A 495,410-nucleotide genomic window follows, 5' to 3' on the forward strand; every position below is an offset into this window, starting at 1 on the left:
TTACTGCCCCGAGAGCAAGCTGTGCTGAGTTGTGCTGCTGATCTTTATAAGATGATGACCCCCTTATTTGTGGTTCTAGTTGTCTCATCCTAGGTAAGAGAAGTAGGAGATGTTGGCCCACAACCATTCAGACTTTTTCCTAAGTTTCTGATGAGTACAGAAGTACAAGATGAATTTAAGTATTTAAGTACTTGAAGATAAATAAGTACATCCAATTTGCTACCCTATTGTGAGAGAGAACCTTATCTTTTCCTGCCTTTTTTTTTCCCCAGAGGCTTTCTCTCTCTCTTGTTCTTTTTTAAGCTCTCTGAAGTCATTGTATTTGTCTTCAAAGTCTGTGATTATGACTACTTCCAAGGAAAAGGCTCAAGGAAGGCAGAGGTTCTTTAATCTTTGCAGATGCTCAGCTGCTTGTCACTAGTGGGCTTGTAGTGTTGATACTGGTATTTTGTACTTGTCATGAAAGCTTAGTTTAGGATCTATGACTTTCTGGTTGGACAATTTAGAAGTAATGAAATACTGCTGCAGTACAACATAGAGTTTTAAGCTGTATAAAATTTAATGTGTGTATAAAACTATGTCACAATTCTATACTGCTGCTTCTGCATTGGTGCTTTTATGATATAATAAATTGCGAAATCAGAGCCATTATTCAGGTGAAATAAATAAGATAGGAATCTTTTTTGGAGATAGTGACTTAATACTGCTGCCACATGTTAAATTAACTATTTGCTAACTTGCCCCAGGGTGCCTGCTTCAGGTTTTCAAGTGACAAAAAGAAAGTGGAGATTATCTCAACCTGTGTTTTCATGGCCATGTACATGACTTAATCAGCTGAATCGAAATGTAGAAGAAAGGAGTTAAAGATGTCACTACCATATTTTGGAGTTTTTAACCTACTTCACATAACATCTGGTAGTGACATGCTCTAACTCCTTTATTCTACATTTTTCTCAGCTGAATAACAGTTGTGTACATGGCCATGAAAACATGTGAGAAGGAACAGGTTTTTTTAGGCCGCTCTGGAGAGTAATAGATTTCCCTGAAATAGGTTAAAAAGACCCAAACTTCTTAGTCTGACTTCTTGCCCAATGAGAGAAGCCTAAAAAATTTTTCTTTTCTCAGTTTATGATAATTGTACATGGGAACTATACAGCAGTTACTTGTTTGAAATTTACATTTTTGTGAAAGCCAAGAGGTATTAGAAACATAGTGTCTAATCTGCCAGTATCTGAACAAAACAAGCATAGCAAATTTTCAAAACTTCTGGCCTTGGTAAAGCCATGGTGTTCTAGTGTGGTAGAATGAATCTGATACGACAGGCACAGAGATACCAGTGAAAACAGACATGATTTGGTCAAGTATCTTATCCTACGGTCTCCTGATGTCATAGCTCATGAAGCTGTTTCTTGGCTTCTCATTGACCCTGGTCATATATGAAGGTGCAGGTTTCAGTAGTAATTTTTTTTTCTAATCAGGCAGTCATTGCTTTCTGGAGACAGAGACTGTGAACTTGGCAGCCTCTCTCTGGGTGGCTGTTACGAGGTGTGCGATTCTCTGTTTATTGGTGGTTTCAGCATGTCCCTTCTATCTACTTCTTTCTCTTCTTTCACAGGCTTCCCTTGTCTTTTCTGCATTTAACTATATATGCTTTTCTGTATTTTCTGGGTGATATAAAGTATGTAGATGTGTGATGAAATGAACTAATAGTGGGTTGTGTGAGAATTTTCATTTCATTCTTGAGTACCTCTTTCACATGAACCTAAAAGCTTACTTGCTGTAAGAATTAAAAGGTGAAGTTACAGTAAAACATCCTAGATGCTGAGTTAGGGTCTTTAATGTTCTGTGTATCAGAGTTAAATAATGTACAAACATTTCTCTAGACATCTAGGTTTCCCCAAGACAGAGTTAAAGTATCAAATAATACGTAACTTAACCTTCTCACAGGAATAAATTCAATGAGCAGCCTCAACAATTTCGGGATTATTTGAGAAATATTGTGAGGCTCATTAAGACTGAGTCCTCTACATAGCTCTTTGTAGTAGACTGCAGTTCTCGTACGGAGAACTGTTTATAATTTACGGATGCCAGCTAAGGCAGAAGGTGATAATGGACCCGGTGAATGGGCCTGCACAGCCACTGCCTCATGTATGTATCATGTATGTATCATGTATTCTGGCCTGTGAAACTAAGGAGTTTTGGGGTCCTGTGAGAGCAAATCTAATACATGCACACAGAGTTACTGTTGAACAAGGGATGATATCTTTGTAATTTTCTGACCCTTGAATAGTTTGCATCCTAAGCTATCATTTTATGTAACTTTGGCATAGGAAAATGCCTTTTTTCACATAGAAAAGTTAAGACACATGAATCATGTAATGTGAAATGATTCATGAGATGACAGCAGTATTCCACACTGAGTAGTACGTGAATTCTGTGAGAGAGATGCCCTTGCATTATGTAAGGCACAAATCCATTTCTTAACTATAATGCTGAACAGCTGTGAGACACACTTGTTTGTCTGCCAGTTTCTAGGGAGAAGTTTTGCCTGACCGAGTAATGCAGGACTCAGCCTAGAATCACTGCCAGAGTGTAGAACACAAAGAACAGATGTAAAATTCCAATCTTCGTGGTCTTATACTGTCTTCTCAGATTTTGTAAACCTCGAGGAAAAACTTACTATAAGTGTATTGAATTTTTCTACTGCCTCTTGTTTTGGTTACAGATTTTTCCGTGTAAAATTGTTAAATCTACTTGTCGTCATTCTAAAAGCTGGGCAACAAAGATGCACGTGCTCCAGGGTGGAAAACTACTTAGTCGCTTAATGTATTTTTTTCCCCTTTCTCAATCAGAAACTGTATTATGTTCTGATAGTGAATGTGTTTATTTAAAGAAAATCCAATATTGACTCATATTAAATGGTAACACTTAAAACAAACTCTAAGCAAAGTCATTAAATGAATCAACATAATAAGAACCATGAGCACTCTTCCAGATGGACAAATCCTTCAGGTTAATTTAAAAAAACCCCACTCTTCCAATGTCAGATGATACTGGTGTCCTTTTTAATTCGTTATCTCAGTGAAGTCTTTCAAAGCCTCACTGAGATAGACACCATAAGGGATCTCACTTCAAGTTTAAAAAATTAGATTAATTTCTGGGCTGAAAACTTTATAATTTTCTTTCTGAATGCAAAACATTTCTACTAAACCTGGAATGTATTTTCTAAAACAAAGAATATGGCTAATCATTGGGGTGGCTCTCACTGTTGGAAGTATTACAGTTTATGCACTACTTAAAAGACGTTGCAAAACTCACTTTATTGAATGTAAGTTACAGTTCTCTCTTTAGTTGCAAGAAAACTTCAATAATTATATTTCATGTGATTTCAGTCCTCCTTCTGTGGATAATGATATCTGGGATTTTTGTCTGGGATATTCACAAGGGACTTCCTTTAGCGGATTTCTCATTTTCCTTGTATCTGAAAGCAAGTAGTTATATAAATCTGCAGATCAGAGTTCAAACAGACTGCTTGGAAAATACGCTGACTCAGTTTCTTTTAAATTCTTGATTTGTCTTTTTACGTGCCTGGAAAAATAATTCGGATGCAAAATCTGCTTCCCTTGAGGGATGGTTTTTTTTTTTGCTTGGTTTTTAAGTGAAGTGGGTGAAGTAGGAAGGCAGAAAGTGACAGTTGTGCACTCATGCAAGTCAGTAACTCATTGCAGATTGACATTGTGTTTTTTCTTAAGCATTAGAAAAATGCAGTTTTCTGGAAGACATGCTTTTGTTTGCCTAAAAGTTATGGATTGGATATGAGAATCATCTGGAGAAACTCTGTAGTCCTCATTCTGTTCAGCAGGCCCTTTCTTACTTAGGCCCTTTCTGGCATCAAAGTCTGAATTTTTATTGCTGTGAAGAGGATTAAATCTTTCAACAGGGAAACCAAAATCTCAAAAGAAGAAATACTGATATATCAATTTAAAATAACTTCTAGGTATTTCTTTTGAAGCTCTATATAGTAGAGCATAAAGAATGTCATTAACCATGGTATATTGCCATTAGCAAATGGAAATAGTTCTGCAGTAGCACAGTAATAGAGAAGTAATAGGAGTTAATGTGGATGAGGAAATGAGATTAGTCCTCCTAGAAGAGTAAGGAAAAAAATGGATCCATTCAAAGCTGTGAAGGGGATATGGAAAAGTACTGTGTTTCACCTGATGTGGTACTCCTGGAGAAAGAGAAAAGTCTCTCAAAAGAAGTGCATGTTTGACATAACTCGTTAGACCTCTCTGACTCACAGAATTGAGGCACCCCCATTCTTGTATAGCTCAGCAAATCTCTGTTTGTGTATGCAAGTCTGAAGCCATGAAATAGTTGGATAAAATTCACCTTAATATCAGTTAATATCAGTAAGTGGCAATGAAAGAGCCACCCAAGAACTCTAACAAAAGAATTAAGCTCTGGATCTAAATTTGGAGAATGGCTTACTTTTTTCAATGGAGAAATAAGCATTAAGTGCCAAATTCCCTTGAACTTCAGGGAAGTTCAAATCTTTTTCTCCTTTAAGTCATGCAGTTGTAAAATTTCATGAGTAATAATATAAGAAAGAAGAATAGTACAAGAGTATGGAGCTTACAAGAATGATAAAAATTATTCTTGCCTCTTAGAGTCTGCAATCCAAATTAAACTGACACAAGTCATTGATAATGCATCCAGTCTAGGCTTGGGCACAGAAGTGGTTGGTGGAGGTGTGTGCATTTGTTGGTTTGGGGTTTTATTTTTTTGGTTTTGTGATTTTTTTTTTTTTTTTTTTTTTTTAGTGTTTTGTTTTTAAACAGCTGGGGGAAAAGTGAAGGTAAAAAGGATGAAGGGAAAAACACTCTAGACTCATCAATTTAGTAAGTGGTTCAGAAAATAAGCCCAGCCCTGGGTATTTTGACAGGATGACTTCCATGTACTTCCCTTTCTATCTAATGCTCATGCTGTAGAGATGCTGCATTATGATGATATAGATGCCACCATAAACCTAGAAGGACCCACCTGTCAGTGCTGGTGAATTGTTAGCTTAGAGTGGAAAGACTGAAATATCTTTTGCAGCTACTCCTTCAGCCACTTCTCCTTCCACTCTGATACAGTTCTGAGCTAAAGCTCTGTATTGGTGAATAAATTTAATGTCTGTTGTACTGCTGAAATTACAAAGCTCTCTAACATCTCCTTTAATGACTAATCTTATTCTTTCACACCAGCTGTACGGTACACTTGAAAGAAGAATTGCAACTGTGCATCCTTGTAATGGTCCTCTAGCAGCTGTGGAGGGGATAGTTAGTTGCCACCTTACTTTCCTGGGTTTTAGCAAGGCAGAGCCTGTGCATTCCATGAATTTTCTTCCCAGTGTTCCAGGTAGCAAATAAAAAATCTGCAGTGGCTTGTATTTCTGGGTTTTAGAGGACAAGAATTCCTCTTTTGGTGTTCCTACCCTTGACCTTTGAACTAAGAACTCAGTAATTCCTCTCTCCCTCTTTTTTTTTTTTTTTCTTTTTTTTGGGGGAGGGATGTGTGGGGAGGCAAGCTGTGATCTTTTTGGGAAGGAAAAAAGTGAGGAGCAGATCATAGAATCATAGAATCATTGAGGTTGGAAAAGACCTCTAAGATCATCAGGTCCAACCGTCCCCGATGTATCAAGGAGAAAGATTGTTGGCTTACCACAGGGAAAAAGGTAAGTGCTCTGGAAACAGTTAAAAATATAACATCTATACTTCAGCTTATTAGAAAAATGGACCTCTTAATAAAAAATTCCACATGGGGGAAAAAAAAAGTGAATTGGACTTCCTGTGCATCTTTGCTGCTCGGCTCTAACTGTCTAGCATTAATTTTGATTTAGAATATTTCTAATGTTTGGAGGGGTGATTATAAGAGGGACTTGAAGTTAAAATCCTAGGTGTAATATTTTCAGTGCTAAAATCAATAAATGACCATTTGCAGTTCTCATTCTTTTCAGAACTGTAGCAGGTTATTCAGGTAATTCTGTATTAAAAGTATGTAAAATGTCTAAGAATAAGGGTAGGTATTACTGTGCAGTGAAGGCAGACAGATGGAAGACTGACAAAGCAGATGTCCGGCAGAACAGGTTGATTGGTCTCTCTTTGTTCCCCGCCTCCCCCAGCTTTGAGATAGTGCTGACTCTCTTTCTAAATCACAGATTAAGTGGCACACATTTCCCTAGAATACATAAAAACTCAATTGAGTAACAAAAGTGACATGGTTACAGTAATGGTGACAAGAATTATAGCTCTGTACAGCTAGCCAAATAAATGAAATATTTCATAGTGAAGAGTATTGGTAATGGTAGTTGATCTATGCTTGAAGAACTACAGTTGTTTCCATACATTTTCTGCTTACAAAATTTGACATCTATGGAACTTTTTTCTTGTGTATGCCCTTGTGTTTTGTATTGCTGGGGAATCTTTGTAAAAGGAAAACCTGCATTTCTGAATCAATGTCTTCCTTTTCCCTTTGAAATCCTTAATCTTTTGTTATAGAGTAATTTGAAGTGATTAAAAAATTATTTCAGATAGAAATATAACAGCCCAATGACTCAATGGTATCCCTTTCTTTTAATTCAGTGAGGCAGACTCTTCATCATGCAGAACAGCATCTCAGATTATTTCTGAAAGAACATACCCTTTGTAGGCCACTGTTCAGAGCATAGCTTAAAATGTTTTAGTTAATGTGTGCAGATACCACACAAAGTCTTATACAGACAAGACATACTGCTTTAATTTTGTACTCATATTCTTGTTTCAGAGACTACTGAGGAGCTTGTATTTTTCTTTCCTTTTAATTTAATTTTATATGAGAAGCTTTTAGAGCCGATATGGTGGCAAGAGTCTAAGTTTCTCTTTGCTGTTTTATAAATACAAACTTTCACGATTGAAATATGCTTAGTAATAGTCAAATAGTTCTTCCTCTTAGGAATTAGTTGTCAAATTGACTCTTGACTATTGACTCTTCAAACAGTAATGCTTGTGTTTAGTTGCAAACATAGTGAAGCTAAAATAATCCTGGAATCAATTACATTCTTTTTCTTTACCCAACTATTTCATTGCTTATGTGCTTTAGTCTCATTGGTTTTAGGAAGTTTATGTTTGTCACTGCTTTTATTAACAGTAGTATCTCATATCTGAGTTTTCTTCAGCATCAGACTGGACAAATACTTTGTGATGAATTCCACAGTCAGCAGGAAAGTGTGTTGGTTTGGTTTTTTTTTTTTTCTTCACGTGAATGATCCAACAGAGGGAAATCGAGTAACTTTGCATCTGTCCATCAGATGGGGATCAGGCCAGTACCATTGACTCATGTTATCAGTCTGTCTTGTTAGTGTCTGGAGAACATTGTGCTTTGTACTTACCATTCACATAAAATAAGTCATATATTTTTGGTCTGAAAAACATTGTTTGGAATAAGGGATACAAATAGGAAATGAAATAGGGAAAAATATATTCAGGTTCCATGAGAGAAGTTGGTGACCGTTATTCACTCTGGCAGGAATCTTGAAATAAACTCTTCAACTGGTGAGCCCTATTGCTGGTAAAAGGATGGACTTGTAATCTTTTAAAAATACAGCTCAAAGCATATGCTTAGAATTCTATACATCACAGAAACTTCTCTAAACAGATCAGAATTCCTGAATAGGCTGTAGTTTACTAGGATGCTTTTAGATGCCACTATCTAAAGGTTAATTTTGCATGAGACATATGATGAAAACGCCACTCTCCTGTTATACTTAAAGATAGAGGTAGCCTTAATTAAATAAGAACACGCATTCAGTGCCTTCAGCTTTCCACTGTCATCTTTCATTGAGGATTGGGATTTAAGGAGCAGAACATGCTTTCAAACTTCAAGTGAATATGCTTTCATTTTTTAAAAGAATGCTCTGCTTTTCTGAGCTTTACTAGAGCTGTTTTTCAACTTCTGCGTCAAAGAGCTGAGGATTGTGAGGCCATTAGTATAAGCCAGCCCAGTTTAACTCCTTGTGAGAGTGTGCAAAGAGTAATTAAGCACAAAGAGGAAGAACGTAAGGGATTATCATCTTTCTTTTCAGTTTGATTGACAGTGTAGATACTGAGACCTGACTTTGCTCAGTTTCCCATTGAGAGATCGTCAGAAAACTCTGAAAAAGCAACACCAGCAGAGTTTTTGCTCCAAGCAGCTAGGAGATTGGTTTTGTCTGATGTGAGAATGTAAAAAGGAAGGGGGAAAAAAAAAAGCTGCTTCATCTCTCCCCATCCTCTTTTCTTTCACTAGTTTCTAAATAATGCGTGTAGTATAGTCTCTCAGTCATTTGAAAAAGGCGCAGACTGAATTTTGCTGAAAGTGAATGGGTCCAAAGCTCCGGCTTATTAGTTTCCCAATGACATCTAGGTGTGACTGACTTAGTCCTTAGATTTTAGTGCTGCCATAGGGGTTTTCATTTTTTATGTTGGCTATGGCCAATTCAACTGGTCTGTTGCTGTTCTGAATTTGACAGTATATTCAGGGGAGCAAATGATGCTCCCCCTATCAGCAGCTACGGGTTTTTTTAAGTGAGTAAAAATAAAAACTGCTAAAGATAGTGTTAAACTTGAGACTTTTCTCCATGGAGCCTGTTTCTGCAATGGTGTAAGCCTACCAAATAGATCTAAATTACAAAGCAAGGCTCAAGTGAGGCAGGCTGGAATATGGCATATGTATTTCATTAAATATTTGAAGGTGCCTTAGAAAAAAACCAAGACTTTCAGAATTCTGTGTCAAACAGAACGCTGACTCTTTATAGATAACTGGTTCTTTGATCTCATTTTGTCTAGAAATGCTATGCTAAAGCTGAAATACTTTGTGTATAATATTTTTCTTTAAATCAGAGCTTTTAGAAACATTAAGGTTCTTCTGAAGCAATTTTATTTGAGTGTGTCTGTTTGTGGGGTGGGAGGCTAGGGAAAATGTCCTTGAATGCCTTTGAGCAGCTGTAGATCGACCCCTGTAAACTACTTATCCCTGAATCCTGATGCCCTGACTAGGAATAACTGGTCTGTCGAATCTGCAGCTCTCCTGACATACAGAAAGAAGAGGAAATAAATATATTAAATGAATGAGAGTTCTTTTCACAGTTGTTGAGAAGATAACAGGAAAATAGTAATTGTGAATAGTTTATAACACCTCTAAAACCACACATCTTTTAGAATGTAAGTATAAGCAATTTTGTTTTCTTGGTTATTTTCCGAGTTCAGTTAAGTGTATGTTGGTATTTGCAAAGACAGCATACATCCTTCTCACTTCATCTCTTACCTTTGCAATGTCATGCACTTAAATAAAATCCAGTTCAGTCATGATCTTCCAGGCACCTGTGTATATGGCTGGTGCTTTGGATCCCATTTGAAGAGTTAGAAGAAAGGAGAAGACGGCGGGTTCTCAAGAACAAGAACTCCAACTCCTGTTTTTCTACCAAAAATGAAGCCTACACTCACCTTTTACCTCAAGGTTTTCTATTTACCATTTAACTTGAAGGAGTTAAATTTTCACACACTTGTAAGCTCTGTATGCAGTCCAACTGACTTGCTGGCACACCTAGTTGTAGCTAGGAAAGAAGCTATGAGGTGAACCTGCAACAGTCAAAGTTTTTTATAACACGGGGCCCTACCTGATAGGGGGAAAAGTCTTTCGTAATTTCTTTATACACAAACAGTCTGAATCAGCATTTTATGGCTGGAGCACTTCCTACATTTTTTATTCTTGCACTGGAGTATTATTCTTGCTTTAGTAGTATTGGGGTTTTTTGCAGGTTTTGTTAATGATTAGATATAATTTTGTAAGTCCAATTCAGTCCAATTCTGCAGTCAAAGACAGTAGAAACTGATGTGGAATGAGCTCTGAGAAAACAAATGCTCAGCCTGTAGGTTAAAGTAGAAAAAGTGAAGATTAGATTAGTTTGGGGGCTTGTTTTGTGGGTGGTTTTTTGTTTTTGTTCTTTTTTTTAAAGCGAGACATTCAGAATGCGTGAAAAGTGCAACTAAGAGACTGACTGACTTTGACTTTTTTACAATTTCTTTCCCCTCCTAATGCTTATTTTAAAAGAATGTCAAGATTGTATCATATAGTAATACAGTACTTAGTAAAAATAGCACCTCTTATCAAAGTAACAGGATAGTAGTCAGGTCAGAATGAGGAAATGAAATATATAAAAATGTGGGGCAAAACCACATGGATCAAAAAGCTTGTTATAGTCTTTTCTCTCCCTTCCAGCTGTGACATGAAGGTTTTTCTGATCCATCTCTATTATAGCTTCAGTAATGACATGTACCGTGGTGTTTGTTATTGATAACTATACAGAGAAAGATTGTTGCTAGGTGCATTTTCAAAAGCACACATGTGATCTATCCTTTCTTAATTTCATGTTTTATAAGTCTAGCAAGAAAACGTAATTAAATATGCATCACGATACCAATCAGAGCTAAGAAAAATGAATTGTAAATACTATGGGAAGAATTTGGGGTCTGCTTTTTTTTTTTCATTAATCTGAACCACAGAGTTGGTGTGGTCCAATACGCTGCAAAAGTTAGAATGAGAAGACGGTAGTTCTAGGGGAGGAAGGATATGGGCTCATGCATTGGTATGTGCTCACTAATTTGATGGGCAGCGTGACAGGAGCTAGAAGTTAATATACTGCATATGTCAGATACGCTCAGGTCCTTGGGTGTAAAACTATGGAGGATGTGCAAAGATGTGCTGTCTGAGGAGTTGTGCTCTGTTTTCTCTACTATTGGTTGTCCCATTTGTGGGATAGCTTTCTCTGTCTCTGAAATGAACATAATGTTTCACAAGGGTAACAACTATTTAGATTAATTTTGGAAAGTCTTAAAATAGTGCTAAATATTATTAATATTTTATTTTTCTTGTTTTAGTACGCTGAATGTAGGCTGGTATTTCCCAAGTTCGTCAGTATCCTTTCTCTGACTACCCTGCATGGCATTTCCGAACAGATTACTATTCTGCATATTTAACAGCAACCAAAAAATACTGGAATGACTTTACTGCACTTAAATCAATGGAAAGGAACTGCTGCTAGATAGCACTTGGAATATTCTATAAGAGCATTTGATACCTATACTTAGAAGCTTCCTTGGTAGTAATACACACTTAAAATCAAATATAGTGGGAATTCAAATGAATGAAGGCAACAGTTGAAAATGAGATCTAGTTCAACATGAGCATGTTCTTCTCTAACTTGAAAGTGTTTTAATAGAAATACTAGGAGAGGAAAATCCTGTGTCGGATGTCGAATATTTATTTATTAAGATTCAGTTCTGTTAAAGACAGTTGTCAGGATCACGAAAAAAACATAGTTTCACTACATATATGTAAGTATGTGTGTATATGTAAGTGTGTGTGTGTATATATAATATAGTGTAAGCTTTTTGGAGTAGTACGTTTATGTTGGGGAAGAGCATGCTATTAAAAAAAAAAAATTTGAATTGAATTTTTGTCTCCTGTGTCTTGCCAAAAGTTCAGTTTATGATTTCCTCTGTAGAGATCTTCACCCTCTGTACAATATAGAGAAGAACATACCCAAGTGCACTGAGATGATCTTTTTGTTGATAAGGTCGTCATCTCCAATGGGAAGTAGCTGACTGGACAGAGATATAGTTGAGGAGAAAGAATCTGCATGTAGGTCAGCTTACTCTGGGGTGCTTCAGAATTGCAATTCAATTCAAAGGGAAAGCAGGGTCAACTTGACACATGGAAGTCCTGAGGGGGCCGAGAAAATGCTGTTGCTGTGTAGACAACCTTCCATTTTAATGTGCCCTGAATTTGGAGGATCTACAATGTCAGAATTTTTGTACTTAACAAATAGAATTAAAAAAAAAACAAAACAAAAACAAAAACCACACACTCCTAAAATGTCACATTAGTTCAAATACGTTTTTGAGCTGTGGTGGCAAACTTTAGGCTAATTGTGTTGATATCTGCATTGAGTTAAGTGAATAACTCCCTGCAGAATTGAGTTATCCTCTCTTTAGATTGGCATATAACTGGGATTAGATGCCCTTTTCTTCTCCAACAGTGTTGTTTGCCCCTGGGTCCCCTACCTATAACTGCAAGTTGTTGGGCCCAGCTGTCACAGTGATGGATCGGTACATGGAACTGATTTCTCAGAACCCTTGTCTATTCAGCTTATATGAGAAATCGGGTTAATTAATGATACATCAGCACTACAGACCTGAGGGCTTGTATCAGGCACTGACAAGAAGCATCCATGCGTGTGCTCAGCACGTCCTGGGAACTAACTTAATGTGTGAAATCTCAGTTTATGTAGTGGAGATCACTATTATGATTTTTGGGGTGATGTTTATTTGGGACACATCAAACTTAACTTATACTGATCTGAATAGTGCTCTTGCATGTGATTGTGACTAATTTAGTTTTGTTTTATATTTCCAAAGGGATGGCAAGAGTCCTTGCAAGGTCAAAAAGCTGCCCCAGACGTGATCTGAGAGGTTTAAATTATAATTTCCTCAGGCTGAAAGAGAGGAAAATTAAACTGTCAATGAAACTGAGATCCATTACTTGTTTATTTTTTAGAGTGAAACTCTGGACGGATTATATCATTGTCTTTTATATCTGGTCTTTTCTTGCACTATGCAGAGTTAATAAAGGAAAAACTATTCTTGAGCTATGGGCTACCGCAAAGTCCTCATGAATGGTGTTCATTGGTTCACATGTAGTCACTTAACTAGTTTTCTTGACTCCCTTGCTGTATCTGCTTCTCTCTGTTGATGGGGGAAGGGTAATTCATTTCCCTCTAAGGTGTGCTTCTAAAATAAAGTGGGTGGGTTCCCCTCTAGAAGTGCACGTAGAAAGCTAAGTGAGGTGATTAATGTCCTGTTTATAAATTGTTAATTGTTAAAATACACATTGTTTGCATCTTGGTCAGTGAACATTTTCTTCTTGTTAGACATAGCTGTCAATTGCAGTGTTTTGTTTTTCTTCACTGGAAGCATTATCAACTCAATATAAGTAAGTGTCCAGATCTCTACTGCTTTTAGTGAATCTTATATTTATATATAAGCACAAAAGCCATATATTCTTAAGAGCTTAGTTTTATTTATTGGAAAATAGAGGCAGATACATCAATATGTCTATCTATATATTCGATACTTTAAGGACTTTTTTGAGGGTCTTCATCTGTTTGGATTTGTATCATATTCCTCTTCTAATATTTATATATTGAGCAAATAAGCAGTGCCAACTATTCTAGACGGAAGTAATGCTCCCTGGATCTAGCAAATACCTTATCTGAACAAATACATTTTTAAACTAAGAAGATTCTTTACCAGAAAAACAACAGGGGTGCTTTCTTCCCTACTACTGCAGTGTCAAAAACTGTTGTAAACTGTAGCTCATATTTTAAGGTCAAGAGTAACTGTTACGATTTATTGCAGGAGCACATGTGCCCATCTTTCTCCAAGTAATTGCATTGTACGCTGAGGTCCCTGTAAGCTGTGGTCAAAATGTTTACTTAATTAAACGTAGTTATTTCATTTTCAGTTCTTGGAAAGCTTTCATTAGACACTACGTATTTCTGGGCTAACAGCATCTCAATGAAACCTTGAAAAAGATTTTAAAGGATATTTTAGGTGTAGGATTATAATCTACTGTGATAAATATGAGGATTTCTATTTGGAGATTAGAGACTGTTCTCTATGAGCCGGCTGACACTGAAATCTTGCAGTCATAAGCAGCTAGACTCTTGCCTACTCTCTAACTCTGACTCTTCCACAAGGAGCTGACTTCGTACTTTAATTTATTGGGATTTTTTTTTTGTTTGGTTGGGGTTTTTTTTTGTTTTGTTTTGGGGTTGGTGTGGGGTTTTTTTGTTTTGTTTTGTTTTTTAATCTGAAAGAGGGTCTGTCCAGGCATGAGGGTCTGTCCAGGCATGAATAAGGAAGAGGCCCAGCAGTGTAATTTGTCACATGGAAACTTAGCATTATATTTTCATTGTGAATATCTACGTCTTCATCAGTGTTTTCCAGTCATCCTCTCAGCAACATAGAAGGGATCCCACGGAACCCCCATATCCTGGAGCTCTCTGAGATTTGTTAGTTGTGATGAGAAAAAATTGGATTTTAGTTGTAATGTGAACAAGGCAAAAGAATCACAAATGTAGGCATGGGGTAGAATAAAGTTTACTCTTTCTAAAAGACAACAGTGGCCACTGATTTGTCTGATTTCCCCAATCAGTGTGGCACTGATTGTCCCATTATTTGATGGCTATGTCATGGAAGTTGAAGCTAGATGACTTTTTATGATGCTTCAGGGTAAAATAAAGCATCTTGGGAATGGTGTCATTATTCTCCCCTCTCTCATGCTGCTGAAGCTCTAGTAGGACTATAACAACTGAACCTTGATTGAAGATTTTGACAGGCCCAACACCTGTAAGAGGAAAATGGACACACTTTAAATTCTGACAGTATAATAAAACTGCCAACTTAAGTAATGAAGAGGGTCATGCCTTGTCAATATTGCAATAGCATTCATATTCTGTGGCAGTCAAATCAATGTCTATGGTAGTTTAGATACAGTTTTCTTACAGAGCTATGTGTTTTTGTTATTTAATTTTATGACACTTAAAGGGAAATGAGGCAGGTCAGAAGGTCTTTCTGTATATAAGAAGTGGAGATAGTCTTACCTTGATTTTTCCTGGGCCAATGCCTACTCTCCTGGAAGCTGCACTGAGGTAAAGAGCACAAAACATCTATAACCTATGTATCCCCTTATAGATATAGCTGGGAAGGAAACGGCCTTCCCATTTCAGGAGAGAAAAATGAGGCTTTTTTTTCCTTTTCTTTTCTTTTTTGTTTTTTCCTTTAAACAGTGACAAAATGCTGAAAGCTTGAAAATTCACAGCTGAAATCCACAATTTTTTCTCAAAATTGAAAGGCTTTTTTGTTAATAATTTCTATCAGACGCTATAAGCTGTACTGAGCTCAGCACCAAGAGACAGAAGCCACTATAGGTCACATCTGTTTTGTACCTCCTTATCTCTGAATACCAGTGAAATGAATGAGCCGATTCTTGTTATGGGTAGGTTAAAACTGGACTTTCTTTATTACTGTTATTCAGAAAAGGGCAACCACAGAAAACTGTCTGTTTTCAGTCTTTGATACAAGGGTATCCACAGTTGATGCCTCTGACTGGGGAAAGTTTTAGGAAATAAGAAACTTCTCTCAGCCCCTTGCCTCTGAAATGTAGTTAATTCCATAGTTTCTCGGGTTTTTTGTCTAAGGCTCTTGCAGTATTATAAACTAATAAACCCCAAAAAATCCCTGGAGCCTTACAGAGTGCCCTGTTTCCATCATGCATAATGCAGAGGGTTATGCTGTGAAGTCACAATGACTGCATTGGGCTGTACACTTCATACACTTTCTGTATTCTATATATTTTGGTTTTGATTGCAGTATTGGTTGCCATCTGATCAGAGCCTCAGTCACACTATTAGTTAACCCCATCACCACTGAAACAGTAAATTAAACAGAAAATCTGCCAACTGCTTACAAAAGCCTGTTAACGCTCTTGTTAAGAAGTGTACCTAAATGTGGAGCTAAATTTATCTGTTTATAGCATGTATTGAATTTGCATGTGTCATTTGCTACATACTCTTAGTCTATTCAAAGATGAGGAATATTTTCCCCAAGTGGGTGCGAGGATATGGTTTTTAGTTTAATCTTTATGGAGTGTGGTTAGGCTTGTTTGTAAGAAGGAAGGGAGTGTCAGGAAAATTTGGTGACGGGGTCTATTTGATTTTTATCTGTTTCTGAAATTAACATAGAAAATAATCTTCAGTGAATTGCACCAAACGTAATGTTGCTCTGTACATTTGTCTGAAACGGAATTTTGTCAAGGGACTGATGAAAGATGAAAATGGGGAAGAGGGAAGAGTAACTGGCATGGCTGATCAAAGTGTATCAATTCATGAATAAGGAGCGTAGCAGGTTCTGAAGATCTGAGGTTGTAGCTCAAACCCCTGGGAAGACTGGGCTGCAATGATTGGCACAACATCTCAGATAATAAGCCAGCATGGTAAAGACCCTGTTTTATGACAAATGAAATACTCCATACGACCCTGTAGCAGAATTAACTTCTGTATTTTTGGGACTTCATTTCAAAAGATGCATTATATGTCATTTGTCTCTGCCTATCAGCTCTCTGCCATACATTCAGGTTCTCATTGTTTTCCCCTCTTCTAATACAGAAAGGCAGATTTGGAAGAAAATTCTGTACTGAATCACAGTGATGAGCTGTAAGTTTTAGGTTGTGTATTTGTGTGTGTGTATGTATTTTTTGTTGTTGTTAATGCAAGAGTAGAGATGTTATGTCAAACTGCTAAGGCTACCAGGCAGCTAGTAATATTCTTCCTAAAAACTACTGAGTGTTGGAAAAATTTGCTTTCTTCTCTTCCAGTGTTTGCACACCTGATTTAAATCTCCTGCCTAATTGTGGGAGCAGGGACACTGGATTAAAAGGCAATAGTTAACAAACCCAGTCTGTTGATCTGATGTCCCTGTGTTGTTTATAAAGACCTGTCACCCCAACTTTTTATTCATTGTGCTTTGGAGTCCTTTTCTTTAAGTGGTATTGATAGGATTAAAGAAGGATAGTTTGCAACAAGAATGTTTTAAAATTACCTCAGTAAGTATGGATTTTTTAAAAACTTACTCTCAGCATTTATCCAGAGGAGCCTTTTATTTGCTTTAAGACGCACAGCAACAGAAAAGGAAATGGTGGTGAGCAGTTATGAAGGCAAGGCTCTTACCATTCTATACATGTAATGCCTGCCTTGGGTTTTAGAGTATAGTGGTAGTTTATTTCATTTTTACAGATGTCAAAGCATTTCAGTGCTGCCATGCGACACAGAAACAGAGCTAGGTTTGAACAACACGCCACAAGAATAAGTGAAACTTGTTTTTGTGATGTCCTTATAGAGTAAGCTAACCTGCATGGTGTTGTGTACACTGTTTCTTTTAATGTAGATCAGACTCGAATGTCATACCCTTTTTTCCCATGTTTTTCTCTAACCATGTGTGTTAAAATTCTATCTTTGTCACCAGAATGGGTTCATAGGTTTTCCATTAGTCATTAAGCATGGAGATTCAGAATTGGGGGGTTTTGGTTTGGGTTGGGTTGGATTGTTTTTTGTTTTGGTTTTGTTTTCTTGGTATTAATGGCTTGTGTTTTGTTCTTTCAAATAAAATACAAAGAGTGTATTATTTTTAGGGGCTTAACGTCTAAGAACGAAATGGTTGCTCTTCTCTGAACACTGGTAGAGTGCTAAAATATGAAGATGTTGAATACAGAAAATAAGAGGTTTAACATAATATTGATTCAGCTAGTGTATTTCAAAGAGTTCAGGAGGTGAGCAGGAAGGATGAAGAGAAGGGCTGCATCTCTTAGCATTTTAGCAAATTGTAACTGAGTGTCCTAAATGGGCCATATATTTCTTTAAAAGCTGTGGTTAAAATTTTCAGTAATCACTAATGACTTAAGATTTTCTTTTGAAAATGGGTCACTTTGATTTCCAGGTTCAGGGTAGGTTGTAAATCCTGAAGTTAAAACTTCAGGGAAGTCTGCTCCTACCTGATTGAGTATGCAGGAAACTTGGAATGATGGTCTGTAACAGCCTGGTGCAGACTGTCTTGCCTTTCCCTCTAAAACAAGGTAGTTTTCACCATTGGAGGTGGCGTAGACAGTTACTAGTATTTCTCTTAGTTTTATGGTTCTTAAAAAGAAACAATTTCAGAGCCTTAACTTCACTTACGTCAAGAAAGAGCTACTGAAGAGAAGGCTTCGTCAACTTGCAGTTTATCTGTCAGACTTCTGGAGCTGTTTAAAATGGTGCGTAACCCCACCCAGTAGCATTCTGTAGATACTGATTAGTGCTTGCTGAAGTGGCACAGATTTCTGCACGACTCTTCAAAGTCAGTGTTAATTTAGAGCACAGAATCATCCTGAATAGTAACTTTCCATTAAGATCAGTTTTCTACTGATTTCTGTATGAAGGTCCAAAGTTCAAACGGTTCTTTTCTCATTTCCTAAAGACTATGCATGACTTACTTAATTCAGCTATAGGATTTTGCAGTTCATCAGAAAGAATAGTTGAATTGCCTTCAACTGAAGATCAAACAAAAATTCTCTTGAAAGATTATGAGGATTCTTCCTTTATATTTTAGTATTCTATAGAAAGTTCTTGTCTTCCACTGGAGTTCTTGTCAACATTGGAGATATTTGAGTGCCCTAATACTGATCTCATCTCTATGTGTGCTTTTCAGAATCTTTATCGCTTTCTGTGTAAAAAATTTTTACTTCTCAAGTTTTGATGTAGAAGTATGGCTGTGTTGTGGTTTAACCCAGCAGGCAGCCAAACACCACACAGCTGCTTGCTCGCTCACTCCCTGCCCCCCGCAGTGGGATGGCAGGGAGAATCAAAGAAAAAAAAAAGGGTTTAATAGAACAGAAAAGGAAGGGAAAAGAATAATAATAATAATAACAACGATGATAGAATATGCAAAATGAGTGATGCACAATTCAATTGCTCACCACCCACCGACCAATGCCCAGCCAGTTCCTGAGCAGCGATCGCTACTTCCCAGACCATGCCTCCTAATTTATATAGGAGCATGATGTCATATGGTATAGAATACCCCATTGGCCAGTTGGGTCAGCTGTCCTGGCTGTGCTCCCTCCCAGCTTCTTGTGCATCTGCCAGAGCATGGGAAGCTGAAAAGTCCTTGACTATGTAAACACTACTTAGCAACAGCTAAAACATCAGTGTGTTATCAACATTATTCTTGTACTAAATCCAAAACACAGCACTGCACCAGCTACTAGGAAGACAATTAATTCTACCCCAGCTGAAACCAGGACAGATGGTAATGTAAACATTAACAAGACAGGCTGGCCTGTAGCATGTAGAGTATCTTGATTATTAATTGACAATGAAAACTATTAATCGGCAAAATTCCTCGAATGAGCATTATGAAGCTTTGCTTAGGGATTACATAGCCACTGGTATGAAATCGGAGTCTGAGAATAACAGACTCTCTTCAGGTGCTAAGAATAAAAGGGGACAGATGAGTTTTATGTGTCAGTAGCAAAAACATTCCTGTAAGTTTTCTAAAACATGTTTCAGTAACTTTGCATTCTTCACACTTCATAGGCTGATGCACAATCCAAAATGTAATTATCAACTAGAAGTCTTCTAATGTTCAGTACTTTCTAGAATCTGTGTTTAGTAGATAGAAAAAAAAAGATTTCTGTTTTTTTTTTTTTCTTCTTCATGTACTTGTTCATTCCGAGCTGGAAGAGGTTCGTTGCTGTGCCATGCATCTATATCTCCCACTTAAACAGAGGTGGAATTGATTAGGGGCTCACAGAAAGGTGATGAATATTTTAATTTGCTATCCAGGCAATCTGCAGCACTGAACAGGGACAAATTATTGTTGGATTCTGAAATAGATGAGGAAAGCAATAGATTTTGCTTTGTATTCAAAGGTATTTCTAAATCTGAACTCTAAAGTTTGCGCCTTGAGTATTTTGCATCCACTATATTGAGCCACCTGGGATTGTTCAAAATGGCGGTCTCCCATCTGTGCCATGTCGCAAACAGCAGCACTAACTTCACAAACAGATTATGTATCATTTGAACTAATTAAGATTCAAGAGGAAGGGAAATTTTGTGGCTGTCTGGAGTTCAGACTGAGTCTGATTTTTGTTCTCTCTCACAGACTTAATGAGTGACCTTGGGCAAGTTATTTCCCCAATCTGTGCTTTGTTTGGTTGTTGGTTTGTTTGGTTGTTGGTTTGTTTTCTTGTTTTTTTTGGTTGGGTGTTTGTCGAGCTGATAATCGTCAGCCTGACAGGTATATTGGAGATTAGGTCATTGTAGTTTGTAGAGGAAAGGGAAGTCTTCCAGTAGAAAGCACCACAGGAGCACAGAACTGGATCCTCAAATTCAATGTTGCAGGTCAGGGACCCTGAGTTTTTATCATCATTACTTGACGGTTTTTTCCTGAGGGCCTGGTACTTATAGCCGTACACAGAATATAAGTAGTAATTTTTCCTAAACTGGGAGTCATGCACTGTTATCTTCTCAACTTCCTAGAAGGTGCTTCTCTCTCCTTTCGTAAGTTATCAAAAAGAAAATGAAGCTACTAGCCAGAAAAAAAAGAAATGCTAAAGAAAAGCAATGTGTTTACTCTGAATATCAAACTGTTTCTTATCACAGGTAGACTCAGTGCTATCTGTACAACTGTTTGTACCCATCAAAAGTCAAGTTCTTTTGCGACACACACTGGCAGATACCAAATTGCTTGCTTTTGCTGCTGTAAAAAATACTCTTTCCACAGATCATGTTGGATGCCAAAGGCTTCATAGCTGAACAAGGAAGGAGGAACTGGTGTTTTGCAGCTGTTCAAGGGTCCATGAGATTCTCAAGACCTGTAGTTTAGAAGTCATGGTCCTTGTACAGTTTGCATTATTGCTATTAAATCGTCTTCCAAGAGTATAATATAATGCATTTCCCTTGATACCATTCCAGCATGTTTATTTGTTTAACTTTAGTGCTCCTTGGATGAAGAAAGCTTTTCCCACAGGTTTTTTTTTTCTTCTTTCCCTTTTTTCCTTCCGTCTTTAAATATACAGTCTCCATCCATGTAGCTTAGAATTTGTGTTTCAAAATCATTTATAAAAAAGAATTTTCAAATTCTTTTGTTGCACCTGTACCTTTCTTAAATTCTTTGAGGACACTTCTTGGAATAAATTGTGAAAATACACAACAGGAACACAGGGAAGCAAGCTGATACCTTCATAACTTAGAGCGTTGTATGGAGGGTGACTGTCTTCAAGTGCATGTTTTTTCCTTTTTGGACTTCTGTCAGCCTCCCTTCTGAGTGTTTCTCACTTAAGAATAGTAAAGCTGTATTTACATCTTGCTTTAATACCAAAAGCAAGTAAAGGCCATTCCTAGCCTGCCCTGTTCAGATCCTATTAATTTAGGGAATGGATTGCATAGGAAATCCATCATAAACTTTCAGGTATGAACACAGTAGTTTAAAAAAAAAAAAAAAAAGAAGGGGGGGAGAACTATTTATTAAAAGAGTAAATTGGAAGGGAATAGGCTATTTGTTTTGTTCCATGTCTCAGATAAAAATAATTGGCTCATTAATCACAATATCAGCTTGGTCATTTTGGGAAGGTCAGGCTGAAGAATGAATAGAAACAAGGCACATCATTTTAAAATTTAAAAAGCAGACATTAAGGATGTCAGTGAAAGAAACTTCAGTAAAAAGCCCTTGGCATCTTGTTACTTTACATAAGCAAAGTTTTAGGATTAAATGTATTTAACCCTTTTTTTTCCTTCTCCCCGCTCATTCAGAAATACACATTGAAAACATATATGTATGCGTATATATATATATAGACATATACATTGAGTCAATATCATGAAAATTAATATTGATTTCTTATCTTCAAATTTTTCTGGATGAGTATATGTTCTTTTGGCTTTGCTACCTTTCCATGCATCCACTATTTCTTTCCCAAGCTATCTTCTATTACCTTTGAATGCAAGTAGCTGTTGCTAAAGCATGGAGAAGGCATAACAGAAACCCTGAAAGCTTCTTTCCACTCTGTAGGTTTCCCTTAATGTTTCAGATGTCATAATTTCCTGTGGTAAGAAAGGTTTTGTTTCAGTCTCAGCTCTGAAATATCAAACTTTCATAAGAATATTGTCTTATTTATTATTTTTATATTTATTATTAAATAATAAAAAAAAATACTTTGGAAAATCTCATCTGAATATATAGAAGCCAGAGAATTTATACAAGCGAATAGCTTTTCATATCATGTTTAAATCTAATGTCGTGATTTAGAAAGCTTTCAGATGGGGATGGCAGTATCATCTGTTTGTCTCTCCTTTACTGGGTCTAATCTATCTGTATGTTCTCCCCTGAATCTACGCCACAATATTATTCTCTGATATCATAGTCTCTAGAGCAACATAAACCCCAGAGCTGCAGCACCACAGATTTCTAACTCTACAGCATATGTCATGGTTGCTCATTTTAGCTTACTGCTGTTTGGGTAAGCTCAATACCTTTCTATTCAGTGGCGTTTAATTTCAAAGGATGACTATAGACATACACCATATACTAGCATGCAATAAGCCAGTATAATGGATGCCAGGATGGTATCTTAGTTCTGCTATAGCCAGTAGGATTTTTGGCAGACAGAATTTCCCAATTGATCAGTACACAGTGGAAGAGGTTTTTTCCTTTTGTAATAACTTAAGACACCCTGGAAACACCTGTGCCACAACCAAATGTTGTCTTGAGGTATAGACAGAAAAGGAGGCTTCTCTTAAATTACTGCACATGTGCAATCATCTGTCATGAGAACAGATATATATGATTAAAAACCTACAATTTTGACATTCATTGGATTATGAGTGCTTCTGAAAGGTTCTGAAACCAGCTCAATGAAATCATCATTTGTTTCTTCTTAAGCTATGTGTAGCTTCATGGATGAAGTCCTAACCCTGATTTTTATCTGCATAAAAGATTATTAACTAATGTTTTAAGGCTAGGTAATTCTGAGACCCCAATGGATGCATGCTTAAATACATTGTCTAACTTTCAATGAGGTACACCAGAGTGTGTGTGTTAAGTCCTATACATACTGATATATTCACAACTTCTACCAGATTGAGAAAGAGCGCTATCTAAATTGGCTTTTTTTTAATAGAGATTCCCTGAAAGAAAGGCATGAGATTTCAAAGATGGAGAGAGGAGTTGTATTTTGTTTATGGAGCAGCAAAATTAAAAAAATAGTGTTCCTTAAGATTCCCCTAGCAAAATCTAAATTAAGTCTGAGGTTATCCTATTTGATATACTCCTTTTAAATTGCTCATTTATAGGGGAAAAAACTACAAAAAAGCTATGTATGCTCTATATGAAATAGTGTTGTTCAGAGATGTTCATCTTTGATCCCTTTTAGTCAGGGAGTTTGATGGCTAGTCTTTAACTGTATTTGTTTTTATATAGCTCAGCAAGTCAAGACTTTGTTTGGCTACTGCAAATACATCTACAGGAGATATTATTTAAGTAAAACTTGTATTCCACTTTCAAGTGTGTGTTTGCCTAAATATACTGTTGGTTTCTTTTCTTCAGAGTTAGTAGTTCGACTGTGTATCTTCAGATTCTGTTCTGTCTCCCTTTATTCCTGCAACTACCATTCCTAAGCAAAACAAGAGATGTCTAATGCCAAATTATTCACTATACAAATTTGAGAGGGGAAGCTTGCTCTCCCACCTTTGTTTATTTAATTTGGAATCCCTTTTGGCTGAACTGTGTTAGCAGGACAATTCTGTTAAGTGGGCATGGTCCAACACGCTGAGCTTGCTCTGTGAGCTTCTGTTCTGGCATCGCCCATGGATCCATGCTAAAGAAACTCCCGGGTGACAATCTCCATTTGTGCCCTACTGACAAGCTAATAGTTCTTGAGCTGTTGGAAGCTGGAGAAAGAAACCAGATGGAGTTCTCAAAGTTGCTATTTATGCTTTGTGCTCCTTACTGTTACTTACCTCTTTTAGCTGGCAGATCTTGGAATGGACTTATTCCCTATTCTTTGTTTTGATTGCTTGCTTGTTTAGCATAGTGAACCATTGGAAATACTTACGATTATTTACTCTATTATGTTGTATTATGCCTAGAGGTCAAATTGGAACACTACTGTTCTAGGTGCTTATAGCTTAACAAGACATCACAGATGGAGGAGGCATTTTGGCAGCACATGGAGGTGGGAGTAGCAGGATGTTTAAGTGCTGGACAAAGTTGTTTATGAACAGTCTTAGATTAAAACAAGACAATTCCCTCATGTCACATCTATAAATTATACATACTGTTTTCTTTGGGGGTTTGTAATGCTTTACAGGTTTGCGTTAAGTCTTTGTTGTTGACACTTGTCCTAGTTAGGATTGCATTGAGTTACAAAACTTGAGTTCTTCAGGGGAGGAAGAGACCTTCGGCTTATTTTCTGAGTCCAGGGAGCTGTGAAAAGGTGCAGTTCAAGGATCAATAACTCTAATTATGAATGAGATTCCCATTTCCCTCAACAGCGTAGGGCGGCAAGAGTAAATCATTTCTTTGTAAAAAGTTCCTTGTAAATCCAGACAGACCAACTTGGGTTTGAATAGACTGAGTCAGACTGACAAGTGCTGATAACGGTGATTCTTTGAAGTCTTTAGATTTTACAGATAGAGGGGAATGTGTATTTCTACACATAAAAAGAACATTTTGAAGAAGCCAGTAGTGGTGATAACTGAAAAATCATGCTACTTGGGAGATGGCACACACAGCAGAAGACAGAATTAATTCCACAGGGAGATTGTCATCATCCCATAACAATGAATTAAAAAATCAGACAGACAGTGTACATTCACTATCAATTTTTCTGTCCCTGCCTTATTTATGTTCCTCTGCAGTTACTAGCCAGAATAAAGCATAAGAACTGCAGTTTGTACTGATATATAGGGTTCGGTCATGGATTATGGACCTATTAAAGATCCTAGCAATAGAAAATGTCCTTTAATTCAGTCAGTAAACTGGCATTCTGTTCTGAAGGTCCCCTTTTTAATCCCTGGAGGTGTTCAAAACAGTGGTGATCAGTCATCCCCTAATCTTAAATGAATTTAAATGAATTAATTTTCAAACACCATGAGCGAAATCTTTTTAATCTCTCTTTTTAAGATGTGGGAACTGAGGATAAGATAAGCCATGTACGTTGCTTGAGGTCACATATAGTCTTTGGCAGAAATTTTGGTGAGATATTTTCTCGTGCTCTTGGCATAGGATGGCAACTGTACCACTACTGTAGCAGTAAAGCACACTAGGCACACTCTAGGGTTTTGTTATGGTGGGGTATAAGCAATACAATGTTTTGGCAAAAATCTATTAACATTCTTGCCTATGTTAGACCAGGCTGAGAAATGACTGAATTTTCCGTTTATTTCTCCATACTCTCCCTTCCATCTTCTAATGGTACCCATTTCTGATCCCAGAGGGCTTGGCAGACTTTTCCAAAAGGAAACGCAAAGGCAATTGACTGCCAATACAGTTTTAATGTGGAATCCCTATCTTGTAGCTGGTTCGTGGCTGTGCAGAATAGCATAACAAATAAGAATGCATGGTACTTCTGCTTCTCTGACTTCCTGAGGTAGGCAACAAACAGAAAACATGAAAAAGAATATCGGAAGCCATTTTAGCTCTGTATTTTCTACTTATTAGTGCTGGGATTTGACGTTTAGCTTATGGAAATTAAACTGCATGAAAACTGTTTTTTATAACAGAGTTCAGACTATACACCCCACTCAGTGTTATCTGAAACAACTAGGGAAACAAAATCCACCAGGAAAAATTCAATGTGTTGTTTGTACTAATTCTCATTGGACTCCTAATGATATTGTATGATTTCAGGAAAATTGTGGGTTTATGTTTTTATCTCAGCAGACATTTGATGATGCCTAGGATATTGTATTATGCCATGCTACATTTATGTGTCAGAACATACTGTTGCTTGGTTGTAGCTGATACGCTCTGCATGTTTTATTACTTAGGATGATAACAAGCAACTGCCTTCATGACACAGTGAAGTAGAACATTTAAGATTGTGGACCAGTAGGTTTTCAAATTCTGTATGTTTGGTTTTTTTGATAGTGACTTATTAAGAAACCATACATATGGGAAAGTAAGGATGAGTGGACTATGGCACTCTAGTTATGTTTTATTTTTCCTTTCGGTCCTATCATATCTTTGTGTGTCAGTGATTGTGTACAGCCAAAAAAATCAGTCAGGTATTTCTTTTTGCTTGGGAAGCATCAAGTTCTCTATTCCAGCTCTCAGAACTGTACAAAGGGGTATAAACTAGACTTTGAGCTATATTTTTTAGTTAATTATTTTCTTGTTTATAATGTTCCCTGTACCCAGGACACCCATTCTCTCCCTCAGAACCTTGGTTTTTTTCACACAGGTCAATACCCTCAGCTCTCTTCTTTCACTGTTTTCTGTGTCTGATCCCTCACCTTGTCCTTCTGCCTAGCTTGTTGGAACAAACAATGCATGTGTTCCTGTAGTTGCTCCACCGCTTTACTTTCTCTTCACTCGCCTCCAGCTCCCGTCCCTTTTCTTTGTATTTTGTCAATTTATTTTCTGCATTCTTGGCCAGTATTTTTCAAATTAGGTGTGCTATTCTTCAGCTGATTTGTGAGCCCAATACAAGTGCAAGTAGATGAATTGGGGTCAGAAACACAGAATTGGGGTAGTCTTGGGGCAAGTTTGGGATTTTTTGTACTTGAAGAAACTTGAAGGCATGTATTTAACCAGAGGGAATTCATTAGAATTCAATTAGAATCAGTGGCATCTCATCAGTTACTCTTCTTTTAAACAAAACAAAATGCCAAAAACCAACAACAAAAACAGTCTGGAACTAGTGAATTTTCTTCCACTGTCTTTCAGCTTTTTATTCCACTGTCTTTCTCCTGTACCCCTAGAGACCAAAGAACTTTAATCTAAGTTCTCTTTCACCTCATCTTCTGTCCTGTCATCCTATTTCAGCAGGTATAAATAACCTTTTCTTCAAAGGGTTTTCCCTGAGCAATAGCATTTCCTCTAGATCGTGTAGGTGCCTGAATTGCTTATCCTGGTTTAATGCTGGGTAGTGGCTTTGTATTTGAGCCTAGGTTTCTCAGAATAAAGGTTCGTGCATTACAAATACTTCTAGACTCTGTCAGGCTGGTGCTGTCAGCTTTTTCTCTGCTAGTCCTGCTTGCATTCAGTAGAACCACTACTGTTTTCTTTTTGATACAGATCTTGACAGGGTACTATGGTCATCATTTGCTTTCTTTCGAACCTGAAACATCTTCCCAAAGGTTCATATGCTATTTGTGTCTTTTACCATCGTGGTTGGATGTACTCTTGTTTTTATTTCATTGCCCAAGTGATAACACTTGTTTAGAAATGTAAGTGCAGGGATGGTTTGTGCCTGTATGTATATGCCTGCCTGCATGCCAAGAACACCTGAGACTGCACATACCAGCCAGCGCCCTTCATCCTTTGTGCATGTGGTATTCTTTCCCTCTGCTTTTATCAGTCTTTCAAACTGTAAGTTCTTCAGAGCAAGGATGGTGACTCCTTACGTACTTGTAGAGCAGTGGGCATTCTGTAAGTGCCATCGCAATAATATATATTAGAAGCATTAAACTGAATGCCCCGAGAGGAGGCAATTCAATCAATAATGCACTATTTGTCATCCCTGGAAAGTACCAGAACTCTCTAGTTCTGGATTTCTTGCTGAAATACCACGGGCAGCCCTTTCCCAACAGGCCTGTGCAGTCAGTTATATGCAGTTGCTCTGTGACAAAGCAGCACTGGCTTATAGTCCCGTAAATGCAGCAGATGAGTATACGAGCTTCACAGGATTCGAGCTGTCTACAATAAAAATCCAGTACAAGTTTCCATGCACTTCCTATGTAATCATAAGAGCTTTAATCTATGGCTCCAGGGAGAGGACAAAAAAGAAATTTAAACTGCCATACAAGAAATACATAGCCATGTAACTTTGTATCGTTCTTCTTTCTAACCCCCCACTCCTAAGCCTGTCCCCCCACCCCCCCAAAAAAAGGTGTAAAATTGCAGCTGCCTCCTGATGTGACAGGGGTGAGAAACTATTGCTTTTTTCCCCCTGTGTTTATTTTCAAAGTCACTTACAAGTTTAAGGTATATATTTCTATGTTCTCAAGGAGGAACTTGCCAAATTTTAATGCTGTACTCCTGTCTGATTCTAATTCCCATTAATAGTGAAGTATGTACTGCTTCACTTACTTTTTTTCCAATGAAATATATTTGCATGAGCTTGTCTCTCTCTTATCCTAGCAAAGTGTAATTTTACTTATATTTCTATCTGCATAATGCAGCATGCATGTATTTCAGTAGTCAGATGCATTACCTGACAAGTTTTTTCTTAAACTTATGGTTCGCTGCTCGTAGATGAAACTCAGCATCTATGTGTTTGGAGGGAATATTAAAACATTAGAGTAGGGTCTTTATGGTGATGTAACTTAACATATACATCAAAAATCATGGTCTACTCGTTTCTTACTCTGGATTAGTTCATAGATTGCTGAATGGTCTGGACAAAGTACTTAACTTCTCTGTGCCTCATTTTACTCATTGTACAGTAGAGATAAATTAGTTAGCTATTTCATGGGGATGTTATAAAGACTAATAAATTATTTAGGCAGCACTTTAAAGCATTGGTATAAGTAGGTGATGAGTATTAATGATGAAGATATTCAGATGCACAAATGGCATTTGGACACTTAAGAGCCATTTCTGCCTCTGAAAATTTTCCCCTGGCTACTGGTGGTAGTGATTTGCATGTGACCTGGGGGAAGCCTCTTAACTTCTCTGCCAAATGGGAAGACTAATGATGTACCTCAAAGGCATTTAATCTGCAGAGAGTTTTGAAATCCTCAGATGAGAGGGGCACTATCAGTGAGCTTACTGGAGTTGTTGTAAGTCATGTGATATTTCTTGAAAATGTTTCAGCCTGTGCTTCATCTTCCATGATAAGGATGCTTTCTATCCAAATATCAATTTTATTAATTAATCAACATATCCTATGCTATACTCTGAAGTTACCTGGCAGAGAACTGGACATATGCTGAGGATATGATCCACGTTTGTCTTAGAAGTGACATTGATTTATTCTTCGCATTGTTCTTATGTGACAGCTACTGCACTATATGGTGAAGAAACTGCAATTCAAACATTCTGGTACCATTGTTTCAAGACGCTCAGATGAGAAAATCAAGCCAAACATCTTATTGGAATGGGAAGGAAAAAGAATTTATTAAATGCTCATTTAACATGCATCTTACACACAACATATTAGCTGCTCAAATGTTGACTGGCTGCCAGCCATGACTAAAGTTAAATACGATGGTTGACAAACACTGTGAGGTCAGTTGTTCAAAATGCCTTAGAAGATGTCCAGATGATCAGAATTGAAAACACTTGGAGTCAATAGAAAGGGGCCAAATTAGCAGCAGTGTAACTAAGAGGAGAACTTCCCTCAGCATGGATTTTTGTTTTTCTGGCCAAAATTATACTTTGAAAAAAGATGATTGGAGAACTTTCCACATCTCTAGCACAGCGCTCCACCTGCTGGCTCCACAGCATGAATTAGCTAGCAGTGTTATTCACAGAATATCAATAAAGTTGATGAACAGATGTTTTGGCACAGTAACAATAGGAACATGCTGCCAGTATTCTTAAAAAGTAGGTCCCCGGAAACCTTTGGCTCGTGATAAAGTGCTGCACCAAACATCTGTGGGTTAGCAGAGATGGTGGCAGCAGTAGCTTTAATTTTTCTTTATGAAGTATGGTTCTACTGCAATAACTTAGAAACAGCGTGATAAAATACACTGAAGAGGAGAAAACCCTTGCAAGACTGCTTTAAAAAGGTGTCGTTAGGAAAGTCACTCCTCTGAAAGTTGGGGAAAATGGGCTTTTATTCCTCCAGAAAGAAGGCTATTTAATATAACTGCCACTTCAGTGTGAATGGTCTTAACTGCTGATAAAAAGGGAAAACAGCTGCATCTTCTCCTCCAGCTATTTTTGAGTAGTGACTATACCTTTATGAGGGTTCAGAGAACATACCCAGTCACATCTTCAGGAATTACATCCCATAGTCCTGTACCTAATAAATTTTTGGTGAAGCTGGAGTTTGAAAAAGGAACCAGGTGCAGCAGAGACATTTTTCTTTTTAGAAAGATGAGCATATACTAAGCAAAACCTGGGTTAGGGCAGGATTCAGTGTTTAATCAACTATTTACTGAAATTAAGCACTTTATTTCCTTTGAACTAGATCAAAATTTTCTTTTCCTAATGTTTCAACGTAAATTTTCACTGAGTTTTTCTTTACAAATTTCCTTTAAAGTCCTTGTAGACTGACAATTTCCACATACCAAAACCTGCAAGTGTTCTAAGTTTGGTTTCACAGAAAGCCTGCAAAGCAAAGTTGGCCAATAGACCACAGTGACTAAAATGTCAATGAGAAAATGTTTTGCTCGCGCTTCAGCAGCTATATGTGCCAAGGTCTTAGAAGGAATTCAGAACAATGAAGCTTGATATTCACATGTAGTTTGATTTTTTTTTTTTTAATTTATTTATTTATTTTTAAACTGTGAGGCCTGTTTAGTACTTCTCCAGAAATGTTTTAAACCATGTAATGTCATGTAATACTGCTGTTTATCAACAGTCTGAATTTTGGAAAAAAAGATAAAAAGCTTTTCTTTTTTTTATTTTCTTTTTTTTTTCCTGACTAATTATATCCAGTCTCTTGACTCCAAGGTTGAAACTGCTGTGTGTCCTTTCTATTGTTTAATCTATGGTAAGTGTAAGTACTTCATTATAATAATATAAAATTAAGTTCAGTATTTCTGTGGATTGCTGCTGTACCAACATGGTCAGCAATTACAAGGTATCATTTCTGAAAAGGTAAATGATTGCTAAGTTCAAATAGCTATAGTGCTTGGTCTTATAATTATATAACATCATTAGAGACATAATTATGTAACATCGTTAGAGACTGAATCATCATCTCTGTCCTGGGTTCTTGCCCAATCTGTCTTTAGGAAAACTCTGAATGACTGTTAGTGTATTGCTTATTTACAAAAATGTGGTGTTCTGATTCAATACGAAATAACTGGAATTAGGTATGTTGACTTAATTGGTCTGAATGCATCACTACAGAGGAGTATTTAGAAGCAGATAATTTCGGGTGTTTACGAGATACAGCTTACAGAAGAGCATTTATGAAGTGCTCTTGATGTAGAAGGCAGTAGCATAAGTAATCTGGCCTGTCAATGCACATTGGACAGCATACAACTGAATAGAAGCAAGCTAAGGAACCTTTTATTAGATTATCAGTGTCCATTAGATTGGCTGCTGGGAAAAGGGGTTTGTAGAAAACAATAGTTCATACATATTGTATTGCTGTCTCTTCAAATGCATTTGCAAATGCTTCCCTGTATACAGCAATTGCTAATTGCTATATGTAAGCACATATAGTGATAAGATATAATACATCCCATAAAACAATTCCTTGGGATAATTTGGTGGGGAGTTTCTCCCAGAGGAAGTCACACTTGAATGCATAGGCTGGGTTAAATTACCAGTTTGCAGAATACATGAAAAAACTAACATGGTATTCTCTTCTGTTGCATAAGAAATGACAGCACTGTTGTGAAGTTGGCCGAGTACCTGCAGGAGTGAGGAGAGCAGGGCTGGCCCTGAATCACCAAGTGTCAGAATGGTTATTTGCAGAACTGTGATGTTAGCTGCTTCTAGTAACAGCTGTAAAAACCAACTGGATCCCCACTGGGTATGGCTAGCGGCTGTGGTGCTTGCAGTTTCTGAGGGACAGGGAATTACTTGTTTTCTAAGGTGCTATGAGTAGACAGAGTGCAGCACTAAAAAGAATCTGCAAGATAATTACAGATAATTGCCTTTGGAACTTCAAACGAAATAATAAATAACCAGAAGGCTGTGCTTGCTAGTTTTCTTAGTGACCAGCTATTAAACATGTTATATTTTTCCAAGACTTTGCAAAAATCTGTGTGCAGCCCTTCTCTCCACCGTACATGTACCCACATATTGGAAGTTTTTTAGTCACCTTAAAGTGGCCTTCATATCCTATGCACTTTGTATCCACTGCTTACACCTAACCCTTCACCCTCAGCACTCTGCCTTATGTGTGGCACAGCCTCTGGTAGGCAAGGGGTAAGGCTGAACAATTTGAGAATCCCTCCCACCATTAAGAACTGTGAATCATTTTGTGGTTTGTGATCTATGAAGCTGTGACTCCATGTTTCTCCTGCAAGACGTTGCACTTCAGAGAACAGATTTGTAACCCCTGTGTGTCTCACACCCTTTGCCAACAAACCTGCTTCTCTTCTCAGCTCACTCTCTCTAACCCTTTCTAAGTAGGAGGAGTGAGTGTTTGCAGCCATAATTGTATGTGATTTTCCCTTCCTGGTCTGTAGCAACTGTTTCAGGCCAAACCAGCTGCTGTGGTAACATTCCCTGGTCGTGTAGAGTGGATTGGGAATAACTGAATCTCTGAAAAGTGCAGTCTTCAAAAGTGACAACAAAGCAAAATTCAGCCCCTGCCTCCTTTTTATAGTCTGGTGGATAAATAGATAAAGGAAAATATTTTATCTCTGTGATGGTCAGTGTCACCTTGTGCTGTTACTGATCACTGGAACTTATGTAGAAGACAAAAATGGACTCAAGCTACCTGTGAAGTACAAGCAATGTTTTCCTACCAACAGCTGATGGATGTTATTTCTGTCTCAGTAGAGCCAAATTTCATCTGCTGAAAAATTCTTGGGTTTTATGTATATATGTGGGCTGGAAGTTGGAGAACCATATACCAGGACCTAAGGTATTAATTAGAATTGTTATTTTTCTGAACAGCAAAAGGCCACCCCCTTTTTACTCTTGCAGATCTAAAATACATGCTCAAGCGTAACAGCTTTAAAAGAATTCACCTCTTTACAAAGGTCTACTTAGCAATAATAAAGATATTGTTAGTCTGCGGACAAAAAAGAAATTGTATTCCTTACTACAATTGCAGTTAAAAGCAGTTGTTATGGCAACTATTGCAGTATCTTTATCGGTATTCTACTGTACTGTCTGGAAGAGGCAAAAATCTCTTTTGCTCAACTGCATGTGACTGATACAATGGGAGACCAAGATGCTCCCCGTTGCCAAGTAGTAAGATGAGGATTCTGGTAATGCCTTTGAAGTTAACCTCCCCCTTCCCTAGGGGATAGGGAAGCAAGGGCTGCCCATAAATGCAGACAGATCGCACACAGATAGACATAGGATCAAAACACTATTTCCAAATCTCTCGGTACCCTGAAATTACAGCCAGATGGTTTCACATGTCAGTCTTGGTAGCCAAATCTCTGTGTGGTTCTCCCAGGGAGGTGTGATGTGTGTCATTTATTGAGTGTCTAGAGGTCCTATCCAAATATCTGAGAAGAGTCGGATAGAAACTGTTGCCTGTGCGCTTAATAAGTAATTTAAGAATACTCTGCAGCAATGTTTGTATTACCTCTGTGGGTAGTCCCTCAAGTGTGGTACCTTCCAGTTGTGAAATTGGGTTTGCATTTGGACGTTTGTCTGCAGTTTACCTGCAAACTTGTGTGTGCTTGTTTGGCTTCAAGGTTTGACTTGGACTGTTTTTTTTCCTCAATTTTTCTTTCAGTTAGTTTCCTTTTATAGTTTTCAACTTTGCTTTACACTATTTTTGTGGTGGTTATTACTGTAACAGCAGAGCACCTGGAGAGGTCAGAAAAGTATAAACCATTGTTGTTTCGCAGGCAACTGTTGGCACATATCATGCCCGAGGGATTTCTGCTCAGTTTTTGAAAAGCAAGGGTAACACAGGTGCTATTTCTGAGTGAAACACTGGACACCTATAAGGTCAATGTGGAAAACCAGCCAGGGTCAGCATCTGCATTGTGATGGATTTCTAGCTTTAGCACCTGATGATGGAGGAAGGACAGGAAATGCGTAAGTTGCAGAGGTTCAACAGCTATATGAATATCAGCACGTGCCTGTCTCGCCATACATGGCTTTGTGCTGTCTTCTATGTCAGGAAATGAACTAACTTTAGGCAAGTGTAAGCTGTCTGATCAGCCTTTTCTTCCTCTTCTTTTCCATGTTGTTTTTCTGCACCTTCGTTCTAACTGGGTAACTGCCTCTCTGCTAGGATAAATATTAAGTCATCAATATCTACAATTGTGCTTTGCTGCTTCAGCTGTGAGCTCCAAGGGACATTTGTGATAGCAGAAGAAAGTATTCTTGTTTGTTCCCTGACTTCCAAGTCTTATATTCTGTTTTTACGTAGATGAAAAGTTCTAGACCACTTCAGAGACACATCCATCATGTTAGTACCACTTTTATAAAGATGAGAAAACATTGACTATGTGTTTCTTTTGCCATATGCTCTATCCTGTGCAAACTTTTCTGTTGGATCAAAGAACTAGAGAGCAGTCTCTGATAATATACACTAGTTTGGGAGCTAAATGCAAAGTTTTTCACAAATTAGCACTCCTGAAACCCATTTCCTTGAATGTTTTAGAAGGCAAAAGTGAGCTCTGAACTGCAAGCAAGCCTCCTTGTTCATCCCATGGTAATAACATCTCTTTAATGCAAAGGAGAAAAGCTATGGCCAGATACACAGAATCCATAAGTAATGTACTGAAGAAGCTAGAGAACTTAAAACACTCCCTCATCTACACGGTGACTTCTTGGGCATAGTGGGGAAAAAAGCAAAGTGCATTCTGAGCTGTAAAGTTTGGCTTTATGAGCAGGCTATAATTTTGAGCAGACTTTAATTCTCTTTTTCTTCTTGAATAAAAATAACTATTAAGCACAAACTGATATTCCTTTAGCACAAAAGGCAGGACACAATTAAGGCTAGCATGCTTTTATTTTGATCTGGAAAGATCAATTGATAAAGAAAATTGGAGAGCAAAATGTGTAGCATTATGTAATCAAGCAAGGAAGAAACTGTAGTTGCATCCAGGGATTCCTAGGAGTTGCACCATGGAGCAACTGAAGTCTGTGTCCCCATACCCTGTCCTATTCCCTCTTCATGCAGGATACAGAGGGAATTGCTGGCAGATTACGCTGCTGCAGCTTCCTTCCAGCAGTCTCGCTATCAAAAGGGGAAATTAGCAGCCATTATTTTAAAAGACTATTGAACCTCTGACACAGCTGATCATTTTAAAAATCTTCAGTGATATATATGTATCAGAGAGTGCTCTGTGGGGAAGTGTGAGGGGTGACTTGTCAGCAAATCTGCTGGAAAATTCAATTTTCCTGCACCTCTGACTCATGTAGTAATCTTTAATAGTCTGTTGATTCTACAGTGCCCTTAACAGTGCCAGACATTGTATTGAGATAAAAGAAAGGTATGGATCAATAGGCCATAATTCAATTAATAATCAAGAGTCAGGTTTTAAGAACCATGTTCCACCTGGAAAGCATGTGACTCTTCAAGTGATCCCACAGAAATTAACGTACAAAAAAAGATGATAGCTCTCCAGCTACTTGATTATCTGATAACATTAATCTCTCATGAAAGGGCATGAGAATGTTTTTCATAAAGTAGATGATAGCTTCTCCAATCTAAAGTCTGAGTGAATAGACAGGCTTCTGAAACTACATCAGTAAACCTTGACTTGTGTGAGCTTATGTTACACAATGTTCTTTTCAGATCTTTTCAGATGATGAAAGCTCCATGTGATTTAATCTCTCCCAGGAAACTTCAGTCAAGGATTTAATACCTGAAAGCATCACTTTTAAGAAGCAGAATTATTTAAATTTGCCATCCCTGACAGCAATTCTTGATTGTGAGGCCAAGCAGACAAAGTCATGCTATGGAACAATACAGTGGTTTAAATACGAACTAGTTTAAGTCTGAAGTGTCATCTTGAATATTTCTGTCTCTATGCTATCAAATTTGAGAGTAGAGAGGCTTTTTCTTTAACTTTGTTGACTACTAAATACACAGAAATCATACAGTAAGATGACCCCATTTGCCTAGGCACAATATACACAGATTGGATAAATAGAGGTGGCATGCATTGCATTTAGCTGCAGGCAGAAGGGTTACATATCTAATATACAGCCATCCAATGTGGCTTCAAAGTAATTCAGTTTAAGTTTGGACTCTACTTTTTTAGAATACGAAAGTAAGACAGATTAGAAAAGTGACCCCTGCCAGAAATTTAAAGTTACGACTGATACTGGTTTTGTGGTTTGGTTTTTTTTTCCCTTGTGTGATGCATACCCAGGTAAAATGTGCTCAATAGCAAAACATGTGAGGAACAGTAAAAATCCAGGTGATTCACTTATCTAGCATGATGATGATCCTTCTTCATTTCTTAATAAAACAAGCCCTCTCCAAATGGCTGTCAAATCTGACTAGGTATGCTCAGCATAAATACTTGGAGCACAAGATCTGTCTTGGAAAGTTGCTGCCCATAGGATAACTTTCAATTCTTGTCTTTGCAGTGCTTGCGTTGTACTTTTTCAGCTGTTTAGAAAGGTATTCTCAGCATCCTATTTGGCTGGTAGGATCATTTTTTGTATAGGTTTAGAGTGCATGTGTGAGTCCTAAACAGTACTTACACACATGTATAAATAGGGGTTATTTGTGGAGTTCAACATGAGTCTTTGGGGATCCAGGCTAATTCCTCATAATATGGAATTGATGCTGTTCCTCAAAGTCAGTGTATGTGTGCTAACTTATACTAGTTGAGGATTCATGCCTGTTACTAGCAGGTATTGGCACAGCAGGTTGCACAGGATTTTAGTATTCTCATGCTAATCTTTGGCTCTGGATTTGAGGAAGAACTGCTCAGTGATCTTCAGACTGTGGGAAGCGGCAGGAGCTTTCCATTTGTGATTTGTCACAAATTTTTCAAGATGATCTGTGGACGTATTTGGGACAGAAGTTTGGGACATATTTTTAGTATCTCCTTTTTAATTGTGAGCCTTTCCAGAGCATTTGGAACTCAAGTGGTAAAAGACTTACTCTTTGCTATATAGCTGAACAACGTCTAGGAGAATATAGAAAATGATAAAATAACGGTAAATAATAAAAAATATGATACACAGAAAACACTTAGTAACAGAGGCTGAAGATAAGAATGTAGCCTTTGGTGGTTTCTTTGAATTGAAATGTCATCTGCAGCAAAACACTCACAACTGGTATGAGAATCACTGTCACATACGGGCACTTTAAATACAGGTATTTCATTCGCTATCTGTGTTGTTCAGAAAATGAACAGATCTTCCTGACGTTAACTGTTAGTATGCCAGTTCTAGAGCAAGCAAAGATGTGGAGATAAGACACTGAGATACAAGTGATATTAACAATGAGAGAAGTTAAGGGAACTATATTAGCCAAAATGACAAGCTGAGGCTTATGGTATCCTTTGTGTGTGCCGACGAGCTTTCTCTTCATTCTCTGGCCTGGCTGAGAGGTGGCAAACCTCTGCAGCCAGTGTGCTCTATGCTGTGCTTGAGGTTTGGGAACCAGATTTACTCTACTGTGGATTTACCAAGTTGCTGCCTTTGGCCAAGGAGATGCCTTTTCCTGTCCCCAAAAGCTGAGGTGTGAATAGCCCCTGGATTCAGCTGGACAGTCTGACTTCCCTTTTGTTGATAAATGAGTGAGCAAGAGATTGCTGGATAGCTGTGGACTTGGGTTATGGGACACCCAAGTTTAGCTGCCGGAAGAGGTAGGATTTTGTAGAGCTTTCTAGTAGTAAGAAAGCGTCAGTATTTTAAAAATTTTGTGTGCTATTTATAAAAAATCCATACCACCCACACAGAGGACCACTGACCAAGGATGTCAGCAGAGTTTAAAGGATGGACTTAACCTCTTAATGCTTTCTTTTAGATCTGAGCAGTTGTCACCTTCTCAACGGTGGTTCAGAGTTGCCTTAGAATGATTCTTCCTTTTAAAAGCTGAATGAAAATTGCATTTACCTCTGGCCTTTTGCAAGTAATATATATTTGTTGTTTTCATATTGTAAGATGAAATATTTATATTCCTTTAATTGGAAAATTCTGTCCTATCATATATGCACTTCAAATGAGGCTGCTTCACTGGAAATAATATATTATGATGAAAAGTATATTTCTGTGGTGTTACAAGAAGTTTTCAGATGCCTTATCACACAGATCCCCTTCTGAGACTATGCATAACAAGACTGAATTCAGGTAAAATAGTCACTTCCACCTGACAATGCAAAGATAGTTTTAGTCAATAAACAAAAATACATTGCTTTGCTGTTTCAGAATATAGCTGTGACTGACATTCCTGAGCATCATGTTCTGCACTTTTAAGTATTTTCATGATAAAAGTGAAGTGTGTGTCAGGGGAATTTAAGAAACACTACAGCAAATCAGTAGAGAATACACTGTTGTTCAAAAGCCTTAATGATTGCCTACTGAGCTTCTGTATTAGCACAACCATTTTGTATTCCAGTTTTGAGAAGTTATGCTGACTTAACCCTGTGGAAAACCTTTAACGGTTCTTTGAAGAAAAATTTAAATATGATGAAGTTATATTCTGGTTTTTTGTCTGTGTTAAAAACAGAAGTAGTTTGAAGGTATTCTGGATAGTACAGTGATAAAATTGTGATCCAAACCTTTCATTTCGGTGTCTTCTTTCCATGTCTTTAAGACTGTGGTTGGATGAAGTGCACTTTAAAGGGATTTTTTTTTTTTTCCAGGAAAGCAGTCAGTATGTGCATGTGTACATGCATGCTTATATTTTTTATATATAAATTTATATATATGTATATATATATTTGGTGGTGTAGGGATATATATATATACACACACACACACAATTTAGGTTGTAAACAAAATTGTGGTGCATTCTATTGATGTGTGACCTTGAAATCTCAATGTTTCCTTTCTCTGTATCTTCAGCTGAGCATTCACTGCTACGCAGTATAGAATGACATGTGACAGCTACTTGCTTAATTATCATTTTGCAACTGCCTTTTGATCAATATATATAAAAAAGGCTTAATGACGGGTGTTGACTGATTAATTTCTTTTTAGCAAAGACACAGAAGGTAGTACAACTCAGGCCTGATGTTGGTGGATTAAATGCCTCGGATTAAATTTTGGTCTTTCAAAAAAGAGAAAACCAAAAATAGTTGCCTCTTCCATAGCAAAAGAGGACAATGCTAAGCCCTATTCTGCACAGTCACTCCCAACAGATGTTAGCAAGCCTGGAAAGACCAGGCAGGTGAAGGCACTCTTGAATTCTCTGGTCAGAGTTCTAGCTGGGAAGAAATAGGTATGGTCTGTACTCCATGCTCCTGAATACCTCTAGCTTTGTAAAAACAAATATGTAGAACGTGGATCTCTTCTGAAGACTGTACAGCCCAGCTCCAGAAATATACCTATGGATCTCTGATAGAAGCCAAGCCCTAGTATCTTCTCCCCAAGGACGCGAAAGTGTTCTTTTCTGCATGTTGTGCTCATGTTGTCAGCACGGCTCCTTTTCTCCTTGTTGCTGGTGCCTTGCCCCACATGCAGAAGGTAGGAGAAGACATGGTGGAATTCTTACAGCCTTGAGAAACCACTGTAGATGATATCCTGGTATGAACAATTTGGTTGAATGATCAAACTGAGGAGATAGAGGAAAATAAGTATATGTTATCCATAAATATTTGAAGAAATACAGTAGGAGGAGGGCTTAGGGTTGCTTGAAGTTGTTTTTCGTTTAATTGTCAGGATATCCTTATCAGCTAGTAGATACACTGTTGTTACTTGTCAAGAAAACCTCATCAAAATATATCGGGAGCAGTTCTATAGCAGCAGGAGGAAGAGGGAGCTGACTGGATCTTTCTGGTCTTCCTCATCCCTGACCATACTCAGGTGAGGAGATATATGACTTCTGGAACAGTGCCCTTTTTTTGCCCTTAAGTGTTAGCTTTCCCTCTTTAAAACAATTTAAAAACAAAACCAAAACCAGCTATTGGTAAAGCAGATTTAGGAATGGTTTTGAGGCAACTGATGATTGAACAATATTCTATAATGTTCCAGAAAGTGAAGACGAGTTTTATTTTTCACTTAGTATGGTGATTATTTGTCTTTTACAGTGTGAGGCACTGCTGCTGTATCTATGTAATTCCTGTGTATCCGAAAAGGAAAGTGGCAATGAGGCAGTTAATGGCTAAAAGTGAGCACGTCTAGCAAAAGATAGCTATGTCCTTCAGTTATGCTTGTTTTGCTCTGTTTTCCTCTCTTTTCCAAGACAACGGGCATGTAAAAGAAAATCCGTTCTGAGACCTTAGGGTCTCAGAAAGTGCACAATAATGGTGCTGCTTATGTACATTCATAATTTCTACTATGCCATTTTAGTAGGCTTAGCCAGAGATTTAAACCCATTTCCCTTTTTCAATAAGTTATCATATAAAAACGTTTACTCCAGGATACAAAACAAAGGTAAAAACCTATTATAATGCATGTATTTTACATATAGCTGAATTGCTGTAATATAAAGTAATGTTTCAAGTCTGGATTTATGTGTTTCCTTCCCTGCTCCGCTCCCATTTTTGGTAATTCCACTGTAGTTCCTAGAATTGCACTGGGATCAAATTTAAACCCAGACTTACCACTGAGGGATTCCCAGTAATGTTCTGTTTTAGAGAAGCTGAAGGAAACTGTTCCTCAGTGCAGGCCCCATGGGAATCAAGGGGAGCAGCAGCTTTAGAACTGGTGGGTGGTGGGGAGGAACGGCTGGATAGCACCAAACATGCTTGGTGAGACTACATGGCTCACTTAAGGGTTTTGTTTTGGGTTTTGTTTTGTTTTGTTTTTTCACTTAACAGCGAACATGAGCACACTGCTGCAATGTGATCAGGAATAACCACAGTTTTCTTTGGGCAAATGTTTTTATTTTGGTATGAAATGACATAGTTCAGAGCTCAGCTCCTTCCTTTCACTTTTGTCAAGTCTTTGTCAGTTATCTCCCTCTAGTGCTCATAAACCTCCCCCCCAGAAAGTGACTGCTCAGTGCAGCAGACCTGTAAGAATTGGAGAGGACTGATTTGATCCATACTACTTGTTTTTCCCTTATGGCTGCATCTCCATGCACTGAAGTCTTGGTATCTTTGCTGAAAAGAAGCGTAGTTTCTCCCCCACTACTCTGTAAGAGTTCTGTGCTTTTTCTCTGTCTGAACGTGCAGTTTCCTCCTCATTCACCTGGAATGCCTGTGAAAAGTAAGTCCAGTTGGTCAGCGGTGGAACTTGGGAACGCTCAAAATGGCTCTGCATGCCGTGCACTGAGCCCTCTCCCATCGGGACCTGCACATGCTCCAGGGCGCAGGAGGATTGGCTCGCAACCTCCTGTTTTCTCTACAGGGTGAAATTAAAGCTGCTTTATCTTGTCCAGCTGTGGTACCCTGACACTCAGGTTATTGTTGTTCTTTCAGGGTTCTAATTTTAATGGGAGTTTTCACTCTAACAGGCCTGAGGGGCCTCTGAAGTTGGTCAAAGTGCAGGTGTTAAGCCTGTCTTTATTGGCTGTTACTGTTTTCCTGTTGTTGGCTCAGCATTTTCTTCTTTGAGAAGCAGATGTGTAGTAACTATATATAGCAGAAGGTTGAACACGTATAATTTACATGCCACATGACTTATTAAACAATCATGAGGAACAATACTGCTAGCTGGTCCTGAATGCGAAGCCAGTCTGTAAAAGACAGTTTGGCACACAACCAGCTCCAAAAGAGGTTATGACTGTTAAGGTAACAAACAACAGAATAAAAAGAACAAATAGAGTAATAAAAGAGAGGGAATTTACATACAAATAAAAGCAGCTGAAAATAAAGAGGCCAGTTATCCTAGTGTTCTGGTTTATCTCATCAGACTGTTTCTTCCTCTCCTCATCCCAGTCTTGGCTGAGATGAAGTGATAGGGCATTGCATTCACACCTCCTTAAAGGTGGAGAGAAAGGCAGAGTAAATTCATACTTTTGCTGCTGCTCTTGGATGGAGCCATTTTTATCCAAGTTTGTGGGAGCCAGGGAACAGCGCATTTTAAAAAAAAAAAAAAAAAAAAAAAAAGAAAAAAGACGTAACAACTACAAACAATTGGAAAGGAAGTGCAGTTGCAGTCATTGAAACAGAGCCCAACCTGTTGAGGAATGTCAGAGGTTTGGGGGTTTTTTATTTTTCTTCCAGTAGCTGCCGCTTTTCTCTTGTAGCTTTTTTTCTTCTTTTTAATTAATTCTCTTCCCTGCCTCAATAGAGCCCTGGGGTTCTCTCTGTGGTTTTATTTAGTAGTACTGATGAGGAAAAGCATGTGGGTGCATATTATACACCTCCACACCCCCCACCCCCGTGTTTGCACGCTAGCAGCTACAGTGCTCTAGACAGGCCTCCCTAGAGGGAGAAAGGAGAAAAACCCTCCCTCACTGTAGCTACTAGTGTGCAGGTAGGACTCTCTACCACAAGTCTAGAGAATACTGATTCTCAGCAGTTACTTGCCGAGATCAGGCTTGGGTTTCATGTTTCTCATGAAAACAATGAGACCACCACTTAACTTCCAAACTGATTTCCATGGAGACAGCTAGACAGTAATAGTGTTTGGACTTTTTTATTCAATAAAAGTTTGAGTTATAAATATTCTCCATTTGTTTCCTATTTACAGTTGTAAAATATTTTAGGATAGCCTACCCATCACCTGTCATTCAATGTCTCTATAAATGCCATGAAAACATCATTGTGAAATAAAAACGTCTTATTTTCAGCCCACAAACCCAATTTCCACACACTCACAAAATAAAATCAAAGGGACAAAAAAGAGGAGAGAAGGAACCGGGGAGAGTGGGGGGCGAGAGGAATACAGTACAGCAGGCAACAATGCAGTATTTGCTACACAGTAGCAAAAGAAATGGGTAAAAAATTTAGTCTGCTATGACGACAAGCTTTTTAGGACATTTGTTATAGACCAGCGTTGTCCAGTGCATTTCTGAAGGACGAGTTGAAATCCAAATTCATTTTCATTGTTTTCCTGCAATTCCAGGCAACGCTTGGATTTTCGGTTCTGGATTGGACCTCCCTTTAAATATGGGGAAAAAAAAGAAGTGTTTGGATTAAACATTGTGAACTTACTGCATTGCTACTGTGTGATAAAATAGCTTAGAGAACATTCCAATGTCCATCTACTAAAGTCCACTGCTACTGTGAAAAACGTTTCCGTTACAGACAAGATACGCACTACGTTGGATTTGGAGCGAAGGTTCCTTTTGTCACAGGCTGGTTGAATCTGTGATGTGGTTTAGAATAGCCTCAATTGCCTGGTTACCATTTCAGCAAATGGGGTTTCTAGAATCGAGCTGTGTTTCTAGCCATGCTTTTTAACCATGAGCCAAAAGGTTTCCTGTCTGCTTCAGTTACCTAGCTTAGTGGCTCTGCTGCACCTCTGAAACACCAGTGGTGTTTCAATAAAAGGCAAAAGAGGACCAGTGCCCTGGCCAGGGGTGCCTGTATGTAGGATAAAATGCAAAAAATGGTTTATTCTTTGAATTCTGAAATGACCTGTCTTTTATAATCTTAGGTTGCTAATCCTCAGTATTGACTCTCTGTTCCAAAGTCTCAGCTTAATACTGCCATATTAAAGCCCTATCTTCACTGTTGAGTTGCAGCAAATCTTAAATCACTGGGGCTATAACAGAGTTAACTATAGACCTAAATTACAATTAAATCATATGTAGATGACTTAAATTACATTTTTTTTTTTCCCCCCTTAATTCTGGTTTCAGTTGGTTCTTTCACGCTCTCTCCTGTCTAATAGAGATAATAGATAACTCGTACACATTAGTGTCTGGGAAGTGTCTTCCAAGATATACTGAGTAGAGTAATTTGCACGTAAGTCTGAAAATCTGTCTTTCTCTAGAGTATGTTGGACTTGTGTAGTAGAGAATTACTGGCTTAATCTGCAAATGAAAGAACAACGTGTAAGTCAGTACAGGTTAGTACAGCTGAAGTATAGAAAGAGCAGCCACTTTTAAATTACTTATTTGTACAATGGGGAAAAAAAACAGTTGCTATTAAAAAAACAAAAAACAAAAACCACAACACAACACTAAAAAAACAACCACCCAACCCCATACAAAAAAAACCTCACCTCATCAGTTTTGTTCAAGTCTGTTATACCTTGCATTAGAAAGTCATAACTGTGATAGATTTCTGTTATAATCACAAGGATATTGGCATAAATCCCATAGAAATGCTGAGTTTGCTTTTTCAGAGAAGCTTGTTCCTCAGGCAAGGGTAGCTCGTGCCATTCAGTATAGGTTCTGATTCATTCAGACAGGTGACTGTGGGGTCTCCTCTCCTCCTCTCCTACCAGTAATACTTAATATGTGCTTTCTCTGAGAAGTGACTTCTAAAAACATTTTTGGGACTGGCTAATGAAATGCAGAATTAGGTTTGAAAGCTCTAAGTTTTAAATATGGCTTTGGGTAAGAAGGAGATCATTTCTAGAATAATCCACAAAATTCAAAACATGAGGCTCCCGTAAATCCTCCTTGGTAGGCCTATGTGCAGTCTAGATACAATTTTCACTGATTACTTCACTAGACAGACAGGCATACAGTAGGCATTTTAATATACCTCCATGATGAAATGCTGAGTGAATGTATTTTCCCACTGCTGTATAACTATTATTGACATTCATAAAGGTAGTTAAATTTGGGTGTCTGGTGGGACCATAAACTCTAAGCTACCTATAAGCAATAAAACTGCTTGACATACAAGAAATCTGAAGAAACTAGGATGGGCAATTAGTCAAAGCTTATTATATGCTATTTGTTCCCTTATCCTAAATCCACCTCCCCGCCCCCAAGTTACTGTGGCCTTCTAAAGCTCACTGTGGTGAGATTTTTTTTTTTTTCCCCCAAATGAATTCCATGAGCTTTGAATTTGGTCCTTCAGATATAAAACTCTAAGGTAATAGATATTTTCTCATTGCCAAAAGAAACAGTTGTGTTGGTTTGTGTTGTTTTTTTTTCCTTTCTTTTTTCTTTTAGCAAAACATACTGTTTCTATTCTTAATGAAAACCGTTGATTATGGTTTTTCCTCTGCATAGATTCAATGTTGCATGGCACCCAGGGTCAGCTCCCTGTGTTCGAATTGGGAATTTGGAATTGCAGTTTACCACAAGTGTTTCTGCCTAAACCCAAAATTGAGATCAACTTCCTTGTGCTTCCAACTGATGCTGGAGGTGCTTGTGTTGCTGTCATTTAAGTTAACTAGTTCTGTATCTTTCATTTATCAGTTAGTCCTTGTCTCATTTTTGGTGTCTAAGCCATCCTCAGCTCAGATCTTGTACTAAGGAAGCAGGACAAGGTAGTTGTCCCACTTTCTGTCTTGTCAGAAAACTGACCAATTATGGAAGACTAGTTCAGCTCCTTTACTTGCCTGATTTTTGGACCTGGGAAATGAATCTGGGTATGGTACTCTTAGACCTCTCCTGTCATTTCTAACTTATTAGCATAAGTGAAGGAACAAAATTAATTCTCTCCTTTTTATGTAAAGCATGACAGCTAAAATGCAAGTGTTGCCCTGGTACAACTCTTCTTGCCCAGACTCTGTGAAATGAAGTCTGTGGTGTCCATCCTGGGAAGAGCTTTTATGCTTAGGAAGAGGAATGAGCTAGGATGCTCAGGTCTAGCTGGCTTCAGCAGCCGGGCTGGGGAAACACCTCGTTTGTTGGCTGCACTTTGTGAATCCCATTCTTTGGTACTTATTTTTTTCTCCCCGAGGACTGCGTATGGGGCCTAGCCACCTAACTTAGAGCTCTGTTAGGTAGAGGAAGCCACAGCACTAAGGCTTAAATACTGCCATGCTGAGCTGCAGTTTCTTTCTGCCTAACTCCCATTTGTTTCAGTGGTCAAGGGTTTCTTTCACTTGAATGTCCCAAGTGCTTTCTATTCCCATTGAGGATTTCGGGGTAGAGGAAGGAGGATGCTCACAGTGGAGACAATGTTTTTCCTCTATTCTAAATCACGTAGAGCACACATGGATGTTACAGTAAATGTATTCATGCGAAATACTTTAATACAGGCAGCTACATAAACAAAGTGTAAACCACTCCTAAGGAAAAACAAAACAAGGAAGCAACGAAAAAAACCCACAAAAAACTTCCCCCCCCCCCCCTTTTCCTGATGTGTCCTCTAGTGAAATCCAGCTCCTATTTAACAAAAACAAGTGTTGGGGGAGATAAAAAGCCGAGGAAGCTCTTTGTGATGTGCTGCAAAGCACTCTGCAGTGGCTACTGAAAATCACCCTGCTGAGTACACGGGAGTTGCTTTATGGAACATAAGAGACCAAAGTTAAGTAGTGGCTAATAGGTGTGAATTGAGTGTTGTAGAGAGCATGGATGCTTTTAACAGGATGACTTTTTTCCCCACAAAAGAGGAACGTAAAGGCTCAAGTCCTGTTAGAAACAGAACAACTCTCAGATGTGAGGTCTGTGCAGAACCACGGCTTAATCCCTCAGCGAGGATGCAGTCTACACAGCTTTGGTTCCTTTCAGTGAGCATATAAATGACAGAATTGCTCTGAAGTACAGGGAGAAGGGTTTGTGTAGTGCTTACTTAAAATTTCCTGTTGTTAGCCTACTTAATTGTGTTCATTTTTTTTCCCCTTCATATGGCTAATGGAAGCCTGCGACAGTGGTATTGGTCTGTTATCTCTAGGGTGATGGCAGTGCACCCACTATATGTTGCAAGGCCTGAACTAGCGAGATGTGTAATCATTAAAGCACAGGAACGGAGTAACTCCACTGAGAGAAGCAAGCAAGCAGGACGGATGCACTGAAGGCTAACGCTACATTTTGCTACTCTGACTGGCTTAGCCTCCAAATTACAGTATTCCTGAATGGTTTCTGCAGTCTGTCATCATCATTTGGAACCCTAAAGCCAAATGCAGACAAAGGTGTCCTTTTAGTTAATTCTTTTTTATAACCGTTTAGTAAAACTTGTATAAAACGCCGACAGTCATGTTTACCGCTCGTTCAGCAAAATAGTTTCTTGTAATACTATACTTCAGGCTAACTGGAAGACAAGTTGCCTATCTGGTTCCCTTCCCCCATCCTAGGTAAGATCTCTACTTTCCAATTTAAAGTCAAAAAAATTGATGGCCCAGGGTAACGTCTTTAACGACATGATACATAAAATGTAATTCTATAGGCCGAAACAAGTTAAAGAGGAATTCTGCCCGGTTGAACAGAATTAGGATTAAGATCATTGATGATGACAAGCAGCTCAATGGCAGCAGAAGTCTCAAGAGGATAAATAAATATCCAGGTCAACTATTTTATAAAAAATAGACTGAACGTGACAGCGCTAACAAGTTTGACTGAAAACTTGATGGGTTTTGCATCACAAATTGAAGCAATTCCTGTGAGAAGCACAAACACTGTCAACTCCTGCTGGTAGCCTTAGACACATGTAAAACTTACTGAGTGCTTCATAAGCGTACTTTTAATGCGAACACTATCTCAAGTCACGCATCCTGTTATGACCAATAGCTATTGGAAAGTGAAATAACACACATAGCGGAAAACAATACTTTTGACTTCCTTTAGAATTATTGTACTTTCTGCATATCTGCCATATGTAAGAGGTTTCCTTTCAAGTCTTTCACTAAAGTAGAATTTATCCAGTAATATGGCATCTAAGAATACCATTTGATGTGCCTGCAAACAATTGCAGACAAGGGTGGTCCAACATGCTTGGTAGGCAGTGCCATGTGAGTCTGTCGTACATATAAACCAACTTGGTTTTAGAAAGAACAGCGTGTTGCAAGTAAATACTTATATATTCTAGGTTAGAGCTGGAGTGCTAATAAGCTATACAAAGTAATTAGTCTTTACTGAACTGTTCTATGGTTTTTGTTTTGGTTTATTGCGGGGTGATGGATGCACAGTTCCCAAACCTCCCCCTTCCCGTATTTGTTCCGCAGGGCAGTAAAGTGGAATGGGTCCTCTCTGGAATATTGGTCCTTGCAGAACCAGGCTTAGTTGAAAACTGTCATAAAGTTTCTCTAATGTCTAGAAGGCCTCCTATCCAGAGGGCTACAAATGGGACAGAGCATCGGTACAGCTCTCTTTGCAATACCAGAGATGTTAAATAATTTTTTTTTTTTTTGTTCCATGTAACCTGGAATTCCTGCCCCTCCATACCATTGCTACTGCAGAACTGGGGTTATATACCATGTTATGCAACTCAGATAAACTCCTTTCAAAACAAAGCATGTTCTGACTTCATGACAAAAGAGGCATTAAGAAGTTTCTGTAAACATATACCTAGCCAAAAAGTTCTGAACAGCTCATGGGTTTTCTTGCCAAAAACCTCACCTTACGGTTACTTATCTTTTGTGCTGAATGACAGGCCTTTTAATCAGATGACATTTTACTGGTTGCAGTGTAAAATCTTTTTTTATTTCTGGCTCTATTTAATAGAAATGTACCATTATATTTACTCTGTAGTTTTCTTCAATAAGAATTCTCTTCAGCAAGAACCAAATAATTTTCTGTTCTTTGTTACTCTGAAGTCAGATTGCCAAAGTTGTGTTTTGATATATGAACAAAAAAGCACTTGGCAGGAAAAGAACAGAGATGCTACTTCACATAGTTTAGGTATTTTAAAAGAAGGCTTCAAATGCGGATATGTGGCATCGTTAAAGCTGAATAAATAATTCACAACATCTAATTGACTTGATCAATTTAGTCATTGTTTGTACTCGGCACATCTGCTAGATGTGATCCTTGATGTTCCAGTCATTTAGGTAGGTGTGATGGGTTCTGTGAGCTGCAAGTTGTTGTACTAGGTTTCCAAATTTCCCAGAAAAAGCAATGTAGAAAGGGAAAATGGGGAAGTGAGGTTGTTGCTTTAGACTGAACCAGGGCTTCATAAGCTAGTAAAAGCTCCTGGGCATGAAACTTAAGATCAAATGGGGTTTGATCACTTGTAAAAACGAGGGATATTAAATGAACGCTGGAGGTTGCCAGCATTACTGAAAATCAGACTGATAGCTCTTTTTAACAAGTTATGATAAAGCGTACACTTCTGTTATAGAGTTTAAACCTACTTTTTGCTCATCACATTAAAGCTCATGTTATTCTACCTAAAAGAGAAAAAAAGAAGTACTCTCACCAGCTTGCCGAACCATGGCTATTTCAGAAAAAGGTCTTGCAAGGTTAATAAGTGTATCCAGTCTCGCATCATATATGCTATATAGATCGTTACATTCACTAGTCTATAATTTTCTATTTGCACCTCAATCAGTGACCTCAAATATTTACATGTTCACTCTACCTTTGAGGCAGAAACTCTAATATTCACTATTGCTTTGATGCATTTGAATCAAAGAATTACGCTAAGGTATATATAACATAGATAATTTCCACTCCAAACAGAATGCATGATCTTCTCATTCATTTCCCCAGAATACTGGGGTAAATTTTCAGTGACTGTTAGTACACCAAATTTATTCCTAAAAAAAATTACTCCGTTTTTACAAGTCATTTTGTCTTCTGTGTGGTCACTTCTGTATGGATGTTGCTGCAGTGAGAAAGTGTTCATAGGAAAAAGTGAATAATTTATGCCATACAGTAATTTGTGTATTTTCAGTATTGCCCATTGCTTGGAAATATTGGATGATGTTATTGAGTTTAGAATTTCTGCTTTATAGTTGTATAAAGGATATAGGTATATATAATGGTATGTATAGGTAATTGATTAATTCCTTCTCAAATCTAAAGCAGTATGACAAGTTTTCCAACTCTTTGGCGAACAGGTGCTCTGTAAGTAAAGCAGACTCTGTAACATACTCTTTGTTGTTCAAATCTTTCAAAAATTAATTTTAACTATTTAAATTGAAATATGCCTCAGTGAAGTATATTGTTAGCTGTTGCTCTTCTTCAAAGGCACTTGGTTCCTAGTATATTTGATATGACTATTGGGAAAATAAGGTGCATTTAACTGCTATTCTGTGTGTGAAATATTATATACAGCAGTGTTATATATTAAAAAGGTGTTGTTTGTCAGCTATTTAGATCACTATTTACAGTTAGACAGGCAAATGAGAATCTTTACCAGACACTTTTTAAATGTGAATTTATTTTTCCAATACTAACCAAAACTAATTGCTGTGTACAATATAAACTCAGGTGGAGTTATAATAGGGATCAGCCAAACTGTTTCTTAAGGAAAAAATAAAATAATTTTTTTTCCTCCTCCTCGCCTCTCCTCCTGCACTCAAGTTTTGTTGTCAGGTAGCCATCCAAGCACTGGATTTACATCCACTCACTGGTACCCAATTAGTAAATGAAACATCCTCTGACAATGGAATTGGACGCATCATTCAACAGTTAAAACAATTTAATGTCTACATCATGCGTTGTCTCATTCCAGTCACTCCACTACCAAGACTTCTGAGTGAGTGTTCAGATTTTACATAATCATAAATGCTAAATTTTTGTATTTCTGCAACAAATTTTTAATACTGCAGCTGTGACAAATCAAATGATGCAGCCTTATCTGTATGTCCAAACTAGGTTTTAGTAGCTAGTGGACTGTGCAATCATTTTCTGTTTTGTTTAGTCTAGGTTGGCTACAATGTAGAGCAGTCTAGGTTCCGAGCACAGCCCTCTAAAGGTGTAATAGTTAAATCTTCAGGATGTGGAAATACATGATACTGTTAATTGAAGTTTTTAACTAAAAGCAATTAAACCTGGTAAAGGAAATGCAGTTTCATACAGAGAATGTAATTGGAATAGAAAACAAATTACAGAGAAACAGCATAAAAATCAGAAATGGAATGTATGGATTTATACCTATCAGTAATATTTTCCACATGTATATAAAATTTTATCACAGACTTGTAACAGATGACAAAGGCCCATTGTTAATAGCAAGATTAAGAAAATAGTACCTTGCAAAGAAATAAATTCAAGCCTTCACTGAAATACAGAGAAGCTCTTCAGGATATGACAGCTGAAAGCGCATTTTACTACAGAAAATGGTGATGAAACTAAGAAAATTGAAGCAGGCTTTGGAGTAGAATACGTTAGCCAGACTAGAAAGATCATTAGGGATTTTTCAGAAAGTAAACACAAATCATTACTGTATCAGCAGTGGCCAGGAAATCCTTCTGACATACTATTAGAAAAAACATCTGCAGAAACAAATATTCTAGGTATACAGTATGATTTTTTTTACATTAATTATTGAACACTGTTTCTGGGGTGGAGGGGGAAGTGGGAAGTAGTTTTAAAAGGGAATCTTTTATCCACACATAGCCTTGATAATTATGGCTAAATGCAGAATTTACAGCTGAACATAGTTTTGTTTTGTCAACAAATCCAGAAGATGATGTATGATGTTCATCTTCTGACAGCTAGGCTTACCTAATTAGTTCTTTGTAGAAAAGGAAAAACTATTTTTATGCTATGCAGCTGATAATGATGTGCATGACTTTTCTGACTACAGCTGCTGTCCTGAGTAACAAGTTAACAGGATAATTTGTTTAGAAATAAATTGAATGCCTTTTTAAGAATTGACAGTCATAAAAGAGTAAGCTCCAGAAATGCATGTTGGTGAGACATCACAGGTTGACATGTTCTGAAATTTTTTGCTTACTATTAAAGGGGATGATATTTTTAAGTGTCTCCCCTGTGTCCTCCTTTTGCCATATACTGCCTCCTGTCCTGCTTGGTGGCATTCAGAAAACTGTAAATGCAGAACCCGCCATACTGAGTAGTCGCTGGCTACTTAGTGCTCTAACTTCGATGCTCTAAAGTTCTGAATTAGAACTTAAGGTGTGTTTCTACACTATATAAGTTAACAACAAATGCTACATTTTATACATCCTTCTACTAGCAGGAGTGTTAGATATAGGTAAATCCTGTGTTTCTAAACATCTCGGGTGTCTTGAGTGAGACCTGGCCTACAGAAAGGAATCCAAAGTTAATGCTCTGCACCAATGCTTTCTGCAGGGTAATTTTGCTCTAATTGAGAAACAGAAATTTTTTTCTTGTACAATCGTTCTTTTTATGGATTGTGCCATACAGTAGGTGCCTGTGTAGAGAAACAATATTATGATATAACTAGGAAAAAAAGAAGGGAGTGCTGGATGCATTGGCTTTATTTGCATGTTTTACAAATACATTTTGTGAAAAGCTTAGAGAAGTTACCTTTTTCTCTTTCGTTCTGAGACTACATATAAATGACTTCTGCAAACAAGTGAGGTTTGATTTATCTGCCTTGATCTAGGCTTGCTTCAAGATGTCTAAAGTAGAAGACAGGCAACAAAGATGCTTTGAAGTGTGATGGATATTCAAATGGTGGGGAATTACAAAATATACTAAAATGAAATAAAAATAGGACTTTGCTTAAGCTGTAAATGAAAATTAGTGGGATCTAACTTCAGTGATCAAAAGTATGAATACCTGTGAATACCAGTGTGAGACTGGTAAATGAACTTTCTAAAGAAAAAAAGGATTGTTAGAGTTAGAAATTTGCAACAACTACTGTGATTTATGTGGGTATAGGAAACCTGTTGAATTCGCTGTTGCAGACATCAATGTTCAGTGACTGACTAGATGTTTTTAGGGGGCTGGGTTAATTTTAAGAGCGCTGATAAAGCAACTTTTTATAGGCATGCTGAGATGATCATTCAGACAAATCAAATCTCGGTCTTCATGAAGAGAGCACATGAAGGGTCAAGAAGGGAATCCTCCTCCTGGTGTTACAGTGAACTGCTGGCTCAGAACAGAGCTCATTTCTGTGAAACAGCAAACATTGACCATTGCCTGAGGCAGTCTTCTAGATGAGGTAATTAATCTAGTTAATTAATTTTCTGATCTGTGGTGTGGCAAATTGTGTATTCCTAGGTTTTGCCTTTTTGTTTGGTTTTGAAGCAATCATCGCTTCTGTATATGTTGCTTTCTAAGGCTTGTTCTGCATTGCTTCTCTGCGCAGAACTCCTGTTAGCATGTCTTCCCTCCCCGCTTTTGAGTGTGCACAAGAGGCAATACTAGTTTGCTAATGAAAATCCATTCACAGCATGCACCTGAAGATCATGCCTAAGAGCACCTTACTGCCTTATTCTTTCTCTTTTTCTCCTTATGGATGAAAATATTGCTCTAACATAGCATATCTAGAAAACTAATGTAAAGAAGAAAAGTTCACATTATTATTTACCAATCTTAGCATAAGGGATACCGAGTTATTCATCTTCAGCCAGACAAGAAAAGCACAATTAGAAAACGCAAGATTTTTATATTTTCCCTAGGAAAGACGAGACGTTTTCCCTAGACATCTTAAGATTCCCAAAGATTTATGGGTTTTAGATGAGAGAAAATGAGCATTCCTATTTCTTTGAGATGTAACTCTTACTAAAATGTAACTCCTTTGGAAAACAAAAATACTGAATGACAACTTTATTTCTTTTGTGTGTGTGTGTGTGGTGTATTCGATTAGTCTAGGTTTTCTAATCTGAGTGCTCAATATGAAGGCTTCCTAACTCATTTTAACCCAGAAACTGAACTGCTTGCATTGTCATTATATGCTTATGATTAAACCAATCTCTAGAGACCAAGAAATAAATTGAGTGCCAACTGAAGAAAATTAAGAAATGAATTTGCACTAGTATTTCAATTGATCTGCATATTCTAACATGGGAATTTAGGTTGGGCTCTTTGGGACTTTGGTCACAGTATCAGGTTATTGAAAATGGCTTTTTCCCTAGTAACCACACAAATCTGTTAGCTGATTATAACTGATATTGGGAAAGGAATGTCCTTGCAGCTGCAGCACAAACCTTGCACAGTTTACTCAGACAATAATGAAAATAATCTATTTTTTTGTCTGCTATACTGGGTATCGTCACTGTCAGGTTCAGAATATCAGACTTGATGGCCTAATCACCCCACTAAATAACAAATCCTCTTTTCTTTTCATATATATCATTATTGCATCCTGATTTAATTGCCTTCCAAGTCAACATTTTTCTCAAATATTTGCCTCTTGGATTGTAGGGTGTTACTTGGTAGCCAAACCTTGCTTACATACATATTATTCTTGTCTCCATTGGAATTAAAGATGCAACTTCTACTGACTTGATCAGGACAGAGTTTTGTTTTCATTTGGGAAGTTAGAAATAGTAAAAGATGTATGCTAAAGGTAAAAATACTTCCATCCATCTTGCAGCTGAGGAATGCAGAACCCAAGAAGTAATTGGTCCAGTAATGCAAAGGAGGGACCAAGAACAGAGCTCAGATCTCCTGAAACCCAGCCACTTCATTTGGTAAGTGTTGGTTATCAGTCAAGTTATAGAAAACATTCTGGATTTGGCCATTCTCTTGCATGTCTGCCATTATAATGCCATGCCATAGTACCTTGTCAGCAGCAGCTGTCATCTGTGATTTTTGGATGGAGCCTATTCGGACATCTGAAATTAGGAAAAACCGGGTGGAACTAGAACAAATAATTTATTTGTAAATAAATGTAGTGTTTAAAATTATATGCTAAAATATGCAAATAGGGTATCTGTTTTGAAGGAAAAACATGGGTATGTGTTAACTTCCTTCTAAATTAATTCAGTACAAGTGTCTTTGGAGCTTAAATGTAGTCCTCAGGAGAGCAAATACTGCATAATGTGATATGCTGGAAAAGGCTTGAAATACACCCACTAAAAGCTCATTTTACTGCTGTATTCAGACACAAACTTTCTAGGTGGCAAGTTCTACACCTAATTTGCAAAGAGTAAAACTTGCTACTAGAAAATTACTCCAAACAGAAGACTAAACTTATACAGGGAAATTTTGATTACCACTAACTACAGCAGTATCTGCAAGCAAATTTAACACCAGTTGCTAAAACACAGTATTATATAGTAATATTTGCATTTAATATTTTTTCTGCATGTGTTTTGCATATACATTTTTGTATTTAAGTTGAAGTCAAGTGTTCAAAATGGAGAAAGACTGAATGCTTTCAGATTTTTGTACTTCTAAACAATTGCATTTTGCATAAATGGGACTAAAGAGTTTGTAGGCTTATATTAAAATATAGTTCAACGAGTATAAAAAACAAATACTCTAATACACCTGTTTTTAAAAAGTGTTTAATATGACAAGGATATTGGTTAAGTTGCACATGAATTAGGGACAAATTTACTAGCGCAAAAAGAAAATTAAAACATTAACTATCACTTTCTCATGTCTAAGCAGAAAAATGGTTCAGGCGCCTTGTTCTCCAGCTGTAACACCTTGTAGTTATCCAGGCAGTTAAAATACTAAATACAGGCAAGCTAGGGTAATATTTTATCGAAGATGGGCAAAGAGTAGCTAAGTATAGAAAAAAAATGCTGCTGATGTACTGGACCCATACACCAACACTGCACTGGGGCCCCTGGGGCTTGTGGAAGTGCTCTTTTGTGGTAGAGGTTTAAAACTGAACACTTGGCAGCACTGGTTATTTAAAAAATCAGATAGCCTCACTAAAAATACAGGGCTTAACCTAGTCTGTTGGCTCAATTAATTGAATAGTTAGGTTCTGTTTTTCTTTATATTTCTCCTGCAGGATCAAAATCTGTATTTCTCTTAACAGTATCACAATCACTTTCTGTTCTGAGCTGCCGGGCAGATAGCACTGCATAATTATATAGCTGTATGGCATGTCTTATACTGCAAATACATATTGAGTGTATTTGCATCCTTTGGGGTTAGAAGTACAGCATAAATTCAAATTCTTGATAAATTAATGATGCTCTTTTTCTACCGCGTGGCTCTCATAATGGAAGAATCTGAAGCAGTTCATGGGGACGGTTCTTCCCTTAGACACAGCTCTGCTGAAATTAATCCCTCTTGTACACCAATGTCCTTAACTAATGTATGGGTTGAAAACTGGGAGTGGACATTAGAAGGAAACTGCTGTTTAATGGTGTTAGCCTCCACTTCTGCACTGTGTTTGCTCAGCAAGGGGGCATATGAAATTGTTACAGAGATTCTCGTGCTTGCTTCCCAGGCCTCCAGTTTAATCCTGCCACGCAGTCTGCACTCTGCTTTCCCTTACTTGTTAGGGATGTAGTTGTGGGTAATGGTTCTCACTAGCAGTAGTATTGCACATCCTTTAATTTTGTAAGATAAAGGCAGGTAAGAATAATTCAGAATGACTGACTGTCTGGCAAAGGCCAAAATCTGTAGGAGGAACAAGATGTAAATGCTTTCAGTAATTTTAAGGTCTATTCTTTCTTTATATAGCTACATAGAATATCTATTTCATCTATCTATTATCTAATACCTACTTAAATGAGATCTGAATCATCATGTTTATCTGTGGAATACCATAACAACTAATTCATTTGCTCTAGTCTGTCTTCCCTTTTCCTTCTAAAGCAATTCCTTTTATGATATGTATTTAGGAAATTATACATACGGTAACTACAGTTGTCAGCAACAAATTTTATTTATAGCTTCTCAGGATAGCATAAACCACCCCCTCTGAACAGTTCTGCACTGGAAGATTTCCTGTGGAAAACCTCCAGCGCTGACTAGAATCACAATTCTCCCTAACATGTAAAAGCAATGTTAGCATCGCAGGCAGATGCGCCTGCTAGTGGATATGGGTACACAACAGTGCTGAGCATAGGCTCTACACAGCCTCTCCCTCCCACGAGGTCTGCGATGAGTGTCCATCCCTATAGGTGCATACTCTTCTTACCTTTCTATGGCAACCACACTGGAAGTTGAATTAAATTAATAGAGCTTGCTGTACTGAAAAGCATTCAACATGGAACAGCTTTAAAAGGATTAATCTCTTCGGTTTTTAGCTCTGCCTCGTGTCCTTTCTTATACCTCTTTTTACACAGAGTCCTCACCTGTCACATTTCTCACAATAGCAAATAGTGACAGCGTAGCTAGTCTGGTTAGAAGCATAAGAAACAGTCACATCCCTATCTGACTAAATATAAACATGAAGACACTTCAAGATAAAGAGTAATTACAGAAAAACGTCCTCCTTTTGCCTTTGTTATGCTGCTGAAGGAGTCCTAACATGCTGTAAGTATACTTTCTAGGTGACCTGCTATCACCCAGGTCACGTATGTAGAGATGAATTTCACTCGCAGGGCAGGCGTTATGTCACGACTGGCTTTTTATCAGCAATAAACCTGAGAAATCAGACTGGAAACGGAGAAACTTCTTAAAAAACCAAACCAATACACCCCCTCCAAAAAAACTGACTGTAGCATTTAGAATGTGCTATTTCTTAGTACACAGAACAAAGTTAATCATATCAGATAGTCAGTTCAGAAGAGCGTGGTTTTGGCCATAAGCAGTTTCTACTGAAAGATGTCCCAAGGAGTTACCTGTCCAGGTGCACTGGCCTCCATCTCCTGTATCTCAGAGCCCCTTCTCCGTCACACAACAGACCATGTAAGACAATCGCCATAGCAGTCCCAAGGACAGCAGCTTTACTGAGCATGTGGACCGTGACTGTCATGCACATGTGCTGCTGACCTGATGCATCCTGCAAGCATTCGGTTACGCTGGGCAGCAGACGGCTGCTGCCAGCACACTGCATGGGCACCTGCTCCTTGCCTTAAAGAGCTCACAGCGTGCGAGCGGGATTCATTGTTTAGTACTAAGTAAGGGGAACTCAGTGGCAACTGAGGTTAGTTTTTGCTTTCCTAAGGTTCACTATGCCAGAGCAGCTTCCTTAATATCATGTTTAAATTAGCATTTTAGTAAAATTCTGATCATTTTACTGCCATGTAATTCTTGTAATGCTATCTTCTCTGCCTTGTGTAATTTCTGGTGATTACTTACTATTTTTGTATAAGGTCAATTTTATTCTGATTAAATGAAAAAGTGGTGAGACAGACTGAACTAGGTGAACTGTCAAACACCTAGAAGACTTTTCAGCATAAAAGTATTCCCAAAATAAGCATTTCTATAAGAGAAGACTTGACAAACAACCTGAACAATGAAAATCTTGAACGCTACCCAATTGACAGGAGTCTTTTCAAGGCTAATTTACATAATTTGCCATAATTACAGTTACAAACACTTGAAGAAGCCTTGGAAGGAAGAGTGTCACTGAAGTCTATGTCTTACTGGGTCTTGTTGCATTTGGCAGCTGTACAAAACTGTGGAGCATAGAAATTTGCTCAGATGGATCCTGATTACACAAACGGGCTTTGAATGCTCAGTGCAAGTTTGCCCTGTACAGAAAGATACCACAAAGTCTCCCAAGGCCTCTGTCCGTCAGCCAGCATGATGCATAATGAAAACAGTTTGAGTACTGGTGGTGGGTCCCTCCATATGAATGTCCATTAAACCACTCTTCTGTCCACAAGGTAGCACTGGACATCTCAGTGTCTGACTCCAGCTGCCTACAATCGAAGGTAGCCACATAACTTAAAATTCTAAATCCAAAGTAAAAGATAATTTTAGAAAAAGAAATCAAGTTTGATTATATACACACACACATATATATGTGTATACACACACACTTCTAATCAAAGATGCAAATTAAGAATTAAATAATTCTGTAATAGATCTACAGAAGCAAGACCATTAGCTGAGGATGACCCCTATTTTCTACTTTTGTTATAAGGATTTCTGTCATCATTACACTTCAGCAATGCAAGGGAGGACAAAAATGTTATCTGAAGAATCCTTTTTCCAAAAAGCTGTACCGTCTTCTGTCAACCAGACCGAAGTCCATGTCCCACCACAGACTGTCATGGTGCCTCTCAGAATATAGTGTGTTTTGCAGGAAAATGAGAAAGTTTCCTCATTCAAATTTTAAGATACACGTCTGGAATGCAGGGCAAATACTGATTTCTGTGCTGGTCAGGGAAATCTAGTTCAATTGGTTTATTCAATTTGGTTGGTAAGTCTGGTTGCCATTCCCTTTCTGAGACTATTCTCTACTTGCACTGCTGTATTTTTAATTCCCTGTATCATCAGACATTCTTGTTGAATGGCTAGAGAATCCAGAGAAGTCAAAGCATTCTTGCAGCCAAAGGAAGGTGCTATAAAATGCTATGGCCCGCATCTTAATTAATATTTCACAAACTTCAAGACTACATAAGCATCAATACTTACCGTCCTGCTTATTTTCAGTAGTTCTGCTCACTGCATAATTTGGAAAATAAATACCAGAGCTTTAAAAACGTAATAAAAAAGACTCTTTTCAGATAGACAGCTTCCAGTGTATTCACAGAAACACATCCTTTCACCAGACTAAATGGGAGCATTTCAAACGGATTTCATCAGTTGATCTTGGCAAGCCTTGATTACTCTCATTAGCTTTCTTCTAGCTTACAGAACATATAAGGACTGTGCACCATGCTGAATATTGAGAAATAATGGCATTTTAATTGCATTGGGTATTAACAAAATCCTTTTTGAACAGCAAGCTTTTAATTATTTAATTTGTCTCTTAATTTATCATAAGGGAACAACTAATTAGCTTTCACTTCTCCTGGGCAGAAGTTTCTTTATAGAAGACCTAAGTACAGTCCATAGAGACTAGTTTAACAGCACCGCACCTTCATTGGGAGATTGTATTTGGAACATGGAATGGAAATACAGACAGAAAACAAACCTAAATAGTTAAATACCATTTTTTGAAGCTTTCAATAGTTAAATTATCAATGCATTCTACTGTTGCACCCCAAATCAGATCAACATAATTAGTATTACAAAATAGCAGCAGTATTCTGGAGTAGAAACCATTACTTGTCACCAAAGGGTTGGGTTATACAGAGCAATCACTGAATAGGTGGACAGTACTAAAATTTAACTGAAATACTTTCAATAAGTAAGTTAATTATACTTTTTAAAAATGGTACCAAAAATCAAGTGCAGAGATGGCCACAGTGAGGCCCCCTCACGACGAGATTATTGTTACAATTTGAGAGAAGACATAATTAAAACTCTGCACTTGAGGAGACTGGAAGTGAAAGCTGGGATATCTTCCCAGGTTAGGGATTTAAGATCTGCTGCTGGAGAGCTACCCTTTAAAGACAAAGATCTGGACTGCTTTCAAGTATAAATACAAATTATGTTAATAGTATGCTTTACTGATTACTCTCTGCACTAAGGTAGTTGCTAAACTATATTACCAATGTCCTAAAATATACTGACCATGGCTGTTGTAGTCAAAGAAAACAAAACTAATGAATTGGCAGAAAACATATTTGCAAACCCACATGGATGTTACAGAAAAATTAAATGCAGAAATAAAATTACCTTAATGGTGAGCCTTAGCCCATGGGCTGGAGTGCACAACTAGATTTGTAACCTCAAAACTGCAGAAGAGCAACTGTGACCAGTCAAACTCACACTAGCTATTAAATTTTTCACAGAAGCTAAAGCAGGTACTTGTTTTAGAAAGTATTGTAATCTCATTTTATTTATCCTAAGGAACTATATGTCAGTACCTGACATGGTAAACTTCCAAAGTCTTAATTCTTACCTTAGGTAAAATTCCAATGTCTTAATTCCTACCTTAGGAAAATCTTACCTTCCTTTGAAAGACCAAATTTGACTATCTTTAGCTTCCAACCATTGGAACCTGTTTTGTCTTCAGAATAACCTACGTCCCTCTGTGGAAACACTGATATTCTCTGAGTCACCCTGCCACTTTCTCTTAGCTAAACTGAACAGAGTGATCTCCATAAGCATTCTATTGCAGAGTGTGTTTTTCAGCCCCAGGACTTTTGTGGCTTCTGTAGTAGTTCTCCCTTGTATTTTTAAATCAGTTATGAAGAGTGGACACCAGGCCTGGACTCAGTGTCCTATCAACATTCTCATCACTGTGAAATCACTTCTCAGCCTTTACTTGCACTTCTTTTTATCTCTCTCTCTCACACACACACAAAAGCATTTGCCTTTTTAAGTAAGGACCTGCAAAAGTAGCTCATGATGAGGCTGTTATTATCAATGACCCACTACCCGCTTTTCTGAGTTGCTACTTCCAAAAAAACCAAACAACAACAAAAAAACTTTCTGTTTCTTGTTCCTAAATCGGTTACTTTGCATTTGACTCTACCAAAATAACTTTTTTTTTTCTGATTGAGATACTTCTGTAGCGGTCACTCTGCGTTAGAAACAAATAATTTATTGTGAACTCAGAAAATATAACACAAGTTTTATAACCTCCTGAGGTAGCTGACATCAGAATCAAATGTAAACATAAATTCCTGGCTCCGTGCAAAGAAAGCAAGGATAAATCTGGTTCTGTTCTGTTAGTGAACAGATTACTCACACTTTGGATACAGAAACAGAGCTTTTGAAGTTTCCAAAATGTCTGCTGAGTAAGAATTACCTGAGTAAACTGCCAGTAAAGCTTCATTCTCTTGGCTTTGGCATAATTGCATTCAATGAGCCTGGGCCTGCTGTTCACATCCACCAGGCATCTGTTGTCATCATCGTCGATAGTGGGACTCAGAACACCCACATGGAGCTGCTGATTGCTTGTGTAATAAACATTCTGCAACAGGAAGCACAAACAAGATTTGTGGCCTCTAGACAGAAGCAGCACTTTTACCAAAAAGCTAATGGCAAAGATAAATACGCTGAATAGCAGTAGGCTGACCCCATAGTGGCTTTTAAATTATTTCCTTTCATGCAGGAGGCAACACAACATTTTAAAAGTTGTTCTAAATTAACAAATAATTGTTAATTGTTACCAACAAGTAAATGTTGGTTAACTACTTAATAGGAAATACGCAAACAAAACTGACTGTTGTCTCATCGTGTGCCTTTTTACTTCTGTTTCCTATGTCCTGCATCGTGGGTCTTCAAAGAGCCAGATGTACTCCCTCTAGCAGGAAGTGGGGTTAGTTTGAGTATTGCCATCAACGCTGATTGGACTATTTCATCTGAGGATAATACCTAACTGGAGAGGTAAGAAAGCGAACAGCACCACAGCAGTTCAGCGGGAAGGATCTCAATCTTTTATATGACAGATAGACAGATACATGAAGTTTTTCTACAAACAAATGCTAAAAAACCAATTCGAGGCAGCTAACCAGAATCTAGTATATACAATAAAAAGTTATTAGCAGTTGGTGACAGATACATGGCAGGAGAGAGAACAGAATGGCCATGTTTCAGGCAATTTGTTCTCATTTTATTTTGTGTATGTCAATATATGCAGACACAAGAGTCTGGAAAAAAGGACCAGACACTGGCTGCTCTGGATTTGTAGCAAAGGAGTGCTCTCATAGGCCTCAGAGATTACACTTATGACCGAAGGCATAAAACTGTTATATTACACAAATTCTTTCCACTGTGTTTGACTACAAACAGATAACGTGGGAGGTTTCACTAGAAGAAAGAAAAAGAAGGGGAAGGAAGGTGAGCTTGCCAGACAGAGTCGATAATGTGTCCCCTTGAAGATAACAGGTTACATAAAAACCTAGAAAGGTAACACAGGACTATGTTGAGATTGTCTGTTTGCTAATCACAAACAGAATTTATTTTGCTAAAATCAGACCTTTTTCTTGAGAGGACCAGAGAAAGATGAAATGGCAACATCATGCTTTAAGCAGCCTTACCCGATAAAGGTAGGTGTAAGGCTTTGACAACTCTAGTGGTATCAGAGTCACAACAGACAAGATCTGGACAGAAGCAACAAATTAATGTCCCTGTGATCTTACTGTACCCATTCTATGTGTCTGTAACAAAAGGGGAGCTGGAAATTATGCTCTGTGTGTATTTGGGAATCTTTTCTGTTCCCGGAGGTTGATGGTACTATCTCCTGGTATCTGTTCATTGTTGATGTTGTAGCTTGTTTTATATGTGCATATTCTTATTTGTGAAAACTTGATAAAATATTAATTGCAAATAGGAGGGAAAGCAGAGAGACAGAACAAACCGGGACTGAGGAGAGATTTGGGAGCTTAATGTAAAAAAACAACTTCGAATGCTGAAATCAGTCAATGCAGGGATTAAATACAGATCAAAACAAATACAGATCTTTCTGTGCAAGACTATGTCCTCTGTTTACCCTGCTGGAACACTTCGGGGGCAGATCCGCAGCAAATGTAAACTGACATAGTTGCATAAAAGTTAATGAAGTTGCCATTAATGGTTTACACTAATCAAAGGTTTGACCCCGTTCATCAAGTTTCATTCTTTTCACCCCACAGAAATGATAACAGAAATCTGAGCTGGCTGAACAGAGGTGAGTCTACGTTTTAAGAGTCTGAATAGAGAAGTTGAATAGTTCAAGTCATGCCTTACAGGAGAAGAGAAGGGTAAACAAAAGGACCTAGCAGAGCACATTTCCAAAACGGTTGGTTATTACTGATTGAAGTCAACTGCAAGAACTGCAGAAGAACTAACAAGACCACACCCCACCAGACTCTGTCCGTAAGTTAGATAATTAACATTCCTGCAAAGAAAACTGATGCTTTAGAAGAGCAATAAACATTTAGAATGCACTTTCTAGACAGACCAACAGCAACTATTTTAGATACGTGTAAGATCTATCCAGATGCTTTTTTTGGAGAGAGATCGAGGTAGTGATATTGCAAGGCTGTAAGATCAAGATGATCTTCAGAGGGAATTGTTAGGACACATTGGCTCTACAGATGAGCATTGCATTGCAGCTTGTTTGCCTCTTACCTAAAATTACTACTAGAAAAATGAGAGGGAAATTGTCGGTTATTTGCATTTTTTACTAATAGGAAGTGATTTGTTATTTCCGTTTTTTTTTCAGCACATTGTCACCACAGAAAACATGGTAGGAGAAAATCAAGGGGGTTGCATTTTTTTCTTTTCTTTTCTTAAAGATACACATCAGTCACTGAAAACAAATGGCAGGCTTGTCTGTAACTCTGAGAAGTCCACACTATAGCTTAGGTTGCTTGCGCACAAAAAAAGTGGTATACCTGCAAACCCTCAGGGCTGAGCTGTTTTTATTAGCTCAGTCTCCTCAGCCTTTCACAGAGTGGCCTGAAGGTAATAATTTCATCTTCCTGGATAAAGCAAGCCCAATTCATAGTGCAACTCCACCAGCTTTTTTTGATGTCAAATCAGCAGTGGTTCAGTCTGAGCATCTTTCTGGGCAGAAGCAGAATGATGGCTCTGGCTGGGGGAATTACCCAATTCTGTTTGTTGGCAAAACGGTACAGAAATAGAACAATCAAATGCAATTATGCTTAATAGAGATAATTAGCAGGTTGTTGCTCACCCTACCTGCTAGTATCACTTCATTTTTCATTGTGGACCAGTTTAGAAAAAGAGGTGTGAAATCTTGTATTCTCACCTAGTATTGGGAAAGACACCTTTCAGCTCTTAAGTGGCATGGAAAAATAAGCTCAAACTGAAGCAGACTGTGGTATGGTGGCAGTTAGTCCTTCTAACTAGGCTCTCTCAGGATGTTACTTTGCTCATCCAGTAATATGGATATTCTATTGATTCTATTGATTATTCTATATATTAATTATTATAAATATTTTAGTATCTTATCCAATAATACCATATCTTATTTCAGAATAGAAAACATCGCACAACCTGGTAATTTGACTACTATCTTTTTCTGATGGAGGGATCACATCAAAAGCACATACCCTCTACAAATTCTACTTGAGCAGCACGGTAGCGAACAGCGAGGTATTGGTTTGTGTTGCACTTGGCCAGAAACATTTTCTTAAAACTATGGTCAGTCCCTAACTCCCTTCCCCAGTCTGAGAATCAAACAGTCCCTGCACTGAGACAGCATAATAGTAACTATGTCAGGATGAAGGGTGAAACAGTATTGACACTACTGATTAAACTCAAAATGCTCTTCTAGTCTGCAACCTAAAGCTATTAAACATAAAACCATGGTAAAGCCTCCCTTTAAATAATTTCATATGTTAAGAAAAATATTTTAATTGCTTTCACACTATATCTCCCTGTTTCCATTTGATTATTTTAATTTTCCAAAATACTTTTTGGGTTTCTTTTTTTGTTTGTGTGGTTGGTGGGTTGGGGTTTTTTGTGGTTTAGTTTGGGGTTTTTTTAGTTTAAAGATGGTACACAAATTACCTTTCTGGAGTGGGCAGTAGGAGATTAATCAGCTGAGTTACATGAACTGAATTTCCATCTCGTAATGTACTCGTTAGGTATGCACATATATGACTTTTTATTGATCATATTTGAATTGATCTGCAGGTAAAATACACTCTTACGGATTACAACCATGCTCACATTTTATCATCTTATGTGTAGCCCTATAAAAAACAGTTTGTACTTCTGATTTAGATCAGTTGTTAAATAGATAAATGCCCACAGCAGTACTTCTTCAAGAGGATGCTTTTAACAAGTATCAACAAGTGCGCCAGTTTTGCAGTCCACTTCAGCACAAAATGGACAACTGAGGCACTTCTGTTTAAAACACTTCAGAAGATACAGGCAAAACACATTTTACCAGCCCATCTGTTCCTACAGTATTGCAACATCACTATTAACTAACACAGCAAGATAGAAATTTTGCAGTAATTTAGGAAAGTAATTTTTGAACAGTCACTCCAGTACTTTCTTGAAGTCCAAATGACTGAATATTGAATATGGACTATAAAGTCATCAGGGTAACTTTGAAGATTTTACTGAGAACTTTGACCTTTCATTTCTGCTACAACAGCAAATGACACAGCAGTCCTTGTTCAAGGGACGGGACACTGAATAGCCAAACATTTGCTTAGTTCCACTGAAGTCAAGACAATTGCTGGATGCTGACTTACAGCATTCATTCAAAGTTCCTTTGCACTTTCACTGAAGACGCAGCCTCAGCAAAACACAACCACACATTTTCACATCACCATCACATACATACGCCCTGAGGAGCTACTGAATTTCCATAGAAAAAATCTTGCTTGGATGTTGGTACCAAAGCACATGATTAAAAAAAAACAACTCCTTATTCTGTAACAAAATAAGCCTCCTTACATTTCATGAGTCTGTTCTAGCCCACAGCACTTTACCATCTATATCTTTCACAGTATTGATGTACAACTATGTCTCCTGGGCAACTGGAAGGGAGCACCTTTGTTCAGGAAATCAGTAAGGCACTTACCGTCTCAAAAAATGGAATTATAAGGATTCAGCATTACTGGCAGTTAGAAACTCTGTAAAAATGTAGGCAAGATTTGTGATCTGCAAAGTGTCAGAGTCAACATGGGGCCTGTGCCTTAGGCACTTCCACATCTCCTCCAACCACACTCCCACCAGGTGCTTTTCAAGGGTGGATGAGTGCCGTTCACACCCTGACAGGCCGGCTCTGGAGGCTGCCACTTGCTGCCTGCGTTCCCTGCCCTCACTGCAGATCTAGCTGCATTCAGTGTCCTCAAGAAATTTCCTCTGGAAGCCTGGGGCTCGCAGCAGATTGAAGTGATGCAAAAGAAGTTGATCAAACGAAACCTGGTGTTACTAATCTGAAGGTTTACAGCAAGCAAGTGATTAACAAAAGCTTCATACCTGGGTCTAAAGAAAAGCGTATCAGTTGCCTTCAAAGCTTGACATAGGTCTCTGCCACAAGGCTTCTGTTTCAGTCTCTCGTGTTCTCGCAGAACAGCCTCATAACTAATCACTTTCATAACTAATCTTCCCCTGGACTGTAAAAGGTGGGATTTTTTTACATCTGCTGAGAAACTTGGCCTGCAAGTATCCTTGTGTCTGTAAAACATCATCTACCACTAAAGGACCAATAATTTCGTAGCTTTCTTGAATTTATGTTCCTAGAAGTGTTCTATCTAAGGCCATTGCTTAATTTCCTGCTTGCTCCACCTAATAATCTCTCTGATTATTCACATTAAGACAAAATATAAGATAAGCAAACTGAGATTGGTATCACATTAATAAAACTAATAAAATGGTTCCCAAAATCTTCGTAAGGTGAAAGAGTGAGCTTTAGGATCATGGAATGGTTTGGGTTGGAAGGGACCTTAAAGATCATCTAGTTCCAACCCCATTGCCATGAGCAGGGACACCTTTCAGTAGATCAGGTTGCTCAAAGCCCCATCCAACCTGACCTTGAATGTTTCCAGGGATGGGGCATCCACAACTTCTCTGGGCAACCTGTGCCAGTGTCTCACCACCCTCACAGTAAAGAATTTCTTCCCAATATCTAATCTAAATCTACCCTCTTTCAGTTTAAAGCCATTACCCGTTGTCCTATCACTACACTCCCTGATAAACAGTCCCTCTCCATCTTTCCTGTAGGCCCCCTTTAAGTACTGGAAGGCTGCTATAAGGTCTCCCTGGAGCCTTCTCTTCTCCAGGCTAAACAACCCCAACTCTCCCAGCCTCTCCTAATAGGGGAGGTGCTCCAACCCCCTGATCATTTAGTCAAGGCATACTTGTTATTTTTTCTAAACTTTTTTTTTTTAGAACAAAATTTATTTGTCCTAAAGAGACAGCTAAAAGATGAAGACACAAATGAGTGGTAGTTGAGAGCTTCACAACCTACGATTCTTAAGAAATCTTCATAATGACTAGGAACTATTAGAGAAAAATTGGTGCCCTAAATATTTTCCCCACCTGCATTTCAGGTGAACTGATTTGCTGTATGTTACTTTTTCTATTTAACATTCTAAACCCAACTTTTTCTGAAAATTTGCTTGAATATCATAAAAACTTACAATACAATATTGCAATGAAAACAAAAGCTGTATACAGTACTGCTACTCAGACGAACTCCAGAATAAAGGAGAAGCAGCTTCACCCTTTGTTTGCCATTGGACCAAGCCATACCCTTGCTCATTTTTGGGGAATGCAGGGAGTGCCCCTCCCTCTTGATGCAATCTCACATAGCAGATCAGCATGGAAGAGAAAAAGGAGTCAGAGTCTCTCCTAAATCTCAATCGTTACATTCAGAACAAAGGGTCCTTTTGCCCTTCTATTCCACCTATCTCCTCCTAGACAAATTCTGCTTTCAGCTGTAATCTTGAAATACCACTTTGCAGCCAGCCACCTAACTGCCAAAGAGCTCATCCTCTGCTAAGCTAGTGCTCACTGGGAAAAACACATGTGCAGCACTTGCAAGCGCCAGAGGCATAAAGTGGGCATAGCAAAAAGCAGATCTGTGTAAGAATGCTCAAAATCGGGGGGGGGGGGGGGATTGTGGTTTATAGAAGGTTAGAGCTGAGATAATGCATGCTGAATCTAGCATGTACATGTAGCAGGTACTTCTTTCCTGGTGTTCGAGGTCATCTGACAAGATTTGGCCACCTTTGTTTACATGGGGGGAATCATGCACAATTCCCAAAACCCCCAGTTAGTACTCAGTTCCTTCTTAACCGCAGCGAGGCTCAGCCTAGCCAGATGGAGCAGAAAGCTGTCCCAAAAGCTTGGGACAGACTTCACTGGTACAGATCAGCCAGTCAGTCAGGGCCTGGCAAACTGAAAGGCATTGCTGTTCTTTCTAGAAAATTATCAACTGGATTGCCGTGGCAGGTTTCCTGTAGGGCTAGAACATGATTTTGGTGGGATACTTGCATCTTAGGTGCTGTGTTGCAGTGGTGCAGTACAGAACACATCCTAAATCTGCCACGAGAGCAATGAAGGACCAGGTAATTCAGCCTACTTTTTTGCCCAGTGAAAATATTTCAAACACCTACACAAAATAGAATCTGCACAAAAAACCCATGATGCTATGGAGTACAAGGGAGGGTAAATGAGCTTACTTGGACAGAAATACATGGCTTTGTCCTCACAATGATGTGATGCAGAGTTTCTGTTCATGAGAAGTTTGCCCTAAAAGGTCAAAATGTGATTCCTGTTGCAATTAACATTGAAATTCCGCTGACTTTAAGTGCAATGAGATTTTTGGCTCCAAATTTATTATTAAACTTTGAAAAGCCACCAGAGTTGATAAAGACTTCAGAGCTAAAGTAGGTTGCCAGTTGCAGTAAATTATTCATAGGAGCTGGTTTATCATGTAGCAAAAAGTTACAGTAAGATGTTCAACTTAACACAAGATGATTATCTGAAGGATAAATTGCCAACTCCCCACTGGAAGTTTAAAGCAATATACACCAATTTTCAGGCTGAAAGCCATTTGTAATCCTTATGGCAATGTTCCCAGATGAAATCACACTGGAGACTGGTACATGAGACGCATTTATAATGAGCATTTATAATGAGCAAACTTAATGCTCAGCACCAACAGTATTTATTTGCTACCCTGCTTTTGGCATAATAACTACGAGGGATAAGAAGCCTAATTCACCACTACTTTATTCCATCTTTGCACCGTATTGTTCTCCAAATGAGTCCATGAAGTAACTTATTGTCAGGAGTAATATATTAACATATTAGGTCCAAGGTCTCACAACAGATTCATACTTGACTACAACTCCAGCTGAAAAGCATCTGGTGGATGCTCTTCCAGTAAATCCAGATTTAGCTAACATTGCTGTTACTTGGCTATTTATATTGTTCCTGCCTTTTATTCCAGCATTTCTTGTTACATAAACACATCTGAACAAAAGACCTTTCCAACCCTGGTAAGAAACTCTCAACAAAATCCAAGTTCATTATGAAAAACACAAATATATCAGTAAGATAAAAATCGATTGTTTTCCCATTTACTGTTCATGTAGGAAGTAACAAGAGAGAGAGGCTGTGCTTCCCGTAGCCACAATCAGCAGCATCGCTGCGTCTTGTGCTGCCCTGAAAGACTTACTGCTGAAGAACTACAAGCATAGGGACACAGGCTGAGAATTACAGAAAGTTACCCCTAAGCCACAGGTCAACCTTTAGAAGATTCATGTTATTTTTCTGAGGTAGGTTTTCAGCTGGTGCAGCTGATGATACAACTTTAAAACAATTATAACCATATGTTATCCATCTTGAGGATCTATTCACTATGAAACTTGTCTTACTGATGAGCTGACAAACAGCTAGCATACCAAGCCTAGCGACACCATAATTTCGACTTAAATTATAAAGCATGTAAGAAGGAAACTACTATTTCACTTCAGTGTTTAGATTTGTATTTACTGAATTAACCCACCAGCATACTGATTATCTGACTGACTTGCTCTTCTTCGCACCCTGTGCACTAATCAACTTCTGAACTCTCAGCAACAATCAATATTTGATAGCAATAAAGCCAAGGTGCTCAGAAACTTTAAGTAATATAGTGTGATGCTATAAATACAGGCTTAAAGACACAAAAATATTAACAATATTTTAATAGAAAACAAACAGGAACTCAATGCCAGACTTTTTAATTAAAATTCATGAACCTATATTGCAGTGGAATACCTAATTCTGCTATTGCCTACTTTAGTATTCTCCTTTGGTTTTATTTAAAACAAGCAAATAAAAATCCTCTTACTTAAGCTCCACTTTTTAAATTGAATAGACCAGTCAATTGTCGTTTTTTTATATGCTTTCAGGGCTTATTTCCATCGTTTTCCTAATGCTGGTAACTACAGAATTAACAAGACCAGGATAAATTAAAATTTTATTTGATTCACTTCCTAAAGCTTCTCTTGGTTTTAGTTTTATCTCTGCACAAGATCTCTACAAGTCTTCCATGGGAAAAAAATAAAAGGCAGTTGAAAAAACATCAGAACCATTCTAGCATAGACAACTGTGTCCTCTTTTAAAAAAGCATGCTGTCTTACAGCTCCTGTGACTTTGTCCTATCTGAATTTTCTTTTTTCCTCTCCCACGAATCTCTCTTTACCCTTCACAGTTTTCTCTGTCGATCCCTACAGAATCCCTTGTCTTTCTTGCCCTGTTTTCTTCTTCTTCAACACATACTCGTCTGCAAACAAACTCAGCCATCGTCCCCATATGCTGATGCACTGGGCCATACTTTACACCAGAGTTGACTCCTTCTGGCCAAATTAAAATCTGAGCTAGTTCATTGCAATCTATGTATAAGCATTTGGTAGCTCAGCATCAACAGGTTTAAAAGCAGATTTTTACCCTTTCACAGCTACACCCAAATGCTTCACATTACTATGGGCATAGTCACATGCAGGTGATGACGCATTTATATAACGCACATCTTCATTCTTGAACATCTTCCTAAGTCATCAAATCTTGTTATACAGCCTTTTTTTCCTGCAAAACATCTCTAAAATACAGCTTTTCCACTCAAATTTGACCCTTGCTGGCTTCCCTCACTGATGTCAACACTCATGCCCTCTTCAAATCCATCCTGAATGCTTCTGAAAACTTGTTTCAGGTTGCCCTTCAGGAAGGCAATATACTTCCTCTTGTTCTGTTTTCCATGCTGCACAAACTACTTGTCTTCATTTTCAAAGCCCTTCTCAACCCTTCCTCTTTTTACTTATCAGCGTAGCAAGTATCAATAGCAATAGATTATCTTCCAACTCCTAATTAGATCAGGACACTTGCCTTCATTGGTCACATTTTTCAAGCAAATATTCCTGGAAGCTAGGAGAAGGAACGCTGGCATCCTCCAAGGAACTTATCTTCCTCTGCACATTCCACAGAATTTCCCTTTTGCGCAGATGTCTCAAAAAAAAATTGAACGATAATTTGGTGATGTACCAAAAGCATTACCCAAGAAATGCTATGTCAGTACCTCATAGCATTCCCTTCTCCTCTCTGCCACAATCTCCTGTTCCTAATATTCTATTTGTAGACTTCAGCTCTTCAAGTCAAGGGCGTACTTTTTATTATGAGGCTGTAGAGCACTTAATAGATTTCTGGGTCATTATTGGGATGCCTAGAACTACAATAATAAGCATAACAATAAAAAAATGTAGTGCCAAGGATGAGTCAGGTAGCTTACCATTTCTCAGAATAAATGTATGTGTTTTTCCTAGTGGTATAACCTTCTGAATGTTTGTTAAAATAAACTGTGTTACTTCTACTATTACTACCTTTTTCTAAACTGAACTTGATAAAATTTTGTGTCTGCAACTAGTAAGTCAAGTCAGCCAAATTACAAGCAAGTGCTACAGCTTCTCAATTAAGATATCGTATCAACATCTTGATCTTGAGGGTTTGGGGGTTCTTTTTTATTTGGGTATTTTTTAATCCAGTCCTGTTGCCTTTAATCCTGTATGGTAGTGAGCAATGACTATAGATACAGAGGACCTTGATACCTCTTGGCTTCCACAAGTGCTGTGAACTTCTGGCATTTTGTGAAAGGGACAAAGTAAGGTAGTTACATGTACAACTTTGAGAAGAATTCCCAGCTCCCTACAGATATTACTTAACCCCTATGCCTACTGGCTCTCCTGGCTCCGCTGAAAGCCATCACAAATCTGTTTCTAATTTCAGATGAGCCAGATCTCATCCATTCCTCTTAGGATCATGCGTACATTTGATTTAAGGTTTCCAGAGGTACCACACTGACAGGAACATATGCAAGTAAAAGAAAAATTGTCTAAAAATTACTTATTTTGGTGCTGAAGACAGCAAAATACAGACATTAAAACGTCTACATGAAAGTGAGGCATTATGTACAGAAAAGGAAAATAAAAAGGCAGCACATTTCAACCTAAGCTGGTTAGTGAAAGTCTGGTTATCTTTTGTTTGTTTGTTTGTTTAGGCTATCAGCAGGGACATACTTATTTTTCCCCACAAAACAAAACACCCACAAGAGTTCATCAGTCAAACTTAAGTTTGTAAAGTGACCTTCTTGCAAGCACCATTGAGAGAAGAACAAATTGAAATGTAAAAGCAACTGTTCTTAAGATCTTAAAAAGTCTCAGCAAACGTAGTAGTTTTTAAGTCTGCTGCTACAACATGCAAAGGAGTAAATCCCATAGCAAGAATGGGGCTCGATTCATTCACAGCAAACCTAAAATAAGTCTGACATAATTCCACTGAAATCAAATGAACTGTCAGGATCCAAGAGAGTCTTTCCCCCTCTTCCTTTGCATGTGATAAAGTTTACAGATGATATATAACAAGCAGCATCAATACACTGACCTAAATGAAAACATATGCTGATTTTACTCTACAAAGGCTGCAGTCAGAACACAAGTGGAACATCTTGTCGAGACTGAGGGGAAGCTGGAACCTAAAGATCCTGTAGGACTCGGAGAATGTAAAACAGTGAAAGGTGCTTCATACTGAGATTTTTAAAATCACCCCAGATTTCATGGGAAGGTGGGCTACCTGTCATTCCATTTCGTCTAGGCTAGCAGAGCAGCTGAAGTCAAGCTGTAAAGAACCCAGTTAGAGACTTAAGTTACAATGGACTGAATACGCTGAAATTAATGTGAAAATTAAAGTTGAAGTAATAGCCTAGGACATCCCACGGTCCATCATGGCTCTCTGACAAAAGGGAAGCTCTGAAGGTTTCACCTAGTCCAATTAGCAGTGTCTCCTTCAGCAGCAGTTTTAACCTCCCACTTGACCTCCTAACCTCTCAGTGCTTGGTGTTAAATAATTATACTCTAAAGGTCTTATTATGGGCATTATTAAACTCGTGAATTAGTTAGGAACACAATACGGCAACCCATGAGATGAGAAGCACTAGCTGTCTGGAGTACTATCAATGTTCTAACACAGTGACTAGTTAGAAAAACCTCTGCAGTGCAGCAGAAGACCCCAAAAACCCCAAAACAAGGAAAAGAATTTTACTTTGTTTAAACACAGAAATGCGAGAGAAACTCAGCACAGATGTACAGCACTCGCATAGACAATTTTCTTCAGTTTTTAGTCTCTCACGTGGCTTCAGGAATTGTCATACGGCTGAGATTGTGACATATTGCCATCTGGGAGCTCCATCTTAAAGGGTTATTACTTGCAGGCGTATTGTGCATTTCCATATACAGAACATTTAGTGCTGCAGTTTCGGGGGTAAGCAGTTCTCTTACCACGCTCTACCACTTGAGCGGCTCAGTGGATACTTCTGTAGTCCTTTCCCAGGTTAGAAGGTTACGTTTTTCACAGTAAAACCCTGACACTATTAAAGTTTGCAGAAGTTTTGCCTCAGGTTTTCATGTCATATACAGTCTATAATTACAGAACAGGCAAATACTATGTATGGCCTACTTTCATGCTCAGTAGCATTATTTTTAATAAATTACTCTATATCAAATGAAATCTCTGCCAGGTTTAGTAGCCGTACATTTAGTATTTAAAAACACCAGTGGCACTTTGTCATAATATGAATAAAATTTCAGACATCTGATGTCTATGACGTGATTTCCTTTTCTTTAAATGACTTGTGACTTAACAGCCAAGTTCACAACAGTATATTAATGGAGGACGAGTTAGTTTGAACACTGACGATGCAGACATGACTGATCACCGCCAAAGGAAACAAAGAGCAGAGAGCACCTGCACCGGTTTTTGTTGGTCATTTCTGTCATCGACAGTTGAGTTCTTTTTATAAAAGGTCAAAGTGTCATTTACATTTCACTTTAAGTTTGCGCTAATTGCTTTAACAGATAAGCGCCTCTGGCGTGGTTATTCAGTGGATAGGGGTGAGAGGTGCAGATTGCTGCAGCTCTTGGTCCTGTGGAGAGCAAAGGAAAGTTACTCTGTTCCCACCCTGGCAAGTTCGGTATTTCCCCTCTTAAACCAAGTTAAGCCCATTAAGCTGAAGAAAAGAATTTCTGATATTTTAAATGCACAGCATCAAAATCAAAGCAAATCCTTAAATACACTAGCCTACAAAAAATAAAAACATTATTCCTTAGTTGTAGAGGATGTATTTCAAGCAACAAAGTCTATGATTTCAACTGATTTGTTTCAATCTTTATTGTTGGTCTCTCTGTAGAGACTGACAGAAGCTCATGAAATTTTATCCAACCCAATTGTATCCTAAAAGAAACTTTCTTTCCTGAAACATTTTTAAGCTTTTCAAGGCAAGTGGAGAAATATATGTACCTTAATAGAAATGGCACTTTTCCTGCCCACCAAATGTCTTGAAGTAGTGGCTCCACTGTTTGCACGGTGACAGCAAATCACACTCAGAGCAAGAAGTCAGCATCTAGAATTTAAATGAAGAGTCTGTATACTATGACCTCCTGCAAAAACTGTAGCTTCGATCCTGCCTGTGTTCATGAATAAATTGCAAAGTTCACAAAGCTCTGCAAAGAAAATTGAAACGTGTCTCAAGCTGGAATATTGTGTTCCTCCTTTCTTCTGGTCCCCAAGCAAAGGGCAAAGAAAAAGCATCACCTGATACATTTTCATCACTGAATCTACTTTTAGTGCTAATGACATTTTTTAAAGGAAAGGTGGAAATGAGGAAGGATATTAGAAGTAACCATACACAAAGATTTCTTACCATGAGTACTTAAGTTTTAAAAAGCCTTTCTAGACTAGGAACAAATAAATAAATAAAGCTGTTTAAAAAGCGGAAAATTGCTTTCATGTCAAGCAGGACATGAATGCCAATCCAGCTGTCCTAGCTGTGTGAGAAGCCTTACTGTGCTTGGCCGGGTGAGCTTCATTTCTCCTATGGCCAAGAACACTGCCAACTTCGTATTGTGCCCCTTGCACAAATCAGGCTGTAAACCTTGGCAAGAAATGAAACGCTAAATACTGTGATATTCAAAGGTACGTTGCTTAATTGTGCAAATAGTATGATACCTCCCCCCTGTTTTCATTCATTAGGGCTTGATTTCTGGGGCCTTCAATCACACTGCGAAAGCTCACATGTAGACTTAGGACTTACAGGTAGAAGAGGCTCAGCTTTTCTGAGTAACAGCTTATCAGGTGGATGAGGCAGCAAAATAAAACCAACAACTCTAAAACCAGGTTGTTTAAATGACCTTCAAGTACAACAGTAAATAGCTAAAATAGCTACACTAAGCTTCAGGCGAGGTATCACTAGGCTGTGAGGCTAAGCCACCTTCATCACGAAGGGTGGATTATGTCACAGTTTTTCCCCTGCATTTTCTGCCTGTCTTAGGAGCCTTTATTATCTGAAGTAGAGCCCTCTGTCTTGCTGTTTAGAATTAATATGAAAACTAGGCACATCAGTCACTCATAATTAAAAGTCATTGAATATTCGCAATATAAATAATACAGTTCTTTTAGGACTCTAAAGTAAATTCATTTACACAACATCCTTTTGATTGTTCTAAACCAACAATAATTACTACTGTCAGCAGCCTCCTAATTTGCATATGAATAAAAACACTAAGAAGGATTATTACATTGCACAATAAACTATTTAGTGATACGTACAATTTTGCACTGCTGATTCTCCCCGAAGTGCAAATCTGTGTCCCCACATGGGCCCTTAGGTCCAGATCCTCCCTAGGAGTGCAGGGGTGACAGGGACACGCACGGGAGAAACAGTGGTTTGGGAATTAACCTCTCCTCCCTGCTCCTCCCCTCCTTCCCAGGGGACGATGGCCCACGCCCATGACAGAGGAAATGCCGTGCTAAGGCACTGCCAAGGGGAGACACACGCTGCAGTCCTGATCCATGCACCCACGCCCAACTGTCAGGAAGGAGAGCAGTGACCCTCCCAGTTCCTAGACACTCGGCTCCAAGGCCCAGGTAGCCTTTGCAGAAGCTTATGAGAGAGACGATTCAATACTCGCATCTGTCCTCTCCACAACTGGGTTGTTGTGACCACAAAGCTAGTGTAATCCACTGAACCAGCAGCTACATACTGAGTTTTGTCGGTACCCCAATGGAGCAGGTGACTGCAGATCGTGGGGTCTGCAATCTCCTGCTGTGGGTTTTGGAAACCTTACCATTCTGTGGTAGACACATCCTGTGGTAGACACATGTGGTAGACACAGGCCAGAGGTAGCTGGCCTCCCACTGCTTCAAGTCTCTTGGATTTCTCAGCAAAAGGGAGATTTCTCCCACGCTGAACCTCTGCTTACAATAAGATTACTACATGGGAAAACCTGTTTCACTGAGTGGGTTTCTCTGTATTGTACATATTATGTTGGTCTGTGACATGAATTAAGTGTAGCAAAACCACAAAAAAGCATTTGCAGAGCTAAATTTAACTCAAAGCCACATTAATTGTACTTAGCTTTCCCCCCAAACAAAAACTGACTGGAGTAAAATGTTAGATTTTCAGTCAACAAACTGCTGGTCCAGATCCTTCCTTAGTATGCATCTGGAGGACAGAACTACAACTACCTACATGTTATTTCCTTCAGCATGCTCCTTTCAAAAAACACTGTTGTTATCCTCGTAAGCAGAATCACAGGGGAGCAATTTGTCAGAAAATCTCCAGTACAACTCACTCTGTGACTTATACTTGTCAGACTCACAGTAGGAAAGAAACTTGGAGAGTTAAAAATTACACTACCAACTTCTTGGAAATTCCAGATGAAATCTCATGGTCTGCTTCAAGCCAACAGAGCCCTTTCCTTGTGAACTAAACCGCATCGGCCCTAAAAGCAGGTACCAGAAAATTTTATTCCTGCAACATTCAAAGAACAACTTGGAAGATGAATGGGAAAGCTGAGGCGACAGGCTACATCGTCATCTGAGACGCTGAATCAGACTAACGTACCTGATCCCGATACGGTGTTGAGCACAATCTGACCTGTTAAGATCTTACTGTAGAGATTTATTATAATTTTGTGCTTGTAGTCACTGAAGGGAAGAAAAACGTTTTGAAGACAGGGCAGAAAAACAATCTGAGTCCACGTGGACCCATCTGTTTTCGCATCAGAGAAGTGAAAGCAATGTGTTCCCCTCACTGATCCAGCCTTCCAGCTTTTAGTTTACAAACCTGGAGAAAAAGTTCTTCCATTTTGTAAGATTATAACTTCTTGCATGCACAACTTCCCCTAAGCAAGCCTTTTCATATATGTTAATGTAGGTTTTTCACTTAGCTGTTCTACCTGTGAGTAGGAGAGGTCAAATTCTGATGTCTCTCCCAAGTTGAGCTGGGTGTCATCTGCTTTGTACAAACAGAATAGGAAAAGGAAGTGTCATGCGATGGTAATTTGCTTTAGCTGACCCTGCTTAAGCAGGGGGGTTGGACTAGATGATCTCCAGAGGTGCCTTCCCACCTCAACCATTCTGTGATTCTGGGAAGTAGTCTCCCATAAGCACAAGACTGCAAACAGTTGGGGAGCAACAAAATTGGAGGGACAGGAAGAATCATAAGAGGTAATGTTTGTCTGATTAACAAAAAAGTTAATCGGCATTGATTTTTAGAAGTTTGAAGAGTGCCAAGGAAGTCAAACAAAAAATAAAGATCAAACCTGCCACAGTTCTTGTAGGTGTTGCTTTTTTCCTCTTAGTGACCATAACTACAGAGTTATCATCTATCTCAGGTAGTATTTCTAAGATTACAATATTCTTTCAAATTATTTATGTGCAGTTATGAATGGAGTCTACAGTGGGCAGATTTTACTTTATTGAAAACAAGCTACATAGGGTATTAAAAATATATTTGGAAGCCAGAAATGGGCATTCTGCAGCAAACAGTTAATCCATAATTATTCAGCATGGCTCCTGCTGAAAGCAGAAAGTTAACCATGTACATCACACCTCTGGCAGAATAACATTTAGCTCACTTGACAGTTCATATTTAAATTTGCCTTGAGTGCTCAAGAAGGTCCCAGTTCTCTCAGTCCATCATTACGCCAACAGTTACAATTACTCCTGTTACTTAGAATCATAGAATCACAGAATCATTAAGGTTGGAAAAGACCTCTAAGATCACCGAGTCCAACCATCAACCCAACACCACCATGCCCACTACACCATGTCCCTAAGCACCACATCTATGTGTCTTTTAAATACTTCCAGGGATGGTGACTCAACCACTTCCCTGGGCAGCCTGTTCCAAGGCCTGACCACTCTTTCAGTAAAGAAATTTCTCCTTACACATTGAATTAAAAAATGCAATCTGGGAAAGAAGCAATCTGATTGCTTCAGAAATTCTTAAAAATAGTTACTAACAAGAAATAGTATAATCTTGAAGAGATGTTTAAATCAATCCAATAGGTGAAAGGACTTAGTGTCGTGACTACATTGGACACAAATAAATAAAAACATGATTAGTCAGTCATTGTCATAATTCTACCTAGCAACACTAAGTAATTATATGATGCTTACGTAACGCTGACATCACACAACATTTTGAAGTCAGTTGGTACCCAGTATATGCCTATATCATGAAAACACTGTGCAGGCACGTTGTAACAAAGGAAACCTTTTTATCACATTGTGCTACACTAATGCAATGGTATTTGATAATTTCTATTTGAACAATGGGAGATTTCCTCATTTGAACACATTTGAGGACAAATGAAAAATTTAAGGATTTGGTTCTGTGTTAATGTAAAATAGCAGATCTGACTAAAACCCAAAACAGCTCTGATTTACCATCATTGGCATGATCTCCTTCTTACATACTGAGCTCTGTCCCTGCCCTTTGGTCACAGACCTCCATACTAAATGCAAAGCAGCATGGTCTATAGAAGTTCCAGGTTTAATGTGGTAACCTATCTCAATTTTCTTCATTTTTTTATTTAAACTTCATGTTATTTTAACAAAACTTGTGAGTTCGTAAGCTGTACTGATATTTTTTCCTTCCCAAACTGATGCCGTTAGTGAGTCAGTCAATGCAGACCTCACAATTTTAAGGCTAATTTCAGAGTTTGAAAGCACTAAAAATAAATGCTGAATGGAATATGCATGCTGAATAAATCACTACATCTTTAACACAGCAAGAGCAACAAAGCTCCAATGTTCGCCATCAGTGCAGCTCCCTCCTAAACAAATACACAGTTAATATTGTAGTAACATCTGAATAACTTAAATGCATTCATCAGCTTTTTCACTTGATTGCTCTAAGCCTTTACGGACAGCCAGCTGAACAGATAGGCTTGCCATAGCAGAGCTGTCCCTGTATAATGTTTAATCACACTTTAAGTGAAAAGAAAAGAAAAAAAAAAAAGGAAAATGGTTCAAGAAATTTAGAACTATTTTTAAAGCTAGAAGGTTCTTTCCCTTACAAAAACACATTAAAAAACCCCAATTTCCTTAAAGGCATACCATTGTTCTCCTACTGTAACAATCAGTGTTATTTCTGTACATTCTAAATTGAATCAAAATTCAAAGAAGTACTAGTTGTGATTGCCACTTAGTTGACATGTTAGTGGATTTAAGAGCCGAAAAGGACCATTGGCTTCTTTACTTTGATCTTCCATATGCCACGGGCTATACACTTCCACTTGCTTACCTCTAAGTCCAATAACTTGTATCGCATTAAATTATAGTTTCCAGAATTGTATCAGCTTTGATGACTTCAGCAGTTACTGTCACTGCTTCTTATGATGGCTAGTCATCTGCTCTGATATGAATATGCACCTTATTCCTAATTTGTATCCAACTGGTTTTAATTTCTGGCCACTGGTTCTTGAAACAATGCTAAATTAAAGTCTCTAGTATCCCATATTTTCTGTTGGGGAAAATACTTCTACTCTGTAAATATAATCAGTTTTAGATTGAACTCAACTCTTGACAAGACCTAGTTTGATTGCTGATTTCAAATAAATTATCTGACAAACATAGCTCTTTTCTTGGCTTACAAATCAATGCAGATTTTTTTCAGTTACTTACAAATATTCAATCAAGATTTTATGTGAACAAATGATTTCTGATATTCTCTCTGCTTCCTGATTGGACAAATGATGGTTAATGAACAGGAGAAAAAAATCCCCTGTTCACAGAAACACACTGTGGATACAATCATTCCATAAACATTTCTGCAAAAAGCCTACTCTGCAAATGGGGAACAATACTAGAGAGAAACTGAGCTAAAACTGAACTGCTGATCAGAATTTGAATGAATTCTGTGAAGGTAATATGGCTCGTGTAATTACAGAGGGAGTTAAATATGCTTTCATGGGGACTGAATTTGGTCCATGAATTCTAAATGAGCCAGTGTATGACTTCAATTAATGGAATGACATAATAAAATTATCAATAAAACTAAATAAATTATAAAGTGAATCTTCCTTCTAATGGTATTAACTACCTTCTCTAACAGTTATTCACATACTGTTGAGAATTTGAGAAACAAAAATCTGACCTTCAGAACTTTAACTCTGATAAAGTAACAAATGAGATAGTATCAAAAGAATGTTTAAATTGACAACCATCCGACAATTACTACATCATCAATCCCCAAGTTCTGTACATGTGTTCCAATAACTATGTTGGTTTTATGCTGAATTTATATTGTAAGCGACAATTGGTTTTAAAAACAGCTGATTGAAATGCCAATTTGCAATGAGGAGAGACATCTTAAAATATGGATAACTCTAGTAATTGCTACATAATATGCAACTCTGATCTATTTCAAATGAACGCACTTAGAAAATGTGAAATACTCAAATAGTATTAGATTATGAGACACTGCAGGTACCCAATACAGCTATTTTATTTCTCCAAAAGCATTAATTAAAAACATTTTCAACTTAGCAAAGGAAAGCCCTGTCCTCCTTTTTTGATTGTACTATCTATTTTTGAGATGCAAATCAACTGAACTACAGAAATTTTTACACCTATTCCACTTGGCAGAGAAAGATTGTCAATAGAAAATGGGAAGTTAATTTCACTATTAAAAATATTTCAACTCAACACTAAAGTAGCTGTGGAATACGAGGGTACTGTGAATATGTGGCCTCAGGATAGCCACTTAATACATTTTTGTTAGGAGAAAAAAAATAAACAGACACTTGTGAAGTACCACTGAAATGATTAAGATATAACTGAAAAAGATGGAGCACACTTTTCACCAGTCACATCACGTTCAAGGCCAGTGACAGGTACCGCTTTCACGTGTGGACAGGAGGTATGGCTTCTAGCAGTTCTCAACTGCTGTGCTGTTGACAGCAATGCTCTAGCACAAAGAAGACCTAAGAGGAGTCGTTCTGTCCGGACATCAAAAGCATCCCTCTAGGTGGGGCAAAGCTGGCTCCACCTTGGGGAAGGCAGAGCGTACCGTCCCGATGGCCCCTTAGTGAGCTCCCAGCGGTGGGGTGTTCCGCAGGGCCTCGCTGGGTGCGAGCACCACGCAGTGTAGCTCAGGTGTGCTGACCCAAGGCCTGCACTTCTCTGTTGAAGAGATCATGAGGTGTTCACAGCCTTCGTAGCAACATGACTGATGGCCTCAAGCCAGTGAATACCACTTCACTGATGCTGAGCTACAAGCCATATTCCTTTCTGAAGATACTTGGTCCTTTATGACTTTCAGCGGGTCTAGTACCCATGGTGAGGAACACCACTCACCACTCCGTACTAGTAGTGCTCATTTGCAAATTACTTGAGTGAGATCTCTGAGTGGGCCAACTTTAGGCTCCTAGATCAGTATATTAGCCAACCATTGCAAAAGTCAGCAGCAGCTTCAAAAACACAACAGCCAGTATATTTTGGGGGTGTTAGCTCCAAAGCCCTTTGGCATCAGCTCACTGGGTCTATGTGATAGGCTATTGTAAGCCTATATCCCTGAACTGAACCAAATATGAAAGGCAGTGTTACCTTTAATCCTCTTAGCGTCCAACATAAAAAGCACAGAATCTGAATTCAAAATCCAGTGCCAGGTTTATCATCTAGAAGCTCAGCAGTATTTCACTGTCATGTTTTCAAATATTTTGATGTTTTAACTTGTTGAAATCCTTTTGGCCAAAACTATCCATACGAAAAATTACATACTATAACATAAGAAAAAAGATTGTCTGAAAATGTATGTACATTTATATTTCCCAAATGAGAACAGTTTTGAACTATTGTATAATATTCATGCTAACAACTCTAATCTCTTCTAAATTAAAACACTACATGAGAGCTTGAAATGCTCTCATAATTTTAATTTCTTAGGCACTGCACTTGCTCACAACAGTTTGTTTCAATGACATTTTCAATCCAGTTTTTTTACTACAGATATTCTGGGCAAATTGCCTTAAAAATGTGAACTAGGGAGGCAAATTCTTACAGTGACCATCACAAGCTCAGTAACCATGATCTGAATCTTATAAAATGCGAAGAAATCAAAAGACGACATTAACTTTAAATAGCCTGAAAACCAACTCCTTGGATATTCCACTTACCCTCTTTTCCTGCATCAGCCTCACCTATTTAACAAAATGCTGAATAAATAGTTTCCAGCCAAACTATAGAGACAGCAGATATATGTCCCTCTGCTCCTATATAAATAACAGACATACCAATAGTGGACAAGATAACCAAGAAAGATGATAATGATGCTAAAGCAGGATTTAGTCATACAGAGAGGCAACAGAATTCAAGATGAAGAGGATAACCCAAGGGCTGAGAGGCAAGTACAAAAATTAAAGCAATGCAGAAAACGTGCAAGGTAATGATAACATGACACACAAAACATGAAGTGGAAATACTTCATAAATTATTAAAAAAAAATTCTGTGAAGAACTTTCTGTAACACAGCAATATCAACTAACCAGTTTTTCTTTTTTTAAAAAAAAAAAAAAACAAAACCCCAAACCAAAAAAAGCCCCAAAAACAAACCTGAAAAAGCCCCAGACCCATGAGCTGTATGGTACAACAGAGAACAGAGGTGTTAATTTATTAATCCTATTGTTTCTGTGCACGAGCATTCTTTGTGGTCCCCAGTGTACTTCTCTGTGCACTCCACAAGTTTGCTTACTACTATTTTTTGCTGACATGATGCATTATTCTTTTCTGCAGTAATGTGATGAAAGCTAAGTTTATCAAGTCTAGGTAAATTACATCAGAATTTTTGCCAGTTGAAGTTTCTATTATCTCTATGGAAATCCTGCTTTACTAGGCAAAAGCTTTCTAACTGAGCATCTTTGATAGCACTTTCTGAGTACCCTTCTGACGTTACTTCTGATCAGCATTTGCAATCTTTCTGCCCATTAAAGGTCAGCTTATGCTTCTGTATTTTTTCAGCACGTCTTGTAATGTATATAAAATTGCAGCAGTACCTCTACTGTAAAATACTAAATAGTCTTATCCATTCTCTGAGATGAGCATTTCCCTTTTATTTAGAAGAATGGATGATTGAACAGATACGGTATATTACAGACCACTGCTTTCATTCCTGTTATATTTTGTGGTTAGGGGGTTTATTTGCTTTTTCAAACAGACGTCATCTGTGGCACTGGCCAAGTTACCTTTGACTCTTCTGCTGCATCTACCTGTTTAAAACGAGCACTCATTTCTTAGTCAGAAAAATGCTTATTGATTAGCCAATATTAATTTTAAAAGACCTTTGTTTTCTTAGAGCCTTCTTGGCTCTAAGTTTTCAAGTAATTCAAGTTCTTAATGTTCTTCCTTCTGGATCTAAATATTCATAACACTCAAAAGAATTGAAATACTTTTTTAATTCTTGCTTTTTAACTTCAACTCAGGTCCTGGAACCTGAATGTCAAGATTACTGCTTTAGCGAGATCACTGGTGTCAGTTTATAGTAGCATTTTCCTTTTTCATTATTCACACTCACCTTCAGCAGTGATCCTGTACACTAGGCAAGGATATAGATTTCAAAAGCATCTAAGACATTTGTAAGTCTTTTAATTCTAGGCCATCCTATTGAAACAAAGAAAAAATTTCTTTGAAACAAAACCATTTCTCCAAGAGTACATAAATGCTATACGCTCCCAAATGAGAAAATCAATGTTACTCTTAGGAAAAAAAATGATTGCTTTTCAACTATTTCATTTCACTATGGTTGCAGTTTCAATTCCAAGTGATCAGTTCTCTCAATTCTCACAGGCATACACAATGTTTTTACACTACATAGTTTCAAACACAAAAATAAATAAGCAGCAATATCCATTCCATTATTTTCAAATTGAGGGATGTAGAAGATGTCCTCTGATCCAGAATAATGCAGTTCTACAGCTTTTTTTCTTTGCTTTTGTTTTTAATCAGTGAAGTGGAACACACAAAAGACTATCCTAGGTCTGAAACCTGAAGAAGGACCTCTTGTGCTCATTCTTTTGAATTCAAGTGTCTTCTACCCTGTGAACAGGGAATGACGTTCATTATGTCTGATACTTCCATAAAATGAAGAGACAGGTTAGTCTCTGGTTCTACTATCATGAAGACCTATTGTCAGTTGCAAAATACAGGCTACAAATAACTCACCAGTCTATGCTCAGACAATGGACCTAGTGGTCAGATCCATACTTGTACTTGACAAGCTAGTAAGTCAATACCACTGATCTTCACCTGCGAATGAACAACTCTCTTCAGTTTAAGAGAATCTCTCCCACCAGGCAATAGATATTGAATTGGAATGAGGTAAGCAATACAAAAGACTGGGTAACGGTCATATTATCTATATCAACAGAAAGCCTCTTAAATCAAACCACAGCAAGAACAGAAATAATTTACTCGTGGCAAATGGTTCGGTACAAAATTTGCTCCAAAACTAGAAATCAGATTAACAGATTCTCTCTCTGAAACTTTGCTTTACTGAAGTAAATAATGAGAATTTGGCCAGGATGAAACTTAAGGAAAAAGATTAAAAAAAGAAAATAATATACAATGTGAAATGATATATTACAGTCTTCATCCACAACACGTCCCCAAGAAGAAAGTGTCATACTGCCTGTGCTAGGCCAAGGAAGAACTGGTTGGTTTTGGAAACCTTTGAAACATCTTTGTACCTCCCTTATGCACCTGTCATATATTCTAAAGAGGCTGCAGCTTTGAAAAAGCGTTTGCTGGATTTAGCTTCTCGGGCGTACATCAGAAAAACTCTCTACTTTGAAAGGGATTGCAAAAAACTAACACCAGATTTTGCTTCCATTGCAAACAAGGTCACAGTTTCTAACAACTTTACTATGATAAAAATAATGATTTATGCACTGAAAGAAATTAACAGAAAAATAAATAGCCTCAATAAACTACTCAGCAGGAATGTCTTATATAAGACATTAATTGCCATAGCAAGCAGGCCCTTTACAGAACATGTTTAAAATAAAAATTAGAATTCGTTAATGCTTATAACCATCCTTGCTAGGCAGTGTCACTAACTCTGTAACTTTATCTTCTATTACTTGGACCTTTACTGAACTGAGCAACCTAGATTAAAAAAATATAGCTATTCTAGTTCCAGAAGCATTTACTGCAGAAATACCCTTGTTCCCAGAAAGCATGGTGTATGTACATAAAATTCGTGTTCGGCCCAGTGCTTAGATCATTCCACAAGACTTAGTGAAAAAGGCAAAGGAAAACAATGTGCTCTGTCAGACGCAGCCTCTGGCAGAATGTGAAGAGAAGCACAGACCCCTCTGGAGGGACACTTGATCTGCAGTGTCTGCAGAGAGATACTGCGAGGAGAACTGCTGCACCGCTGACAGAATCTCAGGCAGCCACCCTACAAACCATACAGGGCTTAACGCGGCACCCAGCACAGTCTGAACTGCTCGCCAAAGCCAGGGACCGATTGATGTCTGCTCTCCTGTAAGAATCAGGCTGACCAGCTAAGCTGCCACTCTTGATGCAGCTGCTTCACGTTGTATGAATAACAACGTACTCACTTCGGCTGTACAAAGAGAGGAATGACTACTCTGCCTACTGCACGGTGAGACTTTTCACTGCGAAGTATCTGGGCCAAGATGTAACTGAATGTTTTGTACAGTTCATTTTCTGTATAGCACTATGTATAATAAAATAATTATCATAAACCCAGTAATGGCTGACTTCAGACTAATGCGTTAGCAAGTCCTTAGAAAGAGATGGTACTATACAGAGCAGGTGTCAGATCAGACTGTCTTATAACAAAGACGTTGAACGTGTCTAACATTTATCTTGAAGACAAACATGAACATCAACCCTGAGTTTGCCTGTGACTGACAGCTGTTAAAACAGCTGCTGTGCTTCTTTTTATTGCTTAAAAAAGACTCCCTGAAAATGTTTATTGTATACATCTCATCTTCAGGGCAGTGATTTTTCAAGTTTCAAGGGTCAATCATTGATCCACATCAGCAGGTTTTGTTCTGTTCTTCCTTATTCCCTGACAACCTCTGAAACGTGCTAGTATCAGCGGCTGCTAGACGTGGGGCCTTCTGTTTAACTATTTTCTTGCACAGAGCCTCGGTTTGCAATGCTTATGTGTTTTACACACACACTTAAAAACAGGGTCCTTCTTCTAAATAACAAAAGACCTCTTGTTTTCTGAAATGTACATATTCCATAGTAGTTTCTTAGAATGCTGTATTTTTGGCCTAGAATAATTACAATTTCACTCTAAGTTTAATTTTCAGCTCTAGGAGAAAAAGAATACGTATTCATCCATAAGCCAGGCTCAGGATCTGAGTCACCACAGCTATACGCTGTTCTTAAACTTCAGAAACTCCTTTACCTAAAACTTTTCAGGACAGCAATATTGTGGTGCTCTGTTGGCAGCAGAATCAAGACTTCAAGGAAAAGCAGCTGCAGCATTCAGTATTTGCATGATTTTTTTTTTTTAAGCAAATGGAAAGCTGTCAAGGAAAGCCTGACCTATATATAAAGGATATAATCACATACTATCTGTTAATTTCTCCTTATAAAATGGTGTATAATGCTTCTTGGTCAGCATACTTCACATGCACAGAAAGCCACTCATAAGGGGGCTACTGTTTGTGCTTCCAAATTCCCCTAACGCTCCTTCTGACAAAGCACGTGGTTCTTCTCCCAGATTTCCTGGCAGTGACGGTTGTCTGATATGATGTGAATTTCATTAGGCAAAGGAATCTAAAGAAAATTTTTAACACTGGAACAGACTTATTAAAATTAAGGCTCTATTAAAACTCAATTTTGAGATATTTATATTTGTAATGTCTCAATACCCTGAAGATCAAACTAACTTTGCTCTAGAGATGTCTAAATTATTCATTTAAAATAAACTGACAAATTTCTTTTTTTTTTTTTTAAATTATTTGCAAAGCTATTTTAATGCTTTTGATAATTATTTGCTGAACATCTATGAATTGTCCCCTCTCCTAGGTTTTAGAGTTTTAGGTTTTATACAGTGTTTGTGATCAACCCTCTACTTTTTTACTGGAATATAAATGCCTTCAGTGATAGCAATTTTTACTCTCATATATTCTTGTTTACAAGTAAACAAATATCTGTATATGAACAACCACCATGCTACGAAATTACATTGAAGAAAAAGTAGTATAGAAAATATACATGAATAACATTTAAAAAGGAGCACTCATGAATCATACAAAGAGGTTTTAGAAGTTCATGGGAGTTCTTGTAACTGCTGTTTCCAGTACTTCACACACTGTGCTTAGAATACAACATAAAGCTTTCAGGTCAGAGTCTCATACAGTGTAAACTGGCGTAGCTCTACTTGTTGGCATGACTTCCTTTCATTGCCTTCAGCGGAGATGCAATAATTCATCCCAGATAGGGCTGCAGTCATTGGTTTCTGAGTGTCAGTTCTGCAATCTCTTGCAAGAATATGAAAGGATATGAACGGGTGTTCCTTCTCACCTGCATTTCTTTTCTAGTAATTTTCCCAATCTAGTCTTCTGACCCTCAACTTGAATTCCTCAAAATCTAACTGGTTTGTATCGACTTTCACATCCCTGGATCAGCTTCATGGTTTAACTGCTTATAAATTGAGAAATATATGAGCCAGAAGCTATTGAACAAGGGAACACAGAACTGCCCATTATCCCCTCAATCACAAGCACTTTTCAAGGTAAATCTGTATTTAAAGTATCACTTCATTGACTGATGGTACTTGTTTATTATACAATAGTTATAAAGTCTCTAATAATGTGGTGTTTCATTCTCAGCGAAGAATCTTCCAAATTATCACTCAGGAGTAGTTTTAATGCAAGTGACACGCTGTCATCAGTCTGCCTTCAAGATTACAGGCCTGGTTAAACAGCAGTCTTAAACAACACCAAACATTCAGGCTCAGGCTGTTCCCAGAATTAGGAAGCGAACTCAGTCAGGCCTGGGGCATGTACTTACTGCAACGACAAGCAACCATCTTTTCCATTGAAAGTGGGGGCACTGCTGGGAATGAACCTTTTAAGGCCTAAACGTATGACTGAATTGTAGCTTTGCTTCAACAAGTTCAAGAATTAAAACAGTACCTTTATCCTTTTCTGCATGAACCACTTTAAAAAAAACCAGCAAAAAATGCACACCTCACATGAACTTTATGTTTTGTACTGTTTTACCACTACTATTCTTCTGTCTTCCCTTCTTTCCTTTACATTTCTCTCCCCTCACTTTCTCCTTTACTGCCAGTCCACCACATCCCCCAATTTGCCTGTTTCCCTCTGTCATCACACTGAAGGGGGGCTGCTTTCTCACATCCCCCAGCTGTCTCCAGTCTCTTTGGCCAAGAACAACTGTGGGCTGTTGTGCTTTGCCTCTGAGCTGCTTTCATGCAACTAAAACAACATGAGTTCTACTACCACTGAACAGTGTAGTAGGAACCTATTTTAACTACTGTTGTTAATTGTTTTACCGTTTTGCATTTGTTATGTGAGCTATTTTAGTAGTTTCAGAAGTCAATTTTGTTCAGCTGTTCTAAGAAGCAGCAGTGCTGCACAGCAGAAGAGGCTTGATATGACAGACTAAGACATACACTAAATGGCCCTTCCAAACGGTTGACCATCAGCACACTAAAGGTACCAAAACCACCTTACGGCCTTGCATCACGCACATCTAATAGCTGCCCGGTACCCGTGGTGGCTACGAGAAGTAATAGCAGATGCCCAAGTGTGATAGTAATGTTCTTGCTGATGCGTCTGGGCAGTTATGCCAAGATACCGTATGTTGCTGTACAGATGGGAGTACTAATGACAGTGTTGATTTTGGACAGATAGTGACTAAAGGCAGAAATGGAAGGATGTGATGCTTAGGAAGCAAAACACTCCAGCAGCAGAATCGGGGGATGATGAGCAACTTAGAAAGTTATGCTGTTCAGATGCTACCACTTATAAAGACAAAGAAGTTCTCAACAGAATCTATAATTATCCGGGCAACGTTTTGTAATGAAATCATTCTTACTAAAGATAAAGTAATAGCAATTCTTCCCTTAAATTCATGAGAACGCATTGCAGGATCGCCACACATTTTATTTTTTTCACTGGTTGAACATGCAAGTTGCTCTACTCAGTGGATGGTATCGTAACTCCTGAAGTGTCCAGGCTCCTGGGGACCCGGGCAAAATGCAGCTACCCTGGGAAGCACTCTCTGAAGACAGAATGAAGGTACAAAACGTACCTAGTCGCGGATTCTAGTTTTTCAAGTGCCCTCTGTCTTTTCAGGCCAAGCCAAATACCCTGCTGTGAGAAATTCTTTCTCATTGGCAGTATCAGAAGACTAAAGAAACAGACAGATTATGTTCTGATTTTTCCATTCCATTCCTACTATTTAATCATATGTAAGATTTGCATCAGTTTCTCTATTTGTAGAACAGTACTACAAAATAAACACAGTTATAAAGCGCTCTAAGATACTTGCAGGAATGAACTATGAATATGCTAATGTTAGTTACAGCAGACATATGGTGTGGATTGCTGAAGGTTGGAGAATCTGAATCAAAGAAGTCTTACCATCACTAATTCTGATGTCTACTTAAAAGGAAACTGAAGCAATGCAGGGAAAATTATTTCTGATCTTTTCATTGCAATATTTGAGGGTATTTCCTTGCCATTTTCTACTGCTTTTAATTATGAAGCTACACATGATATTCTCGATATTGTCTGCAAAAAATGGAGCATGGATTTTTAATGTCAGGTACGCAGTTCCCTTTCTGTTGACTTCAATGATTTCTTTCTTGTATAAAACATACTAAAAGAAAACAGTAACTGTACGTACAATTCCGAAACTATTACTTGATGTCAAACACCTCATCTAAGCCATTTCCCATGCAAAAAGATGAAAATCCAAAAACATGTGAAAGAGGTTAGTGGGGGAAAAAAAAAGTCAGTCACCTGATTTAGAAGAGAGGCTATAGCAGTTAACTAAGAACAGCAACTTGAACTGTGTATGAGACAGTGGTTCCTGGCAGCCAGATATATTAAGGCACATCTAGATGCAATTGTGCAAATCCCTTCATGGTGGCAGCTCTAAAACCGTAAATGGTGTAGCTGCAACAGTAAAACTTTGCACCAGAGCTAAGAACGACATCACCAAAACCCTCAGTCATACAAGCAGTCCTGAATCAGGGGACTAATCTTTTTGACTAATTTATTTTGATAAGGACTGCCAGTCCTTAAAACCCCTTTATATAGCATTTCACCACTACTAGAATAAAATTAGCATCTCGCCAGTATCTTTTGTGATTACTGGCAAGTTCACTAAGATTAAAAGGAATATTTATTCAAATATTTCCAATATGCTAGAGGAAATGTAAATGGCTACAGCTTTGCTTAAGCAAGGGATGCAATATGTGCAATGGAAATCTCGCAGAAGTATATGCCAAATAATTGTTAGTGCTTTCCCTCTTAATACCATAATCCCTCACATAGAGGAAGTCTACTCCTCTTTTAAAGAAAGTTCTCGCTCATTACCGGGATCTTGCTCATATAGACCTTTTTGGGGGTTGTTTTTAACATCATTAGTTACAAAATTAACTACACAGTAATGAGAAGGAGACACAACATTGTAATTATGAAAGAGGCAGAATCTTGTCAAGAAGAGTTTCCCTTGCCTCTCTTCCCTCTGTCACTTATTTGCTGCTATCTCATTTATGCAGAACTTCAGCTGACATTCAAAGGTAGTTCTTGATCTGGTGAATACTAAACTGTGCTAATTGAAGTGACTTTTTTGTTGTTGTTGTTTGTCTCTTAACTATAATTAAAATTTCTAATTGGAATTTACAGTCGTGCCTGTAGTGTGCTGATATCACAGATGATATGCCAGAAGAGAGTTATGGCGCCCTGCCAGAAGATCAAGAATAATGGCTCTGGCTCACGGGTGAATTACACAGTTCCTTAGCAAACACGGAGGACTAACTTAAAAACCTCCTGGAGGCAAACAGTGGTTACCACGTAATTATGTGACAAATAAGCCACAGCCCATGCAGTGAGCGAGTCTGATGGATGGGATTTTCAGATATTTTTGTCTTTGTCATTCATAATTTACTCAAGCATGATGCCACTAGTGATCAATATTAAAGGCCCTTAGCAAAGCCAGCCAGCACAGAACACAGTTGCAGCATGTGTAACTTGGCAAGGAAGGACGGAATCATATCTGCATTTCACCAAACTCATGCTTCCAGCTCACTATGAGATCCAGGTACAGAGGACAAGACTACCTTGTTGCTCTGTGTTTATTTCTGAGACAGTAGGAGGATTCATTTGCTCTATAGTCAAATCACGTAACTGACAATTCCATGAGTAAAACCACATTCCATAACTTAAATGGAGCGTAATAGGGTCCTTTTGGAGAAAACAAATACAAAAGGTAGTCAGAGAAAAAGATGATTCAAACTGGAGGGATTTTTCATTTTCTCCAGTCACTCCCACAAATACATCCCTTTCCTTTATGTCATTTTTGCTTATGTTACTTTTCAGAGTTAGATAATTTGCACATCTGTCTTTGACAAGCATGTTCTAGACCGTGTAATACTATTTTTACTGTCAAGATTTGCCTAGAAACGCTTTCACTTATGCCCATACTTAGCCACTTGGGGACATGCAGTGTCTTAACCCTCTTGTTTGCCAAGTTAATAAATCCAGCTGTTGTTTAAGAAAATGGAAAGGTTTTGGTAATTTGAATCTTTGGCATATACTAGAGTAACAGGACAACAGCAGAGAAAGAAAAAAAGGAGCTTTAGAAGAAGGGCTTTCACAAGAACAGGGTTTGGAATTTGACACAGCTGTATGGTGTGAAGAAGGTGGCTGTTCATTTCAGATTTGTGAAAATGAGACGGTAAATATATCAAGTAAAAAAGATGTCGCTTCAGATAATGTATAAATAAACTGTGAGTATACATATGTATGTATGCAAAATGTTTTAAAATGCATTGTTTCATTTATATGACATGCACAGTTAAAGATCAAAAATGAAAGCTTTTATCAACAAATCTGGGTCAGTGCTGACTCGTGTTCCTTAAATTCTTTCAAAATGAATAAACAAACTTTACTGTCAAAGCGCTAATATCCCAGTGATTCTCAGTTTACGGCAGAAATAACGTTCTAGCTTTCTATAAAAGAGCTACTAAACACCTTATGGAGGTATTGTTGCAGGAAAACAATGACAGGTACAAGATGGTTCCTCCTACACAGTTTCTACTAAGAGCAGCAGCAATATCAGAGATCATTAGCAAACTAACCTGTGGTGTCATTCCATGGCAGATATACATGATTGGGATATTCTCCGTGTCTGGCCCTTGATCAAGGCACAAATCACTTTTCAGGGAATTCTGCAGCTAAAATAAACAGAAAGAAAAAGAAATCAAGCAAGTCTTACACGAGAAAAAGATGGTGCAATTTCTTTCTTTGCAAAAAAATCAGAGGTAGTTGAGCAAGGAAACATGCAAAATTAAAAATACTTGTTGCAGTGATGATATTGAAGAAAAAGCATTTAGATGAAATTCTTCCTTGTAGATAATCTAACACTACTGATTTCAATAATATTGCACAAGGTTTCAGGGGAGGTAGATTTTAAAAAGCCTTCAGAGATAGCAATAATTTTCGATATATGTTTTTAAAATATTAAGTCTAATGAGTCTCTGATACACACTATATATGAAAGACAAATTTTTTACCAGTGCGGCTAGCTGAGCAGTATGGATGGAGTTTCAAACATAGGAGAAAGCCCTGTAATTAAACAGCTTTTCAGAATCGCTCAGGAGAGTCTTCTGATTTCTGAAAGTAATTCAAAAATCTGACCAATTGGTATGCACTGGCTCTTCTTTGCATTACGCTGGGCTAATCCACGCGCAGCAATCTAGCTATGAAGAGGCTGCAAAGTTCTTGGCCCTGTTCATCACAAAGCCCTACGTACTACCTGCGCAATGCTGAGACAGAATTTTCTGAAAGTGAAGTGCTAAATTAATGAAGACAGATAGCTGGAAGGTCTTTTTAGAGTGTGAGGCCAAAGATGTGGATTGCATACCCATGGGCATGTACAAAGGTGTTCAGTGGTATAAGATCAGTTCAGAGAACATGAGAAAATTGTCTGATGGAGGGAGTGAAGAGGTGATGTGGTTTGCAACCATCTGTGATTAACTGAGCAGTCCTGTCAGTTGTGTACAGGGGCCTCCTTTGAGGAAAACAAATTGATATGCTTAAAAAGGAAGTCTAGAAGTGAACTAGTATGTAAGAAGTGTGGACAAGCCAGAGACTGAAGCCAGGCAGTGAATAAAATCAAAACCATGACCTCGTCTCTACAAGACTTCCAACTCCAAACCTATTTCTAAATTCAATAATAGACAGGACAAATCTCAACATTAAAGAGAAAATATGCATTAGGTATCAATACTGGCCTTATTCTTAGCTGCAAGCCTCGAGAATTAAATAAAGCTTCTTTCTTAGCTGATGAAGCTACTCTCATACTGCAGACAAAAGACTGCATTATGTGCATTATTACGCAGTACCTAAATATGCACGTTCTGCTGACCAGTGAGTTCACTATTTCTGTAACAAACTTTTCTGATTCTTTTTGTTTTGTATATTGCCAGCAAGAAACCTTCAAAGGCTGATGAGAAAGTCTCAGCAGAATATAAAATCATAGGGTGCCTGTTCGTTGATGTTCATTTTGACTTATGTGATGCAGAGTTAATCCTGAGACTACGCAACAAGTACCTTAGCTATTCCACTGGTCTTCCTTTTTTTATCTAGTATCACTTCTACCTGCAATCAAAGATTTTTTAGCCAGAGGTACCCACAAGCAGAACCATGCACCTATTAGCTGCTATGCCTCCTGCTCCTCAGGAAACTCCACACCTGATTAGATCATGGCATCGCTGAGGGCAATTCCACACAGCCTATGGAAGAGGCTCCTTGCACACAGGCGTGATTTTGGCATTGTTCTGAACTATTTTGGAAGGAAACCATTATCTCATGCGTTTAACAACAACCTAAACCTTTGTGGGAACTGTTTTTCTTCTCTTTTTTGATTGTATGAAAAGCCAGCATGATAATTTTACTTAATCATCAAAAGGGTTGTGGAACTTTGTGGTGCGTACAATCACTTCATTTGCCAAAACAGAGTGGCTGCTCTATGGCACCCTCAAGGGTCTTCTCAGAGCCATCCTGGCAAACTGCACAACTCAGACTTACTTTGAGGAGGAATGTCTCAAACCAAATCTTTCACTTGTGCGATCTGCTCTTACTAGTTATGTTTCCTAATTGGGACGTGCATGCAAAAAGGCAAATTTAATTCACAGCAATCAATTTTTGTGACTATGACACTGGATAGAGAATGTGAAAAGGACATCCTAGCTCTACTAGCTTATTATGGGCCTGTATTAACTTACTATGCTCATCCTCCATGTCATGCACACCCACCCTCTCTGTTTAGACTGCTGATTTTCTACGGGCAAGAATTGTTTCTGCTTTAATTAGCACAGTACAACTCAAGCATGATTTCAACATAGACAAGGGTACTACTGTCACACAAGTAATGATGATGATGATCCCAAAATACAGGCATTTGAGGTTCTAAATTAAGATCTGCCTATAATATTAAGAAGCTTGCAGTTGAAATCCTGAGCCTATTGTGTTAATTCACCTGCTGCCACAAACCTTCCAACTGACAGCTCTCATGTGTCTAAAAAACACATGAGAGTATCTCTGAGTGGAATGCAAGCCACGAAACAAACAAACAAACAAAAAATCAGGGAGGAAGATAACGTTCAGAATATCTCAGCATAAACTACAGCAGAACAGCTGTCTCTGTCAACTAACCAGTCTAAAAAACTATTTAACTAGTGACTTCAAGTTTATCTGATTCTTCTACTTAGAGCCCGGCATTGTCTTCATTAATTACTTCCATTATTACACCTTTCTCTCCCACCTTTTTAGAATGGGAAATGTAAACAAGATCCTTACCACCCCATAAGCGACAGTATCTGAATACATTCTCATTTCTGGATACACGCTGACAAGATACCACCTAAAGGTCTTGCACTGGAGCTTTTTCCTCAAGGCCTTCCTCTCAGAAATATCACCAATATCAATTCCGGAGTCCTGCACATAAAACAAAGGACAGAAAAAGCAGAAAAGACATCAGTGATACACTTCTGTGTAAACTAATCATCCAGAGTCTCCCTCATTGCAAAGATGATTATGACCTGTGATAATTATCAGCTTCTGGTTGCGAAGGGAGTCTGTTACCCACACACACTCCATAAGTGCCCCAATTAAATATGATACAGGTCACCATGGCGGGGTCTCTTTCCAAGTCTGCTTTGGTCAATGGGACCACCCCTATTGGCTTCAGAGGGGTTTAGATCTAGCTTCCAAGGAATATCACTGTTGTTCTCTAATTTCCTGGCACTTTCCAAATGCAAAAGTAATTGGCAGGAAGCAGCAAGTTGCCCTAGAAACAACCTTCTTGCGGTGTCCCAGTGTGGCCTAATCATTAGTACATGACACTTTCTGGCAATTTCTGAAGTCTGGGTTTACTGCTTCACTGCAAAGAGCAGAAGCTCTGCTCACCTTTCTGAAATACCACTTCTTAAATTTCTCTTGTAATGTAAAAAGAGAAGTTGCTATTTTTGTTAAAAGCAATTGCAGAATATTCTGTCCCCTAATTTTCATTCTCTTTTACCTTTCTGGCTAACCTAATTTCTACTTATCATAAGAGCAGATCATAAAGCGTGAGTTTCATAAAGTCCCTGTATATAAAAATCAATAATTTATTACATTAAAATCACGCAGTGAAAATTTTTAGAGAGGGATTTATGTGCAAATCCATGCCTACTATTTGACAGGAAGTAAAATGAGACATTTTGCTCCACACTGTGCTCTACCACTTCTACCTCAGAACAAAACACAGGATAAATAACTTTTCATAGGGAAATCCTATAATCTATCTACTTAACAACAGCCTTTACTGGGCCATAAATGCCCCAAAGATTTCTTCAGCCACCAGATATGATTTAAAAATAACATTGGAAGCATTGAATTTTCCTAGTTACACATCAAAAAGGTATCTTTGTAAGTATCTAGGCTTCTGAGCTGCTGAAGCAATGACTGCTTCTTACATCCCAAAGCACTGAATTAACGTTAATCTGGAACAAGTATATTTTATTATGGAAGCATTTTCTAACTAAAGTAAAATGGACTTCCACATTACCAAAGTATACTAAAAAGTAGGAAACTGAGGTCTGGCATAAACAGGCATAACTCAAGTTAATCCTTAAAAATGATGACTCCCCTCCCCTCAAGCCCTACATAATTCGTAAAACTTTATGTGGAACTACTCCTTAAGCGATCATTTTTTCTTGACTTTTCTAGCAAGTGACTAGATAGAGGAACATGCTGCAGGCTGTTGTAAGACAACCAACTGATCCCATGGACAAATCCTGCTCATGGTCCGCTCTGGCTGCACTTGCCAGCGTATCTGCCACTTGTGTGAAGGAAAAGGAGGCTGCCAGCACACAGACATTCGACTTCCAGCACTAACGAGGCTTCCTGGGATCAGGTACTGAACTGGTCCAGTGCATCCCAACTCCTTTCTCATGCAACCCTGCAAGCACCAACACTTGTTTCCTCACAGTTTATTGTATAAGGTAAGGAAGAGCATCTGGGCCCTCAGTCACATCCTCCCATGCAGCTGGAGAAGGAAAATAGATCACATGTAGCACACTGGCTTTATCGCCAGCAACAACTCAGTGTGTTCCCCAAAGCTGAGAATATGATGGGAGGAAAAAAGGAAAAAAAACAAACCCAAAAACATAGGGGAGGACACATGGAGAGCACAGCTCTTGCTTCCAGGACTTGAAAAAATCTTTCCTTTGGGTTTTAAGTACTTTTCTGAATCTATTTATCGAAGTAGTTACGACACAGAAATCACCATGGTATCTGAGATCCCCATCTGAAGCCCTTCAGAGCCACCCACAGAGATCCCAAGAGGGCAGTCACAGCACACTGCCAAATGAGTCTAACTACTTTTTATTATTATTAGCTCTCAAAGACTAAAACCTTTGGAAACATCTGACTATGGGGCTTCTCGGAGATCTGGGAATTCTTCCATGGAAAAAACAGGTCCTGTGGTTAACATTTTGGAATAACATATTTCATGGAAAGTCCCAACTGTTATAACTGAATACATTTCTATTACCTACACAGTCCATTACCAGTGCACTATTTCATCAGCTTCCAGATAGAGAATTACTCCTGTAGTTATCCACTTGTGTAACAGTATTTGGCCATGCTATCTGTCTGTCCTCTCTGCATGTCCCTCACAATGATGTCTCGACATTTTTTTGCCTAAGCTGAAGCTAGGTTTGATTTGAAAATTGTCCCTCTTTAGTATTTCACCTTTAATTTAATCTTGAGGTAAGCAAAGATGAAACAGGAATATTGCCATCCAGTCTGATATCTAAATTTGACCTAATCCATCCCCAGCCTTTCTCATCCACCATCTCTTTGCCCCCTGCCTACTGGAAGTCTGTATTACAAGTGTCCCACAAGCTTTAAGTTATTTTTTAGGTTGCTTCTTTACACTGAATACTCCCTCTTTTTACTGATATTTCTATACTAACCAGAGACTGCATGGCTCCTATGTATAAAAGAGGACTCTCACTGATGATGCAGGTTTTCTTTATACTAACTGATTCAATTACAGTGCTTGGGAGTGTAATTTTGTACTGTATTTTCCTCTTCCCCTTAAGAGGCCAGCAGCATTCCTTAAACAGGTACTTGTTTCCTACTGCTCTAGAATCAGTTCAGTACTCACAAAGTTTAGCATGGGAAAGAAAAAGGAAGTCCCAGGCCTTCAGAGCTCTTGCCCTGATTCTTGACACCAGGCCCCGCACAATGAACACAAAGATGCTTAGAACAGCTTCAAATTACACAACTGATTTGGGATACTTGCGCATATCTCAAGCTGTCAGAATGAAACACAGCCCCAACACTCTTCTAAGACCTTCCCTATTTTCCACATGGCAAAAGCTGGAAGCTGGCTGAACAACATTTGAATGTACCCAGCTGTAAGCCACAGAGCCCACCTTCTGATGGTCACAAAGGTGCCATACTGTCTCTGAACATCCTGTAGCAATTACTAGGTAACGAGTAGATTCAGGCTTTATAGGCTTGTTACAACTGTGAAAACTAAGCTGTTTCCCACTATATTTTAAATAAGTACGTGGGCACGTGTGTGTGTGTTTGGTTTTCTACAGCGGTGAGAAATACAAATGAGGGTTCTTTGCGCTACAGGTTCCGTACATACACATAGTAATAGATTTCTCCCCACAACAGAGGCATCTCATTACATGCAGAAGAGGCTACCACTATTAAAAGCCGATTTAGCGCTTGCCATTTCCAGCTTTTAAGTCTGCACTACGGTTTGACAGCAGTAGCCTTTGTGAAGATGAAGAGAGAATATAATCTGCATTGCAATTTATTCAAGCGGTTCAGTGCAATGATTAGTACATTTCTGGTGGGAAAATGACTGGAGATTGAAGCAGTAAGAAAACTTGTTATTCCTCTTCAAAACTAGGAATAAAATCCGTTTTGGCAGTACAAGACCTACCATGCAAACACCTTGATGCACTTTGTAACCTGAAGAAATCAGTTCAATCCACACACTGCATTTATTTTTCCTTTGTTTATTAAAATATATTTATTTTGGGTGTATCAAGAGTGATACACCCACACTTGAATCGATAGATGTTAACACCCCTTGCCCCTTTGCAGAACTCCCCTCACAAATCTGGCAGACATATAGCTCTCTGTGATGGTAAATAAGCTTAAATTCAAAATAAGATGTGTAATATAGATTTGATGCTTCTTTTTTCCACATTTCTGCAGCTACTAGATTAAAATCTCCATGAAGAGTCATCAGTGAGGATGACGAACTTGACAAGAAATTAATTTTTAAGGAACCTGAAGACAAAGAAATTATTCTAGAATAAGACACAACTACATGTATATTTTTATAGATAAGTGTGAATGTATAGGCATATCTTATGCCTATATGTAAGACATAAATACATACATACGTGTATACAAATAACAAAATCCTAGCAGAAAAATAAAAATTCAGAGTAGGAACCAAACCCCAAAGGATCTAAAGCCAAAGCTTGCAAACACCGGTCTTTGTGACTCACCTCTTGGGGTATGTTCCATGCCATATAGACATGGCTTTTAAATTCATCCATCCAGACTTCAGCCACCCTTAGTGCATTTCTCCGGACATGAGCAGTTAGGTCTTCTGTGTATGGTTTATGTGCTCTTTCAATGTGGGCAATCCTGGAGCAAGGTAGAACCTCAACACTTCCTCCACACTGCCATACCTAGGAGGAAAAAAACCATTCTGCTAGTGAGAGCTCCCTACACCACTGCTGTCCTTTAGTAAATACACGGAAATGATTTTATTTCTATGCTTGTCATCATTACAAAGGAGGTAGCTACTCAAGACTTATTTGACTATACAGAGGTTTTTCTTAGACAGTTGTGAGAGGAGTTATTACCTTGCCATAACATGAATTATTACCACTACTTAACCTTACTACAGAATTATTACATTACCAGTAGCCTCTCATCACAATCTTCCTGGATCAATTTAGCTATTCTCAAGATTATTAATAAAATTATTTATACGGAATCTAAAACAATAGCATCTGGGTTCAAGTTTTAATGCCTTGCAGGCATTTCTCCAAGATTGTGCACAGTCCATGTCAATGCATACCTGCATTATTCAGAATCTCGAACTAGGCAGCCTTACATAAAAGGGAAACTAAGCCAATCAGCTTCTAAAGATCACTAAAGTTACAGGTTCTAGGAAGACTAGAAATATAAATGCATCTCATGCTTTGTTTTAAATATAGCTCAGAAAGGATCAGGTTTATTTCTTTTGAGGAGGAGTGACAAAGACTGCCTAGTGAAAATGTTTTATGAACAATTTCAACACACACTACTCTTATAAATTATAATACTTTTATAATGTAGGTTACTGTACCTGCTCAAGGGTGTTTCAGTTTTGCCCACTACCGCAGTTGAGCTAATGTCCATAATGTTAATCATAACTATTGCATTTATTTCTGATTTTCTCTCTTTCTGCTTTCAACAAAAGAGAAAACCACTTTGGCAACCTTAACAGTCAGTGAAGTACTTGAATTATTTTACATAGAAGCTCTTTTTCTGTGTATCTTGTATTATGTAAACTTCCTAACAAGATCAAGGCAGCCCATTCATAATGGTTGAGTGGATGCTGCTCAGGTGAAAACCCAGATGTAGTCAAACTGTTTGAACCTGCTGAACAAGTACCTCAGTGTCCCAGAGGCAGGCGTATTCACTGAGAAGTGACAAAGTTTGCCTTATGATACTGCTAGCAGAGGTTCCTGAGGCTTGGTATCCCATACCCAGAGAGCAGAAAATGAGAGCGAGGGTGCTCCCTTCCTCGTACAGCTCATCCAGGAGAGAGCATATTCTGGTATCCCTCCTAGTGGCCAGGGATGTGGGTTGGCAGAACATCATGTTCTGGAGCTGATCTCAGACCCCTCAGGTCTGTCCGTCCTATAGGCATATGCTGTACTAAGGAGGCACTTTGTTCAGTCATTCATTTTATATATTTAGACATCTGGCTTGAATACAGCATTTAGGCATTTGGCAGCTCCTGAGACCAGAAAATGTGGCATGGATTCAGAATGTTTACAAAGCCTTTTCTGAACTGGTGCCTAATTGCATTCAGCGTATGCTGGGAGAAGAGATAGAGCCTTGGTTTTCAGAGCTCTCTGGAAGATGAGCTATCCCATGAACCTACTGTACAGTCAAGAAGGGAGCTGAAAAGACTTCAGCATGTCTCTGTGTCCAGAACTTGGAAAACCGTAAGAGTAAATAAACATAACCATTACCAACATCAGGGCAAAACTGAGATTATCATAAATATTTAAAAATAAATGAGCAATTGACCTGGCACAAGAATAAATAATCTGGAAACAGCATTGGTGTCCTGTCTTTCTAAATATCATATAAAGTGGGCAATCCAGTTTAATGATCTAACAAAAATAATAGTTTGTCAAACGTTTAATTCTAAATGGTTCAGCTACATTTCCTAATAAAGATTAAATGTGAACTATCATCAGGCTTTGCTCACACAATGCCTGCTTTCAATCCAAACCATTTCTCAGTACGACATTGACATCCAGCTATAAATTGTTTCAGAGTTACTCACTGTACACTGTTTAAATTAGTATCATAAAAGACAAGGGAGATGTAGAGATGGTCATAACTTAGCCTAGGACAAGACAATTCATATACTGCATGCACTGCCTCCTCTGTCTAGCCTTTGCTCATTTTAACTAGGGATGGCCTCGATCCAAGTCCAGCATGTGAACACCAAATCTTTTGTGGGATTTTCAGAGTTAGGTCTGAATGCCATCTCAACAACAAGCTGAGCCAAAAATTCACGGTCTATAATAAGCTGAATTTCCAAGTAAATTTCTAGGACCTGAAAATGTGAAGAGCGGATTCATCTATAATTTTAGTACTGATTCAGTAATCAGTAAAATCTAATTTGACTTTATAATGAAGTCATATGTGTTTTCAAAAAACATCCTGAGATGACAAAGTCTTTAATAGAGTTTGCAAATAACAATTACCCACTACCTGAATAAACACCAATTAATCAAATCTGGTGGCCACTCCTTTCTTTCAGACACTGCCAGTCTTTGTTCTATTTCCAAAGACTAATTAATTATTCTGCAAGAACCATGGATTCACTTAAAAACTTAATGCTATGAGGGAGCTGTCAATACAGATGCTGACAGAACAGGCGGGTTGTATTAAACAGCTTCAAAAACAAATCCTATTATTTCTAAGCAAAAATATCCCGCAATCCGTGAAAATGTGATTAGCATGCACCAAAACTGGACTAGAGATATATGCTAATAGTTTCCATATATAAAAACGAATAAAAGTCCTTTAATTAATTACTTTTTAAGGAGGAAGACATGAGAAACACATGTGATCTGCAGATACAGAAATTGTAAGTTACAGTGTATGCAGAGCTCGCAGTTATACCACTAAACAAGTAGCACTACCCCAGTTGAAGGCTGCGAAGCCTTGCAGAGCGCTCATAGAGTGAAAGCAGATGCAATACTTTATAAGGGCAGAAAGCACAATCCTGATTTGCTCAGATGGTCACATCTACAACAAGCCATAGTACTTTTCTCTCCCACAAGCGTGCTTTGTCCATGGGATTACAGTACGGTGAGAAAGCTCTTTTCTCCAACATTTCATTGCACTTAGGGAGAGGCCAGCTGCAAGGAAAGAAAATGTAGGGAGGCATTAAAGTGGGATTTTCAAATGGCATGAAACTCTCCTGGAATCTCAAGGGATTCTGGATTCCCAATTCCCCAAAACACGTGCAAAATCTGCAGCCAAGGAATGAAGGGCTTTGCTAGTCATATGCTAAATATTAAACACTACACTGAACAGGATATATGATTACTGAACAATATAACATGATTAACTGACTGCTACAGAAAGGGTTAGGTTTTTTTCATTCTTCCCTGATTATATTTGAAATAAGGGAATTTCTTGCAGCTAGGTCAAGAACACCCATCCATTTTTTCTTTCTTTCCTTAGACCAACTCTCCACTTGAATCTGACCACTCCTAGCTCCTCCCACCTCCTTTACTCCTGTAAACAAATCCATGGTACTCCAACTGTTGTGTTGGAGCCATTGTGAATGGTTGGATGGTTTTTCAAGACATCTTGAAAAGGTATAAATTTCACATCAAAAGTGCATAGGAGAAACTCATTAATTACTCTGAACTAACACCTTTTGGTCAAAGACAATTTTTAAGGTTTTTTAAATTAATATTTTAATAGTAAGAAATATATTTTCTTAAAGACTCAATGTAGAGGGAAGTTGCGAAGCCTTTTATAGTGGTCTGTTCTTCATCTAATAAAACCCCTGTGGGCAAGAGATTGTCTTTATGGTTAAGAAATAGGAATAGCAATTGAGGGGTCAATTCCTCACAACTTCACACGTTTCCCCTGTGAATTTCACAGCTTTTTTTTTGCTGTCATTAGTAATCTTTATTCAGGCTTCATCCATATTGAATAGCACCTTTCTAGTTCTCCAGCACTGTTATTTTATGTGATGGCTATAAATAAATACAAAGGTTTAAAATCAATGAAGCTTTTCCAAATTATCACCCATGACTTTAATAGGAAGTCTAAAGATAAAAGAGCTTCAAAGACTTTTTTTAACCACATGGAATGATTTGAAGTAAAATGCTATATCTCTGAGCATACTGTCGCTGCAATCAGTAATACTTAATGACAAACCTGCTCATACAGATTGCAAGGAAGAAACTTGATGAATTTCCTAAACTATGGTTAAAAGGAAATACAGCACCTTTTCCTGTTGCCCATGAAGATGTTTTACCTATGGTAGCAAGAGGTGGAAATTGTAGCAAGAGTCTCAATTTCCTGCCAAATCCCTAAACATACATATACATTTGTCAAAAATAACATATGCTTCCATCATTGTGATACAATATATAGCAATTCACATTTCATTCTGTAAAAGCATCAATTGCCAAACTGTACCATTGGGTCTCAGGCTTTGCCTTAAGGCAAAAACCTTAGAAAGTTTTCAAGTGTGAGGGACTGCATATCTTTGGGAGTACTTAGTATGATTGCTGGAGCCCTAAAAGAAAGAAAGAAAGAGAGAAAGAAAAGTTTGCTTTCCTTTGGAGGAATTTCTTCAGGTTCTGGTCCTGCTGGTTCACTTTGCGCAAACAGTCTTTTAGAAAAAGAACAGCAAGTGGAGTTTCCCTTCCAAAGAGCTCTCAGAATCCACTTCAGTGTGTTTTGAGTGCTCCCTTCCAAAAGTACCTTAGAAAGGGCTTTTTATTCTTGAATTTCCTGAGGAGGTTCATATATTTGGTATAGCCCCAAGAAGGGCTTTAGAGAGCTTCATCCTCTTGAAAGGGTTCCTTCATCACTAGTAAAAGGTAGTAAAATTCCGTTAAAAAATTTGAGCTGTAAAGGGACAGTAGTAGTGCCAAGGCGACTTCTAACATTTACAAATCTGAAATACTAAGCAAAGCCTATGACCTAAACTAAGCAAAGCAAGTGGGAGATGAGAGGAACATTAAATGAATACAGAGAATCTATTTGGGGAAAAAAAAAGGGGGGGGGGGAATCTTTCTCCCAGTTGTTATGACTTATGTGGGGAATTTGTCCAAGCTCTAACCACTTCTTACTGTTAATTTACTGAAGGTACATTTACATGTAAGCTGTAATTGAGGCCCTACATCTGTGTGAATTTATGTTCACCAAGGTTAAAGTAGCCCCACCGAGCAAATAGAAAACGTGTTCTTCGCATTGGAAGAGCCAGGAAAGCAGAGGACACATAAACCCGCAGAGAGAACACTGATGGTGGCACAACAGATCAGCTGCAACTTCCACTCTGTTGAACGAGTAAAGGACCAAGGTACTGGGCAGTCCAGTGGGAGGGCACCAGCGGAGCTGCTACAGAAGCAGTAATACACCAAATGGCTTAACCCCTAATACTGCTATGCTATCATCCCTCACTCGTTCCCACCAAAACGAGGGCAGTAGTGACAGCGTTTGCACAGCCTTCAGTGTGCAGCAGAGATGGCTGACACACACCCCCTTCAAAATGTCTAAATCAATCTCATCATAATTTTTTTTAGAGCAAATTCCATTCACATCTGGAAAATCTGTTTCACTAGACAAAGGGTGTACATTTCTATTCAGTTTTATTTTTAAATCCACATCCTTTAGTAAATCCTTTTCAATTGCATTTAAACATATTTGAATTTGCATATTTAATCAAAACAATTACAATTCTGAAGCTGATCCCTCTTCTCAAATATTTAATTTATACATCATTATAAAATGATATAAGACTTCATTAAAAGTGTTTCTTTTTATCTCTTTAATCACTGAGTGTTCTTTTCATGTTTTGGAAGCTTGATCGAACAAAAAAATAAACCCTACATGATGCTGAACAGTTTATGAGCATGTACTGCATTCATTAAATTTACACACATCATGCAGTTTCTCCAAGAACTGATGTGACCTTGTTTGAAACCATGATTTCATTTGGACTGCAAACAAAACTTCTTAATAATTAAGTGATTCTCAAAAAGCTGAAGCAATTTCTAGCTTCTGTGAAGTCTGCAAATGACAAAATTAGAAGAACTCATTAAAGATGCCCAGAAGATAAAAAAAATAGTCAGTGTGAATTAATTACTACCGTGGATACAAACAAATAGTCACCAATATCTTTAAAATATATTTTGCGGAACAATTTAATGCAAAAAAGATTTGTGAATCTTGTTAACCTTTATCATTACTAATAATTGTTTACTGATAACCAATAACGAGCTCGATGCTTTACAGGCAAGTATGAATAAACTATTTCTATTCAATACCATGAGCTAAGTCTGTGATCATTTTTGGTCTGCATTTTTATTTTGGTATCTTGACAGGTGACTGCAAAAAGGATAGGGAGAACGGTCAGATACAAAGATCACCGAAATCAACATTCACGTTTCCAGTAGCAATCAGTGGGTTTGGATCGCATCCTGAAAGTTTCTGGATTGTCATGTACATTGGGGTATCTGTCTCTGTAAACCTAGAAACTATGCTCACTGGATGAAATACGTTAATCTTTATTTAGATCATATCTCCACTGAAGTCAGATAATCTTCACTAAATAACTGCAGTAGAGACAGTAAGTACTGATACATTTGGCTAACTTTCCCCAAATTCAGCAAGAAACCATGCACAGCTTTGCTTATTCCACTGGTCTCAGAGAGTTTCCTCTCATTGAAGAAGTCTGCCCAAACAGTAGAATTAAACACAGAATCCTGGCCTGAGTCACATAAACTCAGGATTAGAAAAATCAGAATATAGGTAGACAGGAAGAGAAAGAAAATACACTGTTTACTGAAGCTATGATTCTGGTTTACTCCCTGCTTCTAGATGCTGAACGGGGTGGCAAAGAGAATCACGTCATTGGCATGTACCTCTGCAGAGGGGGCAATTAGGATATAACTTAATTTCAAGAGGTGACTGCCTATAGCCATAGCTCAGAATAGTATGCATAGAGAAATCAGAGACTGAAGGGAGAGATTTTTAAAATTACTTCATCTGTTTTACTGAAGCCCTGTGAGGTTTTTGTAAACTATTCTACTTCTCATTATCTTACAAGCCTGTCATACTTTCAGGTAAACTTATCTATTTGTGTATGAGAATAGCTTTTTTCCATAACCCAGCTGATAATCTTAATGTGAACCTGTAAGCAATCTACAAAAACACACTCCCACAACCTAAAAGACTTTTTAAAAGGAAATAAAAGGCTTTAACATAAATAGAGCTGCTCTCAATTTTTAAAATGTAAATTATCCCTTAAATCTTACTTTTGAAGTCATCATTAATTGCCTTTTAGGCCTCATTTTACATTAATTGTGCCTTTATAAAACATCCTCATTGAAAAAGTAATACATGTAAAGATTCTTCCCATATTAAATTGTCAGTAGTTTTCTTCCTCTTTTAGCTAATTGCTTCATTATGTACTTTTTAAATTGTTTTGTTCTACAGGGATTAATTTTGCACATATCTTCATGAGCTGTGAAACTTTTACAATGTATTGTTAAACTACGTACGTTGTGTTGCTGGTTTACAATTGCAGGAACTACTCTATGCCTTGTGTTACTAGGAGATAACATGCTTCAAGGGTCACTGAAGGCATACGGCTTCATTCAATTCTTTTTTAAATGTGTCTATCTCATTGCTAGGCACAGCAAATAACTGACACATAAATCACTTCATTGCCAAGTTTAAGTCATGAACAGGAAGTGAAAGAAATCACTTTTCATCTTAAAAGGCAAAAAAGCAGCAAACTGAATAACCAGATCACCACTTCTTTAGTATTCATGGAGCAACTTACTGCACTGCCCATCTTTTATGTTTTTATATTTCTCTCCCTTACCACAGCTACCACAGCTGTACTTAGCTTGATCAGTCTTGTTAATCTTGCACTAATCCTAAAGACTCGATCAGTACCAGAATACCAAGCTAAGAATAGAATAGAATAGAACAGAACAGAACAGAATAGAATAGAACGTTCATTTGGAAGGGTCCTACAACATTCATCTAGTCCAACTGCCTGACCAATTCGGGGCTGACCATAAGTTAAAGCATGGTATTAAGGGCATTGTCCAGATGCCTCTTAAACGCTGACAGGCCTGGGGTATCAATCACCTCTCTAGGAAGCCTGCTGCAGTGTTTGACCACCCCCTCAGTAAAGAAATGCTTCCTAATGTCCAGTCTGAACCTCCCTTGATGCAGCTTTGAACCATTCCCACACATCCTGTCACTGGATCAGCACCTCCCTCTCCACGTCCCCTCCTCAGGAAGCTGTAGAGAGCAATGAGGTCGCCCCTCAGCCTCCTTTTCTCCAAACTAGACAAGCCCAAAGTCCTTGGCCGCTCCTCATAGGACATTCCTTCCAGCCCTTTCACCAGCTTTGTTGCCCTCCTCTGGACACATTCAAGGACCTTTACATCCTTCTTAAATTCTGGGGCCCAGAATTGCACACAGCACTCAAGGTGAGGCCAAACCAACGTTGAATACAGCGGGATAGTCACCTCTTTTGACCGGCTGGTTATACTGTTTAACGCACCCCAGGATGCAGGTTGCCCTCTTGGCTACCAGGGCACGCTGCTGGCTCATGTTGAGCCTGCTGTCAGCCAGCACCCCCAGATCCCTTTCTGCAGGGCGGCTCTCCAGCCACTCCTCTCCCAATTTATATTTGTGCCTGGCATTACTCTGTCCTAGGTGCAGGATCCGGTATTTGGACTTGTTAAATTTCATCCCATTAATCATTGCCCAAGGCTCCAATCTATCTAGATCCCTCGGCAAGGGATCTTGTCCCTCAAGACAGTCAACAGCACCTCCCAGTTTGGTACCATCAGCAAGCTTGCTAACAGTACAGTCAACCCCTACATCCAGATCATTGATAAATATATTGAACAGAACTGGCCCTAGAATTGAACCCTGAGGAACACCGCTGGTGACCGGTCACCAGCCAGATGTAGCCCCATTCACTACAACTCTTAGAGCCCTGCCCTTCAGCCCGTTCTTCACCCAGCACACCATCAACCCGCTCATCCCACAGTTGGACAACTTGTCCAGAGGATGCTGTGAGGGACAGTATCAAAAGCCTTACTAAAATCCAGAAAAACTACATCCACTGCCTTCCCTTCATCCACTAGGCAGGTGACCTTATCCTAGAAGGATATGAAATTAGTTAAACAGGACTTTCCCTTTGTGAACCCATGTTAACTGTGCCTGATGATTGCATTATTCTTTAAATGCCTTTCAACACTACCCAGTATAATCTTCTCCATAATTTTTCCAGGAACTGAGGTTAGACTAACAGGTCTAACCATCAACCTAATACTGTTGAACAGCAGCTGTGATCATACACTAAGGATTTTTTCTGGACAGCAAATCATTCCCTAGTGGGAAGGGCTATGGCCTATTTACTAAAATCATTTAAAAACATGGCTTTAAGACCACAGCAAGTGGCGGTAGCTGAAAGTGCAAGAATGGGGGACATCTAGATTCATTTTCCTGAAGGGAATTTAGGGAAGATACACATTGCTCAGTGGAGTGCCACGAAAGGGGACCCGGCAGCAAGGACAAAAAGGAACGCTATGCGCACACGACACATCCCACTGCTCACTCTCTGTGCAAACAGTTCCACAATACAGCAGCTCGGTGAAAAATCCCCTCGCTTTCTTTGTTCCCTCCCAGTCATTTCTACCTCTTGGCACACCAGCCTCTCAATTTTCCTAACACAACAGTTTGTGAGGCAGCATGGTAAATCACAAACTGATTAATATTAAAAGAACACTCTTGCAAGGGCATATTATGAGAAAGAGATCTCAGGTGAGAAACAATCGGGATACACAAACACTTTGGATTGGTAATGACTGGACACGTAAGCCAGCAATAGGCTTCTATGCACCATATGAGACATGGTTAACTAGTCAGCAATGAAGAATCATGATTCCAGAAGCTGGGGTGGATTCTTAACAAAGAAAAAAAAGATAGATAGATAGAGCCAAAAGCACCTTCAAAAAAACCCCCAAAGAACACTGGGACTATTTTCTGGTCAAATAACTAATCTCTGTATCTCTGTTCATAAACTGCATTGCTCTAGTTCTCCTGCAACAGAAAAAGCATCAGCTTCATGTGAGTTCTATAGACAAACCGCCAGACTAAGTTATTTTATTGCAAATACAACTAATTTCACTATGGCAATATACTGTATAAAAGTAGTGCGCCATACTCAGTCTGAACTATAAATGCAATTTTCCTCCTGGGTCAGCTGATGTTAAGTCTTGATATATCGTTTAGTGGGAGCAAGATCCATTCCTTTTCCCTTAAAGAGCTATTACCTTCCAACAAAATTTCCTCTTACCCATTTAACAGGGCCATTATATCCCTGTGAACACGAATTCATCTGCAAGCACAAAGTCTTTGTGACATAGATAATTACTCTAAGTCAAAGCCTGGCTTACATTCCCTTGACTCTGATGATGACTTAGTCTGTGACCTGAGGCAAATCACTGAATATTTGTTCAGGCATCCCTAAAAGTGGTACAAACAACTTTGTTGTAACATATTTGGAAGCTTTATCAAACACGTAGGCTGTTTTAAAAGACAAAATGATTGCTAAAGGCTTGCTTTTGATAGAAAATCTTCTGCTGACTTCAGCAGGAATTAGAATAGGCCCTTAAGAAGCCTACTGAAAACTAGACTTGAACCATCTAATGCAGGACCTAATTGATTGCAATGGATTTGTAGGGGCTTCCGTAACTACAAGTACTGCTTGTACAAGCACAACCCAGAAGCAGAGCCCAAATAACAGTGAGAAACACTCACATTTTGTTTCCTCTATAAGGCAGTTACCCACACAGTTCCTATTTGGTCTCTTAGATAAGCAATGTGATTCCAGTTTGCCCTCCAAATGCAACCTGGTCCCTTAAAAGCACACTTAAGTCCATTCAATTGGGAATGATTGAACATAAATCAAAAAGAAGCATTACTCATCCTAACATGAATTTAAGAATATGATTCTGGGGCACTGTAAATGAATCTTTCAAAAATCCCAGATAAAGTGACCAAGCTGCTCAAAAAGGATGCTGTCAAATCTTGCATCAATCAGCCTGCCTTTATTTTCTTATGGGGCAAATAAATAGCTTTGCAAGAAAATATTTGCTTGAGGAGAAAATACAGCATTGCTTCTAAGATTCAAAATGCATTCATATTTTGAACTCATCTGTCAGCTTCTAGCTCAAGGCAACAGAACTCTATTAATATTTATTTAATAATATATGTTTAATATTTCCACAAATGTTATTACAAAGGCACAGACAAGGGTAAAATTCTTAGAAGTTAAAATAATACACCAAATTAGAGATGAATAGAGTAGAGAAACTAATTCATCAGTCAAGAGAATAATCCTCCAATCAAAGACCTGTTTTATGTGGCTTGTTACAGTTTACCAACAACGGATGCTTCAGACACAGTTTCCAATAGTTGGGGGTTTTCTTGCACTCATGTAACACAAATAACTAGATATTTGTGCAGATGATGAGGTGACAAAAATACCTCCTGAGAGAAGATACTGGGATAAATCTCCATTTTGTCAGGGTCTAATTCCTCTTCCTGCACAGTGAAAACCCCATCAGTTCAGCTGAAAACAAACCATTCCAATATTTTAGAAGACATAGTAATGGTTTCTTCTTTATAATGAAAAGAAATCCTGAATAGGTAGACTTTGCTTCTCAGAAGCATCTCAGCTGGGAGATTAAATCTTATCTCCCATCACTGAAGATGCAGCTGCTAACAAAGCAAATGGAGAATAAGGCTTTGACTCTGTGCATAGGCACAGAGATAGTGATTTACCCAGCCCTGTCATGACTTGATGCTGCAGCTGGTCTGCGTATGAGTTTGGCTCACAGTAGTTTTACATCCTCTGGAATAAAATTAGCAATATAAGGACACGGGACCATGTTCTACTTAGCGTTTTTAAGATAAACAGGTAGCTCAAATGATCCTAACTCTTGCTGCTATTTCTGTAATTGAAAGTAACCTCTCCTGTTCCTGTAGATGTTTGCTCTTACATGCTTATGCATAAAATTTCCCAATGAGAGACTTGACTTCCAGTGCCTAAATACTGCAAGGAATGGGAACAGGCTATGTGAAATTTGCTTAGAAACTCAAGCCATGAAAAAATTAAGGAAATTTCACTAGATATCAAGTCCATCATATCAGAGAATGTGATACACAACATCATACTTCTTGGCTGGCCTGTTTGGGCACACGGTGTCTGTTTATTGATACCCCTACCCCTACATAATAATGCACATCACACAACAGAATACTAGATGAAGCTAGATACTTCTTAAAAAAGGAAAATGGCAATGAAAGACGAAGCAAAGTGAGCAATCTGTAGTCATGGATTAGAGAGCATAATTTTAAAATGGAAGCATTATTTATTGCACTGATACTGTAATTATAACGTAGTTTTTGCAGAACAATTACTGTCTTTATTAAGTCGTTCATCATAGGCCTTGCAGTTGAAAGCAACACAAGTAATCTAGAGATGACTATTTGGTGCTGCAGAGATGAAAATGTAGTTCAGCAGCAGAAGCAGACCATCTGGCCTGAAATCACCTGCTGACTACAGTTTTCCACATACCCCTATCTAAAGGAAATGAAAAGCAGCCCCTGGGAGATGCACCTCTGGGGACAAGTGCTTAGGATGCACCTGAATGACATGGCTGCTGACCACAATATAAGAGCGCATTTGAAGCTGCTACCTGTATTTTGCCAAGACACAGCGTATGGCCCCAGCTCTGCGCCAGAGGCAGGCAGCTGAGGGGAAAGAGCTTGCTTTTCAAGCTTAACGTCTGTAGAAATAATACTGCGCTTCCCAGAAGCTCTAATATTGCACTGTACATTTATATTCATCCTGGTATTATCTGGGATACGCTGAGAATTGTGAGAAGAGTTGGTAATAAATAAAAAAAATTACAGCTCAGTAATTTTTTTTGATATAGCCAGGAACACAGGATGAAGTTAGATGAGGCAGCATACATTATGCTACCTTGCACACCACAATCTGTTGCAGATGAAAGTATTTTATGTAGGTCAGGCACTGCTTCCCTGGAGACAGACAAAAAGCCATAAGGAAATCAGAGCAGTGTTGGGCCTTATTCCAGTGATCCAGTCTACTCCAAAGTTTCAATTATGCAGAGATTTGTTTCTCTCTGGTCTTGCCTATCAAAGCACTCTTCCCAATCAACTTCTGCAAGGCTAAGTATAGCGGACTGGACAGCATATATCTCATGATGCAAAACTAGGTAAAACTCCTCACATTCACAAGGAGACAATAGTTTTGTCAGTTGAAAAAAGAAAAGAAAAATCAAGGTGACGCTAATTTTCAACTCATTGCAACACTGAGCTGCAAAATCAGGTTTCGGGAACAGAAGGCGGCTCTCCGGCCCTCACAGTGAGGAGAATGGTGTTATTAAAAGAAGCAGTCTTGCATTTCTCTCTCCCTTTCCTTAAAACTGTGCTCTAATGTAACCGAGAGGGGACCTGCGCTTCAGTCTTGCTGCAGTAACACTTCATCTCTGACAGGTTGGAGAGAAAGAATTTCAGGAACCCAGAAGTAAAAATGAGTATTTTTTGTTATATCTCACAGTCTCAGCAGAGAATTCTATAGTTTTTAAATAAATTCCTTTTTTTGCTATTGTATAACAGTATGGTTTTATTCTGGCAACTAAAAAGCACAAAATACAAGCTTCCACTAACATTTCACAGCAGAGTTCAGAATTTAATTTTATAACACACATCATACCATTTTTCATTACCATCTATCTATCTAAGAATTTCTCTTGTATCAAAAACCTGAAAGATTCTCAAACAGAACAGCACTGTACTTTCAGAATGGTATTTAGCTGTGAAGAGATATAGAAAGAAGTACACAAATCACACACAATACTGGGTATTTTAGGTTGGATATTAGGAAAAATTTCTTCACCGAAAGGGTTGTCAAGCATTGGAACAGGCTGCCCAGGGCAGTGGTTGAGTCACCATCCCTGGGGGTATTTAAAAGATGCGTAGATGTGGTGCTTAGGGACATGGTGTAGTGGTGGACTTGGCAGTGTAGGTTAACGGTTGGACTCGATGATCTTAAAAGTCTTTTCCAACCTAAATGATTCTATGATTCTACGACACTAAACAGATGAAGAGTGTATGATGGATCAAGAGGAAAATATGCACTTTATGAATATCTTAATTCCCCTCCAGATGGAAGGCAGCATAAACGCCTACATATTCCAGTTTGCCCCATAGTGATTTTCCTAATTTAAATAAACCAAGTAATCTAGAAAGGCTTTTCCCATTACACTTGTGAGAAACTATCCTCCTTACTGAGTCTGGGATCACAGGTAAGCAGGGAGTTTTAGGTATCATCTCTGCTGAATTCTAGCATTGTTACTTGAACAAAAGAATAATACCAAATTCTGTATTTCTATCCTTGTCACAGATAAGTTCTTTAAAAAGATACAGGAGCTTTTGCTCCCTCCCCCCCAACAATTTATACTACTACAGAGCTGTGGATCTCCTGTGCATGCCATCATCCATACATTTTTGACTGTTTTTCTCCCACGCAATAAGAAGCAAGCTGTATCTTAAATGTAAGCCACCAGTGTTGGTTGGTTATGTTCCTTACCCTGATTCCGAGCTCCACATTCTCTCCTCCGTATACTTCCATGCCTTCATCCAGTAAGCCAATCTCTTGGAAATATTCTCTATCTACTATGAAGCATCCAATCAATGCAGGACTTCTGGAAGAATAAACCAGCAGCAACCAAAATTAGCAGATAGAATATGAACAATTTTGTTATTCAGAAATAGATAATACTTATAATTGCTGGGTCAAATGGTGCGTCAAGACAGACTCTTAGGGAGGTGTTTCTCAGATTTTTTCAGCTTTGTCTTCTAACGTTCTTGATTCTATGGTGAAGTAAACACCACTGAAGGAAAATAGACTCAAAATTATTGGACATACATATTCACCAGAACAGGTAGGATTTCAGTGCTAACAATACTAGATTCAGGAGCCCCAACTTTGTTTCTGAGGCACCAGCCATTCTAGTCTCTCCTAAATCCTCAGGTTTCTTGTCTGTGATAATTAACAAGGATACCCAATGATGCATAGTTTTGTGTGTTTAACCAGAAGCTAGATTCATCTACAGCTAAGAAAATGTGTGTAAGCTTATGTAAAAGAAATTATTTCTTGAATAGGAACATCCAGATAAGGTTTTGCAATACAGAATCAAGAAATGTCTGCCCCTACCAGCATACTGTAACATTAGTCCATTGTCCTGAGCCAAATTTAAACAAGTCCCATATCTTTACCGAATCAGTAAGCTCTATTTATGTCATGACCTGAATTAACCAACTTTTACTATGCAGAGCCAATCTTAAGAAGGTAAGAGTTCAGGCACAGAGAGTACAATTTTACCTTTATGAGATGCAGTGGAGGAGAATACAGAGTAATTTAGCCTTTTCATTTTTCTCCTACCTTATAATCCACAATGGCAAGAAATAAAAATGTCTTTTCTGATTATTATGCTGGTAGCAGGAACTCTGGTAACAACAGGGTATTAATTAGCAGTACAGGGGAAATCATCCTGCATTTACTGGGAACATTCATGCTGCAATAAGTGCAGACATCTGCTTTCAAACAGATTATAGGATGTCTTAATCACAAACTGTACAATTGTACAGAAATCTATGCATTTATGCCTTTAACTTGAAGTGCTATAGTACCCACTTTATAACAATGAAAGACTGTTTCTGATGTATTTATTAATGAAGAAAATAGCAGTTAACATCACTTCAAAAATTATGCTTCTTTTATGACAATGTACTCTTTCTTTTGGTGTGGTTTTTAAAGTATTTTTCAGAGTACCTGCCTTCCCTTTGTTATAATTCTAGAAGCATATTGGAGGCATGATAGAAGTCATCAATCAATATATGTAGCTTTTTTTGTTTGTTTTAATTATCCAGCACACACATGCAGTGTATTGCACTGAATAAAAGGCACCAGGGAAAGAGCTAGGGAACAAACCTAGACATCCAATATTCATAAAGGACATTCACTCCATAATCCTCACATACAACAGAGTTTTATGGGGTAAAATGGAAAAGTAGATTTGTTCTTTATTCTGAGTTTAAATACTTTTAATTTAAAAAGTCACCGTAATTAATATAGAAGGCTTGTCTCTCCAGGACTTAATAGAATATTTCAAAGCATATTCACAATGTTAACAGAGTTCATTAACACTGATAAACATTTCTAATGATGTAGAAATTACCACTCCTAGTTATGTATGTCTGTGGCAAACCTGTGAATTTTTATCTCCTATTTTCCAATTCTGAGTCCTGTTCTGGATGAAAGATACCCCTTACACTGTCTGCGTAGAAACTGATTTGTAGTGATGACCCCCTCACGCTGTCACTGCTATTTAAGGTTCTGCTTTGCAGCTGGTGAAAACAGTCTTCACACTTACTTTCTGCAGAGAGCTAGAGTATAGGTACCAGTGACCTCCTTGGTATGAACGCATAGCCAGAAGAAAGGCCTGGAATCTCAGCAGAGCTGCTGAGAGGATTCAGAGGCACCTACTCCTCTCCTGGAGGTAAGGGTATTGTTCTGTACCAGCCTAACAATACTCTAGCCATGATAAGAAAGTACAGAGCTAGATTGTACCAAAGCAAGGATCTAATGCAGTCTTTCCTCACACACTATCAGTGGACCAGCGTTAACTCCTAGGACATAACACAGCTGTAAAGCTATGTGACAATATAATAAAGAATACAACTGTCAGATCAGTTCTGTTTATATAATGCATTTGTAAAGAAAAATCTGTTTCTGGCCCATGATGACTAAATTAGCAGACAAGACATTTGGAGAAAGCAGTGCTGCTGAGCATTCAATATTACCATTTCACTTTGGCTATGCGTTTTGCCCCATGCTAATAACAAGGAAACCTATTTAAAAAGATCTGAAAACAACAGCTTTCTTGATGACTGTATAGGGGTCAAGGATGAAAGCTGAAGAGGACATCTCAAGTACATTTAACTAATTTAACATCTAATTTAACGTTACAGTCAGTAAAACCTATTACATAGCTGAGACCACTCACCATCTGTCATATCTAAATGAGCACTGCCAGTGACACACTGATCTAGGTCACAGTTGCATGTTACCTTATTGGAGCAGTTGTGTTCTCCAGTTTCCACCATGACTTAGGAGGGTTCAGATATCTGCACCACAGCTCCCAGTCAAACCCCTGCGCTGAGAGGGGATACTCCTCTATTTCAAAATTATCATACTTAATGTTATCAAATGATGGAGAAATGACTCTTTTTCTGTTTTCTTTTATCCTAGTGAGCACTGGTTCAGCCCTAAAAAAAGAAAAAAAAAAAACATTATGACTACGTCAGTAGAAGCATAGCACTGATGGAAATAGCAGCTTATGCTGTATATTTCAGAAAGGGCAAAGTCTATAGCTGTTACCCATTCAGAGCTCCCCTTGCTTTGAGATGGCGTTTTGACAGAGCAAGATCTGCCCCAAAATAACACACTGCAATATTTTATCTAGGATGCCCTATTATTAACCTTGATGTTAGCTGGTGAATGGAAGAAATGAGTATCTACATATCATAGAGCATTTACACCCTCATTACCAAATAACAATAACTTCAGGCTCTCAATATTACTAAAAACATCAAGATCAGAGTTAATAATAGATCTGTCCTAGGGACAGAAGCTCCTGCCTTTTTACCATCTCTTTTACTCAAGAAGCAACAGAGATATTAAATCCAGACTGAACAAGTTAAAATACATGGTTTTAGTTATGTGCTATTTTTGCACAGAGCGGCAACCTCGGTGCCAAAATGACACTTCTTTGTTTACAGTGTAGAACATAATATTTTTAATTAAAAGAAGATAAATTTGCCCCTATGGGCAAAGGGCTACATTATTGGAGGATGTTTTTAACATGCAGTTTTCCAGTACAGTTTAAATACATTATGTTACACAGCACAAATACATTTTTCATGCTTGTGTCCATCATTGTGTCTGAATCTTCATTAAAAAGATCAGAAGGCTAATTTAGCCTCTATAGAAACACCATTCAATAATTTATAAACAGTGCTTGGAAAAGGTCCCTTGATCAGAGAAATTCGAGACACATACCATCCCACATTGAATTCCACATGGGCATCAAAAAGAGCGACTACTGGTGCTGTGGCTACTCTCCATCCACTAACTCGAGATCGAATCAGCCCCTCTTGTTTGCTATGTCGAACAACCTTGATGAAACCAGGCTTACGGGCATTCACTTCATCAACATACTTCTTTAGTTTCTCCTTGAGTTCTTCTGTGGAAAGGAAGGAATTAGATGTTAACAAGAAGTATCAACTCGACAAGATGTAAAAACCTCTTCTTTCAGCAAAACAGGAGTCTTCACACATGGAAATACTCCCTTTTGATTTACCTACTAAAAATTCTCAAATAGTCAAGTCTAAAAGGAGGCAAACAAAAAGCAGAAGGACCATAAATTATATAGTAATAAAAAATTCCAAGTGTGACTATTTAGCCTACATGACTGACGTCAGAATCCCGCCACTGTTTAACATTAACATGCCACAAAATAAAGCACTCAAACATAAAGTACCATAGCTACATAAGTGCATATTATCTTACTGTAGCAACAAACAAGATAACTATCTTATATTTCCAGAAAAATATGCCCAAGCATTGTCCATGAACTTTCTTTACCAATATTTCAAGAAAAAAAGTAAGAATAAAATAAATTATTTATCCTTTTTCCGTTTTTCTTTCTAAACTTCGACAACTCTTTTCTATCTCTACTAAAAAGTTCCATGACTTCTGCTCTTTTCTCAGGAGAACATAGACCAGTAAAAGTACTGGAAGAGAATAATTCCTAATTAAAATATGGTAACTTTTTAATCAACAGCTATCATATCTCTGGTTTAAAGACCATTGCATGAGAAAATCCAATAGGTAGAACTGAAATATGCTGTTCACTATTATTATTAATTGAAAACACTGTTCACTACTATTCCTTATTAGCACTGCTATGTTCTATTTATGTTATGGTACCACTCAGAATTCCCTTGGTGTTATTAAGTTCCCATTCTTCCAAATCTCTCCACAAATCCAGAAAATGTCTTTGCTGTGATGCAGAACAATGCTCCTGTGGTTACGATGCTAAACTGATTATCATAAAATCCGTATTAAAAGCTCAATGCTGCCTAGCCCTTTCTGAAATCTTGAGCAAGCCACTCAGCTTCTCCATAATCCATTCCCCATCTGCAAAATGGGATCACCACACTTATTTCTTCTTTTCAGTCTATTTAGACTTTAAACTCTAGAGAACAGCAGTTTTCTCCTTCTCTGCGTTTGGCCAGTACCTGCAGCCCTGGGGCACTGAGCTGAGGGGAGGCTGCATCAGACAAGGGGTGGCACCAGAGCCCAGCAGAGGAAGGAGCAGCACCCCGTAGTCAGCAGTGTGGGAGGGAGTACAACTTCCGTCATGTTGGCTGGCCCAAATTGTTTCCCAATAAAATACCACAGGTTTTTCTTTGAAACCTAACCAATGAGACTTTCTCTTCTATTGTTTTGCTGGCATTAGCGGTGCAATCTGCTCCTAGCTACACGCCAGGGGGACATTTCTGCATTGAGCCCAGGTAGATTCTCAACACGACAAGCCAACCACTCTGGGAACTGGTTGCCTCAAACAGATCTGGACAATATGCACACTACAATGGTTAATGCAACAGAAAATTAAAAGCAAGCACACTTTATTAGGCACATTAAATGTTCATCCTTGGAAAGGAGGCGGATGTGTCCTCTGTTAGACCGAGAAAGAGGAACAGAGCTGTTTCATAAGGGGTCCTCTAACCTAAAGACTGTTACAACCCATATGACCTTAGTGGACCTACTTCTCTGAGGATATGGAGGAAAGGACAAGACAGTCAAGTACAAAGACTCCTTAAATTCACCTCTCCTTGTAAAGACTCTCAGCCACCAGGCATGATGCTCTTACAGCTGGTTCCACTGGCATTGCAGGACTGTGCATGCCCTTTGCGTAAATGAACTCTCTGCGTGGAAGCGAGAGAATACCAAATAAAAGTTCTGATACTTACAGTTTTTCACAAAGAACAAAATTAAAAAGAAATTATCTGATGACCATGTCCATCACAGTACTTAAAATGCAGGTATATTTTAGGAATGGACTCAATATATTCCTAGAATTTTCCAATATCTATTCAAATAGAATTGCCAATATCTATTCAAATTGTTTATCTATGACTGCATCACCTTGAATAAACAATATGAGGCATTAACACACATAGCATAGAGCACTATTTTACTTTGTATTAGATTTGCTCCGTATTGATCAATACACTTTTTTTTTCCATTATAAAGTCAAAAGATCATATTCAGGTTTTCTATCATGCTTGTGCAAAGCCACATGTTCTTATTGTTCATCCCCTAACACACAGAGATTTATAGCAAGCACAAAACTATCAAACCAATCACTAGCTAACAGCACTTTAAATTCAAAAGAAGGCATTTATGTTACTGAAATTGTGCCCATCTAAAAATAGTGCAAAACAGTCCTCTATTCCCAAAATATAACATTGTGGAGGGTGAATATCAAAACATGAAGATCAAAGCTTTGCTCTCGGTGTAAGTAGCTGTTCATAGCTTTGCAATACCAGGAAGCTTTATTTGCCACAACAATGCAGCATCACTGAGTATAAAATATATAAAAGGAAAGCAGGCTCTAATCAAGGACTTGAAAATCAGTACCCTTGATAAAGTCACTGTTCTCTCAATCACGTTCGTTTTTAGCAAGTGGGCTATTCTTACTCCTGTCATATACTTTTCCTAATGTGGACTGACTTTATAAGCTTGAGTAAACACAAAATCTTTTTCATAGCTAGGTGTAGTACGGAAATAAATGGAAATGGAACAGAACCCAAATCTTGGCTTGCCACCAGCATGACTTCAGCTGCACATTACAGCTGTGACATTTACTAGGCAGTACACACTTCTAATTTTCTGGTTACACTGCAGCTTTTTGCAAATGAAATGAATGGCCTGAGAGAGTCTCAGGGGACCTTGGTCAGGCAGTATGGAGGAATCCTTCCCTGGACTTCAGTATCAGCCTCAGGATGTGAGGAAAGTGCTGCATTTTACTAATCTTCAATACTGGCCCACAAGCAGTGACTTACTCTAGCATGTCCACAGGAGACAAAGCAATATTTTGCAGTCAGGCATTTTCTGGCCATGTTATTGAAAACAGATTAGCCTTGCTTTGCAAAGGCAGAGTGCTGAGCAGAGCATTTTGTGCACCCTTTGTCTTACAAAACCTATCAGGCAGACTCTCCTAGAAGAAAAGGTAAGTCTACTAAAAAGATATAATTTTTACTCAGCCACAGGACACAGCAGACATGTAAATTAAGCTAAAAAAGTCACTATGTTGGGAAGAACATTAAAGATGCCCTAGCAGGATACTTAAGTCAGGTTTTTTTATGCATTCCATGTTTTCCTGAGTTTTACATAAGAAATCTCAGTTCAATTTTAGAACACCCTGCCCAACCGGACTGAATGATGGGACTCTCCCCCTAGAACTGATCATACTCTTTGTGATGGCACTGATGGTCTTCAGCAATATATTTTTAACCCATGCTCTGTTTTTTTTCCACTTCTGATATGTTGCCTGAATAATAAACAGTCTTTTTCATTAATTATTGTGCTTCACTGCTTTATGCCACCATAGGGAGAAGAAAGGGAATGAGCATATGTGTCATCTTCAGTACACTGTTGACTCGGTTTCTAATTATGGAAACAAACAGGCTTATAAAGATAGACGCGTTTGCCTTTCAGCACAGAATCTCTCAAATAAGGACTCCATTTGACTAAGCTGAATGAATATCTGCAATTGGAGAGAAAGAAAAGCCATATACGGAATGGGAAAATGGTGCCGATCTGGCACTTGGAAATGTTGCACTCTACCACCTGTCTCTATTTGGTACAGATGTCTGGAAAGCACAGCACAACTCTCCTCATAAATGTAAAAAACATAATTAATGTGCCATAATTATGTTTAATATTAACATAATTAAGTTCTAATACTTCTAAGAAGTTGTTTATTTTTAACAAATCCACAAAGATTTTGTTTGTCAAGTTTCCCTATTCAGCACGACAAAGCAGTGCTAAAGAATTCATGCAACTTTGCCTTCTTAGGAAGGGCAGAAGCAGGGCAGGATGGAGGCAGGGAGCATAAGGCGTCAGAAGACGTCAGCCATCCCACAGCTACAGAGATTGTATACGAAGGGATCATTTAGTTCATGAAAATCCCTTCACAAGCCATCTTCCTTTCAGGATATGGTCTGAGAAAATGGTGGGCTTGAGAGAGGCCCTGGCAATGCAACTCCTCTCCGTGCAATACTGCACCTTGCTTGGCTTGTGCGAGTGGCCAGTCCTAGCTCAGAGGGGCGATCTGGACCACAGTCCTGCCTCCTCCTCGAACACTGGCTGGTTGTGGCAGGCCATACAATATGGAAAAGATTTCTCACATATGCCCCAGGGATTTTCTCAGAAGGAAAACCATCTACAGATCATGCTCTTCATCCAGTTGCATGCAAGTGGCCTACGTTTTGTATGACTCTACCTTCCCTAAACTGGGAAGTTACCAGGCTAGATGCTCAATGATGTAAGGTGCCTTAGCCCCGTGGGACTCCAGTATCCTACAAGAGCTGTGGATTGGTTCCCAGACTTCAAATTTTAAAGTTATTGATACAGTGTTGACATAAATAATAAATTACTGCTTCACATTCATAGAGAAGTAGCTTAAAGAACAGTCAATTAAGCCTCACTTTCAATACCTTTCAGGCTTTAATGAACTCCCATTCTGAGTGCTTAAATAAGTCCTCACATCTCTCAGAACAATTACATTTGTAAAGTCTGACACTCATGCTTTGCTGAGACAGATGCATTTTACTGACTTTTAAAAACTTTTCTTCTTAGCTGTAAGTTTGCCAACAGAGCTAAAATAATAAATAAATAAATAAATAAATAAAAGCGCTCTCATAACTTTATGCATTTTCTAAAGCCTAAAAGTCCCTGATGACTTTCGTGCAGCAGAATGCACACTGGATGTTATTGCCATCTCCGCAAGCCTTGTGGTTTTACCTTTAAGGAAAAATTTATTTCCATGTCAAAGGCCCAGGAATTACCATGTCCCTCTTTAACCTTAGCACTTGGCACAAACATGTTTTTTACTGTGAAGGGAAAGAAATTATTCTTCAATACAGAATGGGGTTTAATGTAACAATTGTCCTCCCTGTGCCAGAAGGTGTGGATTGACACATTATATGAACGGGGCAAAATCCTGCCAATTCATTATTTTTATGCTCTAGCTTTGTGTGCCATTGAGCTGCCTGGAAGGCACACTCTGGTCCCCAGGTAAAGAACCATGTTGGATATTTTCTTGGATCCTAAAGGACCCTTTTAAAGGCAAATCATTACAGCAGCTGCAGGAATACAGTGGAGCTACTGCCTGTCTCAGACTCAAGAGACCACTGATCAGTTTGCTCCTGGGCAAGGATCCCAGAGCTTTCCAGAACGCCCTGTGCAGTAGGTCAGAATGGGATCCACTGCCTTGCACCAAGGCAAAATAGCCAACTGGCAGAGCACAAGAAGTCATGAGAGCTGTTGCCATACTATCTCACCAGATACATCTTGCTTCTGCATGAAAGGCAAGTAAATTGGCAAAAAGACAGAATTTGCACAAATGAATTAATTTTAAACCAAGATTTTTCCATCTTCTTTATCTGATTATTTGTGGCACAAAGTCTTAGGAACAGGAAGAGCTGCTTTTTCACTCTTCCAATAACGATTTCATAGCCTTTAGAAAAACAGAATGTATTAACATAGTTAACTTTCTTTCTGGCAAATAAAGAAAGCCTGTTATACGAGGTTTGCTGCAAAAAAACCACCCTCTTCCCTCTCAGTCACTCTGTAGGCATACGACCTGAATTCATGTAATAACTTGAATTCATGGCAGCAGCTAGGCATGTAAGAAAAACTGTTTGCTGCACTTTATCTAATAGGCTTGTACATTGGATTATTTCACTTATTTCATATGCAGCTCAGTGCTTCATAATTTTTATTTTCCTTTCCTCTGGCCCCTTATCTTTCATGCTCAAGTGATCACCTCTCATCTCTGTAGCAGAAGCAGATAATTCCAAATGGAAAATATTTATAACCAGATAGAGGCATGTCATTTGTAATGCACATGTGTATATAGAATGTTTGCAACAGAGGGCAACAATGCACAAACAGATAACGAGGGCCTGCTGTGCAAACGTATTTAATAACCTCATGTTATCTGGTAATAGATAAACCAACCAAGGGAAATTACCAATGTGATGCAAGGAATCGATTTGGACAGACCTCAAAAACAAAAAAGCAGTATAGTCCTTTTCCTCCATTACTATACCTAACTTGTATTGCTGACAGAGATGCATAATCTAATCTCAGAAGTTCAGGCTATCCACATGTAAAGCCAGATAGCGTAATGAACTTTCACAGTCACAACCTTTGCATTCAGCAATCCGAAGTCTCAGCTGCTGTCAAACCTCCCCAGGTCTATTAAGCTAAATAAGGCCTACAACAATTCATTCCAGCTCACACCTCGGAATAAAAGCCAAGGACTTCTTGAGTCTAGCCCGTGAACAGCACCCTTCTCCCACAATAAAGGCAGAAAAAAATACACATTTCCCCTCTCAGCCCCTACACACAAACATACAATCTTTCAATTGCCCAGAAGAATCTAGTACAGAGGAGTGGGAAGCACACGTTGCTGTTAAAGGGTTTGATGGAGGCTGTTTTGATCCGTTCTCAGGTCCTCTCACAAACATCATGTCTATGCATGGAAAGATCTTAAGTGGACACTTCACTGAATCCTCTTGCTAGTTGTAAGGTCCTGGGAATCTGACAGCATGAGAACCACGTACCAGCAAACAATTCCACTTCAAAACAGTAATCAGTAAACTAGCACACCCCCCAACACAAAACAGGCTTTGCAGAACAGACCTGTGCCAGCAGCTATTCCTTCAGTGATATAACAGACACGTTCACTACTTGTGTTCATTTTGGTTTTTTTCTAAATGATGCATAGTTTCAATCCCAGCCACGAAAGTGGGATACCACCCTCCAGATCATTAAGTCTTATCTAGAAATATTGCTGCATCTTAATAAATCCCAATAATATGGGAAGAACAATGAAAATCATCTTTTGGAAACTGTGGCAGCTGAACACCATCTTATGGAGGAGGGGGATACTGGAGAAAGAAATATTACATCTGTTATTTTTTGTTAGTACTATTCTCTTGTAGTAATGTCTTTATAATAAGGGCTGTAAATCCCTTTTATTTCCCTTTTATTATTTATTGAGTACTGTGCAAAGACAATACTCAATTCCTGTCCTAAGGTACATTCTGTCCTAAGTATCACCGAGCTCCCATTCTAGCAGCAGAGTGTCTTGCAACACTTTGCAAGACAGAGAGATAAATTGAGATGCCAGATGAATCTGCAAGGTCACACCAGAAGTTGCAGTGGCGGAGGAATAGGACCTGGGTCTCCCAAATCCCAGGGCAGCACATTAACACTGCATGATTTCCCTGAGGCTATGATTCTGCAGTTTGAGCCATGGCCCATACGGAGCCCAGAGAACTCTGTGCAGATGCAAGAGCTCATCCACATCACTTGGTCAGGATTAAGAGGCAGCTCATATCCGTAGCTCTTGTTAATGTCAATAGAAATTCATTGCAACAAAGGAATTAAACATGGCCCTTCCGTTCCCCTATCAATAGGAGAGACTCACATGCTTACCTCTGAGTACAGAGTAGAGCTTACTAAAGGTAAGTGTTAGCATCAAGAGAGGAAAAGAAAATAAATCTGCTCTCAGGTGAACATTCCTTCCAGCTCTTCAATAAATTTAAGTGTATGCGGCAAGGCAGGACTAATAAAAAAAGCACAAAGCATCTTTTCCTAGATTATAAAATTCCCAAATTAGAAAGTTCACACTGCCAATAAAAGCCAGTTGGGCATGTGTGTGCTTATAGCAGCAAAGATGCAAACACAAACTAAAAGTAGAACGGGGACTTTCCAAACACTGCCAATAGTTACCAACTGCCATACAAACAACAAAGCAAGGGTACAGAGGGTGCTACATATCTCTCCATGGCAATACCCGTTTAAATCTTCAAAATATCTTTAAGCACAGACCTGAAATTACATAATCTTAATTGTTCCACTCAACTTACTGATTGCTAGATGCTTGAATTAATCTCAGCAGGAACACTATTCCACTTCGGTTTACTGTGTATGACTGCTTCCCATTTAGGGACTGTTACTGGATGTATTATGGCTACAATAATATGATCACAACAATGGTTAAACCTGGTCAGGAACAAGCACTATGACTGAAATCAGATGTTCATATCATATCTGATGCAAGAATGACTTCTGATGTTTATTTGGATACAATAGTTTTAGAAAGGGGCCATAAAGTGAGAAGTACACAAGCACCAAGATCATGCATTAGAGGTGACACAGTGAATACAATACACTGCTGAAATAACCACTGCTAAAATTCTGAGTTCGTAATTTCATTTCTTGGTGTTCCTGGATTCATTTGTAAAATGACCTTTAAATGTTAAAGAGAAGTGCCTGAGAAATGCATTCTATTCCCAGCTGGATAGCAGCTGTTTCCAGTAATCTAAGTGGCTTTTTTTCCCCAATATACAGTATTTAATTCTAATCTATTTTTTGGACGTGTATGGAACAGAAAAATCACTATTCAGAAAAAGAAACTAAATGCCTGAACAGAGCCAGAGCAGACTCTATAAATCTAGAAAAATACAATCTGAAGAGCACATTAGAAATACTCTGTACTTCTATAACCATAAGACGCAGCAAGCCGCTTGCTGTACTGTAAACTTGATAAATAATCATGACTCCAAGAAACAGCGTGGCAATTCATGTAATGATAACAGATTCATAAGGAAAAGGAAACTGCCAATTAAAACACTATAGTCCAAGTGTAACTACTTTATTTCTGGCGTGGATTCAGAGGAAATCAGTCACATAAGTTGCATTAAAAATGGAATATGCAAATATGCCATTAGAAATGTATGGAACAGAGCTGCTTATATTCCTCTCTGGATCAAATCTCTCTCTAACAGCAAGGAAGTTGCGAACAGGACTATAAAAGGAAGATGAAACAGAAAGTAATCACAGAACACTTCTAGTTAGAAGGGACATCTGCAATCCAAGACCTGACTCAAAGTGGCTCCAATTAAATGATATTAAATATATCACTCACTATTAAAGAGTTATTTAAAAGAATGTCAGAGAGCATTAAAAGATGGGGTTTGGGTTTGCTTTTAATAAATGGGACTTAGCCTTGCACGCCACATTGGTTTTTATGAAAATCTTACTTTTATCAGAAATTAGAATCCATCTTTATACCCATTGCATAGAATTACTTCCCTGGGACCAAAACAGCTAGCATGCACCAAACCTGATGATACTGTGAGAGCATCCTTGAGAGTCCGGACAGCAATAACACCATTTCTCCTTTTGAGATGTCTCTCTATAAATCAAACTGCAGTTAAGAAAAGGAAAAAAAAAATCAACCTTCTGTGGTGTGTTTTTTTTAACCTGGTCCAAATGTAGAGTTGCCAGCTCTTCCTTTGAATGAATGACTCTACCAGACAACTCTTACACATCAGATGCAAAATGTTCTGTCCATATTCCAGGTCAGAAAGATTGATTTCTTGCTACCTGTGATCATGTTGTGTGATCTGCTACTATCTTCTCCTTTCAAAGGTGAACTGCCACTTGCAGAAGAATGCAATTCATCAAAGCAATAGCAATACAGCACCCAGTACACTAAGAAGAAATACAGCCTGTCTGGGCAGGAGGACTCTTTTTGACAGATGGGATTAGTTCCCAAAAAGGACTTGTTTTTAAATCAGCAGAGCTGCATTCACACAAGATGTTTCTGTCAACAGACAGAAGAAAAAAAAAAAAGGCAAATTATACCAATATGAGCAATTTTTGTTCATTATTCTAATGGCTAATATGTTACTGGCAATGCAAACAAGAATAGATCAGATAATACCACTTACAAGTAAAAATTTTACTGAAAATACTGGTATCACTGAGGTCAGTGAGAACTTTTCAGAAAAAAATGTTGTATGTCCAGGCCCTGAATGCAACATCACACATCACAGCAAGTGCAAGTTACAGTTAGCCCTTGTAAAAGCCAGCTCTCACATGCCCTCATATTACACCATAATAATCTTGAAAAATTCTGACGAACACAATGTATTACATGGCACATCCATCAGAGTCTGCCAACCTCGCATAAAAAGAAGGAGTAGGACCTATCCCATCACCTACCAAGCAAGCAAAGAAGAGCCTTCAGCGTGCACTTCCACTACAATCCTAGGAGGAATGTCATCTCACAGACCACTGCCGAGTTCATTTGGGACAACCTGGTAGGTATTTACTGTGCTGTTTAAGTCATGGGTTTTAATTCACAGCATTTGAGTAACTTGGAAGTTACCACTTCTCCTTTTTGAAACTTCCTAAAAATAAGGACAAAATCCAAATAGTTCTTACTCCTGTAAAGCACCCATTCAAATCAGAAATAAGTTGGTTTGAATACCATACAAACTGCAGGATTTGTTTCTATCTAAAGACAGAAACTGTTTTTTTGGAACAATCCATGATGTACATTTTCACATTAAAGCATTTTCAAATTCTGGCTTGCTTCTTTCCCAGCATATTTGATTACTCCTCAGAAGTAACACAGTGCTGGGACAGTGCCATTTGGTAGCTGTGGAAAACCTCTAAATCCAGCATATATGATCTCCAAGTAAAGGACTGCTTATTATAATAGTGTATCATCCACTGCTTCCTAAAGATCCCAAACTAACCAAGTATTAAAAGAACACAATAGCATACAAGTTGTATCTTTAGATGAAATATATCAGCATGCAACAAATTATTCCAAGCATTTCATCAGCTATTATAGAAAATTTCTCCGTAGGCATCTAATAACAATCTATCCATTAGTTTTAATGAAATGTTTGGGTTTTAATTGTTATATTACAATTCATGTCTTGCCTTTTTGCATCAGAAACACGTGAGGGACAGTAGCAGCAACCCTTCCATTTTCCAAAAAAAAAGGCGAGGCATTAAAAATAACCCAGGTTATAACTTGAAACTAAAATTCATAATACCTTTTCAATTCACAATACAGGAACAGCATTGTTAATAGCATCCTGCTGAAGTCTGGGAAAGATTTGGTTAAATCCTACTTAATTGGGAGTACGTTATTTTAAAACTAAAGTATGTTAATCTGGCTATTAGTATGCATCCCAGCAGGGTGGAAGCCTTGCTTGCATAAAACGTGCACATAGAGGAACACACACCAGCTTTGCCTTTCCTGCTCCCCAGAAACAACCGGCAGTAGTGTCAACATTTTTTGACATTATAAGCAGTAAAAGTGTCTTTTCACTGTGCTGAGATATGACAGAATTCCACCGACTCCAGCACTCCCTCCTGGAATTACACCCGAGCGAGCAGCCAGAGGCTCAGGGGTGTGGGCTGCTCCAGGTTTCTGCTTTACACTGCAGATGGCTGGAACTGCCAGGGAAGGACAGGACCTGCTCCAGACTACAGGAAGCAGTCTGGGCTACCAGTCTGGGCTACGCAGTTCATGCCTCTCATCTTGTCAGCAAAAGCAGAGCTGGTTGGCGCCGGCTGAGAAGCACACGAGGAAACACACGGCACTTCTGGACCTGCTGCCTGGGATTCAGCAGGTAGCAGTCCTCTCTGACTCGGTCACGCATCAACAGCCGACACTGCCGAGAGATGCTAAGGATAACAGTCACAGAAAATGGACTGAAATCAAAAGCACAAACTGGATGCTGAAATGACTTAGATCTTGGGAGATCCCACTAAAGAAAATTTCCATAGGTGAAGACAGTGCCTAAATTTAACAAAAATGTTTAAATAGCTTCTAACTTAAATTGTTTTCATTGAGTATTAGGCAAACAAGAATCCAGGAGAATATTCTTGAATTACAGTTTCTCTGACTAATATTTAGATATATTACAACAGGTTTGTTCAATGTTTGTGTTCTGGTAAAGATTACATTAATTTTAGTTTGTTTCCTTTCTCATTATTTTTTGTTATTTAATTTTAGCTCTTTACTTCAAAATTTACCTTCTAAAACAATGCTCTAACACCTGTGGTCAAAGCAGAGACTCTCGGGACCCATCAGCCACTGCCCAGTAAGTACAACTCAGCACGTTCATGTGGAAAACTACACACACAGGCATTTGTATCCAGGCCCTCCCCTACCACATTTTTCAGATAGCTTCATTTTCTCAATAAATGCAGCAAATTTAAGTGACTTCATGAAGACCTCCCAGCGTTAATTGTTACTGGCATTATTATTCCTTATACACATTATACTTCTGAATCCTGCCATCTATATAAAATATTGCTTGGGAATTTTAAGGTCTTTTCCAGGAGATCTTTTTACAAAGGGCTGTTAGCAGTAAGTACTGTCTGTATCTCACTTAGCTAGCGTGATGTGGTTTGTAGCACCGTAAACCTACCAGACTCCATTTATTATAGAGACTCAAAGGCTTGAAACTATCACCTCCTATCCAATTCTTCCAGTTTGACCTTTCATTGTGAATAATGATTTTGCACAGATACGGGCTAATTTCCTTGGACTGGATTTTGATTTGCGATGATTTGCAATTTGATTTGCAGTATATCCACATTTTTCAGAATAGTTACTGTCAGATTTAAACCTTTCAGCATCTTCAAAAGAATGCTTCTTGCACAGCTAAATTTCATAATGAAACTCCATGATTGAATTCTCTCCAACTACAAGCATTAAATTTCTACCTTGTCTTCATATTGCAATATGTTGTATTGAAAACCACTTGACGACTTCAGATTGGGTAATGATCTCATTTTCCTATATGGCATTCATCTTAGTTAACCTTAGAGGGTTATTATACAGCTATATTCTTATTATTATGTGGCAGGAGGAGTTTGTTCCAGAAGGTAGTAAACTCAGAGTTATAATTAATATCCAAAGTTTTAAAATTCTGAGCAGCATTTACTCCACAGAAATTTTGGTCATCTTTCCAAAGCTCAAAAAGCCTCAGACATAGGTGTCTCAGAAAGCTGAATAGTGAAAAGCTCCTCGAGGCATGTGACTCTTCCATCTTCAAGGGCCTCACATCACCCCCCTTTCTAAGTCTGCCCTGATATGAGAAGTTACAAATGTGTAAATTGTACTCTACATAGCAAACATGGCCGTGCTACCTACGTTGGAAAGAGTTAAGCGGCCTAAACAAACTGCAAGTTAACACAAAACTTCTGTGATGTTTTGTGAGTCAGACTAATAAATGTATATGAACATCACCACAGCCAGCCAGCCTGATGCATTTTCCCAAGTTCTCACTCTCTGTCACCAACGCTGAAGATTACAATTACAGCCTCCATACCACACTGGGAGAAGGCAAGATAGACCAAAATAATATGGACTCCACCTTGATCCCAAGATTGTCACCTCATCCATGACATGAACCAGCAGGTTGCATTTCATCTGACCAAACCAAAGGAGAGTGCTGCCTTGATGTTCACTGCCCTACTAGCACTCGCTAGCTGCTACTTCAACCTATAAAGCACAAAAAAAGTCTATGTAACACCACATCTGCTTACTAAAGTTGGAGTATAATTACACCTAATTTATTGTCATGCAAATCTTTGCCATTGGATAGCAAAGTGGCCCAGTTTTATACAGTCCTTGACCACCTGCATTCTGCACATTTCCACTGAAGAAGTTTATATGCTCATCAGAAGAGCTATTTGCAAAGCTGTTGTCAAAGGAACTGGCAGGGTTTGCTACCAGAGCTACATTAGCAGCTCCCATGAAGAACAGGAACCTGAACCACATGCTGCAATTCCAATTAGGGAACTCGAACGAGGAAAATAAGAAATGTCATAAACATAGAAAGACAAAATGCCTGAAGAGGTAAACAAGAAGTGGTCACAGTTCAAATACTGCAAACTGGAGACTAATCAATGTTCCTGCCTTTCACCACAGACAAATCAGGGCGATTAAAACAATTAAAACACAGAGAGCTAGTAGGTTTCATCTCTTTTAAAACATCGGCAGACCTTTCTTTTCCACTGTTAGACCATCCAGAAGAACAAAAAACCACAAACCTACTACACAGCAAAAGCAAATAACCTTCTGAAACCCAAGACGACCACCAACTCGCAAGAAGTTACTCTCAGTCTTTTTGCTAAGCTGCACGTGAAAACTTATGTCACTTCCTTTTTCTATTTGCTATGTGAGTGAATCTTCTCCATAGCTAAAAAGTGAACACTGTGGGTGTTAATTGGAAGCATTTGTGAAAACTGATTAAAATTGCTGTGCTGCAATCATGCTTCAGAAAAGGTTTTTTGTTTCAAATCCTAATAAAGATTTGTCTTGTACATGCTTTGTTTAATCTCTTCAGGTAGATAAACAAAGAACATATCAGTCATACCTTAACAAAGAGAGGGAGTAGCAACTCTCTTCTAATCAGAGGACTTTCTTTACAATTAAATCTAAAACCATTAATTAGGGGGCTTGGTACAAGTTATCCTCAGATACATACAATTCTTAAACAAAGAGATGTCAAGATAAGCATTGGGAAAGCATATTCTTGGGGAAGGACAGTCATGCAACACCACTTTTGGAAAGGTATTGGTGCGTGCCAGAAGCCGCACGAGTAGGTTGGTTACTTTGTGATCAGCTGCCTTGAACATAGCTGGCAAGTTCTGAAATACTCCACTGATGTAAACTTTTGCTCCTCATCTCAAAACAAATCTGTTTTGTGTATTCTTCCAATACTAACCTATGTGACCACTGCTTCCATGCAATCATTCCCTAGTGAACTAGTCTTCCCTGTCCTTTTGCTCTTATCAAGACTACCCTTCCCTAATGATGTGAAACGGACCTGATATTTGATATATACTCTCTATATAGCACTCACAAACCCCTCTGAAATTAGCTGGCATCAAACCAGCTGTGTAAAATTTATGAGAAGTTGGATGAGCTATGTCTCCGTTTCCTCTTGTCTGTATCTACACATAATGTCTATACTCATCAAACAATGCCTTATTTTTCTCCATCCTTCTGCTACTTTTGTTTTGGAACTCATTGATCTCTTTGGTTTGATTTACAGTGTACCGAACAAAATGAGCAGCAGTACCAGGGCATGCCTCTTAAAGGTTCTTCATTATTCTCTTTACTAAAATCCAGTCATTTCCTTCTCTTCATAAACACTTTGTATTTCACCACTACGTGACCAATCAGCATTAAAACCTCCTTGTTTGAAAGCCTAAAATATCCACCAGCAGAGTATTATCAAGTATGCATGATTGGGATTTACCACTCAGCAAGTAAAGACCCTGTCCTATAAGGACAGGACACCATGGCATCCAAGAACACAGCTATACTGTGCAGTTCACAGCACACACAGCCACCTGAGCTAGCACTAATGAATTGCAATGTCTGCATTCGGAGCGCCATGCAGATGTACCACCTCCAGGTCTGGAAGCGGCTTGACTGATTTACTTGCAAGACTGAGCCTACAGTACAGGACTGGGAGGAGAGTTTGTAGATGTTTAATGTTTAAGGTGGCAATGACAAAGAAATGGTCTTTCCAGTATAAGAGAACGGTAAGATTTGTAATAGCAGCAGTTCACAGGTAAGTCCACCCTTACAGGTTTTGAGTGCATTTCCCTTGGAAGATTGTACTCCAGCCAGACACGTGTTAGAGCTCTGGAATGCCAGAGGAAAGGACCTGTCTTCCGCCTGGAATGCTGAACAAATACTTAGCTATCCTGGACCAAGGCCACTCAGTATACCTTACAGATAAAAGCTGAGACCTTAGATGCACTTCAAATTGTTAAAAGAAGCTCATGCAGAGCATGGGACGGGCTGCCACGTGCAGTATAACATAGCTCTGTGGCTGAGGAAACATGCTGCAGCACTCTGAATTAGTGGCCGTTCCCTTAGATGCCACCCCTGCCTGTCTCACACTACAGCTGTGCAGCCAAGAAGTCACTGACAGCGTTCGTGCCTGTGGCTGGGCATACCCTTCGGGCTGACTTGACTTACCTAGACCTGAGTTGGTTCACACACAGCTATCTCGGGTCCATTTCCTCAACAAGTGCAGTATCATTTTAATTTTTCATGCCAATATGCCATTCTTAAAATACTGCTAACCATTCTCTTTGAATCTGTATTTTTAATAACAACACCAACATTTTAGTCATATGAGACGTTGCTCTGAAGCTCTATCCTTTTAATTGTTGAAGGGAAGGCACTTTTACAACTCCTTAGCATCTGGCCATCAGAAATACTTCTGTGAATTAAGATGACAAGAGCAGCTTTGGTGAGTACTATCCAGTGTCTGAAATAAGCAAATACAGGCTCAGCTGGGCTCGTAGATCGAAAGAGGTTACGTCCACATGCAAAAATGCAGTCATATTTTTTTATGTTTTAACTTCGTATTTCTGGCTTAAATTTCCAGTCACTTTAAATCTTTTTTACTAATGTTACAAAGATATTACTGATGTTGGAGATTTTGAAAACCTAACTGGACATTGTCTTGGGCAACTTGCTCTAGCTGACTCAGCTTCGAGCAGAGGGGTGGGACTAGATGATCTTCAGAGGTCGCTTCGTACCTCAGCCATCCTGTGACTTTGCGATAGAGTTCACATCTGCCTTGGAGAGAATGCATTAATCTCTTCTGATGCACACCTATCTTCTGATAAAATAAACAAGCAGCCATAGAACAAATGACAACACTGAGTAGAAAATCTGAGAGCAATACAGGAATTGGTATGCATGTCATTTAGCCTTTGAACGCTTCTGTGAGCTAGCAACGTCCAGTCATAATGTCACCAAACCTGATTTTAATAATTATATATTTTCAATTTCATAGACAAAGTAAAACCTTGCCAAGAAACTAAGTGCATGTTTCTGAAGTTGTACGGTCAAGGTTTTACAAACAGATATCTGAAGCTTGACTCCTAAGCCCATGTTTAGGTGAGTAAATAGAAGTTTTCTGATTTTCATAGATCTGCACAGAGAGTAAACACTACAGCATTCAGCTGAATGAATAAGTTCACCAGTAGTGAGATAACAGGAGTCAGTCTGTTTCACTAATGTTTATGCAACTCTGCGTATCAGTGACTAAGTATAATTATAAAACACCTCCACTTTAAAACTATATACATCAGTTAATAAATACAAATCAAGCTGAAGTTGTTCTGTGTCACAATCTTCCAACAGCAACAGTTTGCTAAAGAAATTGACCTTTACAATTACTTGTTTGAAGATGGTAAATGAGAAAGCATTAATGCAGAGGAATATGGTGGTCTTATGCACCATAGGCTATTATGCAAAGAACAAGCTGTGAACCCTTTTATGTATATTCCCCACATACAATTCAAATGGATTGCAGAGTCTGCCTGATTGTTTTTCTTTCATATGCAATGATCTCTGTTTAAAAGCACGTCTCAGAAAAATTCAATAGTGTGGACACAGTCAATGTTTACCAACTATTTTGAATATTACAACAGAAGAGATACTAAAGATACCTCTAGTTCTGCCTATTGGCACAGCAACACTGACAGGACTGTTAAGGGCTTTCATTTTTCCGTATTTGTCTAAGCCTCACAAAATTTTGAGGTCAGAAATTATTTATAGAAGAATAAAAATAAATCCACCAAATACAGAGAGAACTTTCTACTACTGGTTGCAACTTTTCCACCTTCCCTTCAACAGGAAGAACAATTCCCGAGGTATTTTCATGATGGTCAGAAACTGTAACAGCCTTGTTAGAATATGAAATCCCTGCCCTGAAAATCCACATACTGACTAATCACTGAGCGTTTATAAACTGCACCTTAGAGCTTTTCTGTTTAAAGACCAAAAATAGTTTGACAAATAGAGAACCAAAGACGGTAGCACTGAACGGACTTGGAGAGATCGTCTGGCCCTTCTTCTTGCCCCGACACAGAGGAAACTATGTTTCAATTAATCCTCACAGAAGCTTGTCTCATCTCTTTTTAGGTTTACTCAGCAAATATTGTCCCATGCTCTTTATACGTGGATGAAATGAAGCATACAATAAAGACGTATATATTAACAGTACACATTAGTTTGTTGTCTGGCACAGTTAAAAATCACAGTATCCCAAACCTACACTGATTAATCTAGATATTTGCATTTGAAGCCATAAAAATAACTTGCTTCAGACTAACTGCTCACAAGAACCATGAGCCATAAAAGAAAAGAACTGCAATAAAAGATCTAAAACTCTTTCTGCAACTCTCCACTGACAAGAATATTTTTTCCTCATAAATCTGAAGATGAAGCGGAACTCTTGAGTAACAAGCACTTTTGAACATTCATAAATATTAACATATTTCAGATGGAAAATTCATTGTAGCAACTTCGCTTTTAGAGTTGGTATTTCAGGATCACCCTTTGATGGGGAAATGGAATGACAGATAGCAGTATCTCCCATCGCCAAGGTGGAGGATCTTTTTTTGAACGGAAGTTCACTGGAAAATGCAGTACCCTCCCACGAGCAATACTGAATAGTCATACCAGCAGCCTGTGGGGGATGATAGATTTAACAATTTGGCAAGACGGATAGCTGGCTCTAAACACTACACAGTCATCAGTAACATTTAAAAAACAGCTTTTACACAGAACACAGAAAACCTGTCCAAATTTGCTCACTGCCAAATCACTTGAATATCTATAAAAAAAAAAAGCAAAGAACTAGTTTGAGAAAAAACACTTCAAATACTAAACTGCAGGAGAAATACAGGGATGGTGTTAAGCTATAAAACTATCAATTTCAATAAAAGGAGAAAAAACCCCAATCTTTTAAGACTTAAAAGTTAAACCAGAAAAAAATCAAATACATCAAATCATACCATGGAATAACTGATCCAGGGAAAAGTATTTTACAGCCCGTAAAAAAATCAACTGAATCAATCAGCTACTACAATCAGCTGACTAAGAATGAAACCTATCCACTGTCTCAGACAAAGAGTCTACAGCTGTTTTGTGATTTGCATTGATTTCCCTTTCAGATAAAAAATAATTTGATTATTTCAATTACTCTCAATTATGTTAAAAGGAATAGCGTGACAAGAATCTGTAGCTTGTCTAATAAATATTGCAGGCAGTTGTCACAGTACTTACAGTCCCTTGGATTTTTTTTTTTTCATGTATATACCAAATCTGTGGTAAACTAGCACTGTGTTTATGGAAGCCAAGACATTGATGCTCCTATTCATGACTTACGGTACCACATGATATAAGTATTTTCATTGAATGTAATGGCATTCAGGAGGATGGGATCCATTATGAGTTGAACTGCTAAACAGCACCTTAACCAAGGAGTACCTCACTGTTTCCATGTGATATCTCACAAAATAATATAAACCATGCAATTAAATCAGGCTTACAATCTATTATAAATATGCACAATTGCCTGTGAGCAATTAGTTAGGCTTTATGATTAGGGTGACACAGTATTCAGTCCCTAATGAACAAAACAGGACAGTTAAAAGGGTTAGATACTTTTCAAAAGGGGACTGAATTTTAAGTGAGATTGTCTTGAGCAGATTTGTTCCCATTTTTGCATCTGTGCCAGGAACAGCACAATAGCAAATGAGTTTACTGACAGAAATGCCAAATAAACACATTGAGGAGCCTGGAACCTGACCCAGGGACAGACCTGAGCAAGCAGTATAATTCCTCAAGCCTTCTTCAGAGGAACGGTGATTTGGCTTGCATTGGAGAGGCATTTATTTCCTAGGGAGAAAGGAAGGAATATCCTGCATGGCCACAACAGCCATCTGTCATCACTCCTCCCTGCCCTGGGAAGGCTCACCTATTCCAAGCAGCGTGCGCAGTGTAGATCCCTCCCCTAGCACTCCTGGCCCTCCTGCTCTGGAAGCATGTCCTGCGTACTCCTGTGCACTCACTTCACTCACTAGGCAGTTCACCCACAGAAACAACGTAAATTTTTGTCTCTTGGGGGAGATGAACGGTTGGAACCAGAAATGTATAAAAGTAGGTGTTGCAGAATATTTACAGAGAAATCTGACTAAATTTTTCCAAAAGAATACCAGACAGAGCATAGGTGGTGCCTCATACTACCAAAGAAACACAGAACTATTAGGCAGCTATGCAGGTACTCTCAGGATTAATGTACAGTACCTACATCGGCATTTTTAGAAATGAAGAACTACCAGGCCAAGAAATCTGTTCAACACTCTCTTCAAAACTGGTTATTTATTCTACATAATTTGTGTATTTCTCAGCTGTCACTAGTCAAGCCCTTTTTGGGATGCTACTGAGCCCTTGGGCTGAAGCTCATGTCAACAAGGGTTCTGCTGTTAACAGGATAATGCAGGCAGAGTCTACCCCTCAATTTCAACAATATCTTTAAGCAAATTATCCAAAACTCACAAAGAATGCCCTTCCATTTCTAAAAGAATCCCTTAAAAAATAGTAACGTATTTATTTTATACTTACTGATGTTTTTATGGGCCTTTTTAAGTCAGGAAACTACTGATAATCAGATAACTGATTACACAGGTAACTACATGATACTGAAAGTTGTATCAAACTTTATAATACAAAAGCAGAGAAAACACTTTTCCCCTATCACAGCCAGTTATATAAATCACAGGAATTTCTACTGTAATGAGTACATATGGCACAGACAGAAATGCAGTTTTCACACTGATAGGAACCTTTAAAAATTGCCAGAATCAGAAATCCACTTAGTTCAAGTGGAGATGGGTAGGTAGGGGAAGTCAAGCTAGCAGAAAACTTGGCTCTGATAACCAAAGTAACCTGCTGAGGTTAAAAGTTTTTGAGTTGAAACTTACTTGAAATAAAATCCATCTCCAGCATACAGATTTGCTAACTCAAGCTATAACTGGTATAAATTAAGTGATCGTTCTTCTGGATTGAATGAATCACTCCCATTACTGCTCTAATACAAAGAGGAAAGTCACCCAGAGTAGCAGCGTAGCAGAGAAGTCCACCCAGAGAGCTTTGCATTTTTCCAGAAAATACCCTGTATGATCTCTGAACCAAGGGGTATATACAACACTGTGCCGCACCACGAAAAATAATGCAATCTGTAGAATATGTTTTGTCATATATCAGGGCTAAGTCACAGCACGTAATATCCTGTGTGAGAGAGAGAAATCACTCACTGCTGTTTTTCATGTTACTTCAATAACTTTGATAATCCAATCCCAGGAAGTCAAGTGAACTATTGAAGATACATCTTTTTTTACAGTTCTACTAAATAATTCCTCTACTTACTTTCTTCCTGACCTAAAGCTGATTGAGCTATTGTGCAGTAATCCACAGTTGATTAAACTCAGTTTGATATATTCTGATGCAACAGGCATATTTTTCTAGGGCACTTTCCATTATAAGGAAAGTTGATTAGACCCTTTTTTCCATTTTACTGTAACTAAGTCATCTCTCTCAGTGTTCCTAGTTTAGGGCCATAAAATGAAAGTTAGTTTAACAGACCATTTTATTAACTCACCTCCCCTGAGGTTTTTCTTTTTAGATACTTTAAAAGACCCCTGACTTCCCAATTTTTGTGTCTTATTAAACGAGTGCTAAAAAGAACAAATATTGGAAATGGCTAACCTATGCTGAGCATGCAGGCAGAACTATGTATCTCTGAAAGTAACTGAGGCTTAATTTTGCATTCATCTTCCTGGTAGTCTCTGTAGGCCAGTTCCTCAGACAAGAGCTCCAAGGAGCTGAAACTTCTGATAAGAACTGACAGGATCACAGAGGCTCCAGCTACATCCATTTGGGAAGACAATTCTTTCTTCTGATGACGAACCATTTCTAATTTGAGGAAGTGGGATACATGAGCTTCTATACTGATCTAACATCGCTGAAGGATTGGATTTCCTTCATTTTGTGGTAACACTCTCTGGACTAGTTATACGACTTTATGGATAATATTTTTCTATGTCACAAGAATGAACCTACATCCCACTGTAGAACGCAAACTTTTAATGAAAAAGGAAGTCCTAGGAGGCAGTCAATACCTTTCAAGATCAGCCCTTAAACTAAAAACAAAACCCAAAAGCTTTAGACATTTGGCAAAGATGTAGTGCTGACATAATCAAAGGGTAAAAAAGCTCTTCCTATAGGGGAAAAAAAAAAAGGTAAAACAAATCCCAAAACCTTTTAAGTAAGGGAATATCCTCTTTTTTCCCCTTCCATTTTTAAGAATAATTTTCAACTGAGAGTTTTCATGTATCTAATCTGGTTCTTTAGATCTGATATCATGCCTAGTTTAATCTTAGCATCATTTTGAGAAAGGCAGCACATCACAACTTAAAAAGAGCTGTTTGTGATGAAAGCTTGAACACTACAATTATTATACCATTCTCACCTCAGGGACTATGAATGTACATCTGTTGGCAAAACCAACAGAAAATCCAATTCTACAGTGTGCAGTAAAATGGTAATACAGGCTGTTGTAGGACCATCTAAGAGAGAAACACAGAGTACTTCACATGCTCAATGTATTTTCAAGGGTATGAACTACCAATATTTCCTGCTATCAAACTCTTTCCAGAGCTCCTACTGGGGCATACAATAATAGAGCCACTTATTCAGACTTCATATGTGAAGTCAAGAGAAGAATGGGTCTGTGAAAGTGTAGTCAGAGTTGCATAAAATACTGCCACATTTCAGAGTCAACTGAGTATCAGGCAACCTGTAAAGTACTGCTTTATCACTGTATAACAACTGATCTTTCCAGGCTTGTAGGAGAAAACTAAAGTACAAATTCTCTTATTTCATCTGACACGCTTCTCTTCCTATGATCTATGTGATCATTCTCCTGGAACACCATCTATGTCCACATGTGATGATGCTCTTTTTACCAAGCCACTGAGGTTTTCTGTAACTTCATTATTTTCTGCTGCTGTTCTCCTCTGGAAGACATAATTGCTGAAGCAAAGAGACAGACTAGATGAAAATTTCAAAAGTCACCCACTACTTACTTCATTCAGATAGCTTTAGCAATGTGCAGATCTAAGGGGAAAAAAAAAGCAAAATGACAGTGTTTTTCTTGCCCTTACATAGTCTTTGGGCTCTCCTGGAGAAGGGAATTCTGGACAAGGCATTGTTCCTCAGTCATAAAATCTCCCTTTCTTTTACACAGCCTACCTTTTTTCTTGGCTATACTATAGCTAAATCTTTCCCCTCTGATATGAAAGCATGTTGCATTGCTTCTGCCCACTGCCTTCTTCCTTGTCTCTCTCAATCTCTCCAGTTTGCTAGAGATGCTGGCAAACAACTATGAATTTCTAACCTCTGCTCAATTTCTGGTGAAAAAGCTTTCCTCAAATCTCTTTTCTAACATCGGACTAATGCTCTAAGTTGAGCTGCCATAGGATTTATTCCTACCTGAATGGGAACCTTGAGGGTCTAGCAGTTCTCCAGCTTCCCACATCTTGGAGGCAGTGTTCCCAGAGATGACAATTTAACGGACTTAGCAAGAATCCGTCTTGGACACAAGGCAAATCCTCATTCAGTTCTTGCTGTGCAGCACAAATAGCAGTAACAAAAATCAATGCTACTTGTGGAATATGTTTTGTCTTATATCAGGGCTAGTGTCAGTACATAAGATCCTGCGTGTAAGATGTAAACCATACAGAGAGTCACGCAACTTTTGCCACAGTATTTCTTAAGCTTTATCTATTTGTATGTGTGGGAAATGGGTAAAGAGAAAAATCATTCCTTTGGAAACTGAGAGATATCTGATGAGAGAATGCAAAACCAGACCCAGTGCTACACAATTTCACTTGCATGTTCAAAACTGATTGTCAAAGGCACAAAGAAGTTTCAAGGGCACAAATATCACTAAAAAGTAATCCTAGACATTTCATATAAGAAGCAGGCTACAGGGAAATGTTTTAAACTAGTTGCTCGTACAGTAATAATACTACTACAAGGCAGGGAGACATAGTCACTTATTTGACATGGGCATGTAAGTACATATTTCAGGTACTGACATCATTGTTTACTTGCTGGCACAGGAGTTGTCAACTTGTTTATTTGCTGGCAAATGAGTTGTCAACTTGTTTTCCATTTTAGAAGACCTTATTGTTCTCTTTCCACTTTGTGCACATGAGCAAGGATTGAGATTAGGGGCAATAGGTCAGGAGGAATAATCATTCCACAGCATGTAAAACTGACAGACCACGTATTTAGCCATAGAAATATCTTTAAGCTTCCTAAAACTTCACCATAATTCGATTTGGTATACGGTTTTTTTTCAGCTTCATAAAGCATTAATGCTGTTTGCATCTCATTTTCTTGTTGTTTTTGTTTGGTTTTTTGTTTGGTTTTTTTTTTTTTGTTTGTTTGTTTTTAAATATTTTTTACTTTATTTTTCAATTATTTCTACTGTATGCAAATCTGCTGGTATTTGTACTGCCTGAAAAGACTGCCTCAAATAGAAGATGGCAGCTTTTGAAACATTAAACAATGATTAGACAGGCATTGGGCCAAAGGAGTGTGTCAGGAGCAAAGGAACAATGCAGCAGACGACAGTAAGCTATCTTGAGAGAACTGAGAGCACTTAGCAATTCCATCAAGATTTTCTCTGCTGCCAAAGGAAAACAACAATGATTCATGCTGCCATATTATTTAGCATTCATCGTGATTCTAAATCATTTATTGGAGAGTTTGCTCTGCAGTACAGACAAACCCTGTCAATTTTAATGAAAGGCAAATTGTCCTTTGAGTTGGCATCAAAAACATCTGTGAGAAAACTTCGGAGCATCTACCATTCCTCTCAGATTACACTTGAAGGGAAAATAATATTTAAAAAAAAAAAAAGCATTAGTTTATTTGCAAATTCCGCTGCAAAATACCATAGAGACGTGGCAGGAGACTAAGGGGGAATACAGCTCCACGCAGGTCCCCAGTCAGAAGTCTTCGTCAGATCGCCAGGAGAGCAAGATTTGCCCTGTCCTGTATGAAGTAGGTTGCAGAACTTACTCAAAAAACTAACAGACTTCCAGACATTTGTGAAGATCATAAAGAACATGAAGAGTGAGTTTTTAGTATGTAACCTGTATCTCCTTCCACATGGACTCACATCTATATTCCCCTCTACCCAGACTCCCAAAACCAGACTTCCAGTAAGTGGTGTTAACAAGGACTCTGGTTATGGAGGCCCAAGAAAAAAACCCACATATTTTCCAAATAAACTGGGTGAGGGAAAACAAGCAGAAATTTTCACTCTCTCACAGCCTAACCTCTAAGTCTTCATTTTTCCCATGTTAACTCCATCATCATAAATGGAAATTTTAGCTTTTATGTCTAGTTTCATCACAGTTTCCATAAAGTTTTAAATAGAGCTTCCCCAAAGCTTCCCAGGCTGCTACTTGAAGCATACTACTTAAAATATGTTACTTTTCCAGTGCAAAGGGAAAGAACACCATTTGAGTAATGACCCTACAAATAACTAACAGTGAACGAGTGAAGTCACGTAATTTAAAGTTTGGTCATCCAATGTATTTGCAGAACACTTTCAAAAATTAAATGCCAAGCATATCTACAGAAAAAGTATGCCAAAAGAAAAGTCAACATGAATTGATTTCTTTATTCACAACAAGAATTCAAATATCCTTTGATAAAAGGTTCTGTACTTGAACTTTAGACTTCAAAATATCTAACAATGCCTATACATGTGCCTTTGTGTATGCCTATTAGGTGAACGTAGAACAGTCTGTAATTTATTCACATATTTTTGCTAACTGATTTTTATAATTTGGTGATACAGTCAAACATCCTTAAATACTTCCTTAGGCAAATTTCTTATCATGTCTTGGACCCTTCAGTATATTAAGAATTTTCAGATTCTATCACAAAGAAGTTGAAGTGTTTGAAATTATCAGTTCTGGCAGGAAGTTTTACCACCAGTTTAAATTAAGAACTCAGCATTAATTTTATGAAAGTTATCTTTTTATTCATTTTTCTTTTTTTTAAAAAAGTATACTTGGGTTAGGAAGAAAAGGTGAATTTTAATAAAGTTCATTGAAAAGGCAATTTGTATTTCTTACTTTATACAGAACACAATCTTTTAACTCCTTTGCCTAACACTACAGAGTATTCTCCCCACTCTCTGTCAAACTCTTGCAATTTTAAGTACCATTCTCTTGATAAGGAAAGAGAAAGAAATCATTTAAAAAGTCATTCAGGCTCTTAACAGCTTACATTACCAGAATATCTCAAATACAAATTCTATTAGATGCAAGGAGATCTCTGGATACTTTATGGGAAAATATGTCAAAAGGAAATCATCTCTGATCAAACCAGAGTTACCTTACTGACCTCAACAGATATCGGCACTTTGCTCAAGTTCTACATGACCGTCACTGCACCGGATCTATACATATGGCTGCTACTTAAAATCAGTGAGATGTGTTTGAGAACGTTATCAATGGAAACCGTTCAAGCATTCTTGAAGGCAACGTTATCCCACAAATGTGAGAGAGGGAAAAAAATGGGGAAAAAAAAAGTTTTTTCAATCAATCAATTTCTCAGAGATCTCTAGTAATTAATTTTAAGGTTAAAATCACAGTGATGGTACTGAGAAGTGGACCAAGGCAGCATTTATATGCTGGCATTCTCACAGTCAGGATGCCACCAGCCCATAGCACTTCCAATGCACATGGGGTGAACTCCTCATTGCTACCAGAAGAGCTTAAAACTAGCCTGTTCTTACTGAATTTGACTGCAGTCTTTAGCAGTGTGGGCCACATACAGTTTCTGAATCACACCTGACAAAGGCGATGATATTTCCTGTAAGTTAAACCAAATAATTCTTCCAAAAGATTCCAAAGTGCCAATGTGCAGCTATTTATCACCACATAGAAACTTCAGCTGTATTGTCCATACTGGGCTTTGATATGACCAGTAAACTGAGAGCGCATATGACTGTGCTCACGCTAAGGATTGTGTCATCAGAGGATGGCAGAACAGACGCGGGGATGAACAACAACGTGCATTGCTTTACTTGACATACATAGGGACACAGCATATGTGAAACAGATACGTAGTATGAATTAGTATAGTGGGACACAAGCTGAAACAAAACCACAATGAAAAAATGCCAGTATAGATTTCAGTTTCATTTGCTATAGGAAAAAAAGAGAAGATATGAGAAAGCCACAAAACTGCAGCTGAAATCATCCCTGTATTTTGTTTCCTAGCTCCAGTTTTTCAGCATTTCCTACATTGTAGTTCAGATACTCTGCTTTATTACCTTCCATTAGGATTAAATACAGCATATAGATACCTCTGAGATGACACTTAAATTAGTTCCTCCCACGCTGAAATCAGATACATTGTTATTCCAATCTCAAAGCTTAGTTTAATGGCAATGGGCTTGTCTTATTAGAAAAAAAAAAGAATTATCTAGTGATAAATGTTTGGAGTTGCATAAAATAGCTTTTTCTCTATTCTGCTGCCTACATTAAACTGCAAGTACAGAAAATGCCGGTTTTAGAAGCAGCTGCTCTGTCCTCTTAGACTTGCTGAATCTGACATAGAAAAAGATTACTTATTAGACTGCAACACTGCAAGCGTATTAGGACTGAATGAGTTAAATTACCTCGTGGGTGGAATAAAAGATAAGATGACCATATATTAACTTTCAACAACTGCTGGCTAGGGAAGATTCAGTTCATAGTACTATATGAACATTTGAATCAAAAACTCTTGATGTCAGGAGACTGCAATAAAAGCTCTGCTGCCTGCTGATGACCCCTGATGTGGACAGAGGTTATGCTATCAGCTTGCACACACATTGAAATTTTGCTTTTCCGACCATACAGACTGAACTATACTATATTGCAGATTATTAAAATAACTGTTCTTTTGAAAGGCCACTTCGTCAGTGCAAACACCTGGTGAGCACACACTCCTACAGAGGCAAATGGTCCAGCAGATGTGTGGGTTCTCCGGGATGCACCAGAAGAGCCACGGGTAGCTGCAGTGGTCCTGAGCCCCACCTCACTCTCACAGCACTGGAGCTTTCCTAACCTTCCAGAAAATGAAGACCAAAGACCTTCCACATAAAGAATGGAGAATGTGACAGTTGCCATTATAAAACAAAGCAAATTGCATGCCAGTTATCAAACAGCTTTCATACAACTATAATTACAATGCTACAGAAATCAGGGTCTTGCCTCCAGCAAGGGATGCTGTCCCCGCCCCCACGTGTGACTGAATGCAAGTCAACATTGGAGTCTGACGCAGTATGGAGTTCAGATATGGGAGAGTTAGAAACACTGATCTAAAAGAATATAACATAATTATTTTCAAATGAAAGCAAAAGAAAATGGAAAAACATGTCAGAAAAGGAGGTGTCAGAGAGAAAAAGGAGGAAAATGGGAGAATGATAAAAATATGCCACGAAGGAAGGAGCAGGATACTGCTGGGGGGAGGAGGAAGGGAGGGAGGGAGGGATGAGTCAGGCAGGAGTTTAATTAATGTGGCTAAAGGCAAGAGGGAGCTGCATGATGAGACAGGAAAAATGGAGGAGTGCAGTTTGTGAGAAAGAGCAGCAAATACTGGGGTGGAGGAGACAGGGAGAAGATAAGAGGAGTGGGTAACTGTAATTTGAGAACATGGAAAATGGAGACCCCAACTGAAGGACACAAGCTCATATAAAGAAGGATGAGGTGTATGGAATGGGTGTGAGGAAATGAACATCCGAAAAGAGCAGACTGCCAGGGTGGCATGAGGGAAAGGAAAGTGGACTGAGGTAATAAAGACCAAGCATATAGACCACCTCTGGATGAAAAAAGAAGGAATGAACACAGGAGGAGAAAAAGGTGTGAAGAGTGATAAATCAAAGCAAAAGAGGGGCAAGAATAGTTGGGACAGATAGCCACCTTCTTCAGCAGTGTTCCTCTCTTTTCTGCTCTGTTGCTCACTTAATTTTGATATCCTACTCCACAACCTCTTCCCTTTCAAGCAGGAATCAAATACAATGTCACAAGGACTGAGAAGAGGAGAGAGCAGTCTGCAGCCACTCTAGGACATCACCTTCAGGACCTACTGTCCTTATAAAAATCTCACAGTCCACTTATATTAGTGGTTCTTAATTTTTTCCACAAGAGTTTTGAGCTGCATGGCCAGTCATCACTGGGACATGAACCAAAGTGTTCACATACTCCACTCTCTCACACTTCCAAATAAGAACAACATTCTCAGTCTGCTAACTTCTGCTGACTGCTGAAACAGATGGCCAGTGGATTATATTTTGCTTCCAGTTATTTTCTTCTTACATATTTTCAGATGCATCTACAGTAGCTGGCACACAAGCCAAGACACACCTCATTGCAGTCCTAGCATCAGCACAGAACATGTAGCAGTAAACATATGCTCAAAGAATTCTCTTCATTTATTCAAGTTTCAGTACTAAATGTTACTATGCAAGTGAAATGCAGTTTGTAACAACAGCTAACATTGTTCTCAAATCTACAACAGAGACAGATCTCCTGGTCTACACGTAAGACATATGCTTTTTAGCATCTGATTCCTAACTAGCATTACACAGCCCTCTTTCATGTAAATCCCTGCCAACACTACTGAAAGTTTGCTTGTGTAAAGACTGTGCAATAATAAGGACTTTAGCATCAAGACCTTTAACTAATGGGGGGGAATGAATCTAGGCAGATAAAGCAAAGCCTTCACAATGCATAAACCATGGCCCAAAAGTGAATGCAGGTTTGAATAAAGTTTCCTTCTTTTTAAATGTTTTTATTTGCCTTTGAATTTTGCTGGCATTGAGGTAACAGAAGAACGAGAAGCCAAACAGAAGGACAGCAAGTCCTAAAGTTTTCCCTAGGAGATTGTTATTAACAGGTTTTTAAAATCAACATTCATAGTTGTCTGGTCTACAAGTAAGCCATCTTCAAATTATGCTGTAATACGAAATCTAGCATGCATTTGAACAGCACTTTTGAGGTTTATTCATCACTGCTTTTGTAAAGAAAAAAAAAAACCCAGACAATCTTCTATTCCCAAATACCTCTTAAAAATAACCAAAGACTAAATACATCTTCCTAATGAAAAGGTCTGGATGCTTTTTGAAAAGCTGCTTTTTATTCAGTGTTTTGAGGACAATGTTGCAAATCTCTCAACGGTAATACAGTTGCATCTGACCCACTTTCTACCACTCTGCGCTAATTCTCTTCGACACTGCAAGTCATAAAATTAGCATCCTATGATATCCAGCACTATTACTGCAATTCAATAGCTGTATTCATGGAAATCTCAGGACAAAATGAGAATCCTTAAACTGAACATGTTAGAATATTTCATTCATAAGTAATGATCCAAATAAAAAGGAAGAAACCTTATGAAATTTGAGCCTCTATTGCAACATTTATTATTAACTTTAGTATGAAAAAATGTCATAGAGGATGATAATTATTGCTATTAATGTAAAATTTTGTAAGGCATACTCTGGCCAGATTAATGCATACTGCCTCCCCATGAAGCTGAATACATCATGGCTCACAATGAGTTTTTTAGAGAGATTTCAAATCATCTCAAAATATCTTCAAGAGGTGCTTCATAATGCAGCGGGGTTGAATGCCAGCAAAAAGACTCAAAAGCCGAGACAGGACTCCAGTGGCACAGAGGGTCACCACCCTGTCCCCAGAGGGCAGGATGCAACAAGCCAGAGTGTGAATAAAACACTATTCCAGCAGTCTCCAGCTCAGGCAATGCTTTTTCTAAACATTTCTGAGGTCTAATTAACTGTCAGCAGTCATGGGCACAGTCACTTAAAAGTTTTTTTAAAGCCTCTTCTCTGCAAATCCCTCTCCTCAATTGCATCAAGTCAGCTGGAAAACTCTGCTACTCCTGAAGGCAAAAATGAATAATTACTTTATTGCCAAGTTATAAACTAATGAGTATATTACCTCTGAAAAACAAACAGCATTCCAGAGGAGGATGGGAAAGATTCTGATCTGACAGACAGCACTTAAAACTACAGTAAACCAGCTGTAATCAGTGCAGTAGCTCTATTTCACACAAATGCGAATGAGGCCTAAATGAACAACACTGATATTTGATTTGTTTTTTTTTTTTTAATAAATCTTTTGTTCTCGTTATATAGCACACAGGCAGTCACTGAAATGCACTTTTTTTTAACCTTAAATTAAATTAAATTTTAATACTTGTGTACCTAACAGCACATATTAAACATTTCAGCGTTATGCATATCAGAATTCCACTGGAAAAGACGGTATGGTGAAATACACACATTAAGCCATGCAAACAGCTTTATTAAAATAAAGGATCAAAATTTTGGGACCTGTTAAATCTATCTTCTGCTTTTAAATTGCACACACTGGCATTTTCACAGTTTCCTAACTTGAAACATTTATTTAAAAAAGGGGAAACTTCAAAAAGAGATTAATTGAGGTCTCCTGAAACATAATTGGGAACTTGAAAAACTCTACTGAGGTTTAGAGAAAGTCATAGATAATTTGCTTGACATACCCTGAAGTGCATGAAATAAAATACTATAGCTTATATTGTTCAAGACAAATGTACAGAGTTTGGCCGTACACTTGGTTTCTGAAATCAGCCTTCTGGGATTTTAAAAAGCAACTAGTTCTTCCACTGCTCTTTTCTGAAACAGAGATCTACTGAAATTAGGGATGAATTCAGCTGTTCATTACTACATTCAGAATTTGGCCCACAGCAAGAATTTATACCAGTTTACCAGTATATTGCTTTCACTCAGAAGCAGGAAATTTTGATGTCCTCCTCTAGTGCCGATCATCGTATCTGCTTTTATTTTAAACCACTATGCTATGTGAATCTTGCGCAGGAGACTCAAAATAAAAAATGTGTACATTTACACTCTGCCTGATCTCTGTTCTCACTTTTTCTTTCTAGTCACTTCCCATAGTGCGATGTTTCTTGCCTGTGAAATCCATGGCTGTGGCATCACAAAAAAAAAAAAAAAATCTTACATCGAGTTATAAAAGTTGCCATCCCCGGTGAAAGCCTGAGAGTAAACATACCACTTATAATTAGGATCCTGACAGGTCTCTGCGAGAAGCAAGCTTTTGCCCCCTCAGGTAACATTACAGGGAAACCCAGAGTAACCCACTTATCTTACAAGCAGCAACACTTGCAAGCTAAAGAGCTACTAACAAAAACATAGAATGACACTAAATATAAAGGATTAGTTTCAGCAGTGCTAGAAGGGAGAAAAAAATTGAAAATAGAATATTGTAAAAGCAAAAGTAAATTGTAAAATAAATATTTTAGGATTTAAACTAATAATAGAAAAGCCCATAAATCATCTTTACAATCGCTCCCTTTCCTACCAAACATCCATCCTCTCCAAATGGATGCCTATTACCAGGTCTTCAGCATACATTATGGGATAAAGAGGACTGTAGGAATCTAATTTACTACTGCAGGGAAGAGATGCCAGAGAAAGGGTTAGAGGAGTAGCAGAAAATCCTGGAGAGAGTTGAATTTTTCTAGGAGACTAAGTATCACTCTGCACAGTGTGATTTTGTATAGAATGACAGGTAACACCAACCCAAGACAGCCAAACCAAAGGCTACCTTCCTCTCATTTCTGTCCTCCTGTTTGGGGCCAGGAACCCAAGGATTTAAGGCACTGGAGGGTAAGAAAGGCAAGCCTGAATAAAAGGCACAGCCAACTATAAAAATATGATACTGTACAGTACCAATACTGGTACTAACACAAAATGTGGCTGAACAGGTCTTCCTGAAAGATTAAGTGGTTCCTGTGATTTCCTATCTATTTCAGGTAAGAAATAATGAAAAATTTTGACAAGCCCACAGAGCAGAGTGCAAAGTGTATTTGTTAGTGAGCTCATCACAGTGATGACAGGCTCTCAGAAACACTGATGTTTCTGACATTGCTCTGCAACGTGCCCACTGGAATAATTGCCTGTAAATTATAGAAAATCAGACTCAAACACCAGAAACCTCTTTTTTCAGCCAGATTATTTTTCTTCTTCTATGACTGCCTTGTGGCTGGTTCCTCTGTGTCCAGAGGGCTCAGGCGCTGCAGCACCAATAGCCATTCAGATTCATCAAGCTCCTGGCATCACATTAACTGTCCTGTTTGAAAGATGCAGGAATGAATTTCTACAAACACATTCCAGAGCCCAAATCCACCAATCAAAGTTGTATTTTAATTTTTTTTTTCCTATCAAACTGCCATGTATTGCATGAGGGAGTGGGCAAAAATTAAGGCCAGCAAGATTGCATCAGTAAAACCATGTCAAATGACTGAACTACATGCTGAAGCAAATCAAAAGTCTACCTCAGTTCACAAGATGTTTCTGAATCACGTGTATGTGTGTGTGTATGTGTGTGCATGCATGTTGATTTTGGCGGGGGGGGGGTTGGTGTGGTTTTTTTTTTTTCCACTTTGCTCAGAGTTTACTGTTTCATGTGATTTTTCATTTACTTCGTCACATTGCTACATCATAAATTGTGCCATAAACTAAGAATAACAACTCAAAATCCTGCAAGCCAATTTACCCACACTGTTCCATGAGTAGGTGTTTCAAGAAACGCTTGGTCAGCCTTAGGTAACTCTAAACATAGTATTACACAGTGGAACTGGAATTAGATTTGACATAAGCCTACATCAAGTTATTGGGTTTTGTGCGTACTTTAAAGAGTCAGGATTTTACTTTTTCCTTCATTGATAGTCAGCAGAAGAGGAGATGATGAAGTGCATAGCTTGGGGTGGGGAACTTATTTACTTGTTTCCCAGTAAGTTTCTTTTCTGTACAAATCTGAGATATATTTATGATCAGCAGTGAGTCACAGGATGTAGCTACAGGGATCATGTAACAGCTGTAATGATGGCAAGAGTAAGAGAAGCCTTTTGTTGAGCATTTTCCTTCGACAGGATAAATTCAGATTTGCCTTGTATTTTAGGAGTTCAGAATTAACTCCCCAGCAGAGCAAAATTTTTCTTTAAGTTCAGCATCCTGTGCTTATTAAAATTTCATTGCGAAAGTTGCCAGAAAATAAGACTTGTAAACAATGCCCAGCATGGCCTCGTTGACAAACACTTCGCAAGCACAGAGCAATCAGACATGGGCCTTCCAGGCCTTCAGATGATGGAGAGCAAAATCTGAGTACATACAGTAGAAAAGCAGCAAGGTAAACGCTGCCAATAAGGAGAAGAGAGGAGAGGAGAGGAGAACTGGAAATCTAAAAGAGATGTCTAAGCAACACAGAAAGATGTTTTATACAAAAAAGAAAGTGACTACGCACATGCAATCATACAACTGAAACAGGAAAAGCACAAGAAAGTATATAATCTTGATAGCACTCTAAAGTAAGAGTAAAACTTCTTAGGTCTCTCATCTATCGTTACACTCAAACTTCTGCTTACCAGACACCTTAAACATACAGAAACAGCATCCTATCTTTGTACATATTCTTTTTAACATGCCCCACTTGTGCATATTTGAAGACAGCCCAGAAAGACTGTGGAATGAAGAAGGGAAAAAATACACTGACAACATTTGAAATGCCAATGGGATGAGCAGGAGCCAGAATTCAAGGATTCTCATGTATGATCCAATCTCTATGGGGGGAGGGGGAAGGGAGGTGGGGAAGAACCAAAACCTCTTACCATTATTACTGTTATCATCAACTAAAATAATCTCTTTGAGCAGGTGAGCAGGAGTCCGGTCAATGGCTGAATGAATGGAGCGCAGAATCACTGAGAGAGCTTCATTAACAAATATGAATACAATGCTGACCTCCGGAAGCCTGTCAGGAAATGTAAGGTTTCTGCACCTGAAGAAAAAGGTAAAAAAAAAAAAAAAAAAAGTAAACTGTTGGAAGTCACAATGTCAACACAAACTGTTTCAGAGACATCTATGCCCAGCCATAAGAATGATAAGAGAGCTTTTGTAGGCATGGATCAGAAGGTCCCCATAACTGTTCAGAGCACACATAGGCAAGAACCAGATGAATTACTATCTAAAAAAAGGAATCCCTGAAAACAATCCCCTGAATCTGCCTGTGCAACCAAGGCCTAAGTGAGCTTACTTTTCCACCCAAGGCCCAAAACAATGAAAATTAGTTCGCAAACCAAATGCAAACTCTTGTTTAAATGCAGCTTCCAACAGCAGTTGTTCACAATGTCTTTCTGGACAGTGCAGACAGAAATAAACAGAGTTAGCCCCTTACTTTAAAAAACATCTTCTTAATAGCCACGTTAATTATTTTTGCTACAGAATCTACTATCTATCTCAGTCAAAATCAGGGGCTTCTTTCTCAACTCAATAATAACCCAGTGAAAGATCCAGCTCCAAAGAACATCCTGCTACAAAAGCTAAGACAGACAGTGTAACCAGAAAAACAGGTACAAGGATGGAAAACTTATCTGTAAGCTCAGTCAAGAGGTTTAATCAGAATGAGTAATACTCTTACAACCTGGTGGATTTTCCTGTGCTTTTTTAAAAATATATGTTTTAGCCACATTCCAATTTGCTTATGCAAAGAGCAGTATGGAAATGTTGTCCACAACTTCGAAGTTCCTTAATGTTTTATTGGTTTTTTCCCTCCTTCATTTCAAAAAGGATTCAAATTTTGTAATTTTATGAAGACTAGAAAGCCCTTTTACCAATTTCTATCTTTTAAGCCATCAGCAAAATGTTTGCTTTTTTAATAAAGCCACAAGTTAATTAAGTAAAAGTAATTAACTACTTTTCTCTGAAACTTTTAGTATTTTAATGCAATGTTTCTGAATAACAGTTAATTCTAACTTTTTCTCAGATCTGAAACTATTTACTAGGATGAAATTAGGCCACAAGCTGACCCAGGCATCATTTCTAGATAAGCTCTGTAGATGGAAATGATTGATATTAATGCTCTTCTCTGCCTCCTGACAACACTGAAGTGGCTGTCTCCTCTCAACATGCCTAGATTCACTACATCCAGGAACTCCTGGAAGCTGTGGAAAGCATTACTAACAGCCGATGTTTAGCACACAGAAAGCATGGATGGATTCAGAATTTTTAAATCGTGCTTCAATATGACTCCTTAACTAAATTTGTTCTTCAGTTCAAAGAGAAAGCATAGCACTTTTTTTGATTTTGTATTTTAACCTGTATAGTCAACAAATACAGAGAAGTATCACAAAAACATTCCTCTACACATGCTGGATGTTGCACAAAAATTAAGTTCAATCAAGATGATGAATTTACATGTATGTTTTTAAAGCTTCTGAAAAGAGTCAGTGCACAGGACACATGACATCCAAAACCACTGAGATACACATAATATTCAAAATTCAGCTGGTCAACCAATTTTCTCAATTCAGTCATTAGTTTGAAATTGATGGAAATCACATTAAAGAAGTTATTTAATATTTTAGGTACTTTTCTCTCTGTCACCATGTGAAAGAATTATATACACATGTAAAATAGAAACCACAATCTTGAAAAAGTAATAACAGTTTTAGTCTTAGAGGGTGTACACTACATTTTTTAATAAGCTGGCTCATTCATCTTTCAGAAACAAATAAGAAAGCTGTTCACAGAGATCCACAGGTTTTTGTTCCATGGCATCAATACAAGAGAGAAACAATTAAAATGGTGTTTGGATTTACCGATTGCCACTTGTAGCTTGATCTTTTGGCAGCATAACAAATCAAAACTTGCTTTCCAAAATCAGTTTGTATTTCTACTGGTACGTTAGTCCCCTATCTTCACTGGTAAGAGAGCTTTCAGCCTTAAGCATCAGACTGAAAAATTTTCTTTGAAGCTTTCAGGAGAGCTAAAAGCATGTAACTTTTTTTTTTGAGTACAACTGGACAGCAGATCAAATGTAACAACAGCTTGTGAAAATGTCATTGTGTCATTTATAATCAATTGCCCCCGTCTCTTTTTTTTTTTCCTTTAAAGTGAATGCCAGTTCATTAAAGATGACTTGTAATAAAATTTCACTACTCTCTGAAAATCAGATTCTCATAAAGCCTTACATTTGGACATCTTCTATACCTGGCCTTTAAAAGCAGGTGCAGTCATGATTCTTACTGGTTTCAGGGAGTTTTGCTGGCAGTCAAGATTTTGTAAGAAGGACTTATCAATAGATTCATAAAGGAATCAATAGATTCATAAAGATGATTTAGAATCAATAGATTTAGAATCAATAGATTCTAAATACATACAGGTCACTCTGCTGACAGATGCAGTAACCTGTAAATACAGAAGCACACATACAAGACAGGAAAGGAGCTGCTCAGAAGCACACACACAAGACAGGAAAGGAGAAGTTTTCTCCATGAAGCACTGTGCGCCCTCTGAATTAATCAGAGCCACAGGTCCTTTCCTAGAGAGAAGAACCTGAGTGCTTTTTATTCAAAATAAAACACTACAAGAGGCAGAGGGAACTACCTTTTCTTCCAGAGACAACTAGTGCAAGGCAGCACTGGTTTTCTCTTTTAGCCAGTAGTTCAGGAGTTAAAACCTTCAACCAGGACAGCAGCAGTTCAATCTTCTCTGATCTCCCCAGAGAGCTATCTAACCACTTGCCAGCTCGGTGTGATTATTTTCAGTCCCCCTTTTCAGAGCGATTCCACTTTCTGTGGAGCAATTAAATGTACGCTAAATTGTAGTGATACCAAGTCTCTCTAGTCTTGTGTTTAGGGCAAATTCCTTGGAAGAATGACCTGCATTTGCAGTAACCCACTCCAATGGATGTTCATGCGTTTTAAACCGTGGACTTCACTCTTTATGGCTGTGTCCAATCTTCTAGATTATAATCACAGTAACTCTTTTTTCTTTCTTTTGCAAGATGATATTTATTGTTTTCATTTAAGAAGTGCTGCTTTGGCTGAAGGAATAAAGGCACCTTCACAGAGCCTGCAAATCAGGTGTCAGGGCACTTTATTGGGAAACAATACAGAATCAGAGAATGGTTGAGGTTGGAATGGACCTCTGGAGGTCATCCTGTCCAACCCCCTGATCAAACAGGGTCACCTAAAGCCAGCTGCTCAGGACCCTATCCTAGGTATCTCCAAGGACGGAGACTCTACAACCTCCCTGGGCAACCGGTGCCAGTGCTTGGTCACCCTCACAGTAAAAAAAATGTTTCAGTTACCTCTGGTCCTGTCACTGGGCACCACTGAAAAGAGCCTGGCTCTACCCTCTTTGCAGCCTCCCTTCAGATATTTATATACATTGATGACATCCCCCCTGAGCTGCTGCTTCTCTAGGCTAAACAGTCCCAACTCTCTATACACACATACGGTGTCAAATCTTCTTAAGGAGAAAAGATAGTTCTCCACACCTGCCCCCTGTACCCTAGAGTATTCTAATCTTTGAAATCATTCATTAAAGAAAGGTCATCTTCTGTGGTGAACCATCTCTTAAAGCACTGCTTAAAAACACTGCATAGATGACTGAGTAGGTGAAACACGCACAAATTGACTTGGGCTCTGCACTGTCAAATCTGAGGTGAATCTTTGGCAAATGTGAATTTTAGGTCCACCAGGGTTAAGTGGCATCTCAAAATAGGATTTTCAAGGTGTATATTTCAGGCTCAAAGTGTCTGGGAGGCCCCTGTACTTATGATCACACTACGATTTTTAAATACTAACCCTCACAGTTTTCCAAAAGATGCTAAGACCATTACAGATCTAGCTCCTTGAAGAACAGACCTGTTCATGGCACACGGTGTGTGTGCATGTGCATGCCATCCTGCATTGACAAAAAAAAAATCCATATGCAATCTGGATACTATTACTTTGTGGATGTCATCTCTTATAAGCAAGTTAGATGTAAAAATTTGCATGGGCATAATGAGAAATTACTAACAAAATTCTAGTCTCTTGTACACCTTTATAAAGCTAGCACATTTCTATTTGATGTAGTAATTGAAATTTCATTCAAGTTTTGAAAATTGGGCTTCAAACAGACTATGAGCTAGTTAACAGGCTTAAATATACTGAAATAATTTTCAGTATTAGCCTGTAAAGAATCTACAAAGCCTGTTATTTTAGTGATTCGCTTGCAGCCAAAATGCATAGAGATAAAAATTATATAAAAAATGCATAGAGATAAAATAGTTCAGTAAACAAAGCTACAGCCAATCTATTTTTTAGCTGTCTAGCTTAGGCATAGTAATATTTGTTATACTCAACCATACCAATGTACAAAGAAGACAAAAACAAAACTCTAGCAAAAATGCTAAGATATGTCACCTATCAGATAAAGAGCAACACAGTGATTTTGGAAAAATATTTTAAATGGTAATGAAAATACACTGAAAATAGTTAAAAGAAGTTGCTCCCTTAAAAACTGTTTTTTTTTCTCCTCTGTTAATTAAACTAAGGTTGAGATATATGTAAAATATACTTTTGTAAGAAATTAGTGACAAACTATATTCCTAAAATGTTCCAGATGACAAAACCAGCCCCCAAAACACTGCTGCCCTTCCATAAATCCATGCATAAACTGAAACGTTCAAACAAAACTTCTGCTTCTGACAAGTCTTCCATCCGTTTAAAGGAAATTATTTGCACTGTTTTTCCTACCTGCATTCATTTACATCTTTTCAAATTAGGTCACACTGGACAAGATCTTCCATTGTCTGGCACCTTGTACAAGACAAGAGCAAAGTGTTTAATGCTGAGAATGTCATTTGACTCCCTCTTTGCTCCACCATATATTAAAAGATAACTACATACAATACAAAAGAATAGAATTAGGCTCCCATTGTGTCTAATTTCTTTAGTCTTTTCTCACGGATTCTTTTTCAATGAGGGTACATTCCTAAATTGAGTTCATGTTTTAGTTTTTCCATTCAGACTCATTTATCATCTTTACTTCCAGCTTGAATTCACTTCTTTTTCAATGTGTGTGGAGTTTTTAAAAAATGCATTTTCCTGCATACGTTGTTTTTCATATCAGATGATGACAATAAAAATTACCTACTTTTTTTTTTATTTAAACAAATCAGAATTAAACCCACACACCTCAGATCATGCCCAGAATTCAGAGCACTTGCACAGTTTCACAAGTATGTCTGTCTTCCTCTTTGTGCCAAGTTTTATGAGGAATAAAATTCCATAATTCTAGGAATGAACAAGAAATAGCTACAGAGAAAGGGTGTGTGTATATGTGTATAAAACATATGCTGAAGGGGCAAAAAGGGAGGAAATTGTATGGATCAAAATCTTAGATCCATTAAGCCCTAAAAATTGAATGGTTGTGTGGCAACCAGCAACATACGTGTTTCAATGACAGCTCTGCCTCAGACTCATCCAAGGGCATCAGACAAGACCCCTAACCTGCCCCTCTGCAAAGCAAGGCTCTCGCTAAAAAAACAAATCCACAAAGTACAGAGCATATTTCAGTATTATGACTAAGTGATTTTTAAATATAAATTCTGAATATTATTTAGAATTACAATAATGAGTATCATCCCAATGTAGCTAAAAAATTACCTCTAGCAACCTACTCCGCTAAATTACATTGGGCTAATAACACTAAAGTAACAGTTGTCATGGTGACCAGAAATTTAAAGAAACTCTTGGTGTTCTATTTTCAAGCACAACTCTGGTAAATGGGGGACAGAATACATTATGAATCTTCTTTCAAATATTTGTCCACAAGAAAATTATATTCCTCTAGAATATATGCATTGTGTAAGACAATTTAGCCAGTCGCGTTAAAATTCGTTTAGCATAACTATGCAGTAAGAACAACAAAGCAAGAATGATTTCCTGTATTAATAACTTATCTCTGAGACATTCTACAAATATGTACATAAATTATGAAAAAGAATTATTTTCTGCAATTTTTGAGAACTTTTCACCAAGAGTTACATGGATATTGCAGCCAACAATGGCAACAGAACACGTTTTTGTTTTAATCACTAAATTATGTCATCTATTGCATGTCTTTTTTAAAATACAGGATGCAATAAAGCGTATTACTAAAACATTTGGGGTTAAGGTATTGTTTTAAGAACATATGTGGGAGGGAGCTTCAGTTCCAACAGAATAATAATTTCTCAGAAGCACAAGCAGAAACATAATTGTACTTTCTTCAAGAGCTGGTAACATTTTGTCATCAGCCAAAATGGCAAATGGAAGTTCAAGATGTATGGGAGGAAAAAAAATCCCGTTCTGGCATAAATGAAATAAATAGGACTAAAACTCTTGCAAAAGAACTGAGTCTTGTAAGAATTCCAGCCCAACTCTTTATGTTTATAATTTCATTTTGTGATCATTCTTCGTTTTTCCTTTCACTATTATCAGTATTTTAAGTGTTAACTGAACTTTGCTAACAAGGCTGGCATTGAACAACATATAAAAAGGGCTTTTTTCCTGATCTCTGAAGATTACAATCAATTATTAAGAACTACAGCCAGCAAGACAGCACTACTTCGGCAAATCTAGAAATCTTTGTTTGTGGTCATCATCTTCTATTACACGAGAGCAAAGGCAGGCATACATTTGTGTGAGGAATTTTAATATAAAGTTACCATATAACTATAAGCAAACATGGCTAACATTTTTTTTTCTCCTGGCATCAATCCCTAAAAACAAACAAAAAATTTGTAATAAGGAAAGATTAGATAACAGGCAGGGAACTTGATAAATATGCAGATAAGTTCCAAGATTGTAACACAAGAGTTCTTGGTCTCCTAAGCATCTTACAGCATAGATTTAATTGTAACAGATTGATTCCCCACTCCTTTTAATAAAAGCTATTCATGTCAATAAGATTATACAATAAAGGTCCATTTTCTTCTTGGTACTTAAAACCAAGACCTTCCTCTGAATAAAGCAATAAGAACAGTAGGCTGGGAGTTGATGATCTCAATAAAGCTCATTTTTGGATGAACATGAGAAGAATTCTGTATAGATATTTGGCCAAAAATTGTTAGCCTCTCACAGTACTATGAAGGATTATTCTGAGTATGTTTTAGTGTAAATGTATGGCAAGTGAAAGAACATTCACATGTTATGACACATTAATAAGAGACAGAGAGAGAAAACAAGAGAGAGCACGCAGATTACCGCATCGCATCTTCTTTCAGTTAAAGGAGACAATGGGGAAGATCAAAATCAACAAGCGTACATTATTATTAACTTGGGTTATTATAGCAGCTTGGAGACTGCAGATGATTTGATATCATTGCTAGTGATATTAAATACTTCTAGAGCAGCCATTTGAGGAGATACATTCAAACAGGACAAACTGAAGCACAGATTGGTATCACAAAGGGTGGCCACGCAGGTAGTACACACCACTGCTATGAGTCAGTTTGATGGCAGGCAAAAGTGAGACAAGAAAAAGAAGAATCAAAGGTAGAGAGATGAGTAAAAGAGAGCGGGAAATATGAGAGAATTAAACATTAGGTATTTAACAAGAATGCTGAATAGTTTGGAAATTTTAGGACTTCTGTCCAAAACAATACAGTAAGTAAAGTACCAGGTTTTGTGCTTTTTTAAAGGATTCCTTTGAAACATCAAATACAATGTGCAATATTTTATTCTATCTTTCATGAGTAGAAACAAAAGAACTCGGCCATAGCCGTAACTAACACAAGCCCAGCAAAACAGAACTCTTTCACAGACACACGTGGAAGCAAACACTTATGGAATGCAAGTCTGTAGGAGCTGGCTTTTGGGGAGAAGCAGAGCTAACATGCAAATGCCCAGCCTGAACCTCACAACTTGAGATCACATGTTTTTCTTACATCAGTTTTAATAAAGGAAAACCTACAGGTTTATAGAAGTCTGACGTCTTGCATGCTACATCCAGGCCTGCATATACCACCATAACACTGATGGACATTTTGGACAGATGTACATACATAAACAGCTTTTCTCCTAAAACACATCACTCTCCTCAACCAGCCAATGCTTAATTTTTCTCCCTTGTAGTTATATTTGCATTCAGTGGATATCCTGCCTGCTCTATTTGTGCCCACTTTATCACAAACCTAATTCTGCTGCTCTTCAAGGCTTCTACCATTGTTCTTTGCTGAATTGAGCCTCAAAGTAACACAATTTGGGACTGGTGAACTGTTTGAAACAAGAAGTACTTACAAAATGGCCAAAGCCTTTCTCTGCACAGGAAACAGGACATCTCTGCACTTGTCTAGATGCCAAACAGCACTGACTCAGCTAGGAAAAGGGCAAACCTGCTGCAAGTCAAATGCTATACCATACCATTTAGCAATCTCCAAAGAAGAAAAAAACATCTGAGCTTTAAATGCTTCTCTTCCACCTCTACCGTTCCTGTCTGTGCTTCTTCACACAAATACTGTTTTTACCAACGCAAAAGAAGTTTGGCTGACCGCAGTTAGACGGACTGAAAAAGTTGCTTTATGCCTACCGGTCAGCTCCCTCATATCATATGAGCTGTGCAAAACTCTGGAGAACAGTTAGTCTGCTGGGGTCCTGCTGCACATCTCTTTTTCCACCACCCCTCACTCTCTCATCACATAAGCAAAGAAGAATGTTACCTTTCTTTCCCACGTGTGCTTCAGCACACTGGATCAGGCAACAAAAAATTTACAAGCTAACAAAGCAGAATTCTAAGTGCATCCACTCAAAAGGAGATTTGTTACACAGCTTTGGGATCCCTAAACAACCTAAGTTTTAATAATGTCTTTTTGTGTGAGCTTGTTCAACATTTCACTCACGACAAGCTTTGTGGCTACTGCCTGCCCTACTTAAAGTAATGAGCACAACAGAATTATAACTAACACAGAAGTATTATCCTGTGCTGCACACAGTAAGGGCAATATTGCCTTCCTCAATGCTTCCAAGCTCATTAGAGCCAGTAGTTATTTGTTAGTCTGCGATGTAGATATGTTACAGGCTAACAGATGCACATAAGGATGGTGAACCGCAGAGCACCCAATTTCAGCAGCAGAAAATAAATGGAGGCCTGGGAAGAGACAGTATAAGCAATACTCCACAATACTGCTTGTACTATCTACTAAGTACTGCAAAAACCTACTTCAGGATGTGATGATTACTTCAGGAGGCTGGGATATCCAGGGGAGTTATTTATTATAATCTGTATTATAACATACTATTTTGGACTGTGCTGGGGACTCCACTGTGCTAGCGCAAATATTCACAGTGAAAAGTAATCAAATTCTGAATGTTTTATCATGAGAACATGAGACTCATGACTGTTCAAAGGGTTAGAAACCACTCTACAGTACCTAAAACACGAGAAGGTCCCACTGCAAGGTGTGACAACTGCCACAGCCTGACTCAACTGCAATCTGCTGGATGTCTCCATCTGACTGATGGTCATTTTTTCTCCAGAGAAGCCAGAGTTCAGAGGCTTGGGCAGAGTGCACTGCCCTAAGTACTAAATGTGGTCTCCCATCTCTGCATGCCACACACATTGGAGGACCGGGCAAGGCCGAATATTTGCCCTCTCCTCCACATGTGTTGTGGCTCAGCAATCTCTAGTTGTCCTCTGGTTTTCTCACGGCATTAAATGTTGACAATATCAACCCTAGAAAATCCTCTATGCTATAATATGGGGTTATTACATATGTGGAGTGGCCCTTCTCACTGCAGAACCTTGCAAAGAAATGCTGAGCTCCTCTGCTAAGTTATTTTGATGTGAATTCTCAGAGCACTGCAGGCAGAAAGAAGGTCAAGGCGAGTCATACCAGTATGATATAAAAGGGGCTACTAACACCACACACTCTTGGTAGATCACTTAATTCTCCCAGTCTCAACCGGGGCCAACCATATATGAATTATATTACACTTCAGTTATACGTATATTTCTGTTGTCTTTCCAACATCTTATACTTCATATGATAGGTTATGAACACAGATGACAGACCACAGCTGAGCCCAGACATACCTGTATGACCTCCATTCCTTTAGCTACCTGCCCACAAGCCTTTGCTGGGATTCAATGTCACGCTGACTCTTGCAGAACCACTGCTAAATTCAGGTTAATGAGCTTGGTTAGACCTACGCTAACGTCCAGAGCTATTGAGGCACTTCTGTCATATCTGTGCTTTCATGCATTTCTAGTCAGAACTGGAATACCACAACCGACTAAGGTCCAGCAAAGTTGATTAATGCGGTCTCCGTGCCACTTGCTGTGTGCTCTCTTCAGACCAAGTGTCCTTGGCTTTCATGCTGTGCTACTTAAGCCTAGTATCTGTCCATGGATAATTTAAATACATCTATATAGACTCTGGAAGCGACTAATGCGATTGGCTTTAAAAATAGGTGCTACAAATCCTAAAAATTGATTATTATAGTGGAAAACATACTCTTGCAAGGTAGGGTTTTTTCCCACAATAGCCATACGTGTGCTCTCACACAAATAAGAATTTGCATATCAGGAATGGGAATTCTTTTTTCAGCAACATGATTTTCAGAATACCCTGTAACTCTGTACTCCACAGGGTGCCATATAGACAGTAAACAGTGTACATACTACCTGACAACACTCTTAATTTCCCTCAGTATCAGAAATTACTACATTTCAGTGTCAGATTACCTACTTGCTCCTGAACCATGATAAGGGATGGAGGGGTGGTGTGGTGTGGAATCTTCCTGAGCTACCATTATTTTGTATGCATACATCCATAAACATATTGTAATGTCTAACATGTTTCTGGCAGATAGTTAAACTAAGGATCAAAAATTTCACAGAAATCAGGATCATGATTCGTTTCTAACTGGAGTTTCTTTTAAAATCCCAACCCTAATTTATTTCTTTCAGCTACTTAACATTCATTTTCTCTGTCTTTTTAATTTTTAAAACCCATAGTTATAAAAAATTTAGATTGAAATCATTCAGGAGAGTCATTTCAAAAGAGACAGAAGAACAGACACATTTCTGCCATTGATGTCGTCATAGTTACAGAAGATTTATTCTTCCTCTAAATTAGTTTACAATTAAAAAAAAAGATTGTCCGTACAGACAGTGCTAAACTGATTTAACCAAATTACAAATATAATTGTATGGACCTTGATTTCCTTAAAGTCATTATTTCGGCAAATCCACAACATATATATTTCTAAAATGTGATATATAATAACATATAGCATAAATATATTTTAAATTGCTAAACTTTTGCCTGGAATGGTGTTCATACCTTTTCATTAATATCAGACAACCTAATACAGGGTAAAATGTACTGCTTACTGCTTTAGTTATTAAAACATTTGGTTAAAGTAAGTGAATAAAATCACATCTGGATTGCTTTTGGAATTGGCAAGGAACTAAGAAGCCTTTCACATCTTGGTTGCTGGTTCAATTCAGTAAGTACCCATCATGTTTATTTTAAAGATTTATTTTTTCTAACGAGCTGCAAGAAAGCAGTTCTGCCTCCACCCACTTCCCCATCCCCAGAGCTCCTGTTTGTTGAAAGGATCAGATGTATCACCAAGGCTGAAAGAAAGTTGAGCATTAACTGTCTCTGTGAATGGTCCTACCAGAACAGGTCTCAAATGCACTAAAAGGAAGATTGTCCCTTGGTCCCATTTGTCTCACCAAGCCATTGCGGAATAACAGTGGACGTATTTACCCTGCCTGACATGCACGTTTCCCAGCAGAGAACAGCCCAGTAAAGGAGGGTCCATGGGCTTTTGGCTGGTACACACTGCTTGCCTAAATTGAGTATTTCACCACTAGAGCTCAACAATTTCATCTACTTACTGATCTTTATCAGATGGTTCTGAGCTTTCAAAAAGAGCAGTTCTTATTTTCTTCCTATCTTAGCCAGATCTTATGATAAAACTGAAATTTAACATAAAACGGTTATTCTTTTAGCAGTAAAACACTTGCTATCTGATGTAAATTGTAGGTGAGATTAAGGTTCCAAAGGATCTTGGGGAACTTTTAATGGATACTTAGTGGGATTTTAATAGGACTTAATTTGGGCACTCCGGTGTTTCAGGAGACATTTGAAACTTCCAACCTTCATATATTTGATAGAAATTACTCATTCTGGCCATCGTATGTAACCTACCTTCTATGGGCTCACACAACACAAGACTTCCAGGTGAGAAAGAGCTCACAGACTCTACAACTCAGGACCTACAATGCTAGGTTGAACTACAGCACTTACCCGTTAGGCCTAAGGTCAGGCAGGGGCCTGTCCAGTGGCAAGCGATCGCTCAGGTAAGCATTGTAGCCGTAATACTGGAATTGTTTAAGTGCGATACGTCTGTTTTCAGGACTGAGATCCTGGCCCCAGTGAGCAAAGAGAGATGAGTCGGTGAATGCTTCAGCAGGATTTTCTTCCAGTTTTGGTGGAGCTTCTGCAAAAGACAAAGACAAAAAGAAACAATTTTAGACCTTCATTCCAACAGGCTCTAGGGTACGTTACTTTAAGAAGCGTAACTTTAGGGAGAACACCACACAGAACAACACATGCTGCCGGCTTACAGCAGCCTGTACATCTTCACGTAACATGCCCTCAATACCTCTTGTGGCAGTGTAACTATTAGCACCTAAGGCTCAAAATTCAATATTCAAAACACAGTTAGTTAAAACCAATTATTTTTCAACACAATCAAACTAAAGGCCCGGACTAATAAATCTAAATGAATTAAATTTCAAAAGGATTCTTATCAGACAACAAGAATGTTTTTTTTTTTTGATACACAAAGATGAACTATTTAATTTCAGCCTGAACTATCTTACTAGAAAAAGATTAAAGTTTTGCAGCGGGAAAACAAAGACAAAGGAAGAGAAGAGAGAGTCTGTACAGAACACACAAAATGGCTGCTAAAGTCTGTGTGTAAAATAAGTTCTTTGAAACTACAGATTCAACAGAGAAAAAAAATTCACTGCACTTGGCATCCATGTTTAAATAGCAAACCAGTTTCAGTCACACAATAATTTTATGTTCCAGTTTACCAATCCAGCCTATTTGAATTTGTAGTCCATATTTAGGTGTGTGCAATGATGCTACTGTCACTTTGTCATATTTGTGTCATTATAAAATGCTTTTGTTCCACGAGGCCACATCTCTGGCTGCTATAACAAATACAGAAGGTAGGAAATGATATACTCAGAACTTAATTTAAGAAGAGTACCAGTACAATGAAATCACAGCATTCATTCTCAATATTTAGTTGCTCAAGAAGTCTGTTCAAGGTAGCTTGTAAGGCTCTCCGTAACAGCACGATCTCACCCCTCCAACCAGCCCTTCAGCCTTTACCCAGGTGACCACACAATCTAACCCAGAGAGCCTCCTCTCTCTGTAAACACTTTGTGATATACAGTACACTAATAAAGAAAGATCAAATGCCTTACTTGACCCTGATTTGTCATAATAAACTAGTGACTCACAAAGAAAAAAGCCTAAGTCCTAATTATTTACAAACGGTCTCCATAGCCATTAACAACTAACCAACTAAATAAAAATTCTCATTTCTGAAGATCTGTACTCACAAACGGTAACTGTTTGGTCACACAGCGACTTATGAAAATAAAAGCAGATCTTTGGAAAGTCTTCAAATGGCAAGAAACTTCAACTGTGTCCAAAGCCCTCCTCAGTGCCCACAGAGTCACCTACAGACCTGACAGCTGGCTTAAGCTAGCTGCACGGAAACACCTAACGAGAACAGTTTATGTGCTAGTACTACATACCACCAGAATCGCGACTCCCAAAGAATGCCAGGAAGCACATTCTTTGATCTCTTACTAAAAAGAACCCAAAATGCAAAAACATAAATTGAGAAGATTAAGTTGTTTGATTTGTTCAAGATGTTTTCCTTCTTCCCCTGACAATACTGACAGGAAACTAATGACACTTGCTTCCCTGCATTACATTCCAACCTCTGTAAATATGTAATGTTTCTTTACTTGTCGAAGCACTGCCTCCCAGCCTGAATCTCGGAATCTGCTCCAGTTCTTCAAAGATGAAAGACATGCTAAACCCTCAGTCAAACGAGGAAACTACTCTGACAGGCCCTGCTACCACACAGACAAATGTGACAGAGTGGAGCTTGTGAGTTGGCATACAACTCTGCAATGGAAATTAAGCAAGCTTGATAAATTCAGATCATTTTAGATGGTTCTAACTTGAGAAAGGCAGAATAGTTTTTAAATACCAGTCCAAAAATCACAGCAATGGGGAAAGTCACAGGTATCTCTCTCTGTTGTTTGATAACTATGTGATCGCCACAAAAAACAATTTGTATTTACGCAAAGAATCTCACAAACTATCTTCACATCATAAGAGATATTTAGATCAGGTACATTCTGATGCTGGCCAGTAGAAATTAATGTTGCTTGGGACTTTTCAAGAAGATGTACATTCATGTTAATCAAGAAAAGTATGCAACTATTTGTTCAACCTGTTGTGTGTTACATTAATCTGGATTTCTCCAAATGAAGCACACTTTCCCTGAAGGTTTTATCTTTTATATTTATTATTACACTTATGGCAGAAGACTGTAGGATCCACTCACATGCAAACAGCCCACCAATGCATGAAGACATCTGAATAAAAATAAGACTCACAGTAAGAATAGTGCATGCATATGTATTTGAAACTATGGGCATTTCCAAGAATAATTTTCCATGGATGAAGAGCCATCTCAGAAACAACTGCCTTCACAGAATCACACTCACACAGGCATCTATTGAATTTTATCTAATGATTTTGTGGGCAAGAGTATTTCCTAAAGTGATCTATGAATCTCTTGCTGTTTTCTGATTGAAAAAGCACTCAGTAATCCAGGTTGTATCGGCCAGACTAAGATTTTCCAGCAATGGATATCTGTGAATTTAGTTTACAAGCTCTAATAAACCACTTGTCAAACGCAGCCACTTTTTGATACTAAGCAAACATGTTATTTCAATACGTTGTTCTACAGGAAAAAAGCATTAGCGAGAACTTTCAATTACAATTCCAATCAATGGAATTAAGCACACATCTCTGATGACAAAGTCTTTTTCCCCTTTATTTGGCTGAAAACCCTTGGGGGAAGCGACTTTATTCAGGCAGTCTCTCACAAGAAATAAAAACAATTATTACAAGACCATCAGTTGCCTTTCGACTAGTCAACAAGCGTATTTGATGCCTTACTCTCTGAAAACAGATCTTTGCCTGAAGTCTCACAGCCAGTTCTTCTTACCGCTTGCTTCTACACGCGCAGAATGACCATGGGAAGCTAAGGCTCAAAGGTGAGCCAGTAAGTAGTACTGCCTGAAGCAATACTAAGGTAGGCACATTTATCTGCTCAGTTATTACTGAAAAAGAAAGATCAGTTCCATTTTTCCTGTGGGAAGAAAGCTTACTACCCGCAGCACATTGCTGCAAATGTTAACACGGGGTCTCCTCTACATTAACTTTTCACACCATGCAAAGAGCAGCACTGTACACAGACATGAGGCTGGTATGAACCCTTGGCAGACTGACACTTTGACATTAAATCAATTGGTACTAGAGATAAATCACACAGATGTCAGCTGGCTGTACACCTGGGCTGAGGAAGTCTCCTTCCAGAAGCCTGGCTGCATCATGGCATCAGCATGGTGTTTACCTGAGTCAAAAAACCTCACGGCTTGTTTTCCATAAGCATCTGTGTGTCTTTAGCTCATACTTTCTGAAGCATGTTTACTAGTTATGCAATTAATATTAATATAAAATCTATCACTTCATCCGATCTCACTGACTGCAGCCTCCAAGATGGAAATTCACTCTCCTCTTTCTATTGCTCATTATATAGAGTAAGTCAGAGACACCAAATCAGAAGACATCGCTGAAATTCAGATTGTACATAACATGAAATCAATTCTCTTCTAGTAATAAAAGATATTTTTATTAGTAATTGAAGCTTGAATGAACTTGCATTAACACTGCCCTTGTAATGAAATGCACGCACAGAGGTTTCAATAGTGTATTGGGTACAAATAGCAAGGTTTGGGTAGCAGAGGGACTGCAGGAGTGGCCTCTGTGGGAGAATGTCAGGTGCTGCCCTGTGCCAGACACAGCCACTTCCCCTACAGACTCACTGCTGGCCAAAGCTGAGCCCATTGGTGAAATTGGTGGCTGAATTTCTGTGAAAAAATATTTAGAAAAGGGCAGCAAATGACAAGGAAGAGGGAACAAGGGTACAAGGGAGCAGCAAAGAGAACAACAGAGGAAACAAGGAAGTGAAAGAAGACCAAGATCAGGAGAGTAGGAGGTGCCCCATGTTGTCTTCGTTTCCTAATACCCAAGTTAGTAATTAAATATTTGTGCTGATTGGTAATAAATTAAATACCTGCTTTCTTCAGAGGGTGTACAACCAAGCAGCAAACAAACAGACAACAAAACGTCTATCCCTTATTATTAGGAAGGAACTGCAGACAAGCAATGTGTTAGAAGCAACAAGAAAAGACAGACCCTATTCCATCAAAAGTTACGCATTTCCTTTTACTGACCTCAACTGCTGTAGTGTACCAGTGTATCCCTTTCCTTCCTCTCCCTTCCTTCATTTGTTATCTATTTATAACCGATGCTTACTTTGTTAGTTTTTCTCAATACACATTTGTCTCTGCCAGCTTTTGTAAGGCAACTCATACAACTGGTACTCAAAGAATAATATGATAAAAAAATTGATCAGGCAGTAAGGAATTCAGGAAAGGATTTTGTTGATTACCACCAAGCATATTTATAGCATCATTTCATAACAGCTAATAATGGCACAGGAATTGTTCTGCCCATCATGAAAATGCAATTATTTCCAGGGTAGTATAGGACAACCACTTAATTTACAACAGCATTCTTAAGTTGTGAAAGGAAGGAAATGAAGACTACTATATCCAACTGTAATTGTAGTAGTCTTCAAGTATCTTAGCAAAATATAATTATTTAATTACCTTTTGCATAATGTAATTATTTAATTACATGGGGATATTTCCTACCCAACAAATGCATACCTCTGTTTCAGAACCACGAATGGCACCTCTAACAGCACTGATGCATTGGCTATGCAAAGGTTTAGCAGTGATCTTTCTTGAAAGACTGTCTTCAATTTTGTCACCAGTATAATTTTATGTTGCATCATCCTATTTCTTGCATATCTGCCGTGCAAGTGCTGACCCTGCCCATTCATACTTCCTCATCAAGATTTAAGAAAGACCATGAGAACATCAGTGGCTGCTTCAAGTTTCCAATGGCCTTAACTAACAAGTTCATGAACTCATGTAATAACATTAAGAGCTGACATTTAGCAGATTAAATGGGTAAGGAATATTGCCATATTTAATCTGATTTCAGTGGTACCTAAGGCACAATGATACTAAAGCAACTATAAGGAATAATTTTTAAAGCAATTTAGCATCTAAATCTATAATTGGCACTGTGGCTGTTTGTATTGTATCACGATCCAGCTGTGGAAGCCTTTAAGCTTTAAAATAAATCAGTTGTCCTCTCTTCCAATATGCATCTGTGGTTAACAACTACTTAGTTTACAGAAGAGGTCCTAAAGACAGCCCTGAACAGTAAGAGTTCAGCACTTCACAAGTCAGTACACTGCACGTGCTTTATCCTCCTCTGGGCTGCTTAATCTGGACCATCAACTGCTGCCAGTAATATAATTTTTTCCCCTCTTCTATTTTTTCTCTTATTTATTTTCCCAAGCTGTACATTGCATAACTTTTCTCCAATTTATGACTGATGCTAAATTGACTCTGTTGTGATGTTTTTCATTATTTCTCATGCCTGTCTCTCCTTGAAGTTTCATCATATAAGAACAGCCTCCTTAGCTATTATTAACCATTTCTACAAACAGTACTGCAAGGCCTTGAAGTAAAGAATCCGGATCAAAATATGCAACAGAAAATGGCAGCAGAAAGGCCCATCCCTAATGACAACTGGGAAATTCTGGTAACCCAGTTACACTATGGTAAATAAATGAATATGGTTCTGCATAACAAACTAGTAAGCTTTGTAAACAAACTCACTCACATGTGTATTGCATACCTCAAAAAGGAAACTCTCTTCAGACCAACACTGCTGAGAACGATGGGACTAACAAAACAGCCAGTTTCAACAGAAAAGCACACTGACATCATTAGCTCTATGTCCATAAAAACCTTTCAAGCTCAGTAAGAAATATTCCTTTTTTTTTCAGCTTCATTCAGATTTCAACTTTTCTTCCTAAGAAAGATTACCATGAACAGGTTTACAATTAAGAGAAAGGATCAAGCCAGAAAAGGGCTGCAAAAACAGTTGCAGAGACAGATTCAGACATGTTGCTTGTTGTTAATAGTCCATAAGATTTGTTTTGGTTCTACCCCTCATTTGACTGCAGGCCTACTCACAGAAGCAGCAGTGTTTCATATCAAAGCTTTACCATTGTGAAGATGGGTTCCATGGTATCAGAAGTGCTTTACAAAATCTGCAGTGTAACCTTACATCCTGATTTCAGTAAGTGCCAGTAACAAGAAGGGATAGACAGTAAGTCAGCAAAAATATCCTATCTGCAAAAATATCTGTATATCAGCTAAAGACATGCAGAAAGCATCAATAATTGAGCAAAACTAGACACACTGAGGTTAACAGGTTGCTCACAAAAGACAAGTGAGTGAGAAATGATGCCAGGATGTAGGCAGAAAGAGCACATGCTCTTCTGAGTTCTCCAGTGCTTGAGGTTTACCAGCCTAGAAAGGAAGGAGCATGCAATGATTAAAGAGGTAATGCAGTATCCATGCCTTACCTAACAAGGAGGACTCATGATATGAATCTAAGTAGACTATCATTAAAGACAAAATAAACCTCAGCTCTCTTTGATGTTCAGCAGCCAGATTTTTGGGAAGTCAGGGTAAACTAGCAAATGCTTTTATGAAAGAGTACCATAGTTTGAAGAAACTGAAGGAACTGAGTTTCTCACACAACCTCAGCAGCCTTCAGATTCTTGAGACAATCATGACGAAGCTCACAGCAACTTTATGTTTTAGATTGTCTCTGCTGGAACTTTGAGAATTGTTTCAGGATTTTAAGTACCGACTTTTTCATAGGCCTAATGGCCTCAGACTCTGACACCCAGCACTCAAAAAAATCTATATTCGACTTCCTGCAGGCAGTAGCATTTCAGCTTTCTGTGGAAGGAAGAATCCTTTCACCCTTTTCCTTGATATAGTTTTTAGAAGCATGAACACTTTATCTACATTTTGTCACACAGGAAGATACACAGAAGAAGATCCCACTTTCAAAGTCTAGTGTAATTAATGCAAACATGTTATCAACATCCTAAATAACTAGAGTCTGACAATTCCTGCCTTGGAAGGCTGATCCCATGCAGGACACTGCTATAAATCCTCTATCAGATGAATGAACCTCTGAAATGAAAACATTACCTCCTTGTTTGTACAGCATGATGAAACACCGACAAGCAATGGCAGAAGCAGCTCACCAAGATGCAACACTGCATCAGCCATGGAGAAAAGTATACTCAGAAGACAAAAATCTAAAGTTACAGTAACAGCGACAGAGCTTCCCTCAGAAAGGTTATTTTACGTATTCTCTCACCCCCAAAAAATCACAATACTGCTGACAAGGTGTCAACATTAACGTTGTTTTGTGCTGAAAAGTGAATTTTACTGTTTTGAATATTCAAATTAAGTTAATTCCCCTTGTCAGAGTCTAGTTTTGTTCCCAAAGAACTGACTTTAACGGAAGCGCACCTAAGAAAAAATGAAATATCTAGGTGGGATAAATTCTGTTACCACTGCTTACTTACAGCTCAGCAACTCATACTGAAGTTGCCAGGGTTCCTCAAAGAGACTGACAGAGCCTGTCAGAGTCTGTCTGTACAGAGTTCGAAGAGCAGCAAAGCCCTAATCTTAAAACAAGAAAAAAAAAAAATCTGATTCCAACTACATACAAAACACACAACCACCCTGAGAGGATTCAACTCAATATCCATTCTGTGCATATTCCAGTACTCTGTAGTTAGTGTCAACACTGGACAGATCACACAGACAGGGAATGGGAAAAAAACAACCCCAAAAAAAGGTGATCCTTTCCTGAAAAGCTAACTGTCAAGAAGCCATGATAATACTACAAATAGTATACAATCAGTACAAAACTTCAAAGATTAAACTGTTTATGACAGCACATATAGAAGGAAATGCCAAAAACTCTCTCAATAAATTTTTTACATTTTTGAGAACTTGAAACACAATTTATTATTATTAATTGATATGTTACCACTACTGCATTTTAGTGCAGCCTATACACAAACATAATGGTAACCTACTAGAGCGCTGCTAACATTTATTTTCATTTATTTCTAAAAAACCAAAATCTCTTGGAGAAATTTGATTTTTTTCTGAGAAATAATCCCATGCTTATAGTGCGTATTAAGGTTGAAATTCAGTCTGGTTCTGCTGCTTAACAGAAGCCCTTTCTCTCCCTGAAGTCACTTAAAGTTCTAGAAACAAACATCAGACTGTATTTTCCCTGTATGAATGACACAAGTAGATAAAAACCAAGAGCCAGAGAGAGCTGTTTAGAATCTTTACCCAGATTCACACCCACACCGAAGTGCTCTGTGTTGGTTTTCCTCTTTCATTTTTGGCCAAATAGGCCATCCTGGAACCCTGCACCCTCCGGAAGCCTGGAACAGATCCAGCTGGGTCTCCCCCAGAGCCACACTGACACCAGCGCACACGAACACTAGGCAGAGAGCCTGAACGGCTCCCCAGGGCAGGGTGCCACGTGTCTCCACAGCATTCTCCCCTGTGTTCATATTACCTAGATTTTCCCATTAACTGTCCACTAGACAAGACTGTGGGGGACTGTGGGGAGCTAACTATTTATCAAATACATGCTCGTAAAGGGATTAAGTTAATTGTGCCACACATTCTCAAAAGCGTACTGATTTGTCATTTCCTTTCAGGGACTTCTTATTGGAAATATCAGGGTATATTAGATGTTTGGTGATAGAAAGATCCATGAGATCTTTGAATTCAAATTAAGAAGTTCATATTACCAAGTCTTCTCAGATCTGAAATAATGGAATGAGTTAATATATTGCAAGAGACTGAAAAAGGGATGCTAATATGTACTTACAGAAAGCCAATGACAGTAATTCAAGTTCTTACACTGCAAATGGATAGCGTGGGTACAGCAAGTTTGGTTTTCAAGTAATGCAGGTAGAGCAGCAACAGAATGTGAGTCGTTGCAGTGACGATCCAACTCACGAAAAAGAAGGCAGCTCACTTCTGCTAAAAGTCACCTAAGACTCGGCTTTACTTTGCTCAGGATCAAGGCACTTACAAATGTGAGAGATCCGGATGCTTCTCCCAAGGAGACACAGGGGAAGCCACCGGTCCCAGAAGGCTGCAGGTCACTGGTACAGAATACTGCAAGACCTTCTACTTACTTGGGCTATGCGTCCTGAACTTCATTTTATTTGATTGTTGATTGGTGGAGATGTCAGGCTACAACATAGGCAGCTTTCAGGTTTTGACAACTGGATGTTTGTCTCATTTGTACAAAACTCTGCCTGTTCTACATAATATATATTTGAGTATGTCCACCCAAAAAGGGCAGACATTCATGTAGAGAAGTTGGACGTTTCCTGCCTTGGCAGGTTTTGATAACCTAACAGTTCCTAAAAAGTCATTGCACAAAAGTTACTTTACACTGAAGAAAGACGTTTGAAGATGATTCTCAAAATGTGCTCAGCGCTAGAGGGCAGCGTAAGAAACAGGAAAATTTGTCTTCTAAGAAAAATCTGAAGTTTTTAAGACTTCTTAAGAACTTGTTAAAGAGCTCTCAGAACTGCAAGTAACAAACTTATAAACTGCTAATTAACCAGCAAATTCTATTACAGTGGTTATTTCCTAAGGGTAAGAAAATATATAGGAAAAAAATAAAATTATTATTATGTCATCAAGCAAATGCTAAACTATATTGTGTGGGTGCATGTAAACAACACTTTATAGGAACAAGGTCTTGGTAAGGGCTCTATATTTCTCCTGTATAGACTAGACTTAGCCTATTCCGATCTGAAAACACTATAAATCCTGGCCATTGTTGTTTCTACTAGATATCTTCTCACTACTAGCCTATTAAATTCTCCCCTAGCCATAACTGTTCCACGGATATGAATCAGGCTAGACAGGTCCCTGCACATTCTGGCAAAGTTAACATAAAGTTACTACAAGCCTGGACAACCTGCAACTAGGGTAAAAGCTTTTAACTTACTGGAAAGGGATTATCAAAGGAAATACCTATTTCCAAGTACAATCAATTTCCTCTGATAATATTTACCAGATGAAGACATAAAGCTCTCTGACAGATACCAATATTGCACTTTGAAGACTTTCTGTATCCCTTTACACCAACATTTTGACAGAGACCAATTTTGTCTTCTCAACTGGGTAAAAGGCTGATTTTCAAAAAATACACTATAAGGATATTGAAGACTAAAGAGTACAAAGCCTTCAGACTTTCTAAAACACATTTTTAAGATTGTCCAAAGCAATACCTCTCTGCATTCCTCATGATTTTAAAAAAGCATCAATTCATTTAAAGTGACACGATTGCTTAACTACAGGCCTTCAAAATAAGGGGTGGTCAGAAGAATTATTTATTGACTGTCACTTAAAGGACTACTGTTGTTTTCATTACAAGAAATAAATTTTAAACTGCAAAATTATTTTTCTCATTTCAAAAAATTCTGTACTTAAAGCACTAACTTAAACTCAACCTGCAGGCAAACATGCAACAACTTTTGGAATAATAGTCTAATGAAACAATAATAATCTGCCAAAAACTGCCTGAAAATTAATTTGGCAACCTTATTTCAGTTTGTGATACATAGATCTCAACATTACAAACTGCAGTGCGACTGCTACGAGCTGGTAGTGGTACCCGTAAAGGAAACGGAGAAATGAGATAGACACAATTGCCAATCTAATTTTTCAGATAAGCAGCATGATAGTCTCGTTCCAAGTCATGGTTCTGGTTAGCAGAATAAACACCCCTGCAATGCTGATTAGATGAGACTGTCAACTAAAGCGCTAAACCAGTTTAAGCTCATCATCTCTGGTGTCTGCCCTTTTGTGAGAGTTATGGCACTGGCCTCACTGGCCTAACATGTTTCCTGTCTTGGATCAAAAAGACAGCGTGCTATTGCACATATGGCCACTTTTTAGTTATTTGTGATAATATTTTGCAAAATTCCCATCAAATTTTATTATAGGGAGCACTGTACAAACAAAAAGAAAAGAATGTACAAATTAAATCCTAATTCAACGGGAAAGCCAAACGTTCAGTAATTTCACACAGAAGAAGCTCCGCTGACTTTGGCGCCTTCAGGAGGACTTGAACAAACGACTTCCCTCCGTACAACCTCATGCTTGCCTAACAGTTTGTCATTAGGTAAGTTGGTTACACTGCATGTTTTTTCCAGGCAAGAGTGGAAGACAACAAAAATTCACAGATGAGAGACCAGTTTGCATCCAGGAAACAGAGAGGTGCCAGAAATAGAGACTGGTTCTACTTGCTGCTCAGTAACAAAGCTGAATTTCTAAAAACTACTTTCCTCACTTCCTTATTACCATGGAAGAAATAAGTGGAAACACAGGAAATCACTTATGGAAGGCCTAGTATTATGCAATTACACTACTGCATTTACAAGCATTTTTTATTTGTAAATGGATGTAAACCAATTGAATTATTGTGGAACTTTGCTTTGGGTTTTTTTAAATTCAGAGATTTACCTCAGTTTAAACTGGAGTCAGATACGATTAATCAAACATTCTTGAGTAACACCAGTAACTAAGCAGTGGTCATTTGATTAAAGCTATAAAGATTTTTGCTCAAAATGCACAACATTTTTGCCACTGGATGGAATGGGATTTCTCACGCAGTACTGAGGCAGGGGTTTCACATCCTTACTCCTCTGCAATCGCCGTTCTCACAGAAGACGGTGGAAACATCATCACTGACCACTGCAGGATGAGTGAGCAGTGGACACAGAGTCCTCTAAAAATCTCATTTCAAAGGTGATATTCAGATTCTGTGGATATCTCACATTTAATATACACAACTATTTCTTCTGGGTCAAATGATCAATGTTGAGGCCTGCTATATTATTTAGAACTTTCATACCCATGCCCGTTAAAATCCATACCTCCTCCTTTTATTCTTTGTTGAGCAGGTGACATGTAATGCCTGGAGCAAATTCCAACACAACAAAAACTCGCCATGCCAAAAGTCCTCCTGCAACTGGCACTGAATGCCATTTCATGTTTTCCCAACTTGCTTTGTTCCGTTCTTGCACATTGTGGAACTTTTGTTCCACCGAACAAAATAATTGCATTTTACCAATAGGGAATTTTATTATTACTGGTAGAATGATTAACAACTGTAAAGATTGTTTTAAAATCCAGCTTACTTTGTATTTAGAACTAACATAAAGTTTAGATGATAAACAAATAACTTTGGGGTTTGGTGTTTTTTTTTTTTGTTTAATTACCGTGGTTTAAGGACAGCTTAACTTGTTAAACAGAGTGGATAGCTGCCCAGGGTGGCAGACCACCTGCTTCGCCTATTCAAAAGGAAGGGGATGACTTTCTCCACCGATGGCCCACTGCGTGGTGACAGGCTACTGCAATTATTGCTCCTGCCCAAAACTCTCCTCTAGCTTCCTGACCCGACCCCGTCCTGGCCCCTTCTTCTCCCTTCCTCTTCCCAGCAAGCCAAAAGGGTGAGGAGAGGTTCTCTGAGAGAAAGGAGAAGGAGAACAGTGGATTTTGAAAAGGAGGAAGAGAAGCAGTAGCAAGCCCATGGACCCTCCAGCTGGACTCCCAGGACTGAGTGGGCAGGGAGGCAGGGAAAGAAGTAGCCATTCCAGGCTGACTTCCAGCCTCCTCCTGTCTCCTCCCTCCCACTAGCACCCAACCAATTCCTCCCAGCACAGCCACTAAAATAATGAACATACTTGTTCATTACATCCTCCTGTCATCACAGTTGAATAAATACTTGAATGTACCAGGTACTAGCATTCCTCAGTTCTTAGCAAGTATGGAAAGGTTTGCAAAGCAAGCTTGAAAGGTACAGATGTACAGTATATAAAATCTACATATAAAGAGCACTCTGCAAAGGCAACAGAATAAACTAGGTTTCACAGTAAGGCTTAACATCAGAGACCTCTCAAAGACACAGCACAGTGAGTTCCAGTGCAGGAAAGGAAATAAAAAGATTCAGAATATTCCACTGATTGTAACTGCACATGTTCCTAAATTTAGGCATCTGCTTATGTGCTTACTAAAAAAGGAATCTCATTTTTCATTGGGATTAGTGGAGTTTGCATCTGTGCAGCTGAGAGGATTTAAAAGCTCAGTGTGTTTTATATCATAAACCCAAATCTATGTCACCTGAAGTAAACACGAAAGCACTTAACTATTTTGAAAACTTTATTTTGCCAAGAGCTGTCAGGCTGTGGTGCTAATTTGTCATAACATACAGCTTTTACTTTTATACAAAACTTAGTGACACCAAAAGTAAAGTTCACATGAGTAAACAGAAACTAGCTCTCTTCTACACTCACCCAACTCAAAGCACCAAAAATAGGCTTCCTCTTTCAGTAATCACATAAAACAAGATTTTCTCTGCTTACCAGGCTGTGCTGACCTTCCTCAGATTAGTTTTCCTTCACCAATGTCCATTCAGTCCTCTGAGGAATTTTGTTCTGGCCCCTTCTTCACAAACACAAAAATTTTAGAGAGCAGCAGCTCCCTCGCTCAAGACAGCCTTTTCACTTTTCATAAATGTTTCAACATTATGATAAACGTTGTAAGTTGTTTCACCACTTCCACCAAAGTGTATCACTGGCATCTCAGTAAACAGCCATTTTGATAAGTGGGTCTGCATTTGACAGGGCTCCTATTTCAAACGTACTTTTCAAACACTTGCAGATGTAATTGTACATGGTTGGAGCTAGTTCACACTTTCAAGATTTTTCCTAAGCTACCCCAAGAGACAGAGATGAGCGTCGGTCTTAAATGAAACCTGAAGAAATCTGAAGAACAACAGGGCAGTTTTGAAGAAGAGCCCGCGTGCACTTCTGTAAAAGCATCTTCCATTCCCATTTGCCATTAGCTTTTTTCATACTTAAAGCACTAGACATACACAAATGCAGTAGCAGGGAGTAAGTACATTTTAAAGTTTTGCAAACTACACTGCAATAGAAAAAGAAAACTAAGCATAATAAAGACTAAGCTTTTCCTCTTTGCAGAAAAACGTGAATGACAGATTAAAAGCCCTCTCCCATGTTTGATACCAAGTAGATGATTTGTCCTAATGTTAATAGCAATAATAAACTGAGACTGTCAAGATGTCATGAATTATCCTTGAAATAGTAAGAAAAAGTAAAGAAAATGCAATCAAATAAAGTCCTCGGATTTAATAGGTATTTGGTAAATGCTGTAAGAGTATACTTATCTTTAATTTAGTTTTGGAGAAAGGATAGTAAGTCAAAAACATGCTAAAAGAAAACAACAAGTAGTGTAGACAACCAGCAGTCTGCATAAACAGAAGGCAAAAAGGATTTTCTAGATTATACCTAGCAAATACTTTGGTTTGTTTACTGTTCTTAGCTGTATACACTGTCTATCCTACAACTAGGAACTTTAAGAAATATCTACTACCTGAGTTTTTTTCCTCTTCTGTGTTATTTTAAGAACTGTAGATAAAATGGCTCTAAAACTTACAACATTCTGCATTTCCTTTGCAACTTTAAAAACCAGAGTAACTTAAAAATATTTTTTATTTGAAGCTGCATTAACTCTATTCTTCCTCTGCTTCAGTCGTGTGAAGAATGGAAGCGTCTGACCGACGTCAGCTCTGCAGGGTTCTGCTCCATTAGCAAGATTGTAGTTTTTGCTGAGTTTACACAAATATTTCCGAAATTTGATAAATACATTAAAAAAAACCACTATGGAAGAGAATATCTCCCCAGTGTTCTCCACTCTCAAGGTCATGAGACTCTTCTAAAGATTGGACTGTAACGAAGAAAGAACAGGAGTGGAAAACTCCATAAGCACTGTTATTCCTCAAAACAAGAGGAAAAAGATGCATTCAGTTCTCACCAAAGCATACGATTGCCCATGGACTTTGATGACCACTACATGAGGCAGGAACTGGACACAAGAGTATGATCTTCAGATGAAAGGAATACAGACATAGTTTTTAAAAGCCCTATCTTTGTATCTACAATTGGGTCACTCTTTGGAAAATAAGGCAACAAAATTAGTAAAACCTGCAGAACAGCAAGGCTCAATTATTTAATATTTTTTAAGCAGTTTGAAGAGATAAAATTGTACCTGTTTTATACCGCTCTTTACAACAAACCAGGTTGATTCCTCAGAACAGATATTGTGCAGTTTTATGGATAGCGGAGTTACGAAGCCATGAATGATCATTACGGGCCGGGGGGAAAAGGTGCAGTGACATGACCATTACTGTTGAAAGAGATCTAAAAGCTTAGAACATACGAGGCACTTCTTAAACACGTGCTGACTGCTACAAAATGACAGACAAATTCCACTATCATATACACTAGAAATTAAAAACATACGGAGGTGGTTGGGGTTTTTCTGTGTGTGTGTGTGTGTGTGTGTGTGTGTGTTTGATTGGTTTTTTTTAAAAAGTTGTCAAGACTCTCTGATAAGAATTGGTCCAGTCCTTTTAATGGTGCTCACCAGTACTGCACCCGAATTTAAGCCAGGGCAAAGGAGTACTGTGCCCACTGCACAGCACCTCCAAAAATGTCAACATCTGACTGAGAAATACTGTTACTTACTGAGTTAGCCACAATACTTCTGCAGTACTTCTGAACAACAGAAGTTCAAGTTATGCTTATCACCAATATGGTCCAAACCCACTTACTGTAGAAACACTGACAAAAATCACAGCTGGACATGTTATTGAAGAAACAAACCTTTTTTATGATTACTGTAACTTAAATAAATCATGACTGTAACTTAAATAAATCATGTTTGCAATATGCTTTAAAGAGGCTTCTCCTCTTTTGCACCCAGCAGCAAATGCATTTTTACTTTCATGTTGTTGCTTCTCTGGAAACTCTTTTGAGTGCTTTGATAAACATCATTACATTTCACATTCTCTTGTGTTTTCCAGCAAAAAAACCCATACAGCAGAAAATAGCCTGGAAAGGTGTTACTAATAGTGACTGTGAAATACCTTAACTTCTAGGCACTTAATGATCTTACCACACTCAAACCCTTCAGGTGGGACACAAGTGACACTCAATGTCAGCATGCCCATTATGAAGCCACTCAGGCAGGCAAGAGGAAATGTAAAGGGCAGAGAGCCTTGCCTTGCATCCTGCCTCCCACAATGACTCACGCTTCCTGCTGCAAGGAAGTGCCTTCTTTCACTTGCGATTCACAGCTCCGAACACTCTCCTGGATTTACGTGTCCACACTTTCTCTTTAAAACAGCCCCCTAGCCCTGACCTTCCTCTCTAAACAATTCGGAAAAAGGTCTTCCTCTTTACCCAATATTATGCAGTAAGAGCATCTCTGCAGGATACGAACCATTCAGGTTTACTTCTGTCTCCTGTGTAAAGTGATTTGTATGTACATCAAGGCTGTACTGGGACCCATGACAAAGCTGCTTAAATGAATGACAGCACGAGTGCTGCTACTGATTTGCACCAGATAAAGACCTAGAAGAACATTTTAAATAGTCTATTATAGGATAAATTCTCATCTCAGCTATACTAAAACGGACAGGAGTAGAATTTGCTTAAATCCAAAAAGCTGCCGTAGGATACCACAGTTACATTTCATGTAATTGCACGGAAGTATTTTCTATCAATTCTTCTGTTCCACTGTAAAAGACAGCAGAATCAGACCCGGATCCTACAGTCTGTGCATTAAATAAAGGAGTGCATTTATTCCCAGATAGGTGGTTACTAATCCTAGCTGTTCTAAATAGAAACAGAATTATCCAGGAGTTTTATCAAACGTCAGCAAAATGCCTAAAAAACTAGGTAATGAAAACAGACTTTCACCAATTTTGTAGAATACCTTTAATAATAGAGGACCAGAGACTTTATTATTATATTATTTATTATCATTACTTTTAGCAGAGACTATTAGGATAGATAGCAGAAGAATATAGTCCGATAAAACACCAGAGAATTGTGAGACATTCAGTTTTAAATTTACATAATGCTTTTAGGAATTGTTATGCATGATAACAGATTTCATTAATCCTGAGGTTATGTCCAAAATGAAACACAGTGGTTTTTTCATTTGCTCCACCTGCCCAGCAGGTGTCTGAAATCTGCAGGGCTTGCAAGTTAATTACTGATGAGTCACTAGGGTGGGATGGGCTAATTAAACTCTATATGAAAAAGAAAAGAATGAACAAATCATTTTACCAAGAGTTAGGATATTAGCTGCAGAGTAGTAGTGCAGGAAGAAATTCTAGAAGCAGCCAGCTCTGAAGAGAAGACTTGAGAGGAGATGATGTTACTTCGGAATAGCTATTCATCAATGAAACCAAAGATTTTCTACATCCACAGTGGAAGTAATTTTCTCTAAGAGCAAATGAAGATTCTTAACAGTTTGTTTTCAATTAATCTTCACTCCTGGAGAAAAGCTGCCCTTTAATACTTTGAGGCTTAAACACAGTTGGCATAGATTGACAAAAATCAGTAAAGGCTCCAGGAATTTTGTAAACAAATCCTAGCTCGAGGCAATGCCAGAGAATTAAATTTCTTACCTGGAAAATGGAACCTGGGATATTTTAATCCAATGGTTTGTTTTACCTGAGTTGTTTTCTAAATGCAATCTCTAAAAAAGGAATAATTATGAGATAAATTGAAGCCAATTAGAAAGCAGGAGGTAATTTCCCTGGCAGGAGAACTAAAGCTCATTGCATTAGTCCTAATCATCATCTCCAAACCTTAGCCAGAAAAGTTTCCTAAAGAAGCCCCACACAGTGTTTCATTGAGTCACTGAGGAAGGGCGATTCGGAAGCCTGCTGAGGAGGCATGGCTTTCTCCATGAGCAGAGCCACCGTTTGGCTGGGAACATTGTAATGAATCTGCTTCTCTTTCCATCTGACTAAAACACGCACGTGGAATCCATCTTTCCATACTATTGACCCAGACTTCCTCAATGTGATCTTGAGATCAAGAGTTATGCCAAGGTTGTCCCATACTGATGTCTAGTCAATGGTCATTGCCTAGAAGAGGTCAGCAGGTGCACAAGGGAGCTGGAGATTTAACTCCAAGGTCGCTTTTGCATTTTAAGGTAATCTTGCATTTAAGGTATTTTACCAGAAAGATATATGTCTCCTTTTTAGAGCTTAATGCTCCGGGGAGCAAGTTTTTGGTATGTTACCATGGCCAGTAAGCTTGCCAATGCTTACCCAAACACTGCTGAAAAGAAGTAGAAACCGATAGCAAGAAAACTCCTACACTAGTTTCACTCCATCCTAGTTTCAGAATAGTGGCCTGCTAAAACGTTCAGCGAAGGAGTGCTTCTGACTGTATTTGCGTCTCTCTGCAGCTGTACCTATGCCAATGCAGGAGTTTAAAAATACATGCAAGGAAATACTGATGAGACCTTTCTCACCTCATATAATTTACATGAGTGTAGGTTAATCAGATTCAGAGAACTGAGCACAATCTTGTATGGTTTCTTCTCCAGTGAATTTTGTTATAGAGGGTTCTGTCCCTTCAGACATTTGCTCTGATAACACTTTCTTGTTTATGTACTTTCCTGCCAAAGACCTAGCAAGTTGTGGAAGAACAGGTGTCTGTTTTTCCATCACCACTTTCTTGGCTTCATCTACCACCAGGTTCTCCAGTTCCCCAATGCTCTCAGAAATGGAACCACAGGTACCAGATTTCCACTTACTTAGGTCCTCAGCCTCACTTTGCCATTGTTATTCTCCCGAATACTCTCCAGTCTAATTTTACATGGTTTTCATAAGCAGAACTTTCTATCTGCGCTCATGATGCATTCTCGGTATTTTTCGTCTGTTCCTCCTGACATCTCTACTTCCTGACTTTGGCCTGTTTTCAAACTGCTGCGAAGAGTAACAACCTATGGGCACATGGAGTGTGCAAAGCTGAGTACCACTGGGTAAGTTACTTGGATACCAAAACATCTCCACCTTAAAAAAGTGCCTAGCCTTCAATGCAGAGAGCTATTCCCAAGACAGCCTATTGCCTCAGACCAGAAGAAAATGCTGAAACTTAAAAGCCAAACTGTCCACAACCGCAGCACATCCTTTGGCCTCCTGTGGAGGATGATGATTGCACTGGGAACATACACTGAGGGTAATTTTCTCCTGTTGCTGCTCATAGTATCTTTCAACAGTGGAAAAGGAAAAAGAGGATTTAATTTTCTGCCTAAAATAATTCCTTAATTATCTTTGTACAACTGAGCACTTACAGAAAAGCCAGAATGTTCTCCCCATGGATCTCATCTTGCCATTGTAAAATAGGAATAGCACTGGTTCCCCTGCCTTGCAGGAGTATTAAAATAATGCTACACTTCTGAGCTACTCAGTACCAGCCATCACTGAAATGCCTATAAAACAATAAAAATCCTCTTTCCTCTCATTAGCAAAGATGTTAAGAGCAGCCATTTTTCACGAATTCCTCTGCATAAGCAGTCTGCATCACCACCAATCTTCAATTACTTGTTGTCCCTGTCTCACAAGAAGTTAATACTGAAGATGTGGGTTTCACTGTTTCCAAGCCACCTGCCTCTAACACTCTCTGTATTACAAGGAGCAGATGTTTACTACAATTACGCTTCCTTAACTAGTAACAGCGGATTTGTTTTGTGCATAAGGAGATTAACTAGATTTTCAAACCTCTTTGGAGTTTGGATTGTGAGGAATATTTAATATTTCAGTAGAACTATCTTCCCCACAAAAAGTCACATGGACTCAGATATTCATTGTCTTACAGCCTGATAAAAATTTGGTTCTATGAACAACAAATGTTAAATTGTTACCAAGAGGTTATCCATTCCCAACTGACCTAATCATACAGTGTGTAAAGAAGCAAAAATGCTAATTTTCAAGTTAGAATATATTGCACTCAAATGATTTTGTTCAAAATCCCTTCTTTAAATTATACCTTTTAGCCCTAACAAAATGTGCACTTCTTTGCTTAATTATACAGCCTGCTTTACCACTCTCTTTTCCCATTCCCCCGTTTTGTTTTCTCTTGCTCAGAGGTATGCAAACCATCTGTGCAGCTAACATGGTCTAATAACTATCTGCAAATCTGTTTCCCTGAAAGTGACATTACCAAAGCTGGAAGGCCAAATAGTACCAGCTGCTTGCAGGAGCGCAGGCTTGCACATCACAAGGTCTCTTCAATTTGCTCGCTCCCTGGCCTTCTACGTGGACAATACATGAAAATATCTTAAGACTCCACGGGTTCCATACTTCTGCTTGGGTCAAACATACCTGCACATTTTTTTATTTTATAATATGAGAGCATAGTATTTAAGTTTAAATATCAATATTTCAAACAGTTATCTAAGTTTCACATCTGTCATTTCTTTGAGAGACAATGTCCGGTAGACATCGGACCCATATCGAGAGAACCTCTGAAGAACAGTTTTTTCTGTTCCGTCTATTAACTGACTTTAATAAAATCTGTTTTAAATAGAAATATTGGCATTTACTCTCAACATACTGCCCAGTACATGTATTTTCCACACATGCTGCACTTTGCTAATATCTGATTTTTTTCTAACTCTTTTTCTTTATTGACAAAGGGAAAAATCTTCATCTCAAAAAGGCTAATAAAAGTGTTATGACTTGTTCTTATAATACTAGACCATTAAAAACTTTTCTGAACTTTTACTGAAAAGATACTTAAATTTTATTCTCATGACATTTGCATAATATAGAAACATATGCTTATTTTTATCACTTTTTTGTAAGATTTAAGTGTTTGGGATAATTAAAGAAACTCCAGGGGATTTAAATTCTCCATCTCTGAATTTTTGACCCTGGATTCCAGGCCTACAAAAAACCAAAAGCATGTTTATACAGCCTCTGAAAGTGTCTGTCTTCATTTAAATTTTTTACACTGTTTTCTCTTAGATTATATTTTGGGAATCTGGTTTAGAGATTTACATGAAATACTTCATGTTAGTTTTTAAATTAAATTAGTAAATGTACAAATGATATACCTGAAGTGAGATGTTACTTACACAGTCATACCATCAGCCAGAACATCTCTTTAGTAAACAAGACTATTTTTACTACAAGAGAAACACTAACATAATCTTACTTTGAATACTACTGGTGTAAAGAAGACTTGCAGCTTTACAACAAAGTACAAGTGTTGCAACTGGAGCAAAGACATACTTTTGACCAAAGCTAAAACCTGTCTCATAAAAAGAGCCCTTTTTTCCATGTTTTGGGGGAAAAAAGAAATCTAATTTAAGTACACTTAACAGACTCAGAGGAGCTTCTTATTAAAGGTATTTTCTTCTGGTAGCACTCACACAATTAATGCTCACAACTTCCAACTCTTAAGAAAAGCCATGTTCTATAAAACATGATGGTAATTTCTTTTGAACTTGCATTTCCTATTAATAGCATTAATCTCAGCTTAACCTTAAGTATTTGGATATCTGTTAATATATCTCTTACAATATACTGCTGCCAGTGTAAGGAATGGTAGAAGCAGAGGTCAGGTAAGAACAAGAAGAGAAAGCGCTTTCATTACATTCCCTCCAATATACTAACCAGCAAAGCACAGCTACTGCATGGAAAGTAGTAAATTATGCAGGGGAAAAAAGTCAATATAAATTTGTTTTCTCTTGGAGTAAAAGTACACTCTACATGCCACAGCGTTGTTCCTTCTCGAGTTTTTAGCAATGACTACTCAGATCCTTCTACTGTGGACCAGCTCAGCCCCTGCTAATTTTTAACTTACGTAAGTACTAATTTCTAAACCACACCTTTGAGGCAAACAGTCCTTAATAGAAAGATAAAACATAAAGGGATATTGGAACAGTAATTCCTACATTGTTTTAACATTTAAGGAAAAGGAGTTATTCTTTCATGAATATCAGTTAAATGAACAGCTCTACATAAAGCATATTCAGAGTATAAGGCTTACAAAAAGATACAATATATCTTTCTAAGTGGTAATAAGACATACTGACAGAAGAAAATAGTGCTGGAAACTATGCTATAACCCAAAACTTTGTTTCACTTGTGACTGACTGATGGATGACCGTGCCTTCCCAATACTTAACTGCATTTCCAAGGTCTACCTTTTAACATGATCAGCTGTTTGTCTTCTAGTCTTACTTGACAAATAAAATTAAGTTGTTTGGATTTATGCTAGCTTCTTCACAGTATGTCCATTTATAAACACAGAATTCAAATTTCTTATTTAATATTTCTCATTAGAAAAGAGCAGGAGAATGAGGAATGAGATTTTTGCCGTATTTGTCATATAATTCTATTTGATGTCATTCCTGTTTCAGTGATTTCTATCTGCATAATTTAATAGTTCATTATCATATTACAGCCACTAAATCTCAAATAGCTGGTAACGATCATATTTCAGAACCTGTTAGCATCCACTTGCTACGGTCCTGTTCCTCCCATCTTCCATCTGAGCCACTTCCAGATGGTCAGTGGAGGGAAGAAGTATTAATAAAGTATTAATAAAGTATTACAATAGCAGGGTAGAAAACTTGCATCATATCACCCAACATCCCAAACGTTCAGGTGGATGTTTCCAACCATCCTAAAAAGGTTTCTGTGCAGTTTTTAGCAATACTTTTTATTAGACTCCATGTGCATTATTTAAAAAAAACAAACCAAAACCAAGGTTAAGTTGTTGGGGCTTCTTTCTTTTCATCTTTTCAAATAGTTAAAAGAATGCCTTTCCCTGTAAGGGAATTAGCTCTATATTTGATTCTAAGATCATTAGTGTTTCTTTTATCTCAGATGCTGCCCAAATCGTACTCTGAATAAAACCAGTCTCTATCGAAAGTCAAGAGTATAAGCACAGTTAATTGAGCATGAAAACAAATATGGATTCCCCGGCCAGGCAACCAAGCTGGATTTTCTGCCCCCCATCTCTTTTTTTCCCTTCTTCTTCCTCAGAGTAGCTTCCATACGAGTCACTGTAATCAGCTGAAATATGTCTCCTGTGCTACTTTGTGGAAAACTACCTCCGGAAGACTGAAAGCCCCACAAGGACGTTTGCAATTGCATCGTAATTGGTGTTGATTCTCCATGATAAATCCAAGCAAACTCAGGATTCCTTCCAGGGTCAGGGAGGCCAGTCTGCTTTATTATTAAAGATTAATGCATATTTACACAAAGTCGTATCTATGAATTTATTCCCTCAGATCAAGAAAGCTAATGACTCTGTAAGCTGGTGGTCTCCAGTTTCCATTCAGACAAATATTCTTTCATACCCAAACTTACCCTTTTCACAGCTTATTTTATACTCAGTATTTAATGCAAAATTGACTTGGATATGTTTTCCTACTGCAGTCCTAGAGTAAATTTTTTTGTTAAAAACTAATTCATAGAATCATAGACTATCTCGAGTTGGAAGGGACCCATAAGGATCATAGAGTCCAACTCCCTGCTCCTCACAGGACCACCTAACACTAAACCATATGACTAAAAGCATCATCCAGATGCTCCTTGAACTCTGACAGGCTTGGTGCCATGACCACTTCCCTGGGGACCCTGTTCCAGTGACCGACCATACCTATGTTCACCTTATAGAAAGTGACTTTGCAAAAACGCAACTTGTAATTCTACATATATCTGAATCTGAAATATGTAGAAAAATGTGACTATCAGGTTGTCTTTACCACGTCCTACAGACTGCCAGGACCTACAACCTTGCTGAATGTCAGTTTCTTGGTGATGTATGTTTCCATCAACATTGAAATGCAGCTACTTCTGAACGTGTGAAAAAAGGGGACATCAGGTAGAAAGAGATCAGAGAGCTTGTTCTAAGCAAAGAAAGTACTGTAACCAAAGACACTGAGAAAAAAAAAATTGGATGAGAGCCACAAGAAAATATCGGCTTTTATTACTAAAAAAAAAATGCTCCATTTTTAAAGCTACATATATAGGAGGTCTATTATATATGTAATTTAAATACATATTAATTTATGCTTGACTGATTAGGTATAACATAATCCATTATGATATTCTAATATTTAAGAAAGTTTTGTTATCTACATTTTAAAAACATAATTTGGAATAGTAGAGGGTAGGTATAACTGGAACATTCCTACAATTTCTACAACGAAAACATTTTTCTAATGAGTTTAAATTCACTGAAGCAAATATATTCATGCAAGTGTTTAGCTTATGCATAGATGGGATTATTATTTGGATGAAAATTCAAAAATTTTTAGAAAGATCATTACTCTTTCTGTGAAATGAAATATCAGATTGTTCTCTTAATAAATGGAAGCCTTCATGAAAAGCCAATGAGAAACTATTGAATGAGAATTTAGATTAGGTTTGAGAATTCTGTCTTCAAGTTAGGAAAGCCATTTGCATTCCTAACAGCCACCAGCACTATCAAGCTCCTTACTTAACGAGGGCAGTCTAGCCAGTAAAACCAACTGCCAACTCAGAAGAAATAGCTTTTAAGTCAAGAATGCTCTCTGGTGACTAACTACTGATGATGATTTTTATGTCAATGGCTACGAGAGATGCAAAACATGCAAAAGCCAGAGATTTTATCTGCAAGGTCGGACTATCAGATGTAGAGAGTACTCCCCAGAATACAAAGGAAAAGATTACTTGATTTTAGTAGTTATCGAGTGCAATTATCTATTGTGTACCTTGCAAAAATTAAAGTGATCTATAAAAAAAAAAAAGTATTAAAAGCATTTTCCATGAGTTTGATGATGCTATTTATGCCTCTTTTTAAAAGCTCATAAAGCAACTTGTGAAACTATGGTCTCCCATACTGAGCAACTTGGTGATGATGCTGACGCATCAGCTTACTAATTAGCACATACTCTGCAACTGCAATTATGCTTTGCTTCTTTTTAAATGTCTTTGTACAATGGAAATATCTCTATAGCTCTGTGATGTTCTCCATATGCAGTTAAAACCTTTATCATATTTATTAACTATCCCAAAGACAATTTGTGACTACAGTCTTTCCAAAGGGTATTACTGTTAACTTATATTACTCAAGCCCAACTCTGACTTGAAAATTTTACTTGATGGACGTTACATTTGGAAAGTTGATACCCATTAGAGAAAAATTTCATACCGTTTTAAAGGTTTGACATGGAAATAAGTAAGTAAGGCTCCACTAAACAAGGTGTGTTGGGGCTTCCCTGTAAAACTGGAAACAGGTAAGTTTCCCTCCCAAAAGTAGAAAAGCTGCTTTTATTGTCCTTCAGACATTTCAATGAAAAGTTCTCCCTTTTTCTCCCCAGCTCTGAATACATTACTAGGATGCCTACTCTTCCAAATGCACTATTGAACCATCATCCCACCGTTCTCCCAGCTACTCTTCAGTTTGCAGATATACTTTACAGTCACAATATTTGTTCATCAACTTCCTTATCCTCTCACTTAAACTTCTGTCCTCCATCTGAAGCTTACCTCTTCACAAATACTGCTCTCTGCAATAGCCTCCTCTGGTGCACATACCATCGGTTAGGCTGGCTTTCTCACGGTTCTTTTCTCTTTTAGGCTCCTTCCCCTAAAGGAACCATCAGAGAAAACAGCTCTGTTGTTTTTTTTTTTTTTCAGCGCTTGTGCAGATTCCTGCCACCTGCAGCTCCTCCTTTCATGAACACATGTGCCTTAATTTCCACTGTACCATGTGGACACGGACAGGTACAATGTAATACCAGAATACCAGTTCTGTCCAACTTGCCAGAACATCTTGTCTTCACACATGGGCAGAACTTTCAGGGTATCATTCTGAACACTCAGTGCAGCTTGTTAAAATACCCTAGCAAATCCCACAAGACATGCTGAGAAGACCCATTACTGAATAAAAAGTAGTATTAAGAGCACTGGGATACCTTTTATAGGATCAGCTATCGATTGTGCTTACTTGCAAAGAGTTATTTAATTTATTACTTCTACTGATTAAGAAGATGGTTAATGATTCATGTTTTATTATCTGCTTAAATTTTTGCATAGCCATCACTCTTGCTAGCAAAGAAAACCTGTAATAATTAGCTTTCAAGAAGTTACTGGCCAACTAAAAAAGACTGACAACCTGAGAAATAGTGACAGCAGAATGAAGTTATCTTCCACAAGATACAACTGGCTTGTGAAGCTGTGCCACAAATACACATCGATTTGGCAGGTGGGTAGAAGCAGCAGCTGATGCAGACAGGTAACCTATTAACTCTTCCAAAGCATCTTGAAGGTCAACCAAATACCCACAGTGATTTTGAGGTGTTTTGATAGCTAGGTAACCCTCCTGCAGGGAGCAACAGCAGTGACCACATAAGCATCAGGTCTTGATGCAAGCATTTAACAAGTAACCTTGTTTTCAGAGGAGAACACTGATTGACATGAGTGCAACTTGTGTAAGTCAAATGTGCTGGGTTGGATTCAGTTTTGATCCTTTCAACTCACAATCCATCCATAATAATAAATACAAGTTTAGTGCTATACCAAAACATTTCCACTTCCACACACAAACCTGAATTCATTCATTAACTGTAGCATTATTAAATCCTCACTGTTCAGTGACTTGATTAAGAATGCATTTTGGCAAATGCTCTAAAGAACAACAGATTCCAATGCTCTCTTATAGTCTCAAGTATCAGGAGAGACGCTCTTAGTTTCTCTTCATCAAACATACAGGCTAGCTACCTCTATACAGCTCAGCTGTACTTGTGCTCCTAATGACACCCACTGGGAGCTGGAAACGCACAGCCTCATCCAGTATTCCCTACAGCAAAACAAAGACATTGATTTTCCAGTTCAAGCAATAGCAGCAGGTTGCCTCAGCTTCCTGCCCAGTTTCATCTTCAGCAAAATGTTTGCAACTTTACAGCTATTAACTTCATCACTCCATGACATTAAATACTGCTTTAATTTCCTTCTTAATAAAAAGCTCTGTATTTCTCTAATACTTAGCTTGTTGTTCTTTAGAGGTAAAATATCATCTATCAGTTGCTCAGGTAAAGAAGAGAGCTCTTCTGTTCAAGATCTATTTTCTAAAATTACAGGTATGTTTGGCATGTGATTCACATATTCTAAGTGATCAAAACACAGAAATGTTTTCAGCCTCAAGGGGTAGATAAAGCCTTCCAAAAACGAAGCCTGCAGTTGCTGCTGAACTGACTAATAATTAGCACGTGGTATTGGCATTGATAAGGCAGTAAATTTAAACACTTAAATAATGTCTTTAATATGGTCTAGAAGAGGGATTTTTCTAATTTAGCTTTTCTTGCTCTTGATATTTATGTTGAAAAACTCACCTGGGACCAGAAAAAGAGAAGAAATGCTGAAAGAGTAAATGAGATACAGCAACTGAAATGAAAGAGCCTCAAGCATAATGCAGCTGTACTTACCTAACAGCTCTCTTCTCAATCTGTTGGACTCTGCAAGGCTGTCAAATCAGAATTTAGCATCTTCTAAGAAAAATCCAAGAGTTCCCTCCATCCTTGGAAACCAAATTTTTAGCTGAGCCGATATGCGTATTTATAAATTTTTTGTAAATGTTAGGTTTGTTTAAAGCATTGTCATCTGCAGTTTTCAGAAGATCAAACAGAATAACAAAAAACTCAAGAAAGATTACCATCAGCCCAGAGAGTTTACAAAACGGAAAGCAAGTTGTGAGTAGAGGAGGTTATAAATTATACAGTGTTTTTTTTATTTCACACACTGAAGAATAACCTCAATCAGATTCCTTGCCTGCCAGGAATAGAAACTCTGGCTCTGCTTCTTGACAGCCACAGATGGTAATGGACAGCCTCATCTCAGCAAGCCTTTCTACAAATGGATTCCTCTACTATTGACCATGGCCCAGCCATGGCATCTGCCAGCTCCATTCTGTCCCAAATTCCCTTACCTCAACCAGCAAATGCTGAACTAGGTCCTAGACCACTGAAAATCTATACTAAATCAGCTTCACAGAGACAGCACAGTGCTGTTTGATAGACTGAAGTGGGATTCCAATCCTACTGACAGCATAACTCTGTACTCCCAATTCTCACTTCTTAAAATACCTTCCTAGTTACTATATACACATTTTTTTAAACTTTTCAGTATCTAAAGCATAACCCTTGAGAACAAAGTAACTTCCCATCCCCAGGAATACACACAGAATTTTCTGCCGTGTTCTTTTTAGACTATTTAGTGGCAGTAGTGCTTTAAGCACACTTCAAACAAGGCAGTTTTGCTTAATAAAGAACACACAACATAGATAGCCTTGTATTCTACTCCAGCTGTGCTTTACCCATACCTCTCTCATCAAGAAAACATCTGTGAAACATGACAGATTTAAGATACACCGCCTCCCAAACCAGTAGATCATCAAAACAGATCAACAGTCCATAGTAACGGATGGAGGACTAAGCTTGCAGAAATGCCTCTGAAAGCTGAGCAGCTCAGAGTGGGCTTCCATTCTCTCCCGCACCTGTCTTTTGGTTTTGGGGCATTTTTTTGTTTTTTTAACAACAATTAACAACTCCAAACAGGTTGACAACTTACTGAAAATGGTTCTTCTTCAGAAAAGTAAGTCAGTCACTTACTGTATACCATCTTTATTACATTGGTACTGACATTTAATACCAATAAATCTGCAGCCCTTCTGTGGAGCTCTGCCTTACAGTTAAACTCAGACTTCTCCTTTTGTTGAGGTTTTCCAGGGACCAGGAGTTGGTTCCATATCTGGCACTTAATTATCATGCAAGCCACTTGCATACACTTCTTCCTGCTGGCAAGATGGATCAAGAAGAAAGGGTGAAAAAACAAATTGTCCTAAGCATCATTCACAAAATTTCACAGCTGTTTTTCTCTCAACACACAAAATCAAATTGCGTGTCATTCCATTCAGCTGCAGTTTGTAACTTTCCCAACAACAGTCATTGCGAAGTGAGTGAAGAAGACTGACAGCTCTCCCAGCTAGACCTTCTGGTGCAAATTCATCATGAGAGCCGATGGGGAAGGGTCAGGGGACACTGCTGATTGATGGCTGTCTCTCTCGAAATGGGGTGATGTAATAACTTCTCAGGTAAGAATTCCTGCACAGAAGCAACCCTGTGAGGCGAGGAAGGCAGCGCACCAATGCATAATGGCTAGGAGGGTTCTGAGAGAGAGGACTTTTACACTCCAACTCAGAATCCTTTACCTTAGGGGAAATGTTTAGATGACTTTAAACTGGCAGCAGAACTCCCTGAAGCAGAGCATTACACAGGGATTTGTAGCAGGACTCAGTGGTAAGCACTTTGAATTCATTAGTTGTCTCACTTAAGCTGGGAGCACACAAATGATTCCAGAAGACTTTTTATTCAACACCTAATTAAGGTATTGATAACTGTCAACAGAATTAAGGAATTAAGCCACAGAGGCAATTTCCTTTAATGTATTTTCATTTTCTTCTAGATGTCAAAAATCAGTTACATCTAGTTAATTTGATCTACAGCAGGTTTTCAGAGAAGCCAAAAGCATAGGTGCCTGAAACAGAGGGTCTGGCCCCTTCAGAGGGTTGTTAAACCATCCCATCTCAACAGATACCCTTTGTTAAGACAGATATACAAAAGGTCAGCAGACAGAGCGGTGGTGGAAGCTGTCTACTGTACCTCACAGAGCACAAAGCAGGAGGATTCTCATTAGTTTACAGAGGACCATGCTGGAACAGAACATGAGCCCACTGGAGGCTGAGCAAGGGGAGCGGCTCAAGGATTACTTCCTACACAGCTTTCAGATTTGGAACGGGTGGCAAGCCACAGAGAGCAGAGGTTAACAGTGTCAAACCTGGGATCTCCAGTCCTAGAACAATGACCAAAAGAAAGCTCCAACAAGAAAGAGAATTGTACTTAAAAAAATAAAAAAAAAGCCAGTTGTGTAATCAGAGGAGGACAAGGAGTCAGCTTCCTCAAAGATGTGTGTGATGGTGAGTGATTAGAAGTAACAGAAGTGTGTTGATAGCCTGCAGGGTCAAGTGGGCTGGATGACACCGTATCACAGTGCCCAGTCATTACTGAATGATATAGGAGAAGGGATCCTAACTCTTCAGTTTCTTTGATTAAACAATATGGAGACTTCTTTAATAGACGTTCTGCTGCTGATTCTGAACTGATAGCTTGTTTTCAAGAAGCTTCAACCTTTCATCTTCTCTGTCAGTTACAAACTGGAAAACAACACTTCTAGATTCTCAGCTGTTGGAAATTGGCACTGCTCCAGCACCAGAAACAGCCCAATTCCCGCTAAGACTACAGATGACACGATCCCTTCACACAGAGGACGACAACGAATGAAGAGTGAAATGTGACAGTCGATGTATTCCTTGGGGTTAGCTTCCATTCCAAGTCAGAAATGAAGCATATGCAGTACTTCACACGCATGCAAGGTATGACACATAGGAAAACCAACTCTTGTTGTTTTATTGTGGGCTTTCTATTCCTTAGTAATGTTTCTTTTAGCCATGAACACTTAAATTCATGACAACTGCAGCTCTCCTTATGAAAAGAAAATTTCTAGCACTCTGCAAAGTAAATCTGCAAGTCCTAAAATGTGTAACAGAGAGAGCTCACAAATTAAAATGCATCGTGGAAACTCAATATTTTAAATTCATACCTTTTTCGGTCAATCTTGTGATTCAGGTATTTGACTTAAAAAAGCTTAAGTTGATAATGCTATACTTATTAATCACAATATTTCATTTCAGCATACAACATGCTTACACTTTAACACCAAATTTTACTCTAGGTTGTAAAGAAATTAAATCTAACTATACTCCCTCCAGAAGCCATTTTTAGCTTTTAGTACAGTACACAGCATTAATATGCCATTACTGAGATGCGAAGCAGTCACTTTCTTCCTCGGAGAGACTCTGTAATTCATTTTCTGAAACAAGAGCATGAACTAACAGAGAAGTTTCGCATACGGGTAAGTTGTCATCTTGACTATTCATTTGCCCATGCCAGATTCCCTTCATATAAAGGTTGCCAACTTTAGTATGTCTCCATAATTGCACCATTTTTCCCTGCTCCCACTGCAGCAGTACCTTGCTGTCTCTGCTCTCACCCAGTCTCTCTTTAGCCATACCTCTTACCTCAGGACAAACACTGAGGACATCCTGTGCCAAGATCAAGACTATTGCAGTCTTTTTGTTCTCGCTGCCAGTCACCATCTCGTTTTTGTCAATACCTATCTGTGCAGTTCACAAAACATTTGGCAAGAACGCAGTGATTTTCTGCCTGGTTCTTTGTAATTTATGGTGCAGTAGGACAAGCAGTTCTTCATACATAGCTAAAGCCATTTCAAAATGTCTCTCGGGAGAGGGCTCATAACCTAACCCTACCCCATGTAGCAATCATTGTGGGAAGGTGTTCAAGAGACCTGATTACTTGCTCATATGACAAGCCTTCTACCTGTCTCAGCTTACTCTGCCACGGCAAGCACTCAGTCCTGTTTACATTTAAAATTGTATTTGCCCCAACAGGCCCAAAGGTGGATTCACTGGCTGTTTCACCATCTTTGTGTTGCTGCTTCAAATGCATTCTTTCATTTCATTCTATTCAATTGCATAACCTCCTTGTAAACACAGTTGTATTACCATTGCATTTAGCAACACTTAAAATACAGAGATCATCTGTCTAATATATAAGGAATATGATTATGATATGATTTACAGAACTGTGTAAAAGAAAAAAATGCTACTGTGTCATGCCACAATCATCAGCAAATTCATCAAATAAATCCTTCTCAAATTTTCAGTCAGAAAAAGCACTTTACAAAGAAAATGATCTGAAAGTTGTGAGGCCTGCTCTATTTGTAGTAATTCTGTCCTGTGCTAATAATTACTTTGTCCTGCACTTTTTGTAACAATCATCTGCATCACGCAGTATAAACCAGATATCTGCCTGGCTCTGTACCCCTGCTTTCCAGTGGTATAGATAGCAAAATAATAGGTCAACTAAGTATCAGTGCCAATAACTATTTTATAATAAACATAACTGTTCCTGATTAAAACAGAAGGATAGACTGTCTTTAAGGAGAGAACACATTCTGCTGGTGGCTCATACAATATCTTGGCAAGTAAAGCAAAGATATCATACCTAATTTTAGCTTTGAGCCTGATTCTCCACAGCTTTCTGGTTTAAACAGGTATTTGCACTCGTGTCATGTCTTGTGATATACTGTCACCAGTGGCCACGACTGAAGAATACTAGCCTGGTGGCCTTTTATACCAACTTCACAAATTCAAATGGCTGCTTTGGATGTAAAGCAAAAAAATAGCAGGCCATTTCATAGTATTCCAATCCGAACAATGTGAACAAGTAAGCACTTGGCCCAAGATGTAGAACGCAACATTAAAGCCTTTAATAATGTATTTTTGATAGCTGTACTAAAAGTATTCCACTAGGGACACCAAGTCTGTAGACAATACCACATTTCACCTTGCACTTTTTGTTATTCATATTCATGTGCACACTCAATGCCTTAAGATTTTTCTCTAGGTTTCTACTCTATATGCTTTTATTCTGGAATAGATACACTGGAAAAACAAAGTGGTCATTGCATAAGTCATTCAGAATCATCTACCATTACACAACTTCAAACACGTAGCACAAGACACAATAAAATGCCAGCACTTTGCTCATTTTGTAAGACAGAACTGACCCTAAAACACAAGAGAAGATACTAAACTAGTATAACGGCATCCTATTAAAAAAGTGAAGTATTTATTTTAATTATCTTTAATTCCACCTTATAAAAGAAATAATCTGCAGATATATCTTTCAGCAAGACAAAATAATTTTTCATTAAAAAAAACTTACATGGATTAGGTTTTTTTTCAGTACACATAACACAGGCATTGTGCTAGATTTTTACTTTGAAGCATGCTAATAATGGAGATGAAGCATACAAATGGATTCTTATTGACGCATATTCCTCTTGGATAATAACACTACCTATTTTACTGATTCATCTTGCTATCATTGAAGTAGATTTCTTAATGCTAAAATCCAGCATTTTATTGGATAGTGGGTATGTTCAGGTAATCAAAAAGCTTCCCCACAGAAGTCCAGCACTGGAGTTTCAGCTACATACCTAGGCAGTCCAGATTTCATTTTAGCTCAATTTTGATGCCCTCTACAGGATCATAGCCAAGTGCTGAATTTCATACTGCACACCCAGTTTCCAAGGCAGACTCTGTATGGAAATGCAGAATTCCTCTATTTTTTAATTTTATAAATTGTTACAGACTATACAGTTTGGATTGATTTTTCTGATTTGGCTATCTTCCCCAGGGACTACACAAATGAAACAAACCTTCGGGCTACATATATGTTGCTACTGTTTTCTTTTTCTAAATGCCAAGTCTTTGATGAATTTGATTCTAATTATCACACAGAAACTGGAGCTCATCCAAAACGTGAACATGAAACACAAAGACTGTTTCATCCACCACAAAAAAAAAAAATAATATTAAAACTAATCCATTAATATTCCTAAAGTGAAAGCCACATCTATGGAGTTTCTTTTTTCATTAAATATTTAAAGCAGTCTAACAAATATATAAGTTGCTATTTTACCTGTAAGTATAGCCCATCATAAAATTTTCAACAAAATATTTGTTGTAAGACAATAATGAAGCACCAGAAAGAACTAAAACTTTTGCTAAAATATATTCAGTCATGATACTCCATCAAGAATGACTTCTGAGCTCTAGAAGCTAAATTTTCATCAACGGCAAAAAAATGTTTAAACCCTAAACTGAAAGAAGAAAAAAAGAAAGATCAGAGATTCAAAATCACATCCTACATGACCACCATGACTACTGGTTGGTTACTACCTGAAGAATCAACCTTTCTCAAACTCCTTTTTAATGATAAACGGCAAAAACTTTTGAAAGTCATTAAATGAAAATTTCTGCAATCCCTGAAAGCTTCTGGTAATGACAAAATTTATTTCTTCTAGCTCTACTCATACAGGGAGAAATATTAAGAGGGAGGCATGCTAGCAGGTGCCTCCATATCCTTTTTAAAATAATGTTGAACTCAGTGAAATAAATCTCTTCTTAATCAGCAATGCTTTAAAAGCTAAATTACAGCTAAAGTATGTAAAATGAAGAGATAAAACTCTCTGAATAAGAATCAAAATTAATATAAAGAAATTAAGTTATAATTGCTTGAGGAGAGGGAACTATCTAACTTTATGAGATAGTTACAAAAGGCAAATTGCAGTAGTTTCACAAAACTCTTGTTCAGAGCCTGCTTTTCTTCTAATCCCAAAATTTATGAGGACTCAAAGCAGAATTTGTGTAAATTTTAGGACAACACAAAAAATCTGATCCCACCAGATCAGATTTGATAAAATGTCTTAATTTTGAAATGATTACATACTTTCCAAAGCATTGAAAACACTACTACACAGTACGCATGAGGAGCATAAATTAATTTAGGAAGTCTGTTAAACAACAGCATCTTTCCTATTACCCAGGAGAAGCAGCAATGCCTTGTACTTTTATGTATGTTATTTTAAAGATCCAACTTACCTATTTTACGGATTTTTCAAGTTAATGAAGCTCAAAGAAAATTATCCTTTTTATTAACCAAATGTGTCTGCTTTTCATAAATGCAACCAACTGCTAAAGAAATAAATAGAACAAGATATGCAAAATGGATATGAATCTTGAGACATGGACGTCATATATTTCTCAGTTGCTGAGAGAACACTAATGCCACATCCTCTGGTTCAAATTAAATCATGAACTCTCACACATAAGAGCCGTAATGGAAAAGCAATTTGCAAATTTTCAGCTTACTACTGGGTGGCAGGCCAGCATCTGCCAACTGGTGTTAGCATCAGACTCTGCATATGCAATACAGAATTTATTAATTATATAATTTGAAATACATACTCCTCCTTGAAAGGTATACAAACATTCATCTAGGCATACTACTACAGGTTTATTCTTTCTCTGTAATACAACTCTAAAGATGATGTATTTCCATGGATGACTTTGTTCAAAATGTGTATTGGATATGTACCGTTTTAGTCCTTTCTCTTACTAAAAGGTTGCAGATGTCAGAAAGTCCATGATCTGAACATCATTGCACTGAATCAAAGAGAATGACTGGATGCAAATCCCACTGACAGTAACAGAAAAATTCTTAGGAGGTGTTGAGTACTGAGAGCAATGCAAGATGTGAAAGCTTAAGCTCTCTGAAAATAAATACCCACCAGGTGGAGCAACCACTGAAGCTACGTAGCATCTTTCGATGCTCTGAATTACCAGCTAACATCTTGTTGACACTTCAAGGCAGAATGAACTGAACTTATTATCACAGACATGCCCTACAAAGCGAGGCTCCTCTGGCAAATTTTGAGTTGCAGCTTGCAGTCCAACTGAGAACCAGCACCCTGAAATACAAGATTCCATTCAACGTTGGCTTTATTTCATTCTTGAGAAACGCATTACCATTCAGGCAGCCCCACTGCTGCTTTTATTGACTGGCTTCATGCAACAGCTCTTCTTCCGCTTTATGAATGTACAGACTCTTTTTCTTCCAGCAACTTCACAGTTATATGATCAAAGAAATTAACCTAGACCATGTTGCCATTATTCAGAGCCACAATGAGTACAGTCTTCTTAACGATAGGGCAATATTTCAATCATAACCATGATCACAAGAGATTTTCTCTCACCCGATACACCATTTTACCAAAGCAAAATTCAACTGCACAGGGTTATATACCAAACCCATAGTCTGCAGTCTGATAGAGTATCTCCAGACAGAACAAAAATTAATCTTCTAGAGAACAGCAGCTAGGGAAGAACTAACGGAATTTCACTCTCAGAAACTTATACAGACTGTGCTGTATCACGGGAACTAGGGGGACCTTAAATCCTCGCTAGCAAGATGGAAGAAAAGGAAGAAACTTATACTGAAGGTTCAAGTGAATCGAATGCCTGCATTCAGTTCTTCTGATATTTGACTGTTTTCCTTCAAAGGGATCTGTAACCTCAGGAAATCACAACAGAAAGTAGTTCTTAAAATCTTTCAGACAAAAAAAAATCTCATTTTCTTTCAGTCACTGTGAACACTACCGATACATTCGTATGGATTAAGCTGAAAGTATCTATAGAACAAGAAAAGGGGGAACAGATTTTCAAAACACTGCTTCTGTGATAAAGTAGCTATTTCTGGAGAGACAACTATTTTCATAAGTTAATTTCTTTTCTATAGCTTTTGTTTCTCTGCAAAACCAAATACCTCTTTCATTAGTGTTTTTTCTTTTCTCATATTGCATCCTTGTTCTCTCTTCTCCTCCCAAAATGTCTAGACCAGAGCTTTCAAGACAAAAAGGGAGAGCACTCTCTCACGTTTGAAAGAGACGATATTGGAATAAATCCCTAACAACATAAATTAAACTTTTAGATTTTCTTCAACAGTTTTCCAGATAAAATGTTAAAAAGCAAGAGAAAAGTATCTGTGAGCTGAAACAGAAGGAAAACACTAGAACTAAAATAAAATGAAAACATAGTTACTTCGTTTTCTGAGCAGAATAACCTGAGCAGATAATTGATATTACCAAGTGAAAAGCTTGAAATTCTTCTTTATTGCTGCAGTAATTCAATAGAAGGAGTCTGCCTAATTTTAAACAACACATATGAAGTTTTGCCTTGTTTTTGTTTTCTGCAAGGAATTGGGAATATCTATTTAAGTAGCCTGAGGTCTCTGTAAAGCTCTCTTTTTGTGACTCTGTCCATTCACCTGGAATGACAGGGGAGCGAGACATCAGTAGTGTTGGGATTACAGATCAGAAACTGCTATTTAATTTCATGAGTACAGGGACAGGACAACAGAAAGGACAGAATTTAGGGCTCAATTTTAGGGCCAGTGCTCTTTAATGTTTTTATAAATTATCTGGATGCAGGAATTGAACATACATTAATTAAGTTGCCAATGATACTAAACTAGGAGGAGCTGTGGACTCCCTCGAGGGCAGAGAGGCCTTACAGAGAGATCTGGAGAGCTGCACAATCGCCAACAAGACCAAGTGCAGGATTCTGCACCTGGGATGGGATAATCCTGGTTATACGTACAAATTGCGGGACGAGAGGCAGGAGAGCAGCCCTGCAGAAAGAGACTTGGGAGTTCGGCTTGATGGTAAGTTGACTATGAGTCAACAGTGTGCCCTGGCAGCCAAAAGGGCCAACCGTGTCCTGAGTGGCATCAAGCACAGCATAGCTAGCCAGTCGAGGGAGGTGATTGTCCCCTACACTGCAGCGGTGCAGCCCCACCTCAAGTACTGTGTGCAGTTTTAGGCGCCACAATATAAGGACATCAAACTATTACAGTGTGCCCAGAGGAGGGCAACCAAGATGGTGAAAGGTCTCAAGGGCAAGACTTACAAGGAATGGATGAGGTCACTTGGTTTGTTCAGTTTGGAGAAGAGAAGGCAGAGGGGTGCCCTCGTCGCAGCATACAACTTCCTCATGGGGGGCAGTGGAGGTGGACGTGCTGATCTCCTCTTTCTGGTACCAGCGATAGCACGTGAGGAAATGGAATAAGGCTGCATCAGGGGAAGTTCAGATTGGACATTAGGAAAAGGTTCTTCACTGAGAGGGTGGTTGGTCACTGGAACAGGCTCCCCAGGGAAGCGGTCATGGCACCAAGCCTGTGAGAGTTCAAGGAGTGTCTGGATGACACTCTTAGTCACATGATTCAGTTTTAGGTAGTCCCTGCGAGCAGCAGGGAGTTGGACCCGATGACCCTTATGGGTCCCTTCCAACTTGAGATAGTCTATGATTCTAAGATTCTTATAAACAGAACAAAAACATGTCTCACAATACTTATTCATCAAACTTAATGGTGAAATTCATACTTTTTTCTCTTTTAGGTGATATTCTGATTCCTTTTCACATAACTATTTCTGCCCACCATCTAGCTCCATTTGAGAAAGATCATAAGGTACTGTAATGGCTAGCATGCATGTCACATGCAAATACACCTACTAGTTACTTGGTGCAGTATGACAGTTAGTCTACAGTAAAGCTTATTTATTTGTATTTCAAAATTAAAATGCAAAATTTGGCAAGTATGAGAAATTTTCCAAACTTTCTTTCCTTTTTTCTCTGTAATTTTGAAGAAATTAACAGGTGTGAGCTTAAGATTCTTCATGATATTGATTAAAATATTGCATGGGATATAAAGTATATGATGAAAGTATGATATGATAACACTGCCCTGTGGGGTCATTCTATATAGAAACAGGTGTGCCTGCTTCACCTATTTATTGCTACTTTAGCAATAATATTGCGCACTTAACTGTGTCAGTACTAGAAGAGTGTAACAGCTCATTATCACAGGCTGTTTTAGACAAATAGTACAATTCACAAGCAGAACAGATACTTTCAGGTTCACTGAGTGGTTATTTTCATTGTGTGTGGTATCTACCTCGGCAATTCCCTGAAGTAGTAATTGCTGAAAACTGGAAGAATATTCCAGGAAAACTACCACAACACATTTTTTCTTTCCTCCATATGCATTGGCTGCTGCCAGAGACAGGGCAAGAGACTAGAAAAACCTTCGTATGATTAGCTTTATATTCATTATACAATGCATTATGCACTATACAACGCAGTGCTCATTACACAATGCATACCTTATATAACACACTGACAATTTCAGAAGCAAGTAACAATGTAACTTATCACCCAAAATCCATGCAGCAAATTCTGATCCTGTGAAATACATATGATTAGGCATTTTAAAAAAGTAACGGAGTAAAAAGAAAATTGGGAATAGGAGCTTGATCTGCTTCTGCTTGGTAATCAACATTTTTTTGACACCAAGCGTCAGATATGCAAAAGCTGTAGCTGAAGTCCCAGAACTGTATTTTCATCAGGAGAAGATCTGGCCAGAGAAACTCAAGCCCCTTCGTTTCTCATGCAATGCTGGTCATGCACAAACTAAATGCATGTAACACCTCAGTTGTAGGTATTTACAAAGACTTAATTCAGAAAAATAACATTCTAGTCCTGTGTACTGGCCTGAAAGAGGCTAAATAAAAATGCATATGCTTTCACTTACCTTAAATGGGAGAGCTATTAGTGTTTTGTTACAGCAGTGAGGTATAATTTTGTTGTATTTCTGTTACTCTGCACTTCAGTGGGAGGGAAGGTATTAACCATTCGTAATAGTGAGGTATTCATTAATGAGAGCCTTAGTAACGAAGCAAAATAAGCAGAACACCACATGAACTCTTTCCAGTTTTCAACAAGACATCCTTTTGAATCTCTGTACTGTACTTTCTTAGTGAGGCTGTGCCAAAAAGTCAAAGCATGACAGGTATTAAAGAGGGTAATTAATACGACGCTTGGTTGTGCCTTACATTCTTTATAAGGTAAAACGTAAGGCCATGTCAGAAAAAGAGGTCAGCTGTAATCAGCGAGTGAGGAGCTAATCTGCAGTATGTGCTGTGGTGTTTCAGATCAACACAGATTACATTAATCTGTGTGACCTGCCTGCAGTGACTCCTACCACGTGACACAGATAACAGTCAGCACTCAGAGTCCAAGAAAGAGTCTTCAAGTTCCTGCAGATTAATGCTTTCACAGGAGGCGGGGGGAGAGGCACTCAGCACAACTCATCACCTCATAAGAAGTGGAACTGACAGCATAAATAAGATAGATTTCCAAGCAAAGTACATCTTACTGAATTTATATGTCACTTGGGTATGCTTGTATTCAAACGCAAGCCAACAGCGACTTGCTTTTATGCCTTTCTGCGTATGACATTCTGTGGTTCTAAAGACAAGCTTAGTAACAACCTCTTCAGGATGCAAATGTAAAACACCTCTCGTTTTCACAGGGAACTCTCACCTCCTTCTTGAATAGAGGCCCACAGAAGGACTTTCATGAATAAATTTCACTGTGGAAATCCCAAGGCATCACTGAATGAACAACAAGCACCTTTCAGAGGTGGCGTGTCAGTAAACCTTTCCTTGTCTCCATGAACAAAGAAATACACACAGCCAAAAAGCTGCAAGGGGGGCAGTCACACACACAAGTGTGCTATTTAATTTGTATAAATAGCTTTCCATTAAGTGCCATTAAAAAGAGTCATAAAAAAGTTTATATTCCCACAATGGGTTTCAATTACCAGTTTAAGCTTGGTTTATATATAAAAGATTTTTTGCTCTTAGGCAAACAGAGAAGATGACTATCAGTCCCTTCACGGAACTCCACATGCCAAACTCTTTATAATCCAGGGACTTTATTACATGCATCTTCATGCCAGAATGTGAAATTATTAATCTGAGCTTTCATTTTTTCTGCACTTGCCAACCTCTATCTGAAACAGATCCAACCATACAACGCTCTTCCATATTCAGTTTTTTCTAGGATCCAAGTTCCTTGGATCCCATGTTCCAGCTGGGATTTATTTTTAGTCCAGATGACATCTGTTCCAAGAGTCACAATATGCAAAGAGACCTGGATCTAGTGTTTACTACAGTTAGTAGAGCTAACTATAAGGAATACGCTTGGTACAGGACCATTTCTGTGGACAATGTAGGATTACTTCAGAAACAAAGGCACAGCATTTATCAGCCATCAACAAAACCTGGATTTCTTCATTGTATTAAGCCTTAACAGTGTTTTCATGAAACTACATATTGAGAATACAATAATTATATTAATTTGTGAGAACAGATACCTGATGAACCACTAGAGTTAAAAGGGTTGGAATTCATGCCTATTCCATTCAGGTTCAAACCTTCAATTTCCACACTTTCCAGCAAAACAGCGTAGTTGAAACTTTCCTGCTAGCCTAGTTTCCCATGATTATAATTTTCAAAACTCACTCTTTATCTCTCACTGCACAGACAACCAGAAAGTTTTCTTCTGTGAAAAACAATAATGACTTCCCTTCTTCAAAATATAAAGCAACTGTAAAATAGAAGATGTAAATTGATAGAACTGTCAGCTTCAAAAGACAGATGAATCCTAATTGCCCTGAGGAAGACTATTTGGGGCCAAGACTCAGGCGATTTCCCTTTAAAATATTCTTATGTCTGAATGAGTCTTTGAAAACATTTTGATAAGCAGAGCAGGGTGAGGATACAACAGATAAATTTCCTCTCCTGGGTTACGAGGGGTTGTCTTACCTGCTGACATCTCGAAGAAAGAACTTTTCAGCCCTAATTACAGAGTAAAGTAGCTCAGGTGAGCACAAGGCAAACTTGCCTGACGGCTTCCAAAGCAGACAAAATCTTTTATTCCATTAGAAATAGCTAAAAACAAGTTTGTCCTGGTGTTGCCACACAAACTGCAAGACATTATAAGATATACCCATAATTCAGAGAAAGGCATCAAGGTCTGGAAAGTCCCAAGAATTTATTCAATAAACTGGATTATTTAAGAGCTGCTTATATTTCAACATACCATTTCTCCGCAAGCATCGCAGAAGACAAGGTCAGTTTTCATCAGTGCTCTCAGAGGCTGGGATTCCTCAGGAAAAAACCCTTCTCTTTGAAGCGTGTGACTGCTACACTGCTATGTGTCTAGATTCATAGCTGGCATAAAGCAGAATCATTCCACCTAATTCTGTAAAACTACACAGAAAGCCTGATGAGAACCTACGAACCTACTCTGTCTAAATAAGTAGTAAATAACTTGCTGTGTAGTACAGTATAAAGGTTTTACATGTATTCAAAGTGAGCTTTGTAACTGACTCTTGCTTCATAAATTCACAAAGTGAGTAGCGCACTCAACAAAAATACGTATACGTTAACATTTTTCTTGAGAAATGTTTATGCTGTTGTGCTGGTTTTGGCTGGGATAGAGTTAATTTTCTTCATAGAAGCTAGTATGGGGCTATGTTTTGTATTTATGCTGGAAACAGTGTTGATAACACAGGGATGTTTTCGTTTCTGCTGAGCAGGGCTTACACAGAGTCAAGGCCTTTTCTGCTCCCAGCGAGTAGGCTGGGGGGGGGCACAAGAAGCTGGGAGGGGACACAGCCAGGACAGCTGACCCCAACTGACCAAAGGGATATTCCATACCATATGACGTCATACTCAGCATGTAAAGCTGGGGAAGAAGAAGGAAGGGGGGGACGTTCGGAGTGGTGGCGTTTGTCTTCCCAAGAAACTGTTACGCGTGATGGAGCCCTGCTGTCCTGGAGATGGCTGAACACCTGCCTGCCGATGGGAAGGAGTGAATTAATTCCTTGGTTTGCTTTGCTTGTGTGCGTGGCTTTTGCTTCACCTATTAAACTGTCTTTATCTGAACCCATGAGTTTTCTCACTTTTACTGTTCTGATTCTCTCCCCCTTCTCACCGGGGGGGGGAGTTAGCAAGTGGCTGTGTGGGGCTGAGTTGCCGGCTGGGGTTAAACCACACAAAAATCTATGTGAAAATAGCAACATATACTGGATAAAACAATTAGAAACAATACTGGTTGATTAGATTGCTATCTTTATCTATGCAAGTTAAGGATTTTTATATCATCCATTTTACTACAGTCATCTGGATTTAACAAAGCCGTGTTACAAGAGTTAAAATATCTTTCTCTCACCTTTTGCAGAAAATGTTTTATTAATAAAGCAGACTTATGCATAAAAAGAGTATCCATGGAATAAAGTCTTTTGCATCTATGAAACTGTCCTGTGGCCACCTGTTCAGAACACTGATTTTGGTTTAGAAAAAAAATAGCCAATAAACTCCTATCTTTTTCAATCCAAGCCTATATTAATTCTTCTCCTTAAAGAATACAAAGAAACCAGGGCGAACATTTTGTGTCCAAACCAAGTAGGTTGGATAAGTAGTGGGTTTTATCCAACTAAATGATAAAGGAAACGATGCATGAACAAGAAAATTGTAATGCAGCCATGGATCACTTCTGACACTTTCAATTAAGGTTTTGTTTAGTTAAGCACTTACAGATTTTAATGAACCATTTTGCAAAAAAAAATTAATTAAAAGATTTCCAGTTTTCTTAAATTGTCTGACTTCTCCATTAAAATGTGTTGTATTTGTATTTTATTGTTTTCACACATTTCACTCCCAGGTAAATGTACTCAAGAGCAGTACTAAATTTTGATGCTGAATGCTTTGCAAACTAAGTGCTCTACACAGAGTTTGCTCTTCTTTTCATTAGAGACATTTGCACTTCAAGATTCTTAAATTAAAAACCATAATGAATTTGCATTATTAACACAGTCATTTTTTAATAATTCTATTTCAAGAAGACAGGATTATACCATCTACATAAATATATCTAGTAAGAATTGAAAAGCAACTTTACAACTGAAAATCTCTCCATAATTAAAGAAGAACCTAAGTAAATGCCTACTGTGAACTTTAGCATAATAGTTTCACCTGGCAATGCTCTCCTTCCTGGTATTTACTGAGAATGTGTGTCACTATGATGTAGGAAAAATCTTCATGGTATTTGCTCATCATCATTTTACAGTAGTACTTGTAAAAACACTACATCTCTCAATGTGCTATTTTGAAAACTTCTGTTCTGTCTTTCCTTCCAAAATAATTTTCATTCCAGCTACTCTTGAATTTGTCAATTACCTTCAGAATGAAAACCCAGCTGTTGAGGGGAGGGGGTGGAGAGGCAAAATGCGATTTTATTTTTATTTATTCTTGGATGCATCAGACATGTAGAATGCTTTCCCAGTCACAGGCTGGTTTGATGGCTGATAATGAGATCCACCAGGAATGAGAATCAGCACAAAACACATGGCTTGAGATAACTTTGTTTCAGAAAGGGAAAACGAAACAAACGAAGAAAATCCTACAAACAGCAGGCCTGACAATTCAATTCATACTGCAGCATCTCACACTGCATTTCCTTGTTCTGGAACTAACACAGCAGAACCAAAAGGAATCCACACTTCACGGACCACATTAAAACTATGACTACTCTGACAACAGACATATAAAAACACATACTTTCTTATTACAGTAGTAGTTTATGATCTCCTGAAGATGCATGCACCTGATAACTAAACCTCTCTAAAACACTGAGGGCACTAGCATTATGCTAGCAGAATAGGAGGTAACGCTGTAAGATACTGGATGACACTGAAAAGCCACTCTCTCTCCAGTAGCATATAATCCCCTTGAGCTTTTCCTAGATCTCAGTTTAAAGACTCAAAATTAATGGAGTTACAAGCCTCAAATTAATTAGTATGTTCTGAAAACTCACATCAAGATAAAACTCTCATGGTATGAAAGTCGCTACACTGACAGATTAAATTCTCAGTCTTACAATGTCATTAATGATATCTAGATACAATATCAAGTGTATAGCTCTTATGATCAGCTTTAAGTGCCTCGGATGCACAAAGCCTCATCCCAGAGATTTTTACACCTTGCTGTAAGTCCTTAGCACCATGTGTTGTCATTTAATTCCGCCTGAGGAGATTGAATTATATGCACTAAGCCCATTAGAAAGTATCTGCAGCATTAGCTAAAATACAGGACTAACTCTATAATTAAAAATGTGCAATTATTATATTTCAATGGCAATTTTTTACTTGAAAGACAACACCACAAATCACAGACATTCACTCCTAGGGCATTTCACAATTTCAACGTTTACAAACATAATTTCTTTCAACAAGGCTTAATGTCCCTCTTGAAGTTCTTCAGGAAATTTGCCCAGGTTTCATTCATTGAAAACACAGGGGATTTGAGTCATAGCATAAATATTCCAACAGTTTTGCATTTCCTATTAAACAGCAATACATTTCTGTGCCATCCAAAACAAGAATAACAGAGTATCTATTCTCATCAAAATGGAGTATGTTCTTAAAAAGACGATGACTTCGCTTTTATTCATTTCAATATAAACTTTAAAATAGCTTAATTAAATAGTGACCTACATTATCATAGTCTCAAATTTACCTTTTTCTCAATATTTCTCAGACACGGCCTGAAGAGTATGCTTGTTAAAAAAGCAGGAATGTGTAATTTGTGGGTTAAATCCCATTGATAAATCACAGTCAAAGAGGAGCGCTAAATTACTTTGCAAAATCGGAGGTGTTGTTATCTATAGGGCAATTCATTCGATTTCCAAAGAAGCATGTTCCCTGACTAAATTCATGTGCATTTATGGGATATCAGACACTATCCTGATCTATCCCCTAAATCACAATTAAATACAATAGGTAAGATCCAAGGCAAAAAATGTCCTCTCCCTGTTTAATAGCTTGATGCTATCAGCGGCATTGCATCTATTATAGAACCAACAGCATGTTTCATATTTCAGAATCTCTGTGTATATTTAGTGGAAGAGAGACAGAATTGGTATCAGGAGGTACACAGCTGGGGGGGGTCATGAGCAGTGACCAGCTTTGGGCACTCTCCATGCCGTGTCCCAACTTGGTTAAACTGCAGTTGCTTTGCAAGGTGAGCGGGTAACGTTTTCTACATGCAGTATTATGTGGCCATGTTACCAGGCACATCGTTAGTTACTTCCATTTAAAATACTGCATGCCTCAACAGACTAAGGATGGGCCAAAGGCCAGCTGCATGAATTGCTGGTGCTATACTTCAATCAAAGGCAGTGGAGGACATGGAGGTCTCTCACTTTACACAAGGGATTTTAAAAAAACAAAACCAAACAAAGAAGGAAAAAAAAAACACAATCAAAAGATACCCGCAGCTTTCGTTTGGAAAATAAAAACTTTTCACAGGAGATAGATTTGGGCCACTTTCTCTCGTTATTATTTTCTCTCTCAGGAGCACTAATATACTATACAAATATTACAGAAGTAATTCTACCAGTAACTTTAAGCCTCCTGCTTCCAGCAAGGTTGATTATGAAAAGATATTTGTGCTTGCTTGGAAAGCAGTCAGACACAGTAGAAATGGGCTTTTAAGTCTACAGAAATTTCACAACCATATCCAAGAAATTGCACAGTTTGGCACTCTCTTTATAAAGCAGCCTTCCAAATCCACCAGCAATATAAAACCCCCCAAATTGAAAACTTCTTCTTACCTTTGTGCTGTTTAGAGAATTATTTAACCTCTGTAATAATAATTCACTTAGCTTTGAAAGATGATTAATGAAGGCAGCTAGTACAACACCACCCTCAGAAATACCATTAAAGCATACCTATACATTTATTCATGCATAAGGTTGACATTGCAACTCTTATTACTACAGTGTGCTGTTTTGCTAGTCAAAATTTTTTACAAATATTTAAAAACATACTTGCTTAACAGCTGCCTACAGAAAGAGTCCACAATAATTTTTTAGTCACTTCTCACTAAAGTCCAAAATTCTAACTACATGGTATCATTTTGTGCTCTTTTTTAACCATCTAAGAGAGGTTCCCCATCTGAAATACCTATCTTAGCTTATTTTCTATTTCTGGGATGTATATTTTAAATAACTTATTCACTACCAGTGCCAACATGCTGACATATCACAGTATTTTTTGCATGAAAGCAGTACTTTGTCCCTTGTGTTTATGCAATTAAGCAAGTTTTTTTGTTAAGCAGAGTTTTTTTTCCTTCCTATTTCTCAAGCAAATCTATTATAAAAGTTACCCAGCACAGCAATTCTATTTTAATTGATGCTACTCAAATAGAGACCACCAGACTAAGCAATGCCAGGCTGTGGGCAGCTGAAGAATAGCTAACACTAGCAGTACAGACTGAATGCCTTGTAGACTGAATAATACACTGCTTTTTAAAAACTTTATAGGCATAAATACAGCCACACCTTAATAATCTCCACTGCGGTTAAATATAATTCCTAATTATCTCTATAAGTGTTTCTTACATCCATTTATGCTTGCTGAAATCAACAGAGTCTTTAAGTACCTAGTATATCCACAATGACATCAAGCTATACTTTGAGTAAGCTGGACTGCTGTTCATACCTGAAGACTGTTACTGGCTGACCATCAGAGATCAGTTTTCTTTGAAATGATCACTGGGGTAAGACATCTGAGCCACAGCTTCAAAGTCAGCTGAGCTCATCTCCCAATTATCCCAGGGTGTTGTCTGTCATGACTGACTTTCTGATAGAGATTCAGCTATGCTTCTTCCCTTAATCCTGAGCCACTGTAATCGCATTACTGAGATGGAGTGCCTAATTAGTTCTGGAAATGGTACAGAACTCCAGGAAGAGTAGGTTAGCTTGCAATGCCCAAGACAGACTTCATCAGAAATAGGTATTCTCTGAGTATAAGCTGTCTCATTGAACTAAGGAACTCAAAAACAGTCTACAGAAATTAATGGTCTGACACCCCTAAGCTGTTTTCAGATTTGCAACAGCTGTTCCATAACAGCTGAATTGCCATCCTGGAATCACTCGGTTGCAAGCGACCTCAACAGTGCCCATCCCACACAGATTTTGTAGGAATTTGAATCGTACTGGCAAACAGGACAGCAAGGCTCTGCAACTGCCTGGCTGCTGGAAACAGGAGCCTCGTTTAGCCCCTTCTTCACCCTCTTGGAGAAACACAGGCATTTGCTTTGGAAGATGTCCCACAGAAGTCATCAACACAGCTGACATGCTCAGTGTCTACCTTTTTTGTGTTTTCTTCCTTTTTTCTCATAAAAGTGACAAGAACTGCACCTGGAGAAAAAAGCCTGAAGCTGAAATGGGACAAACAGTTGCTTGTAATTGCAAAAATATTAAAAGAAAGTTAGTCTACTCAACCAACTCTAAGTTGCATATGGGTTCTGGGCTGATATAAATGGCAGATGGGAAATAGCTGCCATTTGTTAATGACTTAAATCATCACTGTAAACTGACACGGCTCTCACACAAGTGTCAAGACTATTATTCAATATTATAAACAAAGTCCAAAGGAGTTACCGTATCAGACAAGATTTTTGGTCAATCAGCCGCCAGCAATAGCAAAGAAACTTATGCTTTGGAAGAAAACCAACTTTTGTCTGCAATGTACGTAATCAACCTTCAGTTGAATTGCCACTCACTACTCTCTGTGCTGACTTCTTTCCACAAACAGACCCTCATTACACTGGGAAAACTCTGCAATTAGAAAACTCCGTATATTGGAAGAGGACTATAGTACAGGAACATACAGTCTTTCCTCAGTCCAGGGACTGTGGTCCTTCTGCACGCTGTGGATGGGGCAGATTAACTCCAAAATAAGAGGAAAGTGGCCAATGTAAATTTTATTGCTAAGAAGCTAGAAGTGCATTCAGATAAACAGTATTTGGAACAAAGCTCATCAATCGGCTCTTCTCAGACAAAACTTACATATTTATTTCAATTCAGCTCAACAAGCACTGGCTGACATGAAAAGTGAAGTAAGCATTGCCCAACTATGAGAAAAGTATCAGTACCCTCACTAACTGTGGAAAAGAAGATACGACTTTCTAAAAATTATTTATTTTCTTTTTAAATAAGGAATCAATTGAAGAAAGACTTTACAAACAGTTTGATTAAAAGCATTCACTAGCTTTCTCTAAAACACAGACTTGGGCAAAACTTATCTTCCCATTTATTAGACCAACCAAGTTTTAAGTACTTGTTACATACATTAGATTATGTCTAATCTCCTCCCTCAACTAGTCTAGCTCAAGACGTCTTTGAGGTCTACCCTCTAGAACATAATCTTCTATACTACCGTAAAATAAGCATGTAACAATCAACAGCTTTAATCTGTGACCGATGTAATGTACGATTCTGGCACTGTCCTTTGGTCCTAGCAAGATTTTCACTACCCAGCACACAGGGTGGCATAAGCTGAGTGGCTGAACGAATCAGCAGGGGCTTTCACTTCATCAGCTTCACCTGGCCCAGGAAATGGCAGGTAACACTACAGCTTTGCCTGTGCTGCACACATCTAGTTCCTCAGATACTGGGCCCTGGTAGCAATGCATACATTTAACAGCATTGGGAAACCTTGTTTGACACAGGCAATATAGCAAACACCAAGAGAAATCTGGACAGAGATATATTCACAAAAATATTTTGTTCCAGTAGCTTTTTGATTAAGCAATAATGCAAAAATACACCCATCAAATATGAATTAAGGCCTGCTGCAGTTAAGAGGATGATATATTTAGACAGCAATTCGTAATTTCGCTCTTCTAGCTATGCCCAGACAGACGCGGCTGGCTGTACCTTGCAAAGCTGAATTAGGTAGATAATCTAAAAGAGGGGAAATTAAAATTGGCCAGCAGGGTTGCTTCTGATTATTCCACCTCAATTAGACATAATTATTCCAGACCCTAGCACCACAGTTTGAAGATACAGATCTCAACTAAGTGATTCCCAACAGCTCACCAGTTTGCTCTTGTGTTTTATGAGGCATGCATGCTCTATGCACGAATATTTGGGTGTCTTAAGAAAAGCTTCTCTTGCAATGTGCTGGCTGCGGGAAGCTGGCTTCTACCCATGGATGGCAGATGGCATCATCAAAGCAGCACAGCTGTACTGTAAGTAACTCCTCCACTAAATTACTGCCTCTGCTATTGGGAATCACTCTGTCTCAGAAATGAAAACAACAGAATCCAAAGGAAGTGGAAAGGCAACTGGGCAGCAGTGGGGGGGACTGGACTACCTTATCCTCTCCGTTGCACATCCCTGGTAAATCTGCCAAATGGTAAGCGTCCCCAGACTGAGAAGACTCTCACACTACCAGCTGGAGGAGGCACGGTGTTCAGTCACTTTTTGAGCCCGTGGACTGGAAGTCCTAAGCTGTCCAGTGCTACTGTATTTTTCTAGCAACAGAGATGACACTAACAACAGAAAAACACTATGTCACTGCTAATATAGGATGGGATCCTCGTTCTCAAATTTTATTACGTAATACCTATCAAGAATTTTCTTAACCACTGCTCAAAACGGTGTTCTACTGCTGGTCTGCTCTCAGATACAAAGGATCAGCCTGGTCACTACAGCAGCCATCTGAGTGCTGCCCAGTGTGCTCTGCCAGCTACATCCCTAATAACCTGTCCTGCCTCCTGACTTACCTTCCAGGCAGAACAGCCAACATTGGGCATATACAAATCTCTCTGCTGGCAGGTTTAAAGAGGCTCTGATGTTTCCAGTACATGACAGAGAACCTTCTGCACACCAGCATCAAAATCCAGTTTGTGTTCCATGGAGGACAGGTACAAAGCCAACACAGTCCGCAAGATAAAACAGCAATGCCATACTACCCATGTACAGTATTTTGTAGCACCAAAACAGTCAGCCTATTTGACACAGAGGAGAAGATTCCCCCAAGTCACCTATTCCAATGACCAAATGGAAACACATAGGGAAATTTCTGTGTACTTTTGCCTGTAAAATAACAATGATGCTGTCAGGCATATAAGCTATACCTGGTTAGAACTGGTACAATACATTTACAAATGAAAAGGCTAAAAGCAAGTTACTAGTATAACAGAAAGAAATGCAAGCTTTTATTTTACACCACAAAATATATTTTAGTATATCAGAGAAGCAAAGCTGCATCAGTACATTTTCAGAAATTATTAGGTCTGCTGTTTTCATGGTAAATAAATATTATTTAGCATTGCAAAATATCACCAGTTTATTAAGTGGTTCACAGACCATGAACAGGATGAGCTTCACTGTGGTCATGCCATGATTTCGAAGCCCCAGACAACTCCTGGAACAAACTGGAAGAAAAACTACTATGCAAATGTCAGCATTTCAAAATGAAAAAGAAACAAAACAAACTAAAAAAGCAAAAAAAACCTCAACCTTGCTTAAAGGACACCTTGTGCCAGGTCAAGGCTGAATGCAGTATATTATTTTCACAGAACATCAGCCAGGAAGCCAGCAAACAAACCTCCTTATTCTGTGCACCAAGAAGATAGCTGGACTATGGAATAAACAGAACCACTAAACTCCCACTTTTTGCACGGCTGCAGAAGCCGGTCAACAGAAGAGTTTGGAAGGGAAAAAAATGAGCTACTGAACGCATTGGTAATGAATGGTGAAATTATCAACCTTACTAGAGGATTCTGATTGACTTGCACTCTTTTTCAAAGGAAGTTGGTCAGTGTGAGAGGCTGGGGGTAGGTACATACACAAATACATCAGACAAGTCCAGCCACAGGTTCTCAGCACGCTACACTAAGCCAACAAAAACTCAGACCAACAAAGCACAACAGAGAAAGCAAGAGCTTGCCATAGACTGTTTGCTCCACCTTCTATTGAAAAAAAAAAAAAGCTATAGAAGGATTCCATGTATTGCAAAGGGGGAAGACCTGCATCTCACTGTTCCCTTCTATTGCCTAAACATGTCTTACTGTGGGTTTTCAATCCCAAAATAGTTTCAAATTTATAAACCCAAACAGATCATATAGAATTCCCTCTCCCCAGCACAAACCAATTTTTTCACTATTTTGTTAAAGTTAAAATCACTTAAGAAATGCATCTCCTCTTTCTCCATGACCTCTCTATATTGTCTACACACCAAATAAATAAGCATTTACTTTGTTTACATCTGTATCAGGAAAAAAGGTTGTCCTAAGTTTTTAAGTAGTGTGGTTTTAAATGTGACTGCTGACTGGAGAGAAAACACCATGTTAAGTGGCTCACAGACTTTATGATTATAGATTTACATTGTTTACATAAAAAGCTATTTTTGCATGGAAGAGGATAGAAGTTGTCCTTTGTCAGGAGTAAGCAGAACTCCTTTAACTTGATGTCCATATACAACGCTGCCCACCATCTGAAATCTGGTTACAGTGATAGTTAATGACCTTGCATATAATATTGTGACCGACCAAAACTGATCAAAACGGACTGCCACCTTTAAGATTTTTTTTAAAAGTCTTTTCATTCATCTGATTCATTACATGGAAATATTACAGTTATTAGAGGAAATACTGTAAGTTTGCCTAGTAGGAGAAACAAGATAGAAATACAACTTGCGCATCTAAGAAAATAGAAATGTTCCATTTTTTCAATGCTATCATATTGAAAATCTCTCTGTATTGACAGAAGCAAGAAAAAATGATCGCTAAAAAGAGATCTTAACCTATGAAAACAACCCTTTCTCCAATTCTCAGACCTGTAAGAGTGGTGGTTGTTTGGTTTTGCTGTTAACGCATCTGATCTATATCTGAATTTGCACGTTACACCTATTAATTAGCTACTTCAGAATATACCTGGATTATTTTAACGCTGCTCTTACGTTACAATTTCACCCAAGTCACAATATTTTCAAACATTAACTTGGACAGAATCTTGAAAATGCATTCTATTCTTGGCACGTCTTAAGAATACTAGATGCTAAAACATCTCCTTTATGAATTTACAAAGATTTAAACTTGACATATTGGCTCATTAGAAGATGAATTGCCCTTTCAACTCTGGGAATAACATACTTTCTCCAAAGTTAAACTACCATGCATATATTCTTATTAATTGTAATATTATGTTCCTCCTGGAAATGAAATGCTGAAGACTTTTAAGTAGACTCGTCAAGAAATTAACTAGTTTCTAAACCTCCATAATCATAATTGCCGAAAGTCTTAATATATAAAAACCTTAATATAGTCAAGAACACCTTTGAATTGAGGTATTTATATAGCTTATAAAATACATGAAAATATAAATTCTGTAGAACGTGAACTAAAGGAATTATATCTTGAGATGTTTCCCACCAAAGTCAACTGAACAGGCACAGAAATATACCTAACAGAGAAACGGGACAGGCAGAAAACTTTTAGAAAACGGAACAGAAATTGTTCAAACTCCTCCCTCTCACTGCTCATCTCACAGAAAGGAACTTGGATTCAGTAAAGATATGAAAGTATCTATAATAATGTGGTTTCACAAACTAATATAAACCCAGAGTTACTTTGTCAGTGTTGTGAGTTAATATGAATTACTATTACTGCGGCTGGGATCAGAATCTATCCTCTAGCTGACAAAGAAGGTAAGCAAGTATTCAGCACTTATAGTGCTAAAAAAAAGGAAAGCAGTGCTTCTTGGCTTTGTTCTTCCCAGCTGCCTGACAGAGCACAGGTAATCCATCAGTCTAGACTGGTGGAGGTCACAATTTAGATACAGATTCTCAGGCAAAGTCAAGGACACCCCTGAAAAACATAAAAGATACAAAGTATCTGGCGTCATACCAACCCTTGCCTAAGACAACAAACATTGATGGTTCTCTCTTTGCTGATACAAAAGACTGCTTCACAGTCTCTCCATGAGATAGAGTAAATCCCCCAAGGCCAACTGCCACACATTAGGCAAATATCCTTGAAATCCTGCAGTCTTTTTTTTTTTTCTTCCTAATTTACATTACATTTCTATGTAGCTTTCCCCTTTTTTATGTCAAAAAACATTAAACTCATTAAGTACTTAATAATGTTCAAACAAGAGCAAGAACAGATCAAAGAACTCGCTGCAGTAATTTGAAAATCTTGCATTCATCTCAAATGCCAGCAGATCAGCAAATGCCCCTAGCCCAGCACTGCTAGACACATGGCACTATTCAGAAGAAGGTACAAACCGCAGACTTGAAAGAAAGGTGGTACATAAGCTTCTTGCACTCAGTCCCACACTTCTCCCTAGGACACAAACCTGGGCAAACCTGCAGAAAAGTTAGCATAGCAAAAGTTAGGTCTGCCCATGATATATGAGGGAACCATGACATACTCTAATAAACACGTTAATGAACCAAAAGAACTGTATCAAGATGCTAAACAGAATTGCTTTCATTTTGTTTCCCAACACCAATGGCCTGAGCAAGAAAACCCACTGAAAGTCTGCTACTATCCTGAAAAACAGAATAGGCCTAGAAACAGAGAATTGGCTGAAGAGCTTTACTACACATACTGCAGCGTGGTGATCATTTATATCTCCTTGTGCATCTCACAGGAAGCTGGTGTCTCATAAGGCACTCCTATGGCTGCCCTGTATAAATGTTATTTCAGCAATGGATTTGCATACATCTTTCTACAATTCTCTACGTGCCCAGATTTTATACAGGGAGAGACCATTTAATTTTCCAGCTCCACAGAGAATGGAAATGTCTCAAATAAAATTAAAAGTTTAAAGTCATCAGATACATGGTTAACACTCCTTACACTCCAATTTCTATGTGTGCATGAAACTAATTAATACACTTAACTCTTTCCTTGGATTTCACCTCCAAATTGGAAGGCCTCTTTCCCATGTACACTGAAGAGTAGATTAGGGAAATGCATATACATATTCATATACATTCATATAGCACATTCATATAAATATTACAGCAGGCAACACATAAATGGGTGGCTGGCATGTGGAGTGGGGAAATTCTCCACACTAACCTCTACTGTCTATTACCCATTCTTGTTTGTTCTTATAATATCCGTGATTCCCTGCAGCAAACTCTGAATTTGCCGCTATAAGGAATACAAAGCACGTGCTAACAGCATACAGAGCAAGATAAGATGCAGGTCACGAGAATGCAAAAACTGGAAAAAAATCATAATGCACAAGCTCTTTTTGGTCTTACGTTCCATAATCAGTCATTTTTCAGGTGCAGTGTATGACACATTCCTATCTACATCATCCAATTCCCCTGGAATATCTTACACTGCAGCAGGGAACAATCAAACCCTAAAAATCAGATCCTAAAAGTCCTCTAAGAGCAACATACCTGTTTGCTTAGAGACACTTAAGCACAACTAATTTATTTGCCCTCCTCTCCCCCAACTTCTTAGATTAAATAGTAGCTCTGTGAAAAATGAAGGATAGCTGTGACTCTGGACACCAGAGTTGTTTAAGATTGACAGATAACTGTAGAAGCAGTACCCAGCCAGATCCCGCTCACTTATGCTGTCATCCAAGAGAACTTAGGACCCATGATCAACCAAGATTTTCTTTGTCAGCTGAGGTGACAGGATAATTTTTGAATACCGTAGATGGTGAATGTTCTAGGCACCCCATCTTCCAACGGCACTTAACATGTCACTTGTCTGGATAATCTTCTCCCAAAAAGAGAGAAAATAAATAATTCTACTTCAGTGAGTGAAATTCAGTGGGTAAGAAGAAAGCTGGGAGAACCCTGAGCATGTGGGAAAAGTAGCATGGAAAAACAAAGGGAAAACACAAGAAGGTGGTTAAGAGAAATGAGACATAAATCATATTGCAGAAAGGAAAATGAGGGCACATAGGAGAAAAAGAATTTGGAGATGACCTCAGGCATTGACCTGAGGAACATCTTTTGCAACTATAGCTCACTGCACCCAGTTCTATAAAATAGTATGTGCTACCTTTGCCCCATGTCACCGCCTGCAGTGGGGATAAAGCCAGTAACAATTCTGATGCCTTCAAGAATGACAAGAGTGGGGCCCTTCAGCTAATTTAGCAGGTCATTGTCTTCTCCTTTATCCACAGTTCTCCATTTTATTCTAAATTTTAATTACAATTCAAATGCAACTTCAAGCAGAGAATGGCTCTTACTTATCCTCCCCACCCCTTTTCTTTTTATTGTTATATGTTCAAAAAAGAAGAGGAGAAGGAAAAAAAAAATCTTTCAGGACACCGTTCCCCCCTCCCCCAAACTGGAACATTCTGGCAACAATAACACTACAAACACTATCATCACTGTATTTACAGCAATGCTCCAGAGGGTGAGGGCATGGAGACTGCATCAAGAAATTCCCAGTTTACAAGTCTGAACTTCTACTGTCCAAGACAAGAAACGTCTTTTTGCACAGTCTGTGCTTCTGTATGTCTCCTCATCAAAAAGTTTGGGTTAATGTATGCTTATCCAGTCTCTATCACCCTTGTATAAAACACTGAGGTTTCCAGCACTTCACAAATTAAGAGATATCATTAACTTCACTTACAGACTGAGAAACTGAGGAAGGTAGTGAGGCAGAAACAGGCAGTGGCTGGTACAGAGTTATGCAGTAAAACAAAGCATGGCTGGTTCCCATTTCTCCTCTCCAAAAGCCAGAAAAGTCTGCCTCTATTTCCTTGGTCTTCTTTTATGTTTTAGATTTTTCCTCTCTTATATATACACCACCAAAAAGACTCACACATCTGTTCTTAGGTAAAACGATCTGGAGCTAGAAAATGGTGCTTCAGATGTGTTATCAACAGCTGCTACTGCTCTGACTGGACGAACACTCATTTTCAGTTTGCTGGATTCCAGAGAGAAAGAAAATTATTGCAGGAGTAACTAACAGGCTGGCTTAATTTTGTTGGATATAAAAAAAAAAAAAAGCACAGCTGGATGCAAAGGCATACATCTCAAAAAACCATTATGTCTTCTGTAATTTGCTTAAAGGTTTTTGTTTGTATAAACTATTTACTTCGCAAGACTATTATGATCTACCACAGTGACAGCACTAGAGCCATTCTGATGGCTAGGTAGACGTTAAATTCACCACAGGTAACGATTCACTCAGCTGCTTCATGGCAAGGACAACAAAAACAATGCCTTTAATTTATGACATTGTTTTAACATTTAACTCATTTGGAACAATGTAACCTATGTCCTTATACTGACCCAAGAACCCCTATACCTGCAAAACATTATACTGCAATTTCATGCACAGGAATTTTATAGGGGTTCTTTATATTTATAGGCTAAGGCCAGAAAGCCCCACTGCTCATTAAGTTCTACCTCCTGCATAGCAGCTCTCTAATCTCACCCAGGTTTGCACTGACCCCAGTAACTTGCAGTGTACCTTCAACAGTCTTTCCAAAGCTTAATCCAGAACAGGTTTTACTCTGTAGATTCTGCATCGAACTCAATGTTTCAACTATGGCAGTCTTTACTGAAGGACAAAAAAGCATTAAGGACTAAAGTTACATTTAAAAAATACTCCTGTCATTTTCTTCGATAATTAAAAATTAGTCTCTAATCCAAATTTACTTAGTCTAAGGTTCAAACCTTTGCGTCTTGCTGTGCTTTTTTATCTAATGAACATACAATTACCCCTCACTCATTTACACACTCTGATAATGGATGATAAGGTCATCCTTTAACCTGTTTTTTAATTTAAAAAGAGACTTAACCTCAAGCCTCTGACTTTAAAGAAACATTGCTAGTCATGGTGTCTAGGCCTTTGGTAATCTGTAACATCAAGACAGCAAACAATAACACTTGACAAAAATCAACCTTGATATCATAGCTTCACCCTGAAGAAAAAAGCTTCATAAACAATACCTTGCATAGCAAATACCTGGCTATTCTTATTCCACAGGCCTGACAGTGTGTATTAAGAGAAAACAAGAATAGATGAAAGTCTGACTTTGATTTATTTTTCCTTGGTAGCACTCCAAAGCCAATGCCAGTTTTGGAAAGAAAAAACAAACTGAATTCCCCACTGACCAATATTTCTTCAACAAAATTGTTAACTAGATTTTGATCGCTGAGCATTTACACTGGGGGACACACAAGCCAGAAATAAACAACCACCTTGGCAAATCAGATTGTTGGCTTTGTACAATATTGACTGTTACAACAAACTGCATCTCACACTTCTGAAGCCTACACATTTGGGTCTGGAAGTGCTTGGGACAGATGGGGGAGAAAAGAAAAAGAAAAAAAGAAAAGAAAAAAAAAGGAAAAATGGATTTACATGACGCATTCTTTGGTTTTTATTCCAGAAAATTCCAGATGCAGATATAGCCACAGCGGATGGCTTCCTTCTCCCCTCAGGTACATAGGCAAAGGCTGTTGCACAAGCACTGGCTGAAAAAGAGGCTGTGCCAGATGCATAGAGCCACACAACTTGATCACAAATACTTGTTTGGGCTACTGGACCAGACTGTATGTCTCTGTAACAGTCTGCAGTTTCAAAGAACTCCTGCGTATGCAGTTTCTGCTTCAAAACCAGCAGAAGTCACTGAAGCATGAAGTCACCCTTTTGCAGGGCTGTGGGTGTTCTGCCAGAGTGTGCACAGTATGGACAACCTGACACACTGACTTGCCGATTCTGTAAGGAAAGAACTAAGGTTTGGCAGAGATAGCTTAGTCTGCTGTCAGTGCATTGCTTATCAAGTCATTTGCTCTTTTCCATGTTAAAAAACCCTCAGACCTCTGTTTTCTCACCATTAGAAGAAACCTTTGCAGGACCTGTATTGCAGATAAAACACTTGGATATGCTGAGGCCTGCTAAGGTTCTGTGGTTCAAAACTGTAATTCATAACTGAGGGTAAGCAAACACCCACTTATAAGTATCGGATTTATCATTACATTAAAAAATCACTACATTAGGAAAAGTAGTAACTACCAGCTTTCAGGCTCCTCTTTGGTATTTCATGGCATAGTAAACAAGAAACCCCAAGATTTTTACTCAAGTACTTTATAATCACACACACACTCAAGTTATCTGCTGCTCAAAAGATTTCCTGCAGTCAGATGCTATGCAATTGTTACCAGAGGACTTTTCCAATAGCCACGTGCTAATTTTAGTTAAAGACATCAGTGTTAAGAACTGATGCTTTCTCTTCCTACAAGAAGAAACAATTTGCAACATGTGCAAAGATATTAATCCAATACTTGTTTTCAAGTCATAGATGTAATAATGCAGAAATAACTAGAGGAAAATAAAAAAGCATCCTAATATCACTAGTTTGCTTTTCAGTTTGCATGAATATGGGTATTATCACAAAAAGCAGCTTCACTTACACTGTAAAGCTGTCTAAGACCGGCAATGAGACACATCAAAATCACTTCCTACAATTCAAAAATGTTCCACTTTGCTTTTAGCATTTCTCATTCTAAGTATGAGAAAACTAAAATCAAAACCAAGGGAAGGAGAGTAAAAATGTTGATTTGCTGCTGTTGTATTTAATGCAACCTTGGAAACAAACTATTTGTTCCTGCTCCTTAGGTTTGACTTTGCATATCTTATTTTCACATAGTTTCCTTACTAGCAATTTTTCTTTCTGTTTAGTAAGCAACCAAACAGTGACGACAAACTTTTCTACAGCTTCTGATGTTTCTTAAATGCCATGTTTATAAATGTAACTGCAGATACAAATTACTCTTGCCACCTGTCCCTTAAAATGCAAGGCTGCCCTTTAAATGTTTATTTTACCTGAAGTTCATCCATGTTCTGGAAGTTAATGAGCCCCCTGAAACTCCTTCATAAATATTTCCCTTTCTGCAGCATTTCTTTTTTATGGAAAGTGTCTGGGGAACCTCTATAAAGATCAGTCATATGTAGTAAGAGCCATAACCTTTTATCAATTTGTGCGTCTTAAAAATAGAGTGAGATTCTTTGTAGCAGTTGCATACAAGGTGAGATAGCACACAGACTAATTGTGAAGGGCCATTTCTTTCCCATATTCAAAATACAAACAATAATAAGAACGTAGAAGGGAGTTCCCTTTATTTCCAGGACATCTGTCTGTTGGCAGCAACCCAGGCTTGTACTCTACGGCCTACTGAAGACGTACATTCAAAAGCAATTCAGCAATGTCCCTGCTCCCATTTAGATCTCACAAACAAACAAATAAAAAAAACCAAGGTGGAAACTATACTAATTGTTCTCAGTGGGAACAGCTTAGAGATGTTTGTTTCGTATTTGTTGTCAAACATTCTTTAAAAATAAAAAGACCTAAATTTTTAGGTCTCTAAATTTTTTTAATGTCTACCTTCTCTACAGGCAGCATTCATTAGTACAAATGAGAATTGTAACTGTAAACTATGCACAAATCCATGGTGGTCTCATGCATGTCAAATAGTTGGAAATGACCCAGGTTGTAGCTCAGGTCCGTGCTATATCTATGTGCGTGTCTTTCTCCTGGGAGAAGGAAGATGTTGTTTGTGAACTAATAATTACACTTCATGAAGTCCTGTACAATCGTCTTTATTTTAACTATCAGAGATGCCTTCAAAGCAGAAAAATAATTCAATCACTGTTTTCTATAGCTCCTCCTTCACACACCCAAGATCATTTGGCAGTAGTACCATGAGTCTTGTGGTAGGAGGTCACTCCATTAAAAGGAGTAAGAGTTACTAGTACTTAAAATCTGACGCATCTTGAAAGGCTGTCCATCTCACTGCCATCATCTTAGGACTTTACTTATTGAGCATGAGGGTGGAGGGGCAAAGAACAGCCCTAGGAGCTCTCAGGAGCAAACCTTAAGAATTCATCTGCTCATTAGTTGCTGCTGTAAATGAATTGGGTTTCAGAACTGTTTTGCAACAGGAAAGAAGATGAGCATCACAAACCAGATTCAGACTGTATATAAACCCTTTTTAAGTCAACTAAATTGCCCTCACTTTCCTCAGTTCTGGACCAAAAACGTGGAGACAAATTTTGCTTTTAAGTTTTATCTGTGCAGTCATATTCCTTTCCATGGTATCACATGGGAATAATTACACCAGAATTTGGTTCAGTGCATAGGAATCTCAGGATAATGTTTTTCATGTGAAGAGCCATTAAGGGAAACAAATTTTAAAGAACTATTTTGATAACATGCTTTTAATGGGAATAATGTTATGATTTTAGACTTCTTTTTTTTCCCATTCCAATCTTGACAGACATGTTTCCGGACTGTAGGCCACTTGAGAATATGCGCATAATGCTCATCATGTGAGTAACCCCACTGATACCAGAAACTTCAAAGACAAGCACATGACTAAGCCACTGAAAGGAGCGCTAATTAGCAACATGTCTTTTGGAAAGCAAAATGAGAAGAGGATATAAGCTCAAGAAAAGCTCTAGCATTTTGACGTAAGTTTTGAAATAAATATGAGTGTAACTTTAAGGGTCAATACAACTATTATGGTTAGACTGCATATCACAAAAATAATGATTATAATGCACCTTCCCCTAGACATACCTAGTTGTCATATAACAAAGTAGGTTTTCTGTTAGAGACCTCATTCATATAGCACTGCTGAGACGATACCTGTAATCCTACATACCAAATTGAACGTCTCAGCTACAGAGCTGACAACAGTTTACTGAGAACACAAAACAATGTAATAAAATCAGAAAGTCAATTTCTTCCCCTCTGTAAAGTACAAAAGGAAGCAAACAGATTTGCTAAAGACAACGTACAAATAACCCAGAGGAACAGGAGAGTTATATACCCGCCAGTGACGGGACTTTCTATTGACTTTATAAAGGCCATTTGATACTAGCTTAAATCCAAAGTTGACAGTCTGTACAAGAGCAGTAGAGACTCCATTGCAGCCCCTATACGATTTAATTCTGTCATACACAGAAAATGAAAGAGAGTGTGTGTATGAACGCGAGTGTGTGAAACCAGGAAAAAAAAATGCAGATGGCTTGACCTGCCAGATGTCATCACTATCTATTTTTAAGAGTATGTATGGAAGGGCAATTGAGAGTTCAATATTAAATGAGTAAACTTAGCTATGCATGTTAAATTCATCAGCCCTGCATGTACAATGGTAACTCTTGTATGTACTCAGCACAACCTAAATCCAAGACTGTTTACAATTTATTAGAGAAGAGACTAATTGAAAGAATCACAAAAAAAAGTGAGGAGACTTGCTGAAGAACAGTTTATTAAAATCTTTAGTAATACAATCTCAGGTCCTTTGCCCTCTATAAACTCCTACCTGCATATTATTCTCCAGGAGACCTGTTCTCTCTCTAGGCTGCTGTAGTGCTGCTAGTGAAGATGTGCTTTTGAAGGGCAGTTCACAGAAAGGCATGCTTGTTTCATGCTAAGAGCCAAAAATAAAACACGAACGTGACACGCTAAACAACACGCTTAATCCATATGCCAAATCTAAGGTACCGGTTCCCTCTTCACTACTCTCCTGGAAATTGGGCACATTTAAAAGAAATTCAACTTGGTCTCAGCAATTCAGAAGATAAGTCAAATAAAGGGCAAAAAGGATTAAAAGGTAGCATAAATAAGTGAGTCTGTAATGACCAGAACTAATGACACCTAGTTTCCCACCACCTTCTGTTTGGTATTTCGATTCTTTACAAGATAGAAGTTCTAGCTAAGCCTGCTTGTCAGCTAAGGCACTGGTAGAGTGTATGTGTGTTCAAACTCTTGTTCTCGGTGCGAGCTGACACTGCAATGCTTTCTGCAACAGGACAACAACAGGAGGCCATTCTACACCTGGCCAACTATTTTCCAAAAAGCAGTAAGAACCGAGCACCTTTGAGATCTCCCCTTTGTAAAGTTTAGCCCAAAATCAACCAGCCAGGTTCAAAAGTTTCTGCATACGAACACATGTTCTTACACCCATAGGCAACCTTATTGCTTCAGGACATTAAACTGCACTTTATCTACTTTTCCATAATGGTGAAAAATAGAAAACTCTCCATTTTTTTTCTTTTTTTTTTTAAATCCTCATTCCCATCAGATCATGTGTTTTGCAATTACAGCAATATCATCTTTACAGACTGACTTCAGGAAAACAGCTAAGACTAAACACTGGTGGAAGATGTGGTGGTTGGAGGCCGTCTTGGGCTTAGCGACCATGAAATGATAGAATTCTCGATACTTGGTGAAGTAAGAAAGGGGGCCAGCAAAACCGCTACCATGGACTTCCACAGAGCGGACTTTGGCCTACTCAGGACACTGGTCGAGAGGGTCTCTTGGGAGGCAGTCTTGAAGGGCAAAGGGGTCCAGGAAGGCTGGATGTTCTTCAGGAAGGAAGTCTTAAAGGCGCAGGAGTGGGCTGTCCCCATGTGCTGTAAGAAGAACGGGGAAGACAACTGGTCTAGCTGAACAGGGAGCTCTGGCTGGGACTCAGGAAAAAAAGGAGAGTTTACCACCTTTGAAAGAAGGGGCAGGCAACTTAAGAAGAGTACAGGGATCTCATTAGGTCATGCAGAGTGGAAATTAGAAAGGCAAAAGCCCAGCTAGAACTCAACCTGGCCACTGTCGTGAGAGACAGCAAAAAATGTTTTTACAAGTATATTAATGACAAAAAGAGAGCCAAGGAGAATCTCCATCCTCTATTGGATGCGAGGGGGGAACGTTGCCACCGAGAAGGCAACGAAGCTGGTGAAGGGCCTGAAGCACAAGTCTTATGAGGAGCGGCTGAGGGAACTGGGGTTGTTTAGTCTGGAGAAGAGGAGGCTGAGGGGAGACCTCATCGCGCTCTACAACTACCTGAAAGGAGGTTGTAGTGAGGTGGGGGTTGGTCTCTTCTCCCAAGTAACTAGCAACAGGACGAGAGGAAATGGCCTCAAGTTGCACCAAGGGAGGTTTAGATTGGACATTAGGAGAAATTTCTTTACTGAAAGAGTGGTCAGGCCTTGGAACAGGCTGCCCAGGGAAGTGGTTGAGTCACCGACCCTGGAAGTATTTAAAAGACGTGTAGATGAAGCGCTTAGGGACATGGTTTAGTGCGCATGGTGGTGTTCAGTTGACAGTTGGACTCAATGATCTTAGAGGTCTTTTCCAACCTTAATGATTCTATGATTCTATAAGATTGTCTGCACCTCTTAAACTTTGAAGTATAAGTCATGTCAAAGAAGGGGAAAATATGTCTGTCCTCTACTTACCTATTAAGCAGCATTCTTGAAATGGGAAACCTTAATGTACTTGGTAATTGAATTTGAAGAAGTGAAGAAGAGCTGAAGGTTAAGTAAATGTCTTGTCTTCTCTCCCACACCCCCTATCAGCTACACCAATAACACCAATGTCATTTCCCTCGTGTATAGAGCTGGTTAAGAAAGGGATAAAAAGGTGTTGAAACAAAGGTGAGAACAAGTCAAACCTGAAGGGAAAAAAACCAGCCCATAAGCTTGTCATTTACAGTTAAACCTGCAGAAAATAACGAGCCATTCCACAGAGAGATCTGATTCATGTTCAGACATCTTAAGTGTTTTAAGTAACAAGTTGTCCATGCGTTGCTGGCTCTCATTTCCAGGCTTCTCACCACTGGCAACACAGGCATTGAACACTGCAGAAACAACTGTTGGAAACTCAAGACTGTCAACTGTGAACATAACAGACTGCAAAACACGGCAAGCTCCTGAACATTTAGCCTTCCAGTCTGAAAGCATGTAGCCCACATATTTTATCATCCTCTGACTATATTCTGTCAAGCAAACAGAAAACAGATTCTAAAGAAAAGATGATCTGCAATCAAAAATGCAGAACAAATCAGCTTTCTCCAAAGAAAAAAACAAATGAAAGCAAATGCTAAAAACGTAAAGACATCAAGTTTCTGTAACTGAAGACAGGCAACATGTTCAGCTGCAACAATAAGAAACACCTCAGTAAGTTTATAGTCTCATAGTATGCTTTTTAGTATTTCTAGTGCTTTGGTGCTCCAGATCAACGATGCATTTTGTACACAGGAGTGATAGGAAATACCTTTTGATCTTTCTAAATTAACAACAAAAGTATTGCAATAGCACTAATGCTGCATTATTATTAAATTCTTCCAAGAAGGGCAAAAGCTATTTAAAAAGCGTCAAGGACATGGATTGGTGTGTGCCGGAGGAACTTACTGGCTCTCCAGCAGCCTGACTAACTCTCTGCTCAGCAGCCGAGCTGGTCTCCACATGCCTGCACCACCAAGCTCTGTGTAAAATGGCTGAGAGAGGGGTAAGAGACACAGAAGGGCTGGGGGCTATGCTGAGGCACAGCATCATAGATTTATTGGTACTGCAGCAGCAGTACTGTGTATCACTGATACCATGTCATTGCCCACATCAGAAGGCACAGTACTATCATAATAGCAGTATCACTAACGCACGCCTGCTATCTCTCTGCCTCCAAGAGCCTACAAGTCACATAGAATGGAGCAGGACTTTATACCACATACCTGTAGAAGCTGGCTCTGGAATTACTGTAGCTGCCTCAGAGACAACCAGTTCCTCTGCTAAATGTGTGACTCCCTAGCAACTTTGAAACAAAAGCATAGTGTAGCAAGAGAAACAGTTTTTAGCCCAGAAACAATTTCTAGTGCAACAAACTGCCCCTACAGTTTGGCCCACAGCAATATTTTGGAGCCAACGAGAGATCAGCCCTCAAACAGATCTAAATTAAATATGGGACTAACCCTTTTCAGAGAGTGCTAAGCAAAGACAAAGAGTGGAAAAGCAATATTTAACCCACCATTAGTCAGCCTTTGCTTTAGCTAACATACACTTTACTCAAACACGGCTTTCATTGCAAATGATTTAATGACCCTACTCTACCCATTGCATACCAAGTTCAGTGCAGTTCACGAGGCAACCTTCAGGAAGTAGCTTTACCAGAAGACATTCAAATATGACTGTGGTTTTAAAAATTATTCTCAATTATTATACACATAGGGTTTTTTAAATCACTTATGAATAAAAGTAATAAGCAGCAAGAAACCTCAATCAGTTGGCTGATTGGTTACAATATTAATTTTAGCCTCAAACTCTAAGAGGTTGACTAATTGCCTCTGCACATGTTGTCTCAATCCAAGCAAGACAGGAAAGGCTGCCTGGTTAAAGTCACAAGGTCATTGTTTCTACCTACCAGAGCTTCTCCTAAAAAATAATAAAAGAAACCAACATAGAACACGCAAATTGCCTTTTCTGTATCATTAATGTACTAATTTAAATATTCCCACAATACTGCTACAGTTGCATTAGTAGTCTGACTTGCCATGCCACTGCTAGATCATCACTTGACTCTGAATTTCAACTCCTATTTATCTTTGTCCTATTTGTCTCTGTACCACAGTCCACCATGAAATATCATTACAACATTTTATGCCTTACTTGCCAACTTTGGTAAGAAAGGTATCTTCATGCAGGGGTACATCAGTAACTGCTAATCACAGCAGAGTACCTCCTGGACATGCAACATATCCAGGGAACTGCAAGTGAATTCCTACCAACAAGATGTGATGCTATCCACTTACAAGTTTTTAGATTATTAGTAGCTGGTCACCTGAGGTAACCAAGGTGCTATCCTTAGTAACGACTGAATTTTCTATATTTGTAAGAGATGCTGAATGTGAGTAGAAAACTCAGTTAACAGATGCTTTTTAACTTTGATGTTTTTGCTCCCTGAACACCTCCAAACACATTCTCTTAGTACTTCCATAAATCTCTTCTTTTGCCTTTTCTCATGATGTCCTCTATATTCAGAGCATGTGCTTACCACTTGTCCAGAAATCATCCTTCTTCCCTGCATCTTCCTAGCACCATTTTTTCATAAATCCTTCTTAGAGTGCTGACATTTAGTACTGGTCTGCTCTCAGCCTGCCCAACATATCGTTCCTATCTTTGTTGGCCTTAACATATCTTACAGCAACACTAAGACACTTCAGTAAGGATTTGGGTCCTTTTCATGCTAATACATCTTCCTTCATTTCTTCCAACAGGTCTCACGTAAACTGCTGCAGGAAGGTACCAACTAACACTCCCAGAGAAAAGCAATCAACAGGTCACAATTTGTCATCTAACAAAATGAACAGAAGCCCAAAACCAGATTGTGATCCAACAGAGTATTCTGTTAATTGTCAACATTTGACATTTCAGAAAAGGAACAAGGAGAAAAAGTGTACATTCAAGCTACACAAAAATCACTCTTCCTCATAACACTTTGGCTAATTTTTTCTTGGTCCTTGAAAGTAGTTTAATCCTTATTTTACTCTAGATCCTGGATATAAACAGTTAACACTAACAGAGAAATGATGCACTCTGCTCTTTCATAATCTAAAAATAAGGTATACTGTAAAAGGCTTCATAAATAAATCCTGAAGACCCTCTTAGGTCCCCACTCAAGTATATTTTCTAGGACCTTAATAAGGGCATGATGCAGAAACAATCTAGTCCGTCAGCTTCTGCCGTGAATAACAACACTTGAGTACTCTACCTTCTACAATTTTTGAGCATCTTACAGGGACTCATCCACTCCAGCATGTCTTCCTCACATACCTCAGATGACTTGCTAATGATCTGTCCACTCTGTTTCTCTGTTTGCATTTCATGCAATATGTTAAACAAGAAAAGTAACAAAAATTTGGAATATAAAAGAAAAAAATAATAAAAAGGGGTATTTTGAGTAGGCACTTTATGTAACAAGCTGCTTTTGCTTAGTGAAAATTATTCTTCATTAGCTGATTTTTCCACTTATTATGGTAACACTGCTGCCAAATCACTGACAAGGAATAGCAGGAAAGGATAACTAAACACATGGCCAGAAAAAGAAGACAGGCATATCTTGAAATCATACCAGGTCTTACGTTATTTCTTTTGGCTTCACAGATTCAAGACAGATTTCAACAAAGAAAAGTAGCACGCGGTATTGTGCACACTGATGCAATTAGCATTGTTCAGAAAATTTGTTCATAATGCTATACCTCTTTAAAATAGGGGGAATAAGGCGCGAAGCCAACTACATACTGCATGAGGGCACATTAGCAAGACCAAACAGTGGTAGTTACCCAGCTGTATGCTATTTGTTTGTTGTCTTCCAGGCCTCAGTCCAAAAATCCCTTTCAATAGCAGCCTAACTTCACAGCTACTCATACACTTAAGGTCAGCAAAAGCACTCAGATATCTCAAAATGGAAATCATCAAATATTTTACTGGATCAAGGCAGGCCTAAATCAACAAATAATTATTCAAACACCTTTATTTCCATCATCTATAACGAGTTACTTTCTGCAGCATTGCTACCATAGGTTACATAGACAATCCTGGGAAAAGAGTTGCAGTTTTTGTTTAGAAGCATGTTTGAAGGTGTTCAAAATGTGGTTTTGTATGTTTTCCAACATTTAATTTATCTCATCGGAGGTATCAAATGACAAATCAGAATGCCACAATAATGTGTGCTTTTTCAAAGAACTGTGACATCCTTTCCTCTCAAGCTCACAAATCTACAGATCAACAGTTAGAATCCTTCACAGATTCCCATACTTAATAAAAATGGATCCCCAATACACAGGATGAGAGAAAAAATGGCATTGCAAAAAGAGCAGTGAGGCACTATCTCTGAATGCAAAGCCTGCACTGCAACCTATCGGCTCCAGAATTACACATTCAGTGCATTGAGGCTTCTACATTTCTTCCAGGAATGAAGGGCAGCACCTGATTAATAACAGCCCAAGGCAAACAGAATGGTATCACCAGCATTCTCCTGCAGACATCATTGGCTTTTATCACACTACTACTTACTTATGCTTTTTTTGCTATCTGTTGTAAAATTTAGTGTACATCTAGATAAAATATGTACGAGGGCATTACACAGCAAAACCTCAAGCGTGCTGTGTTTCTGTGCAAGCGTTCATCTTCTCTACATGAAACCTTTTAGGTGTATACAGCCTTATCTTCTCATCTGTAGTGAAATCTCACAAAAAAAAACCAGTTTTGTTAGTTTTCTGACTGATCTTCTTTTTAGCAGATGTATTTTCATCCTTTGTGGCAGAGAGCAGGTTATATGAAAAGAATACGTGAAGAAATGCAATTTTGCGAAACAAAGAATAACAAAAATCAAAGCCATAAAAAAGCCATTTGAAATAAAAGCCTAACAACATCTAGGAGAGATTGCAGCTTAACTTCATTTACTCTTCACTCCTAAGCTTTAGAGATATTTGAGACACACAGTTCTGACTGAGAAAAATTCAGAGTATCTAGTGATGTATATTCAAGAGTCACTGAGACAGTAATGTAATTTTTATGTAATATAAAGCATAATCAAGAAAGCCACACTGAAGAGTGAGTCACCCTCTTTTACATGCCATCCCTAGCTGTCAATGCTAGTCTTAGCTATATAAAGAAAGATGTAATATTAAAAAATTCATTTAAATTAGAGTTTCTTTGAGCAAAATGTGAATAGGCACAGGTCAGATTTACATGACATAGTGATGGAACACTGACCAAAAAAACCCAAACAAAATTATCACTACCTTAGATATTTTCACAAATTAATGTGAACAAGATCAGTGAAGGGCATTTTTATTGTCTGTTAGCCAGACTATCAAATTTGTGTAAAATATCACTAATTCCAAAAAAAAGACCTGGCAGAAGAAATGTTATGCTATAGCTTAGCTTTGGAGGTGATTGTCCAGTATGGTAAGGAGCAGAAGTTTACACAGATCGAAGGAGAGGTTGGACAAGTTCAGGGCGTGGAAAACCACAAGTAGTTATTAAACACAGAAACCACACTTATCTCAGTAAATCCATGAGCTGAAAGTGGTTCAAGTCTCAGTAGGAAATGGAAGGCATTATCATGCAGGCTTGCCCTGTTCTTGTTTTTATTGTTGCTTATAGCTGCTGCTCAGGACAGGACATCTTTTGCCTGATCCAGTGCGGCCTTTCTTAGGTAATGAAAAGTGGTGTAACAGGAAAACAGATTGGATAGAAACAGTACAAAGAGCACCATACCAAAAAGATACAAAAGATACTGTCCAGATGGAAGTCTCCAAAATTTCCCAGAATCTGTCACTAAACAACATTTGATTCAAAATCGCCTTCAAATCTAATGAAAGTTGGTGGCAATCTGACAAAGCTCAACTGGCCTCAGCCTGTCACCATCTGAAGAGACATGTAAGGTGGCCTTCTGTGGGCTAACACAATTGTTGAAAGGAACTGTGCACATAGCAAGGTCAATAATAAAGTACCCTCTAATCTTGTCTGCATTCTTTTCTGTCCTCTCACCCATCCACTTGCTTGTTTCATTTGCATACTATGATTTGTTTGTTGCAGTGTAAATTGTTCAGGGCAGGAACTGTCACTAATATTTGTAGAGGGCTTCACATAGCAGGTAGCATTCACTGGAAGCCTCTGGCCTCTACCAAAACAGGAATGATAGAAAATAAGACGGGATAGCAGCTGAGGGTAATGGCATGTTGGTATTCTTAATTCTCGGAAAGCAGCATTAGACGTAAAGTGAGCAGCAGAGAGACTAGTAATGCAGAAACTAGCTTAGCTACTTGACAACAACTTTGTTGTTGATGCAACATCTCTACTTGTTCTGGTGATATTCTTAGAAAGTCAGAGATGTTGTTAATCTGCTTAAATTCTCATATACCAGTGCAGAAATTACGGACTCATGTAATTTCATCCATCTCTGTGAGGTTACACCAATTCACATTAGCTCTAAATTTGGCTTACCACTGAACACTGCTCTCTCATATAGCTCTCAGATTTCTCAACAGCTTTTCTTACAAATATTTTCAAAATTTCATGAAGTTTCTGGGCCTTATTATTCTTCAAATCCCATCTGTACCGTATCACTTACATGTTACCAAATAGAAGTAGATTCCAACAGCTTTATATTAATGTAACATCACAAAACGTTCTTGAAATTAGTGTTACCCTATTCTCTATGTAAAATCAAACAAGAGTTGCATAGCAGAGAGGAATTAAGCTCTCAATCTCAGTTCAACAAAAAACAAATCACCTCCCCCCCTCCCCTTCCTAAACCGAGATTTGTGTACACGTAATCTTTTGGAGAAGATCCCTCAGAAAACCATTCTCAAATCCTCTGGCATACAAGGTCTGAAAATAACATGGCTAAAGAAAACTTTTCTGATCTGTCTCCCAAACACAACGTGCTATTGTTTTTCTTCACTCCTACTCTAGTTTCATACAAAGCTTTTTCTTTCCAGTGGTATAAAAGTTAGCATATCTTCTTGTCATACACAGCATTTTTAGCATACTTTTAAATAATAAAGTGAGCAGAAAGGGGAATATTACATGGCCTGTTAGTTATTAGCAGTTTTTAACTCTCCCTCTATCCCTATTCTGAAGATCATCCATACACCTCTCTGAAGTAAGTGCAAGCAACCACAGAAGTAAAAAATTTGATCCTCTTCAGATCTCAAGTCTTTATCTCTGCTATACAGTCTTTTTGTAACACTTTAAAGAAAAAACCACATATTTAAAAAATAAAAGGAGTTATTGTTTGCCTTTGGAAAGCAATTAGACAGCAAGAAAAAGCCACACGGTCAAACTAAGCAACATTAGTTTATGAACAACTAACTGGCTAATAGAACGAGAAGACTTGGTTGCCACATGAACAGAATGACAAAGATAAAGCTTTCAGAGCAATCCTACTAAAGCTCTAGAATACTTCATGCTATGACAGGGAAAGGAGAAGCTTAAAAACAAAAAAGAGGACTGGATTATAGTTAACACTGACAACTTGAAGGCTATCAATATTTCTAAATTAAAATGTATTGTCTCACTTGACTTAGTAACACCCATGACCAAAAGTAGTAAACAAATAAATGAAACTCTGCGCTAAGCTTTCGTTATTCCTCTCTCACCCTCCCTTTTTACAAATGCAGAGCTCTGGCTCCCTCCCCAAGTTTGCCAAAGTGGTAACTGAAATTGATTTCTGAAGCCTCAGGCAAAACACTCGCATGGATTTGTTTCCTTATGGTGGCAGAAGCTTGGGATGGATGCCCTAAGTGAGCACAGACTGCCAGACCAGCGAACAGCTATGGAATTTGCACCTCTATTTCACTGAGCAGTCTGGGGAAGCTTAGCTGACAATACAGCTTGTCTTGTCTGCCAGGGGCGTGGGAACAATAGGCACCATCTGTCCTGTCTCATTCAGAAGTGCAAGCATCTGAGATGAAGGATCCCGTCAGAGCAACAGAAAACGATTGCAGCGCGGAGCTGAATCCATACTGATCAGCATAGTATTACGGTTCACCTCACTAAGGTACTTACTATGGGCCTGAGCTGAGAGAGAGTTTCTATTTCAGACCAGTGATTTCTGCTGTCCTCATGCCATGATGCACTAATGATGAGTAATGAAAAGTTTAATAACTATAATGCACTGCTTGTCAAACGCTATATAGCTGGTCTGTCACCAGTCACAAGAATCCAGTATCTGATCGGATGTCATACTCTTGACAAAAATACATACAGAGAAATAAAAAAAACCTCTTGGCACTTATACATCACTCAAGTAACACAAAGCACTTTTACATACAGGAACTGTACTAATTTTATGGAGTTGCAAATTTACAAACAGAACCCATTTGCCGTATGGGTGAATATATTGAGAAAAGAGTGCATTTTACATAGCCCTTATGATAACACAGAAGTCAAGAATTAATCCAGAGCATAAGAAAGCCACAAGAAAATTCAAAGATAACATTAACTGCATTTACTTCTAACAGCTGCTGCCAAGCTCCTCAGCTTAAAATTAAAAACGGATAATAAGAAATTATTATAAAACTCAGGAAGGAAAATATTTATGTTAAAATAAGGTAATTTTAAGACTTGTCTGTTGCCCACAGCATATTCTCAAGCAATGTTATTCAACATATTTTGTAATTAGAAAATATTAGAAGATAGTAACTTTCCTTAGCCTCCCATTTCATCATCAAGATCTCCTACTGTAGTCCAGATGTTTGTGTTGTAGCTTCTCCAAGGCAAAAAATGCATATGGCCAAAGTATTCGGTCTTTGGACATGGATCTAACTGTATCTCAGCTACTAATGTTTCTGTCTCCAGCTGACTGCTGCTAAGGAATGAAACATCAGACCTTATAGAGAACCCTAAAGATATTTTCAAACACAGGGCTACCTCTGCAGGTTTTTTTGCATCCCCATAGCAAGTTTTTTTTATTTTATCTGCATATGGGCAGTCAGTACCCTTACTGAGATGAAGCAATGCAGTAATTAGGACGCACTTATCCAACCAAAGGAAGGTAATTTGCTTTCATTTTTTGTAAGGGGAGAGGGGTAGTAGGTGAGGAAAGAAGTGAATATTGACCCTGCCAGAAATTTTTTTCCAAAGCAATGAAAAAAACATTCTTCCAGAAAAATATGGGGTTGAGCCAGCAAATTTAGCATTTGCATAATAAAGTCCCAGCAGATTACACACTACAGAGAAAATTACTATAGCGAAATACTCCATATATAGGATAATTTTCCTTGAATACTCTCTACAGAACAACTCAAGAGTGAAGATACATAAAAGATGTCATTATTCATATAAATTATGTATATATATCCATAGATGAAAAGAAATGTGAGGAAATACATGACACAAACTTACATTATATAGAAAAACATATTATATGTCTATATGAATATTAATATTAAATACATACTGTGATATACATGTAATATATCATATGTATTATAAGTATATGTATATATTTATATATACATTATATATGTTATATATATTAAATATATACAAAATGTGTGTGTAACATTAAGAAAAGTGATGCAAAATTGCAGTGCAACAAGCAGTCATTTTCTAGGCAAAAGCCCAGCAGGTAAAAGACATTAAAGCCCCAAGAAATCTTAAAGAAAAGCTCCAGTGTATTTTTTCACACCATCACATTAGATTAGCAGTGTGAACAACTGCAAATAGAGAAAAGGTTGAATGTGGAAATCAATATTCTTAGCCAAAACAATAAGGAGAGACTATCAGGCTTATGGAATACAGCTGCAGGTCTGTATATTAATTCAGACATGCTGCTGTCAGTGTCCAGTGACACTGAAAACAAGGATTGACTTGTTTTCCTCGGCACTGTCAAAGACTGGCTGTATTTTACCCACCACCACTGTGAACCTTTGGGAAATATGCTTACAGCACCTCTTTTAGTAACTCAAAATCTGAGAAAGTCAGCTTTTCAGCAAGGCAAAAGGACGACAGAATAATTCATCAGAATATTTAATAAATATCATGTACAGTAAAAAAAAAAAAAAAACAAAAAAAAAATCAAAAAACATCACACATCCTGCCTGTAAGTCTGCAATATGAACTTCCAAATATTTTGCTAATATTTCTATGTAAATCTCAAGGATCAGTTCAAACACAGCTACAAATTTACACCATCATATCTGGAAAGATTCTCACCTCTGAAACGGTGGAAGGAAAAATAACCCCTTCACCCCTCCTGCCCACCCCCCCCCCCCAACACAACAAAGCCAATTTGACATTTCCAATTAATCCTTCCTTTCCCCAGAAGCTGAAAAACTACCAGTCATAAACTAATAGGGAGTTTATTATTAGTCTTCAAAGACAAAGTATGGAAGGTTTGGGAGCTCTCCAATTTTCAGAAATTTTTATGGTGATTTATGATTACTATGTATAGACTCAAACAGTAAACAAGTGCAAAAATAGGTTGATTTTCTTATTACTAATTGCTTACCAAAAATTTTGTCCAAAACTAAATGCCATTGGATATGTACTAAAATTTTTAGAGAAGCTGAATAAGTCAATTACATTTTTTATTTTGTACTGAAATTTTCTTGTTCAGGAACTGAAAAAAGTTAAATAGTAGCATCTGGCAAGAAAACATCTCCTTTTTTCCACAAAGTTCCTTTTTTGCTGTAACTTCAGTTTTCACTTTGTAATATTTCCAAATAAATACAGTAAGAAAGAATGCAACATTCTAACTACTATTCCTTTAAAAAGTTGAAAACTAAAAAATGGTCTGACCATTTTAAAATATTTTCTTTTTAAAAAAATTACACATGCCAAAGTCTATAAAATGGAAAAGAATGCAGACCATTGGGATTTCCTTTGTAACACTATTTGTTTTCCTTTTTTTTTTTTTTTAATGTCTTTACCAAGCATGAAACTTGAATCATTTGTATAACAAGTGCTACTCATTTTCACTCCCATTGAGATATCTGTATCATCAAACCAATTCCTCTTTTCTAATAACCAGTGTCAGGTATTTCACTCACTGTGCAACTGACTTTGGGTAATTTTGTGTAGTCAGGAAACACACCATTAAAATGGTATTTTGGAAACAGTAAGCAAGGTTGAACCAAAAAAAACAACTCTAGAGCTTCAGTAAAGTCAGGATGCAGGTCTGGGGGGAATTCTTTCTTTGTTTGTGGTTTTGTTTTATTACTGGTGTAATAATGGTTTCCATTCAACTTGGTTGTGTATTCACTCCTTACTACACCTTTGATAAAGTTACAGAAGAACACGTATATTTTCATCTCTTTGCCTACCTCACTGCTCTATTATTCTTCACCACCATTTTCCAAGCAATACAACAGTCAAGGAACATAACAGTAGGAAGCTAAAGAAAATCAGCATAAAAGGCCTTCACTCCTACGTCTGTAAATGATCTGTCTGCTCACTGCTAGGTAAGAGTCCTCCATCCTTTCTCACACAGCACCACAGGTGCTCTGTTAGCAGTCAGCCTGATTTCAGAGAGAATGCTTTCAGATAAAAGCATATATGAGTGGACTGTACTTTTCCATGTCAGCTTAGCTCTATCCACATAGAGCTTCTGAAAGCAAAGCAACAGCTAAGTTGCTCTAGCAGTCAACCATGCTGCTCTAGCCTCCTCTCCCCATCCTAAGCTGTTATACTTGGAAATTACTTCACACCCGGGTTACGACTGAGCCTTTTCTCCTTCTTTGCCAGGTAACGTTGCCACAGGGAAGTGCGTGTGAAGCAGGGCAGAACCAAGCTGGTAAAAGCAAACTGAACAATCCCAGACTTAGTCCGTTAGGCCACACATTTCAGACTGTAGCAAAACACACGAGCGGTCAGTGCTCACTGTTCTGGATCAGTCTGCAAGGCTTAGCCAGGAATTGGGTTAGAGTTACATAAGCCTTAATTCAAAAAGGATTTCAGCTTCATTGTCTGGTTCAGCTAACACAATTACAGAAGAAGCTTTGTCAATACACTGAAAAGATTTATTCTTTGCAAATGTTCCTGTTGCATTTACAGTCAGAAGGGAATTAGGACTGAGACAAACAATGCCCACTGTGTAGGTGGTTTCTAAAAAAGACACAGAGAAGCAGAGGAGTTTGGGTTCGTGCTGATACACCACGAATGATGAGTGAACCCTACTAAATTTACAATGGGGAAAAGAAAAAAATCATGCTTTTTCCCCAAAAGCTGTCAGTATTTACTCTGTTGACTGAAATATAACTTTGAAAAGTTTTTAGTTGAAGCTGTTACGAAAGCCTAGAGTAACTGGCCATTTACCTTAAACCATAAAAGCACTTTAAGCAAACAAACCAATTGATTAAAAAAGCACAAAGAACAAAAAAAAGCTACAGCATTTGCAGCTTTCAATGGTTTGAATGCCTCAGGAGGTGTGCAAGTAAGCAAAAGGCATCAAAGAAAAAGCTACAGACTCTCTTTCACAGCATCATCTGCTAGCCAGCACATCTTCTGTAACATACACATATATACTGCCCCACAGGATTTCAAACAGCATACTGTCCCACAGAAAACCTGTCTGATCACCACTCAGTAAAGAAAGGATAGATTCCAACTTCAGCACATCTTACTGGAACTTTATAAGCCAAACCTAAATGTCTCCTAAATTCTCCATCTTTCACTTGTTCAAGGTGCTGTCTATTCCACAGCAAGAAGGAGCTGGACTCTGCCTGCCTCAGGTTGCACAGACAAGAAAACGGGCAAGAGCTTTGGTTAAAACTTTCAGAATTAGGTAAGATACAATATCAAGCCAAATAACTTTGATATTGAACATATGTTAATATTCATAGAATCGTAGAATCATTAAGGTTAGAAAAGACCTCTAAGATCATCGAGTCCAACCGTCAACCCAACACACCATGCCCACTACACCATGTTCCTAAGCGCCTCATCTACACGTCTTTTAAATACTTCCAGGGTCGGTGACTCAACCACTTCCCTGGGCAGCCTGTTCCAAGGCCTGACCACTCTTTCAGTAAAGAAATTTCTCCTAATGTCCAGTCTAAACCTCCCTTGGCGCAACTTGAGGCCATTTCCTCTCGTCCTATCGCTTGTTACTTGGGAGAAGAGACCAACCCCCACCTCGCTACAACCTCCTTTCAGGTAGTTGTAGAGCGCGATGAGGTCTCCCCTCAGCCTCCTCTTCTCCAGACTAAACAACCCCAGTTCCCTCAGCCACTCCTCATAAGACTTGTGCTCCAGGCTCTTCAAATCCATAATGCTGTTCTCTCACACACATATTGTTTAAAAGCTATTTTAACTAGGAGAGGAGTAGTTGTACTGTTTGATGGAAACATGCAATTGATTCATATATGCAAGGTCTGCTTGATGTAAGAGACTTCTGGAGCACAATTTTGGAAGTAGGTTCTGTGAAAAAAGAATTATACCTGAAAAATCATGTATATCAATCCCAATTATAAGGGCTGAATCAAATTCATCTATCTCCAAACTTTGGCATATTTGAAACACACAGCATTGCTATTTCTAGTGATACTTCCAAGTGCTACTGATGGTCTACACAAATTTATATACCTATGGAAGACACAGATATTATTAACTAATACAGAGAGCTAGTCACAACAGAGAAATTGCTTCACAGCAGTTTGCCTTTAAGTTTCACATCTGCTATATTCAAATAATTGTCACACCTGCAAAACTGCCTGGCATGCCTCTCACTTGGGGCCTAGAATGTGCTGCAGGAACACACTCTTACAAAATGCATTAGCACATGCATGATGGGTCTCTTGAGTATTCTTTCTCAGAATGTAAAAGACACTTTTCAATTTTCACATACAATACTTTTGTAACTATAAAAACTGATTAACATTCTTGCTCTCCAGTACTGGTCATAGCACAGCTCTTGATGACGACAAAGAGATTCACCTGAAGCATGCAGCAAAATCTATCTCCTGTTTAGTCATTTACATTCCTACATCATTACTATTCTTTTCCAACTGGAACCATATTTAATAGACTTCTGATCAGTCCGAAGACTTGGGGCAAAGTCAAAACACAGAACTGAGAGAACAGCCAGCAGCTAACCACAGTAAAGGCACACCAGTGAGTCCCATTAGGATATCTATAAGAATTTATAGCATTCTCTCAAGAAAACAAGCAGAGTTACATGTGGGGAGTTCAGGCAGAGAGATCAAGGACCTTAAAAGTCTATGGCAGAACACAGAACTGATGCAAACCTGAACACAGACTTTCTGTCATCACTTGAACCAACCTTTGGGTTTCTGGGTTTGGACCTTTAAAATTCCTCAGAGAAAAAAAAAAAAAAAGTGGAATTGCCTGGATACCGCTGAGAAAAGTAGAATGACATGTAAGGCAGCTGTGGGAGTATTAGCAGATCCTGAGAGTAAAGATAAAACAAGAAAAAGTACACATTACTTTGAGCCTTAGGAAAGTCTGGATTTAACTCAAAGGAAAGAAGGCTGAGGGTTCCTGGTCACTGTCATGGAATGCTATGCTAACTGAACTACAAAGCCATGAAACTTGGTTTCTGTTCACGCCAAATCACTCTAAACATGCATTTCACCATGGGATGAAGTTCAGCTGCTTAATCCACAAAGCAATGCCATTTTTGGCATTATGTATGTACTGCCAAAAACGCTGTCTACTTCATTTTCACCACCCTGAAAGCTAGCAGGAAAGGAGAGTATCAACTTGAAAAACTAATGTGCTCAAAACACTATGAGTAAAATTATCTTCCCAGAAGAACATTTTTAGTTTAAATGACTGCATTTTTAGTTTAAATATGCCTGTATTTGTTTTCACAAATGCAGTTATTTCTCTAGAGTCTGACTTCCCATATCCTGTGGTTTCAGCCACATAGCCAGGTATAAGATGCAGCTAATTAGTAACAAACTACCTCAACACTAAAAAGGAAAATAAAGGAGATCCGTTAATAGTAAATAACTATGAGAGAAGAGTTGGTAAGAAAAAAAATAATCTTCAGCTTAAAAAGATAAGAGAATAAACTCTTCTTTCAGAAATGAGAAATTACATTTCTCAGAACCCCACAATGTGAACGGAAGTGGTAGGGTACCAGGATTCCTATGGAAGAAGCCTTACAAATAAGTGTGAGATGATCATTGAACTGTGGATGGAATCTCAATTCAACTAGACATCAAACTGGGACATGTTAGCCATTTACTAAGCTAACAGTTGATCTCCAGAAGCCAAGTTTTCCCTTGATATACTGCAGCCTTTGAGATCAAGCTATTTGAATTTACTCTCAGAATTTTTAGCTTGAGGGCTTACTGATGTCACAGCTATTTTAAAATAGGGATCAGCACTGCACAGAGATAACGCCATTGCAGCATAAACACCTGCCAGCTAAACTGACAGCTCTTCAAAGATGTCTCAGGACACCAATCCCAAAAGAGCTAATAGCAGCTGAGTTAAACTGGAGGTTCACAAATGGGCCACATGAAGCGCCCGATGTATACAGACAGCTCTCTCTCTCAGCCTAAAGTTTCACTGTCAACAAGGTTCAGAAAAGCAAATTATATACAACCGAATTCTTGCATTTTGCAAATAATTTTTCATATGAACTAATTACTCAGTAAGAATCTACAAATCATGTCCTAAATTTAATTAATGCATGCATCTTGATTTGTCAGTTATATCAGTATACAAACACCAGTCAAGCATACATACAACACAGTATTATTGCTACATAAGCAGCCTCAACAACCACAACTTTCCTAAGATAGAGACACAAATGTAATGTGGTGTCATTTGATTGATACCAGTGGTGAGACATTACAGTTGAGTCGAGCAATGACAAGTATGCATTTTCTGTATTGATCTCAAAATATACCAGCCTATGAATCTACAGAGAAGTGCAAAACCAAAATTAATAGTATCTTCTAGTTATACTGAGTAACTTGCTGCAAAACGGTCACACTCCCACTCAGTGAACCCAACTGTTCTGAACTTGCCCTTAACATTTTTAATTAAATAAATACTGACATCAAATTAAAAAAAAAAAAGTTTTATCAATTCAAACTAAAGCAGCAAGTCCTCCACATAACCGTAACAGGGAAATGATAGGATTACTGTAGCATTCCCTGCCTTCTCACGTTCTTTGTTAATGAGTTACTTCACCACATGTAAAATGAGGCCACTCTTCTTCAATCAACTCTTTTCTGCAGGACCACTATCTACTTAAAAATCTATGCAAGGCTATTAAGTTTTGCAAAGGTAAAAGGGTTAGCGTGCAGTAGAGAAGTCAACTGCAAGACTCTTTGGGGCAAAATTCACATATTTTAATTATTACTACCAAAATAAGCTGAATGTACAAAGAAACAATTTCTTTAAGCCAAATAAATACCATTTTGTGTATCTTTTAAAACAAATGGAGCCTTTAAATTACATACTGCCTTCTCTGTTTCTTTATTATTCCCCAATATCAATACAAAGAGATGTAAATCCAGTCAGAGCAGTGATACTGCGGGATACTGTAAAGAGGTGTAAGACAGGAAACAAAGGATTGGGTAGTATGGTAACAAACGAGACAATGCAGAGCAGATACAGAATTTCTCAGGAAAGATATTTAAAAAACAAAGTAGTTTTCTTGGGTTCCTCCATGACACAGACATTTAAATACAGAAAACTGGATGTCAATAACAATATAATTTGGCAGCAAAAATTAATAAAAAGAGAGGCTGAGTGGCATGAAACTGAAGAACCACCAGGCAAGCTACAGAAATTTCTCATCTTGCAATAGGAAACCTAACCAACAGAGTCACGAACAAGAAGCTACTCACGAGCAGCACTGTTTTGTTACTCTGCTTATGTTGCCAAATGCAATCTTGTTGCTCACTTTTATTTAATCTGGCAACATATCAAAGCATTCCATATGACTGGAAAAGTCCAGAGTCTACTTGCTATTACTGCCCACCCATAATGATTGCTCTAGCAAATGACCTGAAACACCATGGAAAATAAGGATAAACAGGGCTGCTACTACCACCTTATGTAACCAAAGCAGAAGCTCAATATTTAGGCTCATTCCATTTTCCTGAGGTACTTTACCACAGGTACAGTAGCTGCACATCCACCTCTTAAATGAAAATAAACACTGAAGCACATTCCTGCTTTGGGAAACCAGACAGTAGCTCATCCAACTGTTTGAACATATCTACGTGATGGTTAACATCCTTTTGTTTTATCATCTTCTGCTCCACAAGTTTGATGATTCTGGTATATCAGGGCTCAAAAGAAATGCTGGATAATGTGAAAAAAATGTAGCTATTTTAAAATGTAATGTTTTAGAATCCTGAGTTAATTTCATTAATAACTGTTTACATTCATTTATAAAAGTATATATATGAAGTACAAACTCCTAATTAAATAAACTAATGTTGCTGTGCTATCACTAGATATTTTTTATGGCTCAGTTACAGCAATCAAAAATCTCCACTGCAAAGATGTAACAACAACAACAAAAACTCTACATAGCAAAAACATTCTGTGCTTTCAATAGGTTGCTATGGAAATACTTTTCCTTCTGTAATATCGAAGTAGCTTCACACACCCAAGCAGAAGATTGGTTGCTCAGTCATTAATTTGATTCACTTTCAGAAGCTTTCTCCATTTACAGGATGATAACAAGCTAAGACCCTCATTAAACAAAAACTAAAAAAACCCATTACAAGTTAGTATAAATAAATTTTAAAAATCTAAATTGACAACTGGGAAGATAAAGCAGGTAAGTTACATCCCAGAAAAATGGAATTTCATCAGTCAGAGAAGTTCTTCAGTTTGGTAGAAATCTACTAAGTTCACAAAAGAAAATTTCTCAGCTCAGTGCATTTCAAGGTTAGGTTCTCAAAAATACCTAAGGGGGAAAAAATGGAGTATCAGAAAACATACCTTGGCATGAATCATTTCTTTGACTGTAAACACTTCAGCAATGCTCAGGTATGTGCAGAAGGTTTAGAAAGCAATAGAAAAACAAGCCCACTTCAGCATGATTATGGTTTCACAACAACACAGGATAGCTCAAAGGTGGAGAGATGTAACAGCAACTAAATGTATCAACCTCAGAGTCCAGAGACTCAGATTCAATTTGCAGCACTTTCATAGACATCCTCAGGCATACGAGATCTATTCCCATACCTCTCCGCTTCCTATCAGAAAAATGGCAATAAACAGCATCTTCCTATTTCAGGAGGAATGGCGTGAGGATAAATACATTACAAACATGTGAGGCATTCAGATATCATAATAATGGGAGTAAACACATCCCTAAAACAGGCAGAAGAGTTAGTGTTGTACTTGTACGTGCAGAGCTCCTTTTCCTGCCTATACCTCTAAACACCTAAGCATATTTCAGAGAGACACTGTCTCTCTAAAAATAGGGCACAATTCCACATGGTCTAAGTTTCCAGCATCACTTGAATTCATTTGGGCAGTTTCACTACAGAAGAATATAACCCAAACTCACAGACAACTATTTCCGAGATGGCTGAAGTGGTTAGAGAACCAGTTGTTCTCCATGTCCCTCTCCCAGCATTTGCTACCCACAAAGAGCCCGTGGTCTCTCAGGACTTGGTACATCTTCTCTTCCACCATCCCTGTTAAAAGCATAGTGACTTCCACAACAGTCAGGGACCATTACTGCTTCAGCTATCGCATCCAAATCTGCCCTTCAAAAATATAGGCCCTGTTTTCCTTGGGCTACCCTTAACATGACATAACAAGCACAGCTGCCCTTACTGCTGACAGATGCCAAGAAAACTTTGTCACCCAGAAGTAGTACTAATCTTTATGTATTGTCCCTTCAGTCCATCTGCAAGCTTATGGGAGTGCATATTTAATACCTATTAAAATCTTCTAGGTCTTCTTGACCTGTTCCAACAACAAGGATCCTGTCTTACCTACTAGTGAAGGGTATTTTGCTTTGATGACTGCTCGCCCCCCGAATTTACTTTCATGGGTGGTGTGGGGGACTACCAGGATTTGAATGGAAAAAAAAACCCCAACCAACCAAACCAGAAAAACCCTGCACTGTTTACTTATGGAACTTACAGACATTTTCAGAAGCCACTCACAGATAGCTGCTATGAAGTCTAATACATTAAACACCTTTTTCAGCTACCTTTTTTAATTAGAAATTGAAAACCTACACTAAGAGAACCACTGCATCACATTTCAACAGAGTTTAAGAAGAGGATGTAATACTTTTGAAAAAGTCAAATATTTGCTTTATTTTTCAAATTACTAAGGACAAGCACAAGATTTAAATATGCATTTCAATAGATATCAGAGGCAATATATTGATGATTGCCTAATATTTAACACACTTCAAATCAAAACACTAGAAGAGCAGCCACCGCATTAACCACTGAAACCTAAGCACCTTGGCAAATGAAAATGCTAATAGGTGCAGGAGGGCAGAAAGGAGGTCAAAGAGCAGCTTGGGTTAAACACACTCAAGTAGTGCCTCACAACCCCCTTACTAACAGGGCTGCTCTTTGGAAGCCTCAGAACTCAGCTCTGCCCCAGCTCTTACCTCCCTGTCAGCATTTATTTCAGGCAAGTGCTTGCAAAAGTTTGAATGCGACTATCAATATGCCCATCAGTATGAACGGCAGTGCTGCAAACAAGCATCTCCAAAAGTAAGAACCTCAGTTTGTCTCAAAGTAACTAAACCGTAACTAAACCATGTCAATCTGAAAGATCTGCTTCACCACAGGAATAAATGCAGAGACGGTTTTATAGATTTGAATCATAAACTGTATTGTTCCACACCTTTTTTTTTTAATTATCATCTTCCACCAAAGTTAAACATTTTTCTTGCTAACAATTAGCGAAACCAGAAGTTAGTGGCAGAAGTGACATGTCTAAGATCTGGTTCAGTACTCACTGAAATACACAGAAGGAACTTTTTCATTCTTTCAGTGCACTTTGAATAATACCAGTGGATGTGAGATAACACAACAACCGCTAGAACTGAACTCACTACTAGTAATACAAGGAACATGTTTCCTTTTAGATAGGCCTTCCACGGAAGAAAAATTGGAGATCCGTAATCACATTACCAGTCTTACTCGAGTCCTAAACCAGCACTTGCACAAGGGTCCCAAATCTTCAAACCTACCTAATCATCCAGCCATCCCATGTTGACTAAACCAAAGGCAGAATAACCTCTCTCTGCTTTTTCAGACACAACACAGCAATAAATAGAGCTTAAGTGATTTTCCCACTAGAGATAGACACAGATTGCAAGAAAAGTCTAAGTGGCTGAAACTAATAATCTTACCTCTATCCGCACTGACTGACAGCAGGAAGGCACAGAGTGTGCTGTACGTATCATAATCCTCCAATAAGCCTCTTCTATTCATCAAACTCTGTTTACACACATTTTGTGTGTGTAAACCTCTGTGCAAACTACTGATCAACTATTTAAAAGTAAGTGGTTTAATATACTGTTCTATTAATATTGCTCTTGCTATCACCATCTTACTTAAATGGAGTTTTTCTTGCTATTAACTATTTCAGTTCTCCACAAATGGTGTAACTGTGCTGTTTCTTAAAATGTTATTCCTCTAGCCTTCATCAAGTTTATGCTTCCAATATTATTTTGTGTTATGTAGCACTTAATGTTTAGTTTCAAGTGTATATATTTGTATTTATAATACTGCAGATTTTCTTTCAGTTCCTCAAAGCCACCCCTAGGAAATAAGCAGCTTTGACTGTCTTGGAAAAAAGTTCTTAATGACTGAAATTCAATGTAAGTGAAAAACTTTTAAAGGAAATTTGAGCAGAGTACAGAGATCATGCAGCAGAAAAACCTGCGTGTAGAGACTATTCAGCAGTTCCGAACCGCAGTTCTCTTCTTCAAGTCCAAATGAGTTCATTTGTAAGGAGTAGAAATCTCGATGATTTAACAGACACTATTATAAGTTGCAATGCCCTGCAAAGAAGGTGCATCTCTACAGAGCTGCCTGAACAAATGAAGAGCCTTAAATGAATTCCAATTACATAAAATGAACCACACAGTCTTCTCAACCTCATTTTTCATTTGCCCTCAAGACATGTGTCTAAGATCTCAGTAAACTCAAAGACAGGCCTGGAAAAAATGGTACAGTACACATTTTTGACAAATAACACTGAATTAACACTTTCTTTAGCCATCTGAATCTGAGAAATGGATTGCTGGTTGAATACAAACTAAGTAAGCCTTCCTAGCACTGGCAACTCTAATACACACTCTCTTGTAACTAATGAATACCAGATAAATGTATCATCTTTCATCCAAGCCGTTACTGTGTTAAAATTTTGTTCCAGGCCTCTGTGTTACTGCCTACAGAAAATTTTTTCATAAAACCTTTCCGTATCTCTCACAGGCAAAACCTGCAGTTTGTTAGTATGACCTACCTGAAGAAACCAAACCCCAGATTCCAGAATCTTGCAAGTTAAATTTCTTCCAAAAATTCAGCGGCTTTCTCAACTAAGCTGCATCTTTCTTCCTTTCATACAATGGGGTTGGTACCAATAGCTATACATTGTTCATAGCATAATTGTTTATGCTGTAAACACTGTTTATACTTACCAAATCAACTAAAGACCGTGGCACTATATAATGCACTTGGTAGAACTACAGATAGTAGTATCTCTGTCATACAGGAAATGCTTCATTTATGAGATTTGTTTTCACCCCAGATTGACAGTTGAATTGTAAGGCTGGAATAGTATTTTTCACTGAATAGAAAATTCAAATCAATTTTAATGAAGAACCACTAAAATGTTTGGCACTGCAGCTGTCAGCAGCTAGTCCCATGACGCAGAGCAGTATTTAGTCCAAGGGAAAACTGGCACTGCAGTGCAAAAGTTTGTCTAGTCCTAATTCTTTAGCTGCTCTTATTTAAAAAGGATTATTCTGGACAAATTAAGGGAACTTTTAAAACTAAGTATTGTTTCATACAAAAAATATGGAGTGCACATGCAGTAAGAGTGACGTGCTACTTCCTGTTCATTGTCGATTTTGTACAAATTACCACTTCAGTACTGTCCCCTAAGACCAGGAGGATGCCTGCTCTATTTTAGAGCATCTTTTGCTGAGATTCAGAGTTTACTTTTGGTATAGTAAGATTCGAAGCTAGACTGCAGCTGAGAAAAATCTCCCACTGAGAGCTGGATTAGTCTTGAAGGCTTGAATCATGACTGTGCGAGGCCCTAAGCAGGAAGCACAGCCTTCATGCTCTCTACTCAAGAGCTGCATCGGGGAGAGACTGCCACATCACAAACCCATTTTCCCACCAGGATGGGCCACTTCCAGAAGGGTCCCACCTGCTGCCATCAAAGAGATGTATGGAAGAAGTCACTTCCCATTCCTCCGTCCTAACCTCCTACCTAGCAATGCTAGTCAACCCAAAGTGCAGCCCTCATTCATATACCTGTCACTGTGGGCATCGTAATATTTTTCAAAAAATAGTATTAAAATATGTGTACTGTATATGCCTGTATGCATAATATGTTTCGAATAACAAGTTTCAGCACCCCACAGTAAAAATCAGAACAATTCCATGGGCTAATGTTATACAACATAGATAACTCAGGTTTTTAATTTTCCCCTTCAATTTACTCTGCGGTTCCCAGCCAAAGTTATTTCCTAAGCATTTAAATTTAAGAGAATTTCACTCTATTGGCTTTAGAGAAGGGTTATGTGAAAATACTGATTTTATGTGGTGATGACCAGAAGTAAGAGGATTTGTAAGGAGAGATGAAGCTGAATGCACAGTGATAAATTCAGAAGTAGAGATCTAAATTTAGGAAACTCCAAACAGAAGCTCCATTATACAATTCTCTTTTTCCCTGCCATTAATTATTCAGAGATGCCAGATAGGACAATATAATGTCAGCATTAACTTACAGGTGAGTGAATATGAACGTATGCTCCTGAGTTCAATGTACACATGTGAGAGGAAGGGATCCTCAACTCAAAATGGTACAAATGAACAGACACAATTCAAAACCCAATCTACCACTACAGTACACTGAAATAATTATGTTGACCAATTCTAGAATACCACAACCCTTTTGCAGCTGTTAAGCACAATGCAAACATTTTTACTCTAAGCTTGCACATAAGGAAAAGCACAGAACGACCAAGCCTCTGCATTTCAAAGCAGAAATACTGGAACAGTGCAGACGACAGTCCAATAGCATAGCCAGCTCAGGCAATGGAAGATCAAAAAGGTCGAGTGCTGGCTATAAAACATGAACAGAGTGAGTCAGAGGTCATGAAGGAAAAGCAGCTCTTCCGCAGGAGAAAACATTCCAGAATTCAACTCCAGGCAATCAGAGACTAAGCTTGGGCAACGCTGCTGAAGCCCAAGACCCACACAGGATAATCTGGTCCCATGGAACATGCAACAACTGCAGACTCTTACCTGCGGGTTCAAGACTGAACCTCTTAACACATCTAAACACCAAATTCAACCAATGTCTTTTTAATATTCAAACAACCTCTGTGTTAGGAGTCATTTCTTCCATATTACCCATGCTCTGATATTCACCACCTTTTGCACATTTATCAATAGAACACTTTTTACAAAGTTAAATCCACACAAACTCATCTATTTTCTGTGCCACCCTCGATACGAGTCAATTTGCACTTCTTTACAAAACTGAATTCTTGAAAGTGTTCAAGTAAAAAGCTTTCCTCTCTGAGCTAAAAAAAAAAAAGCATGTTTTAATCAAACTCTGGTCTACTTTCAAGTTTTCTATTTCTTGTTTAACATTCCATACCTAGGCAAACCAAGTCCTTTACCAACACCCATAAATGAAGTTGCAAAAGGTCCATCTCAAGCAGATCACTACTGAAGCACTGTATTGTAAACATGAGATCATTTTGCACCAGACTTAGTAGTAAACTGATTTTGTCACACAGGAATATTAATAGAACATAATAACTATAGGTAAATATTTAAACATTTTACATCTACATCCATAATGTATATATTAAATATTTGTAGAATAAAGGATATTACTAGAAGCTATTTTTTCTGACAAAGTAGTTTCATTACGCATTCAACAAAAGATGTTATTGTCAATTTTGTTTCTATCCATAATGCTGTGGTAGGACCATACAAAGAGTTTAGGAAATCTAATGTCACAATAGCATTAAAATTTCTAAAGGGAAATTCTGACTGATGGGGTGGATGTTACAAAAAATATTTTCCCTAATTTTAATTGGGCCTATAATTAATTTTCCAGTTAATTCCTATTGGCACTGTCTTTCAAGAAAACCTGTCATTAGTGGCTAGTGTGAAGAAAGTTTCCATGATAATATCAAGAAACTTGCTAGAAGACTTTTGACATTACAATAAGAAGATACCAACACCTTCAAACTTTATACCACACCTTGAATTTCTCTCTTCTTCTATTTTACAATTCAAATCACTTCACCTACATTTAATCTGGAATTCCACTTTTTTTTTTTCCCAAAAAATTGTTGACTGCTTAATGAAATCAGGATCATTCTATCTGTTTTGAATGCTTGTAAATAAGATATTCTATACTGCAGGAAGCATTTGCTAGATTTCTTGTTGTGTAACATCCCAGCTATACAAAGAGCTCTTCGTATTTATATATAATTTTCTTTTACTGTATAAAAAGGGATTCAGACTGCTTTAAAACCACAAACTGAAAGATCAGTCTCTCATTCTCTCTGTGTACAACTTTCACTGCAGATAACAGTGGTATTTTAATTCCAAGACTTGCAAGACCAGACTCTAAGAAGACCGTGTACGAAGACAAGGGAAATGCAGGGTTCAAAGGAAATTATCTTTGCTAAGTCCTCACTGTTATTAAACTAAGAGCCTGGGGTTTTAGGTACTAACCTAGATATTGCAGCATGTAGAGATTTAACTGATTTGCACTCTATAAATACCAAAAATTGGCAGACACTAAATGGGGACATTTGTTTTATTACAAGCATGATTAGAACCCAGGTTTTATTTTTGTGCAGACAGTCTTAGCTGCCAGAAGGATAGTGCCAATTCTGTTAATAAGAATAATGGCGATGTTTTGCAAACAACCTGAACTTCCTTTAAAACCAAACATATAGTCATACTTTTTTTCCCTTGACTTTATTAATGATCAATACCATAAAAATACTAACATCTCCCAGGCTTTGAATGATTTCCTTAGAGAAGCCAGTTCCTTCCCAAGCCCATTCTGCAAATGGGAAGGGTTTGATTTTTCAGTTTGCCAAAATTGTAGCATCAAAATAAAACTGATTTTCTTAGAGAATTCATACCTTCTTGCAGGTGAATGCAGGTTGGTTGTTTGTTTAAGTCAGGGGTCTGGAAATGGCAGGTGCTACAAGCTACCTAACCTAAGACTGCAGCAGTGAGGTGAGTATCAACACACAGCAGTCAGGAGGAAAGCAAACAAAGGAAACCCTAAATCAACCACAGCAATTTTTTTTTACTTTGTCTATAGGGGCATTCATTATATTTTACATCAATTTGAAACTCAGAATTTATACTTGTTTTTCGGGTGTTGCTGGGATAAAAATCTCAAGGGCTTATCATCCATGAATATCTCTATGCACTGACAGTTAGCCAGCAGGACTTAAAGGAAGGATGAAGGACGAAAGAAGGAGAAAAAGCGCAGAAGACATTAATCTACAGAAAATCCCATGAGACAAGGTCAGTACATCGGTCATTGTCTGTCTGAAGTGAGAAATTCAATAAAGTCAGAGGATAGCAAATCTCCTGATGAATCTTTGTAACATCTTTCATTTCAATAAAAACTTTTATGGCTGGCACAAGGTAAAACACTTTGTGATAAGCAGGTCTTGGAAAGTCCCAGACAACTGCAGTTGCCAGCCTCAAAATAACCAGAGATAGTTTGTTGCCTTGAAACCTTTACCAAAATTTAGCAATTCCACAAGATTTTCACATAGGAAAGCCCCAACCGTGCAGAATTAATTTCTTAACACAAATTGTTTATTTGTATCATGATACTCTCAGGAGTCCCCATCACATTCGGGGACAATTTTATTCTGTCATGTATGGCTACATAGGTGAAGAGTAGCTATTCTTCCTTAATGTCATATGCAAAGAGTGTAACCTGTTTCTGGACTAAAAACCTTTTACTACCACTTTCTTCCACACAGAGCTCAGAAAGAGCCTCTGTTTCTTTAGCCCTATCAAAGAAATTCAATGAACATTCCTTATCAGAAGTAGAATTTAAACAACGTATTTCATTCCTAACCATCATGATTCCTAAAACAGTATCTTGCTGATCTTCTAGGAACAGGAGCCAATTAAAAAAAAAAGATCTGGTGGCCTAAAGTACAGATCTCCAGTTAGTGCAGAGACATACTTTTCTCCCCCTCCTATTTCAAACTAGTAGGGCAGGAAGCCTTAATTAGGAAACAAATAAAAGGGACAGAATTTAATAATCTGACCTAATCAACAAAACTTTTGAAATTAAATGAAGCCATGATGTCACATCTGCCACTGAAAAACAGGCTATTTGTTTTCCATGGCACTGGTTACCAATTTCTTGGATGGCCTTAATTTCACACCAGCAAACATCATCACATACTTTTTTTCCATCGATGCATCTAATTCTGTTAAGAGTTTGGAACATCATGAACTGAACTAATTCTGTACTGAAGATGTCGTGAAGAAAAAAAAGATGTCAAAGGCTGCATGTTCACAAAACATTTAGATTAAAATTTTGGCAGCAACCTCTGGACAATCACTTGTGCTGTGGCCACATATCAAAAGCTCATAGAAGAGTCTTAAAATTAATTTGAATTAATTAATTTTGTGATGTCTGTAAATTAAATATTCTTATTAAATATTAAATGAATCCTATGATCAGAAAAAACTCCTTTATGAGTTAACATACCATATTTCGTTTCCCCCATAGTTTAACCACCCCTAATTAGTATCTTACATATAACAAGCAGCAACTGTTTAACTGTTGGTATACAAACACAGTTAAGTGGATGAAACCAACCAGCTTTAATTTGCCCAATGCCTCAAATTATGTGTCCATCTAACTTTAAGGTGTACAATGTGCAATAATCCTGTTTCTGTCTGTGTGTTTGCTTGCTTTTTTTTTTTGCCTTGAATCTTCCCATTTTATGTGGAGCCATTCCAGAATTAAATAAATATACTGAATAAAATTAATCTGACATAGAAAAACTTTAAAAGGGATCTGCAGGGAAATAAAAAAAAATGAAAGATAAATATTTAATAAAAAGGCACTGAGGTGAGACTTGCATGACCTTCAGACTCTCTCCTGTCATAAACACATCAAAACCTGTAATCTGACACTGCCAAGGCAGGTAACAAGTTGTGACAACCAGTTCGCAACTATGCATAATGTTACGCTATTCTAAAGCATAGGCCTATTTATATTCGTCTTTTCATTACCTAGTCCAGCTCATTAGATTGTTTTATTTGCAGATTAAGAAAAAAATATATACCTATGGAATTTCATTAAATCCAGGCTTTCTAAATTGCAGGCTAGCATTGTAACTACCGGAACCACCCTTCTTGGATTGCATTGATTTTAAAGCAGTATTTAAAACCCAACACAGAGAAGCCCAAACTAGCTGTGAACAGGCTGGTATGGCACAGGGCAAGACTGGATCTCCAGAGGCAGGGATGGCCCCCATTAGGAAAGCAGCCTGCCCAGGAGTAGGTCTGGTTAGTCCAGCATACAGCAGCACAACACAGCCACTCTCCTTTGGTATCAGAGCTGCACAACCAGCCCAGGTATCCTATCACCACTGCATTCATGCTGTGGGCAAAGCCTGAAGTCTCTGGGAGCAGGTACTTATGGTATGATTTCTGAATGCCTAGAACAATGAGGCCTGACCCAGTTAAGGCTTCAATTTACCACCACTAAGATGACTGTAATATAAAATCCTGATAATTAAAAAGGCAGGCTGATTTACACCCAGCATAATGTATTCTTAACTACGTAGATTAAAATTTATTTTTCACTTGATCTCAAGAGAGATGGAGACTATTTAAAGAATTTTAAAATATGTTAATTACAGCGTATCAGCTGCTTCTAGTTCATCTTTGTTTTGTGGAGTTTTATCCTCCTTAAAAATAATATGCACATTCAAATGCTAGCACATGGTATTGGCTTGAAGAACAGCTGCCCTTTTGGATCTCCAATGGGTAAGAGATGACACACAAGATACTAAAACAACCTTAAGAGAGGTTCAGGTGATCTGTGAAAACAGTTCCTACTTCAAGCTTTTTTTTTTTTTGTCCCATTTTGGATCTAAAATAAAGCCTTTAAAAATAAAAAAAATCCATAATCTTTACATTACAAATTCTTTCTAAATGGCAGCATTTAAATGCTTTCTCTTTCCTTCCATTTTTATTATTTTTCCTGCTTTCATTTTTTAATGGAATGAAAAATCATTTTGTGTTTGTGAAAGGCACCAGATCAGTAGCCCTAGAGACTCAAGTCTAATTAAGTTGTTTTCAGAGTGTGTGACTTCCTTTTTCCATTATATAAACAGAGGATGGCAACCACCCAGATTGCACCGAGGGTACCCACAACAGCCAAAATCTGCTTCCCACTGAAGTCAAGGGTCCTGATCTCTTGTGCTTTGCGTTTTCACTTTTCCCACACTATCAGAGAAGCGACAACATGGTAACTTCATACAGCCACCCTTCACCAGCAGAAATTATCACCTTGGTAAGGGAAGTGCACTTCAGCTCTAAGCTACAAACCAGAAGCCCACGCTGTGGCAGCGCAGCAGGACACACTGCCTCTGTCCCTGCTGTACCACAGATGAAAGACTTCCTATTCCTAGTAACTTCCAAAATAGGAACAAAACACAACAAATCCCTCCTGTTCATCACTAGTTCTTTGTAATATTGGGATTTTTTTAAGCTAAGCTGTAACGTAACTGTAAACTTGTAACAAAACATGCTGAGCTCACCCTGACATTACCGTAATATTCCTGCTAACCCACCACTGGGCTCGTTTCCATCTCGCCCTCAAGTTGGGAGCTGTCAAACTGTTGCTACTTTACCTGCAAACTCTTTAGGTTTCAAAGGATAATATCCACCATGAAGCTCTATGCACCTATTTATATACAAATCACATGCCAAATAGCACCAAAACAGCTTTAGGATTCAAAATTAAAGGAAAAAAAAAAAAGGGAGAATTTGTGCAACATGCACGATGTATCATCTCTGTGATGCTGCATAAAATAAATGAACCCAATTTAATATTCCCAGTACCCAGTGGAACCAGCAGCCTGAAGGAAAAGCTGGAACTGAAGCATTACTATAAATTGTTTTTTAGCACTCATAACGGCTTGTCGCTTAAAATTCCCAAATGGCAATAGAAATCATTTCCTGTAGTTCTTACATAATATAAATTAATACCTCCAATCTGCACAGAAATATTTTGTTTGCTTACTAGCCTCCTGTCTTATGTATTATTTTCTGGTCCAGATTCTGCAGCATTACTACAGCTGTGCATAACACATCCTTAGTCTAATGTTTAAGAGGGGTTTATTTAATGAGCCTTAATATCCCAGGTAAGAGGCTCAATACAATGAAGACAGTTAACTACCAGTGAAATACGGGATTATTATAGATGCAACTAGAACAGAGAGTCATTATATCAATGCATTTATATATACTTTCACATCTACAACAAACAATATTCATGCTAAAACACTGAGATAATCATCTTGGGACTGTATTTATTTCAACAATACAGCTTACATATGGCTGGTTGAGCCAACCTAAAAAGACTACACCTCCTCATAAGAAGAGCTAACATCTAACATAACACAACAAAATATTGGTTACCTCATACAGAGAAGAAAAAACAAGCTTCATTTACTCGCTAGAAAACATTGCTTAAAACTGGCCAACCTCACTCATGTAATTAGCTCTATTGATTTCAAGAGATTTAGACTGACAAACCTTTAAAGTGGGGTTCTTACAAACACAAAGTAGATATCTATATATGGGTTAATCAGCTTAACCTCCTTTTACAACAGGCATCTACATGTGAGTTATTAAACTTCAGTCCCCTTTACAGTTTGTGGAGAGAAGCAGGTGTTTTTATGGAGAAATCTAGGTGCTTGTATGTTGGGTTGAGTTAAGCCTCTTCCTTTACAGGGAGTCTTGACACAAACTTTCAGTCAGCTAGACAGAGTCCCATCCTCCACAATGCTCATATAAGGGGAATGGAAGTGAAAAAAAGAGTGCTGTTTAGGGTTTAAGACAAAATAATTAATATAATGCATAGCCTTTTCCCTTTCTTTTCTATTGTGAACAAAGACATGTCTGAGTAAGAAGAGAGATAAGCAGAGCTCACGCTAGACCTGTGAAGGCCCTTTTTAAAAGTATCCACTCTGGGCATGGTTCTGCTCCTTTTCATTCTGCAGAATAAAGACTGTTGCTGCTTCAGAAGAGTTCCTGTAAAGCACTGATTTAAAACCAGTAATTTTAAAGTTATCATGCAAGATAATTGATTACTCAAGCTAAACAAAATAGTCAAATGTTAGTGAGACTCAAAGTCACCGAAACTGCTAATCAAAACCATATTAGAATTAATTTGAACCAGTTAAATATACACTTCCTTTAAAAATTAAGCTCTTAGGTTTTCTTCTATCTTTTCTTTTTTTTTTTTTGAACAAGAAATGAGGTTTTGTCATTTCCATGATCTTTCCCACCTCCTGCACTTTCAAGCAAAATTCAACCATTTAGGATAACATTCAGTACTTTTGCAAGGAATTAGCAAAAGACCCAAGTACATTTAATTGTCACTGGAGTCTTACTACAAAACTTTGTGCTAAGGTAGGTTTCAGTCTCTCAGAAACTTTCAGAAAGAACAGCAAGAGACTACAGAGAAACAGCAGACCCTCTGCAGAACTGTGACTTCCTTTTCTTCCTCTTTCCTCTTACTGGACAACACCATACAATGTGGAAATTGAAAGAAATACTCTCTTTTCCTACTGATGATCTTAATTCAGCACTTGCCTAGGACAGCAAATCATGATGAATCTCATACACGCAAGCAATAAAACATTAAAGAGAAATGTTAAAGGCATGCCACACCCAGAAAACTACTCTATATACTGTTCCCAAGCTACAAACGATGACTCTATCGTGCATTCAAAGCACAAGAAATTCAATTCAAAAGTCAACTCCAGGCTAAGTATACCTTTTAAAATATATTCTGGCCTTCATCAAGTCAAAGAAAGGAGGGGACAGACTCTTGGCCAAGCTTGTGGATTTGTCATGTTGCTTGTTTTTTTTTTCCCCACTTAAGTTGTGATCGACTTAAAAACCTCAGGCAAAATTCTAAAAGATATCACAGTAAAACTATTGACTTGATTCAGTAAACGTACTAGGAAGAAAGCAAGCTCCTAGTATGTGTTTTCCTTCATTTTGTTGTACAAATACATTTGGGTGTGGATATTTTTATTTCCTTCTTCTTTTCAGCTGCACAAGTAAATAAAGATGTAGAAATGCTGCACTGGCATTCTCTCCCAAGATGGTTATTTCATAAAAATGTTTTTCAAAGTTTACCTTGGACTTTTTTGCAAGGGAATAAATGCATTTTTCCCAAGGTGAATGACTAACATTTGCCCTCTCCATCTTAACTGGCACACAGAGATAAGCTGAACTCATCAATTCCACTGTCATAATAAATTTTAACTATGTTCTGTACACACATTAATTTTCTTAATCTTACATGACTGAGAAAGGAAAACTTGTAAGAAGAAGAAAAATACTACATGTTCATAATAATCTCGAATATACAGAATAAACCACCCAGGCTTTTCTGTATTCATAAAAACTCAACAGTGATGGCTCCAGCCATAGCTTTCAAAAAATAACTCAAGGAACAGACTACAGATTGGCCTGGAAAAACAACAGGGTCAGAGTGGAATTAATTTCAATTAAAATGCATAGTGGAGCAGATTATACTAGTCTCACTCATGCTGAGTACTTTACTGATCAAGTCAGTAGGATTGCAGAAGTCACTAGGATTAAAGAAAGACTGAAGTACTATGCAATTCAGAAAAGAAAATATTTTGTCTGGAAAACTTCCAGGTCCAATAAAAGGAAAATAAACAGAAATAAGTAACTTTTAGTAGGGAATTGTGCATGATGGGAGGTTAATCTAATACAGCATACATCTTCCAGATCAGAAAAATTAAACATGCAAATCTTGGATGTTTATATTCTGGAGAGTCATTAAGGGAAAATCTATGCGTGGAAGAAGAAATGGATGTACAGAATGAGCATTTCCATTAATTAAATTCTCTTCTCAGTAAAGCAGGTTTGGGGGTTCCTTTGACTTGGAATACTTATCCTGAACTGTACAGAAGCACTTCTGGAGTAAATCTGCAGAACAAAGAGCTGACACCTCTGACTTTGTTTGTACCTTAAGGCATACAATAAAGCCAGCTGAAGAATCAATAGCTTGAATCATTCCATTAGAAGGAAAGTGTTCAAGGAACTGAAGCCATTAGCACAAGCTTAATGGAATTAAGATATTAACAGAGTAAACGGCAACCCAGCTCTTCTATAAGTTATACTGCAGTTCTGAGTAAACACCATCTTAGTCAGATGAAGGCATAAGGGTCAGTGTTTCAGGGATTTCAGAGGCAGTGGGAGGAAGGAAAGAGTTTTTGCATTTAAGCACACATTAGAAATTGGTGATTCCTGGAGAGAGACGTATTAATAATTAACAGAGCTTCTGGGTAGAAAACCCAATCAATAATATACATTAAGGTCAAATGTTCCTTGAAAAATTGGCAAACATGGATTTCAGAGGTTATGTATTCACACATAAGAATTTCTATTTACACTGCTCAGATCTGTCATTACTATATCAAATTAATGCTAACCTGGAGCTTTTTTAAACTGTAGTTCCTTACAGTATTATGTTTAAAGCCTGTAGTCATTTACAAAATATTCCTAGTTACCCACCAGAATTTTCTTTATTGTTCCTCTAGTCAAACATTTAAGGGTTTGATTTGTTGGGGTTTTTTGGTGATCTACATGTAAAGAACTTAATGAAAGTGAAATTTTAAAAGAAAAACAATTGTCTTCTGTCAACAAGTTGTTAGGCAATTCTTACTAAGAATTAAATTGGATTTTACTGTTATATGTATCAGCTTACCATAAAGAATAGGAATTCTTGTTCATGTATAGTACTACTACAATTCCTAATAGCTTTGTTGCCTTTACAGTGATTTTTCAGACTTCATTTGAGGAAGTTCCCCTAACAAGATATAAAACCTTTGCTATAGCACTAAATTAAATTACAGGAAATCATAGAAAGTATATGCTTTACAAAGCAACCACAGTGTAGTCAGCAAATGAAATAAGACGTTTTAGAAGTTTCAATCATTCTCAGGACAATTCATAACAATACAAAAGCGTACTAGCTGAAATTTTGCCAATATAATACAAAGTAGTAGAGTTGACAGCACCAGAAACTGATGGACTATCAGAGTTCCCCCTGCTATGCCAGACTTCACTTTTTTTTTTTTTTCTGAACAGGACATGGTAACACTACCCTGCAAATGTGCCTGCTTAACCATCTTGAAATAGCACACAAATTCAAAAAGGTAGAATAAAACTACCTCTGTATCATAAAAAGTTGCTCTAAGAAAAAAAAAACAACCCACAAACCAAAACCAGCACATCACCTTTCTTGCAAATCCTTATTTCTTATTTACTATTTAGAAGTATAAGGTAGTATTCCTTGTGCAATGCAAAGCAAGAAAAGGAACTTCATCCAACCTAGTGACAGAAAAGAACAGAAGCACCCCAGTCCCAACAGCCAGTCTCAATGCCTATAGACAAAACTGTCACAAGGTCAATTGGCATTTTACCAAAGCAGTTAGCATATAACTTGACCCTAAGCAAGAGGAGATAAACAGGTCCTCTACAAAGAAGATTCCTAATAAAAATAGGGAAAGAATTTCCATTATCAAAGCAACAAATGCATTTATTAAAAATCTAACAATGCTTATCTTCCTGCTGCAAACATTCTTGCAGCAATCATGTTCATTGCAGAGGGCCCGCAACAGTGTAAAGTTTCTGTGCTTTGTTTCATAAAAATATTCATACCCAGGCTGATTACAATGTATCCCAAACACAATTTGCCACATAAATATAATGACTGATTGGATTTGACAAGCCTCCTTCTAGAACAGTAAACACTGAAGCTTTTGTTTAGGGATATTAATCAGCTCAGCAAGCCAAACGTGTCACCTGTGCCAGAATGAGAGAAAAATCATCCCCACCTGCTGGTAGAACAACTACCAGTAATATCAAAAGGAGGCAGGACCATTAATTGGAAGAATTAATCCAGATCCCTGCTATTCAAAGTGCCAGGCTTCACAGAGTGAAGACAGTGTTGACTATACTGAAAATCTGTGTATGTCCTATAAAGCTGACCTTAATTTGAGAATAATTAGAAAACATAGGTGTCAGGGAATAGTACATCAAACTTTTTAACTGCAGCTTGGCCATCAGCAAGTCTTATTGACATTCTTAGCTTCCTCTGCCCAGTGGCAGTTAAGAACATTACTGAAGATCTGTTCTCAAGTTCAGGTTCCTGTAGAATGGCAAATGATTATATAAAAATCAACCAGCTAATTTAAGTGGTGAAGTAGTGCTCTGAAATATGCCAAAATGCCATCCTCAGCTGTAAAATGCTAATTTATTGTAGGAGGGTATCATACATCCTAAGCAAACAGGAAAAATCTTTGGATAGTGAAAGAAATTACTCTCCATGAATTCAAACGCTGAAACCTTTAACTATCATACCCACCTAGGACCACAATACGAGGCTTTGCAAGCCACAAAGTAATTAATTGTGATAGTAGCTGTTCTGCCTTCTAAAGTGATACATCTACACGTTCCTACAGCAAAACAAATCCTTTTTAAGGTATTATGCAGACCACTGAACAACGTATCTGAAGATTTTTTTTCCAAATTAAGTCTTCTGAAGTTTCACATTTGTTAAATGTATGTTTTTACATAGCTATTATGTATGTAAATAGTATCCTTACACATATAAATATTCATAAGGGCTTCACAACAGTTTCTGCATAGAATGATTCTTTTCATTTTCTACATCTTACCTACTACTCAGAAAACCTGCCTCCCTCCAGATTGTATGTGTACATACCAACACGTACACTAAAGATCACTAGCACGATTATCAAATACCAGTGAGATTCTGCAGCAATAGGTGTATCTCAGTCTAAAGCCTGCATGGACACACAGAGAATCAAGTAATTTGAAGGTAATCAGTCCATAGGGACAATATACATTTTGACATTTCTAAGCTTATAATAATTAAGCCCAATACCTGTCATAAGCACACCCCTTTCCACTGGCTGATGCTCCCAAGCTCTGGAAGTACGCACATGCAGTCTGACAATTTCCTATCTAGATTTCACTTCTTTTTACATTCTCACCCTTGCAAATGGGGCAGTGGGCTCCTGAAATTAAGACTAGAGTGGTGAAGAACGAGCTTAATGTTTCACTGTCCCACTCCCAGAGATGCTGGATCCCAACAACCACTGTACTTCCTCATCACAACCTTTAAAAGACCATATGATCCCTTCATCGTCAAAGGAAATCCTGAAGCCGAGCAAAATGGACAATCAGCTCAGAAGATATTCTGCACAATATATGAAGATAGCAAAGTACACTTTCTGTCTCATTTATTAATACTGCTGCTAATTTTGCTGCGTCCCAGTTTTTCGGCCATCTGCCATCAGAATTCAGTTTAGCTGATAAAAAAGCAAACGTGCTGCAGTACAAACAGGAAGTTGCAGTCATATTAGGAGAATGAATAGTCCCTTTTCTGCACAGGATTCTTTTCAAGAAGGTTAGAAAGGACCTAGGACACAATTAAATAAATGAGATCACTGAGCACAAGAACTGATAATGCCAGTTTTCCTTTGGACTTATTTCTGAGGTTATGTGAGCTCTTTTGAAAATTTTCCAACGTTTAGGAAATTATTGGGGGCAGGCAGGTGTCCTTTTCCATGCACATTCTCTGACAGCAAATACTAATAAATGCAGGTTTTCGACTAGCACAAGGAGAGTACCTACAGAGTCTCCCTCTATTACCTGTGGGAGACTCATCCAGATATAATTATTTCCAAGATTTTTAACCTCTGATTATCATCAACTTGACTACTAGATTCCAAAGTTACTAGAAAAGTAGACTGATGAACAAAACATTGTCTTCTTATTAATTCAGATTTAGAAGTAAAAAATTGAAAGGTTATAAGATAACCTAGTAGGTATTTGATTCCTCCTTTAATGCCAATATTACTAGTAGTGATTTCAAGCAATTACAATAACTAAATTTTATTGTGTGAATTCCTCAGAATTTGTATGTGTTGGCCTTTTACCTCTAGTTCTCTTAATAGGAATAGCTACACAGCATGGCAGTATAGTACATTTACAACTTTCAAATCTGAGATAAAAGGATTATATCTGAAGTCAATAAATAAGCAAGCAGTGAATGTGAACTGGCCATGGGCAGACACACCTCCACTGACACAATGGAATTATAACATACTGCTGGCACAAGCTCTGAATTTGTCCTAGAAAGCAACAATATTTAGTACAACTGTCAGCCCTTGTGCTCTAGAGCAACACAACCACATAGATTTAATCACTACTGAGTGTGAGTTCAGGCAGCCACTGAGGCAGAAGGAGAAGTACACAGTCTGGCTAACCGTGTGCTAACTAGACTACTGATAGCCACCGACTTCATAGACAGAAGGCCCACCTTCTGTGACAGGGAAATTCACTCCTCTCCTATTGGCTCTCCTATCACTCCTGTTGAGTGATACCTCTACTCATGAATGATTTAGTCCAAGACAAACCAAATATCTGTCTGTAAACAGAAAGTTCATAATTGTGTTACTAAATAGTAGGACAGCAGTGGAATCTAATATTCTGTCATATCACAGCTGTCCAAGGAAGCATCATCCTTACAGTAATTTTTAAATTTTCTGTTTATTTTAAAAAAAAAATCATAAACTACATACAAATATATTTATATACACATGTATACAGACACACATACATAAGATACGGAAGAAAAGTACTGCAAATGGTATAACCACCGGGGTCTCTCTCATCTGAACTGTAACACCAGTAACGCATGTGGGAAAATTCTAAGGTATGCCTTAAGCAATTTAAGAGATTCTTTTTTTTTTTCTTCTTGGAAAGGTAACATGCATTAAAGGAAGTTAAGCAGTTGAGGCTTCAAAGTCACTTATGGAAAAAATTTTCAAAACATATCTAAGAGACCTATAGAAATGGGATTTACAAGTTTTTAAAAAACATTATACTGAAAGCCTGCTTCTCTGACAGCCATGAGTTTTGTCATCATTTCTAATTTGAAGGTTTTTACTCACACTGTCTACTGATTTGACTGTGCTTTTTGTGTCAGGTAAAAGGCAGTGCTAAAACATGACAATCAAGAGTCAATTTAAAACATATAAGTAAACAAACTCACTCATTCAAGAAGTTGCATACACCAAACAACTGGGAAAACGACTTGCATTCAGACATTGGAGTATTTGTTGCAAGTAGTAGTCTATATGGGGCTTCAAGACTGAAGCACTCAAAGAATAGCATTCTTCAGGAAGCAGAAAGGAAGCGTTTGGAGCTGCTAAGGCAAGTTGTAACAAAAACACTGCTAGACATGAGAGATCTTGAAAACAGATATCCCGCACAGTGCTGGGAAAAGTTATGTGGCCAAAACACCATGCTCAGGTCTCAATTTTCCTAAAGGTAAATATTGTGATTGATACTTTCATTTGTCCACTTAAGAAGTAGTTTGAACTGAAAGAAATTTGAATATGTACGTTTCTTCAGCCAGGGCCTTCTACTCCCAGTGTTAGTCGCACCGTTTGAGGTGGCTGCAGGTTCCAGACGCGGCAGGAAAGGAGGGGTTGTGCCAATAGCATTAAAGCCATGCCAGAGTTGTTGAACACCACATCAGTTTACCTCAAGAGGGCTAATTCCCGTTCTGCTGCCTTCACTGTTCTCTGGTGTAAACCAGGAATGACTCAAGCACTGTATTTATACAAGTGTGCAGTTCAGTGAGAAGAAACACCTTACAAAGAGGGAGCTTTTGTTTATCTTCCTTCCTAAAAAGCAACAAAAACTTATGGCTTATCAGGTTTAAATTTGAGTCTTGAGAAAATTATTGAGCTCTATACACTTTATGTACTGAAGGGCATGAGTATGACTTCATAAACTTGCTGGTTTTTTCTTTTTTTTTTTAATTTAAAAAACACAGCTACTCGTTCTGATTAAATGAGTAGGATTTCTTTTGAGTTTATTTTAAATTCAGTGAAAAGGGTATTTTTTTTCCACCTTGTGTTGATTTGGCCCTTGTAGGTAAATTGCTTGAATAAGCCCTGCTTGTTGGATGATAATTCAATGAGCTTGGGGAATTTTGCCAGTTCCAGGTGTCGAGGAGTTGGGAGAAAATAACATCTGTTCTCATCAAATAGCGAAACGCAAATTCAAAGTCACTCTTAATAAATTTGGAGCATGAACATTAAATGGAGAGTAAAAGAGTTACATTAAATTTTTTTTTTTAAAGTAAAAATATGCTTTTTTTATTAGCTTAACATAGCAAAGCTAAGCTGCTACATCTTACATTGTTATTTTATCTTTTTTTTTTGTCATACCTTGCACTGTCACAATTTGTCATTGTGGCTAAAACTCTTAGATTCTCTGCACCACGTTCATTGTAAAAACAGCCAGACAATTATATGGCAACACACCGACATGCAAGAACAGCCTGGCTAGCTAGGTGCCTAAGCACAAGTTTTAAAAATAGACAGATGGCAGAGAGCACATTGCTAAGTATCAGCCATTGCCTGTAATTTGACACAGTATTTTACATAACCCCTTTAATAATTACATTGTCTTTTATACTTGTGGATACTTTGATTATTCTTTCCCATCCTCTTCTTTATGCTTCAGACCCAGTTGCTTACATGGTAATATGGGAAAAGTAACTCCACAGATGTGAGGCAAGTAGACCCACCCTTCTTGATCCCAACCTGGCCCCTGGGTATCCAGGGCAGACTTCTGAGGCAGCAGAGAGAGGGGACAGAGGAGATGAATTACTGCTTTTTAGATTGTTCTGCACAGATCATCCCACTCACTTCCAAGCCCCACAACACCTCAGATGTATGAATTACTGCAGCATGGCAGTGATAGCAATTTATGTAAGTCCAGCAGAGGAAAGAATTCAGAGCAAGAACTTCAGGTACATCCACGCTGACTAAGAACTCAGTCCAGGGACCCTATGTTATGTGGAAAGAATGTAATAAAAAAAAAAAAATTTAATATCCATGAATAACTTAAGGTTTTTAATGTAAAGGAAAATTACAAGACAGAACAGCCCCTACCAGGACTTGCTTGTTCTTTCACATAAAGCCCTCATATCTTTTTTGTAGCAGAAAGGATGCAAATGCACAGTACCTGCATAGATGGCTTTACTATTTAAAGTTTGTCTTAACTGGACAGTTAAAATGATAATCCAATTGCTGGAGAAGCAAATATCCAGAATTATCTTCCATTGAATCTGTGCTGACACACACAGTATTGAGTAATTCTTCCTCCCTGTACCTTCTTCTCCTAGGGCAGCTAACTGACTTTTTATGGAAGTTACATGGCATTCTTACCTGGCAAAACCGGCCACAAAAGCTAGGTTAAATGCACAAGCTCTTTGTCTTAACCTGCCAAGAAACTTACTCCCTGTTGTTGTCCCAACACTGCAAACATGCTGAGAGTTCTTACTCATGTAAGCATGTTCTCAACTTCAGCATAGCTGCTTACAGCCTAAAAGTTGCTCACACAAAGATAATAAAAAAAGCGTAATCAGAAAATCATTGGTGAGTATAACAAAATGTAATTAAAAAAAAAATCACTCTCCATGATCATGCCAGTTTTATATTTACCACCTCATTATATTAACAAAACTTGGGAGGATGAGGATTACTCTATAACCTATACTTACGTCCATACAGCTAGCGACTGCGATCAGCATGTTTCACTGCTGGCAGCTGCACACAGAGCACTTTGGGCTGAATTGATTATCCATCAATTCCTGTATAACTGATACAGGTGGTAAACACAGAGCCACGTGGGACAGAGTTTGTAGTGAAACTTATACACTACATCATCTGGTACCTGTGTGCTTTTTTGCCAGCGTCTCTTTCTCCACGGTATGAAGACAATAGCAGTATTAGACCAGCCTTTTTCCATACTGTATCAGAAGCTTTTGCTTTCCTCTTCATCTCAGAACAGAAATAGGAACGTTCTTTGAAATATATTTAGACCAAACTTTTTTTTTAAAAAAATGTCAATTTTCAGGAATGTTGCCAATCCGTTTTTAGCAGATGGTTTGCTATTTAATGTCTCTAGGCAAGGCAGAAAAGCTTTAATCAATAGAATCAAAAGAAACGTTGAGAAATTACATGCAATTTTACAAAATCAAAGGCATTTCCTACATATTGTCAAGCAGACAAAAACATATTGACATGTTGTTACTGCAAGGAGCCAAGGAATGTTTCACACATTACAACATTAGATTTCCTTTTACGTGGTTTCAAGTCTCCTAACTTCCTCATGACAAAGAATTTTACTCTTTCACAAATTTAAAAATTCTCCAACAGAAGCTTATTTTTTAATTATGAAAAAAGAATCCAGGGCTGAATGATTAAATATCTACTCTCAAGAGCTAGAAGTTGCAACATAGTAAGCTTTGCTTACTTCTCTAAATGAGAAATCAATAGTGTGGCTCTCCATTCACTCTATGACCCAGTATTATATCTGCTTTTACAGCAGTCAATCATCCTGAAAACAGTCTCCACTAATAAGTGATGAAATGTGCAGGGTTCACTCTAGCCATCAGCTATTACTCAATTACTGCAGAGAACACTAACAACTGTCTGAAAACCTTCTAACGCACTTCAGGCAATACTTCTGTCCTTTGCATTTCCAGACTGCACGAGTTGCCTGTTGCCACCATACTGAGATATTATACAAACATGCTCCCACTTGCTCTAACCAAGTTCTTGCTTCAATGCTTGTATTACCATTTACAAACTCTTCCATATCAGCCTGTATCAGGCAATGGTAAAGACCCTTCCCGCCTTCAAGACAAGACATATGAATCCTTAGTGTAACCATTAAAAACACACACATACATTTATGTAGAGAGATATTATTATTATATAGAGAATATTTTAATATATTAAATATTTGTGTATATATTTCCATATTCATTTGCATGCAAAATTTTTCTCAGTACTTAAATGAAAATAGAGTAGTAGAATTAGCACTACGAAGGTGCTTTTAAACTATTTTCATGCAAGAAACACAAGCTGTGCTGAAAAACTCATGTATGTTGATAGAATTGCATTTATATGAAGTGTAACAATAAACCAATGAGATGAAAATGTTTCTATACCAAAAGCATTCCTGTTACAATGCCTGCATTTAGAGAAATGAAAGCTGCAAGTGGGAATGATCTATCCAGACATAAGTCTTCTGTCGTCATTTTGCTACTACTTTTTCTGGCCTTGCTTCTGTTACTGCATAAATTCACTAGTCTTCCTGGCGTTATGTACAACTTTATACAACCCTTTGGAACTTGTGGGGGTTTTTTATTGTTGGTTTGTTTGTCTTAAGTCTAACAGTTTGAAATTAATTTTAAACTTATACAGCTTTACAACCATGTGAAAATATTAGCTAAACACAAGCTTAAAATATCTCATTCAATTACATCTAAGTTTAGTGATGTCATAATCCTTTATGGCTGACATCATGTTGTAAAGTCAGAGTACTAACTCTACTGCCTTTTGAAAAAACAGGATCAAAACAACAATACATGATTGTAATATTGGAGACCAACAGTGATACAATTTTGGTGCCAAGACCAGCATCTTGCTTATGATATTCTGACTGTATGCAAGCCAAATATTTCTTGCTTCATTAAAGACACTATACATGTTTTAAAAGGTCTATATGAACTATATCAAATAGATTTAAGTCTTGCATTTTTTAATGCTATATTTCATTTTAATTAACACAAGCAAATATTTCTAACAATCTTCTAGATGTGAAGCGGGTTTTGAGAACAACAAGTAAAAGCCTTTCAGAATAGCGTCAGAAATGGTGCGTCACTTCTTTCCTCTCCATGGAAACTCAGTATCGCCAGTTTCAGTAACACTAGTGGAAACTCAATAGTTTCTGCTCAATAAATGTAGTTTCATATTAACTAAAAAGGAATAAAACATTCATGTACTCTTATGCAGCCTTTAGCTTTTTCTGTACTTCTCTCCTCCCTGACCCTCCTCATTCTCCAAACTGCTACACATGAAGTGAACATATCTTCTAATCAGAAATACCATAGAAATTACAACATAATACTCCTCCACCCGTCACTTGAGCAACTTAAAATATTCCTGTTAGCACAAGTAGAAGAGGGAAATGCTGGTGTCATGTGATCATGCAGTATACAGCTGGTAAAATCATAAATACCTCAGAGAAAAACAAACAAATAGGACAAAGTTATTTTAAAAACTACGCTGGGCTCTCTCTGCAAGCCATATTTATTCTGTGCACAGAGAAATCCCAAACGGTGTTTTCTCTAACCATAACTTTATTGCAATGATAATCCTGTAATGGATGAATACAAACTCACTGAGTCTGCTGTGCTGGAAAAGTTTATCTGACAGTTTTTCTTTTATCTATGGCATGCCAAACCTTCTTGCAAAGACTTTGGCAAGTCATGACTCGATGCAGAAAGAAAAGCTTCAAAGGAATTTGAATCCACCATGAAAGCAGGGACAGGTAATTCACTGCATTAGTTGGATGATTCATTAAATAGATCTCTAGCTAGATCCAGATTACATATGGGCAAGTAACACAGCCTAAAAATCTATATTATCTCCCTAAAATGAAGACTAGAATGACTATTTATCTATGAAGAAAAAACCAGAAATACTATCTCTTTTTTTTACATTCTTCAGAAAGCTGCTTATTAGAAATCCTCTTTTCTTGGAGATCACCTGTGACGGCTCTACTAAAAGGAAAATTCAAACATTCACATTTAAAATAAGGGTTTTGATTTAGGAAGTAGGAAATGGCAAAACCAAAACTACAATAGCATTTCCACACCCCCACCGACATTACTGACAAAAAGTGACTGAGATCACGAATTTTCAAGATAGAAGCAGAGAATTAGGCAATTATGTGGTATTTAAGATGTGCTAATTATAACATGCATGTTGGGAGAGATATTTAATCTCATACCAGCTTCAAATTTGTATCAGTAAGGCCAAGATCAACAGAGGAAGAACAGATGTGGTTACTACATGACATTGCGAGGTTTACCTACACACACTCTCTCTGGGCTGTTACTAATGGGAGAAGAGAAGCCCTTCTGTCTGATTCATCTGAGCAACTCCGTCAGTGAATCAAACCTGCCACCAACAGTCTGTGTAAATTTGGCCATATCAATTCTCTATATTCCTCTCCTCTGCCCAGCTCCTGCAGATCTTACCCATGGAGACAAAGATCTCCAAGTCAAGGGTTCCACTACACATTTGCACAGCACTGATCACAAGACAGCTGGGATTTCACCTAGTTGCCACAATGTTGTTGTCATAGAAATAGTAAATTAAAAAATGCATATAATTTAAGTAGAGAATATACTAAGAATCCATTATGGACTTGAGAAGACACGTTCTGGCATTTTAAAGGCAAAGAATTTCGAGGTAGCAACTTGGACTTTCCATCCTCATATTAAAAAAAAAATTAGAATATTGTCCTTTGTTCCTTTTCAAAGCCAAGGAGAGGAGGTGCTGGAGAGCTGTAATAATTACAGTCATGGTTTTAGCTCCTAAAGATCTCTGCCTTTGCCCCAGGAAACTGAGGATATAATGTTAAAAATAGCACCTTGGTTACAAAACACCGGTAGAGCAGAGAAAATTTATGAAGAAAACGGAAACAATGTTGTTACACAGAGAACACATCCCCACTGCAAAACTGTAGTCAGAATAGATTTAATGGTAACAGCAGCATGAAGACAGAGCATTAAGTTTCAGGTACCTGGCAATTTCAGTGTCTACTCAGCATATCTGTCCAAACTGTCCCACCAAACAGCCTGTTACCAAGCTATTTCTCAATAAAACAAAAGAACCTAGAAGTTTCTAAAGAGGCTACGGAGGTAGCACTGGAAGGCCAAGGGCAGCACAGAAAGATTCCTCCACAGATGACGGAAGTGCCATTGGACTCTGACCATAATATGGCTTAGTGAACAAATCAAGGAAGACTAGAGGATGTTTTTAAATACAAACAAATAAGGGAAATTAAAAGGAAAATAATATAGCAGACAAATGAAAAAATTCATCTCAGAGGAGGCACGACGAGATATGAAGTCAGTTTTCACTTTTGCATTAAACAGACATTTAATTCCATTAAAGAAGTAGTTTTGCTAGTTGTGGACCAGTAAATTACTTCACTTTTTATCAGCAGTCACACCACATCTGCTCTGGACTCAGGGGCAACCCCAAGACACCACAGCAGCTGGACTAAGTCCAGTCTCCAATCTTTGGGCCAAGCATAGCTAACAACATAATCTTAGGGCTGCAATAAATGAGGACAGCTGTTAACCAGCTAAAGATCATTCATGTCCTGTTACATCCCTTGCCACACTCCACACAACAGCTGACGATCAAGTTCCTGGGCTGTTCTAATGGCAACCAAGGATTCCCCATCATCCTCGGGAAGGCAGCTAAGCCATCATCACAACTGCCACCGCTGTCTCAAGATCTGAGCCTGATATTCATTTTTTTAAATCACCATACATTTTCTTTACATATCATGTCGCTAACATTCAGGTGGATAATATCAGCTTATCCCATCATACTGCAGCTTATGCATGCTTTCATAGTATAATGTTGAAGACAAGACCTTTCTGTTGAACACAGAATTAAACCAAACTGCTTCTGTGGCTTGTCGGAGGCAAGGGAGCAACGTTAGACAGAGGCAGGCAACAACTTCAACCTTTTGGCCCTAGAGATGATGGAGAAACCACATAGCCCATGCCAGGCTCAGTGACAAACAAATGTTTGTAGTCTCTGTTCTTATAGTATAATGGAAAGCCTCATATTTTGCACACATGCCCTTGCAAGTCCAGATCCTGTACTACGGAAGGCAGAGGACTAGAGTCTTTCATAAGCACTCAGCTCATGCAAGAGAAAAAAATAAACTCCATCAGCCACAAGCAAACAATATACTGGGATGTGATTCTAGAGTTGTATCCTGCTCCTTAAACACAGAAAGTATTATTAGCATGTAAGAGCCACCTCTCAAAACACAGTCTTGAACTCAATGTACGTTAACTCTTGCATTTGTTTCAGAAATACAGGAAGTGTACCTTGTGTACAGATATAGCCATCTTTTTCTGACCCAGTAAACAAGAACAGACGTATCACATCGTATGGTGGCCTCAGCAACAGGCTCCTCCGAGCAAAGGCTCTTTTGAGTTTTAGGCCCCGAGAGAAGACACACCTCACTCTGCTCTCTTTGCCTGCCCTTGTACACAACAACGGTTAATTGGCAGATCACAATCAACCCCAGACCATAGTATGCCCAAGTGGAAGAATGGTTTTTACATTGGACTGCTAAGGCGGATATCGCCATGAGAGAGCATGACACTGGGACCAAGCTGATCTCACACATAATACACAATTCCCAGCAGCTATGTGTAGGTCTTGCTTTATGTTTCTTTTCATACGTACTTATCTGTATTTTGGTCATGTAGATAAAATCACTCATTAGTACTAAAATGGCCATAACAGTCTAGCAGAAAGTCAAAAGACCTAAGTCTGAATCTCTGCACAGCTGCTTGTGTCAACCTGAGCAACATTTCCCAAAGTGACACCCAGCCAGCATAAACGAAGCACTGAGCTGAGTCCAGAACCTTAAGCTAAGAGAATAGCTATCTCCATCTCTGCACAGCCCATAAATCATCTGCTCAAAGATTGTAATACACAATCCGCTCTTTCCACTGAAGCTGTGCCATTATGCAGAGATAACAAACATCCACAAAAATTAACTTTTTCAGTGAGAAAAAGCAAAATTCTCTAGATTAGCAATAAGAGAACTTGTGGAGGGCACAGAAGTCACAGTTTCCAGTCTCCACTCCCGCTTCATTTTTTAACCTTTTGTTGAAGATTTTCATGTGACCTAAAGAAATTGTCTAGATTGAAGGAAACAGAATCCAGGTCAATTCCCTTCCCAACTACAAATCTACCATTCACTCTCACTTTGTAGCCAAATAAAACTTTTCTTGTTTCTGGCTCAAAAGACACAATCTCAAAAAAAATTGCAGCTAGCATGCTATTTCCATTGCATAAACCTGAAGAATTAATAGAGCAATACAGCTGACAATCAGGAAAGAAAAAAAGAAAGGAATTCATTCTGAAAAAATAACTTTAATAATAAAAGTAATCATTCAATCTCCAGCAATAAAATAGTTACCTTAATAAGGCCAGACTACCACTTCCCAGTTTTGGCCACTGCGTCCTAACCATGGCAAAATAAATCCTTAGTGGAAGAACCATCAAGAAAGAATATAATTAGAAGAGAATTAAAGATATTAAAAGCACAAAAAAGTTAACTTTAATAACAGTAATAATAAATTTTCAAGTCATAGTCAACATAACCAATATCATTAAGTCTTCAGTAGACGGTGCTTGAAATACCTGAACCTCCAGCAACGCTTGAAAATTTACAGATTAAGAGACAGAGTCTTCTCGCTGAAATCACTATACTAAGATTTTCTTTAGTGCACCCATTCCTAAGCATGGAAGAACATGAAAGTTAAATTCATATTAATCTGCACTGACATGCAGCAATCTAGAATGACTTGAGAAGTCACAGCCTAAAGAGAAAAAATAATGGGATTAATCCTGCATGTCTTATATATCCAAGTAGTTCCTTCTCTTGCAATTAGTTACATTGGGACAGCTGGTCTCTTTGCTTGTACAGACACTATGAATATAGGGCCCTCTGTAGTGGAGTAAGAGCTGTGTTCCCAGGGCTACCGTCTACTGCGGATTTGTTTCTCAGTAGAATAAATACATTGCAGTGAATGATAAACATGCCTAATTGCTTTTGAGCTTGAGGGAAATAAGCTGGGGGGATTCAATAATTAATTATTCCCAAAAGGAAAGTACCACAAGAGTAAGAGACATAGTGGAGCGGCCAGGCAAATCCTAGTGAGCCTGACTTTATGGAATCCAGCTAGCTAGCCAGGCTGCGAAGGATAGCTATCACAAACCAGAGGTTTACATACTATATTCTTCCTCATGTTTGAGATCAATAAATAAATACAGGGTAGATATCAAACACGGGACTTACTTATCCAAACCTTTACCTGGCTAAAATTAGGGATCTGGGTTGACCTAGTTCCCAGACTCAAAATATGCAGTTTCTGAAAGCAAATCATTCCACCCTAGCACCTGTCCAAGACACAGGGAATGCATCCCACACTGGAGATCTCTCCCTCCCCTAACTGACTACAGAGGGTGATTAGATATCCAACTATGGGACAGCTAACATTAGCTGAAGTAAATCCACAGAGCAAATCATTCTAAGCAGCAGGTTGAGAGATAACACATACATTTCCTCTCTTACAAACTTTCCCAAAGAAGTCAACACAGTGCTTGGCATTCCATTTATGACAACAGATGCAGCAGCTTGCAAAGATGAGGGACCAAAGTTCTAGTACAATACAGATGTCTTAGTAATCATCCATTGATCTTAACTAAGAATTCAACTGGTCCAGAAATGAACTGTGTGTTTACAACTTGAACTTAGATCTACTCTATTTATTAACTGCATGTAATTTATTAATTCTGTTTAGGTCCCAAGGCAGGAGGATGGGGAGGGCGAGGAAGGCAAGTTCATTTCATAGACTTCATAGTCCATAATCTTTTAAAATAATGCTGGAATGCAAACATCATCTGATTAAAACTAGGAAGGCTGAAAAATATTAAAATGACATTGCATAATAAGATAAACAGGATGGCATGCATGAGGTGTTTTAAGTGATATCGGCTTAACCATAACATAGCTTTTCAAGAAAAAGGTTCAACTCATCATCTATGATGGCATAAAGCTAGATTGCAGAAAACAATAAATTGCGTCCTTCTTGCTAGTGTTTTTCCTCTTCTCACTGTTACAAACTAAGTATCTGATCAAGAGCAGCCTGCCTGCTCACATGATCTTCCAACTGCACATACAACTTAGGGCAGTTTTTTAGTGACAGAGCCAATGCATGATGCATTATTAAGATGAACAATGTGTTGTGATCTGTCTGAAGCATTCTTGTATTGATTTTAATAAAATGAGAGTGTTTGGGGTTTTTTTAACCAGCATGTTCCTTGTGAACTCAACAGAACATACTGTTTTCAAATAAAATTGAGAAAAACTGATTTCAAATCCTAGGTTGGAACCACAGATGTTTCATTGATTCATTCAGAATATTCATTAACCTTAGCCCTTTAAAGTATACTTTCTGGTAATAAAGCTCAATAGTACTAGATTATACATGTGCCGCACACCTTTGTTAGACAGAAAAAAGGACGTCATTTTGCATAAAAGTATCCGTCTGGTCTTTTCCTCCTTTCTTTCACACACATAAAAACACACACACACAATTAATATCAAAAAATACACTATCTCATTTGCAAACTCAAAAGGAAGAGGAAACTAAGAGTTTCTCTCGGTGGGTTGCCTGCTAGCATAAACCATATGCCTCCCATTAAAGATCTGGGGCAGGGAGAATCTTTTTAGTATTAGGCAGGTAGCATTCAGATGTAATTAACACCACAATCACCACAACACACTGCCATAGTAAAGCATGCAGGTCATCATCATTGTAAAAAGGTAAAGTGATTTGACCAAAACCATCTTGTAAACTGCAGCAGGCCACAAGCCCAGAATTCATAATTTCCAGGCTTAAGCTCAAGTTCATAGAATCATAGAATAGTTTGAGTTGGAAGGGACCTTTAAAGTTCATCTAGTCCAATCCCCCTGCAATGAACAGGTTCATCTTCAACTAGATCAGGTTGCTCAGAGCCCCATCCAGCCTGACCTTGAATGTTTCCAGGGATGGGGCATCTACCACCTCTCTGGGCAGCCTGGTCCAGGGTTTCACCACCCTCATTGTAAAAAAATTTCTTCTTTATATCTAGTCTAAATCTACCCCCTTTCCGTTTAAAACATTCCCCCTTGTCCTGTCACAACAGGCCCTGCTAAAAAGTTTGCCGCCATCTTTCTTATAAGCCCCCTTTAAGTATTGAAAGGCCGCAACAAGGTCTCCCCGAAGTTCCAGCATCATGCTTCCATTACACAAAACACTTCTTTCTGTGGTCCATATTGCCCAGCTAGACTTCAATGCTGCCAATCCTGCCCCAAACTGCCTACCACAGAAGCCAGTATACAGATGGATGACTCTTACACAGCACGCCCATAGGCTACATAACATAAATTAACACATAATGAGGAAAGAAGGAAGCAGAGAAGTACCATACAGGCAGAGCAGACACACACGCTCTTATTCCATTTCCAGCACTCAGAAAATGTGTGCAGAGAAACGATTATCCTTCAAAATTTGCAGAAGTGTGGATACACAGCAGTGTAAGATGTGCAATATGGCAGGTGTGCATTCAAACTTTTCCCTTCGTGGCCAATACTGGTACAAGTATTTCCCTTTCCATACTGTTCTTTCCGAACACGAGGCATGCATACTTTCATTCTCTCTGAACTTCTCTTATCTCTTTTCAGTCTGATACTTTTCTTGCCATGAAAATGTCTTTTTAAAAACACATATTTTAAAAAGCGTTTTATATGAAGGCACCTCTTATTCCTTCTCATTTCCAGGACACTTGATAAAGTATTACAAGAGTGCAATTTATATGCTAAAGGAATTCCCAGATGGCATCTAATTAAACAATTCGATCAGAAAACAAATTAAAATGAAATATTAGTATAACCCCATGTGTAAAATGTGGCAGTTAGAGCTCTCTGGTATTTGCAGGATATCCTATGGAATGCAATTCTATTACCCGTGCTAATTTCATGCTGGTTCAGCACTGCAGAAAGCTGACACCTCTCTCCAACATAAAAAAGAAGTGGTCCAAGGCAAAGTTTAATAGCAAACTACAGATAATCTTTATAACCTAGTCCAGAACCATTATGGCAGCTGGTTTATCCAATTTATGGCAATGAATCTCAAACTTACAATTTCTTAAAGCTGACCTTCAAGCTCATCCCAAACCAAGCCAAGCTTGGGATATTCCTTCCAGTGACTTCAGTGAGTTTTATACCATGACACAGAATTCACGAGGTATCACAGTGCTAAGCCAAACCTGATTAAAATAACTTCTTATTCCGCAATCTCTGCCACAGAAATTCCTTGGGAACCCCAGTTATTATGATTTGCCAAATAAAAGTACAGAAAATCCACTTAGGGATAATGATCTGTGATTTTTATTTTATTTATTTATTTTAAAGAGCAAGTGGTTTCATAAAGTATGAGAATTTTGTAAGCTTTACTTTTTCCCCAAAATATATTTTAGTACTTATTACCAAATTGTTCACTTAATTATTTTCAGAAGACTCTTTTCAACTTTCATACAAATGTTATTTAAGGAAAATACCTTCTGGTTTGTTTTATGCACAGTCACAAAGAGTCACAAAATAAGTTTATACTCTAATCCATGCTATACTCTCCCCTGATTTAAGTACACCTTTACTACTTTGAGAAAAACCACTGACCAAAGGAACATGCCGATATAGACATCATTATTTTCCTTGAAACGAAGTAAGAGTATTGGAGCTTCACACCAACAAACCCGAAGGAGTTATGCCCCAACCTCATATGGAAAGTCAATTAATTTCATGTATCTAACTCTTAACAGCGCCTTTTGAAAAATCCCTGCCTTCATACATGCTTCCACAGTGCACTCCACTGGCACACAGACAAGAATATATTTCCTTTTTAAAATCCATTTCAGGAATCAAGAAAAACTTAACGACTGCATGAGAGAAGTTAAAACTTGCAGGAGCTGCTATAACTCATCCTCCAGAAGCAAAGTAGTATTTTACTAATTTACCTAAGATGACAAGACTATCTGAGAAATGAAGGCATATACAAACTGAATGGTGATGTGCCATATTTTAAAAAAATACTAATACAAGTCACAGCAAAGTAGCTGGGCTTTAATAGTGCTGCAAACTTGTAAGTATTGACAAGCAGGGGAAGCCCAATTCATACAGTATTAGCTACCCTGTCTGTTCCACCTCTCTTTATATTCCCAGATGCTCAGTTGGCCACAGCTGCCTGGAAGCAGGTGAGATTTTGTGCACTGGTGATAAGTATCCTTTATCAGATGGTTTGCTCTCCCTTTTCAGATTTAGGAAAGACTAGAATTGGGATTTGAACATTCAGTAGAGGTTATGCAGAAGCAGAGAAAGATGGTCCCTCTAGATTTTGTAAGACCTCTCACCTTCTCCCACCCTCAGCCTCCATACTATCCGACCCACTTAGCAACTGAAGGAATGACTGTATGATGCCATGCAGATGATGAAAATATAAAGGAAGACACTAAAGATCACCCAGCAAAGCAAAGTCATGTAAAATCCCAAACTCCCATGAAATAATCATATTCTCCCCCCGGCTTGCCCCCTTCAACCCTTCTCCCAGAGCTCCCATTAAAAGGAGATCAAATTAAAAAGGCATTACACAATGAGAGATTGCCCCAGTTATAATCCCAAGTGGCTCCCAGCACTACAGCAGCACTAAGGGAAAACCTTGAGCACACCCGGACACACACAGACTCTCAGCGCGGATTAGCAGAGTCAGGCTCACAGGCAGAGAACAAAAATTACCCTCGCAGCAACCCATTTTGGAAAAGAAAAATAACAAATACGAAACAATGACGATAACAGCAAGACGGGAAGAGGCTGCCCTGCCCTTCGCGCCAAGCCCTCCCCGCGGACCCCCTACTTTAGCAAGACACAGACAGCCACGGAGCTGAGGTCAGGTTTATTACAGCACCAGGCCGAGCCCAGCCCGCCGGGGCTGCCGCCGCTGCCCAGTGCTCGGGCCGAGCCGCCGCGCAGCCCTCCGCCACCTGGCTCGCCCCGCCGCGGACTGCCGCCCCGGCGCCCACGGCCCACTCTCCGCGGGGTGGGGCGACTCCCCGCAGCGGCGGCCCCGGCTCGCCACCCCGTGCGGAGGCCGACCCGGGAAGAGGGAGGGGAGCGGGGCCGGTTCCCCCCACGCCTCCCGCCTCCGCCGCTCGTCTCGCCAGGCGCCGGGAGGGGACCGCCGGGGACTCCCGCACGCACCGCAGCCTCCGCGCAGTCCCCGGCTCTTCCGGGCTGAGGAATGGCTCTCCCCGATCGCGACACAAATGTCACTCGCACACACAACAAACGCGGCGGGATGGAGACTGCACACGGCAAGCGGCGGGGTGGGGTGGGGAGGGAAAGCAAGCGGGGGGTAAGGTGGTACCTTGGATGTGCTGCTTGATGACATTTTCCAAATGGTCCAGCCTTTCTATAATCCTTAAAGTGTCCCCTTTGTCTTCCTCTAACTTTTTTTCTGAAATCGGCTCCTGCACTTTCACATAAACACTGGCAATGTAGTTGGTGACCCAGCCCACGTACAGCAGGCAGACGATGTTAGTCATTCCACTCAAAATCACGCAAGTGGACACTAAAGTTTTGGTTTTCCTGGTGCACACCATCCTGAGATCCCTCCATATAGCTCCAAAAATCCTGCGATCCAGAAAACAAAAATAAACTGCGATGAAAATAAATCCTTCCCCCCCTTTCCCCGAAACGAAGACCACTCAGAAGTCAGTAAATATCCATGCAAAAAGTTCTCTAATCCACAGAATAAAAATATTTGTCGCCTACCTAGAAGGAGAGGTGGGGGTGGGGAGGGCTGATAATTAGAATCCTGGATTTTAGTACATTAGAATAGCTGAAACTTTACGATAGCAGTGCCGACAGCAGACGAGCAAGGCGTGCCAGCCGCCTGGCTGCCCGCTGCTCTTAAGCACCGGCTCCTGCCAGCGGCATCAAGGACGCGAGCAGCCAAGTGCCCAAGTGTTGCAAACTTTGTTCCCTCCGACGCCGCTTCCCATTGCAACCGGCCGCGGCTCCGGAGTCAGACCTTGCGAGCAGCTTGCCGGAGAGCGGGGCTTGCTCGGCCGCGGATTGACAGCCCCCTCCTCCAATAAAGAGCCTGCTCTGTCTCGGAGGTTGCTGCCATCACCGTATGGCCGACGGGGACCCGCGCGGGGCGGGGTTACGGCGGGGCCCACCTGCTCCTCGCGCGCACACACACACGCACACACACAGGGGCGTTGGGGCCCCTCCGCCGTGCTGCAAGCCGGGGCGGGAGGGCGGGGACGGCGGCCTCCCTGCTATTTCTGTAGCTGGCTGCAAAGGATTTCCAGCCCAGATAGGAAGCAGCAGCCAGTTCCCGTTTACTGCTAGGTGAACGCTCTGCTGCTTGGCTGGAGAGAGCAGCCGGTACCATTAAGATACGTGCTCACACAGAAAGTCATCCATTTGCCTGGAGGGGGTGAAACCGGAGACATGCCTTTGGCTCATCGGAGCTATCGGTTCCACAGCCCCAGACAGCCAGCGACCACCCACTATCACAATACGTTTGTCTTTTAGCCTGTTCGCGTGCCACCTCGCCGGGGAGGTTATATTATTAATAGCTAATTGTTGCTTGCACCCACACCAGCAAGCCCCCGGTATCCATCCATCGCCTCCCGCACCTCCACAGGAACACACTATATCAGAGTACACCCTCTCCAGAATTAGCTTCAGTATCAGGGACAGTATCAGTAACTCACAATTTAGTTCAGCATTTCCGCGCTGCGTTCCCCTCTTCACCTCACATTTTACATACGCTTTTGGAAATGCACTAAGGCAGCAAATCCCTCTTAATGTGAAATCACACTGATTTCAGAGAAGGTACACAATAGATGAATCTCTTCCACTCCTATTAGATAAGGACTTTCGTACCAAACAGCTGACTTTTATGAGATCATTTTCTTTTAATGGTCCCAAAACAGAAGTGTAACATTAGCATGACCAGTATTACCAACAATGAGGCAGTTGTTAATTAACACACTAAAAATTATTTTAAATACTTCTTATCCAGTGAAAGCAAGAAGTAACAAATGCTGTGGATCATACTGTAGTTTTACACGCAGTAAATATAAATTTATTCTGCTTCATTAGTCACTCTCCACAACTGATCTTTACACTAAGGTTATCCTGTTTGTGTGCAGAAAGCACAGGAGATACCAGGACTTACTACCCTGAAGCATACCTGTGTAAGCATTCAAACTCTGCAATACCTTGAATATACATTTCAATATATTAAGAGAAGTAAAAGTAGGTTATTTGTCTTAGGGTTTGGGGTTGGTATTTTTAAATGAATTGTAAGCAAGACCCAGTATTCAAGAGAGAAGGCAGGCAACTGTCCTGCCAAAAGGCAGAATGACTTCTTCCTTTCCATCAGTTGGTACTCCACAGAAACAATAAAAACTATGGATACTCAAACACATACAAAAACGGCGCCAATAGATGCTGCAGTAAACTCTGCCAATGAAGCTCAAAAAACAAACTGCTGCCTCAGTCTTCTAAAGCCTTTCTGAAAACTAACTGAAATTTTGGCCGATTTGTAAGTACTTCCCCAGTGATACACTAAAGGAGGCTAGTCCAACAGAACTCATTTAGAAATTAGAAAATATAACTCAAGGTATTAGAATGTGGAAAAGAGTATACATTTACATTTTAAGAAAAAAATATTTTTAGTAATACAGGAAAGTTTGCTAGACAAACCAGCCAATGAACAGCTTTATAAAAGGCAAAATATTGACAGAATATACTAGTACAGCTCCATCACATAAGTCAATTATCCTGCTTGGTCTGTCTACAACATCATTTATTTCCCTATTTTCTATCCTTGTACTTCAGTGTTACAGTTTCACATCCGGTAGCAACCGACAGCAGTAAATGCGTATCACTGAAGTCTTTAACTACAGTGTTATCTAGACTTGCTTTCATCTTTGTAAACTCTGCCTGCAGTCGCAAAATACAAATTCTTAGCCCTGGCAATTTAGACAGAATCCAGGACTTAGCCTTGGACTTCTCAATTTACAGCAAAACTTATCTGAAATCAATCCAGATAAGGGACGAGTAACAACCATTAATAAGTCATATTCTCCATGGAAGTTTATAAAACATGAACAAGCCACTAACTGCTTTTATAAACAAATATGAACAGTACTTGTTACTTATAACTGTCAGCACATCCATAAGTGACATAAAGGTTTGAAAAAAGATGGCTGATGTGTCTCACAGGCCTAATGGGTTGCTTATAACAGCACATAATTAACCTTTTATTACAGTAACTATTAATAGTTCATTAGCCCTTTGCTCCCAACAGTTTTCTGATCATGTTTAAAATAGTTTCATTTATAACTACATTCTCCTACTACCAAAGCTGCACTCCTCAACAGCAGAACAGTAATTCCCTGTCTCCTCATTTGAGCCCCGATTTCACTGAAGCTAGTGTTAAAACTCTGTTTGACTTCATAGCAAAACCTCCAGATGCTTTAATACATTAAAGATACGCTTGCTTTCATGTCTCTGGTAATAATATTCTGGACTGGTCTCTTTAGATGTCTTCTTTTATGAATTTATACAAAGTTGGAGATATCCAAGTATATACCATTTCGAAATTGTTTGGTTTTGTCATTTTGATTTATTGTATAGTATTACAATCCAGATGAGACCCCTTTGTGCAAGGTATTATACCAATACATAAGCAGTCCATTTATATAATTTAATTGGAACAAAAACAGGAAAAGGAACAATAGGAGAATAGGAATGCTGCCAGCCTCATATTATATTCAGGGACAAAATTAGGTGATTAAAAACCCTAAATGGTTTTTTTTTGAACATTTAAATTACGGGGGAGCACAAGGCCTATGAAATTTATTCTTTTAAATCACAGTGGTGGTTTTGAAAGTTCTAGTTCAGGTGTTTAAGCTTGAGGCAGTACAATCTACTGCGCAGGTCATTAAACTAGGTGTCTGATTTTATCCTTGGCCTGATACTGATCTGCTATGTCATGCTATGCAAATTATTTCACTTCTGTTTCACTCTAGATAATGGAAAAAATAAGTTCTTAAAATTTGTATGTATCACAGGCTTCAATATGAATTGCCTACAACTATACTACTGTAATAAGACACCATTTCAACCATTGCTGAGGAAATACTAGTCTCATAACCTAGTAGATACAGCCGCCACTTATCTTGCATTAAAATGTTCTGTAAGGAAAGTAATTCAGTTAGTATTCCTCACCTATCATTACAGTTCAGGGAAGGGAAATGATGGAAAGCAAGTTATGTTTAAGAACTACATTTTTATTGGTGCATTTGATGTGGGCTAAAACATTTTTAGTAGTAAGAGGGTCCTTGAAGAAAGCAGTAGCAAAACATCAGAACCAACAGTATTTACATCCCATTTTACAAGAATAGGTTTCTTACACCTTGTTAGAAATCAGTGGAAAAGCTTAACTTTTTAACATTATTTTGATTCCATTCTATTCAGATTCTTAGCTGAAATCTATTAGTTTGTGGAGATATAATCTTCATTATTATCCACTCTGGGTAGATTTCCTTCTATTATTCCTTCCCTCTCACTCGCAACGATCACATCTTTTGTTTGGAAAGATGACAAAAAATTCCAAAGGCGCTCAAGAAGCACACAGCATTTTATATTGTGGAGAGACATGAGCAAATACATATAGAAAAGTCTGAACTACGCTGAGTAGGCAATTTTTTTGAAGCTCTCGTGTCCAGGTCTGCACACACATGAATCAAAAACTGTCTCTTGAACAGAGATTACCCCTTCTGCAGATGAGCCCTTCCAAACAGTTCAAGTTATGAAGCTGGTTTTTCAGCTCCCCAAAAGAGGTAGCCTTCTGTATTTTGAAGGTAAAGATCATCAGTTCAGTCCCCAAGGAAGTGATTTGATGATCTTTGGTATCTATTGCTCCTAGTCATCTCTCTCACTAAATTTAAACCAATCTTAAAACTTTTATTGAATCATAAAAAGACATACGCAAGTATTGCAGAGATGCCTTTGCATGTTCTGGAGCTGGGTTTTGAAGCAAGGGATTTGTTATATGGATGTTGTAGCTAATGAACATGAACAGAACTCAAAAAAAAAAAGGGGGGGGGAAGGAAAATAGGAAAGAAAACTAAATGGATGAAAAGTGGGGTTGAAGAGACAAGAGAAAAATAAAAATTCCTTTTTCCTTGTTATGCTGGGATACATTATCGTGATCTTTATTCCTCTGGCATTTTCTCTCTTCCTTGCTACTCTTTCTCTCTCTTTCTTGCCGCCTTTGGGTACATATCTGCTCTCTTCCTTTTTTGTTATTCTCTGTCATCTTTCCCATCCCTCGTTTAAAAACAGCCACTTTTAATGAGAAAACACCTCATGCAAAGGGAACAGAACAGAGCTAGGAGGAACATTAAAACATCTATGTACAAAAGCAACCTGCAAGAGATAGGGGCACATGGGTGCATGTTGTCTTCTCCGTTACCACCAGGTTCATGCCTTAGGAGACATTTACCATCCCTCTTATACAGTTGCTATAAAATTTATGCCTGTATTTTTTGTTTCCACATGGCATTTTCCATTCTCAGTGTTTGCCAGCCTTATCTTGTCCATTTGTCCTTCCAAAATGTTTTTCTATCCAAAACATCTAAAATCACTTTATACTTTAATTGATCTCTGCTATGCTGTTTTATTAGTTACTTTTATGCACTGGTGTGATTTATTTTTTCTGGTGGCATTACACTGCACTATTTATTTGCCGCAAAACTTGAGTTAATCCATCTCAAGTGAATCATGTGTGACCAGAACTTCACCAGTATGATTAAAAGATGCAACACATGGTCCTTTGCAAGTGGCACGTCTACAGTTACTCAGAGAAGCATTATGTTCTGTTTTTTTCAAAGCTATCATGTGTCTACCCCCAACCCCCCAGTAACAACCTGGTCCCTAAGAAACTTCAAGTATCTTCATTTTTGGGTGTTAAACGTCAGATACATTTAAAGCAGATCTCCAGAGATTGTGGCCCACTCAATCTCTTAATCTTTTTATGTTGAGAAGCAAACAATTAGTAAACATGAAATCATTTGTGATATCTAAAAATCTTGGCTTTCTCAACCCAGTTCTCGGTGCTATTTTTTCGACAGCTACAATAATACAAATCATTGTACTGTGTCAACCAAAAACTGATGTAGCTGAATATCCTATTTCCAAATGCTGTCTAGCTCTAAACATTTAGGGACAAGAATAGTCCTTTTGCCAGGCTTTGCCTGGCAAAGCTTCAACACATTTAATGACTTAAAGACTTTCTGTGTCAGAGGTTGCAACCAAGCAATTGCTTACACTAGCTATGTAAGCAATTACAAATTCACAAATTAGTCCCTTTTTGAACCTGTACTTTTTCATATTCCAAGGAAACGTGAACAATCACTTTGCAGCCATCTTTCCACCTGTGATTGTATAGGCCTATCATATTCCTTCTTAGATGGCTCTTGGCCATCTGAGTCTTGTATATGCAGTCTCTTCTCACGTGAAAGGAACTCCATACTTCAATTATTTTTTGTCCTGTTCTACTTTCACCTTTTTTTTTTCTTTTTCATATGGATGACATGGCAGCCCAGACTGATGCATCATTTCATACGCTATCTTGTTCTCAGCTCCTTCCTTTTTAATTCCTAACATGTTAGCTTTCTCAACTGTCACCAAGCCTCAAGTTAACCTCAGCAAACTAGTCACAAAGATCTCCTCCTCAGTTACATAAATATAAAGCCCAGTAATAAACTAGATGTAGTTTTGTCGGTCTTTCTAGGTGTAGGCTACCTCACATTTTTCTGTTTCATCAATTTGTCATTCAGGGTCATGGCTTCTCCAACCTTTTGCAGTTAGTTTTAGAAATTACTATAGTGAATATGGTATGCTCACTATTTACATGCTTTTCTGATCGTGTCTACATACGCTGAACAACGCAGATCCCAACCTCCCCTACTCATGACTGTCGTCATTTCAGAAACTAATTATTTTTTTCCTATTCTTTGTTCTTTCTGTCTTAATCAGTTTTTAATGCATGAATAGAACTTCTCCTTATGCATAATGGGTATCAAGAGCCTTTGGAGAGCAAACTCCTAGGGAGGCTTTGCAGCCCAAGTACCAACTAAATCCAGCATCAACTGTATCACCATTATCCATGTTTTCTGATGTTTCAAAAAAATTCAGTAAATAGGTAGAAAGTACTTCCTTCAATTGCTCATAAGAGAATTCTATTTATCTAGATAGAATTTAGAAGAAATAATCACCTTCTGTCTTACAGGAATAGGAGGAAAAGGAGTATTGCAGATTTTTACGTTTCTTACAAGGAATTTTTTCTTTCTGGAGGCTTGGAGCTTCATTTAGTTTCAGAGGAATGGACACAGAGACATTCAAGAGCATTACGTCACAGTAAAGACAGGTAATAAAAACCACTATTGAGTTAAGGGGTAGAATCTCTGGAGTGACTGAAAACTCAAAACGGAGATTAGAGAGAATGGAACATTAAAGTAATTGTCCTTTTTAATGTGGATTGATGGTTAGAAAAAATTAATTACTCCTGTAGGCTCAGTTTATTGTTCAACCAGAAATTATAAAGAATCTGGATGATTCTGCTTTACTGGTTTAATGCTAGGTAGGACAGACACCCTTGAAGGACAATGCTGATGAGATCAGTTCGTTTAATTCTTCCATTTCACAATCAACATTATCCCAGTCTTTTTAGAGATGAGTTTTGGCCAGCTGTCCTTCAGCCAGTGGTTAGAGTAAATGCACAAGACTTTCTCTGTTGATGTTCTTTTGCCAAATTCACGTCCAAGCATGTAATTCAGTGGAAACATGGATTCTACAATTTGAGACTGTTGAAACAGTTTTCTGGATAACACCTTCTTTCATCAGGTACTGCAGCCACAGCTTAAGCAAAACAACAATTTACATTAAAATACTTAGAGTATGTTAGTAATTCATTCTCTTTTCCTAGGTAGATGAAAAAGTCTTCAGTTTTGTGTGTGTTTTTGTTTTTTAAGGGATTTGATGATGTCCAGGAGTAAACTCTTCTCTGATCCATTCACTGCATAAAAAACTGCAATAACAACAACACTGAAACAAACAAAAAAGCCCTTGTGCCACTTTTAAACAAAACTGACTCCATAACAAGAAAGCTTTCATTCCAGCTTGGTATTGTAACAACTCTCACAGTGTGAGAAGAGATGGAGGTTTTTATTTGATTGGGCCTGGAATATCACGCTGGTCTGTGCTGCAAGAATGTCTAACAAAAGTAAGCAAAACATTAATACTTCCAAAAGACACTTCTTTTTGTTTAAAAAAAGAGAGACACTTACAAAAGTTATCTAAGTAATCCAAAAGGAAGGCCGCAGAGGAAGCAATGTATTAGAGCCAAGAGTTATTTCAACAGCCAGTCCAGTACCAGCCAGTACAGCTCACCCAGTATATGATTCAGAAATTTATACGTAAGTCTTCAGTCCTTCTGATGTAGCATTTCTGATTTTAGAACTGCTGAGAAGAATATTTCAAAGAATAAAATTCAGACAACTTATAACCCCCCCTTTTTTTTTAAATAAATGAAAGGTTGGTACTCATAAAAAAAAAAAGAAAGTTTTAAGAATCTCACATGCAGTTCCAACCAGATTCTTTCCTTACTAAATAACAATATTCCAGATGGTATACTGGAATATACAATATATATATATACACTTGGTATACTTGGAATAACAATATACTCCAGATGGTTTGAGTCATATGCACATACTCTTTTGATGTGCAACAATCACATTCCTCACATTTTGTTCAGTGGAATACATATGCTCTATGGTCTTCGGCATAACAAATCAAGCTCACCCCCTTCCATCTTAGAACTGTTCAAAAGTGCAGAAGTATTGAGTTACAACATGGCAGAAAAGTTCATTTTTAATGCAGTCTCTTATCTCAACCCTGGGGTAGGCTTGTATCAAAGGCTTGCATCTTCCAAAAGGTGATAACAAAAGGATTTATGATTAGCTTATAAGCGCAATAGGCTTCCATGTAACCATTGGCTTCAGTATGCTTGCATCAGTTAAATATAAAAGTTCCTAGTTTACATTTACAGAATCCGTGGCTCTAAAAAGCACTTAAAAAATACCATTAATTAAAACTTGCATTCCTCTGGGAACAGACAGCAAATATTTCTTCTGTCACACCTTTGCGGAGCCACAAATCAAAAGATCTCAGTGTTTGACACAAGACGGACATGAAGAAGTTCAATACAGGTTACAAACATCCTTCAATGTCTTGAGATGAAGCACAAATAAGTTCATGTTTCAAGCGTGAAGATCAAGCGTGAAGCATGAATAGTTCACGAATGTGAACTATTCAGATTCAACAGATCTGAATTTTTACTTGACTCATACCTAGACCACCAAAATCTTAGTATTTACTTCTAAAAATTAAGTGTCTTTGTCTTCCTGAAAAATCAGCTCTTCCGTTCTACATCATACCTGGCACAATTAGCAGCAGAGAGCTCCAATACACCAAAGAACAATAGCCTTTGAACACTGGCTGAAGATAACTATCTACTGAAAAGTTTCCTTAAGTCTGAAATGCAATTTGGAGATCTTACATCAAAACAATGACTCCAGCCCCATCAGACTTTGGTTTCAAAAATGAAAAACACAGCATAAGTGAGAATTATTTGTATAAATGAAAAAGGCCCGAGGGACCCAGGCTTGACCAAATGTCTGAATGGTCCATATAAATCAACAAATTCTGCGTTACTGAGATAATCAAAACTAATCAGGCACTAGCAAAGGGATTTAACAAATCAAAGCAAGCTTGAAGCATAAAGTAGCATTAACTTTTACAGAGACTTACTGTATCTCTTTGAGTCTAAAGAATTCTAAGTTGGTCAAAAAGAAAAAAGTCAAGGAAAATACTTTGGTGCTTATAACATGAGGAAATGGAACACCAGTTTCACTGAGATTTTGCTTAGATTAAAAGGACTGGGCCACTGAAGGTGTAAGCATGAAAAGTTGGAGTGAAAACAACCAACATGAGGATTTTAGAGGGAAAAGTTATCATGTGGCAGGAAATATTGCCATAACTGTGCAAAAACTCTGGAAGACAACTTGAGGCGACTGTGAGTTATTTGAAGCAAGGGAGAACGTTGCTTCGTTGTACTTCTGTGTGTTGATGGTATAACAGGTAGAAATAAAATGCTGTTACATAATTTGGAAGATTTCCAGTCTGGAAGCTGGCTTCAGATATAGTCAATTCTAGGCTCCAGTTGTAACGTTATTTACAGCTTAATTGACAGCTTGAATTATCAGCACAACACACACTCCACAGCTTCTTTAAGCCAAACAAAATATATTTTGTAACAGACACCCAGCAGTTCATGAACCCACAGCTTTTACTCTAATGATCACATGACAGGATTACAAAAATGCCAGGATATTTGACTGGAAGACTGCAAGTGAGAACATAAGTTTAAAAACATTTTTTTGTAATATGCTCAAGTGGTTTCACCCTTCCTTGTATTGTCTTTTCTAATCAAGTTTAGAACTAAACAGGACTCACATTGTCATTATGGCTACCGTTTTGTTCATTGCCAAATTCATACCGGATGTCAGAAAAACATCGAACTATTTATTCCTTTGTGGTCTTAAATAGCCTGCTAAGAAAAATAATTTTGTTTTATAAAATCACCTATTTTTATAAAGCTCAAGATAGGAAAGGGCATGAATTTCTATTTGCCTCTGCTAATGCCAGCTCACAGTATGTCCAGTCACAGAATAAATTACCACCAATTAGCAATACTACAAGATCTTCTAAAGAAGCAAGCAGCTGAATATCCCTGTGTAGGCATCCGAGTTTACCTTCCTGTTCATTATAGCATTTGCTTCATACATGCTGGAACAGTCCCTTCCAAATTCCTTTCTGCCCTATAGAGAACTTCTATAAAAACGGGGTCTAGAACAGAGAGCTCAAGCAATTATTGGAATCCTTCCTGTTATTGAAATACCAATGTTTAAAGAATAAAGTCAACTGCAGAATGACTTTACTATGGAAATTTCATGAGCAAAAGATATTCAGAAGTATAAATTTGTGCACTGGATCTGTAGTACTAATCAGGAGACAGGATCAGAAAGCATCAGTCCACAATAGGAAGGGGTATAAGAGTTTCAGAGATTTTAAAAAATTCCATTTTTTTAGTTACCTCAAAATAGTCCACATAAGAGACATTGGTTCAGTTCCTTAGGTTGCCACAGCTTTAAAGAATTAAATGATAATTTTTGAAATCCAACCACCTGGCTAACTACTTATTATGAAGTTTTGGAGGATATCTAAGTAATTATTTTTCAGCCACTGAGATGGCATCCAGACACTTTAAAGGCTGCTGTTGCTTGTGTTTGCCAACCTATACAGTTTCAAAAAAGCTACAAGATAATACGGGTTTAAGAGTAAGGTGCAATCCATTTAAATCATACCACGTCTCTTCCTCCTTAGCACCTCTTAGTTGTCTGTTTTCAACTACCCAGTTTTATCATGTTGGTTTCATTAGACAATTTCCTGTACAGGATTACATTCCATTGGCTTCTTGCCAAAAACATTCCGACTAGAAGAGCTGAAATCTTCAACCATCAACTAAAATAGTATAGCTGACATATATCTTCAGGCAACTGTAGTGTGACATCTACAAACAACACTGTGCTAAAACACAAATTTCACACATCTCAAACATAACTTCAAGTTGAGATGTAGGTATCATTATACCAGAATGAACATAGGCCAGAACTGTTGTGTTTAATGCCATCTTCACAGCAGGAACTCAGGTTAACCACAACCATAAAATAGTGCTAACCACAACAGCCTTTTTCAACACAATGGGAAGAAGAGCAAAGAACTTCAGCTGAAATAAATCAGCATAGATCTGCTGAAATCATAGAAGAACATGAGTCTCTATCGGCTAACAGTCGGAGTTCCTTTATTTAATGTCCTGTTCATTAAAAGATCTTCTAATTTTTTGTAATTATTGTTATAGGAGGCAATTTGTTGCTTTACGATTTAGACAAGTCCCTAGTGAATGCAAGGCGTCCAAGGTGGCTGCATTTCCAACTGGCAAGATAGCCATAAGATACTCTGAAGTCAGCTGTATAGCAATCACAGAAACCAACTCCCAGTGAAGAGCCAAGAATGCTCCATTTGCTACTGAAGAAAACAAGACAAAGTTGAATCCTGCCGTCAGCCTTTTAGTTAGTGGTAACTACTGAACTGACTAGCAAATCTGATGAGGACAATTCACAAAGGCTAAACAACTTGGACGGTGTGTCTACCTAGGTGTTGATAAAGAAGTGCAATATAGACCATAGATCCCACTTTGTAAAGTGTGGAATTCGCAGCAGACACTGCTTCTCTGTAACTTGTAAATAATAGTTATTTTAGGGACAGAAATTCTGCTCAAGGCTTACGTGTTATTTAGAACAGGCTCATGATTTCCCCCGCTCAGGGGCTACCTCAGCAAACTTCTGTTTCTTTCACAGAAAGGGTGTTAGAAAGGTTCCACTGCAAATGCTTCAGAAATAAAAGTTTTCAACTCCGAGAATTAGTGTCAATTCTTGGTGGGTCACTAATGCCATGGAAAACTAGTGTAAAGTGTCACCACTAGTAATTTTCTAACTGACAACAGCCCTTCTCCTGCATCTGGACTTCTCTTCTCAACTGAAGTGCCTTAGGAACAAGATGATGTAGAATCAAGATTCACATACTGATTTGCATGGTAAACAATCCATACAAAGAACATTTTAAGCTTTTGCAATGGAAAGTAAAGAGCAAAGGGTAGACAGAAGGTGGAGGATTATGAGAAAAGATAGGAAAACAACACCCTCTAAGCAAAGGGACAAAACAAGGTGCAATAAAAATGTTACATTTAGTATTAAGTGTTCACCAGTGACACAAGATACTCTATGCTTTGTTTTTTCTCTTAAGGGAAGGACCACTGGAAGGACTAAAGAGAAGCATCTGATCTGCTGTTTATTTTCTGGTGATATTCATTTATTTTACTTCCTGCTATAAAAGACTTGGGGGGGGGGGGGGGGGGAACCAGCCATGTTTCAATGTAATTTTTTGCCCAGTTCAACCCATTTCCACCAGTTTTAACTTGGATTTATCTATCACATGCCAAGCATTATTTCATTAAAATGCTGTGTTCTGAGCATGACTCATCAGTCAAATAATATTTCTGTAGAACATCTGCAGAACTCAATGATGCCATGCGAATACACTGCTAGCTGTTAAGAGAGTAATAATTCTAGTTGCCATTTTTAATTATAGGAAAAATAGGTAGCCATAATTTGGAAGTTATCATCGTTAGAGTTTTTATTAAGCAGGACCTTCTGTTTGCTACTCAGAATCTGAACACAAGTTCGTTATTATCCATTTCTCTCAGTAGATCTGTTTTCATGCTTGTAAGTGCATTCTGATCCATTTTGATAATCAAATGACATTTAAAACACTCAGCATACAGCAACAAGGTGACTTTGGTGTTCTGGAATAGGACATCTGTTGGTAACATGTTTTAAAGCCAGTTCGTGGCAAAGAGAAGAACCCGTGAGACAGGCAATACTTCTTCTATGGTGCTAGCAACTCAGATTTGTTGCATTTTCCAGAAAACTCAAACTGACATGATCCTATAATACCTCTACCATCTTGAAAGTTCAATTGCAAGGTCCTTTTTACAAGGCCTGAACATAGAAGTTAAATGTCCTTAAATCTTCAAGGGCAATATAGATGCCAAGCCCCTCAGAAAACTTTGGAAAAAGTGAGCCAGTCCTCCTAGACTCACTTTCATATTTTTTTTTTGCTTTCCTTGTTATTTTTTGTTTTTAGGAATTATAGGAAAATAATTTTCTGTGTTATTTTTTGATATTTTCCTTAAAGCAAAACAACTCAATAGCTGTGACAAATGCAAAAGGAGGAGTAAAAGTAAAGTGCCACAAGCTTCCTTCATTAAACCATGTTTTCCAGTTCTCTATGTCTGGTAGAAGAGCCCAAGAATATCTCTACAATGCCAACATTGCTTCATTATTTTTGTTTTGTTTAAATGAGGCAACATACATCAATCCAGCACCAAGAAAGAAAGAACCCTCTTTCTCCTCTGATGTGTGGGTATATGCAATGAAATAGCTTACATTTGGCTAACAGATCAAGATTTTATCATTATGTGGTGGGTTGGCCCTGGCTGGCTGCCAGACGTCCACGAAGCTGCTCTATCACTCCCCCTCCTCAGCTGGACAGGGGAGAGAAAATATAACGAAAGACTCATGGGTCGAGATAAGGACAGGAAGATCACTCAGCAACTACCATCACAGGCAATACAGACTCGACTTGGGGAAAATTAATTTAATTTATTACCAATCAAATCAGAGTAGGGTAACGAGAAATAAAAACTAAATCTTAAAACACCTTGCCCCCACCCCTCCCTTCTTCCCAAGCTCAACTTCACTCCCGAATTCTCTACCTCCTCCTCCCCCCGAGAGGCGCAGAGGGACAGGGAATGGGGGCTGCGGTCAGTTCATCACACATTGTCTCTGCTGCTCCTTCCTTCTCAGGAGGAGGAGGACTCACACTCTTCCCCTGCTCCAGCGTGGGTCCCTTCCGCGGGGTGCAGTCCTTCAGGAACAGACTGCTCCAGCATCAGTCCCTTCCATGGGGTCTCAAGTCCTGCCAGCAAACCTGCTCCAGCCTGGGCTCCTCTCTCCATGGGGCCACAGGTCCTGCCAGGAGCCTGTTCCAGCGTGGGCTTCCCACAGGGTCACAGCCTCCTCCGGGCACCCACTTGCTCCGGCGTGGCGTCCTCCATGGGCTGCAAGTGGATATCTGTTCCACCGTGGACCTCCATGGGCTGCAGGGGGACAGCCTGCCTCACCATGGTCTTCACCATGGGCTGCAGGGGAACCTCTGCTCTGGTGCCTGGAGCACCTCCTCCCCCTCCTTCTTCACAGACCTTGGTGACTGCAGAGTTTTTCTCTCACTTATTCTCACTCCTCTCTTCTGACCACTGCTGGTGTTGTGCAGGTTGCTTTCCCTCCCCTTCTTAACTGTTAGCCCAGAGGCGCTACCACCATCACTGGTGGGCTCGGCCTTGGCCCGTGGTAAGTCTGTCTTGGAGCTGGTTGGCATTGGCTCTATCAGACACAGGGGAAGCTTCTAGCAGCTTCTCACAGAAGCCACCCCTGTAGCCCCCCCCACTACCAAAACCTTGCCATGCAAACCCAATACACCTTAGCACTGTGAGCACTGTGAGACAAAGTATCACTTTGTTGATCAAAGCCTAGAGAATCTTACTACTTTGGACAATAGGGAGCAGAAATTATTTCAAACTAATTCATGTCTACTGTTAAGAAGATACTAATTTATTCAAATCAGTTTTTAAAAAAATGAGAAGAGAGACACAAATATGAATAAAGTAAGTACATTATTTCTTTAAAGCCATTAACTTTAGGCAAATACAATGACTAGCTCTTTGAGAAATACTCATTTCTTCCCTGGGACAATTTCAACAAAGATGAAAAGCATTAGTCTCAAATCTGATTTTAAAGCCTTTGCCTAAAAACTAGGTGTGGTTCCACACACACACACCTCCTTTCCCTCCAAGCTTTTCCATAGAAAGTATTCCTTTTTGTGGGAAAAGGCATTCTAATTTAAAAAAAAAAAAAATTAAAAAAATGAAAAGATTTTATTACCACCATGCTAATTCACAGTTTTTTCCAATTAAGTGGTACTCTTAATGCTGTATATTTATGCTGTATTACTTCTAAGCTGCTTGACATTCTTACAGTGAAATAAAAAGAAATCGGTTAGTTAAAGGACATACTTGTTTGCCATAAAGAGGAAAGAATTTATGGACTAGTTTAGAAAGAAACTAATGCAAGAATAGGTTCACAACCCTGTATGGTATTAACAAGCCTTCTTGAAACTGTAGTAAATCTATCACGCTTCAAAAAAAAAAAAAACCCAAAACACCACCACCACAAAAAAACCCCCACTCCTTTCCTGTATCTCAAAACCTAAGCTTTTAGGAAATAACTGAAACACTTACTTTCAACCTTTAAGCCATCTTTAATGGATACCCTAAATCAAGACAAAAGATGCCACATGATTCATATCCATCTTCAGGAACTAGAAATAGAGTATCTTTCATATCAGATAGGATATAAAGTTCTTGCACTGTTTCTGTGTTGGAGAACATTACAAAGTTGAACACATCTTGTTCTGCAGCTGGAGTTTAATTAGGTTAAATAAAGTTTATTTCCTTGTTTTGTTTATTGGACAATGAGCTGAATTACAACTTCTCTTATAGCAATACAGCCACTCACAATTCACAGGAGGGGTCACCTTAGACAGCAGGTGTTCCCCCGTACCTATTCCTTGTTACTTGATCGCCAAGAAAGGTATCTGGATCAGATAACTAAGGTAAAACCCTCCCTAGTCTGTGTGTCTGTCTGTCCTTCCCTAATGATGGCACTGCCTCACAGAGAGATTAATGATCCTGCTTACTGCTTTAATCAACGAAGCAGGCTCCTCTCCCTCAGGCAGCAGAGGCTCAAATAGCTCAGTTTAGTTTCTGCTATTCACTTAGAGAAGGAGCATTATATAGGCATCAGGGCACAAGAATAAGATTTCCTTAAGACAGAGCTTACAACTAGAAGAAAGAAAAAAAAGAGGGCAAAGCTTCTCCAGATTTTAGACAGGAATTTAGGGAGTACTGAAGTTTGATGCTGCAATAGGAAAATATACAAAACCCTTGTTAATTGGGCCTATCTCAAGAAGCGCTGAGGAAAAATTTATCCCTACAACAGAGAAAGGCTTTACTGAGGTCTACAGGCAAGAGCACAAAACCCTGAAGTATTTATAGAAGTATAAAGAGTACTCATGGGAAGAGGTCAGGAATTCCTAGAGTAAGACTCTCATTAAAGAAAGGAAGAAAAAAAAAAAATCCCACTTTTGTTAATAAACAGGAGAGCAATTAAGAAGCACCAGCTACAACAATTAGAGAGAAAAAGTAGCATCAAGATCAGAGGAGAGAAAAGATCCTCTTATGGACCATGCAGGTGCACATTATGCCAAGATTCAATCCAGACTGGAATGTTTAGAGCAACAAAGCAGTGAAGTTTGCTTGAAATTTGTTTGATCCTCCAGTGAGCATAACTATTTGAACAGAGCTAGAAGGGTTTTGCCTTGACTATATTGGGTGGGGGGAAAAAAGGGCAGGTAAGGATTTTTTTTTTTTTTTTTGACAAAGAGGAAGGAGAGAGCATGCTATTTTATGACAGCAATCATGGCATACTGGAAAAACCCTACTAGCTCCAGCTGCTATTGCTTTTGGCAAATCCATCATATTGGCTTGAACAGAATCTTTTATGCATTATTTACTATTGTCTGTCAATGCCACTAGGTGGATAGGTTTCAAAAAATTGTGGAACAACAAAGAGAGAGGGTAAAATTCTTAAGCCCGCCCTTAAACCAGGGGCATGTTCCTTCTCTGTTTGTGAGCTTTTATGGAGGGGTGGAAGGAACATCAGCAGAAACATCTCAAATTGCAGAGATCATAGCAAGTATTTCAGACCAATTATACCACCCAGTATTCTGACATATTTGTGGACACTACTCTGAGAGCACTCATTAAGAACAACAGGATTAGTGGCCCCAGCTCATGATCCAGCCTCAGCTACCAGAAACACTATATTACACAAAGGGGCACATTTGGGGGGAGGGGGGGTGTCAGATTTTTTTTTTTATTATTCTAATGTTAACAATGAAGGTTTCCATCACCCAGCACAGAAGGCTTGATAGCCTCGCATATGTAAGAAACAATGAATTCAACTATTTCCTGTTACATAAAAAAATCTTTGACTGTAACCCACTTATAGGAATGATACTCCAAACAAGATTAGTATATGGTATAGTAGTATTGTTAAATGTTAAGTAGTTCTTTATAGAGAAGAGAGTTCTGACACCTAAAATCTTATTGAAAGTTTTAGAATTGGCAAAGAAATTGTGCTTAGAGTTTCTGTTTTCAGTTTCCCTTCAAAAAGAAGAGGATTTCCCTTAAAATCCTTTATCTCCTCCTCTCTCTCTTTCCCTTTGTCCACTTCCCCCACCACCACCATCAAGAATTCCCCCAGTGTTTCAGGAGTTTTAATGAGTTCCAGTTAGGCAGCTAAATCAGATAGAAGCTAACTATAGCAATTATTATGCCAAGTGGAGACAAAAAAAAAACCAACCAACAAAAAAACCCAAACCCACAGGAAAAACCTCTCAAACTCTGGAACTTCAATTATCTTTCTACTTTCATTCCTTAAATATAAGAACCACTGAAGTTGCTATGAATGCCACCTTCTAACTTGTGTCACTGGCAGTAGAAATCTAGAACCCCTACTGAATTTTGCTAGATGCCATTGCCAAAAGTTGCATTTTTTTCTTCCTGCTGGATAAATATCTAGCAGAGCTGAAAGAATACAGATGGAGGCTTAACACCACTAACTCATGCATCAGTGCCATTGGGCTTGCTGAGCATTTCGCTAGACTGCTTTCTCTCCAGTAGGCTAACACAATGAATCTGCACCAGAAACCAAGAATTTCATTAACTGGTTGAAGCTGGTTGGGTTGGAACATGAAAGATTTGACAAGACTGTAAATTAGAGTGTGTGTATTCACACAGCTTTCTCTAATACTGAAGCAGAGTTCATTCATAAAGAAACTTAATGGACACTAAATTTTATTGCATCTATTCAAGAAAATTTTTTTTCCAAACATACTTAGCTGACAGCTCAAGTATGAAAAAAGGGATTCTGCAATCACTACGTTGCAAAAGTACTATTCAGGAATCTAAAGTTACACGTTTGTCCTTCACTGGTTACAAGAAAAGTCATCATCTTATAGCACTATCTTTCCCAGAGGGCAATTTCCACTAACCACATGTAAACATGAAATCCATGTACACTGGCTGTAAACGTTGCTGCTTTTCTCTCCTAGTTGCAGCTGGAAATAGAAAGTTTTCTTACTTCAGACTAATACGATTGTCTGACAGTTAGAGAATTACAATATTGTTAAACCTGAGATTGCTCAGAAACACCAAGAACCTATTTTAATGGAATGCCCTTTCAGATCAAGCTGTAGTGTCATAGATTGAAACCATGACTCTCTCACCTTTTTACGTACTATGTTTCTTTTGTGACAGTAAAGTATGTGGCTTCTGTGGCTATTAGCCTCCACCCCCCCAACAAAAAAATAAGGACTTACAAAACATGCAAGGAATTAGAACAGGAATAACATATGTCTACATCAAAGTTACAAAATAAAAAGTAGCTTCTCCTAGTTTTTGTTCTATTTGGTATTCTACACATTCAGGCAACAAAGCGCTCGTTTTTACTTCTGTTTGCCATGAAGAATATTTGTGTTTTAAGTGCCCATGTACACTGTAGAACAGGTCCAAAGGATACGCAATATCCAGCTCTTTGTTCCTTGAAGTAATTTTATGGACACAGTAAGGACTGACCCTAACTGACAAATCAGCATAGCTTAACTTAGTTTTCTTTACTTGCCACAGAAACTTTACTCTTCTTATTTAAAAGAAATAGCAAAATGAACATCATGTCACTCAAATTAGATTTCACTAAAGTTAGATTTCTCTCAATACTAATTTTAAGACTCCACCCTCCACTTCATTTTTGACAGGCATCGTAGGCAAAACAACCCAAAAGACTGTTAATAAGGATCTCAGGTTCACAAAAAATTTCCACTGTCTTTTTTTCCACAATGTGAAGTCACTGTGATACAGAGATCCATAATAACACAAGCAAAAATTGCTAAGGGACTTCTCTCTGTAAGAGAAAATTTCCTGTTGTGCAGGAAAAGACTTCAGTAGCTCCAGTTAACTCACATGTGCTCACCACAGACCCACAGCACAGATTCTCATTACTTGCATGTGCATGCACGTGCATTCATGTACATTTAGATTACTTCAGTAATGTTGTCGCCAGAGCATACGGGAATGGTTGACCCATTATTATGTGTTAAGTCTGTCTCAGATCCAACAGAGACAGGTTGCTTTATGTTTTCAGCCTACAACAAAGTAAGAATTTTCAGATACTATGGCTTAACAGCTAAAGTTTGGTGAGCCCTTCAGCACATTTAACATAAGCTGCTGAAAGCCACCTTTTCTTTCAGGATTTTTATTAACTTTACAGATGTTGTCTTTTTACCATTGCATATGCAGTTCTAGACAGAAAAAGAACAAACCAAAACTAGCCACAAAGTTCACTTGAATACTGAGAAGCTGATGAAGCCTAAGTCAGTATCATGAAGTTCCGAACAGTTGGCAAGAACATTATTTAACAGTATTTTTTAAAAAGAAAACTTTATAGATTGCTCAAAGTCAACGGCACATACTATGTTTTGACATTTTCCCAGTAGAATCAATTGCTTTTAATGTAGCTAGGCCTGTCCTCAATATTATGCACTAAAAATCCTCTCATCAAAAGAATCCAAGTGTTTTCCAGGAAAAAAAAAAGTCCCCTGAAAACCTTGAAGAGCTTGAAGTTTATAGCAATGTTTGCAGTTGGATCCAAGTAGAAGTACACCACTAGTCTTGGTGAATGACTCATAAAAGCACTGATGACCATGTGGAATGTTTTTTCATTGTTAACTAAGTTCTCATTACATAATTTCAGGATTTTACTGGTCAGTGTTGTCAGTTTATTAAGATTTTAGCAAAAAATTGACTTTTCTTCTGTAAATTTTAATAGAAACAGTCTTTGAAATACCTTCCTTACACACAATAATGGGATAGAACAGCATGCCTTCTAGGATCTGATTTTGTGTTTATGTATCTAAGGGAATCTGATCCTAGCCATCAAGACTCAGTTTTCATTTGTGAAGCTGCCAGAGAAAACCTAGCTTACAGAAAATATTTGGAATTTATCTTCTGAAATAAAATAAAACAAAACAAAAACTCAGTTAAGCCCAGGATGGCATTAACCATATAAGTATACTACAGCTAACACAACACACTTGTAAAGTGGAAGAGTGTGCCCACCATTTAGGCTGATGACTGCTCCTACCATCAGTTCCCATCTGCTTTCTGTTACCACGTTATGCTACACTATGCTGAGTGCAGACCTGTGTTATACAATTGTTCAATTGCAGGAGAACCGTGGCAGCACACTGGGAGCTTTGCACGAGGAAGCCAGCATCTTGGGAGATTCATCCAGCTTCCAATGCTTGATGAATCAAATCTTCAAATGTTGCCCCATCAACACATCTCTCACGCCAATGCCTTTAGTTATTCCCTACTAGTTTTCAGAGGCCAGTTCAATGTATATACCTGTTTTTTGTCATAAAGAGAATGTTACCACACCAGTCTTTAGAAAGACAAGACACAAAATATGTCCCTCCTTCCCAAAGACTTCTATCCCCAAGAACCATCCCTGCAGTATTGTGCTGCTGCTTCACATAGAAGGTTTCAGGCAAGTTGAACTCTTTGAAAGATAGCCATAGCTGACAATTATAAAATCAACATGGGCTCCTCCCTCATCCTCCCCTCCCACTCCAAATTAATCAGCTGGAATACCCAGGTTTTGACATTATGATATGGTGATGACTGAAGTCTATGCATATACCTTCATTCATCATCAGGCAACACACAATGAATTCACTGTGGTGAACACAAGAGGCACCTAAGATATATCCACAGTTTAAGACAGTGAAACAGCTTCACTTCCTCCAGGCTGGGAAAGTCTTATGAAAAGATTTTGCCTTTGAAACCAGCAAATGTGAAAAAATGACTACTTAGCAGCCAATAATTAAAAGACAATTACACATTGACAAGCAAGATGATAGCATTTCATTGAGGGTTTTATATAAAAATGAAGACAGAAACCCAAAGAACTTCTCCATTATTATTTTAGTGCTAGACTCGGCACCCTTTTATTAACAGACATTTTCTTCAGTAGATATTAAATGCGATAAATGTCATGTTCTCAAGTTACTGAAGGCTGCTTTTCTATCACTTGCAGATTAAGTTCAACTGATTGTTGGGCACATGGTGAGAAAGAGGGTGCATAATGTGTTTTCGATCTGACTGACACAGATTATACTCTTCAAGAAGTAACTGAAGCACTTCAATACACCATTTCTTCATTCAGAGCCATCAGACAAGAAAGGTTCCTTAGTTACATTGATGCTGCTTCCCTAGTAAACTCTATTTCAATTATTACGCAAGTCACAGAAGTCTATTTTAAGATTCTTTGCTTTTATTACAGTACATATGGAGGAGGTTCTCTCCTGACATTTGAATAATCTGTCTTCACCTAGCAGGTGTGTTTTCCTTTCAGAATTTTTTTAATAATCTCCTGAAAAACAATCATGAGAATTGGAAGAGAATGAACTAGAATTATGCTGATGGGCATATGCGCTATATTTAACAGTGCCCAAGAATGGTGCTATACTAAAAAAAAGCATTAAAACCACACTTATGGCAGAGTAAGCAAATCAAGTGAGGACATCCACGCATTTCATTTTCAGGTCAGCACACAGCTTCCATACTCTGCTCCTTCTTGTGCTAATGGTAATAGTCTAAGAGTTGAAGCAACCGTGGCACCATTTACCACACCAGGTAGAACCCAGCTTCTGATTGCAGAGATCTCTTCAAGCCAGAATAACGGAGGTGCATGACTTCACTGCCTCAGAGGAACATGGTTACTATCAGACAGATGTTCCTCCTTCAGCCATGCAGTGAAATGGATCCTATCACAGGCAGCTAGTGTACATTCTTCAGGATCTTAGAAGCATTTGGCATTTTTTTCTGGCAAGCATCTCAGAAGTCAGTGAACAGATCCCAGCTGAAGAAATGCTTCAAGAAGTAAGCAACAGACGTAGCCCACATCCTGATAGAGCATGCTTGACTGTTACCAATTAGTTGTGAGGCTTCTTGTTCAAAATACAACTCCTTGCGTAGTCCTTCTTCAAGTTCTCTGCAACCGGATGGTTCAGACCGACAAAAATAGAAAGTAGAAAAAAGAAAGATGAGCTTAGAAAGCTCTGTAGAAAGATGAGCTTAGCTAGGGTGAGGGAATATACCAGTTTTATATGAGTCTAAGCCAACTTGATGAGATTAATTTCAAATAATCTCACATTCAGTTTTATGACAACCTGTGACCTCCAGGCCTTGCATCAATAGGTGGTTCAAGTAGGCTGAATGAGGAGAAAAATCCATAAATGATTTGTTTTTTCTAGCTCAGCTTTGGCCACATGCCTAGTGAGCTCTCAACTATTTTAAGTCATTCAGTTACAGCAATGACAATATCTCCTCATTAATAAGATAAGAACTAGATGTTTAAGGGCCAGTTTACAGTGTTAGGAAGGACAGAATATCACCAATTTGCTGACAGAAGAAACACTGGAAAGGGACCTCTGCCCCTCCTCTGAACACGATCAGGATGATCTCATCAATGCCCAAAGCCATCAGACCGAGCAGACTGCATTCTTACAGGAATATTTGGGCTCAAAAAATATTTATTTCCTGAACCAGTGGAGGTCTTGATTGTACCTGTACTATTAGCCAAATTGAGGTGAGTGGATTCCTGCCTTCAAGACAAGGACGCTATATGCATGGTGACCATCATTATCAGCAGTACTAACACAGATGGTGGTCAGATTACTATGAACTTGGGCAACAGCAGGAACCTCTCACAAGGAATCCTGGAATTTTTTCATGCTCGGTATTTTGTACCCACATTGGGGCGTTAAAAATCTGGAGACATCTTGCATACTGTAGACCTTCCTGCTTCTCTCAACTTTGCACTGTCTACATTTGCAAGACAAGTGTTGTACCTTTTCTACAATTTCTGCCTCTCTATTTCGTGCCAGTGACTGAAAGGTGTGCTTCTATCTCAATGCCACATATATTCATTTGATGCCAGTGACAGCATGGACTTCTTTCTCTGCAAGTTTGGACACAACTTATCTGGTAAGTGATTGTAGCAGCAGGATCCTAAAATTAGCCTGCTTTCAGAGATGATCTTAGGCTATTCCTAAATGTGATGTTTGACACTTGTGCCTCATGACTCGATCAATAGCCTATTGTCTTCTATTTCACAGGTATGTGTGATCATGTGATCATAAAAGCATGCCCATCTTTTAAGGGGATGAAGCCAACAAAGAATGGACAAGCCACAAAACTTGCAGATTTCAGTGCTCAAGGAAAGGCAAAGCTAGACAACTATTTAGGCAAGACAAGAATACAATGACTCAAAGTTCTGAAGATTTAAGAAGTTTTATGGTATGGTTTAGATAAAACTAAGAACTAAGGACCTGAATACCACATTTTCATTACTGTAAGATATTATTAGCTGAAATAGATGAGGAAAATAGTGGGTGCATTCTTTATAAGGAGTCATTAGCTGACGCAAAGGTAAAAACACAACTGCAGCTGAAACTGCTATTTGAACAATTAGCACTGGTTATATAAAACACGCAGGCACCTGTAAGGGGGTCTGTTTTAAGAATGCTTGCTTTAAGAGTGAAGATTTCTAACTATGATGTTCTCCATGCTTTCAGACAACTGCAGTTTCCCCTCATGAAGAAAAGCTTCCCTTCACCTTCTGCTAAAAGATCCCCAAAGATATGTTAATTTTTCTTTAATGTATTATCTATTCTATCACCATAGCTGTCGTATCTGCTTTTTCCTCAAGGACTGATGCAGTTGCAAATACTTTTCTGCATCCCATGATAAGATTTTATTAATGACATCAAATAGTTTCATGCTTTGCCTTGTTATTAAGTTCTGTGGTGGTAGCGGATATTGCATTCCTTTGTGTAAATTCTCTAATTTTTCCTGAGTTTTGATAAGGCCATTAATCACAACATGACTATGCTAATTCAGACTATACTGGTGTCCAAGACAATGCTAACAATAATCACTCTTTAATAACCATTCTCCTTTGCCTAATAATTACCTGTACAGATTTTCTCTGCTTAGATAGTAGCCTTTTTTTACAAATATAGGAGATGATGAGGACTACAGTAACACGGTTGTGTTTCAGTAAAATTTCTTCTGAAAAGTCAGGATAGGGCTGACCTTATGAGCTCAGCATCTCATTATGTCCTAATTGACCTCACATCCTAATGACTTCACTGGCAGTTCAGAATATTCAACATCTGGCAATCCTTGCACTTAAGTGATACAAAGCACTTGAAAATTCACAAATGAAGAGGAGTATATATAGCACTGAATTCCTTGCTTCTCTGTATGGTAGCCTGACACTGCAAACCTTCTGCTGACTGAAAGTACTTGTGCTCCTTGCATTTGCTAACCAAAATGCCGGCTTCTTTCAAAATAGCTTCTGAAAGGTCAACACCTACAGAAATTACGTTGCCAAAGACCATTTGGCAGGCTGCTTTTCTCATTTCATGTTTTGCTCCTCATTTATCTCTTGAAGTTTTCGGGTTTTGCACTATTCCAATTGGGTACTGAGTACTATTGAGAAGTACATTTCAAAATTATGTATTTTAGTATTATTTTATTTTGTACCTCACCACCCACAGAGGACACATACGTGCCTGTATGCACATCCATATGTAAAGCACAGGCACTGTGTTACATATGACCTGAGGCATTTTGAAATCCTCAAAAAAAAAAAACGAGGAATGTAGTATTGGGAAAGAAAACACAGACTGAATCCATTTCCTTCTTGCAGCCAAGGTTTCCTTCCTTTGTAGCACCTACAGCCACCTACTTTATTTTAGATGCCTGAAGTACAGAGATTGCTTATCCCTAGATAAAGTGCACTCAGCACTTCAGAGGATTAAAACCTAACAGGTATTAACTGCAGCAGGGTACAAAAGGAGCCCCTTGCATTATACTTGCATATAGCCAGCCTACTACAGGAGATTGTCTATGAGTAAGGCAGTAGAACTCCTGGGATTTCTACTTAGCTCCATTCCTAAGCCTGCTAAGTGTTTAACACATTGTCTGAACAACACAGGTCAGAACAACTCTTTGTTTGACTTAGTACCTGTCCTCTGCAGCAGCCAACAGCAAATAGCCCAGAAAGAGCATATAGGGAACACAAAACAGAGGTTTTTTTTCCTCCAAAATATTCTTCCAGCCTCCAGAGGTTTACTGTAGGCAGAGTTCCTGACTCAAAGGTGGTGCTCTGGTGTCCTACAGCCCTGACTGAATCTCCTAGAAATACAGGAAATTATTAAAGTAACCTAGAATGTAGACAAGACCCAACCCTTGCAACCAAGTTCAATGCATATGCACAGAGTAGCTTCCCTCCTTAGTTCCGTTTCTTTCTCCCAACCTTCCACCATCTGATGCATCTAGTTGTATTAGAGGGCAGTCAGCAAGCATTCTCTAGCGACCACCTCAGTCACCTCTCTTCCATGTTAGTCTGATTATCCCTTGTTCAGAGGACAATGTTTAGGGCACATACGCATGTCTGAATGCAGGAACTGACTACCCCAGGCTATGCATGTCAGCTGTTTTTCTAGAACTGGCACCCCTGTCTAACCCAACAAGGAGTGAGCTCAGGAGGATTTCTGGCAGACAGTTCAGCTCTCTGAGTCGACTTACTGCAGAGTCAGCCATACATTGGAGCCTTGCAAAGGAGAGGGCGAGACCGTATGGTGATAAGCAGCGACAAAAGCCACAGCAGTAAAAAGCTCAGATTCTGTGGAACTGTGCAGACTCAACAGCTCTGTAACTTGGCTGCTTCTTCATATACTAGGCATGAGGAAAACAAGCTCCCCCCTATCAGGAGGTGGGTGTAAGTTACATGGCAATCTCAGGTACTAGCTTACAAACAAAGCTACAGTTGACCTTTTCAGGCGTGAAAAGGTGTGGTTTTGCAGGTACAGTGCCAGCTATGGGTTTACAGCAAGACAAGAAATGCACTCATGATGTACATTTATCACACAAGACTGTAACAGTCAAGTGATTTCCATGCTCTCTTATGGAATAAGTATTACAGCTTACTGTGCTTGGAAACAGGCAATATAATTCCCCAAGTTTAAATAAACTCTATTAGTTACCACACATTTAATTTTTCTTCAAGGAGCTCCCTAATACCAGCTCATTTTAGAAGTCTCCAGATAGCCAGCTTTAGTTTTGTGGAGAGGAGGAAGAAAACATGTTTGTTTTGCTTCATTGTACAACAAAGCTTAGTATTAAATTGCTGTTTAACTCTTAACAGCATTCACACATAATGTACCTGGTGTTTACTAGTACAACAGTTAAAACACAGATCCTTTTCTGGCTCTCTTATGGCTGTGATTCTGTTCTCAGGCAGCCCAAAGTACATTAACTGTGTGACTGGAAACAGGGTTAGGTGTTCTGCCTGTAAAAGAGTAAAAGCATGTCCTTCCTGCAGCATTTCATGAAGCTATCTCTCTGGTAAAGTGCAAGTAATATTATGATAGTCTTAAGTTACACTAAGAGTAGGTGATCCAAAAGACAGGGACAGAAGTCACCTGAACCTAGATGCCAAAGGACCGGGCATAACACACCAGGGAAGGACTCAGATCCAAACACCCCTATTCTTTGTGTGAAACTTCAGTGCAACTATTAGAACATAAGCCCGTATCTAACTGGATACAACAACAGGAAAACCAACTTAAAAGATGGTATGTGCAAATTTCCTAGAAATACAGGAAATTGTTAAAGTAACGTAGAATATAGAGAAGACCCAACCCTTGACAACTGCTACGTTAACCAGAATCAAGATGTGCTCCATATTGTTACTCCTCTGGAATGTTAACCTTGCTAAGCATTCATACATTTTGGAAATCTGCCCATCAGTTATGCAGTTCATGCTTTCGTAACAGCAACAACATCTAAAGAAGAGAAAGAAAGAAAATCCTAAGCATATCCTTTTATTTAGGGCAGTACAAGTGTTTATGATAGCAGATTACTCTTTCTGGAAGTCAAATCACCAAAAGCTACAGAGAATCAAGCAGAGATTACCATGACTAATCCTCCTCTCACTTCCCTTTCAGAATAATAAAACATGTGCTATTTAGAACCATTTCTTAAATTTGGAAAAAGGGAAGGGTAAGAACAGACTTCAGAAACCTTTTCAGTTCTGATACCCACGCAACCTATGAATAAAACCAAGAGGATCATGCAGTGACAGAACATGCAAGTCCTAGAACATACTTTTGTGAATATGAGCCAGATTTATTGGAACATAAGCTAGAATTAGAAAAATAGCAGATGGCCAATTGCAGCACCACTGAAATTCCAACAGCTTGTTTTGAAATGTTGAGTTAATTCTTAAAATAAGGTTTTAGAGTTGGAATAGATTCTCTAGGCATGACAGGAAACTTCGTTCAGACACAGCAACTCAGATTATTTTCAAAAATTGACTGGACACCATTAGCTAGCTGCATTTTTTGACATTTTTCTCACATCAGCTTTAGGTGTTCCTCTGGCAGTCATACCTGAAGATTTTTTTTAAGCTATCCTCACTTTAGACCAATTTCTCCTGTCAGACTTGAAAGAATTCCTCACATCCTCCTCCCCAGCCCTACCATCCAGCTCTCAAGTCGGTTTTACTTCAGATGTATTAATTTCGGAACCTCATTCCCACTCTGCTCCGGGTCCCCACGTTTGAAAGCAAGATCCCTCATATAGACTAAGGCATAATATTAATTTGCCTTCTAGGCCATATCTACATTAATGAAGAGGATAAAGACAGGAATAAAACTACTACAGACGGCGATCTTCGGTTTTAGTGTCCTTGGTAGATTCTGCCAATTCCCCATAGGCTTCCTGCTAAGGCTGAACCACCTATTCAAACTGTCCACCAAGAGCTGCTTCTCTTTCTTGTGAGAAACAAACCTTTTTTGGGAGCAAGGGGAAGAACCTACCCTTCCACACCCAGCCTTCTCCTCTCTCAAGCCTATTAAAGAATTAAAAATAAACAGGATAGAAGTTCTTTCCTCCCCCAGGAAACACTTTTCCCCACATACTACCACCAGACAAATTCAAGATACTTCAAAAACCACCCTGGGCATGTTGATATTACCATGTCTTTGTGTAAGGACAAACAACACAGGAAAGCCTTACTTTAAAGCTGTGATCAAGTGCTTTTCATTACTCTTAAAAATCAAAGCACTTATGTTATCAATCCCTTCAAAAGAAGCTTGCTTACAGCTTTAAGGCAAAGAAGCATTAAAAATGGAAGCTGAACCCAGAATCCCGGACTAGAAACCATACGCAGCACTTTAACATGGGCCGTGCACAGACACGGTGCAAAAATACTGTTTCAAGTGCTCAGAGACTTACGAAGTTCAAAGCGCAGCGCTGGTCCCTCCCGCCGAGCGCAGCACCGAGCCACCGCAGGTGCTTCTGCGCTCCCAGCGAAGCCGGGGCCTCCCTGAGGCGGCGGCACGAGGCGAGGTGGGCCGGGGCGGCCGCCCGCCGGCGCCATCTTGCGGCCCTTGTCCGGATTTACCGGCGCCAGCTGCTAGCGGCAGCCTTCCCACACAGCTTCAGTCGTGCGGAGGCCGGGGTGCCTGGACCCCGCAGAAGGCTGCCAGTCCCCTCTGAGGGCAAGCCAAGCAGGCACGGCGCCTGGGGAAGTTGCCACAGCGAGGGCAGCAGGCAGCTGCCGCATCCTCTGGGCGCCACGCTCTGCTGCCTCACGCACACTGCCTTGCTCTCCGGCCGTGCAGCAGTGGGGCTGGAGCTGCCTGTCCCGACTGTAGAGGGGACGGCTTCACCCCGCTGCCCTCGGCCCGTTAACACAGAGAAGTCCTGACCGCAAAAGCAGTATCCAAATTTAAAAGCAAAACACTACATTTTCACTCCAGGGATTAAAAGAGGGTTGATCTTACTGCCCCCCATAATTAGGAGTAGTATTAAAGGGCTTTTAGCCTCATCACCTACCAGCGTCTTCTACAGGCTGCGTAGCTGTTTTCTCTCCCCTGAGATCACTTGTGACTCCATCCTTCCGGGTCAAAAACATCCTTCTGGAGCTCCAGACAAAGCAGCAAGACCTTCAACAACTGTCTTTTTCAAGACCATGCTTCCTTTTGTAGCCCTTCCTCAGGCGTTGCCTTGTAACAGGTGCAGGGGCAGCCCAGGAAGTTCTGGCAGCGCGGGGCCAGGTGGGCCTGGCCATTAGCCCAGCTGCTACGCAGTCTCAGCTGGGCTCCCCTGCACACAGGTGTGTGCATTTTGCTGGATATCTCTAAGCAAACACGAAGCATGCAATTTAACTTAACTGCAGGTGAATGCAAAGCAAAAATAAAGTTGTTTTTTCTCTAGAGCAGTTGTTGAAGTCAGGGCCTTGAGCACTCCACAAAATGGTCCTGTAGAGACGATAGAGTTTGTCTCTATAGACTAAGTGTCATTAACATGGCAATATTGTTTGTTACTTCCAGGGTCTGGCACAGGAGAGTTTTAAGGCTTTCCTCCTCAAGTTTCTTGCTGTTCTGGTCCCATACCAGACTCTATAAATAATTATTTGTACATGTGTTTTCTTTTTTTTGTGTTTCACTGTAGAGACAGATTTGTCATAGTCAGTATTTCTTAAGGTAGAGCTTTTTCAGCAGACAGTCAGCAAGACTAACATTAAAGTCAGGTCACAATTTCCATTACAAACACTGATTTCCAGAATCTTGCTACCCTTGAATAAAAATGCCCTGCAAGCAGAAATAAAACTCTGCAGAAAGCAATTAAAAAACTAAAACAGAGGCACAGTTTTGCACCTACTACCACTGGTTTTATGAACCTATTTCCACTTTTCACCAGTCAGTAATCTGACCCTTTAAAAATTGTACTTTCCCAGCACAAAGCAGACGCATTGTGCAGGTGATGTCTGAGCGCCTATCGCAAGGGACTGGCAGCTGCAGCCAAACCCTGGTGGCCACTGTTGCGCACCGGGGACCGGACAGTTTGTACTGTTTAACCAAACATGCTAATGAAGATTTGTTTTAGAAAAAAAGAGAAGCATTTGAGCACCCTGAACATAAAATCCTCATTTAACAATGAGTGGTGTATGTCCTTCCAACACCCAGGCACAATGCCACAACTTTAACAAGCTGCTTAATTTTCTCTCTAACGCCTAAATGTATGTGATGGATGTATGGTGCTGTATGCCCTCAGCTGCGAATTGCCTTAACTTTATTGTTTTGTGCCACAGTCTGTATGCTCTTCCAATGTTTTAGTGATTGTGAAGGATCAGTAAAGAAGGATTACTTTGAAACTCTTTGAAAAGGAAAAAATCCACGAGGGAACTTGAAACAACAGTAAACCTGAGATCTATTGTACAGCACAAAAGATCTCATGAGAAGGGGAGAAAGCCTTTCAGTCGTGAAAAATAATGAGATGAAATGCCACTGCAGGACCACTGCCAGCAGATATTTAAGAAAGCATCAGAAAAGATAGGTACCCAGCTTTTGGGCAGCATTTTCTTCCAAGTGTCCCATCCTTGTGGATCAATACGGTACTTATTGTTGGCAGAGATCATGAGTTACCGCTGTTGCTGTTACGATGGACATCTCAAATGCACTTTCATCGGTCTTTTCCTTCTAAATTAAAATTAGTGTGCAAAGACCGGTCCGAATTCAACAGGAACATAAGCAGCACAGTACTATACATTTCCAACACATTAATGATGAACAACGATCCTTCAGGCACAGTTTCATCACATCCACGAGGCCAGCACTGGCCCAAGGGGCAGTACCACTCTGCCTACTAGACATTTCCATTCCTTCTCTGATTCTAATATCAACATTTGTCAATTGACCTGGCAGCAACATTTTTTTTTTGGTCGAGTTTCACCATAATGTAATATAAATGATAGAAGTAGCATACGGGAGGCGAGTGGGAACTAGGCCCCAGCTTTTAGCAGAAGCACAGAAGCCAGTTGTAAAACCGTACTTTCTCATGCCTAGAAAACAGGAAGCAATGTTTGTCAAGGCAGATGACACCTTTTATTAGATGACCTAATGCAGCTGGGAAAAAACCTAGCAGTTTCAAACGCTCAAGCCTTGCTTCAAGAAACCTATCTGCTGAGGAATGGATTTGCCAGTCAGTTTAACACTGAGAAAGGCAGCTACCTGTCAAAACCAACCAAACCAAAATTTTGATAAGTCCTTGGGCCATGTCCTGGTTTCAGCTGGGATAGGGTTAAATTTCTTCCTAGCGCTGTGTTTTGGATTTAGTATGAGGAGAATGTTGATAACACACTGATGTTTTCAGTTGTTGCTAAGTGCCCTCCTAGTCCAAGGACAGCTCCCCTGCCTACTGACTGAGCTAGGTACACAAGATGGGAGGGAACATAATCAGGACAGCCAGCCCAGCTGGCTAATGGGGTATTCCATACCATGTGACGTCATGCTCAGTATATGAAGGGTAGGCGTGATCCAGGAAGTACCGATCGCTACTTGGTTATCGGTCAGCACGGGTGGTGAGCAATTGCATTGTGCATCACTCAGTTTGTATATTCTATCATTATTTATTATTATTATTTTCCCTTTTCTGTTCTATTAAACTGTCTTTATCTCAACCCACGAGTTTTTCTCACTCTTACCCTTCCAATTCTCTCCCCGTCCCACTGCAGGGGCAGGGGGAGTGAGTGAGCGGCTGCGTGGTATTTGGCTGCCTGCCAGGTTAAACCACAACAGGCCAGAAAGTGAAAATGACCCCACAGCTTGGTAGCTGGATGGTTTGTTTGTAAGACCAAGTGCAGTTCCTGTTGCAATTAGTATTAAGTTATTTTATATATAGTGAAAGTATTTCAACTGGAGAATACAGAAAACTTGCAAGAGAATATTCTTGATCCTATTTGCTCACATACTCTCCTGAGAGGCTCAGATTCTGTCTCCACCTGGGTGGGCAGGTGGGTAAGCCTCTCTTTTCCTCTTGTGCTAAGCAGGTGAAACAAGCTTGTGCTATTGAGTGTCTATTGTGTTTCCAGAAGGGCTGTGCAAGTAGGAAAGACAGGAAAATAGGTAACTTGTAAAACTTGCAACAGCTGTGATTTGGTATAAGTGCCATGATGTTCGAGCTATAAGCAGTTTTTCACATAGTGACTGGAAGTTACTGGATCCTGACTGTGACTGGGTTAGGTGGCGGCTCCTGTCTCACAGGAGAAAGCTCTTATGAACAGTCTCTAAGTGCATGAACCTGTTCTCTCAGCTACTGAATTTCATCTCTTTTATCTCTTGCCTCTCCTCAAGGTTATTCAGTTCCTCTTTATCATACTGTAATTCTCTTGCACAATAACAATGTTTCCCAGCTGCATGCCAACAGCAGGTTTCATTAGCAAACTCTTCATTATTGCACGAAGGTCATTAATGAAAGCATCACATGTTTGGCCCCAAGAAAATTCGTTTAAGATCTCTGGTAGCAAACTCCCTCTAGCCTCATAACTCCTCTTAAGGAGATGCCAACCTCACCTTACATCCTTAAATCCCAAAGCTTCATTATAATACCCAGAGTGTAATTTATCTTAATCTCTTAAGTACAGAATTAATAATGCATTGTAATGCTATAGTGAGCCATACTTGCAGAAAGGTGTAGGTTTCTCCAAACGCAGCATGTCTATCCTAATGCTTGCATGTAAGCAGGAAAAAGATGATGGCCTAAGACAATAATTTACCAGAGGACTAAAAGGGAAAACATTTGAGTTATATCAGAATCAAACAAAGCAAGATGAACTGACCTGAAATATAGTGGTCCGAGTAAAAGCCACACATAGAATTTGATTCCAGCAACATCAAAGAGGTAGCAAAATACTCATTAGTAATTTATCAGGCAATAATAAATAAAGAAAATGCTTGTTTTTCCAGGAAGCAGAAATATATATGTATCACACACTTTTATTAAAATACAACAGTGGATATGGATTAATGAATTAGTCATCTGCATTAATCAAAAAGAATGTTTTATTATTACCCAAAATTAAACAAAAGGCCTCTTTAGACTTGCATTGCATGCCAAGTAATTAGCACAACCACCCTTTAACTTGACCAGCTGAAGAAGGAATACTCACCAGCCAGAACACCCAGCCAAGGGAACATTTTGGTCCAGTCACCAACTGGTTCTTGGAGGTGTGCAAAAGAGTTCTCATAACCAGGGTGAATCACTGACCTGGCTTATCTGGAGCCCCTAAAATGAGTAAGGTATCACATCACTTACTGTATGATAATTATCAAAAGTACAAGATACATCAAATTTATTTAACAGCTACTGCAAGTAAGCAGGGAGACTGAGTTCTTGTGTTGTTTCCTGATGCTGTTAGATCAGGATCTTCTTCCCTCCACTTTCTTCTCCACTCTCTCATCATCGTTCACTCCTTCAAGGTTCCCAGTTACTGTGCAGAACCCATTTCCTCCCTCCAGTCAAGAACTCTGTCATGGCTTCTTGTGCCATATCACCTGTTCCTTTTTTCTGTTTGTTTTGTTTCATTCCTGGCAGATTTTTAAACTGCTTTATTCTACACTGTATTTAATAGTAGTTTAGCTTAATAAAACATGGTTGATTTGTATTCACAGGGTTAGGTCTTCTTTCTAGTCTGTTGTGTAAAAGGTATCTGGCAAGTTTATTTGGAGCATATCATCCTGAAAAGCACTGTTTATGTTGGACAAAATAATAAGTAACCCAAGACAAACATAGCTGTATGCAAAAAGTACACCGGAAGCTTTATTTCATTTGCTAGTCTGTATATTATAAACACACATATGCACCCGAGTACAAGAAAAAACATGCAGATCAACATTCAAGAATTTAAAAAAAAAGTAAACCATTATGAAGATTACAGAAGATTATATCATTAAACTAAGATTTCTTAAATATGCTTATATATTACTTATAAGAATAATTTACAAGGATATGGAAAGTACAGCCAAGAATTAACGAATTAGGAAACACCAGGATGAAGACGGTGCATATTCATTATGATATACATCTTTACTACATGCACATCCACCATTTATTCTACATGACCCATGCCTTATTCAGAGTTAAGACAGATTGATTGCTCTTTTACTGAGCTGCTATCCACTATTTGATTTTGTTCTTATTTGTTCACTGGGCAAAACCCAGTACTGTACTCAGCACACACTATTCCATTACTGCTTTAAAGGAGGAGTATCAAACTTTAGTGGGTATGAATCTCCTTCCCTCTACTCTTAAATACAAATGATTTCATAGCAGAGAGAGGGCATGTCTGTACCACGCAGTAGAGCATAACACAGAGTTAATTCAACTATTCCAGTAACTCCACAGCAAACACAGCCCATGCTGTCCACATCAGAGGATAAACTAACTTGGGTACCAAAGGCAAGTGAGAGCAGCACCGCGCTCACACCAAGACCCTTGACTCCCAGTACAGCTAATCAGAGCTGACATGCTGTCCTGCTTGCAGTGCCAAACATGGCTGAGAAATGTCTTCACTGCGCTGCACTGATACAGAGAGGGTTGATGGGCTCTTGGCTTCAAGTTTGGTTATTGTAGGGAGGATGAAACTACAGAAAACTACAGAAGGTTTTATTCCTTAAAACTGTATGGCCACACACCAACTTTGATACTGCTGATGTCTACAAAGCAAAATATTTTAGAAAAAAGCATTATTTAGGGAAGAGATCAAAATCAGTAGGCTTTAATTAAAGAAGTGTTTTAATCCAAATGGTATTTTTGGTGGAAGGGGTAAGATTTTTCAGCAGAGCTCTAGAACTAGAGAGACTGTTTTATTGGTCTAAAACACATTAAAAATTACTGGATAGACACTGGACAGTGGATAAGACACTTTGTCTGAATCAGATCTCAAGTGACTGGCACAACCCCTCTTGATATTACAACCTATGGTATAATACCAGACTTTTTTTACTGGTAAATCTAAGAGGTCTTCTTACTAATGCAGTTCCTTAAAACGGGAACTTCTTGCTTTTTAATAAAGAGCTAAACAGGCTTAAATATCTGAAAGCCAATAGTAAATTATGATCTTTGGTGACATCTGATGGAACAATCAAATTGGGTTTTTCTCATTCCATTCACTATTGCATAGTAGGGGTCACACACCAGGATTTTTAACTCCGTAAGGCATGCAAGGTAACTATGACGTTCAGTCACGTCTTTATTGGCAATGTCTTCATTTCACTTAAGTGAAGGTACCCAGTTGTTAAAAATGCTTGAGTTTGCTTTAAATAAAAAAAAAAAGTAGCATTGGGAATGCTATGTTCATGTTAAAGATATTTGTAAGGCCCTAAATAACAATTAGTATATTTGTATGTGTTACACACTCTATTATCATAAATATAATTTTAATTTATAATATATTGATGAAAATAGGTACTGTTTGAATGAAAGGCTGTACTCAGTAGATCTCTGTATATGCTAAGAGAACTGAAGGTCAGCCTGTAGCATCCAGAAGATCCTGTTTACTAATTCATGCAGTGTTTCACAGGCATGCTGTAAGGACACAATAGTAGCATTTTTACTTCTTGGTATTCTGCAGTGGTGGAGAGCTTATTGGATTTTTCTCACTCGCCTGTCATGCCCTAAGGGATTCTAGATCATTAATGATCAATAGATCCGTTTAGATAAGAATGATAATTCAGACAATTGAAAAACATACATGCTTCTTAGATGGGTTTGTGGTATTAGTCGCAAATGAATTTGCTGTTTAACTCTCCCCTGAGTAATAAATGTGCTATTTGAAGAGCACACTTTAGAATACCAGAGATGCTAGCTTTGATGATTCCATAATAACTGCAGCATAGTATTTGGTTTATTTGTCCAAACACTTTACAAATATGCTTCCTTTAAATTTATCGACTTCACTAAGATCCTGAGCTCTGTTTAGACCTTTTGACCTCATTGTATATTTAATTACTGCAGCAGCCTCTGCAGTTACAAATGTAAAAATGTTCTCTCTTAAGGAGCTGCTCAGTGTTGTCGAAGGTCCAAACAAGTAAGTCCAAAGCAGGCAAAACCCAAGATCCAAGAACACAGAGTCCTTATTGTCCATACGTTTTAAGCCACCTTCAATCTCTGCTTTATGTTCACCATCCCTTTTGCCCATCATCCGTGCCTCCTGCATGCATGCAGTAAGGACAGGCACAGATCTAGAGTTAGACCAATTGGGAAAGAAGCAGGCATGGGGTCTGCACATAACAGCCTAGGAGGCCAGGTGGTCAACTGCATGTAAGAACAGCCACGACAGCCCCCCACAAGAAAACACCCATCTAAGGAATTGCTTTCCTTCATATATTCCAGGCACTCCTTGCTCCTGCATATGCCACAGACCTTTCATACACACACGATTCTGTCTCCATCCATCTTTCCAGCTGCTTTGCTGCTTCCTATGTACGGGACACATTCTCCAAAATTCCTTTGCCATCTGGTCTACGCACCACCCACTCCTTCCTCATCAACCACACGCAGGTATCTTGCTATTCACTCCCTTCTTATTTGACCTTCTTCCTGGAGAAACATCATAATTTATTTCCCTAGTGAATCCTGGAAATACAAACTTTTGTCTTGCTTTAGACTAATGAAAACAAGACAGACAAAAGTCGCCATGGGTGAGACTGCATAGCTGGTGCGAGTACCTGGTATAATAACCACAGGCACCTTGAGCCAATTCAGGTAACTGAAAGGGTGGCTGGGAAACTCGGATTTCTCTTATTTCTCATATTTCTCATATTTTCTCCAGTTCTGATGGAGGTCTTTTTCCCCAACAGCTTATCTATATTCTCAGTAATCTTAATCTTTATCATCAAATTTACCATCTTTTGAAGGATGGAAGTCAGAGTCATAGTCCATCATTCCAGGCATCCTTTCTAGACCCATTTTTGTGGACAGGGCTTCTGCAATTTTCCTGCTTTTCTTATATTGAAATAACTTCTAACTATGAATTTTTTTGCATCCTATGCAAGGTGCTCCTCAAATTCTCTCTTAGCCTTCTTAATTTCCTGTTTACATATGATCTGCCATGAGTTATGGACTTTCCTGTTCCCTTCTGGAGGAAAAACTTCTGTTATAAATGCCAGTCCTTTCTACATGATAATCACCTTAATTTTCTATCGAGCCATGTGAGGTTTTTGCTGGACCACTCTGCTTGCTTTTCAGCACAGAGTTTGTCTTGAATTCTAATACAGTGTTTTTGAAAAGTGTCTAGGCGATCTCTAGGCTTCTTGCCTTAATGCTTTCTCTTCCTTTTGACCAGTTGCCTTATTAGTATGCAGTTCCCTTTCTTTAAATTGAACACTTGTGCTCTGGATTTATTTTGTTTACTCTCTCCTGCTGCAGTGTTAAACCTGATCGTATTGTAATTGCTATTACAGGTCAGCTCTTACACATACCTCTTGAGCTGGTCCTGTGCACTATTCAGGACCAAAGCCAGAACAGATCTTTTCTGGGATTGAAGACTAGTTGTTCTAGAAAGCAGCTATTTACTACCTCAAAAAAATTTATTTCTATGTCCTGTCATAGATGATGAGGCATTAATTCTGTTGGTAGCTGAAACATCCCAATATTGGTACCTGTCCTGAACTTCCAGGTTCTCTAAACTCACTTACTATTACTGATGTCTATCTTATCCTGATTGGGGCTGGGGGTAATAATAAAATCCTAATGCTACATTTTTATTATTACACTGTGATACTTCCACCCACAGGGATTTCATACTGTTTTCTCTTTTTCAACAATAATTTCATTCTGTTACACTTCATTTTAGTCTCCAAAAACAATGCCAGTCCTCCATTTGCACATCTTATTCTGTCAATTTGTGCAAAATTGATAGTCCGGGAACATCACATCCCATTACCCTCTTTCTGCAAGGTCTCTGAGCCGCCTCTCTGTCAGGCTCATCGTATGAAACCAAGCATCCCAGTTATCCCATCTCATTTTCCAGGCTTCTAGCACTGGCAAGTTTTGCCCTTGGTCTGTTGCCAACTATATTGGACACATTGTCAACTGACATAGGAATGATTTGCTTTCCCTATTTATTGCAGTTATGCTGCTTTCTTCCCAGCCTTTTCAGACACGCGCTGAACATTGGCTACGGCTGTTTTGGGGGATCACAGCCATCTGACATCTGTGCTCCTCTACATCTGTCAGCCTCCTCCCAGCTTTTAGCACTTTAAGTTTTTAGGGCCAGCAGTCTGGCTTCTTTCTAACCAAGGTTTCAAACCTTCCTTCCTGCTCCTCCTCTTCTGAAATGTTCCCCAGTTCCTAATGTATTTAAATCTCTTATCCTAACATCTAAACTAAATAATTTCTAACCGAATATTATGTTAATTTCTGTTCATTAACAAAAATTGATCATCATCATCTTAAAAACTCCCTATCTATTACAGATTAGACTGCTACCAGAGCACAGAATTTCTAAAATGTTTGAATTTTATAAAAGGTTATTAACAGGCAGCTGCCAGATAATTAGCAGGCAGCTCAAGTATTCTGTTTATCCAGACAATAATAGTATCAACACTGTAGTGCAAGCTTTTCCTATACAATTCTATCAATTTACCTCCATCATGCCCAGGAGAAATTCCAATAGGGAAAAGGGACTGTAATGAATCCCATGAAGCCTCATTCATGCCGAGCTGTTACAGATGATGATTCAGAGAGGGACAAAAGGATGTGGGGCAGCATCCAGAAAATCGGGAATAATAAGGTGTTTTAAAAAAAGCGCCTGTTTGCAAAGTTCAGATAAATAACAGGCAAAAAACATATTCACTGGTCCTTCAGCTTCTCCTTACAGAGTGATAACCACACTCCAGCACGTGTGTAGAGAGGAAGTTCAGTTTAATTGGTTAATATTTAACAAAAAAAAAAATAGCATCCCAGAAATGGTTCCTGAAGAGCACAGCAGATACATTTTAATTTGTGTTCTCATTTGGACCCTAGCTTCTGAAATCACAGGCACTTTCAGCAGAGGAAGGACTGTTAAAGGTATAGCATCTATATAAAGGCATACCACAAACAGTAATGACTTGTAGCCAACAGCAATTCAACTTTAAAACAAAACCCTGTCTCTGCACTTCTTGAAAGAATTACTACTCCTATGACTAGAATAGGCAAGTTATTTTGCCCCTCTTCAGTTTGTCTCTTTAGTTTGACTTGTGGAGTTATTCATCAAACCGTATACAGTGGCATATCTGATTTACAATGTGAAAGTTAAGTGGTAAAAATCATCTTATTCAACAGAAAGTATACTATTTGGAAATGTCCAATCACTTCCCAGAGCTGCTCAGTCATATGGCAACTGTCATGGGCTAGATGAACACTAGGAATGAATAAATTCGTGTTCCTTATCTGTACAATTCGTGGTTTGGAGTATCTGTTGCAACATAAAAAGGATTTCCTTAGCAGTCAGATCAGATCAGTGAAAACAGGTAAGGGATGCCAGAGCTGCAGAAAGCCTTCTGAAAGACAGGTGAGAGTTAATGGTCTCATCTTCATGTCAGAGAAATGTCATAAAGTCTCCATGACACCTGGACGAGGCATTGCGATAAACTAAGAATCAGAATGGGGAAAGGGTAAATAAAACATTGATTATACTGTCTGGTGTGACAAGCACATTACTCCTTGTAGGAATATGCCACAGATTCCATGACAACAATAAGAACTAAGATATTTATAACTTTGAAAGTAAGTCTGTCTGTGTCTTAAAGCCATGGTTTGCATTCATGAGCCAAGGATAATTTCAAAAAGTTTTGCAAGAAAGTACCCCAGCTGTTTAAGAGATTAAGTGTGCTTTGATTTATGTATGACCTACAATTTGACAATGTATTTGAAAAGTGACATTTTCCAGGACGGTAACTGCCAGTGATGCTGGTGCTTTAAGCAATGGTGAATCTGAAGCCTACAGTACAGGAAAACTGATCAGTTTTGAAGTGCTTGTTGTGCAACAGGGAAATGTATTTACTGATCCATAAAATTAAAATAATCATAATCTGTGCCCCTTCCCTTCAAGCACCACACATTTAATAAAAAAAAGTAGCTTGGTGAGTCTGGCATCTCACCTCTGTACAGCCTGCAGACAGCATGTGTGTTTTGACTTCAGCATCATACCCATAATCATAAAGGAAGGATTTTCTTGGATATGTATATATTGATTCAAAGAATTAAACTAATGTCTTAGAGTTTAATGAGCTGAAAGTTTCAGTGAAGTTTTCAGTCCTTCTGCAATATCCATTTTATCTTCAATAAGCAACTCTCTCTAAATTAAGGCTTTCTATCCAGATTTAGAGTTCTTGCATATCCCTCAAAATCCAAGCATGGTTTGCATGCTGTCTGTCCTGAAACTGTTAGTGACATAAAGAAACATTGATATTTGATACACTGGGCATTTTCACATATTTCTTCCCAATGTCTTTCTTTGCCCAGCAGAATACCGTATTTTTCCTGCCACAATGACACAATTTCCAGAAGAAAGATCTCATCACCTGCCCTTTGCATTGAGCACAGCCACTCGGTCCCATCACATTCTCTGTGTAAGCTCCAGTGTTCACGTAGCTGGGAAGTGAGCTCAAGCCAATTAAAAATCCCAATTTCTCAACTTATTTTTCAGATTGTTGATTACTCTGCACAGCTGCTATATATAGCACGTAAACTCATGCCAGCACAAAAAAAGCAACAGAATGAAGTGGTCAAGGCTAAATTCTCCTTTCAGCAACAGCCCAGAAAAGTTACATTAAAGAGATGGGTCACCACTGCCTAAATATTTCATCAAAGCAAATAACGTATTGTCCAACAACAAGGCCTCAGTTTATGAGTTCCCACCTGTAGAAATGGTATCTCTAGTCAGGAAAGCAAAATATTTTGTTTTAACAGCAGAATAGATGGCAAAAGATGCAGCTCATACAGGTCTCCACACACCATGGCCTTCTGACAATTTCTCTGGTGATGTGGTTGCAAAGCCACACCAGAACATGGCAGATTTTTAAAAATCAGTAGAATAGGGTTTCTTATGTTTGATCTTCAGTGAAAAGGAACGATTCTATAATTCACTGCACAGTGTACAGAGAGTCAGTTTAGGACAGACAGTAACAGCGCAGCCGAGTGAAGAGGCAGAACAGAAGAGGGTTTAAAAACAACTCTCTAAAGATGCATTTTGATGTAGTGAAACGAGACACATTCAGAATTCATAATCATAGAATCACAGAATAGTTTGGGTTGGAAGGGACTTTTAAAGGTCATCTAGTCCAACCCCCCTGCCATGGGCAGGGACATCTTCAACTAGATCAGGTTGCTCAGGGCCCCGTCCAACCTGACCTTGAATGTTTCCAGGGATGGGGCATCTACCACCTCTCTGGGCAACCTGGTCCAGGGTTTCACCACCCTCATTGTACAAAACTTCTTCCTTGTATCTAGTCTAAATCTACCCTCTCTCAGTTTGAAACCATTCCCCCTTGTCCTGTCGCAACAAGCCCTGCTAAGAAGTCTGTCCCCATCTTTCTTATAAGTCCCCTTTAAGTATTGAAAGGCCGCAACAAGGTCTCCCTGGAGCCTTCTCTTCTCCAGGCTGAACAACCCCAACTCTCTCAGCCTTTCCTCATAGAAGAGGTGTTCCATCCCCCTGATTGTTTTTGTGGCCCTCCTCTGGACCCGCTCCAACAGGTCCATGTCTGTCTTGTGCTAAGGGCTCCAGAGCTGGATGCAGCACTGCAGGTGGGGTCTCACCAGAGCAGAGGGGCAGAATCACCTCCCTCGACCTGCTGGCCACGCTTCTTGTGATGCAGCCCAGCATACAGTTGGCTTTCTGGGTTGTGAGTGCACATTGTCAGCTCATGTCCAGCTTTTCATCCACCAGTACCCCAAGTCCTTCTCGTCAGGGCTGCTCTCAATCCCTTCATCCCCCAGCCTGTATTGATACTGGGGGTTGCCCCGACCAGCTGCAAGACTTTGCACTTGGCCTTGTTGAACCTCATGAGGTTCACATGGGTCCACTTCTTGAGCTTGTCCAGGTCCCTCTGGATGGCATCCCATCCCTCAGGCATGTCAACCGCACCACTCAGCTTGGAGTCCTCTGAAAATCTGTGGAGGGTGCACTTGATCCCACTGTCTATGTTGCTGATGAAAATACTAAACAGTACTGGTCCCAATACGGACCCCTGAGGGACACCACTTGTCACCGATCTCCATGTGGATATTGAGCCGTTGACCACTACCCTCTGGATGCGACCATCCAACCAATTCCTTATCCACTGAACAGTCCATCCATCAAATCCGTATCTCGCCAATTTAGAGGGAAGGATGTTGTGGGGGACCATGTCAAAGGCCTTACAGAAGTCCAGATAGATGACATCCATAGCTCTTTCCGAGCTTTAGAATAAACACTTTCAAATATTATCACACAGTAGAAATTGTTCATAGCTGGCTACTGAAAGTTAGACAAACTTTTATTTATGCTCCCGATTTTCACAAGTGCCAAGAATCTTACTGCTATCCCTACAAGTTTTTCTCTAAATAAGGACTACAAGACTGAATTGGATATTAAAGTCAAGCAAGGCTTGTTAACAAATATAGCAGTACAAACCATCACTTTATTGTGCCCAGACTTGAGTTTTCCTTTTTAAGGTGTTTTTTCTTCTCTTCCATCTTGCCTCATTCATCGGTGTATATACAGAATACATTTTGAACAATCTAAATTTTTGTCAGAATCTACTTTTATAATACAAAGAACAAACAGACACCATCCCAATGTTTTGAATGGCTGCTTAGATAAGGAAACTGCAGTCGCTAAGCTCACTGCTCCAAGCAGTCTCATGTGCTTTATAACCTACAGTACTGGCACAACCGAACGTACCAGGAGACCAAGAGAGACATTCCTGCTTGCTCTCTGCGATATCCTAATTGCACTGCTGAAAACAGCACTTACCTGAAGATGCAGATTTATCTAATGCAGAACACTGGGGGAATGGCATGGGAAAATACTAGGGAAGTGAATTATGTGTCAAATGCAAATAAAGGACCGACAACTAAGTCTCTCACTGCAATCACAGGAAAATAATTATGCACGTTACATACATTTGTTCCTTCAGTGTCACTGCAGAAGTTATACAGAAGTTCTTCCTAATTTTATTTCAATCCTATGTAGGCATGAAAGGATTCATCCTGACATTATGATAAGTGATGAAACATAACATTAACATAAATTTATTTATATGAGAAACGCTGCTGACAGAGTACATGCTTCTTCATCTTATGTTTTTACATTCTCTCTTTCCAAGATGCTCAGCCAAGTGTCCCATCAATTACACTCATGCAAAAGAAGAACAACTCCAATAAAGCCTGTATAAATTCATCATTCTAACTAAGAGGCAATGTGTAATAGTAAGCTGATTTTGACAAAACTAGTAGATCAGAATAATAAAATCTAAAACCAAAGTTATCTATATCATCTAAGGAAAGGACTACTAGTTTTAGAACAGATAGCACGGTATATATGATTCTTTCTACTTGACTACGCAAAATTACTTGTGTTAACAGAAGGAATCTGGCAGTTTGTTCAGTTTAAGTTAACAAGAAGGGACCTTTCGTCTGCTGTATCTGTACTGTCCACTGTTAGAAAACAAGCTCCACAAGAACTTTGCTTTCCCACAGACACCCCTCTGCTCTACTTCAGACCCTGGCACTATTGTTCTGCAACTCGTAACTAGAGCTTGGAAGTCTCCTGCACAGTACGGTGAACTCTACCTACTTGATTCAGGTAACCTCACTACTGTGTGGTTAAAGAAAAAAAAAGTCTACCACTACTTAAACCAATGGTCATACAGTAGAGCACCTTAAGCACCACAGACAAAAGTCTCCAGACACTTCTAAAAACAATCGCCTTGACACTTTTGTTCCAGAAGTAAGCATACACTCAAGGAAAGACAAGCAAATCCCAGAGTACAGTGGTAAGACAACTTAAGCAGTGGCAAAAATATTCTGTGTAACTTGCAAGAATATTTGGTTTGATTTCTCCCCTTTTGGCAATAAGAATTTTAAAATTCTTATTGGACTTTTTTTTAAAAAAGTCCTTTACCTCTTAAACTATAGTGCAGCTATTTTGTTAAAGAGCAATGTAGAAACAAAGCAAGTTAAATATTGAATTAGCAGATGACAGCTCTTCAAAAATATTCTCATTAAAGTTGCTCAGAGCACCAGAAAAAACAGGTTTTATGCTTTAAAAATTAAGTTATAGGAAAAGCTTCCTCCCTCTTACCATGTCCTTGAGGACCTGTGAATACTGTTGTGGGTGGCAGTGCGTTGGCAAAGCAAATGCCAGCAAACTGCCTCCCCTCACACAAGTGATTGATTTATCAGTTTAATAAAGCTGTAAATAGAGAAAAATGTTCCTCAAGGCTTAACAGTGAACTACAAGCAAATAATAGGCAACAAGCTCTGATGCCGCATTGAAAATATAACTACTTGTGAAATACAGCGTATGTTAAATTTTCCTGTCAGCAGCCCTCAGAAAATCTGACCACTATGATTTCCAGCTACATGACACAGTCCTTGAATTCTGGTGACAGAGCCTTATAATGTTGGGTGTCCTTGCTTTCGTCTGTAGGGAGCACCCACATGGTTTTTATCACACTTTTCTCAATTTAAAACAGAAGGAAGCCAGTACAAGGAAGCTAAAAACAGTGCTACAATGCACTAAAACAAGAAAGGATCCCTCCAGCCATACAGCAAAACCAAAATTCTTTGCAATCACTTGGTGCTTCTATATGTACATAATTTAGAAAGCTACCAATGTCTATAATTGTTTGTACAAGATATAAAGTGCTAGTAATGTGTGCAATTCCTCTATAATTCCAAAAGATTCCTTAAATACTTTTCTCCCTCCACCTAAATACATCTCTGTCATACCACCTGCCTTTTTTTTTCTTTGCAAGACTGTTTCTGGCATATCATGCCATTTCTGCCTAGAGTTTCTCCTTCCTTCTTCCCATCCTTGCAAATTTAACAGGACATTTGCTAGTTAACTCTTCTATACTGTGAAATAGAGAAAGCAAGCCACACTGGAAAAGGATAGATGTTATCTAGCAGCCTGCAGCAGACAATTGCCAGCTGCACACAGGTTTGAGCCTGTAAACATTGTAAGATAGTAAAGGTTTTCAAGGGATAAATTCAGTTCTCGCTCATGATTAATTATATTTTTGTAATGCACAAACCAGCTTCTAAGCAAAACTTCAAAACTTCAGCCATGACATAAGTATTTGAGATTCTGTTTTTAAGAGTTATTAAAATTGGACAACTCAAGGCATTTTGGAGATAGAAGTTGGGGTGGGGAGAGTTTAACTTCAGATGAGCATTCTGCTTCAATTACCTGAAAATATTCAGCTTGGGTTTGATGCATTTTTTTGCTCATTGAAGCATTGAACATTGAAGCAAATATGGTTTTTTATTGCAAATAATAATAGGTTTTAATTCAGGAAGGGGAGTGGGAGTGGATTTCAACACAAACATTGTTAAAAATATAAATTTTTGTGGTTGAAACTAATTCTGTCATGTAAAAAGTTTAATCCTTAATTGAAAAGAAAAAGCATTTAGATGAAAAATTTCCAACCGTTTCTAAGTCTTACACAACTGGAACACTAGACCTCCATTCCATCTTTCACTAAATACTGGCAAATGCAGCAAAGAAACGGCCACATACTCATCGAGATTCAGCAATGTCTCTGTAGGCCTTCAAATCCCTTCCCAGGAGCTGTGGCTTTAGAAACAAGTCAGGCACATCTTCTGCAACCTTGTCTGCAGCCCAGGGGAAATAAAAAGACACCAATCACATGGGATTGGCCTCATAATACTGGTCTTTTGTTCTTGTGGTTGCTTTTGTTTTTAAAGCAGTGATGGTCCTTACTGTATCTATTGTAATAGTCAAGAACACACCACAGTGTGGCCTTTGCCCTATCTCCTGCTGCAAGGCAAGAGCAAGGAAACAGAGAAGAGCAGGCAAGAGTAGCGAGGGAAAAGTGGCTTCACCCTGCCAGCACATCACATCCAACAGCTTGTTTAAATTCTGCAATGCCTTTTAAAGATTGACCTTCATTAGCTTTCGCATACCCTCTGACCTCTTGAAGGTCTTTAATATGCTCAACTTTATCAAGTGTGGTCTTTCCACTATGTCAACTCTCTATTCCTTCCTACCACAATTTGTAGAAATTTTCTACACGATATTTAATTAGAAGTCTGAGCTCTGTACTCACCAGAAATAGAAGTCAAATAATACTGATCTGCTTCACCAGAACAATTTGGTTTTACTACTGAACAAAACCCTAAAATCCCCAAAATGCAAGAGCTTCCAAAGTCCCTATTATGTCCATGAAAGTCAGCAGTCTTCTGTATTTAAAAGCAATTCAACATGTTTCAAGAGTGCTAAAATGCTTCTTTCTTCTTCTGATAGTCTAGGAGCATATGCATGAGCAATGTCTGTCTATCAGATTAAAGGCACTAAATGTTTAACATGCATTAAATATTACTGAAGAAGCAAACACTGAACTCTGGCACTTGATGACTTGGCCTCAGTATTTGTCTTGCCTTTCTCTGTTAGAATTAAATCAGTAGGCTGTACCCTTAGCCTTTCTTTTCTACGAAATAATCAGACTAAAATTAGTTTTTATATAGTGGAGATAAATATCATCAACTTCAGTGAGAAGACTACATTCCATGAAATTAAACTTGTTTACTTGCTTCGGTCTTTTAAAGTATTGTAGCAGCAAATTTTAAAGTATTAATACAGCAAATGATCTACCAAGCAGAGCGCCCAGAGAAAAGTGATGTATGCCCTAGCTTTACAGCGATACAGTCTGTGGACACCTGATAGCCTTGTCTACTGGTGACTCATAGGACCACATGCTACTTGGAAGCAGTATCTCAATGTAGGTAATATTAAATTCTCTGGTTTCTCAGATTTTTGTCTCAGGAGCACATTTAAAAATAATTAGTTAATGAATTTTAAAGGAAAAAGAAACTCAGTTGATTCTAGAATCCTATTTACCGTAAGTTTAGCAGTTTTTCAGAAAAATGTCATTTTCCTGAATCAGCCTGCACACTGGTTAGACCATTACAAACTTAGAATCTCATTTTGGCTTGAAAAATCAAACTTACTGAGCCAAGTCAATAAATAATGCTGTTCAGTATGGTCAATAAATAACCAGTGTAGGTCCTTTCCAAATCCATTTACAAGTAATCATGCAGACATTAAGCAGTTTTATAACTGATATCTAATGGCTACATAATAATACATTTATTAGAGGTTAATAATTCCTGTTATGCTAGTAAATGGACTACCATGGTTCATCACCATCCTTAATAGTCTCTTTATGAACTAAAAGGGAGGCTGTCAGGGAGCGATTGGTATATCACACGAACAAGGCTTTTTTAATGCACTGTTTTTCATTTCTGGAGAATAATGTTCAAACGCAGATGTCATAGGCCTGTCATGTCACGGGCCTGTCATGTCACGTTATGACAGAGTCATTCTCCCAAGTTTTGTCTGAAAATTGCAGTGACTGCAACGGACTGGAACATGGAGAAAACTAGAAATCTTAAAAAAAAATGTACAAAAATAAGGTATTATCTATACATATTATCCATCTGGAAAACTTTTTCTGCCATTGCATTTCCCACAGAAAAGTGCAAAGTTAGTTTTCATCTGTCAATTAAAGCTTTCAGGTCCTCCACACACGCTTGACAGCCTTCAAGCAATTTGTTTTGCAGTTAGAGTTGGATAAGAAATTGTTTCTATTCCAAATGAGTGCTCAGGACAGAAACCGAGCAGGAGAAAAGCAATTTTGAAACCCCCTTTTTGTTCCTCAGGCTGTGGGTGAGGCTGTGTTTCCTCCTAGACCCTGGAATAGGCTTAGTTAGCCCTAGCTTATATTTTGTTTCTCAGAACCCCTTTCCAGGCCCTGGGAAACAGCTGTAGCACAGTATGCTTCAGCTACATCCCCATCACACCCTTGGGCTATTATTTTTCTTATAATGCCATATGTTCCTCATGTCAGGGCTAGAAGGAGAGCTAGTGTGAGCCATTACATGAGTTACCCTCTCTAGTCTTTGAAAAACAGCCATAGGCAAGGATATTTATTAAGCTGTTTCCTCTCTCTAAGGTCCCTTTTATATCACTAGAGCTGAGGATTTTGCATACAAGTCCTTTCTATTTCATTTTTAGAGAATATTCCTTGGCATTGATTATGTCAAGATCCCATTTTTCCCCTACTGCTTGCTAAAACTTCTTAAAAAATGCTTAAAAATCCTCCCCACTCAAGCTTCTCTTCATATATCACAAAGTGGAAAAAAGAGCATTTTGTAAAACAAAATTCACACGCTTGTGGCCATTTAACTAATATATTAAGTGTAAAGAATATAGATGGGAAGATTGGTTTTCCTCTGCTATCCTCTATTGTTTTAGCTATGTGTATCCCAAGCAGAAGCCTGTAACAGCCTTTCCTGTCATCAGAGCAGAACATCAATGACATCCTGGATATAGGCTCATAGGCTCGTCTAGCCACGAGTGGCCACTCTGCTGTGAGCAAGGAAAGTGACTCACCATCCTCTGATGCCTTGTAGAACCACCTCTGGTGACTGTGAAGGGAATTATTGTATTTTTTACTGACAAGGCATATAAAAGATATGAGAAAGAAACAATACTGCACCAGTGTCAATAGCAATAGAAATTACTTGCTTAATCTGCCGGTAGCCTGAGGTAGAGAATGTCACTGAAAACTTACCTTCATAATATTGCATTTGCAGGCAAAGCCTTGTCAGTCGACAGACTCATTTCTGGTTTCATATCTCTATCACTGAAGAAAAGTTTTAGTGAAAGTAACTGACAATATCATTCCCTTCCTTGTCACCATCTTAGCCTGAATCCCTGTCTGTTACGGATATACTAAAATCATCTTACTTGGGATAGCATTTCCTAAGGAAAAAAACTGTACCAATGCTGCCCACACCTCTCCTTCTCCTGCTTCACCTGTCTCTGAGTAACCATTCATAAGAACAACATTAAGCCAAAATGTAGAATTTAAGGCCTGTTCATCCCTTGCTTGAATAAGTCCCAGTGAGGGGCTATTGCATGGGGATTAAGCAGAGGCTTGCACCCCCCCTGCTCCAGGCCATGCTCTGACAGGGACTGCTCTCGCTCGGTGGGACCAGGGTGGCCACGGGGACTGGCTGTCAGCGGGCAGCCTGGGCTCCCTGGCAATTGCCCAGATGGATTTTGGTATGGGGCTGGCCTACCTTCTCCTGTCCTTGTTGGCTTGGGTCACAAGTCTGAACAAAGGCTAAGAAATTCAGTGGAAAGAGATATCCTTGATGTTCCTTCCTGTCTTGGAAAGGCAAGTAGGACAGAGATTCCCTGTTCCTTTTTTTCCAGCTAAAACGTAAATGGGATTTTGCCTTCATAATCTTTGCCAGTCAATGTCATTAGCATAGATCAGTAAAGCAGATTTCTTAGGGCAGGACATGGTTTTGCACTCGCTACTCAAGCTAACCTGATTTTGAGCTGAGCGCTGCTAACCTGAACTGATTTTGGTGGAAGTTCTGCCCCAGTGAAGAATGCTGTCTAAGCTAAAGTTGAATGACCCCTTGTTTTACATATCCTGTTTATTTAAAGCTATCTTTTAATTAACAGTTATTAAAATATCAGAAGCTTTTAAATAAAAAATACAGTTATATTAGCAAAGCACTAATAAATACAGAAAACAGCTGAACAAGAAGAATATGAGCTGCATGACAGACAAGGTCCTCTCCACGTCCAAAATTTTTGTGATGTGATATTAAGATGGTGAATTGTGACTAACATGTATTTTAAATAGGAGACTCCCTTTTTGTTTTAAAGAATAATGCTTCTTAAAGGTGATTCCAGAGTCCCTCACCAGAAATGTGTTTCTTATGCATTGAATTAATTTTTGCTGACTTTAAGAAATAGTCATCAGTCACCCAAAACATGTTCCCCAGAGAATCAAACAGCCAGCGAAACTTCACATAGCTCTAGAATTTATGCGCTTAAAATATGCATTAAGTATATCAAACCAATTCTAGGATGTTTTAGACCATAAAGTCTGATTTCAGCTATTGTAGATCATTGGCTCTGCTTTACAAGAAACATTTTTTTACAGGTTTATAACTCAGCTATAAAAATGTGCTCCAGGCTAAAGCTCAGCATAAAAAGGTCTCAGCTAAAGGGTAATCTTTTTCATTACAACTTTTTGCTACTTTGTTTAGCTATTTAATATTACAGGTGTCTTAAAAAAAATCCCCTTCCACTGCAGGATTATTATCAACCCCCCCTACCAGGGGTTGATTTATACTCTAAACTGCAGGGAAGAGAAAGGTAATCCAGATTTAAACAAACAAACAAACACCCCCAAAAAACCAACAACAACCCCCTCCAAATGCTAGAACTATGAGTTTTACATGGTCAAAGTTTTAGATTTTTAAGATAATGTACTAGAACACATTTTTAAAAGAGCTGTAACTTCCTCTGCACTTCAGACCATACAAAAGGATGTAACGTAATTAATGTATTACCGTTAACATATTGGGAAATCTGCGACAGAGTGCTTCATCAATGCACCTCTACATACCGACAATTTGGAGTTCCTCAAGGCCTGGAAAACAACTAGCTAAAGTTGGTTTCAGTCAATGCAAATTTTAGAGGTTATTTGATCCTAATATACAAATACATACCCAGGGTTAATAGGCCAAGCCCAGGAATCTAGTTCAAAGAGGTATGCCAGAGGTATGCTCAGAGACAAGGCTAAGCATACTTAAATTGCAGATAAAATGCAAGGTTAATTGACTATTGAAATAACTTGCTTGTGATTTTCTTGCAAGTCAAGATTTCATTCTTCATACGCAGGTGACCCAAAGCTTTTACAGAAGTTTAATACCCTACAGAGAATATATTTCAAGATCTCTGAAAGAAGACCTGGGATGCATAAACAGAGAGAGAGAGAAACAACTTTGAGAAAAGTTCTTTGCATACAAAACTATGTTCAGAATGAAACTATACAATGCTTCACTCAAATCAGAAACTAAACTCTTGAGATTCAAGCTAGTATTGTGTGTAAAGCCCCACCTTTGCAAACATAATGACTTTTTTCCATCTCATAGGCAACCACTTTTAGAAACACTTCCCTAAATGTAATTGGGAAGAAGACAAGAAAGTCAGACTGCAATATCTGCAACCCTCCCAGTGGGCATTTCTTGGGCAAGCTTAGAACTAATTTAACATTCTCAGAAGCAGAAAACATTCAGCTCAATGATAGTCAGTGAAGTCGGATTTAGGGCAGGCAAAGTTCAGCAACTTGAGCTCAGTTTTATGTTCAACTATTTGGCTCATAAAAGCTAAATAGGTGTTAATGCCTACTGGGAAAAATAAGAATTATTAATATTAAGTTATATGAAACTACTGTAAAAAGATAGGGTTGGGGTTTGTTGATTTTTTTTTTTTCCTAACAACTGCAGAAGGGATATTGTTGGGAAAAGTAGACATATGCTTTTTCCCCAGTGTGGTGGCTTAACCCCAGCCAGCAACTAAGCACACACAGCCATTCACTCACTCCCACTGCAGTGGGATGGGGGAGAGAATCAGAACAGTAAAAGTGAGGAAACTTGTGGGTTCAGATAAAGACAGTTTAATAGGTGAAGCAAAAGCCATGCACAAGCAAAGCAAACCAAGGAATTCATTCACTCCTTCCCATCGGCAGGCAGGTGTTCAGCCATCTCCAGGACAGCAGGGCTCCATCACGCGTAATGGTTACTTGGGAAGACAAAACGCCAACACTCCGAACGTCCCCCCCTTCCTGCTTCTTTCCCCAGCTTTACATGCTGAGCATGACATCATATGGTATGGAATGTCCCTTTGGTCAGTAGGGGTCAGCTGTCCCAGCTGCATCCCCTCCCAGCTTCTTGTGCACCCCCAGCCTCCTCGCTGGGGGGGTGGGGTGAGGAGCAGAAAAGGCCTTGAGTCTGTGTAAGCCCTGCTCAGCAGTAACTAAAACATCCCTGTGTTATCAACACTGTTTCCAGCACAAATCCAAAACATAGCCCCATACTAGCTTCTATGAAGAAAATTAACTCTATCCCAGCCAAAACCAGCACACCCAGTCTTATCCAGAATGAGGGGAATTACTGTATTTTGCTAGGTTTCTGGACAAGTTGAAGCTGTACTGTTGATTGGAGTGTACTACACAGTAAGTATACTCAGTGGACAACATATGCCTCAGAGATCCTGGACATCCACAGCACATACTCTGGTTATAATACCATGTCCATATTCAATTAAGTGTGAAACCCTTTAGGCTTACTGTTCATTTACTATGTAGTTGTTCTAGGCATACAGGGTAGAGTTACACTTCCTAGAAACATCAGAGCTGTTGCTTCTACATTTAAGATGACCCAGAGAAAACAATTCTAGGTCTAATGGTTATATAAATAGTTCAAACGCTAATTAGCCTCCTGCCCCATGAGCCTCACAAGAGTATTTTATACATCTTTCAGAATCATATGGTCATGGGTGTTACAGGACAACCCACTTATAAGCTGCTATTCACAGTAATATTTCCCTGATGTTTACTACTAGCCCTAAAATACCTGGCAGCCTACCACACATCATCATCATCTAAGTATCAACTAAAAATACAGAACAGCAATATGTTTCCATGGATCAATAACAGAGTGCTTATGCCTTCTTAGATCAGCAACATTATGAAGACCATTATATACATTCAATTTTGCCTAGTGTAGTCCAAAAAACCCACAATCAAACCAAAACATACCACAAAATCCCATGGATAGTGTGCAAAGAAAATGACTTTATGAAAAACTTTCTCCTGATTTGTGTGATATTAACCTGCAAAATAACGCAGGTAGTTATTTTGGTAATGCTCCTTTTACTTTTTATATCATTATCAAGCTTTGACTTAATAATTATTAAAATTAACATATCCAACTCAAACGATACATTTATTTTGTATTAGTTGCTATGCACATGTGAATGACAACAGTGGTGATTTCACAAGTGGCACGTGCCACACTAGATACTACATCAGGATTTACCCGAAGAGGTTAACTTTGTCTTTGGGTGTTCAAGAATTATAGGAACAGTATTAAAAGTTGAAGTCTACTGAAGTAGGAAAAAAGTTAGGATTTTCAATGCCAATCTAAATTCATTCATAAGAGTGAAATTTACTGATGATTAAAACTGTAAAGGAGAAAAGCCATTATGGAGCCTCCCTGGTTTTCACCTTTAAACTCCATCACTCTGGTAGCAGCTAGCTCTTATCAGTCCCGCTCAGAGCGGTAAATCTATCATTTTTAGAAAATTCAGATAATGCAGGACCCAGGTGATAAGTGTGGTTAGAGTGCTAACTCTAACTCTTTGGTTAGAGTGCTCACTTCAACATTCTCAGTGAAAACACTGGTCATACAAGCTTCACAAATTTATGTGGGACTGTTTCCACAAACAGTAGTGCAGGATGATACTGGGCAGAGACTTCCTCAACATGATTAAAGAAGCTTAACTAAAAAGGAGTAGGAAATATTCCTCATTCGTTTTTTCATTTCTGTTCTTTTTGTACATTGTATCTGGACAATGTTTTAAACCACCCTGTTATTAAGCCTTTTTCTGCTCAGTGAAGAAGACATAATTTTAATCACTGGGATGAAGTTACAGTTACATTAAAACAGCTCAGCCCCGCATTTATCTGATGATCTGTTGGAGGGAGTTCTGCAAAACCGCCGCCCCCCTAACAACAGGGCTAAAATGGTGAAGGTGCCCAGACTGAAAGACACCCTTTCTGCTTAATTCATGTTTTCTAAATCTCATCAGGAATGGGATACAAGTATAGGCTCTATTTGTACTAATGTAAACAGAAATGCACACAAAAAGAAATGACTCATAGGAGAGACTCAAGGCCCTAGGAGAGATTGTAATACTGTATCTAATTTTGGAAACACTTGATTTGTATCTCCTTTTTCAATGCCAATGGAAATAATGAAAGTTAATACCAGGTGCACCAATGCTTCCTGGCAGTTTTGACCTTTAAAAGAAAGAACTTGGATTTACAGATGACAAGATTCATTGCAAGTGCATCGCACAACAGTAAGCTTCTGACTTTCAGACTCACTGAGATTTACTGGTATACCCCAGCCCATACAGCAATATTTCAACACTCACAGGAAGCAAAGTTTTACTAACAAACATCCCTGTCTGTAATTTTTACCAGTAATTCCTAAGACCTTTTTCCGCCTTCAAAATCATGTTAACCAACATGATGTAAATTTGTAGTATTTCTTCTCATAAGACTCATTAGCATTACACACTGCAAATCTAATACTAAGGCCTTTTCAGTTGCACATAAACAGAGTACAAATATAAACAAGAAATAAATGTGGACCACCTGATAATAGTGTCTAGTGCAATTAATGACTTACAGCAAGCAAAACTAATTTAAGCACTTATCCAAGAACTTGCTTTTCTGTTGTTTCCTTTTGAATGCACTTCCCTTACTGAAGCTCACCTGAGTTACAGCTGTAGGTATTTCTGTACAAATTTATTCTATTTTGGAGACATATGTTCTGCTCACTCACACTACAGTAGAACTTCTACCATGTGGAAGACCTACAGGTTCACAGTAGTTAAGGCCCAATTCTTAAAATCCTTAACTTATAGCTAAGCATTTACATTGCAGGCACAGCCAAACAACTTCTCTGGTAACTACACACTTTGAAGTATTGCTGTGGAGTTCACCTGTGAGAATCATAGAATGGTTTGGGTTGGAAGGGACCTTTAAAGGTCATCTAGTCCAACCCCCCTGCCATGGGCAGGGACATCTTCAACTAGATCAGGTTGCTCAGAGCCCCGTCCAACCTGACCTTGAATGTTTCCAGGGATGGGGCATCTACCACCTCTCTGGGCAACCTGGTCCAGGGTTTCACCACCCTCATTGTACAAAATTTCTTCCTTATACATAGCCTGAATCTACGCTCCTTTAGTTTAAAACCATTCCCCCTTGTTCTATTGCAACAGGCCCTACTAAGTCGTCTGTCCCCATCTCTTATAAGCCCCCTTTAATAAGGGTTAAAATAGATCCTGGAGATATCCCATTTGTAAATTGGGACATCAGCTATCACCGTACATCTAAAGTGTATTTGTATACCTGTAGGTGTACAGAAAAGAGCAAGCCTTTATTTGGAAATCAGTTATTACACATACATAGACATAGAGGATGTTAATTTACTTTTACAATCAATATGAACAATAAATTAGGTCTGGAGTGGATAAGCAATGCAGCATGTTGAACCAGACTTCTCAGTGGCAGTTTCAGAACTTTCTCTCTCTCCTTTTTATTTTAACAGATGCTGTTCTAGCTCTCCTAGCTTTATCTCTGGCCTGTCTGGGACCTGGAGACCGAGAGATGCTTCAATTTCTGTTCTTTTTCCACAAATCCCCCGAATATCATGTTTTTTCTTGACATGTATGGCCACAATGGAAAGAAGATAGCTTACAAAAGTGAAATTCCTTCTTTCTGCCTGCCCTTAAATCCCCTTTCTGGTTCCTAAAGACAAGCAGTCAGACAATTACAATCAACCAATCCATTGCACTGCTGTTTCTCTGTTCTGTCCTTCCTCAATGTTTACCATGTTTTTGATGCAGTAAATCCTGAGCACTGGCTCCTAACATCCAGAGATTAACTGAGAAGCCTGCCTTGCTTGCCTTGCTTATCAGAATGCTTTTCTAGCACTTCATATCCCAGAGAGCCATTCACTGACTGTGCTCTGCAATCCAATGGAAAGTTCTCCACACACTTCCTTTGAGTAGGGAGAAAACCCATTTTATTAAAAACAAAAGATTATTTAACTTTCAGTAGTGCAGTGCCACAGAAAAAAGTTTTTCTGCCTTCATAATATATCACTGCAATGTTTTATTTACAACAGAATTTGTTCCAGAGATCAGTGATTAAAATTTGCTGTAGCCTAAGGAGTCATAAATTTTCAGATCTCACCCAACTAGTTTTCAGATGTTATGTACATTAATTTTTTAATTAAAAAGCAACTCAACTGCAATGTCATAACTTGAACAGACCAGAAACTTTATGAAGTCCAGCTTGCATTCAATTACACTGAAAACAATACACTGCATATTTCTATATATGTCTGAATTTGCCTCCAGTTACTGTCAAATTTCTTTTCTTCCAGTTAAATATGCTCTCACAGTCAAACCTGAAAGTCCCAGAACAGCATGTAGCCTCTGAACTCTCAAGTGAACAAAAGGTCTCCCAGTGACTTCAATACGCTTTAGATCAGATCCTATAAGAGACTCTGTTGATAGCTAACTTCTTTTCTTTGCTACTGAGTGGCCCATAGGCCTCTAGAACTAAAGTACTATAAAAAACCAAACCAAAACACAACTTTACTTTCACATTTATAAGGGGTATAGTGAGGAAACACTTCTATAACAATGCTTCCAGAGTGGAATTAATAATATTCATTGTTTAATAACTTCCACTGTTTAATAAATAATGGATAATACTTAATCCTGATTTGACTGCGTGACAGAAAAATCTCTTTGGAAACCTTGGTTCCATTAAGGAGCAGAATCTGCTCTCCTTAGAGATGAGTGCAAGTGTTTACTCCTCGATATGTCTCTGACTACAGGTAGTCAGAAAGACTATCTGTACTAACTGTACTGTACTGTTTGCATTCAGATACAAAAAAGACACTGCTTAGTCCGAGTCAGCATATAGCTCAATTATATTTTACCCTAAAATCAGGCCCATGAAAGTAAATGAATGCTGTTTTCACAATCTACTTGACCTTCCAAAGCATGACGCACAGATCCACCTCCCTTTCTCTTGTTCCATGATATTGATTGGCAAGTAGAGATTGCTGCAAGTGTAGGCTACAGCACAATCTTACTCTTCTTCCCTTCATAGTAACTTAGAAAAACAATGAGCTATAGCCCACGAAGATATTATTCATTTCTTTTATTGACTGAAAAGTAAGATAACAAGGCGCCTAGCAGCCCCTGCACCACAGAAGAAAAGAGACTACTAAAATAGATGCAAGGACCAGCAATAAAAAACACTAAGTAATGAAACAAAAACTATAAATTACGGAAAGCAAAGCTAAAAATCAATATGCTGCTTTTGTGAAAGACTGTGCTCAGTTTTAAAAACAGAGCAGTTTTTGCTGAATGTTTAATTAGCTATAGATTGTTAAAGAAGGATTCCAGACCATCTGGAGCCTATTCTGTAACTTGATCTGGAAACCTCTAGCTCAAAAATAATTCCTGTGGGAAGGCACAAACATACATACCATAACCTCATCAGCAAGTTTCGGGTATATATTTTAGATAAAAATATACCATCTTTACCTCCTGGGAAATCTGAGATAAAAAATAAAAACCAAACATCCCAATGAAATACCAAAATACTAGAAACAATTGGAGAAGCAAGGTATCATTTCTTAAAAGATCAATGCGAGAAGAGAAAGGTTTAGACCAAAAAGCCTGATGAGCAGCTTTAGCTTCTAAATATTAAAAGATGCAGTTATTCAACAATGTCAGATAATCACGATAATGATAAAGATACATCTTCTGAGCTTTTACAGGAAGCTTAAAATAAGACTGGCAGAGGAACAGAAGCCCCCATTGCACTGGGGGGAAAAAAAAAAATAGAGCACCACACAGAAACTGAACAAAAGTTGTCCTAAAATAGAACTTGGAATGATGCCATAGTTAATAGTTATAAATACAGAACACACTGACGTATTAAACATGGTCTTCAAATACAGTTTTAACCAGAAGGGAAAAAAAAAAAGGCAAGTCTTGACACAGATTTTGGTCACTACCAGCAGTACAAAGAAAACAGAAATCATTCTAGACAGTGACTAGTAAGAGATTTTTTTTTTTTTTTTAATTATGTTGGATCAGACTCAAAGGCTTCCTCCCTGCTTCTATACTGGGAATGGAAGAATTAACAAGATGTATCTTAGAACCAGAAACACAATTTATCTACGATATTTGAATTACAGTCCAGCTGGTGCAGTATCTCCAAGGGTGACTACCAAATAATGTTCGGGAGACAGTATAAAAAGCCCTTATTGAGCAGTTGACATACAGTCTGCCTAAGAGATCTTTGCTGCTAAGAATCAGAGCAGACCTTTCCAGAGTATATTTTCTGTTTTTTAATAAAGATGGTACTCTAGGAATCTAAAGAATGAGGACTGAAAGCATAAATGAGCTCATTTTGGCATTGGAAAGAGTTTCCAGAAAGAAAGAAAATGAAAAATGCTATAAAATATGAACTAACTGCCTAACTATTTAAAAAACAAGATGCAATCTGGAAATCTTCAGAAATGAAGATGTATCTCTAATGTGACCCATGACTGAATGATATGATCAGACAGAAACTTACCAGAGGGTGTTACAGGCAAACTTTCCATCCTCTTCCTTCCTATCAAGAAGTGCAGCCTGTGCTCACAGCGTAAGATACAGATGTGGGTACATATTTTTCCAGTTAGACTGGGGCTGCATCTGGCTCTGCACATGGTTACACAGAGTATTTCAAGCATGGAATACATTTCCTTATAACCCTAGGTATGTTGTGAATTACAAATGTGGTATTTGGAGCTGTTCAAGAACTGGGAAAAACTGTTTTTAGTAAAACCTTTTGAAAAATTCCCATTTTCACAAAAAATATTGACAACATAATTGATAAATCAAGATCCTTATCAAGCCTCCTTCAATGCTTAACACAAATTCCAAACATCACTGTACTACAGCAATTCACCTGCATCTAAATGACCGGTTTTAAATGGTATACAAATGATATTTAAGGGATGAGTATTTATGAATAGAAGAATGGGGATGTACAAAGCAGAAAGTGAAAAGAGGGAGGATTCAAACTATTTCTCCCCCAAGATCCCAGAGACTGTTGATACATGTAGACAAATTTGTCTCAAGATTTTTAATATAAAAAGAGATATTTGCACTTCCTTCTACAATTTTCCTTAATGTTAAATAAGATTAAATATCTGTCACAGACATCTTTGTAGATTATTTTTGCTTCATTTAACACATTACTATGTGTAAGTATGATGCAACAGACCCTACAGGCAAGTTTTTCTATGTTTTATTGATTTGTAAAGATGACACGCATTACAATTAATTTATAAAATATTCTCTTCCAAAACAGTTTCATACTAATTCTATTTTCTTGGAAAAGTTCACAGAGGAAGCATTACGTGGGTCATCCCATAGGGACCCTTTGTTTCCACAGTGCTCTATGCATCACATCACTAAGGATTCTCCATTTTACTCATTCTTTTAATTTCTTCAGCGGTTACAGTGTCACTGCATACAACTTCTAAACTCAGAATTCAGAGAACAAAAAATTCACAATATTCAAGTCAGTTACTCACACTACATTTAACTCATAGAGGAGGAGTAAAGGCAGATTACTGTTGCTCTACTAAAATTCAAGAGGAGGGACAGTCACAAGTTATCTCCAAACTTGTACAAGTTTGAGCATCTGTTTGTACAGCATAATACCTCAAGTAGCAAAGCCCCAGCTCTCAGCAGTTCAGTCCCCTTAAGAATTCACAGATTCAGCTTCCTTAAGAGAGCAGTTCTTCATGAATCTTACTCTGACACTCAAAAGAAACATTTTTGATCTGTGGCACCAATTTGCAGTCCTTCCGTTTCAGCTGACATAATTGGGAACAGTGATCTCTGCCCCACTTCAGTTTCACAGGGGCTGTGAAAATTTGATCTCCCAACTGTTGCAGCTCCCAGACCAATATTTTAATATACAGTATCATCAATGGTGGTTTAACTTAATTATTCAGGCTAGGAAGGGCAGCAGCCCAGAAACCCACACATGGCCCTTCTACCCACCTGAGCTGCACAGGCTCCCAGCAGCTTCTGGTGAAGAGCTGGGAAAAATAACCTTTTAAACATCCCCAGCAGGAATGACCAGAGCTCATGAGTGAGCATACCAACACTTCTGACGCACTTCAAGTGCCTTGGGAACAGTCACAACGAAAACATATCCTCACAGTTAAGTGCTCAATGTGGAATCTGCACATCTACATGTTCAAAGGTACATAAAGTGACAACCAGATATTCAAGTGGCTGAATCAACAGATATTAGCTTTACCAGGGAGCCAGTAGTGATTTTTCTTTTATATTTTTCTCACTTCTGTACTAACTTCTGCAGGAATTGCAATTGCTTACTTTGGCTTTCCAGATACCTGTTGGAAAGTTTTCATGGTTGGAAGGGTTTTGGAGAAACAGAAGCTTCATTCACATGGTAAAAACCTGCTTATTACCTTAAAAGCTTACCTGTTGCATCCCACAGATCTGAGGACAAAGGCCAGCAGAACTCACCAAGAGCCATTGCTAGTTTATATTGGCAATGTAGCCACAAATATGGTGCAAAGGAAGCAAACATTGCTCCCTTCCTTCCTAGAAGAGCACTGTTAAAAAAAACTCTGAACAGAAAGCTCAAATATTGGAACTAGCCTCGTGTTACAAGGGCCCACGTCACTGGTATTATGAGACATCTGCATGGAAAACAAGTCTGACCATAATTTTTTCTGCATTCACTGTTTCTCTTCCTTTAGCACATTACAGAAAATATTAATTCAGTAAGATCAAAAAAATCAATAATAATATTATACATACAATATTTAAATCAGTTTTTGTTGTTTCAGAAGGAACTAAAATAATTCAACTTTTTAAAAGCCAGCTGCAAAAAGACAATGCCTACGCAAATAAGGTAAGGAAAAGAAAACTATGGAAAAAAGGAGCTTTAGGTCATAGGCTTCTTGACTCACTTTTGAATCCTGGGAGAAACGGTTTGATGATTTTAGAATTTATGTATCTATCTATACATATTTCTATTTTAGTTTGTGTCAAATTGATAAAATCATATGGCTTAAAGCTAAAGTAACACTAGCAAAAACTGCTAAGACAGTAAAATAAAAAAAACCCCTGAACATTTCTCTCTAGGTAAGCCCAGACATTTTCTCCAGCTATATCTTTTTTTTCTCTAAACATTTTTTTTTATTGATTTCCTATGCTTACAATGGATCTGCTTCTGAAAAACATCAGTCTCTGCAAATACATGTTGTATTCCGAAAGAAAGAAAAATATAGAGACTGAAAGTCATCACCCAAGTAACAGAAATGTAAAATGTAAATGCAAAAATGTCTGTGTGAGACCTACTTACCCATATCCCTAGTTTTTTCACTATACCAATCACAAATAAGCAAAGGCACTATAACAAACCCAGCAACTGAGAACAATTCACAGCAAATGCTACATGCTCAGAAACATTTAATCACTTAACAGAGGCCAATCATGGGATATTTACTTTTTATTCCTAGCACATAAAACTGAGTTTCTACCTAAAACTGTGTCTGTGCTCAGGAAGCTGGAGTGAAAAATCCCTCCTTTAAAATGGCCATTGAAATTTACTGCAGCCACTTGTGAATTTAAATACTTAAAATTGTCCATTAAGGTATACTTGAGCATAAGAAAATGTCCACTGCCTTCATTAGGTTCTTTTAAATCTTATCTATTTACAAATACATCTCTGTAGCTTCTACAGCTCTGACATGCACTGAAAGGGATAGCAATACTCCCATGATCTAAGCTCACGCTCTCTTTTTCTGTAATAAAAATAATGGACAAGCAGCCATGTAATGCAAAGATATAATTCTGCCAAAGGTTCTAGCGATACAAGCCATAAGAACAAAGCCCTGGGAGCATCATTACAGTTAAGAGTACCTCAGTATTTTTGTGATAAACTCTGATGTATGGTTCAGGCATGCTAAACTGCAAGAAGCTCCAACTTCTTCTAAAGGACAGGCTAGATGTAAATCCTTACACACAAAAGAAGAGCCACGAATAAATCAGATTGTTTGGAACTGAGTGTTAAACAAAGACAACAGAGCTATTTCAAGGACATGGACTTTGGAAGGAGGGAGAAGCTGCTTCCTTTGGCTGCACACTTCCTGTAAAATAAGGCTTTTTTTTAAAAAGTGAAATGACAGTTGTTCTCTGCAATTATATCCACACATACTCCTCAGCAGATGGTCAAGGCATCTGTACTGTTTAAAACTTGCTTCAAAATTTTAACAGGTTCACTTGATGGATCTGCATTCTTCCCTCTCCTTTGGCACACTAATTTCATCACTCCCAGCAATGGTTTTACTCAGCACTTCGTAGACATGCCACAACTTGACAGCTATACAATTTACTCTTACTAACAGCAGAACTAAATGCACTTATGTCCCATTATACTTACCAATGTCTGTCTTGGCCTGAGATTATAGGAACATTAAAATTTCTATTTTGCTGCAAAAGAGCAAACTCAAAATTGACTATTTTTCCTTCTTTTAAAAGGATCTTATTTCTGGTGCTTGATTTAAGGATCACTTTTCTTTTGTAAGGCAAGCTGATGCAGACTAGCATTAATGATAGTTTCATACAGTGCCTTTCATTGCATTCATCTTACCATTTGTTTTCTTCAGCATGTATGACAAGTAAGCCCAAGTCCCGAGTGGAACCTTTACAAGTAAACAGCAGCAGCAAATAAAAACAGACCAAGTTCTTTGCAGAATGTGATGATATGGCTCACTAATGTCAGTGGAGCAGCATGTATTTTCATCAGCAGAAAATGTAATCCCGTTTTTTTAGCCAGAGGATAGCTACAGGATTGTATATTCAATGGGCTAAATAATTCCAACAATACTTTTGGTTCATTCTGTACTGGAAAGGACATTCTTGCAGGGGACGTCTTCCCAAATCTACTATTCATGCAGATCCCTGAGGCAAACATGCACCTCGATTTATTGTGTAACAGCAGGTAATGAATAATCTCACATCTTCACCCATTAGGCTCACTGTATTTTGAAATAAAGTTAAAGTGGAACCGTAAGAGTAAGATAGATATCACTCTTATAACCATTTTTTTCCTGTTTCAATGATAGATATATAAAAAGTGGATGTATCCTGGGAAAACTTCTACTTCTCTCATTTAATCTTAGCACTCTCCTAGCCCTTTTTAAGATATGATCCAAACCCTACTAAACTTAGAGATATTTCCATTGACCTCAGCAAGCTTTGAATCAGACCTGTAAATTAGATTCTGACCCCTTTCAATAGTGTGCATAGGATTTACGGTCTATACATCCTATCCCTGCAAAATCAGGACATTGTGAACTCAGTGTTTTATGCATCTTAAAATAACTGCCAACAGACAGTGCAAACCGTGCTGTTCCTTTAAGCATATCCTTGAACCTGTGGTTATTTGTCTATCTAATTTCACTGTAACTGACCCCTCGCCCCTGATGATGCTTCCTTCATGACAGTAGTTCTAGGCCACCTGTCTTTCTGTCAGGGTATGAAGCTCAGGCACGACAGAGGAAGAACTGTTTGGCCATCTAGTCTCAGATTAATAATTTAAAATGTAGTTTTAGCAATTTTTTCTTATATTATATGAAAGGAAGCAAAAGATGAATGATTAGCAACAGTCATCCTTGACTATTATAATATGGAACATCTAGTGTAAAGAATTTAAAGAATATATTTTTATATATATATTTACATATATTTAAAGAATATACACGTTCATATGCAGCGAGAAAAAAAAGTTTGAAGTTTAACTGAATTTTTCCCTAACTCTCCACAGTTCAGCCATAACCTCAATTTTTATCATACTCAGTGATATCATACTCACTTCAAACTGAAGTGACCAGTCAAACACATGACATCCCAGCTCCTCAGCTTTACCATTCACATTTAAGCAAATACTCCAAAACCACTAATTTTCACAGAGTTAATGTTTTTGCTTTATGATCAGTTTTCAAAGAACAGAAGTCTAAAGGAAAGAGATAAATCATAAGTCTGGAACTTCAAACGAGGAGAACACTGTAATCCTCGGCTAGCTCCACCTTGAGCAGGAGCAGCTGATTCAGGACTCTAACCCCGGACCCTCACATGATGACAGCAGCCATTTAGGGAAAACAAACAAAAACCAAAACCAAAATAAAAAACGCTGTGAATCACCTAGCTCAGCCTTTTCCCATTTTGGAGCTTCCTCTGGCAATGAGCAAATTCCTCTTCCACCTGCACTTCTCAGCTATAGTTTCAATGCCAAGACTGAAGAAACATCACATCCCATTTACAGCCAGTTGCACAGGAGAACCACTGGAACGGAGAGCAGCCTTGCAGGGGACACCCAGCCAGTGCCAGATGTCTGACTTGATATTGTAAAAACAAGAGGTAACGTTAAGCCATCTTCCAGTAATTCACAGGCAATTCTACAGTGTAATGTCCCTACTGAAAGAAGTGTTACAGCCCCATGCTCCATTGTCACCCCTATAAAGTTACTTGCCTCCATGCTACCACCTGTGGGGCCAAACAGGTGTTCTGATTTAGTAGCATTTTAAACACACTGTTTGGAGGCATAAGTGACTCCATAAATAGTGAGGCAGTGAGAAGTCAAGGCTAGCAAACTTAGATCAGCATTTCTGCAGTTATGGAGAGACTGGTATGTTTTAGCAGGAAGCCAAATTCATGTTCTATTCACTAACGGCTTATGGAACCCATACTCTACACTCAGTTTTGTAGCACTCTCATTCAACCCAATTTTTTACCATTAATATGATGTCATAATGGGGAAAAATGTAGAACAGAAATTTTGCAAAAGCCACAGTTACTGAAAGAGAAGAAGAATAGCTACGTACTTCTTGTTTGAGTAGCTATTGGACTGGTATGTTTGATCAACCACATCATGGGATAAATTTCTATTTGGAAAATAAAACACTTTACTGGACCCAGTTGGCACAATAAGAGAATTCAGATTCTATTTATATCTGCTTGTAAATTATTGACCTGTCAGGGTGACTTTGCTGTTCTTTGATACTCTGCTTTGCCATAGCTGCAGAGATTTTCATTGTTTTGAGCTTCGAAGTTTCCAGAGGGTTGCAGTGAGTTTCTGTATTGGAGGCTCCCATTTGGTGCCTCTAGGTTTTCCACAATGTTTTCTAACAAATAGATCTGATTTTAATTAAGGGAGGTAAAGAAGCAGACCAGATGCTCTATAGTTACACAGATCCCTGGTCAAATCTTCTGTCAGAGGAAACCCAGGGGCAACAAAACATTGGCTTAAAACTCAACAGAACACAACCAGGATTATACAGAGTAGGTGAAACAAGTTCTTGGTTCACAGAGGTTTGTGATGCATTTTGATTCTCCTAGATCTTCTTCAGGTAAAAATACTCATTTCCTAAAACTCTAGTGATACACTGGATGAATCTTCTTTCAAATATGACTTATGCCTGCTCTTTTATAAGGTTCTAGTTAAGGAAGTCAAAACTGATCTAGAAGCTGCCCGATACATGCACCTATTTAGCATCTGAATAACTTGTGGTTAATTACAAGTCTATTTGACTAACACAAGCATTGTGACAAACTGATGTATCGTTGGAATTTACACAAAAAGAATTACTTCTAGATTTCCCAAAAGCAGACCAAGAGCAGGAGAATGATCACATTTAAAATAAATGCTGCAGCAAAAAAAAGGGAAATTGAGCCTATAGAGACTTCCTTACAGCCAAAGTTTCCTAGCCAGTCTTGACAGCTGTCTACTAGTGGGGATTTACTGCTATGTATGTATGGAATGAATCCATAATTTAACATTTATGTTAGTTTACATTTGTTTAAAAGTCCTTCTTCCTACTTGATTGACTGACATACCCTTTTCCTCAGATCAGCCAGGGAGATCATTATTTAATTGAAAACAACCTCAATTTGCAAATTACTTGTATCTAATGGGGCTTTATTTCATTACCATACTGTCTGCAATTCCAAGTCAACATTCATTACTCTCATAGTTCTGTTTTAATGCAAACAACTATGCATTGCTGAGAAGTTATTTATAATATCCTAAATATTTTACCCTCAGAGAACATGTGCACTTTTACCTAGAAGAAAGTAATAAAAAAACTACACCATTCTATATTATCTAAAGATATGAAAATCTGAATTCAGGACTTCCTTGCTTACGATAACATAGGACATACAATTAAAGAGCCATCTGTCCAGACAATGTTATATACAATGAGGATGTATTATTTCACTTACATATCTGCTTCCTCATCATATCAAGAGCCTATCTAGCCATGAACTTTGGTGACAAACTTGTTTGTTTTCTTCCCACTTTCAAGTCCTAAAGAGCCAATTACTGCAGCCTGTCATTAATCCGTTTCCAACCTGAGCCATACAAACATCGGAGTCAGATTTTTTTCCACACTGCCGTGGGGGCAGGTGAGACCAAACAGAGCACAGCGAGACAAAGTACATCCTTCCACAGATCTGTCTCAAATCCAGCGCTTCTCCAAGTCCAAGTGACCAACAATAAAACAAAACTAAACAGCTCTATAAAGCTCACTACTATTTGCAGCTCAGCTGCATTTACAGGCTGGATATCCAGCCAGCCTGGATAGCTGGCTTCAGGGCTGAATTCCAGTTTTCTCTTAGGGATTAAGGTCTGTACATTAACCCAGAATCTAAGATGTGACCAACCGTTTTCCAAATTAGATTTCTGTTCTGTCAGCCTGCTTCCAGCCCTAGAACAGATAAACATTATAGTTCATTGCTTCCAGTTTCATCCTTGTATGGACAGCTCCTGTTTTCCATGTTTAATTGCATCTTTGTGGATTAATGCCCTCCAGCTCATATTCTGGTTCATCTCTCCAACAACAGAAGCTCAAACCTTAGCAGGTTGGTCTGTCCCACCCCAAACAGTTAACTGATAGCAAGAAGGCAGCAAATATAAATTTACAATGTGCTTAAACTGTTTGTGGCAGGTCCCTTTCCAAAAGTTCTTTAAGGTAAGTAATGCAAGTGAAGACTTAAAATTTAAACAAAACACTGATGATTTCTTAAGAAGTTTTTCTTATATGGGTCACTGCCCATGAACTATTAAAAAGTAACCCATCTAATTTATGTTGAATGAGCCTTGGCAAACACTCAGTCAGGAACACTCAAAAAATTTCATGGAATGCCAGAGGCTCTTTTCCATTTCCCATGTTTGGTACATTTCACACCTTCCAGAGGATGCTTATTTAAGGATAGGTCACCATCTCAGACTGCTTTATCAGGAGCCAACCATTCAGAGACTTGAAACTTTAGTGCCAGAATTCTGCAACCAACAACTTAGAAGCCAGGAAATCTGAACTAAATAATTCACTCAGTAGCAGTGTTAACTTCAGCAAGTGCACAAAACCACCAGAATCCAGACAGGAATTGTTTGCAACTCACCATGGTAACAGCGCACCAAGGCCAGCTATCAAAACTCACCCCTCCCCACTAGATTTTGCAGGAATAAACAGAATATCAACAACCCTCTCCCTAGGCCCCTTTTAATTCTAAAACAGATTTTAGTACCATGCTTTGAAAATAACATTAGGCTGTTCGTGGTGGTTTTTTTTTTTTAATTTCTCTTTCTGTACTTAATTGAAACACTGAAGAGCTTTCTGTGTAGACACTATATAGCTCAAATAGGCCAAGCCCTCTCCCATTACTGTTAATAGAAGCCTTGCAATTGACTTCAAGGGGGAAGGGAATCAAGCCCTGTAGCATACAGTAATATGTTGATAAGCACAATAATATTTGTTTCACCTTCACCCATTTTAACCTCTTCAAAGGTTTAAATTTATAGGCAACAGTGTCTGCTCCTCTCAAAGGGGCTTTGCAAATGCATAGCATTAATCTGTCACTTGATTTTCCACTTGAGCTAGTATACACAACAAGGCAAAAAGAAGCAGTGAGGTATGTTGGTAATGACTGATAAATCCACACATATTTTACATTGGAGTGTGACCCCTACACAGATTAGGCTCTTATTCCCACAAAAGCTGATTTGCATCTAGTTGGTTTCCTTCCATATGGTGACCAGAAAGTGCACCAGGGAGACTTACACAAGACACCCTCAACATTATAATAGCCTCAATATGGCTTTTGGATTTATGACCAAATCATCCCATTAGTATACAGCTCTATTGCAATACAACTGTAAGTGTAATTACGTGAGATAAAGGCTATCCTTCCGCAAGGACAGCTGTATAGCACTAGCAGTTTATTCTTACCTGATTCAGCATATGTTATTTTATTCATATATTTTGAAATAGGAAACAAGAAAAATGTCTGTGTCACATCACAGTGTACATTAAACATCTGCTACACATTTTCTCTGATGAGTCTTCTTGCTCTGAGTCCATTCTTATCTTTCAGCTTTACCTTATAAATACTTTTGATGTAGTCATTTATTACAAAAAAATATTTCTATGATATCACATTTCTTTCTAATGTCACATCATCAAAGATGAAAGCAATAAAACAGGTTCAAGAATGGCATCCTTTTCTGCATCTATACACAGAATCTATACTTGCTCCAAGCTGTACTTTCAAAATGTATTGTAGTGATTCTATTTCAGGCATGTTTAAAGTAACACATCTTTTAATGCTCAGGTATGGTTTTTCTGTAGGTAAGTCAAATAAAATAACTTCTCTGGTTTGCCAGGGAAATGGCTGAGAAATATTTGACTCTCTCCTACCCCTAATCCATCTCTTCCAATTAAACTGAAGAAAGCAACTTCTATTTCCCTGCGCTCTCTCTCAGGTGGGCTCCATGCTCCCAGGCAGTAGGACTGCAGTTGTGCTTTGCCCTTCTACCATTTCAGCAAGTATTCAACACTCTTCCTTCTGCTGTCTCTGCTCTCACACCGCATGCCTGCGCACTCGCGCGAGAGCCAAGAATTTGGTCCTAAACTTCTGTCAATGCAGGTGTTACTGCATTGTTTGTGCTACTGCTTCTCATATAAATGGGCTCTTCCCTTTTGGCTGCTCATCAGTTCCTCAGGTCCCGAGTATCCCTGCTGGTGCTCACCAATGTATTTGACTCACCTAATAGATGCATGATGTCATAGTTTTCTCTTTGCAAATAAATTATTGCTCTGAAGCATCCTGTGTAAACATATTTTATGTTAAGATGGCCCCTCTGGGCCACTTCCATGCTAGCTAGTAATTGGCAGTTATCTTCACGCTAGATCACACTGCAATCATTCAAATTTTTAGCTCCCTCCTTACCTTTGCCAGTTCATTAGATAGGAGCTTGCTAATTCTCAGATTCCAGGCGTCCCTTTCAACAGAAATTACTCTGCGACTTAACTGCAGTGAAATCAGTTTAACCTGATCTGCAACATAGGTTCTTCCTGCTCATTTTGTCCTGTTTCCTCAGTCTGGAAACATATCAATGTTTATCATTTTTACTGAAAAAGTATCACAGTCACTGAAGACCCCATTTTACTAAGCTCCAGGCTCATATTTGCTAGTGATCAACTGAGCCTCATTCTCTCATTTATGTTTTGGAACCGAGACATTTTTAGTGCTGTACCATAGGTTCTTCTCAGCTTCCAGGTCCCACATGGTGGCTGCGGGAAGCCAGAGCAAAGTTAGGATTTCATGTCATGCAAGAATAAATCCACCTTTGTGTTGTGTTCAGAGTTGCATGACAGAAGTGGTCTCTCCTATTCACTGTCTCAGCACATTCCCTCAAGAAGCACATCTACACATTAGAAGTTTAACAGCTCATACTGTTTATAACCTTCATAAGAGAATTAATGCAAAGTATAAAAATATAAATAGAATTGCTGAAAGTAGAGCACAAAAAAATAGTTGCTTCCCCCCACCCCTGTCTAACTGCACTATGCTTGAATGTAGCAACATTGGCAGAGCTGTTATTACCCTATCAAAACGTTCTGCAGTCTCCTATCCAACACCCTAATACCACCTTACATCTCAAAAATTAACTCCATACTGACAGAGACCGTTAAGAAATTAATATGACTTTAAGCCATTCATCAAGTCAGGTAATCCCTTGTTTTAACTAATGAGCCATTTTTATCAATTATATAATGTTTAATGTCCTTAATGTTCAAACATCTCAGTAGTAGCATATTCAGAAAGTAATTCATATTCAATTAGCTCAAAGTGTTCACATTTGCATATTAATCCTTGCTTTTATATCACACAGAAAGGTATTTGAAAGGCTAGGAGTGCTTTGATCTTCTTGAAAAGTAAAAATGTTAGGATTATTAGATTTTGAAAGCCTTTTGGGCAATAGTTTTAAGATCACTGATCCTGATATATTTTCTCCCTGGAACTCTAGTTCCTTTACTGAGAAATCTCACTTTAAACAGTTCGATTCTATTACTGGTGCAATCATATAAACCAGATTGAGGGTGTACAGCCTACAGTATTGCATAGCAAAAAAAACTCTAAAATGACAGATTTTTCAAAGCAAAATTTTAAATACATTCAGGATTAAAGCACAATATTGATTTTGCTGCTTGTATGACTGTGGCAGAGACATTTCCTAGCAGAAAAGGGGTGTAAATGATGGCAGGACTACCTTGATCACCGAGTTGAGTTTTCCCTGAAGTCCTAAACATAGGTAGTACATGTTAAATTAAAATTAACATCAACACCCATTCTGCCCATACATACATGCACAGCAGTTGAAAAACACTCACAGCCTGTAATGCATATCCTTAGTATATGAGATGAAAAAAATCCAACCTCTTCAGGCATCACACAAAATAAAGAGCAAGCATATTTAGCAGCACTGTAGGTCTTGCACTGTCAGGGAGTTACAGTGAAGCAGTTGAACTAAGCCCAGGAAGTGAACTTTACTCCATAAAACAGAAGAGCACAGAAGAATAAAAATCCCAACAGCTTCTGCCAGCATAAACAAGGATGAGAGGGTGGGGGGAGAAGAGAATTCCTTACTCCTCTCAAATCCGGCAACTGCAAGGCAGATGGCATTGCCAAGCATGAGAGGAAAACATAAACAGGATCCTGAAAATTTCCGATAGGAATGACAGTATAGCATGTTCAGACTCCCATCTTTAGTTCCTAGCAAAGATAAAACAAAGAAACAACAAACATCATTATGAAAAAATAAGAATGCATGAGGGAGAGACAGGGGAAAGAATCCTTCCTTGATCCTTCAGTTAATTAGTGGCAATCCTCAAATAACAGAGAACTGATTAAAAGCAAAAGACACTAGTTTTACAACTCCTTCTAATCCATTTAAAATATTCAAAACATCCTAGCCATTCATATAACTCCTTCCCTGAATTCGTCAAGATCCATTTTCAAATTCTATGTTCCATAGCCTTTTGCTCTACTTCAAAGTCCATTTCATAACTTCAGTTCTCCTGGTTACAAATTCAGTACCAGTGCTGAAATAGCAGTGAAAACATTGCATAGATCACAGAAACACAGTTCTTTCATCCTTACTAATGGATTAGTTTAAGAACATTCAATAGCAGAGAATATTGGAAATCTATAAACTTAATTATCATTGTGTTTTAAACTAAACAAGAGGCATTTCATTGCTATCAAAATTTCACACATGGCTTCTAAACACTAGGTGACAGGACTATAAATGTTATCCGGAACAATGCTTTAAAAAGGGACCTCAGAAAGTACAAGACATTATAAGTAAGAGAGCTAAACAAACCCCCCCCCCCCCCCCCCAGGACCTCACTGGTTGCCTTTTCCAGATAACAACCCAAAATAAAAACAAATTTTCCCTATAATCTTTTCTCCACCAAGCCAACCAGACATATCTATAAGCCTGATTTCTTCCCCTGAAGCGAGGTCAGTTTTATCTTAGTTTTTCATCCTCATTGTTTTATGCTAGCTTTACCCTGAGTTGTAATGTTGCTTCTCATTTCCTGTTCCCTAAATAAACAGAAAACTAGGTTCTCAGTGCAGATCGCAAGTCCTATCTTCTTTCTTTCCGCCAAAAATAACTTGTTTCAGTAGCTTGCTGGAATCATCACAATGCTCAGATTTAGCAAGGCTCTGTTTTCATAGCCTGTTTAAACAATATATTTGATGGTGTCCCATCTGCAGCTGGTCTGAACCAAAACAGAAATATTCACACAATCTTCTTTAAGCTACTGTCTCCACAGTTAGGAACCTAAACTCTTTATATAATCCACATAGCACTTCCTTCAGAGCACCTTCACTGTTCATTTCAAATGCTTAACGAATACCATCCTATTCAGCTATAGTTAGAAGACAAGACTTTCCATGAAGGCAGGATGTAGTCTGCAAAGTCTTCATTCCCCTTGACACAAATTAGAAAGAACTGATTTTATTTTTGGTTCCGGAACTGAATTTCTGGCTGGTAAATTAGAATATGTATTTCCTCACCTGCAAATGGAACAAATCTGCATTATATATCAGAACAACATACTTCAATGCCATTGAGCAGCACATTTCAGAGCTGAACTAACTGAGTAACGTGGAAAAAACATGGAAACTGTGTCTCCAGAAACATTAAATGGTTAAAAAAAATCTACTTTGTATTTAATATAAATATCAGGTGTCTTAGGTCAGGACCCGATAGTAAATCTGAACTCTATATGTCAGCATTAAGACAGAATTTCAGGTTGTTATATACAAACACCATTGCAAAAGGTATTGGAGATTTTCTCTAGCAATCTCTGAGCTAATACCATACATATCTTTCACCACTACGTGTTAATCATTCAAGATAAATCATGGTGCTACGGTCATCTTATGCCAATTCATTTCTTAGCAAGGTGTTAGCATGTTACATAGATTGTTACAAACCTATATTGTATTATGCACCTAATACTTTTGAGCAATGTCTCTCAAAAATGTAAAGTCAATTTGTAAATGAAAGGCATAGCATTTGCTTACTCTGTGCTATTATACTGAAAGTTATTTCAGATACTGGATGGTTTGGGGAGTTTTATCTTTCAGAAAAACACAGTTAAAGGCTTTAGACTCACAGCAGGTGTTAGTGTTTGTTTATATTACAATAACAGTCAAGGTTTCTGTTTCTCAGTTGATTGTTCTTCCAATCTTACTTAAAATACTCTCCACAAAACATGCTGCCTGCAACTTTTGTTGTTGGCAATGCAAATATCGAGGCCACACATCAATATACATCCGTTGTACACAGCTCTGTTTCTCCACCCTCTGAGACTGGAATTACAGAAGCTCTTCCTGCCTATGTAGCACAACTCTGTATCTTGCAGAGAAGTTTTCAGAGCCTACATCTTGTTTTAGTTTTAATGATGTTAATAACATTAGCTTAGTTAAATACGCTAATGGGATTTGAAAAACTGAAACAAAGATGTGTTCAGCTTGTGTCAGAACTGTTGCTCTCTAAGCTAGCTCCACCTCTCTGTACTAAAAGCAAGCCCTGCCCTCCATTTCCAAGTGCACACAACCATGTGGTTGGGTACTTGAGGCAAATACCAGCAGTAGAATCCCAGAGGACAGGATCTGGGACAGCAGACAAGAAGAGTTAACCATAACTAACCGCAGATTAGTTCTGGGGAAAATCAGGAGCCACCCTACAGCTACACTGCAGGAATGGATTCCCTGGAAATCAAAACACAGCAGGGGAAGACGCCAGAAGCAGGAGTGGTATCTACAAATGTACAAAAGAAAGTATGCAGTCTGGAACTGTTTGACAGTACATTATTATAGGTGCTTCTCTTAATCCATGGACACTCTCTGGATTTATCTGGCCTCTTCTACTTTAGGCGGGGAAAAGTCTTCATGTCATGAAATCCTAGCAGGCTCTCCTTTTGAGCAGCAAAATCCTTACTTGAAAATCAGTAAGGATTTTCATGAGACTATGCTCTATGACAGTCCTTTCGGGGATCACAAAGAGCGTAACATTGTTTATTCTTACATAGAATAATTACAACATCTTTGCTTATTCTCTCCCTTCTGTGCCTTAACTCTCTATAGTTACTTTTCATTCACATTCACCGTTCCATGACCATTCTGTTTTTCTCTTCTTTCCATTTCCATCAATTTTCTGATTCCCATTCCCATCCTCTTGCCTCTTACCCATATTTTCCAATTCATCATTCCTTAACAGTTCATGTACCACTTAGCTACCCTATTTCTTCTATTCCAAACTGTTCATCTAATTTTTCTCCATCCCCTATTTCTAGTACCTATTTCTCTGTCTCTGAATTGCTGTACTTTTGCCCTTCACTTTCAGAAAGATCTGTCCACTTAAGCTTGCTATTGATAATGGTGGAAACTAACTAACACAGCCTTCCATACTTAGTGCAAGAAACAAATACCCTTTTTTCTTGTGACTGCTCCTTCTGTGTGCACCTACTGCTGACCACTTCTGGTGCAAATACTCCAAGTAATTTCTGCTTTTCAGCTTTTAGTCTTGCACAGGGATTTGAGAAAGAAACAACTGCCCCTAGAACATTGTAAGGCACATTCTTTTTTTAGCCTACTTCAACTGAAGTGGTACGATACTGTCAGATGCTTTATCTGAATTTTGTCACCTACAAGAAAATTCATTGCAAGTATCTTTCAGTGACAGGTATTTTTATAATCTAGGATTTCTGCAACAGCCCAACCATAAACAATTAAACCATCGCATTCAAATATACAACTTCTATTCCTGCTCCAAATCTGCTGAGAACCCTCCTGCGATTCCTTAACACTTTGTTTCCACATAGGCCTGCGCGCAAACTGAGCAAAATAATCTGCCCTTTGCTAGGATTGTATGGAGTCCTAAATGGCCTATATTGATTCTGGGATGTTAAGCCTTCTTTCAGTTAAGTTTACATTTTAAAGACTGAAAGCTTCCTAAATCTTCCTGTTTCTTTACACCTCTGCCCACATTCCTGAAAGCCTCCTAATATTCTCAAAAAACCCCACCTTTTTTCCAATCACATATTCCCATATATTCTGTCCATTCTTTCCATTACTCATGATTCATGCAGACACTTCTGCCTTCATCCTGCCTTTCTCCTGGTTTCATTTTTATCTGCAAACTCCTCTATGACTTTTAATTTACCTTCTTTTTTATTCTAAGACCCTTCAGCAGCTTCTCCAATATCTCCCAATTTACTGTTATTCACAGTTAATGTGTTTTTCCTTCTCTTTTATACATCATCTTCAACTATGCAACTGAAGGTATGTATCTACAGTCTTTCACTTGTCAAGTGTGATGAACTATAAATATATATTTAATATATAAATTTAGGAAATATAATTTTAATATATAAAATATATAATTTGTAACCTTAAAATGATGTCTCTTTTTATGGCTCTGACACAGAAAGCTATGTACCATAAAGAAGTTAGTCTGTAAGGAAAGCTTAATGCTGCTGTATCAATAATAGCTCCTATTTCCTGAAAAGCTCTTTCACAGCCTACAAACTTCTGTTTTGCTTAATTTGTTATGAATTATTCCTGAATAAACAGCCCAAAGATCTGAGGACTTAATAAAGAAAATTTACTTTATTCAGGTTTTTCTGAAGTAAACAAGCCAAACTGTTACTCAGAGCATTCTGCCCTGCTTTCCTCTGTTAAAAAAATCTCATGTTGTATCTGAAAATGGGTTTTGAAGTAGCCTATGTCATAGATAAATATCAAGGCCTTTGGCTTGAGCAAATCACAAAATTTTACTCTTCAGAACAGCTCTCATTTCAACCCTCTTGAATTAGTATTCTTTTTTATATGATTAATTTAGATATTCTTCTACATCAACAGCCTATCCTTAAATACACTTTACCTTAATACTACTGCTTTTAAGTTTTATTTAATTCCCCCCAGCATCCAAATGATGGAATATTACCAAATTTCTTCTTCGCAATACTGCATAAAGTATAAAAATTATTTATTGTGCTACTTTCCAGGTAAGCCAATATAATAGACAATGCTTAGGATTAGGTAACATGTATTGCAGTTACCACATACATTACTACTCAAAAACTTATATAAACCAAATGGAACAGATACTAATCTCAAACATGCCAATATAAAATCTCTGCAAGCAATAGCTTGTGTTTTTCTGACATTTTTCTGCTTCAAGTTTATTTCACATCTGTTATAGCAAGAAAGAGAAAGTGGAATCTGCCCAAAGACTACTTCTAATAAATCCTCTTCTTTATTAGTAGAAACGTTGTTATTCACAGTACAACACATGTTCCTCTAATTATGTTTTTGAGCAAAAGTATTAATGACATTTTGGCCACATTTCTACTTATCCATTTCAAAGTAAGTTTTCTTTTGACACATTTGCATTATATAACGGTCAGAAACTTTGATTAAAAGTTTGGGATTTCAATACATCTTATTTGCAGTAAAATAGAAGCCAAATGCAGACCCGTCCAATGATTTTGAGCAGTACTCAGCTACTGAAAAGCATTTTAATGAACATTACAATATAACATATGCTTTTAAAGAATCTGTTTTCTAATGGTGTACCTTTATCAGGATATGAACCAACTGAAATTTAAATGTTCATCTCTGCCGATCTTTGTAATGCCAACATAGATCCTTAAAGCATGGAGAAGTAAAATAGGATGGGAATTTGAAGCAGAATATTTCAGTGTTTCTGAGTGAGAAGCAAATTTGGCAATCTGGTCATATTCAACAGTATCTTTGCAGTGTCTTTCATGACTGAAGTGAAAAAGGAGATGCTTCTAGCTCTTTGTATGTTACTTCTGATAATTTTTAGTCAATTAACATGGCTTTCAAAATGGCAAACAACTACAAAGCTATCCTATGAAAATTGCACATATGGATCATAATGTAAACTTGGATTAATATTATTCTAGGACTGCAAATAAATAGGCCATACTGAAAATGAGAATAAAACCAAAATTCAGCATTTCATTAAACCATTTGAGATGCGTATCATCTTTGTTACATGCTTCTCTATTATGTTCTCTGAATACTTACAGGGAATAACATTATATCTTTTCTTTCTTTTCGTGCTTTGTATTAAGCATATGTGAAAAGTACTGACCTTCGAGTCCTTAAAAATGAAATCTTCTATTTGTTTGTGGGTCAGGTAGACACAAATGCTTATGGAATTAACACATGTGATAAAAGCTACATCATAGAAGTTTAGTTTTTGTCTTACAAGTGCCACTATAAAGGTTAAAAGTACCTCATTCACTAGTGTCTTTCAAGCGTGCTTCTAAATAGCCCTGAAAAACACAGTAAAAGCCAAACACACTTTAAATGCTTTCTAAAAAAATAAATTGACTTAAACATGTACATCAATACTTCTAGAATAAAGGACCACACATATAGTCACTGCTGATTAAACCAGTGAGACCCATTTATAACAAGAATTCTCATCCACTAGGAAGAGAAATTCATTTCATGCAGTCTACTAAAAAAATAGCTTCTGACTTTTAATGGTATGGGTTAGATTTGAATGTGATCAATATTGCATTTCATCACCAATAACCTCAATTATTTAGTTTCCTTAAACAATCTCTCTTAATTTTCTGCTACAGGCTAGCCCTTGAATTATCTTCCCATTTAAAGCAGGATGTCTTTCAATTTCCTTCAAAAGCAGATAAGGCCAGACTTGTTCTACTGCCAGGATGAGCGAGTAAGGAGGCAAGCAGCAGAGGGCTCATGGAGAATATCACAGGCTTCATGTGATCAGGAGGTTGGATTCATGCTCTCTCTCTTTTTTAACCAAAGAGAGTTGGAATGATGGAGGTATGCTGACCTGCAGGAGCCAAAACAACTTCCAGTGTTTGAACCTACCTTTCTGAAGCTCTCACACATTGCTATCCACGTGTTCCAGTTCAGTTCTTACAACATCGCAGAAGATATGTTAAAGTGGAGACACCAGCATCTACAAATGACGATACCATCATGTACATTTCTTCTATTTACTTAAGACTCTATGCTGGGGTAGGAAGGAAAGAATTCAGCATTCTTTATCACACGAGGGCCTGACTTCATTCTCTTAATATCATTTATATCCATGGCTTTCTTCCTTCAGCAATTTTAGAAAATGTGTTCACAGCCACAAAAGTAAACACTGCTAATGATAAGTTAGTGTTTGGGAGGCTGTACTGTGAATCGCTGAAGATTAGCAGAACTGCACCAATAAAAATCTCTAGGTACATTAAAGAAGAAATTAAATACTCAATTCATATGTTCCAGTTTGGGAAAGTATAAACATATGAATTTTAATATCTCTAAACATTAAGTCAAACGACTTGGGCTGTTAGTAGAGGGTTATACTTGCAGACTAAAGCCACCCTAGTCCTAGAAGTGCGAACTAAGTGGCCACCTCTTGGTAAAACCCTATCTTAGCATGTTGAATTTTGAGAAATTAAAAGAAAGGCAAGCTTATTTTTTTTGTGCTCAGCATAAAATCTTCAAGGAAATGAAAATACAGGACTTTAAATCTTTTTTTGTTAAAGTGTTATAACAGACCACCCAATATTTCCTTGAAATAATAACCATTGCTATTCAGGATAGCAAAGTATATTTCCTTCAGTACTTTAAGAGAGACATTTCTCCAAGCAATCATGGAAAATGCTTTCCTGATTTAAGAATGAAAATGGTCTTTTTAGCATTTTTGCCAAGTGGAATATCTGAACAAAGTTATGAAACGGCCATATGAATTAGAAAATATTATCCTTCAGCTCACAACTCATGCTGTAAAATCAGAATCACAGGCAAAATAACTAAAAGAAAAAAAAATACATATCTATATTCTTGGGAAGTTCAACTGCATCTAAGACAACACAGTGAGGATTCCTATATTTCCAAGCTTTTTATTCCTTTATGGACAAGGCCAAATTGGTAGACCTGGTTTTAGAAGCAGAAATAAACTTGACCTAATTCCTTTAGAAGTCAATCAGTGCTGCCCTGAAATCAAATAAAGGGATTGCCCAGCAGTAACTGAAGGTCGACACTTCCAGTGCTTCAAACAGCAGCTCTTTCATCATTACTGATTATTTATATAGGGAACAAAATAAAATTAAAAAAAAAAAATATCAAAAATTACTTTATTCACCTTTCTTATTTGCTGTTCCTATTTCCTTACAGGATTTGCTCTGAAATTCTGACTCAACCATTGACTTCAGAGAGAGTAGGATCAAGCCCTGAAAGAATAAAAGCACTCAGTGGTCAGGAAGGGAAATATATATGAATCTGAAATTAAAATTCATGTAAGATGTATGTAAGATATTTCTGCTTAGTGCAATTGAAACAATCCAATTCCAGGTTTGCAGCTGAAGTCTCAGAAATGCAACTACAGCATTAGAGTCACTATAATAATGAGAAAGAATCAAAATAATGATATAGTTTTAACACAATTCATAAAACTCATTACAGACCTGGTAACTTATTTTCATCACAAAGCCTGCAAACACAGCAGCAAGTGAATGAAACTCATCCTGTCCCATGACTGATGCTGATATTTAAATTCAGGTAACACAAATGAAAAAATCTGTCAGAGTTTCTCTCACCTACTGGATAAAATGGAAATATTAAAAACTTCAAGACATCCTGAATGGTGCAGGCAATTTTATTTCCCGAAGCAATGCTGCCATCTTGCGAGGGAAATGCATAAACCAAAGTTTTAGTTTTCTAGATTTATCCTAAGTGACTTCGGGTTTATGAGACATAAAGGTAAGGAATCAACAAGGATGTGAACTGGAAACTGCTGAGCCCAGCGAACATTGGCTCTCCCTCCACATAAATAGGTCTCTGTCTGAAAACATAGTGGAGATGATAAGCAATACTGTCCAAGAACTACGCATTCTTAAAAGTAAGCTCTATCTTAGTTTAATTCAGTAGCAAGCAGAACATTCAGCGTTGCAGTGGTAAATTCAAAACTAAGTGAACTTGCATTTCAGGTAAAAATGAAAGCAAAGGAACTACAGACAGTCCCTGCTAAGTTAGTGAATTCCACTTCCTTTCTTTTAGCTTTCACTATGCAGCTGGTACCTTGTATTGCCGAATTGGAAAATCCAAGCAATTAAAAAATTTTGATTTTGCAAGGTCAGATATTTAACTCAGTTCTCAGAGTTACATACATCCATCCTTGACATTAGGGATGAAGGGACAGAGTGCAGTTTAAGGGAACAAAGTCTTTTCTTAAGTCATTGACCAAACAGCAGGCCATTGTGAACAGAGAGATGTTTTCACCTGTGTTTTCTCACCAGGAAATCAGGAACATGTACTAACGTCCTTCCTCTATATTCTATCTCTAGTTCTTACGCACACACAGAGGTTTCAAGACAAGAATTATGACCACCTACAGTTGGATTGAATTTAATAGCATGGGCTAAAGAAACACCAACTGCTATTAAATCTAGAGTGAAATTTTCTAACAATGTTTTTACAGCTGAAAATGTCACTTCAACAAGTGTTACACCCTCAGCAATAATCTGTTTTGAAAACAAAGTAGCTTTAATAAGATCAAAATACTTTGACTTCACTTTTGTGAATGAAATATTTCGATCTTCTATTTCCATGTTTAAAATGTGTAATGCAGAAAATAAAATCTTAAAATGTTTCATTTTATCAAAGTGAAAGTAAGAAGAAAATTTATAGTATTACAATGACCATATGCCATAGAGTCTGCATGCATATTCAACTTTCACCTGGGAATACTGAAAATCTCCGAAAAGTAATTTTATTAGCATGCCTAAAGATTTCCTGCATTGCTAGAAAAAAAATCAGCTGCTCTTTCTGGTTGCAAAACCCATGCCTTTCTGCAAACCCCTCACATCAGAAACAGCTTCATGCTATTTGGGTTTACAGCTGTAACTATAGACAGTAACCTCTCCACTCTCCCAATATGTAAATTTGTTATAAGATATTACAAAGGCTTATTAAAATAATTCCTTTTGCAGGTGTTACTAAAATGAAGCTGTTGCTTTCCAGTTGAAGCAACTAGCTAGTAGGCAGAGGACTATTGGTTTCCATCATTGCTGCATAATGTTAGATTTTATTCTTGCTCTGTTACAGTCTATTACAGCTCTGGGTCTTCATTTATCCCTTTGAAAAATAGTATAAAACACCATCTTCCTGTGCATATTTGAGTAACACAGCTATTTACACAAATGTAAAATGCTTTGGCATCTCTGAAGGAAAGGCACTACACTGAGTTATCAGACATTTCGGCACTTACTAGTTCAAAACTAGGTGTAACATATTCATTAGCTTGCATCACCACCCCGGCATGCATGGTGTGAGCCAAGAATACCTTTTTCTACTTCCCTGCTCCTGCAGAAGGACCAGGAGAGGAGGGAAAATTCTGCCCTAGGCTTCCCAAAGAAGAGTTCTTTGCTGGGAAACTGTAAAGCAGAAAATCTGGCCCTATATAATTAGAAAATGTTTTTGTCATTTGAATTAGCAGCAGGATCTGCTCTTAGTAATTACTTGGAAGTATACTGAATCAAGAGACATATTCTACCCGCTTCTCTGTAAAACACATTGCCTTCTATTCACTACAACAATGCCCCCTGATTTTTTTAATTCAATATACTTAAGGCATCTGGAGTCTCTAAAATCTGTACTCAGTTATTTATTCAATGTGAAACCACTGCCTAAAACAGATCATGTTTAAGGAGAGATTAGAGTATGCTGTATTTTTCCTCTCTCTGCAAAGTCATCTTGGATTCATGGGTAATAGCCTCTGAATCCTTTGATGCTCTGCATCACCATTTTAACTCCTGTAAATATGAATGCTTCTGGCCAAGAAAAGAGCAGGTATGGGGAGAGAGGAGGGATGATGTGATAAGCATGCATGAGCATACCCACATCTGCAAACAAAACCTGCTCTTTTTATTTCCTGATACTGGTTAGCCAGCTGACAATTTGAGATTTTTTTTCTTTGCTGGAGTCTGAGAGCTCTTAAAAAAATTAACTCTGGAGATGTATGTATTTCACTTGCAAAGCAACCTTACATTATCAGCGTTGACAATGTCCCTTTAAAAGTTAAGGGGTTTTGGTTTTGATGTGTTTTATCTGTATGTCTCACTTCTGAATGTTAGTCTGCCCTCATATATTTTGCCTCTCCTACACACCTGAGCTTACTGTGCTTTCCTGAACCTATTAAAAAAGCATTAGAACTGTGGGGTACAGAGGACATGTTTGCATGGGTGAGATGTTTTATAAAGCATAAGATTTCTGTTACACTACACAAATTCACATAGCTGAGCAGACCAATTAGCCTTCTACCGAGAATCCCATCTGTAAAAGTGGTTGGGATCTGCAGAAGCCCTTCAAAGGAAGGGATAATTGCAGTAGGAACTTAGTAATAGAGGCTATTAAATGAGGAAGAATTTAAGAAATAAATTCAAAGCTAATTATCTAATACATAGGATTTGTCTTTTCCAACTTTCTGCAGATTTTCTGTTAATACAGAAGGACACATTAAAAAAAATAAATATACCTATTACAGTCCAAACTAAGAATGTCAGTGCTTCACTACCTTTGTAGTTAGACAGTTTTATAACAGTGCAAGACGTGGCTCCTAGTATGTATATACCGGGCTTCCTTCAAACAATGAAAAGCCATAAAGCTTCTCTAACTGACCAACTAAGAACATCTCCAGAGTCAGAAAATGCCGAGTGGAGGAATCAGCTAGTAGAGTCTGGGTGTCATTATGTCCCCAACGCACCTCTGCAGCCTTCAGTTCACTGTCAGCCCCAAGAAGACAGACTCCTAGAAGTACTACTAACAGCTCTAACAACCTGGATGACCCAAACTCTGCTCCAAACAGTGCCAGAAGTTTGGGCACCAGAACAAAAACTGAGATGTCCAAGTCCCTGAGCAACTCTGAGCTGATCTGAGCTTCGTACATGAATTGCCATGTCAGAACCACCTTTTTATTGGCAAGCAGTGAAAACTCACAACTGCATCTGAAAAGGGGCTGAAAAGACTAAGCTACTTCCAGTGTTACAAAATTCAATTCTACTTCTATTATTTTTTTCTTAAAAGCCTTTTTTTTTTCTTTCTTCTTTTGAAGGAGTATCAGTTATGGCTCTATGTTCGTTGGGGAAATCTACAAAAGCATCTACAGGCTGAGTTCAGCCAAATATCCAGCACACCCTCAGTGAGAAGCAACTATCATCAGTCTCTGAATCCATCATGAATATTCAGATTTTAACTGGCTGGTTAATATTCTAACTGGACTTACTTATTATCAGCAAAATGAGAAATCACTTTCTGAAACTGGAGGAATTCTTACCACAGAACTGTTTAGCAAGAGAATGTTTCTAAGCACTTTTCAGTAACGTAATTCAGCAATTTAAAATATCTGTATAATTGAAGACATAGCTCCTTGCTCATCCAAAACCATGACTAAATATGACGCATCTTATTCCAACAGATTCACAGAGTGCATTTTGAGAATACCGTAGTAAGAATTTTCCATACACCTATTATCTGATGTATTGTACATGTTGAAACTTTTTTAGCCATTTATAAGAGTATGGTAAGGAATGCAGAATTCTAAGAAGAATCTCCATGAGAGTTTCTGAAAAGAAATTATTTCCTGAATCAAAAGCTAAGGATTCTCATCTATTCAGGGTACAGTTGGTCCTCCCTCAAAGAATTAAGTTGAAATACTAAGTATTTCACCTTGCAGGTATAGTTTAATGTATTGCAAACATCAAGTAAAGAATGACTACTTACCTAAACTGAGGGTTTTTAAGAGATCTTTTCTTACAGATCCCTTGAGCATGTCCACAATCGTTAATGCCACACACCACCAATATTGCTGCTAAAAAGAACAAAATGAGATATAAGAAAAGCAACATATATTAAAGAAAGTACAGAGAAAAGTTAAAAAAACAAAAGGCAATTTATATTTTGACCACTAGCTTGCTCAACAACATTGATTCCTAGAATAAATGACCTTCACTTGAACTATTCTTCATACTTTAGGCTTATACTGCATATTGAACTACTTTCTCTTTATTCATTTCTTTGGTTACCATTCCTAGTGTCCTGGTTTCGGCTGGGATAGGGTTAAATTTCTTCCTAGCGCTGTGTTTTGGATTTAGTATGAGGAGAATGTTGATAACACACTGATGTTTTCAGTTGTTGCTAAGTGCCCTCCTAGTCCAAGGACAGCTCCCCTGCCTACTGACTGAGCTAGGTACACAAGATGGGAGGGAACGTAATCAGGACAGCCGGCCCAGCTGGCTAATAGGGTATTCCATACCATGTGACGTCATGCTCAGTATATGAAGGGTAGGCGTGATCCAGGAAGTACCGATCGCTACTTGGTTATCGGTCAGCACGGGTGGTGAGCAATTGCATTGTGCATCACTCATTTTGCATATTTTATCATTATCATTATTATTTTCCCTTTTTCTGTTCTATTAAACTGTCTTTATCTCAACCCACGAGTTTTTCTCACTCTTACCCTTCCGATTCTTTCCCCGTCCCGCTGAGGGGGGGCAGGGGGAGTGAGCGAGCGGCTGCGTGGTATTTGGCTGCCTGCCAGGTTAAACCACGACACCTAGCTGCAGTAAATATTTCTGCACAGCAAGTAAGTATTTTGAGTACACACAGCAAAATAACCACAGAGGAGCCAAAAACTGTTGAAAGATCTTATGGAAGCAAAGGCAAAAGGAATCCCATATTACTTTTAATTTTGGGGAATGTAGGATATCACTTGCAGAAATTCTCTCTGACAGTAAGAAATCTGCAGATAGTGCAACCCATCCAACAGAAGGTCTGCAGAACAAGTCAGTGGTGCTCAGGACTTTGCATCCACAGACTATATGCATTTGAAGAGACTGCTCCATGAAGTGAGCCAAAAACAGTAAATAGTAATAATTAGAGATTTACTTGGAACACACATTCTTGATCTGAACTCAACTCTGTATGTGCACCCTGCATATTTTAGAAATTTAGCGATTGGGGCATAGGAAGAGATGATCAAAGAAACTGTCTTTATAATACTCTTATTCAGTCCCTGTATCTTGTTCTGTCCTACCGGAATTAGGTGGGAACATGTAAGTGACTTCATGTTGAAGAGACCATAAAGCATAAGCGACTTCATTTTGAAGAGAACATCTGGATGGTCCTCTGCTTTTAACTGAGATCTCATCCTTCTGACTGTTCACTTCAAAATGCTACCAAATTACTTGCAAAGTCTCTATAAAAAAACAAGGAATAAATAAGCAGTCCTTTCCATAAGGTTGGAGCATCAAGCTTTTGAGGAATAGCTTAATGACTACTTACAAAAACTATTAGAGGACTAAACTCTTAAAGTTATTAAACTTATTACAGTAATATCTAAACATCCAAATTCCAGTATGTTAAGTGCTAACTGAACAAAGGAAGAATTTCTATGCTGCAAATGTTGCTATATAAGAAAAGCAAAATACTATCTCTACATAAGAACTCTGTCAAAAGTAGATCAAAAATAGCAAGCAGATTAAGTTGGCACTGTGGAAGTGAGTAGAAGTGTAGAAATGTAGGAATGCCGGCACCTTTTCTGCACTTACTTAGTAACTTTCCCAAATTGAAAAATATCTTCTCTTGCCTTCTCTATTTCCTGCATGTTATCTTCACCTTACCTGTTTAATTAGGAACACTTCTGCCATCAGTATTTAACCAAATCTGGTTTTGTTCAACTTTTTCACAAGTCTCACTTTCACTGTTGTCCATATGAAGGATGTTAACCCCTTTCAGTATGGCCTTGCTAGTCCAGTTACTCTTACTCCATTTTAAATAATAAAAGGCTTATCATGTATCTGTTCAGACAAAAAAAAAAAATCTAGTTTACTGGAGATAGTAAGTTTGCAATAAGAGATTGTTACAGAAGCTTGTATTTTGGCCATGGTGACTATGCTATCCCAGGCATTCCATATTGCTTCTACATACAAACATTGCACACAAATCAGCAATAGCTTAGGGAACAGGTTACTTGCCTCGATACTACAAATGGAAAAACCAGTCACAAAACCTGACTGAGATCACAAAACCAGAGCTATGAAACTGCACTCCCCATTTACTCCTTTTTCTGGATCCCTATGTTGCCTTCCCATCTATTGTTAACATCCGAGAAAGCACATGATTTCCCTTTCATCAGCAACATTGAACAGTTCTATATAAAGAGGAACCTGAAGTTACTGTATTTTACAAATTGAACAAAGTGCATTTAATACCTTATCCCTTCTTCAATATTTATTTGCGCTTTCAAAACCAGTAGTAAGTCAGGCTAGAAAACACAAGTGCCTTATCTGAATAACAAGGTCTTCAGACTATGAAAAGTAAAGCACCTTGAGTATTTCACTAAGACCTAGAAAAGAGAGAGTGCAAAGTTAACAGAAGAGCGGCTTACCACTGTTCTGTTGGAGCTATGCCTTAAGTATTTAAGAAGGTTACATCTGAAGATTAAAAAAAATATATGGGTGGTGCAGACTGCCAGATGAAGGAGCAGGATCATGTTCCCTGCATATAAATGAAATACCGAATTTCAAATTAATATAGAGCTCTGTAGAAAACATACAAGTACCAGTAAATAAGAGCTTTATTTAAATAGCTGCAGTGTTTAAATCAAAAGCTAGTATGAATTCTTTTAATGAAAAAGAAACTAATTTGTCACAAAAATAAAAGATTAACAAGACAAGTAAATTGCTTGTTATTTTTGGACGAGTGTTAAATTATTTTTTAAAATAGCAAGAACATACAGCATTTCTTTCTCATACTTTAAACGCCTTTAAATTTGCTAGAACTAAATCCAACAAAGTTTCATTCAGTTCAGCTTTCTGTCTCTCTTATTCTCCTTTCCCAAAAGCAAAGCCAAAACACTATTAACTACACAGAAACACTGTCTTTCCAGGTGTTCCTTGAAAATAACAAAAAATATAACCTACAATAAGTTATTCTAGGACTTCAAAGATACCCAAGATGCACATATGACATGGTAGTAAGGACAATTCCTATCATAAAAGAAGAGCATAAAGGTTTTTCTATAGTGCTGACAAAATCCTTCCCTATTTAGTTGACCTTTCTTTCCAATTACAGAACTTAACATTAACATTGAAACATGGTCACTGAACTTCAGTTATTCAGCTAAGAACCTAATTAAACTGTTCCCATTTCAGAAATTATGAAAAGATACATTCTTATACCACCTCTTAAGTGGCTGATGATGTAGAATGGAGCACAAAGGTCTCTGCACGTTATTGTGCAGAAGGCTTGGGGAGAATACAAACCTCAGTAAGGTAAATCAAGCATTCTTTATCTCTGCTAGAAGTGTAATAATTTCAATATAAGAGCATATTTCTTTCCAAGCCACTCACTACATTCTACTATACTGAAATAAGTCAGCCACACAATATCCAGTGAATCCATGTGAATATATTCCTTTTAGTTTGCTCAGCAGTGGAACAAGGATGTTTTAGTCTTATTAAATTCTTGGTGTTTCCCCCCGCCTCATGTTTTCTGGCACTGGATTCATGCATGGTGTTCTAGAAAACTCAGCATCTGAATCACCTTTCACTGTAAATAAACAAGATGAATTAAGCAGTATCTGAACATAGATTACCTCATTAAATATCTGTGACCTGGTGAAATCATGATTTTCCCTTTCCTGTGAAAACACTACACCTGCAGGAGGAGGTTTAGTGGATCCAAATGTTTACATATGCTTAGAAAAAATGTGAAACCATCACCAGTAGCTTCTAATGGAAATGCTTTCTAAGGAAAGCACTCCTGTGTTATCATTACTTGTTCTAATTCTGCAAGGCAAACTGAGGTCTAGTCACTGAGTCAGTCTGCAGATCTTTTCCTACTTAACAAAGAGGTGGCTAAGGCTGGAGAACTGAGAAAGGTCTCTGTCTGCATTGCACACTCTCTTGTTGAGGAATTTCTCTTCCCCATCTTGATGTCATACTGCAGTGCGAAACCTGTCTCTCTTCATCACAGGTTTCTCTGTCCAAAGACGCCTGAGAAAACCGTAAAATACCCCTAGAGCATAGCGGAAGAGACATGGGAGGTGGTTTTTTTGGGAGGTAAGAGGTGGGGCAAGGGTTTCAACTTCATGTTTCTCTACTGAAGTTTTGTTTACAGAGCAATAGTGGCAAAAACAACTTCTGGATTTAAAACGCTCTTGTCTATGATCAAAACTACTGCATATTGCTTCAGTTTTCAAAGTCATATGAAAAGCTCCCTTGCCCCTTAGGCTTCCTTCACTGAATTCAAGGTCCAAGCTTTAAGTTTTCATCTCCAGTGCTGCTAGACTAGATGACAAAAGAGACACTGTACTGCCTGTACAGCTGTTTATTCCAGTGGCATTGGCTATTAGTAAACAACCAACTGAGACGTCCTTATGCAATTTCCTGTTCTTCTCAAACTTCGCTCTGATTCCACCACCAAAACAGCTCACAGCAGAATCATGGACCTCCTGTTTGCAAGGTGTCCGACACCTAGAGCTGCCTCTGTGATTCAGTACGTTAGGTTCAGTTTTCTCAGTAACAAACGACTGTTGTGATAAAGAAAGGAGGCAGAAATGGTTTTGCTCAACTTAATATTAATGTTTTAGCATTTTTATAATATAGTAGATTTTCTTATCAAAAGCTTTCTTAATTATCACTATCTGCTACAGTACCAGGAAGTAGCTTGATTGCTTTTGCCTTCTTTCCTATAAAGGCCCATGGAGAAGTGTTTTGGTTCTTCCCAGAATATCTTTGGATACAGAAACAAAAAAAAAAGCAGCTGGACTGCATCATGCTTGTTCTTTTAAAGATGTTCATTCCTTTTATGATCACTGTCACGGCTACCCACGCATCCAGGTTCTCTTTTATTTTACAGAGATTAGATTTAATTTTCTTTTCTTCTCCCTTTGTCTCCTACTCTTTTCCAAACTTTTTGGATTTGCCTTTCACTTTGCCATGTCCTTTTCTGCAGGGTTCTCTATCATCAAGCTAAGCTTCAAATTTACATAAACCAAGCAAGTTTAGTTCCTTCTTTCGTGTTTAGCTTAGGAAAAGAGAAAAGTCTTGAAATTAATGTGGAAAAAAAAATTAGTATATACAGTAAGTTGCAAAATTTTAAGTGTCATGAATTACATCATGCATAGTAAAGTCTAATGTTCACATGCAGCTATGTCATGCTGTTCCCATACCTGAAATTTCCATATTCTTTTCACATGCTTTCTGATGATATAATGTTCACTAACCACAAGGAAACACTGTTAATACGATGTTAAAGCGTACTATTAAAATAAAAATAGTCTCTCTGCATACCCAGAGAGAGGTGTTAACCTAATCACATCAAGCCTCTTAGGATAGTGATAGAGGAAAGTGTAACTGTGCTCTTAAGAAAATCTTAAGTTGTTGTTTGTTTGGTTTTTTTTTAAATGAGACTAAGACATGTTATAAATTCAATGAAACAAAAGGACATCATGCTGCAGTTAACATTTCACAACAGGATTCTAATATCTAGCTTATTTTAATGTATAGATACATCTAGTTTACAGCAGAAAAGATAGCCTGAGTTACTCTCAGTTTTAAAACCCAAAGATTCCCTTCTCTGGCTTCAAAATAGCAGCACTCAACCATACTCAGGATTGGCATACTTGATACAAACCTCTAAGTTTAGATATTTCAGCTATGACAGAATATGTTTGCTAACTAGTGCTAGGTAATGTTAATAAATAAAAAGTAGCATATAATATGTAAAAGCACTCCCCCTTAAAAATGTAAGAAAATGCAATTAAATGTAAATGGGTAGTTCAAAATCATAAATCTCAGCTATTTCCAAGATTTAAGGCTGCAGCAATGCTTAGATACATTAAACATGTTATGTATTTAACAATAACAGTTACAAACTCCTGAAACATACACAAGCAAATAGTCATGGGGACAACATGATCAAACAGCATAACCATGTATTTGATATCATACTTCTCACATCTCAAGGCTTTATATAGATGAAGTGAGTACTGCGTAAGAAATACTGGCTTGTTTTTTATGGCTTGTTTTTTACGTCTTATCTAGCTCTTTAGTTCTGTCTGTGAATGTCCCACAGGTATTACAATTTTAACAAGATTTCTTCATACTGCATATTAGTACCAAACTAACTCTGAGGTTGAAACAACATCTTACCTAACTATGATTTACAACATAACATTGCCTAGAAAAAAGTCATTAAGCAATCCAAGTGCACTGAGTGGCATCATTCTCAGTCACATGATGGATTTGAAATAGCCAGCACAGCACAAGTGACTACAAATTACTCTGAAATTTCCCAAAATACTCACTTCCACTGGAAATAAAAAAAATAGCCTGTCCACTTTAATTTTTACTCCTTTCACTTTTTCCCCTTCCTCAAATCAAAAAAAAAAAAATTAGCTAGTTACTTCATCATAAGGTAAAGCCATGGCTTAAGCAACCAAAGAAACAGAATCCAACTAGCAGTGAGGCTTTGAGAATTGTTTCTTACGCCACGAATTTCTCATTTCCAAAAATTAAATCACAAAAACATCTTCAAAACACCTTTTCATGAACATTATTTTATTCATTTTAACATAGGAATTCTTGGTTTGATTAACTGTTTACTAAAAGTTGCCCTTTCAATTTTCAAGAGAGGCACCATAAAATTGCTATTACTGCTGAGGAACATAAAAAAGGACTCTAAAGATTCTGTTAAATCTAGTTTGGCTGTATAGAAATGTGGCAATCAAAAAGGATAATAGTCCTTGTATGTGACTGCAGGCAACAACGACCATCCCAAGGCTGCCAAGAACATGAATGTTTTTATGAGATAGTTAAACCTTCATTAACCTCTTCCTGCCTGAAACATGTATACTACAGTAGTGCCATCCTGAATAAATTCAGACATGAAAATAAATAATATGGGAATACAAAAAGCAGATTAACAAAAGGCCACTATAGTTTCAGCCTGTCTTTGAAAAAAAATCTCAGACCAGCAAGAACAGGAAAAGGCTGAAGGGAGTAGCAATAAAACTGAAGGATGGTCAGGGTATTAGCAAAAATTTTGCAATTAGAAAAGTATGTTATAGCCAGGCTTTTATTTTTTCCTAGAATTCAGTGGTCAGCACAGACAAAAAACCTAAAGGACAAATATGACTGACTTTATCTTTGTTTATAACTTCTTGGGCAGTTTTGATGATAACCCTCTGATGATCTGAGGCTTGCACTTTCCCCATTTCAGAAAACCTCCTAGACTCAAAAAAAAAAAATCTGCAATACAACCCAAATCTTGGACATAGATCCCCAGAAAAGGATGGGGTCTTTATTGTATATGAAAGTTTTCCTGCATATAGAAGTAAATCTAGAACATCAAAGAGTTCATGGATGCTTTTGGCTCACTCTTACCCTGGTAGACAGCATTCCCATCAGCTAGTCTGGAATTAGGTTTCCAGCAAGTATTTCCATTATTGGGGGTATCAAAAGCACAGTTCTATATGCCTGTTAGTATTTAAAATTGGTTTGGGCTGCTTAATGTAAATCTTTTGTTACCATAAGGAATACAAAACCAGCATATATGCAAAGACATAGGGCATGAAAGGCACACATTTCCTGCGCAAGGAAGGGCATAGATTAATTCCATATGTAAAACACCGTGGTAAATACTACAGTACGCAGCCTATTATTATATCTAAGGGATCCATTCCACAGATGCACCCTACATTACTAACCAGCCAAACAAAATACCCCAATCAGACCTCTTCCTTTAACATCACCATATAAAAGAACCCTCTGCTGAAGAGCTCAATCTCATGAATGGATTTGGATCCAATCCAAATGATCTGGAATTTGTCTCTACCTCTCTGGGCATCTCTGCTAGACATACTTACATCTAACAGGCCCAATTAACAAGCCTGGTTTAAATCACAGGTGATAGGCAAATGGGTATGCATCTAACTTATAACAGCTGGCACAATTCATTGCAAAGAAGTAACAATATGAAAAGAAATTTACTTCCCACACTAACAGCAAATAGGAGATTCAAATTTGAAATGTGTGCACATTTATGCTAAGTTCTGCAGCCAAGCCTTCTAATCAAAACATTGAGGAAACACACCTGCTCTCCAGAGGCATCTTCTCACAAAGGCAATGATGACAAACAAGGACAGTAGTTACAAATTTTTTTATTTATTTTTCCCATGTTTAACATTTAGGAAAAAAAGTGAATTTAAAAAACATTGAATTGACATACACATGAACAAAATTAGATTGTTTTTAGAAACTACATTCTTTCTTAAGACTCTCACTAGGTAGTGCTTTGCCTTTATCTTTCACCAGAAGAGAGACTACCAGTTTCGCAGGATTACTTTATCAGTGTAGACACTCTGACGGGCTACTTACATTCAGGTCTGAACACAAAACACAACAGTCAAGAGCCAGTAGCATTTCCTTATATATATCACGCAAGCAACACAGGAGACAACTTGCGGGGAGATTTCAAAGGGCATTTTACCAACGTCAGGATACTCTGTACACAAGTCCCTGCCCAGCCTGACTCATGCTGTGTCCACACTGACATTCCCTGCATTCGCCCTGTGACAGCATTCCCCCTGCCAGAGCTCCAGTGCTGGCAGCTGACATTTTAAATGCTATGCAAGATCTCTGGCAGCTCCCTTTGCTGCTGCCAAAGGTAAAGCTACATTAATTCATGCAAGAAAGAGCTTAGCAACCCCCACAGTAGACTAGCCCTTAAAGCCAAAGAAAGCTGCAGATGTTCAGGGGACAGCCTATTGCAAAACGAGGACAAGGTTGAGCTTGGAGAACCACAGAGCCAGCAGCAGGCTTTAGACCAAGCCTCCCAACAGCTATGCACATACTACCTAAAAGCTACTTTAGAGACATCTCACTGCAGGACACTCTGAGCCCCTACCATTGTGGGGACACAAGGTTTGCTATGCAGACTGCACAAGCAGGAAGCTACAGGGCTGCAGACACATGGCCCTCCTGTGATGGGCAGGAGGGAGCCCTGGCACAAGGAATGACCACAGATGCGGAGCAACTCCCCTCCCCCTAGCGATCCCAAAACAGTTGTAAAATAATCTAGCCCACCCCAATACTCCTCAAAATACAAAGCTCCTCCCATCACCAGTGGAAGAAAATTATTGGTGAGGGCACAGAGCAAAGCAGAAAGAGCAGTGTCAAGCACTGTCAGTAAGCAGCCTTCATGGAGAAATGGGAAGAGAGGTGACAGCCCCCTCCTGTTTTCCGCCCCCGTCCCAGTAGAGAAGGCTAGCAGGTCTCTACTCCTGGGCAGGGCAGAGGCCAAGGGCAGACCACAGCACAAGGCAGCCCAGGACACAGATCCTACTGCAGGTACAGCCCTTGCACTTAAAGCCATGAGACAGCACATTCAAAAGATGCCAAGTGCTGCACTTCCTTCCCTCCCCTCAGTGAGGGGAGGGGGTGAGGCCCAGGCAGCTGTGAGCTACCGCTTTACACTGATAATCATGACACCTTACAAAGAAAATGTGAAGAAAACATGTTTCATCCAGGGGAAGGCCACCTACGATCTTAAATCTGGGATGAAGGAATGTTCCCCATGTGCTAGGACTTGCTGAGGATGGGAAACCACTTCCTGCTTGCCCAAAGAGCTGTAAGCAGTATAATTAGTACTTGCTCGTAATATTAAACGTCACCAGATTTAATCTGAAGGGTCACTGGGAACCCCTAATGCAAACCTGAACCATTTAACTCCCCTGGACCCAAGGGCAGCTATAAATACTTTGAGTGTCCTTACTGAGAGCAACCCCATGTGAAGCTAAGCTACTATTATTTTTGCACATTACATAGTCTTATTTAGTGCTGCCTTTTCACTCTTACGGTGACTCTCCAAAAGCAATCCTCATATGTGGTAAGTGTTAATTCAATGTTTTTACATATACTGCCTCTGTCACTGTGAGCTTTTTTTGAACCTCTGAAATAACTGAACCACTTTGGTGACTGACATTACCATCACGGTATGCATTCAAGGCAACTCTCCTCTCGTCTTGCTTTCCCACACATAAGCCTTTGCTATGTTGCTGTGCATAGAGATGCCTTCCCCTCTGCCACCCCCCAGCCTTAGAGGTGGAGTTAGATAACATACTGGCCCGTATTCCAGAAAGGATGTATGCAGTACACTCTACTAGTCTGCACATTTAAGACGACAGCAGACTTTCAAGCTACTGCACACATTTTAGGTAGAAGAGTTACAGTCTGGCCATGAGCCTAAGCCAGCAAACTCTGTGTGAGATTTGCTCGGATCTCGCAAACTCTACATGATACCAGCCCACATCTGGTTCCAAACTCTCACCGCACAAAGTGGAAGTTGGCCTGCTAGTGCATGTGTTTTACTGCCAATGACACCAGGAAGGTTTTGATAAGTGCATCAAGAGGTTAAATACCCTGGAACTCTGTTTTGTTTAGACTACTCATGCTAGAAACTATTCTGTAGTTTTAAAGTACACAATGCTGAAAATCTTAAGTCAAGCTGATGCAAGAATTCAGTGTTAATAAAGGAATCTATGGTCCTGCAAAATTCTCTGCAGGATTTATATTTCTCTTTACAACTGTAATTTCAGCTTCAAACCCATTTGGGAATTCATACATAAGATGGATGCTATCAAGGAAAAGAAAACTAACTTCTCAAGCTAATATCTGAACACTCAGTGTCTTGAAACCAGAGTAAGAAGATAATCTTTAACAAATGTCAATGAATCTTGGCTGCTGATTTATGATTAAAATAATCCCCTAATGGTTTTGATTAAAAAGGTCTTGGCATGAATTACAGTGTCAGAGGACAAAAAAGCACTTGCATGCTCATAAAGATTATAGTAGAAAACTACTTAGGAACATAGAACACAATGTTTAGCATTGAACTTAAAAGTGAGGTTTTTTTTTTAATCTCATGAAGTTTAACTTCAGAGGGCTGCTTATCTAGCTACTAGACCTACAGACTATTTACTACAATGGTCTTTCTAAAGCAAAAGAATACTTTTTCCATAGTAAATCTCCCATTTAAAGTTTTAATTTCCCACAGCATTCTCAACCCTTAGAAACTGATTTTTTTATTTCCTAAAATTCTGCATAAACTTCTTTAGACATGGAAGACTATAATCTCTCTTTTTTTTAAGACACAGATCATTGAAAATTATTTAATGATGCCTTGTCTTTGATTCCAGCATTTAATACATTCAAGAAACAGTCCAAAATGCTAAAATATAAAAGCCCCTTTCTAACAATAGTTACAGAAGAATTAAAATTAATCAGTGTTCCCTTTTTAAAGATCTTATTTTGCTCTTTGGCCTTTTATTGTCCTGCTTCATATTTAGAGAGCTAAGATCAAAGAAATGGAAATCCAGCAAAAAGCAGCTTTAAAGATGCAGAATTCTATAATTGTTCCTTCTTTACCTTGTATTAATCCTTCTTGTTCTCCCTAATAATTGTTCCCTGTTCTCCCCTCCCCCTACTTTCGCTCCATCCATATAAGGGCCAATTTTACTGATTTTTTTTTTTCTTATTGCAAGGACTGGATGGTGCAGTCAGTAGGCTGCAGATTTTCAGAGAAGATTTTCAGAAACGCTTCAAAACTTCCTGTGCAATTCTGGAAAAGTTATTCGAAGCTCAAACAGCAAAGTAACCAGCAGTGCAATGAACTGCTGGACTGTGATAGCCTGAACTTTCACACATCTCCTATCAGTAGACGTGGACTTGCCAAAGATTGAAAAGGAGAGAGGCCTTCAGCTGGGTTTCCTTAAAGTGCTGACAGTGCAGAAGAGCTCTAAAAGAACACTACATCAGCATTGGCTATATTTCTACTGCTGGCAAATACAGAATGGCTATGTCATTTTGATATTCATTAGCAACTTGCCAAGGGTTGCAAACTTCAGGTTTGGAGGGGGGTTTGGGTTTTGGTTTTGGGGGTTTTTTGTGGTTTTGGTTTTTTTTGTTCATTTGTTTGCTTTGCTTTTTTTAACAGAACAATACAGAAGAAAACAAGCACTGCAATGCTGGCTCTACAAGTAAGACCATCAACCTCTGAAACAGGAAATGGATCTCCCACCAAAAGCTTAATTGAAAAATCAAAACTGAAGCATTTCAGAGAAGACATCCCAAACCAATGGTATTAGACTACCCAACCCTCTTTACATAGGCTTTCTATTTCTAACAGGTAGGATAATATTACTTTGGAAAAGACAACATCAGTTTGTATTCTGACATTTACCTGTTTTCTTAACATTTTGCACCCCTAGAGTTCTTAGCATACAACTGTGCATCTGAAAGAGCTACATGGCAGCCCTCCCTCCATTTAGTTTTTAAAACTTTTTTCGTTATTCATCAAATCTTGGATACAGGTGTTGGGATAGGAGTGTGTGAATTCTTACAGAGAAGGAGAAATGATTAAAGCATAAGCTTTAAACAGGCTGTGGAGAGGGAGAGGTATCCTGTTCCCACAGACTAATTTAAAAGTTCATCATCTCTTAATGAAGGCCTGCTATTTACTCTAGCACACCGATGTTGCACAACTACATTTCCATTAATACAATGCATACATTAGTGTGATAAGTACTGTATTGACTAAAACTAGCCAAGTGTCATTGACTGAAAACTGACACTTCAACACTTATGACACTCATTAATGCATCTCTGAACAATATTTTGACAATCAACAGCCTAAGAAATTTACCTGTAACTGCAAATCCATCGTAATTTTAGTTTGATTTTTCTTCTTCACACTAATAACAAGTTAAACCTGTGGTATGTTAAATCAGTCTTTACGTAAGGCTAGGATTCCCTTCATGAAACTTGAATTCTGAACATTTCTCTTTAAGAAGTCTCACATAGAGATTAAATACTGTAGCATCTACAAATTACAAAACCTCCTGGAGATTTAATTATTAACTAGATATTATTACTCCATTAAAGATGTTTCACGCATACACGCTACACCAGATGTTTGCACAGTTTTAAAGGTTGGCAGGAGGATCTAACAGAGTATTTCTTTAAAAAACAAACACCTGATTCTTATCTAGTAGGCACATATTTGTGGTAGCTACCTCTTTATTCCAACAGAACAATATATTTTAATTAAAGTCATCGAGTCCCACAGCTTTCCCCCTTGTTAAGCACAAATGGCAGCAAAAAAAAACCCCTAAGAACCCATAACACTTCAGAAAGTCAAAAGAACTTTCAAAAGTAACATTCAGGAAAGCTTCTCGTTCCTGAATTCTGGATTCCTTACGAAACAGAGGAAGAATCCCCCAAGTTCCAGAGATTCTGGTGTGTGTGTCCCCGCAAAAAAGAGGGGGGGAAAAAAAAGTAACACCAGGCCCATCAGTCACATACCACTGTTGGAGGCTCCCAGCCAGTGCTTTGATGATTGTATCGCCTTCTATTGCAAGCTTATGTCTCTCTTCTGGCTCTTCAACTCAAATACTTGCTCACTAATCTCATGGATCTTTGGACACCACTGGACAACAGAAGATCACCAGGCAGCTGTGCTTCTTCAAATATCTACAAATGTTGATACCATTTTTCATTTCTTCTGCAATTATACCTTTTCTTACACCAAGATGCTTATAAAAGTCCCCCTCAAAAAAAACCCAACTAAATCTCAAACCTTTTAATCAATAACGCAGCTGATAAGCATTAATAAAAACCCTCTTTTCTAAAAGACATGAATTTGCTAATTCCATACGGTCTTTCCTACTAAAAAAACCCCAACTATTCTACACACTTTTCCCTGTTGTAGAGAGGTAGCTCTACACAACCCTGTGCTTAACATAAAGTATCATTAAAAGCAACGGACTCCCAGGTTCCTGCCTTGATGCTTGATTTCATCATATTAGAGCTCAAATGTCTAAGGTGAGTGGCTTTCACATGCAACATATTTTAAAACTAGAGGGCAAGAGCTCCCATCTCAAAGAACCTCCTGACCTTTACTATATAACTAACTTGATCTCATTAAGTTATGTAATGAAAAACAGGTCACAAATACATTTTAAAACTGCTTTGAGTGAGTTTTCAATGAGGAGAGTTCTGTGCTTAGTTCAAGGAGCAGAACTGGGGAAAAAAAAAAAACCAAAAAACTTAGCACTTACCATAGCACACTTGAAAGATGAAAATAAAACTACTGATGTTGTTAGACACAGAAATGACTGCTTTGAAGCCTTTTTTAAAGTGTTAAAATACTACACTAATATGAAGACTAATAGCATATCCTAACTCCATAACGTGTTACTTATCTCACCTTTGAGAAAGCAGGGTGATGGAGAGGAATCTGAGAAGTTACGTACTTTAAACGTGAAAAGGTAGAAGAGGTCATTTAATTTTACTAAATCTTCACAATAGATTTCCAATAACCTTCAGTACAATGGGTTTCAAAAACTACCCCAAACCACAAAGTTTCTTGGACACAAAACCAAAAAGTATCCTCAATTCTGCATTTTTCCACAAGAGGACACTAAAATAATGAGAAAAATAGTTGTACAAAAATGTACAACTACCATATACCATTCCTTCTTCATTAGCTAAGTAGAATGTTTTTTACTTTAAAACTGTCTTGCAGTCAAGTAGACATTAAAGTGTAATTACTTTTATTCTAATGTGCATTTTAGTCATTCTGATGATTAGTATCTGGCTTTTAGTGTGCCTCAGATGACATGAAAAACATATATTTAAGCTTGGTGTAGACAAAAATCAACAATTAAGTGATGCAACAGAAATAATCTTGTATTTCCTTTGAAAATGCACTACGAGCCCTAAATTTACAGAGAAGCAAGCACATGCTTAACTTCACAGTATGACTTCAAAGAACAACTTCTGGCCACCAAGAAGAGTGCCTGTGTGTTAGCAAGATCAGGCCATGCCTACTCTTTCACCCCTTCTGCTGGTCTCCTACCCCACAGCCAAGCACCAGCAAGTTACATCCAGATGTAACGAAAAAGAGTGAGTAAAACAAACCAAAACTGCAGCCCACATCCCCTGCACCCTTTGGCTCTGGCAAGGGCCCCTCGTAGGCTGCAAAGCTGCGTGAAGGAAAGCAGACCTCCATGGCGCGGGAGGCTGGCTGGCTCCCGTATGTCCCGTTACCTCAGGACAGAGGCCCAGTGCCCGAGCACACTAACGGCCTGCCTGGTGAGCCCTGCTCTTATGAGTGGGCAAAGGCCCCCACGCCCACGGGAGGCCCTTATAAGCTCCCTCCCGCACCTGCAGGCCATGATGTCTGGATACGCTGCCTCCTCACTTACCCAGTGCAACTCAATTTTAATCACTTGCTACTCTCTCCCGCGCCCGCTGCAAGCCTGGGGGCCCCGCGGCGCGGAGGGGACGCCCCACACCGCCACAGACAGGGCGAGAAGGCAAACAGCGGCGGCAGGGGCCTCGCCCGCGTCCAGCCCGCCCTGAGGCCCGTCCCGGCCTCCCCGCGGACGGCGTTTCCCGCCGCTGGTCTCAGGAGCGGAGTAACGGGGGGGGGGGGGGGGCGGGGGAGGTGGTGACAGCCAAGCGCCATTTACGGCCGCGGGGCGCGGCAGCGGGCAGCAGGACGGGACGCGCGGCTCTGCCCTGGCCGCCTGGGGGGGGTTATATGCTGCGTCTCCCACACTGTTCCTCGTATACTTAGTCGACAACTGCGCACCTCAGCCGGGCAAGCCGGCGCTGGGCAGGGGAGCGCGCCGACAGCCGCCGCGCAGAGCCGGCAGCGCTGCCCCGCCAAGGCGAGCGCGGGGGCAGACGAGCCGCGGTGGGGCCGGGCCGCCTCTCGCGAGAGTGGCGCGGCGGCCATTTTCCCCATTGATTGGCGGTAGCGGAGGGGGCGGGGGCTGTGGCGCTGCCCTCGCCGGCTGGGGCGGCGGTGGCGGAGGAGGATGAGCCGCTGGCGTCCCCCCGCCTCCCGCTGCTGACGACGACGCTCAGCTCAGCCTGCTGCGGGCCCAGCGCCGCGCCACCGGCCATGGTGCCCAGCGAGGAGAACCAGCTCGTCCCCAAAGAGGTGAGGCGGAGCGGGGTCGGGGCGGGAGAAGCCTCGGGCCGGGCGCCGCAGGGGGAGGCGGTGGTGGTCCCTGCGGCGTGCGGGAGGCCCAGGGTGCCGGGGCCGGCCGAGGAAGGGGGCGGAGGAGGCCCGGCCTGGCTCGGCTTCGCTGTCTTGGTGCGAGGCCCGGCGAGAGGGAGGGCCTGTCTTTGTGAGGGGGCCGGGCAGCCCTTGGTCCGTGAGGGACCGGGCCGGGAGTTAATGGTGCTGTGCGGGGGAAGGGGAGGCCTTTCTCTGTGGGCTGGTGTGGGGAGGAGAAGGCCGGGGCCGAGCCTGGGCTGCGCAAGGCCCCGGAGGCGGCCGGAGAGTTGCACCTGTCTGTGTCGCGGCATGCGGGGAGGCCGGCCTGCGTGGCGGCGGGGCCGGGGCGGCGGCGCCTGCGCTCGGCCGCGGGCCGGGCCGCTGCCTGTGTCAGAGATCTTGTGCGGAGCCCTCCGGGAGGGCAGCCCGCCTCCGGGCTGGGGGGAAGCGGAGGCTCCGGGTGAGGACCCTGAGCTGAGAGAGGAGAGAGCAGGCCCCGGCGGCGAGGCGGGTCTCTGGGTGCCCGAGGGCGTCCTTGGTTGGGGAAAAGGGGTCGGCGTGCGAAATGGCAGCCGGGGGGACTGCTGCCGAGTTTGTGGGGCTGCTCCGTGCCTCCCTGGCGCTGGTACGAAGCGCTGCAGAAAACGGGTTGTAGTGCCTGCGATGGGTGCTGCAGAAAATGTGGCCCGGCTCAGCAGTGGATTGAGTTTCCTTTATTGTGGGCCCCTCATCTCTTCTGTGCTGCAGGAGGAAGGGTGAAGGCTTGTTTTTGGCCATAGGTTAAAGATAAGAGCCTGCGTGAAAGAGGAAGGCTGAGCCTCTGTCCTGCAGCGATAGGCAAATGACACGTGTCAAGTAAGAGCGATACTGTTCAGGGGAAGGAGTCTTCGAGTGATGGCGTGAAATGTTGGAAACAGTTTTTTTGTAGAGTAGCATTAGCAGAAACTTTATTTCATGAGCAGGTATGCTTACATATTCAGCTAACTTTTCTGACAGTTTTACTGTTCTCATAAATTACTCAAACTTTTCTTGTTGTTTTTCATCAAACGTCAGTGGTTTGTTACATCCACCTGTTCCATTGCATATTCTTACGGGAAGCTTAGTGAGGAAAGGACTTAAATTTTGTAGAGTTTAGCAAAAAGAGGTGATGATCCTTAAACGGTATCCTTGAGCATAACTGTGAAACAAATACCAATACTGCATTTTAGAAACAAATTTTTGGACATACAGTTGTACAAGTAAGTACAGGATGTATGTAGGACAAAAGTAAACTTTACCTCTCGTTTGCTTTCTTAAAATCCTAAGGTTTAAAGGACTATGTTAAGTCTTTTTACAGGAAAGAGAAATCTCCAGAAACTTCAAACAAGGGATGGAGTGTAGTAGCTAGTATGCTTAAATATTTGCTTTAAAAACAATCTCCAAAAACATTAGACCAGGGATAGGAGATAGTAGCTAATATACTTAAATATTTCATTTTGAAAACAAACAAACATAGAGATAAAGGAGACTGGCAGAAGAAACCTTGTGGCATTAGTTGCAGTTAACTGGAACAGACAAGGTGATTAATAAAAGCTGAGGCTGTTTCTTTATTTATATGTATTAATAGTATCCCTGTTGGCTTTAAAGTTGTATTCAGAATATACGTATGATTCAGATGTGTATTTTTAACTGACTCATTGGACTAGGATTTTGAATGCACTTTTATCTGTAGGGAGGGGAAGTATGGGTAAAAGAACATGAATTATTATAGATTATAGATATAATTATTATAGATATGGATATCTTAAACATACAGCGTGAAATCTATAAAATTTGTACATTGATAACCCTAGTGCTTTTTCTCAGCAGGTTTTCTTAAGTTCTTTATTGTGCCTCCATGTATTTTGTAAGTAAACAAAACTGAACAGAATATAAGAAAAATCAAATTGAGGAGGATTAACTATTTGTGTTAAGCCTGTCTGCTTATATATATATATAGTAATAGAAGTTTATCTTCAGCTTTTCCAATGTTTTTCAGTATATTCTCATTTTTATTTCAGTGATAGGAAGTTTAGCAAATCTTATGCTACAGCATTCGCATTAAGTCCTTCTGAGATTCATTAACAGTCTCATTGCAGAGAACACTGTGAGTTATTGGTAAACAGAATTCTCCAGGTCTCCGAGTTCTCAACAGCCTTCTCCTAAATATTCCTATTATGCCATTATCAGCAGCTGGAGGCAAAGCAGATTGTTTGGAGTTTCAGTTCTGCCCTTTAGGGATGGGTAAAGGATTACAGTTAATGGTTTTTGTCCCTTCCCAAGGGGCTGAGTTGGTATTAGTTGTATAGCTCACTGTCTTGTGCTGTTTCAAAGATTAAACTGGGATGTGAACCAATGTCTGCTAAAGATGAGTACCCAACCGTATTTTTACTTTGCATTCCAGCATAAAAGAGCAAGAAGTAGTGTAATGTTGTTTGCTTTAGGCTGATCTGGGGAATGACTAATCATCTAAAGGAGTGGATGGGGAAAGGATTTTCGTTCTTGTTTACAAGCTTACGTGGTGCCATGGTAGATATGGTAGTAGGAGGTATCTGTGACATTAATAGCCTCTGTTTTAAGAATTGAAAGATAGGTATTAGGTTGTTTATAAGTCTTCAGTTTGTGTTTGTGTGTGTGTGTGTATATATATCTGTGTATGCTAACAGGAGCTCAGATTGTTGTTTTCAAAGTATATTGCGTGGATTTTTTTATTAGCTTTTGTAAAGAATAATAGCATGTTTTCATGGATACAAAACACTAGTAGTTTCACTGCTGCACTTAGAATATCTTTTATTAGTCTCTTATGAAAGTTTTTCTTTTGGACATTGCATCTCTCAAGTACAGGTAATCGGGTCCTTGTTATTTTCTCTTACTCATAACTTTGGCATAAAGTTCTTTTTCATTTGGAACAGATGTATTAAAGCAGTGTTGGGATTTCTCTTTATGTTGATTTTTGCCCAAGTTACACAGGCATTTAGTAAATTCTTTCTTGCATCCCTGCCACTGCCTAATGCTTTCCCAACTGTTCCTGTAATTGTGTGACTGGTAATTCCGTACGGTGGGGGCAATGAGAATTCCTGTTCATTAGATCTGGAGTTCAGTGTGATCTGGTCCATGTTGCTTTTCCTTCCAATCCTCAATTCCTTTTCTCTCTTCATCTAAAAGATAAGTCATTCCATTTAGTCTTCTTTTATATCCAATAAAACAGAAGACATTGAGTAACATACAGGACATTGCTGCACCTTGGTAGTAAATGCTAAACATGTTCTTTAAAAATTGCTTTGTTATTAGGTGTCAGTTTTTCCCCCCTTAGCCTAGTAAAACAGTAATGCTGGGAAGGGAGGGGGAATAGTATAAGTAAGATAATAATGGAAATAAATAGAAAATGGTGCTATTAGAAGGGAAGACACTTCTATGGCTTTCAGTGTTTCTGAGAGGAAAAGTAGTCCTGAAACTTATTTTGGGCAATCTACCTCAAATGGAAAATAATAAAATATTCTAATCAACACAGTTAATGAGAAAGTTAGATGCATGTGTTTGTTTACTGGTAATGGAAGTGAAATTTACTGAGTCTTTTCTTGAAAATCAAGATATATTGGAACTTAGTGAATATTGCCCCAAATTGGGCAGATTATTAAAAGTATGTTCTGCTGTGAGGTTTTTGAAGTGTCTATGCCACTAATTAAATAAATGCTGTGCAGATACTTTCTCAACATGTTCCAGCATGAACTATCCAAAGTACACCTGTCAGAATAAATATATATATGCTTTGTACTTGCTGCCATTAAATCAAAGAAGGTAGTGTGAGTTCTCTCTCAGCGAACTAATGTGAGTCTTTTCATCCCTACAGTAATGAATCCATTTTAATCTTCTGCATTGAATAAATAAAATATGTTTCTTGATGGGTATCACTCTAACTTCTTCATTAGAAGAGCAGGAATCTGATTAAGATATTTTGCAATTCTGTTTAGTAAAGGGATGTTGTTCTTTTCAATGCTGATGACATCCTTGTTCTTTCATTCCTGTGTATTAAGAGATTCTACAAGTGGTTACAGCTTGTGTAATTTATCAGTTTTTCCTGCTTTCCTTCTGGTGTGCTCCGTTGTAAAGCATAAAGGTATGATTGTGACAAATAAAGAAACTGACTACTTAATTGACTGAGCAGATATTCTGGAAATCAAATTTAGGAAACGAACAGAAAATCCACACAGATTTCCACCAAGTCATTTGTTCCTTGCAAACAGACACTTTCTGAATGATATTCAGGTAGTAATTTAGTTTGGTGAATAAGGCATGAGAGTAGAATGCAAGATCTTTCCCTGCTGACTTCAACCATCGGGCTTCTCAGTCACAGTTTAGTTCCCCTTGCTGTATACATCTGGGTATTTAAGCTGTAGTATGAGAAAGATGATCAAGATAATTATCTAATAGCACCTTGAGATCATCTGATGAAAAGTTTTTGCCTAAGAGCTACCAACTACCTCTTAGGTAATACTTGGTACTGGAACCTCTGTCTTTAAATGCTGCTAGCTAAAGTTATTACTCAGTAGAATAATCTGACAACTAAATAACATATCACTTTAATTTTTTTTTTTTTTGCTGTGGTAATACATTTTGAACATCACCACAAACAGGAAATACAGTTTTTTCTAGTGTTTTGTGGGTCACTGATGATTAAAGTTTCTAAATCGAATTAGTACAGTAGTATAAGTATAATCCTTAGTTTTGTGAAGTAGTTATCTGGAAGCAGGGAAGACTTTAAAGATCTGTCACTGTGATGTTTTACACTGTCTTTCTTGAGCTCAAAATTTCAGCATACAACAAAAAAGTTTCTAGTGGTTTGTTTGTTGCCATTTTTAAATAGATAAAGTCCACTAATTCTATTTTCTGTTGTTTTTAAAACCTAAGTACCTGTGGATTTAGATCAATGCAGCCTTGCATCATAGTTTTAAAATATGAATTGTCCTACCACACAAATACTGATGAAAATCATTATTATCCAACTTCCTTTTGCTGATAGAATGTATTGATATTAATATAAGATTAAAACTTGGGACAGTTACTGAAATAGACCCATACATTCACTTTGTGTTACCTTTGACTTACGTGTTTTCGTCCTGTCAGAATTAAACTTGGGTGGGGTGGGGGGAAGGTATTATTTTAAACCTTTTTCCCAGTACATTAAAATTGATACAGTAATGCACTAAAATATGTCCAGATGTTCATATATCCAGTCACAGCTCCACTCTTTCTGTTGTATTTGAAAATATATTGGGATTTATGTAAGAAACTAAGTGTGAAAGTTATGTCTTGAGAAAATTGAGTGATTGAGTTACATATACATATTCAGCCTTTTTATTCAGTTTGAAAAGTTTTTGATTCCTTTTGTGAACACTTAAAGCTGATGTTTTACACTTTATCCCTTTGAGAATTAATATAGTATACCTTCAGGTCAGCTGCCTATTTAGCTTTTTTTTTGTCTTGAACAAAATATTCTCAAAACAATGCCACTAGTAACTAAAGAACTGATAATTGAACATACTAGTAAGTCTTTAAATTTTTTTGTAAACTTCTGATAAAATGATAACCAACTTGGTCACAGTTTCAGCCACTGTGAAGTGCGTAGTATTTTCATTGGGTTTTGCAATGTTTGGCATGTAGTCAGCTTGCACTGAACAAATGGCCGTGCACAGCATTGGCAGATGAAATATCTTCTAAAAGGAACATGTTGGCATGTTCTAAAAAAATATGGGGTAAAATTGGTAAAAATCAGTTGATTCAATTTAATCTTTGAGATTGTGACGACAAGGATACTTTAGGTGCTTCTGGAAAATGACAACAGATTATTTTTAGATTGGCAGTTCTGTGAATAGCTTAGAACTGATTATTGTGCTGCAGTTCAGGTGTATCTTCTCAATAATCAGATGTGTTGAAAGCCTTTTAAGTAATATTCATTATGCATTAATTTCATAGGATTGGTGAATGCTCTAATTTTGAAGCTGTGTGAGAAATATACTTGATATACTCTGAAAGTTTTCACTGTAAAGAATGTCTGAAAACAGATTGAAATAGCATTATTTGAAGAAGTCTGGCAGAGTACTGCAGGAGCTAAAGGAATGGAAGGCAGGTATGTTTATTGATTTGTATAGGTATTGCATTGAGATCAGTAGCTGACTGAAGGAAAAGAAAAAAAAAGAGCAGATACAACAATTTAAAGTAGTACCTGTTTTTTGTAAATAAAATATTTTCATCAGTTAATATATGGAAAAATCATATAGGTCCTTCCTCATATATACATCGTCATATCTATACCTTCTGTGGAGACATTGTGCTTCAGAGTTCCATGTTCTCCCTGGAGTCCTTTGCGATAGTGGTACGATAGAGTTTATGACCAGACTTAATGGGTGCTTAACGTTCTTAACTGATACCCTTCATTCTGTGCAATATTGCTAGTGAACTACACAAAGAATCCCTTTGAAGAATCCCACAAAGAATTCAGCTTCTCTTTATCCTTCCCCAGCAGCAGGTGGACAGTTTAAAATTAGAGAGTTATTGAAGAGTTAAAAATTATCCCTGTATTCACATCTTTTAATCTCCAAACTGTACAAAATTTTAGTGTTTTAGCATACATGTCTGTTGGTGATCTTGTAGTGAAGTAAACCTTCATTTAAAAATTGTCCAAAAAGAGGAAACTCTTCTCTTATTACTATTTTTGCTCGGACTCTAATTTGTTTTTATGCTAACGTTGCATTTGTTACAATCCCGCAGAAAGTCCTTTAGAATATTAGCAGCATAGGAAAATGTTTCGATAAAGTTCATGGTAGTTCTGTACTTGAAGAAATGGAGGGCAGGTGTGAAGGCACATCCACTGCTTCTGTGACTCTCCATAGGAAACAAATGATGTGATTATAGATTAATATATAAAAGTGTAATAAGTATCTCGTGATGTTCTTGCATCTCCTTTTTTCAGATTTTTTTTGAAGGAAAAACAAGGAGCATGGTGATTAAGAAGGGAGACATATAGAGGTCATATAGAGATGAGGCTTTTTCAGATCTGAATGTAAAGTTTGTACTCTAAAGAATGTATAGGGGCTGGCAGATAGTTTGCAAATATATAGATCTTCATTTACATTTATTTCTCACAATTATTTTAGTATGGTTACAAAAACGCTTGGAAATTAAACAATTCAGGGTTATAGGATGAAAGAAAATACAATCAGTTGAAATTATAACCTTTAAGAATAAAAGAGTGAAATACTCAATGTCCAGTGGTTAAGAGAAAACTATTTAGATTTTAAAACTCAATCTGTTACTACTGTGAATGTATTGTTTGTTACCCCTTAACTTAATAACAGGAAACTTTGTTAGAGTTCTTGTGTGATCTGTAAGCATAGACCAGGAAATATTTGTACTCTTTCATTATTGACACTTGCTATGTTTGATTTCTAAGGGAAGTAATTAATCTTGAATCACCTTAATTTACCATATTTAAAACACCATTAGGAGATAAGTGTAAGAAGGCTGGTTCTTCAAGATGTTCTTAAGTAAGACATATTTAAAGTCTTTTAAATGCAGAACTCAGATGGAAAATAGCCTCTGTAAAACTGCAACGTAAATGTTTTGATCTCTAGTTCAGCTGTCTCCAGACACATGCCCCCCACCATATCCTTTTCTATAGTCTTTCGAACACTCTGGATACGTGTACTTATCTCTGGCCCCATACCAACTTTTTCTGGTTGTCATTTCTATTCTTTTATAAATGCTTTTTACAAATGACCCAGTAATCCACAATAGTAGGAACAAACTCTTGAAGGTAAACGCTGGCCTCATAACATACTCTTTATTTCTGAGGCATAGTGTATTTTTGGACATGTTTAGAAAGTTGGAAGCATTAGACTTTGTAGCGTGTATATATTATAAAAATAATTTGTCCGTAAGCATTTTACAGGAGTGACAGTTAACAGCTGGCATGCAACTCTGTTTCAGTGAGGTGGCAAACACTTTTGTTAATTTTCTTTAAATTAAAATTTTTTTACTAGAGGAGCATTTCTGAGGAGGTGGTTTTTGAAAGCAGGAAATGAATCCATGATCTACATGAGACAGAGAAGAGAGTAAAACACGTATCCCTTCTTCCAAAAGGAACAAGATCACAGGGGCTCTGCTATAGAATTTTATTTTGTACCTCTTCTCCTCCTTTCTGCATTGGGTCATCCACCATAGGAAAGCATTCTTAGGGTTCACTTAGCCAGGGCCATTAGTCTCAGTATGGCCCTAGCTGCCTTCTATGATCTCCAGCAGTTATCCTGTATCTACAGCAGGCTGGAAAACAGGGTGAGCGTGGGGTGAAGGCAAAACCAATAGGATTGCTGCAGTAATGACACTTTCTGCTCTTCTAGGCCACTCAAGATACAAGGGAGAGTTGCTTCTCTTGTCCTGTGAGCAGCACTGACATTTACAGGAACTCATACCTAAGGATGGAGGGTGTCATTTTAATCTTTCAGGATACCAAAGAAAGTTGCAGTCCAGGTGGTGTTGGTATTTAGTAATTTAAGTATTACTACATATAATACATGCATTTAAAATACTACTACTACTACTACTGCTCTGCTGGTACCGTTATATCACTCGGTCCTTTTCCAGAAGAGTTAAGGATTCTGTTGAGAAGCTAGAGTGCTGACTCAGGTTAAAGCTAAGCCACTGAAAAACCAACCAGAAATTATTAATTTTAAGACGAATTAGCTATCTGAGCCTGCTCAACATGTAGCTGCATGACCATTTGTACCAGCACAAAAGGGGACAGCGTGGGGGTGGAAATAAGCAGGTGGGAGCAAGACTGCTTCTTCTGGCAGCAGTTGCACCTATTCAAGCTTTAACTGCTTATATAACTGAAGCATTGCTGTGTTCGAAGTTTTTAGGCTGGTGTGTATGTGTGAAGTGTTACTAGTGCACCGTAAATTCATCGAAGTCTTACATGTTGAGTTTCCAAATTAGATGGGTATGTTCATATTTTTGTATAAGGGTATCGTAATTATTTTTTAATTGCAGTGGTCTTAATGAGGTATCTCATTCAGGCATCAATTTCATTCTTTTAAAGTATATCAAATACTATTAGAGGAAAGCATATAAATGCCATAGTTTGAACGAGAGGGAAACAGTATAACCAAGGACATAATGATGCAAATGTGTTTAAGTGAAACAGTGAAGCAGTTTGAACTGAAATAGATGAGGATTCACAAGGTTGAAATCGGAGTTCAAGCTTTGTAATGGGGGACATAATTGGACTAGCCTGTATGTGTTTTTTTAAGTCTCTCAGATTTTTACTCTAGTGACAATTTTAAAAAAAAATTTGTCAATTTTTACTGACTTTCCTTTTCTTGCGCTCTCTTTGAAGTCTCTCTAACTGTAATTGTGGGGATGAGGAAGTTGTTTGAAATCTTTGTGATCCAGCAGAGGTGAATGGGTGTTAAAAGTTGATGAGCAATGAGGATAAAAACACAAACAAAAAATAAAGCCACATTTCAGTTACGCCAAACTAAAACAATAATGATATCACTTTCAAGATTATTTTTTAAAATCACCTTGTTATATGTTAGCCCTCGTAGGCAGCTAAGCAGCATGCAGCTGCTCGCTTACTTCCCACCCTCAGTGGGACAGAGGAAGCGGAGAGGAAGAGTAAAAGGAAGAAAACTTGGGGGTCAAGATAAAATTGTTTAATAAGTGAAGGAGAAGTGGAAGAATATTGGGGAAAAAAAAAAACAAAACAAGGCATGCGAAGGCAATCACTCATCATGTCCTACAGGTAGACCAATGTCCAGCCAATTCCCAAGCAAAGATGGAACCTAACTAAACCTCCTCTTTTCGCTTTCGTTGCTGAGCATGGTATTATATGGCATGGAGTATCTCTTTGGGTAGTTTGGATCACCTGCATTGTCGTGTCCCCTCCCAGCCTCTTGTGCACCCCCAATCTATTCTCTGGGGGGCCAGAGTAAGAATCCGAGAAGGCTTTGATGCTGTGCAAACACTGTTCAGCAAGAGCTAAAACATGATTGCATTATCAGCATTTTTTCCATCACAAATCTAAAACACAGCACCTTAATGTCTTCTGTGAAGAAAATTACCTCTGTCCCAGCCTGGCCCAGTACACACCCTTTTGGTAGTTTTTCTTCCTATTTTCCAGTCTTGTTCCTAGTCAAGAGGATAGACTGAAAGGGCTTCCCTAAGTCTTGTGAATCCTTGATATCCCATCCCGGAAAAAAAAAAAAGGAGGGGGCGAAGGTTCAATAATTAAGAAAGTGCTCAGAGTCAGGGTATATATTCTTGAATGTGGATGGTATTTTAGCCTTGGTGTGAAGTATTTTTTTCCTCACTAGTAATGGGGCAGAAAACCTCTGTTTAGTTTCACTAGCTTCAAAGCACAGTTGTTGGATTTTGCCTGAAGTCTCTCCAGGTATAATGAAGAATTTGAAGTTGAGGATAAAGGTACTTACAAACCTGATACCACAAAGTCAGTCAGTCAGATTCAAAATTAAATGATTGTGTCTTAAAGGTTGTTCAGAATTATTTTGCCTCACGAAATGTTCCAACACCAGATACATTAAGTTAACAGCTCAAGATGATTCTGTTTATTGAGACCTCCTGGGAACAGTGTTTAAAAAAAGTGTATTCAGTTTGCCACAAGTGTACTATAAAATACTTCTTTGTAAAGTATGTTTTGGTTCAGGCATTTGTAATAACTCTAAGTGCACTGTTCCCTCATTAACTCAAACTAGGCTGCAGTGAGGCACCTGAATTGAGTAACAACTCTGAATGCTCTGACAGAGTTAGTCTAGTAAGCTGTCTTTCAAAAAGAAGTTGTTTCTTTCCTCTAAAATAAAGCCGAATGTGAATCCGATTTCTCTTTTCTTCAGTAGATGAGTAACTACAGCAGTGTCCAAAGCGATGGAGACTGCTCAGTGCTTTGCTCATTCTGAGGACCTTTATCACCCCTTGTTTACTTCCCAGCGGAGTAACCTACTCACCTGGCTGTTTCAGGGAAGCTGGCCTCTGTAAAAAGAGCTTTGTTGGGCTGGGAAAAAGCATGAAGCATGACTAGCCCAGTTGGAGGGAGAAGGGAATTGAGGGCTGTAAGGATTCTCTGAAGTCCATAGTTCAAAATGCACAGGGTAAAGAGAGAGTTTTTAGGGTGGAGTGGTAACCCAGCTGTCTCTGATTATTCTCCCCTTACTCGCTGTATATTTGAAAGGTCTTTGGCCTTCACATCTTGTGCAGAAGGCAGAGCTGGTCAGCATGTATCCATGTAGTGTTTAATGGGTTGGACCTCTTGGAATAAGTGAAGGAATTCCTGAAATACGGTTGTCGTTTCTCAAGGAGCTGATTTGATAACAATTTGTCGTCTCAGAGAAAGAGACTGGAAACAAACTTGTGTTCAGTTGAACTGTAATTAATATCTGAATGTTTCTAGGTGATGATACTTTAGAAGTAAAAGGTACAAGTGCAGACTACTTTTTTGTGATTGAAGCTACAAAATTTCACTTTATACTTGTAATTGCTGGAAACACACACCCAATTAGTTACACAAATTTGTATTGTACACCCCAAAGTTTGACCAGCAGTAATGTGATAGGCAGTAGTCTTATGTGTGCATTTCATATGGTAGTCTTAAGATGCTGAAGTCATGTGAAGTTTGGGAATTGCTGTTTTAGGCTTAATCATCCAAGTCATTTTGTGAATGTAAGCATGATGTCTGCCATTGCCACTTGCTACTGATCTCTTTGTCTTTCCTCTGTATTGCAGTGATTTGTGAGAATTATTTATAGGGTGTGGACATGTAGGAACTTCTCTACTGGTGATCATTTTAAGTCTCAATAGGCCATTAAGTTTACTTGGCAGTCAAACTTCACACATCTGTTATTTAAACTCTTGACCTGAAACTTGTGATTTTACTTACTGATTCATGCTGTCAATATTTTTGCCTGTTGGAAATACTGGAGTTTGGAAACATTGGGTAGAATCTACGTGAAGTTTGAGTTTAGCTTTAGGTTTCACTTTCAATTTCTGAGAATAATTTTGTAAAAGAACTGAAGCAGGAGTTAAAATCTTGGGAGAATCTTCTGTCATTTGAAAAATAAAATATGTTTGTATTGGTTTGTCCTCATAAGGTTAGTAAAATGCTGCTATAGAATTTTAATGAACTCAGTGATTCAAAGCTGAAAAATAGCAAGCGACATCTAAATGCAGTGTTAAAACCACTACAGTTTTGCATTTGAATATTGTTTTGACAGATCTAGTAACACTGGAATTTTTTTGTTCCTCTATTTTCAATAAATACAGAACCTATATGGTCAAAGCTGATGTCTTGGTCTTGCAGATGGCACTAATAACAATGCTTTGTTTGTTAGTATATACAGAATTACAGCTTGAATTACTTCAGTGCTACAATATGCTTTATGCTCTGCAACTTTCAGATGCAGACCCTTCATGTAAAAAAGGTTAAATATTTTTTAGAAAGGTACATGGTGTAAATACTTATGTAGAATGGTGCTCTAGAATGTCTACCCATGTCAGACCTGTGTGTTGATTGCATGTCTGTATTATAAAGAGTCTTTTGCAAGTCTGGTCTAATACATAGTCAGAAATCTTCTACATGCAGGTTTGGTAACATCATCTCCTTTCTAGAAATGGAAGAGTGTAAAAGATGGAGTAACTTGGGATGAAAATGTCACTGTTTTAATATTTTTAAAAGGTTAACATTTGAAATTACAATTTCAAATATTTATTGACCAAAATATTAGCTTGAGAAGACTTCTGTGATAAAATAACCATAGGATGGTTTCCTAAATCGTAGCCTTAAGTAGCAGTCTGCATTTGCCTTCTTAGATGCTTGTGCAGTTGAGGGTCTGCAACTTGTACTAAGCTACTGGTGGTGTGCATACTGTGTCACGGTATGGCAAAGTAGCAACATCTAGCTTTGAGGACTTCTCACAAGTACAGAATAGATGTGCTCGCTACCAGAGTAGTTGCTCTTATCTATTCTGAGGAAAAGGCAGTAGGATATTTTTGTATGTTAGTTTGAAGCCCTTGAACTATGTAGTTAATATGCTCATCTATTTTGTGAGGTGTAATAAATAATTGATTTGGTGAATTCCAGAACCATTTTTACCGGGGTAAAATTTAGGCAACTTTATGTATAGTACAATCTGTGTTCTCTTAATTGTACTTGGAAGCATAAATTTCCATGGTGAAAGGAGCTTGTCTGTAAAATGTAGAATTGAACTAGTGGTTATTATAAAGTATATTCATAGAGTGTTAGAATGAATGCTTTAATTGAAAAGTAGGGAATGCTGCTTTTGAAAGATTGACACATCTGTGTGATTTTGTGATTTGTCTTGTCAGAGCAGCTGAAGGCTCTTAGTTACTTCTAAAATTCCTGAACATCATATAAACAGTATAATTTTTAAATTTTATTTGTTCGACGTGTTATGTGGGATATTGAAAATCAACTTTTGCCATTCAGAATTTGTTTGGAGTGAAATAACTCTTGAAAAATCTTCCAGCAGTCCTTTACTGAGAAATAAAGAGCTGAGAACCCACCATAAGAGCATCCTTGTAAAAGAAGCAACCTGTAGATATTTCTGTCCAGTTCAGGTGATGCCTGGAACCTGTCCTTCCCTTCCACCTTCCACTGCATGCACCAAGTAAAATAGCACACTATTTTATTTAGAAAATCACACATGCCATGTATATACTGGACTTAACTTGCCTGTCTCTGGAGAGAAAGAATTTAGGCTGAAGTAAGGGCTCTTTGGAGACACTGATTAGGAGGAAAATCGGAAGACTTACGTCTTTGGTGCAGGGCAATATACTTGATGATATCATAATATTATAAATCAGCAGTTTCAAAATTATGCTTCCAGGACTCTATTAACCTTTAAGTCACTTTAGCAAAATGTATGTAACCTTCAACTGAGAGCAGGTAAAACTAGTAAGCCACAAAACATTTAAATTGTGGTGGTGTTTGTTTTCTGTTTTGATTTTTTTTTTTTTAATTTTTAAAACCTCTGTCAAATCTGAAATTAGAAACTGGTGTGTAAAGAAAGCAATTGCTAGATACAATTATTAATCTTGGATTATTAAAACTTCAAAACTGGAACTTCAGTTCTCTATATGCAAAGAAAGATATCTCGCTTTATGTGTCATCCTGCTGAGACGTTAAATGCAGTGATCTAGTTTGGGCTATTTTTGTAGGTCATTTGGTGGGGCAAATAGCGCACGTCAGTAAAGATTATGTCAGTATTTTATGTTTTGATAATCTTGACTGAGGGCGCGGTTGAAGAAATTTGGAAAAGAGTAATGATGCTATTAGCATCTTCATTTTCACTTCCTGTTTTTCGTTTCTGGAAGAATGCAAAGTGCAATGCTTCAGATTCAGAAACTAGTTAATTTGATGTTTGTCCTTAGTCAGAAAACAGTTTTGTACAGGTAATGTTTATTGTTGCTTTTTTGATGGTACAACAGAGATTATAGAATCACAGAATAGTTTGGGTTGGAAGGGACTTTTAAAGGTCATCTAGTCCAACCCCCCTGCCATGGGCAGGGACATCTTCAACTAGATCAGGTTGCTCAGAGCCCCGTCCAACCTGACCTGGAATGTTTCCAGGGATGGGGCATCTACCACCTCTCTGGGCAACCTGGTCCAGGGTTTCACCACCCTCATTGTACAAAACTTCTTCCTTGTATCTAGTCTAAATTTACCCTCTTTCAGTTTAAAACCATTCCCCGTTGTCCTGTCGCAACAAGCCCTGCTAAGTAAGTCTGTCCCCATCTTTCTTATAAGTCCCCTTTAAGTATTGAAAGGCCGCAACAAGGTCTCCCTGGAGCCTTCTCTTCTCCAGGCTGAACAACCCGGACTCTTTCAGCCTTTCCTCATAGGAGAGGTGTTCCATCCCTCTGCTCATTTTCGTGGCCCTCCTCTGGACCCACTCCAACAGGTCCATGTCTGTCTTGTGCTGAGGGCTCCAGAGCTGGATGCAGTACTGCAGGTGGGGTCTCACCAGAGCAGAGAGGCAGAATCACCTCCCTCGACCTGCTGACCACGCTTCTTTTGATGCAGCCCAGGATACGGTTGGCTTTCTGGGCTGCGAGCACACATTGTCTGCTCATGTCCACGTTTTCAACTACGAGTATCCCAAGTCCTTCTCATCAGGGCTGCTCTCAATCCCTTCATCCCCCAGCCTGTCTTGATACTGGGGGTTGCCCCAACTCAGGTGCAGGACCTTGCAGTTGGCCTTGTTGAACCTCATGAAGTTCACATGGGTCCACTTCTTGAGCTTGTCTAGGTCCCTCTGGATAGCATCCTGTCCCTCAGGTGTGTCAACCGCACCACTCAGCTTGGAGTCCTCTGAAAATCTGTGGAGGGTGCACTTGATCCCACTGTCTGTGTCGCTGATGAAGATACTAAACAGTACTGGTCCCAATACGGACCCTTGAGGGACACCACTTGTCACCGATCTCCATGTGGACATTGAGCCGTTGACCACTACCCTCTGGATGCGACCATCCAACCAATTCCTTATCCACTGAACAGTCCATCCATCAAATCCGTACCTCTCCAATTTAGGGAGAGGCATGTTGTGGGGGACTGTGTCAAAGGCCTTGCACAAGTCCAGATAGACTTCATCTATAGCCCTTCCCATGTCCACTGATGTAGTCACTCCATCATACAAGGCCACTAGGTTGGTCAGGTAGGACTTGCCCTTGGTGAAGCCATGCTGGCTGTCACCTCCCTGTCCTCCATGATACTAAGGCAGGCTTTCTTTAAGAGTGCTAGGAATAAGGTCAGTAACTTCATCTCTTTATTACCTTCAGCTGCATACTTCAAAAGGGGTTCATATTAATAAAAACTTTCCTACAGGAAATAATTCAGGCATGAAGGAACAGTTTCATATGAAACTGGATAGCTTCATAATTTATAAATGTAGTAATAAACTGAATTACAGGGTTATATGCTAATCTTGCGCTTCAGCCATTTGAGGTAAAACGTTTACCTATGTCTGGAGGGCTTTTTTAATATAATGAAGGAATTTGTTAGAATGAATTTATATCTTGAATTGTTGTTTACATTTTCTTACCCAGTCGCTGCTTTTTTTTACTTTATGAAATGTAGTCTGTTGTGTATTACAACTTAACTAACATTTTATGTAACACTGCTCTTAAATGTTAAAATAGTATGCACTGAATTTCATGTTAATAGATAACTTGTTACAATATTTGGAGGCTGTTCCTTTTAAAGTTATTCTGTGAATGGTGGTATGGAACTCAGTAATAATATTTTACTTATAGTATAAAACTGACTTTATGCAAAAAAAAGTCAATTTACTATTTTAAAGGATTATGACTTATTAATTTTATTTTTATATACTATAGGATATGTTTTGGAGTTGCAGACAAAGTATCTTTGCTGAAATGAAGAAGAAATTTTCACAGGTAGACAGATGAAATCAACTTTATAAAATTATAACCAAGATACATAGTAACAGCATGATTCTCTAGCTTTTGTTTATTTCTTAACATGAGCATGAGCTATTGAATTTTTTGTGCATGTTCTTGAATACAAAGATTATGTACGTATTAAATGCAGTCTTAACAGTAGAAGCTTCAAATAAGTTTTGTGTTTACTTTGTGGACTCAGTTTGATAACAGCCTGTCAAAATAGTTTAGAGGCCTATCACTGGCCAGTATTGCCTTTTACACTATTTTTCTAGTAAAGTAGCCACAAACAAGATGTTTGCATTGTTGTCTGATAAAGTTCAGTTGGTATATGTGAATGCTTGCCATGAATAGAGTTGGACTGAGGTTATTTTTGCTTTATCTACTTACTACGAACAACCTGAAGCAGTGGCAGCGCAAATGATGGCTTAATACCCTTTGCTATACTAACCCTGAGTTAAACCAGTTCAGTCTGTCAGAATTACATCTGTGAACAAAGAAGAGAGGATTTGTCTGACATGGAACAACCAGCAACCCAACCAGCAAATCTTCTGTAATCTTCTATAATTTGTTTGCTTAATGTTATTTCCATCCGTCAGATACTGTGTGTCTTATTATTTTCAGTAGCAACTCCAATATAAGTCACAATTGATTCACTATCAAAGGTAGTGGAGAAAATGTGAGTAGGAGGAGTTAAATTTATAGGTATTGTCTGTAGAGAGGAGGGGAGTTAAAGTGCTGGTTATGTAAAGGCAGTAGGTCAACAAGGAATGGAGTCTCCAGTGGAGAACTTCTGTTCCTGACATGCTCGTATATAGTAGCAGGTCAAGTTGTAGGATCAGTAGGAATCATGAAATCTGAATTAACTTACATTTTCCTAGATGAAGCTGTATGAATAGTAGCAAATACCTCTTAACCTCCCTGCACTGTTCTATAGAGGAGGGTGGGCTTCCACCCAGAGCAAGCCTCTACCATTGCTGGGGATATCTGGATCATAAGTGTAGGTTGATCTTACGAGTTTGGTGGGTTTTAGCTGCTGCTCATCTTCTCCAGAAAAATCAAGAAAGTAGACCACTGAACTGGGCCACAAGCTTCATCTTCTCTTTTGTAACCATACAATGAAAGAGACAAATTGTGTGCTTGTTGTTTAGCCAAAAAAAAAAATTGAAGAATGAAGCTGTGCTGGGAGATTTAAAGCAAAGAACCCAGGTGAAGTAATCACTGGTGAAATTTAATTTTAGTCTGCTCAATTACAGCCCTACGTGTCTCTGTGGGTGCTGCAGATGAAAGTGAGGATATAATACGTCAAAATTACTTTGACTTCTAAATTGTGTTTGCTTCGTAACGTGTGGTTAATGTTTCAGGAATAGTTTTGTCTGTCTTCTTGGAAAGTAGTTCATAAACCTAAAAATCTCCAGTAAAGATTAAATGTATGAAGATGAAGTGTTGCAGATTTGCTGGAAATGGTGCCTTGCATCTTTTTGAGCATGCAGTTAATGAAGATTTCCACACAGGACAATACATTTGATAAACTTAGAGAAATGGGACTTCAAAGTCTTAAGAAAAATCACAATCTAAAGCAAATATAATGTAATACAGATTGGGGGGGGTTGTTTTATTTGCCCTTCTCTGACAACATTTTTCTGATGATGAAGGAATAGATGCTGCAGTCAGCTAACATTTCATTTTATAGCTGCGTGAAGACTGTCAGCTGATCTTGAAATTTTGTAAAATGGAGGGATGCAGCATCAGCTAAAATGTTTCTTTTCCTTTTTAAAAGGTTTGGTGATGTAAGTGCTCTCATAAGGGACTATACCACTTTGGTCATCTGTGTTCTGAGGCTAGTTGTGTAGAAATACAAGGGATGCTGAAGTTGTTTAGATCTTCTTTGTATTTCTTTATTCTCTAGAAGATGCTTGTGACGTACCTGACAGTTTTAGCATGAACACAGTTCTTGCTATTTGTTAATGTTTTTATCCACTGAAAATTGTGGTAGCGCTGCATGTATCTTTTTGCCTTTTTAGACGAAGTGCCCGTTAGGACTGAGATTTGGGTGCTCTGACATGCATTACTAATGCTTTGTGTTTTACGAGTTGAAAAGGCTGAGTCCTTGGGGACTGTTTAACTTTACTTTGTCTAGCAGCCATTTGGCAGTGTTAATTTTCTTACCTGTTCAGGCAGAAGAATTTCTCCTGTGACTCATGCAGCAGTGGATTTAGTAGAAGAAAGTTGGTGACTTGATTACAAAATTTTTTGTTTAATGGTCAGCTTCCAAGATTATTTGGAAGCTTGCAGATCTTCTGGGTTGCATTTCTAAAAATCACAAAAGGTATACTTCTACCTCAGTAGGATTTATAATCATGTCAAAGCAAAATATGAGCTTGAAGTGGTGATTTGAAAGTCTATTCCTGATTTGAAGTAGTCTTCTGTCTGCTTACTGACTGAAATTCTGTGCAGAATTTGAGCAGTTTCTCTCTTTACACAGTGATCCACCCATCCAAATTCCTTCTTGTTCTATAAAAATGGAGCTTGTTTTTACATAGGTTTTCCAAAACTAGAAGGTTCTTAATTTCCTTATGCCTGCTTTCAAAAATAAAGTCCAGTTTTAGGATCCTTAGGTTGTAAAAATGTACCACATTTTACTGGTGAAGTCTTGTTTTGATTTTTCAATTAAACTCCAAAATATTCTTATCTTTACTCATGAATTGTTGCCTGCTGTCATTTCAGGTGGAAAGTGCTGCTGAGGAACCCAGGGTGCTGTGTATAATACAAGATACCACAAATTCCAAGACAGTGAATGAGCGTGTTACCTTGAACCTGCCAGCTTCCACACCACTTAAAAGGCTGTTTGAAGACGTGGCTTCAAAAGTGGGCTATGTGAATGGAACTTTTGATTTAGTGTGGGGAAATGGAGATAATGTAACTGATACGGTATGGCAAAAGTGCTTTTTATTTCCTCTTGATAGCAAACATTTAAATCTTCACATTATAGAAAAGTGCTATCTGTATTGCATAGTGCTCATTTAATTCCTGTAAAAATTTGTAGTAGGTGCACCAGAGCAGACTGACACCACTATTTTGATTTGGCTGAATTTTATTTTGTATTATATCTACATTTTAGTCTCAAAATGTGCTCTTAATTGATATATGTATTTAATCATTAAACAAAAGAAACTGATATGATCCTTCAGATGTAATGCTAGTTTTCATTATCAGTATGTATTTTTAGTAGTAATACCCATGATAATTAATCTCCTGTTTCCTGTGATCTTGTTTGAGAAGTGTTTTCTTCTCAGCAGAAGTATGCTATGTAGTGACTTTCCATGTTTCTTAGACCTATTTGAATTTATAATACAAAAAAATTATGATTAATACAACTTCTGTGCTTTATTGTAAATCGGTGTTGGTTTTAGTTAATATGATTTCTATAGATGCACCTAGAAAACTTAATAAGATTCCTTAAGAAATAGATGTTAGTTTATTTCAGGTGATGTTTATGCTTGCTGAACTTCATTTTTTTTTCTTTAAAAAAATAAAAGCGTGTGCAGGCTATGTCAGACACTAGATGGTTTGATGTTCTGCAAGAAACTTGTAGACCAGTGTCTTGACTCCTGAGTAGATTAACCAACTTCTAAGTATTAAACTGTACTGTAATACTTAATTTACACTGTTTCTTAAACTGTTCCGAAATTCTTTCGGTATTATGATGAGTATGTTTTGTTTATACTGGATAATTATTTATTTTCGTTTCATCTTAGTGTGTCAGAACCTGCTTCAAGCAATGTACTTGGACGGAATCTGTTAATTGGGTATAGATCTGTTTTTTAAAAAAAAAAAGTGTTGGGTTTGTTTGTTTTGTTTTGTTTTAGCAGACTCCAATAGATCAGAACAGTGACAAAACTATTCTTGATGCTGGTTTTGAGCCAGGGAAGAAGAACTTTCTGCATTTGACAGACAAAGATGGTGAGCAGCCTCACATAATGCCGGTAAGTAAAATCTTCGCTCAGCTACATAAGCTATAGTGTTGGGGGGAGAGAGATGTATGTTCTGTGTATTGCTGTTGTGAGATCAGAAAACGAAATAAAATTGAGCTGTATGTTTCATAATAAGCTTCTTCGGGAGCCTTCTCAATGGAATTTTAGACTACTATTTTACACTTTTAGGTGTCTTCTGAGTAGGACCAATTCCATTAGTAATGACTTGCTGTCACTTTTCATTCATGCTTGTCAAATATTTATGTAATGCTTTGCTGTGAGTAATTTTCTAAGGTTATGTAATTAATTAATCTTTGACACATTTAGAGATAAGTCTTAACAATACAGGTTTAATCATATACCTAATCCTTTTCCTCTGGGTGTTTGAAAGCAGTAATAGGCTATGCTGACAGAATTCTCAGAAATGGCAGTCCTGTATCAACAGCAGTTACCTACTTCCAAATTTACCTTTAAGAAAAAAAAAACATATATATATGAAAAAAGAAGAGTTGTCAGTATTGCTAGAAGCAACTGTCTGCCATAATAAAATATTTGAAATTTCTTATTTCTCAAATATGTGATGCAGTGAAAGATAAACACAGCTGCAGTTTATTTAAATTGGGGATTGGATAGACTAGTGATATATTAAGATTTATTACGCAGCTCTCATGTCAGCATAATGCTGGCCTACTTAGCCTTTGTTGTGGACTTAATTATCTGAAAAGGGGAAAAAAAAAAATCCCCTGTTTAAATAATTGTGCACAAGGTCAGAATTTGAGGGTGATTCTGAAAGAATATTGAATTGTAATTTTTATACCGGGGCGGAGGGGAGGGGAAAATCTCATTCTGTATTTCAGTGCAGAAATACAGTGAGACATAGGAGATGCTAAATTGCAAACTTGCTTTTTGTATGCATTATGGTACTGTATTTGATTATACAGTATTCTAAAGGGCATTTGCTTCCACTAATGCAAAGAATGATTTCTCGAGGGGTTGAGAATTTGGAGGGCAGAATTAAAGTTACTCAAGCAACTGTATACCTGCAATTTTGTAAAATTTGTGTGATACACTAACAAAATTGATTTCTTAGCCATGAGAAAAAGTAGTAAAACTTGTGGGTGCTTCAGTAAAAACTTGTTGTCTAATTTTTGCGTAAAATCAGTGTATTTATGTTTTTAGGAAGACTCGGGTACAACAGATGACAGTGCGCAAGACAGATTTATAGGCCCTCTTCCAAGAGAAGGCTCTGTTGGCTGTACCAATGACTATGTCAGTCAAAGCTACTCTTATTCTTCAGTCCTGAGCAAATCGGAGACAGGTATAGTGTTCTGTCTTGTAAAGGCAATGCTTTTTCCATCATTTTCCATCATGGTTTCTACAATGTTCTCCTATCACTTTGGGAACAGAAGAGCTGAATCCTATCCTTTTCTTACTTGTGACAGTGCAAGTCAAACTCTCTGTCAGGGGCCCTCCTTTTCAGTATTAACCTGCTGCTGTGTCCCTAGTTGAGTAGTCAGGATTGTATTACCAGAAAGTATTCACCTCAAGCTGTGTGTTCGCTCACAGCTTAATGAGTACTTGATACTCTGTTATAGAGGGGCTGTTGCCAAATCTCTGCACTCTGCGTGTTAACTAAAGCCTTCCTCCTGTAGCCCCCGGTTGCAGTTTCTCTGCCTTGATTGGGGTACGGTGATTCCCCAAGAGGTTCATCCTCCGCTGCCTGGCTCCCCACCAGCAAGCAGAGACTCCCTCTGGAAGCGAAATGCAGCTCTGCCTCGCAGACAAGTGCCAGGGCAGATCCTGGGAGGCTGGCTGGGTGCCTTTGCTGCGCAGGGGGAGATAGCAAGTTACAGCTCAGTAATGAGACAAACTCCTGATACTAAATTTGTTGAGCAGACACAAAGATGACATTCATATTACACCTGTTCATGTGTGTTCAAGATTCTTTTGAGAGATAAGGACGTTTATCTGCCTCATACCGTTTTTTCATTTAATATAGCTATGAAAAGATGATCCTTATAGAGTAGATTAATAAATAAAATACACATGTTCTAACTCGGTCTCTTCACAGAAGAAGCCTGTGTCTGCATGGAGTAGCTGCCTTTTCATTACTAGTAGGGAACTGAGATTTTTTTGTTAATACTAAGAGCTTCAGAGTATAAATATTTATACATATTTAGTTTCTTTATTACACTATGCTTCAGTATATGCTGCTTACTTATCAACTGTTGTTAATATTGTATGTTTTGGAGAAAATCTTAAAATTACAGTAAGGTGAATAGAAGTAAATAATTCCCTTTTCAGCTAATAAAAATAACACTGATTTTTAGTAGCTATTTTAATTGGTTATCATGGGAGAAGGTTTTAGAAGATACATGTGAGTGGGCACTTCAGAGTTTTGGGGGTTTTTTATAGTTCTGAGATGATAGTACAAACCAATGCAGATACAAATTAGATTCACATTATAACTAGGATATTTTTAGTTGACATCAGACAATAACTAAGCTAGTACACACTTGTGTTTAAACAAATTCTAGCTTATGCTGTAAAATATTTAAATCTACTATTAAAATATTTACAGTTACCTATGTCCTCATTGGTGCAGTATTCAACATTAAATATTGGTTATTATTGTGAAACATAATTCATGAAACATAATTCATGATCACTAAAATAGCTTTGTGTCATTCAGGGGAATTATTTCTGTTGTGTAAACTATTACTCTGTATACTCTGCTCTCAGAAATGAGCAATTGTAATATTTCCTCAATTATTATAGTGTAAATAACAATACATGTCAACAGATGGATGCAGTTTTTAAACATTATCACAGTTAAAGTTAAAAAGATTTCCCATCTTTTTGCGTTATTTCCATCTGATTCTTCTTGTATTTTTAGGTTATGTGGGGCTAGTAAATCAAGCAATGACTTGCTACTTGAACAGCCTTCTACAAACACTTTTCATGACTCCTGAATTTAGAAATGCATTATATAAGTGAGTATATATAATCAAAACCTGTTCTTAAATTTGTGCTGGTATATATTGGTAGGAGACCATTTTGAATTCCTCCTGTCAAAATTTCCTTGTTTGGATACTGAAAAGCATACATGAAGTCAAGCTGGATAGGCTATTATAAATTATATCTGCTCAGAAGCTTCAGATTTTTAGTAAAATACTAAGATGTGTTATTGGTTATGGCATGGACAAGCTTTTTAAAAAATTTGCCCCATCTTGAAAACATCACCCTTGAAATTAAGTCTGATACTAAGTGCAGTTCATGGCTGTATTTGTGCAGTGAATGGCTTCAGAATTATTTTATTCATTATATTTGTGCATTTAAAGAATAGTATTGTCGTTTACTGCAGAAATGGAAAGCAATTTCGTTTGGCTTTTCCCAAGAAACAGAGCTTCAGTTAACCTCTGTAATCTGGCAGACCTGTTGAAATGTAGTAAGTGCTGATTTAAATGCCTTTTTGAGTAATGTTTTCAAGGCATTTTTAATTGTCAAATATCTTGTGTTGTGAATAGATGGGAATTTGAAGAATCTGAAGAGGATCCTGTGACGAGTATCCCCTACCAGCTTCAAAGACTGTTTGTTTTACTGCAGACCAGCAAAAAAAGAGCAATTGAAACAACAGATGTTACACGAAGTTTTGGATGGGATAGTAGTGAGGGTAATATGCAGCTATTAAGCTTGTGTGATTTACTTCAGCAGCTGCCTGCTAGGGGCCTAAACTGCTGTTGATGGGGAAAAATACCGGAATAATTAAAAATAATTATTAGAATTCACTTTGTTTCAATGGAAACAAAATAACCTAAATGGATATTTTATTGTGGTGTGTGTTTGATTTTTAAAGAAATGATGTCTGTGAGTTTTAGGCTGTTAAAGTAAAAAGCATTATATTTTTGTAATTAAGCTATCATTACAGTTGCTAATTGTTTCTAAAAAAGTAGCTCTTCATGAGAAACTTGCATCTGTTTTGAATCACAAATGTCAAATGCACGTTCCACTTCAGTAGAAATAAGATGGATAATTGAATAAAATCAAACACTGTATTTGTCTTTTTGACACTTGTATAGTGAATTTTGCCCCATAACCTAATGATTTTTTCCATGGAGTAATCACATGATAATAAGGAGTTGGATTTCAATGTCCTTACACTTACAAGGAAAAAAAAAATTGAGTTTTAGAGAATCAGCGCAAAGTGGGAAATAAGTCAGGACTAGTTTATTTTATAACAGTGCATATTAGCATTGCTGTATTTTTTACAAATTCTTGCTTATGTACACAATTCTTGTTTATGCATAAACATTGTGAGCAAGTTGGCTGCTTATTTTTCTAACTTAACTTGAGAGGCAGCTGCTTGTGGAATTGAATACTGGCCTGATAGTGAATTATGTAGTAAATAATAGGTACAGACTTAAAAAATTGATAGCCTTTTAGGAAGTATTCCTAAGGCTACAGTTAGTATTGGGACTAATAACATTTCTTGTTTTAATTAAGATTAATTTAAATTTCTAACAGCATGGCAGCAACATGATGTACAGGAGCTTTGTAGAGTCATGTTTGATGCTTTGGAGCAGAAATGGAAGCAAACAGAACAGGTAATCGTATAAAAACTTTTTTCTGTTCAGTCAGTGGTGTGGTATTGTTGGGGGTTTTGTTGGTTTCAAGGATGATTGTGAAAAATGTTAACTGAATTTTAAATGCAAGGTTATTGAAAGTCTGCAATAGTTGCCAGTTTTCTTGTTTGATGCAATCATGTATGACTTTGGAGAGTGTGTTGCCTATGTTTTCCTCTCCTAATTAGAAGTGGAATATTCTGAACTCTGGATACTTAGTCTTTTTTTGAAGCACAGAAAGTGATTTGTAACTCCTCTTCTGTTATAGCTTCCTCGCTGTCAGTATTTATTAGGCTATGTTGCAGGCTCTTGTAGCAAGTTCACTCTTCTAATGTAGGAGAAAGATAGGAATACATTTATAACATATGCTACATTCTGATAAGTGGCCAAGTTGTTATAGACCAATTTTCAGATTTGTAGATTGGCAAATACTTCCTTTATCTTTCTGCACCTACCTCTGGAGACACAGGGAAGGACTGCAGTATCAGTCTGTTAACATTGTCTGCAAGATCAGGCTTGTTTTAAAAACATAAACTTCAATTTTAGTAGTTTTGTAGTCACTCTTAAGATGTGTAAAGTATACTGTGAAGCTTATGTAACATGGTTTGAGAAGCTCATTTGATATGTGTTTTGTGCAGTGGTGAGGCAGGGGAAAACAAGAAATCAAGAGATGGATGTCCTACTGGGGAATAGTATTCTACATGTGTAGCTATGCAATTAAGATTATGCGATTAAATTAAATTTTTAATTATGCAATTAAAAAAAGGCATTTTCTCATAAAACTAAAGAGAGGAAGTATGTTCTGTATCATTTGTTTAAAGCTCTGTTGAATATCTATTTGTTTCAGGCCGATCTTATAAATCAACTGTATCAAGGCAAATTGAAGGACTATGTAAGATGTCTAGAATGTGGCTATGAAGGCTGGAGAATCGACACTTACCTGGATATTCCTTTGGTCATCCGGCCGTATGGCTCCAACCAGGCGTTTGCTAGCGTGGTGTGTACTATTATGCTGACTAATAGTGCATCCATACACACATAGAATACATAATGCGACAGTGGTATAATTTGTTACATGGTAAGTATCATCCTAGATACTCCATCTTGGGGTGTTCGTCTTTGTGCAGTGAACCAGCTAGCAAGTTCTAGAAGATTTTTTTTTTTTGGCTTTTTGGTTTATTTTTTGTTTTGTTTTTTCTTTTGCCCTTCAATGAGTCCTACTGGTGCATGTATAAGGGGAGGGGAAATGCAACTTTATTGCCTTAGGGCTGCAGTAATCAATTATTTTCTTCCTGATACGATCTTTAGCATTTACCCGAGATATTTTTGTGAGATCACTAAGTTTTATTTGGGTTGTTCTCTTTATTGACACATCTGCTAAATTTTCATGGCATTGTTGAAAATCTTAGTGAAAGAACAGAACGTTGACTTAGAAATTTTAGTTTAATTGCCATGTTGTTGTGCTTTTTAAAGTTCAGTTCTCAAATACCATATGCTTTTAACAAGCAATTTAATGACAATAAAAAATTGTATCGTACATCAGTGTTCTTGGTCACTTTTGCTCCAGCATTACTGATGTTGGCAAGCATATATATTGCTTAGTAAATCTGTGGAAGTTTTTTTGTTTTATTTTTTCTACCCCCCTGAAAAGAAGTGATTACAAACTGTGAAATTCCACTGTTGTGGCTTAAAATACCTGTACTATGGATGAAGTTGGGAGAAAGAATAGGAATAAATCAAACAAGTCTTTCAGTAAAGGTTGTTTTAAACAAACACTTGCTGTGTGATTGGCTTACCAGGATTATTTATTACATATAAAGTATTTTTCTTTTTGTATTTAGTATGCTGGCAATATTTTTTAAGCACTAATAATCTGTAATTCTTAACAGTAATTCTGTTAAGAATTGTTAAATTAGGTTAAACTGCAGTGTAGGTTCAAAGTACTTCATACTTTAAAACTTTAAATACCAGTCTTGAAGAAGTAGTAAAGATGAGGAACACTGATCTCATAAAAAGGATTCAAGTTAGTAAACTCCTTTGAATTCTTCTTAAGATTGCATTAAAATTTTTTAGAACTATGCAGCTAATTGAAGCTGTATTTTGAGCTGCCATTCCATTCATACAGATTGATGGTTTATATAGATGGCTTCCCTTTTCACCTTTTAAAACTGATTTCTAGAAATATTCCCTAAAATGAAATTTTTTGTTGTCATTTTTATTCAATAATGAGACTTTTCTGATCTAGTCAAGTAATTAAAAGGATTCCGTTCATGTAGTTGTATTCCGCATTTAACAATGCATTGTACATGTGTCTCAAATTGAATTTTTTTCTTTATTAGAGAAGTCTATAGCAGAATGCTAAAAAAAAAAAAAGACTTTGTATATTTGTAAAAACACAGAAAGCTTGAACAATTAAGAACTTAAATATCAGATTAGTTTTAGTAGTATTTGATATTTCTCCTGTAAATCAGCATTTACTGGGTTTACTACGTTGAGGAAAATAATTTTAAGATTTTTGTTACACAGTTACATGGTTGCAATTTGTACTGATGCTTCAATTTTTGAGCTTTTTTAATTCGTATTCTGATTATATTCAGTTGATTCTCCTCCCTGCATTTGTATTATCTACAGCAGATGTAATTTTTAGTTTTGTAGTCTTCAACAGTGGGGAGATATGGAGGATACTTGCTTTTGGAGAAGGGAAAAATCGCCTGTTTCTAAATGGAATTCTCTGAAGGTAGTATCCTCCATTGATCCATAGATGATGGTGATTTAGTAGGTGTAGGTAAAAGGGTATGAGTGAGAGATCAAAAACTTCACACATGCGCTAATAGGGCTTATAGAAGGGAATGTAAAACTTTTTAGACCTTGCTAGTCAGCTCCTGAGGGAACTTGCAGCAGGCGACACAACCCAAGATAGGGGATCTAAGGAGGATACTACCTTCAAAGAACTCTAGTTAGAGGTAAGTGATTTTCCATTACTTTCTAACAAGAGAGAATGGATGTATGAGCTTTAAGTAAGGTTAATCTGTAGAATGCCACATAAAGTGTATTATCCCACTGTTCGACATTGTGTACTACCAAAAAATGTAGAAATGTTGCATTTATCTATAAATATATATGTATTACTTCTCAAATACATGGGAACATTGAAGCACTGGGAAGGATAATGTTATGGTTTCTTTATTTCCTAATACGAAGTAATTCTGAAATTCTTCAGTATGTTTTTGTGGTTTGTATTTTGAAATTTTTTTGTCTGATTCTCCATCCCCCAAGTTCAGGTAGTAAGACTACATAGCTACAACTCATTAGGGCATCTCTGAGGCACTGAGATCTTGCCTGTATGTATCTCAAGATAGTATAAGTACTTTTTCAGAAACTATCTGCATTGTTCAAGGGCATGGTTTAAAAAAACCTGAATCAGTCTTTTCTTGAGGTCAGTAGAAATACAGACATAAAAATATATAGCTTATTTCAGGGGGGTAAACAGGAGCAGCAATTTATGTACTGATTTTTGTGGGTACTAGAATCTTTTGTATAGATGCCTGAATTTAACAGCATTAGACACAAGCTAAAAAGATTTTTTTGACCGCAGAACATAAAAAATTTTGCAAGATGAAGAACAGCTGAGCGAAGAGTGGATGCAATGGGGAACTAGCTGGCATGCTGAAATTATGTTACTAGAAAACAGTGGAAATTGCTTTGTAATACCAGAAGACTAGTAATAATACAAGTATTCTTGTAGCAAGTACAGTTCTGTTTCATTTAATGTTGTTAGTTTTCACCATCTTTTGTATGTTAACTTTTGAGGGTGTAAGTATGCATACAAGTAGACCTTTTTTGGGCAGAAACTGATTTGGACTTCTGTATGAACTTACTTTGTAGTGTCATTGCCAAACTAAAACTGTTGAAGGCAGTTAGAATATGGATGATGTGATACTTACTTTTTTTTTAAGCTAGATTGGTAACAAGAAGGTCTTTTATTTTTAGTTGAGCATATTCTTTGGACGTGGTAAAACTAGATGAGCTCTGAAAATCTGAGATGGCAATTAGTTTCTAGCTTTTTCCACAAACAGTTTTTCCTAATTGTTATTTATTGTGTAAGTTTTCATAAAGGTTCCACTGCTCCTGTTCACAGGTTTTATACAAATGCTTGCAGTAAGATACTTGTCACACTACTGAGTATATCATAATGCATTTTTGTGGAGAAGAGCGTGTCCTAAGTGCCTGTCTTTAGCCAGACAATAATTAGTTTGAACTGTTTGTTATGGCATTTTAGTATGCTAAGTGTTATAAATCTCATAATCAGAATATTCAAAACTGGATATGCTCAGAACTTGGCTGGACAAGGCCCTGAGCAATGTGCTTTAAGATGGACCTGCTTTGAGCAGGGAGTTAGGATCAGATGATGTCCAGAAATCTCTTTCAGTCTATATTGTTCTTTTGATTCTGTGACCTATAAAAAAGTTAAAATAGCCTTTGTCATTTTAATCTATTGCTTGATCATTTATGGTATATTTTGAAGAGTGTGTGTGTTGGTAATGGTGGAAATGCTTAGTAGATCTAAGGCTACATACTTCAAAGATAGCTTCAAAGGTAACATTTACTCTAAAAGTAGAGTTGCACAAAAATGGGGTATGTCTTGCGATAGGTTCTGCAGCATAGAAGCTTTATCACTGGTTTTGCTGAGTAAACTGTCAGAGTAGAAAATGGTGAACTGCATTAGAATAGGAATTGTATTAAGAACATCCTAATCAGCAGAACTAACTTTGGTGTAAAGATTATATAGGTGAAAACTGGAGGAGACATAAATGAGTAAACCTGAGGAACAGCGATGTTCCTTACACAAGGATTGAAAAATACATGGATATTCATATAGCTCAAAAATATTGGAGTTCTCATGAGTTTTAATGAGGTTTTTCAAAACACAGCTCGCTATGTGTGGTAAGCAGGGAAACCACAAGAGTAATATAATAATACTTCATTCAGTTTTTGGGGGTCTTGAAGGATCATCACTTTTTCCCATATGTAAAAATTTATGGTATGTTTCCTTGTTAAATTGCACATAACATGAGTCTACGTAAGCATTACATAATCATTTATGTCCCATTATTCGTATATTCCCATTCATTCATATTCATGTTGATGCATGAATTCAACTTTTTTCTTACACTCAAAATAGATTTTTATTGTCTTAACTGTCGTTTGCTTCATAAGAGATAGTTCTGTGGTCATTATGTGAGGTCGTCTATGTTTGTTTTCTGTGTTGGTTATTAACTTTTTTGCTTTCATTTAAATAGTTCTGAATATTAATTCTTAACTAGTTTACCAAATAGTCAAAATGCACCTTTCTTTTTAAGCAGGGCTATAGCCTTCTTAGTGTTCTTTCTTACATTTTTAGAATGAGATTCCTCACATTTCAGTGCATAATCTTACTAAACATTAACTATTTGTTGCCCTTGAGTAAAAAGCAACTCAGCCTAGCGTTTAGGAAGTAAATACGTAGACAGTAGTTCAATTCAGACTCTAAAATGTTTTCATGTGTCTAGAGAGTCTCCCTGCCTAAGAGCTGTGATTTCAGGGCTGTTCAAAGGCTTTTCTGGCTAGATCCAAAAATGGTGAAGTGAGATGACTGCCCTCAATGTACAGTTGTCATATTCAGTCTGGTACATTTTTCGTTTGTGAGTAGTTGTCACCTGGAATACAGTCCTTTTAAAAACTCCTTTCTCTTAGAACAGCAACAGAGCTTTTGTAAAACATCTGTTTTATTATTGTTTTTGCCACTTCCCTGAGTTCTCAGAAAGAAGGGAAGAATTGGAGGCTTTCTGAAGAACTTGGCATATCCTTGATTTCCTCCCAGTGTGACTTATCAAACAACATGACTTAGATAGTAATCTTAAGTTCTGTGCCAACCACATTACAATTGGTGAGTTTACTCTGCCCAGTTAAGTCCCCTCTTACTTACTCAGACTTCAGGGAAAAGCTACACTCCTTCATAAGAGATGATGATTTTTAAAGCATTGTTTCTGTTGATCTTTGCTTTAAACTGAATGTCTAAATATGCAAGTGGTATTTGTTTTCACCTCCATAGGTGAACAGAGAACTTCTGGGTTCCACTTGGAGTTCAGAAACCCAAAGCCTATCGGCTTGCGAGGTGACTGGGTTAAAGGTTTTAACTTTTAAGATATCTGGGTAAAATTCTTCACTGAATCCATCTCAATATTCTTGGTGAATTTGATTTGAACATGTTTGCTCTAAAGTCTATAGAACTTATGTGCAATATCATTGTTGCAAATGATATTAGGGGGAGGACTAGTGATCAGTTTGGTTGTATTTTGAATATTCTTTGCTGTAGTGAGGAACAAAGTAGAAATCATTAAACTCCTGGATTTAAAGATTAGTGACAGATCTTTTAGGCAGCTGCCAGAGGACAAAATTCCAGTTATCGGTCAGTCGCTTCATAAGGTTTGTTCTAGGAAGCTAGTTCTGTCTTTATAGGAGATGGCCATATCTGATTCTCACTCCTTTGGGAGTGGAGCTCAAATACTCTCTCTCCCTCTTTTCCCCGCCTTTCACTTAAAAGAAGTAATATCTTCAAATGTAGTTTCCTAAGTCGCTTTGTAAAATGGGACTAAGGCTGTCTTCAGGCAGGGCACTGAGGAACTGAGTAACATTTTTTTCCTGCCGCCTCCCCCCACCCCAGTAATTCTTGGATGGTATCTGTTCCTCTCTCAAGAAGAGAAAAACTCTTCTTGAAATACAGAAGAACCATCTCAAAATTCTGGGAGGACAGGGCCAAAGCAGGGTTAAAAAATAAGCTCATTTTCACAGCAGTTGATTTGAACAGACGTAACTAAATGTGATGTGCAAGATAACAGGAACAAATGTCATTTTTATATTGTATGATTATTAAAAAAAAAGGACAATTTGGATTCATCAAATACTGAATGAGATATATTTAGCAGTAATTTGTGGTTTGACTGTTTAATCTTGGGCTGGGTAGAAAGGTTGGTTTCTCTTAATATTTTCCTGACTCTATGTCTGTATCAAAGTTTGTCAATCAAATTTTGGCTGTAGATTTAATTGAAGTAATTTGTATGCGTTTGCACTTTCATTGTAAATTTATCGTTCTGATTTATACCTACATAGTAAACATTTTTTAAAAATCAGGTAACCTCTTTTTATTATTAGGAAGAAGCACTGCATGCTTTCATTCAGCCCGAGATTCTTGATGGCCCCAATCAGTATTTTTGTGAACGATGTAAGAAGAAATGTGATGCAAGGAAGGTAAAAACTGTCCAAATCATTTGCGAAAATGACTTTTAGTAAAACAACAATCCTGACAATGGTAGCATAATTTTGTCTTTGTTTCATTTAGGGTCTGCGATTCTTGCATTTTCCATATCTGCTGACATTACAGCTGAAGAGATTTGACTTTGATTATACCACTATGCACAGAATTAAACTCAATGATCGTATGACTTTTCCTGAAGAGTTAGACATGAGTGTCTTCATTGATGTTGAAGATGAGGTAAAGCGTTTGGTTTCAGAGAAGAGTTTTTAACTTTCTTGAAGTTTCTCATTAAGAAAATTTAAATGTTGGTCTAATAAACCCATTTTAACAATATTATTCATCTACATAAAATGTTCTTTAGACATGGCAATGTTTTAATTTGAAGTTTTTAAATCTGTCCATGTGGATTTTTGTTATTGAAAAGGAAGCGTGTTTTCTAATCACTATAGGGTTTCCATGCTTCAATAAGAAGCTGTTTCTGATTTCTTATGTCTTCACATGAGTGATTTAAAAGCACAAATCTCAAGGCTTCCGTGTATACTGCAAATCCAGAATTAAACATATTTCTTAAACTTGTGTCTGAATCTGTTTTGGTCACAAGAGGTGGTGTAAAGTTTTGAAACTGAGGTTAGTCCAGAAAACATTAGTGACTAATTCCTTCCATCTGACTCACAATGTTGTGTATGCTGTAGAAATGAGATTTGTAAAATTTTTTTTTTCACTTGTATCTTCTTCTGGCTTTTAACTCCTCTGGGTTTGGCCAAAATTCATGTTGTGCGATTACATTCACCAAAAAGTATTTAATGTGCCTTCTACATTAAAGACTAAATTTATTCCTCTAATTCCATTCCTGAAAACATTATGTCACTTTCCTAGCCTGTAGTGGTATAAGAGAAATACTACCTTGATATGCATATGGAGAGGCTTTTCTGACTCTATACAAACCTTTGGTTTATGAAGTATGCCATTTAAGCAATTTGATACCTCTCGAAGTGTTACTGGGGGGGGGGGCTAAATGAGAATGAAGATTGATTGATATGGGAGAATAGAACTTGAGGCAAAATTAACAACTGTCAGAAAGTCAAAAGAAGTATCCAGAGGAAAGAGGATCAGGTAAGAGGTGGATATACTGACTTGTACTAAATGAACTGCATTCATAGTGGTGTTGACCTTATGTTTTTAAGCTAATAGAGTACTAATCAATCTTACTGTAATACCTTGACTCTGTCCCATGAGTTGAAATGGAAAAAAAATCTGTGTGGATGAAAATATTTCCAAGTCAAATCACTTCTTATTAACAGGGCCATGTTATAATAGGATTTGTTATCTGACATTAGACTTCCAGGTATTTAATTGAATTAACTAGTAAATGGAATTAGGGTAGTAAGAGATACAATCTTGTCAAGTATGAAACCAGGTAATTACCTTTCAGTTGCACACAAGACATGAAAATACTGATCTAAGAGGTGGACTGAAGAAAGTTACTAACAGAAACAAGTCAGTTCTCGATGCTAAATTTGAGGATTTTCATTGTTTTGTAGATTGGAATTTTTTCATGTCACAACTGTATCATTATTTCTTGTTCTGTGTAATTTTAAATGTTATAATATTAGTATGTATGTCTTATTTTTAAGAAGTCTCCTCAGACTGAGAGTTGCACTGATAGTGGAGCTGAAAATGAAGGCAGTTGTCACAGTGATCAAATGAGCAATGATTTTTCTAATGATGATGGAGTTGATGAAGGAATCTGCCTCGAAAGCAATAGTACAGCCGAAAGAATTCCTAAAACTGGCAGTGAAAAGGTATGTTTAAAAAATGTTGTACTGGGTCTGGTTGGGATGGAGTTAATTTTCTTCATAGCAGCCTGTGTGGTGCTCTGTTTTGGATTTGTGACTAAAACAGTGTTGACAACACACCAGTGTGTTAACTCTTGCTGAACAGTGTTGCACAGCACCAAGGCTTTCTCTGTTTCTCATTCTGCCCCTGTAATGAGTAGGGTTAGGGGTGGCAAGAGGCTGGAAGGGGAGCATAGCTGGGACAACTAACCTGAATTGACCAGAGCGATATTCCATGCCATATTCCCGACTGTGTACTGTTATGCTCAGCAGTAAAAACAGGGGGCTTTTCCAAAGTTGCTCAGAGACTGGCTGGGGGCATTGGTCTGCTGGTGGGAGGTGGTGAGTAATTGCCTTCGCATCATTGCATCATTTTTTTTTCCCCGTTTCCTTCACTTATTAAACTGTCATTATCTTGTGCTCTTCCGATTCTCTCCACCATCCCACTCAAGGGGAAGAGTGACTGACTGGCTGGGTGCTTAATTGCTGGCCAGGGTCAACCCACCACAAATGTAAATGATAAAAATATAAATAATTCTGATATTGGGGGTGGGGTGGGGAAGTGGGAGCATGTATTTTTATTCAAATTCCAAAAATTGACACTACAGCAAAGGAAAGTGTGCAAGTGATTTGGAGGTCACCTGAGAATAAAGGTCTTCCCTGTCAGACTGAGAATTCCCAGATAACTTGTTTTGGCAGCAGACCCTCAAATTGAAGACTGTTTTGTCTTGTGAGCAGTGTTTTTTCTTGAGGCCAACTGTCAAAGGCCTACCAGCTTTGACTGCAAAAGTGTCTTGCAGTTTAGTAGGAGAAGATTGGAAAGTTTTGAACAGTCTCTGCCATCCATTTCTTGTCCTTATGAAAACAGTCGTATAAATGAGGCCGTGGGTCTAAATGTTAAATATTCATTCAGTTATCTTGAGTTAATATAAAGGAATTGAGCAGCAAGTCAGTCTAGGATAGCAGTTGTCCTTCTGTGGGACATAAAGATTAGCTGAGAGCTTCGAGAAACCTGATTGAGTTTTCTTGCCAGTACAAAATCCATCAAAAATCTTGAGTTCTATGGTAATGTCTACAATGTATACTTCATGTGTTTTTATTCAGTGAACTCATCTGAAATTTGGCCAATAGCTTTTGTTGAGACTTGTTAGGAAGCTGTTTGGCTGTAACTGTTACTTTCATAAATATTTAAAGGCTGACTTGCATTTTAATCTGCACATCTGTCCCTGTTTACATTTATGTTAAACCATTTCAGAGGGTTTTTTGATAAATGTTCTGAATACTGTCAATCTTAGCCGGAAAAAAGAAAGAAATTTATAATAGTCACTTCACTGCAACAGGGACAGAGTATTGTAATGTACCTGTAATGCAAATGTCATGTCCTAGTATTGACAGTAGCTTTGGCCAATCAATTCATACTACTTGTTCTCAAGGCAAACTACCTGTCAAGCCATGTTGTTAGCTTTTTGGTTTGGATATCTTAATAATGGATGCAATATATACTAACTTACAGAGCCTTTCCCCTATATAATCTAAAAATATTTAATTCCTGTAACACTTGTGTGAGTCAGTATTGTTCAGTTTTATTTTTTAATGTATACACAACACTTAAGGTATGTCCTTAGTACCCTTTATTTCCATCCTTTTGTCTATGAAAAGAAAGGTTTACATGACAGCAAACTCAGAGTGGTGTGAGAGAAATTAATTGAGTGCTGATAAGCATTGAATGGAGCATTGCTGGTTTGCAATATACATTAAGGGGCAAAAAGCAATCTTCAAGAATGCAGAGAAGGGTGATAGCAAATAAGCTTAAACTTTGTAGCTATAGGCAAGTTGGTCATTGTTTTTGTTTCTGGTGTGGAGATATGTTTAATACCTATCTAGCATAAGAATTCATGAATTCAGAGCTTGTACAGAGAAGAAGTAACAGTAATGCATTAAGCCATTTCAAAAATGTTTTGATTTTTTTTTTCTTAAGTCGTTTGGTCTTTTCTCTCTCTCTTCCCACCAGTGAAAGGGGAAATTCCTCTTTACTTCCGTTATTACATACTCTTGTATAATGTTTGGCATATCAGAGCTCTGATTTTGTTCAGTGTCTATTGCAGTAATGCATTTCTGTTGTACGGATCTGTTTTGTAACATATAACTATTTATATATTTGGGTTCAGTTGAATGTTTTAAAACTTTTTAAAATGATCGTTTGGTTACCTTTTTTTTACTTAATATATATCACACCTTCTTCTTCTCTCCCCAGAGTTCTTTACTGTATGAGCTCTTTTCTGTTATGGTTCATTCTGGAAGTGCTGCTGGTGGCCATTATTATGCCTGTATAAAATCTTTTAGTGATGACCAGTGGTACAGCTTTAATGATCAGCATGTTAGCAAGGTAAAAATAACATTTTTAGTTATCTTATGTACTCATAGATGAACCAATAAGTTTGTATTTTGCATGTGATTTTTCACTTATCTATAATGAAGCTGGTTTTATGCGCAGGTATTTCAAGCATTTACCTTGTTTCATATTCTTGTCCTGATGTCCTGCCGTATACATTTCACTCATTAGCTTAACTGTTTTCTAGATATTTGTTTTTATTTATTTATGCATGGGGTTTTTTATGTTGGGGGTGGGGGGAGTGTTTATTCTTGATTGTGAAGGAGGGATGGTTCATAAAGAAGCCTTTATTCATGTACAGACCAGGCTGGATTTCGAATTTTGCCTTCTATACATGTGAAGAATACTTCTTGCTTAGAGAAGTGTATTTGTAGATCTATTACAACCCAGATTGTGCTGTTAAACCTGTTCTGCTGATGCATTTCAGGTGTTACATGTATCCATAAATGTTATTGCAATCAAGAAACTGGATAATGTTTTTCTAAGAAGTTCCTACTTAAAAAAAAAAAACTTAAAAATGTTTACATTCATTGTAAAATGTAGAGGCAGATCACTGAAACGGATTTTTTGCCATCAGCAAATAAGCAGAAATATTTTTAAAAAATAGAATTATTAATATTGTGTGTTAATTATGTAATGCCATTTTTCCTAATGAGAATAAATGCATCTTGATTAGTGCAAGTTTCTCAAATAATCATTAAATTGATTTTCTGTTAGATAACTCAGGAGGATATTAAGAAAACATATGGTGGATCTTCCGGAAGCAGAGGCTATTATTCCAGTGCTTTTGCTAGGTTAGTAGTACTGTAATAGTACTTTTCTTTCTGGTGGTGTTTTACTGTAATCAAATGAAGGGCCAAGATGGATGTGCTTAACATGTTAGCTTAAAATTAATAGTAGATGCTTCAAATAGTTGTAAAAACTATCCTGACTGCTGTTCCAGATATATTAAAATAATGTGATCTTTATTTTTTAAAATCCTTTTTGGTTAGTGTATTGCTAAGATACGTATGACATACCTCTTTACCGAAAAACAAAACAAAACAACTTTGGAAGTCAATATTGTCCTCCTGTCTGATAAATTCACATAACTATTCTTTTCTCCACCAGCTCTACAAATGCATACATGCTGATATATAGACTGAAGGATCCAACAAGAAATGCAAGTAAGTATGTTTTGCAGTTCTTAACTAGTAAGATTCTGTTGTGGAATAAGGAGATGTTTTACATGTGATGAGTCCTAATTTTTGTGAGGAGGCTGGTTTCGGTGTTTTTAGGGTAAGCTAAAGTAACTTTAATGTACGAAGCTTTCTTTTATAGCTTTTCATTACTCTATTTATAATAAATCTTTATGGATCATTAGGAGGTCATTACAAAATAAATTTTCTAATTTTTTGGTATTTTGGATATCATGGAAGTGAAAAACATATACTGGGTGACACTGAATAAACTATAATGTAATGCTATATTAGTGTCATGATTGATAGTGGAATAAAAAATTATTTTCTTCACTTAAAAATGAGTATGTAAGAACTTAATAATGACAAAATTTTGCACTTTATAACAGCCCTTATTGTTTGTGTTTCAGTTTGGAAGTGAGACTGTATGCTAAAAGTTATATAGTGAGAAACAAATTTTGGATTTCATGGTCTTTTATTCCCCTCATCTCTCATTTAGTTCACTAAGGCTTAGAGGATGCCTGGTCCCATGTAATAGCTGACAGGTTGATTAATCTTTCAAATATGACACAGTGGAAAATGAAGATTCTGTTTGGATTCAAAACAGTAATGTCTGGCTGGAGGCTTCATTCAAGTATTGGCTAATTTCATAGGATCTTAGACTGTTCATATTACTAATAACTGTAAACTTCCAGGATTTCTGTTGTAGATTTTTTTTTTAATAATACTGTATTATTTGCTTGAAAACACTTAATATTTCTCATTTAAAATCTGAGGACACCTAAATGATGCAGTAGTAAATGAAAGTTTGATAGAATTTTTTTTTAACTGATATCAAAATAGAAGGAAGAATGTTAGTTTGCTATTTTTCCCCTTCTTGTTAATCCCTTGTTAGAAGCACAGCTGTATTAGCCACACCTTTTGTTAATACTCTAACTGGTTGAATTGAGACAAAGATTAATTTGCTTGCAGTATCAAAGTTGGGGGTTTTTTTTTTGTTTGGTTGGGTTTTTTTAAAGGAAAAATTCAGTAGTCTGCCCTTATAAAGGGAAATTTGTCAGTTTGTAGCCTGGTTGAGCTTAGGCTGATAAATAGTGTAGACTGTTCTAAGTTTTCAGCGTGTATATAGTTCAGTTGTCAGAACTGTAATGCCCTGAAGTGCACAAAAAAATCCAGTCAGTGAATAATTTTTCCTAATAGCTTGAGCAGATGAGCAGCCACATAAACTTTCAAAGGTGGGTAAAAAACCTCTAATACCTTCCTTCCCTTTTCATTAAGTGCTCAAACACTTGGGTGACCTGAAGAATAGATTCAAGCTCTCAAGAATCTTAAAATCATCCTTTGTAGGGAGAATATTTTGGTAGCTGGATTTATTTTATTCTTAATTGATAAACTGAAATTACATATTACTTAATAGAGTAGAATCTCGGAACTGAAACCTTTGGCACCTCACATTGTGTAGCTCCTTTTGGGGCATACTCATTCTTTTTGAAGAACATGCAAGCATGGAAAAGACTTGTATACTTGAGATAGTTTGTAACACACCAGCTTGTAATGTGTCCGGTGGAGGAGGGAATAAAAGATCTTTGAAAGTAACATTTTGTTTATCTTATTCTGCTGCTGTAAATATTTTAGGAGGGAGATGAATAGTTCTCTGCTTCCTTTAACTGCTTCTTTTGGTTAAAATTTTAAATTCCACCATGAGAAACTGAGTATGACTATTAGCAAGAATAAGGAAAGAAATTAGCAGTGCAAGGATGAGTAAAACAAGCTTTAATGTTTTTTTGGAATACAAACTAAAAAAACCTACGCTTATACTAAATTTTATTTTAAAAAAACCCCTAAAATTAATAAAAGTAGACTTACAACTACTTCTGTATCGGTATATTCTAAAAAGTGTTTTATGATACATGGAGCAAATTTGTCATCTCATTTCAACATCCTAATAAACACAAACCACATTTAGTTTTAGCAGCAATCTATTTCATCATACATAGAGTACTTTCAGACATGTTATTATTTTCTGCTTTTCTACTTTTTTCTTTTACTTTTCTACTATATTCTCCATAAAGTTGAACAATGGTATTTTCTTTGAGGAAAGATGAACTAAGTATCTCACAAAATCAATTTTGCTGGCTTCTTTTTGTTTCTGAGAACTCATGATACAGGGGACAGTGCAGTTATAAAAATCTATTATTTTGTTTTAAAATAACAGTATCTGAAGTAGATGCTTCATATAGTTTTGAAGTGGATTCAATACAACAAGAATACTGTTAAAACAAAGCCTTTTATCAGCAAATTGATAACGTAATAAGTCTTAAGAGCAACAAAAATTAATATTGTTTCAATATTTCAAACATTGAAACAATATTATTCATTCTGCACAAGAAGTGATTGTAAATTGTATGAAGTTTAAGAATAAACAGCCATAAACAAAGTCTATGGGTGGAGAGCTGTCTTTGGAAATAGATTTTCTTGTAAGTGCTGTGATTAATTCCTCAACAGGCAAAGAAAGAAACTGAATCTGCTATTTCAGATTTCTTGAACATGCCAAACCCATTTTTAAATCTGAAAAATTATTTGCCCGATTCCTTGCGATAGAGGTGGCACCACGATTGGAACACAATTGTATTTGCAAAAGTTGGGTTTTTTAAACTTGAAGAAGTATTGCATGTTCTGTTCTTGTTTCTCTTTATGAAACAAAATCTCATTAAGTACGCTAATCTATATTAAGTGCAATATTTATTTTATCACGATATAGACAATATCTTGTGACTTTTATTATAAGCTAATTCACTTTCTAGAACAGAATTTACTTTTATTGTAAAAACAGGCTCAAGTGCAGTCATTAGTCTTAGTGTATTTCCTTAGAATGGCAAAGTTTCCCTTACTGATACTGGAATATTAATCTTGTGCTAATAGCATTTTCTTGTGTTGCTGATGTATAATTAGGGGGAATAAAAGACTGACTTTCGTTTCATTTAAATGATGAAAAAGAGAACAGGACATGGTATAGTTGGAAATTTGGGTAGAGAAGAGAGCAGGAAGAAGGCAAGAAAGATAACTATTAAATATACCTGTAATTCCTAAGATGTTGCCCACTGTGGAAAAATTTATTTTTTAAAACTATTGCTTTGTTTTTACTGGCAGAGTTTCTTGAGGCACATGACTATCCAGAGCATATTAAACAATTGGTACAGAAAGAGAGAGAATTGGAAGAACAAGAAAAGAGGCAACGTGAAATTGAGCGCAACACTTGCAAGGTGAGAATTTCTGCTGAATAAAGTAACAATACCTTTCTAGTAAGAAATGTTTCTACAGTAAATAGTAATTTTTTACTACAATACAAGGACTCTTTTGTGATAAGTGTATTTGTATTGATAACTCTTTAAAATTAATTGTACACCTATTGGAAGCCTGTACACAGTGGAGGCATCGGTTAGAGGTATTTACCAGAGATTTTTGTTGAGTTCATGTGTTCCGTGTGAATTTGAATTGGTATTAAAACCAAAACAAAACTACAGTTAATCTGGCATCACTTGATTTTGGCAAAATGAATTCCAAAGAGTATGTAATGCTGTATGTTAGATGTTTCGTACTACTAAATCTGTGACCCTTTGCTTTGTGAAATGATGCTTCTTAAACTAATTTAAAATAATTATTTGGCAGAAAGAGTAGAATCTTTTTCTAACCATAGATTCAATAGTACCAAACAAAATATGACATCTATGACTTATAAGTATGACAGTCAGCTGGTCTACCTATGAATCAAGTGATTGTTTTATTAGAAGGTTCTCTGTGGTTGCAAAATATGTAACTCTGTATGTGGAAAAAGGAATTTCACATTCGTTGTTCCTATGTGCATTTTGTTTTAGAGGATTTGCATGCTGTCTACAGTTTAAAGATGTTCTGATTATAGACGTTGCACCCTAGCTTGCAAAAAGATATAGTTATACATATATACACACTAGTGCTATCTGCTGTGCCTTTGACGTTTTCTGTCTGCAGTTTGGTAACCAGCTGAAAGGAAACTGTCCTATAGCTGAAGTAAAGCTAAAGATGTATTTTATATTAGATTGTTTGAATATAGGGTTGTAAATTTAAATGTACTCTAATATGAAAGATATTGCAAATATCTTCATGATCATTTTTCTTCCTTTGGTATTTCATAGATTAAATTGTTCTGCATGCATCCTACAAAACAAATAATGATGGAGAACAAATTAGAGGTTCATAAGGACAGGACACTGAAGGAAGCTGTGGAAATAGCTTACAAGGTATGCTATGCATAACAGAATAGTTTAACTGTTAGATGTAATTTTTTCTCCTGTTCAGTTTTTAAATTTCTAATGCTGTGGGATTGTTTGTATGGGGTTGGCTGCGGGGTTTTTTGTTGTGGCTTGTTTTTTGAGGAGTGGTTTGGGGTTTTTTTGTGGGGGTTTTTTTTAAGAACTGTTCTAGTTGGGGATTTATTGACTGAGTTTTCTGTTAGTAGCCATCTGATGATTTCTGATTGGAATGATATAGCCTACCCTTTTAAAAGGCAGTATGATTTTACATACTTATATTTTAAAATCCGACAGTGAGAGCTGCTGTTAGACTCACCATAGCCTTAGTAAGTTGAAAGAATTCTGAATGCTTATATTTGTATTGCAGTAAAAATGTTGTATTAGATACGTAATAACAGAATTCTTTCAAGAAAATTCCTGCATAGTTAATACAATAACATCAGTGGGCACCAAAGCATCTGTCGATCTTTGCCTTCCACAAACAGGTAGAAGTTGAAGACATCTATTCTTGCTTACCTACTTGTACTCTTCGGTTCTTGCCATATGCATCTTTGGCTGGGAGAATACCAGCAAGGCAGTTACAGATTTGGAATGTGTTAACATCTTGAGATGCACGGAAGATAGTTAATGGATATGACTTCCTCAGGCCTCTAAGATGCTGTTTGGTATAATTGATAGACAATGTATTCCTCTGAATATACTTCTGGGACCTGTCTTCACGTGCTTATATACATACTTTACAAACTTCCCTCTTTTCTGCATTTTGATGCAGACTTGTCTTTTGATTTTGAAAAGATGTATATTGCACGCGTGTGTATATAAGATATATGATGGATGCCTATGTTTTTAATAAAACCAAATTGAAATTTGTGAATTCAAAGGATTCCTGGATGTACACATACTGAGATATTTCTAGCTTACAAGGAAAAAACTAAACTCACAAATAAACCATTATTAAATGTTTTGGGGTTTCTTTTGTGTGTACATGATTTAGCTAATGGATTTAGAAGAGGCTGTTCCTTTGGATTGCTGTCGTCTTGTCAAATACGATGAGTTTCATGACTACTTGGAACGATCTTATGAAGGAGAAGAGGATACACCAATGGGTTTATTACTTGGAGGTGTCAAATCAACGTACATGTTTGACTTACTGTTGGAAACAAGAAGACCTGACCAAATTTTCCAGTGCTATAAGCCTGGTGGTAAGACATTTAATTACATATAGACGAAGATAGACTAAAATCGTGTATTGCGTGATGGCATGAAAATAAAACTTGTAAAACAGAGAACTTCCATTATAATGTGTGAAAGAAGAAAAACTTTGTTGTACTAAATTTTATGAAGTCAGTACTCAACAACAAAGTGTGTGCTGCATTGCCAACTTGTTTCTAATTGAAGCAGTTCTATGGTATACTAAAATTTGTCAAACTGTGGAACATTTTTGCCTCTCTGGCATTGAAATTCATCTGAAAATGAAATTCTGAAATTGGACTGCTTCTCAAATTCATTACTGTTTGTATGTATTTAATGCAACCCCTTAATCAGTACATCAGACAAGCACATGTGTGTTTTCTTTGCCTGTTGAATTCTCTCATATGTATGTGGTTTTGTTTTCCTTTTCCTCTTCCCTACAGAGGTCATGGTAAAGGTTCACGTAGTTGACCTAAAGACTGAATCTGTTGCTCCTCCAATAAGTGTACGAGCTTATTTGAATCAAACAGTTTCAGAATTTAAACAGCTAATTTCAAAGGTAATTTACAGTCGTTAAGGACTTGTATTAGAGTTTTCATTCATTCTGACTGTGAAAATGTGTCATAATTTAAATATCTAAAATAAGAGCCTGCACCTTTTGCAGTTCATACTGTGTCATGTCCAGTAGGGTTAGATTAGTTGTTGCAGTTGAGCTTGTCTATCTACTTAGTGCTGCTAAAAGCAGGAATCTGCTTCTTGCTTCCATCCAACGTTCTACCCTGTCTTTCGCACCAGCTTAGCCACTGTCTGGCCATATTGCTTACTAGCTTACCAGATAATAAGTTTCTTGGGGAAGCTGAAGAGTCGGGTTCATGTTCTTTTGGGTTAGTAACTTGAGCCACCTCACTGAGTATCCAATCAGTGGCAGAACGAGTGAACTGTTAGCATATAACTGAACCAATACGTAACTTCCCCCATTGGCTTCAGTAATTGAAATTAACACCCAGAGCTGTCCACATTCTCCCTACAAACCCTCCTTTTCATCCCAGCAGCCACTTGTTATTAAGATGCAGATTGATTTTTACATGGTCTTAAACCATGGAATGTTACTGCTTCCACTGAATTGGAAGACAGACATTTTACTCAGACAATTCTGTGTAAAATAGCGCAGTGGTTGATGTAACTTCATAATATTTGTTATGAAACATGATTTCAGTAATTTGAATTCAGTCTCATTAAGAATTAAGTGAACAGTGTGCAAAACCTGATGCTCGAGAATATATTTTATTTTCGGTTGGTTCATACCCTAAATAATAAGACTGATTCCTTGTGTTACTGGTCATTAACAATTTGCCAGTTCTCTGCAAAGCCAAGCCATTTTAGTCTACTGGCCTTTTGGAAAAACTAACACTTGCTACATATCAAAGAATGGAGGAAAGGAACTGGAACTGAACAGGTTTGGGAGGTTTTCCCTCACGTTTTGCAATTTATAAGTCAATAAACAAACCTTCTCCTATTCCTATGAGTAATCTTAAAAAATGAAATACTTGTTCCAGTACTTGAAATTACGTATAATGCGCATGTTACCTTACTGTCGATGTCTTATTTTAGGCTACACACCTGCCCGCTGAAACAATGCGGGTAGTATTAGAACGTTGCTACAATGACTTGCGTCTTCTGAACATTTCCAGCAAAACACTGAAAGCTGAAGGCTTTTTCAGAAGCAACAAGGTACCTGCTCTGATTTTTAAATCGGTCATTTCATGTATTTGTAGACTTCACTGTTGTGTTGTAAAAGGTATGGATATCTGTATAGAATTTATAATGGATAACTGTCACGTATTTCAATGTGTATTGTGTGGGACATTTTTAACCAGCAAATATTGTGGTGCTGATGAATACTATAGGCTATATATGAAACCAAGTGTACATAAAAAGGTAGAGCAGATTCAGAATCAGACATCTGGTTCATACTCAGTGGTTCAAATGATGGTGAGGTTAACAACCTTACAATGAAGATTTTTAAAAGTCAACCCTTCTTAGGGAACAAAGGTTGGCATATTACTATGAAACCTGCTTAATTTGTTTTCTAAACCTTTTGAACAGCTGTGCGTGCTCTCAATATTAAAGTTCTTAAGAAAGAAATGTCAAAACTAAGAGCAAGTTTTTGGTGGGTTTTTGTCTTAAATTCAGTAATTTTTACTATGCAGATTCCCCCTAGCCAAATTTATATTGTTTTTCCAAAAAGACTTCTAATAAATGTTTCCAATAATAGTTGTGTAATGCATTCAGGAGGAGTAACCTAGTACTTAAATAACTTAAATAATATCTGTAGCATTGCCCTTTTTACTACAGTAGTCATAGCACATCTTCTAGCACACTTTGCATATCCTCTGTCTATGAAATTTAAGCTCAAGAACACACTGTCCTCAATGAAAAAAGATTAGTGAAGGCTTTGATGGCTTACAGCTGAGCAAAATAATGGCATTGACCTGTTATTCAGTTAGTTCAAGCCCTTTCGCATTCACGTTGTCACTACAACACAGTGGCCTTTGACAAAGGGAAAAGAGAAATTTGTTCCCTTGTGTTCTAATTTGTGCTGTTGCTTACCCATGTATAGATTTAAAGATTTCTTATTTATGATGCTATACTAGAAAATAAAGATAGACTGCCAGCTGTAGTTGTGGGACTCATTACTACCATAACTAGTGTTAGTGTACAGGTGAAGGGTGTATGTGATGTGATACATAAATACGCTTCTGAACATAAGTGTTTACTGCAGCTGGTCAGTCTGGTTTCAGTTCACTCCAATCTTAACATGATTATGAAAAAAAGGAAAAGTGAAATCATTATTAAACTACATACTCCTTAGTCTATCTTTTTCTCAACATGTATTTTAATTTTTTTATAAAAGGTGATGTTTCTTAGTGTTGTAATATCTAATGTGTGCTCAATCCTATCCATATGCTATTGTTGCTTTTACTTTTATTTAAAATAGCACTACATGGTAAACCACTGTTATTTTACGTCTAGGTATTTATTGAAAGCTCAGAGTCTTTAGATCATCATGTGGCATATACAGATTCTCATTTATGGAAACTTTTGGATCGTCATGCAAATACAATCAGACTATATGTTTCATTACCAGAGCAATCACCTGGATCTCAATTTAGGCGAGCAGTTTATCAGAAGTCTAGTGGAGATTCAGGCAACTTGGATGAAGCCTGTGAAAGAGTAAAAGGACCTATAGGTAATATGAAATCTGTAGAGGCAATTCTGGAAGAAAGCACCGAAAAGCTTAAAAGCTTGTCCCTGCAGCAGCAGCAGGAGGGGGATAATGGAGACAGCAGCAAAAGCACAGAAGCCAGTGATTTTGAAAACATTGAATCACCCTTAAATGAAATAGACTCTTCAACATCAGCAGAAAACAGAGAACTTGAAAACCAAATTCAGATTTCTGATCCTGAAAATCTCCAGTCCGAGGAACGGTCAGATTCAGATGTAAATAATGACAGGAGTACAAGTTCAGTGGACAGTGATATCCTCAGCTCCAGTCATAGCAGTGATACTTTATGCAACGTGGACAATGCCCCACTTCCCTTGGCTAATGGACTTGATTCTCATAGTATCACAAGTAGTAGGCGATCAAAAGCAAATCAGGGGAAGAAAGAAACCTGGGACACAGCAGAGGAAGATTCTGGAACAGATAGTGAATACGATGAAAGTGGCAAGAGCAGAGGAGAAGCACAATATATGTACTTTAAATCAGAACCCTACACTGCAGATGAAGGTTCGGGAGAAGGGCAAAAATGTATGTATTTTTTTTTAAATGCCTTAAAATAATCCAGCTTTTATTACTATTTAATTCATATGCTGTGTTAAAAAGTCTAATGACAATATTGAAAAACTTGATGATATGTCAAATTAAAGCTAATGAAAGTGCAAAGATGTATGGCTGACATGAAAATGTCCGAACAAATTCAATATAAGAGCCTCAGTGATATATTAATTGTCATAAAGATAAATTATTTAAACAATGCTCAGTACCTGTGTATGTTTTATAACTAATAGAAGCATAATTCAAGAACAGTAGGATATAAGATAAATATTTTGAAAGGCAAAGGTTTTCCTGTCAATCCAGAAATCCTGATGTAATAATAATAGATAAAGAGTAAGATCTTTTTTGCTGGTTTGTGGGGTTTTTTTTGTGACAAACATTTTCATTTTTAAAAACACAGAGAAATTTAATTGCAGCTACTAAAGTTTTAATAAAATTACTCCTTTCGCCTGGAAGGATTTTTTTGGGGGGCTGATCTTGACGTACTTAATTTTTCCCTTTTTTTTGGTAGGACTAGTTGGATGCAGGAATTATTTGTTTACAGTAATTTTGATGCTTTCATAGTACGCTGTATAAATGATTATCCTGAGGGGAAGGCTTTTATGTGTTTTTGGTATGACAGCAAGAACGGATTTATAATTCAAATAATTTATTTGTTCAGTTAAATATTCTGAATAGCAGTTTTTTAATTCTAATAAGCCATGACACAATATCATCATGCTGTGGTTTGTAGTGTAGTCCAAATTTCATATATTAAGAAACACAGTTTCTAAAGATAAACTATTCACTTCACTTTCCAGAATTTCATATTACTACAGTGGCTTTTCCTTAATTACGAAACTATTCCATGAAAAAATCCCTGAATCTAGATGTGAGCTTGCCTTGTGATATCCTGTGGCCTTCCAGAACACAAAGTTAACAAAACTTTTTAATCCAGAAAGCCAGGGGGAAAAAAAAAAATGTTTGGTGGCATGTGCCTGGCCAGCCCCAACTCAGAAGGAGTTCTGTCTCTCCCTTGAGGCAGAGGAAACCTGTAGGGGGATTATCTGCAAACGCTCCATCTGATTCTCTCTATTCGTTGTCTTATGAATGGAGAAGATACTACTTCGCTCTACTACTTCACTGATGGCAAAATAGGGCAGTTTGGAACTGCTATGTCTTCCAGGAGTATCTACCCTTAAAATACAGCAAAGCTCTTAAAGGTTACAGTAACACCCTCAGATAAAATGTAAATGTGGCCATTAACTATAATTCTAACTTTTCAGTACTGTTTTTCTGCAAGTGGTAACTGTGAATATATGGACATAATACACTAGAGTGCTTTTTTTTTTGGTAGTATAGTGTTTCATGCCATTTTTATCTTTATTTTTGCTTAGGGCTGATGGTGCATGTTGATAAAAGAATTACACTGTCTGCCTTCAAGCAACATTTGGAGCCTTTTGTTGGAGTTCCATCTTCTCACTTCAAAGTCTTTAGAGTCTACGCCAGCAATCAAGAGTTTGAGAGTGTTCGGCTGAATGAAACACTTTCATCATTTTCTGATGACAATAAGGTTATTCAGAAGTTATTCTGAATTATTAAAAAATATATTGGTACAATATAGACAAACTTAAGAACCTAATTTACAACTTTTTGATAACTTGCCAGGTGAAATCATTACATTGGTCTTGGTAGCGTGTTACAAAATGTAATTTTGATATCAGTTCTAACAGATACTCCTTTTGCCTTCTAGATCACTATTAGACTTGGAAGAGCCCTTAAGAAGGGTGAATACAGAGTCAAAGTCTATCAACTTTTGGTAAATGAGCCAGAGGTAAGGTGTAAGATTCAATTTCAAGACTGAATCATGAAAATACTATAATATGTGCATTGACCAAGGTTTTTCTCTGAAATCTTGGAAAAAAAGAAAGTTCCTCTTTTCTCTGCGTCTTCCTGCAAGTTTTCCTGGATTTAATTTTGAGATTATTTCTGTTTATTCTGTTCTAAGTATACAATTGGAATGTTATCTACAGTATCTCTCTTAAGTGTCTCTCTCTCTGCAGTGTAAATCGAGAACAAATGAAATGAAAATAATTGTTTCTTTGTTTTCCTTAAATGTATGAAAGTCATGTAGAATTCTTTCTAAATAAGAAACTGTTTTTGCTCATGGTTGCAGTTTTCAGAAATATTGTACTGATACGATTTGTCGCATTCACACACTGCAGACAATGCTTGTCAGAATGGTTAGCTGGATAATAGTCCTCTCTGCATAAGACAAGCCTGAAACAAAAATGCCTCTCTTGCAGTAGCACAGCTCACTTGCTTGTTACATCTTCTGGGACATGAAAAGTATAAAAGCGATTTCACTATATAGATTGCAGTCTTTAAAAGTCGACTTCGTATGCATCTTAATTTCTGATTTTATTTTTTGGACCAAACTGCAGAATACATACTAATAATGGATAAGTGTAAGAGACCGAAGCTGAACTGATAAAGCAGGGAATAAGATAAATTGAAAAGTAACTTCCAGTTGTTGGTCTGTCTGACCAATGAAAACCAAGAAGGTGGCATTTTTTTATCATACGGCTTATTTAATTTAAAAGCTTCTTTCAAATTGTTTACAATGTCAATATAATGGTAGCAATTAGTAATACAGACACAAGCCACTATTTCTGCAGTGGCATGCATTCAGAGTGTTTGAATGACCTGTCAAAGAGCTGCTGCTACACAAATTAGGTAAACATAATTTTAATCAATTCATTGCCTGCCTTGTTTATGAAAAGCATTCTAATGGTCATTTTGCTAAGTGGATGGGACTGGTCACAAAACATGAACGGGAGGCAAATCTACTTTTTTCTGTTCAAAAATCTGTATTTAATCACTTTCTATTTATGTTCACAGCCATGCAAGTTTCTTCTAGATGCAGTTTTTGCTAAAGGCATGACTGTCCGACAGTCAAAAGAGGAGCTGCTTCCTCAGCTTCGAGAACAATGTGGCCTAGACTTGACAATTGACAGGTAAAGAGACTGCAATCCGTTGAAGTTACCTGATTAAATATTACTTAAAAATGTGTTTTTTTTCCTCTTGTGTAGAAAGGAAGTTATGAAGGGAGCAGAAATAAGTTACTGTGGTCTTTGAATCAGATTGTGAATACAAACATTAATTTAGCAATTCTTGATTTTCATCTCATGTGGAATGATACAGGGAATAATATTTACGTAGAATTGCCTGTGTGCAACATGTCTACAGGTTTAGATCTGAGAATTCTTATTCTCTCTAAGGATGATTTTCTTCAGAAAGGAGAGCATTAAGTAAATCAGTTCACAAAAAAGCCACCTTCTCTAGATGCAGGCTCAGTGTAAATCACTGCAGCAAACTGCCTCGTGCATTACCATAGGGTGTGTATACAGCACTGATCCAGCACTGTCTTCCTTTTATCCATAATCAGTTGTCTCATCAAGGCTGAACTCACTTTGGGGCCTTGACTCCACATTCCACACACTCTGTACTGTCAGTCACAAGTGATGTGGTATGTACTGTGGAATAACTGGCACTCTGTATTCACTGGAATAAAGAAAAACCTGTAAGATATGGTAAGCAAGCTGGTGGCGCCTTGACATATGCCTAAAATCAGGCTGGAGCAAAACATTGGAAGACAAGTGTTGGCCATTTCCTGTTGAGAAAAGGAGTAGAAACCTAGATCTGGACCAGGTTTTTCTCCTTTCCTCCCCGTGATGGGGCCAAAGGATTTTTGACTGCCGTGCTTGGGTTATGTTCTCTAGTGCCCTATAATTATGGGGCATGTCACAAAATTTATGTCCACTTTTGTGTGTGGCGAAGCCGTTACAATTTAAGTTTTGTACTTGTGTTTAATCTCATTTCAGTTGTTTATACCTTTATTTACCTCCGTATCTAAATCAAAGCTCGTCCTTTTATATTGTCACTGCATTGATGCAGTAGAACTAAGTACATAAATCAGACACCAGTCCTTTCCCAATCCTCCACCTCTAGCCTTCTTCCCCACTTCCCCCTCAAAAAAAAAAAAAAAGAAAGAAAAAAAAGAGCAGCAAAATTGTCAGAAGTGTTTGGGAATTTTCTGTTTTCTTATCCTAAATAGGAAACTCTTTTCTTCCCCTAAATCCCTACACATTTCTTGCACTGAACAAGCACAACACAGGCTTGTTTTCCTTGTGTTTACAAATGATGCAGCACTAAGAGCCAGTAGTGATACCTTGCTGTCAGGACTACTTCAGAATGTTAAACTAATTCTTGATAAACCTAGCTAAACCTCACATAAATGAGTTGTATTTCAGTTTTGTCAGAAAATACTCAGTTTTGATCTCTGGCAGTGGTAAGTATTTATGAGTAGATAAAAACTCAAGTGTTTTCTTCGTGATGTATTTACAGGTTTCGCCTACGAAAGAAAACCTGGAAGAACCCAGGCACTGTTTTTCTGGATTACCATATCTATGAAGAAGATATCAATATTTCCAGCAATTGGGAGGTCTTCTTAGAAATACTTGATGGTAATAATGACATAGTGTCAAGAGAAAGTAAAGATGATGTCAGAGATTTTTTTTCTTTAGAGAACATTGGAAAATTTACTTTCTTTCCCTTTTTTCCCTTTTTTCCCTTTTTTCCCTTTTTTCCCTTTTTTCCCTTTTTTCCCTTTTTTCCTTTTTTCCTTTTTTCCCTTTTTTCCCTTTTTTTTCCCTTTTTTCCTTTTTTCCCTTTTTTCCCTTTTTTCCCTTTTTTCCCTTTTTTCCCTTTTTTCCCTTTTTCCCTTTTTTCCCTTTTTTCCCTTTTTTCCCTTTTTTCCCTTTTTTCCCTTTTTTCCCTTTTTTCCCTTTTTTCCCTTTTTTCCCTTTTTTCCCTTTTTTCCCTTTTTTCCCTTTTTTCCCTTTTTTCCCTTTTTTCCCTTTTTTCCCTTTTTTCCCTTTTTTCCCTTTTTTCCCTTTTTTCCCTTTTTTCCCTTTTTTCCCTTTTTTCCCTTTTTTCCCTTTTTTCCCTTTTTTCCCTTTTTTCCCTTTTTTCCCTTTTTTCCCTTTTTTCCCTTTTTTCCCTTTTTTCCCTTTTTTCCCTTTTTTCCCTTTTTCCCTTTTTTCCCTTTTTTCCCTTTTTTCCCTTTTTTCCCTTTTTTCCCTTTTTTCCCTTTTTTCCCTTTTTTCCCTTTTTTCCCTTTTTTCCCTTTTTTCCCTTTTTTCCCTTTTTTCCCTTTTTTCCCTTTTTTCCCTTTCTTCCCTTTCTTCCCTTTCTTCCCTTTCTTCCCTTTCTTCCCTTTCTTCCCTTTCTTCCCTTTCTTCCCTTTCTTCCCTTTCTTCCCTTTTTTCCCTTTCTTCCCTTTCTTCCCTTTCTTCCCTTTCTTCCCTTTCTTCCCTTTCTTCCCTTTCTTCCCTTTCTTCCCTTTCTTCCCTTTCTTCCCTTTCTTCCCTTTCTTCCCTTTCTTCCCTTTCTTCCCTTTCTTCCCTTTCTTCCCTTTCTTCCCTTTCTTCCCTTTCTTCCCTTTCTTCCCTTTCTTCCCTTTCTTCCCTTTCTTCCCTTTCTTCCCTTTCTTCCCTTTCTTCCCTTTCTTCCCTTTCTTCCCTTTCTTCCCTTTCTTCCCTTTCTTCCCTTTCTTCCCTTTCTTCCCTTTCTTCCCTTTCTTCCCTTTCTTCCCTTTCTTCCCTTTCTTCCCTTTCTTCCCTTTCTTCCCTTTCTTCCCTTTCTTCCCTTTCTTCCCTTTCTTCCCTTTCTTCCCTTTCTTCCCTTTCTTCCCTTTCTTCCCTTTCTTCCCTTTCTTCCCTTTCTTCCCTTTCTTCCCTTTCTTCCCTTTCTTCCCTTTCTTCCCTTTCTTCCCTTTCTTCCCTTTCTTCCCTTTCTTCCCTTTCTTCCCTTTCTTCCCTTTCTTCCCTTTCTTCCCTTTCTTCCCTTTCTTCCCTTTCTTCCCTTTCTTCCCTTTCTTCCCTTTCTTCCCTTTCTTCCCTTTCTTCTTCCCTTTCTTCCCTTTCTTCTTCCCTTTCTTCCCTTTCTTCCCTTTCTTCCCTTTCTTCCCTTTCTTCCCTTTCTTCCCTTGACTATTACTGACATTTTAATAACATTTTATTACGAAAAAAATAGAAGCAAAAAGAATTAATAAAAGCTTTATGTGAAGCTGGGGGCGGGGATTGTGCAAGTGCAGATTTCCTGTGTCTGGGATATGCTAAAGGTCTAATAGCGGTACTGTTTTGTATGTTTATCAGAAACTTTTGGACATACTGTAGTACTGTAGGCAGATTTTTTTGCATGTGTATGCTTTCATCGTACATAAAAACTGTAGGAATGCCTATATGTTAGGCTTTTATTTGTATTTAATTTTTGGACTAGTATTGATGATGTTTGTAGTTAGCCGAAATATATGTGTGTGTATGTATATACATAATACATAGGTAATTTGTTTTTAAAGTCAGCACAGCTGTTCAATCATTTAGTATTTTTCAGACAGGAGTGAAAAAACACTGATCTTCTGTCATGAAGTGCCAAATTTTTGAACAGACCTTGGTCATCAAAACAACTATGGCTGAAATGTTGGAAAGCAGATTGTTTTTTAAATTCTGCTTAAATGTCATTAAAAATATGGCATTTCTTAAGCTATCCTTTGCATATACACTTAAAATTTGGATTCTGAATGCAAAAGCATAACTTAAGGGGGGAAAAAAGTAGGCCGTGCTGTTTTTTCTCTTGGTTAACCGATATTTCTGTTAATGGATAGATGAAGAATGTGAATTCCATTCACTCAGGAACTTTCTTCACAAGCATACCTGGCTTAAGAAGTCTCATTTAGCTGTTACTCCAGTATTTTGGCAGCTGTGTTCAATCCTGGTATTTTTAATTTTTAACAAAATTGTGCCAATGCAAGTACAAAAATTTGAAACGAACATGGGATGTTCAGGAGGCCTGCAGATTCCTGTAGGCATATGTATCAGCTCACACTTCAGTTAAAACTTTGCCATTTTAAATATTTTTGGATTAGTTTTACATTTAATTGCTGTACTGTTTCTGTAGTGAGTAGGTCTTGGAGGTACTACTTTTTAGACCACTGCAGCCCACCTAGTTCACAGATATGCCATATTATAGACTACAGGGCTTCCAAGTATTCTGTAATATCTTGTATAACTGTCTAGCTCTGCCCAAAAGGTGCTACTTTAATCCAGTTGTAGAAGGTGCAGCTAGATCCCACTATATTCTGTGAAAATTAAGTTGTATGTACCCGCTGCTACCACAGAGGTTGTTGGAAGAGTGTAAAGGCAACTGCTTTAAGTCAGGGTTTGTAAGGCCTTCCACCATGACCATTGCTTTCATGTTGTTCTTCAGCTAAACACTGAAGACATTAGGCAGGTAAATAAGGCAACTTAGAATAATTTACCGTTAAGTTTCTTAGCAGAGCAGCTTTACATCACACTGTTGCAGACATGTTTAAATCAGTTATTCTCTGGCTCTGAAGAAAACTTATGTAATTGCTTCAGACTTGAAATAAATGCCAAGAAGCACTAGGTGGCTGTATCTTCATTTCAGACAATAGGTTAGTGTTGAAAAGCAGCACAAATGTAGTCGTAGGCAAGATTATAGAAGGTATTTAGGGAGAAGCTTAAATAGTGGTGGTGGTTTCATGCAAAACAAGCACGTAATGGTAGACATAAATGTTTAAGCCACAAGTTCTGCATGCTAAATAACAAAATTATAGACTGATTTAAAATAAAAATAAAATCAGCCCTTTGTTATCACTTTTGCTTATCTGATTGTAACATTAATAGTATTACCCTGTCAACCAGAGAAAGCTGTTACCTGAAACTGATATAAAAAGGCTGGAGGCAGTACATACTAAAACTCTTCAAGGTGGTAGGTGTAAAGCAGGCTTTAATAACAAGTGTATAGTTAGTGTGTGAAATCTAGAAGTCAAGTGTGGAGAGCTTATTTTGGTAAAGAAAGTGAAGCACATGAATAAATACCAGATTGCTGAGGAAGGTCTCATGCAAATGCAAGATCTGGAGGTCAGCCTCTGGTTAGGTGGATAGATACTCTATGTATAACCGAGCTGGATGTGATGGAAAAACATGCTCTTAAGAGGAATAAATGGCATGGCTCATAAGAGATGCTGCCTATGAAAAATTCCTTGAAAGGAGTTGGTAACAAAGAAAAGTTCAACTAAATCCTAGTTCCTTCCCCCCCTCCCCTTTTTTCGGTAGACTACTTGCAGCACACTTACTGGGTTACTTAGTTCGTGTGTGTATATGTAGTGCATAGTATGTAGTTCCATATTTGAATATGCTTGTGCTATGGAAAACCCTTGATCTTAAACAGGATATTTGGTGATGTTAATATAATAAATTTCTTTCTTTCGTAGGAATAGAGAAGATGAAATCCATGTCACAACTTGCTGTTTTATCGAGACGATGGAGGCCATCAGAGATGAAACTAGATTCTTTCCAGGAAGTAGTGCTAGAAAGCAGCAGTGTTGAAGAATTAAAAGAGAAGGTAAAATGTGTAACATGATGCAAGTTTTTTGTGGTTTCTTACCACAAGAGCCTTACTGATGTCCTCTGTTGGGAAGCACAGAGATGTCATCGTTACAAAAATCTTGTTGCGTGGTGATTGTTCTTTTTTCCCAGGAACTGAGAACCTGTCCCATCCTCTTACCAAAGCCACGTGAATTATTAGCTTTGGTTCTTAGTTTCATATAATGGTCTGGTATCAAAGTATTCAGGTGAATGCATGCAAAAAAAAAAGTCGTATCTTGAAGTTTAAGAAGCATAATATTACCTGTGTCCCTTATGCTTGAAAAACACATGTGAAAGAAAAGCTGAACTATTGTCACTTTGTTTTTTTCAAGCCAGTATTTTGGTGTTCCAAAATACCGAACCTCTCAGCTTCTTCATATTTGAATTTGACAGCTGTTGCTCAGGGATGGTGTACCTGTACTGAGTAGATTGAAATATATTTTGATTGCAAAGAAATATGGCTTTGGTATGTTTTTTTCATTAAGGCTAGAACCCTCTAACACGTAAGCAGACATGTGCTGTCCTAGCAGAAATCTAAGTAGAAGTGTGTCTCGCATTGACACTGTTTTATTAATCCAGTATATCACAGGGTTCCACTCTTAGAGAAATGGTTATGTGGCAATACCCAGATGTAAGAAGGCCACCTTGGATGTTGAGGTCAGCAAAAATCCTAGTATCAGTGAAGTCTGCCAGAGTCTTACCTTACTAAAACACTCAGCATTTGTAAGTTAGGGGTTAGTTCATAGACTGGAAGGAAGAACATTGTTCAGCTGCTATAGAATGCAACAGCCTTGGATTTGTGTATGTACACAGATTAAGCTATGGACTGATTTATTGTATTCTTCAGGTAGAAATGAAATTTATAACTACAGTTTTTTGCATGCAGTCTTCAAGATTTCCTCTTCACTTGTATCTGAAGAAAGAGTTGGGTCGTCTTGTTTTCTTGTCTTAACAATTGATGTGCAGGGAGCAGTTTTAGCAGCATTCTCTCCAATGGATCTTAAAATCTTTTTATTCCTACCAATAATAAGAGAAATTTGAATTTGACACAGCTGTAGTAACAGATGTGTTCAGCCAGCTCTTCTCTTTCAGACAAATTTTATTAGCTGAGTGTAGGGCTAATACATTTCAGAATTTGTCTGGCTTTTGTCAGTATTGTTTATTTATCCTTGTTTCCTAAGAAAATGAGAGTTAGAAAATTATACTGGCTGTTACTGTTTTCTCACCATCAGTTTAATTTGAACACGTCTGTTTTAACAGCGGATTTGAAGGAGGCAAGACTCTTAGAGAGGAAATGTCTTCAAGTTTTGGGAAAATAAGCAGCCAGAGATAAATGCAACTCTAAGTTAGCATCTGCCTTGCCATTGAGACGAGACTGCAGCCCGCACTGAGTGAAGGTCGAGGCAGTGGTGAGCCTGTGTGCACCGTGAGACTGCTCAGCAGAGGGAGGGCTCCACCGAGGCCGTGCTAGGCACAGCTGGGTGACCCTCTGACAGGTGCTAGGACTGGGCAGGGGCAGCAGGGGACGGATCGTGCACTCTGTGCACCGAGGAGGTGCACAGCAGGGCAGTTGCAAGGGGGAAGAGCAGCCAGTGGTGCTTGTGGGGAATTGCGGGGTTGTTATGGTAGGATGTGCAGAGGTGTATAGAGATGGGTTTGTTGTGCATATTTTACGGCTTTGCCTGCTTCCAGGTTGACTTGATAATAGATTTCATTTCATACAAGGAAACTGCTGAGGGCTAATTGATGGACATGAAGGTTTAAATGAGGCAGTTGGTCTCTTTGTATCTTGGAACTCAGATGTTATTAGTTAATTGTTTCTATTAACTTTTTTCTGTCACCCCTTCACGGTTAAGAGAAGTGTGATCACAGCAAGTGTCAATTGTGACACACTAGTAACTTCAGAAATGTAAAAAATCTGTACCTGGTCACTAATTTTGTATGAATACTTTAGATTATTTGAGGACTTTCAAATATTTTAATTGACTTCTAGATTTGGCAGCTCCACTGACTTTATGTAGACACTCCGTAATGTTCTTGTGGAATAGTATTAAATCCACCATTTTTCTTCACTTTACAGCTGAGTGAAATAAGTGGAATACCCTTAGAAAACATAGAATTTGCAAAGGTAAGTAAGATTTTGTCTGTTTTCACCTTTTAATGGCATGGATGTGTGATTATGAGTTTTGTTTTATTCACTAAGTAATTGCTTCCTCTCAGGGTAGAGGAACGTTTCCATGCGACATTTCCATACTAGAGATTCACCAAGACTTGGACTGGAATCCTAAAGTATCTACATTGAATGTCTGGCCTCTGTACATTTGTGATGATGGTGCAGTAATATTTTATAGGTATGTATTTTATTACAGTATAATAAACCATGCAGAAAATCTGCATATAAGATTTGAGGGATGATGTAATCAACAGAAGCCTAAAAATACTCTTCTGTTGTCTTAAAGGAAAAATGCTTATGGAAGAGGGTTTAAAACATTGAGCTGAAATGTTTGTGCTCCTCAGCTTCCTAAAGACCTGAGTATTAACTATGTTTATTGTTTAAGAAAACAAACACTGCACCCTTTTACTCACTTCTCCCTCCCAAATCATTGAAAATAATGCTGAATGCAAAAAAAGTTGCAATACTTGAGTGTATATCTGGATTTAATCTCTTAAAATAGAAGAATATCTGTGAAAGTCTTGCCTTAGGTTTTAGAGAGCAAGGATTTTATTTTCCGAGTTTATTTCTTTGATAAATTAGAATGGCTTCTTTGGAAAAAAGGATGTTATAAAAATTTTGTTAACATGAAAAATGTTCATCAGCTGGCGGCAGTAGCCCAAAGGTACTATTTGAGGACTAAGAGCTTGAATATTGTCATGTCTGCTAAAGTTGGGGGGTGAGGGAACCTCATGAACACGTTGCTTCTACAGTATTTTTCATAATTACAGGTGAGTTTGCAGGAAACAGCTGGTTGGTAATGTGCTGGCCTTGAAGAAAATGATTTGGGAGAGCAGCTGGTAGTTTCCAGGAGGGGCTGGCTGACATGCTGCTTCCAGGAGGGGCACTGTGACCGAATAAAGAGCAGAGTCACAGTTGTCTATAAAGAGGAGATGCCAGGTAGATGGAGGAGGATAGGCTTGTTTCTTGCAGCTTTCCCTTGGGTCTGCTGTCAGTTAGACTACTGAACGTCTCTGTTAGAAAAGCAGGCTTAGACAGATTGTTAGTTTCTGGAGAAGAAGAAAATCTGTAAGGAGTATTATGTTTTTTACTAAGTTGCTCCAAGTGAAAAAATTACAGAAATCTAATTATGGTCATTGTATTAATCTGGGTTTTAACATGTATTTTCATTTTAGGGATAAAACTGAAGAATTAATGGAACTAACAGATGAGCAGAGAAATGAACTGATGAAAAAAGAAAGCAGCAGACTCCAGAAAACTGGACACCGGGTAACCTACTCGCCTCGTAAAGAAAAAGCACTAAAAATTTATCTGGATGGAGCACCAAATAAAGATTTGACTCAAGACTGATACTCGCTATAGCATTTTCCCTGGGGAATTTTTTTGTTTAAAATAAAAAGGTTCACTACTACTGTGTAGTGCCGTTACGGCAGGACACTCATTAGGTGTAAAGCGCTGACACCAGCACTGATTGGGCTGTGTTACCAATCAGAAGCGCAGTGCCCCGTTGGGTCACTGTTTGACTTGGAATCATGTTGTGCACTATAGTCAAATGTACTGTAAAGCTAAAAGGGATGTGCAAATAAAAGATTAGAACTAAAAAGTGGGCGGGGAGGGAAATGAGTGGAAATTTTTGAGGACAGTGTGCACATAGTAGCTAGTGAAACTAGCCTCAAACAGGATACTCATAGCTTAATAATAAAAGCTGTGCAAAGGCCATGAAAGAATCCTTTTTTCTGTTTGTTTCACTGATACACGCATTACCTCATCAGAGAGTCTGAAGTAAATGTTAACACATTGGTTCTAGAAAAGCAGCAGAAAAGGGTCAAAGATGAAATGGAAGTGCTGCAAGTGTAAGGTTTTTAGAATATTCTTCCATAAAACAGGTAGGCTGAGAGGTGTCTGCAGAAAGCTGCCAGCAGGTGTTGGTTCATTTTGCAGAAGTGCTGTTGTAAGGTAAACTGGTTTTTAATAGGTTACAGAAGCCGATGAGCAGCTCTATTATATTGCGTTCAATGTGTAAATAAAATTTGCCCTATCCATTCAACAGAACTGCAGCTCAGCTATTTACCATGGTATTTCTTTTCACATATCAACATTCATTGTGTACATTTGGAAGTATAGTTGCCTATTTAAATCTGTATTCATTTTATGTTTGACGATGCTGGGTACTTTAGGGTTGTATTTCCCCTTGTTGATGAAGTTTTTGTTTTGTTCAGCTACTTTTTGTACATTTTGTTTTTGAGACTATTACAAGTTTGCATCTTCTCCACCCACTGAAAGTCATTTTATTTTTCCCAGAGTTGATTCCGTAGCTATATGTAGTCAAATATTGGGGCAGCTTCTAACACCTCAACATATAAACTTGGTAGTTCAGGTTGTGGTGCAAAGACTGACACAGTCAACATGATTTCATTGCAAAGCCTAGGAACAGCAATTTTTTGCTTTGGTCCATAAAGATCAATAGAGAACAATTCTCCGTAGTTTTTGGAAAACCACCTAATTTATAACAATCAAAAGACTTTGGTAAACTTTTTCATGCCAGATGCTGTTTACAACAATGAACATGCCAATAAAACATTTGTTCATTCTGTTGTGTTATTTTAATCATTAAATGCTGTGGGTTTTATTTGAAAAAATACGGAATTATTTCATGGAAATACAGACTTTTCCAAGGCAATGTCAGAATTGTAAGGCTGTGTGTATATATGTGTGTATGCACACGCACACACCCCCACACCCCCCCGCGTGTACACAGTATTGCAGGAAGTGTTTTGTAGCCCATCTGCTGCTCCCCTTTACTTACATTCACACCAAATTTTTCTTCAACTGTAAGTTTCCTTTTCCAGAATTGAATTCCTCACCAGTGAAACTTCTAAGGTCCAGATACGATTGGCAGCTAAGTTCTGTTCCAGAGAGGAGAAAGGATTTTGAATAACTGAACGTTCAGTTCTTCCTTGCATGCTGACCCACAGCAGCCTAAAAATCCTGAGGAATCTGGCAGCTTGAGAACAAGGCACCGTGCGGAGGAATTCCCTCATTCTTCCTCTTCTGTTTGACCTGTGCCACTTCTCCAACATAGATGAGGTGGAAGCAGGAGCAAAGGAAGCATAGAGTGAGTACCACCCAGTAGGTGGAGTACTTCATTAAACTACTATTTACATATGTATATAGACTGCTGAAGGATCCTTGGAGGTTTTGGAAGAGAGACCAAAAAAAAAACTCTCAAATGGGTCATGAATTTTCTTCAAACTTGGATATTTGGAGAGGCAAAAATCTAGAGATGGAAAGTAGGGTTAAGAAAAGAATTCCAAAAACTGCTTGCTTAATCTCTAGCCCTATTTGGGAAGCTTTATTGAGAACTACTTTGAAGAAGTTAATTTTAAACCTGTAAGTCTTGACAGAAATCTGGATAGAGGACTGAGGGGCATCCTTATAATGATTTCCTGTCCAGTGGTGCACTTCCTTCTGCATAAGTGTACTGGAATATATTCTGGGTTGTTCTGGGAGACATTTTTCAGCATCTGCTTTACATTCTGATCATTTCAAACATTTTTGAGTTTGACCATGGCCATTTTAAAGAAACAAAAAGCCTTGAGTTTCTAATTTGCTTAGTTCAGCAGAAATCTTACTGAACTTCTGATGAATACTAACACTTCATCTTTCAGGGATTGAGGCATCAAGAAACTTGAAGGGAGAATAATGTTATCCTTAAGTAGGGCAGTATTTACAGACAGTTATTGCTCTCTTGAAGTATTTTTTAACAGGAAAATTGCAATGATATTTAATTCCTTCTCGTTGTATAGATGGGCTGTCTCTAAAGCACAGCAATTTTATTAGGAATAGAAAGGAAAGGTAAATTCAGTGAAGTCTGAGAGCACGTGTATGTGCGCATGCTTTGGTGTGAGAATTGGTGGTAGAAATGAATCCTTAAACTAAAAGTCAGACTGTTCTGATGAAATATTCTTCCTGTTCATAATGATTCATAATTCTGGTACCCAAGGAATCTGTTGAAAAGCTTTCACAGACGAGAAGTGGTGAAAGACTTGCAGGCTAGTAGCAAAGTCTTGTAGCTGCTTTTGTTAAGTTATTGATGCTCTACTGTTCCAAATTAGACATAGCAGTAGGGTTTATTTGGGAAGAAGCTCCATGTTACTTGGCTGGAGCCTCATATTATCTTTTACCATGTGCAATAATAGATGGTGAAATCTATACCCCAAAAAACCTTAAATAGTGGAAGAGCTATTGTAGCAAACTGTTTGTTGAGACAGCCGGGAGCTGGGGAGTTTGGATCGGATTTCACTCCTAGCTTGCTATTGATTTCTTAAATCAATGACCTGTTAAGATGGTAATGATTTTGTAACGCACAGATTTATGTGTATGAAGTATATTAAAAGCACAAACCATTTCTCAAAGAATTTTCTCTGGGTGTAATAGAATCAAGTAGGAGAAGCAGAAGTCTCTAAATGCAAGAAGCTATTTAGGTTGTCCTACTGCTAAACTGAAGTAATGAACTTATGTTCACTGCCTCTATCTCTCAAGAAGGGTAGGTGATGGTGGAGTATAGTCAACAGATACTTTAATCGACATTACCCAAGGTATGTTCATCTAGTGCAGAATGCTGCCATATATGTGGCACTGTATTTAGCTCTACCTTAGCCATAGCCTTGTAACTGCAGCCGCACTTTTCTCCTATATATTGATACTTACATATTCAGTGTACAACAGAGAATCTATATTCTTTGTATTCAGCCCATTTAGCTGTTTGTTCTGCAATTTTAAATAGTATATTTTGCCCTTGAGAGAGAGAGCCCTGAACAGTGAAGTTGAAAGTTCCTCTGTAGAAACCAATATGTTATATGGATATAAGTATGTACAAACTATTTGTTATTTATATGGAAAATGTTGTAGGCTTTTTTTTGATAGTATGCCCCTTATATAGTGTGGGAGGCCAACAACCGTTGTATATGAAAGTATAAAACTCAAGGGATACTCTAGCTATGGAACACCAGTTCTTAAGTTACACTGAAGGCTGCTGCAGGACAGATGGCATCCATTGTACACAGCTGAACAGCAGCTCTGGATATATTCATCTAAAAGGGTAAGCATCCTCTATCTTTTTCATCCTTCCACAATGTGTGTGGTGGGGAGGGACATGACACCAGAATCTGTATGTTTATATGTTTATGATTATATTTTCTAAAGAAAAATAAAAAATTGCTTAAAATCGACGACTAAAACAGTCCGAAATAGATGGTTCTTACCCTAGAAAAAGAGTAAGATTCTGAACACACGTACTGAAAAGTCACTTCTACGGTCACTAATAACTTAAGATTATTTATGCTTATGTGTATTTTTTAATGAGTACAAGTACTGATAAGTTTATTTCTAATGTACAAGGGGACAGTACTAATCCAGAAGAAACACGGATATATTTCTCATTTGTCTTTGACAGAAGGTTTAGTCCAAGATTGAATGAATTCAACAATAATCTGCACATGCAGGTTTGGTGCACAGAAAAGGATGCTCATTGAAGACCTTGTTTATTGCACTTCTATCCAGCAGTATGTGTTTAGGGTTTATATAAGCAAGACACTAGACAAAAATCTCTAGAAATAACTAAGGAAACTTTCTGGTGTTTGAACTTTAAATTTCATCTCCCAAAAACAGGTCTTGAGCCGAGACAGGCTCAGGCTTCAAACCTGCTTGGTCCTCCAGACTTTCTAATTCTTTACGTACTTCCTGAATGACACTGCTTTCTTCATAATCAGAAAGAACATCTCTGGGTATCAAGCTGAGAAAGGGCATCTCATCCATGATTAAAGGATCTTCTTTTTCATTATTCCTGGTTTCATTGGCAGACGGTTCACACACAGATGTAGTGCTGTGGCTGTTGGAAAAAGAGAGACATCTGGTCATATAGTACATCTTTTCATGTTTTTTTGCTAGTTCCTTAATAAAATTCTTCATTCCCTCCCCACATGAAAGCATGTTAAATGCCTAATACTGTCAGATCTACCATAGCTGACTTCATAAACATCTGATTTTTACATGCTTGACAGCTGGAGAGTTAAAGATGAGATTTCCACATACAGAGCTAGAACAAAAATCCTAACAGAAAAAAACATTTGATACTGGAACACAAGATGGCAGTGGACCTCAGCACAATCTGGCCCTTCTACCTACAAGCAATCATGGTTACTAGTCCTTTCTGTTCGTGTCATAATGCCAAGTTAAGAAACATGATGCTCCAGCTTAAAAGGAATGCAGAAAAAATGTTTGCCATCAAGCTATAGAGTTGAGCGAACTGTGAGCATTATATATTTGGTTCTAAATGGGATAGCGTAATAGCTGTATTTGCTGCTGTCTTTGTTTTGAAAAGTGGCTTCAATTGCCTGCAAACAAACATCCAACATTTGTTGTAGGAACTTTAAAAGGGAGCAAGAATGATTTATATCTGTTGACAGGAGGCAGGAATTAGAACCTGATCACGGTGCATCCACTATCTCTGCACTGTATGGGACAGAACAGGGCTACAGGTCCTTGTGACAGAGTGCAAGGTGACTATTGCTTGTGCCAGGCGCCCCTCAACAACTGCTTAAAGCTGCAGCCTCTTTCACTGGAAACAAAGGGTAAATGAACTAAAGATGTTCCTGAGGCTTATTTTGTGTACATTTTGAATTCTTGCATCTTTTGCTTTCTAGGAGTTCTAAGACTTTCATTTGTGGGCAGACTATGCCCGTATTCTGTAGGATATAATCTGATAGTTTCAGTGCGTTTCACTCAATAATAATATTTAGCCAAGGACCATTTCAAGCAGAGATGGGCTGTTTCTTTTAATAAAAAATGTTATCTGAATCTTCAAATTCACCATGCTTCACAGAAGCAGCTTTATCTTATTGTCCATGCGAGTCATGGGCAAGTGGTATACAGTACCTGTATATACAGTATTACTGTATTTGTGATAACCCTAAACAGATAAATAATTCTTGTGACTATAGCTAGACAGTTCAGTTATATTCACACCCTAATTAATTTCGGTGTTTCTATATCCTCATTTGAAATGTTTTCCTTCTTACTAGACATGACTTTTGCTGACTTACCTTCCCTGAGGTTAATGGTACTTGCACATTAACTGAAATTTTGGTGCTGAAAGGATGGGATAACTGTGCTTGCTTCCTTAGATCACATTTATGAAACAAAATGTTATCCAGTTACTTTTCATGCGTGAAAAAAAGTAGAAACAGAGTTGGACACGGAAGAAGAGAGAAATATTAATCTACATCTCTGTCACAGCTAGGCTGTCTTGTTGAAAGTTAATATAATGAAAATGGTAGTGTAGGAACAAACTTGGACAGTTTGTATCATAGATAACATATAGGTTTTCTAAAAATGCTTTTAGCGCAAAACTGAAATGATCTCACTTTATCCCAATGAAATTGCTGATAATGCAAATAACCATCCTTTTAAAGAATTATTAAAGGCATGATATATTAAAAGTTTTAGCTTCTAGCTGAAAACTGGGAGTCAGCCTGCTTCCTATTCCGTGAAACTTGATACTGAAGAAGTCTGCACAGTATGAAGTGTTTCAAGTCTGAACACAGATCTTAAGTCAGCTGCAGGGAAACTGGCTTCTCAGGTTAGTTTGAAACTGAAGGGAAGTGCAAGCAAAGATATCTTCTTTTTTTTTTTTCCCCTTGTGATAGAAGTGACCTTCGGTAAAGCTGATCAATAGTACAGGAACATGCATGTTTATACTTCCTGCATGTATTAAAATGTCTTATGTGTGAAAGCAAGCAAAATGTCTAACAGAAGCCCAATCTAACATAGCAAGTTGGTGGACAAGAGCTGTGTGTAGAAAATTAAATTGGAATGATACATCTCAACAGCTGTTAGTACTTTCTGACTGATTAAAAAGGAGTACCAGCCTGATACACAAACTTATTTCACACTGGATGAAGGTGTTGCCAAACTCAATTGGGCACATCTATGTGGGACAAAGCAGTGATTCTGAGAAAGTTGCAGTGCTACTGATGAGAAAAGCTGTCAAAACACTTTCTGGTGTGGAAGAATCTGCAAGTTCTGCATCTATTTACCACAGAAAGAGACCCCTGAAAAATTTCAAGCAGCTTGCTTGCCCAGTTTTGATCTTTACCTCTGAGGCTGGCAGATCAAGCCACTTGCACATGGGCATCGCTCAAGTACTCCATCAGGTTCCAGTTCCCAGGTGATCAGGTTGAGAAGTCTGTTTGAAGGATCATGGCAGGGTTCACCTTCTTCAGGTAGTGGAGTGCACACAGGAAACAGTAGTTCTGCATGCCAGAGTAAATTAATTTTATGAGAAGTCGTTAACTGTCTGCTCAACTGAGATGACCTAATCTTCAAGTCTATATGCAAGATATAAAAAGGCAGACTTGACCACCTTTTAAGTCCCCTTGCATGTTAGGGAGCCATAACTTAATGTTCTTTCCACTAGATAGGAGTAAGACATTTGAAGTTCATGCTTAATGAGCAAGATCAACTCCTGCTTCTTCACTACTGTCAATGCAGTAGTACTGCTGAACTCCATCCTTTGGAGATTTGAAAGACTGTTCTAAAACCAAGAAAACTAACATTACGTTGAATCCTTTGCAATGCATAGCATTAATGGTTTAAAATCTGAATAGAGAAATATTGCTATATTTTAGAACTCTGTTATTTTTCCTATTCTATTTCTTTGCAGAGCTTACAAATACAGAGCAATTGTTCAGAGACTAATGAGATTACAAGAACTACTACTCAGCCATTTAATTTGTTAGAGTAATTCTACAGTAGGCAAAGCTGTCTGATGGCATTTGGGGTTTGGCACCCTTGTTTCTGCACAGGGGTGAGTTTCAACTTGTGTAAGAAATTATTTAGAAGGATACGTTATTTGGGTTTCCTGATGCTAGTAACTTATAGTGTCAGTCTTGAATTCAGCTCTTCCAGACGTTCCTATCAAACGTCCCTTCCTCCTCTTGTCTTCATTCACTTCACTCTTTGTGGTATGGCAGAATAAAACATGTGAAGAGTTCAGAACATAAGTTTTTCAAACAGGCTTGGTCAAAATATATATATGTGTGTGTATATACACAGACACACACATATGCTTTAATATATATGACTTATAATCTGTTTTGGAATTAGGAACTGATTATCTTAAGCAGCGAAAACTCCATAGTTTACTACAGTTTTATTTTAAAAATATACAAGTAAAGACAGTCCATCTGTCTTTATTAGGACAACCTTTATTGGTTTATATCTTTATTAGGACAACCTTTTGCAATATTCTAGTGATGGAGAAAGGCCTTGAGGTTAGGCCTAACCTGAAAAACCCTAAAGCAGTGCTAAAGCAGACAACCATCGACAATAAAAATCCATTGCTATTAATAGCTCTATTTAAATTTTTAATAAGTGTTCCATCAATTTTAGTCAATATTCTTATCTACTGTATTGTTCCTTCCTGAGTTACAGGTCTGTACTAAATTTCATTTCAAGCCAAGCGCTAACTCAAATTAGTGCGAATGTCTTATGCAGCTGAAATGATCATCGTGAAGATCCCATAGGAAATCAGGGCCACAGAGGCAGTATTACCCTCACAGTAGACTAGCCTAGTACTACTAACACCAATATAATGGGATGCATACTACTAATTTACTCATCTCTGCATCAGAAGCAGATTCAAAGTCCTGCACGGTGAAAGAAATAGGCATTTATTAAAAGTGCTCTTTCTGTCTCATTTCAGAATCAGAGTACAAAGAAATCTCTGATAGAGCTTGGCAAAACCTGCTTTAGGCAGAAGCCTGATGGGGGGGAAACCTGCTCTAACCAAAACTTGCTGAAATTGAACTAACTTAAGGTCAAAGGTCCACTATGTAACCCTCAAAATTAACAAGGAAAAGCTGAGCAGACTCATTTGCCTTTATATGGTGTTTGAGCTTTCTCCTTTGTTTTCCTGAAATGCCCTACTAGCCTGATCCACCAGCAGGCTGAAGGCAGGTCAGGCAGCCCAACCATCAGTGAAGGTACAAGGTCACCTCTTGCTCATAGCAAGAGCCAGGAAAAAAGCTATCTAGAGAAGTATCTACCTGGTGTAGAAAGATGGTTGGAATCGTATCCTGTCACTACAAAATTAAGGTGAACTATGCTAAAAGCAGCGAGGAACTAGTTGGGTATGAAACGGTAGAAGAAGCTGGGCCCTGACCAGGCAGGATTTAGGACTGATTTCAGGCCTGATACCTTCTCCTCCTCTCTGCCCTTCTGTAAAGCAAGTTTCACATTCCCACGTTGATTGACAACATAATCTGGAACATCATTCCTCTACATACCTTGGCTGTCTGGTCAGCGTTGCATAGCGTGGTGCCCTGGAAGGCTCATGTAAAACTCAGAGTATGAAATGTATCTGTGGTCTGATTCTGATAATCTGCTTGCTGATATGAAGGAGAAGCCACTTTGAGTAATCTCATTAATCTCTTTTGTACATTTTTAATGGGTGAAAATTTGACACAGAGCTCTGCTACTTTTAAATGCCTGAGACTCTCCTTTAGAAACAGTAGATTTTTGTGCTTCTCATGCTGGTCTCATCTCCAGCATGCGCTAGGCCTTTATTTCACCATTGTGCACCCCTATCAGACTGTTTCTCGCTCCTAATTCTATTAAAGTTTTATAATGAAGTTAACGCGGCGCGCTCCACAGGCCAAGGGAGAATGACCTATTGATTCTGTAGAGATTTAACCACTTCACCTGGGCAAAAGAGCTAAATATTAACGCTCCTGTGTTATAAAATGAATACGACGCAAAGCAAAACCTCTGTACCTTTCTGAAAAGCACAGCACATTCCAGGGTTGCAGTCGTGTTGGTTCTCACAAATGGTGCCGTTCTCTCCTTTTGAAGTGGATTTCCGGCACTCGCCCCAAACGCAAAGCTGGTCTCCACAGCATTCAACATCCCGTGAGCAATGCTGGCAAATGGAAAAAGCACGTGACAAAGCTGTCACTGTAGCACTAGCTGCAACTATCAACAGACAGCTAAGCATAGAATTAGACCCTCGTCCTGAAGACAACTGCATATATGTGCTTTAACTATATGCATGTCATATTCCCACTGTTTACACAGAACTGCTTAGCTTCTCAACTTCAAGCATACATAGAAGTATTTGCCAGACAGGAACCTCTGTAGCAGGGTAGCAGCACTCTTTCTATACTATTACACTTTCAATCTTACAAAACCTGAATTCTTATTTTAACATTTCCATGAAAATTGATCAGCACCCAGATATCCTACAGCGTAATATGGATTTCAGGACAGCCTTTGGCAATCAAGGAAAACAAAAATTAATAAATGAAACATTATCAATGGGAGACATTACTTTTTTTCCCATTTTTAAATGTAGTCAGGAATTTGCAATTTGTTCAGAAGGATTGCTTTCAAAGAGCAAAGCAAAAAGAAAAATGTTTTGTAATTGTGGGGGTTCTAGGTCAGGGAATTGATCCCACCACCTTCAGTCTGAGCTCATTTTACAACAGGAGTGTAGCTATGACCTAATTTTTATTTTCTTTATCTTACAAATGTTCTACTGAGGTGCGGGGGGGTAGGTGTTAGGTCATCCCACTCTTGATTTTTAATCATTCCATGTTAACAAGAAAAATTGTCAGTTTAATATTTTCTAAAATATGAAGAATAAGCTTTCTTAATGACACTTGAGCATACATTCAGGACTTATATTTAAGCAAGCATTCAGTCTGCTGAATTCAGTAGAGCTCCTTGAAGTTATCAAGATAAGTAAGTATTTAAATCTTTCAGGAACAGCCTAGTGCTTTTCTATTATAATAATCCTATTGATTACATGACTTTACAGCAAGGTTTGCTTGCTTGTAGACTTAAATGTCTGCAAATGCTTTGAGGAATGAATTTGTTTCACAAGAGACCATCAGCAGAACTTAGATGAAAAGGGACAGTCAGATAAAAGGCCTTTTTTCAACAGACTGCTCTTAAAGTGGATTTTTCACCACAGAAAAAGCCGGAATTTCTCAGGTAGCTGTCGCCTATAGAAGGTAATCTAACCATAGCTACTACCAAGAACTTTTATCTTTTAGCTCAAAAGACAGGAATCTACTGCTTTCTGAGATTTACAGATTCAAATAATGTAAATGATCCATGCAAGAGGATCATTTACAGTAACAATTGCACTACAAAAGCATTGTACAAGTTGTCAATGAAGGGAAGAGAGCAGGCTGCTGCAATTCTCTTTGGGAATCAGGAGCTGGAAGTGACCAACTGTCAGCTGAGCCTTAGGAGCTGGCACCGTATTTCCTCTTTGCCCGTTCCGCTGGCAACCTACAGCGTGTTAGTTTACGCTGCCCTTGGGCCACCTAACAAGTCAAGCTTGAGTGAGGAGGAGCAGAGTGCAGGTTTTAAAGCATATGAGAACAGAATCCTTATAACTTAATTGTGTTAACAGGCAGAAAGCTTTGCATCTTATTTTCTATCAATTTTGACATTAGCTGACATTGCTGACACTAGCAATGGTAACTTACATATTGAGTTTCTAAAGACCACATAAAATCACATCTCATTCAGGACTTACTGTATGCTGGGTTTTACACAGCTGACACTTGTATTCAAAGGTAGAGAACTGGCAATATTTCCCTGTTTCACAGTCTTCGTCAATGATACACTCCTGAAGAAAAGGATAAAAGTGTAATTCGCCACTGTGTGACAGAAATCCATACCTCTTCTTGAAATACCAGGTGGTCTTGATTATATTTCTTATTTGGGAACCAAGAAAAAAATCTTGCTTTGGTTCTTCATACAACCACAGTTCTGTAATAGAAAATGCTATCTCCCTGGCATACCTAAATATTGTGGCCTCAAAGTGTTAGGTGGTTTCACTTCTTGTATAAACATTAATACCAGCAACCTCAAGAAAATAAATTATCTTGTTCTGCAGGTGTATTGGGTTTGTGTGGCAAGGTTTTGGTAGCGGGGAGGGCTACAGGCTTCTGTGAGAAGCTGCTAGAAGCTTCCCCTATGTCTGATAGAGCCAATACCACCGGCTCCAAGATGGACCCGCCACTGGCCAAGGCCGAGCCCATCAGTGATGGTGGTAGCGCCTCTGGGCTAACAGAGTTAAGAGGGGGGGGGGAAAACTGTGCAACAGCAACTGCAGCCAGAGAGAGGAGTTGAGAATATATGAGAGAAACAACTCTGCAGACACCAAGGTCAGTGAAGAAGGAGGGGGAGGAGGTGCTCCAGGCGCCAGAGCAGAGGTTCCCCTGCAGCCCCTGGTGAAGACCATGGTGAGGCAGGCTGTCCCCCTGCAGCCCATGGAGGTCCACGGTGGAGCAGATATCCACTTGCAGCCTGTGGAGGACCCCACGCCGGAGCAGGTGGATGCCCGGAGGAGGCTGTGACCCCATGGGAAGCCCACGCTGGAACAGGCTCCTGGCAGGACCTGTGGCCCCATGAAGAGAGGAGCCCAGGCTGGAGCAGGTTTGCTGGCAGGACTTGAGACCCCATGGAAGGGACCCACGCTGGAGCAGTCTGTTCCTGAAGGACTGCACCCTGTGGAAGGGACCCACACTGGAGCAGGGGAAGAGTGTGAGTCCTCCTCCCCCTGAGGAGGGAAGAGCGGCAGAGACAATGTGTGATGAACTGACCGCAGCCCCCATTCCCTGTCCCTCTGCGCCTCTCGGGGGGAGGAGGAGGTAGAGAATTCGGGAGTGAAGTTGAGCTTGGGAAGAAGGGAGGGGTGGGGGCAAGGTGTTTTAAGATTTAGTTTTTATTTCTCGTTACCCTACTCTGATTTGATTGGTAATAAATTAAATTAATTTTCCCCAAGTCGAGTCTGTATTGCCTGTGAATGGTAGTTGCTGAGTGATCTCCCTGTCCTTATCTCGACCCATGAGTCTTTCGTTATATTTTCTCTCCCCTGTCCAGCTGAGGAGGGGGAGTGATAGAGCAGCTTGGTGGGCGCCTGGCAGGCAGCCAGGATCAACTCACCACAGTAGGCTTTTTGGGTTTTTTTTTTGGGGGGGGAAGTGAAGGCATTTGCATTAAATCTATTGTACTTGTATTAGAGTACATTTGTGATTCATTACTTGTTGGCTGTTTTTTCAGATAGGGAGCAAGACCAAAGGAAAGAGGCTACACTACAGCAGCTGCAGAAGCCAAGAGTATCTTTACGCTCTGTGGGAGATCATTCTGCAACAGCTTTCTTGATCCCAGGCCACGTAGCTTCATGCTGTCCTCCCTCCTCTTCCCCAGCAACATTAGGGCTGACCTCAGAAACTCTGCAGCATGGTTAGCTTCCCTAAGCCAGCAAGGACAGCCCTAAGGGAAAAGGGAAATATGTTTCCTTTTCCTTTTAACTGCTCCTCTGCTCCCCTTTGCAAGGGGCAGGCGAATTCTTCTCAGGCAAACGTAAGCATCGTTGCAGTGCCTGAGCATTTTTGTAAGCAACAGCTTCTATGCTGAAAAATGCGGTGCTTCTTTCCACAAGACTGGTAATGTTAAACATTCCTGGGACTTTATGGTAACAGCAGCACTACCTTACAGCCAGGACTTCTGGGAAGCAGTAGATGTCACACACCATTTGATTTCCTTGTCTTGGTTGATGGCATGCCTCTCGTGTACCTATCACCATAGCCCATCACCTGCAAGCTCACAGCTGCAAATGTCTAAATACCTACACATGTAAATTTTAAATACTTACTTTGATTTAATTTGAATATTGCAAAATATGCAGGAGCAGATTCTCGGCTGACATCATTCCCCTGGCATCTCCCTGCTGTCTATGTAGCGAATTTACATTTAGTAACATTCTAGCCTGTGGAAGAATGTGATTTCCACATCACATGATTTTGAAGTGCACCTAACAAACTCAGTGTTCCCCCCACACAGCTCGGTTGCTGCACAAGAGTATTCAGCAGGCAGGTTTGAACACTAATTTAAGATCGACAAGTACTGAAGAGCCACGTACATCCTAGGGGAAGAAAAGCCCCACAGTTCCCTAATGCATCAGCCTTTGCTACCCAGCTAAGACACTAGAGCAGGTCTCAAGCTAGCAAGGTGCTGTGCACATGTCTAGCTTTTCAAAGCTGGAATCGTTTCGTGGCCTTAACAAAAATGTTCATGTGAGAGGGACACCCGAGTTCCCACCTGAATCACAAACTCAGACTAAAGTTTCTTCACCCAGAAGTCCCACAAGCACTGTGGTGGAGATGGCTCACCTTTCATTCATGCTGCACAGGGTGAATGTACAAACTGGGCGGAAACTCTTCCCAGAATACAGGTCTGCAGGTATAGCAGTAAGGATAATGCAGAGAGTAAGTGTATATGGTTGTGTACCCCTGAAGTGTCTGGTTCACAGGGAGGGGGTGTTTCCCCTTCCCATCTAATGGTTACTTCTTAAAAATCAGGTGATTTTACCCTGTTCTCAAAAATGTGTTTTCTCCAGGCTGGAAACAATCTAGCCAAGAATAACTCATAACACTATTCTGAGTCACTTGTACTTCATCATTGGTTTGCACCATCATAAGGCTGATGCTACCTTTTGCTATTAGTTAATTTTTAGATTGATACTGGATTTAATTTTAAATTAAATTGGACTGCATTTTCATTTTAGATTGGATATTAGGAAATACTTCTCCACCGAAAGGGTTGTCAAGCCTTGGAACAGGCTGCCCGGGGAAGTGGTTGAGTCACCATCCCTGGAGGTATTTAAAAGTGGTGCTTAGGGACATGGTTTAGTGGTGGACTTGGCAGTGTTAGGTTAATGGTTGGACTTGATGATCTTAAAGGTCTTTTCCAACCTAAACGATTCTATGATTCTATGAATTAAAAAAAAAAGGAAAAGAAAACAAAAAGGGAAAAAAAAAGAAAAAGGGAAAAAAAAAAGAAAAAGGGAAAAAAAAAGAAAAAGGTAAAAAAGAGGAAAAAAAAGAAAGAAAAAAAAGAAAGAGGAAAAAAAAGAAAGAGGAAAAAAAAGGAAAAAAAGAAAAAGGAGAAAAAAAACCGGAATTATACAAAAATCCCTGAATTCTCTGAAGAAACCACTTGACTGCTCTTTGGCAGATGTTAATCTCACTTGCTGGAGCAGATCAACTATCATCTGTGCAACCTTTATTGAAAGTTTCTACTAAGCTTTTAATTTTCTATTTCTACTTTTTTACATCATTTCTCCCCAAACTGCTGACTTCTTCTACCCCATCCCAGTTGGGTTTTGTGTTTCAGCTGGGCTGAAAATTACCTCAGCAAGAAGTTTAAGTGAAGCTCTTAAATTACTATAGTCACTGAAAGAGGAAAAGATTACATTGTGAAACAGCTATACTGTCTTCAGATCTTCTCCAGATTAAACCTTATGGAAGCTTCTTGCCCTGTGTGAGACAAGGCTGCTCTGCATGAAGAGCAATGCCTCGTCTAAGTTACCCATTTTGGCCATCTGAGATGTTTTCCAACAGTTTGATTACCCAGAACATGGAACAGAAGCCAAACAAAGTCTGGGGCTTGATTCTTTTCAAGTCAATGACATGATATTCAGGTTATATGTTTATAATTAAGAAGCAGTCATTTCAGCTATTTTGAGAGATTAGAATCACCAGGTCTAGGCTGCTATAAATTATCATAATGTTTTTGCAGCTTCATTATTCCAGTACAGTGTGTTGTTCTGCTTGTTTGCTTTTGTGTTGCTACATAATCAGGTGGGTCAAAATCCAAATGTTACATAGTATGTTTGAGGTTTTGTGGTTCCAAGTTAGCAGTTAGCCACTTCTCCTCTTCAGCAGCCATGCTCTTTCTGGCCAATTTTCTGTCCGTAGCTTTGTCAGCTTCTGTTATGAATCCCTCTGTATAAACCATACTCAGAATAAACTATACTGTTTCATTCCTGTTCCATCCGCTTTCAGGCAAACAGCCAGGTCTCAGTGTAGTCAGTTTTTCCAATTGTCCCTTTCCACAGAGGAGAAATCTTGCCGTAATAATTTTTAAACTCACAGAATAACTCTCTTGAGCTCTAAAACCACCTAACACCAACGTTGCAGTTCTCCAGTCACTGCTTTCTCTTGGACTAATTAGTCCCCTGCCAAAAAACTTTTTTCCCCTCTTACTGAATTGTGTCCCACCAGCTCAGACTTCCAGATTTATGAGGGTTTTCAGTTGGGGAAAAAATCCCTTCATGGTTTTCTTTCCTGGTATGGAAAAAGCTTGCTTTCATATGGTCTCTGTGAACTTTTGTGCCACACTCCAAACCAACTTCCTTCCCCCAGGTATTATAATCCATAGTCAATGGAGAACTCGGTAATGCTTATACATGCAAATGTGTAACTGCTTATCTTTTTTTTTTCTCCTTTTTTTTTTTTCCTTATTCAGGCTACAGACCTTTTCTAATCAGGCTACCTTGAGGCACAACAGTTGCTGGACAAGGAGCAAACCTAAACATCTTCATCAGCTGCAATGGATTCTGAACAATCCATTTTCTTCTGGAATTCTGCAAACTAAGTTATTTCTCAGAATATTTTGTCTTTGCAGGAGCAACAGTGTGTAAAGTGAGTAGAGGGGATGCTGGCTTCTGACATGCAGCAGAGCATACAAGTTGAGCAGATAGCTTAAAGACAGAATTAGCTACACTTATAATAGTGTAATTCTCTCTGAAATCCATTACGGTATTATACCAGTTAATTTAACGTAGCAGCAAAGGAATATGCTGTTTGAGAAGTGCTAAAGAAGCACGAAAGCAGGATTGCCTATTTATTAATGAGTATACTAGGACCCATAAACAACAGAAGCCAGGATGGAGAAGAGCATACTATGTGCCTGTAAGTACATACTCAGCATCCTGTGGGCTCTTATTATAATATTGTACTCTGCAGTGAATATCCTGCAACACCTGAAAGCAATTTGGGGGTTAGGATCTGTTCCAAAACCAACAGGAAAAACAAAACCTCAACAAAACACTGAAACTAGTGGAAAAGGTTCCCTGTGTTATAAGACTGCTAAAACAACTGCTGCTGAAAGAAGCTTCAATTTTCTTGTCTTCGGCAGATTATGCTAAGCTATCGTTTGCTTTCCTAACGAATGGTTAGTCTCCACACTTGAGAATAAAAAAGTGACTGATGTAGCGATAGTGAAGCATGGTAGTACCACAACTACCAGAAAACTGAAACAGATGCCTGAGTGCGAAATGGTGCAGGCGCAGGAGTGTACAGGTCAGAACTGGTGTAACAGGTTTTGACAAGAGTACTATCCCTCTGGCTGAATGTTTAGGTATGGAGAGGCACAGAAAAAAAAAGTTTTCTTTCAATGTGATACGACAATCTTCACACTCCAGCCATTAGCAAGCCTTTGACCTAGAAGGCGCTGTGGGCTCTTCTGGCAGACTCGACCGGTGGAGTGTAGCCAACTGTGGTGTGGACTACATTATCTTCTGCCCATGTAACACACTAAGGATAAAGAAGGAGAAGCAAAGAATTTCTCAGTTCAAGTTATGAAAACAGAACTGCAAGGCCAGTGTTAACCTACTTTCACATAGAAACCTACTTTTGTTTGCAGTGTTCATCTGGTTTCTGTACCTCACTATGGTAATATTTTTAATACTCTGTTTCGCTGGTGGTACAGTATGTACCGAAATCATGCTCGTTTTGCTTTTCTCTTTTTCCCCTCATTCCTAATTAACACCCTAAGTGTAGACTAGAAAATATGGTTGTCTATTCTGATACTGACTTGCAAAATGGGTGATTTTAAATTCAAAATTGACATCTGATTTGTCTATTCCCTCTCCCGATTCACACTCACCCTACCTCCCACATTGTCAAAAAGTCCTTCTTCAAAGACAATTTTAAACAAAACTCTCTCTTTACTATTCATATCTTTGGCCAATACTTGTCAGGGACAGGCAAACGACTGTCTGCAATGAGCTTTCCTTTCCTTCTGGGCTCTTTACATTTTAGCTTAGAACCCCAGAAAGCAGAGGAAGGTGCTGCTGATGACATTATATACAACTTTTCAATGGTGATTAATACATTTATCAAAGCCAGACACTGAACACTAAGGGGGAGGGGGGGAGTATATGGAACAGAAAATGCCCTGGTGGGTAAGGGGCAGCTGTAGTGGAGAAACTCTGTAGCAGTTGTCTGCCAAGGTCACTGACACGAGAACAGTAAGTGGGATTCAAATGGGAGAACCACTTTTCCCCTCCTTTTGTGAACTATATGGCCCAGTTTGCTGGCTTATTCTGATGCAGTTGCAGTTTGTGACTACAAACCTTTTGAAACTGCCTAAAGCTGAAGAGAGGCAGGCTTTTTTTTTGCCTTGGCAAAGTCTGTGTACCTGTAAGCCAAAACAGCCATTCCAAAGTGTTCACTCCTAACCCTCTATGGATTTCAAGGTCACAAGCCATGAAGTATAGAGGCAAAATTCATCAATTTCAAAGAGGTAAGGAAGTTTTGCCAGCAGGTACACAACATAAGAAGCAATGCTACAAAAGCAGCTGGTGCAACGATTAGAAAATGATTTTTAGTAACAACCCTGGAAATGCATGGGGGAGCCTCTCGCACTCTACTGGGACAACTATACTTCAAAAGCTTCTCTGAACAAAAAGCCCCTTTACATGTTTCTTAAAAGCTCCTGATACAAAGAAATTTCCTTTTCAAAAACCTGTAACTCAAGTAAAACTCAATGTTCACCTCCATAAATGGTAGCTACAGATCCTTCCCAAACAGTTCCAGAGCTCACCCAACTGTGTCTGCGAGAAGATGATAGTTTCAGCGATAGCTGAAGTGCTCTAGCAAAACCACTTGTTCATGTTGAAACTGACATTTCTTACCAATTAGCACTTCTAAGAGTTAATGTTTATTTTTGTGTTTACATATCCCCTTCTAGGTTTTGTTTTAATTTCTACAAGTCATTTCACATAGGGCCAGTCTCCATTACTGCAGCAGATGGCAAAAACTGCTGAGTAGTAAGGAAAAAAAAGCATAAAAGCTGTTTTATATTGTACGTGTACTAGATGTATTAGAAAAATGGCAGAAATACATTGAATGGAATATTGTTTTATGGAAAATACTACCATAGTTTGAATTGCAGTAGCGTTTTAGTTTCTAATCTCTTAGTTGTCTAGACAGGGCACATAATGCATTTGTCTTCAATAAGATATGAACTAATTTGCCTTGAAATACCTCAAAACCTCTGTAATACTTTCCAGCAGAGCAAACCTCTTACTGCTGTCCTGCCAAGTACATAGCACTCATAAAAATAAGGACTACTGTTAAAAAAAGACATACTAAAAAGAGCAGACATGTGAGTTGCGAACTATGGTATTAGTCACATCCCAGTGCTATGTGGGAAAGTCAGCTATTTGTGTGGCTGTTCAATAGGAATGTGACTGAGCTCAAAACTAGTAAATGTGAAAATACAAGCAACTCCCTCAGTTTTGTCTTGAACTTCTCCACAGAACTAATCTCACCCGTTTCCTTTTCCCCTGTCAAGAAAACAGAAACATTTTAATTGGAAAAACTTCATTTCTGGCTCTCCACATGAAGCAATATGAATGAAGGCAAGATTCTTCCAACTGAAATAGCCTATTCTATTCTATACACAACATAACTGAAGATGGCCCAAAGGCATCTGAGCTTGGCTTTAGGTGCCAAAAGCAACTTAGCCTTAACATGCTGTCAAAAAGCCTAGAGAATTATTTGAGGCAGATTGCAGTCATCCAAATAAACTGCCTGCCACCAAAGCTAGTATCAGAAGTCCACCCCTTTCTACACCATCTGCTTATTCTCACCACAAATACAGCGATCCTGTCACTGATCAGACTCTTACGCAGTTAATGTTCCAGGTCAGAAAAGAAATAAATAAAATGTCATATTATCCACAGCTTCAAGGAACTGAGACTTCAACGGAAGAAGAAACTACACACAAAAGCAAAAAACAAATGCCTCAGGATAATGAGAAAAATGATGCCTAGGTGCTCTATCAGATCATGTTCTGTTCACGCACGGTCAAAACCTCTGTATGTCATGTAATAATTTCATGGCAGGTCACTCCACAGAAGCAGTCACTTTATTTTCTTCCCTCACCCCCTCTTTTTCTCAGTAAGCAATGTAATAATCTGATCCTGGCAAGACTACAGCCTCTGCAAATGCTCCTGAGTAGGAAACACAGTGCAAAGTACTTATTTCAGTCTATTTGCAATGGTGTCAGAGGAGGCACACTTCAAGAACTGTTCAAATTTGGTAGAAAAATGCCACAACTTATAATCTGACAGGTAATTAACTTAGTCTGGAAACTAAGAGCTATCCAACTAAGAAAGGAGCAAAGGTCTGTGTATATGTATATATACATACATATATATATATGTATACAGACACATATATATATAGGGCTACATATTGCAGTGGCTGCCTGCAGTAGCAGATGTCTCGTCTCATCCCACACATTTGCCCTACAGCAGGCAGAATGGTTATAACATGAAATTTCTCTTCTTTTCTTCCGTTTGTCAGGTGTACCGTAGGCAGAGCAGGATGGTAGAAATTCTGACAACAAAATCTTCCCTTAGGCCTTCTGGAAACTTGGTGCCACGCTATACACTCAGTCCTTTTTTTTTAAATACACAAAGACTCTATAATCTTCTATATCCATAATTAGACAGAGAAGGAATATTCTTAAGTTAGACAATCTGAGATCCAAAACCGATAGCCGTGTGTTCCATGTTTAATTGCTCCATGTTAAGAAAAAGTTTTTAACATGCTATGAGATGTGAAAATCAAATGAGGTCAAAATACCGATGCATGTTTATAAACAAAGTTTTCCTAATGATTTTGCAATTAATTGTCTTAATAGAGAAATGCATCTACCTGTGGATCTGTTAATCGGAGAACAACGATTCTTCGACCTTTGATAACCAGAAGATGTGTCTACAACCTTGTGGTCTAAAAGATCTTGGTTTTTATGCTAGATGTCTTGAGATACAGTAACAGTTACAGAAACACTGTAAAACTGTGCTACAAAGCTCTAAAGTGCCATTCTTTGTAAGTAGTCAGTAATCATATAAAGTTACAGCTTTCATGTAATGGTGTGCCCGGGGGCTGAATTTTAATGCAGGCGCCTCTTGTCTCTACAGTTGGTAGTTACAAAGTTTCCATGATTCACTACCAAACTATGTAAATTTTGAAAATTTATAAAAGCAAAACAATCCAGAGTAGCTGTACACAGCAAGGATGTGAAACAGCTGTGCAAAAAGAAAAACAGTTCAAAACAAGATTTCCGTACCTGATAGCTGCTTGCTAATCTTAATCGCTAAATTAAGAGTAGCACACTAAGAGTAAGACACCAACCTGTGCCCAGTCCCTCACAGAACTTATTTCAAACCCTGAATCTTATGTGCTTTTTTCTTATATGGTATACTTTTTTGGTAGTTTATCGTTTCAACAGACTTATTTACTGTGTTTAAAGTGTCAGCCAAAGATAATAATACTGGAACGGAAACACATGGGTAAGAATTCATCTACAATGGATTTTGCCTATAGCAGAGTTGACAATGTCGGAGACTGCTATTACTGGACAGGAAAGGGAATAATTTATTTTCCATGAGCTGTAGATGGAAGAAGAAGGGGTTTAAATTACAGCAACAGAGACTTTAGAGTGAGCATAGAAAAGCATTGGAATAAATCATCTCCAGCACTTGAGGATTTTAAGAACAGATGAGATGAATGTCTGCCTAAGGACGGAGTAGGCATCTGGGTTGTAGATGTTGACTATTTGAGGCTTCTTCCAGACCTCCTCTTTGGGGCATTTGTTGGGATTACAATAAAGCCTTTTTTTTTTCTTAATTTAATTCTCTGAAATCATGTGTCTAGAGGATATCAACAACATGAGATGATGACTATTCATGAATATTCATTCCATTTCCTAAACAAACTCCAATGAAGAAGAAATTAAAAAGGGTCTTCTGCATACTCTTTATGTCTTTCCAAAAAGGACAGAAGAATGTGAATGTATTACAGATTTTTACCATGTATGAAGTCCAAGACAAACACCTACTAGGGCACCAAAACTTTCCCTTGCTGATGGCTATGAAATATCTTGGACATGGAAAGACCACTAAGGTTCCCCTTTGCCTGACACCATGATGTCAGCCTCGCTACATGATGTAAGATGCTTCTTCCTCCCCCTGGGATGAGTGGACTTTCCAAGGGAACAAGTTTGAGGGATTCCTCATGTGATGTAAATTCACAGAACAGGCTCTGAGTCATTTCCAGACAGAATAACAAGTAAACAAATCCAAACCTCCCACCCCACCCTGTGTAACTTTTAACCAATTATGCAATATTATGATATATTGCTAATTGAAAGGGAGAAGTGGACTTGTTATTAAGATAAGAATCGGGACAGGTAGAAAAGTTGGAGGGAGGCTCTCTCGATAAGCTGCAGTGGTGAACAACCACGATTTGACAGCTAATGCATTCACTGGTGCGGTATTCCTCAGTGCTAACTATCAAAATGACTCCATCCCTCAAAAGGTCAGGCAGACACTCACGCCACAAAAGATGCCAAAATGCTGTTTTTGAATCAGATGGGAGGAAGGACAAAGTGAGACTTACTTAGCTGACATAGAAATGCATTTCTCAAGGGAATACGTTTGAAGCCACCATTCTACAGTGCTTTTTTCCTCACATTTGCCAAATCTTTGATGAAACAGAACTAAACAGAAACAGAGTTAAATTCACCACTTTCCTTCAATTTCCATGGTTTATCTTAGTAAATCTTAATACAAAACACCATCAAGCTGGATTAGTAGCATCTCACACGTCTTCCTGTCCATAAACAACTGCACAGAAGGCCAAGCAATCACAGATCTCCTCCTACTCACTGGTGTAAAACCAGTGTCATTCTACTGATTTTGATAAATCTACCCCTCCTATGGTCCAGGAAAAGGTTAGAGAAGACTTAGGCTCATCATACATGGAACTATATGTTGCTGGGCCAACCTCCCAGCCATGGTGAATCGGTACCATTTTGCCACCTTACGTATGACAATACAGATGTAAACCAGCTGCAGATTTAGTCCATTCATCTGCATCCTTTGTACCTCAATCACTCTAAGATTGTAACAGATGTAAATAAAAAATAAAAAGACAAAACATTTATGCTTTACATCCAGTACCGTAGCCTGTATTTCCTAAAGCCTTTGCTACATGTTGTTACCCTACCAGCTAAAGCTTACTGCTTAATAACATGGTTTCAGCTAAAATCTCAAATAAGTATCTGCTGGAGCCAATGGATTAAACCATGTAATCAAAACCAGTGGAAAAAAATTCTCTTTTGCCTTAAAGCTTTTCCTATCATGTGATTAATTTTGCCACATGGGTCTGACCAGAGGAAACATTGCTGATGAACTTTCACTGCTGTCTAAAGACAGTCCATACTATGATCTCTTAACAGACGTCAGTAGATCACAGAATTGTCACCAGCCCACATACAACATTCATTCTCCTGACTGTATCTGTTACCTTAATGGGAAGATAAAAAAACATTTAATTTCTCTTAGGATAAACAGGTAGATTTAGTAGAGGCAGAAAGTAAAAGCATTCACGGTGATTTGGTTTTATATCTCCCTACAACTTGGACATGATCTGTAAAAGACATTGGACAGCCTTGGTTCCCTAAATTCAGCATGTTACGTGTGAGAAGGTTGAACTAAAACCAGGGAAAAGGTAAACACTACTCCCTTACCACAGGTTGTTTGCAGAAGAGTTGTACCAACCAATATGTAAACAAAGAAGCAACAGATAACTGAACATGATGCATACCTCCCCACAGATGAAAAGTTTCAGAATTTATTTCCACAACTAACACGAATGCTGTAAGCTTTTGAAGTGGGGCATGCTCTCAGATGGACATTGATGAAGCGGTGGGTGGGCACTGACTCTCTGAGAGAAAGTCTGTTTTGTAGCCTTCTGCAGATAAACTTACTGGTTTACTGTTGTGTTTTTACTAACGCAATCACCTAAAATACTGAATCAATTCTAGGCACTGTGACTGTATTACAGTAATAGCTTAGTTTTGGTGAGAAGAAATTTACTCCAAGAAAATCTTTCTCCCTTCAATATTTAGCTACTCAAAGGGTAACAGTCCAGGTAGATAGATAAAAATGGTGAGGCAGTTCTTCAGCCAACTTGATTTTGCATAAAAATATTCTTTTTCTTTGGAGTTTAACTGGAATAGAAATACCACATCATAGCACATGAGGATCTGGCAAATTTTAAAATAATTCTAAACACAGGCATAGACCTGAATTACTAATGAAGAATGTTACTTTCAGAATATCAATTAGTACTACACAGTTTTGTTTGCCTAACTTGACAGAAAAAAAGCTTAACTAAGCTAGACCAATAGGAAATATGAAAGAAATCATAGTCACTCTCTTAAATTTTTTTCGTTACTAGCAAAGTAAATTTATTAAACTTATCTGAATTACTTCAGACTCCTACTGATACAAACGAGAGCAGGATTTGGTACCTTTAATTAGCAGTAACTCCTTTGCTGTTGCATCAGTTCTTTGCCTGTAAATCCAAGCCACTATTTAAGACAAAAAAATGTGATAATGATCTGTGTTCTCTGACCTTTGGTTGTTGTGTTTTCAGCCGAAACACCTACCTGGTTTGCCTCACCTCTCAGCAAAAGGCACCTTGCTTCTCTTCACTCTGATAAGGTCTAGCAGCTGTTTACACCTACTTGTTTGTTCAGGGTCACCAAGCATGACATCTGAGTCCATGGAAACTGCAGTCTCACTTTTCTCCACATCATGGCCATTGCAGCACTATAGTATTACAAAACCATCTTATGTTTGTACACACTATCCATTCCTGATTCTCTGTGTGGATCCATAACTTTCTGCACAGCATTCCCTCTGAGAAAACAAGCCAACTCAGAATGGACTAAGTTCAGTAAATAAAGATGTGGACACTGAGCTGTATGACACACACCTCAGCTGGCAATTACAGAGATTTCCCACCTTCTTCCTCGGAGAAGTTTCTTCATGCAGGATCAGAGGCAACACATGTTTTTCAAACTCCTTATGTCAGGTCTTTCCATTCATTGAAGCTAACATTCAGATTTTTTTGGCTATAGTCTGGTGAACATCAGATGACCAGTAAAAACTTTGGTCTTAGAGATACGCTGTGATTGACAATAAGGCCATCCTATCATCCATGAGCTAAATTAAATCTCTTAATAGCTTTTGCATCCCTAAGAAGCATTTGCTGCTTATGGAGTTACATATGAATACTCAGGTATATACACACACTCCATCACACCTTTCACACAAGAAGGATATGTCCCCTGCTCTGCAACAAGATTCATAACCTAAAAGTATTCCAGGTTAATAAGAGCAACTAAAAATACTAATTGCAAAGTTTTTCTCATCTTTGGCTATATCCTCTTTCCCTTTGCACCCTTCTCCACATCATTTTCTACTCTAACAAACACAAGCTACTTGTCCTCATAAGCTATTTTGTACCTTCCCCTCACCTTCATATTCTATATTGCCAAGACTGAAATGGAAAAGAAAAGGGGAAAAAAAAAGGGGGTTCAGTAAAATGTTCAGAATGTCTGAACAGCCCTGGCTCCCTAAAAGAAGCCGGGGGAAGGATTTGCTTGTTTCAAAACAAGACACAGGTATTCAGGCCTCTCAGGATCACTATCAGAATGCTCTTTCACTAACTGGGCTCAAAAAGCTCAACACCTAGCATGGCTACTTCATATCTTTTCCAGCAGAGTTAAGTGTAGACTAACAGGTTGCTAGCATCAGACAGGTTAGCAAACTTAAAACTTCAGAAGGGCAAAACACACATCACACTGCCTTGGAGAGGTTGTGCAAGAGACTGAAAGAACAGAGGGTAGATTTGCTAGTGAAAAGCAATAGTTTTCCATGCATGGTAAGAAAGAAAAAGCCTATTAGTTTTCCTGCAGGAATTTAGGTGGATTGGGACTGGATGGGAACCTGGTCTACAAGAGGTGTTTTGTTTTAAAATGTAAGCTATGACTTGCAAACACTTGAGATGTACTACTTAAAAAGTATCAACTGAGTTTGACAAAAGAGAGTGCAAAGCATGCAGGTATTCTGCTTACAAAAGGCTAGTGAAACTATGGTTCACTTTTTTAACTGATTGACATTGTAAGCTATTAATGCATTTTTTTCAGAAAGCTTTAGCATATATTATGACTGTAATAATCTATTCAAGTTACTGCTTAGTATATAAACTTGAAAAACAGTGATGCAGTTTATTCAGATCTCTTAATTCTCTCCTGGAGCATTAGCTAGGAAGTACAGTTTGCCTTATCTACTACTACACTAAGAACTATCTAAAGGGTGGGGTGTTTTGAAAAGAACTGTACTAGTCAAGACATGATTCATGTAACAAGTTACGTCAACAGAGTGAGCTGGACAGTTAACAGAAAAGCAAACTAAGAGTGCTAATGAATTAAATTATTAAGTATACAAAACCTACCAGATTTAGATATTATGGGATTTTTGGCTAGACAGAGACCAGAATTTCAGGAATGCACTTAGTGTGTCCATTGATAGTTTAAGGTTGTTGAGTGCAAGTCACCAGGGACTAGAAATTCTGTGCAAAATGAAACAAAAAAATTAGACCCAAATGTAGGACTGGGATGCCCAAAACAAGTGTCTTCCCTGAGACACTAGCATGCTAAAGGGAGCAGAAGTCAACACCAAGATGCTGCATGTTCAAATTCCTGCCATCAGCTGCTCTCTTGCAGTGCTGCTGATGGAAAAATTGCAATTTCCATTCCATTCATGCTTCCTTCTCAATTTTCAAAGCTCCTTTTCTCTTCAGCACTGGTAGGAACTCCTCTCCCTGTAGCAGTATGAATCTCAAAGAGAGCAACTCCAGTATATGTGGCTGAGAACACACTTAGTGAAATCATATAAAAGTTGCTCAAATAGGAATCAAGCAGTTACTTTACCAGTTCTGGATATCTGCAGAGAAGTGGAAGCTTGGTTATGAAATGCTACAGCTTAGCCATTTAAAAGAGATTTTTCTGTAGAAAAGGGGGAAATAGAACCCCAGAGATCAATGTTTAATTCTTCTACTATTTTCTTTCTTTTTACTATTTTACTGTGAGACTAAAGGTAAAGGCTGAAAAATGCTTTAAATAAGGCCATTATAATGGGGATGCTATCCATTCTATCTCTACAGATAAACCAGTGACCTGACTAACAGTCATTTCCAGAACCTACCAAGTCAGTTGTAAAAGCAGTTCCACAGTGATACAGTCCTCCCTGCCCAGAGCTGCAGGGATCCAAACAGCACCCTCTAACCATGGAAATAAAGGGTGGTATCATGGGGCTTCTCTCCTAAGGACCCGAGAGTGTTTGAAATTACTAACCAGCTGCTGTATTTGCAGAAGGTGGGTACCAAATACATGTGTGCATACAGGCACACACCCACCTTTGCAGAGAAAAAGCAAGCACCTTGCACAGAATCACACTGGAGGCACCTCTCCTTACTCCCCCACAAAGAAACTTTGACCTGTACTGTGTAACTACTGAGAAGGCGCAGTCATGCCCTCAAGACCCTCTACCACCAAGGACAGGCAAAAGAAAGGAATGTTTTTTATAGTGCCAATGCCAAATGAGAAATGCATGATACTCTTCCAGTTCCCTGGTACACCCTCCCTAGATATTAGCATCTTTAAAAATCTCTTTCAAGAAAGAGAATTGAAAGCAACCAGATGTACTTCTATTACAGTTTAAAAAAAAAAATTGCTAAAAAGAAGCTGTTGCTATTTTTATTTATCAAATTAATATAGACAAGAAAAAAAATCTTAGGTACACTAGCTTTGAATTAGAAGAGAGGGCTTATAAAAATACTACTATGAATGCAACTGAGAAGAAATGCAACTAATCTTTGTGCAGCAAATCTTACCAGTACCAGTTTTGTTTCCTCTTATTTTTCATGCTTGCTTTTCATTGGTTAGGCTAATGTATCACAATTGAAATACGACTAGTCAACAAGCCAGAAAACATTTCGATTTTCATATGGTAATATGCTGCTCATATGCTGTTACTTTATCTGTGTTCTATACTTGAGCTTACTACTGGAATTACTCTATTAATTTGCAAGCTAACTAACGTTCCCCGGAGAAGTAAATTATAGAATATTTGAGCTTTAAACTCAGGAGAGAGTGGATGTAAAACCCTGCACAGACATAAAAACATGCACATCCAGCTACCTCTTGCCTGTATTTGGCCTCTTTAAAGATACAAGACTGTTGGATCAAAGCCTGACATCTATGCTGGTGACTGTCAGTCCTCACTGACATCTGAGAAAGTGAATGTTAGTCTGGGAATGTAAATGGCGCCTCCAAATAATGCAGCACCTCTGAAGAACTGGATTGCATTGCCAGAAATGGCAAGCAGCCCAATTCCTCTTCTGGAGACGTAAAATACTGATAGTCATCTGGCCATCAAAATACTGTCAAGTGAGCCATTCAGTAACAAAGAACACAGTCTAAAGAGAATACTTTTGTGATGCAAAGCCAAGAAGAAACACTGTCTGAGAGGGAAAAGTGTGTGTGTGTGTAAGACTATGCCTGATGTTTCTGTAATAGTGTATCTGCACTATATGTATGTGTATATACTTGTATATATTTATACGTACTATATAGATGTGTATTTGTATCTGTTTGCAGGAGGACGTAGGGGTGGCACAGGCGCTGTGATTTAAAAAGCAGACACAACCTATTTTCCATGAAGCTGCTTCTCCAAATTTCATTCCAGCCAGTATGTGGATTTATTATTGCAACACAGACCCGTCACAAGACACATCTTTGCCTACCGGTGAGGCTTTTACGTCATGTCTCAAAGCCCAAAAATGTTACTGGAAAAACTTTCAGTGATTTCAGTGGCTTTTAACTCAGGTCAGACAATAAATGTGAACGGAGGGTTGTAGGGTTCCAGTTACTACTAATTACTGCAGTAATAAATTATACAGAGTTTACATTTCAGAGCAGGTGGTTTGCTGAGGTGTTTGATGAATTCTTGTATTTATCACCCAATTTTGTACCTGAAGTGCAGGAGCTGTGGGAATCCTTAACTTTTATAAGCTAAGTCTATAAACTGAACCTATGAAACAGGTTTAGTTTTCAGCATTCAGTTTCCCTACAAGCATAAAAGTTGAGCTTGTGTGATAGCATGTGCCCATTTCTTTTACTTGGCAGATTGAAAGTAAAAACAAAAGTGCTGTTCTAAAGAGGCATCAATCTGAAGGCTACAGGAGTATCATCAGAACAGAGGTCCTGTTCCCAATGGCTGGCTCTCTACAGCCTCTGCTACCAAGTTCTCCGTCCCCAGAACAAAATGTCAGTATCACCCTTTTCAAATGACTGTCAATACTTATAGCTACAATTATACAAACCTCTTCTTGTGTTATATTACACAGCAGGATGAATCACTGATGGATATTAGGGATGAGTATTACAGAACAGCATATACTATGTATTTAAAGATCCACGAGATAATCTCCAAACAGATTTCAAAAGGTTTCCATTTTTAACTGTCTGGAGAATACCTATACATGTATTACTTTGTTGCTAACATTTAAAATAAGCAGCAAAGAAGCAGAATTACTGTTCCAACATCCAGTGGTCTGCGAAGCCTGTGGCCTGGAAAGTGACTGCGACATCCCACGGTGTCACACAACACTTCAAGTATGAAAATTTATGTATATAAAAATGACCGAAGGGGCCAGTGCAAAGTTTTCTGCCACTCATTTTCACAATACTTTTGTCTTAAGTTTACAGACCTAAGCAATAGTGCTTTTTAATTTGGACAAAATTTTTCTTCTACTTGGTAGAGCTCTCCTTGCTAGCACGTTTTTCTTGCTGTAACCCAATTTTTCCAATTCTCAATCTCATGCCATTACTCCTACAATAGTTCTTCACCCTTGTAGTTCCCTAAGTAATTAATATTCCTCCTTAATGTTTAAAGTTTTCAAGTATTTTCTGATTTATTTCTGTTAGGCATCTCTTAGTCAAATTAATATATGCATGTTTGCCCGCTCTCCTTAAATAACAACCAAATACGTCTATTGGTTGCTTTTCCCATTCAGCTTTTTCCCTAACTTGGCAACCTCTAAATAAGGTGTTTGTACCATGGGCATGCCGAAAGTTCAAAATGATTGTGAGAGGGGAAATAAACATTAACAAATGTAGCTTTGTTTCAGCAGCTGTTGCAGTAAGGATGTTGATGAATAAAGTGCCCCAGGATTTAAATGATTAGGAGTTAATGTGATCAGTTCTGATTATGCTTACTTCATAACTGAATAAAGACTGCCACCATGAAGTTTGACAAAAATTTGTATTCAGCCCTCAAATTCTTTAGCTGGAAGACTCATAATGGTATTGGTTCTGGATGCAGCACTGGCTTGGTAAGTGAGGCATCATTCCCACAAGGAAAATGCAGATAATGTCACTTGATATACGAAGCTTATAAGGAAGTTCGTATGATCGTTGCAGAAAGCTAACTTAGAAATATTTTCTGCAGCTGTGAAGAATGATTAGACATCACAAGCAAGCCAAATACATTATGAAACAACACCAGTGTTGTGTCCCAGTGCTAAGGAGGTTGAAAAGTTTGCCTTTGTACACTGGGTTTGAAGATGATGACCATATTTGCTTGAAAAAAAACATTTGGATTGCCTTCATTACACATATCTCATTACTAAAAAGCATGGTGGAATATGTTAACACTTTGTATAAAAACAAGCTGTAGCTTAGAATAGTTGCAATTTATTTTGTACCTTGACTTACCACTTAAGTCTATAAGTTTTGCAAAATAGTAAAAAAAAGAAGTATAGCATACACAAGAAACTTTATTTTGCTACTTGCCATTCTCAAACTTTAATAGCAGTATAAAAATATGAGCTGAAAGAGGGAAAACTTCGTTAGAGGATAATAGCAGAAAAGATGCACTAATTTCAGGTTTTATGCCCATTAAAAATAGGAACAACTGCCATAATTTTTTTCTTTTTTTAATGTTTTATAAAATAGTTAAAGAGCTTCTTCCGCGAAAGAACTGGAAGAAAGTTACTCTAAAAAAAGCCAGGGCATTTTAAACTAAATTAAACCACGAACTATTAGTCAGATGAAGCCAGCTATCAGAAGAAACATTGGCAAGTCCTGTCTTAGTAAGCGCATTAAAAAAGTCGATTTTGGGAAGACTATAACTGAAAAAAAACTAACAGTTGTTCTAAGTAGTGGTACGTGCCGAATTTCTCATGGGACTACTGATATTTAGCAAATGTACCTGTGTTTGCAAGACTCAGGTAGAGAATATTCTTGATCTTTTAAACTTCTTTGAGAATCCTTAAACAACCGTATTTCCAGAGGGAAGGGGGATTTATTGTCCTGCCCCTCTCCCTCCTCCCCAAAGTGACATTTTGCAACGTGTTGTCCATCACTAGGTTAGGCTGAAAAGCAAATAGAGCCATATATTGTTCCACAGACTCCTCACGATAGACAATTTGGGGTTTATTTTCTAGTGTTAGAAGTCTATAAAGCAATTTTTTTATGAAACCCAAAAGCACTGAGAGGACATACACGAAGCACTGTTATACTAAGGTTTATTCACACTCACTGGAAAGGGCTGTGTAACTATCTTTGCTATTTGAGTACAACATTTACATTTGACAGACAAATTGAATATTCACATCACGCAGCTCAGTGAACCACAACATTGAAACTCTGCTTCCAATTCACAATATAATATTCCTAAGTTAAATTAATTAAAAAACAAAACCAAAAATATTTTTGATTGCTTACCCGTAATGGTTTTGTGTGTTTTAAAGCATTCAGAAATTTTGCTAGGTGAACTATATCAACTTCTTCCAAATGATGAACCCCAAGTATTGGTTTAATTTTCAAAAGGAAAAAATGTGTTCACTTACATGATTTCTTTTGTTTTCTCCATCTTTTATAGATGTAATAACTGTCTCAGAAAAAACTGTTGATCCAGTTTTGTTATCTGTAACCTGATACAGCAAAAGAAGAACAAAATATCAAACTATACTTTTTTATTAGTCTTTTGTTACCCTCAGGCCTACATTCTGCAATAATTAACCCACCCCCACCCCTTCGGTTTTTTTGCATTTTGCTGTCACTCACATAAAATCCAATCTGGGGGGAAAAAGTAGACGACAAGGCTACCTCCTTATCTATTTAAAATGTCACTGTAATGAAGCTAACTGAGCAGGAGATGGTAATTCTTTTATGACCCTTGTAATAGCTGTGCCTATGTTCTATTTTTAGCAGGCACTTTTTTCAAAATAAATTATTATTTCACATTAACCTTTTATGACATACGCAGTGATTAGGCAAGCAAATAAGATACAATAAAACCCCGAAGTAATTATCATCAGGAAAGTTTATGCTCCAAATTATCTTATTTCTCCCCAAAATGTGCAAAATTGTGTTTATTTTTGAAGAAAAGATTGTGTAAGAACCAGCAGCTTACTACACATATTTTCTCATACCTTATCAATTTCTTGATGAGTCTGAACAGTTTTATTACCAATTCTGGTTTCCGTGTTGGACTCATTATGGTAGTTGGGAGGTAAGTTTTCAAAATTTACTTCTGACATTTTTTTTGCCCCTTCCTCTTCAGCTTCCATCTGCCAAATTTAAATAAACCAACTGAAAATTAGCAACAATTACACAAGAGAACAAGCAACACTTCTTGTGCAGCCCTCAATAATGCCCTGTTTAATTACGTGGTGCTGTTAGTACAGATCCCCCTGTATGGGAACGCTTATTCAGCTGTTTCAGACAGTGACCACAGCAGCTCTTTTAACGGACTAGAAAAACAGTGGAGAGCTAAATCCTTGAGCTCTGGACAGTTTAAGCCAAAGTCAGTCCCTGTGAGGAAAAAGTGTGCGAAGAATAGTGACAATTTGGTATCTGCACAGGCTGATGCCGGTCAAGAGCCCAACTTTCTATTTTTCCCAGAAAACCACTAAACACTTAAGACAGACTTTCCCATCTGACAAAGAAGAGAAAATATTCTGGCAGGACAGAGAGACATAGCCAAAGCCCCTTGAAGTCAAGAGAAGCAGTCCTATAGAGCAGGGTGCATTTCATTCTCTCTTTCAGTTCCCACTGTCTTTGTTTGCCAGATGAAGACTCAACACAGAAAAGGAGTCCTCTCTCAATCAGAAAACAGAGTAAGCTCAGCAAAAGGGCATGAATCTTGTAAACAACACAAACTCTGAAGAAGTTGTGTCATTTCATTATTTGCAACTGCTGTAACAGAGCTAGGAGGCCACAGGTTCAGCCAGGCTGAACAAAAGAATTTTGCCCAAGACAAAATTTCTCTTTCTGGTGTGTCTGTTTATTTTAAACAACAGCTGCAAACCTTTTTAAGTGTAAAGCGTTTATCTGCTAAGATGCAGCTCAGACAATCCACCATTCCTTGATCCACAACTGACTATAGGAAGAGTAAAACAGGCAGAAATTTTGACTATAACCTTATTTATAACCAAGCATATTTTCGGTATTGTAAAGAATACTTTAAAAAAATAGTTTGTCTCAATGTGTTTGCAGTCTAAATGAAGTGGATGGCAGAGGCAGATTTCAGCAACTGTCCAGATGACAGTAAAAGTTCAGAAATTATAGTAACAAAGGTCTGTTTCCCCAGTGGGTTGTCAGTAAAAGGTTTTTTCGGACTATGTATTTTTGAATGAGAGGAAAGGAGAACTTAGAAGGAAGATTCTTAACACGAAGGGGAAAAAAGCACAGAAGTAAGCGGAATGCAGGAACAAGGTCTTTTGATAGCGATATGAGACAATGGCTTGGGGTCTAGACTCAGTTCCTGCCTTTGAAACAGGTCCTGTGCGATTCTGGGCAAGGAATTTGAGATCAAGACACGGAATTACATCAAAAGTAAGCCGCTTCTCCACACGTGTTTTCAGGACTGTCTTTTACACCTTTGAATCCTGGTTTGGGATAACCTCGTGTCTTAGTTCCTGCTGTACAAAGACAATAAAACAACTCTTTTCTTCACTCCTCCCCTTGCCACGTACTGTTATTTTCTCACTTTAGGATCCAGAGGGACTATCTGCCTGCATTTTTGCCTCGCCACCTGCCTGCATTGCTGCGAGAGGGTGGCTCTCCAATGCAACCCCCAGCGCCGCAATACAGACACACGGCGAGCTCCGAGCCGCGGGGACGCGCAGCCGAAGGGCGCAGGGGTGGCCGCTGCGAGAAGCGGGGCGGGAAAGCCTGCCAGTGAGAAGTACCGCCAGAAGCAGAGGAGAGACCTGCCGTCGCAGCAGGCGGCCGCGCCGGTACCCGCCGCACCTCCCGCCTCCCCGCCTGAGGAGGGCGGCAGCACCGGGCGGGCTTACGGCGGTGCACACCGAGCTGAAAGGATTTTCGCGCTGCCCCGGCCGAGGTCGCTGCCTCGGGCAGCGGCTCCTCGCGGGGGGGCGCGGGCAGGGCCGGCCGCCGGCTTTCTTCGTCGCACGCAGGGCCCGGCCCCGCTCAGGGGACGCGGAGAGGCGGCCGCTGACAGGAATCGACGAACGCGGGTGAGGCTCGCGGCGCGCGGCGCTGCCCGCAGGTGCGGTGCGGCCCAGCCCGGGGGGGCGAGGGGGGAAGGCGCCTCCCACCCCGCGGGGTCCCCCCGGACCCCCCGCCGCCCCCTCACCTCCTGCACCGCGTTGCGCAGCTTGTGCTGCGTGTCCTCCATAAGCGCCTCCACCTCCCGCAGCATCTCGCCCAGGCTGGCCGCCCGCCGTCGGCCGCCGCCCCCCGCCGCGGCCGCCGCGGCGCAGCACAGGGCCCCCAGCAGGGCCGCCAGCAGCAGCCATCGCCGCCGCGGCCCCGGTCCCGCTCCGCGCCGCATCCCGGTGGCGCCGCTCCCGCCGCTGCCCCTCAACGGTGCGGGCTGGCGGCGCGGAGGTGGGGTGGGGTGGAGCGGGAGCGGGAGCGGGCGGCTCCGCAGCGCCGGCCCGGCCCCGCAGCCTCCCGCCGGCTCCGCAGCGCCGGCCCACATTGGGCTGGCCCGGCCCCCGCAGCCCCCCGCCGGCTCCACAGCGCCGGCCCGGCCCCCCGCAGCCCCCGCTGGAGCCCTGGGCTTGAGAGAGGCAAGGCCGGGCGCGGGCCCCGGGACAGAAAGCCTCGCCCCGGGGGGAGCGGGAAGCAGAGGGGAGAGAGGCTGAGGGAGGTGGGGTGAGCGATGCTGAGGGAAAGGAGCAGTATGAGTTTCCCGTTCAGACCCGAGACCGACCTTCCCTTGGTTTTTTGAACAGGTTTAATGCGAAGAGGATGGTGGGAGCTGCCTGACATCTCCACGATGTATTTTGCTTTCCAGTCTTCAGCGAAGCTTTTCAAAGGACGTTTTCAGCTCCAAGGATCAGCTAGGTCTCTGAGAGGTGACACGTCCTGCATCTGGCTGGCCAGCACCCCACTCTCCCTGGTTGTTTCCTTTCAAACTTTTTTCCTCAAAAATTTCAGACAACATCATCATTTTGTATGTGTGTGCGTCTTCCCCAGTTTCCACATTATTTTTCCTCTTCATGCTGCACCCAAGAATTTCACGGGTAGTTTTTGCTGCAGCAGTTCGCTCACTGCTCCGGGGCAACATCATGCCAAGAGAGAACAGACCTATACGTCTCATTTTATTTTGGAGCCTGGGTGAGAGGTAATAGTGAGTGAAGTATTTCTGCAGAAACTATTTATGTCCTGAAAATTTCCTGCAAGTGCATTATTGCAGTAATCACCAATATAAAATCCAGTGTTATTGGCAGCCTAAGGCAGCTTCAGTCAGCTCTGAATGCTAGCAGAATGCAGTAGAGAGCAGCAGAGATGGGGAGGCCCCTGTGTCCCCAGAGGGAAACCTTTCCCTCAGTCTCCCAGCCACCGCACATCATACTTCTGTTCAGTGCCACAGAAGGTTTCATTCTGCACACACTGTAAATCTTAGTTTATTGGTATAGTTTGATTTGTTAAATGTAAACCTCTTGGACCACCCAATTTAAATAATAAAGTGTGTTAGGAATTATCTGAAACGAATTAATAGTTTAACTATGTTCCATCACATTGCAGGAAATATGGCATATGAAACAATCCTGTACCGGCAGAGAAATGTTTAGACAACACACTCCTCTTTTCCACCTCTGCCTTTCCAGTTCATCCACTGCCTCAAATAAGCTTAGCAATATTGCCATTGACAACGTACAGGTGACACTTAAGTAACATCTAGAATTTTCATTTTCTTAGCTTTGAGGAGGAACTGAAGGTTAGATCAGACACAATGAAAACATTTTTAAAAAAGACCTGAGGCCCAAATTCCAAAAGGTATTTAGTCATCGGACTCCCAAGGAAATGGAATAGAAGCCAGATACTTATTTGTAATCCCTTTGTAAATTTGGGCCTCAGACCAATTTTCCAAACAATTTAAACATATGTAAGTGTTAAATACTTTAGAAGAGGTGTGTCTAAAGAGCTAAAGTCTCCCTCTCTTGCAGTGAGATGAGGGCCACATTCCCAGCCCTGGCTTGCAGGCAAGACCCTTCCATGCTGCCTTTGATGAATGTGGTTTAGAAAAACCAACCCTGACATTGACAGGGCTGACAGGATATAAAGGCATGCATTGTTTGACCAATTAACAAGATGCTGCAGCATACGCTTTATTCAGTATTGTTGCAGTGAGTTAAGACTACATTCATCTTTTAATATGGAGAAGTACTGGGAGTAAGCTTACAATGTCAGTTACTCTGACTGTTTTCACGGGCTTGAACTCAGTTTTCCTAGCTCCTTCAAGTGAGCTTTCTCTGGACGGGGATTGAGCTGAGTGGTGAGGGTGCACGTGTATCCCAGAATGGAAGATCTGCACCTAAAGTCAGTGCAGAATAGCTCTTCTGGTTTTCCGCTGTCACCTTGGTTTACTTCATAATAATGTCCTTGTGCTCACAAGGCTTTATACTCACTATAGCTGGTTGAGCCAAATTACGTCTTTTGAGCTCAACCTGCAGCACCCTAGAGCACCTGCTTAGATTCACACTTCGCCCTGGAGCTGCTGAAGTCCCCTAACTGTGTCTGTAAGGGAAGCCATGGGCACGGGGGTGGTGTGCCTTGCTCATGTGTTGAGCTGGCAAGACAGCCAGGAAGAACTGAACAGGTCTAGTTCACAGTGACCCCATGTTGCGCCTGAGCTGATTAGCCTTACTGAAAGGCAGGTATATATATTAGGGCACGGTGCTATGCCAGCGGCCTGACGTGATTCCAAGCATGATTAGATTCTTCCCTGCATTTGGAGCTAGGTGCTTTTCCCCTCAGGTATCACTTGATCTGCTGGATATAGGGATGTTGCAAACTAAGTGGGAAAAAATTGTCATAGATGGTTGTGCCCCTAAAACTTAGGATTTGTAATGATTAATCTTTATTTTTCCTTCTTGGCTCAGTCTGGAGTGCCTATGCAAAAGGATTTATCTACATGGAAAATTTTAGGGGTGCACATTTATTCTAATATGGTTGCATTACTATAAAACCCCAAGTCTGTACTCCTATTCTAGGTACAAGGTACTTTTTTGATTTACAATTAAGTCATAGCAAAGCATGCAGCTAACATGAGAGCTGTTACTGGTTTATTTTTCTTTGAGCAGAATTTGAACGCCCGTGTAGAAAATTACACCTTTATAGCTATGTGTACAATAGTACAGAAAATAGCCACACTTGTATAATTATATTGACATACAACCTAGATCAAGGCCTCAGGTACTTTAATTACTTATACTGAAAATGTTAAACCTAGATTATCTCCCATTGAGGTTAGTGGAAAAATTCCCGTAAGTTTCAGTGGGATTTACACTCTGTCTTTAAACAGAATTGCTGAGGATCAGAAGGAGCTTGTAGTATTGATCACCTCTTCTGGTCATTTGTTCTACCATTTTTACCTTGTATGACTAAAGCAACAGTGACAACCACAAAAAATCAAAAAAGATAAAAATTCATCTGTATTTAATGTAACAGAGACCTGTAATCAGGTTATCTCTACTGCATTTTTACAGCAGGAAGAAAGCCACATCTGTATTGAAAATACTGCTTTTGTTTAAAAGCGTGCTTCTGAGGACATAGGATTAACTATAGTATGTTCTTATGTTAGACTGGTGCAAAGTCTTGTTTAAAATTATATTAGGTGAAAGATGTCAGAGAGTATGTTTTGGACTGTAACAAATTTTCATAGCTAAGGTGCAGCCCAGAAAGCTGATATTTTTCTAAGACAAATTAACACAGCTAAAAAGCATCTCTTCCTGAACACATCTATTACACAAAAAACCTACATTACACAAAAACACATATGATCTTTTTGTCAAGATAGAATTTATTCTTAGACATTAATTTATTAATTTAGAAAGGACATAATAAGCTGGAATAATTTTAGCTGGAAACATAGTTAGGAAAAGCATATCCCAGAGATATTACATAAAAAGACTTAGGTCAGCCTCAATACAACACCCTTAAGGTGGATTTGAGGCAAAAATGCCCCCCCCCGCCCCCGTCATGGTGAATGCACTCTTGTCAAAGGCAGACATCATCTGAATCAGTGATTCTGGAGAATAGAAACCACCTTCTGGTTGGATGAGTTTTGAGACAAAAGACCATGTTCCTGAAAGCAGCAGGGTAGGGAGTTGTGCATGTTTGATTTATTTTTTCCCACACGTTGTTTATTCATTTATTATGTTTTCTGTGTTTCAAACATCTGTTATTTTGCATGTTCACTTACCAATTAATTAATAGGGTTCTTTTCCCTTTCCAACAGTCGTACTGCGAACAATCAGTCAATTAGTTAGCTGCAGAAAAAAAGAATAGCAAGATGTCTGGCTAATGTACAACCTATAATATGAAAAGAAAAGGCAGCCTTCTGAAATATGTAAGTATAAACAACATCAAACATCTGTACAACAGAGACAAAATCTATCACCAGCAGGCAAAAATTCCAGAAACTGAAAGCCTAAATTCCCTGCTGAAGGGGAAAGGAGAGCATGGGAGAGGGAGAGCAGCGTTAAGAGAGGGAATTAACACCAGTGAAGTTTGCGGTTTCTGCCATTTTAAGCTGTATGTGTCTTGTCTGTTCATGTGAATTTCCCCGCAGAGGCTGTACCATATGGCCGGAGTCAGGCCGGGAGGGCTGCTGAGGCTGATACTGCCGAGGTATGGCCCTGCTGCTGGGCTGACCCTGTCACCTGCAGAGCCAATTTCCCTTACTCCCCTTACTCCCTGCAGTGCTCCTTCCCCTTACTCCCCAGCTATGCAGGACACCTACACCAAAGTAACCTTGTGTGGCTTTTGGCCCATGATGATTTTGGTATGAGGCCCACGGGAAAGCGGGCCAGTCCGGTGACGGGTGGTCCCTGGAGGACCACAGTTGGCGTCCTGCGGGGGACTGTGTTGGGCCAATGAGTCCCTGCTAACAGCAGCTTGAGAGGCCAGGTGTGACAGCTGCCAAGGGCAAATCAAACTCAGTGCCCCTAACTGACGAAGTGGAATAACAACAAATGACAAACTGAGTGCTTATGGCCTACAATGAATTTATATATCCATACTACAATCTTCAAAAATGTTGCTTGGCATGTCAGCAGTAAGTTTAATTCCCTGGTGAAACGGATTGCTTTATTGGTATGGTACCAGTTAGGGGTTTTCCATGGGAGAGACACTATCCAGACAGATCAAGATGTGATAACAGTATTGATTATCTCCTCTTTTTACTGGTCATTTGTTTTATCAGACTGCTTGGATTTACAAAGCTCTGACTTGTAGTAAAAATATTTTTCTACTCACATGAAGTTTTATGGTATGGAAACTTGTAAATGTCAGGACTGAATAACTGTAAGTATAAAAAACCACAGAATTATTTTGCTGGGTCAGCTCAGTGTTTAACTTTCAGGCCATTTTTATACATTAAACATATATAAAATTTTTAAGCTTAATCTGAGATCTTGGAGCTTTAGGAAAGATTTAGAAAAAAATTAAGGCTTTCAAAGCAATTAAAGCAGAATCATTTAATGATCATAGTTTTCTCAGGTCTTGCTCAAGTAAATAGGTGTTAAGGACACCGACATGCTAACATATGTTTGGGAGAAACCTGACTGCAATGAGAGGAACATCAACAGAGTTTTCCTGGAATTACGGGTCCTGAAAAATTCCTAATTTAATACTTTTTGGGAATAACTGTGCCTCATTCTAGTTTAATTTGTAAGTTGATGAAATGAAAAAGTAGTAAGACCTTGTTTAAAAAATGCAAGAGTATCACACATAGATTTGGTTATGAACAGTTATTGTATTTAACTTCACGCCTTGTCACAACCAGAGTAACTTTCAGGTGTAGGTAAACACCTTGTGGGCCTTTATTTAATAGATTGAAGAGATTTGAGGTTTGCTTAATTTTATTTTCTTAAAGAATAAGGGTACTTGTATTACTTTTATCTTCACAGCTGCAGAGTTTAGAGTGGAGCTCTATTATCTTCTTTTGGCCTTCTCATGGATGATCACAAAATTTTCTAGAAGTTAGATTATCATATGCCAAGGACTTATGACATATTGTCCTTGACAGTAAATCCTTGACAATCTTTTCAAATACAGTCACCATGTGGCAGCTGTACTTTACTCAGGAAAAAATAGAATTATGCAAATACAAATATTGGCTTTGGTGTTAATGGCACATTATTTAGCAAGATGGCAGCTATGCATTTGAAATATGAACATGCTTTGATCGCATTTTTCTTGCTTTGTGGACTGTATTTTCCTTTTGAGGTACTCAGGTTTTAACTGGTGAAGACCTAACTAATCAAAAATGCCTATTTTTTTTTAGCGTGCCTTGTATTGTCTCAGTTACTCATGACCAAAATGGATGGAGCAGTGAGTCATCTACAAGATGTTATTAGAGCTGTGACAACAAGAAACCAGATGAAACCTCTAAACTGTATCTGCTTTCCAGACCACGGAAATACAGCATATTGAATTTGCTTTGACTTACGCAAACTGCAAAGCCTGGTAAGGACTCTTTTCTACGGTCACAAGTGCAAATTATGTGCATAGGCAAAAGGCTGTATTCCAGCACATGTCTAGACACTTTAAGTGCCACTCCAAGCCATTGGCTCTGTTTAAAAATAATGACCTGTGGCAATAAGGTTCTGAAAGTTATAAGAAAGCATTTATTTCTATTTGTAATGCATAAGTCCATGGCAGTGGATGGAAATCTTTTTGCTGCTCAAATGTATTGTCCATGTGCATTCATACAATCAAATTACACTTTAAAACTTCCGCATGCCAAATTATTCTAACTATCCAGGAAGTGCAATATTGTCTGATAAATGAAAATGTAATTTCTTTTTACAGAAGTGTGCACATATGTTTCTGTTGGGGAGGGGGGAGAGTTTCAACTGACAATCCATAGCTACAAACACTCTCATGAGGACTGTCATAGTATTTCATGTTTTTAAGATTTCATGGTTAAGAAAACTGGGAGTGAAATACGGAACTTCTATCTCCTGATCTTTTTAGAGTGTATTTCAGATCACTAAGTAATGGTTGAAAGTTTTCAGTGATTCATATCAAATGAATCAATGTCTCCACTCAGTTTGTAGTAGATACATAGCTGGTAGCTTTGTTGATAAGAGTTCAAAAAGCAAGAGGGTTGAGTATCAACAAATATTAAGCCATTCTCTCATTATCAGAGGGGATCCTTCCAGGCCACCGTTGAGTCATATTGCCAGGATAGCATAGGGAATCAGGTCCCCTTTTGCTTAGAGGTGATATGTGTAGAGAGAAGCCACCCTAGAGTCAGATTTTTTACTCTGTTCCATGGCATTACTTGGTGACCAGTCCTGCTAGCTTCAGCACTTCATAACATGAAGTCAGGTATCACTTAAGTCTTGGTACAGATCTCATCTCCTAGCTCCAGCTCCTGCTTCTTGAAATTGTGCTATAGGCAAACATAACATGTATATATGAGTGTTGGGACAAAAAAATCAAGAAATAGGCAAAGAGCTGCTGTGAAATCAGGCCAACAGTAACTCATAAAGAAGGTGCCTGCAAGAGAAGGAACCAAATACAGTAAAAGATGAAATGGATGAAATGAAGTAAAGTAGACAGGAACTCATACAAGGAGAATTGGAAAGATAACTCCTAGAGCAGTAGGGAAAGAAGGATTGTATGAAAGAAAGTCACATGGACAAAACAGTGAAGCTTTAGCCGGGAAACAAAAAAGCTAGTTCAGAAAAGCAAATGACTGGGGGAAGGGAAACCTGAAGCTAGTTTAAAGGCAAATGAAAATAGAAAATGTGCTTGCATGGAATAAAGGACATAGGAGAAGAAAGAACCAATGCACAGTGAGAAATGGAGAACTTTTGTTACATGTAATACACAAAAGGAGACATTTATTTTGAGGAAAGAATTGTTTGCTTGCCTCTTTTTTTAACAAAACATAAGGAATCTAATGTGTAATAGTGCTTTGGTTGTGAGGATAAAAATTTCTTCATCCCTTGGCCAAGAATGTGTGTCATACGTTGGCCAGTTTTCTCCTCTTTTATGCTATAAATTGCACTTGCTGATACCAAAAATCCCAAAGATAATAGTTGTGTTAGGAAAGCATTATAGATCATGTATCAGCCACCCACTTCAATCTTTGCAGATTCTAGGCATTCAAGAAATCCCCCAAAGGTCAGAAAACCATTTATTCCTCAAGCCTTTCTCAAAATTATAAGCAAGTAAGCAATGACAAAATACACATGAAGTTCGCAGCTTGGCAGCAACAATTTCATAAATTACTCACTAGTCAGTAATTTGTCTAAGGATTTGCCTAATCATACAAGCAATCCAATCTTCCCTCTTGTAGATTTAGTGAAGCTATGTCAATGTTATGCTAGATAGTATTTAGCCACATATCTTTATGAACGTTCTTTCATAATGTTTATAAGTCAGGAGAAATACAAAACTGTATATTAAAACATCATAAAAACCATCAAGTATAATTGAGTAAAACCTAACAAGGTAATTCATCTTCTGTAATGTAGATAGCCTTTCTCTATGAGATTTCCACTCTCTCTAAATAGTACATTATAAGTGAGCATCATTATTCAATTTTTCTGGTTTAGTACATAGTCAAAACTTAGTTTAATGTAATTGTAATTTCAAAATAAAGAAAAATGCAAACAATGTGATAAAACCTTCCAAGAAATTCAGTCATTCCTATATTCTGATTTTCCATTTCCTATTCTAAATGTATCTTATGAACGTATTTCCCCTGTGCCTGTGTATCTAACATCACAGGGCATTATGACTTTTTTATTTCACAAAAGACAGAACAGAATTTAAGCTAAAATTGGGCATTGTATTTTACTTTCACAGATTTTAGCAGATTTATCATTATTTATATCCATGTAAGAGGAACAGCTCAAATATTTCTGGTTTTAGAATTGCCTGCCATTCTGAATTACAGTATTTTGCACATCTTTCCATTATGGAATTGAAATTTGCTTGAATTAGTATTCCTTCAAGGATGGGTATTGCTGCCTTTTTTTTTTTTTACTGTTTCGTGCCACACATTTTTTAGTGGTTGTTATGGTGAATAAGTTTGTGTATGAAATAGAAAAGAACAGAAATCCCACAATAAAGGTTAGCCATTCACAGCTGGCTGCTTCTCTGAGGCTACAAAAACATATGAATCCTTCGTTTGGAAAGATCTGACTTTTAAAATCCATAAATTAAAGATGCTCTAATCCATTTGCTCAAACTAGGACTAGCCAGTATTCTCAGCTGACTGCGTATCTTCAAACTTGCTAGTGCAAGTACAAAGTCATTGATACATTGATATTTAACTTGCATATGGTCCTTATTAAAGTACACAAGAAAAAGCCATTGAATGATTCAGAACAAAGAAATGTATTTCATTAAGAAAAAAAAGGTACTCCCTCCATCTTGCCTTATTTGAGTTTGTGAATCATTATATGATCCATTTTTTTCATGGGTATGTTTTTTTTACTTTAGCACACTATTTCCCCACATCATCTGCTTTTCAAGGTTGTTGTTGAAGCCAGCAGAACAAGAATTCCTCTGTGGAAAGTAGTTCACTCAATTTCTCTTGCAATTTTCCTTTTCTGATGAGAAATGATCACCGGTGACTCAAGTTCTCACTTACATTTGAGGACACAGGAATGGCATAGGGAAAGGAAAAGGTGGTGGACCCTGGTAGCCCCCTCAGACCACTAAGATTTGGGAGACACCCTCCTTTTGTCTCTCCCTGCATCTCCTACTGCACCCTCCACTTGCCTGCTGCCCTGGAGAGATCTGCCTCTCCCCTGCAGCATTTCAGTTGCTGCTCATCCCCAAGCATGGGAGACATCAGAGTGAGATTCCATTAAAAAGTGGCATTTGGGAGAAGGCATGAGTGCTGGCATTACTGGCTCCAACCCCCTTGCAAAAACAGCAACAAGTAATTGCAAGAGGTGGCAACGATCTCATAAATATTCTGAGATGTACTTTCTGAGATAAGATAAAAGAACTCAAAACAGCATCCTGTCTTGAATGTGTATTCAGCTGCTATTTTCTAGCTTTTTTTTCAATATTCTTCTGGCAAGACGCTTACTTGAATTCCTATTGAAATATGAAGGGCAAAGTTGATAATCCATATGGAATATCATTTGAAAAAAATATTACTGCATATCCCTCTGTAAATTCACATTATCTGCAATCTGTTGGGGCTGTTATGATTAATTAGCTTTAATACAAAATTATTATGCACACAAAAATATTTTTAAACAGTTTTTACATAATAAAACATAAACCTACTAAAATAATAGAATTGAAATTGGATCATCTACATGGAAATGTTTTAATAAGCATCGTGATTAAAAAAAATCAAATACTTCTGTGTACTTCAATACGAGGGAGGATTCTACTTTTGATGGAGGCCTAAATCATACATTATTTAAGAATCAGAAAGGATCTGGGAGCAGAGGCAATGGCCAAACTATGAAAATTACAGCAAGTACTTCGTTTTGCAAGTTATTTTCAAGTATTTGACATGCAAGTGGGCCAGAGTGGTACTGTGCTGTGGAGCACAAATAAATTTTTGTGGTCGCATTTTAGGAACAGGACCCATCAGCCCCATACAAAATAAAATCTAGGTGACATTAACATCACAAATGACCCAAAGGAAAGGTAAAATATGCTAGAAGAGTGGCATATGGATAGCAATGGCAACAAGAATTGCTGCATTGCTACAAGAAGTGTAGCAAGTGGTACCATGAAAGCAATAGGGACAAGACCTCCCAGAACATGAAGGTTGTCATTGTCCATGAAACGCTGGTAAAACTGATCATCAGAAACTACAAATAAGCACTAAAAGGAGATGTTTTACAAACAGCAGATGGTGTAACAGTGCAGCTGGAAGGATGCCAAAGCAGTTCGAACGGAGAAGGAATGATTTGCCATTGTTGCCAGGTGCCATAAATGTTATCGGTAGATGCGTGGCTGCACAGCAACAGTTGAAGAGGATCACCGACTGTTAAAAAGCATTGCTGACAAGCATTTAGCTTTTGCACTTAGTTTGAAAGCTACAGAAATAGGACTTGCCAGGAAGCTGCAAGCCCTGAAGATATATATGTTCCTGTTGCTGATCTTACGCTGTGCAAGGATAGGAAAAGGAAGAATAGTTGGAGGAAGTTTACATTGTATCACCAAATTTATCATTTAGAAATAGGCTGTCAGAAAGAATTTTAAAAGACGGATAATGTGACTAAGCTTTAAACAAAGAAAAAACAATAAAATCACAATGCCTGCAGAAAAGCAACATGTTCATTAGCTGTAGGGGACAACTGGAATTAAAAGTACAAGTTGTGGAAAGAGCAATTATTGAAAGAAGAGAATATACTGATTTCAACTAAAATTCATCAAGAACCTCTCAAAAGCATTAACAATGGCCACTTTAGTATGGTCTTGAGAGAGGAAGAAACACCCGTAATTTGCCCAAAATGAATGAATGAATAAAAGAAATTACCATTTGTGCAAAGTACAAAGACAGAATCCGGGGGAACTGAGGGAACATTAACGATGTGTCCGACAGAGCTAGGCAATCAATGACTGATTCGAACACAGGCATACAACTATCAGTCATATTTTAAAATAAACTAATGACTCAACATGGTTGTCAGCCTGCAGCAAAACAAGTCATCTAACTTTCTAGATCATGCTCTAATGAGATGAGATAAGGGGTGCAGAGCGGATGTGAGACAACTACACAGAGAGTGCGATGAAGGACTTGTGCATTGTGGGTTTGCCCAGGATGAGTGAATCATTTACTGGGCCAGTGACTCAAATCACATTCTTTTCACCTATGAAGCCCTTCAATTTTTGAATAATGTGACTTCTCTGGCTTTTGGAAGTGTGTTAATCTTCCAAGCGCATACTTTTTATTTCAGCACCTTTGAACGTCTTTCTGCAAATGGGCTACAGGTTATATCCTTGTCCCATATGGAGAATATCAGTTGCTGAGGATCTTTGATTTGTGTGCCCTGCTTTGGGGTTAGGAGACAACCCTTGTACTGACAGCATTGTTGAAAGCCTTTTTAGGGCAATGCCATGCAATCTGGTAGAGGTCAGATTTCACATGATTTCTGGATTCGTCTGGGTCACACCCTTCTCCCTGAGGTCGAAGGGACTGCCTAGCACCTAGGAGCCAGGTTGGGTAAGGGACAGACCATCATCTTCTTTCAAAGCTTTCTTTGTTGTGCCCACCCTAATACCCCTGTGCAAGTCTCCGCTTTTATTGCCTCGGCATCATGTTGTGGCTGCCCCCAGGGAAGATCTCTGCTGACATAAGTCAGCAGGTCCAGAGTTGGCCTTCTGTTTCAGACTTGCCTAAAAATCAGCTTGCAGTTTCCCTCCTTCCTGCTCCCTGGGGTTTGAGATCGGACTTTGAAGACATATTTTCCTGCTGTATTTCAATTTTAATAATGTTTATTTAAAAAAAAAGTATTCCTGCTTCTGTTTTGTTTTGGTAATATTCTCTTCAGTTCTAATACCATTTCATAATGGAAATGACATTCACTTCCAAAGTTTGCATGTATTTTAAGGTATTTAAATGTAATTTTTTTAACTAATCAATCTGTAGGCTATATTTTTCAACTGATTTTAGTATGCTACCCACTGTGATTACTAATTTAACAGGTTTCTGCTCTTGACAGAGCAGTTTTCTCTGGAAAACAAAGAACATACAGGATTATTTTAAAACTCCTACATAACTTTCTTCTTACCTTGCAAGGATTGCTGGACAACGAGGAATATAGAACTGTAATTTTTGGGGTGAAGGAGTAGATATATATATATGTATGTATGTATTTATGCATGTGTGTATCTCTGTTTGTGTGTATGGATATGCTGAGAGCACATTAATAATTTTTAATGTTTATTTTTAAAGCACGAATGATTAGTCCTTCAATAAAATCAATATAACAGTAGCAAATTTCCTAAGCATTCTTTATGTGTCTTATGATAAATAATGAATTAAAGTAACTGCTTTGTTCTTTTTACATCTCCACTTCTTTTGGTGTGCCATTTCATATGTGTTGGATGTTCCTGTTGTGAACAGTGGCTCCTTATGGCACCTGTCAATGGCACTGAGGGATGTTGAAAGGGCATATATTACAGAACCTCTTCATTATTATACTCCAGAATATTAAAAGGTGATTTCTGTTTTAATGCAGCTTCATCTGATGATAGAACAGTTTCCTACACTTATCTTCAACTTTTGCATTTACTACAATGGTTTTTTGCTAGCTACAGTGAATGCTTCAGGTTTTAATTGCCCTTCCAATTGCAGTGTAGACTAATGACTGTGCAGAGCCTGTCCTGGGACAACAAGGAGTTTGGCATCTGCAAAGGGGGCTGACAGCTCCACAGATCCCTATAAGCTGACTGACCTGTAAGGTAGCAATGGCAGAAAACAATTCCTGCAGTGCAGTAATAAACAGTGAGGGCACAGCCCTGTAGGAAATTGCATTAATTCTATTCTGTGTTGAGAACTTTTTTTGCTAACATCTCTACTCTGGAACAAAATTGTGGAAGGAAATAAAAAGAGGTTTGATTTATTTGGGTTTTGGTAACCTTTAAACTGGACCATATTACCTGATAATTCTATTTTATTTGTGTCATGAAAACACATCTTGCTGTAGGTACTTATTGAAGTAAAACAATTAATAAAGCAAATGCTCCAGGAAGAAGTTTAAGTTTTCTCCTTATCAGAACAGAGAGTCCACTGAGCATGCAAAGAATCTTGCTGTGATTTACAATAATGATTTTTATATGCTTACATATCTCAAGGCAACTGCCTTGTGATTTGCGGGTTGAGTTTTCACTTTTTTTCTAGACTCACACAGCCTAAGGCAGGCAGCCCTGTGGCCAGGAGCTCACTAGGAAAATGTCACTGTTACTTAGCTGGAATAAAGCATTTATACTTCAACTTCTTTCACAAGACTGCACCCTTTCTTATATCTCTGATTGACTGCTCCCAAGCCTCCAGTCAGACAAATACTTTCACAGTGTTATTGATCTGTCAAGTTCTGCAAAAGCATTTCTGATCGTGCTATATTCTTCATCCCTTCTATGATATATATGTGACACAGATGTGGCAAGGGACAGACACATCTTGTGTCTCATTTCCCAGAAGGCTACCGTATTGCCATCATTTAGGGCAAAATATTGGTTAATAAGGTTTTAGTATACTTTAGTAAAATTATACACTACACAAAGCACAGGTTTTCTTATTACTTTTTAACATGCATGTTGCTTTCCAGCATAATGCACACAAGTGGGTGGATTTGCATATATTTGCTGCATGCACATGCATCTGTGTCAGCCTTTGAAGGAAAAGGATTTCACTGTAAGTTATCTACTTTTGCAGCTATGTTATTTAATACATTCTGAATTTTTTTAGCAATTACCAGTGTATACTTTTTGCTCCTGCATAGAGATGTTTCCATGGACTGGTCTGTCATTCCTGTATGTGCTTGTGTTGAATAAGCTCTCCTTTCTTTCTCTTGGCTGCCTATGGTTAGACACAAAAAGCATGCCATTAAACTAGAAGCTGTAACATTAGTGTAGCACACCTGCACTACTCCCCTAATTAATTAATTTTCACCAGTGTGGCATCTAGTTCTTTATTGGAGATATTCTGAAGTTGACATGAAAACTAAGAAACAGGCAAAGTCTTTGTGCTGATTTCAGTTACAGCCTCCCTCTTGTTTCTTTTCAGATTCACTTTCAGGGCTTGGGCTGGCATGGACAGATGTCTCTGAAATTAGGGTAGGAGGGGTGGGCTGAAGGCTGATGAGTGGAGCACACTGAGCTTATTCCTGAACCTAAGCCTGGGTCAGAACTGGGTCTGATTGATCTGATATGATTGGTATCTCTACAGCTATTCAGCTGGTGAGGTTGGCTTTTAAATGACAGTCAAAACAGTTGTTGTAGGCTCTGCACTTGTTTGATTGAAACTATTTCCCTCCGTGTGGTGGGAATAATGTGGAAGCATAAAGATGTGTTTGCGTGATAAAGAACTGTGAAAATGAGAATTGCTGTTGAACAACACAAACTGTGATACTGCTAGCATTTTTATAAAAAGATAAGAGAGGGTCATACTTGCAGTGTGGAACACAACAAAGCTGCAACAAAAGCGTTTTCTAGTGACTAATATTTTGTTGTAAATGACAGAGTTAAAAAATGAATCATTAGAAATTACTGTCTTTACTGTTGTCTCTGTATAAGTTCATGTGTTGGTTTGGGCTAGATTCTCAACTGCCTGTGCATCACTCTCTTTTCAGCTCTATAGGACTGGAAAACAAAAGTGGTTTTTAATCTAAGGGATTCTGTAACCTCCGTCAAACTGCAAGGCTGAGCTCTCTGATGCCTGAGCACGTCTCAGAGGGCTGCACGGCACCTAGGAGTCTGCACCATGCACAGACTCCTCATTGCTTTAATGTAAAGACTGCTGAACTGTGTGAACTGTGTCCCTGGTACTTCCATCCTGCCTCTCCCACGGTGCTAACCACGAATATGGTTTTCCTTCAGTCACAGCTGCTGGACTGTGATTATAATGTTCTGTTTTAGAGTACAAAAAATATTTGTAGTTTATATCTAATACTGTCTACCTTACTTCATAGCAAGCATTCACCAATGGTATTTCTGTCTTTGGAAGGCTTTCACTCTACATATTTGAGAAAGGATCTCAGCATTGCACATGCATTAAGTTAATTTAGGCATTTTTTAAAAGGACATGTAACACCATGTAAGTATCAAGAACAAGTTTTCAAACAGAGTTTCTGATTGTTTTCTTGCAATGGTGTGTACTCAAACTGAGATATAAGATGTTCCCCACAACACTTTGAATACAGTAGTGTTTTTTTAAGTTAATGGGATGTTTGAAGAAGTATCTATTTGCTGATAAAGAGACCGGGCAAACACTTCTCTGAAAACATGATTTTACAAAGAACATCTTGCCTTGCAATAAAAAATTTTATTTAGCTTGTCTTGGACAACTCTTTCTGGCCGTTCCACTAGGTTATATCTCTGATGCTGGAAATTTGTCCAGAATTAAGCTTGCAATGACTACTGAGTGATGGTTTATTTCAGGAAAACTGCAAGCTGTGGATAAATTGTCAGTTTTCTTACTCGTGGTATATATAAGTAATGAGATGGAGCCGTAAGTTGTTTTTTCCATATGTTATACATTCTTGTTTAATCCATGCCTCTAATTTGCTATTTGAAATACTTCTGAATAAACAAATTAGGAGGAAGACAAAGGAAGGCACTTCAGAGGATTTGAGTAGCACCTAATACTTAAAGGAAAGCTAGCTGTGTCAAAGAAATAGAGCAGAGATCGAGGAGTTAATTTGTTCTGGTGGATCATCCCTACATGCTTTTCCCAGCCACCAGCCAAGTTATTTCTCAAATGCCAGCCAAGAACTACTTGTAGCTGGCAAAAATCCACAGTTATCAGTGCAATGGAAAAGGGGTGAGACAAAAAAAAAAGAGCAGTGTGGCCCTGTTGATAGGGAGGTGTGGGTTCCTATGCTCTTATCCAGCTTGTAGGGGTAAGAGAATAAATAGTTAACAAAGATAATATTTATACAGTGATTCAGCTTGGTGGTATGTGTGATGATTTCCTAGGCCTCTGGAATCTATTTCATGCTGTGGAGTATATGAAGTTCATACAGGACCTGTGGAGTTTGTATAGGACCTGGTTTCCCTGAGGTTCACAGAAAGACCATTTTAATTGTAAGTGATTTCAAAAAATACCAAACAACTAGTTCTTCAGTTATTTTGCATATGACACATTAGGAACACAGAGAGGTTGAGGTGGAGAGAGCACAGATGAAATACTGGTAAAAGAACACAGAAATCTTTCAAAATCATGATTATACGGTGATCTTGCAAACAGAAGGGCAGATCTAGCAGATCCCCAAAGCTCCTCAAACCTGTGCAACATACGGTGAAAATAAGGGATGTTTCCAGTTCTGAAGTTAACAGCTATACATGAAATAGGACCTCATAAAGCTCAGCATTTCTGTAACTCCTTATTCTTTGTGAACCCCATTGCATAGGAAGTACTGACCAGATTCTTACAGACTGAAAAAAATACTGGGCTGCAGGAAAAAAGTATTTTACACATAGTCAAATCAGCCTTGGCTGAACACATACAGGAGAAAGTGAGCCATGGAAGATTTAAACTGGAGTAAATATTGCTTTTCAAAGAACTAGGAGTACCAGATGCTTCTTGTGCTGTTTAATCACCACAGTTAGTTGATCTCTGTAGTTTGTATTAAGAAGTCCTGGAAAATCAGACCATTGAAATTACAAAAAGCAAACAGCACTAATGCATTCTGGTCCCTTTTTCACTGTAATTTATGACTGTTTAATACACTAGATGTCTCTCACTCATCGTGCAATCTTTTGCGCACCACATACTCATAAGCACACACATATACAAAATCAAAGTGTCTGATTTTCAACCAAACCTGAAATATTTTATTAAAATTATAACTGAGTTTAACTAATACCAAACCCATTGAAAAATTAGTCCGTGCCCAAAGTCTTGCATGTCTAAGGCGCCTAACTGTTAAAGACTGTAGAAGCGCTTACTCGAACTAAGAAGCAGTAGGACCTGTGCTCCATTTAGGCTCTTGAACACATCTGTGTGTGCAAGTTTGTGTGTGTGTGTGCACACAGGCACATGTTCATCTGTTCTTTCTAATGCAAAAAAAAAATATGGATCTGCTGCTCTTTAAAGAGAATATCTCCCCAGGCTGTCCCAAACTGCATGTTACTGCTCTGAATTAACATTTATAACAAGTTAACTCTGATCCTATCCAAAACTCGAGAATCTGAAAAGTGAATATGAGCTGGTGTTGGTACAGTGGTGGCACACTGGATGAACACTGCTGGGGAGGCCAGCGCCATCCAGGAATGTCCTATGGAAATATCCCCATCTAGTGGGTGTCAGTGGGCTGAGGACACTCCTCTGGCGTACCAGGACTCTCCCTGTCCACTATTTTTAAAGTAGTTGCACATCTGTTGTTTTCCTGAGAGCAAACAGCAAAAGTAGGAACCTCCTATTATCTGTAAAATTATTTCAGATTTTACATGGATATTCTAAAAATATGTACAATATCTAATATGGTCTTTCAATGATAGACTGTTCTGCTTTTCTCACTACAGTGTATACTGAGTCCATTATGCCTAAATAAGCTAAATTATCTCTGATGATTTGTCCAGGAATTTTCTGAATAAGTTTTAAAAGAAATTAAAAACACTGAAAAGTTTTCAGGCTTGACGTATACTTCCCACGGTTAAAGGTACTGCTTATCTCAGAATGTATTTTACATAAGAAGGAGTTCTTTAGGATTTGAGAGCTGGTATGTTTGTAAATATTCATTATTATCTTCAAGACAAAACATGCAAAAGCAACATGAAAATACATTATTATCCTGACATGAGACACGGCTACAAAATCCTGTATCTACTCTCTTCCCTTTCTTTCTGAGGGAGTTGTTCTTAGCTGGTGAAAAAAGAAAGTTTGTTCCTAGACCCACTAAAATTAGTAGGAGTTTTGACATTAATAGAGTTAGGGCTTAGTGAGGAATATTTTGGGAAGGAATACAGCATAGCAAAACCTGCAGTACATTCAGTCCAAAAGAAAGTATAGTACTCATGTAATGGTCACCAATTAATGCTTTCTTACTTGTCTTTCTCAGAAAGGATTAGTGAGTGAAATAGTGTAATAGTTATTTAAGGATGGTTGAATAACGTAATGGCATCTAACAAATCAGATGCCTATTGCTGCTGTCTGTAAGCAAGGCTTCAGATTCTCCAGCATCCCATCCAGGCTAGGAATTTCTGTCTTAAATCCAGGCTGCAGCACATTCTGGGGTTTTAGGTAGAAGGTGAGAAAGGTTTCTGAGAGGAACTATGCAGCACCTCAGGTGACTGGGATTGAAAAAAGTCCTCATCTCTTGTCACACTTTTTAATGCTTATCCTATTATCAACACATATAGAACAGAGATAGTTTTACACACACACACATGCACGTATATATATTCCTAAGAATAGGTAAGATTCTTTCTCTATGAGCACATTTCTAGATACGTATTACTTTCTTATTCATCTGGCTTGTTACATGTATGCATGCTGCTGCTTCTCAGCAAAATTTCCCTCAAAATAGTTTACATTACAATCTACAAGGTATCATTTTAAAATGTAGGTTTGAATACCGTGGTTATGAAACCAGGAGATTAACGTCATTAGCTCAAGACAGGCACTGTGGAGATGGGTGCCGTGCATGTTTCTCCATGTAGCTCTGCCAATGCACATTAATCTTGATCTGCAACATTCCTGCTATTCCAGTCCTGGGCCCCTCTTGTGCCAAATTTTATAGTTTATTTGTTTATAGGTATAGCAATGTTTCCATTGAAGCAGAAGTTATTGTGAATACCTTTTACTCATTTTCAAGTTCTGCTTTTTACTCTGCTGGTATGATCTGTCTTGTCCATGGTGCCAGTTATGAAGGGAAGGGCCCAGACACGGGGCTGACTGGCACTGAAGTAATCCCATGATTTTACATGATCTGAATGTCAAACGCAAAGAACCCCAAAGTTAATCATTGCTTACTATGACTGACTCAGCCTCTCTAATCCTTTTCCATCCTCAGTCCTTGTCACTGTGCCACTTGACCTGCTTCTTCAGGGCTGGACTATGTACCTCCACCATGCATTGCACAGGAA

General features: G+C 38.3%; 3 protein-coding genes and 2 long non-coding RNA genes across 14 annotated transcripts; 2 read left to right on the forward strand and 3 right to left on the reverse strand.

The window, feature by feature from the left end:
* Positions 1 to 13,389: 13,389 nt before the first annotated feature.
* On the reverse strand, positions 13,390 to 311,079 carry GALNT18 (polypeptide N-acetylgalactosaminyltransferase 18). Of its 5 annotated transcripts, none has more exons than XM_075163172.1 (12): positions 282,060 to 282,418; positions 281,653 to 281,918; positions 165,385 to 165,577; positions 152,924 to 153,090; positions 118,153 to 118,336; positions 117,162 to 117,359; positions 114,619 to 114,733; positions 99,923 to 100,108; positions 95,697 to 95,834; positions 92,975 to 93,070; positions 61,109 to 61,273; positions 13,390 to 14,466 (listed from the first exon to the last, which is right to left on the reverse strand). In XM_075163172.1, the coding sequence occupies exons 2-12, from the start codon at positions 281,885 to 281,887 to the stop codon at positions 14,422 to 14,424; spliced, it is 1,722 nt and encodes a 573-aa protein (XP_075019273.1). In that variant the 5' UTR covers positions 281,888 to 281,918; positions 282,060 to 282,418; the 3' UTR covers positions 13,390 to 14,421. The 5 variants fall into 5 exon arrangements, with proteins under 5 accessions (XP_075019273.1, XP_075019274.1, XP_075019271.1 ...); XM_075163170.1 differs by lacking the exons at positions 13,390 to 14,466; positions 282,060 to 282,418 and adding exons at positions 41,790 to 42,815; positions 310,666 to 310,743; XM_075163169.1 differs by lacking the exon at positions 13,390 to 14,466 and adding an exon at positions 41,790 to 42,815.
* On the forward strand, positions 54,018 to 63,156 carry LOC142088156 (uncharacterized). Its single transcript, XR_012675749.1, has 4 exons — positions 54,018 to 54,074; positions 61,590 to 61,689; positions 62,095 to 62,142; positions 62,937 to 63,156. It is a non-coding gene; the product is annotated as an uncharacterized LOC142088156 (long non-coding RNA).
* A 57,506-nt stretch (positions 311,080 to 368,585) lies between the features above and the next one.
* LOC142088157 (uncharacterized) lies at positions 368,586 to 381,611 on the reverse strand. The gene is made up of 3 exons (XR_012675750.1): positions 381,462 to 381,611; positions 379,558 to 379,725; positions 368,586 to 368,689 (listed from the first exon to the last, which is right to left on the reverse strand). It is a non-coding gene; the product is annotated as an uncharacterized LOC142088157 (long non-coding RNA).
* A 115-nt stretch (positions 381,612 to 381,726) lies between these two features.
* On the forward strand, positions 381,727 to 441,404 carry USP47 (ubiquitin specific peptidase 47). Of its 6 annotated transcripts, none has more exons than XM_075163182.1 (28): positions 381,727 to 382,204; positions 401,495 to 401,698; positions 402,640 to 402,753; positions 403,921 to 404,059; positions 405,638 to 405,734; positions 406,269 to 406,414; positions 407,266 to 407,345; positions 408,211 to 408,360; positions 414,555 to 414,650; positions 414,742 to 414,894; positions 416,292 to 416,459; positions 418,747 to 418,878; positions 419,602 to 419,678; positions 419,995 to 420,050; positions 423,213 to 423,325; positions 424,235 to 424,339; positions 425,346 to 425,553; positions 425,986 to 426,101; positions 427,154 to 427,273; positions 428,576 to 429,353; positions 430,757 to 430,932; positions 431,113 to 431,193; positions 432,261 to 432,376; positions 433,767 to 433,885; positions 437,719 to 437,849; positions 439,953 to 440,000; positions 440,093 to 440,223; positions 441,221 to 441,404. In XM_075163182.1, the coding sequence occupies exons 1-28, from the start codon at positions 382,166 to 382,168 to the stop codon at positions 441,393 to 441,395; spliced, it is 4,068 nt and encodes a 1,355-aa protein (XP_075019283.1). In that variant the 5' UTR covers positions 381,727 to 382,165; the 3' UTR covers positions 441,396 to 441,404. The 6 variants fall into 6 exon arrangements, with proteins under 6 accessions (XP_075019283.1, XP_075019282.1, XP_075019281.1 ...); XM_075163181.1 differs by having other exon boundaries at positions 382,030 to 382,204; positions 402,637 to 402,753; XM_075163180.1 differs by lacking the exon at positions 381,727 to 382,204 and adding an exon at positions 398,710 to 398,764 and having other exon boundaries at positions 416,295 to 416,459.
* A 3,975-nt stretch (positions 441,405 to 445,379) lies between these two features.
* Positions 445,380 to 476,034, reverse strand: DKK3 (dickkopf Wnt signaling pathway inhibitor 3). The gene is made up of 7 exons (XM_075163183.1): positions 475,786 to 476,034; positions 473,615 to 473,752; positions 473,030 to 473,113; positions 452,650 to 452,742; positions 450,879 to 451,023; positions 448,201 to 448,357; positions 445,380 to 445,935 (listed from the first exon to the last, which is right to left on the reverse strand). The coding sequence occupies exons 1-7, from the start codon at positions 475,981 to 475,983 to the stop codon at positions 445,692 to 445,694; spliced, it is 1,059 nt and encodes a 352-aa protein (XP_075019284.1). The 5' UTR covers positions 475,984 to 476,034; the 3' UTR covers positions 445,380 to 445,691.
* Between the last annotated feature and the right edge of the window lie 19,376 nt (positions 476,035 to 495,410).

This window comes from Calonectris borealis, chromosome 14, assembly GCF_964195595.1.
Source record: "Calonectris borealis chromosome 14, bCalBor7.hap1.2, whole genome shotgun sequence".
Taxonomy (NCBI): Eukaryota; Metazoa; Chordata; class Aves; order Procellariiformes; family Procellariidae; genus Calonectris; species Calonectris borealis.

What these genes read in the sequence shown, in the direction of transcription:
- DKK3 (XM_075163183.1), bottom strand. Translation starts at nt 475,983, where the DNA reads ATGCGGCGCGGAGCGGGACCGGGGCCGCGGCGGCGATGGCTGCTGCTG. An exon ending in TGCGCAACGCGGTGCAGGAG is followed by an intron (nt 473,753 to 475,785) that starts GTGAGGGGGCGG and finishes TAAATTTGGCAG; the next exon opens with ATGGAAGCTGAAGAGGAAGG. An exon ending in TGTGTAAAACCCAGCATACA is followed by an intron (nt 451,024 to 452,649) that starts GTAAGTCCTGAA and finishes TCCATTTGCCAG; the next exon opens with CATTGCTCACGGGATGTTGA.
- GALNT18 (XM_075163170.1), bottom strand. Translation starts at nt 281,887, where the DNA reads ATGGTGTGCACCAGGAAAACCAAAACTTTAGTGTCCACTTGCGTGATT. An exon ending in CATGGAACATACCCCAAGAG is followed by an intron (nt 95,835 to 99,922) that starts GTGAGTCACAAA and finishes TTTTATGTGCAG; the next exon opens with GACTCCGGAATTGATATTGG. An exon ending in GCCATGGAATGACACCACAG is followed by an intron (nt 61,274 to 92,974) that starts GTTAGTTTGCTA and finishes TTCCTGTTGCAG; the next exon opens with AATGTTTATTACACAAGCAA.
- USP47 (XM_075163181.1), top strand. Translation starts at nt 382,166, where the DNA reads ATGGTGCCCAGCGAGGAGAACCAGCTCGTCCCCAAAGAG. An exon ending in TTTAGAAATGCATTATATAA is followed by an intron (nt 405,735 to 406,268) that starts GTGAGTATATAT and finishes TGTTGTGAATAG; the next exon opens with ATGGGAATTTGAAGAATCTG. An exon ending in CTAAAACTGGCAGTGAAAAG is followed by an intron (nt 416,460 to 418,746) that starts GTATGTTTAAAA and finishes TTCTCTCCCCAG; the next exon opens with AGTTCTTTACTGTATGAGCT.